General features: G+C 38.4%; 4 protein-coding genes and 1 pseudogene across 6 annotated transcripts; 2 read left to right on the forward strand and 3 right to left on the reverse strand.

Annotated features, from left to right (window-relative positions):
* Nucleotides 1-2,053: 2,053 nt before the first annotated feature.
* Nucleotides 2,054-192,943, reverse strand: CWC27 (CWC27 spliceosome associated cyclophilin). 2 transcript variants are annotated; one of them, XR_004381635.1, is made up of 15 exons: nt 192,593-192,943; nt 183,906-184,002; nt 180,020-180,132; nt 177,426-177,569; nt 175,923-176,021; nt 174,964-175,067; nt 173,209-173,278; nt 164,253-164,332; nt 163,018-163,051; nt 161,711-161,865; nt 96,961-97,064; nt 34,698-34,807; nt 30,120-30,223; nt 29,951-30,018; nt 2,407-2,477 (listed from the first exon to the last, which is right to left on the reverse strand). XR_004381635.1 is itself a non-coding variant. In XM_032849728.1 (14 exons), the coding sequence occupies exons 1-14, from the start codon at nt 192,632-192,634 to the stop codon at nt 2,315-2,317; spliced, it is 1,419 nt and encodes a 472-aa protein (XP_032705619.1). In that variant the 5' UTR covers nt 192,635-192,941; the 3' UTR covers nt 2,054-2,314. The 2 variants fall into 2 exon arrangements, 1 of the variants encoding a protein (XP_032705619.1); XM_032849728.1 differs by lacking the exon at nt 29,951-30,018 and having other exon boundaries at nt 2,054-2,477; nt 192,593-192,941.
* Nucleotides 192,944-193,077: 134 nt separating this feature from the next.
* On the forward strand, nt 193,078-234,198 carry SREK1IP1 (SREK1 interacting protein 1). Of its 2 annotated transcripts, XM_032849743.1 has the most exons (5): nt 193,078-193,262; nt 201,854-201,901; nt 216,218-216,361; nt 231,811-231,883; nt 233,894-234,198. In XM_032849743.1, the coding sequence occupies exons 1-5, from the start codon at nt 193,250-193,252 to the stop codon at nt 234,081-234,083; spliced, it is 468 nt and encodes a 155-aa protein (XP_032705634.1). In that variant the 5' UTR covers nt 193,078-193,249; the 3' UTR covers nt 234,084-234,198. The 2 variants fall into 2 exon arrangements, with proteins under 2 accessions (XP_032705634.1, XP_032705644.1); XM_032849753.1 differs by lacking the exon at nt 231,811-231,883.
* Nucleotides 234,199-239,756: 5,558 nt separating this feature from the next.
* Nucleotides 239,757-258,378, reverse strand: SHISAL2B (shisa like 2B). The gene is made up of 3 exons (XM_032849769.1): nt 258,188-258,378; nt 253,878-254,035; nt 239,757-239,934 (listed from the first exon to the last, which is right to left on the reverse strand). Exons 1-3 carry the CDS (start codon nt 258,376-258,378, stop codon nt 239,798-239,800), a joined length of 486 nt encoding a protein of 161 aa, XP_032705660.1. The 3' UTR covers nt 239,757-239,797.
* Nucleotides 258,379-324,435: 66,057 nt separating this feature from the next.
* Nucleotides 324,436-418,724, reverse strand: RGS7BP (regulator of G protein signaling 7 binding protein). Its single transcript, XM_032849782.1, has 6 exons — nt 417,897-418,724; nt 416,839-417,005; nt 359,434-359,564; nt 342,584-342,731; nt 336,532-336,602; nt 324,436-325,457 (listed from the first exon to the last, which is right to left on the reverse strand). The coding sequence occupies exons 1-6, from the start codon at nt 418,059-418,061 to the stop codon at nt 325,366-325,368; spliced, it is 774 nt and encodes a 257-aa protein (XP_032705673.1). The 5' UTR covers nt 418,062-418,724; the 3' UTR covers nt 324,436-325,365.
* LOC116864011 lies at nt 391,946-392,105 on the forward strand (annotated as a pseudogene).
* Nucleotides 418,725-480,937: the final 62,213 nt, after the last annotated feature.

The following is a 480,937-nucleotide window of genomic DNA, read 5'->3' on the forward strand; positions in this document are numbered from 1 at the left end:
AGCTTTAAAAAACTGTTATTGCTTTGATTCAGTTAATTTCTAAGTGAATTTTATTATCATGGTGAAATTTTCAGATGGTATTCTAATCTCTGTAAAATTTCAGATTTTTCTGCTCCTTATGGTTCAAGCAGGATAAGGAGCATTCAACCAACTTGAGGGCTTAATTTTGTCACTCAGTTATATTTTTACACCTACAAATACTATTCTTCTGGCTTGTGCCCTGGAGGCCTTTGGTCCCATCTGTTCTTAAAGATGGACACATTCAAGTAGAAACAGAAAGAAACCTATAGGATTATACAATATAAACAAATCCAGTGCTAATGTATTTCTGAATGACTAACAGAAACTTTGTGAGTTTGGAAAACATAATTTTGCTTTGTGAATATCTGTAAAACAACTGATATTGTGGTGAGGGGAAGACTGGGCACACTTCTGAACACTGGCTTGTATTTTCGTGGGTTTGTGTCTAATCACCCTGCTTTTGAGTGGGTTGATGTTTTCCTCGAATACCACTATCATATCCCTCTCCTTCTCTTTGAAACTTTCTCCTATTTCTGAAGCAAAAAAGAAAGTGTTCTTTTTACTACTAGGAGTCCTTCTGTCTTCTCACCTCAGGTTCTAGATATGATCATAAAGGAAAAGATATGAAATATCTCAGGCATACTGGAATATAGAGAGAATATAATGAGGTTTGAGTACCTAACATCTCCCTTAAGAAATGAAACATTACAAACACAAATGAAGCCCCTATATGTTACTTCTGCCTCTTCAGAGGTAATCACTATTCTCATTCATGTTTTTATACTTTTGCTAATCGTGTACATCATTAAACAAAATAGAACGCTGTGTTGCATGTTTTAAATTTTTATATAGATGGTTCCCTTTCTTCACATTATTTTTAAGATAAGCTCATACATATAACTCTTGCTTATTGATTTTCACTACATAGTATTCCATAGTATGAATATACAACAACTTAGTTATCCATTCTTTTGTTGATGCTTCAATATATACTTAGTACAGGTCTCCTTGAGCAATGTGTGAGAATTTCTTTAGGAGACAGACCTGGGATTAGAATTTTTGGATAAATGGATATTCATATCTTTAACTTCACTAGATATTGCCATGCTCCAAAGATTGAATCATCTGCAGTGAAGCCAGCAATCTGTGTAAAAAAAATCCTCTCAGTTCGAAGTTTCAGATTCAATAATCTTGAGGTAGAGTGGTGGTGGTGGGGAATATGGCAACAGATTGCATTTCTAACATGTCTCCAAGTGATACTGTTGCCACTGCAGTGTAATACTGGGGACTACAGTTTGAGAACAAGTGCTCTAGAGAAAGTCTGTCGGATTACATTTGGGAAAAGAGAGTCAGTGAGACACTATCTGAAAAAAATGTGGCTGGCGAGGTTTTATTAGGTAACTGAAAGTCAGCCTGAGGTATAATTTGAGGATTCGGATTCTAGAAAAACTGGGTAAAAAAAAAAGATAACATATAGTAAATAACCAGTATGAGTGGTTTTCAACAAGGCTAAATTCTTTATGAGTTAGTTCTCTTGCTAGAATGGGAACTCTGCATGTTCTCCGGCTGTTGCTATGCCGAGAAGGGCAGAGGAGTAGACTGGTAGCCCTGTATCAGCCAGTGTGTGCAGTAAAGTTTGGCTGATACAACTCAGTGTATTAATGTCTTGATTACACTTATAAAACCCAGGTGCTGGCTTAGATGAAGGTGAGAATATTCCCTTGGGGAATCCTCAAGCATTATGGCATGGGGCTACTGAGTCTTACTGATGTGGCTATTTTTAGATACTTAGATCCAAAACAACAACAACAAAAAAAATCAATCTTTATATTATGTTTTTTTATTTATTTTTTTTACTTTTATTACATTCCAAGTTCAGTAATGTGGTAACAGAATGCCAGGGACGTTTCCCTTAAATACTCTCTCTTGCAAGAACTCTTATAAAAAAAATATTGAAAACAAAGCCTTTATATATTTAGGATAAAGAGATACACACAGGCTGGCACAGTCTACAAATAGTTAACATGTAAACTGGCAGGAAAGTTATTTTATTTCAGATTTAGCAATATAAAAGTTCAAATGGGGGAAAAGCATGTATTGGTAAACAAAAACATTTGCTTAAATCATTCCACAATTTACATAACAAGATAACTGTTCTTCAAAACCAGACAACAGGTTTGAAAATACTTCTTTTCACACCCTTATAAGTGATGCTGTTGGGAACAATGGCTGTTATGAGGCCATTTATTACAGGAACATTTCTAGCTAGTTCTAGTTAAACATTACTGTTGTTTTATCTTCTTTCTTTTTTTTCTCTCATCAGCTTTTTGCTTTCTTCTCGTCTTCTCTTATTCACTGGATTCCGAGGATCATAGATTTCGAATGTATCTGAATCTTGCATGCTTGCATCTTTCACTTTTCTGGTTTTATCTTCAAACTGAAGTACATGCGACATCCTGAAGAGGGAGAGAGATGGTTCAGTGATTTTGGCAGGAGAACAGAAAGTAGAAATTTTATACTATCCTGTCCTTGGCATAATGAACCATAAGGGTAGAGAACACCAACATGGGTTTATTGTTTATTGGTGCTTATACCACATGGAAACCAACTTCTCAGAAAACACTTAAATTTGAAAAACATGTCTGGAGTTTGTTCTGTTGCTTTGTATTTTTAGTAATGAGTCTCTTTGCCTCAGTCTTCACTTGACGGTCCTTTCCTGATGGGAGGTTAAGGAATTCTACCCAGAAGTGTTCCTTCAACTAAACTCAGAGATCATTTTGCCAACTTCCTTTAAAGAGCAGTCACTTAGCCAGAGTGGGCAGGGTTGCAGGGCAGAACTCCAGACAACAAACCAGCCCTATTGATCTTTTTGTTTTCAGCAGTTAAAGGGGTCAAGAGTCAGGAATGTGTTAAGAAAATTCTTGTTCAAATGGTATTAAGACTGCCTTTTCTGGGGAGTCGCAGGGTAAAAAAAAAAAAATGATTTTTTTTTTTGTGCAAAAGTAAACTAAGCTTTGGCATAACTCCATGGACTAATTTCCTCCTCTTACTGTTGATTACAACAAATTTAACCATCCTGCTTTCCCACTTTATCAAATGCTTACTGGTCTTAAGGTATCAACATGTGCTTGAATCATAAGTGGTCATAAGCTGGCTATCCTTAGCAGCAGGGAAATATGTAAGTGATTAGCGCTGCCCCCCTTAGGAGGTGTCAGAAATAAATGGAGAAGTCAAAGACCAGATTTCAGGGCAGCTGAATGAATCTGGAAAGAGAAAAGTTCAGTTTTGATAATATAAACAAAACTACTAAGGCTTTTTCCACTTGTTAGTTAAGCAATTTTAAAGTGGGCATACCCAACACTTTATCACAGCTGATAGAGCTAAATTGCCTATAGGATTAACACTCCCCATACACCCACTGTAACTTTCGCATGAAACCCAAATATTACATTAATTTCTTTCCCCTGAACAAGCAGAGATTTGGGCAGTAGGTACCAACACAAATCATCCCACCCATTTTCCCTGCAGTAGCACAAATGCTGAGTGAATTTACTTATGTGATAAACCCTCATGGATATACTTGGGTTTTGAAGAAAAGATTTTGTAGAGAAATAAAATTTTACAATATTAGTGGTACTTAGCATTCAGTAGCTACTGTTCTTGAGGGCTGACAAGTTGAGTCTTAACTACCATTCCCACCCCTTCCATCCCAGAAAAGCTTACTGGAATGCAATTAGTACAAGTGATATTATTATACAGATGACCTGGAATTTACTTTAAGTTACTAAATGAGGTAAGTCACATGCACATTTTAATATTTTATTATTAATAACTTGTTATTTGCATCAGATTTCATAACTAATTTCAATACATGAAAATACCCTATCACCAGTCAGAACTGCTGACTTCTTACATTTCTCTTGCTTTAGTAAACACCCTTTTTTACAAAAGGCATCATATGAGATCTTGCCATTTACAACACAGGTGGACCTAGAGGGTATTATGTTTACTGAAATAAGTCAACGACAAATACCATATCATTCACTTAAATGTACAATCTAAAAAACCAAACAAATCAATTAACAAACAGAATCAGACCTATAAATGTAGAGAACAAACTTTGGGAACAAACAGAGAGGAGAGGGGTGGGAAGACGGGCCAAATGGGTAAAGAGGTGTGGGATGTACAGGATTCCCATTATGGAGTGAATAAGTCATGGAACTAAAAAGCACAGCATAAGGAATATAGTCAACGACATTGTAATAGTGTTGCATGGTGACAGATGGTAGCTACACTTATGGTGAGCATGGTATAAGGTGTAGATAATTGAATCACTATGTTGTACACCTAAATCTAATATAAAACACTGTATGGCAACTATATAAAAAAGGAAAAGAAACAACAACAAAAAAGAAAATCAGAAAATATAGTGACTTCTTTACCATAGCAAGTACAGTGGAAAAACCATGCTGATAGATAATTTCAGAAATGGTGATACTGAGGCCCATGCTTCCTTAGTTTCCATTTTAAATTGTTTCTATCTTCTTTTAAGATGAACAGATAGATTCAATGGAAGAAATAGAAAAAAGAGCTCTGAATTAAGTTTACAGTAACAGAATAAATAGCATCAATTTTATCATGGATAATCACACAATTTAGTAGGATAAATCTGTAGATTCCCTGTGGGTGGAAGAAGATAGGGTATTCATGGGTTTGGATTACAACTTTTCAATTGGAGATACTAATAAAATCCTGGAAGCTACAAGTATGAAAGAAAAAGGAAATGCATCATAGGATTATTGGTTATTTAAATGGATTCCTCAAGTTTGATTTTCTTATGCTTTCAATTACCTACAGTGTTTACGTATTAGCTTCTGAGAATAAAAAAACTCCAACTCCTAGAAAAAGGCTGATTGTTCTACATTCATGGTTAAAAAGAACAATTAGAACCACTTTGAAACATAATCAAACTGGATTTAATCAATTAATGATGATCTGCCTAGACCTAAAATTCAGTGACAACTCAGTTCAGTAAATACACCTTTGAAAACCAACTAGTCAGGGAGAACCTTACGCTTTTGACAGTTGGCTAATCAGTCAGTGGTGGACTCTACTAATCATGTTTCTGAAACCCACCAATCACCCACAGTCTCTTGTCGGTATTGGGCTTCTGAGGCTGTCAATCCCTAAATAATCTCTGACCCCAAAACTCTATATGAAAGATTCGCAACCCACTTTGCCGGGACTGGGCCTAAAAGCATAGCTCTTCCTTACTTAAGTAATAAATTAAACTTTTTGTTTCAGGTAATAGGAGGTGGTCTTTTTCTTTGACATGTCTTATGATCTGTTCTGCATTCCCCACAGAGTATACTTTTTAGGAACTGTAAGTGTATTTGCACTTCTGAAGAACAAGTTTAGAAGGGTGGCAGGATGTCCTTTTGAAGGTTCCTTACCACACATCCTGGGGAGTACAGACCCTACATTGCATTTCACTAAGTGTTTAGCAAATGATTCTTGTGCAGATACCTAAGCCAAAACCAGGAAGTAGCTCAAAACATACCCTTTAAAACAATTTTATTCAGTATTCCTGTTTCATAGTGAAAAACCAAACCACTGTCCTTAACTTATTAATATCTTTCTTTATAAACATTTTCTATTTCAAAAATTATTGCTCTCTCTGTCCAAAAATACAGATGGATTTTTTTGGTAATACCCATTTCTATTAGGACTGCCCACATTTCAAAAATGACTTTACCTGAACTTGTCAATTAAAACCTTATAGGCACCTTCCTCCTTTCTATCCTATGAGAGTATCTAGCAACTATTGGATTTAGTTGACTCTGGTATAAGAATTGAACTCTAAACATGTGAATAACAGCATAAAGTCCATGAAGAGAAACAGATTTTCCTACAAATCTGAAAAAAACAGAAAGCCGTAAATTAAAGTAGCTGTCTTTTTCAACTGTTTGTTTCATACACCACTGCATTAAACAAGTCCAACATTTTGATTAATAACAAACCTAAACCCAGAGGAAAGAAGGGGCTATCAGCTTACAAACTACTTCAGCTTTAATATCATAATACTTAGCATGGCTGGTTACTCAGCAATAATATTTAATCTTTAATAGAAATAAAAGCATAATCAAATGGTTCACTCATTTATCTTTCAACATGCTTTGGTCACTTCATTTTAAAAAGCAGAACAAAACAGTTATTATGATTTTCAGCATAATAAACTCCTGACCTATGTGCCTCCATAAATCACAGACTGCATGAATTGAAAGCATGCCCACATTTTACAGTCTCCTGTGAGAATACACATGCAGACTTATACTACAGACTTAACTCAAGTACATAAGGTCTGGTCATTTACAATACTGTATGTCCCGATAACTCAATACTATTCACTCTGTGTCTGGTCATGGAACTGGCCCAACAAGAGCAGTTAATTTTTTGGAATTAATTGCACACTGATCATTTACATATGAACATTTTAGAAGGTTCACTTGAAGGCATAGACAAAAAATTCAGTTCTCTTTAATAAAAAATTTACATATGCTCAGATTCTCAAATAAGAACACTGACCTCAGTGTGTTACAGAAATACGGAGGTTTACATTTTCATAGAGGTTATTTGGTAGAACAGTCCCCCCCCCCCAGTGGGGTTGTATGAAATTATAAACAAAGTAAATAACTGATTGTTCAACAAGGACCTGGACCTTGACTAAACTCACTAATCTGACATTCAGTTTTTAAAGTTCTCCCAAATCGTGAAATAGATTAAGAAATGACAGCAATTAATATTAATGGCGAACACAAGAAAGGTATTTATTCTCAAATATACAGTAAGTGGTACAATATAGAATTCCAGAATAATTTGTTTCTGACTAAAATGCATTAAGATTATTTATGCTTCTATTGTAAAAAGCCATCTTTTTCTCAGGAAATCTACAAACTGCTCCTTCCCAAGTCTCACCAATTTAGGAACTTACCACCCCATCCTCAGACTTCGGTAGGTGTTCTAACTGTTTTACATCTGTACTATTTCTCCTTCCAATCCTGCAAAGGTTCTAAAATAATCCTAAGTTTTTTTTAAATTAAGTGGTTCCATACTCAACACAGGGCTGAACTCACAACCTCAAGATCGAGAGTACATGCTCTATTGTCTGAGTCAGCCAGGCGCCCCTAAAATAATCTTTCTAATATATTTCTTTGACCAAGAATCACTGACTATTGTATTAGACTGAACTACCTCAGCCAGACCCTTAAAACTCTCTAACAACTACATCTTCCTATCTTACCAACCTTCTTTTGTTTCTTTCATCATTTACCCTTTTGTAACTGGCTATCCACTTAATTGTGAACAGACCATCAGTTACTCGAGACGGTTTGAGTCTTGTTCATAATTGTATTCCCAGTGATGAGAATGGTGATTTGTGTTGTAAAGCAAAAACCCCCAGATCCTTTGTACTGGCCAGGCGTGTTGGTTGGTACTAGCTGGTCTGCTAAACTAACACTTGACCTCCTTTTTTGGGCAGGGAATGTCTTTTATTTCTGTGATAAACCTATAAAATGTCTAATAGGTCTGCACAAAGTCTCATGCTCAACACAAGCCCACCTTTTCATGACCTCTCATAGCTCAGCACATACTGATTGCTGCTTTTCCACGGTCCTTTCACTTAATGGCTAGTTGTACTCATAGACTTCAGTGGAAGCATGCCTTACCTTCTTTTCTACTGACTATGGTTCTTACTGTAAAACTAGATAGGTTTTTTTATTTTTAATTTTTTTATTAAGTAAACTCTGTGTGCAACATGGGGCTTGCACTCACGACCCCGAGATCAAGAGTCACATGCCCCACCAACTGAGAAAGGCAGGTGCTCCTTGACAGATACTTTTTAAAGCAGTTTTACATAGACTAATCCTAGAGCCCTGCATCAAACACAGGCTGTATGTTAGAATCATTCGGGTAGCTTTAAAACTATGCCAGGCTTCTACCTCCAGAGGTATTAATTTAACTGTGCTGGGATGGGGCCCCAGCATTGGTAGTTAAGCTGGTAATTAAAATTTTTTCCTGGTGATTTTAAAATACAGTCAAACTTAAGACTACAGCACTGAAGTTTAAGAATCTTTACATTTTCACATTGATTTATTTCATCAGCCATTTATTCTGGCCCCTTCAGAGATGAACATCCAGTTCTTAATGATGAACTACTCATATACTTGAAGAAGCATAAGTGGCCTCTGAGCTCATTAACTGAATAATCTCAAGTGTATTATCCTTTTCTTATATATTATTTGAAGATAAGGCAAGAAACTGGACTTAATTCTTCACTCAACAAACATCTGAGGACACATTATGTGTGAGAACCTGTGTCAGACACCGGGGACACAAGCCAAATATGACCCAGGCCCTGCCAATCTAAAGTGAACAGTCTGTTAGGGAGATGAACACACAGACACCAGAACAAATGCACATTTTGGGATTGCCTGCAAAGCGTGAGGTGACAATAAGAGCATCTACGGACACAGCTCTCCACAAAAAGCTTTCACATGTTGTTTGCTATAATCTTCACAGTGGTAGTAGTATGGGGGAGGCAGGAAAGACGTTGTCATCACCCCCACTGCACAGGCAATTTGTGAGATTCATGGTCAAGAAACTTGTAGCTGGTAAGTAGTTGGTGAGGTACTCTACTAAATGTCTTCAGAGGTAAGAAATTTTCATGATTGAAGATGGATTTAACTTTAGGAATAATCCAAAAGTTAATTCAGTGCTAAATTGAGTGAGTAGGTTAAAAAAAAAAAATCAGATTGGGTAATGCTTATTTTGGACTAAATTTTTTTTTTTTTTAAATCCAACTATAAAGAGACAAGAATGATTTTTTGTTTAGCTCCCAGACTGGCCTTTAAAGCAATTCCAAAAGAGAAGTTCCACAAATGTCTTGAGCAATACAGGAGGCTCTTTGGGAAAAGATACCTCTCTTTTAGATGAAAACTTGCTAAAAAAAAAATAATAATAATTTTCACTGAAAATTTTTATCCCATTATTGTCTTTAGTAGCACTCTCTAGAATCTCAGTCTCAGTTTCACCTTATACTTCCTAAAATGAGGATGCTAGGTTGGGACACCCCCTTCAGCTGGAGTACCAAAGCAAGAGAGCCAAGAGCCCACAGCCTGCCCCTCGGAGGCTGGTTGTTTGGCAGTCTCCTATCAGTCATCTAATTAATAAGGAGTACACTGTGGTTGATGATGATATCCAGGTCTTTTCTGTAATATATATATTTTTCAAAGATGCAAATCTAGCCATGAAAACTCTTCTGTTTTAAAACCTTTGGTGCTCCTCATTGTCTACACAATGAAACCCAAATTTCTTGTTTGGACTCTGTAATTTGGTTTTTGATTCCAAGTTCCTGTATCACCTTCTCTGATCCCATTTATACCCCAGAAATCCTGAATTACTTGTAGTTTCCTGAACAAAACCTGCTCTTTCCTGCCTGCTTCCTGCCTCTCTATGGTGATACATTTCTCTCCCTTGCGTTGGCTGAGATGTTATCCCTTGTGGGGATTCCTCTCCTGGCCTGTCCTCTTTTTCCAGTGGGGTTAGGCCCTCTTCTGTACATTTCTCTAGTTTAGGCTCCCTCACTAGACTGCAGTTGACTCAGTTTTACTTGCCTTTGCACCAGCACCAGTCACCAATGCTTGGCAAGAAGAACACTCTCAATAAATTTTTGATGAATTAATAAATGTTTCTGGGTAACCAGTCACTTCTGGTTACTTCTAAAACCTTTGGCTAGAATTTAAAATTTTTTTTTACCATTCTCCTTAATAATATTAATATATATAATTCCAAATTATTTAGCTATTACATTTATAAACCCTTGCGTTTTCTAGGTCAGTAACTCTCAAACTCCACAATACCAGAGAAAAGGTTAATATTTCAAAAAGCTAAAACAAAGTATTCCCACCACTACTAATTTTATGTTATGAAAATCCAACACTTATCTTCCTCAAATGGCCACTTAAATTGCCTATGGATTGACATTTGTCTTTTGTACTCTTTGTCTTTGAGATCTGAGGTGGGGGCAAAACACATATATTGTCCTCAGACAGCCTCCCTTGAGTTGGGTTGAAAGACCTTGCCATTTTTTGTGAAACTATCATACTCATAATTTGTCTTTAGTATACTGTGTTGACAGCTTCTCATTTCTCTGTTAAATTAGAATTCCTAGGAAACCCAACTAAATAACTCCTAGTTATTATTTAAGTTTATTATTCTACAGGACTACAGATAAGAAACTTAAATGATCTGGTTGAAGGTTTCTTTTGAGGGGGAGGACTGGAAAGGAGATTTGCATTTGAAAGCAAAAATAGCCCTTTTTGTTTTTAAAGAAAAATTTCAGCAAGACAAAACATTTTTCAAGTTTTGCCCACATTTGATTCTTTGAAAGGACCACACCCAGCTCTGTATCATAGATGGCCTGCAGCATACTCTTTCCACGTCACTTCTCTGGAATGTCCTACCACCCCCTTCCCACTGGTCTGTGTCCCCTATCCTTTCAAAGCCCAAGTGTAATTCCCATTCCCTTATAAAAATCTTCTGACTGTCCTGGCTTTCAGTATCTATTCTTACTTTTGAGTTCTCTGACACTTCCTATGGAAATTTTTGTGCACTGCAGTTGGAAGACCTAGAGTTTGAGTTATAGTTCAGTCACTAAATGTTACTGTAGGAAAGTCACATTGCTTTTCAGGCCTGTTTCTTCATCTGTGAAGAGGAGATTGTGATATGTGACCTAATTATGTCACATAATTAGAATAAGATTCAAACATCATGCCTCCACCAAGTCCAACACTTATTATTTCAATTTATTTTGTATTTTGTATATATGTGCTACACATAAACTGTACTTGTATAAAGTTATATTTCATAATATTCTATTACAGTGCATAGACTTTTTCAAATGTTTTTGTGTACACCATCATACACACATAACTTATTTGATCTTACTTTGGAGGCTTGTATGTATATTTTAAAATATATCCAGTCTTGGGTGCCTCGGTGGCTCAGTTGGTTAAGCAACTGCCTTCAGCTCAGGTCATGACCCCAGGGTCCTGGGACTGAGCCCCACATCAGGCTCCCTGCTTAGTGGGAGGCCTGCTTCTCCCTCTCCCACTAAATAAATAAAATCTTAAAAAAAAAAAAAGTAAAAATAAAAAATAAACAAAAATCATCCGTAATTCCATAGCTCCTCAATAATTATTATAAACTTATACAGGTACATCACTTCCTGTACTTTTCCTGTGCATCTCTATGAACATATGTATATATATATGCATGTATGTATTATATATTATATATATGTATATATATATGGATATTTGTGTGTGTGTGTATGAAGGGATCATAATGCATATATTTTATAAATTTTATAATTTGCATTTCATACCCAACTATACCACGATCATCTTTACATGGATAACTCTACTTTTTTATTTTTTAATTTTAATTAATTTAAAATAATAATAATTTATTTATTTATTTGAGAGAGGGAGAGAGTGTGTGTGCATGAGTGGTGGGGAGGGGTAGAGAGAGACGGAGAAGCAGACTCCCTGCCGAAGAAGGAGCCAGACATGACTCTGGGATCACGACCCAAGCCAAAGGCAGACACTTAACCTACTGAGCCACCCAAGGACCCCGGATAACTCTACTTCTGTATCATTTAATTAGCTTTCCAGTATTTGGGGGTGCTTGAGTGGCTCAACTGGTTAATTGGTCTGCCTTCAGCCCAAGCCATAATCTCAGGGTCCTGGGATCTAGCCCTAGGTTGGGCTCCCTGCTCAGTGCAGAGTATGCTTCTCCCTCTCCCTCTGCTCCTCCTCACTGCTTGTACTGTCTTTCTCTCAAATAAATAAACAAAATCTAAAAAAAAAAAAAATTGTCTAATAGTTTATCCTATAGCTAATTTACAATCAATCCTGTGTTGTAGGATTCTTAGGCTTGTTCAGATTTTCACCTTTATAAACAAAATGCTACTAATAATATCTATGTGAATAAGAGAATTTTGGATTTTCTTTTTTGTAGAAATTTTGTGGAGGAAAGGCTAGTACAGTATTCTTTCTTTTGGTAGCATAATTCTTTTTCTTTCAGAAATGATCCTCTCCACTTTCAGTCCAGGTTGTTGGAGTGGGATGACATCTGCTGTCCTTGTCCCATTAAGGGGACTCATGTAATAGGCCTGCCCAGAATAACCAGTGATTACATCAGGGCATGGGCATTTGAATTTGAAAAGGCCAAACAGAATTGGTTCCAGAACTTTTCCTGGAACCATTAAGGTTGATCATAATATAATCCTAGAGCTTCTGACGGCCTTCTTTGGCACCCCCTAGGGGAAGCCTGGCCTACGGATGAGGCCAACTGAGAGGAAAATGGAGCCAGGAGACGGAAAAAAGAGAATACTGGTTGAATTCTCTAGTCTACTCATGCCCTAGCTTTACTTCTTAAGCTTTCCTTGCTGATAGAGTCCCCATTTTTGTTTAAGATATTTCCATCATTTGTAATAGAGAATCTTTACTAATGTTTAGGATACATTCCCAGAAGTAGAATTCTTAGGACAACGATTTGTACATTTTTAAGGTATTTCATATGAATGGTCTAACTTCACTCCAGAGAGGATTTATCAATTTACACCCTCATTGGCAAAGTGCCTTATTTTCCTTAATAGCTTTTGTTTTCCCTTTTCTCCCATGTTTTTGGCTATCTGTATTTCTTCTTTTGTGATATGCGTGTCTATCCTTCGCGCATTGGAAAAAAATGTGATATTCAGCTTTTCTGTTTGGATTTGTGAGAAATTTTACTATATTAAGAATATAAATCTATATTTATCACATATATTGAAAATGCCTTTTCTAGCTTATCATTTGTCCTTTAATTTTTTTTTTCTGTTGAGTTTTACTTACCTATTTCCTTTCTTCCTCCCTCCACCCCTCTTTCCTTCTTTCCACCCTCTGATATAGAACTTTACAGTTTTTTATATAGTCATTGTGAGCAGCCTCTTCTTTTGTGGTCTCTGTCCTTAAAGTCATACTTAAGTCTTTCTTCACATTAATACCATGTAAATTATCCACATAAATTTTCAACACCACTTTTACAGTTCTCTTTTCATAATTTTGGCATCTGATTGGAAAAGATCATTACTTTCTTACTCTTAAACAACATTTCTCAAAATTTATTTTTTAAAATAGATTTTTAAAAATTATTTATTTATTTATTTATTTATTTGACAGAGATCATAAGTAGGCAGAGAGGCAGGCAGAGAGAGAGAGGAGGGAAGCAGGCTCCCTGCTGAGCAGAGAGCCCAATGCGGGCTCAGGACCCTGAGATCATGACCTGAGCCGAAGGCAGAGGCTTTAACCCACTGAGCCACCCAGGCGCCCCAAAATAGATTCTGTTTTTTTAAGAGGTTTAGATTTACAGAAAAATTGAGCCGTTAGTACAGAGAGTTCCCTTATACCCTCAAACCAATTTTCTCTATTATTACCATCTCATGTTAGTATGGTACATTTGTTACACTTAATGAACCAATATTGATATCTTGTTATTAAATCCATAGCTTATTTATATTTCCTTAGTGTTATGGACTAAACTGTGTTCCCCCAGATTTGTAAATTGAAGACCAAACTCCCAATATGACTGTCTTTGGAGATACGGCCTTTATAGGGGTAATTAAGATTAATTATAGAGGTAATTAAGATAAAATGTCATTCTGCAATATGAATGTCGAATAATTATGTCACACATCTGAAACTGTTATATGTTAATTATACCTCAATTAAAAAAAGATTACATGAGGTCATAAAAGTGTGCCTTAATCCAGAGAGAACTAATGTTCCTAAAAGAAGAGGAAGAACCACAAAGAGCACATGCACACAGAGAAAAGGCCATGTGATAACAGAACAAGAAGGCGGCTGACTATCTGCAAGCCAAGGAAAGAGGTCTCATTAGAAATCAACCCTGCTGACACTTTCATCTAGACTTCTAGCCTCCAAAACTGTGAGAAAATAAATTTCTATTGTTTAAGCCACCTAGTCTGTGGAATTTTGTTATGGTAGCCCTAGGAGATTAATACACTTAGCTTTTACCTAATGTCCCTTTATCTATTCCAGTATCCCAATCAGGATATCACATTCGTTGTCATGTCTCCTTAGGCTATTCTTGGCTATGGTGATTTCTCAGAATTTCCTTGTTTTGATCCCTTTGACAGCTTACAGGAGTACTTGTTGGGTATTTTGTGGGATGCCTACACTGATGGAAATTATCTGATGTTTTTCTCATGATCACAGTGGGCTTATGGGCTACTGGAAGGAAGACCACAATATAAAGTGCAATTTTCATTACATTATATCAAAAGCAAATACTACCAACATGATTTATGATACTGATGTTGACCTTGATTACCTGAGTGCTTGTCAGTTTTCTCCACTCTAAAGTTACTCTCTGCCCTCCCCACCCCCAGCCCCAGCTTTCCATCTTGTACTCTTTGGAGGGAACTTATTATGCATAGCCCATACCTAAGGAGTGAGAAGTTATGCTTTCCTACTCTTTCTTAAAAAATTTCTTGGCTATTTTTGCTTATATATTTTTTCTCCATCCTTCAACTGGTATTTTTATTTGGATTATATTAGGTTTATGAAATAATTTTGAGATAATTTGTTTTTTGTTAAAAATTAAGCATTCTAGAAACACAGTATATCTATCTATTTAGCCATAAAACAGGTTGCGTTTTCTTAATTAAAAAAATATATATTTTCTGGGCACCTGGGTGGCTCAGTTGGTTTAGCATTTTCCTTTGACTCAGGTCATGATCTCAGGGTCCTGGGATCCAGCCCCATATTGGGCTCCCTGTTTAGTGGTGAGTCTGCTTCTCTCTTTCCCTCTGCCCCTATTTGTGCTTTCTTTCTCAAATAATAAAATCTTTAAAAAAATGTTTTCTAAGTGATTATTTTAGAGCACTAATTAATTGATTAACTGATACTGATCTGTGTGTATTAATTTTGTATCTGGCCACAATAATGAAGTCTTAGAACTTCTGGTAGATAACTTTGGATTTTCTAGATCTGCAAATAACTTGGTTTCTTCCATTCCATTTATAAGTAACTAAAGAGAAGATACTGAACTTATTTATCAAACGGGAACCTGCTTCCCAGTTCACAGTCTAGAAACTTTGGAAGTCTAAAGATGACAGATACTATTACAGGTACTTTTGCTGCTAATGAAAAATAAAGATCAAAAAATTTCTGCAGAATCTGGGTAACTAAGTTAAACATTTGGTACTTATTATAATTTTAAGAAAGTATATCTAATAATAAGCTTTTAGTTTTCCTTCAATGATTAATTAAAACTCATCATATAGAGAATAATGACATTATCAACCCCAAATATTACAACTCTTTTTTTTTCTGTGATTCTGTGTTCACTTTTGATACGGTTTAAAATGTAATGGCAATTTTGTTTAAACTTTTGACATTTTCATATGATTTCTAGAATATATTTTAAAATATCAATTGGATGATTCTTTCATTTTGATAGTATCTTAACTATCAAAATGTAATATTTAGGTGAAAACCATATAAATTTTTAATTTTAGAACTTTTCTCCATCACTGATTACAAGTAACTTAGGGTTCTCTTTTCACAAATGTTAAAGCTTCTTTAGGAATTAAGAAGTTAAAGGGTTAAAATATCACTACATATGAAAGTACTGTGAGTCTTTTTCAACATGAATTAGATAGTAGAAATGACAGTAAAGAGACAGACAAAACATGAGTGAGGCCAGAGATCAAAATGTGTTAAAAAAAAAAAAAACATCCAGGAAAGTGAAGTCACTGGGATTCTTCATGTCCAGCAGAGTAGGGCAACACAGGACAGAGGTGACTGAGAAGCAGAAGAGCCTAAACAAGAGAAGAAAATCAAGGAGGAAAAGGATGAAAGAACACTCAAAATGGGAGACAAACAGTGACTTAAAGGAAGCAGAGAAAAATGCACAGAGAAGTGGCCAAAACTTAGAAGAGTGATTTAAAAATTGACAGTGGGAGGACAACAGTAACAAAAATAAAAAAATATATTTTTAAATATTTGAAATACAAATGAAGATAAGTATAGGAAAATAGAACATTAGGTAAACCAAAAAAGACGCTGGCCTATGGAAAAAGAAAACAAAGATAAACACTAGTGGAATTTTTTTTACTCTTCACCATTAAGATGGGAAAACTTCCTTTCTTCTGAATTTTGAATGAATGTTAATATTTAGTATTTCTTCCTTGGCTTGGGGTTTTGAAAAGCCAACTCTTAAAAAAACCTTTTGTTTCCGTCATTTAAAAAGAAAAAAAAATAATCCTCATAGAGTGTCTTTAATAAATATTGAGTATTGTTGGAGCGAAAGTGAAAGATGTAATTTTTAAAATATTTTCATCAGCATGGGAATAACTTCTCAGCTTTCCTGCCTATCTAACATGCTTCACACTCAGTAGGATACAGGTGGAAAGATTTAAGAAGCTTTCCAGAATAAATCTGTAATACACATTCTAACACCTGCCCTGGGGTTTAACCAACTGGTCAGCCAATAACATTTAATCTGCGGCTAGTGAACTAACAAAACAATTTGGGAAGATGGAGTTCTCAGTCAAAAAGTCCTGGTAAGCAGCTGGGGTACATGGCTGTCTGCCCATCTCTCTCAGAATAAATCCATGAACAAAGCAAACTTAACTAATGTGATAGAAATTTATTTCAGTTCAAACCGTATAAAAGCAGAGTCAATACAGAGTCAATTTTCTGTCTTTAGACAGAAAAAAAAGGCAGAAAAAGGTGACTTCGGGGATTGGTCGGAGGGCTTAGAAAGAAAATAACCACCTTTCCATGGTCAGCGACTCTGACAAGTTCCTATTTATGAAGAATCTCATTTGGTCTTCTGCAGCATTATTTACAGTCCTTAATAAAATGAACACTAATTAGGGAACAAGGTTTATAATCCTATTCCTTGTTTCATTTTATCACTACTTTAGAACTTGGCTAAGAGGAATAAAAGAAAAACATTTACATTATACTGAGCTTGTAATTCTCTGCTCTCTAAAGTGATGACGTTCTTTTGCATTATATTTAAATTTTATTTTCAACTGATATCCCCTCCACCCCACCCTTTTCTTAGTACCAGCTAAAGGAGAAAAAACAGTATTTCATTAATGAGGCATTATTGTTTACCATAAAATTATCAAATCTCAAGTTTATTTTATCTCAAGAAGAATTATGATAAAAACTAAAGTTATCTACTGCAACTTATTATGGGTTAATTAAGAAAAGGTCATAAAATTTGTCAAACATTATAGAAATAGTATAAATCCAATTATTTTGATAGATCTACTAACAAATACAGAGGAATTACTTTTCAAAAATAACAATATCAAAAATGAGAATAACAAAACATTTATTGAGCACTGATACCCTGCTAAATCCTCTTAAAAAAGTATTTCATTTAATCCATAAACTAACCTATCAGAATTACAGTTTAACCTATTCGATTACAGTTTAAGGAACAGGATTAGAAAGATTACACAATTTGCCTAAAATCACACAGCTAGTAAATTTCCAAATGGGGATTCAAAGCAGGTCTGACTCCAAATCCCACACTCATAACCAATCTATTCTTTATATTCCCATGGAAAATTATGACTAAATGTGGCTAAATGAGGAGCTTCTTTTTAAGTTAAACTTTTAAATAACTTTCTGAATTTTAATTCTTCAGATAATATAGGGTTTATAATATTAGGGACATGGACTTAATATCTACCATGATTTTAAGGGAGATAGACAATTTTTGACCAAAAATTTATAATAAAGTCCTGAAGTCACTTGTTTGGCCTTGTTACCACAGTTTACAAAACAACACTGCTTAAACAAGCAAATGTGAAAAATATGTACGCTAACTCAGTTAGAGAAATTGTTACAATATAAAATCACACACACACACAACTGAACCAAGCATGATTAGCTGTTTTTGAGATTTACCACTTAATAGCTATGAGATCTTGACCAAAATTACTTAACCTTTCTGTGCTTCAGATTCTTCCCACATAATCTGGGCATAAGAATAAGATCTAGCTTATAGGTTTAAACAATATTGGTGCTTTGTACGTGTTCAGTAAAAGTTAGCTCCTTCTTATAACTTTTATTTCTACTAAAAAACAGGCCAAGTCCAATATTTTAAATATCATGGCCAACTGAATTAGCTGCACACAAGGTTGTTATTACATTTATTACAAATTATTACATTTAACTTGGTTATCTTCAATAATACCAGAGAGGATAAGGGGTGTTAATAATTCAAAATGGTAGGTAGTAGGAAGAATATTAATGAATGTCTTTGGAAGATGACTTTGTGGCTTGCATATATATATGGCCACCCTAGATGTGGGATTGACATCATGTAAAATAAAAGTGAGATGTTATCCACTATATGACTTTGTTAATCCTTTGTACTTTTTTGTTCAGTACCAGGGAGATGGAAAAAATTCTGATGAAACTTCTCATAAAACATTTATAAACTTATACTATAAAATGGCAATCAAATACCCTAGATTTTGTTCTTTTTTTATTCTTCATGCTACTTATTTTCCACATGCAATCTTTTCCATTACTTTGAAGGTAGGGAGTTTGTCTAAAGACTGATTATTTCCTTTTTGGCACTGGGGCTGCAATTCAGGTAGTGGCCACCTGTTAAATAATGGGACCTTTTATTGATTCCATGGTCAATTGTCTAAGATTTTTCCAGGTGTGGTTACCTCAGAGAAAATACGAATGGAACAACATTATCCAGATGCTTAAGCTTTTAAAGTAAAAATATGTGTTGAACAATAAAGGTCCAACTTGCTTACCAGATATTAAATAGTATTATATGGCTACAATAATTTAGTAGTGAAGTACTGACACAGGAGTAGACAGAAAAATCAATGTAAAATAATGAACCTGACCCAAAAATATTCCTAAGTCCTTACTCTATGTAAAGGATATGTTTAATAGCAGTGGGGGAAAACACAGGACTATTCAATTGTGGAAGTTAGCAATATAGAAAAAAAGTGCTGCAAGAGTAATTTAACATAATCACGAAATAATCAATTCCAGGTAAAGATGTCAATTAAAAATAAAAATAAAATTATAAAACACTAGAGAAAGATACAAGTAGGTATTTATATAATCCTGGCATTATGAAAACCCAAAGAGTGACACTGGGCCACAAACAGGAAGAAAAAATTGGCAGATTTAGCAATGCACATTTAAAACTCCAAGTTAAAAACAAAACAAAACAACCCCCCCCATAATAATGGCAAACTAGTAAAAATATTTAAAACCAAAAATATCTTTCATATTTAAGAAATTTTGTAAATCAGCAAGAAATATATAATCATACAATAAGCAGCCACCACCACAAGGTGATGAAATATAAATGGACAGTTAACATCTTAAAAAAGTTCAACTTCTTTTTTTTTTTTTAAGATTTTATTTACTTACTTGAGAGAGAGAGAAAAGGAGAACACAAGCAGGGGGAGTGGCAGGAAGAGGGAGCAGGAAGCCAGCTCCCTACTGAGCAAGGAGCTCAATGTGGAGCTCAGCCCCAGGACCCTGGGATCATGATCTGAGCGGAAGGCAGACATTTAACTGACTGAGCCATTGACTGAGCCACCCAGATGCCCCTAAAAAGTTCGACTTCACCAGCAAACAAAGAAATACAAAATAATACAAAGTAGAAACTGGCAAAGATTAATGTACCTTTATCTGTTATCTGTGATATATTACAACATACACATACATAATACTTAGGAGAAATCAGCAACTTCATACATTGCTGGTACAGGTATAAATGATTTAACTTTCTGGAATGCAATCTAGCAAAGATGTTATCAAGACACACCTGAACTGACAAAAATCAGAATGATTTGGGGAAAAGAACTGGCTGAAAGGGGAATGAGGGAACTTTAAGGGGTGATGTGTATGTTCAAGCACTTGTGTTGGTGGTGTTTAAATGGGTGTATGCAATTTTTAAAATTGAACAAACTTTTTTGAGCATAAGAGGAGCAACTTCTTATATGTAAATTATTCCTTGTTAAAGTGAAAAAAAAATACATATTTAATTCAGCAGTTTCACTTCCTTTAACCTAAGGAAATGACAGTGAACTTACAAAATCCACTCATGAACTTTTCATGAGTGGATTATTCACTCATGAAAAACCATGAAAAATTGGATAAATTTTGGATAATAATTTCCATTCAATTCAAATTCTCCATTCTAAAAGTGTACATATATATATATGGATAGAACAGAAGCATTAATTATGACTCTCTGTGGGGTATGAAATTACTATTGATTTTTTCTTTCCTGTTCTTTTTCAATATTTCTTATATTGACTATTATAAACACAAATTAGGTTAATTTGGAGACTCGATATGACAATCTGTATAAATTTCATCTAAAAATTCTATGAAAGAAGATGGCACAATTAAAATTGTTTTTACAGAAATACAAACAACTATATACAAATTCTGCATCTTCTTTCACTAAATTTCATCTGTAATCTTACTATTGGGTTTTTCTATCCCACTTTATGCATCATTTAACTTTCAATATGGTTAAAGTAATGGAACTTTTGTTCATATTTTCTTGATTGCCCGTGTACAATGGGAACTTTCATTTTATATTGGCTTGGTTGCTATCTGTAACTCCCATTGTGAAATAAATTTTTACTGCTTTGTGCTTAATCCCAAGGACCTTGGCTCCTTAAATTTTCTTTCCAATAAAAATGAACTACTTATGCCTACAGGGCCTTTCTCTGTTTCAAAAAAAAAAAAAAAAAAAAGAGATTCTAGAGAGAGTCCAAGTCCATAATCTATGATTGTGTATTCCCAAGATAGAAAAGGTAGTCTTGTCCACTCTCCTTTTCTTTCTCTGGATGCTAAATTTACATTAGCTATACTCCGGAAGATTTAGGATTTCATAATCTGGATTCAGCTAAAGAAACTGCTTTATAATACTTCCTTTTCTCGAGATGTTTTAAAATAGAGCCATCAGGGGTGCCTGGGTGGCTCAGTGGGTTAAGCCTCCCCTTCCGCTCGGGTCATGATCTCAGGGTCCTGGGATCAAGCCCCACATGGGGCTCTCTGTTCAGCGGGGAGCCTGCTTCCTCCTCTCTCTCTCTCTGCCTGTCTCTCTGCCTACTTGTGATCTCTCTCTCTCTGTCAAATAAAAAAAAAATAAAAAAATAGAGCCATCAAGCACAACTAGTATATTTACTGAATTTACATTCCTTTTTGGTCACAGACAACATAACTGAGGTAACATAACATTTGTCTTTTCTTTATATATTATTTTTCTTTGATAATATTACATGAAGACAACTATGTAACAATTTGTCAGTTTAATTTAGAATGTTTACTTTGTGCTGCTTTAGTAATTTGTCAGGCCTTACCAATATTACCCCAGTATTATGCATGCCTCCTCCCTCTCTCATACCTAATATTTCCTGAGTATTTCCTTAGCATCGAGCACTTTATAACTTTATAACTGCTTTACATGAATTACCTCACTTAATTCTAATAATAATCCTGAGGTAGATACTGTTATCTCCACTTTACAGGTGAAGAAACTGAGGCTTGCAATAGAGGTTGCTTGCTCAGGCAGTTTGATTTAACAGCTTGCAATATAATCAAAGGGTAATTCAACATGTAGGATTACAGAGACCCTCCATGGTGGTGCATTGTTTTTCCGTTCTTCTTCTTTTTAAAGATTTATTTATTTGCAAGAGAGAGCGAGAGAGAGAGCACAGGCGGGGTGAAGGACAGAGGGAGAAGCAGATTCCCCACTGATCAGGGAGCCTAATGCAGGACTCAGTTTCAATCCTGGGATTCCAGGATCATGATCCAAACTGAAGGCAGATACTTAACTGACTAAGCCACCCAGGTGCCCATGGTGGTGTATATCTTTAAAAGAATATAGAAAGTATTCCAAACATGAGGATGGATGCTTGTAACCACCTCTAAAAGACAGATACTATGATTTAGAATCAAAGGTCTATGAAAGTCAAGTTGATTCCCTCCCCTTCACTCTATTAATTATTACTTCGTGTTGAAATCACTGTTCTGGAAGCAGCATGGGGTCTTAAGTGTGACCAAGAGCCTCACCATTTATGACTGTGTGATCTTGGGCAAATAACCTACTTTTCTGGGCCAAAGCTTCCTCATTTATAGAATGGGACTAACCCTAATTATGTGATGGAGTTGTAAGAAACAAATCCACCATAGCTGGTCTCTAACCTATGAGCCTTCTGAGGGTTAAATGAGGGAAGATAGCATTAAGGTCCTAGCAGGATACCTGAAATATAGCACATGCAAATATCTGCTTCAAGAATGAATTGGTAGGATTCAGAGCCACCTTTAACTCCTACTACCAGTAGAAGAATAGGATTGAAAAGCATAAAAAATATGTATGTTTAAAGTCAAGTATAAGTGACTTCTACTCCATCAGTTATTTTGTATTAATCTGAATAACTGATAATTGGGTAAAAATATACTTAACAGGCTATTGTTAAAAGGAAATGATGAGACTGCACATTAAAGTAACTCTGCAGACTTGCTAAAACCAAAAAGTCTGTGAAAACGTAAACACTCCATAAGCAAAGAAAAAAAATTAATCTAGGCACCGACCTTACAGACTTGACAAAAAAATTATTCAAAATGGATTACAGGGACGCCTGGGTGGCTCAGTGGGTTAAAGCCTCTGCCTTCGGCTTAGGTCATGATCCCGGAGTCCTGGGATTGAGCCCCACATAGGGCTCTCTGCTCCATGGGGAGCCTGCTTCCCCCACCTCTCTCTGCCTGCCTCTCTGCCTACTTGTGGTCTCTGTCTGCCAAATAAATAAATAAATAAAAATCTTAAAAAAAAAAAAAAGGATTATAGACCAAAGTAAATAAGTCACAGATATGAAAAGCATGGCATAGGGAATACAGTCAATAATACTGTAATAACATTGTATGGTGGCAGAAGGTGATGACACTTATTGTGGTTGAGGAATGTGAGAACTGTTGAATCAATGTCATATACCTGAAACTAATATAACACTGTATGTTAATTATACTTCAATTAAAAAATGGATCAAAGACTTAGATGCAACATGTAAATGTGTAAAACTCCTGGAAGATAACATAGGAGAAAATCTAGATGACTTTGGCTATTAGATGCAACACCAAAGGCATGATCCATGAAACAAACAATGGGTAAGACACACTTCACTGAAATTAAAAACTTCTGCTCTGTGAAAAACAATGTCCAGAGAATGAGAAGACAAGCCACAGACTGGGAGAACATATTTACAGAAGACACATCTGAATATGCAAAGAACTTTTAAAACTCAATAATAAGAAAGTGAAAACCTGATTAAAAAGCAAGCAAAAAACCTTAGCAGGCACCTCACCAAAGTAGATATAAAGATGGCAAACAGCATGTGAAAAGATGATCAACATCATAGGTCACCGAGGAATTGAAAATTAAAATACCAAAGAAATACCACTCCACACCTATCAGAATGGTCAAATCCAAAACACTGAGAACACCAAATGCTAGTAAGGAAGTCAAGCAACAGGAACTCTCATTGCAGCAGGAGTGCAAAATGGTCAAGCCACTTTGGATGACAGCTTGGCAGTTTCCTACAAAATTAAACATGCTCTTACCATATGCTATAGAAGTCATGCTCCTTGGTATTTACCCCAAAACTTATGTCCACACAAAAACTTACACATGGATATTTACAGCAGCTTTATACATAATTGCCAAAACTTGGAAGCAACTGATTTTCCCTTTAGTAGGGATGCATAAGTAAACTATACTACATACAGACAATGCACTATTTATTATTCAGCACATAAAAAAATAGCTATGAAGCCATGAGAGGATGTGGAGGAATCTTAAATGCATATTACTAAGTGAAAGTAGCCAACCTGAAAAAACTACATACTCTATGATTCTGGAAAAGGCAAAACTATGCACACAGCAAAATCATCTCTGGTTGTCAGCATTAGCTGGAAAGTGAGAGATGAAGAAGCAGAACATAGAGACTTTTTAGGGCAGTGCAACTACTCCGCATGGTATTATAATGGTGGATACATGCCGTTATACATTTGTCCAAACCCATAGAATATATATCACCGAGAGTAAGCCCTAATGTAAACTGTGGCCTTTGAGAGATAATGATGTGTGAATGTAGGTTCATCATATTTAACAAATGTACCTCTCTGGTGTGAGATATTGATAGCTGAGATGGCTGTGTGTTAGGGGAAAGGAGAGGCAGGGGAATATGGGAACTCTTTACACTTTCTGCTTACTTTTGCCGTGAATCTAAAACTGGTCTAAAAAAATAAGGTCTATTACAAAACATTTCTGAAAAAGAAAAAAAAAACAGTTAAGCATCAGTTTGGAATTGTTATGGGCATGGTAAAAATTATGTTGGAAGCAGGTCTAGACCAATAGGTTGGGCACATTTAATTCAGAAAGCATTACTTTGGTACTGCTTGAAAACAAGGATCACAAACTGGGAATTTGAATAAAGGTTCCCAGGACCTATAGATTGGGTTATTATATCTAACAAAAAAGAATCATCATGAAGCAATGACACAATGACTAAAGATGCTTTAGTCCACCAGTTCTCAAAGTGTGACTTGGGGTTCTTTGTGTCTCCAAAGTCAGTTATTTTAATATGAATACTAAAACATTATTTGCCTTTTTTATTCTTATCTTATGAATGTACAGTGGAATTCTTCAGCAAATACCTGATGTGTAATATCAAAATGGAGTGCAGAAGCAGATGTAAGAATCCAGCTGATCCTGTTATATCAGATATTAGAGATGTATAAAAAAGGTAAATCAATGCCACTCTTCTTACTAGACTTTCTTCTATGAAAATACAATGGTTCTTTGTAAAATATTTACGTTAACATGAAATGATTTTAGTGATTTTTTTTTAGTTTTAATTTTTAGAAGGTAAATATCAATAGATATATTTCATACAAATAAAAGCTCTTTGAAGTCCTCACTAATTTTTAAGAGTATAAAGGGGTCCAGAGATAAAATTTTTGAGATCTGCTGCCCTAACTAATGCTAAGGGGTAAAGAAGATCTTTCACTTGGCTAAGGTGGGCTTTCACTATTCTCACAGTGTTTGTCCTCATACCTATATCTGGGTTTGTCTACATTTACTTACTACCCATGCCTGGTAAAGTCCTGACTCCACTGAAGTGGAGACTATAATTAAAATATTCATCTGTAGTTACTGCATCCTTCACTCAATACATGACTAAGCCATATACAAATTACAGTATGTATTATACACAAAAGGTGTTTAAAGCTTTGCCAGTGAGAAGAAGCAATGTCTTTCAATGGTACCTTATAAGGATCTCTGAATGGGCCTGTCAATAATTACTTTTACGTCTGCATTATTAAATTTTCACAATTTTGGATACTCAGACAACCGGTCCTTGTTACTTCTATGCTATGCTAACTCCAGAGGAACGCTTGAAAACTACTTCATGCTAAACCTTGGTTCTTGAACTCCAATCTCTAACACAAACAAACTGTGACTGATGGACAAACTGATTTTTAATGCAAGTCAAGGTGCAATAATAAAACTGAAAAACAAAAACAAATAAAAGAAGAATCTAGATTCAAAAGTTCTAACCTATAAGATTATCTTGGAAGGAGAATTTTTCAGAACCAAGAACAAAACCACTTAGACCTGAGGATGCTGAGGAATCATGATGAAATCTGTACCAGTTTTACTAAAAACAGAAGCAAACCAGACTATGTGTTTTTTAAAACTTTAAAAGGGCAAAGCATTTTTTGTAAAATGTTATTCTCTTTCACTAAGTACTGCAGAGTACCTTAATTAATTCTTGAGATTCTCACAGCCCTAAAAGCAAGTCATAAAAATGATACATGGGAGTAAAAACTGGAATGACATTTTGGGAGGGCCACTTGAAAATATTTAGCAGAAACCCAATATGCATACCCACTGAGTAAGAAATTCCAGTTTTGCAATTAATCCAGAGAAAACTGGCAATGATGAAGACACATGGATGTTCACTACAGTGTTGTATATAATGAGAAAAACTGGAAAGAGCCTAAATATCCAGCAACATAGGGCTGATCAAGTAAATTATGGTTTACCATATAATGGCATACTATGTGGCCATAATACAAAAATGTAAAAATTAATTATAAAATTATATATGGCAAGGAAAAGTACTTAATCAATATATATACTTAATCAGTATACTTACTATATATTGCTGAGGGGAAAAAAGCAAGTTATAAGATTATAGCATTATATGATCTCATTTCTGCAAAAAAGATATATATATATATATATATATATATATGTACATAAAAATATCAGGAAGGGTATAAATTAATAGTATTTACTGCTGGATTACAGGTGATTTTTATTTATTTTCTTTGAGGGTCTGAATTCTGATTTGCTATAGTGAACATCTTTTCTTTATATAATAAAAATAATTATTAAAATACTTGAGGCAACCATTGCAATTGTTAGTATTTCTCTAATTCTTATGATACTGAATACTGTCTATACTATGGAAAGTGGTAGAGGAGAGTGAGGCGAGAAGACAAGGAGGGAGCAAAGCAGACAGATTTTATACTGTTTATTATTTTATCATGAATATTTGTGATAAAGTATTAGGTTAACCTTGGATTTAACAATCTGGAAAAAATTCAAAGGAACTTAGTAGCAAATAGTTAAATGTTCACAAAATCACACTTTAATCTCATAGATTTAATTTTTCTCCTCTCCTTGGAATGCTGATTTTGTTCCTTAGGAGCAGGTGGCTTTCTTTTTTATGTCTCTTTATTATCTTGTCAGACACAGCTCTCTCAAAACTTTTCTGGGAGCTAACCAAGCTTTATCTAACCAAACCCAAAATGGCATGTGGACTTCATCCACATGGTCATATGAATCTGTTGGCTGATGACTCCTGCCATATATCTAATCGGTTTTATAAAATCCATGCTTGAAGAAAGATTCTATAGCTATAAGAGTGTGATGCTGTGGGATGAAGGAATGTAGTGGCAAAGAGGCTACTTTAGCTGCTACATGGGAATCTGGGAGCCATCACTGCCACCAAATATTGGCAGCACATATCCCAACAAAGGAAGAATCCTAATAATTTTGAGTGAAAAATTTCTATCATGCATTTCAGCTTAGATCTACTAATAACACTTCTTTAAATGCTTTGTTAGTGAAATCTGGGAATAATTATCAAACACCATATACAGTGTTTACAATAGAATCTTATTTCTTTTCTTTCTCTCCCCCTCCCACTTTTTTTTTTTTTTTTGCATAAAAAGTAGAATGCTGCTGAATGGTACCCAAATGTCTGTTGTATACCATGCCAATACAGCAGCTCAGCCAAAAATGCGAATAGAAGAGTTTGCCAAGTAAAAGAAAACATAACAAATTGGTAATGGTTTCTATCTTGACAGAAAATGAAAATGATCCCTCAATGTGTGGTCACTCATGTGGACACATAAAAATGTCCGAGAAGCAATCATTTTACCTCAGATAACAGACCCTGACAGTGTAATACAGCACTGGCTGACTTTCACTTCTTAGAAAAGCAGTAACCGTGACCTACAAAATAGTCTGGTAACCATGTAATTTATGCATAACACACATGCACATGCCATGCACTCATAATATTTGCCATAAATCATTCTGAATATAAGACTTCTTTTCTGAGTGGAATATACTTTATGAGAGATGATCTAAATCACTAGAGACCTGATAAAGTGGAACGGGTGTATTTAGGAACAGAAAGGATGTTGCTGCTTATCGGGTTACAAAATTTCAATTGTCTATAGTGCAATAAAAAGGGTCCCATGTATTCTGTATGATTCTCTTTAGTACCCTGAACACAAAAGGTATTTTACTAGATGTTAAATAAAACAAATACGAAAAATGTGTAGGTACAGAGTTTACAGTTCTGACTTTCTGTTAAGGAGACTGCAACTGAAGGTAGAAATGAACCCCCTGAAGACCTGGTAATCATGTCTTTAACTTACTTACCTTTCCTTGACCACTTATTTTTGTTCCCCAGAAGGAGAAGTGGTCAACATCATTGACCAGTGATTTTACCATCTGGTAAAGTTTTTCCATTTGTTTACTTTCTAATGAGGATGTTAGGACATAGATTGTACTGTGAAATCACAACAAAAGCAAGAATGACAATTTTAAAAACACTAATTGATATCTGAAGCTAATGAGGAATTCACAATGAGAGAATACTGAACCAAGTGGCTAGGAAGAACCCTGGGAAGTTAAATGGTCTTGCCAAGTTAAAAGTAAATTTAAATCCTGTGGGTTATGAGTTTCAAATGAAACTTCTGGGTTTAAATTTGTTGGTGACCTTCCTGTTCAATAAAAAAGGACTTAAATGGCTTATAAAAAGGTTAAAAAAACTTATTGGGCATCAAACTGCTCTTACAAAACACCATCTTGATGAGTTAAGTGTAAATGAATCAGAAACACATGGATCATGTTTCCTTAAAAAATGCATATGGATTCAAAAATAAGGGGAAGAGGACTTGGCAAAACATTTTTTTATGTGGTGACTGAACCCAAAACATTTGAAAGATATTTTGAGACATTCAAGGAATCCAAAATAAAACTAAACCTGTCCAGTCATATAAAAACCAGAAAGTTCTTCTTTGTAATGTGCATTTATCTTGATGGGTCAATCAACAGTCACTGAGCCTTCCCCTTTGGCACAGGACAGAGGGAGAAGCCAGCTTCTGCCTTTAAACAACTTTGAATTTAAGTGTAAACAAATACACATAAGTAATAGAAACCCATTTAAAAAGTTTCAGGGTTAAAAAAAAAAACAAAACCTAGATCACACAGAAACTATATCTTGAGAAATACATAGGTACTTAAGGGTCCTAGGGGAGGTAGGATTCATTCCATTCAAAAAATCATCCCCTCAGCCCTTTTGATTAAAGTTATATATAGTCATAGAATCTTGCTTAAATGTTTTCTTAATAAGTGTTTTTATGTCTTTTTTAATGTGTGTCCCAGCCCTCTTTCCTCCACCCTCTAGATTTGTGAGTGCTCAACAAATCTTGCTGACTGGTTTCCTGGAGGATGGGAGTGTTGAGCAGTTTTGAAATAGGAGAGAGATGCTGTCTGGCAGAGAGGAGTGAGGCTATGATTCTGGGTTGGGGTAATGGCACATGTGACAGTTCAGAGGTTCCAGAGGGTGAGTCATATGTGGGGGGTGACCCATTGGCTTGCTTGCAGCAATGTGCTGGAGCCAGGGTGAGTGGGAGGTGAGGGCAGTTAGGTGTGGGGAGTCCTAATATACTACATGTGAAGTCAACTGGAGGACAGAGGAGTGTGATAAGGGAAAGCGCAATTCTTATTCCCTTTTTTTCCCCCTTTTTTGCCATTATAGGATAAAGTGCTAAGGATAGGACATATACGAGTCATTAATTCCTTTATTTCTTATCAGTATCTTAAAAAGCTGAAAAATAGCCAAAGAAAAAAATAAGTTGACTGCATATGAATTGCTAGGATCCTGTAGGTCATAAATTTTAAGAGGAACTTAGTAGGATTATGAAATGTATTACTGAGTCCTAAAATGTTTGTGGGACAGTGTAAAAAATTAATGATTTAGAATCTTTTGAGGCTGCTTTCTAGCTATTTAATGTGAATCTTATCTTTTCCACAATATTAGAAAGTTATTTAGGACAGGGAGAAAGTCACATATTTCTTGTATATTTTCCGCTGGCTAGGATAATACTGGGAACACACCGAGCACTCAATAAATGCTTACTCAAGTGAAATGAAGTCAAAAGGTGCTGAGGCCCTATATAATGACAAGGGGATGATGAAAGGTGAAGTCTGAAAGAGAAAAAAATGGGCGATATAGTGGGAATGCCCTAATAGTGTCTCTGCCCTGAGCCTTTTGTTCAGGGTTAATACAGAGGAATCAAAGCCCTTACCATCCTTCATCATCTTCTACTTCTGCTTCAGAAACGTCATTCTCAGGAGTTTCAGCAATTGCTTGAGTGAGTTTAGATTTAAACTGGTTCAGCAGCGCCAGGGTCTGGAATAACAATTACACTGCTAAGTTCTCTGATAAGGATAAATATAATTTTACAAACTGCAACAAACCTTGACAATGCTTTGTTTGCATCTGCGCTGACATTTTCCCTCAGACACAGGTGACTGCTTTCTGATTTAGGCAACATAAATTTGCTTATATAAAAGATGCTTAAACAATAAAATGCATGTTTGTTAATGGCTAATTTTTAATGTCCATAAGAAAAGGATGTACTTTACTAAAATATGTGAAATTAAAACTAAAATACCAAAAATAAATACTATTTGTCACTGAACAAATTTCCATGAACTTAAAAAGTTCATTGTTAAGGAAGGTAAAATGAACACATTAACTGTTAAAAGATGGGTAAATGGGAGTGACATTTTTAGAAAGCCATTTAAATTTATCAGAAGCCTTAAGATGATCATTCCTTTTGATTCAATCACTTTGTTTTATTTTATTTTTTTTTAAGATTTTTATTTATTTATTTGACAGACAGAGATCACAAGTAGGCAGAGAGGCAGAGTGAGGGGGGCGGGAAGCAGGTGGGACTCGATCCCAGGACCCTGGGATCATGACCTGAGCCGAAGGCAGAGGCTTTAACCCACTGAGCCACCTAGGCGCCCCTCCAGGAATCCATGAAGAGAAATTGTGTGAAACATGGAAAATGGCTTATGCAAAAGGTGTACACTGCAGCAGTAATCATACAAGTTCTCATGGAAACATGTTAAAATGTCTGTCAATAAGGAACTAGATAAATTTCCTAAAAAACAGTGACTATGCCATTACACTATTATAAAAATTATATTCATGAAGTATTACATTCTATTGTTAAGTAAAAGAAGTAGGGCATAATTACCATGATTCAGTAGGTTTTTTAAAAAGGGACCATTTCTCTAATTTTTGTTTGTCTCCTGTGTCCTTTGTGGGTAACAATCAATCACATTGTCCCCTGGCTATAACTTAACAGTTGACTCCAGATTTTGAGCAGAGAACAAAAGTTGGAAAAAAATTTTTTCCCTACAATTTAAAAAACTACATAATTGTGAAATGGGGTGAAGTACTACCTGTCTAAAAAATCAAATGTCTAATTAAGATACTGTCATATTGAATTCAGTACTAAAATATTCATATTTCATAAGAAAAAAGATGTATAATAATTCAGTATGTGAGTAACAAGTATAATAAGGAGTCACAATAAATTGCTAGTCTCTGTAATTTATCTAGGAAATACCATTAAGACCATGGTTCATGAAAAATGATGGTCTAGAACTTAAGCTCAGTAAAGACAGGTGGTGCAAGAATCAAAGACAGTTATTGCTAAAAATGATAATGAAAGTGTCTTATGTACATTACAAGGTCTGTAAAATTTGATGCCCACATGAACAACAGGTGAAAATGTACACATTGCCATAGCTATTGAATGAGATGAGTTTTGGGAAAACACTATAAATTCCTACAGAATATCCTCATAGGCATTCTAAGGGCTGCCTAGTGCATTAGGGTTTAGATATTTTATTCTGTTTCCAGAGTAGTAATTAAAAGACTAAGCTCTTCAAGCAGTGTTAACAGATAAAGAAGGTATCCTTTATTTTTAAACCTCATTCATTAAAAAAAAAATTGTGCTTGCAAACTTTTATATTTGCTTTATAATAAGAAAAAGTTTAATTTAGAGATACTAGAAAACAAGGAGAAGCAAAACAAAAATATCTGTTATCCCACAACTAGGAACAACAATTGTTGACATTTTGGCAAATAGCCTTAAAGGCTTTTTAGGTGTTTTTGTGTATATGTGTATGAGCTTATATATCCATATGTATATTATATAAAATATATCTGCATATGCATATTTCTGTATCTATAAACACTGATTTTTTAAAGATTTTATTTATTTATTTGAGAGAGGGAGAGAGAGAGAGCTTGTGCAACAGCCTGAGCAGGGGTAGGGGAAGAGGGAGAAACAGACTTCCTGCCGAGCAGGAAGCCTGACGCAGGGCTCTATCCCAGGACCCTAGGATCATGACTTGAGCCAAAGGCAGATGCCTAACAGACTGAGCCACCCAGATGCCCCAAGCCCATCAATTTTTAATGGTGGATATTTGTACACTTGGAAATGTCTTTCTAAAGGCATAAAGAAAAATTAAAACAAAGGAGACTTCTTAGTGGAATCAAATTTAAAAGCTTCCTGGAAAATTATGCTAGACCTGGATCTTTTTCCTTGAGTTGAAAGTGGCAAGGCTGTCTATTTTTAGAGCCAATTAACCTGCTATGGGCATTTGCTCAGAGGAGGGGGACTGTAATAAGTAGAAAACATCATCTTGGCCTTTTTAAGCTTCTCCTGTATTCAGGATTAGACTTTTCTCTAGCTGCATTCTAAAGGCAAGGGAAGACACAAGGAAGAAAAACAAACATCACAAAAATAATGGGGCACAACATAGACTAAAGATAGGATTTGGGCCACCTGGGTAGCTCAGTCGGTTAAGCGCCTTCAGTTCAGTTCATGATCCCAGGTTTCTGGGATAGAACCCCACGTTAGGCTCCCTGCTCAGCAGGGAGTCTGCTTCTCCCTCTCCCTCTACCCTTACCCCCTGCTCATACTCTCTCTCTCTCTTTCTCTCTGGCTTGTTCTCTCTCTCTCTCTCTCTCTCAAGTAAATAAATAAAATTTAAAAAAAAAAAAAAAGAAGATAGGATTTGCATAGGGAGATTTCTGTTAGGGGAGTTAGTCTTCTGGTTTTTGCTGAAGGAATGAATGGCCAACTACTTATAGCGTGGCTCTTCAGCATAGTGAGAATTTTCCTAGCAGGAGGAAACTGTTTTGAAGAGGCCTTGCCTTCGCAGACTTTGCTGCATGTGTATCTACACATAAGAGTCTCTTCAGTGGGCCTCTGCACCTCTAGTCCTGTCCTGGTTCAGTATATACTCTCTATACTGCAGCCAGGTTGGAGGGATCTTCCTAAACGGCAAATGAGATCATGTCACTTCCTTCTTTCAATGGCTCCCCACTGCCCTTAGGGTAAATTTAAATTTCTTAATATGACTCAAAAATGCCTTGCATGAGTTGACTTCTGCTTACCTCTCTAGCATCATCTTTCTCTTAGTTTATGTTACAGTCATACTTAACATATAGTTCTTTGCAAAGAGATCAGATATTTTTCATATACTCTTCCTTTTGTCTGGCTACCTATCTATTCAACCATCACAGTTCAACTGCCGAATCATTTTCTCAGTGAGGCCTTCCCAGATTCTCAGACCATCTTAGGTCCTATTAGATGTTTCTATAGTTCCCTGTACTTAACCTGTCATAATGCTCACCTTTTTTTAATGGTATTACTTAACTGGCTCTTGACATATGTGTGTCTACCTTGTTTACCACCAAATATACTGATTAGTACATGATTCTTAATAATTATTTGCTAGGAGGCAAAAAAGAGGAGTGCATGAATAAGAGTGATCCTTGGGTATCTTTGGTAGTATTATTGACTGCAGTTACTATTCACTGTGACTCCATGAAAACAAGGTAATAATGTACTTTTTCTTAATTTCATTTGATATGCCATTTCTTTTGAAAATTGCTCAAATTCATCCTCTATAATTACAGTTTCCTGTATCTGACTTCTTGTAGAACTTTTCTTATGATTATTTTCATGCTAAGTACTGATGCATGATTCTGCTTTACCAGGAATTAGGTGTCATTTATAATGTAGTCCCTAATTATATTAATTTATCCAAATAGACTTGGGCTTTTTAATTTACTTTTATTTTGCCTATTTTATCTATACACCTAAAATGGCATTTTCTCAAATAGATATACATGGCAGCATCATAAATAAATGATTTTGGTCTTCCCCCTAGCTTTTCAACATGAATGACTGCTGAAGATATTTATCTTATTAAATGTCAAGTGTTGCATGGTATATAAAATTGACTTTCAGATTGTGGAGCTATCTTTTTTATTCTTATTTCTAACAGTCATCTTTTATGAGTTCTTAAAAATTCATAAATTATTTGAAACAAGAAGAGTCCTGTGATATTATTTACAATATAAATCAACTAGTGGACTGAATGCCTTATTTACAGGCAGTTTACAATTTTGAGCAGAACTGGCTCGTCAGTATGTGAGACGCTGTGCGAGAAGAGATCTCTTCACCATTTATAATCGCCACTACTCCATTTTATAATATTTACTTAGACAAAGGTTCTACCTGGCTACTGAGAATATGTGACTTTATATGGTTCCTATGCTTGATATGGGAGTACAAGGTTGAAACCTGAAAGTTTTGGGCTTTTTGCCTACAATATCTGGAAAGAACATGAGTGTCCAAGGTTCTTGTCACCCCACACTCTACGAATATATCTTTCTTCATTTTTAAGAGGTAGTGTTTTTCTGATGTGTAATCAAATCAGGTTTCATTAGCAACACCTCAAGACCATTAAAAGGCAATGTGTTACATATAGATTTAGGCTTATGAAGTTACCTGGTCTTCCCGGGAAGTCCCCTTCTTTGCCTGTTGCTTTCTCAGAGCTTCATACTTTTGCTTTTCTCTTCTGTATTCTGCAACAGCATCATCAGGAGCAGTTTCATCCTCTGAAGAATAATACAATATTTTTAGAATAAATAGTAGAAAGGCTATGTGGTTTCATATTAACATCTATGCTTATTACAGAAGAGGAGGTCAGAACCTGGGATTGGTTTTCACCCATGTGAAAATCAAACCAGGGACATCTGGGTGGTTTAGTCATTAAGCATCTGCCTTTGGCTCAAGTCATGATCCCAGGACCCTGGGACTGAGCCCCATATTGGGCTCCCCGCTCAGCGGGAAGCCTGCTTCTCCTTCTCCCTCTGCTCATCCCCCTGCTCCTGTTCCCTCTCTTGCTGTCTCTGTCAAATATATAAATAAAATATTTTTAAAAATTAAAATAAAAACAAAACCAATAAGTGGATCCAGCTCCACAACTATTTCCTGTGCTAGATAGTGATCAATGTTGACTTATCAACCAATTCTATAAACATCTTTATTATATAATGTATTATTGTAGTTCTCACTTGTTTGAGTATAAAATCACCTATCTCAGTTTTAAAATAATTAAGAGGGGCGCCTGGGTGGCTCAGTGGGTTAAAGCCTCTGCCTTCAGCTCAGGTCATGATCCCAGGGTCCTGGGATCGAGCCCCGCATCGGGCTTTCTGCTTAGTGGGGAGCCTGCTTCCTCCTCTCTCTCTCTCTCTCTGCCTGCCTCTCTGCCTACTTGTGATCTCTGTCTGTCAAATTAAAAAAAAAAAAAAGTTAAGATTCTCCTAAAATTCAGCACTGCTGTTTTACATTCATCTCCTGTTTATAAGATACAATTGTTTGATATTGGTTGATTTTCCAGCTACCTGCCACTTCTGTTGCTCAGTTAAAGCAACAACAGCAACAACTAATAAACAAGTTCAATTTGATGTTATCATAAAAAACAAGTATATCCAACGAATAAGTCAGGACAGGTATCAGAAGCAGATCAAAGTAAGTTTTGCTAAGTTAGAAATTAGAAAACCAATTTATAGATTTGATCCTGCAATACTTCCCTGTAAAGATTCGTTAACATCTGGGTTTATGGAGCACAGTTTTGTCTCAAGAAGAGTACTAACATTTTGTATTAACTTACATGCATATGTATTAGTGAAAATTTATGATTGAAAAATAAAAAAAACCAAAACCCAACAACCTATCTCTTCTTATCTTTGGCTGGCAAATGAAAATGAGCCAGATGTAATGAAGAACACCAGTAATCTTTCTGTTCAAGCCTTGGTTTGTTGCTTACATCTTTGTTACGTGGTTTGAAGAATGTTACTAATGTGCAGTGTATTAACAATCAGCCATTTTGTTTGAGATTTTCTAATGCTGTAACATTTGCTGCATAAACCCAACTGTGTGAAAAATCTGGCCAACTATTCTATTTCATAACCGAGTATATCACATTAGTATAAGTACTTCCCTTTACAATATGATCAACTATGAATAATCATAGCACGTTAATTTTTTATTTTTATTTCTCAGGAGTATATTCTGAATAATTTCCTTAGTTTTATAATTCAGTTTATTAATCCTTTGTTTAGTTATAATTACTCAGTTTTTAAGATGTAAGCTGAGCCACTGATTTTAATTATATTTTTATTTCTAGGTATTCTTTTTGGTTATTCTTCTTTTGGTTATTCATCTGTTCTTTTAATAGTCTTAGTCTTTTTTTAAATTATATTTAGTCCTTTAAAAACCTCTTTTAATTATTTAAAACACCTTTATGTTGTATCTTTCAGATTCTCCTTGGGGATCTTTCTCTTGGGGAGAGTCTTCTGACTCTCTTCCTAGGCTCGTCGTTTCTCTACGTGTTTTCTAATTTTTGACTGTGAGTTTATATTTAGCTAGAGCTGCATCTCCATCATGCTCTGTAGGAATTCTAGGCACCCAGGATTGTTTAAGAGTTTCTACAAAAAAACTTTCGCCTTCGTTTCTACCAGGCAATTTAGGGGGTCCAGCAGTCTAGACATTTTGTTTTTTCAAGTTAATTTCTTGGCTTAGGATTCCTACACCATATAGGGAATGTATATTCAGACTTTGTAGCCATGCCTGGTCGAGGTTTAGAGTTTTGATTTCTTGAGAAACTTTTTTTTTTTAAATCTCCCCCACACAGAGGCCTGAAACATGACAAGCTTCATTGTGGCCTTCCTGACTAGGCGGATGGTTTTTCTAGTTCCATTTCCCTTGAGCCACGGCCACCTCTCTCTCCAAGTCTGAGATGAAAACTTGCAGCTTCTAGCTAGTAGAGCCTACATCTGGTTCCATTACCCCCCTGGGCAACGATAGTATCACCGTGCGCACTTAATGCTCTGGTTTTTTTCCCCTTTGTTTCTGGTACCTAGGACCTTTCGTTTTTTTTTACCTTCTCTCTCTTCTCTCTCTCTCTCCCTCTCTTAAGCTTAGCTAAGTATTTAAATTGGGCGGGATCATATTTTATCCAGCATTTCTATATATGTGTAGAAGAAGGAAGGTCTGTGCTAACTCAGTCCATGTTGCCAGAACAGGAAGTAGCACATTCATTTCTCATGTGCTTGAATCCCCCTGAATAAACAAAAATTGAATAAGTGACTGGATGATTTTAGTGACATAAAACTGGCTAATAAAATACACAAGGAGTTTGAAAAGTTTAGTTTTTCTAAGTACAGACTGTTCTGCTTTTACTTTTCTTATAAATCTCAATATACAGTGGATGATAATTCATAAATAATGATGATGTAATATGATGCCTATTTGTCATTAACTGAAATTTCTACAAAATATGCTAATTAAATAGGAAGGAAGAGTGGTAGGGGAAAAAAAGAACATTTACCAAAGAGTATATGTTAGGCACCATGTTAAAGTGCTTTGATGATCTATAAAGGATCCATATACCAAATGAGGAAACAGGAATTACAATATGGTAGAGCTGGGATTTGAGCACACTGTGCTCAGTGACTTCAACTAAAACTTCAATCCAGAAAATAGAATTTTACCTAGTGTCTCTCATATGTGGGCATTCTGAGAAATGCTATGAAAGACATCTAAAACATAAATGATACAAACTTTTCATTCTATAATGTAGTTTAAAGGGTGAAACAAACCTAAGATATGTGAAAATAGTTAAGAAATCAAGCCACTGGCTTTAAGTTTCAAATTGCTGATTCCTTAGAGGGCTTAAAGCTTACATATGTTATAGTATTAGAATAAAGTATCTCAGCTATCCCTGAGATAATATAGGTAGGTAATATATGTGAAAGGGTCTGGTGAAGAGAATGTCCAACATCACTATAATCATCAGTTTATCCCTGGACTAGCAGCTCACTAGAGCACCAGAGTTAGAAGTTACCTTGAGGATCTACCAATCTACCTTCTCAGTCAATAGGTGAGGGAACGAGTGTTTAGGTGAGTCAAGTTTCTCAGCCAGTCTCCCAGAGGGATCACCAGCAGAGCCTGGGCTAAAACCTGTGTTCTGACGCTTAGTTTAGGTGACAAAGTTAAGTACTGCACTTCTGTCCTTGCATGCTATAAAGAATGCCTTTAACCCCTCCTCTAAGAGCTAGTCAGAAACTTAATCCTTGCTCCACTTGAATCTCTTCACTGTGAAAACTTTTTGTTCTGAACATAAAGGGACAATGACTCAACTGTGGTTACTTAACTAATGAATCAATGGTATCCATCTACAAATCTCGTTTTATAGATAAAGGGCTTATTCCCTCCACTGTCTCAGGATCAGTGCTCAAGGAGCTTAACAGCTCCAAGTAGTTGTTACATTCATTCATTTTTTTAAAAAAGGCTTATTGAATAATCAGTATGTATCAGAAACTGTTAGTAAGGCTGCTTATAAATTATTTTTATTTATTTATTTATTTATTTATTTAAAGATTTTATTTATTTATTTGACAGAGAGAGAGATCACAAGTAGACAGAGAGGCAGGCAGAGAGAGAGGAGGAAGCAGGTTCCCTGCTGAGCAGAGAGCCTGATGCGGGGCTCGATCCCAGCACCCTGAGATCATGACCCGAGCCGAAGGCAGAGGCTTAACCCACTGAGCCACCCAGGCGCCCTGCTTATAAATTATTTTAAATATACTGGCATCCAGTACTTCAAGGAAATTTTTGAAAAATTTCCATAATAAATGAAAACTTTTATATGAATAAAAGTAATATGTTACTGCTAATAGTAAATAGCATTTGAAAACAAAACGGATAGACTTTAATGGACACAGAAAATATCAATGCTGGTGATACCTAGTTGTACTTATCATACTTTCTGGAAGCTAAAAAGTATGTTTTTTTTTAATATAAAATTTTATGGGGTGCCTGGGTGGCTAGTGGGTTATGCCTCTGCCTTCAGCTCAGGTCATGATCTCGGGTCGTGGGATCGAGCCCCGCATCGGGCACTCTGCTTGCTGGAGAGCCTGCTTCCCCCTTTCTCTCTGTCTGCCTCTCTGCCTACTTGTGATCTCTGTCAAATAAATAAAATCTTTAAAAAATAAATAAAATAAATAAAAAATAAAATAAAATTTTATATACACCAGTTCTTAATTCTAGGAAAAGTACCAGCTTGAAAAGCGATATCCATGATAGCTAACATTTTAAGTACTCATTATGTGCCAGATACCAGTATCTGAATTACTTGCTTAATCCTGATAACCAACCCTATGAGGACGGCATAGTATTAGCCCTATTTTGCTGATAAGGAAATTAAGGTAGTAAAAGGTTAAATAACTTATTAAGGGACTATAAACATGAGAATATAAACCCATGTAGTCTGGTTCTAAATGACAAGTTTTTAACCACCTTGGTTATTTCTTTTTCATGTCTGACACACAAGAAAACAGCAAGTACTCCAATTCAACATAAAAAGGCATCAGGTTACCAGTTGGATGTATCTGATGAAATAAAATAATACCAAAAAAGGTTCTATATTCCTCCCAGACCATGATAAATGGGAAATACAGTTTGCCAAAACGTGGGTTTATGTAAATAATTTCTACCTAGGAAGAATTCTTAATGATTTTTTCTTGATAATCCTTAATTAGTCATATTCCCCCCCTCATTTGAACCTTTAAACAGTTTAAATACTGTATCATAACTGCTTCTTTGTCTGTACTGCCCCCTCGTCTACAAACTCAGATGGCAGGAATTATGCCGTTTGTGGCCTAGCATATGCCTTGCATATAGTATGTACTCAATAAACAGTAGCTGAATAGACAAATGAACAATCTGATCACTCTTAGATCTTAAATTACAGCAGTGTCCATAGTAGTCTTATTGCTTTTGCGGGATGAAAGACTCTTTGAGGGACTTGTAGGGGCTCAGGGCCCTTAGCATACAAATACTTTTTCAGCAGATAGTTGTTTAACTAAATTGAGTTAGAGATAAATAATTTATGACATGTATTAAATAGGTAAGAGGAGTAGAAGTCAACTTTAAGGCAGTTACTTCTGATTACTTGAACACTAAGCTTTCTAGGTAGAATCTGTTAGAGTTGTAGCCATTGATTGAAGCTTCACCATCTCCTTGAAGAGCTACTGGGGATAAACTATATATTCTCCCCCCAGTCAGAATGCCCATTTTTTGGTTTGTTTTATTAGGAAAATATATTATGGAAACTGTAATAATGGGGATATTCTTTGCCATTAAGATGAGAGCCTACATATACTTTTTATTATCATTTTCATAATTATAATCCATAGTATTTATTGAATGACAAGAGGTTAAATTTCTACTAATTTGGGGGGTTATTTTATTAAGGATTTTATTTATTTATTTGAGAGGGAGTGAGAATGAGAGTGGGGAGAAGCAGAGGGAGTGAGAGAGAGAGAGAGAGAGAGAAGCCGATTCCCTACTGAGCAGAAAGCCTGATGCAGGAATCAATCCCAGGACCCTGAAATCGTGACCTGAGCTGAAGGCAGACACTTAACTGACCGAGCCACCCAGGTGCCCTGTACTAATTTTGTTTTAAAGATAATTAAAAGTTGCTTAGATGATGTCCTTAGAAAGTGAATCAGAAGAAAACTGGTCTCTTTATCCTATGAAATTGCCAAGATGAAAATTATTCACAATAATGAAATTATTTAATAGAGGTGTCTTATGCCCATTACAAAGACTAGGCAGAAATTTAGAGGAAGAATAGGCTGAAAGTTTAATTTATTTCTGTACTGTGAACTAAAATAAGAAATCCATGATTTAATTCATTTTATTTAACCACTTCTTATTTTCAGCATATTTTTTTGTTACGAATTGAATACTGGCTCCATCTGGTGGTCAAAATAAGCCTGTAGTTCCATGAAAATAAGTCAAAACTAGTTAAATAATTCAGGAACTGCCTGAAGTATGTTTGAACACTGAACACTGACATATGCTTTATCACTGAACAGTAATTAAATGGAATTCAGTCTACATTTACACGGAATTTTTCTTTTTCTTTTGCTGTTGTTCATCCTAGCTTCATTGCTTCATGTTATTTTAGGCTTAAAATAACCCTCAAAGTAAAGTAATACACAATATTTTCCTGTGTTTTTCTATTAACTGAGTAGAGAAATGTGAAGGTAACAAGTTATAATACAGTTAAATTAATCCAGACTTTCAGACTGTATTCCATTTTAAATATAAATGCAAAAATACTTATTTTCACTATCTGTATTTTGTGAATTTGACTATGGTATGCCTTTGTGGTAGTCAGCTTTTGTTGAATTTAATAGGAGCTCTTGATGCTTCTTGGATTTTGATGTCTGTGCCCTTCCCCACATTCGGGAAGTTTTCAGCTGTAATTTACTCGAATAAACCTTCTGCCCATTTTTCTCTCTCCTCAACTTCTGGGACTCCTATGAAATGAATGTTACTACATTTTAAGAAGTCATTGAGTTTCCTAAGTCTCCCTTTGTGATTCATTACTTTTCTTTCTCTCTCTATTTCAGCTTCATTGTTTTCCATAGTTTCAATCTTATATATTGCTGGTTCACTCCTCTGATTTGTCCATCTTTATTTTTATGGCCTCCATTTGGGTTTGCATCTTGATTGGAGCAGGTTTTTTTGTTTGTTTGTTTTGTTTTGTTTTCCAGATTTTATTTATTTATTTGAGAGAGAGAGTGAGAGAGCACAAGTGGGGCAAGGAGCAGAGGGAGAAGCAGATCCCTGGCTGAGCAGGGAGCCCGATGTGGGGCTCGATCCTGGGACTACAGGATCGTGAGCTGAAGGCAGACACTTAACCGACTGAGCTACCAAGGTGCCCCTCGGTTAGAGCATTTTTAATTTGGCCTGACTAGGTTTTAGTTTTTTGGTTTTCTTTTTAATCTCTGCACAAGAATACTGACTTTCAGCTGTATTTTCCATTAAACATTTCTAGCAGGGGTAGCCTATGAATAAATCAGAGTTCATATGTAGGGGTTCTGTATAATTATAATCTACTGGCTACTTAATCTTAATTATTTAATTCACTATAAAAGGAGTATGTCCATAATCACAACACAAAATATTAGTACTATAAAGTTCTTAGGCAGCAATAACTGCTCCCTTGCAGATGAAAAAACTGAGGTTTAGAGAGGTCAAATGATTGTGCTAAGCTTGGAATATCAGAATCCAGATCTTCTGACAACTCAATGTTGTTTCCTTTCTGCATACACTACTGTGTGTGCTTTCTCTTTGGAATGTGTAATCACCACAGAATTATTTCATTATAGTCTAATAATCACTTTGAAATTATATCCATTTATACTACAATGTGACCATTTATAAAATGGCATGACTCTCCAATATAGATTTAATTCTCTAATTGGGAGTTTTCTTAATTTTAATTTTTGTTATTTTCCCTTAATTTATTAGAAAATTTTTAAAACTTATTTTAATGTCCTGGTCCTATCCAAATACAAAATTTTAACTTTTATTTCCCCCAGTATATTGCTTTGTGGAGTTTATAATTCAAATAGCAGTCGTGTTGGTAATAACTTATATAACAACACATACATTAGTTACACAAAGTATTATACTAAAAATCAATTCAAATAAATTAAATGAACTTACCTAATAAATTAAGAGATGAAGAGAACATATATCAGTAAAGACAGGTTCTGAACCCTAAACATGAAATTGCCTTAAATTCCTAATACATTTTTTTATTATAGACTCTATCTGATAAGTTTTTTTAAATCAGATGTTTCTCCACTTTTCTGAATAATGATCATAAGAAACAATTACAATATAAAAATGAGTACTGAGAATTATTGAGGGGCATTAATAGCTTTACTTCTGGGGCTCTAACTTTCCACCTATCTGCTCTAGTCTATTGTTTCTGCTTAAATTTACTTCATTCTTCCTCACTTGGACCCTAGGATTAGCACAAAGATTGATTGATGTTGCCCCCACATTTCTCAACAGAGCACACTTTGTGTACTTCTCCAGATGGTATGACCTACATACAGTTCTTGCAGTTTGATGGCCATTTTGATAACACCCCTATGTTGACCTGTCATTCTGGATATGGAAACTACAAATTTTATACTCTGTGTTGTAGCAATAAGAAAAAAAAATACAAAATTCTTTAAGATAAAAAGATTTCATGAAGCGAATCAGGGCAGATACTAAAGAAAGAATTGCTACCTAAAATTGCCTAAGGCTATAATTATCCTAGTAAATTAAACACTGCAGAATATCTGCATTTCTAATAGTACTTAAAGGAGAGTTCTACTGTTCTACAGTAAATTTATGAGGTACTTTTCTCCAAGTAGTTATAAGAGTTTACAGACCAGTTCAAAATAGTCCTTAAATACTTGCATGTGTGATGCACATGGGCTTCTTTTTATCCCCTGTGTGACTGAGGCATTGAAGCAATAAAGTGGCTTCTAAAATATAAGTTAAGACCACTACTACTAGTACTATCATCACTTTTTAGGACCTAGCATGTCTGAGATATAATACTAAGAACTCTGTGCCTGCTTTCTCACTTAATTCTTTTTCTTGTAACAACACAATGGGTATTATCGTCTCTTTTATGAAAGAGGAAACAGGTTTAGAGAGGTTAAGTATCTTGCTCAAGGTTATATGGCTAATAAATGATAGAGCAAGGATTTGAAATCAGGGCTGTCAGACTTCAAAGCCCATGCTGTTTCTATTCTATTACACTGCAAGCAGTTATGGGAACAAAGGGGGGCACTACTATATATGACAGTGAGTGAAACATAGATGGTTCCCAATGTGAGGATCTTTTAAGCTGGAAAAGGGATAAGACAGCTATACTCTTTAACTGTGCAGTGTTGCAAATGACATAAGAGAGGTCCTGATAAAGTACTTAGGAAATTCATTCAGAGGAGACAGAAGAAAGGTGGGAGGAAGAAGTGGCAGGATCACTGGGCCTTGTAGGAGAAAGGAGATTAAGCCATAGCAGATAGAAGAGACACCATAACCAAGCAGGAAGACAACAGAGGACAGTATGCACATGAGAAAGAGAAAAAAATGTTCTGTGAAAGTGAAGAATGGGTGAATAAGATAGGGAATAAGGAAAATAAGAAAAATCTGATCATGTAAGTACCTAAGTTGTAGATTAATGAATTGGAACTTTATTTTGGTCAGTAACAAGTAGCCACGAGACCTATCTTCTAGGTCTATATTGCAAGGAAATTATTTACAAGTATCTACAAGCCTTTTGTTAAACTAAATGAAGTATGTTGAACCACCTTACATTGGTATGTTGTTTGAACTCATTTCTAAAATAAAATAAAATAAAAAAAAGAAAAAATTTAAAGTGTATTTTCTTATTATGATACTAGTTTGAGTTAGTTGGTAAAATGGAGGCTAAAGTTGCAAGTTTTCTGATACCCACACTTCTCTTAATGAAAACAATGCCTCCTTCAGTGGTTCAGTGAACAAGAAGACAAAAACAAATAAATGAGAGAGAGAAAGAAGAGACTGACTCCTAAAATCTTGTTAGAATTTTCCCTAATTAGTTTAGGAAGGAACTTTGAAAAGTATCCTGGTAAAATTATTTTTTCATATCTATCAGAATAATCTAACTTAAATGTGAAAATATGTGCAATTACTTCAAAGTACCATGCCCTTGGGGCGCCTGGGTGGCTCAGTGGGTTAAAGCCTCTGCTCAGGTCATAGTCCCAGTGTCCTGGGATCGAGCCCCACATCGGGCTCTCTGCTCAGCAGGGAACCTGCCTCCTCCTCTCTCTCTCTCTGCCTGCCTCTCTGCCTACTTGTGATCTCTATCTGTCAAATAAATAAATAAAATCTTAAAAAAAAAAAGTTTAAAAACAAACAAACAAACAAACAAACAAAGTACCATGCCCAATTGTTTCTGGCTGTGTTCACTATCTCAGAATTTTTTAACCTGCCTAGACCATATTCTCTACTATAGGTATACTTACTCTGATTCAGATTTCACCCCTCCCCCTCAATTCCCATCTTAAATGATATCTCTAACAAACTAAATTTTGAGAGGAGGTGAGGGTAGGACAAAGGTTATCAAGTTATGCTTCATTTGAAGTTGACCTGTGTTCAGATATGCTTTCTGGAACCTGGGGTTGGAGTCTGAGTTGGATGGGGGTCACCTTGCTTAGTCTTACTGGTACTGCTATCAGCTGTAAGCCAGCCCTCAATCTGCCGATTCTGGCTTCCAGCTAACAGGTCATTTTGCTTGTAGCTTATTTTATTTTATGTTTTATTTATTTGTTTTTCAATTTTCTTTTTCTCTTTATTTCTTCTTCCTTTTAAGATTTTAGTTATTTATTTGACAGAGAGACACAGTGAGAGAGGGAACACAAGCAGGGAGAGTGGGAGAGGGAGAAGCAAGCTTCCTGCTGAGCAGAGAGCCCAATGAGGGGCTGGATCCCAGGACTCTGAGATCATGACCTGAGCCGAAGGCAGATGCTTAACAACTGAGCCACCCAGGTGTCCCTGTTTTTTATTTTTTTTTAAGGAAACACTGCTTTACAGCTTTATAGTGGAAAGAATATTGGACGAAGTTCTGACTCCTCAAATCTGTTTGAGTTAGGCTGAATACTAAATGTCTTCAATGCTTTGGTTCCTTCATTTGCAAAATGGTAACTATAGAACTTGTTTACTTCTTGTGACTGTTACAGAGCTAAATGTAAAGAGGCAAATGACAAGACTTTGTAAACTGTTCATATTATATAAATATGAGGTATCATTTGGCACTGAATACAGGGCACCATATTTTAAGTCTATAAGCTACTTTATAGTTATGGCTTCCTTCAAAAAATTAAATCTCATTTGAAGAAGCAAGGAGTAGATATAATATTTTTCATTTTATTAACATATTTGTTTGAATAAAAAATATTTCTGTATATTAAGTCATATTTTCAAAGCACTAATAGAATTCATAATTGGAAGAAAAGTAGACGATCCTTTTGTGAAGTGAATTATCAAAACTTAATTTATATTTCCATAAATTTGGATGTTCAAATGTAACATTCTTATCATGATGCTTACCTATCAATCTGAATTTGCTTAAGAATAATCTGGGGTGCCTGGCTGGCTCAGTTGGTGGAGCAAGTGACTCTTGATCTCAGGGTGGTAGTGAGTTTGAGCCCCACATTGGGTATAGGGATTGGTTAAAAAAAAAAAAAAAAAATCTTGAGGGCACCTGGGTGGCTCAGTCTTTAAGCATCTGCCTTCGGGTCATGATCCCAGGGTCTTGGGATGGAGCCCCAAGTTGCGCTCCTGCTCAGCAGGAAGCTTACTTCTCCCTCTCCCACTCCCCTTGCTTGTGTTCCCTCTCTTGCTGTGTCTTTCTCTGTCAAGTAAATAAAAATCTTTAAAAAAAAATAAAATCTTAAAAAAAAAAAAAAAGAATAAGCACTATCTGCTAGCATATGCTCTGCTCTACTTATCCTCTACCTGTAGGAATAGTGCTTTCTGCATGCCAGTCAGTATTCTAAGTGTTTTATGCAAGATAACATATTTAATATATTTATATATATTTAATATATTTAATATAACAGGGAAGTAGTTGCCACTAGATGTATCCTTTTGAAAAAAGCTGAAATTTGGAAAAGCATGTGATAAGTAAATGCCAGTAAGCTATGATTGAGATGGGTACCAAAGCTGGACCTAAGAAAGTGAGTTCCTAGAGGGCAGGAACTTTTCTATTTTATTCACCATTTTATGTCTAGAGATTGAACATCTGCTTATAAGGTTTCAGATACTTGGCATATTATTTTAATGAATTAATTAAGATTTCTTTTTAAAAGGAAGGTGATTTTTAGAGGAAAATGGATTCCTAGGGAAAGTGATTGAAAGAGGGAGTGGGGAGACGGAAGGGACAAAGCAGAGGTATCTGAATAACTGGCCTTCCTTGTCCCAAACCTTGAAAAGCTGCAGTCATCAGGTGCCACCTTAAGCTTAATGTCTCTGAACATTTCTTTTGTGGTACCTGCAGCCAAAAAATGATCAGGAAACAATGGAAATATAATACTCATTAGGATGATAGATCAACTAAAGTTAAAGTGTCTGAACTCCATATTATAAAAACATATGTGCTGGGGAAAGAAAAAAAGTTATTTTTTAAAGTGCCTGAGCTTTGAAATGGCATTAATTAATCAGTTAATAAAGAAGGGTTATTTGGGTTTGTCTGATTAATTTCATAAGCTGAAATTATTAACTCAAGCAATCTTATATTTTTTTCTTGGTGAAGTGAAAAATTTCTCACCCTCTTATTTTGGATTATAACATAATTACAGACACATTCTCACTGATTAATTAAAAAAAAAAACCACCTTTGGCTTAGTTACAAAACAAAGCCAACACACTGAATGGACTGGGTTCAATATTTTGAGTTAGCAACTTCACATTCTTTTCTCAGCTTTGTCACTCACTAGAGTGAAAGCTTGAGTTGCTTCACAAATGCTTTGTCTCTATTGTCTTAGATGGTCAATTCATTATTAATTACTATTTTCTTTAAGGCATTTAATATGGTAAATTAATTAGTATGCTACACTATTAAAATATGCAAGGCAGTTAAAGTATGGATAGTAGAAAAATAAGCAAGCCGACCTTGAGAAATATTTCTGAGAAACTGAGTTGACTGGATTATATCCTAGTAGTCTAACATCTTAACAAGATACCACAGACCAGCAAGTCTTTGGCTGTAGTAAATATTGCAACCATTTTCTCTTTAACTACAATCAAATTGGTAAGAATAAACATAATTATTCTTTTATATATGCCTCATATGGCAACTCATCACAGTGTGGAATGAAGTGTAAGGGACTTCTCTATGGGTTTGTGGAAGACAAAGTACAAAGGACTTATTTTTGTTGTTGTTTTTCTATCACAGACTTAGTTTCCTTATGTCACAAATAATACTGCAAATAAGATGTTCAGAAATAAACCAGACAAAAGTGGTAAAAAGGAAACTGATGCTGCTCATTCTCGGTTGGGGTTATTTGAAAGGAGACCAAACTGGAAGGTTGCTTCCAGAGAGAAAGTATAATAATACAGTGTATCATATAACTGCGAAGTAGTAACAATAAAAATAGGGACTTATATAGTGTAAGAAAACTTTTATTTATTATTCTTTCTTAAGTGTTTGAAGAATAAATATATGTTCTCTCATTAAGCTTAAATTATTATCGTAAGGGAGAGGGTAAAAATGACTGCTGTGAAAAATTCCATATCCTTTCCACTCTGTGTTTCACACACACACCCTGCAAGATAAGAAAGGTGACATGCTTTCTTTTATCTCAGTGCATTTGCATATACTCTATCCTCTGTCAGGAACACTTTCATTCAACTAACTTCCTCACCTGAACCAGTAGCTTCAAAAATTTATAAAAGTTGAGAGGTTTCTTAGTGTACAAAATGACCCACTTGAGAGGTGAAAAGAAGATATTGGAATGCTTTATTTATTTATTGGTAATACATTTATTTATTTGTTTATTTATAAGATTTTATTTATTTATTTGACAGAGATCACAAGTAGGCAGAGAGGCAGGCAGAGAGAGAGGGGGAAGCAGGCTTCCCGCTGAGCAGAGAGCCCGATGTGGGGCTCTATCCCCAGGACCCTGGGATCATGACCTGAGCGGAAGGCAGAGGCTTTAACCCACTGAGGCACCCAGCGCCCCTATCTATCTATTTATATATTTATTTTTCAAGTAAGCTCTTCGTCCAGCATGGGGCTTGAACTCATGACCCTGAGATTGAGTCACATGCTTTACCAACTGAGCCAGCCAGGTACCCCAAGAATGTTATTTATATTTAAACTATTATTTTTTTGTTGTTGTATGTTATATATTATATATAGTACACAATATATGTGTTTGGTAATACCTACAGATGAGTAATAAATACATTTAAAATACATATTTTGGTAATGTTCACAATTTATTTTACAACCCAAATATCCATCAGTTGACAAATAGATAAACAAAATGTGGTATAGCCATAAAAGGGAATGTAATTTAACTATAATGGGGAATGAAGTATTTAATACTACCTAAAACATAGATGAGCCTTGAAAATATGCTAAGTGAAAGAAGCCAATCACATATGAAACATCTAGAATAGAGAACTCTATACAGACATAAAGTAGATCAGTGATTACCAAGGGCCAGGAGAGGGGAGGCTGAGTCTGTAGCAGGAGATTGTAAAGGGCACAAGGTTTCCTTTAGAGATAATGAAAATGTTCTAAATTGACTGTAGTGATACTTGAAGATACCTATGAATATACTAAAAATCACTGAATTGCACACTTTAAATGGGTGAATTGTGTAGTATGTGAACTATATATCTCAATAAAACTGTTAAGAATAAAATAAAAAACTTTATTCTGCAGGTGTAATAAAACATTTTTGGAGACCAGTGGTCTCAATAACTGATGATTCTACTTGGGCTCGTGCATCTAGAAAGATATGTTGCCATCTAGATTTAATTGCCTTTCTTTTGCTCCCTCAAACCTTCATGAGCATATATACCATGTTGTATTAATAACTGGTAGTTTGTCTCTTTCACGTGCTAAATTACAAACCATATATCCTTACCCCATGTCATGAACTAAAATAATTTTCAGGTGGCTTAAGCAACTAAAGCAAAAGTTAAAAAAAAAAAAAAAAGAAAGAAAAGAAAAAAGAAAGAACTCCAGGAAGATACAGATGAATATTTAAATCATCTTGACCAGATATCTGGGGGAACTTCAAAAAGTACTGACACCCTGGGTTTCACTTCCCGAGCTTTGGGATTTCCAGGTAATTCTAATGCACAGGAAAGCTTGGGAACCATTGATGTAGTGATGAAGGAGAAATCAGAACAGGCATCTTAGAGAAATGGCCTTAAACAGCAACTTGAATATTGAGGCAATATTCACTGCATACAGAAGGCATTCTAGGAAAAGGAAGTTGTGACAGTGAAGGCTTGGGTGGGAAATAGGTTGCCATGTAGAAAAATTTAGCCTGTATGGAGCACAGGATGCATAATGAGAGATGAGACTGGTGTGGCAGGGAAAATTTAGCCATGTAGGGCCTTGTATGGCCTGCAAAGGATTTCATCCTGTAGGAAATGAGATGCCATTAAAGAATTTTATGAAGGGGATTGACACATGATCAACTTTGTGTTTAAGAAAAGCCACACACAGAATGCATTGGCAGGATCTAAGATTAGCAACAGATATCTGTTAGCAGCCTGTTAGCAGGTTGTTAAAATAGTCCAATAGAAAAATTGTGGCTAAAAGGGTCACGGTAGGACATAAGGCACTAGAAACCTACAGGAAAGGGGTGGAGTTTGTTAAGAAAAATGTACAGGGAACAGACTTGTTTTGAGGCTATTGTAGTCTTTTCAGATCTAAATCTAATTCTATTCACCCAAGAAAATATGCAAACACTAACCCCTCGACATGTGATGAATGATGTTTTTCTCTAAAAATACATCTAGGTATGTAGACAATAAAACAGTATCCAAAATAATTCTCCCTGAGGTCTTGGATTTCACATTCATTTTAGGAAATTTTTTTTTTTAAGATTTATTTATTTTTTTGAGAGAGAGGGAGAGGGAAGGAGCAGAGGGAAGGACAGAGGCAGAAGGAGAGAGAGATTGCCCAAACAGTCTCCCCACTCAGTGTGGTAATACAGAGCTAGATCTCACAACCCTGAGATCATGACCTGAGCTGAAACCAAGAGTCAGATGCTCAACTGAATGACCCACTCAGGTACCCCCAGTTTAGGAAATCTTAAGAAATTCTTTATTTTCTAAGTAAGATAACACATTCCCTGAGGTTGTACTTTCTATGTTTCCCAAGGTTCTTAAAAGAAAAATTGTATCTAAAATAAAAACTAAAAAACACCAACTAAATAAAATTAAAGCTCTTTTGTAGGGTACAAGAGGCTCCAACAATTGGATAAGTCTTCTCAATCAGAAAGTCCTTCACCACATTAAAGCTAGTCATTGTCAAGGTCAAACTGTTACCCAATCCTGATCAAAAGTGGGTACTACTCTTTCTTTCTGATTTAGAGATTATCTTCTATGGAACTAAGGTTCAATAAACTATTGAACTCTTGGTATAGAAATGAAGATGTTACAAGGAGTGTACCCTTTCCTCTAGGCAGGCTGATTTTTTTCATTTCATCTCCCTCAGTGAAGATTTCCTCGACTATAGCATTTCTCACGGCTATGAATATCTCTAAATGTTATAGCTTACCTGCACACCAAAATTCAAGTAAGCACTTGAAATACTATTAATTATGAATACTGTTCAATTATATAGTTATTACTACAGTTTCAGTATTAACTATAAACTGTTTCCCATGAATTAGTCTTGATCTATGTAGCAGAGACCAGCTAATTTAGAACTAGAGAAAAACATTCTGTGGGTTTGGGGAGGATTATTTAGCACAGTGCTATTAGACATTTATTCAAACTCAGTGGTTTTTTTAACTCTTTGTACTGTGACATTACAGAATTTTTTTTTGTATTAACTCTACACACATATATGTTTGGTATATAGCTAACATATAAAACTGTAAAGTTAAACCATATGAAATTACTGACATTATGTTTTGTTTACCTGCAAAAATGGCAATTTTATATTGTTCAACAAAATGTAAAGAATAAATTTTTCAAAATTTCATAAAAGAATATTTACCCTAGCTACATGTGATACATTCTTATGTTTTCTAGTCTATGCCATTTAATTAAATTTAAAAATGTTGATTAAGATACGCTACCAATTTCTATGATCCACCAGTGAATTACTGGCTACAATTTGAAAAACCCTGCTTTAACTTCTAACCTGTAGCCTACACTAACAGATAAAGGGATTCTGAGACACCCAGAGAAGAGCAGCAAGGTAAAGATGAAGCAAGTAATAAAGATGGTGCAATGGCTTGGAAACTCTGTGCCCTTAGCAGAACTGGCAAGGATCATACTAACGGAGAGAATTCAGAGACTGAAGATGTTGACTAAATCTTTTCTGATTTGACACAACTAAACTGATCATATCACACAAAATGTGACTCAACCCCCTTAATGTTGGGTGGAGGAGTGATTCTCAAGGTGTGCCCTTGAACCTAAAGAAAGCATCAGCATCACCTGGGAGCTTATTAGAAATGCAAATTATTGGACCCCATCCCATACCTACTGAATCTGAAACTCTGGGGGTGAGGTTCAGCAATCCCAGTGATACGTTTTACAATGCTCTATCCAAAAAAGCTTTACATGTAGTGCCAGTTTTCTTCCACAGAGAAAGGAAGCCCATAGGGAATATTTCTGTCTGACACCTGTTTTCTTGCTTTCTAGAAGATCATCAGCATGCTAGATGAACTGAAACTTTCCATGCTGCTAACATTTTCTAAAAGTGAAGCTTATCTAGTTCTGTTAATAAATAGTGAAACAATACAGATTATAATAGATTGTGGGCTTACTGCTTATATTCTGATTAGGCTTTTAGCTTATTAAGAATGATTTTCCATAAAGATCTTGTACATATGCTTAATTACTAGCCATTTTGTCAATGAAAACCACAAAACATGAGTTCTTATCCAAATGAGTAAATTATTATCAGACAGATGCTGATACATACCTGAACAGTTGTCACTATCAGCACCGACTTCAAGCAAGGCATAGGCATGCAGGCTAACATGGAAGCAGTAAGAATGCTGTTAGCTTGCTCATTGGTGCTTGAATCATGTGCATGCACACTACCCCCTCTCATCCTTTCTGTTACCCACAGCTTTATCTGATGGAACAGTGTTGACAGAACTTGAACTGGTGCCAGCCCTACTGATGAGGAACAAGGTGGAACAGTTGCTGGCTGGAGGGAATGTTTCCTTTTTAGGAAGTAGCAGTAAGATGATATACAGAAACCTGGTTGGAAGGGAACTATCACAAGTTGCCAATAAAAGAAATGTTTTTAGTTTTTAGAAAACAAAGGCTCAAAGAAAGTAAAATAAGTGGCTGATGTAGAAAAGAAGATACTCAAACAATGTGATGAAAAATATAAACCTAAAGCAAATAATAAATGGCCACATAAATGTGCATACTAGCAACTAAGCTGAGTTCTGCTTGATGCAAGCTTATGCTTGGTCTTTTTACATTAACAGATTAGGCATGAGAGGAATAGTAGAGACAAGAATGTTAAGTCCTAGTCAGCTAAGAGGCCTGACTTCTCGCTATGCTAACCAAAAACCACAGACAACCTATGATGTCCATACAAAAATCAGATAGAAAAGAAATTGCTTGTCTGATTGCAGGAAAGAAGTAAAACTTGAGACAGGTAACTTTTATAACTGTAAAAGCTAATAAGGGCAAATGTAAATACCAGTTTCATTAATAAACATCTTTCTTAAACTTCGCATAGATGTATTCATCATCAAGTCCCAGACCAATATAGCCCAAGTGCTTGCTTCTGCTCCATCCTGTAACCTCATGTTAGTACAAAAGGGCACTCACTGTGTCTTCTTCACTGAACAGGGAACTTGAATGTCCTTCACTCCACTCTCCACAAGTTTGGGGAACCTGAATGTCTGTCTATCCACAATGCAATGATAAATAATAACCCTAACACTCAACAAAAGGAGCCCCCAAATCCAGAACTGTATTTTGAAATGTCAAAGAGGGAATAAATCACATTCAGGATAGTTTCAGTGGTAGATATTTCATTATATGCATTTATTATATGCATTATATAATGTGTACACATTTATAGTCTAAGTCTATATATATAGACATAGCTAGTATATTAGTATCTCGGCATATTTAAAAACCTTAAATAATCCTTTTAGGTAAAAGAGTTTACAAGTATCTTTTTCTCTATCACCTAATAAAATAGAAGACAATCATGCCTGCTCACGTTACTTGACCAATTAAAAATAATGATTTTATTTAGCATTTGGAATATTCTGACTTTGGTTCTGGCTTGAATGTTTGCCAGGAGAGATAATGTTCAGTAAAGAGGAGAAGGGAATGATGTGGACAAAATATGGAGGAATCTGATAGCAAAGCAACATATTCTGATAATCCATTTTGTTAAAAAGTATATAATGGTAGCAAATAATATATCAGCAGCTGGTTTATTTATTACAGAAGTAATCCAAGATACAGGAAAGAATAAAAAGAATAAAATCTTGTATTAAATATGCAGTGTATTGGGTTTTTTTTTTTTTTATTTTGAGATGACAGGCAAAAAAAAAAAAAAGGCAGATTCATAATCACTTTTATTGAGGTAAAGGCTCCCTTGGCTGACATGAAAGATTATACAGTATTCCACAAAATGTGGTACTAGGTATTGACTGTTACCACTCTGGGAAGAGGATTACGGTTACTATCAGGCAATTTATGTCCTAACTGCTGTGTTGATGCTCTTAGGGAAAAATTAATTATGTGAGCCACAATTTTTTTGTGTATAAAATACTACCTGTCCTACTTTCCTCATGGGTTCTTGTAAGAGACAAATAAGGGAGGAAGAGAAAAATAAAAAGGTATAAAGTTACTCACAAGCATGGACTTATGTTAAAGACACAGTTGACTGCCCAAGCAATAATTCTTCTACCTTCTTTTTTTTTTTTTTTTGCTAACAAAATCCAGATCTGGTTTAAGCAACAGAATGCTCAGTATCAGGGTACCAAATCATGACTGAAGCCATTTAGTTCTACTTTCATCTTTGATTTCACTCATTCATTCTCCAATATTTTTTTGAATGCCACTACATGTCAAATATTGCTCTAGGTATTTTCTTAAAGAAAACAGACAAAAATTCTAGTGAGACAGAAAACAGTAAATAAGTAAAATACACAATATATGAGAAGGTAATAAGAGAGACAACAATGAAATAAGAAAGGACAGTTCAGGGAGTGCCCAACAGAAGTGGTCAGAGAAGGCTTCACTGAGAAAAAAACATGAGAGGTAAGGGAATGTGTCATGTGGATTATTTGGAGGAACTGCAGTCCAGACAGGGTAACAGCATGTGCAATGATCCCGAGGCATGCTCCCTGCCTCATACTAAGAGCAAAGAGGCTGCTCTGCCTAGAACAGAGTGAAGGAGAGAAAAGTAAAAGGAGCTGAAACCAGAGGTAAAAAGGAAGTGGAGCATAGATTATGGAAATCCTTACAGACGAACATAGAGGCTTTAGCTTTTAAGAAACCCATTGGTGAGTTAAAGAAAGAAATGCGACATGATCTGACTGATTTTTAAAGGACCATCCTGGCTATTATATTAAGAATAGACTTTCAGAGGCCCCTGGTAGAAACAGAAACCAGTTATTAGACAAATGCACTAATCTATGTGAGAAATGGTTGTGGCTCCCATGAGAGTAGTAACAGTAGAAGTGGCTAGGTTATACATCCTAGATGTGTTGACCAGTTGGATGAGTGCTATAAAAGAAAGAGAGAAGTCAAGGGTGACTCAGAGATGAACTGAGATTGGGAAGATTTCAGGAGGAGCAGGTTTGGAAGATAAGATCAGTAGTTCAATTTGGGACATGTTAAGTTTAAGATGTCTATTAAACACTTTGGAATTTATAAGCATATAGATGATATTTAAATCCATAAGATTAAAAGACACTAGTAAAGAAGTAAGTGTAGTATAAGAAGAAATGAGAGGTCAAGTAAAAGGGTGATTCAAAGAGGAGGGAGTAGCAACAGAGCACAATGCTGGTAATAAATCATTTAAGAAGAAGCCTAAGTAGTTGACTTGTGAGAATGGAAGTATATCAAGTAAATTTAAGAGGAAATGAGAGGAGAGGAATTAGAGATGTCAGGCATGTCTATTCTTTCAAGGATTTTTTTTTTTTTTTTTTCTGGATAGGGATCAGAGCTAAAGGGCAGTGGCTGGAAGGGGATATGGGGACAAGAAACTTTTTTAGTGAAGAAAATACAGCATGTTTTCATGCTGATGATAAACAATCCAGTAAAGAGGGAGCTTTTTTTTTTTTTTAAAGATTTTATTTTATTTATTTGACAGAGATAGAGAGAGATCACAAGTAGGCAGAGAGGCAGGCAGAGAGAGAGGGGAAGCAGGCTTCCTGCTGAGCAGAAAGCCCCATGTGGGGCTTGATCCCAAGACCCTGCAATCATAACCTGAGCCGAAGGAGAGGCTTAACCCACTGAGCCACCCAGGTGCCCTAAGAAGGAACTTTAATGATGCAGGAAAGAGAGAACAGTTGGCGTGTTGTCTGCAAGTAGGTGAAAGACAGCAAGATCTACTGCACAAGTGAGGGATTTGGCCTCAGATAATGAATAGCTCATCCATAGTTACAGGAGGGCAGGCAAACAAATGGCCCACAATGCAGATGAGCCGGTAGTTGTGTGAAAGAAATTTTCCTTTGCTTGCTTATAGTTGAGAAATCCCTCTCCACTTTGCCATTGATTGGTCCAGGTCACATGTTTACTCGGTAGATCCACTTTTGGCCAGTGATATGCAAAGGGAGGTCTGGTGGGGATTCTGGGAAATATTTTCTTTCCCATAAAAAGAAAGGCCCGGAAAGAGAATGGTTCTTTCATCTACCTTTCATTCTGCTTTGGATGCTATTCTATGAAGACATTATGGTTCAAGTTGCTACAGATATCTTCTTATGACACTGAGGGGAAATCTATAATGTATATGACAATAACTATGCAAATATGGGTAGAATATAAGGTCCATTAGGCAGAGGGCTTTTTTTTTTTTCAACTTGAGGTATAATTAACAAATAAAATTTTAAGACCTCTGAAGTTTACATGGACATGATTTGATATGCATATACATTGCAAAGGATGCCAGAGGTCTTTACTTTGTTAACTGGCGATTCCAAAGTATCAAAAAAGTACCTGGCACATAGTATACATTCAATAAGTATTTGTTAAATAAATGAACTATGATCAAGATGGACTTTTTTCAGAAATTCATGGTATTTTGATGTATACCAGCAAATAAAGAGATAATTATACTCCTATGCCCTAAGTGGTAAGATGGGGTGAATATAGGGTGCTAAAAAGTAGAAGCAGGTTTAGCTGACTTTGACTCTGAAATGCAGTGAACTTCCCAGACTGTGAAAATCAGCATGCTGCTGTTTGAATGCTCATTATAAAATGTTTTGCCCTGTATCAGCATTTTCTGATAATTTGAATTCCCTTATAAAAATAAATATATATCATATAATCCTTATATCTCTCCTTAGTGAGACACAAACAGGGCCATGATCTAGGGTAACATTTGTTTTATTCATTAACTTCATTTTTCCCCTTTGTCTCCATCTTTTTTTGACCTAGGAGTACAATCATACTGATGAAATATTTTACCACAGCTATCACCAGTTTTTATTGAAAAGCATACAGGATGCCCTGTTTTAAACATTTAAGAGTTTCAGTGTCTGCTTTTTTCTTTAGAAGAGTTATATTTCTATTTTCCATGCCAGCATTCTCTTTCCCTCTTTCATTTTAGCAGATACCATTATCTTTTTCTTCTGGAATCATTTCTGTATACCTGAGTACAATGAGCTCCTTCACCATATGACAGAAAATAAAGTACTTACAATTTTATTATAGGAGCACACAAGTGGCATTATATGCAAAGGAATAAAATTAAAACTAAAGTGTCCACAAGCTGGACTAAAACCATATTTATGCTTCTGAAGGCAAGAAAAATTATTTAGTCTACAGTAACAAGTAAGTAGCAGCAAAACAAATATTTAGTTGACTGGAAAGCCAATGTTTTCATTACTTGTTATAAGCATGAAAGCTAAAAACAGCCTGACCAAGCACATTCTGACAGCAAATAACACATGTATTCATCAATCTTGTGGCATATATAAAACTTTGACTCTTAAACAACTTAAGAGTCTTAACTTTGCCTTAAATATATTATATATATTCATATCTAATTTACATACAATACATCATATGCTTTATGGATATATACATAATATATAATTGTATCATTTATTTATTTTAAAAAAAGATTTGCTATAAATTTTTTCTTTATTAGTATAATATATAACACCTCCTGCCCTTAAAAATGCTTTAATCTAGGGTGCCTGGGTGGCTCAGTGGTTTAAAGCCTCAGCCTTCAGCTCAGGTCATGATCCCAGGGTCCTGGGATTGAGACCCGCCATCTCTGCTTAGCAGGGAGCCTGCTTCCTCCTCTCTCTTTCTCTCTCTGCCTGCCTCTCTGCCTACTTGTGATCTCTATCAAATAAATAAATAAAATCTTAAAAAAAATGCTTTAATCTAACAGAACTAGAACAAATAATTATAGAATTTGTATGGAACCCCAAAAGACCCTAAATAGCTAAAGCCATCTTGAAAAAGAAAAAAAACTGGAGGGATCACAATCCCAGATTTCAAGATATATTACAAAGCTATAGTATCTAAACAGTTTGGTATTAGCACAGAAACAGACACACAGATCAATGGAATAGAATAGAAAGCCCTAGAATAAGCCCATGATTATATGGCCAATTAATCTTTGACATGGTAGTAAAAAGACTTTTCACCAAACGGTGTTGGGAAAATTGGACAGCTACAGCAAAAGAATGAAACTGGACCACTTTCTTACACACACAAGAAAAGAAATGCCAAAGAGATTAAAGACCTAAATGTGAGACCTGAAAACATAAAAATCCTAGAAGAGAGCACAGGCAGTAATTTCTTTGACACTGATCGTTGCAACATTTTTCTAGAAGTGTCTCCTGACGCGAGGGAAACAAAAGCAAAATGAAACTACTGGGACTACACCAAAATGAAAAGCTTCTACAAAGCAAAGGAAACAGACAATAAAACTAAAAGTCAATCCACTGAATGGGAGAAGATATTTGCAAATGACATATCTGATAAAGGGTTAGAATCCAAAATATATAAAGAACTTGTGTAAGTCAACACCAAAAAAACAAATAATCCAATTTAAAAAAGGGCAGGAGATGTGAAAAGACATTTCTTCAAAGAAGGCATCCAGAAGGTCAACAGACATGAAAAGATACTCAACATAGCTTATCAGGGAAATGCATACCAAAACCACAATGAGGTATCACCTCACACCTGTCAGAATGGCTAAAATCAGAAACACAAGAAACAAGCGTTGGTGAGGATGTGGAGAAAAAGGAACCCTACTGCACTGTGTGTGGGAATGCAAACTGGTACAACCACTTGGAAAATAGTATGGAGTTTCCTCAAAAAATTAACAACAGAACTACCCTGTGATCCGGTATTTCCACTACTGGCTCTTTATGCAAATACTATGAAAATACTATTTTTAAAAGATTTTATTTATTTATTAGAGAGAGAGAAAGAGGAGAGAGAGGGAGAGTGAGAGGGAGAAGTAGACTCCCTCCTGAACAGGGAGCCCAAGGTGGGACTCAATCCCAGGACCTGACATTGACCTGAGCTGAAGCAGATGCTTAACCAACTAAGCCAACCAGGAACTCCCAAAAATACTATTTCGAAAAGATACATGCATCCCTATGTTTACGGCAGCATTATTTACAATAGCTAGATTGTGGAAGCAACCCAAGGATCCGTAGATAGATGTAAGGATGAAAAGAACATGCAGTTTACTTACACAATGGAATATTACTCAGCCACAGAAAAGAATGAAATCTTGCCATCTGCAAAAACATGGATGGATCTAGAGAGTATATAATTCTAAGGGAAATAAGTCAGAGAAAGACTGATTTCATTTATATGTGGAATTTAAGAAACAAAACAAATGAATAAAGATAAAAAGAGACAAACCAAAAAGTACTTTTAACTTTAGAGAACAAACTTGTTGTTACCAGACAGGAGGTTGGTGGGGCAGGTTGGGTAAAATAGGTGAAGAGGAATAAGAGTACACTTATACTGAATGAGCACTGAGTAATGTATAGAATTACTGAATCACTATGCTGTACACCTGAAATACAACACAGTATGTTAACTGTACTGGAATTAAAACAGTGAGAACAATAACAACGAGTGCTCTAATCTAGTATAATATACTCACCATGCTATCAATAAACTGTCTACCCATGTAAAGATTGCTTTGATAATATGCAAAACAGTTGTAATTTGCTGCATGCTTGTTATGCTAAGAAGTCTGTGGTGACACACATTATTTAATATCTTATAACAAATTAATTAATTAATTTTAAAATTATTCCCATCTTATAGATAAGAAAACTGAGCTCAGAAATGACTTGCCTAAGATCACCTATCCCCCAAATCAGTGTGAATAATGATGAAGCCCTCATCTGTCTGAGGTAGGATTCTGTTAAAATCATACTCCTGATAGTGCAGCAGAGGGGCTAAAATGGCTAAAATGTCTTAAAAATATAAGATTTTTGCATTTAGCAATTTAACTGATAAAAATTTTCTGCAATAAATGTGTTAAATTCTTTTTTTTGTTGTTGTTAGGGAGAGAGAGAGTATATGCAGAGGTGGGGGAAGGAGCAGAGGGAGGAGGGTAGAGAAAGAGAATCTTAAGCCTCAACTCAGGGCTTGTGACCTGAGCTGAAATTAAGAGTCAGATGCTTAACTGACTGAGCCATCCTGGTGTTTCTATATATATGTTAATTTAAAATAATGTATTTGCCTGAATAAAAAAATAGCAAAGGAACAAGGATTCTTGGTATTGGTTACAATTATGGAAGGATGGAAAAATTAGAATGTACCGTGATGTGGGGACTATAATTATTCTATCAGTATTTTTCCCTGCTCCGTTGGCTGAGAATGCCTTGAGGCAATAGGAATGAGCACACCTAGCACCCACATATTGGTTTTTAAATACTATTCTCCGCTAAAAGAAAACAGCTCCTTAGAAAAAGGGTGATTTCCGGGCAGGGGCAAGGAAAGCATAAGTAAGGAACATCAAAACATCTAGTTAAATCAGAAAATAAGGAAGCACTCAAATAATAATGGAAAAATATCAAAAGAATACAGGAACCAGCCTGAAAGGGTTCCCACTGGCCAAATAAAATAAAAATATTTATTTTGAGCACCAAAATAAATAATGACAAAACGGACTATGACCCATGAAATAAGATTCCATGAATTCAGTCTGATATACTTAAGTAAATAGAGAAGGGAATATCTTTTTTATAATGGAATGCTATAAATATAAAAGGAATGATGGAATTAGAAAATCATCAGTGAACACTAAAACTAACAGGTGAAAGTTTGATGAGATATGCCATATTTATACAATCTCAAAATATTTGCTTAATACTAAATGTGATACATTATTTTAGATTGGTTTCTGGACTAGGGGAAAAAAAACCTAAATAGGTCTAAAGGACACTTAAAAAAAAACAAAATATGAATTTTGACTGTGAACTAGATAGTAGTATTATATCAATGTTAAATTTCTTGATATTTATAATTATATTGGTTATGTAAGAGAAAGTCCTTTTTTTAAATTAACACATAATGTATTATTTGCTTCAGGGGTATAGGTCTGTGAATCATCAGTCTTACACAATTCACAGCACTCACCAGAGCACATACCCTCCCCAATGTCCATCATCCAGCCACCCTGTCCTTCCCCCCACCCCCCAAGCAACCCTCAGTTTGTTTCCTGAGATTAAGAGTCTCTTATGGTTTGTCTCCCTCCCTGGTCCCATCTTGTTTCATTTTTTCTCTCCCTTCCCCCCACAAACCCCTGCCCTGCCTCTCAAATTCCTCATATCAGAGATATCATATGATAATTGTGATATTCTTTTTAAGAAATATATGCTTAGGTATTTAGAGGAAAGACCTATCACTAAGGTGCAAATTGTTTAAGAAAAAAATTATGTATATATACAAATATATATACATACATAGAGCACATGCAAATGTAACAAAATATAAACCAGTGGTGAATTGAATTAAGAACATATAAGGGTTCATTGTATTCTTCTTATAACTCTTCTCTAACTTTGAAACTTTTTTAAAAAAAGTAATCATCTCTTCTGATTTTAATGCTTAGTCTCTAAGGAGACTAAGGGAAAATCAATTTTTCTAGGCTTTAAAAAAGATTTAATACTATTCAATATACAGGTGACCCTTGAACAATTTGGGCATTAGAGGGCAGAGCCCCAGGGTAGTCAGAAATTTGCATGTAATTTTTGACTACCCTAAAACGTAACTACTAATAGCATACTGTTGACCAAAAGCCTTGACAGATAATATAAATAGTTGATTAACACATAATTTATATGTTATATGTATTATATACTGTGTTCTTACAATAAAGGAAGCTAAAGAAAATAAAATGTTAGGAAGATCATAAGGAAGAACTACATTTCCAATACTGTGCTGTAAAAAAATCCATGTATAAGTAGACCTGGTCAGTTCAAACCCTGTTGTTCAAGGGTCAACATATATCCAATGAACAGCTCATTATAAGACCTGATACCAGGTCCTACAGATTTGCTAGAGCAGTAGTTCTGAGTGTGGTACCCAGACTGGACCTGCACCATCAGCTTTACTTGAAAACTTGAGAGAAATGCCAATTATTCAGCTCCACTCCAGACCTATTTATGTTCTACTGATAGAGAGTTGTAATAGGGGATAAAATGATAAACCATTTGAAAGCAAGATTATGGAGAAAAGATTATTTTTTAAAACTTAATTTAGTATGCAATAAGACACTACTACAAGTTTGTGAGCAAAGGAATAATAATATTAAGATCACCCTGGTACCAGTGTATAGAATGGGTCACTTCTCGGGAGATTCTAAAGGAAAAGACCAGTTTAAGTTTCTTATAATAGTGCCAAGAAAGATGTATTAAGAACCTGAATTAGCCTATAGGACTAGAAGACAATAGATGAGAGATTCCATAATGGGTGAGTGCCTAAGAGTTATCACTTGGCTGAATCTGACACAGGCTCAGGGTAAGGAAAAGGGAAGGAGTAAGGAAAAGGGAAGGGGCAAGGAAAAGATGAGAGCAATTAAAGGTTAATGAGGTTTCAAGCCTGGATGGCTGATAGAACAGGTTGGATCTGGATGAATTCAAGGAAACTTCCTATAGTTGGGCCTTTTAAAGGCCAAGCATCCCAAGCCTAATAATCCTATGAAAGCATGTTCCTGTAAACAGTGTCAAGTAAGGAAGCCGTGATTCCAGCCTTATGATTCTATAAAGCATGTTCCTGTAAACAGTGTCATGTAAGGAAATGGTTGTCAGACTTGCAGATTTTAAAGATCTGTAAACATTCCAAGCAAACTTTAATGCTTTTTAATTTTACAAATTAAGAACTTAAAAAAAAAAAACTTCTATTAGCTGTTAAGAGTATAACTTGGTAAAACCACTCTGGAAGAAACGGCAATATCTAGAGGAGCCAGAGGTGTGTGTACTCCACAGAATATGGTTTGTGTACAGTGTATTTGCTGAAAACATACATCAGTTCAGTCAGGGCTCTGAGACTTCCTACCTACAGGATTCTGGACAATTTATTTAACCACTATAATTTAGTTTCTTTATCTGTAAAATGTGGGATACTGTCTATCTATTGTTTTGAGAATTAAATAAATACCCATGAGATACTTAGAACAGTTCTTGGCACACAGCATTGGTAAACATCTGCTATTAGAATTATGATAATGACAACCCAGACCCAGCGATTCCATTTCAAGATATACCCTAGAAAAACTCTTGTTTTTATGCACAGGAGAAATGTGTAAGGGTGCTTTCCGCAAAATGTTTAAAGTGGAAAATACATGGGAAAAACCTCAAAGTTCATGAACAGGAGAAAAATAAACTGGCATAAGCATTCAGAGAATACATTATCTAAAATGAAAAAACATGTACTACATTTATTTATTTATTTAAAAGATTTTATATACTTATTTGACAGAGAGAGATCACAAGTAGGCAGAGAGTCAGGCAGAGAGAGAAGGGGAAGCAGGCTCCCTGCTAAGCAGAAAGCTCCATGTGGGCTCGATCCCAGGACCCTGAGGTCATGACCTGAGCCAAAGGCAGAGGCTTAACCCACTGAGCCAGCCAGGTGCCCCAAACATGTACTACATTTAAAAACCATGGATAAGTGTGGAAAGAATAATGTTTAAAAAAAAAAAAAACAAACAAACAAGGTGTGGTAAGACACATACCATTTGATACCAGTTATATAAAGTGGCATAGTCAACAATATTATTACCTTTAACAGCGACATATAAACCCATGTGGTGAAAGGTTAAAAACATGCACAGGAAGGAAACACATTCAGTTCTGGGTAGTGGGTACTTTTGTGGGGAGAGAAATGAAACTGAAGAGTATACAGTGGACTTAAACAAAACAGTATCTGTAAAGTTTATATTGAAAAAATCTAAAACAAATTTAAAAATATATGATTATTTGGGTTGAAAAACTAGGTTAATCCCTGTACTTTTCTGTGTGTTTAAAATACTTCATAAGGTAAAGGCAAAGGCCAGAGAAAAAATGACAGTCCACCAATTTGATATATTTTTAAAAACCACATTTTAATGTCTTTATTTTCTATTATGAAATAATTTTAAACTTACATAAAAGTTAAATGTAATATGGAGTAATATGAAAACTCATATGTTTTTTCTTCAAGATCACCAATTTTTAACATTTTACCGCAGGTTTTATTATTTTTTCTCCCTTTGCATATATATTTTTCTCAACTTGAAAATAGTTTGCCATACATCCATGGCCCTTTATTCCTTAATTCTTCATTTGTAATTTCTAAGAACAAAGATAATCTCTTAATGTAACTATAGCTTGGTTATCAAGTCCAAAAATATAATACTGATGCAATACTTTAATATTCTACCCATATTCCAATTTGGTCAAGTGCCCAGTAATGTCCTTTTTAGCATTATTTTTCCCTTTGTTCCAGGATCCAGTACAGGATTATGTACTATGTTTAGTTTTGATGTCTCTTTTAGTCTCCTCAGCCTTTCCTTGAATTTTGTAACATGGACATTTTTCAAGAACACGGGGCAGTTGTTTTTCTAAAAAACACTTTGGGTTTGTCCTCTGCTCCCTTATAATTAGATTCAGGTTATGCATTCCTAGCCAGAAGACCTTAGAACTGCCTGATTTTGTATTCTTCTCAGGGTACCATTAGAAAATACCTGTTGCCTCTTGTTGCTAATGTTATTACTTTTTTAAAAGATTTTATTTATTGATTTTGAGAGAGAGACAGAGCACATGCAGCTAGAGGGGCAGAGGGGGAGGGAGAATCAGACTCCCTGCTGAGCAGGGAGCCCGATGAGGGACTTGATCCCAGGACTCAGGATCATGACCTGAGCCAAAGGCAGAAGTTTAATGGAATGAGCCACCCAAGTGTCCCAATGATAAAATTCTGATCAGTCAACTTGTTACCTTTTCTCTTATGTGTTTTACGTTGCACCTAAGAAGCAATCAGGGAGATTTAAGATCATGCAAATATACCTGTCTTCAAACATTCCCTCTAGATTTAGTATCCATTGATATTTATTGCCAAACCAGTCTTTACTATGAAAACAGTAATTTCCAACTCTACCACACCCTTCTCATTTACTGGTTGGCATCTTACTTAAGGAGGAGACATCCCTTCTCTTCTAAGTATTCTTTCATTCATTTATAGTATTATGAAGTCATGGATTCCTATTTTTCCCCAATGGCTTAAATTTCATTTGTCCTCAGACATTATTTTTTGGATCTTTTTTATTGAGATAAAATTCATATAAGATAATTCAACATTTTAAGTTGTATTTTTAGTGGTTTTTAGTATAATCACAGTGTTGTACAACCATCTGCATGATATCATTCAGAATATTTCCATTGCTCCAAAAGGAAACCCTCTATCTTATTAGCCGAAACACTCTTAGCAGTCAGAATTCTCACCACCCTGCAGCCCCTGCCAACCACTAATCTCTTTTCTGTTTCTACAGATTTTCCTATTTGGGACATTCCATATAAATGGATCATACAACATGTGGCTTTTTGTGACTGGCTTCTTTCACTTAGCATAATATTTTTAAGGTTCATCCATCTTGCAGCATGAATCATACCTTATCCCTTTTCATGGCTGAATTATATTTCATTACAGGGATATACCACATTTTGTTAGGTTGTTATCTTGTTTCTACTTTTTGGCCATTATGAATAATGCTGCTGTGAACATTTGTGTACAAGTTTTTGTTTGAGCACTTGTTTTTAATTCTTTTAGGTATATACCTAGGAATGGAATTTCTGCGTCATATGGTAATTCATTGTGTAACTTTTTGAGAGCTGTTAAACTTTTTCCAAAGTAGCTATACCCTTTTATAATCCCACCAGCTAAGTATGAGCATTCCAGTTTCTCCACATCCTTGCCAACATTTGTTTGTTTCTTTTGTATTTTAGCTATTTATTCTTATTTTGTGCATGGTACTAATAAACTGATTATCCAGTTCTAAGTTCAGAACAGATGAAAGAATAATAAAAGTGAGGGAGAATACCCTTTATAAGGGGAAATGTTATGGAATATGAAATATAAATATGAAATATATGAAGATTAGAATATAAATAAATAAATAAAAAGCCAGGATAGGGGCTGGCCTATGCCAGGCCCTATTAGGTTGATTTTTTTTTAAACAATTAATGCAATATGTTGAGCATTTTTCATGTGCTTATTGGCTGTTTGTATATTTTTCTTTGCCTGTCTATTCAAATGCTTTGCCTGTTTTTAATTTAATTTGGGTTGTTTATATTTTTTATTTTTGAGTTATATGGCCTCAGTTACTTGAAGAGCAGATTATCCCATATTTGGCCTGGGAGTCAGGGGGAAGACCTTTCAAGATGCCTACTATGTCCTCTCGACATGCTACCATCATTTTCCCAAGCATTTTCTACTTTCTTATATAGTAGGTACTCCAGTCTTGGGAATAGCCATTTGTCCAAAAAGCCCTGGTTCCTTTCAATGGGAAACGGTATGAGAAACCAATATTCCAGGTATGCTCTTTGTTACTGGTTATTATTTATCTAGGTCTTTTTAGCAGCCAGAGGTAGGAAATAAATAAATAAATACACACACACACACACACACACACACACACACAAGATATTCTGAGTCCTTACAAATCATATCCATCCTCTGAAATTTTTTTCTTGTCTTCCCTCATTCCATATTTTTATGTCCTTTCTTCTATAAGAATAACAATATATGTACTGCTCCTACAACATCAGCATATGTATTCATTTATTAAATCTTATCATATATATCAAACAGTATTATAATGAGTATGCTTATAGCCATACAAAAACAAAACCTACTAGAAAGAGTTCAAGTTTTATTTACTATTCTTCTCCCCTACTCAAGACCAAAGATAATATAGTCAAAACATTATGTTCAAAGTTTGAATTAATTTTCTTTCTTGATAATGTGTAATTATGTGTATTCATCAATGTAATGTTACTGATTAGAAACAGTTATTTGTTTCTGTTCACACTGTTTTAGTTTCTTTTTCCTTTCCATGCTATTGACTTAATTTAATTTTTAAAATACATAGAACACGAATACATTTCCTAAAGCCAAAAGTACACCAAAAGATAAACTCAGAGGTGTTCCTGCCTCCCCATCTATTCTACCCATTTTCATTCTTCCATTTCTTACAAATAAAACAATCTCATTGTGGTTTTTTTGGCTTATCCTTCCTATGTTTTCTTTTTGTAAAAGTAAGAAAGTGTGTGTGTGGGGGGGCGCCTGGGTGGCTCAGTGGGTTAAAGCCTCTGCCAGGGTCCTGGGATTGAGCCCCACATTGGGTTCTCTGCTCAGCGGGGAGCCTGCTTCCTCCTCTCTCTCTCTGCCTGCGTCTCTGCCTACTTGTGATCTCTGTGTGTCAAATAAATAAATAAAATCTTGAAAAAAAAGATTTAAAAAAAGCGTGTGTGTGTGTGTCGTATTTTTCCTCACACAGAAGGCTATGTTATATGTATGACAATATATGCTATATATGTATAGCATATATTGCTATACATTTGTATAGCAATATATTGCTTTGCACTTAGTCTTTCCCCTTACTTTCAAAGAACAACAAGAACAAAAAATAGCATTTTTCAGTATACCCCTAGGAAGGAAGTAGGAAATTATGATTTTTTCTGCCTTTATTGGAAATAATTAGCTAATAATCTCCTTTCCAATGCTAACTTTACTGGAGACTGCTATAAGGAAACAAAAACAAAGCATTCTAACAATGAAAAAAAGCAATATAATCATTACCTAATATCATATTGAATATCTGCTCTTTTAAATATTTTTGCTGTACAAGAGTAAAAACTGTATATCAGAAACATATCTGAGACCCCTGTGTTGTCAGCCTGAAGAGGCAGTGGTGATGGGTGGCTGCTGACTTCTGAAAGAACAATTTTGGTACACTTGTGAAGCTGGGAAGCTAGAGCCCAAGATAAATTAATAGTTGTGAACGAGGAGAGGCGGGGGTTTCAGACTACTCTCCTCAGAAACTGGTTAACAGTGGAAGCAGAGTTTGGAAGGGAGACACAGAAGAAACAAGGTTAAAACCATATCTTTAAGGTTGGGCACGAAATGAATACATTGAGACAGAAGGAGGGAAAAGTAAGTGGATATGGAGAGACTTCTGCAAAAGGGCAAAGAGAAGGAAAAGTTTTTGAGGACTGTGGGAAGGGGTGGGAGGCTGGTTAATTTTGAAAAGAACTAGGGCCACTTTGCCCTGAGAGAAAAGACAGGCTGGAGAAATGTGTGGGAAAACAGAAATTCTGTGGTGGAGAGAAGCTCACATAGATGGTCTTTTCAAAAGAGTAAAGATGAGGTAATCTGTACAAGGTTGGGGCAGAGAGGCAGGATTGGCACTGGAGATGTGAAGACTGTGGAAAATGCTTGGCACAGAGAGGCCATGTGGAGAACACAGTGCAGAATGAACAATATAAACACAACAATCTCTGTATTGGAATTTCTTCAGCTTTGTGAAATGATGTAACTGTTCTGAAACTCTTGCCATCCTTCTATTATTGAACTAAAAATTTTAAGCTATCCCATAAAATTACAAACAATATATCAGTTCAAGAGTTGAATTTTTAAAAATATGGCACTTGCCAAATCTGAATTAGAAATATGCATATTTGTGATTATATACACACATTTTACACATTATTTTAAACTAGTAATATCAAGTATCCAAATAATTCTGTTCGCCATTATAAATACTTAACCAAATAAACAAACATTACTATTTCATAGTAAAACTCACCATTTTTTTTCAGAATAGTATTTAAGAATTCCTCTTGATTTTTAGACCAAATCAAAGTTAGCTGACTTTGATACTCATAATATAAAATGGCAGCTAATCCTAATCCGTTGAGAGAGAGATTAAAAAGTAACAAAGTACAAGAAACTGAAAAGGCATTCTCTGGTATAGCTCTGGGCAGGAAGTAGTATAATATATTCTTTCCCTTCCTTTATTTGAAGTCCACCCTATAGTAATTTCCTTTCCAACACTAATCTCAAAACACAAAGATATTAAAACAAACAATCTTTCAGTCAACTTAAAACTGGCAGAACTGGCATCACTTAACATAATATTTGTATTTATTTTCTTTACTGCCAGTCCCTACCCACCCCATTCCCAACTCCCAATTGGAATGTAAGGCCCATGAGAGAACATCAATTTGTTCTCTTTTATCCTCAGTGTCTTGAATAAGGCCTAGAATATAGTGGCACTCAACAAATATGGATTAATGAACAGAAAATCAAATCCGAAGAATCCTAATGCATATAAGGAAAAAGCAAGGCTGGGAAAAATAGGTTATTTATGACATAAGTGATATCAGCATTGTGGATTACTAAGAACTGACTATACATTTGGTTTACTAGATTACTGCTATATATCTAAGGTATATTAGAATCAAGAGTATAAAATTCCTTGTTAAGGTTAGAAGCTTGTCTTAAGTAAAACAAAAGGTTTAAAGTTTTATAAAGTATGTGTATTAGTTAAAATTGTATTTAATTTTGTGAGAGAAATACTTATTGTGAACCTTCAGAATTTATGATGTAGAATCACAGATAGGATTAATATAAAGAAGAATGTAATAAGTAGCATAAGAAATTCACTGAGATATCCAGGTAAATGTGTTTTGAAATGTATCTGAGGCTTGGAGCTAGAAATGTAGATTGGGGAGTCATCTATCAAAGGAAATCAATAACCTATCTTTTGTGGGATTTTGAACAGAGTGTAAGGGAGTTTGGAAAAGGTTTATAGGATGTGGAGTGTTTGAGATAGGACATGAAGGACAAAAATTCAATAGACTAAAATGGTGGAAGGTGTTCAAGTCAATGGGATTGCATAAGCAAAATGACACACCAGAAAGAGTAGGGTGTAGTCAATGATGCATGAAGGCATTTTGGGGAGAATAGGAATATATCTAAGGAAGTAATGGAAGAAAGGACTTCAAATCTATAGTATTGCAGATCTTGAGGATTCTGCATATTGTTTGCTACAGAACAGGATGAGCATAGATGAAGGGTTTTGCTTATTACTTCATCTAACTTAATCCTCTGGACAGTCATGTTAGTCATCTTGGTGGACATAATTCTCCCTGAACTCCCGAGCCCATGGGACTCTAGTGGTTCCGACTCTATCTCTGGCTTGAGAAATGGCATGTGACTCAGGACTGGTCAGTTAGAGCCTTTAATTCCATAGCTACAGTAATTGTCTCAGGAATGGGCACATGATGGTATCAGTGACAATGAGATGGTAGGAGATTTTTACTGAGACTTCTGGGACAAATGAGGCATCCTTGTCCACTGGATTAGAATCTGGGAAGATGTGAGGAGTTGCTGTTATGACTACTCAAGCCCATAGGGAAAGCCTGAGAGGCACAAATAAGGGTATATACGTTGGGGATAGAGTGAAAGCAGAAACAAGAGATGGATATATAAAGAGAAAATCTAGGCCCACTTGACATTATTTTAGCCTCTGCTAAAGCTGTGCCTGGAATCAGTTCTACATTATAGTCCCAAAAGAAATTTTTTTAATAAATATTTTATTTATTTATTAGAGAGAGAGAGGGAAAGAGAAAGAGAGAGCAAGCACCAGAGGAGGGAGAGGCAGAGGGAGAAGCAGGCTCCCCACTGATCAGGGAGCCTGACAAAGATCCTGGCATCATGACCTGAGCCAAAGAGAGATGCTTAATGGACTGAGCCATGCAGGCACCCCAGAAATTTTTCAATATAAGCATTTTTAACTATTTAAAACCAAAAGATTCCTAACTAAAAATGTCATTCCCATTTTACAAATGAAGAAACTGCAGGATAGAGAAAGTATTTGTCCAAGATCACATAGGTTTTGAATAACAGACTTACACCTCTAACTCATATATGATGGTTCCAGGCCCATGTTGCTAACTATAAATTTTTTATTTTTTATGTTTTCATACATATGTGTTTGTGTGTGTCTAAGAAAGAGGGGGAGACAGAGAGAAATACTGACTTTGGTTAGTTTATTTTGGCTTATAAAAATAATAACTGCCACTCATTGAACATTATGCTAAGAACTTTACATAAAATTTCTATAGATGCCAATCATTACCAGCTTGTCCATAACCACTTTTAGTGGAATCTTTCTTGTTCACAACTGCTCTTCCTTCTGTGAGCCTCAGAAGCTGGGGTTGGGGATGGCATATGAGCCAGATATGCTCACAAATGACTATGACTTGTGTAGCTAATCAAAATGTGAGATGGGCCAATCAGATTCCCTTCTTGCAAATATAGTGAGAATGAGCCAGCTGGTGATACACAGAAGGAAGCACACATTGAGAGTTGGAATGGTCATTTGAGACCATGTGCAACACAGAATTCTAAAGGATAATAAAAACAGATTGTGCAGAGAAAGAAGAGTACAGAGGAGACAGAGAGAAAGAAAAGCAGAGGTACAAAGGGAGAAGCAGATTACATAGCTTTGAAAGGAGAACAGCCTCAGTTTCTGAGCACAATCTACCTGTCTACTCTGGCTGTTGTCTTTGAGTATTCATGGGACTCCACTGTGTTTACAAGAACCCCCCCTAAAGGAGACTGAATAATTCTTGGACAATGAAACCAATAAAGTACAGACTAGAATAAGACATCATCATAGTGAACTATCACAGTGAATTAACCCAGTAGGTAATTATTTTCAAGATAAAGAAGCTGAGATTCAGAGAATTTAAGTAAATTTCCTGAGGGAAACAACTAGTATGAGATGAAGGTAAGATTAAAACCCAGGTCAAGGGGTATCTGGTTGGCTCAATCATTGGGCATCTGCCTTCTGCTCAGGTCATGATCCCAATGTCCTGGGGTCAAACCCCACATCAGGCTCCCTGCTCAGTGGGGAGTCTTGCCTCTCTCTCTCCCCTCTGCTTGTGTTCCCTCTCTTACTGTCTCTCTCTCTCTGTCAAAAAATAAATAAAATCTTAAAAAAACAAAAAAACCTAGGTCAATATTTCTTAACTTTATAAGTGTTAAAACTAACTGGAATAAGGAAACACCAGGGACAAGGAAAACAAAGAACTAACTTCAAAACTTTAGGAAGAGGTAGTGAGAGACACACCTAGATAGAGCAATGGATGAAGTAATGACAATGAAAAGATAGGTACAAATGTACAGGGAATGTCTATAGGGTAGGGCTAAGGGGTGAGTGAAGAAGTAGTAGAAGCCAAAGGTGATATGAATTTTTTTTTACCTTGGCTGATTGAAAGAACAGAGGTGCCATTAACAGTACTAGTAGGGAAGTTAGGTCTGGGACTTGTTTTTGTGGGGAAGAAAATACACTTAATTTGGGTTACTGTTAGTTTTAAGTCAACGTGTTTAAAAAGGGAATTGAAAATGTGGGCCTAAAGCTCAGAAAAAGGGACTCAGGAATTATTTTAAATAAGTGACTTCAATGAAATCTTTATAAAACTCAGTAAATCATTACATGTTTAAGGAAAAAAATCAGTATTGTACAAGTACAAAACTTTAAATTCAGAGATAAAAACTGTATTTAATCCTAGAAAGAGAATGTTTTAGGTTCCTAATTTTACTCTGGCAGTATTTATGGTGAGAAGTTTATTGGACCCAAATGACAGAACAAAGCGATAGATTCTGGTTCTTTAGTTCTATATAGTCAGCAGTGTGCATGTACACACATACTGAAACACATAGACATGCCCATGCATACACACAGAGACATACCCTAGCTTTTATATTTTTAAAGGATGTAATAATGTTTTAAATTGTAGAGCAAAAATATATAGATGTAACATTAAAAAAAGTCTTGTTTTATGCCTTACGTTTCTCCATGGAACTTAAAATCCTTTAACAGACATTATCTCATTGTTTTAAGAACTGTTATGAAGCAATCTGACATTTATATAACACCATTCATACTCAATAATCCCAAAGGGCTTTACAAACCCTGGAAGAATGACTTTGCTCATGTTCAGTATGCAACCACTCAGGGATGGAGTTGGGATGGTGTGGGTCGGTAGAGAAGTGTACAGGACTGTGGTAGATATTCTGTGGAACATAGCAGTAACACTATACAACCATTTAAAAAGGAAGTGAAAGACATTATTAAACAGAAATCCATAAAGCGACAAGCAGAAAAGATCCAAGGTAAGATTATATTGCAGGTGTTAAATTTGAGAAAAATATTAATACCAAGTGGTCTTTTTTTCATTTTTGTATCTTATTGGAATATATAAAAATATCCTCAAGATAAAAATAATTGAGTATCATCTGCCAAGAACTCCATTTCCCTTTTTTTCTTAAGAGATTTTATTTATTTATTTTTAAGTAATCTCTACACCTAACGTGGGGCTTGAATTTATAACCCTGAGATTAAAAGTCGCATGCTCTCTGATTAAGCCAGGCAGGCGCCCCAAGAACTCCACTTTTTTTTAGCGATTTTCTGTGCAGGTAGTGGTCTGTTTTCTTTTTTTTTCTTTTTTTTCTTTTTAAATTTTTTTTAAAATTTTTTTTTAATTTTATTTTTTATAAACATATATTTTTTTCCCCCAGGGGTACAGGTCTGTGAATCTCCAGGTTTACACACTTCACAGCACTCACCATAGCACATACCCTACCCAATGTCCGTAACCCCACCCCCCACCCCCCTCCCCCCAGCAACCCTCAGTTTGTTTTGTGAGATTAAGAGTCACTTATGGTTTATCTCCCTCCCAATCCCATCTTGCTTCATTTAGTGGTCTGTTTTCTAACTGTCAACCACATTAAGGATACTAAGTTGTTACTGATATTTTGAGGGGTCTGTATTTTTTTTTTTAAGGCTACTTTGAATGATTTTGCATTTTCCCTCTAGCTTAGTTGTAACTCTTTTGATGAAAACCCTAATCATGTTATGAAACATAACTTTTTTTTTTTTTAAAGATTTTATTTATTTGACAGACAGAGATCATAAGTAGGCAGAGAGGCAGGCGGGGGGAAGGGGGTGGAAGCAGGCTCCCTGCTGAGCAGAGAGCCTGGATGTGGGGTTCAATCCCAGGACCCTGAGAACATGACCCTAGCCGAAGGCAGAGGCTTAACCCACTGAGCCACTCAGGGTGCCCCCAGGGGGCTGTATTTTTTAAAAGAAGTCTTCTTTTCCTTTTTGAACTGAGACTAGGATGCTGAAAAACAAACACTCAAATGGAAAAGTAAAAAAGGGTTTTTTGCTTTGTTTTGTTTTGAATTTATCAGATGTATTAGGATTCTCCAGAGGGAAAGAACTAATAGGATGCATATATATGTAGAAAGAAATTGGTTGTAAGGAATTGGCTCATAAAATATCAAGTCTGAGAAGTTCCTAATTGGCAGTTGGTAAGCTAGACACCCAGTTTGAGTCTGAAGGTCTGAGAATCAGCAGACCTGAGGGTTTAAATTCCAGTCTGAAAGCCACAGGTTTGAAACCCAAAAAGAGCTGACATTTCAGCTTGATTCCAAAGGCATTGAAAAGACTGGTGTCCTTGCTCAAGGCAAACAGGCAGGAGGAGTTCCCTATTACCTCAAGAAGGTCAGCCTTTTTATGCTAGTCAAGCCTTGAACTGTTTGGATGAGGGCCATCTAAGCTAGGGAGGGCAATCTACTCAGTCCACTGATTCAACTGTTAATACCATTCAAAAATACCTTCACAGACACAACCAAAATAATGTTTGACCAAGTATCTGGCTACCCTGTAGCCCAGTAAAGTTGATACATAAAATTAACCATCATTTCAGATAAAGAGCCTCTGTCCTTCCATGATGAAACTAACAGAATTCAGTTTTCTGAAGCCTTTAACGTCAAAGTAATAATATTATTTAAAGAAGATACTGCCAGATACCCTACTTGGACAAGGAAATATGCCAGTTAATGCCAAAAGGCTACTGTTGTACCCCAGTGTTGTCTCCGTTAGCTACATTATACATGAAGGAGACTACAGAAGATGAGTAGCAAGCACTTTAATTGGGCGTGTGGGTGGAAGTAGATGGAACTCAGGAGGAGAGCTGGATATCACAAAATACTGCAAAACCAATCTCTCAGCACCAAGTCATGTGGCTATGTGGGGAAAAAGCCAGTTAAACGTAAGCCTCAGAGCTCCACTGGGGCTTTGACTATCTCTTCATCCAGATCATGGTAATAAGGGGAGAAAATCCTTATTAACTCTCCACAAATACCACTTGAGGCTCTGGATCTGAAGATCACCTTTCAACACAGTGTTTTGCTTCAGTACAAATTTGCTACTATCATCACTGCCACTACCACTGTTGCTACCAAAATTACCATATGTTTTAGACACTGTACACTTTAAAGCTTACACTAAAGTAAACAAATGAATATACCCACTTCACAGATGAGGAAACTGAGGCTAGAAGAGGCCAAATGCTATTGCTGTGTTTTTGTTTGCCTAGTGTGTTTTTTACCACTTCTTCTAACAGATTCTGTCCCTGATGGCAGAGTGACACATGATCAATCAGTCATTGTCTGTCTCCTAGGAGTTGGTGCTTTAGAAAGAAGCTAGGGTGAGTTGTCTGATGATAGATCCTAGAAAGAGTCCAAGAGCTCTTGCATCCAAGGTCTCTGGCCTTCCTTTGCAACCTGAGGTTTGGCCATTCAGCTGTGTTCCACTTTGTGTGCTATCTCAATATCTCATCCTTTGGCTTAAATTTTAATCGCTTGTGATCAAGAACCTTAAGAAATACCCATCTATGTTACATAATTTATCTAAGAGCAGACAGATATCAGTGGAAGAGCTAAGACCTCAAACCTAGATTTTTCTGACTTCAAAGGCTATACTTTTAACCATGATACCTCACTGGTTTTTGAAAATTGGAATGCTCTAAAGGTATCTGCCACCAAAAGGAACTGTAGCATTCTCCTGATTTTATATCTTGGCTTCTTTAGTAATTTTTCTGAAAAGAGTTAAGCTAACATGGAAAATCTTATAAAATTACTCTATAAAATATAATTTCATTGTTGAAAGGGAAAATCTTTAGTGGGCATATCTGAGTTGGGTTATTTGGATACTGTGTAAAAGGGACAGGCAGAGGTATAAGAAAATGGTACTTGAGCTGTGCTCTTTATCAATCATTGAGAAGAAATGAGAATAAAACTTTCAAGAATCTCTAGATAAGCAGGCAAAAAAGAGGGTGCACAGACTTTCTTTTGCAGCTTCATAAAATGGAAAGACCCAAATGTTCAGTCTTAAGGCTCCATAATTGTGTGAAATGGGCAAAATTAATCTCTCTGAGCCTCAGTTACCTTATCTGTAAAATGGGGATAGTAATGTCTATCTATATAGGGTCACTGTGTGAAGTTAAATTCTCTCTCTCTAGTAAAGTTTATGCCCAGTGAGGGGCCTTAACTCATGACCCTGAGGTCAAGAGTTGCATGCTCCACCGACTGAGCCAGCCAGGTGCCCCTGAAGTTAAATAATACAAGTAAATCTTCTAATATAGAGCCTGATACATGGTAAGTATTTATGAAATGGTAGTTGCTATTATTGTTATAGTTGTCATTAAACTGAGTCAGGTGATAATGGTTAGGGGGCTGACAGGAGAAGGCTGTTGAGAAGTGTGGAAATAACACATAGTTGCAAACCAAAATGATAAAAGTATTTCAAGGAAAGGAGTTTTTAATTCATTGTTAGGATCTCTTGCCTTTGTATGTATTTGTGTTTCATACTGCATTTATTGTGAAAGTAATGCCAATACTGAAAAGTGCATAGATTTAAAATGTAGAGCTCAGTGATGTATCACAAAGTAAACAGCCAAGTTGGGAAATCGCACCTGCTGGTCCTGTAGAAGTACCCCTGCTGCCCATTCCAGCTACTGTCTAACCTTTCCTCTGGGACAAAAGCAACCATTATACTATGCTTTGGGACAATCACATTCTTTCTTTTCTTTATAGTTTTACTTTATAGTAACACTTCAGTATGTGTTATTAAATTTATTTAATTTTGACTATTTTTAAAATTTTATATAAGTGAATTCATCTATTTCTTTTGTGTGTAGCTATAGGTCATTAATTTTCCTTGGTATATAGTATTCTATTCTAGGAATGTATTATATTTTTAAACCATTCGACTATTGATGGATATTTGTGCTGCATTTTGTTTGTTTTGGCTGTTAGACATAAAACGATCCATGATCATTCTCATACATTGCACACATTTCTGATGGCAATTTACCAAAGAAAGAGTAGAATCAGCGGGTCATAGAGTTCATGTGTTTTTAATTTTGGCAAAAAAATGTCTATTGTTTTCTTAAGTGCTTTATCAGTTTATACTGTTAACACCAGAGGATAAGAGTTCCAATGTTCCTCATTCTCAGTAACAGTGGATATTGTCATTCTTCTACAGAGTGTAGTATTGGCTACAATGTGCATTTTCCTGAACACACGAGACTGAGCAAATTTTCTTGGGATTATTGGGCATTGGATATTTTGTTAAGTGGCTACTGAAGTCTTTTGTCCATTTTTCTTTGAGTTAATTATCTTTCTCATTGACAATAGTTCTTGAGATCTTTTGGCTATCTTGTAAATATCTTTACCCATTCCCTGGCTTGCCTTTTCACTAACTTCAGGGTGTCTTTAATGAACAATGGTTTTAATTTTAACATAATACAGAGCAAACATTTTCTTTAAGATTAGTTCTTTTTGTGTCCTAATCCTTATATCTCTATACCAATGTCATAATGCCATCCTCCTAAATTATTTTCTAGAAGTTTTACTTCTGTGTTTTTCACATTTAGATCTACAGGTCTATCTGGAATTGATTTTTATGTATGTGTGGTATAAGATGTCAAGTATTTTTCTGTCCTCAAATTAATAATCCAATAGTTCCAACATCATCACTAAAAAGACTCTCTTTTCCTCATTATGTTGCAGGGCCAACTTGCCAAGCTTCCTGTTCTATTTCCCATACCTGTCAGTTATTGTACTAATTGCACACTGTCTTAACTACTTAACTTTATAAGGTATTAGATGACATACTGTTGTCACTGTCTTCATCTCCTTTATAACTCTTAGCTTCTTGGATTTCCCTATACATTTTAGAATCAGCTTATCAGGTTCTATAGAACCTGGTGAATTTTTATTGAAACTGTAGAAGTTTGGGGGAAAATCAGAATCTTTACTGTTTCTTCTTTTCCAAAACTTTTCACTTTTAATTCTTACCTTATTATACTAGCTAGGTTCTCCCATGAATCTTTATGAATGTAATTATGCTGAATAAAATAGATTATAATGTGCACCCTTATCTCATGCCAGATATCATCATACCATTCCGCATATTTGCTATCAGTTTTTTTAGATACCCTTTCTAATAGTACAGTCCTATTTCTAATGTCCTAGAACTTTTAGCTAAAATCATGAACACCTGTTGAATTTTATTAAATGTTCTTTCTCTTTCTCTCAAGATGATAAAATGATTTTTCCCTTGATTCTATTAATGTGGTTAAGTTATATTGGTTGATTTTGAATCTTAAGTCAAAACTGCATTCCTGGAACATATCCAAATTTGTAAAAATGCACTGTGCATTGAAAATAATGCTTCATTTGATATACTAGTATTTTGCTTAGAGTTTATGAAGGTTGGCCTATAACCATCTTCTTTTGAAATGTTTCTACCAGGTTTTCTTATCAATGTTGTACAGGCTTCATAAATTGAACAGTAATGTGTTCTCTCCTTTTTTATTTTCTGGTCAAGTTTCTGTGAGATTGGTGTAATGTATGAGTCTTAAATTACGGATCTGATTTCTCTAAGTTAGAAGTAACATTTAGAATCCTACTTCTTAGGTTAGTCTTAGTAAGGTACAATATTTCTTAGTAGCATACAGTTGTTTAGATCGTCTTGAAAGCTTTTTAGTGTTTGTGGGATCTGTAATTATGTTTTTAAAAAAATTGTTATTGGTTATGTACACCTTTTTTTTAAAATCCAAGTTAATTAAGAGCTTAGCAATGTGATTAGTTTTTTAAAAGAATGTGTTTGTCTTTGTCATCCCTATACTGTATGCATATTTTCTACTGCACTGATTTCTGCTCTTATTTTTTATTACTTCTTCTTTCTTTGGGTTTAATTTGCTTTTCTCTTTTTCTAACTTAAGAGGGGTACTCACTCAGGTTTGTCTTTCAACTTATTGAATAAAGTAAGTATATTTATTTTAAAGACTGCTTCTGATAATTTTAGTTTCTGGAGTCTCTTCACAGTTGCTTCTACTGATTGTTTCTGCTGGTTTTGGTCAACTGATTTTGTCTCTCTGTATGCTTGCCTATTTTTTATTGTAGGTCAGATATTGCATTTGCTGACTTGTTTGTAGAAAAATACAGTGCCTAGGAATGATGTTATTTTCCTTCAGGGATGATTTACATTGGGTTCTGCTAGTATATGAGGGCACTAGCAATCCAAGATCACCTTAATCCAATTGAAATGATTTGAAGCTGTATACCTATGGAGGCCTGTCCACTTCCAGTTAACATTTACTGGTAGAGAAAAGACTCAGAGCCAAAACATTCACGAACATAGCCTTTCCAGGTGCTAGAGTCCATTCCCGGTCTCATCTTCTTAAGAGGCTATCAAAATCAACGCATTACCTTTTAGTCTCAACACTCTGTCCTCTGGATTTAGCAAATTTTCCTAAGGGAAGAGTTGCCCTTAAACCTGGACCTCTATTCTTTACTGGCTCCTGGCCCTGAAATTCTTTACTCTCCTGTTAGTTCCCCAATGTTTTAAAGAATTTTTTTTTAAAAAAAGACTTTAAATATTTGTCCAGCTTTTCTAGTTGTTCTAGTTCAAATTACCTGGCCAAAGCAGAAGACTCCTAACACTGCTTCCCTGTCTCCAGCCACTCATGATTAAACCATACTTGGACCCATACTTTACACTATATACAAAAAGTAGCTCAAAGTGGATCATATACATCAATGTAAAATCTTAAGCTATAAAATCTTTAGAAGAACACATAGGGGAAGGTCTTTGTGACCCAGGGCTAGGCAAAGATTTTTTAAATCCAACATCAAAAATTCAATCCAAAAATGAAAAAAAAAGAACTAATTAGACCTCATCAAATTGGAAAAGTTTTGGGGCACCTGGATGGCTCAGTAGTTAAGTGTCTGCCTTCGGCTCAGGTCATGATCCCAGGGTCCTGGGATCGTGCCCCACATCAGGCTCCCTGCTCAGTGGGAAGCCACCTTCTTCCTCTCCCACTCCCTCTGCTTGTGTTCCCTTTCTTGCTGTCTCTCTCTCTCTGTCAAATAAATAAATAAAACCTTAAAAAAAAAAAGGAAAACTTTATTTTTCAAAAGACACTAGTATGAGGATGAAAAAGAAGCCACTATTTGGGAGAAAATATTTGTAAAATCATATATCTGATAAAGGACTTGTATCCGGTGTATATAAAGAACTCACAATCCAAAAGCAGATAACAACATATAAATGGGCAAAAGATTTGAGAAGATACTTTGCCAAAAAATATATACAGATGGCAAATAAGCACATGAAAAGATGCTCAACATCACTATTAGTTAGAGAAATGCAAATTAAAGCACAGAATAACACTATAAACTATTAGAATGGCTAAACTGAAAGAGTGACTAGGAGGGCCTGGGTGGCTCAGTCCGCTAAACATCTGCCTTCAGCTCAGGTCATGATCCCAGAATGTTGGGGTTGAGCCCCAAATCAGGATCCTTGCTCAGCAAGGAGTCTGCTTCTCCCTCTCCCTGTGAGCCTCCCCACTAACTCATGCTTTCTCCTTCCCTCTCTCTCTCTCAAATGAATAATAAAATCTTAAAAAAAAAACCATAAAAAGTGATTATACCAGGGTTAATGGGGATGGAGCACTAGGATATCTTACACACTACTCGTGAGAATGTAAAATGGGATGACCTGTTTGGAAAACAGTTTGGCAGTTTTTAAAAAGTTAAACATACACCTATTACATGACCTAGTCATCCCAGTTCTATGTCTTTACCCAAGAGAGAAGTATGTGGCCACATAAAAACTTGTGGAGTATCTATATCATGGAACACTATTTAGTAATAAAAGGAAAGTTACTGATATATACAGCCATATAGATAAATCTCGGAATACTTATGATGAGTGAAAGAAGCCACATAAAAAAAGGGTTCATAGAGTATATGATTCTATTTAAATAAAATTCTAGAAAACACAAACTTTTAGAGTGAAAGAAAGAACTTCAGCAGTTGCCTGGGGATTAAAAAGGGGATTACTCAGGGGCATGAGAACATGCTGGGCCTTCAAGAATATGTTCACTGTGTTGATTGTGGTGAAGGTTTCACAGGCATATGCGTATGTCAAAACAAATTAAATTGTTCACTTTATTCTTCAGTAAAGCTGTTAAAAGTATTTTTTCTATTTTTGGGGTCTCTGGGTGGCTCAATGGGTTAAGCCTCTGCCTTCGGCTCAGGTCATGATCTCAGGGTCCTGGGATCGAGCCCCACATCAGGCTCTCTGTTTGGCAGGGAGCCTACTTCCCCCACTCTCTCTCTCTGCCTGCCTCTCTGCCTATTTGGTCTCTCTCTCTGTGTCAAATAAATAAATAAAATCTTTAAAAAAATACTTTAAAAATATTTTTTCTATTTTCAAATTACTATTTGTGGAGTCTCTTGACTGAGTCCTTTCTGATACCTACCCAATTTAAAGTAGTCCTCCAATCCCTATATCACATTGTCCTGTTAGAGATTATTTTCATAGCCCTTATTATCTAAAATTACTTTGTTCATTATTTGTTCATATGTGGTCTTCATTTTCTCATGGATTTATGCTCAAAAAAGTAGATAATCTTGAGTTGTCTTCATTCCTATTTTTTTCCTTAGCTTATAAATTATATAATTATCCATTTAAACAAAAGATAATTTCATTCATTCCTTCAGCAATTATTTGTTGAATGCCTATATTTTGCCAATCATCATGTCAAGTAGCAGGCATATGGAAATGAATCAGTTATGACCTCTGCCCTGCAGGGCACTCTTCCAACTATTGCTGTACTTACTGCCCTTCATTTTGCAGTGAAATCTTACTCATCATCTCTTAATACCTGGCTCAGATACTTGGTCAAGTTTTCCTGACCAAATGGAATACTGCTTTTTTTGGTTCTTCCTAGGCCTTTGTTTATATTATGTAACAGCATCTGCTAATTTTCTCCCTGAATTCATTCTCCCCTTTAACATTTTAGTGCTAGAACCAAACTCCACCCTTCCGACACCCAACACTAAGTTTTAGCTAGGCACTTGCCAACCCAAATGTAGTTTAGCCTTTCTTAGAGCTAGGTATGGGCATATGATTCAAGATGCTATGATATGACTGAAACTGCTGTGTGCAATTTTTGGGTCATCTTCATCTTCAAGATGCAGCCACTTGTCTGGTACTTATTCTTTCCCTTTCCTTCCTGCTGGAACACAGATATGAAGGTTCAGCAAAGGCCAGCCAGGTTCAATCATGTGGAATATGACAACATCCTAGGAGATGGCAGAAAAACAAAATCAAAGAAACTTGGTGGGGCACCCAGGTGGCTCAGTCAGTTTAGTGTCTGCCTTTGGCTCAGGCCCTCATCTCAGGATTCTAGGATCGAGCCCCGAGTCAGGCCCCTGCTCAGCAGGGGAAGCTGCTTGTCCCTCTCCCTCTGCCCCTGCCCATGTTCTCTCTCACTTGCTAACTCTCTCTCTCTCTCTCAAATAAATAAAATCTTTAAAAAGAAAAGAAAAAAACTTAGGTCTTTGAATGAGCTGCTAGCTGTGAAGGGTTTATAACTTGGCTACTTTACAGAAAAGAGATAATCCCTGATATTATTTAAACACTGTATTTTTTGAGTGTTTGTCTGCTTCTCTCTATGCTCTCTTTTTAATAGCAACTTCTTTTGTGACTTCTAAAACTAGCTGTATTAATAGAAACTTCCATACGTGGCACTTTTCTACATAATAAGTAGTTACCTTCTCTGGATTGGAAGGACATCTGGGAAAGAACAAGTGACAAATGTCTAACACAACAAAATCAAATCAATTTTCTGGGTATCTATTATGTGTAAGGGACCAAAAAGTTATATTACTGCTTATTATAATTATTGTAACCCCAATCTAACAGGAGTTTTCTGTTTTACTGATTTTTGTTCTTTCGTATTTCCTTCCTTCTACTTTGTGAGTTAATTTTGCCTGCATTTTTTAAAGCTTCTTTACATGGAAAATGTTTCCAGTAATTTCCTGAAAAAAAGTCTTAAAGCTATAATTTTCCTTCTAAGTGTTGCTATAGCCATGTCAACATATTTGGAAATCAGTAACTTTAAAATCATTTGTTAATTGTTAACTGCATTTTGTCAGAGCAGGTAGTTGGTTTGAAAACAATCCTCTGAAATTTTCTAACTTTCTTTATGGCCCACTATGTGGCCAATTTTCAAAAAAGTTTCAAGAGTGCTAGAAAAGAGGGTGTATTCTGAAGCTGTTGAGGGCCACACATTGTTTATGTGCACAATATCAAGGCATGTTAAATTTTGTTATTAATTTTTTATAAGCTTATTTACTCAGTTACTAAGAAAAGTGTATTAAAATCTAGTAAAAAGGACTTGTTTGCTTCTCCTTATAAGTCTATCAATTTTGCTTCATACATTTTGAGTTTGTGTTACTAGGTCCATTCATGTTTTGGATGATTAAATCTTCCTGGCAAAATGAAGATGTTGTTATTACGTAGAGGCCCTCTTATCCACAATAACACATTTTGTCTTAAAGATGCAATTGTCTGATATATTTAAGATGTTTTTCCTGTAGGTAGCATATGACTGAATTTGTTTTTCAGCCCAGTTTGATAGTTTTGGTCTTCTAAGTGAAGAGTTTGACTTTTTGAATTATTTCAGTATAGCTTCTGATAGATCTGTATTTTATTATTCCTATCTTATTTTGCACTGTTGTTTTTAATATTCTGTTCAGTCTACATGTCTTTTTCTTTTCTTTCTTCTCAACTTTCAGATAGAATTTTCCCTCCAATTCCATCTTTTTCTCTACTACATTCAGAGTTATGACCTTTTCCTGTTCCTCTTAAAAATATTAACATAGATATTTAATATGTTGCAGCCTCAAGTTCATTTGTATTTCTAGCTTCTTCCAGAAGAAGGATTCATACAAGAACACTTTTCCAAACTCCTTTTACCTGCTTTTCAAACTTACAAGCTATTTTAGTTTTTTTTTTTATTTTAAGCACAAGACATTATTATTTTACTCATTTAGTATTTCTTTAGTTATATATTGACTATTTTCTATGTTCCTGTCTCTTTGCGGTACAGACCTTCCATCTGAGCTCACCTATCTTTTGCCTGAAGTATGTCCTTATAGAATTTCCTTTAGTGAAGGTATGCAGGTAGCAGAGTCTGATTTTCTTTGCCTGAAGAAAACCTTCCTTCACTACACTCAAGATAATATTATGTCCTATGTCCATGCTTGTTGCTGTTGAGAAATCAGCACTTGGTTTTTTATTTTGTTTATTTTTTCTTCTTTACGTTTTTTAGCACCCCCTCCACAAATGGGGGAGGGGTAGAAGGAGAGAGAGGATCTCAAGCAGACTCCCCACTGGGCAGGGCCCAGTCTCACAACCCTGAGATCATGACCTGAGCTGAAATCAAGAGTCAGATGCCTGCCACCCAATTGCCCCAGCTTTTGCTTTTTTAAGGTAATCTCTTTTCTCTCTGGCTACTTGTAAGGGCTCTTTGTGTTGAACACTCTGAATATTATCGTGGTGTGTGTACATCTGGATTTATTCTTATTTATCCTCTTTTAGGTTTTTTCATTCTTCTTTACTCTGTGAATTAATGTCTTTCATTAGTTAGAGAAAGTTTTCAGCTATTAGCTCTTCAGGTATTACCTTTGTCCTTTGATTTCCTCCTAGAATTTGAGGGACAAGATTTATTAGATTCTTTTTTTCTATTCTTCCAGGTCTCCTATCTCTTTTTGGGCTGAAATCCATATAGTTTTTTCAATTCTATCTTTCTGTTTACCAATGCTCTTTTTAGCTATGTCTGATATGTTATAAAACCTATTGAATTTTTAATGTCAACTACTATATACTTTTCATTTCTAAGAGATTTCCTGTTAGTTTTAAAATCTTCTTGTTCCATGGGATGCCTCAGTGGCTCAATGGGTTAAGCCCTGCCTCCGGCTCAGGTCATGATCCCAGAGCCCTGGGATGGAGTCTCACATCGAGCTCCTTGCTCAGCAGGGAGCTTGCCTCTGCCTGCTTGTGCTCATTCTCTCTGACAAATAAGTAAATAAATAAAATATTTAAATAAAAATAAAAATAAAATCTTCTTGTTCCATATACTTTTAAACATTTCTTTTCTTGAAATGTATTACATATACTTAATTTAACATTTAGTGTCTAAATAAAAACTTAATAATTTGTGAGTCTGATTCTGTTGTCTATTCTTTCTATTAGCTTTTTGTCAGGTACCTGTATTATTCCCTGTGTGTGTGTGTGTGGGGGGGGGTTATTCAGAGCTATTCATTTTCTTCTGAACTGTCTCTGAGCACAGTGAATGAAAGCAGCTTTCTCCTGAAAGGATTTGTGTTTACTTATATCAGACTACTTGGGGGCACTAAGGATCCAGGACTGTTTCAAACTAAATTTTTGGCTGGGAGATTTTGAGGCCACCCAGGCAGGATGAATTGGGGCTCTGAAGTGATGAGAAGACTTTCTTATGGCTCGAGTCCCTATGAAATGCTCTTGGCCCCAAAAGAGTTAGTACCCAGTACCATGATTCAAGGCAGGTAGTTTTCCTTGTAGAACTTTGATGGGGGTGAGGTGATTCTGCTTATTTTTAATTCTCCCTGCCACTAAGAATAAGGATGTTTGGGCTCCCAGCTATATGAGATAGTCTTCTATTAGACACTATCTACCTTGAGAAAACCTTGGGTTTTATGTTATGTCTTTGTAAGACTTCAAAAAACAATTCTCTAGGTCATTCGGTTTAGCAAATGTCATTAGAGTTAAAGTTAAAGCCAGACCTAGTGTTCCACTTATTCTCTTAATTCATATCGTTACTTATTCCCTGGTTTGGGTATTTCTTATTTTGTTTGTTTGGATAGTTTTTTATTTGTTTGTTTTGCAAGTTCTCAGGATAATGTGAGAAAATGTTTTTATATTACATCCAACATATTTAATTGTTTTCAGTGGGAAGATCAGTTTGGACTTTTAGTCTGCCATATTGCCAGAAATTAACATTTTCTATAACACTTAAATTTTTTGCCAGTCATCGCAAAATCACATGTTTAGTCTTTGAAGACACAACAAGTATGACATTAATGTGCTCTTTAAAAAACTCTAGGTTTGTACAAAAGGTTTTAGAAACAATTATTCTCACCAAAACCAAAGTAGATTTTAACAAATACCAATTAAGACTTTATAGACCATATCTCCTCAAGGTTGGATCAAGTTGAAGAACAGAGCTATGGAAGCCAGAAGGCTTGAGTTTGCTGTGTGATTTTGGGTAAGCCCCTTAATTGGTTGGCCTCTGGCTTTTTATGTATATGATGAAAGGGTAGGACTGGATGTTCCCTTCAGGATCAAAACTGTATGATGACTGCACAGAAGTATTTAGTGTAAATAGAGCACAGTCAAGATCAGAGTTTCTCATGCTCAAGACATCCCTTAAGGCTAGTCTACTTTCACATTTTAAACATACAGCAACATAATGCTTTAAATAAGCATATTGGTGTGGCCGTTAAATCAATATAAACTACTTTTATACTTCAAAATAGAATCTTCAAGATTCTTAATATTTTGATATCTTTTGATATTCTGAGTATATCTTTATTCTCTTCGTCCTTTCTGGCATTTCAAATTATTGTAACTATTAATATAATTTAGGGATTATGCATTTTTTGCATGAAAAATTATAAATACTCAAAAGCTACATCTATACTGTCTGCTGTGAGTTTATATGCAGAATTTTGAAAACATACACTAAAAACTGCCAGCATATTGAATTAATTGTTAAAAAAAAATCAACCTAATACCACACAGATTAAACTGTCCAAAGTAAGTTTTAATGCAACATATTCACAGGTTTACACTCTGAAGTTGTGAAAAGATTATCTTTTTCAAATTTGATTAAGTGCTGCAAGATGTAGAAGAAACTCAGCACTCGAATGAATTATATGTTTGATGTCATTTTTGGCAAAACCTCATAAAATGTCACATAAAAGAAAAACATCTCACTTAAAATAAGGTCTTGACAGCAGTCTGGAATAGTTAACTCCAATCCCAAGTAAGAATGCTGGTTATAATCAAAATTTTAATGATGATATTAGTTCTCCCCTTGAGACAATCTAAATATCAAAACAAAACATAATAAAAAACAACATGTGCATACACCCACACACCCCTTGTCTGTTACTTTCTAAAAAGGACAAATTTGTAATTATTTCAGTTCATGCTCTGAGTACTGATTAGAATGTTTCCCTGAAGATTTATCACTGGCCACTTGAGAAATGAAGAAGTGGCAGGTTACCCCAGCCAATGTCAATCAATACTTTTTTGCTGTTTAGTATTAATTCATGAGAGGTATGAATAATGCCCATCAGCAATGGAAATGGAGTCCTTGGGTGTCAGTGGCCTCAAATAATAGAGCTGAAAACGTTGGGAATTTTTAATCTTCCAACTACATTTATACACTCTTTATATCCATCCTCCTATATATCCCGCTGATATGAGAAAATTAAGAGAAAGAATACCCCTAAAATCAGGTTGTTCTCTTAAGAGTTATCTCAATTTCACTTGCAAAGTTTTTTAAAAAGCATATTACAAACAAGATTATGATAAAATAACATTATGGAAAACAATACACATGTTTCTGACATGAAGATAAAAAAGTTGAGAAGAACAAGTATCACATAGTTAACCATGGTTGTTTTTGGCAGAAGTATTATGGAGTGATTTTTCTTTTTATCTTTTATGCTTTTCTACAGTTCTCATATTTTTGCAAAGGATATACATTACTCTCATAACTGGGAGAAATAATAAAGCCCTTTTTTTTTTTTATTTTAAAGAGACAGTTAAGGCCATCAATTAACCAACCTATTTTTACTGGGTTAGGAATGGCATCAATAGGAAGACAAAGTACAGTTACTAAAAATATAGCTAAAGGCTCTTGTCAAATTTCCTATATTGGAATTACATCCAATACCAGGCAGAAATAATGCTTCTTTTAAAACTATTTTAAGACAGTGAAGGGCTGCAAAGAGATACCCCTAACACACTGGCTCATTAAAAACAAAACAAAACAAACCCTCAACAACAACAACAGATGAGGAGGACTGGTTAAAGTTCATTTTTCACTGCACATAAAATTAAATATGCCCATAACATATGATTCTCAAAGTAAAGCTCAACAGGATTTGCTCATGATAGCTAGTGAGAAAGTCTGAGATGGACTGTCCAAAAAACAACAAAGTACTTCATGGACTCTCAAATTAGAGAGGATCATCTCTTAGTCACTTTACCAAAAGATGAAATTCTTGGTCTAAATGTGAGGGTATGCTCATCTTTACATTTGCTATCTGCCTTTAAAAATCTTTACTAGTTTTAAAATTATATTATTGAAAGGCATTGTTAAAAATATAACATGCTTTCTGGCATATGAAGGTAGTGACATGTATTAAAAAAAATTTTACTTTTGAGACTGGTTATCCTGGCTACAGAGGAAGTCTTTATTTTTCTAGGATTTCTAAGAAATGAAGTATTCCATATAACTGAATATTTTAGAAAAGAGAATCTTTGTCTTCAATTGAGCAAAATGATAAAAAAAAATTTTTTTTAACCAGTTAGGTTAGAATCATTGACCAATCTCTGGGCAATAATAAGTTCCATCTAAACAAATAATAAACTAAACAATAATAAATTCCATCTAAACTTTTCTTAATCGAATGAGCATCAATAACTTTAATACTAACATGCTTTCCAAGTATAATGAAGTACAACAAATCCATAATATTCCAGTCCTATTAGTTATTGTGTTTTATTACTTACTGTCAAGTGGTCAGCTATCGTGTCTTGCTGCTGCCAGAATGAAGTCCCTAGCTGTGCCTTTCTCTCTCACTCTTTTTATTTTTAATTTTGTTTAATTCCAATAAAATAGTGAGCTAGCAAGAGTTTATATGCAGAATTTTGAAAACATAATCACTAAAAACTGCCAGCATATTGCATTAATTGTTAAAAAATCAACCTTATATTCTAATTCTTCAGGTATATTTCATATTCCATAACATCTCCCCTTATAAAGGGTATTCTCCCTCACTTTTACTATTCTTTTATCTGTTCTGAACTTAGAACTGGATAATCAGTTTATTAGTACTATGCACAAAATAAGAATAAAGAGAGTATTATTGATGGCTGGCCTGAGAGGCTTTCTATGATTCAATTGCACATATACTTTTACTTTTCTATGTAAATAACATTAAAAGTTAGCATAAAGATTAAGAGTAGAGTATGGGAAAAACAAGCTTGATACTTAGAGCCTTCAAGAAAAAAAAGACTTGAGTACCTAAAGGAAGTTAAGTGTTTTGGAAAAAAGTACCAGTTTGCTTAGTGAGAGGAATGAATTCTACATGGTATTAGGCACAACACAGACCTAGTGTTCCAAAAGAGCTTCTGTTTCTTATAAAAACCAAGATTAAGCTAGTTTAACATCATATGTTAGATGAAAAGTAGTCAAAAACTATATACTTTTACAACGTATCAAGCCTGAGGGGCCCTAGTCTGACTTAATCCAGTGTTAAAAAGAGAGTCTGATGAAACTTGAAATGGCCTGGTACAATTTGAGAGGTACACAACACCCCAGGGATGTGTTCACGAAGAGGCTTTAGAATTCTTTCTTGATGTACAAGCTCAGATTGCCTTTCCTCCTCTAATTTCTGGCACTAGTCAGAAAATAGGTATTATGTGCTTTGAACTTTGAAAAGAGGATCTGATACCTTATCTCTCTAAAATTGATTAGAGAATATGTCCAAACCTGTATCTCTATGTCACTATGTTCAGTTTGGTACTAGTTTTGATGTGATAAAACTCAAAGAAACCTGGAAAGGACTTAGAAACATAATTTAATGAAAAGGATTATGTAGTTTATTAGAGAATCTGACAGAGCCAATATAGGAAACCAACTCTATCTCAGATTAACTATCAGTCTTATTCAAAATTGGTAAGAAAACCCCATGGACAGGCCTGGATGATTTGCACTGAAAGTACAGAGACTCCCTGGCTATAAATAGGATTGTTTGGTATCATATCTCTTCTGACATTGCTGGTATCTAAAGTATAACACTACATTCCTTGTTTACCTAAACTGGGGTGTTAGAACCTACTGCAGACTCTATATTCAACTGACAATACAACCTAACTGCTTTGAATTTTAGAGTCAAATTTACGCTATCATAAAAAATTCCAATTGTTGACTAAAATAATAATATTCCTTGATGCTGTTTCTTTCATTTAGTGAAGCCTTTTAAAATAAAAGCCTTTAAACATATTTAGATGACAAACCAATAGCAAAAATTATAAGGTTATATTTATGGAATGCTTTTCTTATATAGAGGTATAATCATATTTGTTATCCAACAATACCCTTGTGATATAAGGAATAGCAGACTTTGAGTCTTCCTGGGAAGACTGAAAAGAAAATGGATAGTCCTATATATTTTTTTACTACATAGAGAAGCTCTGTTTTACATTGGTTTTCAAAAGATTAATAGGTTGGCTCAATTTTAACTATATGTTTTTTTACTAGGAGATGTCAGAGGTTTTGGGTTATGAACTAATATTCTTGGGGGTGCAGCTTTGTTGAGCCATAGCTGGTATATAAAAGAGTTGCACTTGTTTGGACAGGTAGAGTTTGATGGGTTTGGACGTGTCCCTATACCCACGGCCCTATCACCACAATAGGTAATACCAAATACCAGTATAATTAGGATTGTTCAATTGTATGGGGCTCAAAGTATTATTGATGTAAAAGCATCAAAAGTATTTTATTTTCTGTCATAATAGAATTGAAGGAGTTAACAAAAAAGTAAATACTTAATAGTAAAACACTAGAAATATAGGAATAGCACATTTTATTTATCTTATATTTATATAGAGAGAAATAGATGGGTCCTGATTTTAAAGTAATTTGCCTGAGGTGATAGAAGAGACTTAGAAGTATAGCTATAGCTAGAATATAAATTCCTGTTTGCCTATATAAATCTGGCTAAGGATCTAGCTCAAGAAACTGGGTAAAGAGTATAAAACCAAAGGATTATTACTCTCTGACCAAAGGAGATTTCCTTAGACAACAGAAGCCCAGATAAAGTATCACATCTATTAGAACACTTGGCTAAACGCTAAGTGGGAGGCCGCCAACTCACACAAGGCCAAAAATGGGCCGATTAAAGCACCGGCATTAGAATACAAAGCTTTTTTGTTCTGATGGGTATCTTCCCAAGTACTTTTAATCTGAGGATATTACATTAAATTCTAAAGTGAAGTGGCAATAGTCAGCAAGTGTTAGCCAGATAACTTCATAAAATCAGGAAATAATACTACTGGATACTTTACTTAAGCATGTAGACAAGCTCACATATAAACCCTTTAACAAAGAAAATGATTATTGAAATGTAATTGTGAAAGCACATGAAAGAAATATTTATTTTGAAATTTTGATTTATGTTTTATTTATATACAGCTGTATTGATTACAGGTTTTAACTGCAACTAACACAGTATTAAAATTCAAAATTTCCATTTGTGGGATTTAGATAGGACAAACTGGAAAGCGAAATAGCTTTATTTTTCTCCTTACAAAGTTAAAATTGTTTTTATATAGCACTGTAAATTTATTAAAGGTCTTCTCATTATCTAATTTACTTCTTAGAAGAAACTTGAGGGGTACACAAAGCATTTTTCTATCTGGATTTATGGTAAGAAAATGGAATCACACAGGCTTAAATAACTTCACTGCTAGTAAATGGACTTTAAAATCTTAATACATTCCCGTTTATTTTTTGAGAAGATTTAATACTCTAAAGTATTCTTATAACCTTTAGTGTTAAATATAATAAGCACTTAGTATTACTATCAAAATTACTATTAAAAATATCAAAATAAGTATATTTTTTGTCTCTCTATATTAGTAGATGTGGTACCTGCATCCAGATGGAAATTAACATGGAAGACCTGTTTACATTACACAACAGTTTACACACCAAAGTATCTAAAAGCCTCTTTTTAATACCAATTATCTCCTTCTAAGTTAATTGGCAAATTAAATTTCTAGATATAGCATATAATATTCAAAAGACCAAATCATCCAAAGTTATGATAATACTCAAATAATTAAGTCTTGGATTAAAATAAAATGTTTTATAAAAGCCAGATATGCAGCCATATAGCCCAATTAAAAAATCTTTCCTGAATAGGTTTAGCTGATATATGAAGGTATAGAGCCAAAGTCAAATAATACCTTCAGCTTCTTTCCCTGTGATGATCTTACTATGAAAATGCTTATGAGAACATTTGGATCTGTTCCCAGAGTTTATATAGTTCTAACCATGGAATATCTTTCAGCTGGGAAGATAAGCTAAGTTCTGACATTCAGGGATGCTTAAAATTCTGCTTTGTTTCCAAAATGCTGTGCAGTGATATGTCTCATGGTGTCATTTTTAATCATGGGGCAAGAAGGAAAACTAGACTTAAAAACTCCATAGGGACATGTGAATTTCAAATATAATGTAGTGTTTGCTGAAATTCACAAATCTTACATAATATACAATTTCCTAGCATCGGCCATACTAGTCAATTTAAAAAGGTAAAATAAGTTTAGAAGAAATACAATTCCAGGGGCTGCCTGGGTGGCTCAGTGGGTTAAGCCTCTGCCTTCAGCTCAGGTCCTGATCTCAGGATTCTGGGGTCAAGTCCCACATCAGGCTCTCTGCTAGGCAGGGAGCCTGCCTCCTCCTCCTCCTCTCTCTCTCTTTCTCTACTTGTGATCTCTCTCTCTCTCTGTCAAATAAATAAAATATTTAAAAAAAAAAAATACAATTCCAAGAAAAAGGTAATTCATAATGCATCCTAGATAGGGGCTAAAAGCAAATTTTGTTCAGCATTCTAATAAGATGGTGATAAAACGATATTGTTTCTAATAGCACTGTAAAATTATGAGAATCAAAATAAAGACTGATTTAGTGCCTAGGTCTTGGTTTCTTAGTGCCAAATACAATGGAAAACCAGAATTTTTTGGAGAAGTGGTTGATTTCAGGCCTGGAGAGGGGAAAACACAAGATCAACCTGGAGCCTTCTGTGCTTAAAAGTAAAAATGTGCTCAAAGTTGGGAGCAAGTTGCAAAGACATAGGAGCCAACCTGAAGGAACTACTAATGACCAATTCTGGTACTGTATGAACAACAAAATAAATAATGATAGTTTGGGATTATAACACATAGAACAAAATAAATATTCGCAAGCCCAAATTGATATAAATAAGTAAATCTATAAATAGAAAGTGATCTTATAGAAGAATTACAAGTATTAAAAATAGTGGGAATCAGGGAAATAAAAAGTAACCATTAGAACATCACAGTAAATAACTGTTGTCTATAGGCAAGATCCACCAATGGATACTAAAATTAGTGGGGGGAAGCTTGAAAAGTAACAGGATGGATGGCCTCGAAGTATTTTTTCCCCCAAATACTTAAAATCTCAAAGGGAAATGTAACAGCTCAACAGACACTACTTTAAGCTAATGATCAAGGTAGTATCATGACTAGAAAGACAATAGGTAATCTTATAATGCACTGGGAAGAACATATCATTTCTCTGGCAATCTTGCCCCAAAAATGTATAACCTTAATCTAATCATGAGAAAACATCAAACTCAAGTAAGACAGTCCACAGAATATCTAACCAGGACTCTTCAAAGTGTCAAGAACGTGAAAGACAAGAAAAGACTGAGGAATTGTCACAGATTAGAGGAGACTAAAGATACACAAGGACTAAATGCAATATGGAATTCTGGATGGACAAATTGAACAGAAAAAGGTCGTCAGTGGGAGAACTGGTGAAATTCTAATAAGGTCTGTAGTCAATAGTAATGTGTCAACTTTAATTGCTTGGTTTTAATCATTGTATTATATTGATATATGACCTTAACATTAAAGGTATATGGGAACTCTGTAACTTCTGTAGTTCTAAAATTATTTCAAAATAAAACAATCAAAAATAAATTAGTAAAATGCCCCACTTTTTGTGGAAGCTAATTTTTAGCTGACATTCAAATTTAAGGAAAATCCAGGTATTTCTCAAAGATATAAGCAACATTAAATTCAGAAAAGTACTTACTAACTAATATAATTCTCTAACTATGGCATAAAAAAGGTTTTAACATAGCTAATTTTCTCATAAATAGACTGACATAAGCTATAGAAGAATCTTCTGTTTTGTGTTAAGAAATCATTCTAAGACTCAAATCTTTCTTTAATTGTATTTAATATTTCAAAGGCAGATCAAGTTAAAATAGCACTGCTTGTATCTAATACAAGACTTAACTGTAGAGCACTATTACAATAATTATCTATTTCCAATTTTCTCACTTCTACTAGATCATAAACTACAAAGGCAAGAACCATCCATCTCTTGCCAACTTCATCCCTCTGGCCCTGCATGGTTCTTGAGACATGGGCATACTAATAATTATTAGCTCAAAAATGAATTAAAAAATTTTAAATTTTTAATTAAAATATTTTAAAAAATGAATTTAAAAAATTAGAAAAAGATTTTTCTATTTGAAAGGAATTACTTTGATATATTTAAAATGCTTTTAATTATTAGGAACAATACTCTGAGAAAATTACATATAAACTTAAAAATAAAATAACCCTCACTGTACTTCTTTCAAATCTCGGTATTGCCAATATAGCTTGTTTCTCTTCTGGGTTATACTTTACCTACCTGGGTTATACTATACTTATGTATGACCTAGTCATACATAAGTTTACCCTTTCTTTTAAATTCAGCTTATAATTTGTGTTATTACAAGTGAGTTAATTTTTTAGTAGTTTCATTCAAATATATTTCAGTGACTTTGACTTAGTCATTAAGTACCTTCCTTTATTTACTCTAATAGTCAGTGGGAGATATGCTGCAAATAATCTAAGAACTATGTCCTTCAGATAGTTATGTGGTATTACTTTTGCTACTTAAAGTCAGTACTAATGCCTACGATGTTCTTTATTAGAATATGAAATCTTTAAAGCTAGATGTGGCATCTTATTCTTTGATTTATCTCCAATAACTGTGATAGAATATGGTACATAAAAGTACTTTTTGGTATCCAAAAAGCATGAGAATATAGAAGACATATGCATAAAGCAGATTTGTTAAGCCAAATTTAGTACATATTATTAAAGCTAAGAATAAAATTTCTAATCATGTTCACTGAATCTATAATGTAATTTATTATCGTGAAAAGAAAACAGAGGGTTCCAATCTGTTAATTTGGAAATTGGCCATTACATGTTTTATAGCTGAAACAGTTTTAAACTAAGAATCATCAGTGAAACAACTTTTAAAAAGCCCTTTTAGGGGCGCCTGGGTGGCTCAGTGGGTTAAAGCCTCTGCCTTTGGCTCAGGTCATGATCCCAGGGTCCGGATGGAGCCCCACATTGGGCTCTCTGCTCAGCAGGGAGGAGCCTGCTTCCTCCTTTCTCTCCGCCTGCCTCTCTGCCTACTTGGATCTCTTGTCTGTCAAATAAATAAATAAATAAAATCTTTAAAAAAAAAAGCCCTTTTAGCATCATAAAAATCACAGTAAAACGAAGAACACATTTAACCCGTATAAACAGCAGGGTATTATTTTGGTTGCTTTTTGATCAGCTTTATTAGTATTTTAGATTTTCAGTGTCTTAACATAAACAAACAAATAAAAAACAAGACTTTATACTTCATACTATTTCAAACCAATGCAAAAATGTTTATAGAAGTCCCAAACATAGGGCCTAAATGCTTTTCTTAATGTTTTAAAGGGTGTACAATATAAAAAATGAACATTCCATTCTTGTGCCCTCCTAGATATGTGTTATGGTATTTAAGTTTTGTCTGATGTCAAGTCTGTTAGTTTTCATTAAGCTTTTTAGAATAATAGTTATGATCATGTTTGCCTGAATTTACTTCTTAGACAAAAATCCTAACAAGAAATTTATTTTATTGGCTAACTACCCAAAGCAAGTATTTAAAAAAAAAAAGGAAAACTCAGGAAGTAAGGGGGAAGGAAGGAAGCGAAAGGGAAGGAAGAGGAGAAAAGGAAGAGCAGATGGAGGGAAGAAGGAAATGTATCAAGTGAAAATAAAAATCCTGATAAATATCCTTACCTTCACTTTTCTTTTCTGCTTGTTTTGCTGCATTTTCTACTTTTTTTTGTTTTGCTGCTAAGAGTTCTCGCTTTAACTGTCTTGCTTCTTTTCTGAGCTCGTCACTATAAAGCAAAAACAGTTATGTAAGTATATAATACACTGAGAGAGAAAACTACTTAGCAAAAACAGGATTATTGGTTTTCAGGTACACTAAATCTCTAAGAAAAACAAAATAAATAATGTAATACATTTTGTTCCTTACATGTCTTTTGTGGTATGGAAACATAGCCAAAGGATGTTTCAAAAGCTGCAATTTTTCATAATAGCAACATAATATGAATTACCTATAAAATATACTTCCTTTCAGATATTTCCAACAGAATAGATAAGTGATAAATGACCCACTGTTCTCCTTCTAATTCAGCTGTGAATTTCATATTCTAGTTCCAGTTTAATAAATCATGGAGATCCTGAATCAAAGCAAAATTTTAAGAGAAATTCTATTCTTTAAACCTGGATATACATAAAAAGATGTGTCTTTAAAACTTGATGAATTCCTGAACTAGCATCAGTAGCTACCATTTATTAAGTAATTACATGCTAGGAGCAGTGCTAAAATGCTTTAAACTGAAGTTGTAAAACTCAATTAATTTTGAGCTCATATAATACCACAGTTTGGCAAATAATTTCTTCTTCTGTGAAACCTAGCAGGCTGCAGTATTCTGATGATTAATACAATCTTATATTAAAGGTAAACTGAGATGTAAATACCAACTTCACTACAAGTCGTTACGTGACTAGTTTCTACAAGCCAGTTTTGGGCAGATTCACATACATGTGCTTTGTACCCATGACATGAACCCTTAGAGTCACTTGTGGCCAGTCAAAACTGCATTTCATATTTGTGAATGTCAGGTATCCACTATTAAAGTAAAAGCTAGAATGGATAACAGATAACTCAAAGAACATCGTAAACCCGAGTAGGTAATATTTTTATATTAAATGTTCTAAAAGTCTGGAAAAGGTCTAAAAGAAACCCAAGCCAAGCTTTTGTGGAATCTTAAGTCTAAATAGTTCCATACTGATTCAACCTTTGTGCTTCTTCTTGATCCCCAAATCTTATACTTTTTTTTCCCCTTTTAAAACACTGTCCTGGATCAGTTACAAAACTGATAGATCTTACAGTGTGCACCACTCAGTTCTTTTTCCCTCTTTTCCTCATCAAACACATATAGCTATATTTTCTATCTGCTTGGCCTCCAGGATCCTGAATTCTGAAACTTCCCTTTCTGATCAAAATCTACTACCTTTTTAACTTTCCCAGTTTTTCATTCCTATTGAACCTGTGCTCACTTACTTTATAATGAAAGCCAACATCTTCATAGTTCATCATCCAACGCCCCTATTCTTACCCACCTGGCTCTCTAACCATTTTGAATGATAAGGTTAGTTATTTCACTGATATCCTCACCAGCACCTTTAATTATCTTGACTTGTTTGTCCTTATGAATATATCATAATCATGTAGAAGAATTTGTTCACAACAAGCTCCAGGAGACAAACCTCCAGAGAATATTATTTTGTTAGATGTAAGATGTTGCCTGAGAATTTGCCCATGTAACGAGTTCCCCAGGTGATTCCAACATGCATTCAGGTTTGGGATCCAGTACATTAGGACCACCCTATAGCAATTATCTTCTCTTCCTTACAACTCCAAGCACTCCTACTTCACTGAGCCTTTCATTCAGCCAACAAACATACTCAAATTTCCCTGGACTCTGCTCCAATCAAGTGATGATTATCTTCACCAGTGGACTCCTTCCCTGAAAGAACAGTTTATGTATAGAGTCTATTTTCTCAACCTTGAACTTCTTAATCTCTTGCAATCTACCCTTCTTATACTCTACTGAAACTGCTTCTGTATCAACCAAATTCAAAGGTCTTTTCTCAGGCTTCCTTTTCCTCTTTGGCTTCTCTACCATTCAGTGATATTGTCTTAATTACTTGCTCTGTTCTCAGCCTGTAATTCTTGGCATTTTTCTTATTTCCATACCCTGTACACTGGCATTTTTATCTAATCTCATAACATCAAATATCACTTTTATATATGTTATTTCCAAATCTAGATGTTTCATCCTGATTTTTTGGTCCTGCATTTCTAACTATGCATTACAAATCTCTATGTACATTAATGCTGTCCAACAGAAATATAAGGTAAGACATATATGCAATTTTAAGTTTCCTAGGAGCCACATTAAAAAAATGATAAAAAGGAAACAGGTTAATTTTAACAACTTACTTTAACTCAGTTAATTTAATATGTCCAAAATATCATTATTTCAACATACAACCAATATAAAAATATTAATACAATATTTTACACTCTTTTTTATATTAAATGTTCTAAATCTGGGACAGGCCATCTCAGTTTAAACTAGCCACATTTCAAGGGCCAGGATCTAGATGGATAGCAGAGGCTAGACACTGCCTAATTACAAACTGTGTGCAAACTTGAAGTCATCTCCTCCCTGCCCAAATCTGTTCCTTTTCCGGAAGTCTCTATTTGATTGTGGAACCATTTTCCTCCGAATGACCAGACTTTAAAATTCCTCTGGGACTGTTCCCCCACCCTTTCACTGAATCACTGTCAAAGTATGTCATTTTCCAATCTCTCTCATGTATAACTATTCCTCTTGATTCTCAACATCAGTGCTTAGTTTAGGCTTTCTTATGTATTCCGATAAATGTAATTACTTTCTATTTCTTGAAGTTATATGAGCACAGGGAATAGCAACCACATCTTTGCTCTATCCACTAAACACCACTATCTTTTTTATTATACTATTTAAAAAAAATTTTAATTTGGTAAGTAATTCAGAAATTTAGATGTTTTCTTTGAGGCAAAGCTTATTTTGAAAGTTTAATATGAAATACTGAATGATGGCTGAACAAACTAGTTATGAGAGTAATCTGAAGTATGTAAAATATGAGAGATGATGACAGAATATACTGTCATAGAGGCAGTAAAGCACAATAATCAAAAGGATTCTTTGAGTTCAGAAAGTCCTGATTTAAAGGCTAATTCTATCACTTATTATCTGAGTGACCTAAGAACAATTACTTAACTTCTCTGGGACTCAGTTTCTTCAACTATAAAATGGTTTAAGATATTTAAAATATTAGGCACTGAATGCATGTTCAACAGATGGTAGCTATTACTATTTAGATCATGTTTAAAATAGCATTACAGTTAAGGATTCTTTGTGAATTAGGAATATTTCTTTGTTATGTTATTTACTATAAATAAATGTTACCTTTACTACATATGGAGGTTAACTCTGTTCATAATTTTTATAAATGGCAAGAAATACATAATGCCAGCTTCTAAAGATCTATCCTTAAATAGTCAGAGATTTGGATGCACTATTGAAGTAGCCATAATAACTTACAAACTGAATAAGGATGAATAAAAACTCAAAAAAGACGAAGTGAGACGGAGAAGGGAAGGTCTGTAAGATTATTCAAAATTGCTTCATTATACTGAATTTTTCAAATGATTCAGAATTTACAACATTGTCAAAATCTTCCATACTGAAACAACACTATTTGTTGGTACTTGTGGAATCCGTAACTCCTGGAATGAACTGCAAGTTTTAAAACTAGTCCTTAGGTCACAGTCTAATTTTAGGGTTCCCAATCTTATATTCTCTGGAATAGTCTTATCTACTGGCACTAGAATATATTTAAATCTGTTAAAATAAGAGTAAGAATTATAGGCCTGGAGTACATGTCACCTTATACTGCCAAATTAGGGGCTTGCTTTGGAGTCAGGCAGCATCTTTTTGCCCTCAGAGCCTAGTTTCTTTTGTATGATAAAAAGAAATGGCTTCTGGGGTGCTTGGGTGGCTCAGCTGATTAAGTGTCTCTTAATTTTGTCTCAGGTCAAGATCTCAGGGTCCTGGGATTGAGCCCCATGTCAGGCTCTGTACTCAGTTGGGAGTCTGCTTGAGGATTCTTTCTCTCTCCCTCTCCCTCTGCTTCTCACCACTCCTGTTCTCTCCCACTCTCAAAAAAAAAAAAAAAAAAAAAAAGAGAAAAGGAAAGAAAAGCCTTCTGTAAACTGATATCAACTCTGAGCTAATTAACTTTTTTCCCTAGTAAGTATGTTTCTAATTTAAATTCCTTTGATTTTTAATATGGTTTGTATGATATCACCATTATCCACCAGATTCTACCTTGTAATATTTTTTAATCTGGTCCAATGGAAAAAAGAATTTCTTTAAAAAAATCAGCCCAATAAAATATCAGCAGCCTAGAAATTATAGTAACCTTTATATATTTAGTAACAGCAAGGAAATTACCAATTTATTCAATAATTTCTGGAGCATCTAATATTTGTACAGTACCATTCTGAGTGATGGCACAGAAATCAAGGTGAATAAGGAGGGAAAGTAACCTAACCTAGCTAGATTCTTTAAATCAGTCACCTCCTTTACCACTTAGTCTTCTCAATAACCTGTAGTACAGGCATTTTACAGATAAGAAGTCCAAGGTTTGTGGAGATTAAGTACTTACCCTGAAGTCACTTAATCGATCAGTAGCTGATAGAGGTCCAAATTTAAAATGGGACTGTCTATATTCTTTACATTGCGGTACACTAATACTTTGAGAAAATCTCCAAGGAGCCTAAATTCCACGGAGGGACAAAATCTTGTACACAAATAAATAATAACAGTACATAATAAAAAGTGGTGAATTGCCATGATAAAGAAGTGACTGAAGCATTTTGCAATTCAGAGAAGGAAAGATTACAGTAGGCTAAATAAGGGATGGCTTCACAGAGGAAGCATCTGACCTGCGCCCTGAAAGATGAATAGGAATTACCCACCCCTGTGGAGATACGGTGAAGACGCACCTAGGCACTGTGTTTAAATCAAGACAGGGAGGCAACAAAACACAGGGTGAGTATTAAAACATTATACTATAGCATAAATATTTGTAGGGTTAGGGCTAGTAACAAAAGATAGAGCTAGGAAGAGAATCTGGGACAGAGTCTAAATGCCAAGCATTTATGGGTGACCAGGTGGGAATATTTTCCTCCAATTTCTCTACAGCTTTGAGCTTTCAATTTTTTTTTATATTCTATTTCTGACCTGTTCTTACTGCTTCATTTTACCTACTATCCATCTACTTTAATACTTTGCTAGTAACCTATACATTCTTTAAACTGCTGTCTTAGAAGAAGTAACTTAAGACCTCCTAATAACAACTTTCAATAGCTTCCCTTTCAATGGTTAACTTGGACTTTCATTAGAATCTTTCTTGACCCCCTTACCTATGACCTTTTGCAATCTCAGACATAGCATCATACCAGATCTTCTACATTTCTAGTATTCTGTCTCTGTTTCCACTGGGTTTTACTCTTAGACCCCTGCTCCTCAAATTTAGGGAATTCTCAGAAGCCTAGTCAACCCTCTCTCTTTCTATTTAGATTTCATCCACATTTGGGACTTAGTTCCATCTATCCTAATGCATTCAATGTACAAAATCAAGATTATTAGCCTGATGCTTTTTATGTATTTCAGCTTCAGTACACACACCCCTTTGTTCGTGCTATTTCCATTTTAACTAAAATGGGTCTTTCCTCCCTATTTCTGTTTACCAAAATTTCCCTCAGCTTTCAGTACATCATGGAGAACGTGGCACCTGAGTGCAGTGTTGGGGCAAGTTTGCCAAGCTCACTGAGCCTTAGTTTTCTCATCTATAAATTGTAGCTGTATTCAGCATATGTATTATAATGAGGCTGATGCAAAGATTAAGTCAGACTAACAGCACTATCAGTTGCTTAGAAGGCAGGATTTTTTAATGACAAATGTACTACAATAGATTCATGACTGTTAAATTACATAAACAATTTAAATAATTAAAACTTTATTTTTTTGCGTCCACATTTTTTTTTAATTTTTATTTATTTTTTTAAATTTCTTTTCAGTGTTCCAGAATCCATTGTTTATGCACCATACCCCGTGCTCCATGCAATAATTAAAACTAAATGAAAATTAATTATTTTAGTAAAAATTGATGGTAGAATGATACTAAGTACTATACTATTAAATGCATCTACTCTAATGCCATTGATGGTTTTTTTCTTCTTTTTAAATCTAATGTCCATTTCAAAGATTAAACAAAACATTTTGGTAAAAACAGAGACATGTTTATCAGAAGGCCTAGACCCAATATCATGATATGACCACCAGCAATTAATCCTACTTCTTTGCCTCAGTTTCATCATCATCCAAGTACATTCTGAGAAAGGTATAAAAGTGATTAGACTCTGCAGATCACTATGTTTCAACTTCTTTGTATTAAGGATCTTAAAACCCAGTACTGCAGGAAATGGTGAGATGCCGAATATGGTCATTTCATCTTAGATACAAGAAGGTGAAATGTGATGACAGTAAGAGATTTTTATCAATATTGCCCAAGTCAGTAATGGAATTGTAAACATGATAGAGGCTCCCAATTCTTTATATGGCTTCTTATTTAGTTTGCTAACTACTCACTGAGTGAACAGTACATGTTGACTTAATACCTTATTTTTAAGCTGAACATTTTTTAAAGAACAGAAGACACTATGAATAAGTAACTACACAGGAAAGTGTTTATAATTATGGTGTGCATACATTTTTATCAGACTATTATTTTATAGTAGTAGTTAAAAATCTTGCAATGTTTTGAATTGTGCAGCTTTTCAACTTGAAACTGAGGATTTAAAATGGCAACCGTTATCTTGCATAATTTTCAGTCAGTTTTTTTTTTTCCCAGATGCTTAAAAAAAAAATTATTTATTTGAAAGAGAGAGCATGAGCAGGGGAAGGGGGAAAGAGAGAGGAAGAGAGAATCTCAGGCAGACTCCCTGCTGAGTGTGGAGCCTGACGTGCTGGTGGGTCTCACAATCCTGAGATCATGACCTGAGCCAAAACCAAAAGTCAGACGCTCAGTCAACTGAGCCACCCAGGCACCCTCCCAGATGCTTTTCTCATATTCTTGTTTCCAGGAATGTGCCTTAGGAAAATTTTGAGTTATATATGTTCTTTTTTCTTATGGCATGAGAAATATCATCTTAATGTTAGGGTAATGAACTCAAACACTGACCTTTTCTAACATTCACCTTAAAAAAAAACAAAAACCTGACTGGTTGACATTCTTTCTTTTTTTTATTGTTAAAGATTTTATTTCCTTATTTGAGAGAAAGAGAGAACACAGAGGGAGAAGCAGGCTCCCTGCTGAGCAGAGAGCCCTATGTGGGGCTCGATCCCAGGACCCTGAGATCATGACCTGTGCCGAAGGCAGAGGCTTAACCCACTGAGCCACTCAGAAGCCCTGCGTTTGACTTTTGAAAATAATTTTATTCTATGAAAATGAAGTGGACAATAAATGAATTTGTTTAGAGACCTTATTAAACAAGCTGACAGCTAAGCATATGTCCATTACAGATCATTGTTTCTGGGATCAAAGATGTGGAACTTGCCGTTAGCTTAAGCCTGCTATTTCCCAACATCTGATAAGAATTCATAACACATGGGGCGCCTGGGTGGCTCAGCGGGTTAAAGCCTCTGCCTTCGGCTCAGGTCATGATCCCAGGGTCCTGGGATCGAGCCCCACATCAGGCTCTCCGCTTGGCGGGGAGCCTACTTCCCCCTCTCTCTCTCTGCCTGTCTCTCTGCCTACTTGTGATCCCTGTCTGTCAAATAAATAAATAAATAAAATCTTAAAAAAAAAAAAAAGAATTCATAACACATGGAAATGATTGCAAAGCAAACAGTACACCCTTCATGGTTTTCAGTCTGCTGCTTTAATCACAAAGATACTGACTCTGTTTATAATGAAACAACAGCTTGGCTATTGATGAAATCATAAAATAGCCATAATAATGGCCTATCAGAAGCATTAAAACTATAGATACATGGCACAATTTTTAGGCTTATGGTATCATCAGCTGAAGCAGGGAATGGAGGTTTAGCATGGATCAGAAGGTATCATATTATGTTGTAGTTTATATATGAATTGTGAAAATATATACATATATCCAGGAAATACCTAACCAAATTAAGTCAAGGAAACCCACTGTATGTACATTTAAAGCTCTCCTTTACCTATTACCAACAGTCTGGCCTTAGACAACTAGATTAAATCTAAGTCTAGGTTTCTGCATTTTGAGATGTGAAAAATACTAAGGTTGTAAGAAATGAATACAATTCCATGGATACTGCTTAGCATACTTAACATGATGCTCAGAATATGTTTGCAACATCAGTTTGCTTCTTTTACCATTAGTTTTCTCACCCCTACCACAAACACTTTCTGTTCTTACTATTTACAGAATCAATTACTAACCACCTGAGACCTCAGGCTAACTCAAAAGATTACAATGGCAAATTCTTTCATTTTTCTCATGAATGTATAGATTTCAAAAGCTTACTGATAAATTTTTGTATTTGATGCACTGCTTGGATTAAACACCACATGTTATGAAAATGAAAAATGCAAGTTTAAAAAAACTAAAAATTACAAAATTCCCATATTTTAATTCTGGGTCTCTAAACACTTGGAACTGAACTGGTTATTTTCTTTCATTATAATCTAGCCAATAAGGTAAAGAATAAACAAGTCAACAAAGAAAAGTACATATACTTACAAATTATATGAGCAAGGCTAAAGGAAAACCTACATTATTTTTAGTCTACGTGATCTTAGAAAGCATTTATCAAAAGATAAGGTTTAATCTGACAGATAATGCTCTACATGTCCTTCATAATCATTACACCAATATACAGGAATATTAAGACTGTAATTTGGAACGAAGGAGGAGCCTAAATGCACCTGCATATACCCTCAGACTTAAAATTTTACTCATTTCATATGAAACATCACATTTCTTTCTTTCTTTCTTTCTTTCTTTCTTTCTTTTTTAAAGAATTTATTTATTTGACAGAGAGTGAGAGAAGGAGAGAGAGCACAAGCAGGGGGAGCAGCAGAAGGAGAGGGGGGAGAAGGCTCCCCTCTCAGCAGGGAGCCCAATGTGGGACTCGATCCCAGGACCCTGAGATCATGACCTGAGCCAATGGCAGAGGCTTAACCCACTGAGCCACCCAGGTGCCTCATCACATTTATTTCTAAATAAAAAGTTTAGACATCCAATGTAGATTGCCATTAGTCTTGTAAGATCTCTTCCAAATCTTAGAAAGTTTTATTCTTTTCCAAAACAGACTAAATAATGAATCCTGCACAAAATCATAAAATGTCCATAACAGTAGGTAATATTGCTATTCTGTCTAAATACCAAGTAAGAAGTGCAGAATCAAACATGTTATTTTACGGCAAGATATGGGCTTAGCTAATATTTCACACAAGTGGGATAAATTTGTTGTGACAGAAATTCGGTCTTTAGCCATAGGTCTATTCCACAATCCAACTTTACAAATGATATTAACTCAATATGAAAAACATGAGATTTCCATTTCCAGTATGGTAACATAGGAGGAGACCTGAAAATTCTCTTGCAATCAAATACCTAGGAGAGCTGAATAAAGTACATTCTAAAAAAATATAATAAATGTCTAACTTAGCTCTTTAAATCCATAGCTCAGCTTGCTAAAAAGCAAGGGAGTGAAGAGGACTAAGAACCAGAGCAAGAAGCATTGCAGCTGTTACTGGGACACTCTGAGTTAAGTGGTCTCACTAACCTAGGATTGTGGGTTTTAACATGGGGTTTTAGTCATAAGGATAGAAGTAGTATTTCTACACATAAATCTAAAGATTCTCTACTCATAGGGAAGTTGAGAATAAACACTCTACTAAAAAAAGACTAAGAAGAAGATTGTCTCAGGTCCATGCAGGCTCTCAAGCTAATGAATATTCTTAGGATATCTAAGGAGTATTTTTAATAAAAACAACCAGTGATCTACTATACTCTATTGTGCCTGTTGAAACAAAAGGCAAATTCTCTCTGAAGGAAGAAATCTACAGTCTGATTTCAAAGGACTTTGAAGAGTTCTTTAAAAAAAAAGGGGGGGGGTTCCCTATTAAAGATTTCATCATATACAAAGAAACAAAGCATTGCGAGAATCAGAGGAATAACAAGTAATAATAGAACTCGACCTCAAAACTTTAGACTGCAAGAATAAAACAAGTATATTTATCATATGGAGATACCAAAAAATAGAATACAAAATCTATGTCAATAATTGAAGAATCAAAACAACTTTCAAAAGGGATAAATTGGACAGCTAAACTCAATGAACTACTGGATAGCTGAAAAAAGAGATTGAGTGAATTAGATATATCTGAAAACACACATAACACAGGATGCAAAACAGAGGGAAAAAAATCAACAACTGTAGGAAGTTAAAAGAAATGGAAGACAAAGTGAAAAAGTCCATTACAAGTAGAACTGCAGAAAGAGGAAACAGAAACGGGGTCTGGAAATTTTCCAAAATTGCTGAAAAGTATGTCTTTAGATTCAGGAAACTCAATGAATTCAAGCAAGATAAATAAAAAGAAAATCTAAATGCAGACATATCATAGTCAAAATGTAGAACACCATAAACTGATCTTAAAACAACCAGCATAGGGACACCTGGGTGGCTCAGTCAGTTAAGCATTCCACTCTTGGTTTTAGCTCAGGTCATGATCTCACGGGCCACTGGAAACTAGTCCTGCACTTGGCAGGAAGTCTGCTGGGAGATTCTCTCCCTCTGCCTCCCCTCGCCCCACTGCCCTGCACGCTCTCTCTACCCCTCAAATAAAGTACATGGATAAATCTCAAAAAAAAAAAAAAAAGATAAATTACTTAAAATTAAATTCACCTTTTTTCTTTGACAGAGCAAGTAGCCGGACATATTGTGAAAATAAAGTAGTCACGGACTTACACAACATAAAATGATGTCTTTCACTATTGTCACTAAAGTAAAGAACAAATAATGGCTGGATGTGTAAACAAAAATGATTATGGATTAGTCCTAACTAGCTTAACTATTTCAAGAATGCAAAATAGCAGGTCAAAGTTAAGCTTGGGATATATTTCTACTAACATACTATAGAGTAGGTTCTTACCCATTTCTGGCCTGTAATGCTGCCTTGAGTATAACCAAAAACCAACTACAGGTATAGGATGAATGGGTGGGTCCAGGTAGTGGAAAGAGTACTAATGGCAGCAAGAATATAAAAGACTGAAGGGGATTTAGCTGACAGCACAATCTGAGTCAACACCATGATGTGACTACCCAAAAGAGTGTTTATGATCACAGGTCTCATTAAAAGAAGTACAGGTTTCCCAATATGCATGTTACATCTTTTTGCAGTTGTCCCACAGTCCCTGGATATTCTATTCTATTTCGTTTAGTCTTTGTTCCCCTAGCTTTTGGGTTTTCAAAGATTCTATTGATACATATCCGCTAGCTCAGAGATTCTTTCCTCTGTGTCCAGTCTACTCATAAGCCCATTCAAAGGCAGTCTTCACTTCTCTTAAGTGTTTTTGATCTGAAGGGTTTCTTTTCAGTTCCTTCTCATCTTTCTTCATCATTTTGGTCTTCATCTCTCTGCTTACATTGCCTGTCTGTTCTTTCATGTGGTCTATTTCATCCAGTAGAGTTCTCAGCATATTAATGATGCTTGTTTCAAATTCCCAGTCTGATAACTCCAATATCCTTGCCATATCTGGCGCTGGTGCTTACTCTGTCTCTTCAAATTGTGTCTTTTGCCTCTTGGTATGCCTTGCAATTTTTTTCCTGGTAGCCATTCATGATGTGCTAGGTCAAAGGAACTGCTTTAAATAGGCCTTTAGTAATGTGGTGGTGAGGAGTGGGAAGAAATGCCCTATAGTCCTATGATTAGGTATTAGTCTTTTAGTGATACTATGCCTCTGGTCTATGACTTCACAAGTGTTTCTCTGGTTTGTTTTTTTGTCCCCCCATTAGGTGGGGCAGGATGGCTACATGGACTGGAGTTTATATTTTCCTTCTCCCACATGAAAGGCTAGAGGGAACTGGAGTTGGGTGTTTCACTTCTCCCATAAGGAGGGCTAGAGCTAGAGGAAGTTGGCTATTTCCCTTCCCCCAGGTAAATTAGGCTCTGATAATTCCCCAGCAGGTCAGGCTCTGGTTAACTAGTTTTCCCTGAAAGCTAATAAGAAGAAAACTATGTTCCGTTATATTTCAAAATGGTTCCTTTACCCTTCCTCTGGAGGACGCCCTAGGGGATTTTTCTGTTATATTTACTCTAAGAATCTAGTTGAACACTCAGAGGTAAATCTCACAATGTTATGTGAGGCCTCCCTCACATAACACTAGGAGGTAAATCTCACAATGTTATGTTAGGCCTCCCTATGACTGTGTCACCCTGGATTTTTTAACTCTCAGATTTGTCCACAGAGCCTCCAGCGATTCATCAACCATAGTTCAGGTTTCTCATCCCAGCACTGTTCTCACGGCAGTTTCTCTTTGTGCTCAGGTGAGATGCAACTCCCTGTGGTCACCTGTCTGTCTTTCCAATACTGGAGGCAGAAGTTTGCCCTCTTTCCTCACATCTGGTGGTGATCCAAGAAGAGGAAAGAAGCAAAGTTAAATAATTTCATTCAAAAAGAATATATTTTTATTCTACTTGAATTTAACATGAAAATATTAAATGGAAGACTAAAATATTTTCTAAATTTTATATAAATGTTTCTTTGTGTCAAGATATTTCCTAAGAAATTATTCCATTTTATGACAAAATGTTATAAAAACATTAAGAGATTAGGTTTTTTTTTTTTTTTTAAATGACATTTTAGGCTATACTGATTCACTTCCTGGCCTAAAGGTTGAGGAAATTAGTGTACTTAATATTTTTTCCATTTTCCAGTTTGGGTTAATTATATTATTGTTTTTACATTGTCAATGTTCATAGCATTTATATGTAGAATTTTCAGTTATATCATCTTACTTTTTGAAGATTTTATTTATTTATTTATTTATTTGGCAGAGAGAGAGAGAAAGAGAGATCACAAGTAGGCAGAGAGGCAGACAGAGAGAGGGAGAAGCAGGCTCCCTGCTGAGCAGACGGCCCAATGCGGGGCTTGATCCCAGGACCCTGAGATCATGACCCAAGCTGAAGGCAGAGGCCATAACCCACTGAGCCATCCAGATACCCCATATATGGTCTTACTTTTATATTTAAATGGATTTATTACTCACCACCATTTCTTTTTCCCTCAGTCCTGAGTTTAAGAGATGTCTAGAATAATACTTACTTTCTGTTAATAATAGTTATTTCTGGATATAGGTGTGTTGTTGTTTTGGGTTTCCTATTTTCTTCTTGCTCTGATATACTCCCTTAATTTTTTATGAGTAAGCAACAGTTTTACAAAATCTAAAGTAATTTAGAAAAAAAAATTAATGGGCTACATTTATCACAGTATCTAACACTGTGATTCAATATGTAGTCCAGGCTAAACAAATACAGGCATAAACTGAGGGAGAAATGGTATCATAATACTAACCCTGGGAACCGTCAGAGAGACGTGTGGAGGCTAGGCAAGAGAACTTTTATGGGAAGATATTTCAAACATAACACAGAAAGTAAAAACCACTAAGAAAACTGCAACAGATAATATAAAGTATACCAAAAAATGGTGATGTAATTTTTGTGAAGGTCATACTTATTGACAAATAAGCGTTATGTAAATTATTAAAGATTTCCCATTTCCCACAGTACTCTTGCTTTATTAAATTTACATCAAAACAACTTAAATATTATGTAAAAGTATGAAAATGTGAACAAATGATTTTAAATAGAGTACATGGTATGGATTAAATAAGGAAAGAGAGGCAGAAACTTTTCTGGTATTCAGCTAGACTTTGATCAGCATGAATTAGAATTATACAAATTGGCTTCTAGAGGATCATGAAGTTTTATACAGTGTTTCTTTCACAAATGGAGTTGCATGTGGCTGGTCCTCTTAGTCACTGAAACTTTTCCTATTTTAAGCTTAAGGACTGTTGGCCCTGCCTTCTTTATCTAATGCATGTAGAGACACTGAGGTTCCTCTTTCACCTGCATGCCCCTTTTATGTGGCTCCTGGACCAGTTGTGATGAGGACAAAAAGTATATCATAAGCTTCTATTCTGCTCAAGAAGGAATCACACTATTGTAGGTCTATAAAATCAAGTCTAATCCAAGTGTAGACTTTCTGATAGTAACTAAAAGATGGTGGTGGTTAATGATGACGATGATATGATATCTTATTTTCCTAATTTTAATTTCAGATTCTCTTCTCACTAGGTGGGTGGGAGTTCCCAAGTTACCCAAGAAGTACTTTGCTTGCTCTTTCAAGACAGAGGAGCCATTAGATAAATGGTGCTCTTACTTACCTGACTTGAAGATTACCCTTCCTAACTGCCTAGTCTAATGAGCAAGCTTAGATTCTTTGGGTACAGATGCCTTCCCAAATCAAGTTCACTGCATCTTTTTGACCATGGGACTCTGATTTGGCTTGCCTTCAAGTCAGTCTCTAACTAGAGTCAGGGTAACTTTTTCAAGCTCAAATTTGATCTCACAGCTTCTTTGCTATGGCACCCCTTGATGCTTAAAATCCATACTTATTAACTTTACTACAAGGTTCTTCACGGTCTCAGCTATGCTTTATTCTCTAGCTCTGTCTCTGGTGTCTCATCCTTTGCATGCATTCCACACATTCTAAAACCCCATTAGTTCTTAGAATGTATCATAATTGTTGACACCTACTCCTCGTGGCCTACCACACTCCTCTCCTCTACTTCCCTTTTATATAGAATTCACATTTACCTTTCAGATCTCAGCTTCTATTCCACTTTCTCTGCAGAGACTTCTGAACTCTGATATTGGTACACAAGTTCCCTAATGTTTATCCTTACTGTTACACTTGGAATACGATATTTTAACTGCCTGTTACTTCTTTGTAATATCCACTAGCCCAATAAAACCAAGTCATTTTACTTTTATAACCCAAATAACTAGCACAGAATTTGACACCCAAGCAGTATTCAGCACTCAGTAAATATGTCAAATACTACACTAACACTAAAGAAATAATTCATTTCTCTTAAGCACTGGCAAAATGTATCAATGGTAAGTGTGTGAACACTTTAACTCAGCAATTCTAGGCATGCACTGTAAGGTGCCAAAGGTGTTCAAGCACCTGGACAGGTGCGAAATGTGCTGACTATTCATTATAACACTCTTTATAATGCAAAATGTCTACTTAAAATAATCAGACTATATAATACAAATTATATAATAAAAACAAAGTATTATTTAATTTATATAGAATTGTGTGTTTATGAATGTGTGCATGCCTTACACACAAAAACAAAAATAGGGGCACCTGGCTGACTCAGTCGGAAGAGTCATGTGACTCTTGATCTCTGGATTTTGAGTTTGAGTCCCACACTGGGTGTAGCGTTAACTTAAATAAATAAATAAACTTAAAAAAAAAAAGAAAAAGATTTGAAAGGAGGCTTACCAAAATGAAAACAATGATTAGCTCTGTAGAGTACAACGCTATGGGACAATGATTTTATAAACTCTAAATTCTGATTATAAAGATTAACCTATTTCTGTTTAGAAAAAGAAAAGTCTCTCTTTTCAGGGGGAATATTTCATCTTTAAAAAAAAAATTAAAACTAAGAAGTTAAGCTTAATTAAAAATACTCTGACAGCCAAAACACTTAACGTATTTTACTGATTTTTGATTTCCACAATGGTTTCACTGCATAATCTTAGATATTTTAGAGTATTTTAGTAGCGTATATAAAGTCGAACACAGGAAATATCTGAATGCTTACATGTTTAGATTTATCTTTTTGCAAGACAAATGAAATTTAACATACAGAATACTCCAATTTGTACTCGTAAGTCTATTACTACAATGACAGTATTGAATCTTTAAGCAAATGTTCCTTAAAATCTCCACTGTGATTTAATTATCCAAGGATAAATAAACTCGCTTTATGAATGTGATGAAACGACAAGCCCAGGTCATTACAAAAACATTTTGCTCAAATTTGATCACACCTCTTACAACTAAACATTTGGAGCCCACCGGATATATGCTTCTGTTCTATGGCTCTAAGCCACTAAGAATGTTTTGGAGAAGGAATATAAACTTTTTGTATTTTTTTTTTTTTTAATTTTCTTTTCTTTTCTATCCTAAGGGTCATAGGGGCAAGAGATTGGGGAAGAAGTTAGGAAACAAGACAGGGTAGAAGAGGAAAGGTTTTACAGTTTTTCAGCAGTAAACAAAATTGCTTCAAATTGAGAGAGAGGAAAAAATAACTAATTTTCTTTCCTTTCTAACTCCATAAACCACACAGTGCAATATAAGTATTGTGGATACAAAAGGCACTAAGCCACAGCAGGGGCCATCGGCTTGTGCTTCCTTACTTTTTTAAAAACTTTCACCGGCATTGTGGCTAAAGATGTATTCTAAATTAAGCTACACATTTTCTACTTCTAGAACTCCATCTGGCATTTAGCTGAAAACAAGTTGCATCCTCAGAGGCATTAGTGATGGGATGCAAAAACAGACCCATCCCTAGGGTACTGCTGCAGAAAAGGCCAGTTTTTCTTTTTTCTAAGTTTGTGTAGGACTTAACTTTTCTGTGGGTTTCCTACTCTGTTACCACCTGGCAGATGAACAGGACCAAAAATTTTGCCTGAACTGTGCTAGACCAGCCCTTTAAGAAAAGAAGGACAAGATATGGGCCAGGAAAAGCACTTTGGAAACTACTTGCACCTAATAAAAACATATTTTTAACTTAGCTAATGTGAAATTCAAACTAGTTCAATCCAAATGGAAAAGATGCTTTATTTATATTTATGTGAGTTCTTAATTTAGGCTTGAGGCATGCTTCATGAATAAAAGCTACCATTTTATAGAATAAGATGCACATATGACTGTGGATCCCTTTGCTTTTCATTAAACTAATATGAGATATGGGGAAAGATTCATTATTTGTCCTTTTTTTTGTCAATAAGCTAAAATTTTCCTTTATTTTTTATTAAAAAGTTATAATCAACAAAGTAATATGATTAGAATTTCCCATGGTTACTTTTATCTTTTTTCTCTAATCCCCAAATTTTCCAAGTACTGTGCCTATTTAATAAAATAAGCACATCCATGCCTACTATCTCATTTAATTCCTAGCCAATTGAGCAACTCCAACTAAGGCCCCAGATATAGTAGAGCAAAATGAACCACCCTCTTTGTACCCTGTCTGAATTCCTGATCTATACAATTATGTTTCTTGTTTTAGTGACTAAGTTTTTTTTAATTTAAATTCAATTAATCAACATACAATACATCATTAGTTTTTGATGTACTGTTCAGTGACTCATCGGTTGTGTATAACACCCAGTACTCATCACATCACATACCCACCTTAATGCCCATCACCCGGCCACCCCATCCCCCCATCCACCTCCCTTTCCACAACCCTCAGTTTGTTTCCATGAGTCAAGAGTCTCTCATAGGATGGATAAAGAAGACGTGGTATGTATTCACAATGGAATACTATGCAGCCATCAAGAAACCCCCAAATCTTGCCATTTGCAATGACTTGGATAGAATTAGAGGGTATTATGCTAAGCGAAATAAGTCAATCAGAGAAAGACAATTATTATATGATCTCTCTGATATCAGGAATTTGAGAGGTAGGGCAGGGGTTCGTCGGGGGAAGGGAACGAATAATGAAACAAGATGGGACCAGGGAGGGAGACAAACCCCAAGACTCTTAACCTCAGGAAACAAACTGGCTGGGGCAGGGGGTAGGGAGGAATAGGGTGGCTGGGTCATGGACATTGGAGAGGGTTGTGCTATGGTGAGTGCTGTAAATTGTGTAAGACTGATGACTCACAGACCTGTACCCCTGAAACAAATAATACATTATATGTTAATTTAAAAAAAAGTCTTTGGGGACGCCTGGGTGGCTCAGTTGGTTAAGCCGCTGCCTTCGGCTCGGGTCATGATCCCAGCGTCCTGGGATCGAGTCCCACATCGGGCTCCTCGCTCGGCAGGGAGCCTGCTTCTCCCTCTGCCTCTGCCTGCCATTCTGTCTGCCTGTGCTCGCTCTCTCTACCTCTCTCTCTCTGATAAATAAATAAAAAAATCTTTAAAAAACAACAACAACAACAACAAAAAAGAAGTCTCTGGTTTGTCTCCCTCTGATTTCTTCCCATTCAGTTTTCTCTCCTTTTCCCTATGATCCTCTGCACTATTCCTTATATTCCACATATGAGTGAAACCATATAATTGTCTTTCTCTGACTCACTTATTTCACTTAGCATTAATACCCTCCAGTTCTGTCTATGTCAATGTAAATTTATCCTTTCTGATGGCTGAGTAATATTCCATTGGTCGCTCAGTTTTGGAATGGTTTTATACAGCAACAGATAATTGAAACAGGACTACACTATGATATGTATATACCCAGCATGCCAAAAGCTGCTAACAGGTCCTCTGTGGGTGTGATTCTTAAATTACCCAACAGTGGGACCCTGTCAGCGGTTCCACTTTTTTGGCTTTGTATTGCTAGATTTCTTAAACCTGATAGCTATCAGGTGAATTCCTGACTGAGAATATCCTGCCCACACATAGGCATTTGTCTTTGTCTGTCTTTTTCTGAACAGTGGGAGAGCACTAGTCAGTGAGTAAATGTGGTGAAAAAGGAAGTCTAGTCTTAATTAGGCCATGATGAATGAACTGAATACTAGAATTTAAACTGGTAATAAATGGTGTTGCCTAGACTTTATTCTTTAGAACAGTATATTGCCCAGATGTTAACCTGCTCAAACATTAAATCAAGCAAGAACTTAAAACGTCTCTAATCTGGTACCTTCTCAGAGAGAATGGAATGAAAAATGCATTGTCAATGGACACTTGTCTCTCGGCTACAAAAATACTGCTATTTTTTACAGGCTTTTACACATTCATAGATTTTTGTCAACATACTTCTATTTTCAACCTAGGCTAGTTACATTAGCTAGCAACATATCAGCTCCGTCACAAAGTGTTATTGCATAGAGACCATTACAGAAATATAATTTAATTCAGATCTGATTTTCAGAATTATAAGCAAATAGTATTATTTGCTTTTATATTATCATTGCTATTATACAGAAAGGCTGTAAAAAGACAACTAAGAATAAATTAGTTTCTACTGCTTCCGAAGATTCTTTCAAATGCTTATCTTTAACTGAAACAGTTTCTATTCCTTAAGACTACCAATGACTTACAATGATCTTCTTTCCTTCTGATGAACATGATATCCTGAATGATCCAAGTCCCTAAGTCTTTGAGGAATTACTATTGCAACTAAAGCAATAAGAGAACCTCACAAATTTCTTACCCCAAATGTCATCACGAAAAATAAAGATAAAACCTTGCTGAAAAACTTAACTATTAGAAGTTTGGACTGAAATATAGTATCCTTTCACATATAGAGTAAATTTCTGTAAGACAAATATGAAAGTAGCATAACAACTCTCAAAATATAAATACAGGAAATGTTTTGAGAAAATTTTAAAAGCTAACTCAGTTTTAAAGTATATGCTTATAGGGGTGCCTGGGTGGCTCAGTGGGTTGAGCCTCTGCCTACGGCTCCGGTCATAATCTCAGGGTCCTGGGATTGGGCCTCATGTCAGGCTCTCTGCACAGCAGGGAGCCTGCATCCCCGCTCTCTCTCTGCTTGCCTCTCTGCCTACTTGTGATCTCTGTCTGTCGAACAAAGAAAGAAAAATCTAAAAAAAAAAAAAAGTATATGCTTTATAGTATTTTTTCTAATAAGGAAAACTATTTGCATATACTTTTCAAAAGATACTCTACAGAAGTTTTAATTAGAACATAAATATATTGGGGCACCTGGGTGGCTCAGTCAGTTATGTGTCTGCCTTTGGCTTAGGTCATGATCCCAGGATCCTAGGATTGAGCCTCGCATAGGGTTCCTTATTCAGTGGAGAGCCTGCTTCTCCCTCTCCCTCTGCCTGCAGCTCCCCCTGCTTGTGCTCTTTCTCTCACTCTCTCTCTCTCTGTGTCAAAATAAGTAAAATCTTTTAAAAAAATAAAGATAAATATATTAACATTTTAAAAACTTAAACAATTAGAACAAATTATTTGTGTTCCCATAAATACAGACATTAAGTGGCGAGCGCTGGTGATGTAACTGGCCCATCAAAGGACCTTATTTTGCTTTTATAAGAGATAGTGAAGTATCTGCTTAAAAAAAAAAATCCTTAACGTTGGAGATTGAAATCATCTAAAAAATCACAAAATAGGGGCGCCTGGGTGGCTCAGTGGGTTGGGCCTCTGCCTTCGGCTCAGGTCATGATCCCAGGGATCCGGGATCGAGCCCCACATCGGGCTCTCTGCTCAGCAGGGAGCCTGCTTCCTCCTCTCTCCCTCTCTGCCTGTCTCTCTGCCCACTTGTAAGTCTTAAAAAAAAAAAAAATCACAAAATATGGGATGCCTGCGTGGCTCAGTTGTTAAGCATCTGCCTTTGGCTCAGGTCATGATCCCAGGGTCCTGGGATCGAGCCCTGCATCAGGCTCCCTGCTTCTCCCTCTCCCACTCTCCCTGCTTGTATTCCCTCTCTCACGGTCTCTGTCAAATAAATAAATAAAATATTTTTTTAAAACCCCACAAAATATGCATCCAAAAGAATAATCTATAAACTCTTCGACTAAAAACGATGTCAGTCTTATAATTCCCCCTAATCCAAGCTTCCTCCTGCTAGTTGAATCTACATTTAACCTGTTCATCTTATGGCTTTCTTACAAACATCCACTTTTTTTCTTTGCTTATCCATTGGAAGCCTAAAACAGGAGTGCATTAAATGGGGAAAGAATTTTCTCCAATAAAAGTGAGGGTAAGAAGAATATGTCTGAATAAAAAAGGTTACTCCCATTTCTTCAGTGTGAGAGTTATTCAAACTTCCATACCCTTATCTTTCTTGTCCTATTAAGTAAATAGGAGAACCTGAGAAAGCTTTCTGAAGAATCCTTTTGTATTCAACCAAATATTATTAATGAAATGGCCATAATAGAGGGATTACTTAAGTAGGTACAGTGTTACCACCGTATCCCTAACTGCTCACAGAAGCTTGCTTTGGTCATTATTCAATAAAAATTTATCTCTGTAAGGTCAAAATAAGATGTTCTACTCATTTAAGCTTAGCAGCACTTGGTTTTGAGTCATAAATACAGCAAAACTATACCTTACACATTTATTATAACACTTCCAAAGAAACAGTGAATTATTTTAAACATAGAACTAATGGAGCCCTGCTCTATATCAACACTTTAAAGGTGAAACACTTACAAACCACCTATTATGCCAACATGTTCAGAGAAAGATATATATCTTCTAGTTGCAAACACAAAAGTCTCTGAGAATGTTGCTTTCACTCAGTGCTATCAAAAATACTACTTAACGCATTCTTCTGCAATAACTAGTAAGGAGTTAAAACATTCTGTTCTCTTACTTACTCTCAAATAATTTTTTTCAAGTATGACAACAACAATAAATCTCTTTTTCAAAAAGCCAAGAATTGCTAATTATTATACCATTAATATTGAAGTCACAAAGCATTTATTCAAGATAGCAAAAGTTTAAACATGACCACACTAACTATAAACTTGGCTCAGAGCACCAGTGATCTCATATCATCCTGTAGGCACTGCAGGGGAGAAAAGAAGAGAAAAACTAAACACCACAATTCTAAATGTAGTAAACTGGATTTTTTTTTTTTTCCTTGACAAGCCTCTTAAAAAAAAAACAAAAACCTCTAAAACCTCAATTCCTATGTACACTGAATGGTTTTCTTATAGAGGAATAGGCATTGTTTGTCTTTCACAGGTATTATAAAAAAAATCACTGGACTGAAAGTAAGAAGCAGACTACTAAAGCCATGGATAGTTTATGACTCTAAGCTAGAACAGTGATGGGTGTTTATAAGAATAACACATAAAAGTCAACATCAGTGCTGAAAAGTGGAATATTAATAGTGCAACAGCCATAGAAGAGATATTTCTAAGATGTGTCTTCTTTATTTAACCCTAAAGCACAGAACATTGAGTCTATTAATAATCTCTATCCAAGATTAACATTATAAGGCAAACACAAACATTATAAGGCAATATTATAAGGCAAAATATTATGTTTTATGAAAACATTAAAGTTTTAAGATTTCAACCATGGACTTTTATAAAACAGAAGTTATGTGTAGGGTATTGCACAAGGCACCGAAGTCAAAATTATGTCAGTACTCCTCACACCCATTCAGACAGTTACTGTTAAAACAAACAAACAAAAAAACAGAAAATAACAAGTGTTGACAAGGATGTAGAGAAATCAGAACCCTTGGGTACTGTTGGTGGGAATGTAAAATGGTGCAGCAAGATGGAAAACAGTATGGTGATTCCTCAAAAAATTAAAAGTAGAATCACCTTATGAACCAGCAATCCCCTCTGTGGGTAAATGTCCAAAAGAACTGAAAGTATGATCTGAGATATTTGCACACTCATGTTCATAACAGCATTATTCACACTAACTAAAATGTGGAAGCAATTCAAGTGTCCATTAGTAGATGAATGGATGAACAAAATGTGGTATATAAATACGGTAGAATATTATTTAGTCTTAAAAAAGGAACCTGATACATCCTATAACATGGATGAACTTTGAGGTAATTGATGCTAAGTGAAATAAGCCCATCACAAAAAGAAAAATACTGTATGACCTTACTTATATGGGGTACCTAAACTAGTCAAATTCATAGAAACAGAAAGTAGAACTGTGGTTGTCTGCAACTTGGATGGAAGGGAAAATGGGGAGCTATTTAATGGGTAAAGAATTTGCAAGATGAAAAGTTCTGGAGATTGGCTGTACAATATGAATATACTTAACGCTACTGAACACACTTAAAATGGTTAGGATGGTAAATTTTTTATTTATATTTTACTACAATTAAAAAAAATTTTTTTTAAGGTTTTATTTATTTGAGAGAGAGAGTGCACACATGAGCAGGGGCAAAGGGAGAGGGACAGGGAGAAGGAGACTCCCAGCTCAGTAGGGATCCTGAAGTGGGGCTCAATCCCAGGACCCTGGGATTATGACCTGAGTGAAGGCAGACACTTAACTGAGCCACCCAAGTGCCCCCTAAAAAAGGATTTTTTAAAGTGATTTCCTGGGTGGAAGAAAATAGAAATTATGTCACTACTTTGTATATGATAATGCTTAGTATGTATTAAGTAAATTAAAATTTTTATAAAAATTGAATTGTAATTGACACACACTGTTAATTTCAGGTGTACAACATAATAATGCAACAAGTCTGTATGTTATGCTATGCTTGCCACAAGTGTAGCTCCCATCTGTCACCATATAATGGTAATATAATACCACTATCTGTATTCCCTGTGCTACTACACCTTTCATCCCTATGACTTATTCCATAACTAGAAGCTTGTCTGTCCCACTCACCTTCACCTATTTGCCCATTTCCTGCCACCCAGCCCTCCCTCCCCAAACCATCAATTTGTTCTCTGTATTTATGGGTCTATTTCTGCTTTGTGTTTATTCATTTGTTTTTTTAGATTCCACATGTAAGTGAAATCATATATTATTTGTCTTTCTCTGTCTGAATTATTTCACTTAGCATTTATACCCTCTAGGTCCATCCATATTGTTGTAAATGGCAAGATCCCATTCTTTTTTTATGTCTGAGTAATATTCCTTAACACACACACACACACACACACATACACCCCACTTACTTATCCATTCACCCACTGATGGACACTTGGGCTGCTTCCTTATCTCGGCTATTGTAAATAATGCTGCAGTAAACATAGGGATGTGTATGTCTTTTTGAATTAGTGTTTTTGTTTTCTTTAGGTAAATACCCAGTAGTGGGTATTTACTGGATTTGCTGGATCATATGGTAATTCTATTTTTAGTTTTTTTGAGAAACCTCCACACTGTGTTCCACCGCGGCTGCTCCAATTTATATTCCTGCCAGCAGTGCAGGGAGGATTCCTTTTCCCCCATATCCTCACCAACACTTGTTAGTTTTTATCTTTTTGATTCTAGTCATTCTGACAGATGTGAGGTGGTATCTCATCATACTTTTGATTTGCATTTTCCTGACAATTAGGGATGTTGAGTATCTTTCATCTGTCTGTTGGCCATATGCATGTCTTCTTTGGAGAAATGTCTCTGTCAGGCCCATTTTCTTAATGGCACTGTTTGTTTGTTTGTTTGTTTTGGTGTTGAGTTGTAGGAGTTCTTTATATATTTTGGATATTAACCCCTTAGTGGATAAGTATCTTCTCCCATTCACAGAAGGATGCCTTTTTGTTTTACTGATGGTTATCTTCACTGTGTAAAAGCTTTTTATTTTGGTGTGGTCCAAATAGTTTATCTTTGCTTTTATTTCCCGTGTCTCAGGAGATGATATCCTTGATGATATGCTGGAATAAGTCTCAGAAGTTTTGCACTGCTTCCTCAGAGAAAAGCAGGTGTTCACTGTTTGAGTCAGAAGGAGACTTAAGTTCATTTGTTATATGCACAAATAAAAGTTATATCCACACCTTCTCCCATAGTACCTCTGGAAAAGGGCAACTAACTCCCATTTGAACATCTGTACTTCTCTGTGATGGCAGCTCCATTCCATTTTGGGCCTGGTCTATCTGTTAGACAGTTTTTCCTTATTACTGAATCCAAATCTGTCTCCTAGTAACTTTCATTCATTTATCCTGGTTCTGTCCTTAGAAGCCCTAGAGAGGACAGAAAAAAATCTAGTTCTTCTTTCATATGAACACATTTCAATATAAAGGGGTTATGGGAAATGCCCTAGTATCATAGTCACTATTTTCTTTGCAGTAAGTCCATCAGCCCATTGCCCTGAAGGATGGGCAACAGAATCCAAATAATTCTACACCATTTTCTCTTGAAATAGAGTTCAAAAAGATCTGCTTACAAGTTTTCAAAGAAATGTGAATTCATTTGAAATCATTTGTAATTTTAAGTTTTCTAAAATGCCAGCCTTTAATTTCATAACTAAAGGGATTTAATTTCATAACTAAAAGGGATTTATTCTTGAATCTCCTGCAGCCAAACAAACCCTGGAACTCCATTTGGCTCTTCTGTCCTCCCAAGTAGCTCTCAGATATCTAATAAATACTGCTAGCGAAGTGCTTTGGGCTAAAGGTTATGACAGAAGCATAATATCTTATTAGTTGCCATTTAATTTTCATTTGTGTTGGAGATTTTAGCTGTTCAGCACTTAAACAATCCAAGGTGATTAATCCACTTTTATTCACTGTGTTCATTGGGCTCACTTATGTACACATAAACATGAAGTAATACTAGGCATTAGTTAGCAGCAGCTACAAATTAATGAAGCACTCTAACCAATTATTTATGTTTTAATCTCTACAGAAATCTCTTATGTTTTGGTTCTAGTGAAAATTTATTTCAGGAAATAATAAAAGTAATTAAGGTAAAATAGCATTTTTTAAAAATTATACTTATAAGCTATGCTAAGTTATAGTGAGAGGCTATGTCATGCACTTGAAATAAGTGTTGGTAAACTTTTTTGAAAAGTTTGGCTTCAAGTACTTAAGTGAAATTTTTTATTAGTTTTAAAGGGCTGGAATACACCTGAAAAGGGAAAAGAAAATAAGTAAGATAAATGTGACTAAATTTTCAAAAACTATAGAATAAATGAGCATGCAGGCCCTGAAGTGTTCAATAAATCTTGAGTTGAAATGAGCAGGCTTTTTATTCAGTATCTTTTTTTTAGTGTTTAAATGAAATCATATAAGTAAGTTTGATATTTCTCAAAAATTTTCCAACATATTTTTATTTAAAAAAAAAGAAAAATCTAGGGGCGCCGAGGTGGCTCAGTGGGTAAGCCTCTGCCTTCGGCTCAGGTCATGGTCTCAGGGTCCTGGGATAGAGCCTCGCATTGGGCTCTCTGCTCACGGGGGAGCCTGCTTTCGCCTCTCTCTGTCAAATAAATAAATAAATAAATAAATAAATAAATAAATAAAATCTTTGGGGGGAAAAAAAGAAAACTCTATATAGTTATCTGACTGGGTACAACTACATTTCCATTTTGACTTTCCAATACTATAAAAAATTCTGTTAATGTCCAGAAAGAGAGAGGCAAGTAATTTCTTTTTTGAAGCACCTGTGATGTCCCTCGAATCATAACATCTCAGTTCCTTTCATTTTCAATGTAGAAAAAAAGGTTATTTTCTTCTCTCAGAATTCTTTCTACTATATGCAGATTTACCTAAACAATTATATAGATTTAAGTTTTATTGGGATGGAGCGTGAAAAGAGGACTCATTTCTGCATATTGCCAGTCTCTCCTGAGTATTCTGTCATTAATAGTCTATGTGAAACTAAAATTGCAAATGAAATGCCTTAACACTTAAAACGCACACACCTATACACACCCACACACACACCCCCACACAACCCAAACCCTCTGCGTTAATTAGAAATGAGATGCTAAAATGAATACTTTGTCATATATGTAGCAAAACTTGGATTCTATTCTTTCTTGAATAGAGAGCTATCTTTAATTTTTCCATGGTGAATTTGGAATTCCTTATCTCTGAGCTTCCTGATACATAGTAGTGGTCTACTCAGAATCTCAAAATAAATGAAAACAGCAAAGGTGTTAAAAATCTTAGCAAGCTTCAGCAATTATCCTTACTTTCTTCCTTTTTACTGACATACACAACTGACAATCAATTGACGAGGGTTTTCCAAGAACTATCATCTCATAAAAATACAGATTCTTCATAGAATCCCTGTTTAAGACCTTAAAAGATTAAACATTCTAACATTAACATTAATGTTAGAACAATTAATTGTTCTCATGTAAATAATCTCTCTTTTTTTTTTTAAAAGATTTTATTTATTTATTTGACAGAGAAAGATCACAAGTAGGTAGAAAGGCAGAGAGAGGAGGAAGCAGGCTCCCCGCCGAGCAGAGAGCCCGATGCGGGACTCAATCCCAGGACCCTGAGATCATGACCTGAGCCGAAGGCAGAGGCCTAACCCACTGAGCCACCTAGGCGCCCCATGTTCTCATGTAAATAATCTCTTTAAAGTAAACCATTACAAGGGACTTAAAGATTGACACTTGGGCTTTACTGGCAAAAGTATTTTGAGGAAAAATTGGAATTTGAAAACTATATTAGAACTCATTACCTGCTATGCTAAAGAGCTGTAGATTTATTCTCCTGGCTGTTGGGAGCCATTAAAAAAATGTGAGCAAAATGGAGGGGGGACTCCTCCAGCAACTCCATCAACACATAAAAGGCCAGATGGTAGACTGAAAGAAGGGAAACCAGTTATATTTCAGTATTATAAGCCAGGGGTCAGCAATATTTCTATAAAGGACAAGACAGTAAATGTTTTAGGTTTTGTAGACCACACAGTCATGATCACAACTACTTACTTAACTCTGCTTCTGTGGTATAAAAGCAGCAATAGAAAAAATGTAAACAAGTGAGTGTATCTATGTTCTACTAAGTCTTTCGAAAACGAGAGATTCAAAAAACAGGTGGCAGGATGGATTTGGTTTGTAGGCTATAATCTGCCAACCCCAATTCTAAGTCAAAAATAAAAAGTAGAACTTGGCAAATATGGTGGCAATGAAGATGTAAAGAGATAGATTTTAAAGATTTAAGCGAAGATCTGGTAGGTTTTGGTGACTGACTAGATAGAGAGGTAGACATTACAGAAATAAGAGTCTAGGATGACTTCCAAATTTCTAGCTTGGGCAAGTAGAAGTATGTGGGTGAGAATAGCCATTGAGAGAAGGAGTCTAAGATGGGGAGTAATTTTGGTAAAAATGGTGATAATTTCTGTTTTGGACATGTTCAATTTGAAGTTCCTGTGGGACATCTAATTCAGACAGTTTAAAAGTGAGGGGATGTAATAGAGACAGTAAGTATAGTGTGCTTTTCTACCTCCACAGTGTATCAATCACCACATCCTCTCAATTCGTCCTTATGAAACTTCCAAATTCCCTTTTTATTCCCCATTCCCAATGCCTTGGTTAGCCCTTTATGACCTGGGCTATTGGAATAGTTTCAGAATTGGTTTCCAGGCATCAAGCCTTGGGTCCTCTAATATATTGTCTACACTATGCCAAAGGAACCATTCTAAGATATAAATCTGAAATAGCCCTGCCCATGCTGAAAACTACAACAGCTTCCCAACAGTATAAGCCCTTTAGTGATCTGACTTCTACTTGTTGTTTAGATAGTGACAAGCAATCACAGTAGCTCTCTTTTGCTTTTGTTTGGTGCATACTGTTACCTTCGGCTGAAAAAATAACGTGTTTCAGAAAGACTTGTAGAAATTATGCTCAAATATTAACAGCTCTATATAGATTGTGTAAATGATTTTTTTTCTATTTTACCTGCTCTTTTCTTAAAATGTATGGAATGACTACATATTACTTTTTTTTTTTTTAATGAAAAGGGAAAGTTCAAAACACACACAAGAACAACAACAAACTCCCTTTCCTATCAACTCCTTCCCATCAGTCTTTGGGAAGGCTTTGTCTTCACATTTATTATCCCCTGAGGTCACTATTCATGCACGTGCAGCAGTCATCCCTCTCTTGCCTGGCTTCCATGGCTGCAGAGCTCAGTTCTCAGCTTTGCACACTTGTTTCCACCACACTGACTCTCAAACAGACCAGCAGGTGATTCAGCTCTGGAGAGGGCAAGCTGGAAGAGCTGTGTCACTGGCAGGAAGCTCATCTGGCCTTAGAGATTAGGTTTAAGAGACGTTATAATTTGCAGTTCTGGCCACAGGTGACCTTGCAGAGACAGTTACAATGCCCCTTATAAGAAGTGTCGGGAATTTTCTTTGATTCCGTCTTCTCTGGGCACTCAATCAGGTTCTATGACTGGTTGTCTTTCTAATTTTACAACCAACTTTCCCCTCCCACCCCCATCTTCTCTTTTCTATGTTTTTATCAAGTGATTTAATCTCTCTTGTATAACTGTCCAGATTCCTCACTGATCTTTTTGCCTCTAGTCTTCCACCACTGTAATCCATCTTATTAATGTAGTACTCATAAACTTGAATAGATCTCTGAAGAAAGCTGAAACAGTACACCTCATGATCTCCACACTTCTTTTCCCAGTATTTACCTGTAGAGATAGTTGGGCCTCTCCCAGATTCCTCACTAGACCCCATTCTTTCCCACTTGTAGGTACTTTCTCAAATCCCCTCCAAAAAGGAAGATCATCCTTCTACCGTCTTTATCCTACTAAATTTTAAGGCTTAAATACTACCTACCCTATTAAGCTTTCCTTGTTCACGAAAGTCAACTTGAATTCCTTTAATACTGCCTGTATCATACATACTTACTCTCCAACTTCTGTCCCTACCCTGTTCCAAACGTCCTTTTACTATAGCTTTTTTACCCTCATCTTCTTCATTTTGGAATCTTCACAGAGGCTACCATAATTCCCTGTACAAGGGATGAATACCAAATGAATATTTCTTCTCAAAAGTATTTTAGGGACTGATTGTACTCACATGTCTAACTGCTGTGCACCTAATATATTTAAGACACTACATCAAAAACTAATGATGTACTGTTAAGTGGCTAACTGAACATAATAAAAATAAACAAATTTCTTAGTAAAGACAGAGGATGAAAATACAGTGATTGAAATCTTCAAGCTTTAAACATTACCAAATACTATATAAGAGAATACTTTAAAATGTAGTAGTACCCCCTAACTTATCCACAGGGGATACGTTCTAAGACCACCAGTGGATGCCTGAAACTAAGGACAGTACCAAACTGTGTATAACTGTGTTTTTCCTATACATACATACTTATGATAAAGTTTGATTTATAAAGTAGGCATAGTATGACATTAACAACAATAACGAGTAAAATAGAATGATTATAATAAAAAAAATAGCCTAATGAAAGTACTTCTTGGATACAAGTATTTCTTGAGCACTTAGTACATGTAGGCACAAAGATTAGGAATTCACAAAGAGGACTGAATTAAACTAACAAAAACCAGTCTGTGACGTAAGAAAAAAATATATATATTCAGTTTCTGTCCCTGGTTCCTGACAGAGAAGCCTTAAAGCCCTTGTAATTTCCTGAGTGATGGGAGTGATAGAAGTGTTTTACTCAGAGCTCCTAAATTCCTTGGAATTTCCTGGATGATAGGAGCATCTTTTGTTCTGATAAGGCAACTCTTGGTGGGCTAACTGGAAAGCTCTTGATGGGCACTGGTCATTAGAAAGACCAAGCCCTGATTAGAAGCTTGGAACTTTTAGCTCTACTCTTGGATCCTCTACAGAGCAGAGAGGGGCTGGAGAATGAGTTAATAACTAATCATCCCTATGTAAGGGAGCCTCGGTGAAGATCCCTCAACTAAGGAGTGTGGAGAATTGAGCTGTCCAAAGTATCCATATGCTGGAAGGGCAGTATACCCTAAACTTCATGGGGAAAGAAGCTCCTGTGCTTGTGACCCTTCAGATATTAGGTTATGTATCTCTTCATCTGGCTGTTCATCTACATCCTTTATAAAATCCTTTACAATAAACCAGCAAACAAAAGTGTTTTCCTGAGTTCTATAAGCTGTTATGGCAATTATTGAAACTGAGAAGGGGCTGTGGGAATCCCAGAATTGTAGCCAAGTTAGACAGAGGTTCTTAGAAGTAACCTGGGAACCTAGCATTTTTGATTGGCATCTAAAGTGGAGGGTAGTCTTGTGGGACTTGAGGGTCAAAAGCCTACAGTATAAGAAAGTATGGAATGGGATAGGGACAGAAGTTAGGAAGTAGGTGTGTATGAAACCCATGGGGTGTGTGCTAATTCTGGGTACTAAGTATCAGAATCAAGTTAAATTGTAGAACACCTAGTTGGTATCCACAGAGAATGACTTGCAGAAAATGCTCACATTGGTATGAGGAGCTTTGTGAATGGAGAAATAGTTTTTCCCTTTAGGTCCAACCTTGCATTGTTTGGAAACATTGTTTTCCTATCAAAGAAGAGATAGACCAGATGGCTTCTCAGTTCATCTTGAATCAGGTTTTCATAGTATTTTTCATTATTTTTCATAAATAGCCTAAGCATATAGGGCCACAATCAAACCTTAGTATAAAAATCATTCTAAACACAAGTGATTTTACAAATTTGGTCAATTTAGATTACCATACTTTTGCTCCTTTTCTTTGATGCAAAAAACCTAGAGCTTACTAAGTTATTCTAAGATTCAAAGTTGTAAATTTCAGCTTTAATACTTATGGGGAAATGGGCTTTCCAGAACACTTGTAACTTAAAAGGCAGAGGACACCTGGGTATTAACTCTGCTTTCTCCCTCTGGATGAGAAAGTTCCTTGCTGACGCTTAGTTTGGTTCAAGAACCAGGAAAGTCTGGTAATTATAAACATTCCCTTAAAAGGAAGCCCAGAGATTGTTATTTCAAGTTCTTCTGGAATAGTGATGAAAATGGAATAGCCCACAGATTGCTAGTTCTCTTAGAATAGTAAATATAAAAGGGTAGTGACACAACAAGAAATGAACTTTCCTGATTCAGGGACCCTGTCAGACTTGCATGTATATTTTTATTAACAACAGCTAATCCCTAATAGGGGTCATGATGGTGAAGAGAAGCTTTGCTAAGATGTGCTATATCTGCTTCTGCTCTGACTTGACCTCTGATAACAATACTGGATCTGTGGTTAATTAAGTTGGGAACTAAAGTTAAAAAGCACATATGTGTATAATGAATGTATGTATGTTTTCTTCCTGTCAATCTATAACCCACCTAAAACACTGTACTTAAAGAAAAACTAACATAGCAAAGGCAATCTAATCACTTTTAAGTAATGCTAATTAGGAATAAATCAGTTATGTGATCAATACTGACTGTGAGAATGCCCATTTGATTAATTGAAGAGAATCTCAAGTAAGGAGAACTCTTCATCAGGACACAAAATGTAAATAATTCGAGAATCTCTAGGGAAAATGTACTGAAAAGGTTTTTTAAGACTTTATTATTATTATTATTTATTTGAGAAAGCGAGAGAGCGCACGAGCGGCGGAGGGGGGTGTTGGGGGCGGTGGGAGAGGGAGAAGCAGCCTCCCCACTGACCAGGGAGCCTAACATGGGGCTTGATCCTGGGGACTCTGAGATCATGACCTGAGCCCAAGGCAGATGCTTAACTGACTGAGCCGCCGAGGCCTCCCTAGGAAGGTGCTTTTTAAGAGATACTTTAATGTCTTAGAAATGATACCTCAAAAGAGAGAAAAGGTTGAAAATGCCTTCTAAAGGAAATACTATTCAAAGTTTTCAACTTCAAAAATACTTCAAGAGGAAATGGGTTTCTAGAACCAGGAATAAATACTTCAGATTTCCTATTTTGGAATGTGTTGAGCAAAATTACACACTAAATTAATTACTAAGATGCAAATTTGTAAAATTCTAAATAAGGAAGATTCTTATAAGCAGTTTTTGTTTTGTTTGTTCTTAATGTCCAAAATGGGGGGGGGGAGATTAGTAAAATGGATTTTATTAAGCCTGGATTTCTTTCTTGTTGGCTTAAGGACAAGCCATTTTGCCATATAGTAATATATAAAACTAATGGTAGATATTAAACACAACTTCGCTGAAACCTTTTCTCGTTTCCTAATGAAAAGGTAACTAATTAGAATATTTTTATGAATTCTAAAACCAAATTTGGCACTTCAGTAGTGAACATAAGCAATGGAGTCACATTAAAAACTTATCAGGGTGCAAAAGTTCTTTTTAAGAGTTAACTAACATGAAGTAAGCTATTGAAGATTTTAACATCTTTAAATCCCAGTCTCCAAAACCAAAAAATGTAGTTACATATCCTAAAGATTACAATAGTATCATTTTGTACCAAATGTGTTAGAATTCCTTTCTGGAAATAAAGTAAGCCTCTGGTATATCTACCTTCATGCAAAAAAATAAATTTTATAAACCTTAAAAACTATAAACCTCATTCCAGAAATGGAGGAGAGATGATTTTCTGAGGGTTTCTCATTTGTACCTAGAAGAGTCTTGAGCTCGAATGGCTTGCGACCTGCAATTACACATACCCCACAAATACCCTGCTGCAGACATGACTATTTGTTTGTAACATTTGGTGGGTATGAAGTGGCAAGCACAAAAGCCATCTTTCTGAAACTTCTCCTGGTGTATGGAAAATCTTAGTTTTTCTCGTTTATGTAAACCAGTCCTGTAACTCAGATAAATACAACTTTTTTAGAATAGAAACATTACAGCAGCCTTGCTTTTCCTCAGCTAAACTTAGAGCACTCAATGATGGGCACATTTTCTGGGCTCCACCTTCTGCAAACAAATTTAAAAGTACTGAAAAGCAACCAAGGCTTTACATCACAGGATAACAGATTTAGGAACGAACACTGGAGAAATGTTACAAACAGTACTGTTGCCCTGTTGGGTGATTTAAACAGTAAAATTTATTGTCTCCTTCTAGCCTAAATTTTAAATGTGGATTTTGTCAAAGGTTAGTTCTAACTTAGATCAAATTAAGCTTGATGTGAATGGGCCAGCTCACTCTTAACCGCATACTAAAAGTAGGAAAACGATTTGCCTTTTTTTTTTTTTTTAAAGGTCACACGCCTGGGACCTCAGCAAACAGTAGTATTATTAAAGGGAAAACTCCATGTGGTTCCAAGAATGGCAAAAACATCCTCACATAGGAAACTCTTGATTAGCAACTGAACGAAAGTAAAAATGTGACAGTTAAAGTGAAATCTAAAAACAGAATATATCCTATCATGCTCTGCAAAACCACAGCAAACAGTCAGTGGTATTTGTGGCTGGCTGCCAGAGATTCACCTCTTTCCTCTTTCCTGTCCGCTGTGTTCGAGAGCCACCGGTGAAAGTCAGGTCACCTCAAAGGTGTAGGACTTGTAAACACTGAGAAGAAGGTGGGCCTCAGCAATATCCAAACTTAAGTGTAAGCTGTTTGCTGAGGGTTCACTAGATACCATTATTTTTTTATAAAAGTGATTAAAATAATAGAATCTCAGCCAAGTGCCTTGCATGTGATTAATGCTTACGTGAATACAGTATTATATAGTATTCAAATATCTGTTAAACTGGATGCAGGTTATAATTTATAAACTAGTTTACTTCTTCATTAATACTTTTTTCTTGAATTAAGACATCCGATATCTATTTTACCATTAAATTAAACTAGCAAATTTTAAATCTTTGTTTGGGTTTGACTACCCACATTTCAGGAGTCCCAAGACTCAAGTCTTTTTTCCTTAGGCAAGAATATAGTGGTTTCTCTCATTAAAAAAAAAAAAAAAAAAAAAAACAAATAAAAAACTTTAAAAAAAAAGGAAGAAAAAAGAAAAAAAACCCCACATAAAATATAAAAATAGCATATAAAAAAGTCACCTGAGACAAGTCTGATTAATTTTGTTAGAGGCCATAATTCTGTAGAAGTTTAGGGAGAAAAGTAAATTATTGAAAGAGACTGGATCTTCCATACAATGTAAGAATATTAATATGATAGTTAAGTTATACCAAAAACTTGACCATCAGTTCATGGAAAAGGATTCCTTCTAATAGAAATGAATCCACATTACCTATATTTAGCAAAATAAATCATAGAGAAATATACAGCTATTGCCACTGCTAATTTACATAATGGAAAGTGGAAAAGTTTGCTGTTTCCACATCCCAAGCCAACTATATAATTATCTTTGCCAAACATCCAGCAATCTACAGAGTTTGAATGTATAAGATATCCATAGCCAGGATTACATCTGTTTTATGGACAAGCCTGTAATGGGAAGGAGGAACATAGATTAAGCCTATAATCCTCTGAAAATGTGATTTAGACTTTTCCTTTGCATTGAAAATAAGCATTCATTTATTTAGTAATTTTTTGAAAAGTAAAATTTCCAGTTATAAGGTTGGAAGATGTTTAATACTTAAAGACATTATGTTAATACATACTGAAGAGCTTGAGTGGAAATATACTATTGTTAGAAAAGTTTCTCCAGTCTACTATTATCTGCCTGAAAGGGTAGCTTTGTTTATCGAAACAAACAGAATTATACTTATAAATCTAAAAACCGTAAATGTATTTGTATAAGGCTCTTCCATTTCTGTTTGGTTAATTCAGATTTCAAAAGATATGTCTCTGTACTGTTGAGAAGGAGATCTTTGCAGGCTCCAGAAACCTCCAGTTGTTTGGGTGGTGGGAGCCAGGAGAACTCCCAGAATTGCAAACTCTTTTTCAGTTCTACAAGTAAATCCAAGGACAATCTTTAGAAACAATTCTTGTTTCACCAAATATAAAGCTCACTTTTGGAGATGGCTCAGGGGTAAGGATTAAGAGCTTAGGTGTACACAAGTCTGAAGAAACAGCATAGTATAAGCATATGAATGGGAAATTTGGACCTTCGGTATAGAATACATATGTGTCCTTGGAGTTTACAAAGAAACACTTTAGTTTCAATCAAAACAAATGATGGAAAATACAAGAAAGGACATACATCAGTAAAAATAAAGTTGAGATAAATGCTTGGAAATCTCTCTACTTTTCCTTTTTTGAATGTGTAACTGCACTGAGCATTACCTTTTGGCTAAGTTGAGAAGAGTGATTATCATCTAGTCTAACTTAGAGTGAAAGGCATTTCACAGAACTCCAAAAACCAAAATTATAAACATGAGGTTAAAACAAAATATGAAATTATTCCAGATCTTTTGTAGGATCCTAACAAATTACATCAAAGTTCTCTTGGTTAAAAAAAAAGAAAATTTCCTTTTGTGTTTATGACATGTAGAAGAATACTGAGATAGTACGAGGAAACGTAATGTCAGAGCTTTATAGAAGGGTTCATTTAAAGTTCAAATCAGAAAAGAACAGAGTTATGTTGCTGATTACAAAGATAACCAAAGAAATAGTACTTATTACCCTTTTATGCAAACAGATGTAATTCAATAAATGTTGAAATTTTTCAAAGAATTAATTTAGTTTTACCTTTTTGTTTAGAAGGTACAATTTGAATATTAATGATACAACATGATTTCTTTTAAAAGGGGGGACAAAGTTTGAGATTGCTTCCAAAAATATTCACAGTTGATTCTCCTCCCACTTCCTTTTTAGTGATACTATACAAATCACATTTTGTAATGTTATTACTGTTCTAACAGAATAATTACATTCAGTGTGATCGGTTAATAGCATAAAGGCTCCTGTTGGACCCAAAAGTGTGGTTAAAGCTACTTTTATATTCAATCAGAAGTTCTAGCAAATAAGTTCGAAAAAGATAGAAGTATTCAACACCTTGTGTGTTCTGGATAAATGATAGATTTAACTTTAGCACAGACTAATTTTGACTATATTCAGAGACTCAACATTTTCTTCCTACACTGTGGGCAAAGATGGTAACTAACTTCTTAGCACAAAGCTCTGGGTGAAGACCATGAGAAAAAAAGAATCAAAATTATGATTCTGTCACTGAGTTATCATCCTTCAAATAGATCCAAATTCCAAAGAATACATGAACTGAAGGCAAAAGCTTACAGAAAGTAGTACAAATGGCTGCTTAACTTTAAGACTAGTCAAGTTGTGCTATCATTTAATTCTGAAGACCAAAACAATCTGACAACCCCTTTATATCACACTGAAAATACCTCTTAAGGCCATTTTAAACTATAGAAGGAATCATCTCAAAAGCACAGAGTGATCCTTAAAAGAATCCAGTTATAAAATATATAAATGGAAGCTTTCCTCCATCACTGCTATCAAAGCAATTCAAAGTATACTTTGCAAACCGAAGTAGTATAAGCAAGATATCCAAAGAACTGTCTCTTAGGGTCTTCAAGCTACAGTATGTGTCATCTGTTTGGTCTGGTTTAAGTATGAGCTGATTTAAAAGCAGTGAAATGATCTTGAATGGAATTTTCAAATATGGAATTGATGGAATACACACATAAATCTGTATAATACAAAATAATAACTTAAAAACACATAGGTTTATTCTATATGAGGTACTCTTCTGAGAACTTTATATATATTAACTCACATCCTCACACAAATACTGTTATCTAGTACTATTATAAGCTTACTTTATAAATAATGCTGGGGTAATTAGTTACTCTAGCTCTCTAGAGCTCACAGCTAGGCAGAGTCAGATTCATTTTGTTCTAGAATCTCTACTCTATGCTCTTAAATCACTACACAGGCATTCTCAAAGTGTGGTTTGTGGACCCTGGAAAACCCTGAAACCACTTCAAAAGAGTCCACGAGGTCAAACTATTTTATTAATAATATTAAGATGTGATTTGCCCTTTTCACTGTTTTGACTTTTGCTCTGATGGAACAAAAACAACAGTGGGTAAAACTGGTGGACCTGTAGCATTGAATCAAGGCAGTGGCTGAACACTGAGCTAGAAGTCACTGTATTCATCACTGCCAGGTACTGACAGAAAAGAACAAACAAATTTCAGCCACTTTCACCAAAGAATAGCCTTGATGAAGCAATAAAAATTGTTAATTTTATGAAATCTCAACCTTAAGCACAATATTTCGTGTTGAAACTAAAGTATGCATAAAGCACTTTTATTGCCTATACAAGTATGACAGTTATTTTGAGGAAAACATGCAATTATTTGAATGGTGAGCTAAAACAGTCAGGTGTTTTTTTTGTCTTTTTTAATAGTCCACCACTTTTATTTGAAAGAACAATTGACAAGCTTTGGTTATTGTGAACTGGGAACAAAGTGATCCTCTCACAAGCAAAAGAAACTGAAAATATGTGTTGACAATGATACAATTTGAGCTTTCACAGAAAAAAAAAAGATTTTGGAAAATTCAAAACCACTACCATGAGACTGACCAAAACCTGAAAGCCTCTGAAGATTAGTGATGATATTAATGAATGAGATTTTTTTTTATATTGTATGGCAAAGTGTATCACTATTTGGAAGATCTGCATAATTGGATGGACCAATACTTTTCAAATGACCAATGCATAACGTTATAATAATCATGCATGGGTAAAAGACCCATTCAAAGTATAAAACAAGCCAGTGGATTTTAATATACAACAGATTATTATGAAGGGGTTTTTTTTTATTTCACACTGCATTTAACCAATAAGACATTAGCATTTGTTGAGTTTTGGTACAGTATCAAAAGAAGAATAACCATAATTGTCTGAAAAGTCTATTAAATACTCCTGTCTCCTCAATGTACATATTTGTGTGAGGTCACATTTTCCTCCTGTAATTTAACAACATAGTTCATACAGCAGAATGAATGAAGGAGTGGATATGGGAATCCAGCTGCTTTCTATTAGGCCAGTCATTAAAGAGATTTGTAAAAAGGTGAAACAATATTCTTGTCTTCGCCACTAAATGTTTTTTATTGGGGGAAGAATAATTAATTTCTCTAAAGCATGTGTTATGTTAAAATATAATAGAGTCTATTATTGTTATTTTAAAGTATATTATTATTTTAGGGCACCTGGGTGGCTCAGTGGGTTAAGCCTCTGCTTTCAGCTCAGGTCATGATCTCAGGGTCCTGGGATCAAGGCCCACATCAGGCTCTCTGCTCAGCAGGGAGCCTGCTTCCCCCTCTCTCTCTGCCTGCCTCTCTGCTTACTTATGACCTCTCTCTCGGTGACAAATAAATAAATAAAATCTTTTAAAAAAATAAAGTATATTAATATTTTAAAATTTTTCTCAGTATTAATTCCCCACAAAACCAAACACTCTTTGGGGTCCTCAGTAATTTTTTAAAAAATTTTATTTATTTGGGGTGCCTGGGTGGCTCAGAGGGTTAAAATTTCTGACTTCAGCTCAGGTCATGATCCCAGGGTCCTGGGATCGAGCCCCACATTGGGCTCTCTCCTTGGTGGGAGCTTGCTTCCTCCTCTCTCTCTCTGCCTGCCTCTCTGCCTACTTGTGACCTCTCTCTGTCAAATAAATAAATTTATTTATTTGAGAGAGAGAGTGAGCACAAGAGAGGAAGTGGCAGGCAGAAGGAGAGGGAAATGCAGGTTTCCCACTGAGAACCTGCTGTGGGGCTCAATCCCAGGACCCTGGGATGATGAGCCAAAGGCACACAGTTAACTGACTGAGCCACCCAGGTGCCCTGGGTCCTCAGTAATTTTTAAGAGTGTAAAGGGTCCTAAGATCAAAAAGTTTGAGAACTGCTTTATGACGCTATGCTGTCTCTCTTCTACATGTGTGTGAGTGTGTGTGTGTGTGTGTGTGTGTGTGTACATATGGTGAGGTAGTGGGGTGCAGGGGTCACTACAGCCCTTGACTGCTTCTGTATTCATTCATCTTCTAGAGCTTTGTTTTGCTTCTGAAATAGGATTCTCTACTTCCCTACTGGGAAGAGAATGTACTGACCACAAACATAAGAATTACCTTGGAATTATAATTCTATATGACAAGAAAGCGTTATTCAGCACTAAAAAAAAAAAAAAAAAAAAAAAAAGTAGTACTTTGTTTGACTAAGAACAAAATACTTGTAATAAATCAGAAAGTTCTGAAGGTTAAATAACCAGCAAACCTATTTGAATTTTTGAAGAACGTCAAATTAAATGTGTGATTCACAAACAGACCATATGTGTTATGTAAGGCAAATACTGATATAAGCACACATAATGTAATACATCACCTATTCAAATCCCATCCATCCTTGAAAATCTAGCTGAAATAAAGCTTCTTAAAATATGTGCTAATAAAACAGATGTTCAATAAATGTTATCTGTTAACTGAAAAAATAAGTGAGTAAACTGAATAAAGGGATTCTTCTTCCTCAGGCCGTCATTGAAATTATTGTTAGGATACCTATAGCAATCACATATATGTGGCTTTACGTGTAGTTCTAATGGGATTTCATAGATTTTACACACACATAATTTTTTATATGCATACAAACATAGGTTACATATTTATATTTTGGTAACTTTTTTGCCCCCCTAGTAGTATTCCAATAGATCCCAAATATAATTTCCCAAATTGGGGAAAACCAATTATCAATTACAGCCTGTTTTAATAGGAAAATTTTCTTAAATTCTAAGTAACACACAAATAAACTTGCAAACAGGATCCATTTATGAGTAAGTAAGTACCCTGACATTTAGCCAGTAATTCTAAAAATGGAAAATGATTGAATTTCCTGAACCCAACAAATAATCTAACAACAAAAAAGAATAAAACATGAGTCATAAAAGGTATCGATGAGGACTCTTTGTAGAAAATGCAAATCAAGAAAATTATTTTATAAGAAATGACATTAAAAGCTTAATTATACTTTTGTTATCAAATCTGTCTTCATATAAAAATAATTTAAAAAACCACACTTGCATTTTGCATGATCACTGCTATTATCATTTGCACGATCATAGATCTGACATTCACTTACTTCTTTAACAATGGTTGAATATTTGCCATATACTAGATGACCACTGGCACAACTGTGACCAATTCTTTAGATGGTTTCCTGGCCTTTTTCTTGCCTTGTCCCCTTTTTATTAACTGTTTTGTGAGTGGAGGAAAAATAATGTGAATTTAATAGCTGTTTCCACTATTAAAATATTGTTGTAGATTATTCAGTGGTTTAGAAGCTTTCACAAGGAAGTAAAGGAAAAAGTATGCTAGATTCACATTCAGACTCACTGAGACTACCTAGCTTGGCAAAAACAAAATGATCTGTCATATATTCTCTACTAGTCTTATCTGTAAAATGAGGAAATTGAAAGACAGTTGATATGGTTCTTCCAACTTTAAAATGTCATAATTCTATTTAGGTACTGTGAACAGTTGGCATATGAGGATTAGGGGGGCCAGGAGATTAAATGTTACTTAATGGGGAAAAAAAGTAGCGACTCATCCTAGCTCTTTTCAGAATGTATTATATATACATTAATCGTTTTTACTTAAGTAAACTCAAATAGTAAAATGAACAGTATTCAGAAAGAAACACTTTGAAGATTCTGAAAATATTATTAGAGAATATTATTATAAGTATGTAGTATCTTGAAAACAAAATATTATAACTGATGTATTTTAATAACTATAATTTATTGAATGTCTACCAACTCATCTCATCATGCAACAATCTGGTAAAATAGGTATTTTTTATTCCCATTTTTAAAAAGATTTTATTTATTTATTTTAACAGAGAGACAGCAAGAGAGGCAACACAAGCAGGGGGAGTGGGTGAGGGAGAAGCAGCTCCCCCCCCACCCCCCGCACCTAAACAGGGATCCCGACACGGGACTTGATCCCAGGACCCCAGGACCACAACCCGAGCTGAAGGCAGATACTTAACTGACCGAGCCACCCAGGTGCCCCTTTTTATTCCCATTTTACAGGAAGACACTGAGTGTCAGATAAATAATTCATTCACCCAAGGATACTTAGTTAAAAAATGGCACAACCTGGGCTTTTGACTCCAAACCAATACTCTTCCCACTACATAATGCATTTTGGCAGGCGAGAATTCTACCACTGAACCACCCATGCACATAATGCATTTTGATTCCTACAAATGAATCTCTTTTTTATAGTCAAATCTCAGGTACTAATGGTAACAAGAATAGAAACAGCAAGGAAAAAGAATCCCAAATAAACATAGTATAACAGCTTATGATGTGGATGAATTCCAGTAAAATAAGTTTTGTGCTGAGTTCTCAGCACCTTCAATGTCTCAAGTTTAAGTAATATTCTCAACTCACTGAAGCTTAAATGTTATCTAATCCATTTTTCCACTCATTACAGAAACTTAAAATTTCTATTACATTAATTAAAGATTGATCACAAATAGGAGGTATATAATTTAAAGGAATAATCTGGGAATCTTCTAAGGAAAGAATCCAAAGACTTGCTTTTTTCTTTTCAACTATCTATTTTCTCTCACTGAGTTTGCTTAAAAGAAAAATGCACTGAAATTTCAAAAGGCCATTTTAACCCTGGCTACTAATGCTTTCTTAAAAATGAGAAAAACTTGCTCCAGAAAGAAATACACTGATTTGTTTTTTCATTTCTATGTACTTTTTTTGTTCTTAGATTGAGACAACAAAACTGCCACACGCACATACACACATGCACAAAATGATCTGAAGAAAATTAAGTAGGGCAAGTCCAAGAAAATTTACCAACTAAAAATTTATTCTTGGATAATCAAGAGGAAATTTAGAAAGATTTCTAAGTATTATACAATATAAAACTGAAAGCAAAAGACATGAAACTTACAGTTGTAATATGGCCTACTGCAAATAATCAAGTAGTAAGAAACAAAGTTAAAAATACCTATTAACTTATTAATTGAAATAATTAGTGAAGTATGAAGTCAGAAATTACTACTTGGTCTTTTAGTTATTCAGAAATAATATCATTTCTAAAAATCTCATCAATCAAGGAAATTTGTAACTTAACAGGTATAATTTAAACATTAAAATTCAAGTCTAAACTGCCATAACAAATACTGGGGTCATTTATAGAACATTCCAAGCAACCACAATAGAATACACATTCTTTTCATGTGCACGTGTAACATGCACCAAGATAAGCCATACTGAGCCAAGAAACAAGTCTCAATAAATGTAAAATAACTGAAATTGTACAGAATATGTCCTCTGACCACAATAAAATTAATTTAGACATCAGTAACAGACAAATATCTAGAAAATTCCCAAATATTTGGAAAATAAACAGTACAGTTCTAAATGACCCATAGGTCAAAGAAGAAGCCACAAGGAAAATAGGAAAAATTTTGAACCGAATGAAATTCAAAGCAAATTTGTATCAGTATAGGTTCAACAGAGAAACAGAAGCAGTAGAATATACTGTGTATGTGTGTATAAATATATATATACATATATAAATATTAAATACACACACACATATCCAGTAAAGGATTGGCTCATGCAGTTGTGGGGTCTGCCTAGTCTGAAATCCAAAAATGTGGATCACGCATTTGTGCAAATAGGCCATCAAGAAGGGCAAGTTGGAACTCTCCACAGTACAAGCTAAAGCAGCTCTCCACAGATGGAATTTCTTCTTCTGAGAAGCCTCAGCTCTCTTCCTCAGTCTTTCAAATGAATCAGGCCCCCAGATCATAAACTGCTTTACCTAAAAGTCACTGATTATGGACTTTAATCACATCTACAGAATACCTTCAGAGCAACACCTATATTAGTATTTGATTAAACAACTAGGGTCTGTACCCTAACCAAGTTGATACATAAAATTGATTATCATGACAACAAAATTGGTGAGATGCAGAGAGAGCTGGGCTTAGAGCTTTAAATGCTTCATTAGAAAAGAAGAAAGTCCAAAATCAATTATGTAAGGTTCCAGCATAAGAAGCTAAAAACAAAACAAAACAAAACAATGACAGCCACCACCACCACAACAAAAAAATAGATAGGAAGAAGAAATAGGAAAAGGGGAGAAGAAGCAAATTAAACAAAGTAAGTAGAAAGAAGAAAGTGGGAGAAATACTTTATTTCAAGACGTACTATTATTATTATAGATCCTGCAAATACATATCTCCAAGACTTTTAATGACATTTCAGATGTGCCAATTTGAAAAATTTCCAGATCAAACCTCTCCTTGCTTATCACGCTCCTGATACAACATTCCTGGAAGTCAAGAACTGGATGCACCCTTAAAGGTAGAAGGGTGGTTTTCAAGGTTTTTTTTAAGATAAGAACACCCAGGGTCAAACACCTGTGCTCAAGGACTAGAACCCTGGTTTCCAAAACCCCTTCCGAAAGCAATTCCCATTGCAATGTACCCTCTCCAAGTTTTCTTTCATGTCACTAAAAATTGGCCACCCACCTGTGTACTAATACCCATTGAGAAAAGCTACAGCCTATCTGCTCATTTTCTCTTACTTCTTAAGTTTATCTACAGGCTAGCCTGAAGCACCATCATGTTAATTACAAAAGGGCACACCCTCTAGGGGAACCTCCTAGGAAACAAATACCTTTTCCTGGCTGAAAGATTAGAAAAAGGCACCCATTCCTGGGGCTAATGTGGCCCTCCCCAGTGCACAGGGCTTGGAGGAAAACTCCACCTAGATTCCAGCTCACATTCACATTCCATGGCTAAGTCCTCTGCACAACTCTCCTCGGTAGCCCTGCTTATCAGTCATTCACCATCTTGTTGAAGGCCGAAAATCAAGTAATATCATTCTATAAAAATGCTCCATTCATAAACGAGTCAAATATTTTTAAAAAATCGTATCTTAAATTTTTTAAGCTGTATCTTAACTCTTGACAGACCAAGGTTCTCACATTGGAAATATTCAAGCAGAACTACAGTGTTAAGAGTAGACAGTAAACTTCATTACCAGTACTTCATTTTAGAAAGTGACATTCTATGTTTGTTTTATTTAATAAGATTTGAAGTGTTTCTGTAAGTGCTATATTAAAAATCATATAGAAGGAAAAATATAGCAACATGTTTTCCTAAGCAATAAATGTCATCACCGAATTTTCAGCAAGGACATTTATCTTTCTAAAATAAAACCATTGCATACGCTAGCTAAAGTTAGAATTTTATCTTTTAAATTTGTTTCCTTAAACGAACATGTCCATAATCACATTTGTAGACATGCTATTTTTGTTTTATGTAGTTGTCATTAAGTTTTTATTATAAACAGGATGTTCTCAAAAATAATACTTCCATTTTTAAAATAGACATTCAAAATGAAACAAATGAAGTAAAAATAGTCATTAGCAACTTAAGTAAAGTGCAACAAATTAGCAAACTCATTATCTTATAAGAGAGTATTTCTTTTACCAGCAAAATTACTTGTATCATCAGCTTACTCCAGTGTATGGTCTGGCAATTGGCAGTATAAACCTGCCTGAAAACAAACCTTCAAGAAAACTAATAAACCTCATCTGACTCTACACCATTTCTACTTGGGATTTCCTATGCATTCAGAGTACTCAGTCTGTCTCTGCCATTTTGTGCTTTTTAATGTATTATTTTCTTAAGTAACAAATCACATCTGATGCAGAGTAATTCTCTGTAGTCTAGGAGAGATGTGGGAGGCAGGTGGGAGAGCCAGGATGCTTATGAAGAACACCAGTGTCTCATTTTCCTTCTAGGTATGCTTGGCTTGTCTCCCCAAACTGTCCCTGCGGACTGGGTTCATCTCTTCTACTTCATTGATATCGTGCCCCTTAATTACATACATCACCTTAAATACTAATCTGGTTGTTATATATGCTTAATAACCAATGACAACGACCTGGCATTAAGTTTTCATTATATTTTGAAATATGGCATGGTTGGAAGGGGCTACCAGAAAGTGAGCAATTCTAAGGCTGTTAAGGTTGGATTGTGTGTCACTAAAGGCACTTTAAACTCTATAACCACCAGCCATCACCGGCATCATGTTCTGAAAGTAGTTTCACATGTATTATTTCACAAAATTTGTTTTCATCTTGTAAGTAGGTAGATTCATTTCTCCCCCTAAACTACCACCTCATTTACTATAGGGATTTAGTGTTCACTTTCAAATTATAAAAACTAAAGTAAACATGATTCTCTACTACAGCGATCTCACCAAACCCTACTCACGTATCTCCTGTCCCAAAATGCAGAAATCCAGTATTCACCCAACCTTGAGTCTTTCAAGTTGGCATACTTTAAATGAAAAAAAAAGAGGTTGATCTATGTTTTCCTGTACACATAAATAAGGCAAAATGAGTTATATTTGCACTTTACTATCCTGGCAGATACCTCATGATCTGGTCCCAACCTATCTTTCTATCTTTATTTCCAACAATATCCTCTCTAGTCACAACAGGTTGTTCCTCAAATACACTCTGTACTTTTCTCCGTTTCCTCTACTGGAAATTCCCTTTCCCACCCATTTCCTCTTATTCAAACTTTACCCCTTCTTCAAGGCCTAGTATTAAAGCTGTCTACTTTGCATACATGCAGACTTCCTGATCCCTAAAGTCAAAATTAATCTCTCCCTCCTCCATGGAGCTACTGTACTTTCTCTGAACCTCTGCTTTATATAGAGTTCATTGTGTACAAAACAGTTATAAAGCCTGGCTCAGCTGAGAGTTTTTTTGTAGGCAAGGGGAGTATCTTTATCTTTCTATCTACCACACATATTTTAGATGTTTGGGAAAATGTTTGCTGAATGCAAATTTCCTTGCAAACAGAATACTGTCTTGGTTGGGGTTTTCATTATATTTTACCTGGACTTGGACAATTAAAGCAGTATTCTGGTTGGTCAGTCTCCTCAACCTCTAGTCTTGGCTCCTTCTAGCTTATTTTCCATGCTACTACCACAATGATCCCTCTAAGACAAAATGCTAACCATGTCACTTTCCAATTTTAAACCTTTTATATTGTTTTCCACCATCTAAAGAACAAAGTCCAGTTTCTAAGTATGCCATACAAGGCCCATCTTGATTGGCTCCAGTTTACTCCTCTAATACTTCCTACCATAATTCCTGCAGATACGTGTCCCTGTATATATAAGTTCCCACATATTTCAGGATATCAAATTCTCACCAATCCCTTTGCATGGATAGTCTGCATCCTGCACCCCCCCCCCCCAAATTCTAATATCCCATTTTAATGCCTCATCTCAGGGGAGGTATAATATGGCAGTTAAGTCAAATATATGTGTTTAAATCCTGGACTGTCCATTGCTTGGAGAGTAATCCTGGGTAAGTTAAACTTTGCAGACACAACTGAAGAAAGATTAGAAAGCTGTCTAGCTTCACCATTCTTCCCCTACTCTTTGCAAAACCACTCTGTTTCCTATACTTTGGTGGGCAACTTTGACATTTGTGTAAAATATAAATCTAAGAGCCAATATTAGAATCTAAGCTCTAGGTTCCTTGCAGGTAGATGTGATTAGTCAAGTTCCAGATTGAAAAACAGACAAGCCTTAACCTTTGTTTTCTTCTAGCTCCTTAGTCACTATATACTAAAATGTGAAGTAATAATACATAAAAATTTTAAATCCTTGCTTACAGTAGTGGTCTATCTCAGCAAGGATGTACATATAACATTTTCATATACTGCTTGCCTCATATATCTTTGGTTAAATATCTGTTCAGATCTTTTGTCCATTCTTTAAATTGGTTTGTTTTCTTAGTGTTGAGTTTTCAGAATTCTTTCTACATTCTGGATACAAATCTCTTATTAGATGTGTAATTTGCAAATATTGCTTCCTACTCTGTGGCTTGTCTTTTCATTCCTTAAAAGCAACCTCTGCAGAGCCAAAGTTTTTTTTAATTTTGATGATGTCCATTTATCAGTGGACTTCATATTTTTTTGTGCCTAAAAGCTCATTAGCATAACCAAGTTCATAAAGATTTTCTCCTATGTTTTCTTTTAGAAGCTTAATAGTCTTACTTTTAGGTTTATGAACCATTAGAATTTAATTTTTGTAGAAAGAGGTAGGTGTTAATGTTCAATTTTTTGCACACAGACTCTCAGTTACTCTAACATTATTTGTTAAAAGATAATCATTTCTCAAACTATCTTTGTACTTTTGTCAAAAATCAGTTGATTGTATCTGTGTAGGTGTGGGTCTATTTCTGGGCACTTTATTCTCTTCTATTGATCTCTCTCTCTCTATCCAGTAACCATCTATTTCTTCCCTCTCTATGATTTAATAGGTATATAATGCTGTAGATTTTTGTAAATGGCATATACATAAGTATACTCAGTTCAAGGTATCATAGCTTCAAATAAGGATTGCTTTCTGTTCTAAGACTTAGAAACAGAAATGCAGCAACAGTAAAGAGTAAACTTAAACAAAACCTGACTAACGTGAAGCAGAAAAAGAATGCAATAATATTCTAAGGCGAGGCAACTACTCTGCCTTGAAACTGAGTTTTCAACCTTAAAGAGCCCAGATGAGGTGAATCCCTTTTGCATAATCTATTTCCAAGTCAAATTTATAGCTCTGTGGAGGGGGGAGGTGGGGGGGTAATTGTTTGCATTTTATTTTAACCTGGTTTAGGTGCCAGGTCTTCATCTAAAATTCAGCAACTACAGTGTTTTAAAAAAGAACAATTCAAAGATATATACAGTATGAACTTATAAACATTCTTCAAATGCTACTTTAAAAACTTTTAGCAAGAACAAACTGAAAGTAATCTTCTCATACATTCTTTTATGCTTTTTGGGGGGGATAAGCAGTATTTCATCAGTGTTTTATGAAAATTATTTTGAGTTAATAGAAGCATTTGTAACTGTAAAAGGCTCTCTATTATCTTAAGAGTCCAAGAATTAAGGTAATGCAGATATCCTTCCATCTTACCGCCACAGCACCAAAGACCTAAAAGGGTAATGCTGTAGTCTCACCATGTTTAGGGTGTAACCCTCCTCTGGAGGCTAGGCTCTTAAGTGTTTAATTTTTGCTACAGGCTGTGTTTACTGTAACAGGTGTTAAGTCCCTTTATTGTTCCTTAAAACTGTTGCTACTCACTGGCACAGCTTAGAAGCAAAAGTAGTTTAGTTAGAATAAAGGACTCTCTCACTTTGTCTTTCTAGAATAGAGTAACCTTGTCTTCGGCAAACATCTGAACTTAGCCTTGGGAAAGACAAATAATCTAGATCCAGACTTGATTTTTAAACTATGTACCTTTATTTACCTATGTTCCCAACATACAGGAAAAGGTTAAGCAATAGTCATATTTTCCTCACTAATTCATTCAATACAAAAATGATGAGCAAAACCTTTAAATATCTACTTAAATGTAAACACATTTTGTTCCAAAATTCTTTCTATACTATACAACATATGCTAAAACAAGAAAATGAAGAAAATATAATTTTTAAAACTTCACTGGACTACTGATAAATCCTACCTGAGAATATAATAATGATCATAAAACCAAACAATTAAGGCTGGAGAATAACTTCGCAATATTATCTTGGCTTTCAATTTCTGGGCCACTCTCCAGCAGCATCAGGACTAGACATTGTTACCTTCTATCACACTAAATGTCCTTCCACAGGTCGGCTATATATCTAGGCGACTGAGCAAGTATATACACTACAACTAAAACTGAGTCTTACCATACAGCAGCAGGACATAAAATACAAGGGCTGTAACACTCTAGTCTTTGTATGAGGCCTACACTGTATCTTTCTAAACTCTTTGAAGCCAAGCCAGGGGGTTTTCTTCTTAATTCCCTTTAACAAAGACTGTCTTTAAGATTATTTCAAGTTATCATCAATATTGTGAACAAATAAGCATATCCAGAAATTTTCTATTGATTTATAATGATTAATAAGTCTAAAAAAGTAAATGCTTATCTAAAAGGAAGAAAAATTGGTAGGAAGTCATTATACAATTTTCATAGTTAAGAAAACATTCTTTTTCATAGAATCCAGAAAATCAAATATACAGCAAAGGACAAATCTAACTTCCTGTCTGTTGACTGTGTGTTTGTGTGCATGTGCATGTGTGTAAAATGAAAATACAAATTAGAGAGAAAAGATTTTGTTCATAAGCTTCTATGCCAATTAATATCTGCCTATGACCATAAGAAAAGTACTTTTCAGTAAGAACAGAAATCTACCCATTATCATATAACAAATTTGAGACTGTTTAAACAAAATAATTCTTTAAAGAAGCACCTAAATCAACACTATAAATTTTAAAACAGAAAAGCAAACTACTTGACATGACAAAATCAGCAATTAGCAATACCAGGAAAATGTATTAAGAATCTTTAAAATAAAAGAAAAACTTGAGTAGAATAATAATAAATCAAATACAAAATTAGATTAAAAATCTAGTAAGCCACTGACATACCTAAAAATAATAATGGAAGTCCTATTTAAGGTTTAACACTCATATAGGTACATTTAAATAGTAAACACATCAAAATCAACATGAATGCACAAATATACTGAATGAACTAATACACATGGTGTAGCAGTATCTTAACAATAAAAACTAAGGAGAGAAGAGAGATCAAATATTACTAATGTATCAAAGTTGGCAAAAAGGTAGGAAAGGATTGTAATGAATTCTGTGAGATTCCTCTTCAAAGTAGGTCATTACTAAATAGTTTATATTGTGTCTACTTTTAAAAAGACAAGCTTAAATAAAGGCAAAGATTTGATAAAGTGAATAAAATAGAACAAAATCCACTCAGATTAATATTGATGAAATATTATGGCAAAGGTTCTTTAAAGAGTTATAGAACTTGTAGAAAACTGATTTTGGCTAGGAGAAGAGACCCTCTCACGTTGTCTCCCTAGAAGAGTGACCTTGTCTTCTGCAAACATCTGAGCCTAGCTTTGGAGACAGATATCTGGATCCTAACTTAATTTTTAACTTATCTTTATTCACCTAATGCTCCCAACATATAGGAAAAGGCTAAGTAACGTGTATTTTCATCACTCATTATCTGGCTACACAAACTATGAGCCAATCACATCCTAGCACTACTGATGAATTTTTTGTTTGTTTGTTTGGTGTATTTATTTTTTGAAGGATGTGGATCCTAGCAGATGCATTTTGTAAAAGCCAAACAAATTTTAAAAGTTTGCCTTGGTTATTTGTATATATACCCCTGATAGGCATGGAGGGAATTATTTTAAATAATGTGGTCTGAAAAGACAACGTTTGAGGAAGAAACTGCATTAAGAGAAGGAATGGTTACTAAGATTATTTTAGAGAAGACACTTTGAAGTTGAGGTAACCCAAAGTTACCTGAAGGTAACTGAAAAAGGCCAGAAAAAGAATGGGGTTGGCATGTCCATGAAACAGCAAGAAGGACAGACAATATGCAGCATTTGAAGTGAACCACAAGAATAAGGTGGATAATAGCTTGGCCAAAGTGTGTGAAAAAGTGGATGGTGTGCGGACCACAGCATAGAGTAAAGGGGTTGCCTTTGCCAGAAGCGTATGAATTCAGATGCAGATGGGTACGCTGTTGGTGGGAAAATGAGGAATTTCTCTCACCACTTCTGTTTTCATAATAAAATAAGGAACAAGGTGATCAGCCAAAAGTAGAAGAGCAGTGAAGATGTTGGGTGTTATTAATTAATACGATTCTCTTCCAGGAATAACATGAAAACCAACTAAGAAAGCTATTAAAAATAATGGAACAGCTATTCATTTCCTCTCTGTCCACAGGCCCACCATAGAGAACTTACCCTACTCATAACCCTGGAAGAAACAGCCTTACTGTATCAGTTAGGTTTAGGTTCTGTTGCACTTAATAGAAACTCCAACTAATGTGGCTTAAATAACTTGAATGTTATTTTATCCCACATTGAACAACTCCAGATAGGCAATCTGAGCTAGAATTGTGGCTCCATGAGGTCTTCAAGGACCCAGGCTCTTTCAACCTCTCTATTCCACCAAGGCTAGCCCCTTCCTTTTTTGCTTTAGAAAAGACTTCCTGAAAGTCTGATATGATTCTGTTTCTTCTCATTGCCAGAATTTGGTCACAAGGCCTTGCCTTGCTACAAAGGAGTATGGTGAATATCTTTTAATGAGGCAGTCATGAGTCCAGCTAGATATCTGGGTTCTCATTACTAAATAAGAAGGGAAGTGGATGGTGAAGGGACAAGCCACCTCTGTCACACCTACACATCTCATGGCTTTCCCAGAGCCCCTCCACCATCACTGTCCTCCCCAATGACATATATGGATAGCTAACACAAGCCAAGCCAGTTAAGATTCTCTCTCTGGAGAGTCAGGCTGTGGGACACAGAAATTAAGTTAATTTACTTCTGTAGGACTGAACTGCAAGAGATACTAGACTAGAACCCTACAGAGAAAATACAAGACTGTAGAAAGTAACAGAACAAATAAACAAAGAAAAGGAGAGTTGAGGCTGCAGAAGGAGAGAAAATATAAGTTCATGTGAGGGCTTCCGTTCATATCAGGGTTGATGCAATTCTTTTATCTGGATTCTGTGCAACTCCTCTATTCCTTTATGCAGAAATCCCTTCAATTAATATGTAAAATCCCTTTATAGAAAAACGTGAGTTTTTTGGAGTAGGTTTCTATTCACTACAACTGAAGGATCCTTAAGATACCTAATAAGAAAGTTATGATTTGATTGATGTTCTGTGCATATAAAGTGTTTCTGCATTTTCTGTGAAACTCGTGGAAGATCATTGTGTTCTTCTCTACCCCTTATGGAAAGATAGATAAGATAGAATTTCCTTGAGAATTTTATGCTTTTAAAAAGTATGTGATAATTACAAAGTGATATTCTTCTTTTTAAAATTCAGATAATGGCAATTAAGTAATGTTCATTATGTCTTTTTTTTGTCCTGTCTACCAGGAAGATGCTGACTAAATTCATTACAAAGTCACGGGTATTTACAGCAATTCCTGGTTAAATCACAAAGCCTGGAGATTACATTATTGTTTCTGAGCAATCACTGCTCCTCCTTGGGAAAGGTTTACACTTCACCATACCAGGCTTGGCCACATCACTTGCTCTCACCAGTGAAATGCCGAAGTGATGGATGCCATGTCTAAGCAGAAGCTTTAAGACCTAGCATATGATTCCATTGTCACTCTTTTCCTTTTGCTGTGCCTCTCAGCAAGAGGCTTCTCCTTCATTCTGGGCCCATGAATGTAAGTGATGGGGAGTTTATCCACAGATCTTACCAGGATGTAGCCAGAACTAGAGAACAAACATTAGTTTTAACCTACTAAGATATGGGGATTGTTTGTTACCATAGCATAACCTAACTTAAGCTGACTAATAAAGGAAGCAATTCAGTATGTTTATATGCAGGGCACTGAAGAGTATCAGGAAGGACTAAAAGGATGAACATGTCTGAAGGGAGCACTAGAAACACCCAGAACTCCTATCCCAATGCTTATCACCACTATTCAGCCAAGTTATCTAAGCCAGAAACCTAGGTGTCATCTGGAGTATATCTTTTTTCTTCTGGTCTCCTATATCCAAATCTGTTATCTCTATTATCTCTAAATCCATTCCCATAGATACTGCTTTAGGGAATTAGACCCTTATTATCTCTCCCTTCGATGAATGTAATAATCTACTAATGTGTCTTTCTGTTTTGGTCTCTTTCCTCCAATCCATTCCCTACACTCATATAGAATAATATTTCTAACATGATGTCATACCTTTGCTAGAAACATCCCATGTGAGAGTTACACGTTAGCTAGATACTGTGAGCTGGCCCTGACCAACCAATGGCTGTAGAGAGGGGTCAGACCACTGCAGGTTCAAGTACCAGACTTGCCACTTTCTACGCACATAAGTCTAGTTTTCTTCACTTTAAAAATGAGAATCATAATATAGACTATATCTTGTAGCTTTGTTATGGAGGTTAAATTAGAGAAATAAATTGAGTGGGCAAAGTGGTCACACTGTAGAACAACGAATAACAACAGCTGTCTGGCTACAGCACCTAGGAATACCTCACAGTCCTTATCTGTTCATACAACTGTCTCCCTTTACTAGACACTAAGCAACTTGTAAAGAAACTCAGACATAGTAATCTGAGCATCCTATAACCTAGCACAGTGCCTGGTACAAAGGAATAACTTATTGTGCATAAGCGAAACCATACCTGAAAGGTGGTAAAATCCCTGAACAATTAGGGGGGAAAGGATCCAGAGAGAAAACTAGAGAAAGAAAAAATAGAATCACTAATTATAAATATCTCTCAGGCCCATGTGTAACTTCAAGTGCTTTTAACTTTGTGTTAAACAACTATCTTTGCATCTTGAGAGGCCTCTTTGTTCTGTATTTTATCCAAATTATACCTGCCAATTTATTTTTTTAAAGATTTTATTTATTTATTTGAGAGAGAGAGAGAGAGAGCGAGCGCATGCAAGTGGGGGGAGGGGTAGAGGGGTAAGGAGAGGAAGAGGAAAAGAATCTTGGAAGAGGAAGAGGAAAAGAATCTTGGAATACCATGGAGCCAAACGCAGGGCTCAACCTCAGGACCTGAGATCGTGACCTCAGCCCAAGTCAAGAGTCAGACGCTTAACCGAATGAGCCACCCAGGCACCCCATACTTGCCAATTTAATTTATAGGCGAGCTATAAATTAATACACATACCTTCCTCATACACAAGGAAAGCAGGAAAGCAATGAATTTCAAAACTCAATACAACTAGATTTCCAGGGTAGAGAATACTTCCTCAGATGCTTGAATAATTTAAAGAATGTTTTTTGCACATAATCTCAATACTGCATTTCAAATGTACATTGCATTCTCCAAAAACAACTTATACTACCAGATCAATGGAACATAACTCTCAAGAGTAATTGAAGTCAATACATTCTAAAGAAATGCAAATACCTCTTCCCCATTTTGACAAGAGAATTTTCCTCACGTGTGCATTTCACTGCTTCCTGTCTGCCATTTGAAATCTAATTGTAAAAACAGTAGGGTGGTTGTATTTCTGAAGTATATAACTGAAGTTCAAGGATTTTTTTTTCTTTTACTTTGAGTCCCTGGATGTGGATTAAGGTTCTCAATGAACCAACTGGGCATTTTATTTATTTATTTATTTTTAAGATTTATTTATTTATTTGACAGAGAGAGAGAGAGAGCATAAGCAGGCAGAAGAGCAGGGGGAGGGAAAGGCAGAAGCAGACTCCCTGCCAAGCAGGGAGCCTGACACAGGACTTGATCCCAGGACCCTGGTATCATGAATTGAGCTGAAGGCAGATGCTTAACAACTGAGTCACCCAGGGGCACCACAACTGGGAATTTTAAAAGTATTTTTTTAATTTCGAATAGCCCAAGAAACAGTTTTGTTCAGAATATCCAAAAATCCTTGCTATAAAGACCCAAACATAAGAAAAATGGAAGCTTGCCAGAAATGCCAAATGATGGTATGATTTATATTATAATTGTTACTATTCCAAAATTTTAAATGAAATAGGTAAAGGTAGTAAAATAAACCATCTAGTCTACACTGGGGGATTATACAACACTAAAGGACTAGACTTCATGCTAAAATGTTATTTCTTTCCAATAGTGCCTCCAAATGGTTTATCTTATTAGCTTTAGGGTATAACTTATGAAATTGCTAACTGTTCTTGATCTACAAAAATGGCAATTTTACATTCAACTCTTTTTGACTTGGTATTTTTATCTTTTCCAGAAATACATATTGCCTACTTAACATCCTTAATAATTTGCATGCATGCATGTCTCTTAGAGTATTTGACATGATGAATTGTAATTAATTGTTTATAACCTCATTTTTATATTATATTATGAATGTTTGCAGAAAGAAATAATGTCTCCTTTATTTTTGTGTTCCTGGAGTTTAGTACTGTCTGGCACTTAGCAGTTCTTGCAGTGTCTGGCAGTGTATGTTGAGAATAGGATGACTGCTTAGGAAAGAACATACAAAAAAATAAAATCAAGCTCTAGTATAAGTTATCATGTGAAACTTCATTAAAATTAGGATGGCTCCAAAGCTTAGTACCTGCTGATAAATCCAAATATTTCCTGAAAATACAATATTTGTACCACTACTACTCCATACCAAAGAAATAATAACTGCAAATTTTCTTTATTCGGAGTCCAGTTACCCACTATATAGGCCTCACATTTCTTTCTCTTCCTCTTTCCTACCATCTGCTTCCGTACGTCTTGGAGGAAAGGAAGGTAAAAGGAAGACAAAATGCTCTCAATGGTTAATGTACTCCTTGCTTGAAAATGTTCTAATGAGAGGAAGAGGGGAACTTTTGCAGATGATGATTCTAATGGTTCATACAGCATTGTTAAAATATCTGTGGATTTCAATCTTTTTTACTATATTATCTTTTAAAATTTGTACTACAATTTAAAAATGCACACTATCTTTTAAATTTTTTAGAAGATTTTTTATTAATTTTTGTGTCAGAGATAGAGCACACAAGCAGGGGGAGCAGCAGGCAGAGGGAGAAACAGGCTTCTCTCTGAGTAAGGACTGAATCCCAGGACCCTGAGCCAAAGGCAGACCCTTAACCACATGAACCACCAAGGTGTCCCACTATCTTCTAAATTTTTGAAATGTAAATATTGTATTATCTTTTTGAATCTGTACTTCCTATGTCTGATCATATTAAGACTAACAGATTCCCCAAGGCTGAGAGAAAGGTTACAAATGTTTTCAAGGACAGAAATCCTGGGAAGTAAGAAATTCTAGTAACATGCCAAACCTGACAAAGAGATCCTTGAGAGACAACAATTGGTAACATCTAATTTGGGTGTTCACCCAGGCCTCCGGGAGTATACTCAGGAGGTATTTATGACTACATTTTCCCTTGCTTCATAATCTAAAATTCAATCCAATTCATCAGATTTTTTAAAAAGATTTTATTTATTTATTTGACACAGCAAGAGAGAGAGAGACAGGGAGAAAGGGAACACAAGCAGGGGGAGTGGGAGAGGAAGAAGTGGGCTTCCTGCTGAACAGAGAGCCCAATGTGGGACTCCATCCCAGGACCCCAGGATCATGACCTGAGCTGAAGGCAGCCACTTAACGACTGAACCACCCATGCGCCCCAATTCATCAGATCTTTAATCTCAATTTCAACTTCAATATCCATATCTAAATTCCTGGTGCTATCATAATAATGATATTTCATATTCAGTCAGCTAACACAGATCGTAACTAAAACACAAATTCTACTTAGTTTTACCAAATAAGAGAGTCATTTTATGAAGAAGGTCAGCAAATATGATGGATAAACAGAACATAGCTGATCAAACTAGAACCTGTTCAAACACCAAAACTAATACCATTCCAGTTAACCTTGAAACATTTTTTATCAAATGTTTGATGATTATAATTTGAGGGTATGTTAGTAATTTTTTAATTTATATTTCAATTTGATGAAAATAATTTAGAAGAGTAATCACACCACAATTATATTTGATAGAAATCACACAAAAACCGAATTTCCATAACGATTACAATCATCACAACAAACCATTGATTTCTAACTATTTGGTCTGCTTGTTACATCTGATTTTACTCTTTGGTCGTTTATTATAAATCAATACACAGATGTTAAAAAACAGGGCAGACAACTCAATTTGGTTTACAGAACGAACTTGCAGCAGTTGAGCTCCACCTACAGGCAAAAATAATTCTTTATAATCAATTTTAAAATAGGATTTTCCAAAAGACAAGCTCCAAATAATCCCAAACTTACAATTAACTTTGAGTGCACATTAGAATAACCTGGGGTGCTTTCTTAAACTTATGATCCCATTCCACAAATTCTGACTGACTTAGTCTGGGGTGGAGCATGTTCTCTGGTGATATAAATGTACAGAAAAGTCGAAAGACATTGATCTGAGTCTTTAGCAGCACATATCTTTTAAAAACATCAGAAATACTCAAGTGTCATAGTTTAGTTCTTATAAAATTATTTTAGTCCCACTATGCTGACCATTTTATGTTTTTCAAAGATTAAAACTAAATTTAGTTGATGTAAGTGTCCTATATCACTGTTAGACTGCAAAAATTATCTGAAGTGACAGCATGATTTTTAAAATCTACCTTTACATTATTCTGTGCCTCAGAAGTAATCAAGGGAGTATGTGTGTGATGGGGAGTAGAGTCCTTTTTTTTTTTAATTTAATTTTTTCAGTGTTCCAAGATTCATTGTTTATGCACCATACCCAGTGCTCCATGCAATATGTGCCCTCCTTTAATACCTACCACCAGGCTCACCCAAACCCCCACCACCACCCTCCAAAACCCTCAGTCTGTTTCTCAGAGACCATAGTCTCTCATGGTTTGTCTCCCCCCACCCCATTCACTTTTCCTTTCCTTCTCCTAATGTCTTCCATGTTATTCCTTATGCTCCACAAGTAAGTGAAACTATATGATAATTGACTCTCTTTGCTTAACTTATTTCACTCAGCATAATGTCTCCAGTCGCGCCCATGTTGATACAAAAGTTGGGTATTCATCCTTTCTGATAGAGGCGTAATATTCCATTGTATATATGAACCATATCTTCCTTATCCATTCGTCTGTCCAAGGGCATTTTGACTCTTTCCAGAGTTTGGCGATTATGGCCACTGCTGCTATGAACACTGGGGTACATATGGCCCTTCTTTTCACTACATTTGTATCTTTGGGGTAAATACCTACTAGTGCAATTGCAGGGTCATAGGGTAGCTCTATTTTTAATTTCTTAAGGAATCTCCACACTGTTTTCCAAAGTGGCTGTACCCAACTTGCATTCCTACCAACAGTGTAAGAGGGTTCCCCTTTCTCCATATCCTCTCCAACGCATGCTGTTTACTGTCTTGTTAATTTTGGCCAATCTAACTGGTGTAAGGTGGTATCTCAATGTAGTTTTGATTTAAATCTCCCTGATGGCTAATGATGAACATTTTTTCATGTGTCTGTTAGTATGTTCTTCTTTGGAGAAATGTCTGTTCATGTCTTCTGCCCATTTTTGATGATTATCTGTTTTTTTTTTTTTTTTTTTTTTTGGTGCTGAGTATGAGGAGTTCTTTATAGATCTTTGGATATCAGCCCTTTGTCTGTAGTGTCATTTGTGAATATCTGCTCCCATTCCATGGGTTGCCTCTTTTTTTTGTTGACTGTTTCAAGCTTCTGATCTTGAGCAAGTCCCAAAAGTTCATTTTCTCTTTTGTTTCCTTTGCCTTTGGAGACATATCTTGAAAGAAGTTGCTGTGGCTGATGTCGAAGAGGTTACTGCCTATGTTCTCCTCTAGGATTATGATAGATTCCTGCCTCACGTTGAGGTCTTTTATCTATTTCAAGTTTATCTTTGTGTATGGTGTAAGAGAATGATCAAGTTTCATTCTTCTATACATAGCTGTCCAGTTTTCCCAGCACCATTTATTGAACAGACTGTCTTTCATTCCACTGGATATTTTTTCCTGCTTTGTCAAAGATTATTTGACCACAGAGTTGACTCTCTACTCTGTTTCACTGGTCTATGTTTCTGTTTTTGTGCCAGTACCATGCTGTCTTGGTGATCACAGCTTTGTAGTATAGCTTGAAATCAGGCAACATGATGCCCCCAGTTTTGTTTTTCTTTTTCAGCATTTCCTTAGCAATTCGGGGTCTTTTCTGGTTCCATATAAATTTTAGGATTGTTTGTTCCAGCACTTTGAAAAAGGCCAGTGGAATTTTGATTAGGATGGCATTGAAAGTATAGTTTGCTCTAGTATAGACATTTTAACAATGTTTACTCTTCCAATTCATGAGCATGGAATGCTTTTCCATCTTTTTGTGTCTTTTTCAATTTCTTTCATGAGTGTTCTGTAGTTCCTTGAGTACAAATCCTTTACCTCTTTGGTTAGGTTTATTCTCAGGTATCTTATGGTTCTTGGTGCTATAGTAAATGGAATCGATTCTCTAATTTCCCTTTCTGTGTTTTCATTGTTAGTGTATAAGAAAGCAACTGATTTCTGTGCATTGATTTTGTATCCTGCCACATTACTGAACTGCTATATGAGTTCTAGTAGTTTGGGAGTAGAGTCTTTTGGGTTTTCCATATAAAGTATCATGTCATCTGCAAAGAGAGAGAGTTTGACTTCTTCTTTGCCAGTTAGAATACCTTCTATTTCTTTTTGTTTCCTGATTGCTGTTGCTAGGACTTCTAGTACTATGTTGAACAACAGTGGTGAGAGTGTGCATTCTTGTGGTGTTCCTGATCTCAAAGGGAAGGCTGTCAGCTTTTCCCCATTGAGAATGATATTCCCTGTGGGTTTTTCATAGATTTTATGAAGTTGAGGAATGTTTCCTCTATCCCTATAATCTGAAGAGTTTAATCAGGAACGGATGCTGTATTTTGTCAAATGCTTTTTCTGCATCAATCGAGAGGACCATGTGGTTCTTCTGTCTTTGCTTATTGATTTGTTCTATCACATTGATTAATTTGTGAATGTTGAACCACCCTTGCATCCCAGGGATGCATCCCATGGTGGATAATCTTTTTAATGTACTGTTGGGTCCTATCAACTAGGATCTTGCTGAGAATCTTGGCATCCATATTCATCAGGGATATTGGTCTGAAATTCTTTTTGATGGGGTCTTTGCCTGGTTTGGGGATCAGGGTAATGCTGACTTCATAGAGTCTGAAGTTTTCCTTCTGTTTCTATTTTTGAAACAGCTTCAGGAGAATAGGTATTATTTCTGCTTTGAATGTTTGGTAGAATTCCCCAGGAAATCCATCAGGTCCTGGGCTCTTGATTTTTGGGAGGTTTTTGATCACTGCTTCAATCTCGTTGCTAGATACTGGTCTATTCAGGTTATCGATTTCTTCCTGTTTCAGTCTTGGAAGTTTATAGGTTTCCAGGAATGCATCCATTTCTTCTAGTTTGCTTAACTTATTGGCATATAACTGTTGATAGTAATTTCTGATATTGTTTCTATTTCCTTGGTGTTAGTCATGATCTCTCCCCTTTCATTCATAATTTTATTAATTTCGGTCCTCTCTCTTTTCTTTTCAATTAGTTTGGCCAGTGTTTTATCAATCTTATTGATTCTTTCAAAGAACCAGCTTCTAGTTTTGTTAATGTGTTAACTGTATCTCTAGTTTCTAACTCATTGATCTCTGTTCTAATTTTGGTTAGAGGGTAGTAGAGTTCTTAACCCTGGAGGCACATTAGTATATCTGGGGAGATTTTACAAAGTATTGTTGCCCTAAACTAGTATCTGTTCTTACAAGTTAGAAAAGCAGTTACTCTTAGAGGGTGAGGGGAGGGAGATGGGGCAAGAGGGAGATTTCTGAGTGATAGAATTTTCTGTTTCTTGATCTGGATGATGGGTATGAGTATATATGGTTTGTAAAAATTTAGCAAGCTGTATAATTATGATATGTGCACTGTGAAATAGAGCTAAGACAAATATATTCTGTATGTATAACATACTTTAATTAAAAGCTAAAAAGTTAAAGAGGAGGATGTGTCCAGGTTTTCCTTCAGACCAAATGATTCAGAATCTCTGGAGATGGGGCCTAGCTATCAGTATTTCTTTGAATGTTCCCCCAGGGAACCTAACAGAAAGTTGGGAATGAAAAACCATTCCTCTAATATCCTCCATCACAGATATATTTATTCATTTATTAATCTACTCATACAAACTTTAAGGACCATCTACTTACTATACTATACTCAGAGGATGTAAAGATAAAAAGGACACAGGGCACCTGGGTGGCTTAGTCAGTTAAGCCTCTGCCTTCGGCTCAGGCCATGATCCCAAGGTTCTGGGATTGAGCCCCACGTCAGGCTCGCTGCTCGGTGGGGAGTCTGCTTCTCCCTGTGGCTCTCACCCTCACCTGCTCGTTCTCTCTCTCAAATAAATAAAAACTTTTTTAAAAGAAAAAATAAAAAAGGATATAATCTCTGAAGAAATTTAATCTAGGCAAGGGATAGATAGGTAAACCAGTAAATCCCATATGATAAATACAAGCAAGTTACTTACAAGATCTAGAGGTGAAAGTGATTTGTTAAAGAAAAATTCAATCATTTTGATGTTGTTCATTCTTTTATACAAATATTTGGGTACCTATGATGTTTGGCCATGGAAAAACACAAACCAATGGTACAATTTCTGCCTTCAAGAAAGTTAACTTCAAGAAAAGTATGGAATAAGGGTACATAAGGAAGGAAATAAAGGTATAAGCTAACATCATACTATCAAAGACATGTAAGAAAGGTGTAATATGGGGGCGCCTGGGCGACTCAGGTGTTAAATGTCTGCCTTTGGCTCAGGTCATGATCCCAGAGTCCTGTAATCAAGTCCCGCATCAGGCTCCCTGCTCCTCAGGAAGACTGCTTCTCCGTCTCCCTCTCCCCCTGCTTGTATTCCCTCTCTCACTGTGTCTATCTCTCTGTGTCAAATAAATAAATAAAATCTTAAAAATAAAATAAAATAAAACCTCCTTTAAAAAAAAAAAGGTGTAATATGTATACTCTAAGGAGTCAGAGATGGTACTACCAAGTTGCTGACCTTGGAGGTAAGATGATATATATAAACTTGAACTAGTCCAGTAACAGGGGAATTAAAAATTAGTATTCTAGAAGAGTGTTTCTCAAAAGTTAGTATGCATACAGATCAGCTGGGATTCTTGTAAAATGCAGATTGATTCCTCAAGTGTGGGACAGAGCCTGAAACTCAGTATTTCTAAATATTTCCCAAATGATACTAATGTTACTAGTCTACAGATCCCAATTTAAGTAGCAAAGTTCTGCAACAAAATGGGTTTCAAGAGACAAGAGATAAAAAATGCCCAATATTCCACAGCAGAGACACCAAGAAAAACAAAAATTGCAAAGCAGCCATTAGATTTGCCAATTAGAAGGCCTTAGTGAGAGTAGTTTCAGTGGAATGATGAGGGAGAATCTAACTGATGGGTATTTAGAAATAAATAGGAAGTAATAAGGTGGGAACAGGAAATAAAATGGAATCGTTTTGTTTGTTTTCACTCTTGAATGCTGGGAGAGGTTTAAGTCTATTCATAAGCTGAAGGAAAGGAACCAGTAAAGAGAGAAAACTAAAGATGGGAAAGAGGGTAGAATCACTTTGGGTAGAGAGATTCCTTTCCCTTTGCAGCAGAGGAGAAGGAACTAAGGATTGGTCTCAAAGGGGCAGGGAGGGGAAAAGAAAGAATAAGTGGAAGGAGTTACTCTTATTTCACAGTGCAGGAAGCCAGGTGTAGTATTGGAAATTTTTATTAAAGCCAGTAAGACAGTAGAATTGAGAATTAAGCACGTAAACATAACAACTATTTGTTTCATCTATTAAAAACTAAAAATGGGGGCATCTGGGTTACTCAGTTGATTGAGCATCTGACTCTTGGTTTCGGCTCAGGTCATGATCTCAGGGTTTTGAGATCGAGCCCTGCGTCAGGCTCCGTGCTCAGCTTGGAGTCTGTTTGAGATTCATACTCTCCCTCTCCCTCTGCAAAACCTCCCCATACATGTGCTCTTTCTCTCTCTCTCTAAATATAAATAAATCTTTAAAAAAAACCTGAAAATATATTTTTGTCACATTATAAACCTAATCTTTAAAAAATTCATAGCTCTTAACAATCAGAAAATGCATATCTTGAATGAGAGAGAGAAAAAAAATATATTGATTGTATATGTAATCTGACTTAAAGTTACTGAGCTGATGTGATGTATAAGTGCTAAAATATTGTCAATAGTGGCCCAAAGGTAATCTACTATATTTAATTACTATTTCTGAATATAGAAGTTTATACTATCAGTGGGAATTTCTGGGAATTACTTTTCTGGTTACATAAAGAAAAAATTAAGGGAGTGAAGCAATGAAAACATGGAAATGTTTTTTTATTTTTAAGTTTTTCTTTTTTTTTAAGTTTTTCTATATGAAACAGAAATAGAGAAAAAGAATATTGTTTATATTAGTTACATCTATTTTATCAACAGATGTGTATAATCCAAAAAAAAAATTTTTTTTAAGATTTTACTTATTTATTTGAGAGAGAAAGAACTAGTTGTGTGGGAAGGACAGAAGGAGAGGGATAAGGAGAAGCAGACACCCTGCTGAACGGGGAGCCCGACAAAGCGCTCGATCCCAGGACCCTGAGGTCATGCCTCTGAGATACTTAACTGACAGAGCCACCCAGGTGCCCCGAAAACATTTTATAAAGCAATATTATTTAGGGGCACCTAGGTGGCCCATTCAGTCAGTTAAGCATCTGCCTTTGGCTTAGGTCGTGATCCCAGAGTCCTGGGATCGAGCCCCACATCAGGCTCCTTGTTGAGCAGAGAGTCTGTTTCTCGCTCTCACTTTCTCTCTGTGGGCATGCTCTCTCTCTCTCTCTCAAATAAATAATAAAAATAAGATAGTTAAAGCAGTATTATCTAAATGTATACCATACAGCTATAATAACAGAATCACAAAGGAGAGCTTTTCAATTAAAGTGAACTTTAGGAGTCACAAAACTCAACAACTCTTTATCATCACACATTTGCTGACATTTCTTTCATGATACCACTGAGATTAGGAGAGGTTTATAGTATGAATCAGACTTGAAAAGATATTTAAGAATGCTTTCAGGCCCACATACTTTCATAAGCAATTTTGACAAATTTTACTCACCTAAATCTGAGGACTTCTCTTTTCATTCTATAGAACACTCTGTTCATTTCATAGCCTTCCACATATAACTAATATGTTGTTTACCCCACATATGAGAATTTACAGTGGCTTTTAAAGAAGAGATTAGAAAGAAATGAAGTAGAATTTGACTCAGGGGACCACTGCTATAAGTACTTTAAAACTGGTCTATTTTGGGGCGCCTGGGTGGCTCAGTGGGTTAAAGCCTCTGCCTTCGGCCCAGGTCATGATCCCAGGGTCCTGGGATGGAGCCCCGCATCGGGCTCTCTGCTCAGCGGGGAGCCTGCTTCCCCCTCTCTCTCTGCCTGCCTCTCTGCCTACTTGTGATCTCTGTCTGTCAAATAAATAAATAAAATCTTAAAAAAAAACAAAAAAAAAAAACTGGTCTATTTCAGGCCTCCAAATAGGCTAACACACAAATGGTTATCAAACGTTATGAAAATAGTGCTTAAAAAAATAAGTTGAATAGAGGACTTCATACTAATTTAAAGTGAAGTCTAAAAAAGACAAACTGACACCTGTCAGACGCACAGTAATTGACTCACCTGCGGCTAACTGATTTCTTCATGTCTCCCTCTCCAGATGGCTTAACATTTCCACCTGCGTCCTTTTTTAACTTTTTTGCAATTCGTTCTCTCATCAGATTCTTCTCATCACCATCAATATATTCATCATGCTCTGCACCTTCATATTCTCCATCCTATAGAAATTGAAGTGGAATATTTGCCAGGCATCCCATTTCCCCTTAAACTTCCAGAGATCCATCCCAGACTCTCGTCATTGCATTCTATCTAGGCCAGTTTTGTTTTTTGTTTTCTTTTGTCTTGAATTAGTAGGGGCTTGAAGAATCTGTTCCAGGTGGGAATACTCCTGGGGTCTGCTCTAGGCCAACTATGTAAGTATGGGATACCCAAATAAGGGGTGTTTGCTCACTGAACCCATAGCCCTTCTGTGCAACACGGGCTGTACTCCTTCTGTATCACCCAGGATATTGTGTCTATCTATATTCCTGTTCTTTCCCAGTGGGAAATGTGGCTTCTGCAGGCAGTTGGCCAGTATACTGACCTCAATTAGAGATTAATTCCAGTAGAATCAGGAGGTGGAGAAGCTGAGATTTCTTCCTATAATCTTAATTATACCGCCTACTCCTCTTCTCGGAATCCTCCAGTGGATCCCCAAATCACTTACAACCCTATACATTCTATACCTCCTGGACATAATTTCCCACAACTCCAGGCCAGCAACACCATTTTTCTAGGGAAAAATGTAGGATATAATCATAAGAATCACCAGTTAGAGCTGGTGTTCTTTCTATCTTGAAACACTCATATTCCATGTATCTGCATTGCCTGCCCTCTCACCACCTTCAAGTCTTTTTTTATCGCTTTAATACCTAATACAACTAATAAAGAAAGATCAACATAGTCTTGAAAGAGGATCTTCAGAATTGTGTATATAAAGGAATACTATAAATAACTGATCGAAGCATTTTCCCATACATCATGTAGGATACCCATGCATCAACATTTAAACTTTTAACATAATAAAATCAATGACATCTGAATTTTGAGTATTCAGGTAGTGAGAGGGAGAAAAAACAGGTTAGAAATTCATAAACATGTAAGATTTCAATTTTGTAGGGAAATACACACACATCTACACATATGCTTGGAAGGAAATATTCCAATCAAAATAAATGGTTTACTTCTCAGATTTTTAATTTTTCTTCAAAAATTTAAATATATAATTATAAATGTAATATATACTACCTTTTAAGAAAAATACTAAATTTTTATAAACATCTTGAATTTTCTATTAATTGTTCAAACTATATACTAAAGTTAATACTTACATTGGTTGAATCTCCTACTGCATCATCTTTTTCACTACAAAAGGAATGAAAACAGGAAAATTTTAGCCTCAAAGTGAAACTACTAAAATTATTCAAATTCTAGGATTATTCAAAATTTTAAATACTTTGTTAGGATTAATAGTTCAAAGACCTATCTCAACATAGGAATTTCAGAATGGAATTGTAGAACAAATAGAAACATTCTACAAGAGAGTCATTTTTACAAATAGAATAAGAACAATGCTCCATGAGCACACATATAAATTAACGAGAATTAATGGGAAAAAAGCAAACGACAACCAACGGTGCTGCTTTTATGAACAAAGGGCTGCAGTGAACAATTTTTTCCATCAGCTTGATGTACTCTGGCAGAAAAAAACAAATCCTTCAAATACAAGGATATTAAGAAAAGATTTTTTTTACATAGAATTTTTGAAAACAAGCTAAACTCAATGAAATAGCATTTTAATCCCCTTTGAGACACTGACCCAATATATCATGTGCAATTGTATTTAACAGAAGACATCTTCCCTTCTCCAAGAGAAGCAACAGAGATAGACATTTCCTGATAACTATCAAAATGTATAAGAAAGAACTACTCAATGGACTGGTCTAAAATGTGGTGACTTCTTCACAAAACCTTTCAACTCTGCCCTGTTTACCTATGGTACCAACAGGCACAAAAATGCTTTAAAGAAAAAGCTAACAAAGTAATTTTGAATTAAATATTAAACTTTTAAAGCAAACTGTTTCCTACTCAAACTATACCAAGATGTAAGTTAAGCAATTAATTTTAAATTTAATTAGCCCAGAAGAAATAGATAGCAAGATGAAATGAAAGGGGCCAGAATGCTTCCCTCCATTATGCTAGAAGCTCTATTACCTCCATCACCAAAATGCTTTCGTTATTTGTCTGAGTTTAAAAAAATTGCACTTAAGAGAACTGACCAGGGCGGTGGGTGGCTTCATCAGTTAAGTGTCTGACTCTTGATTTTTGCTCAGGCTGTGATCTCAGGGTTGTGAGACTGAGCCCTGGGCTCTGCCCTCAGTGGGGAGTATGCTTGAGATTCTTCGCCCTCTCCCTCTACCACTCCCAACACCCATGGCGCACACTCTCGCTCAAATAAATAAATTTTTAAAAAAAAGAGAGAGCAAACTGACTTTTTTCTTACAAAGGCAGCAAGAAAATATCTGAGCCAGAGAATCATTTAGAATCACACTTGTAGCATACTAACCTTCCAACAGCTGGAACAGAACTGAGATGGGGATCATCCTTAAGCAAGTCATGACTACTTTTGCTTTTTCCCTTCATGCTCTAGGAAAAAATGTAGGATATAATCATAAGAAGAAATAAGTTTTCTGAAAGAACAAGTTAACACATTTATATAAAATCTAGTACTGTTATAATATGGCTAGCAAAAGATACATGTTCCTGAAATTTTCAATATAAATTAAAGCTTTATAAATAAGAAGCTAACTCTCACACTGATTGAAAATACTTTTTTGGGGTGCCTGGGTGGCTCAGTAGGTTAAAGCCTCTGCCTTCGGCTCAGGTCATGATCTCAGGGTCCTGGGATTGAGCCCGCATCGGGCTCTCTGCTTGGCAGGGAGCCTGCTTCCTCCTCTCTCTCTCTCTCTGCCTGCCTCTCTGCCTACTTGTGATCTCTCTCTGTCAAATAAAATAAATAAAATCTTTAAAAAATATATTTTTTCTTCCTAAAAGTGATAAATCTTTCAAAATAAGTTTGATTACTATTTCCGAACACTATGATTGGTATGCTTTAGCTGTATGTATGATTTACATACAGCTAAACTAATTCTTTGACCCAGATAGTAAAACTTAGAAGACCGTTCACAAGAGTAATTTGAAATAAATGCACACAATTGTTTTTCAAATACATAGGCTATGCTTAACAGAATTACATGTATACATGTATTCTGCTTCTCTGAAGAATCCTATTACATTCTTTGACCTGAAGCACAGACAGAAAAACTTAGAAACAGATCTTATAGGCCACTTAATCTAGTCTCCCACCCAATGCAGGAATCTCCTTGACATCACCGCTAACTACTCAGCCACTGTTTACAACACCTGAAAGGAGCTTTTTCTAAGACATACACACAAATCACTCCTTTTCAAATGTTTTCTAAAGTTGGACAGTTCTCTCTGTAATTGGAGACAAAAAAAAAAAAAAAAATCTATGTGTAATTTCCAACCATCCAACCAATCTTAGCTCTACCTTTTAGAACTACAGAGAACTTAGTTTAAATACAAAGAGACTGGTAGGTATAATAATGGCCCCCTAAAGATGTCCACGTCCTAGTTCTCAAAACCTGTAACTATGTTACCTTACATTGGCAAAAGGGACTTTGCAGATAAATTAAGGATTCTGAGATGAGGAGACTATCCTGGATTGTCAGAGTATATCCAGTGTTATCACAAAAGTCCTTACAAGTAAAAGAGGAGAGTCTGTTTCATAAAGATAAAGCATGAGAAAGATGCTACGGTCTATTGTTAGCTTTGAAGATGGAAGAAGGGGCCATAAGCCAAGGAATGCAAATGGGCTCTAGAAGTTGGAAAAGTTAAGGGAAGAGAGTCTCCCCAGAGCCTCCAGAAGGAAGGCAGCCCTGCCAATACCCCAATATGGAGCCAAGTGAAACCTGCTTTGGACTTCTGACCTCCAGAACTGTAACATATTAAATTTGTTTTGCTTCAGGCCACTAAATTATGGTAATTAGTTACAGCAGAAATATGAGACAAACATAAATATATTAACATCTTTTTAAAATTACTTAAACAATTAGAAAGATTAAGTTTAATACAATTTAATGAGGCAGAAACAGTTTATAAATTAGACTGTTCAACACTTCTTTCAACCTCTGTGCAAAAGGCCTAGTGGCACTCTTCATGCCATGTCTACTACTTCCTCTCCCACCAATCCTAACCTCCTGGGAAAGCTTAATTTCTTGGACTAAACAAGAATATGACAACATATTCTTACTTTATTTTCAAAAGCAGTGTATTTGTCTATCAATATAACTTTTTTGGAGTGAGAAAAAAGCCTTCTTATAACTTGGGATTTGAGGTAAAAATGTTGGCATATCTTGCAGTGAGAGAAATACTATGTGTATCACTGTAAATGTGGCACAACTTAATCAGTATTTTTAAATCTAGCTCTTGCAATACTTATATAATGGACCTACCATTTAACCTGCCTCATGAAAACTACTTGTCTGATTGTAAGCTCTCACTTGAAAAATATTTTCTGACATCTGTTTTTAAGTTATATACAAAGATTCAGGAGTAACCTTTAAACCAGTGGAGACATTTGAATAAAACTATCATTTAAGAAGCAAAATGAAAGGAGGGATCTTCCATAAAAACTTTTCGAATGTCTGAAGCCTAGGATCATATTTTTACTTAGCTTTTATTTCTCCAAAGTATATCCAGTTCCTCAAGCATTCTCCATGTGGAGTGATTCTTGGCTTTATCACCATCCTCCTCATGATCCTCCCTTCCTCTGAATGCATCTAGTTTGTCAGTTTCTTTCTTTCTTGCCCTTTCTCTCTCTCCCTCTTTCTCTTTCCTTTTCTTTGTCAGTATCCTTCTTAAATGTGTTCTGAACTGAACAAAATGCTATAAACATGACCACCCAAAATGCAAAGAATGTTAAATTTCTTATTCCAAAGACCTTACTCAATAATTCAACTAGCGCTTACAGGCTATTAAGTCTTATACCTATTCAGCTGATTGCGTTAAACTCAAGTATAGAATTTACATGTACTCCTATTACACTTTAACTGACTAGTTCAAATAATCATGCACAGGTTGACAACAAAGCACTCTTTGGGCAGAAGTATTCAATCAGATATAAATCCATCTGACTATACTATCTCCCAGATCACATTTCCTCATGTTGTCCACAAGACTATGATGAGAGACTCTGAAAATGTACTCTCTGGAACTCAAAATATGTTATTATGGCATCATTCTATCATGCAATCCTATCAAAAAGGAAATTAAATCAGTCTGGCAAGTCACTTAACTAGAGTCTCAGTTTCCTCATCTATAAAGCAAGGAAGTTGGACTAGATCCCTTTGCACTATAAAATTCTATTATTCTAAAAGAGATTTTTATCAGGCAGTAGAAAGATACTGAAATAAGGAAGGAAAGCTAACCCATGTGGGAGAGGTACCTTGTCATGAATAAACGAGTGGGGTGAAGTAGTGTCTGTAATCCCACACTGATAATCCATAAACCAGAGGGCACTCTATCTTATTTCTCCTTTCACATAAAGCAAAGCCCCTATTCAGACTTTACCAATTATTAACTTGTGATGTTAGACAGGTTCTGGAATAAAACTTAACATACTGTGGAGTCACTGAAAAAAGAAACTTGATAAGCAAATGAATAATGAAACAAATTATTTTTAAGACCTCTACAAATATTTAATTTCATGCAAGCCCTGAAACTGAAAATTGTTCTTAGTCTTTGTAAAAGATACTTACTTGACTTTGGTTCTAATTATTATATATGTTTAAAACAATAAGGCTAACTTTTAAGAAATGTATCTATTGGTCATACTTTTCCAATATTCAGGCTAGTGTTCCTTTTTCTTACCAAGGTTTCATTTTACTCGAAAGGTAAAATGTATTAGAAGGGTTCTTAAAGTCTGAATAACAGTACAAAAGGAAAATAAATAAACTGTACTTCCATTGTGATTCACTCTAAAATTCATCTCATGCCCTCTAGAGAAATTTCCTTTCCTCTAAGCCAATAAACTTCAATGACTTTTTTTTAATCGTTGATCTATTTTCTCAAGCTAAACGTATTCATTCCATTATATAAACAGACAAAACAGGTGAATTCTGTAAGCCAAAGACTCTATACAAAGTGCCAAAATGCATTCACATGTAGAGAAGAATGGGTTGTTGGGGGATCATGATATACAGGTGTACCCCAGTGCTCTTAAATGCTGCTCAAGCTACTATCCAGGACCCAGTGGGAGTGCTCATTCCGGAAGAACACTCAGGCAATTGTGCTGAGTTAAGGCTTCCAACCCCAGAAAGCTAAACTGTTGGTAAAGTTTTTTGCCAACCCTCTAGACTGCTTTAGCACCTTCAGCCTAATAATCATAATCATACCAGAGATTGATATTCTTCAGCTTTCTGAGAATCAAATATAAATTATAACATAGAGTATACTGCTTAAGACGTTTAACTTTCAAAAATATTTTCTGAGATTGCATATTGAATCAAAGTAATGACTATCCACATCCTTATTTCACAACTCTAAATGGTTCCTGGTATTTTCATGCTACAAAGAAGAAAGTTGAGGCTCAGAGAGCTTAAGTTTTACAAAGTCACAGAGTATCAGTGGAAAGTGAAGAGCCAGTATCAGTGTGTATGATCCCAAATCCATGTCTTTCTGCTCCAACACACTGCCCCTCAAAGATGGCACAGTTTACCAACAGAGAGCTCACAGCCTAGGACTCTACACACTTAATAGGGCAGAAAGAAAAGGGTATAATGTTTTAGTATACATTGAGAACACAGTCATGTTTCTTGTGTAATAAAACAAAATGGATATTTTTAAAAGGAAAATGTAAGCATTACAAGCCAGGCAACCATTAGATAAGAAAAAGGAATGATTAAGAAACGACATTTGGAAAAGATGATATTTTATGTGTTGAAAATAAATATGACTTTGACATCCAGAATGGGACAGGACACTTCATGCAGGGAAAAGAACATGAACAAAGACATACAGAAAGGAAAACACAAAACATATATACAGAACAGCAAATAGTTCAGATCTGCGAACACAGTGTTTCCTACCTTTCCCTGATAAGAATTCCAAGGAATTCATTGAAAGTATAGCTTCCAAAAAAAAAAAAAAAAAAAAAAAAAAAAGTATAGCTTCCCAGGCTCCTCCCTTGGAGATTCTAATTCCATAGGTCTGAGGAGGGTGTAGGGATTTAATTTTTAATTTTTAAAACAGTGTTGGACCTGACATTTCTGTGGTTTCTAAGTGGTATTAAGAAGTATTTAACTAAAGGGCAGAGTTGGTAATGGGGAGTCACGGCCTTATTTCTATAGTCAACAGAAAGCAACTGTGGTATCTTTTTTTTTTTAAGATTTTATTTATTTTATTATTTGACAGAGAGAGATCACAAGTAGGCAGAGAGGCAGGCAGAGAAAGGGGGGAAAGCAGGCTCCCCGCCAAGCAGGGCTCGATCCCAGGACCCCGAGATCATGACCCCAGCCGAAGGCAGAGGCTTAACCCACTGAGCCACCCAGGCTCCCCACAACTGTGATACCTTAATGAGGTTTTAGGAAGACTGTTCTGATGATAATGAGTGGAAGGGAAAGAAAAGCAAGGAGATGGGAGACAAGTCTGTAGACTAGAGCAGCAACCGAGGCTAGAAATAAAGGCCTGAATGAGGGTAGTAGCAAAATAAATTAAAAGGAAAAAATAGATTTGAGATATGTCATGGATAAAAAATTGGTAGGACAGTGCAACAAATTGGTTTTGCAGAGAAAGAATAAGAAAAAAGTCAGGATCTAAAATTCTTCTCTAGAGAATACTGATACCAGGGAGTGGAAAACGAAGTCACAAAACAGAAAAGTCTGGGAAACAAAGATAATGAATTAAGCCTTGGCCAGGACTTGGGTTACTAGTGAGATATTTAAACATAGAGAGATGGCCAATAGGCAGCTGGAGAAAAGAAAAGTAAGCCAGCCTAGGGATAGAGATTTGAGAGTCAGAAGCAAACACTGTTTTTTAAAAGATTTTATTTATTTATGTGAGGTACAGCAAGAGTGGGGAGCAGGGGGAGCAGCAGGCAGAGAGAGAAGCAGACTCTCCACTGAATAGGGAGCCCGACATGGGGCTCGATAGCAAGACTCCAGGATCATGACCCGAGCCGAAGGTAGCCACTTAACCGACTGAGCCACTCAGGCGCCCCAGAAGCAAACATTTGATAACTTTATCACACAGCACAGTCAGAGAGAAATACGATGATACAGTACTAGGCTTATACTATTCCCATGATAATTGACTGTAGGTTGCAATTTTCTTGGCAAAAAGGAATGAATTTACTTAGTCTTTCCACTGTTCGAAGTGTTTTTCAGGTTTGAGGCAACATAAAGGGCAAGCCAATACCATCTGCAGTGGTATCCTTGCACATTTCAACCTTGCAGCAAACACCTATTGATTTGGGGTTATCAAGTTCACTACAGTCAGTGTAAGTTAAACATTTTGTTTTACTTTGTATAATAGTAAGCAGCATAGTAACATATGCTTGAAACATTTAACACATACTGTTGTTACAATAGAAAAAATTCAAACTAACTTCCTAGCAAAGTTGATCTCAAAGTAAGGGTAAGCAAAACATACTTTCAACCAGAAATTTAATTCACAAAAAGACTAATAGAAAAACTCCTTTCTCCTACCCTTGTGCTTTCCTCAAGCTGCTCAGCCTAATATTCAGGCCTCTGTGTGAGTTAGGAAAGGGTAAGGAGCCAACCGCACTGAGCTGCCTTCCACCACAGAATGCTGCGCTACCAGCTTATTTTCCCGCCAGTCTTCTAGACGGCTTGGGCTTAAAGGAAGCAACTTCTGCAGCATTCAAGATCATATTAGAGACATAAGTAGCTATAGAAAGCTAATTTTGCAATTCTGATTGCACCACCTCCTAATTACATGGTCTTGCACAAGTGATTTAACCTTTCTCAGTATTGATTTCTTCCCTTACATAGGAGTACTAACATCTCTAGAATGTGGTTGTTATAGAGGTGACATAACATAAATATTTAACACAGGTAGCAGAGGAAAATAGTTACAGTACAACATATGCTTTGATGGCCACAGATCACCATGGGAAGAAGTTAAACTTAGCCTGGGTAGGAGATGGGTAGAGAAGGTGGAGGTAGTCCAGAGTTGATAGTGGAGCTAAATCATAAAGGAAAAACAAAAATTAACCAAATAAAGGAGAACCTAACCCAAGCAAAAGGAAAAACAGGAGTGGGAGGATTGTGGGGAAGGCACTTGAACTTGACATCTTTAGAAAACATCAGTGAAAGGGACTCCTGGCAATTTCCAGATTTAACATTTGTCATTTTGTCCATTTACAAATATACCCAGACGATCATGACATATAGTATATCTTTCATTTTAATAAGGCAGAAATTTGAATCATGAATAAGGCAAGACTAGTGCACTAACATCTAAAGAAGATAACTTCTGAGATATTGGGGTACCGGAATGATTGATAATGCTGAAGAGGTCTAGGGAAAGGAGGTTTTCATATAAAGATTAATTTAATTTTGACATCTAAAGTAGAGATGTTTCCTAAAGGAAATCAAGAATGTCAGATAAGAGGCCAGAAATAATATTTGTTCAGGTGTCCCAGAGTTCAGAATATTAGTATACAGGTGGAAGCTGAGAATCCATGGTATCAAATATATCACTCTGGAATACTGAAGACAGCAGGAAAAAATCATGACCAGAACGTTTCTTACACATGTCCATTTCAATTCAGTCTTAATGCAATGGGTAGAAGTAGTGTGCTTACTAAATGCTCAACATTAGCCTATCAAAACCATCCTCTATGATGAGGGAAGAACATGGATAAAGAATTAAACACAAGGGTAAATATAATGTGCTTTTAAGCTAGTGCTATTGTTAGTTTTGATTAGAAATAGGTAACTATATTAAGCAAATAAGACAGGGCTAAGTTACAGAGTTTTAATTACTACAACAGAACTTTTAACCCTTCGGGTTTCTGTATTCACTAATTTTCTTTCTTTCTTTTTTTTAAACACTGCAGAAAGGTAATCTATTTATAGAAGAGTGATTTAAAGGCATTATGATTTTCTTTACAAACAGATGTAAGAACAGGAATGTCCATTTTTTTTTTTTAAGGATTTCATTCATTCACTTGGCAGAGAGACAGATTACAAGTAAGCAGACAGAGAAAGAGGGAGAAGCAGGCTTCCCACTGAGCAAGGAGCCCGATGTGGGGCTCAATCCCAGGACCCTGAGACCATGACCCGAGTCGAAGGCAGAAGCCTAACCCACTGAGCTACCCAGGCACCCCAGGAACTATCCACTTAAAAAAAAAACTCTACATTCCAACCCTCCACTATTATTTATAATTAATTAATTTTTTTTGAGAGAGGGAGGAGGGGTAGGGCAGAGAGAGAGGCAGAGAGAGAATCTTCCAATGTAGGACTCAATCTCACGATGCTGAGATCAAGACTTAAACCGAAATCAAGAATCAGACCCTTAACCAACTGAGCCACTCAGGTGTCCCTCAACCCTCCACTATTATTATAATTCACTGAACTTCCTGTATCAAAGGCTACTCCCCCACACCAGCCCCTTCCCTAGATTTGACTCTCCAAATTTCCATCTCTTCATCATCTGAGGGAACACATACCAGAATCTTTGGGAGTAAAAATCCTTGAAGGTGATTTTCTTGGAGTGTATTTAACAGATTCACTATTCTAAATATTGTCAAGGCATAGGTGTTTCAGCAATGAGTATTGTGTCAAAAGTGATATTCAGGAAAACCACACTTAAAGGCCTAGTGGAAGCATTGGTGGGGTAAAAGACCAGGAGGGGATTTATAATCCAAATACATGTATCTTACATGGTTCAAATCCCAGCTCTAGCTATTTACTGGCTGTGTGACTGAGCAAATTACAACCTATTTATACCTTAATGTATTTTTGGGTAAAATGGGATAATGATAATACCTATCTTAAAGGACTATGATGAAAATTAATGACATTAATGAATATATAGATAATATTAAAATGAATATAAAAGCTTTGGTCCATCACTATTATAATAACGATCATAATCATTATCATCTAGCAAAACACTTAAATAGCAATTAAAATCTGAATCACAAGGTTGAATCATTTTTTAACTCTAGTTCTGAATTTTAAAAAAATAGCTTGTTAAAAAAACCCACAAAACTCTAATTTCAAGAGGGCATATCAACTTAGGAATTGCAAATATTACTGACAACAAATCATTTTACAAATCAGTTCAATGAACACTTTCTGACCGTGTACAGTGGAAAACATGCTGTGCCATATATATAGCAGGAGATAAAAAAAATGAGTGAGATAGAGACCCTAATATCTTTCATAACTCAGAACAAAGGGTTAGAGTTTTACCTGACTAACTCGATTAACTTCCTCCTCTTCTTCTTCAGCTTCCTCTCCAAATGAAAGTAAACTAAAATTTCTTATCAAAAAAAGAAAAAAAATGAAAGAAGAATGAAAGAAAATTGAAAAAATTAAACAAAACTTATACTGTATTTTCAAGGCAATAAAATAGAATTTACAAGAACACATTTTAACTGTTCAGGAATATACAATATAACTTAGTATTCAGCAGAAATATACTGAGGATCTGTATTTTCAGCATAATGTTAAGGCATTGGCCTCAGACCAGAGAAATTCATATATTAGATGAAACTAATGACCAAAAATCCATCCTCAGCACTACCATTAAATATATTAAGTCAAGCATGACAGAAATAATTAAGCCTTTTATATTTATAAAAACTGGTTAGCAAAATGGGAGTTTTCTGAAAACCTAATAAATATATAGCCCTGAGTGCACTACAAATGGGAAGCAATTAATCTAGTGTCTTCCAAAATGTCATAATACTTTGAAATTGATAAGTTACACAATACTGTCAAATAAAAAAAAATAAGCAGTAAACGTAACAAAAAAATAGCCCATGGGGAAGAATAAACTGTTTGTTTTCTTTGAGCCTTCAAACTAAAGACAGCCCAAAGAAGATAAATAGCAAGTTATTAAAACTCTCTCTCAAATACTGAAAAAATAAAAGATTTGGCAACAAGAAGAATTTTTTATTTCAAAACCTAGATGCAATCAAAGACTACCATATCATCCCTAATATATTTGCTATGAATTAAAAACAAAAACAAAACACCCAGCTTTTGGGCTAATGTCAAGATAAATAATAGTGATGAAATATTGTACCTGAATGTGGTGATGGTGACCTTTCACCCAGAGGTAAATTAGTCAAAAGAAATGAATCAAAAAATAGAAGAATATCAAATACACCGCCATATAAGAATTTATTTTGCCACAAGACATCAACTGCTTATTGAAGTGGCTCACATTTGACAGTTTATAAAAGCAGCTTAACTTCCTTATACTTAGGGTATCATGGAAAAGAAACAAATGTGATTGAATACCTATGCCACTGGGTGTTTTCAAATTCCCCTGCTCATTTTCTCTTCCTAACACCCAGATGTTGTAATTATAATTTCCATTTTACAGGATGGGGAAACTGAAGCTCAGAAATATGAACACACTTTGCTCTTATAAATGGTGTCAGGCAGGATTGTACCTGGAACTGTCTGAATCTAACAACTATGAATATACTAAAATCACTAATGTGGATGCTACACTTCACTAAAAGAGGAAGTTGAAATCTAACTCTCTGATACCTATTTTAATAAAATAGACAAAACTAGTAATATGAAAAATATTGTCCACAAAATACTGTAACTTACTCCAAAACAGGAGTGAAAAGTTAAATTATGTAACCATGCAGTCATTATATCCTTCATACTTGACTTTCCAAATTCTTTACACGGAGCATATATTAGTTGAAAAACAAGTTAAAAAAAAAATTCTTAACTCATTTATATAAATAACTGCTATAGTGATCATAAATATTAATACAGATCTCATGCAGACATGTGACACAATACTTCTTTAGCTTGTTACATACAGTATTTTAATAAAAGAAATGCATATTTAGAAAAAAAAAAACACCTCATAATTCAGATATCTTCCCAGTCCACACTGGCCTCTCCCTCACTAGTAAACAGTTGTTACAAAAGGAAATAAAATGAATGAATTTCTATTATTCTATTATTTCTGATTACTTTGTGCCTTTGGGCTTCAGTTTCTTTACTTCTTCCTCTGGTTTCTCTTTTTTTGGCTTTTTTATTTCTCTTGGAATGATGTCATCAAAAGGATTAAACAAAACCTATGGAAAAAAATAGTTTGAAAACATTTTCCCATTTTTAAAAATTTCACAAAAAATTAAAACCAGTATTCAATTGTGTTAATATTAAACTTCTGTATTTTTTGCTCACATAACTATTTTAAGTCTAGTGATATATTTACTACATAAAGTACTTCCACTTACATGGCCTTGCTGGATTTTCCTGATAATCCTATGTGTAATTAGGTAAAAGGTATTTTATCTTAATTTCACAAAAGGGAAAAACATTCAATAAAACATAATAACTAGTAAGCAAGACAAGCTCAGAGAGTATGACCCCAAATCAAATGCTTCTAAGGACCTTCTTCCTCAATGAAGGATCACTCTAAAATTGCCCAGGAAGGTACTTCATTGAGCTAAATAAGCCTAATTCTTCTAATTTTCCCTTATAAGTCAAGGTTTTCATATACTGGATTATCAGCTAAAGTTTCATCTTTGAAACCAAAACCTTCAATTTAAAAAAGAAATTCTTAAATCAGAAATTGTGCCTAAATTACAGAGACAAAATCCGAATTTTGATGTTGATTTAGTATAAAGCCTTTACCCAACAGTATAAAAATACTAACAGGGCGCCTGGTTGGCTCAGATGGTTAAGCATCTGCCTTTAGCTCAGGTCATGATCCCGGGATCCTGGGATCGAATCCTGCATCAGGCGCCCCTGCTCAGTGGGGAGACTGCTTCTCCCTCTGCCTCTCTTTCTTTCTGTCTGTCATGAATAAATAAATAAAACCTAAGAAAAAAATAATAAAATTAAAAAATAAAATAAATAAAAATACTAACAGCCCGCTTCTCTTACGTGATAATTTAAGTGCTGTATCTTGGACATCATGCTCCTACCTCACAGCTTCTTATTCTGTGTGGATTACGTGGTCTTTCTTCCTCATCTACGTCAACTTCTGTCAACCGCAGCATGTTATACACTGTATCCCCTGTGACCTATCAAACAAGACAGAAAACCTAACTGTAAACTATTATATTCATTCTTTGAAATAAGAGAGGGCTTCTGGAAATACTTTTTCAATAATTAAGAGGAAATCTCGTATTTTTATATAGGAGCCTACGCGTTAAATAATGCAAATAAAGCAACTTCTTCTCAAGGGGAAAAAGCATAAAGGGAGTTCAATCCCTCAATAACATTTTTAGAAAACTTCCAATATATATTTAACATCAGGTTTTATTAAAAGTGAAGATACGATGCCAAGTAACCTCATACTGAATGACAGCTTTTCATTTAAACAAAATAAACAAATTCAGATTTTAGAAGTGGGTGGAACGAGCAGATAACAATACCACCTGTAAGTGCTTAGCACACATTATCTTGTTATGTCTCCACAAATATCCTAACAGCAGGTACTGCCATTATCCTCCTCCTCTAGATAAGAAAACTGAGATTCAAAGAAGTTACAGAGCCGACAGTGATGGCCTTTCTGAATACTTATTACTATGCTACACTTTGTCTCTAATGTGAACGTTATATATTAGCAATTGTAAAAAGTGGTGCAGAATGACAGTCTAAATCTCACTTTATTATATGTTTTTATTTTTTAAAAACAGTAGGAAGGAAAATCTACGAACATCGACAACCTGTGTTATAGTGATTCAAATGTGCATATTTTAACCTATGTTGTTAAGTTTTAAACAACCAGATTGTATTGCATGTTTTCAGCATGAGTCCTTTCATTCAACATTTCTCAGGCATTTTAAAATAATACCAATTTTCCAGTTGTGCTAGTTTGTTTTTTCCCTTTCATCCTCACACAATCCAGTTTTGCCTAGGCTGTGGGGAAACCATTCCTACTAAACCAGTAGAGGGAGCTGATACACTAGTGATGTCTAACATGCCTACAACTTAAAACGTGGAAATATGTTTTTTAGAAGGGAGAGTGAAAAAACAAAACCGTCAGAATCCCCTTTTAAAGAAAGATGTTAAATGTGAACAGGATTAAATAGGTACTACTCGAAGTAATATTTCAGGTAAAATGTTTTAATGTTAACACAACTTCACTTTAGACTTAAGAAATTCATCCTTGACAAAAATAAACTTTAAACTACTAAATGTTGTTACCTAGATTTCTAAAAACATAAAAACATTATCAGATGAGCAATATAGTAGCTAATATCATCAGTATGATTTTAGAAAAGAACATTTACACTCATAATTAATGACTTATTTGAAACATACAAACAAAAATAAAGGTGGTCCCTGATAGTTCATTGTAAAAGGAATATATTCCATCATTTTTAGAAATAATAAATATCCCAGGGAATATTTTTATGAGGGCAGCTCCTAGATAAGTTGGTCATATTTATCAAAGAAGCTGAAGATAACTGGACACAAACCTTTCCAAAAATGGTATGTTTATTGTTGAGTTCATCTGCTCGACCCAGTGTAAAGAAAAACTGGCTGCCATTATCATGAGGACCAGCATTTGCCATGGCAACCAGTCCTCTCCGATTAAAACGTAACCGGGAATGGAATTCATCCTGAAGCATAAAAAAAAAAAAAAAAAAAAAGTTTAGTGAATGACCTCAGTTATAAGGTTCTTCCTACTCTGTTAACCAGGTTCTGTATAACTTCCAATCAAAAATGCTAAAGTTTTATTTGACTGATTTTCAAGTATAATCAAATCCAATACTTCCTATTCCTTCACTAATGTTAAACTTGACTTCACTAGCCTATAAGCATCTTCTAAATATCCTCAACCACAAATGTATCCTATTTTATGGGAAAGCTGCCTATTTACACAGAAGAAGGGCACTCAAAGGGGAAGAGATTTCTAAGTCATTCCTCTATTCCCAACCCTTAAAGTTATCTAACTTTTTAGAACCTTCTGTTTTTCTTTTCCAAAAACACTACCTTGGAGTCATTGTAGGGTCTTCAACTATTGCCCCTCCCCACTCCATTCTAAAGGTCTTGAAAAAATGGCTTTCTTCTTGTTTTTTAATTCAAGGAATCTACTTAATTGTGTTATGTGCTTTACTCTTTTTTAAAGGTCTTTGTTGAGTCTTTTCTGAACTGGCACTGCTCCCATTTGCCAGTTTTCCAAAGAACCAGAGCAAGCCTCTCTAAAGTGGATTTCTTGCTATGGTAGGGCTACATAACATACATTAGTCTCTCAGTTAACAGAATTTCTATCCAGACCTGATACTAGACTCATTTATAATATAGGCATATGATGTAATCAGTGCTTTTCAGAAAGAAAGTTATTTTTCCTTAATAAGTAATTGTCAAAGATTTGAGCACAAAGAGTCATAACTTGGGATGCCTGGGTGGTTCAGCCAGTTAAGCATCTACCTTCGGCTCAGGTCATTATCCCAGTCCTGGGATTGAGTCCTGCATCAGGCAACTAGCTCAGCAGTGAGCCTGATTCTCCCTCTACCTCTACTTGCCACTCTCCCTGCTCGTGCTCTCTCTCTGTGACAAATAAATAAATAACATCTTAAAAAACAAAACAAAAAAAAGTCATAACTCTTTCTACTGTATCAAAGTGGCCTAATTGAAAAACTTAACAAGATAATGGTATTACATAATAAGCAAAAATCTCAGTTTAGAAAGGAATTATGAGAAAGTGCTATACTGTCACACTGAACAATAGAATAAAGGAATGCTTTCTACTAGATGGAAGCTCTAAAATCATGAGACAAGTCAATTTGGTAAAATGCAAAGTAGTTTTTTAGTTACATTTGAGACTTTTTTATTATAGCCATTCCTCATTTTCTAAGGCCATTATCATCTGGAAATTAAAGCAAACAGTTCAAGTATTTTTCTCAAGAATCACATAGTGACCCAGTAAAAAATTAAAAGAAACTCCAGACCCTCTATCTCATTCGTATAAACATGATGTCTTTAAAAATTCTCATATTTTAAGAGCTACCAATGTTTACTCATACAAAGAACATGACATTGGTACCATCAGATTAATAAATAACCTAAATTGTAGTTTTTATTTGAACCCACTGTTATTAACTACAATGCTCTTTTTTTTTCTTTTTAGATCTGTATAGGCAGTTAATAAATCACTGACCTATTCTTGATTAATACACTTTTTTCCTAATATTTTTTATGTTAATTCTTTCTTCTGTCCCCTTGTGATTTCCTGTTATGACATGTGTTTTAGGCTACAAACATCTGTTGTGCATAATTAAGAATGAGTTCTGCTTTGGACCTAATTGCGTCTCCCCAATTCATACAGTGAGGCTTTAACCCTCCGTGTGACTGTATGGGAGACAGGGCCTGCAAGGAGATAATGCTAAGTTAAGTGATGTTATAAGTGTGAAGCCCTAATCCAGGACTGTTAGTGTCCTTATAAAAAGAGGAAGAGACTCCAAAGTTCACTCTCTCTACCATGTGAAAACATAGCGAGGAGGTGGCCATCTGCAAGCCAGGAAGAGACCCTTCGCCAGAAACTGAATGCTAATAAGTTGACCCATACTTCCTAGCCTCCAGAACTGTAAGAAATAAATTGCTGTTGTTTAAGCAAACAACATGGGTTGTTTCAGCCAACCCATCAGTGGTATTTTATTATAATGGTCCAAACAGATTAATATAAGTTCCATATAGTGTTAAATATTTTAAAATAGGATGGCATATGAAATGTTCTAAAAATCTTTTACATTTACAGAGTTTCAGAGATCAGATATTGTCAGATATCAAGAATTACATAATAAAGGTTTTTTTCCTGCCTCACATTTTCCTCATGACCACAAGCAGGTATACCTGAATTCAACCTAGTGTAAAAGCTAGCAATAAGACAACTCAGAATGCTCGATAGGGGAAGTGCTGCTCTTATACCTGTATAATCCTAAACACATGACAGGTACCAGATTTTGTGCACTAATGTGAAATGCATTTTTTTTCATGTGGGGCACAGTCATTTTCAATTAAGCAATCCAAACTGATTTGCAAATAAATAACAATAAAAATTCAGTTTCACCTTGAATGGGGCTCCATAGATAGACTCTCCACCAGTCCCTGTGCCAGTAGGATCTCCCCCTTGGACTATAAAACCAGGTACAACTCTATGAAAAATGGTGTTGTCATAATATGCTGAAAGAAATTTAAAATAATTTAGCAAAGTCTAAAACGAAGTGTATAGCTTTGAGAGTTAATATCAGAGTCACAGATTTTTTTCTCACACTATTAAATAGGCTCATAAATCAAACCCCTTCTTCCCTACTTAACCATAAAATGTCTACTCAAAATAGTACAATTTCTACAAAAAAGCATGGTGGTTGTTGTATTGTAATTATTTCCAAGATTCTCTCCAACTCCAGATTACAGTTTATGTATAAATATATTTGGAAGCTATAAAAATACAGGAGGGATCATATATGATCTCTTAATAGTACTTATTATTTGGAACCAGAAGTCATTAAGGAGACTTCACCAAGAAAAAGAAGTGGTATGTGGCAGAAGCATGACATCTCTGTGAGGTAAATCCTGAGCCAAGAAGTTGGTGAGGGCAGAAGGGCAATATTTAGGGTTTGACAGAATCAGAGTTTAAAGTGGAAAACATATGAAGAATATATATGTAGCCCTGAAGGAAGTACTGAATAAACAAAACCTATTATTATTGTTGTAAAAGCAAACAAAAAACAAGTAGCAGCATAATAGATGGGAGATGGAGTTAATTCCCGAGTCTAGTTCTAGTTCAGTCACGTGTTTAGGATTGGAAAGCAGAAAGAGGGAGAATAGTTCCCTGAAAGCTTCACTGAGCTGCAGAACTGCCTGACACCAGATTTCTTGTCATTCATACAGGATTATAAATGTCTTTATTATGTAAATAATATTGAGTTGAGTCTTCTCTTACTTGCACCTAAACACAAGGTAACTCATTCAATGACAAATACAATCAAGTATCTACTTTATGAGTCAAAACAAGACTATGGTTTATCATAATTCATAAAGTACTATATAATACAGTGGCTTGTAGGCACCCTCATCATTATTTACATTTGCAAGATCTATCTGGACGTAAAATCCATACTTTAAAGCAATATCGGCAAGAGAGACTCAGTGCAAAGAAGTGCTCCTTGGTTACAAATAGAAACTGTAAAAACTGAATCTACAAGTATCTCTCCTGTATTAAGTAACCATTTACTCAGAGTGGGTTAAAACTAGGCAGCATTCAGGAGTTCTGACTCTTGCATCTTGTTGGCTGGGTAGCGTTAAACATAATTTTTTCCCACCATTTTTAAAAAATGGAGATATAATTGACATTTAACATTATAGTAGTTTCAGGTATACAACATAATGATTCAGTATTTATATATATTGTGCAGTGTTCACCACCGTAAGCCTAGTTAACAGCCAGCACCTCACAAAGTTACAAATTCCTTTTTCTTACGATGAGCACTTTTAAGATCTACTTTCTTACCAACTTCCATATATGCAATACAATATTATTAACTATCATCTACCATGATATACATATAATTTTCTCATTATTAACCAACTGAGCCACCCAGATACGCCCAAAATTTTTAATTATAAAATAAATAATTACTGGGGATCCAGTGTATAGCATGGAGGTTATAGTTAACAGTACTGTGTTGTATACTTGAAATTTGCAAAGAGAGTAGATCTCAAGTGTTCTCACCACACACACACACTCATAAGGTAACTATGTGAAGTGATGGATATATTACTTAACTTGATAGTAATAATCATTTCACAATGTGTATGTGTCTTAAATCATCACACTGTACACTTTAAAAAGATCATGTTGTACATCCTAAATATATACAATTTTTATTTGTCTATAATACCTCAGTAAAGCTAAAAAAAAAAAAACGACTAAAAACTTGCTTTTAACTGCCGTATCTATATCATGTTCCACCCTCCTGGTTTTTACTCATTTACTTTTTAATTCTGGAAATCATCCCTTGTTGAAGTAAATACTGATATGAATGTTCTAAGTCCTAGAAATTTCATGACTTGTTTAAATCATAGAATTAGTTAATTAAAATGGGGTTCTCGATTTTAAAACCTTGACTTTATTTGGGAGTATTTTCATTTAAATTAATCTTCTCAGGTTTCTTCTTAGCCTCTGCAGTAATAATTCTATCTTTCACCTGTTCAACTTAAGAGAATTGCTCTGAGTTATTTTTCTTATGATTTTCCTATTCTTTTCTCTTTCTCCTTGTATTCTTTTAAATAGGGGAATAATTTTTTTGTTGTTCCAATTAAGTTCCACCATGACCTAACTTAACTTTATTTTTTCTTCACTATCGTATTATATCCAGATGTTTTCTGTTTCTCCCATTCACCTGGTCATGGATTATTAATTACCATTCATTCTTTCTAATGTTTTTGTACTTTCACTCTTCCCCTATAAAATTTGAGCTTTTGAGTCTTCAAAACTTCTTTCCAGAAGCAAGTCTGACTTCTCTATGTCTACTGTGTTTCTTGGTTCTGTTGATAGTTATTTGAGGCTTCTCTGACTGTACTACCTGTCTGACTCAATTTCCTTCCTGCCTGCCATAGCAATTATTAATAATGGTCTTTGCAGATGTCTTTCCCTCTATTTTGGGGGGGCAGGTTTTTGGGGAAGTCTATTTATTTTTATATCTTAAATCCTCCCCTGGTAATTATTTATTTGTATAATTATTATCTATTTGGAGAGCTCTTTCTGTATCCTCCTACTGGTTATACTAAGTTCCCTTTCACACCTTGCTTTTGACTCAAAATGTTGTTTTCTGATACCTGATTAACCCTGTCTGTCTTTACCAATCAGATATAACTTAGAAAGATAATGATTTGGCACCACTGTAGATATCTGAAACCATATGCAATGTATTCCAAAAGTCAGTAAGTTACAAAAATGTTTAGAATGTTTAGTTCTACAGGAGAATATTCTGAAGGAGAAAGCACTCAAGTGGATGTATAATTCTGTAAAGTTTATTGAAAGAAAAATAGTCACTTTGTGACTCGGTCTAAAATCATACTGGAAACATTGATAATGACATCACTGAATGTTGAATGGAAGGCTTCATTGAGAAGATGGAACTGTGGGCAGATATTAAAAAGTGGGTAGACTTAAACAGTAAAGAAGGAAAGAAAAAGTATTCTGAAAGGAGACTGAGGATATGAAGCAAGGTATGAGGGTATGTGTGAAAGTGGAAATGGGAAGGAAGTGCTCAGGAAATAAAAGTAATAGTCAGCTGAAGCCATATGGTTATTTAGTGCAATGAAAAAAAAGGCTGGAAGGCTAGGAAACCAAGCCGTCTGAGGATTTGGCTGCTAGATGAATAAAAAAAGAGGGTAAACAGATTAAAGATTACAGAGAGAAAGACCCAGGTAAAAGCCAATCACAATCAGCAGGTGAAAGTCAAGGCAATCTGGTTTAGTTATAGCTGACAGAGGAAGTGTAAAGTCCACTACTAAATTGGGAGTAAAGTCCACTTCGATATGTAAATTAGAGTAAAGAAGAGAGAAAATGGCTGGAATTCTAAATTTGACAGTTATTTGGATAGAAGTAACAACTGAAGAGTAAAGAACCCAAGGCAATCTCAGGGAGTACCTTTATTTGGAGGATGAAAGAAAGAAGTGGGGAATAGACAAAGATAAAAAATGATCAAAGTTTTATTGGAGAGATAAATTTCTCTACTGAAGATACACAGATTTATTTGAAAGACAGTCTTTATCTCCTCCCTCTATTTCCTGACACAGTAGCTCAACACCGTATCACTCATATCAACTCCTATCATTCATCACCACCATTTAATAGCAGGCCTCAATGTTGTGGAAAGATACACTTCAGTTTATTTTTAAATTAATAAAAAATTTCCTACAGAATAAAACTTAAGAGTTATGATTACCTTCCAAACAAAGCTGAATGAAATTTCTGCAAGCTTTAGGAGCTTCTTTTGACCACAACTCTATGTCAATATCTCCAGCTGTAGTTTTCAATAAAACCTGTAGAAAGAATATGACATCATTACATTAAATTATCATTTTGGCTTGATAATTAGTTGAAATGCTGCTCAATTTAAGGCATTCATTAATGAGTTTTCAATTTTAAAGTTAAAAACTTTGCTGGGCTTTTCTTGCTATACTAAAAAAAAAAAATACACTCAAAAAGTACAACAGGGAAAAGACAGTGTCTTCAACAAATGGTATTGGAAAAACTGGACAGCTTTATGCAAAAAAATGAAACTGGACCACTTTTCTTATACCATACATAAAAATACACTTAAGATGGAATAGAAACTTAAATCTGAGACCTGAAACCATAAAACTCCCAGAAAAAAAAACAGATAGCAATGTGACACTTGCCTTAGCAATGTTTTTGTAGACATGTCTCTTCAGTTAATAACCAAAATACATAAAGAACTTATACAACCCAACACCCCCCCAAAAAAAAAAATTTTTTTTTTCAATTAAAAATGGGTAGAGGAAAGAAAAAAAAAAAATGGGTAGAAGACCTGAATAGACATTGTTCCAAAGAAGACATACAGATGGCCAACAGACATAGGAAATCATGCTCAAATCAGCTGAGCAATGCAAATACTCAAGGGAATGCAAATCAAAACCACAATGAGATGTTACCTTAGCCCTGTGAGAATGGCCAGAATCAAAAAGACAAGAAGAAATAAGTGTTGGCAAGGATGTAGAGAAAAAGGAACACTCATGCACCGTTGGTAGCAATATAAACTGGTGTGGCCACTGTGGAAAGCAGTGCAGAGATTACTTAAAAAATTGAAAACAGGGGCGCCTGGGTGGCTCAGTGGGTTAAAGCCTCTGCCTTCGGCTCAGGTCATGATCCCAGGGTCCTGGGATGGAGCCCCGCATCGGGCTCTCTGCTCTGCAGAGAGCCTGCTTCCCTTCCTCTCTCTCTGCCTGCCTCTCTGCCTACTTGTGATCTCTGTCAAGTAAATAAATAAAATCTTTTAAAAATAAATAAATAAATAAACAAAAAAAAAATTGAAAACAGAATTACCATATGATCCAGTGATTCCACTACTGGGTATTTACCCTAAGAAAATAAAAACACTAATTTGAAAATGTATTTGTACCCCTATGTTTACAGCAGCAGTATTTATAATAGCCAAGATATGGAAGCAACCCAAGTGTGCATCCATAGATGAATGGATAAAGAAGTGGCATGGATGTCTGTGTGTGTGTGTGTGTGTGTGTGTGTGTATACATAAATATATATATTATATATATAAATCTGGTAGAAGAATAATAGTCATAAAAAAGAATGCAATACGGCTATTTGCAGCAGTATGGATAAAGACGGTATAATACTGCTAAGAGAAGTAAGTCTGACACAATAATACAAATACCATATGTTCTCACACATATGTGGAATTTAAGAAACAAAACAAACAAAAATGTCAAAAAAAGCCCTCAAACCCTTAAACACTGAGAACAAAATGGTGGTTGTCAGAGGGGAAGTAGGGGATGGTGAGACAGATAAAGGAGATTAGAGAGTACGTTTATTTTGATGAGCAGTGAATAGTGTATAGAATTGTTGAATAATTCTACTGTTAAATCATTCCACCTCAAAATAATATAACACTATGTTAATTATACTTGAATAAAAAAATTCAATACAAGTCATTATAAATTTATATCATTCAAATACCATTTTCAGAAATAATGTAGGACTTAAGAAAAAAATAGCATATACCTTTTTAATCAGAAAAACTTACTCATTTAAAAATCAATCATTTAAACTTGCTTTAATTAAGAAAGTTTGCAGCCTTTCTTCCAATAATATTGGCATAGCAAATTAAGAAATTAAAGAACAGGAGTGCCTGGGTGGGTCAGTGGGTTAAAGCCTCTGCCTTCAGCGCAGGTCATGATCCCAGAGTCCTGAGATGGAGCCCCACATTCAGGATGCCTGCTCAGCAGGGAGCCTGCTTCCTCCTCTCTCTCCTGCCTCTCTGCCTACTTGTGATCTCTGTCTGTCAAATAAATAAACAAAATCTCCAAAAAAAAAAAAAAAAGAAAAAAAAAAAAAAAAAAGAAAGAAATTAAAGAACAATGAACCCATGAAACCGTGACACCATAAGACAATTTTACAATTACGTTTTTACATATAAACATTCTACTTTCTCATTCAAAATCACACCATTCCTGGAGTACCTGGATGGTTCAGTCTGTTAAGCATCTGACTCTTGATTTTTGGCTCAGGTCAAGACATCAAGGTCATCAGATTGAGCCTCATGCCAGGCTCCGTGGGGAGTCTACTTGAGATTCTCCCTCCCTCTACCCACCCCCCTTCTCTCTCTCTCTCTCTCTCTCTCAAAAAAAAAAAAAAAAAATTCCTAATTTACAATGAAACATTCTTTTTTAAATTTTTTTTAAAAAGATTTATTTATTTGACAGAGAGAGAACTCACAAGTAGGCAGAGAGGCAGGCAGAGAGAGAGGGGGAAGCAGGCTCCCTGCTGAGCAGAGAGCCTGATGTGGGGCTTGATCCCAGGATCCTGTGATCATGACATGGGCTGAAGGCAGAGGCTTAACCCACTGAGCACCCATGCACACCTACAATGAAACATTCTCAATCTAATTCTAGGTTGTATATTACTAAAATGGTGTATCTCAAAATCACCATCTATAGTCAATGGAATCCTTTAATAGCCTCTTTTCTACCTGCTCATGAAGATAAGGACTTATAACTTGGCTTGGCATGAAACAACACCCAAAAGATTTATTCTGGAGGGGACCTGGGTGGCTCAGTAGGTTAGGTTTCTGCCTTCAGCTTAGGGCATGATCTTAGGGTTCTGGGATTGAGCCCTGGGTCAAGCTCCCTACTCAATAGGGAGTGTGCTTCTCCCTCTATCTCCCCTGGCTGGTGCACATGTGCATGCTCTCTTACTTTCTCTCAAATAAATAAATAAAATCTTAAAGAAAGAAGAAAAGAAGGAAGAAATGAAGAAAGGAAGGAAGGAAGGAAGAAAAGAAAAATACTCTATCATGACAAATCAACCCAACTAGATTCTCATATTCTTGGGCGGTATATTTTTGGGATGCAAAGTGAGTGACTGAGTAACTCCCTAGACTGTATCTAGAACACTGGGTAACACCTTCTGATTTTGAATGAAAACTGGTATATACCCCAATCCCCAAAATACAGTATATCTAAAAAGACAATGTCCTGTCCTACCTATTATCCCCTTGTATACTTAAAATAAAATGTTACTGCTAAAGGGAACCTACACATGTCTTCTCTCCTTTCGAATTCTAATACAATGATTCCAACTTTTTCAAAGTATGCATCCGTATTAGCAAAGATGAGAAGGGAAGTGGGAAGGAGTTAAGGAATTGGGTGCACACAGTCCTCAAATATGTACTTTTTTTCCTATAGTATTTTAAGAGTCACAGAATATAAACATTTCAAAGGATTACATAAAAACAGTATTTTTAGATAACTCTTAATCTTCTTTACTAGTGATATAATGAAACTTTTTTAAAAATAACAGCATTACTGAGATATAATTCACATACCAAACAAGTCACCCTTTTAAAGTGGTTTTTAGTACCATGACCACTACTTAATTCCAGAACATTTCATCACCCTCAAAAGAAACCCCGTCCCCGTTAGCAGTCACTCCCTATTTCCTCTTACTCCTATCCCTTGGCAACCACTAATCTACTTTCTGTATCTATGGCTTTGCCTACTGAACATTTCATATAAATGGAATCATACAATATGTGGCTTTTTTTTTTTAAGATTTTATTTATTTATTTGACAGACAGAGATCACAAGTAGGCTGTGAGGCAGGCAGAGAGAGAGGAAGGGAGTCAGGCTCCTTGCTGAACAAAAAGTCCGATGCAGGGCTCGATCCCAGGACCCTGGGATCATGACCTGAGCTGAAGGCAGAGGCTTTAACCTACTGAGAGAGAGCCTGCCTCTCTCCTTACTTGTGATCTCTGCTTGTCAAATAAATAAATTAAAAAAAAAAATCTTAAAAAAAAAAAAAAAGAAAGAAACCACTGCTCTCAAGAACGAGCTAATATACATCATCCCTGCCTTTATAGTGTGTGGAGTCAGGGTGCTCAAAGGACAATAGTGACCCTTCCACTTACAAAGGGTAAAGGAGCTTTGTTACTTTAGACATGATATCTAACATATCTGTGATCCAACTTCCTTATGTAAAAATAGGTATAATACTCTTATAGGTTTGTTGAGGACAAAATGATTTATTCTACATAGACTGCTTTGAACAGTACTTGACAAATAGTAAATGCTCAAAAAATAGTAGCTATTACTATTGTAATTATTATTCTTATATAATTTTCTCTGGCACAGTCAACTTACACCTAGTAAAAAGAATGCTTACACCTGGTAAAAAGCATCTGGCTTTGACTCGGGTCATGATCTCAGGGTCCTGGGATTGAGCCCTACATCGGGCTCCCTGTTCAGCAGGGAATCTGCTTCTCCTTCTCCCCCTTGCACAAAAATAAACTCAAAATGGATGAAGGACAGGAATCCATCAAAATCCTAGAGGACAACACTGGTAACAACCTTTTCAACCTCGGCTGCAGCAACTTTTTGCTAGGCATTTCTGCAGAGGCTAGGGAGACAAAGGCAAAAATGAACTACTGGGACTTCATCAAGATAAAAAGCTTTTGCACAGCAAGGGAACAGTCAATAAAACTAAAAGGCAACCTATGGAATGGGAGAGGGTATTTGTAAATGTCTTATCAGATAAAGGGCTAGCATCCAAAATCTATAAAGAACTTATCAAACTAAACACCCAAAAAACAAAAAAATCCAATCATGAAATGGGCAGAAGACATGAACAGACACTTACCCAAAGAAGACCTACAAATGGCCAACAGACATAGAAAAAAGGTTCAACATCACTTGGCATTAGGGAAATACAAATCAAAACCACAATGAGATACTACCTCACACTGGTCAGAATGGCAAAAATTAACAACACAGGAAACAGCTGATGTTAGTGAGGATGTGGAGAAAAGGGAACTCTCACACCGTTGATGGGAATGCAAACTGATATAGCTACTCTGGAAAACAGTATGGAGGTTCCTCAAAAGTTAAAAATTGAGCTATCCTAATGACCCAGCAACTGCAGTACTAGGTATTAATCCAAAGGATACATACATAAGTGATTCAAAATGGCACATGCACCCCAAGGTTAGCAGCGAAGTCCACAACAGCCCAAGTATGGAAAGAGCCCAGATGCCCACTGACAGATGAACAGATTAAAAAGATATGGCATATTTGTACAACGGAATATTACTCAGCCATCAAAAAGAATGAAGTCTTGCAACTTGCATGACATGGCTGGAACTAGAGGGTATTATGCTAAGTGAAATAAGTCAGTTGGAGAAAGACAAACACCATTTGATTTCATTCATATGTGGAATTTAAGAAACAAAACACATGAACATAGGGGAAGGGAAGAAAAATAAAATAAGATGAAAACAGAGAGGGAGGCAAACCATAGAAGATGCTGAACTCTAGGAAATAAACTGAGGTTGCTGGAGGGGAGGTGAATCAGGGGAAGGGATAAGTGGGTGATGAGCATTAAGGAGGGCCCTTGACATAAGGAGCACTGCGTGTTATATGCAACTGATGAATCACTAAATTCTACTCCTAAAACTAATAATACAGTGTATGTTAACTAAATTGAATTTGAATAAAGAATTAAAAAAAAAAAAAAAGGCACATGTCTCCTTTCTGCATACATTTGGTTGGCCAGCTCTACTTTGTGAAGTTTCAGTGGCTCCTTTTCCTGCAGCTCCTAAGACAATACTTTATGTTTCTTAATAAATATATATTAATATGCAATTTAAATTATGTGTTCATAGTATGTGGCAATTTCATCTTGAGTGTAAAAGGACATTTCTCAATGGTACTTTCTGTGCCTCATATTCAGAGGCCTGAGTAACAGCAAAACACAGCACATTTGTAGACAATTGCTAGGCGTTCTACTACTGATATAACCGTGTCAATTACTTCTCAGTTGATACTATGCTCTTTGAAGGGGAGGAACTTTGTCCCATTTATTCTGAGTATCTCTTTATTCTTTTAGTACCTAATGTATCATTAGACAGCATAGGCACTAAACATCCACTGAGCAAACTTGTTTTTCTATCTCTTTAAATTCTTTCCAGGCCAGAGGCACCTGAGTGGCTCAGTGGGTTGGGCCTCCACCTTCAGCTCAGGTTGTGGTCTCAAGGTCCTGGGATTAAGTCCCAAGTGACCTGCATCGGGCTCTCTGCTTGGCGGGGAGCCTGCTTTCCATCTCTGCCCCCCCCCCCCCCGCTCTGCCTGCCTGTGATCTCTGTCAATTAAATAAATAAAATCTTTAAATTCTTTCCAGGCCAAAATTTTTGCCACGTGCTCTCTATGATCCAGAACTTTGAGGTTCAATGTCTTCAATTGGACTTACACTGGGAAAAATTCCCCAGTTGTTTCTGAAAGAAACTTTGGCTAGGCTTGATATTCTCCATAAGCCCAATTCTGTTCCATAAGTACAGTGTTTAATCACAGTTGGCATGTACTTATTTGCATGACTATTTGGTGAATGTATATTTTACTTCACTGACTCCATGATAATAGGGACAATGCTGGTTTCTCTTTCCCTGTATCCCTAAGACCTAGCATAGAGGTATCATGTGCTAGCTGCTCAATAAACATGCGCTGAATAAAAGATCTCCTGTTCAGTAATGTATCTCTGTTAAAGCTTTTCCTCTTTATGATCATATCAAATCTTCCTCCAGAGTAAAGCAATTAAATCTTCCCTTGACCAGCTGCAGTATAACCTCAAACTCATTGATGCTTAATACTTTAAGAGAAATATGGTATTAATTCATCCATTTATTCGTTCAATCAGTACATATCTGCACTCTTCCTACCATTTGTCAAGTATCATTCTAGAAGCTGATACCTACCATCAGAGTGCTTGCATTCTATGGGGAGAAGGGAAGGAAGAAGACACAATAAACAGTAACTAGTAAATAGTTAGAAAAAACTTCAGAGGTAAAGGGAGAGAGGCAGGGAATGTTGAGAGGCAGGCAAGACATGAATGGGATTTCCTTCTGCTAAGGAGACATTTGAGCTGGCCAAAGAGTATACCAGAGAAAGGAACATTAAGTGTGAAGGTCCAGTCTAGAAGGATGGGCAATATATCAATTCTCTACCAGTGTTTACTAACTGTGGGTGATATCACCCTTAAAAAACATTTGGAAATCTGAAAAGGGGTATTTTGAGTTTTCACAATGATGTGAGGTAGGGGTAAGGAGTAAGGAGAAGTTCAAACAACAAAGAATTAAAATAATTGCTCAGCTCAAAATACCCAGTGAAATTTTTGCTGGGGATATCAATTAGAGCATTATTGTTTTTGTTTTCAAATTGCCTCCATTATATTACAAAATGTCAACCAACAAAAAATTGCATGAACTATGATACAATCATGCAATAGAATTCCATCTAATGTAAATGTAGTTTATCCTAATACAACTATGTACTCTCAGCCACAGTATTTTCTCCATTATGCTGGTTCATTGTCTTTCATACGTGATATAGACTAGTTCTCAGTGTAAGAATTCAGTTGATACTTACTCCATTACTGACTCCTCTGCCTCATACTGCAGAGATAAATCTTCAAATGGAATTGACATACCTTGACCATTTAAATCAATCAGAAAATCATTATCCCATTCTAATGTGGGAACATTTCCCATTCCCTACTTTTTCCGACAGTCATCTCATGTCTTAAGACCAGCTCAAGGGGTGACTGGGTGGCTCAGTGGGTTAAGCCTCTGCCTTCAGCTCAGGTCAGGATCTCAGGGTCCTTGGTCAAGCCCTGCATCAGGCTCTCTACTTCGGGAGCCTACCCACCCCACCCCACCCCCGCCTGCCTCTCTGCCTACTTGTGATCTCTTTCTGTCAAATAAATAAATAAAATCTTAAAAAAAAACAACGTTAAGACCAGCTCAAAAGATACCTCATCCACAAAGCTTTTCTCTTCCTTCCCAGTTGCTCACTTTTTAGTACTACCATAGCACTAGACTCCTCTCTCCTTAAGCATGCCTAGACATATCACAAGATTTTTCTTTACCTGCCTGCCTCCCAGAGAAAATCATAAGCTCTTCCAGGGCAACAACATTACCCAACCATCTTCGTAGCCCCAGCACCTAGTACAGTGCCTGGTGCGATCAGGCGTTCCGTAAGTAACTGTAAGATGAATGGAGAAAGTAATTTCCAAGTTAAGCAAAAAGAGAGGGGGAAAAAAAGTCGAAATTTACAATGTACCTAAGACCCTAGAAACGCCTGCCTGAGTTAGGCTGAAGCAAGAAATAGGACCAGAAGGCTGGTAGATGGAGAAATCATTTGCCTTTGAGGACTTTTTCAAAGTGTTTGCAGAGAGGTGTTAATAGATGGTTTTCTATGCAGTCCTGTTCAGAGGCAGGAGTACGGGACATGACTTCTTGTGATCTTTTCCAATCCTAAAACCCCAGAGCTCCCTTAGTCGGTGCGTTATCACTTCGAGGAGCCCAGGTTCCCTAGATGAGGCGCTCACCTTCCCGTTCGTGGGAGGTTCCTGGATGTAGATGTTGCTCATGCTGGTCAGTGCTCAGGACTCGGCTTCTAATTGGGAATAAGAACGGAGGGCCGATCTCTAAAGCTGTCCACCTATCAGTGAACGCTTCCTTCAGTCGGATGGTCGCGGAAAGCTCCAGTTTGTCAATGTCGCCAAGACAGCGAAACCAAGCACTACCTTTACCTCAAACTAGTTCCTCACGGACGCCGCCATGTCGCCCCCGGACCAGAGCACCGCTAATCCTGAAAAGGGGGGTTCCGATGGGCTCCAGGGAAGCAGAAAAAAATAATTAAGAACCCACAGATTAATTTAATTTGTGTTACAATTTTTAAATGCAATCTATAAATCTTGGTGTTGTTTGCTCCATTACGCGTATGGGCAGGTCTCACTCACGGCCCCCCCCGAAGCTGGCAGCAATGGTTCGGACCATGTGTGTTCTGTAATATACCTCCCCCGGAAACTGAATCAACGAGACTTGGTTCCGCTATCGCCGGAGGCCTTCCTGGACAGTCACCGAGGTCCCGCGGCGCCGGTGGGAGGAAGAGGCCGCCCTCGCCATTTGTTGTCCTCGCTGCAGGCGTGAGGCGGGTGTCCTCTCGAAAGCCTGCGGCTCCTGCGACCCCTCTTACCAGCGCCATGGCAGTCCCAGGTGAAGACCGACGCCAGGGCCCGTAGGTCTAGGCGAGGAAGGGAGCGGGTAGGGTAGGTTGGGTGCGCTGGGCTGGGGAGTAGCGCCCATGGGGATGGAGGCGGGGGCGTTAAAATGAACAGGCCTCCATGAAAAAGTTTACACTCCACAAATGATCTCTGGAGGGAAGAAGGAACGACAGAAACTATCTCCCCCACCGCAGCCGAGCTCCCGCGGCGCCGCCTGGATTACAGGGAAAGTGTGTCGTGGGGGGAGGAGGCCGGGAACTGTAGGCCTAGGGGGCGAGGAGCCGAGAAACACGCACTTGACTTCGGTTTGGCTTGAAAATAAGATTCAGGGGGCAACACTTGACGGACCCGAGCAGCCAGAGGCATTGTTTGTCGTGGAAGTCGCAGGGACGAAACTGACGTCTGGGTTCCTTCTCTCTCTTCCTATTGTACGGAGTTCCTGTGCGGCAGTGGACCGGTCGCTGTCCCCCGCTGGGCCTCTCTTTGTGCGTCTGTGGTTTCTTCCCGCTCTCAGGTTCTGTGTCCAGTGGGTACCGACCTACAAACAGTGAACCCTACGAAATAAGTGCTTCAGAGATTGCTGAGCCACAACTACCAGCTTACTCGGACGTTCTGGTCGGGGAGGGCATCTGCTTAAACCAGGTTTGCTGCCATGTCTCTTGAAGAACCCTGGTTGCAGAAGTTATTTTGAGGATTGTATCCCTCCCCACCCCCCATTCCTCCAGCCCCCAAACACACAGCTTGGAGATGCACAATGCTCCTTAGTATAGGAGAGACTCAGAAGTGTTACGGTTCAGAAGCCCGAACTCCGTTTTAACCTACCCTTCCTAGTCTTATTTAAGCATGTTTGTACCGTGGTAGCCTTTTCTGAACCATATTTTACGGATCACTGTTTCAGGAATCGTGCTCTTTTCTAACCACTGCAGTTTTGGGAGGAGGGGGATTATGAAAGAGGAAGGATACACTCATTCATACACAGAACTATCTATATTGCCACGTGCTAGGTAATGTCCTAGGCAATGGAAATACAGTGGTGAACAAGACAGTTGCACTTCACACAGAACTTAGAATGTAGCAATGGGGAGGAAGGACCAAAAAGTCAGACATATGTATGGTAGGGAAAATTTGAAGTCTTCAAGAGCGCATAGTAAGGGCACCTCACAGAAGACTAGAGGAGCTAGGAAAATGGACTTCCTAGAGGACGTGGCATTTAGGATGAATCTTGAAGAATTCCAGGAGGTTTGGAGTGGTGAGAGAGGAAGTTGCAGCCAGTGGGACTGGATATATAAAGGAGGAGGAAATGTGTGAGAAGAGGAAATAAAAGAAGTAAAAGATACTCCCTATAAATGGAACTCAGAATACAAATGGGAGAGAAGTGAGAAATTAACTAAAGAGCTAATAACAGCTAATAGTTACTAATGTATCAGATGTGTAAATCGTGTTTACTATGTGTCAGATGTGTCACACAGTGTGTAAAGCATTGTATTTTATCTCATTTAACATCCGTACTGTAAGATAAGTATGAATACTTCAATTTTATATGAGCATACTGAGGGATAAACAAAGTTAGTTGCTAATTAAGGGATAGCTAGTAAGTGACAGGTCATGCATTCTAGTCCCCATGCACTTATTCATCTTGCTGTGTTATTGTATAATTTACAAAGTAGTTCCCACCTTTTAAAGGACCTTGTAAGCTATGACAAATATTTTGGATATTTTCCCAAGGACTAAAGGAAGCCATTTAAGAGTTTTAAGAGATTCATATTTTGGAAAGATCATTCTGGCTGGACAATAGATTGGAAGGGAGCTAGTTTGGAGACAAGGTCACTGATTAGGAGTAATTTCTGGTAAGTTATGATGATGCTTCAGGTGTGGTATCAGGAAAGGAGAGAAACACATGGATTGGAAATACATTTTTGATGGTAGACTCACTAGGAATCAGTGACTGACTCGGTGTAGGTGGGTAAGACAGGAAGTGGGGTATACATGGGTTTCATTGTTACACTGTTGGGTGGGGCCATTTTCTACTATAGGTAAAACCTGAGAAGGAGCAGGTTTTAGGGGGATGATGAGAATTTCAGTTTAGGGTTTGTGTTGAGGTATAGTCAGACGTATGAATGAAACTATCTAATAGGTAGTAAGAGAGAAAATTTGTAGCTTAGGAAAGAAGCCAGAGTCAAAGACCACAGTTTGAGTCATCCACAGGTGTAATAGGAGTTGAGACCATTGTAGTGGCTGCCTGTGCTCAGGTGGAGTGTGTAGAGACTGAAGAAAGGGTCTGTGGCTGCAGCCTGGAGCTTATCAACATGTAAGGAGCTAGCAGAGGAAGGCTGGTCTGCGTGGTAGGTTGCCTAGGCGTCGTGAGCCTTCACATCAGCCCTCATGATTCTTGTATTGCACCACTACAACTAGAGTTGAGTTGCTGTCATTCCTAAATGGTTGGTTTTATTACTTGAGCAAGCGTTTTTGAGCACCTACACGGTCTAGACCCTCTAGGGCACACAATATCAGAGCTTGTGTTCTCATGAAACAGGTCTAGCAATGAAAGTGGGGTGCTTAAGAAAGAAGAAAAAAAGTGATTTTTTTTTTAAAACATCCTTATTGGAATTTCCTTAAACTTAGACCAGTGTTATAGATATGTTAACCTTCTTCCAATTCAAAATAATGGTCCAAAGTGTAATAATCTTAAATTGTGCCATTAAGCTAGATGGCAAGACATGGATAGACTGTTTAAACCCAGCAAAAATGGAGATAATAATTATGACAGCTCTGTAAGAGTACAATGCAAGTACCGTTAGGAAATAGAGTTACAGAAAATGTTGAGATAATTTCCTGCATGATCGATCCAGGTAGTAGACTAAAGAAAAATAGGGCTCCACGAGAAACCTTTTGAAATAATTATTGAGAAGGCCAAGTATTATGTTATGCTCTTTTATTTTTAGGTATAATGCTCATATGGATTCAGCATGGCTTTTCTTGGGTTGTCTTGCTAGTGATATATTATGATAAGACTATAAAGTGACAAGGATGCTTTCTACAAGTGAAAATCAGCCTCTTTTGTTTTATGCTCACCTACTTCAGCTGTTTTTCCACAGCATTATGTGTAAACATACACCATTATGTAGGCAACACAATGAAATGTGTACTTTCTTAGGGAAATCGTAGACTTTTACTTGTTATTTTAAAAATGACATTTAAGGGCACCTGGGTGGCTCAGTGGGTTGAAGCCTCTGCCTTCAGCTCAGGTCATGGTCCCAGGGTCCTGGGATGGAGCCCCACATAGGGCTCCTTGCTCAGCGGGAAGTCTGCTTCCCTGTTCGTGCTCACTCACTCCCTCCCTCTCTCTCAAAATAAAGATATAAAAATCTTTTAAAAAATAATAAAAATGAGCTTTAAATACAGATTTCAGTGAAGTTGACTTTCTTTTAGAAACCACTTTGCCCATTCAAGTTGTTAAAATTAGTTCTGAGATTCATGTTAATGATTCACCGTTCCCCATGAAGAGTCTACCTAACACCAGTGTCAGTGAATGTTACCCATGTGGCTGGCACAAAAACTCTTTCTCTCATTCAGTAAAATCTGTATAGCCAAGATAGGGAATTTTCTGTAGCCAAAATAACATTACATCTGGCATATGAAAGTGAGTCAAATTTTTAAAACACATCACTGTAACTTCTTAGTAATAGAAGTACTCTAAATTACAATGTATCCAATTGCTTTTCATTCCTAAACTGTACATAATTTCTCTAGTCTGTGCTGCACATGGCTGCTGAAGTAATTTTCTTAACTATATATCTGATCCTGTCATTCCTGGGGTGGGGTGGGCGGCGGGTAGTAAGAAGTTAGTTCTTGGCTCCCATCTGTGAATTTCATATTTCTCTATCCCCCAGATCAAGATTTTAAATATTTCCATCACCATAGGAAGGCGTTGTTTGTCATTTCCCCCTTCCCTTGCCTAAATAACCGTTAGTTTTATTTCAATTGTCCTTTTTAATTATTTTATTTTATTATTATTATTGTTATTATTTTAGATTTTATTTATTTACTTAGAGAGAGAGCATGAAGGGGAGAGTGTCAGAGGGAGAAGCAGACTCCCTGCTGAGCAGGGAGCCTGATTCGGGACTCGATCCTGGGACTCCAGGATCATGACCTGAGCCGAAGGCAGTCACTTAACCAACTGAGCCACCCAGGCACCCCCTTTTCTTTTTTAATTGTCCTTCTTTTGTAACTGTTCTTCCAGTGCCTATCTTCCTCAGATGGGCCAGTGACACTGCAGACACAAGTTTCACAGCTAGCAACTGGAAGCTGCATACATTACTGATTCCCAAGTGCTAAGTATTAAGTTTCTAACCTCAAATGAACAAGCAGTTGTTGAGGACGTCTAGCAAGGCTACACCATGCTAAGCAGAGAGCTGTATATAGAATCGAATGGCATGTTCTGGAAGCTAGAAAAACAAGCTCTCTCTACTCCTTTAAGTTTCTCGGAGGTAAAAGACAGCCATTTACCTGAGCCCTTCCACTCAAGTTGTTTAACATTAAGAGTTCTAAATCCAGAGTAAGCCCTTGCTGATATTTAATAAGTAAAGAGATAAAGACCTCTGCAGTTTATTCCTAAAACCATCAGTTAATAAAATTTTGTTATAAATCTATAATGTGCCTTCTCTGAAGAATTTACAAGTGCAGTTAGTTGTTAGAGAATCTTGCGCAACAGCAACTCTTATGTTGGGGTTTTTGAGGGAGGTTTTTAGTTTGGTTTTTGAGAAGATAATTCATCCACATGCTGCAGATTTTAAAGGTAGCAAAAGGTGTATAGTGACATATCTCTCACCCTTTCTACCCCTGGAGGCACTTCTTTTTTCCAGGTAACTAATTTATATTCTTAGAGATCTTTTTTGTATATCTCCATCTGTATATAAATAAAATCTACGTATAATCTGTATTTTACCTATATCTAATCTTCTTTCATACAAATGGCAACATACCATAAGCACTGTTCTATACCTTGCTTTTTTCCTTTATATCTTAGAGATCATTAGATATCATTAAGACTAACCATAATTTATTTATGTCTAAATTATTTCCACTCTTCAACTATTATAAATGATGCTCTAGTGAATAACTTTGTATGTAAGTCAATATAAGTATGAATTTGTACAAGCAAATTGTGAAGATTCATTCCCAAATGGAGAAGTGCTAGGTCAAAGTAGTATGTACATTATAGTTCTGATAGATTTTGTCAGCTTGCTTTCCATGGGAGTGGTATTGATTTATGCTACTATTCAGCACTGTATGGGAGTGTTTCTGCCCCATACTCTCTTCAACCCTTTCTTTGCTATTATGATAGGGAAAAATGTAATCTCGGTATAGATTTTAATGTACATTTAATTTATTATGAGTAAGGATGAGCATCTCCATGTTTCAAACTTGTTTCTGTGAGCTTTCTGTTTAGCTCTTTTGCTGATATTTTTTCTTTGTGTTGGTTGTTGGTTTTTTTCATGATGATTTTCTGAGTTTTATACAGTAGTCATAATTGCCCTTTATTGGTGCTGTGAGTTGCAAATATTTGTTCCTACATTTTCATGTGTCTTTTGAGTTTGTTTTAGCTGGTCTCTGCCATTTTTTTTATGTAGGCAATTTTATAAGTTTTTATAGAACGGTTTTTGGATTATAGGTCATGATTACAAAGGAACATTTGGAGGGAGACAGGCTCTGTTTACTCTGAACAGTGTTAGCAAACTTTAAAAGGAATGGAACGAAGAACAGCATGAGAACCTCTTGTGGAGAAATGGCTAACTTCTAATTGAAGTAATAAGGGCCTCTCAATATGGCCTTCCTATTCAGTTTGACATGGATGTTGAGTACAGTTGTGTCAGCAGAGTTCTTGTTCCAAACAACAGAAACTGACTAGTTAATTGAAGAAGAAAATGAAATATCTCAGGTAGCCCACAGAATGTAAGCAAAGGCTAGATAGCAAGGCTTGGAAAACAGTTGAAACCAAGGGCACCCATAGCCAAGATGGTGGACAGCCCCAGACCTGGTTAGGAGTGCTCTCTGTGGCATCACTGCCACTAGAAACTACACCTTGACAGGAGAATGAGTGAAATGTCCCCACTTCATAGAGTCACTTTTCTCTGATTTATTGTATCAGAGGTGTCAGATTGAACGTCCCAGGTAGAAGCATTCATTTGTCCCAGCAGTCGTGAAAATTAGGACGAATGAAGCTTGAAATTTTAACTTAACCAAAAGCTGGGGAGGACATAGTTAATATGGAGTTATTTATTTAGAGTTCTTGTTGTGTTGCCCTTTTATGTAAAAGTTACAACTTTGTTAAAGAAGATGACCTACTCTGAAAAAGTTTGATAGTTCGTTCATTCTAAAAGTACGAGATAGAGTTCATCATAAATAAGTTAATTTCTCATAAGTGCTGAGATGAGATAATTTCAGATCTGTCCATTACAACATTTTTAGTTTATCATAGGAATGGTAATGGTGCTTTTAGAACAGTTTTGTTTTGTCTCATTCAGCGTCTATGGTTTCTATGGAAACAGACTTAACATTGACCTGGATTCTCTGAGCTTTTTTTCCAATAGGCAATTATTTCATAATGAAAGAGCCTCAGATTTTATTATTAATCCAGTGTTATGCCACAATTCTGCTACAGTGCGGCATATGCATTCCCACCCTATGCAATACAAACCACAAGGTTTATGAGAAAAAATGAGATTGGGGCACAATAGCCAAAAACTTCATCAGTGATACATAAAAAAATGATAGAAACCTAATAACAGTAGCACAGTTTTGCACATGTTAGTTGGCTAAAAGGCACGTAAATAATACAATAAATAGGGTACCTTACCTTGTAAAAGACCTGAAATTTGCTGTGGAAGCAGACTTCGTAAGAATTGCAATTGGTGAATTGTTCTGAAATAATGGTAGGAAGAGGATGATGTGAAATCAGATCAGCGTTATAACAGCTTCTGTGGGTGGGCACTGCTCATAGCACACATGCTGATCTGAGGTCACTAGAAATATTCTGGGGTGAGTCTTTACATGTGTTTTGTATATTCCTAGGAGCCTCAGAGCAACTGGGTACCACTTTCTGCATTCATCTAGGTTTTTCATGGACAAAAGTCACATTATGTTCAAGTCGTTTTCTTTTACATCAATTGCATTGAAACAAATTTTATGTTTTTAAAACAAGCATTATAGCACACCTGACTGTATTTTTAGTAGGATTATTCAATAATGTGTATTTTAAAGTAAATTTGGGATTAGAGAAAAATGACTAATATTTTGACTTCATAGCAGTGAAGAGATAGTTTAAAAGTGATCTTTGTTTTAAAATTAACATTGTTTTATATTTGCATCCCATGTACTTTAATTTATTAGTGAATTTGGGCTATATTTCCATGTGAAGGATTTAAGAGTTTGATGCCTTGCATTAAGGTAATGGAATAATTCTTTCCTGACCTTCTGGTTGCCAGAAGCCCTTAATGGAGGTGAAAATTAGTTTCAACTCTATGTATTATACAACCATAAAAAGGAATGATCTTCTGATATGTGCTACAGTTTGGATGATCTTGAAAACATTATGCTAAGTAAAAAAGTCAGACACAAAAGGATAAATATTGTATGATTCCACTTATATGAGATTCTTAGAATAGGTAAATTTATAGAGGCAGAAAGTAGGATAGATATTACCATGGGCTCAGGGTAAGGGGGAATGGGCAGTTATTGTTTAATAGGTTTAGTTATTGTTTGGGATAATGAAAGATTTTGGAAATAGTGGGGATGGCTGTACAACTTTGTAAATGTTCTCAGTGCTACTGAATTTCACACTTGAAAGTGGTTAAGGGGATAAATTTTATGTATATTTTATTACAAAATCAATTTCAATTTATTTCATCTGTTACTATCTTCCAGTATTGCTTGTGTGTAACACTAATGATACAGAGACACTGTAAATATTTCTGAACATCGCTTAGACTGGATATGTGACTAGCAGTTTGTTTTCTTTTGTCAGAATCTGATTGCTGAATTCAGATGTTTCTTAGAATAGCTAGCAATTAAAGTATTTTTCTGGATTTTCACCAATTCCTTTTAAAAAATCGGTTTGTTTTTCTTCTAAAGGAGAGCAGAAAAACATTTGTTATCTCAAATGTTCATATACATATGTATAATAACTAGTATATATAGTGAATATATGTATACATATACATATATAACTAATTATTTACATTTGAGGGACAAGCTGAAACACTCTGGAATTTCTTCCTTAGTGTTCTAGAATTCCTGGAATGTTTAAGCTCTTGACTCTAACACTGCACTTCTGTTAAAGAAAAATATATTCTGGAATTATTCTTGAAATACTGTCAAATAAAATAACTTGAGTGAATTGGCTTTTCCAGTGATTTCTAACATCCATAACAATTGAATGAATAGGGTTACTAATTTGGGTCAGGAATGATTTTTTTTAAAGAAAGAAATTCTACAAAAAGAGGTTTCTTAGCTTTTTCATGTGAAAAAATTCTTGCATTTCTTCTTTTTATATGTCTCCTAAAATGTCATCCAATTTTATTTCAGGTTGCAACAAGGACAGTGTCCGAGCTGGCTGTAAAAAATGTGGATATCGTAAGTACATTAAAAAAAATAATATTTCAAAGAGTGAATCATTGCCTCTTTGGGCTGTGTGATTTGGCATCCTGATTTCAGTGTCCTGATTTCAGCATAATTCTGTAGCCCTATTATTCAGCCCGGGTTTGCAGATGATTCAGAAATTGCTCTGTCAGCCCTAAACAGTTCCTTTCTTCCCTGCTGTAGACTCAGTGACAGGTGGCTGTATATTTAGTGACTAGCAAAGATGTCAAATTCAAGTGGGGTAGATTTAGGAGACTGGAGAGAGGTATATCCAGAAAAAAAAAAGTACACATATACTTAATCTTTTACTCCTTGTCTTTCTAGATACTGGGTGAAAAGGGGAAAGCAGTGAAAATTATTTTTAAAAGTTTTTCCTATTGATTAAATTTAGTCTTTTTAAGGATGAAATTGGTCCTAGAATTTCTGCTCACAGGCAAAAGTTGATGTAAACAGTCCTTCATCTCTATTATGATCAATGAAATGGAATAGAAAAGTGAACTTTAACATGTACAATTACATAACTTAAATTTGTAATTATGTAACACAAATATCATTTCTTTAGTTAAATGTAACAATTCCTAAAGCTTTGATAACAGGGAGAACAGTAGCTTTTGTTGTTTTATAAATTGGAGACCATGCACATGAGCCTGGATTATGGTTAATACTCCATATAAAATTAATTTATTAATTAATTTACATAGAAGTAGAGTTACAGGGGCGCCTGGGTGGCTCAGTGGGTTAAAGCCTCTGCCTTCGGCTCAGGTCATGATCCCAGTGTCCTGGGATCGAGCCCCACATTGGGCTCTCTGCTCCGCGGGGAGCCTGCTTCCTCCTCTCTCTCTCTGCCTGCCTCTCTCTGCCTACTTGTGATCTCTGTCTGTCAAATGAATAAATAAAATCTTTAAAAAAATAAAATAAAATAAAATAAAATAAAGAAGTAGAGTTACATTTGATGCACAATGTTACATGAGCTTCAAATGTACAACATAATGTTAAGTTTATACTTCAGGCTGTGCTTGCCACAAGGGTAGTTACCATTGGTCACCATATAGTGCTATTATAATACCATCGACTATATATATTCCCTATGCTGTACAGAAAAGTTATTTTTAAAAAGATAAACGTGATGTAAAAAATAAAAGATGTCCATGCAAGAACATGTGCTAGGAGAGCACTCAGTACATAAATCTTCATTAAAAGGGCTCATAATGAAAGCATGCTGAGAGTACCAGGGCACATTCTTTCAAGCAAAGGCTGAAATGTGGCACAAGGGAATTTTGCTCAGTTAACAAAAGTGGGAGCATAAGCATACATATCCTTCATTTAAATAAAAACTCGTAAAGACTATACTTTCATGTGAGAAATGACTGCAGTGAAATCTTTTCTGTGTTTTAAACTTATATGTATTTATTTCTGCTTTGTTTCCTTTCTTTAAATCTTTGCTAATTTCCATGTTCCATTTCTTGATTTAGGACTTAAGAACCTGCTCACTCATGCTCTCTCTCTTCCTTATATGCTGTTTTATTTACTTCAAAATCTAGAATGGACTTTCCAGTCTATCTAAAATACCAGTTTATCTACTTGGACTTCTTTTTAAGGGGTATCTGGGTGGCTCAGTCTGTTAAGCATCTGCCTTCAGCTCAGGCCATGTTCCCCGGGTCCCTGGGATCAAGCCCCACATCAGGCTTCTTGCTCAACAGAAAGTCTGGTTTTCCCTCTTGGTCTGCCTGGCACTCCCCCTACTTGTTCTCTCTCCCTGTTTATCTCTGTCAAATAAGTAAATAAAACCTTAAAAAAAGAAAAAAGACTTGTAGGAAAATAATAAAAATAATTTTTTGGAAATAGAGTATTTGTTGATCTAGTCTCCTTACTGTTATTTTATTTTACACAATGATGCAAGTATCTGTAGTAATTGGATTTTTTTTTTTTTTTGAGAAGGCAGGTAAGCAGATAGGCAGTCTAAGTTTATTTCCTTCTGCTTTATTATTTTAATCTATTATTTTAGTGATTAAGTTATTAAATAACTTCTCATTTGTCTCCTATGGAAAATTCAGTAATAGTTCCCTTCTGGGTTAAACTTGGGTTAAAGGGTGCCTGGGTGGCTCAGTGGGTTAAAGCCTCTGCCTTCGGCTTAGGTCATGATCCCAGGGTCCTGGGATCGAGTTCTGCATCTGGCTCTCTGCTCAGCAGGGAGCCTGCTTCACCTCTCTCTCTCTCTCTCTCTCTCTCTGCCTACTTGTGATCTCTGCCTGTCAAATAAATAAATAAAATCTTAAAAAAAAAAAAAACTTGGGTCATAAACATCTTTTAAAGATGACGATCTTTTCCATTTACATGTCTTTGTAATAGAAACTACATTTTAAAAATTACCTTTTATTTGCAGTCCAAAATCTTTGTGTTGATGGCAGATGTAATAGAAAAGTGCATGAAACTCTTTGAAATGTTTTTAATGCCTAAAAATGTGCATATTCATCAGTCAGTCACAAAAGAGTATTGTGTCTCTAGTGTTGTGAAACTAATGGTTTAGGAGGTACTATTTAAAAAATTTTAATACTTGACTGAAAAGATTTTATTGTCAATATGTTTCAATAGTAGTTATATTGTTTTTAAGTTTCAAGTTAAGAGTGAGTGTGTTACTGAATAACATGATGTCACTTTTTCATGGAAGTTTTCTCAACAAAATAAGAATTTTTATTTCTGTGATAAGTTGTTGAGGTTTTTTGGAGTGGCAACTTCTGAATATTTAAAAGCTACAAGGTCACTAAGCCTTTTTCCATAGAATAAATGTCTCAAATAATTTTGATAGTTCTCAGAAAATATACCTTTAAAAAGTTCAGTTCAGTTTAGTATACTCAGTAGTTGAGCATTTGATCATAGCAGCAGGAAATAAAAACATACAGAAATACCTTTAAAGTTTATTTAACTTGAAATGCTTATTTATTAATAGACATTCATGATCTTTTCTTTGCCTGTGGGTCTGCTCATTATTGTTTCTCATAGACTTTTAAGTGCAAATATCTGAAATGCATTTGCTACTTTTTTATAGTTTGTTTCTTCAGAGATAAGCAGTAAAAAATAGTAAATTTGAGTGCAAAATCATTTTATCTTTAGTTCTCATTAGCAGTAATACTGCCTCCCCCTACAGCCCCCCCTGGAAATCTGTGGCCTTTTTTTTTTTTTTTTTTTTTTTAAGTTGTCCATATGGGGTTGAGGGCAACAGTAGGACATTTAGTGTGTAGGGTATAGGGATTATAAACATCCTATAATGTGTAGGGCAATATTGGACAGTGAAGAATTGTCTGCCTCAAAATGACAATGGCCACCCCCTTTGAGAACTTTTTCTCATTGTTTTAGGTTTTATTCCCCTCTATCTTGTACAGTCTTTTCTAGTACCTAATTTGAAAACTGCTTTTAAAAATAACTCATTTTTTTAAATTAAAAAATTTTAAAAATTAAAAAAAATGAAAATAACTCATTTAAATCTGGTGTTTCCAAAAGTACAACCTTGTTTTATAGAAACAGCCACTCTTTTTTGCCCCACATTTATATTTTTGGCCTTACATGATTTTATATAGGCAAACATATCTAATAATAACAAATATGTCATGAAGCAAACTGTGCAGATTCAGGCCTATATGGGGAGGGATAAAAAAGTAGAGAACCTATATAGTCTCCTATTTCAAAAATTTGTGTGGGTAAAGTAAGGAACTGTCTTAGTCCTTATGGACTACTATAACAAAATACCACAAGCCCAGTAGCATATAAACAGAAATTATTGCTCATTGGAGAGGCTGTCAGTCCCAAGTTCAGGGTGCCAGCAAGTTTTCCAGGTCCTAGACTTTTCATTTTATATTCACATGGTGGAAAGGACTAGGGATTTCTCTGAAATCTTTTTTATAAGGCAGTAATCCCATTCATTGAGGGTACCACCCTCAGAACCTAATAACCTCCCAAAGGTCCCATCAACTAATACCATTCTCTTTGGGGGTTAGAATTTCAACATACGAATTTTGGTGAGACACAAAGATTCAGGTCATAACAGGAACATACTGAATACAATTGACCCTTGAACAACATAGGTTTGAACTGCACAGGTTTAATTTTAAGTCTTTTTTTTTTTTTTAATAAATATAGTATGGCAGTAGAACAGGAACCACCACGTCTCCCCCTCCCCACCTGCACTTAGCCAGAATAGATCCTAGAGGCATACCCATTTCTTGCTCTTTTCCTGAGAATGTGGAAAATGTCCTTCCATGTAGAGTCCAGGGAAGGGGGATAACCAGGGGAAGCCAAAATACCTTTACCCTTCTCTCTAGGTTACTTGTTCCACCTGATCCACTTTATGTGGTTCTAATGCAGTTTCTACTCATGGAAAATGCTGTCAAGGGGTAAGCTGCCAGTTTCCCTACAATATTAGCTACCCTCTTCAGAAAATATTCAGCACCTTGGACAGTGCCCCACCCTAGGGGCCAGGCTTCTGTCTGGTGCTATCTTGCCCTTGGTGTCCTCCTGTACCCCCTTGGTCAGGGGGTTGTGGGGTGGCATGTTATTATGTGGCCCTTAGTTACTTCACCAAGAATCCTTCCCCAGAGCCTGTTTCTTGCACCTCCTGGTTCAAGACCTCAATGAACTAGTTCCAGCCTTCTCTGCAAGTTTTCTCTACCATTGCTTTGTTTTTCATCATGTGTTTACTTGTAGCTTACTTTTCTATCACATAAAATACAGTAGTTCAGTTTTGGGGGGAACCAGAAGTTATATGTGGATTTTTGACTACCTGGAGATCATTGCCCCAACCCCTGTGTTCAAGGGTCAACTGTAATTCCTGAAAGGGAATTCAGGATAAATGTAGGGTCTTATATTTAAGATATAATGTGTTTATATAGACTGAGGGGATACAGGAGATGTTTCAGATACAGGTGATAGGAAAAGATTAGGCAATTTCATCTAAGAGTTATAACAAGGATATCTCTTAACTTGGGAGGAAGCTAGGTGAGAATAAGTACAGATATTTCAGGTATAGAAATAGAAAGTAAAAGGAGATGCTGTCTGGTAAACTTAGGAGGCAGAGCTGGCTGTTTGGGAAGTGGGCCCTGAGTGAGATGGGCAAGTGGTTGAACAATAGTTTAAGTCAGGCATAAGTTTGGAAAGGTCATTGAGGAAAATAGGACAGATCAAAAAAAAATGAAATGCTTTGTGTTTGTGCTAACGTTCATCAATGTGTGATAGTGCTCAAACATTGCTTGACTGCTCAGGGATAGGCACAATCCAAAGGTTGGCTTTGAGCCAGAGTATTTGTTTTACAGTGAGGTATCATAGAAGAACAAGAATATGAATGAGTCAGAGAGGCTTATAAAAGAGTATTCAGAGAGTCAAGAATGAGAAATTTGATAGACTAGGAGAAAATAAAGGGATTGAGTGAGTTAAGGTCTTAAGATTCCAAAACAGATCGATGCATGGGTATGAGTGAGAAAGCTAGAAGGATAAAAGATTTGAGTCAAAGTACGATGTTAGAGTTTAAAATTTCTGAAATGAACCACAGTGCGATACCACCTCACACCAGTCAGAATGGCTAAAATTAACAAGTCAGGAAATGACAGATGCTGGCAAGGATGCGGAGAAAGGGGAACCATCCTACACTGTTGGGGGGAATGCAAGCTGGTGCAACCACTCTGGAAAACAGCATGGAGATTCCTCAAAAAGTTGAAAATAGAGCTACCCTATGACCCAGCAATTGCACTACTGGGTATTTACCCTAAAGATACAAATGTAGTGGGGCACCTGGGTGGCTCAGTCATTAAGCGTCTGCCTTCAGCTCGGGTCATGATCCCAGGGTCCTGGGATCGAGCCCCGCATCGGGCTCCCTGCTCTGTGGGAAGCCTGCTTCTCTCTTTCCCACTCCCCCACCTTGTATTCCCTCTCTCACTGTCTCTCTCTCTCTTTGTCAAATAAATAAATAAATCTTAAAAAAAAAAAAAAAAGATACAAATGTAGTGATCCGAAGGGGCACGTGCACCTTTTTGTAGCAGCAGTGTCCACAATAGCCAAACTATGGAAAGAACCTAGATGTCCATCAACAGATGAATGGGTAAAGAAGATGTGGTATATACAATGGAATACTATGCATTAATCAAAAGAAATGAAATCTTGCCATTTGCAGCGATGTGGATGGAACTAGAGGGTATTACGCTGAGTGAAATAAGTCAATCAGAGAAAGACAGTTATCATATAATCTCCCTGTTACGAGGAAGTTGAGAGGCAGCATGGGGGTTTGTGGGTAGGAAAGGAAGAAATGACATAAGATGGGATCGGGAAGGAGACAAACCATAAGAGACTCTTAATCTCACAAAACAAACAGGGTTGCCAGGGGGAGAGGGGTAGGGAGAGGGTGGTTGGGTTATGGACATTGGGGAAGGTATGTGCTATGGTGAGTGCTGTGAAGTGTATAAACCTGGCGATTCACAGACCTGTACCCCTGGGGCTAATAATACGTTTTATGTTATTAAAAAAATAAAAAAATTTAAAAAATTCCGAGATGGAATACTTCAGGTTCTAACAAAGAGCATGGTGTGGCCATGGCATCTAGAATATCAAGGAACTGAGAAAAGCCATGCAACACTCTTAGACTGCCCATTGAGCCTTGTGGAAGGGCTTAGGGTGAAGAACTCAAATATGAGCCTGATTCCAAAGACTTCAGTATAGGCTTTGTATAGGGATGCCTTTGGCTCAGGTCATGATCCCAGAGTCCTGGGATTGAGCCCCACATTAGGCTTCCTGCTCAGCGGAGAGCCTGCTTCTCCCACTGCCCCTTGCCCAGCTTGTCCTTGCGTGCTCACTCCTTCTCAAGCAAATAAATAAAATCTTAAAAAAAAAAAAAAAAGAAAGAAAGGAAGCCCAGAGGATACTAATAATACAGAGGTAAGCTGTAGAAAAGTGTTCCCAGTGAAGAGCCAAATATCCTTTAAAGCAAGCGGTAGAGGGAGCAAACTGCAAACAGGTAGCACAGTCTGTCCATTAAGGATTGCATGTTTCAGAAGATGTCATAAAAAGATTGGCAGAGGGATGCCTGGGTGGCTCAGTTGGTTAAGCAGCTCCCTTCGGCTCATGTCATGATCCCAGCGTCCTGGGATCGAATCCCACAGAGGACTCCTTGCTCCGCAGAGAGCCTGCTTCTCCCTCTGCCTCTGCCTGCCATTCTGTCTGCCTGTGCTCGCTCGCTCTCCCTCTCGCTCTCTGATAAATAAATAAAATCTTTAAAAAAAAAAAAAAAAAAAGATTGTCATAGGGGCGCCTGGCTGGCTCAGTGGCTTAAGCCTCTGCCTTTGGCTCAGGTCATGATCTCAGAGTCCTGGGATTGAGCCCCACATCGGGCTCTCCGCTCAGCAGGAAGCCTGCTTTACCCCCCCCCCCCGCTGCTCTACCTACTTGTGATATCTCTGTCAAATAAATAAATAAAATCTTAAAAAAAAAAAAAAAGATTGGGAGAGAAAGGAGTGATTTTATCTGTTAGGTCAGGGGACCAGAAACAATATGAAGATAAGACTTCAAGGAAGATAAATGGATACAGAAGCCTACATTTTTGGGTAGGAATCACAATGATAGTGATGTGAAGCTTGGTGGAATTAATTGTGTTTAATAATTGAAAAAGTTTGTAATGTAGCCTTTATGCTCTCAGAACTAAGAACCTTAGGTAAAGCCAAAAGCTGATTTACTTAGCCCTTGTTCACATGGTCTGTATACCCCATATGCCAGGAAATAAGTACATGAGCACCCTAATTATAAAACAGGAGTTCTTTTCATTCATTGACAGATCTTTATCAGGACAGTCTAAATCCAACTATAGGTTTTATTATTACTTGGCACTTGACATTACCCATCTAGCCACTCCTTGAATGCGGACAAGGGAGACTATACCTTTCCCTTTATTGGTACAACAAATGGTCATAACCTGACACCATGTATAAAGTACCTACTTGGGGCTAGAGTCTGGACTAAGTGCTTTAAAGATACAATTAATTGTGTCTCATTCTTAAAACAACCCTATGAAGTAGGTTTCATGGTCTCCATTTTTATGAACATTCAAAAGAAAAGACTGATATCGAGATCAGTCGCCTCAGTGCAAACCCCCTTGGACACTTACTAGCTTTGTGACATCAGGGAATTTGCTCTACCACCTGTGTCAGTTTCCTGTCTATAAAATGAAACAATTATAGCCCCTAGCTCCACAGAGTTGTTGTGAAGATTAAATTCGCTAATGCAAGGGTTGAGCTCAATGGTTTGTCATAGGAATTCCTCAATAATTATTATTGACTCTTACTACTGTTATAAATCAGAAAACAGGCTCAGGAGGATTTTTTTATTATTAAGTGGGAAAACTGGAATTGTAATTTGTGAAACTTGACACTGTGTCATGGTCTTTTCCCCACCATTTGTAAAAATTGTGGTAAAATATATAACATATATATATAACATAAATATAATGTAAAATTTGCTGTTATAAGCATTTTTAAGTATACAGTTGAGGGGCATTAATTACATTCACAGTGTTGTACAACTGTCTTCACTGTCTATTCTGACACTTGTCATCACCCTAAACAGAAATGCTATAACCTCTATTTCTCCAGCCGCTCCTTGTCCCAGGCCCCAGACTCTGATACACTTCCTGTTCTATAAATTTGGCCATTCTGGATATATCATGGAAGTGTAATCATACAGTATTTGTACTTTGTGGCTGGCCTATTTCCCTTAGTGTAACATTTCAGAGTCCATCCATGTTGTAGCCTGTGTATATGTGTGTGTCTGATATACCACGTTGTGTAATTCATTCATCTGTTGGTAGGCACTTAGATTGTTTCCATTTTTTGGTTATTGTGACTAATGGAATAGTGAAAATGGATGCACAAGTATCGGCTTGAATCCCTCTTTTCAGTTCTTTTAGGTATATGCTTGGGAGTGGAATGCTAGGTCATTTGTGTCAGCTTTTTGAGGAGCTGTCTAACTGTTTTCCACTAGAAATTTTCTATTCCCACTAGAAATATACAAGAATTCCAATTTCTCTTGCTGACATTTATTTTTCTTCTCCCCTTTTTTTTATAAGTATAGCCATCCTCCTAATAGGAAGTGATATCTCAGTGTGGTTTTGATTTCATTTTCCCTAATGACTGATGATGTTCAGCATCTTTTTATAGTCTTATTGGACATTTGTATGTCTTCTTTGGATTAATGTCTATTCAAGTCTTCCATCCATTTTTTTTTAAAGATTTTATTTATTTATTTGTCAGAGACAGAGGGAGAGAGAGCGAGCAAGCATAGGCAGACAGAGGCAGAGGGAGAAGCAGGCTCCCTGCCGAGCAAGGAGCCCGATGTGGGACTCAATCCCAGGACGCTGGGATCATGACCTGAGCCGAAGGCAGCCGCTTAACCAACTGAGCCACCCAGGCGTCCCATTCCATCCATTTTTTAAGTGAGGTTTTTTTTTTGTTCTTGAGTTACAGCACTTGTATAGATACTGGATGTTAAACCCTATCAGATATATTATTTGCAAATATTTTCTCTCATTCTGTAGGTTATCTTTTCACTTTCTTAATAATTTCTTTGCAAAAAGGTTTTAAATCTTGATGAAGTCCAGTTCATCATTTTTTTTCTTTTGCTGGTGCTGTTGGTAATTTTTTAGATTTATTTATTTATTATTTGAGAGAGAGAAGGAGAGAGAGTGAGTGGGAAGGGCAGAGGAGAGGAAGAGAGACTCTCAAGCAGACTCTTTGCTAGGTGTAGAGCCCAACACGGGGCTTAATCCCACAGCCCTGAGATCACCCACAAGCCAAAACCAACAATCAGAGGCTTAACCGACGGCACACCACCCAGGCGCCCCAGGTGCTATTGGTGTTTTACATCTAAGAATCCTTTGCCAAATTCAAGGTCATGAAGACTGACCCTTACTGTCTCCTAAGAGTTTTATGGTCTTAAATCTTATATTGTTAAGTCTTTGATCCGTTTTGAGTCCGTGCTTGCATATGATATGAATAAGATGTTCAACCTTATTATTTTGCATATGAAAATCAAGATGTTTTGGCACCATCCCCAGTGAGCAGTCTTGACACTCTTGTCAAAAATTGATTGGCCAGGGGCGCCTGGGTGGCTCAGTGGGTTAAAGCCTCTGCCTTTGGCTCAGGTCATGATCCCAGGGTCCTGGGATCGAGCCCCACTTCAGGCTCTGTGCTCAGCAGGGAGCCTGTTTCCCTTCCCCTCTCTATCTCTGCCTGCCTCTCTGCCTACTTGTGATCTCTCTCTGTCAAATAAATAAATAAATAAATCTTTAAAAAAATTGATTAGCCATATGTATATGGTTTATTTCTGGGTTCTTAATTCTGTTCTATTGGCCTATATGTTTATTCTTGTGCCAGTACCATCCTGTTTTGATTACTATAATTTTGTGGAAATTTTTGAAATCAGGAAGTGTGAGTCTTCAACTTTTATTCTTTCTCAAGATTGTTTGGTTAGTCAGGGCACCTTGAATAGGGGAATAATCAGCCACCAAAAGGTTGTAACTTGAAATGTCTCTGTGTATCTGTGGCCAGAATTTGTTTCTGGTCACCTAAGAACTTTCTGCTCATTGTCTGCTTAGAGTCCATTTAGATAAGAAGTCACAAGAACTGTAATTTGGAATACGATTTTTTCCTAATTTTGTTCACTTATTCCCCCAAAAGAAAAAAAAAAAGGAAACTCTATGTAGCTTCATGAGTCACTTAAGATTAGTTTAGGGTCAGTTTCATTGAAGTAAAACTAAAATGCATGTGAGATGGAGCTTGCTGCCAGTGTGGTTGTGACTTCAGTATTGTATTTACTTTAAATATTCATTGTAGTATGAAGTGTTTGGGTGCAGAGCTAGCTTAAGTAAAGGGAAAAGTGTATCATCAGGAGTTCTGATCAAAATGGCAAGCTGAACCAAGACTGAAGGTCCTCCTTGTGCTTTGAACACAGAAATGCTGAGAAAACCAGAATAACAATAACAGAAATAACCCAGCTCAAATGAATGAAAGGGAACTTCCCACTGCTGGAAATGAAAAGGAACTCAAAGCCAGAACAGGGAATAATAGCTGAAAACGATGAGGTCCACAGGCCTACTGGGTAGACTTCTATTGATAGGGAATGACGCCTCAGACCACTGTGGGATGGCAGCATGGCTAGGGTGGGGACTCTTGCACAAAGCCCAACTTTTCTAAAGGCTGGGAAGTGGGGATTAGAAAAATCACATTCACTATCTAGGGAAAGTGGCAAAAAACTTTACTGTGTGAATTCCTACAAGATAATAAAAAAGAAAAGGAATAATCAAGAATTGGCAACCCAGGCTTATACCATGTGTAAGTATGAAGAGTGAATTCACACTGCCTCCAGTGAGGCAGGAACTGTTTTTCCAGGTTAAGAAATTAATATTGAAAATTGATCCAGTAGTGGGGCACCTGGCCTGCTCCATTGGTAAAGTGTGCAACTCTTGATCTAGGGGATATGAATTCAAGCCCCATGTTGAGTGTAAGAGATTACTTTTAAAAAGGGTGGGTGGCGCCTGGGTGGCTCAGTGTGTTAAGCCTCTGCCTTCGGCTCAGGTCATGATCTCAGGGTCCTGGGATCGAGCCCCGAATCAGGCTCTCTGCTCAGCAGGGAGCCTTCCTCCTTCTCCCTCTCTCCCTGCCTCCCTGCCTACCTGTGTTCTCTCTGTCAAATAAGTAAATAAAATCTTGAAAAAAAAAAAAAAAAGGATTGGTCTGCATATGATTTAACTCATATGTGAAATTTAAGAAGCAAAACGAATGAACACAAGGGAGAAAATAAAGAGAGACAAACCAAGAGACACTTGATGTTAGAGAATAAACTGAAGGTTGATGAAGGAGGTGGGTAGGAGATGGGTTTCATAGGTGATTGGCATTAAGGAGGACACTTGGAATGAGCACCTGGTGCTGAATGTAATTGATGAATCACTACTTCTAAACCTGAAACTAATATTACAGTGTATGTTAACTAACTGGAATTTAAATAAAAATGTGGGAAAATTGGACTAATATCAAATTAGATAAAGAAACTTAATTGCAGCTATATGTCATTATTAATAAAACAACAAAATTAATGACTGTAAAAAATTTTTAAAATAAAGGGACTGGGGAACGAAGAGGAGATAGATTAAATATCATTGATATTTAGTGGTTTTTCTCACAAAAATGATAACTTCATATGATTAAACTAATAACAACCAAAAGAGCATGGTAGAGAAATTTCAACATCAGTCTTTGGAAGCAAGAGCAGTCTTGGGAATAGATATTCAAGAACAGTGAAAAAGATAAAATGATAATGATCTTGATTATGCTTACTAATATAGTCTCCAGATATTTATAGTAAATATAGAGAAATATTTCGCAGGAGAAATTGGCAAATCTTTGATGATAGAGGTGTTTAGAAATTACACTATCAGAAGTTGTTAGACTTCCGATAATACAATGGAGAAGATTTAAACAACAAAATAGACATAGCACTCTATCCTACAGTGTGATATGTATTCTTTTAAAATACATCCAAATCAGTTTATTAATTTACTAGGTGATAGTCCACAAAATCTCAGCAAATAGCAAATAACTGATCTCTTACAGACCCTACTTTCTGGTAGCAGTGTGATAAATTTATAAAACAACAAAAGCACAATTTGAAAACTCCATATGTTTGTAAACTAAAAAGAATACTTTTGAATGATTCATTTGGAAAGAAATCACAACAGAGGAAACTTGTTTCCAGCAGTATGGCAGACTGGGTACTTTTGCAAACAATTAAGAAACTTGTATAAAATGTACAGTACATATATTAGTTACAGTAGTGTTCTAGGAAGAAAATAAAGAACTAGAAGATAACAATCAAAGGAAAACAGAAATTCAAAGAGGTAAGACTTGGGGGTATTTCCTGAACCCGGTGTTCATGAACTTGTGTTTTCATGGGTTGGCAGAGTATAACAGATAAAAGCAAGGCCTGGGGTCCTGCTTAAGATTGGGACTCTAATAAGAGGTGTTCTTGTATAAATGTAGAACTTACAAAGGATTTCACACTTAAAGTAAGAGGACTAGAAATAAACCCTAGCATAGAGTTAGAGTGAGTCATTAATGGATCGTGGAATCAATTATGTGGTTACCATCAGCACTGTGTGTTGTTTCTTATCTTTGTTTTTGAATATCAAATGTAGTAATGCTTGAGGTAACTTTTTGTTTCATTGTTAATGTGTTAGTGTGTATTTGTATTTGAATGTGTATATAAGTGCAAAACATAATTTTGAGTGGCAAAAACTAGTTGCAGACTGATAGGTAAGTATAATTGAGTTTAAGTTATAAAATAATGCAGTATGCTGTTTTGGAAAGAAATACCAACTGTAATATACCAGCTTCCGAAGACAGAATAATGGGATTAGGACTCTTCCAAGGAATGGTGCAAGATCCCCACTTTTGTGTGTGTGTATGTGTGTGTGCACAGGTGTGTGTGTACAGTACTTCTGCAAACATTTACTTAAAAAAAAGAAAGCTAAGTGAATATGACAAAATGTTAACATGTGGGTGATAGGCACTTGGGTATATATTGGCTATATAATTTCCTGTACTTTTGTGTTATTTGTACTATATGATTTTTGAAAAAGCTGTATCATGCACTAAGTGGGTAACTATTACAGTTTTATAATGGGGAGAGTCTTTAGAGGGTGAATGATGTCAGAATGAAATTTTTTTTTTTTTTTTTTTTTTTCAGAATGAAATTTTTATTTAAGTATTCTGTAGAAGAGCACCCTGGATGGCGCAGCTGGTCGAGCTTCTAACTTGATTTCAGCTTAGTTCATGATCTCAGGATCGTGAGATGGGGCCCTATATTGGGCTCAGCGAGGAGTCTGCTGGAGTTTCTCTCTCCCTCTCCTTCTGCCCCTCCCTATACACAAACTCTCTCCTCTAAAGTGAATAAATCTTTAAAAAAAAAACCAGTTATATTATTATGACACTTTTAATTAGATGAAAGCTATATAGTTGCTATGTAATTAAGTACATAAAAAGGGAAAATACAGGAAGTGTGATGTAGCCAAAAATGCCCGTTAACTTAGAAGCCCTGATGAAGAAAGGAAGTTCTCTCTCTTGAGTGGTTCATTCAGGGAAAGCAAACTATCACCCACTGAATAATAGAAGTTTAGACATTATATTATTAAAATTGTAACTTGTTTCTTAACCATGAGGCAACAAACCACAAATACATGATGTATATATTATTTTGTCTTTCACATGTTTGTGTGTTTGTTTTACTTAGCTGGTCACCTGACATTTGAATGCCGCAATTTTCTCCGAGTGGACCCCAAAAGGGACATAGTTTTGGACGTGAGCAGCACCAGCAGCGAAGAGAGCGAGGAAGAGCATGCAGAACTGAATAAATCGCAGGCGCTACAAGAAAAAAGTGAGTGGTGCTTTTTCTTTCCCTCCGTCCTTTAGAAATGTTTCCAAACTTCCTGCCTGTGATTATGTCATGTTCATTGCCCTCTTGTATTGATCAGTTAGACAGGTCATGTATTTTATGTGATAGGTATGGCACAGGTAAGGAAACAGGCTTTGGCTACTCTAAGTACTTTGCCCGAAATCAAACAAGCGATCAGTGTTAGAACCAGGAGGCGAGTCTGTTTCTGATTCCACAAGGCAGGTTTTGTTGTTGTTTTTCCATCACACTAAGATGTGTCGCATGGTACAAAGCTTCTGATTTAAGACTTGGTTTCTAGACCCGTTTGGCCATTTTGTAGCATGTGCCTTTCAGCAAGTCATTTAACCACTTGGAGCCTTACTTTCCTTGTGGGGTATCACAAGGAATTGGTGTGTCAAGTCACACTCATTCCAATCAGAGATGTTCACTGGTAGCCAGATTTACTAGTAATTTCAAGTATATACATGATCCTGAGGCATAGGGAAAGCTGCAAGGGTTCTAGGACCAACAATACAGCTCCCCACGTGTTTTCTTTCTACTTCAGAACCCACTCTGGCCAAGATTAACATGAGTTTTCTTCATTACTTACCCAAAAGAAAGTCCTTTAATCAAATGAAAGATCTCAATTTTATATCCATATAGTCCAGGGAGCCATGCCTGATAAATCCATAAATCCCAGAATTAGGTACCATAAATAATCTTAGGCAAACCAGCTACATCCTACTTTAAGCAGTCTATAAATAAGGAGTCTCTTGCCAGCAACTTGATTATGGACCTCTAGCTTTCAGAACTGTGAGGAAATCAGTTTCTGTTAATTAAGCACAACACCCTCCTCCCCCTGGCCAACTATTCTCTAGTTAGGAAATACCATTCATTTGTTTCCAGGAGGTCTGTCATTAGCCTGTTTAGGAAGAGATTTGACTAAGTTACCTTTTTTCTCTCTTGGGGGCATCCTCCTCTTTCCTCAAAGAAAGAGAAGATTGCATACCTACTGTTTAACCATTTCTTTCCCATCTTGTGTATAAAATGGCCCATCCTTGCAGTGCGGTTTTTAGGGATAAAATATAATGCTGTAGGTGAAAATACTTTGTGAACTTCAAAATGCCATGTGGTAGACGTCACACAGAATAAAAATGCAACTTATTTGAATATAGACTTAGGCATGGAATGAGAGAGATACAGAAAGTTAAAATCTTATTTTAGCTCATCAGAGAATAAACCATGTACCTTTTAAAACTTTTTAAGTTTTCCACATTACACCTAGAGAATGTAAATGAAGTAAAATGCCACCGTAGTAGGACGGCCTGAGAAGGCAAGAGGAGGAGAGTCCTAGAAAGGGCAAGCAAGACTTACGTTACATATGAGTACATATAGCTTCAGGTAAAGATAGCTTCTTTGCTGTACACACTTGCTCTTATTACCTACTGAAACACCACTGAAGTGAGAGTGCAAGAATTTTTTTAAAAAAACATAAACCCACAAAGGCAAAGAAAATGAAATAGGAAGCAGTAGTAACAAAATTTTAGAAAAGCAGGTGGTTTTAGGGATAATGGACTGCACACTTGAGAAAGCTCAATTCTTGAATAGTAGGAAGTCTGAGGAGTCACCTGATAGTATATACTTTAAAACTCCCCAAAGACTTGGTAATGAGTCGTTAGGTACCTCTGTGAAGACACCTGTAAGTCTAAAAACAGAAGGATTGGTTAAAAATCTGAAGTAATCCCCTTCAGTTCCCTTTGCCTACTCAGTGAAGCCAGATGTCTTCCCTCCATCACTTCAGCAGGCTACCAGTGTTAGAAATAGACCCACACAAAGGTGCCTTGTTACAAAACTTTGTATCATAGGAAATAAGGAGAATATAATTCACACTTCAAGAGTCCAGGATAAAACAGGTCATAGGTGAAAGATCAAGAATCAGAATAACTTTGTTCTTCTGTAAAGAAATACTGGAAGCTAGTAGATGTGGATAATGCTTTCAGATTTTTGAAGGAAAATTATATCCAAATGAGAATGATATACCCACCCAAATTATCAACTGAGTGTAAAATAGAATAAAGGCCTTGTGGCAGGCATTCAAAGTAAAGAGAGAGAGAGAAAGGAAGGAAGGAAGGAAGGAAGGAAGGAAGGAAGAATTATCTCTCACATACTCTTTCTTAGAGCACTGATTCCAGAGGTTTCTAACAAAGTAACAGAGTAGACCCTAAAAAGGAAGACTTTATAGGAATAGAAGAGATAAGAAGGGAGTCTCTAGGGCACTTGTAGAAGCAATCTCAGGAAGGCGGCCACTCTAGTCATAGAGACCAGGCTGAAAGAGCAAAATGAAGATTCTAGGGGAGAAAGGCTAAGATTTTCAATTCCACAGAGACAGTTCCTACCCCATCTATCTCCACTGTCCTATCAAAAAATAAAAAACAAGAAAACTCAAAACCAAACCAAAACAAAAACTCTAGAATTAGTAAGGCTGCTAGAGAACACATAATTTAAACCTAGTTTTACAGGAAAGGAGCTGAGGACAGGTAACTCCCAGGTCACTAACTTGTCACCATGAAGCCAGCATTATGATCCATGTTTCTTACCTACTTGTCCTATAGTGTTTACAGTGTGGTGCTTTCCTACCTTAGAGATTACCCAGTCTATTGGTTCTTGACCTTTTTTCCCTCACCACATCAATCTTGAAGGAGAAAGTACACCCTCATCATGAATAGTGGCTTAGTCTAGAGGTGACTTTTGAATCAGAAAACTTGGGGCAAATCTTACCCTGGCAGGAAAAGGGAGGGAGTTAACATACCATATACCAGAATAGTGAGTAGTTGGTCAGACTTCCTTGTTAGAATCAGCTTTCCCTTAACCTCACATTGAGAATGACTAACTCAATACAGACTTTTTTTTTCCCCCTTAAAAAGATACACTTGCTACCGTCACTTAAATGCTCAGAACTTGTTTCCAAGTCTCATGGCTCCCACACAAGACAGTGCTTATTTCAGGATCTCTTGCAGATTTCAAAAAGTATTATAAAAGGGATCCATATTTATTTCATGGTCATCTAGTGGAAGCCCAGTGACCCCCTACTCAAATAAACAATAAACTGGTTCCTAAATACAGGGAGAAAAGGTAGACAGAGGGAGTGGTCCTTAGTTGCATTGATAACTTTCTGATGCTGCTCAGGACCTCTGATGGCATGAGGGTAAAACACAGACCTGCCGAGTGTGAGTTCTCATGCCATAAGCTTTAGTGGTACCGAGGGCTCCTAAATCCTTCCCTGGTTCTTGGAGGTGGGGAGCTCTTGTATCAAATCTTTTGGATAAGTTATGGGGGGTACTTTTTTGGTTGACAATAAAAATGGGGAGCCAGGAGAAAGCAAAGAATTTTTAGTATACTTATGTTAATTAGTTTGTTCTGCTTTTATGAAATAGAGACATAAGGGGAAGAGAGCTAAATGTCACCAAACAAAACTCAAAACTTATTTTTAAGTTATATATTTTTTGCTTTTGTTTACATTTGTTTCTATTATATAGCGTATTTTTCAATGTATTTAATGTATTTAAAGAATTAAAAGAACATAATTTGATCTTTATTTAAAACAAAAGTCCAAATGACAAATACATCAATTTCTGACACAAATTAGATAATGTGAGAGCAGGACTTGACATGGATGAGAATAAGTTGTTGTCTTACAGTACAACAACCTGGAACCCATGCAGCCTTATAAAATTGTATTACAAGTGCTGTGAACAGGGAAAGATTCAGTAATCCGTACCTAATGAGAATTAAAAGATCTTATTGATTCACTGTGTATGTTTCTGTGTGAGCATGCTTTCTGTTCAGTGGCATTACAATGGTTTACTAAGCTTTTTAAGGTTTTATAGTATATTTTGAACTTGCTAAAGAAATTTGCCTTCGGAATTATACGTGATAGTAGCAAATATCTGAAGACCTATTTATGTTATAGTATGCAGAAAACCAAAGTAAAAGGATTTTACTATTTCCAAAGGACCCAAGAAATGAAGAGTATGGATTTTTTTCTCATTCTATTTTACCTAGCATCATTTAATATTAATCAGCTATTTACCTGTAATCAGGAGGTAGTCCTCTCCTGATATCTCATCCCTTAATATTTTATGATATTCTTTTAGTGCAGTCCACAAAAGAAATGTATTTTGACAAATTTGGGGGTTTGGGCTTCATTTGATGTTTTGGTATAGTTTTGTTTGTTTAAGAAAGTTTTATGTTAAGTTCATACTTGATATTATTTAAGGATGGTTGATACTGAATGCTGCCCAGGAGAAAATACCACAGTCAGGTATTTGCATGTTACCATAATTGTGTCTCTTGTTCCCTTTAGTACCTGCTGGAATCATATTCAAGCAAATGACTTACAATGGTGGTTTCAGTCTTCATAAAGATAGGGCTTAAGTGAATCCATAGCATGATTAGAATAAAACTAGTATTTGGCTCAAAAGGTACTTTTCAAGGAGGGCCCGTATTGTATAGAGCACTGGGTGTGGTACATAAACAATGAATCGTGGAACACTGAAAAAATTATTTTAAAAGTGTACTTTTCATAAGAAAGCTACAAAAGATACTTGCTAAGTAGTTGATTAGAAGTCACAAAAGTGAATGGAAATTTAGACTAATGGATCTAGATTTGGAACCACTTGGGTATTTAAATGCAATGGGAGTAGACTACAAACCTGGTGACATATGCAAAGATGTAGTGGCTGATGCTGCTGGTGCTACTAGGGTGGTCCTTTCTTGTTATCCCAAAGTTGTCTCCCAAGCACTGGATCATATCCTGTGATGCCTGTGTATTACACAAGAGACTACCACTCTTGCTGAACATTAGAAACATTAAGTGGTAAAGTACATAGGGGCTTTTTGCCTTCAATTTTGTACTCCAAAGGTTAATTGTATCATTTTCCAAGAAAATACTGTTTTGAAAAAGCTCAGATTCTTTTCCCTATGCCTATTACATTTCAATATCCTGTCTCAGAAGGAACTTCAATAAATAGAGGTGGAATCATTTTAAGAGTGGTGGTATCGAAACACTGAACTGTCTAAATCAAACTTTTGTCTTCAGTGCTTGAATTCTCATATACCGTTACTGTCAATACTGCTACTTCCTAAGTGTCATAGCCAGGAAAAAAGATTTCTTGAGTTCTAGAATTATTTCTTTTTTATTAGAACTAATTTCTCTATGTAACCGAGACACTGGATTCCTTATCCGTCATTCCTAAATGGAAGTAGTTATTTTTCCCCTAGCTACTTATTTGCTTGGTTTCTTATAACTTTGCAGGAAGGGCATGTTTATAGTAGTCATTTTGAACTTACAGATACCAAAAAAATCTGCTCAAGAGAAAGCTAAAGTGACTATTTTAATGTCCAATCAAGTCAATTTCAAAACAAAGACTATCACTAGGGATAAAGAGGATTTCTTTGTAATGATAAAAGTGTTAGTGCACAGAACATCTGAATACTAAGTGTTTATGAATACTAAGTGATTATGCCCCTAATTACAACTTCAAACTGTATGAGACAAACTGCTAGAACCACCAGGGAAAATCCTTGTAGGTAAATAAATCCACAATTATAGTTGGAGATCTCCGCATTCCTCTCTCAGTAATTGATGGAACAGGTAGACAGTAAATCAGAAAGGATATGTAAGACTTGAGTAACACTGTCAACCAACTTGACCTATTCTGTGCTTTGTAGAACACATCACCCAACAACAGCAGAATACACATTTGTTTTCAAGAGCGGGTAAAACATTTACCTAGATAGACCTTATTGTATGCTATAAAACAAGTCTTAATACTTTTTGAAGGATTCACATTATACAAATTATGTTCTCTATCCGCAAGGGAATTAAGTTAGGAATTTAATAATACCTTCCAACAAAATTTCCCAATATATGTAATCTAACATATTTCTTAAATAATCCATTAGGTCAAAGAAAAAAGGCAAAAGGATATTAGATAGTATTTTGAACATAACACAGTGTAACATTTATGGGATGCTCTTGTGGGGTAAGCCTCTGCCTTCGGCTCAGGTCATGATCTCAGGGTCCTGGGCTTGAGCCCCGCATCGGGCTCTCTGCTCAGCAGGGAGCCTGCTTCCTCCCCCCCTCTGCCTGCCTCTCTGCTTACTTGTGATCTCTCTCTCTCTCTCTCTCTGTCAAATAAATAAATAAAATATATTTTTTTTAAAAAAGGCAAATTTATAGCACTAAATTCCTGTATTAGAAAAGAAGAAATGTCTCAAATTTATAACATAACCTCTGCCTTAAACACTAGAAAAAGAAGAGTAATGAAACCCAAAGTGAGCAGAAGAAAGAAAATAAAAAAGGTCAGAGATGAAATCACTGAAATGGAAAATAGGAAAACAATAGAGGAAATTAGTAGAACCAAAAGCGGCCCTTTGAGAAGATCTATAAAATTGAAAAATTGCTCTCCAAACTGATAGGTAATAATCAAAACAAACAAAAACCCCAATATCCGAAATTAAAGAAGTGACAACACTACAAATTATAAAGGTGCTAAAATAATGGAATACTGTGAAAAACCTTATTGCAATAAATTGGACAACTTAGATAAAATGGACAGTTACTTAAAACATAGAAACTACCAAAACTCTTTGAAGAAGAAATAAACTGAATGGCTTGAATGTACTAAAGAAGTCAAATATTTAGTTTAAAAACTTTCAACAAAGAAAACTCCATAGCCGAATGACTTCTCTCTTAATTCTACCAGATGTTGAAGGAGAAATAATACCATTTCTACATAAAATCTTAAAAATTGTAGAGGAGGGAGTACTTTCCAACCTAATTTATAAGACCAGCATTCTTCTGATAACACTACAAATAGAGACTCCTACAAACACAGGCACAAACAATTTTAAGCAATTAAAAGAATTTTAGCAAATCAGATCCAACAATATGTGAAAAGGATGTTATGACCATGTGGTGTTTATCCCAGTAGTATAAGATATGTTTCAATTCAAACCCAAACAATGTAATTCACCATTTCAATATCCTTTTAAAAAGAACACCTATATGATAATTACAGCATTTTAAGAAATTATATGAAGAAGTCCACTGTCCGTTTTTTATAAAAATGCTCAGCAAACTAGGAAAAGAAAAGAACTTTATCAACTTGATAAAGGACATATGTAAAAAAAAAAAAAAAAAGATTACATAATACCTAATGGCGAAAGACTGAATGTTTCTATATTGTAAGAATCAAAACATAGATGTCCACTCCTCCCACTTCTGTTCAACATTGTAGTGGAGAGTCCAGCCACGCAATAAGACAAGAAAAATTGAAGGCATCCAGATTGGAAAGGAAAGAGTAAAAGCTATTTACTGATGACTTGGTCCTCTATATAGAAATCCTGTAGAATCTACCAAAAAAAACAAAAATCAAAAGACAAAAAAAAAAAAAAAACTTACAGACACTAGTAACCTGAAAATTAAGTTCAACAAAGTTGTAGAATACGAGATTGACCAATGGGCACAAATCAATTGTATTTCTGTATTTTGAGAACAATCAAAAACTGAAAATTTAAAAATACCTTTTATAACAGCATTAAAAATGTGAAATACTTAGGAATAAACTGACAAAAGATGTGCAAGTCTGGAACATACAAAACATTGTGAGGGAAATTAAAGAAATGAACGAATCAAAAGATAGACCATATTCGTGGAATAGAATAAATCTTTTTAGGATGTCTTTTCTCTCATTGAACACTACATCAAAAACTGATGATGTACTATGTATTGGCTAACTGAATTTAAAAAAAAAAAAGAGAGAGATGTCAGTTCGCCCCAACCTGATTTATAGATTCAAACTAATCACAATCAAAACTGTAACAGACTGTTGTAGAAATTGACAAGCCACTTTAAAGGTCTTGTGGAAATGTAAAAAACTAGAATAGCTAAAATACTTTGAAAAAGAGTAATAAAGTTGGAGGACTAGCACAACCTATTTCAGGGTTTGGTGTAAAGCTCCAAGTAATTAAGGCAATGTGGTATTGATATAAGGATAGATCCATGGAACAGAACAGATCTGTACATTTATGGCCAATTGATTTCTTTGAACTTTTTATTTTCAGAGAATTGTAGATTCACATGCAGCTATAAGTGATAATACAGAGAGCACTTTGTACACTTTATCCAAGTTTCCTTCAATGGTAACATCTTCCAAAATTGTAGTATAATATCACAACCAGGATTCTGACATTGATAAGAATCAAGATAATATTTCTATTAAAGTCACACCCACTTCCCCCTTGTCCTTACTACCTTCTTTAAAGTCACACCCACTTCCCTCTTGTCCTTACAACCTTCTTAATTTCTGGCAACCAAAAATTTGCCATTTCTGTAATATAATTTTGAAACTGTTCCATAAATTGATTCATATAGTATATAATCTTTTTAGATTGGCTTTTTCTACTAGCTGTAATTCTCTGGAGATGCATTCAGGTTGCTGCACATTTCAGTAGTTTGTTTCTTTTCATCGTTGAATAGTGTTTAAGTCCATGATCCTTTTTGAGTTGATTTTTATTTAAGATGAGAGACTCAAGCCAGGTTTTGGTCTTTGCTTAAAAATAACCAACAGTTCTAGCACTCTGTTGGAAAGCTATCTTTCCTCCATTGAATTTCTCTTGCATTTTTGCCAAATATCAGTTGGTCATATTTGTGTGGGTTTGTTTCTTTTTTCTATTCCATTGATCTTTGTGTCTTTTCTTCCACCACTGCCACACAGTCTTGATTAACATAGCTATATAATAAGTCTTAAAATTGAATATGCTGATTCTTCTCACTTTATTCTTATCCAGAGTTGTTTCAACTATTCTCTATTCTTTCCATATAAATTTTAGAATAATGTCTATATCTACAAAGAAATCTTGTTAAGATTTTGTTAAGAATTGCATTAGGGGCGCCTGGGTGGCTCAGTGGGTTAAAGCCTCTGCCTTCGGCTCAGGTCATGATCCCAGGGTCCTGGGATCGAGTCCCACATCGGGCTCTCTGCTCAGCAGGGAGCCTGCTTCCTCCTCTCTCTCTCTCTCTCTCTCTCTCTGTCTGCCTGCCTCTCTGTCTACTTGTGATCTCTATCTGTCAAATAAATAAATAAAATCTTTAAAAAAAGAATTGCATTAAAAATGTATATCAATTTAGGGAGAATTGACATCTCTACTATGTTGTCTACCCATCCATGAACATGATCTGTCTCTCCATTTATTTAGATCTTTAATTTCTTTACTCAGCATTGTGTCATTTTCAGCATGAAATCCTGTATGTGTTTTATTAGTTTTATACTTATAAATATTTCTTTTTAAAAATACTTATAAATGGTGTATTCTGAATTTTATTGTCTCTGTTTATTACTAGGCTATTTTGAGTTTTGTTGTCTCTGTGTTTTTAACTAGTATATAGAAATGCAATTCTTTTGTCTATGTTTATACTAAGAGTTTTTTGTAGATTCCTTGGGATTTTCTATGTAAACCAACATATCTGCAAATAGGAGTGGTTTTATTTATTTCCTTTTGATTTGTAAGTCTCTTTATTCTTGGTTTTTTGTTTTTTGTTTTTTGTTTTGTTTTGTTTTATTTTTTGCTCTGTTACCATACCTTGAGCTTACAGCACTGTGTTGAGAAAGAGTGGTGAGAGAAGACATTCTTACCTGGGTTCTAATCCTAGAGGACAAAAGCATTTATACTTTCACCATTATGTATAATGTTAGCATTAACTTTTATGTAGTCACTCTTTATCAAGTTGAGAAAGATACTCTCTATTCCTATTTTTTCTCAGAGTATTTATTGTGGAATAGTTATCAGATTTTTGCCAAAAGCATTTTTCTGCATTGATCAGTATGACATTATGATTTCTCCTTAGCTTGTAAATATGGTAGATTATATTATTGATTTTTGAAAACTGAACCAGTTGTGCACCCCTGAGTTCTATTTGCTAATATTTGTTAAGGATTTTTCCATCTATATTCATGAAACATGTTGGCCTATAGTTTTCTTGTTTTGTACTATATTAGTCTGACTTTGGTATCAGAGTAATAGTGACATAGAATATTGCGATTTCATTCTCTTTTTTTTTTTTTTTTGAAAGATTGAATAAGATTTGTATAAGAGTGGTGTTAATTTTTCTTTAAATGTTTGGTGAACTTCTTCAGTGAAGTTCTCTGGGCCTGAAGATTTCTTTTTAGAAGTTTTTAAATTACAAATTCAATTTCCTCAGTACTTAAAGGGTTATTGAAATATTCTGTTTCATGTGAAATAAGTTGTGGCAGTTTGTTTTTTGAAAAAGGGGTCCATGTTGTCTAAATTGTCAGATTTATTTCAGTTATCCTTCTGATGTATACAGGTCCACGCTGATATCCCTTTTATCATTCCTGACACTGTTAATTTGTGTCTTTTTTTTTTTTCTTTCTTTCACATTTTGCTAGAGACTTGTCAGGTTTATTGACCCAGCTCCTTTTCTTATTCTTTTTCTCTATTTTTTTTCTGTCTTCAATTTCATTAATTCTTGTGCTTATTATTTTCTTCCTTCTACTTGCTTTATGTTTATTTAGCTTTCTCCCCCTACGTTCTTGAGATGCAAGCTTACGTATTATTAATTTGATACTTTTCTTCATTTCTCTTGTAAGCATTTCGTGCTGTAAATTTTCCTGTCAGCACAGCTTTACTGTGTTACACAAATTTTGATATATTTCACTTTCATTCACTTCAGTGTGTTTTGTTTTCCTTGAGACTTCTTCTTTGCCCAATGGATTACTTGAAGGTGTTGTTTTTTCCCAAGTGTTTGGAAATTTTCCTATTATCTTTCTTTTACTGATTTCTTATTTGAATCCATTATGGACAGAGACTTAACTTTGTATATGTTCTGTTCTTTTAAGTTTGTTAAGATTTGCTTTATGACCGAGGGTATAGTCTGTCTTGGTCTATGTGCTGTAGGCACTTGGGGAAAAAAGGTATAGTCTACCTTTGTTGGGTAGAGTGTTTTTAAAATATCATTTAGATTCTGTTGATCGATGGTATTGTGGAGTTTTTCTCTATTCTTGCTTACTTTGTGTATGGTATCAATTAATTGTTGAGAGAGACAGAGTTGTTGAAATATCTACCACCATAGATTTGCCTGTTGTCCCCTTTCAGGTCTATCAGTTTTTGCTTCATGTATTTTTAGCTCTGTTATTTGGTGCATACACATTTAGGATATGTCTTATTAGTGAGTCGAAACTTTTATCTTTATATTATGCCTCTTTGTTCTGAAGTCTGTTTTATCTGCTATTAATATAGTTACTCTAGCTTTTCTTTGATAATGTTTGACATATTTCTATCCTTTTACTTTGTCTATATCATTTTATTTGAGGTGGGAGTCTTGTAAACAGTGTGGATGGATGGATCATATTTTTCAATCCACTTTGCCAATTTCTTTTAATTGGTATCTTTTTTTTTACATTAATTATTTATATGTTAGGGCTAATCCTGCCATTTCATTATTTGTTTTCTTTTGACTCTCTCTGTTTTTCATTCTTATTTTTTTTTCATTCTTGTTTTTTTTTTTTTCCCCCTGCCTTCTATGGGTTACTTGAATATCTTTTAGAATTATCTCTGGTGCTTTGATTTAGCTACAGTGTCACTTGAACACTTGTAGAATTGCATTTTGATTTATCTTTAGTATCTTTGGCTTTGTCCATAGTGGTTTTTTTTTTTTTTTAATGGGAAATGCAAGTCCATAGTGTTTTTAAATTTTTCTGTGGTGTTTTATGTAACAATTTTTGGTGGTTCCTCTAAGTATTATGTATACAAAATTAATCACAGTCTACTGGTATTGTCATCTTACCAATTCAAGTGAAGAGTAGAAACCATGCCTCCTTTTATGTCCCTTTACCCTCTCCCCTTTTTAATACTGTTGTCCTAATTATGTTTTCTACATACATTTAGAACCATATGAGGCAATAGTTCTAGTTTTTGTTTCCACCATCAAACATAATTTAGGAACTCAAGAGAAGGAAAGTACTCAGGTTTTTGATGACTGTGTTCTTTCTTCTCAATGTTCCAGCATTTCTTCTTTTTTCAATTCCTTCCCATTTAGAGAACTTCCTTTAGTCCTTTTTTTTTTAATATTTTATTTATTTATTTAACAGAGAGAGAGAGAGAGAGAGAGATCACAAGTAGGCAGAGAGGCAGGCAGAGAGAGAGGGGGAAGCAGGCTCCCCGCTGAGCAGAGAGCCGGATGTGGGGCTTGATCCCAGAACCCTGAGACCATGGCCTGAGCTGAAGGCAGAGGCTTTAACCCACTGAGCCACCCAGGTGCCCCTTTAGTCATTCTTTTAGGGTCTGTCTGCTGGTAACACATTCTTTTATTTTTCCTTATCTGAGTGTGTCCTGATTTCTCTTTCATTCTTGAAGAATATTTTTACCAGATAGAGGATTCCAGGTTGACATTTCCTTCAGCACTTAAAAAATGCTGTGCCACTTAACTTCTGGCTTCCGTGCTTTCTAATAAGAAATCTGCTTCTATTCTAATTGTTTCACTCACATAAGTAATGTATTATTTTTCTCTTTCAAGATTTTTTTTTTTTTCGTTTGTTTTCAAAGGTTAAATTGTCATAAAGCTTGATATGGACTTCTTTGGTTTTACCCTGTTTCGGGTTTACTCAGCATCTTGAGTCTGTAAGTTTATGTCCCTTGCCAAACTTGGGAAGTTCTCAGCTATTACTTTTTATGCCCTTCCTTCTTTATACTCTCCTTCCAGGACTCCAAGTGACATAAATATTGTGTCTTCTGTTACTGTCCCCCAGATTCCTCAGTCCCTTTTCTTTAAGCCTGTTTCCTTTCCATTGCTCAGATTGGGTGATTTCTGTTGTTTTGTTCTTCCGTTCACTGATATTTTTCTTCAATGCTTTGCATTCTGTTATTGAGCCCATCCACTGAGTATTTTAATTCCACTTATTATATTTTTAGTTCTAAAATTTCTGTTTTGTTCTTCTTTGGATTTATAGTTTCTTTGGGGCTTTCATATTTTTTCATTTGTTTCCAGCATCTCATTATAGTTCATAGAAACATTTTTATAACAGCTGCTTTAAAATCTTTTTGGATTATTTTAATACTGCTCTCATTATGGTGTTGCATATTCATTATTTCATTTTTTATTCAATTTGAGATCTTCCTGCTTCTTGACTTGTTGGGTTCTTTTCAGCTCAAACTTGGGCATTGTTATGTTGTATTATGCATCTCTGACTTTTCTTAAACCTTCTCTTTTATCTGATTTTCTCTGGTATGACCACAGAAGGAAAAGTGGGGATACCACCTTGTGACTGCCAGGAGGAGACAGAAGTTCTGTTTCCCCACTCAGGTTCCACAAATACTCAAAGTCGCATGACTTCTTGTTACTGCTGGGTGGAGGTAGGAGTTCCAACTCCCTGTTGAGGTATCCCATTGTGGGAGTGGTCTTGTTACCACTGAGTGATGATGAAGGCCCTGATTTTCATGAGATCTCCTCTGCCAATACTTCACTGTAGATGGAAGGGATCCCACATTACTACTGGGTGGCAGCAGAAGTCAGAGCTTCCTAAGTGGTCTCCATTGACACTATTAGTGGAGCTCTCTTTACTGGCCTGTGGAGATGAAAGTTCTGGCCACCCACTTAGACTTCTCAGGCTGGGGAATTGAGGTGCCTTATCACAGCTTTACAAGGGTAGAATGTCTAGGTTTCCCATCTAGCATCTGCTGACATGGGTGGGGGTGGTGCCTATTTTTTCTGTGATGTTTGACTTCAGAAAGGGCAGTTATTATCTACTAGCTACCTGTTCCTAGGCTGTCCCTGTTTTGGTCCTTTGGGTAAGGAAATCGGGCTTTCGTTAGGGCATTTTTTGGTGTACCTGTTGACATTGCCAGGTTGCCTGCTTCTTGCACTGCCAGTCTGGGCTATAGGAAGCAAGAATTCCAGGGAACTCACTACTCTGTCCTTCTCTGGGTTTCAGGATCCTTTCTTATTTCTACTTTTCAGTTTTTTATGTTTGTTTTTATAATGTCTGGTACTTTTTAGTTGAACTTACTGGGAGAAATAGAAAAAAATACACTTACTTCATCTTCCCAGAAGCAGAAGTCTAAATGATTTTTTTTTTTTGTGGCTCAGCTGATTTTTTGACAAAGGTGAAATATATTGCAAAATATTACATATGCCACTGTATTTATATACCATATAAAATACCATATATCCATCTTTCAAAAGAGAGAAAAACTTGGGACTTATATGTAACTATTTTACATAAGTGACTGTATATGCATATTTGGTTATTAGAGAGCAAGCTTAGAAGAAAACACACCAGACTAGATCTGTTGTTGTTGTCCTGGGATCCTAACATCATGATCCTAGAATCCCATGATGCTAAGTTTGTTTGAAAAAGAAAATTTTAAAAAAGCTGTATTCAAGGGGCACCTGGCTGGCTCAGTCAGTAGAGCATGCGAGATCAGCCATCTTGATGTCAGGGTTGTGAGTTCACCCCCCATGTTGAGCATGGCGTCTACTAGGAAGGTAGGTAGGAAGAAAGGAAGAAGAAAAAGAGAGAGACAGAAAGGAAGGAAGAAAGGAAAGGAAGAAAGGAAGGAGGAAGGAAGAAGGAAGAGAAAATCTGTATCTGATTGTATTGTTTTGCTTTTTAAGACCTGAAGTGCTGCCCACCAAATTGTTGACATTGATTTGCTATGGAAATTAATGGTGGAGTGCATGAATTTTTTTACTTAATGTACCTAGCAGTGATAGAAATTTTTCTTAAAAAGCATATAATAGTTTTTATAAGCTTCTTAATAAATAAAAATAATTAAGGACCTTGAGTGTATTAAACTAAGTAAAATAGGTCAGAGAAAGATAAACATTGTATGATTTCACCTATATGTGAAGTCTAAAAAATAAACAAAAAAGCCAAGCTAGAAGATACAGAGAAGAGATTTGTGGTTGTTAGAGGCAGTTGATAACGGTAATCAAAATGTGTAAACTTCCAGTTACAAAATAAATCAGGGGGATGTGATGTACTGCATGTTGACTATAGTTAATAGTACCGTACTGTATATTTCAAAGTTGCTAGGAGAAGAGATCTTATAAGTCCTCATCACAAGAAAAAAAAAGTGGGGGTAACTATGTAACATGGTGATAGATGTTAACTATACTTACAGTGATTATTTTGCAGTATATACAAATATCAAATTATTATGTTATACACCTGAAAGGAATAAAATGATATATGTCAATTATACCTCAATTTTTAAAAAAATTACCAGGAAAGGAAAAGTTGTTACAAGAAAAGTGCAATATCCTAACCAATGAAATTCATCAGCCAACAACCAAAATAAAAAAAATGTATACATACCAAATATTAGTACGTAGATTCATGGTATCCTGATTCTTTCCCCTCAACACACAGGAGTAAATGAAGAAGAGGAGAAGAAAAAAGCAAAAAGCAAAGAGAAAATCAAGTTGAAAAAAAAAAGGAAAAGGTATTTTTTAACATCCTTGTTTTTTAAAAGCAGGACTATGAATCCAGGATGGATTATAAAATTTTATTTTTTGTGTGTTGTCCATTTAATTTGACACTAATTTTTTTAATGAGAATTAGATATTCAGTTGTTTCAGTACAATAACAAAGGAATCAAAAAATGTTGATACCTAGCCACCTTAAATTTTTTTTTTTTTTGGAGCAAATTAAGGTATAAATAAATAATAGCCACCCTCCCTTCTTTTATGTGTTCTAGAATTTTCATTTTAAAACATCAGCCAGGCTTTTAATTGGATGATATCTAAGTTCTTTACATATATATTTTGTCCTCATATATATGAAGTTGGAGCTTAAATATTTGTATTCTCAAAATATCATTGTCATGGCTACAACATTAAGTTACTAATAGGATTTATATACTCACTAATGATGCTGAAAATTCCTTCAGGTCTTTCAACAACCCTCATCAGCCACCTGTGAATTTTTAGTATCAACTCAGACAGGGCCTGAAATTAAATGAACTTTTCTAGACATACTTAGCAGAGATTTTGCCACCTAAGGGAATTGTTGTGTACAAGTATAACACCTTATCTTAGAAATGAGAATCCAGGACCAAAAAGCCAAAGAAAAATGTACAGGCAAAGAAGCTCTAGTCAGAATCCATAGGTCAAGCAGAATCTTTAAAATAGGAAAACAGGGGCGCCTGGGTGGCTCAGTGGGTTAAAGCCTCTGCTTTCGGCTCAGGTCATGATCCCAGGGTCCTGGGATCGAGCCCCGCATCGGGCTCTCTGCTCAGCAGGGAGCCTGCTTTCCTTCCTCTCTCTCTGCCTGCCTCTCTGCCTACTTGTGATTTCTCTCTCTCCATTAAATAAATAAAATCTTAAAAAAAAAATAGGAAAACAGACAAGAGTTGACAGTAATGGAGTTGAAGAGGGTACAAGAGAATCCATGAGAAAATTGGCTAAGGAAACAGCCAGAAGTTCAAGTAAGACAGACAAGATGGAGAAGAGAGTACAGCATCACAGAAACAAGGGAAAACTCAGATTTCCTACACAGGATTCATGAATCACTCTACAGACCCAACCTTAGAGTCTCAGACACTAATTTTTTTCCCTTCTGTATGTCTCTGTTGGGTTTTCTTAGCTTGGGCTTTAACTTTTAATCATTAGATCACTCAACTATTTCTTGAGATGTCTTTTTTAATTTTAAATTGACTCGGTTTCTGTCTTTTCACACAGAGTTTGGGGCAGATTATTGTATACCTGTTTATATAAGATCTTAAGAGGTGGCTTCTCTGTTTTTTGTTACTTTTCTTTTTTTCTCATAGTAGAGGAAGGAATTTTATAGTTTCCCCCCCTATTTTTTTTATTAGAGTAATATTAGAAAAAAAGAATAATGCTTAGTCATCCTCATTCAAACACATCTTTTTTATAACCAGTGAAAATTACTTTGGATTGCAAGTCCTCAGCTGTGTCATTCTGCATCTAGAAGATTCAAGTATTCTAACTTGAGAAGTCAAAAGAATTAACAAAAGTGCTTTTATTTTGCTAATTTTCAGCTTTCACCCATTAATACCGAGGTACAGTTATAGCCCTTTTTATATAACTGCCTCTTTCTGTAGCTCTTTTAAGAGACCCTGCTAACAAGTTATTGTGTACATGCATGAATTGTATGTATAATAAAGGCTTGGTAAATGACGCTTTGCTTACCTTGTAAGATTTTGAAGGGTATGACAGGATGAAAAACTGAAAATCATAGAAAAAGCATTATATCCTTACTGAGTTTAAAACTTATTACTAGAGTTGAGCAGAATTACTCATCAGTTTCTGTGGCCAAGGAGCAAAAATTCCAAAGTCAGTACTTGAAGAGAATACAAATATATAAAGCACATTTTGAGTTTCTTTGTTTATACCTCACCTTGCTCCAAGAATGATTTAAGGCAGTTAAAATCCCGTTTAAATTTTACCTATCTGCCATAAATGCAATTATCAGTATGTATTGTTGCCTATAGGTCTTATTCATCCAGTTCCACTGAAGAGGACACTTCAAAACAAAAGAAACAAAAATATCAGAAGAAAGAAAAGAAAAAAGAAAAAAAGAATAAGTCAAAAAGGGGGAAACACCACAAAAAGGAAAAAAAGAAGAGAAAAAAGGAAAAGCATTCTTCTACCCCTAATCCTTCTGAGATCTCCAAAAAGTAACTGGATCTTCGGCCTAAGCCATTAAATTTTAAAATTGGTTTTGAAAATTATCTGACCTTCCTTGGAATTTGCTATATAATTATGCCTTGCAATAAATCACAGCCTTTTCCATATAGACACTTTTTTCATATATGGGACCATTGTCATCTGGCAATACATTTTTAATGTGCTGACTCTAAAGTATTGAATCAGTCTTACTACTTGGTAGACATGCCCCAAGTATGGATATTTGTACATACAAAACACATCATTTTTGGTATTCATGACTCTTCATCCGACTAGTGTTACTGCTTCCTAAGTTGGTTGTAAATGGCTTTACTACAGTCAACACAGATAATCTACCTAGCACTTAATGAATATTTGTTGCATCAGGTATCCACCTTCCAGTGATAAAGTGAGGTAGGGGATAATGCTTTGCTGCTCTGGACTCTGAAAGATTTAATAGCTTTATATCCTATGATAATATATAAAGATGGTGAAATTTTTCACTGTTGTTTTTGGATCTCATCTTTTTTTGATGTCATAGGAGATGAAGCTGCTTACTTGGTTTTAATTAGAACATTTGAAATGAACGGGTTGGCAGAAAGATGAAATGAAAATATTTATAAGGAAAATTTACTGTTATACAAAACAGAGTGTCTAGTATCTGCCTTCTCTGAACTATAACAATTACAATTTCCTTCCTTGTTTAAAAAGACAAGTGTAGTTCTGCCTCATAGAGATGTTGCTGTGTTGGATAGAATTTTTAGGACAGACTCCTGGGTTGTTTTACAACTGTGCCATATTGGCATCTCTTCAAGTGATACCTCAAACACAGAACTTTTTAATTAGGAGGATGACAGCTAAATCATCATTAGAACTGATTTTTATTGTATTCTGTATATAAATTTTATGAAGCTTGTTTCTATGAGTAATGTGGAAAATTTTTATAAATGTGAACATATATATTTATTTGTCTAAAATAATTTGTAGTTTTGAAGCTGGTTTCACATTGAATTTATGGTTTCAATAATGACCAGTTTGGGGGTGTTTCTCTCTTTTACTTCAGTCATAGACCTTAAGTGCAGTGACAAAAATTTAGGATTAAGAATTTTATTCTGTACTTTTTAAACTTAAGAGCCAGGGAGTTGCATCATGAAAGCCTTTATATAACAATTTTATATGGGTAAGCATTTTCAAACATATATTAGTAGATAGAAGTGTTTCTTACATTTTTAATTTCACAGTGATCAGTGTCACTTACTTTGCTTAGTATTTAGATAGCCCTGACATCCAGTAAGTCAAACACTTACTGGTGTAGCAACGTCAGATGTCACCCAGTTATCATGGCTCCGCACCAAAGACTGCAGGTACCTCACTGTGGTGCAGTTAGAAATTTTCAAGTTGCTCACCTACAGACATGGTGAAATCATTTTGGTGAAATCAGGTAAGTACACGTATCCTCCTAAGCTGGAAAGGTGTACTGATTCTTCATGCAGCTCCCCTCAGTCGTGACCTCAGTCAGACTAGGGGAGCTCTCTGACTCCTCAGACCTGTGCTCACCATATTCCCATTCTAGGGAAGCCACATCACCATCCCTATTCGAGCGGTACAGCTGAGGAAGCTTTCACACTTCTAGCTTTTCCATAATCTGATTTAGTCAGATGGCTTCCTCAAAAAGAAGTTCTCCCCCCACCTTTTTCTTTTTTTGGTAGTTCTGTCAGTTGTTGAAGAGAAATAGAGTTACTGTTTTTTAAGGGTTTGTTTGGCCTTTGCTATATTTTACGTATTTTTTAAACTGCATTTTACGAAAATACGGTTCTTTGATTATAATGATGAAAAAAATATAGAAAAAAACTTTTAAAAATGATTGAAAAATGCTGCATGCACAAGGATGACCTCATCCTATTGAATGTGTAACAGGGTTAAAAATGCTAATAATTGTAGTGAAACAAAGTTAATTCAGGTATTTGAGTTTTATTTCTGTTTATTGTAGAGATTAATAATTGGCTCGTTAGATTTGTTTCCTGAATGGGGACACAATTAATAATTGTCCAGAAGAGTTATATACAATTCAGCACTTGTTAACTAATACAATGTGCAAATTAAAAACCTTTAATGCTCAGTAATTTTTTCTACTAGATAATATTCTTGAAATTATTCTTAAGTAAATTTCCCATAGTATGAGAACAGTTTATGAAACTCTCATCTGAATAAAATTCATTTCTTTTCACTAATTTTCATCTAAAATGATCTTGTTACTGGGATTGGATATAGATCTCATTCATAAATTTTGGAAGATTAGTGAAATTTTCCCTGAGACGCTATGTAGCAGAAGGAAAACTGAATTTAACAGTAAAAATCCAAAAAGTCGTGGCCTTTCTAACCACCTGTGTGACTTTTAACTAAATCATTTAGCTTCTCTGGGCCTTGGAGTCTTTCATCTATAACATATTGTACCCAGTTATCTCTGAGACCTCTTCCCCTCCTTAATGTATATGCTTACCAATATTTTAGGATAATTCAAGAAATATTATTCATTTTAGAAATTATAGGTAATAAGGTAGCATTCTGTAATGGTAAAGTTTGACTTAATACAACTGTTAAACACATTCAACTTCTTTAAGCAGGTAATTGATATTTACATTCTTACCAATAAATGTGTGTCATTTTCACTAGATGCATATAGAATTTATGTTTAGCTTTGTATCTGTAACCTGATTACCTGAATACCTAAGGCTATTGCTTTTAGCTGATGGATCTACTCCCTATACAATTCTCTCTCTCTTTTCTCCATTATTATCTTTTGGCTAAAATATCTCTGAGGTATCCTTAGTTGTTCACCCTTCATACATATCCGTTTATATCTTTGGTTCTCTGAGGCCAAAACATCAATAAATAAGGAGTAAAACAATTTATGTGTCTGTATTTACAATTGACTCTGTCTAAAATTATATAACCCCAGGTCACCTTCAGTTAAACTAGGTTGCAGAGTTATGAATAATGTTGATAGAAATGCCATCAGTTCCCTTATTCAGCAAACACCGATTGAGCGCCTGGCATGGCAAACACTCCGCCAAGTACTGGGGATACAGAGATTCTTAAGACCCATTTGCTTCCCTGAAGAGGTTCCTAGTTTAGTTGATAGGAGAAGCAGCAGAACGTAACACTGTGATAAGTGCAGTAATTGACCTGAGTGTGCATTTATAGAAACACAGAAGGTTACTTAGCTTGCCTGGAGCAGTTAGAAGAGGCAACCTAAAGAAAGTATTGTTTGTCTTGGATTTTGATGGAGGATGAAAGTGGAAGTGCTGGCAGTTACTGTTGAGTGGGTACTGTGAACAGAGACCACAACAGAAAAATCTGAGTTATGCGTGTGTCAAGAATTGCAAGCAATATGTGAGGCAAGAAGTGCGAAGAATTAAGACTGCTTTTGTATGTTCTCAGGAACACGAGAAAGTGGTCTTAAGTTCCATGTTTGGAAGCTTGGACTTGAATCTCATGAGACACCATGAGAGAGTTTTAAGGAAAGAAATGACTTTTATTGAGGTTTGGTTTCACCCATTTCAAAATCCAATTAAACAATTTTTAAAAGATGAAATTGCTCTCATGAGAAGGCCACATAAAAAATAACTTGAATCTTTTGCATCCTATTATTTGTATATTCCTATCATGTCCTCTTCTTCTAGACCCACTTTTCTTTTTAAGATTTGATGATTACCAAAGATTCCAGTGACTTGTCTTCTAAAAACACATAAAGCTACTATATTCCTTATCAGACCCATCCCCAGAATGACGCGCATATGTACATAATTGAAAATGGTTTTTGTCTTAAATTCTTAGATTATTTTAAGGAAGATTTTTTTTTAGATTATTTTTGACTGACTCAAATTCTGTCCCTAGGTTAGTATTTGTTACACCCCAAAAAATTATTTAAAATAGTTTTCATTCTATAGACTTGGTTGTAATTTGATGAGGCTTCTCACTTTCTTAATACTTTGTCTCAGTGTGTGAAGCACAACTATTTCAGAGTTACAGAGACACATACCAGTTGGCCCTCTGGTTGAGCCTGGTGGCTCTCCCTCAGGTAAGCTGGCTTGGCAGGGACTATACCTAGTACTAGTGCTGGGATTCCATCTTCCTGGGCAGTAGGCATTCAAGGAGAGTATGTGTCTTAAAAGCCAGCATGATAGTAATCTGACTTTTGGAGCCCAGGGGCCCCAACCAGCCACACATTTCGGCCATGCCCAGCCTCAGTACCTTTCACAGGTTAAGAGGAATTTGGGGGACCATGAGCATTTTGCTGGCCTTGACCCATCTGCCTGCTTCCTGTACCATCTATGGCACCTGCACTTGCCTTTGAAGAGCAAAGGTAGAACTATACCAGCGCCTTAACTTTCTCATCCCAGGTTTTTGCCTGAGGCAACATCTGGTTAATAGTGTAATTTTGAATATCTGTGTTTCAGGACAGCCAGTGTGAAATCCAGCACAGGCAGTGGATGTTGCAGTAATGATCTGGAGCTATACTCTCAATATAGCCACCCATGGCTATTTGAATTTAGATGAATTAAATAAATATAAATGTCTTCTTCAGTTGCATGAGCCACATTTGAAGTGCCCAGTTGCTACATGTGGCTAGTGGCTACCATGGACAGTGCAGATACAGAAAGAACATTTCCATCACCACAGAAACTTCTGCACAATGCTAGTACAGAAGATACCCCCAGTTCTTGGTCAAAATTTTGACAGCCTAATGGTAGAAAGTTTTGAATCCCGAGCTTTGCCTGCCAAGAGCAATAGGGCATTCCTTTTTCTCCCCACCCAGACCAGAGAAGCCATATTTGACACATTTTGAAAGGCTACTCTTTCAATTACAGTAATTTTACACAACACAGTGGATGTGTTGGGCAGAGCCAGCTTTTAAAAGTAATCCTTTTTTCCTAGTGAATTCCATTAGAAAACAAGGTCTGTGTTCTTGTAATAGGAATCATACTTAGGAATAAAAATCTAAGACAATTATAATGTGCAGAAACCATAGTTTTGTTTCTAGATGTCTTACAGTATTAATGCGATAGCCTTAGTTGGGAGTAGAGAATTTATTTTTAAACTTTCATTTTAGGAGTTCCGTAGGAATTTTATCAGTGAAGGATTTTTGTTATGGTTATCCTTGGTATGCAGAAAATATTTATGCAGATTATTCTTTGTAATGTATTTTGTTATTGAACATTAGGTTTTATAAACATAGTACATTCATTTTGTACCCAGCAAGCCCTGAAAAAAGGTAGCAGTTTATCTCTAAGAGGCTTAACAGGCCACCTTTGTTTTAGAAGACCACCCCCCTCCCCGAGATTTACCTGTTCAGAATCTTCTCATAAAAAGAACTGCCTCTGAGTAGCAAAAGAATTGTGAAATGTTTGTAATGTGACAAATCTTTCATCATTCCACACTGGCATAGTTTCACTCGTCTGTGTTATTGATACGTTCTTTAATTTCTCCTGAAGTATTAGCATAATTTCATGTAATACAGAAACATCTTAATTAGCAAATAAAAGTAAACTGCACATGATCAGAAACCTTAGTGGGTTTTTAATAAATTAATTGAATAATCAAAAAATGCAGCTGGGTCTTGCTTTGTAAGTGGTGAATCTTTGAATAGCACACTTACACTGTATTTGAAATGCATTCTTTCTTTGTATTGCTCCATCTCTCCAGTGAGCTTTTGCAACACAGGCTTTTTAATAATACACAGTTTTGATTTGTGTTGTATCCATTTTTGGATCTTGAATTACATCATCAGCTTCATAGGACGTTTCCATTGTTGAATTTGATGCTGCATTTGAATTGGGGGCTTTGGTTTTCCTACTTGGGTTCCCTGCAACATACAAAACAAAATGAAATAATTATCTGGAACTATGACATAAAATTTGGCTTTTTGTGTGCTTAAACAATACATTTGGAACAATATTGAAAATATGTCTTGAAAATGCTATGTGGATGAGTGAGAGTTGAATCATTTTGAGGTTGTTTTGAACATTTTCTTCTGAAAGTCAAATTAGAGAAACACTTAGTAACAGAAGTAAGAATTTCATTTCCATGCTTACCCTTTTGTCTTCCATGCTTTCACGGAGGAAATTACACATTTGGGAAGAAGGCAACAATTTCTGGGTTACTTAGTAAAAGTATGACTATCCCTATGCATAAAAGTGAACAAAATTATACTAAAGCTTATCTTAATAATTTGCAGCCCTCTTAAGGCTTTGCGATCATAATCTGTTTAGATGTAATATTTAACACCACATTTGTGCCACAATTTCATTCACTCATTCCACGTAAATATGAGTCCAAGATGTACAAGGGTAGAGGAATATGGACCTTTGCTCATCACAAAAACTAAAGTTTATAGCAAAGAAATGGATCATTCTTCAAGAATGAGTGTTACAAAAGTTAAGGGGGTGCCTGGGTGGGTCAGTCACTTAAGCGTCCCACTCTTGATTTAGGCTCAGGTCATGATGGTGACATCGAGCCCCTCACATCGGGCTCAACACTCAGCGTGGAGTCTGCATGAGAGGCTCTAAATCAGCCGATCAATCTTTAAAAAAAGAAAAGTAATTGTATCGTTTAGTTTGCCAATATATACAAATATATACAAATTTAAATAATGTATAAATATGTAGAAGCAATAGATAAATCTCACTGTCGCTAAGGCTCTCCTGGTTCTGAATCCCTAGCCCACTTCATAGTCTGCATGCTGTCTGCATTTTCTTTCCTTGGCCTCCAGGATACCACCCTTTCTTGACTCACCTCCTGTCTCCTTCTCGGTCTCCTCTGTCCTTTTTTCTCCCAGCCTCTTAGATTTAGGAGTCCCTCAGGGCTCAGCCCTTTGGTTCCTACCACCATCTTCCTCCCTAATTAGTCTCCTTTAGAAAAATCCGCTCTGAACTTGCCTCAGAGGAAGCAGGACCCACTGGCCAAGAGGGTTATTAGAAACAGTAACAGGTCCTTCCTCTACCCTTTGCTATTTGCATAAGTCGATTCTCGTCTTTCAGTGTGTTCATGCTGCCTGGCTTTGCCCATTTATAAGTAATGTACAGACTGCTTCCCAGGCCCCATCAGAATACCCCCACTGTGGGTTGACATCAGAATTCAGCACTCACAGGGCAATATTATTTATAAGGTATAAAGAATGATGTCTCACTCTAGCTCCCAGATCATGCCCACAGAACTGAAATGTGGGTGGTATTGTTCTCTGAGCTCATCTTAAAATACTGTAAGTTTAAAGTATAGGGCCTAGATGGCTTTATTTTATAACTCTTGAACCTCTGTGGTGGTGAAAGAAAGGAGAGAAAGAAAGAAAGAGAAAGAGAAAGAAAAAGAAAAGAAAGAAAAGGTTCTCCTTCTCAACATTCAGTCACAGTGTTTCAACCATATAATTTGATTTTTAAAAGTTAATTTGTTATAGGCACAACATTTTCTAGCCTGTCAAGTAGCTCAATGACCAGTCAGCAATAATTCTGCTAAATGGAGTAACTGGAAAGGCTGGCATGAAAATCTAATAAACTGATACATTTGACTTGACTTACTTGCAAAATGGAGTTTTAAAAAACAGTAGAGGAAAATTTAGCTACAAAGCACTTAAGTAATGGAACTTATTCTCTGTGGGGACCACTGAAACTGTCTTCCTCATGTAACATGAGAAAAACAACATTTTTATAGGTTAATTTTTGACTGGTGTAGCATTGTTTGTCCTCTTCAGTATTCTAGCAGGTAAAGATCAAGGATATAAGATGTAAATTAGTTGCAGATTATCTGGGTGACTTTTGCATCTTGCATAAGCATTTCTTTAAACATCTAAAATTTAAATTTTTATTGGAGTTCCTGGAATTCTGAACTGAATGTTGGTTAATTCCAGTCCTTCCTGTTTCCTAAGGTTTTCGTATACTTAGAATCGTAAGATACTTCAGTAAGACTTTCAAACACGTTTCATGGTATTTTTATCTACCTTGTCACATACAGTTTTTGTTTTCGTCTTTTTTTTTAAATGAGAAATAAATTCAGGAGGTTATTTCCTAACTTAGGGGTTCTCTCTAAGTCATCTCCATTCTAACCGCTCTAGTTTCCATTATGTATTTTCTGGCAGCAACTGAAAAAGTTTCTCTAACCCATCTACTGCCCTCTGAGATTTAAAGGCTTGAAAACATATTCCAGTATTGGGGCACCTGGGTGGCTCAGTGGGTTAAATCCTCTGCCTTCGGCTCGGGTCATGATCCTAGGGTCCTGGGATCAAGCCCCGCATTGTGCTCTCTGCTCCGCGGGGAGCCTGCTTCCTCTTCTCTCTCTGCCTGCCTCTGCCTACTTGTGATCTCTGTCTGTGAAATAACTAAATAAAATCTTAAAAAAAAAAAAAACAACCCATATTCCAGTATTACAGGTTTTTCTTCATTTAGGACTTAAAAAGACACCCATTCTCCAGCCCTAGCTTCTTATTCCCTTGGCTACTGGATCCTTCTAATTGGTGTAGATACAAATTTGTTTCTTAGATTGGCTTTTTTTTTTAATTTTTTATTAACATATAATCCATTATTAGCCCCAGGGGAACAGATCTGTGAATTGCCAGGTTTACGCACTTCACAGCACTCACCTAGCACATACCTTCCCTAGTGTCCATAACCCAACCACCCTCTCCCTACCCCTCTACCCCCGGCAACCCTCTGTTTGTTTTGTGAGATTAAGAGTTTCTTATGTTTGTCTCCCTCCCGATCCCATCTTGTTTCATTTATTCCTTTCCTACCCCCCAAACCCCCCACGTTGCCTCTCAACTTCCTCATATCAGGGAGATCATATGATAATTGTCTTTCTCTGATTGACTTATTTCGCTAAGCATAATACCCTCTAGTTCCATCCACATAGTTGCAAATGGCAAGATTTCATTTCTTTTGATGGCTGCATAGTATTCCATTGTGTATATATACCACATCTTCTTTATCTATTCATCTGTTGATGGATATCTAGGTTCTTAGATTGGCTTTTTAAGGTAAGGCAGTCCCCCTAATAGAATCCGTTTGCTTTGCCAACAAGAAAAGATTTGTTATAAACACCATACCAATGTCATTTGAAGCAGGAATTTTGATTAGCAAGTTAACACCCCTAGTGTTGACTCCCTTCTCAAAACTTAACAAAAAAAAAACCCAAAGGTGCTTTCAGTGTACATCTTTCTGGTAAATTGGAATAATTGGACGTAGAGAAAAACAACTGCAGTGAGTAGCTACAGTGATAATATATTGAGTCCAGCTAATTGTATCCCTTTGGAATAACTTTAAAAGAGACAGAAGGAAAAGTCTGAGCAACTTCACTTTTTCCTAGTTTTGCTTTGATAAATAGAAGTTAATTTCTTAACCAACAAGGATAAAATCAGCAGCCTCTTTTTCTGTCCCAGGACTACAACATGGGTTAGATTTTAAATAAGAAATCTATAATTCCATTGAGCTCCCAAGGGATTTGTTACACATAAAAGGGTTTCCTTATTTAATTCCTCCTTTTCCTTACTGAATGCAGACTGCGAAGCTCCAACATTATTGGTCTTTTCTGGGTTTGATATCAGTTGTTCTTTTTGCTGCTCATTCTTTTTTTTTTTTTTGGTGTCTGGTCATCAAAGGGAAATCTCAACCTTCCTTTAATCCTATACCCCTATACCTCTCAGACTGGCATTTACATTAAAGCTTTGGCCTTTGCCAGAATTCAAATCCAATTCATCAAACAATCTTTGCACGTATCCTCATCGTGAAATGCACCAATAGATTTTTTCTGATAATGGTTAAATTTTGCATTCACTTTTAGAACCAGTCCTCAGAAATCCATTTATCTTAAAACACTTCTATGAACTCTGCCCTTGCCTGCCATTTCAAAATATCAAAAGAATGCTGGCGACCCCTGTAGGTTTTTGTCTCTTTGAGTATCAGGCCAGAACTGTAATTAGGCATTACTCCCATTATCTGCCTCCATCCCCCTAGCTTCTGTGTAAAATTCTCAGTCCTACCACAGCTTCTAATTCCTAATTAGCTGGCTCACTTTACTTCTGGGTGGAAAATCTACACAATCCGCTCATCCCATAGTTCCGACTAGTGAAAACAAGCCACCTTAAAAATCTGTACCCGAGGGGCGCCTGGGTGGCTCAGTGGGTTAAAGCCTCTGCCTTCGGCTCAGGTCATGATCCCAGGGTCCTGGGATTGAGCCCCACATGCATCGGGCTCTCTGCTCAGCGGGGAGCCTGCTTCCTCCCTCTCTCTCTCTCTGCCTGCCTCTCTGCCTACTTGTGACCTCTGTCAAAAGAAAAGAAAATCTTTAAAAAAAAAAAAATCTGTACCCTAAGTGGTTTTGATCTGCAAGAGGATATTTCTCCCTTCAAATTTAATATGAAGCATGGGGCTGGATCCCAAGTTAATGGTGAAGTGGGCAAAACTTTCCCAGTGACCTGCTGATGTATTGTGCTTTACCCTGTGCAGGACCCTGTCTTCTTAAGAATATATAAGTATCTGAGGGCACCTGGGTGGCTCAGTTGGTTAAGTGACTGCCTTCGGCTCAGGTCATGATCCCCAGGGTCCTGGGATTGAGTCCTGCATCAGGCTCCCTGCTCAGTGGGGATCCTGCTTCTCCCTCTCCCTCTGCCACTCCCCCTGTTTGTGCTTTCTCTCTCCCTCTGTCAAATAAATAAAATCTTAAAAAAAATATATATATATATATATATATGTATGTATGTATGTATCTCAAATAAATGTAGTTAAAAATTCATCGTAAAAGCTACAATCTTAGACTTGCCCTTTGGCTTTATTCATCCATCAATGAGCAAAGGCAGTTCTATCCAGAAATATTTTTCCTATCCTATTTTTTTCCACCACAGGCCTTTTTTTCCTTTTTCTTTTCTGCATTATTAAATTTTTCCAACCACCGGCGACTAACATAACTCACAAATAACTTAGCTCATATTTAAAATCCTCTAAATGAATTTCACAACAAGAGACTAGCTTCTATTTGGGTCTTTGGTTCCAACATCAGCCAAGATTGCCTAACCCTTAGCTTTGACGAAGACCCACAAATACTGATGTGGTAATAGCTCTGCTGAGCAGTTTGATTTTCTACATCTAGGAACAAGCAGTCATAGGAAATTACGGACTCGTTACTGTAAGTAGAAAGTTGCCTTTAGGAGGCACAGAACCTTTTCTATTGTTGAGTTCAAATTACCCCATCTTCTACTAAGATCTCAGTGAGTTCTTAAAAGCTTTGTGGGGGCGCCTTGGTGGTTCAGATAGTTAGCGACTGCCTTCAGCTCCATTGCCCAGTGGTGGGCTCCCCACTCAGCGGGGAGTCTCCCTCTCCCTCTGTCCCTCCCACTGCTTGTGCTCTCTCTTTCAAAATGAATAAATATTAAAAAATAACAATTTTTTTTTTTAGAAAGGATGCCTGAGTGGCTCAATCGGTTAAGTGCCTGCCTTTGGCTCAGGTTGTGATCCTTAGGGTCTTGGGGCCGAATCCCGTATCCAGCTCTCTGCTCAGTGGGAAGTCAGCTTCTCCCTCTCCCTCTGCTCCTCCCCCTGTTCCTGCTCTCTTGCTCACTCACTGTCGAAAATAAATAAATCTTTTTTTTAAAAGTCTTTCTGAAACAAATAATGGTATTACAAAATAATTTGGCAGACTAATCAATAAGAATTTTGAGCAGAGTTTTGTTGGATGGGTGTTAAGGCTACAAAGTTGTCTATACATTTAGTGCAAAACCCATCAAAATACCACTTGATTTTTAAAAATTTGACAAGGTGACTCAAAAATTCATTTGGAAACCTGAACATTATAAGAGTCGCCAAGAAACTTTGATAAAGAAGCATAATGGGAGGGAGGAGAAAGTCTTGCCTATAATTTTAATATTAAAATAGATAAAGATATTTTTATCTTTTAATTTAATTTAATTTTTATCTTTTAATTTTATCTTTTAATTTAATATTAATATTTTAATATTAAAATTATACCACTAGAATAATTTTTAAAATATATTTTCACTTAAGAATGGATTGATAAATTCACAGAGCAGAAGGTCTAAAAACAGATCACAGTATATATAATAATTCAGTTTACGACATATTAAATTGGCAAGAGAAAGATGGATTATCCAATAGATATTTGGACAGTGGGCTCATCTGCAAAATAAAAAAACAAATCCCTACCTCATACTTTAAACCAAAACTAAAATTTCCACATTATAAAAATTTAAACATAAAAATGAATAAATATATTAGAAGAAAATATGGGTGAATATCTTTGTATCTTATAGTGAGGTGAGAACTTTCCTTTTTTTTTCAGACTTTTAAAAATTGTATTATTTTTTTTCAAATAATCTCTCCACCCAATATGGGGCTTGAAACCATAACTCCAAGGTTAAGAAATCACATGCTCTACCAACTGAGCCAGCCAGGCGCCCCCAAAGGTGAGAATTGTCTAAGTATGAAACTAAAGGGAGAAAATACAAAAGGAGAAACTTCTATAAATGAAAAATTGGCACAAACTAAATTACAAGGGAAACAAGTGTGAAAACTTTTGTAATATATGCAGAAAAGAGTTGCTGTATGTAAATTCTTTTAAAGCAGCGAAAAATGTACATCCCCACAGAAAAACATGTAGAAGATATGAACAACAGTATGCCACAAAAGAAATGACGGGGCACCTGGCTGACTCCACTGGAAAAACATGCAACTCTTAATCTCGGCATCAAGAGTTCAAACCCCACGTTGGGTGGAGAGATTACTCAGAAATAGTTTTAAAAAGAAGAAATAATGATTTAACCATTGAAATGTCCACTCCCACCTGGCGATTCACAGACCTGTTCCCCTGGGGCTAATAATACATTATATGTTAATAAAAAATAAAAAATAAATTAAAAAGTCTACTCCCACTCTTAATTTGAGATAAAACACTATAATTTTTTTTTTCAAGGAAATTAGTAAAACATAAATCTTTTGAAATAATAGTACATATGAAATAGTACTTTTCTGGAGGGCAGTCAGCAACTTGTATCCACAGCCTTTAATATGTGCCTGTCCTTTGGTCAACAAGTCTATTCTCAGGGATTTATGCTAAGAAAATACTTAGTTTGTGCAATGTATGGTGTAATGAAAAAAATCTATATATATGAGCTAGTTCAAAGTCAATAGTAAAAGATGGTATACTTGGATTTTGGTTTCTAAATACTGTTCCCAACTAAAATGAACCTGGCTTTTTAGATAAACGTCAGATTCCAGGGCTGGAACAGGGGACATATAGGCTGCCTGGAACATTTTGTGACACAGCATTTTGTTACAGAAAGCCAAAAAGTTCTCAAAAAATTATGGACACATTTCAGAAGGACAAAGGACCCAATTTAAAGGGGGCTCCCACAGGCCAAATCTGAGACAATGTAAGGATCAGAATAAATAATGACAGTCATAGAATATTTTAAAACAAAGCATCTGAGTCTGTACTGATCTGAAAAAAATAAATGAATAGGTCAATAAAGAGGGAGAAGGGAAAGCTCTTCCTTATAGTAGAATAACAAACAACCAACGTCAAAGGAATATGGGGCTTGGAAAGTCGCCATTTTAGAACTATTGTAATAATAGTTTTAAAATTGTTTTGAAATTTTGAATGAAAAACCTCAATCAAGAGCCATCAATGAGTGGATGAAAGTTTGAGGAGGAACAGCATATTTTCAGTCTCAAAGTACCTCTCTACAGATTACTTAGGAATTAATAGGAGAAAATAGTGACTTTACAATGTGTTAATCCAGCAAATACAACCTTAACCAACGAATCAAAGTTCACATTACCCCTAATGGGACAAACCAGTATTATGTGCTTCCTGATGGGATGCCCTGAGACTATGACTTCCTGTGGTATTCTTGTTGAAACGTATTATCTCTCTCCAATCATGAGAAAATATCAGACAAATTGAAAGACACTTTACAGGATAACTGGCTTCTGCTTTTCAAAAATGTCAAGATCATGAAAGACAAAGAAAGCCTGAGGATTAAAGGAGGCTAAAGAAATATGACAACGAATTCCAAGACTAGATCCTAGATGAGAAAAACATTGCTATTAAGGATACTGGCAAAATTTTAATATGAACTGCAGATCAGATAATATTACTGTTTCAGTGTTACATGTCATGTCCTGACTTTGATAAACATACTGTAAGTATGTAAGGAAAAAAAATCCTGTTCTTAGGAAACACTGACTGAAATATTTATGGTTAAAAGGCATGATATCTGCAAATTATTTTCAAATGATTTAGAAAATATGCCTTGAGAGAAAGTCAATGGTAAAGAAGATGAGGCAAAATATTAACAATGAAGTAAATCTGGGGCGCCTGGGTGGCTCAGTGGGTTAAAGCCTTTGCCTTCAGCTCAGGTCATGATTCTGGAGTCCTGGGATCAAGCCCCGCATCGGGCTCTCTGCTAGCGGGGAGCCTGCTTCCTCCTCTCTCTCTGTCTGCCGCTCTGCCTACTTGTGATCTCTGTCTGTCAAATAAATAAATAAAATCTTTAAAAAAACAAAAACCAAAAAACAATGAAGTAAATCTGAGGAGACGTATACAACCTTCTATACTATTCTTGCAATTTTTCTGGAAGTGTAAAATTATATTGAAATAGAAGAATAAAAAAAACACAGCACTCCATCAGGATATTAAAGTGGAACTAGTCTATGGCAAAGGCATTTATTTATTGGCAAATAAAGATGCTGATACTGTTCAGTGAAAAAAAAAGCGTTAGACTCACCCCCTCCCCCACTTTGTTATACCCATATATGTAGAGCTGCATACCACAAATCCATGGAAGAATTCAACGTGTTTTTAACAACCCTCATCTCTGTTTGGTGGGGCCACGGAATACACTGTTTGTTTGTTTCTCTATATTTTCTAATTTTCCATCAATAAAAGTGAGTTGAAAGAGAGGTTATTCTTTCCAGGTGACTCTTCCAAGAAGAAAAAAATACAGCAGGCCATTTGGAGCCAGTCCGAGTCATGTTTTGTTCCTGGGCAGAAGAAACAATTGTATGATCTTCAGATGTGGTTTCTCAGGACGCCATGTGTAATTTATGTTTTTCTCCCAGACAGCTGCACCTTTGTGAGCATTTGCTTACCTGTTTTCATTTGTATCGCCTGCCTTTACAAAAGAGCCCACCAGATACAGGGGCTTGGAGTTGTCTGTTATTTCTGTGCAACTGTATTCTTTTATTTGGTGCCAAGCAGCTCTACTGATGTCTGCTCTTTTAATTTCCATCTAGAACCCTGCTTCCAGCAGCCCCTCTCCACAGGCCTCCACACCGCTCCGCGCCCCCAGAGTGTCAGTGGGTACTCGGAACCACAGGCTGGATGTGCGTGATTTTCCCGGAGCACCAATTTTCTTCAGATATGAGAAGGAGAAGACGTTATTAGACTCAAACAAGCCATTACATTCAGCCAAATTGAAAAAATGATGTAAATTTTAAAAATAAGATGGGAAAAAAGTAAAATAAAATAAAATAGGAACTTGAAATAACTTAAAGCTCAGAGGTCTCAGGCAAGCCTTTTCAGTGTAGCCCCTGGAATTCTGGAGGTAAAAGTTCCTTTCTCATCCACCTTTTAGGATTTTCCTGAGGAAAATCTTGAGAAGCAGGGATCTAGTACATTCACCCCCTCAGACTACTTCTTTGTTAGCCATTCATTCTTACACATCTTACGAAATAAGTCCTCCCCCTCAAGAGTGTCTACTCCAGAAGAGGCCCTGCCCACAGCCATCTTCTTGGAACCATACAACTGACAAGCAAGGGGATTCTTTTAAACACTGGCATTGGAAACATGCGTAACAAAACACAAAAAAAGGGAAGAAAATAACAATGGGACACAGTTTAAAGGCAATCGGTTTTTTAGTGACAGTTCCTGTGCACAAAGTGAGCCCTGGAGGTAGCCCAGTGAAACTCTGCGGTCCCTCCCACTGGCCTGCTCTTTTCAGGATCAATTCAAAACCTATAAAGGCTTAAATTGTATACATTAAAAAGAAGCAGGCTCCTGGGTGGCTCAGTCAGTTAAAGCATCTGCCTTCGGCGTAGTAGGTCGAGATCTCAGGGTCCTGGGATGGAGCCCTGCCTTGTACTCCATCCCCAGTGGGGAGTCTGCTTGTCCCTCAGGCCTCTCCCTCTACTCCTCCCCCTACTCATGCTCTCACTCTCTCTCATAAATAAATGTTTTTTAAAAAATGACCAAGAGAATAAAGATACACAAAAGAAAAACCTTGGCAAAACCACCTAAGATTAGACTATTTTAGACTTAGATGGTTGTCATTTATAGAAACAGAAAAGGTTAGTGCCCTGCGTCAGTTTTAGAATGTGCACAGAAACATTTTTCCCTTCGGGCCATCCAAATTGCCTGTAATGAAAACAGTCTCAATTGTAAAAATTAATGTAAAATAATGGGAGGTTGACTCTTAAGAATGAATCATTTTGAAAGAAGATGAAATCAGTTTCCTCTGATGTTATGTTTACCTACTTGGTTCTTCTGCAGATATTTTATTATCCTTGACCTTGAAGGCATTCCTTAGGTGGAAGAAAGACGTCTTGCTTTTAATACTTAGAGCACTGGAACCTATTCCCAGGTGGGAGAATCACTGGAGCAGAGCGTCTCACAGTTCACAATAGCACCACAGCATTTTCACTTTAACGGGTCACTTTCTTTTTTTTTTTTTTAAAGATTTTATTTATTTATTTGACAGACAGAGATCACAAGTAGGCAGAGAGGCAGGCAGAGAGAGAGGAGGAAGCAGGCTCCCTGATGAGCAGAGAGCCCGATGCGGGACTCAATCCCAGGACCCTGAGATCATGACCTGAGCCGAAGGCAGCGGCTTAACCCACTGAGCCACCCAGGCGCCCCAACGGGTCACTTTCAAATAGAAACCATCCTCTCTCCCTATTTCAGTGACATTTTGATTACCTGTTTTGTTTTGGGCTCTCTACCGCATCTGCTTTGGTTAAAATCAACCCAATGGATCAGAATCACCTCACTGGAAAGCAGCAGGAAGGCAGTGATTGTCTGAAATCCTACCTTGTCAATAGCAAGCACTCAGGAAAGGTGTCTTGAGTTTTTGCTGGCCTCCTAAACACAATGTTTTTGAGAGGAGACATTTCGTGCAAGAAAGGAGCTTCTTCTAATGACGTCAGAAGTGCATTAATGGATCTCCTTAGCTAAGCAGCAGTAAGGCTACAATACTTGAATCCACAAGCCAACTAATTTTGTTGCTAGGTCTCAGAGCCAACATGAAATAACATTTAGGGGCAGTCCCTGAGATCAACCAGGAAAAACAGCCAACTTCTGTTTAGCACAATGCATGGCATAGGGGAGACATTTAATGACTGTATGATGCCTCTAGAGGGGACAGGAAAGATGCTCCTGTGATCATGTACCATAAAGGTGTAGTACCACCCATTCAGTTCATTCAGCAAACCTTGTCACATGTTCTAGGCCATAGGGATACAGTAGCGAGGAACCAAGTGAAAATGAGTACTTTCTAGGAACTTACTCTCCAGTTGGAGTGGAGAAAACTTACACAATAGATAACTAAAATATATAGTATATTAGTCCCAAATGCTTAGGAGAAAAATAAAACAGGAAGGGTGTATGAAACGTTGGAGGGGAGTTAAAAGCCAGATATGGTGACCAGGGACGAACTCCCTAGGAAGGTGACTTTTAGTAAAGATATAAAGAAAGCGAAAGGCATATGGGTATCTGAGGGAAAAGCCTTCTGGACAATGGTGACAGCACATGCAAAGGCCCTGAGGCAGAGGAGTTTCAAGGAAGATCAAAGAGACTACTGTGTCTGTGCATAGGAGACGAGAGAAATGTAGGTGGAAAGAGCAGACCCCAGAAGCCCTGGTAGGTCCCAGTAAGACTTCTGTATCTAACAAGAGAGATGGGAAGGGATTAGGGTTTTTAAGCAGAAGAATGACAATACCTGACTTAGCTTGTAATAGGCGCACTTTGGCTGCTTTGTGGAGAGTAGACAGCAGGGGAGCAAGGGCTTACTTAGCTGGGAAGAGAAGCTATTTGTTCTAAAATGCAGTCTGGAGTTTGCAGTTTTAACGAACTTCCTAGGTGATTCTTATGTATAGGAAAATTTAAAAACAAAAATTGATTTTGTGCATTGGGGAGGGTATATGCTATGGTAAGTGCTGTGAACTCCGTAAGACTGATAAATCACAGACCTGTACCCCTGAAACAAATAATATATTATACGCTAATAAAAAATTAAAATTAAATAAGAATTTAAAAATTTAAAAGAATTTTTAAAAATTTTAAAAATTGATTTTATGATCTAATGATTTGGTAGTCTCTAAGCCACTGCTTCATTTTGCCTGTGGAGAAATAGGATCTTAGCCTTTGGTCTAAATTCAACTAATATCCTGCCGATTCAGCCACACAGTTCCTAACGGTGCTTCAGAAAAGAACTGCCAAGGGACCTTGGCCTCTTGCTCTGTGACACAAGATGCCCTCTGAGAGACACCTGCTCTACAGAAAAAGAAAGCAGAGCTAATGTGATCATTCAGTGACAGTGTATTTGATAAGGTCACAGAGCATGTACTCCAGAAATATAAGTTTCAGGGTTCAGCAAAAGACAGCATCCAAGCAAGTGATTTTCCAAAAATTTTTAAAGTAAACTTCTTCATTTTCTTTTATTTTTTTAATATATTCTTTTTTTGTTAAGATTGTATTTATTTATTTGACAGACAGAGATCACAAGTAGGCAGAGAGGCAGGCAGAGAGAGAGGGAAGCAGACTCCCCGCAGAGCAGAGAGCCCGATGCGGGGCTCGATCCCAGGACCCTGAGATCATGACCTGAGCCGAAGGCAGAGGCTTTAACCCACTGAGCCACCCAGGCGCCCCTTCATTTTCTTTTTGAACAGAAGTTAGTGAGCACGTGTCTCTTATTCTAAATATATACGTGTACATAGGCACCTGTATGTAGTCTGTTTATAGATTCTAAATTTTTATTAAAAATGCAGTCTATATCTCGAAATTTATGACTACTGCTTTTTACATACACTAACAGAAATTGATAATCACAAAAATTATGACCATTCTTTCTGACTGAATTTCATAATGCTAACCATTAGCATTTGTGTGGCACCTTGTAACTGAGATGATGAGACACAGTCCCACAAACTATACAAAAACATTTCTTTCTACTTTATAGTCACTATGCGTGCCCCCGCGCATGCTCACAGCCTACCTAGTTCGTAATCTGTTCAAGAACAAAGACGGTCTTCTGTTTACCTTTCCTGTTTTTCTATTCCTTCTGTATACCTCTGAAATATTTTAGGCGCCTCTTCTGAATTCTGCAGCCCTCAGGCATGCAGGCGAACACCCAGCTGACCACTGACTGACCCATCTAGAGCAAGGCAACCCTGAGAATTAATTATCAGATATTCCACTCCTCTATTTATTCGACTTCTTTGGCTCTACCACAAACAACTCCAAGAGGCTAAAACCTTTATAACTAAGAGCCTTAAATATAGTAGAGTGGATTTATTGGATCCATGGGCGGTTTTTCATGAGAACATTTACATCCTGCCCCTCTTCTATCCTTTGGCCCAATTTCTCAAAAGTCTTTCACCCTGAACGGCTAATTTCCTGTGAATTTCTATAAAGGCATATAATGAGTTGAATTTTTAAAAAACATTCATTGTTCACAGGATGGTGGGTTACCCAGGGACGGGTGTTTCTCTTGAATAGAGTGCAGGAAGTTGGCTGCAGATAATAGACACAGATTACCTTCTTGAGTGGAAGACGCCTCGAGGTGCTGAAGTTTAAGGCCAGTGTCTAACCTTTGAGGCTTTGTCGACAGGAATAAGTAGCAAAGGACACAGACGCTGACGACAAAGGCAAGTAGAACCAGGGCAGCAGTTCCCAGTCCAACCAGGGCACCGATGCTGAAGAAACAGGAAGAACATTCTCACTGTCACACAAAATGGTTTACACATACACTAAAGAGAAGGTCTGAAGATTGTTCGTCCTCGCTTCAGTCATTCCTCACCAAACTCTATTTTAGTATAAACAGTATCTGATGGAAATCTACAGGTCAACGTTTGCTTTCCTCAAATTCTTCTATTTTCTCTACACATTTATATATTAACATTAGTATGGAAAACCATGTGAACTCATATGGCAGGTGAAAAGTCACATCATTCTCTCAGGCAAGTCTAAAATTATTTCGGTCAAAGAAACCTCTGTTAGTATATTTTAGAAGGAAAAATTGTGTTCACCTACAAAAGATGAAAAAAAAAAATAATGACCAGTGCAAAAGTAGTGAAGCAAATTTTTACCAGAAATGGAGAACTTTTCTTTTGGAGACACGTATGGAAGATAGCACTTACTAATATACAAAACCACAACTCTTACAACAAAGAAGAAAGGAAAGCAATGTTTATAGAATTTATATAACACTCAGGTGTAGCCTGAGTTTTTCCTTTCTAAAAGAGCATAACACCAATGGCTTCTGGCACTAAAGAAGAAACCCTTGTGTTTTTCTCAAAAAAAAAAAAAAGTGTATATCTGATATTATTTTCTCTGCATTCACTTTGTAATAATTCTTTCTGATATAGTTATCTATAAGACTAATAATTTGAGAAATAACACAGTTTTCATAAGCCTGTGAACTTCATATTTTTAAATGGGAAAAGGAGCTTGGAAAAAAATTATCTTGAAAGACTAAGAAGCAAACATATGTACTTTACTTTCTCGAATCCAAAGTATGTGTGGGTAGGTAAATACACATAAAGAGATTTTAAGCTGCTCAAGAGCACATACTTCTGTTGACTTTCCCATAGTGCTGGGCATACATATTAAAAGCTCTGAATACGGCACTTAGCTTATAGTAAATAGAAGTAAATGATAGTAAATAGAGGGGTGCCTGGATGACTGAGTCGGTTAAGCGGCCAACTCTTTTGATTTCTGCTCAGATCACAAGCTCAGGGTGGTGAGATGGAGCCCGTAGACAGGCTCAGGCTGGGTGAGAAGCCTGCTTGAGGTTCTCTCTTTCCCTCCCCGCCAACTCTTAAAAAAAAAAAAAAAAAAAAGTAAATTATAGTATAATCATCACTGAAAAGTAATCAACATTGAAATGGTCATAAAAAGTAATGACCTTTTTCTTCATCATTGTCCTGGCTTGCCTGCAGGCTTCTGCTATTTCCTAGAGATTAGGGCCCTGACAAGTCTGACAAGTACCAAAGGGAAGGAGGGGAGAATTTGACTAGGGAGGCTAGAGCTCTGGAAAAAAGGGAGAACAGAATTAAAAGTGAGGTGCTCAAGCTCATCCCTTTTATCCTTGATTTAGAAGATAAGGGCCCCTGCCATTTAGAGATTGCTTCCTTGGCCACAGACTTGGAGTCAGACCTCCAAAGATACTTGTGCTTGGTCTCTTAATGTCAGCCCAGTCCCCCGAGCCCTGCACACAGTGAGGACTGGATAATTCTGTGGCTAGAGTCAGTATATGTTTTGCATTTAAACTGGAGTTTGCCCTCTCTTCTGGGCTCTCTTCCAAGGGCGAGAATCCCCAGCTTTGGCAAGTTGTCTTTCATGTTTGTTGACATCAAAGCTAACTTTTATAGGTTCCATGCGTCAGGGAGGGTTAGGACTAGGTGCAGACACAGGGGAACATAATCCACTTCATTAACATTATCTGCTGTACAAGACAGCTAGGCTGCCACACATCTAGAAAGATTCTTGAAATGAGAACCTGTTATTTAAAAAATGCTCAAAGTAAAAAAAGTAATTTAATCAATTTAAAAGTAAGATTGTCAACCTAATTAAATTCCACATGTGTATTGTGAGCTTTTAATGTACACAATTTTAAAACCCATCATGTGATTTGTAGGAGAAACAGAACATGCTCTTTCTGCTTTCTGTTATAATGAAAGAAGGTTCTTCATAATCTTGAAAGACAGTTTGTGTTACAGTTCCATTTTATAGAAGCTTTGCTTCCTGCATACAAAACTCTGCTTAAAGACAAAACTCTAGGAATCTCCTAAAACAGTCATTTTCACAACTACTTACTGAACTTATGTGTTGCCCTGTGCAACAGGCATTATTTTCCTAGGCCCTAAAGCAGGTTATGAAAGAAAGCCCTCAGAGGTTAGGGATTTGGAAGAGGGAAAAAGACTGTGGTGGGCCCGCCACAAGAAAGAGAGCCTTATCCTTTCCTCACAGCACCATGATGGTGGTCTTCTTTCCAGTCCCTGGGGATGGGGGGTCTGAGGCTGCAACTTTGTTCATGTCACAGTTCTCCTACCTAGCACCTTGGCTTACTCCCTAGGGGTACCTGTGCTCTGCTTTTCTCCAGCAGCTGCAGAATCTCAGAACGAATGCTAGTGACTTTGAGAATATTTTGCTCAATTGAACTATTTTAAATTTGGGCGGAGAGTAAAGAATATGAGGGAAATGAAGCACTGAATTTTTGCCTCCCCTTTGTGTTCTCAATGCTCAGTAACTGATAACATCCCCAGGTTTAACATTACCAATGGTGCTCTCAGTTGAAATGATTTTTGTAGGTCCTAGGAACCGAGCCATACTGTCCGTTGTGTCCGTGCTGAATGAAGACCCCAGTGAGCTCTTCATTCTTTGTGCCCTCATAAGCCTTTGCTCTGCTGCCTATCACTTTGGAACTATTCAAGGAACCGAGAATTCCAGGCACTTTGCAAATCGAGTTTGACTTAAGAGTTGCCAGCCTCTGTCCAAGGTGCTGCCGTCATTATTAACACCTTGAAAGACTCAGAGCTGGGTTACTATGCTATTTTCCAACAGGCCAGATAATATACCAGTGCAATACTGATTATTTCTCCGAATGAGAGGGATAAGCTGCCATTATTTTCCAAGATTATGCCCCACTCTGGCACAACACAATGTTAGCCAAACTTACTGGTTATGTGGCACTCCTTTTGAAATTTCTTTTTTTGACGCTAGCAATACATCTTGAAAAAATAATTTATTGCCTCAAGAAATAGCATTTAAAGTCACTTGCTGTGGACTGGACATGTGTGACAAATTCTGGATCATGCTAGAGGATTAGAGAAATAACACCCTTCTGCTTACCAGCAGTCTCTCTCTTGTCACGCATAAGCTAATAGGTTTGTGAGAAACAATTGAAGATGGATTTGGAATTCTTCCGCATTCATTCTCCAGGCAAAATCAAAGAATCAAGTTCAAAGGTTGCAATCTTGGGGGGGGGGTGGAGAAAGCATTTCACAATGAAAATATCTGCGTAAATACTAGGTGGAATGAGTAAATTCCCATCATAATAAAAAGAGGCAAGAAAGACTCCACCTTAGAAAGTCTCTTGTCTTTCCCGTAATGGCCGAGTGGCTGAGGTGCTAAGAAAGGGCTATGCCGAAAAAGGTTCTACAGAGTATGTGTTATAGAGAGTAAAATCTTTCCTGCCTGTGGGTCTCCAGTTCGGTTCTGGGTCAGTGTCAGATCATCTGAAAAGCGCAAATTGTAAAGTCCTGTCGCACACACAGACACACACACAGGCGCGCGCTGGCGCGAGCGCGCACACACACACACACACACACACACACACACACACCCCTTTTTGATTCCTTCTCACCCTCAGAGAGACTTTAAACACTCTGGTCCTCGGTTAACACATTAAAATGAGTCCCAAAGTCGCTCCCTTTCTATTCAAGGCACCAAAAGCCCAAACAAATAAAAAAGAGAATGAAAAACTCCTCAAGTTATCTGCGCGTCTTCTCTCTGCGGGCTGAGCCTCCTGCCTGGAACTGGTCCCCGGCGGGCGCACAGCCCGCGCTCCTCCGGCGCCAGCCTCGCCCGGGGGCCAGGGCCCACTCACACTTCTGGCGGCCACAGCCTGACGCTCGCGGGACCCGGGCAGCACCGAACGCGTCCCGGGTGGGGGGGAGTGGGGGAGCTCTGAGCCTGGCGCGCTTTCTCTGCGGGTCCCTCACCCGCCCGCGGAGCCTCCATGTCCTTCCGGAGGGCCCCGACCCGAGCAGGTGACCCTGCCACTCCCGGGGTGGCCCCGCTCGTCGCCACCCCAGAGCCCGCCGTCAGCCCGCCGCCCTGCCCACCTGAGGCTCCACATATAGCTGTGCTTGTAGGGGAAGTAGCTGCCCGGCTCGCTGCAGCAGTACTTGAGGTCGGCGAAGCCGCAGCAGTAGAGCAGGGCGGCCCCCTCGCCGCTCCGCGGGCACTCGAAGGGTTCCACGAAGCTGTGGTTGAGGCTGTAGTAGCCCGAACACACCCGAGTCGCCTCGCTCATCGCTGGCGGCTGCGGACAGGGGCACGAGATCCCCGGGACTTGCGCTCGGACCGCACGCGTCCCGCACCGCCCGCGCCCGCGCACCCCTGCCAGCCGGGGTCGGTCGGACAGCCTGCGCGTTCAGCCTTCGCGCGCCTCCTCTGCGCGCTCTCCTGCCCCTGTCCACACGGGGTCTGCTTTACTCGCGCTTCTCCCTCTCCTTACTGAGTGTCCTTTTTTCCTGCCGGTCTTCGATCCTGTATCTCTTCTTCCCCTCCCTCCGTGGGCTTTCTTCACGCTCCCTCGATTCCCCTCCACCTCCCCTCACTTCATCGGCACCCTGGGGAGCTCAGCTGGTCCCACTGCACGCCAGAAAGCGATTTCACGCGAAGAGTGAAGGTGTCGTATGTGTTTGCCGAAGTTGCCGTTCTGCCTGCCGGGGACGGGGCAGGTGGGGTCCAGGCAAAGACAGTGTGGGGCCCGGGGAGCCTTCACCCGCAGGGGGCCACCGACCCCCTCCAACCCCTGTGCTGGGGCTGCGTACTGGGCAGAGCCAAAGACAGAACTACCAGGGAGGGGGTGGGTGGTGAGGAGTACTCCGTCTTTGAGAAGTACACGTGAAACATTAAAATCTGCCAGTTAAAAGAAAGAAAGAAAGAAAATCAAAGACAGTAACAAGGTTTCTCACCAAAAAGCTAGCCACGCATTCCGTATAATATGAAATGGCCTGCAAAGGGAAGGACAGGCCAGGGGTTCAAGAAAAGAAAGCGAGGGCTTTCTGCAGAGACAGGTAGGAAGAGAAGGAGCAAAGGAAATAGGGAGAGAAAGACCTGCATCCATTCTGAAGAGCAGCAGAAATTTCTCTTGTATGGTACTCTCATTTAAGGATGCATTTGTTCGCAAAGTCTTTTAAAATAACAATAGTAATGGATGCCGTTGAAGTAAACCAAAGAACATCTGGGAGTGTAAAGAAGAAAATAATAATAGCCATAAGGTGGGAGAGGAGATGACTGACATTCATAGACTGGTAATATAGACAAAACGGTGTTCCTTCCTCTTATTATTATTATTATTTTTTTCTGTATCTTTCCTTTTAGCCAGAGAGTTGGTTGGATGTTGAGATTCTGAATTTTACCTTGTTGGGTGCTGGGTATTTCTGTATTCCCAGAAGTATTCATGAGCGTCATTCTGGAATGTGGTTAAGTCACTTGGACACGGTTGGAGTCTTTTGAGTTTGCTTTTAACCTTTGTTGGCAGAACCAGAATGGTCTTGAGGACTAAAGATTCCCAGTCACTGACATGATGCTCTTCTGAGCCCTCTACTCGACACCTGTGGATTCCTAGTCTTACCATTCTGACTGATGGAAACAAACTATTCGAAGGCCTCCCAACAGCTCACAGGAGTGTTCCCTCTGCTCCTTTTAGGTCGCTCTTTCCCTGCTTCCAGTAGTTTCTTGATCAGTACTCAGCTAAAGACTCAAGGAGATCCTCCAGGAATCCAGTTCTGTTTCTCCAGCTCTCTACTCCCCGGTATCCTCTGGCCACCATGGCTTCTTGTCTTCTCAACTCAGTCTTCTCACCCGAGGGAAACCACTGGCCTCTCACTGGGTCCTCTCCTGGTGCTGCTGCCATGTGGAAACTCCCCAGGCAGCAAGCCAGGGCAATCATAAGCCCTCCCGTCTGTCCCTCTCTTAGGGATCATTGTCCTGGGCTCCCTGATATCCACAATCTGTTTCCTGTTTTTAGTTTTTTCAAGTAAGAGGGTTAATCTTGTCTCAAGCCATTTTAGCTGAAGTTGGCCAGGTGATTGGACCTGATCCAAACTAGGCCAGCAGGGTTCTCTGTCCTGGGATTAGGATTCTGCCCTGGGGACAGGAATTCCCAGGGAGCTAGTGTATAGGAAACACAGAACAAAGCAGGCAGGAGCAGCAAAGAAGGGTGGAGGGGAGTGCCCGTGGTTTTGCAATTCTGAACAAGTCCTTTCCTGAGACCCATTGTATTTCCAACACTCTGATTTTTGGGACATCCCTGACCCCTTAAAGTAAAATCCCTTTTCTGTCTGAAGTGCATTCAACTTGGATTCTACTAGTTGCACCCAAAGCATTCTAACTCCTACAGCATGGCTTCCTGCGATGCTCTTCCTGCGACAGAGCAGGCACTTGAAAGTCAGAAACCTGGGCTCTTTGACCAATGAAGCTTGTTCTGTTGCAAGGTGATGGTGTGGGGTTGGGGGGCACTTTAGGCAGCACGAGTGGACTTTTCTTCCTGTTGTGTAAGAGGAAAAGAAATTCAGGGATGAAAAGAATGAAAGTTCTTTTGGACGTATTATCGACTATCTTAATAAAACATACCGAAGTCTTTCTGGAGCCTGAGACACCAGGGTGGGACGTGAGTGGTCGGGAGAATGATGGAAACTGAGAGCAAATACTAGGAAACGTGCTCGGGTGGCAGGCAGAGGGAGGACTGACACCTCGCTGAGGGCCCCGGGGGCGGTTAGAAGCCCAAGCTTTCTGGTGGAACCATTCTGCTGGGTCCTGTGATTTTCTCCAGCAGTGAATGTTCCATGATGGAGAAACAGGAGCAGGGAAGTGAGCAGTAGGACTTGCCAGGGTGATTCTCTGGGGCTGTGCTCTGCCCCCTGCCCCCATGCCTCTAGAGTCACCACAGTGCCTTGGCACTTCTCTAGCCCTAGATACATGCCATACACGCATGAAAACACACACACACAGAGAAAGGCAGGCCTGCAGCTGCTAGCCTCCACCAAACTTGGACTACCTCGAAGCCTCTGAGGTTCAAGTAAACAAAAGATCCTTTTAACACATGGGACTTAAGGGCAGTGTCAAGACTGAGGCTTGAGAAGAAGCCTGCTGCATGGTCCCATATGAGCCAGTCCCCAGGTCATGGCCTCCAGACAGGAGGTGTTCTGGCAGCCCGTGGAGGTGGGGCTGGCCCAACACCCGGAGACTGCCATAAATTACACCTTTCATTTTCATGTATCTCACTGGTTCTCAACAAAAGTGGTACCCCTCCTCCTTTGGGAATATTTAGGGAGTATTTTGGAAATAAAGGGACGGTTTTGATTGTCATGATGACCGAATGCCCTCCTGGCAATGAGGGATGTAGGCCAGGATTGCTAGACGTCCTGACATCCTGCGACATCTACAGAAAAATGAAGAATTGTCTGTGTTTTTCAATTGTTCCCCAGGACATTGACACAGATGCAAACTGTGTTTATCTAGAACCTGTTTCTGGGCTACGAATAAAATATAGCGTATTTGTTGAATTTTCCAGGAACGTAACTACCATGTAATTTGAGGGAAGACTGTTCTTTGTTTCGTGTGGAACTTTACCAAGAGTTTTCCACCCCTGGAGAAAATCTGCTTCCAATGGTAATGTTGCCCGCAATGTCGTGTGTGGGTTGGCACCTGGGCAACTGCCTGTACTAGCCTACATTTGGGCTCGGCAGTGCCTCAGAGCCGTTGCGTGCACACTGTTGGTGTCAATGTTATATCTCTGGGTATCGTTGTGCTTGAGCACATCCTCATGGAAATACATACTCCGTTACAGATTTGTTCCATTCACTGCTTGATACCACGATGCAGGCATTGCACAGATCGCATTCGTCTGCTAGAGCCACAGACTGGGTGGCTTTAACCACAGACCTTTATTTTCTCACGGCCAGAAGTCTGAGACCAAGGTGTTGGCAGGGTTGTTCCTTCTCAGGGCTGTGAGGGAAGGATCTGTCCCCAGCCTCTGTCCTTGGCTTGTCACTGGCCGTCTTCTCCCTGGGTCTTTGCATTGTCTTCTCTCTGTATGTGTCTGTGTCCAAATTTCCTCTTCTTACAATGACCTCATTTTAACTCAGTTACCTCTTTAAAGCCCTTACCTCCAAACAGGGTCACATTCTGAATGAGGTACTGGGGGTTAGGACTTGGCCATACGAGTTGGGGTGTGCTAAGATTCATCTCATACCATTGGGCATGTAGATCAGTCATGCTATGTACACACTTCATTTCAAAATAGCAAAGGGAAAGTTACTGAGACACTTCTTAAAATAACAGGGGACACTTGAGTTGGATAGGGTTGAGAATGACTGGTAAGCTCTATCAGTAGGGCAACGGCCTATGGTATGTCTCAGAGGTGAGTGTTGCTCCTTACCTCTGATCTCCAGCCCAACATGATTCACCCAGAACAGGCATGATGGAACAAATGGAGAGAGAGATTGAGAACAGCAGGTATCTGGCTATTGGGTGAAAGCAAAGCAAGGGTTCACAATGAAGCTGACTTGGCTGTAGGAAAAACGAAGAGGCCAGATGAGTGCTTTGCTCAAAAGCTTTCAACAGATCCTTATTTCTAAACCTGCTGTAAACCAGGGCCACTCCCTTCTCCTCACTTCACTGCTCTCTGGACCATCTTGAATGTGCTCTCCTGCTCTGGCAAAACAGACTCCTTCCTGCGTCAGAATCATCTTCATGTATTTTTCCATCCAAGAGATACCTTGACTTTTTTCTTTCTCTTGCAATCTTCATCCAAAGTCCAGCTCACCACCCAGTTACCTGAAACTGCTAGAAATCAGGCAATTCCTAGATAGAACGGCATTTGAGAAGACACACGTGATGAGGCCACCAGGAAGCAGGGGTCCTGACAAAGCTGGCTTATGGCTTATAAGCTCCCAGGCAGCAGAACACATGCATACGCAGGTGGAAAACCAAAAGGAGTAAAGTTACTTGTTAGCGATAGAAGGAGGTTAGAAGTGGAAAGGGAGTTCCTGAGTGAGTGTGATGCCCACGACAGGCTGGTGGCAATGCCTCTTGCTGCCGTAGGGGTCATAGCGAGCCCTGTCCCTAGAGCTCTGTGTGTCCCTCCATCCCTCCGGTACCAGCCTCCATGGGAGCAATGTCTGGTTTCCTGCGAGTGCCCCCTGGTTGGGATGGAAATCCCCTTTACCAGATTTAACATTACAGCTGTTATTGACTTTGGGGGAACACAGCAAAGGTTAGAGAACCTTAAGATGCACATCCCTCTATAGCTTTCAAATCACGTCTTGATTCTAATGAGTAATTGTTCCTCCCTTCCTCCTTCCGAAGGTTGTCTATGCATTAGTGTCTGGGCACAGCCCTGACTTGGACGGTGGCAGGTCCTCCCCCGGCACCACAGCCAGCCCCTTGACTGTTTAGCTGCAGTCACCACTTCAAGGGTTAAGCATCAGACCTCAGCAGGCTGAGTCAGAATGTGTTTCAAGCTCTTGCTGCAACGCTGGGACAGAAGCTGTCTGTCCCTTCTGGATGGGGAGGAAAGCCCAGGCTCTGAGGTCACTGGCAGTCAGTTATGCTACAACAACAATGGGAGTTTGCCTTGGGATAAGGAGGACGTTGCAGGTAGCCGTGCGGAGGGGCAGAAGGAAATTGGGTCCTTTTTCCACATGGAGTCCCTGGCCTGAGGTTTCCTTTAGCAGCCAATTAATTGCTTTACTGTCCAAACCTCTCTGAGCTGGGTTTTCTGACACTTACATCTGGAAGTACCCCAACAAATACTATGTTTCAGGAGGATGAGGCCCATTCTAACATTTGGGGCAATTGGTGCGAGCCCCGCTCTCTGGCCAGAGGGTGGCTGGGAGGTCTGGGGAAGTGCTGCGTTGCGGCTGCCGAGCTGCGGGCTGTGAGGCCTGGTTTGGGAGCTTTACCTGGGAGTCCCACAACATGAGTTTCAGTGACACCTCAAAGACACTGCTAACAGCAGTGTCTTCAATAAACCACACATTACATCGGAAGCTCAGTGCTCAGTGGCCATGGGGAATGCCTGTGAACCTCAGATGTGCTGGGGGCGGTGAGGAAGGTAGACCTAACACCTCCTGTCCTTACTCCCATGTGTGGCCTCACAGTCCCCCCTCACCGCCTCCCACTGGAGGATCCCAACCACAGACAGACGGAAGGATGCTAACCGTTACCCTAGCTTTGTCTGGGACCTCAGAGGACTGTCTTACCTCAGATACTTCTCTGACCCAGTCAGGGGGTAAGTGAAGAATAGAGGGGATGCGCGTGGTGAAAAGAAGGTTCTCGTGGCGGTGCTGGCTCCAGGACACGACAGTGCGTCCTCGCACACCAGTGATGGGTGTGGAGGGAAGACAGTTCTGCACATGTCACCAAGTGGCGACAGTTCTGCATGTGCAGGGACTGTCATGAACCCTTTATGTGTATTGTATCCCTTAAGCTTCCTGGTTTGCTCCTCTTCAGAGATGAGGACGCTGAGCCACAGGGAAGTAAAGGTCCAATGGCCAGCAAGAGGCAGAGTAGGAATTTAATCCCTGCTACGTGGCTCCGTTTTCTTAACCCTTATACTCTGAAAGCCTTAATTTCTGAGCCGTACCTCCCTTTCTGCTCCTGGATGCCTCCAGGGATTTTTGAAGGGACATTCCTCTTTATACTTTGAAGTATGTTTTTTATATGTGTCCATATACTGCCCTCCTGTATTGTCTATGTATAAAATTACATGTTATTTACTTTGTATATTATTGTTCATAAAGTTAAAAAAAAATGTCTCCAGAGTACACCCTCATCTAAGAAACTCTCTTGCTGGGATCCACGCTGGGACTCTCAACGTCAGCTACTGCTGAAGAAAGGGTACCTGGCCCAAGAATAGGCCCCTCTCCTGGAGAAGCTGTAGGGGTAGAAGCAGGAGCCAAATTTAGAATCGCAATCTGATGTAGAAAGGACTGTCAGATTTCATCTAAGTCCTGAACTTGCCGGGAGAACATTCTGGCCCTTGAATGAGCTAAACAAGGTAATGGCTCATGGCCCAGTGGACGTGGCTGATTTATATTCTTCTCCTTTGGGATGAGCATCACCATGCAAAGATATTCAAAGGTTTTGTGCCTCCAGGTGAAGAACACGACCGAACCAGCGCAGAGTTAGGGAACCTAGCACGGAGCTCTGGCACTTCGCCAGGAAGCGGTGGCTGTCACCAACAGATGACACAAATCCTCCACTGAAAGCAGGTCACCTCATGTAACACTCACGGCTTGAGCTGAGACAAGTCTCCTTCCCAGCTCCTGAGGGGTCTGGGTCTTCCACTAGTCCCCGGCATGGGGCAGAAATGAGGCAAGTTTACTGTGTCAGAAGAGCTCAACAACTCATTTCTGAGCCTCTCCTTTCCCTAAAACTCTCCAGATGTATGGCGAGGAAAAAGGCCCTTCCTCATGGGAGGAGGCAGTTTGATTAGAGTTTCATTTGTCAGTATGGTATTTTGTGATTTTAAGGGGTTTTCTCTTACAGTACCCTATGTTTAACAATTATTAACCTACTTTTAATAGTTACTTTTAAGCTGCCCTCCCCCTACCAAGAAAAAGGAAAAGAGTCTCACTCATTTCACGTTTACTCTGCTTGTAGAGATCCAGATACATATTCTTATATCTCAGGCTGATTTCGTGGGTGTTCAAAATGGTTTGGTGGATATCTAGCTCAATTCAGAGGACTGGTTGAAATGGGGTCCGCTACTTGTCTGCCATCTTGTTTCTTCCTCCCATTTTGCATTGACCATGAGTCAGATGTTGTCCTAAAGAGGAACTCGTCCTACCCCCTTCTCCCAGATCAGAGTGGAATTGGCCATTTGTGCTCTTGGCATCTGACGGCAGAGGCACTGTTCAGATAGAGGCTCTTAAGTATGGAGTGAATGAGTGGTCCAGAGCAGGTGGGTGCTAGTGAGTGGCAGAAGTGAGGTAGCCTAATCCATTAAAATCTTCAGATTTAGTACATGGATGGTTCCCAAAGACAAAATTGATGGCCAATCTACCACGGTTCCGTGTGATATGTATGGTTGGAGAAACTAGTCTAAATCAGTATTTACTCAAAGACTCTGCCCCTTTGTCTGCTGGATTTTGCAGTTCTGGGAGTCAAGGACTGGGGATGGGCTCTGCTGGCCAGAAAGTTTTGGTGCCTCAGGGAGGGATGCTCCTGCCAGGAGAAATAACTGTGTTGTCTATACAGTGGGCCCTGAGACTGCCTCTTGGCCTTGTCCAATTCTCCGTGCTTCCTGGGGAAACTTCTTGTCCTCCTCTTGGAATAAAGTGTCCGTGTTCTTAACTTCTGGTTGTAATTTCAAGTATTGCTACCAATATTCAAACATCTGTGGGTGTCTCCTAGGTCAGCTGAGCCACTGCCCCAGGGCCGTGGCCACAGCTGTGACAGCAGCAGCTCTGTGGATGTGACGTGGGGTGGCAGTGAAAGCAGAGGCCTATTGTGGCAACATAGGTGGCCTTAGGTGGCCTCAAAGCTTTTGGGGGCAGGAGAGATCTCTGAATTGACGAAGGCTAAGAGGGCTTTATTTGTTTGCAGAAATTAGCTGTCCCTCTGTATTCACCCAGAGATAAATGCAGGTAACTGGGGAGATGGGAAGTGACTATAAGTGCTGAAATAGTGAGGGAAGCTGAAGCAAAGAAATGCTTTTAATTACTATTTATGCAGCATCGTGTAATGGTGTGACCTGGGCAAACACAGGCTGTGTATTTTCAAGCCTGAAACACTTTTGGTGACTGCCAAGTTGGTGAGGGAGCAAGAGAACCTTTTTTTTTTTTTTTTTTTTTTTTTTTAAACCTTACCTATACAAGGCTTTCTGGTAGGAGAATTATTTAGAAAAAAAAATTTAAAAAACGTTTTACTAAGTTCTAGGATAGATTTATTTTATAAATTTTTTGAAAATTTGACTGCCTCCTTCCATATTTTACCAGAAGAAAAATATAGAAATGCTTGGATGTTTTTTATTTAGAAAAAACAAAGGCTTAAGCGTGTAATATATCACTTACGTTGGTTATATTGTAGCAGTATTGTTTTATGATATGGTATTATGACAACTGATACAAATTTACAACACTCAGGTGAAAAATCATTTCTTAAAACTGGATGAAATCTGACGCAAATACCAGTCTAGGGGTGGGAAACTTAATCTCAGTTATATTTGGGGATGCCTTTTCCTCTTGCCCCATATTGCAAATGTCCTGGCAACAAGAGGTGATTGATTGCAGACAATTTGTGAGTTCAACAAGTGGGCTGGTGGGAACAGTCTGCCCCAGCTGCTAGCAATCAGGGGTGCTTTTTTGGTAGATAATTAAGTATAATAATAATGCTGATTAAAAAGTTGCTCTGCTTTTTATTATCACCACGCACTGGCAATTTTAAACAGTCAGTGATAGAACTCCTTCATGAAACAAATCTCTGTGGGTTATAAAGTCTGAACAATTGCTTTAAGTACTCTTGAGTGGGGTGCCTGGGTGGCTCAGTTGGTTAAGCATCTGCCTTCGGCTCAGGTCATGATCCCTGGGTTCCAGGATCAAGCCCAGGGATGACGATGACATTTATCATCATTGTCATTGTCCGGCTCCCTGCTCAGCAGGGAGTCTGCTTCTCCCTGTCCTTCTACCCTCTCTCCCTTCTACCCTCTCCCTGTCCTTCTACCCTCACTCATGCATGCACACGCTCCCTCTCTCTCTTTTTCTCAGGTAAATAAAATCTTTTAAAAAATTTAAAAAAAAATAAATACTGATGAGTATTTATTTATTTATTTTTATTTTTTTTTAAAGATTTTTATTTATTTATCTGACAGAGATCGCAAGTAGGCAGAGAGGCAGGCAGAAAGAGAGAGAGAGAGAGGAGGAAGCAGGCTCTCTCCTGAGCAAAGAGCCCCATTCGAGGCTTGATCCCAGGACCCTGGGATCATGACCTGAGCCGAAGGCAGAGGCTTAACCACTGAGCCACCCAGGCACCCCCGATGAGTATTTATTAAAAGCACTTTTTATTACTTATCTTTTCATAAATCTTTCGTTCTACATGAACTTGAGTTAGAAGAATCTTCAGGTATTCAGCCCATCCCTGCTCCCAACCCCCACGCCTGCCATGGGACATTAGTCGTACACGCTTGTTTAGCTCTACTCTCTAAAGACTCGGAACCATTTGAGTGAATCCCCGTGAGGCTACATGTTCCTGTGCCCGAACTGTGGCTTCAACTCAGAAGAAGCGAAGACAACACACCGATTAGACAGATGAAGAAGCAGACCTTCAGCCACTCCGGTTCTCCCATTCTGTATAACAACCTGGAATTTCTATTTGTGTTTACAATTTAAAACAGGGAATGAGCATGCGAGCTGCAATGCATAATATTTCCTTTTCGTTGGAGCCTCTTTATCTACGGAATTTGCATAATAACTTTCAAATTGAAATTTTGTATTTTAAATTAACAGTTTGCTTTGAAGCTAAGGAATGAATCATCAAGAAAATAGTTATTATTATGTGATTAATTCTTGAAACAATTGGCTTATGGAGGTAAGGATGTCAAAAGAAAAAAAGAAAAAAAAGATGAGCTCCTGGTGTCCAGTGTGTTCGTTATGCCGGTGCTCTGTGTTCATTCCATTAGAGATGCGATGCCACTGTTCTTGGCTCCAGGGTCTGTCTGAAGGTGACAGGCCTGCCTAACATGGTCCCTAGGACTGTCTCTGTGACTCCCGGGCACCCGTCTTCTCCCCTGCAGTACAATAGCCACTGTCCGCCTTGCAGGAGGGACAGTGGGGATCATGGGTAACTGCCATCCCTTCCTTATTGCGTGCCGGCTCAGCTCGCTGCCCTTCTCAGCTCTCGGTACCACAGCCTTCCCCGATGAGCGCTGTGTGTGCATCATTAGAGGGTGATAGGTCAGAATGGGAACAGGGAATTTGGAGTCATGCATCTCACTGTTTTGTCTTGAGAGTGTGGAAACATGAAACACAGTTAATTTTTCTGTTCGTTTATCTTGCCACATTCGTCAAGAGTACCACGGAATCATATTTAAGCCGGGATTCTTATGAGTGCTATCAATTTAAAGAAGTAAAAACGATTGCATTTCTGGTACTCAACTCACAGAAGCTTAGAAGTATTATATTCCACTTGAGTCCCTGAGTGTGTTAATTACAACTTGGCTTCATTTTTCTGGGATACGGCAGTATTCATCACTGATGATGTTATTGTTCTGTAGGCTTGTCAGGATAAAGTGTTATTTTCTATTATGTGGGTGATGGTGTCTCTTTCAAGGTGACAAAAAAGATCAGTTTTGTAAAACAATATTCATCAATAAAACCATGAAGTACCCAATTGTGCCGACTCTTACGCAAGGTGCTTAACTCACTCTACACATTGTTGGTGATTCTGCCTAAGGGTGCTTGCTTCTCCTCAACACGGCCTGTTTTCCTTTAGAACATCATGGCTATTTGAGCCAGGTGGTTAATTTTTCCTACATGCATAGAAAAAACAAGTTACTAATCCCAAGAAGTTACCCGTGGAGATTCTCTTAGGTTTGCTGCACTCAGCAAGAGAAGAAAAAAATCCCTTTAATGGTAGGACTGGGAGATCTGGGTGGATACCTCAAACAGCCAAGGTATGGCCTGGGTCTTGACTCCAGGTGTGTCTGATTTGTCATCACAAGAAAACAATCCCTACTGACTACACCACCCATTCCTGAAAGTTGTCCAGTTTTCTCTACAGCCTGTCTGTTATCTGTTCAGTACATACGAAGCTCTCCTGAAGCACTGGTTGCCTTCCTCTGCCTTTCTCTTTCCCTCTTGCTGAATGAATGAATGAATGAACAAAGGAATTATTTCTTCTCTGTTGCAATCAGTTTTCTCTTCTGGCCACATGACAGAAGATGACAACACATAGTCCCCGAATTTTTATATGTCATATCCGTCTGTACTGAGAGTACCTCAGTTGTGCCAATATTAACATCAAATTTCTGGGAAGGTGAAAAGTTAGTTGTCTGATCTATTTGGTTCAGGGAGAGTCACTGAATTACCCTGGTGACCCCAGGCTACAATGACATGACTATGGGTACTGGTGGGGTGCAAGGAGCAGTGTTTGCAAAGCAGATTCTGGGCAGAAAGTCCCACAGGTTTTTACCATTCCTTAAACCTCTCTTCTTCATAATCTTGGTCCTGTTCCAAGTTTGTCCTGTCCCAGATTTGAGACAGCAAGTCCCTGTTTGATCATCCTGTGTCATGTTAGTTTGCTGTCTCTCTACCAATGGTGTTGACTGCTCAGGTATGAGGGTTTGCAACAGACAACGTCTTCTCTACCTCCCCTTCTCTGCTGGATGGGATCCCCACACCTCAGCTTATGTAGCAATAGCTGAGTTCAATTTGCTTTTCATCTTTCCACTCCCACTCCAGTACTCTTTGTATTCCTGCAATGCCTTTCAGATTCCACCTGCCCTTGTGGGAAACGAGTGAGGTTCCCTACTCAACTGCGGGGGCTCACAGGCTTGATTCTGGAACTGCTAGTTAGAGCCCAGATTCGGTTTATTCACAGGAACAGTTTTTTCCAGAGTTGAAATAATGCTCGAGTATGGTACCTCTGGTGCATTTTCTATCAAATAGCTCTTTGCAGGCTAACACAAGAACCCAGCTACAATTTATGGCATTGACTCTGAAGTGTTTGTTCCTCTGGACTCAGTTATTGTCTTAGGATAGACTCTTCTGGGGGAACAAAACCCATTTGTAAATTAGAAACCCTCTGGTACTTCATACTTAGTCTGGATCACGTGTCTAGCCCATGCCCAAAGCACCTGTGTGGGCCTCCAAGTTCAACAAAGGTTCAAAATAAGAGCATCAAAACAAGGCAAAAATAGATAGTAACATCATGCCTATGATTTATCAAAGAGGCATGGACATTGGAACTTGGGGTGCGTGGGGGGAAAGGATTGTATTTGGGAGGATGAATGAGGGCGGGGGCCTAGTATTAGACCTTCCAGTCAGGCAGGGCAGAAACTGGGGTGTGGGGGGTGGGTGGCTAGGAAGGAGCTGGGAAATTCTCACTGTCAGTCTCAGGCCAGGGATGTAGGAAGCCCCCAACAGGTGGGGGACTCAGTGGTGGTGCCACTTGGGCAAGCGGTATGGCTGGAAGGTACTGTTGTCATTATTGAGGTTCTGTCACATTATTGAGGTTGAGACAGGGGACTCTAAGCAAGATCTTGAGAATGATAGAGGATCTTCAACTAGGAATATGAGAAGCCTGGTTCTCAGAAATAAAATGTATCAAGAGGGGAAAGGAGAACCTACCTGGGGGAAGAGATGCTTACTGAGGACAAGGGTTCCATTAGCAGAATGAGGCATCGGGGAAGGGAATGGCGACGTGCTGCCAACTATGGCCCCTGAGAGGAGTCCAGACGCCAGCGCTGAATCTCCACATTCTGGGCCGCCTACCCTACACCTGCACCTTAAAGTGGTCTCCTGAGGACAAGCAACAATTGGCATGTCTCCCTATGTACACAGCCAAGACCCAAGCACTAGGCATCCTGCTTGCCTCCTGTTGCCTAGCAACAGCCTCCTCCTTGATTACCAGAGTTGTCACAGTTCTTCTGTAGCTATCTGCTCTGAACTGGGTACATGAAGCCCACAAGGAGGAAGGCAAAGTCCTGGTTGTTCAATGACCTCAAGCTCACTTGCAAGTCTGAGCCAGTGCCCTGTCAACGACAAGGTGAGGATAAGGGCAGAAGCAAGACTGATTTCATGCTGACCCCAAATACGGAGCAGGAGAAAGGGGGGCAAGGGAAGAAGGAAATTCTAACGACTCTGTAGATCCCAGAATTATCAGAAATGAAGAGAGGGGTAGAGAGAGAAAAACAAAAGAAAATGTCAACTGGAGATATCTTAAATGTAAGAAGATATGTTTTCAATGTCTATTAATATAACATTTCTCCATCAGTCATTCTCTTTCTAGTATGGAAATTATTTAATTCTGTCAAACGCGAAGAAAAGCATGTAGCTTGCCACTCAAAAAGCCCAGATTAAATGGTCATAGATAGTTCTCAAGAATTGCTGTAATGAAATACTCACACTTAGAGTTGTTGAGAAGTCAATTTCATCGGCAAGGGGGAACAAAGACCAAGTCATCAATCAGATGACAGAAGGCCACAGACCGTTTCGGAAAGCCAAGGGTAGAGATCTGAAGGCTCTGTTCCCTTCAGAAGGATGACAGGAGGGCAGACATCCTATCTGCAGAGATCAAGTTAGAATCTGGACACACAGCTCTTAGGAGGAGAGCAGTGAATTCGGAGTCCATGTGTCTGTGTCTCCACTGACCCCTTAAACTGTATATGCATCAGCCGTAGCCTGCTGGAAAATACGCCTGTGCATTTTTCTTCTTTTAAATCAGTAATGATGAATCTTCATATGTTGTTAGGTATGGCTGACACTCCCACCCAACTCAACATTCTCAACCAAGTAAAAAAAGCATATATGCAGTTCTTTTGGTCATTGTGAGTTTTTTAAAAAACGTTTCTGAGAAAAAAAAAAATCATTTCTGGGGCACCTGGTTGGCTCATTCCGTTAAGCTTCTACCTTCAGCTCAGGTCATGATCCCAGGGTCCTGGGATGGAGCTTCTTCCTTGCCCTCTGCCCCTCCTCCTCCCCCTCACTTGTGTGTGTGTGTGTGCGTGTGTGTGCGCGTGCACGCTCTCTCTCAAATGAATAAATACAATCTTTTAAAAAATTAAAAATCATTTTTACTTGAACAAAGAAATTTTTACCTCTTCACCTGTCATTATTTATTCAGTGAGGTATACCTGAAAAGAAAAATCTTTCATGTTATGGCCAGTGTTGGTAGAAGCTGCAGCAGGGGAGAAGGGGACAGGAGAGGAGAAAGGGAGGAGAGGGAAGGAAGGCCAAAAAGTGGGAGAGGGTGAGGGACTAGGAGGGACAGGGTCAGCTCTCACATCCTCTAGGCAGTCGAAGCCAAAGCCATATATCTGAGAAAAATATTATTACCACCTCTTGAAATTTTTATTTCTTCTTTGCAGTAGAAATGATTGCCTGCTTTCTTTTTTTAATTTCAAGGTTTATTTTCTCAAGAAATTACTAAAATTTTCCCCACTGAGGAATCATGTAAGGATGTATACCCAGTTGACTTAAAAATACTAGAAGGCTTGGTCTGTTAACACAGCAAGCCACAGTACAAAATTCCCTGCTTCTCTCCCTTTCCAAACTGTAATTCAGAACACAAACCAAGAATTGCCCACGAAGTTACTATATTTGGATTTATCCTTTTAATTAATTTGTGTTCTTTATTAAAGTAATATGTATGGATAGTTAAAGATAAACATTTAAATAGTTCTCCAAAAGCCTTATAATGAAAGCAGTAGTTTTTAAACCAGTTCCTTCTCATTTGCCCGCAGCCCAGGGCTAATCCAATCCACTTCCCTGAGGCAGTCCCTTACACTGGGCTTAGCTGTCACGTTTGATACTTGTGGATGCTTTTCTCCACCTTTTAAAATAATTTACTTGCAAGTTACTGATTTATCCATTTTAGACATCATCTATAATTTACTTCACAGTGTAGATGATTTAGTTTTTTATTTTACATTTTTTTTACTTTTTTTTAAAAAAAGATTTTATTTAGTTATTTGACAGAGAAAGAGAGATCACAAGTAGGCAGAGAGGCAGGCGGGCGGCGGGGGTGGGGGGGTGGGGGGAAGCAGGCTCTTTGCCAAACAGAGAGCCCGATGCAGGGCTCGATCCCAGGACCCTGAGATTGTGACCTGAGCTGAAGGCAGAGGCTTAACCCACTGAGCCACCCAGGCACCCACATTATTTTTTTACTTTTTTAAAAAAGATTTTATTTATTTATTTGAGAGAGAGAGCGTGAGAGGGGAGGGTCAGAGGGAGAAACAGGGTCCCTGCTGAACGGGGAGCCCTTTTCAGGGCTCAATCCCAGGATCCCGAGATCACGACCCAGACACACTTAACCCGCTGAGCCATTCAGGTGCCCCAGATTTAGCTTTTAAAAACTCTATTCTTCTGTTCCTCCTGTCCCTCCCAATATAGTTATATCACCTTATTTAATCTGTCTTTACATTGTTATGATAATATTATATATAATTATATTACAATTAAAAATAATTGTTATAATTATTCACTACCGAGGCAGTTCATCTAGTATGATTGTGGTTGCTTTCTTTTTTTTTTTTTTTTTTTTTTTTTTTTTAAAGATTTTATTTATTTATTTAACAGACAGAGATCACAAATAGGCAGAGAGGCAGGCAGAGAGAGAGGAGGAAGCAGGCTACCCGCTGAGCAGAGAGCCCGATGCGGGGCTCGATCCCAGGACCCCGGGACCATGACCCGAGCTGAAGGCAGAGGCCCCAACCCACTGAGCCACCCAGGCGCCCCTGTGGTTGCTTTCTTGTATGTGTTTTGTTCTCCTTTAAATTCCTTTGTCCCTCCTTGTCGGTGTGTCTCCATTTTCTCCCAGTGCCAGGAGTGTGTGTGTGTATGTGTGTGATGGGCTCTCTCTTTTATAGAAAACATTCCTTAAATGTCTGGTGATCTGGGACGCCTGGGTGGCTCAGTTGGTTAAGCGGCTGCCTTCGGCTCAGGTCATGATCCCAGCGTCCTGGGATCGAGTCCCACATCGGGCTCCTTGCTCGGCGGGAAGCCTGCTTCTCCCTCTGCCTCTGCTGCCTCTCTGCCTGCCTGTGCTCGCTCTCTCTCTCTGGCAAATAAATAAATAAAATCTTAAAAAAAAAAAAACTTAAAAAAAAAATGTCTGGTGATCTTTGACTCTGTTCATATTGAAATGTTAGGTACTAAAAATCTGAGTCCAAGTGTGGGCTTGCCACATTTGCATTTGGAGATCACTAAATGTAATTTGTGAAAGTCTTCTTTTCCCCCTGGGGCATTCATTTTTTTCCCTGAAAAAAATCTGCTAATTTTCCTTCATGTGTGCGTGTGTGTGTGCGCGCGCGTGTGTGTATGTGTGTGTGTGTGTTAATGTTATCCTGGCTGCTAGCATTTGGGGGAGTGGATTGGGCGAGGGAAGCGACATATCCCACCATTCATCGCACAAATTGTCGCTGGGTGATCTTGTTTTAGACCTTACCTCTCTTTGATGCCTGGAGGGGCAGCGTCCTGCGTCAGCCTGTGCCATTCTCCCAGGTCACTGTGCCGCAGTGAGTATTGTGCGACCTGAAGGAGAGCTTCCCCCTCTCTTCTAGCTGATCGTCCCTCTGCAGACCCTAGGTAGCAACTTCTTCAGCTTCTTCTCCATCCCTCCATGCTCTTTGCATGGAAATTACTGTGTGTCATGGGGATTCCTATATGAGGAGTTAATCACGAATGAAAAAAACACCATCAAAAGCCATTGACATATACACTTTTAAGTGGGTGAATTGTATGGTATATGGAATATAGCTCAATAAAGCTCCAAAAAAAAAAAAAAAAGATCCTTACAAAAAAAAAAAAAAAAGCTGTGGAAGAAAAGAGAACACTGCTTTTCTAATGAAATAAATTGGGAAGGTCTATATATGTGTCTAAAATAATTTTAATATCCTCTTTATATTGGAGATGAAAAGTAAAACAGTAAAGAGCTACAGAGAACAGAGAACTTGGTAGCAATAAATAATGCAGATAATAGAAACTATCTAATTTGAACTTCATAATTAATATGCAAAATGTATAAAAATCTGAGAAATAAGATGAACATACACAGCAGTGAGAATCACTCTTTATAAATGTTCCATTTTTTATAGAAGTTGCTCTCATAGAAATAATCTCCAAAGAAATTAAGGATCAAAGCAAAAAAAACCCGACAAACAAAGACACGAAAAGTAACTTGTATAATGAATGCTATTGGTTGCACACATACACTGCCAATAAAAGGGTCTGCCGCTTTTAAATTCTTGATTTAATAAACTGTGGCTTTAAATAACTACAGAAAATGCATCGTAAGAAGAAGCCATGCATATAAAATGTAATAAGAAACGAAATCTTGAATACAAGCTGCAAAACATGCCTTGAAAAAAACCTACTTCTTATAAATAAATTATTAAATCAAGTTTAGAAAGGCCTTCTATCTCCTCCTACAAATAAAACCAGAAAATCAACAACAAGGATTTTTTTTTTAATTCATGGAAACATTAATTAGGAGAGCAGGAGGACCACAATGAATGACAAAAGGGTACTAAAAGAAAAGGAACTCTTATACATTTTTAAAGGACAAAACCATAGGATTTCATGTGAAATGATAACCTCAATGCATACATTCTACATAAAGGACTTGCTTACTATTAAAGACTAATTATAGGTGCTGAGGATAGAAATGATTACTCTCACACTTTTAAGAATAGGCAGATGGAAACCTCTCATTTTCTTTGCTCTTTAAGAGATAATGGCTCTTTCTCCTTCTATAGTGCTTTAAGCATATCATCTGGATGCATGGCAGATCAGGGTCCCCAACCAAAGTACTCACTGCTTTCTTAGTTTGGGGGAAATAATGGAGAGCTATATCAGTTTCTTATAGCTGCTGTAATAAATTACCATGAAGTGGGCATCTTAACTCACAGAAATGTATTCTCTTGAGAGTAGATTAGAAGTCCAAGTTCAGGGGCGCCTGGGTGGCTCAGTGGGTTAGGGCCTCTGCCTTTGGCTCAGGTCATGATCCCAGGGTCCTGGGATCAAGCCCCGCATTGTGCTCTCTGTTCGGTGGGGAGCCTGCTTCCCCCTCTCTCTGCCTGCCTCTCTGCCAAGTACACAAGTAGTGATCTGTCAAATAAATAAATAAAATCTTTAAAAAATAAAAAAAAAGTCCAAGTTCAAGGTGCCTGCAGACCAAATATTAGAACAAAATATTAGAACAAAAGATGCACCTAGTGTTCTTTTTTTTTTTTTACATCTTAATTTTATTTGTTTCAGTGTTCCAAGATTCATTGTTTATGCACCACACCCAGTGCTCCATGCAATACTTGCCCTCCTTAATACCCACCACCAGGCTCACCCATCCCTCTACCCCCGCCAAAACTCTCAGTTTGTTTCTCAGAGTCCAGTCTCTCATGGTTTTTCTTCCCCTCCAATTTCCCCCAATTCACTTTTCCTTTCCTTCTCCTAATGTCCTCCATGTTACTCCTTATGCTCCACAAGTAAGTGAAACCATATGGTAATTGACTTTCTCTGCTTGACCCATTTCACTCAGCATAATCTCCTCCAGTCCAATCCATGTTGATGCAAAAGTTGGGTATTCACCCTTTCTGATGGCTGTGTAATATTCCATTGTATATTTGGACCATATTTTCTTTATCCATTCATCTGTTGAAGGGCATCTTGGGCTCTTTCCACAGTTTGGCGATTGTGGCCATTGCTGCTGTGAACACTGGGGTACATATGGCCCTTCTTTTCACTACATGTAGTGTTACTATCCCTTAGGAAATTACAAGGATTTGAGGAGCTCTGTGCCAGGAATTGCAGGCAGAAACTGAAATATATATATTTTCTATTATTTCATGTATGAATACCAAAATAAATTTCAGATCTAAAGACATCTTGTTGAAGAACACTGCCTTCTTCTGGGGAGATCAGGGTTTTTGTTGTTGTTGTTTTGTTTTGTTTTTAAATTAAGGCCTTCAACTGATTGGATGAGGCCCACCCACATTACAGAGGATAATTTGTTTTATTCAGAGTCTGCTGATTTGAATGTTAATTTCAACCAAAAAAAAAAAAAACAAAACTTCACAGAATATTTAGAATAATGTTTGGCCAAATATCTGGGTGCTGTGCTCTACTAAATTGACACTTAAAATTAACCATCACACTGATCTTTGCTTCAGAACTCTTACTAGGTTGCTTGAGACTGTTGGATCTATCCCCCCTGTGGTCTGAGAGCATTTCTAATGATCCTGTTTCCTTCTCCTTTGCTTTTTACAGGTGTCAGATCAGAACTATGGTCCAAAACCTTTTCCTGCCCATTCATGCTTCCTTCTCCTTCATCTATCCAGGGTGCTGCCCTGTTCTTCCATCACCCCCTTGCCTGCTACACTCCCCACTCTGTCCCAATGTGCTTCCTGAATGATGACACTGACATACCATCAGGGGGGATTTGGGAATAAACACTGGCAACCCTTTTTTTTTTAAATTTATTTATTTATTTTATATCTTTTCAGTGTAACAGTATTCATTGTTTTTGCACCACACCCAGTGCTCCATGCAATATGTGTCCTCCTTAATACCCACCACCTGGCTCCTTCAACCTCCCACCCCCGCCCCTTCAAAACCCTCAGGTTGTTTTTCAGAGTCCATAGTCTCTAATGGTTCACCTCCCCTTCCAATTTCCCTCAACTCCCTTCTCCTCTCCATCTCCCCATGTCCTCCATGTTATTTGTTATCTCCACAAATAAGTGAAACCGTATGATAATTGACTCTCTCTGCTTGACTTATTTCACTCAGCATAATCTCTTCCAGTCCCGTCCATGTTGATATAAAGGTTGGGTATTCATCTTTTCTGATGGAGGCATAATACTCCGTAGTGTATATGGACCACATCTTCCTTACCCATTCGTCTGTTGAAGGGCATCTTGGTTCTTTCCACAGTTTGGCGACCGTGGCCATTGCTGCTATAAACATTGGGGTACAGATGGCCCTTCTTTTCACTACATCTGTATCTTTGGGGTAAATACCCAGTAGTGCAATTGCAGGGTCATAGGGAAGCTCTATTTTTAATTTCTTGAGGAATCTCCACAATGTTCTTCAAAGTGGCTGCACCAACTTGCATTCCCACCAACAGTGGAAGAGGGTTCCCCTTTCTCCACATCCTCTCCAACACACGTTGTTTCCTGTCTTGCTAATTTTGGCCATTCTAACTGGTGTAAGGTGGTATCTCAATATGGTTTTAATTTGAATCTCCCTGATGGATAGTGATGATGAACATTTTTTCATGTGTCTGATAGCCATTTGTATGTCTTCATTGGAGAAGTGTCTGTTCGAATCTTCTGCCCATTTTTTGATATGATTATCTGTTTTGTGTGTTGGCAACCCTTTTTTTTAACCTCTTATTCCCCTTATTGACTCTTGCCTGTGGGAGGAAGTTCATAACCTGATTAATCAATTTTGACATTTACTGGGGACATTTTTTATTGGTGGGTCAGGTCACCTTACATCAAAGATTGGTGCATAGAGGTGACACAAAGTCTTCGTGTTCTGTTTTCTGAGTCCATGCTCCTGGTATTTAAGTGAGTCAAGGCCTTTGTCCCCTGTGAGAAGTGGGGTTGGAGCCTGGCTGTTCTATCTGCGTTCTCTCCTCCCACGTCATCCTTACTCTAGCTGAGGCCCCACTCACGGTCTAGGGAGCTGGGGATAGGGGCACACGTTGGGGAGTGCCTTGAAATGACTTTCCTTCTCACTGTTGTGGTGAAATCCCAACTCTGGCTTTGTGAGGAGAGAGGATAAAACAGCAAAGATGATGGAACTGGGGGACATGGGCCTCCCTTAGGCCTCCTTTACCAAGTCACATACTTTGCTTTCACCTTCTACCAGAATGATGTGGTAAGTTAAAAGGGGCTTCCCAGCCATTAAACATTAAAAATAATCTTTTTATTATTGAAGTCTGGTTGACATACAGTGCTACATTAGTTTCAGGTGCACAACATTGTGATTTGACAATTCCATACCTTACATTGTGCTCGTTACTATAAGTACAGTTGCCATCTGTCACCATATAGCCAGTAAATATTTTAAAAATACTTTGATGATGACATTTCCCCCCTTATTTGGCTACTGATATAAAAATGATCCTCCCGCAATGAGGATACTTGGTGGAAGATTTTTGAACCAATAACAATATTGAGACTGTTTCTGGATCATTCATTAACATCCTTATGTTAACACCCAACCTAGAGTTGAATAAGACAGAGCTTTCATCCCTGATCTCGTGAGGGGAAAGCCATGTCAACAAATACCTTTAGTGCTCCGACAGACAGGTGTACACCGTGCAGGGTGGGCATTGAGTTTCCTAGCTCTCCCTCGGGGGTGGGAGGTGGCTGGAAGAGGCTGAGTCCATAGGTTGGACTCAGAAAAAAGAGCAGGAGTCTGCAAGGCGAATGTGTAAGAGAAAGGGAACTCTTTCCCTGGCATGGAATCTCACTGGTATTGGTATGTGCAGGAAATAGAAAGTAACTTTGTAAAAGGAAGCAAGTCATCAAGGACCTCAAGAATCACCTGACATGACAGCCCCCCCCTCCTACTGCCCTTTTTGGCTCTTACAGAAGCTGGTGGACGATAACAGTGCTATATAGGATTTAAGACTCTATTTTTGCATATCTAACTTTTAAACCTGGTATAGGAGTTACAGCCTTCATTGCTTTTACTGGTTTTCTGGTCGCCGAGAACATTATTATTATTATTATGATTTATTAATTAATTAATTTTTTTGTTAAAGAAAACTGAGTGTCTCACAGGAATGACTTTTCCAAGAAATTGCCAACAGGTAAAAGAAAGAGTATCATGAACCGGGGAGGGAATGATCGGAGGAGGTCACTTAAATGAACTTGATAGTGTACACATGACCTTCAGAATAGAAAGTGAACACCTCAGGCACAGGTGTTGCATGTTATTTAGAAACAAGTCTCATATTCATAGTTCAATTGTTCTAGACTACGTGATTCAGGGAACCTGAGGACTATGTTTCTAATGAGTAGAATGATACTATGTAGGATGCAGCATTAATTTATGCGGTCAGCATCTGAACTTCAGTTCCTCCCTTCCTTCTTTTCATTGATTCGTTCAACAAGCATTTGTCCAACATAAACAATGTATCAGCACAGCTTGCAGCCCAAGATAGGAAGGGAAATAAGAGAATAAAAAAGAAAAGTGAAAAAAGGATAAGCCTTCTAGTTATGCATGTGACTGGACTTGAAGGAATATAGAGATCTATAGAAAATCTGGTCTTTGGCCATATTGGGCTGTTCTCTTCTTTACATTGAGACTTATCTTTCTAATTTTAATTTTTATTTATTTTAAAATACTTAATTTATTAATTTGAGAGAAATAGAGAGAGCATGTGAGCATGGGGGAGGAGCAGAGAGAGAGGAACAAGTAGACTCTGGGCTGAGTGCAGAGCCCAATGCTGGGCTCAATCCCAGGACCCTGAGATCACAACCTGAGCCAAAATCAAGAGTCAGACACTTAACCAACTGAGCCACACAGATGCCTCTGATATTTTTTTAGAGCCAATGTTTGAACTGTGTGGTTAAAGCTATAGAAGTTTCTAGTATGAGATCATCCTGACTGGAGCTATATCCACAGGATCTCTCATGCAGCCTGTTCCCATATATTTGGAACTGTTTACCCTTGAAAAAACACTTTTATCTGAAGCTGTGTATGGTCTCACTCTCTCTTGCTTTCTCCTTTTCCTCTCTCACACACCAAAAAAAAAAAAAAAAAAAAAAACCTTTAAAAAAGTAATCATCTTTCTCTTATCCTTACAAAATGGCTACTCATTACCTCATTATGTTATTACAAAACAAAACTTATTACAGGTATGTCCAGCTGGGTGGTAGAATATTGTCATTTTTTGTAATTTAATTTAGGTGTAATGACTTAGATACTTACTGTTCTTTTTTCTTATATTCAAGTATCACTTTTTAATAATAGCATTTATCTCAGTAAGCATTAGCAGGAAGTCCAGACAATTTAATTATTCCGATTTTCATATGGTGTATTAGGTATCTATTACTGCATAACAAATTATCTCCAGGCTTGGCACCTTAGGGCAACAAATGTTTATTATCTCAGCTTCTGCAGTCAGAATCTGGGTGCGGCTTAGCCGGGCGCCTCAGCGTTAGGACTCATGAACCTTCACCCTCAAGGTCCTGGCCAGGACTATAGTCATCCCCAGGCTCTCCTGGGCTTCCAAGCTCACCCATGTGGCTGTTGGCAGGCTTCACTGGCTGTTAGATGAACATACTAGTTTTTTGTCCCATCAGCTTCTTACAACATGGCAACGGGCTTTCCCAGAATGAGAACTCTGAGAGAGACAGACAGAGAGAAAAGTAACAGTCTTTTTATAACCTAATCTCAGAAGTGACAACCCATCACTTTTGCCTTTTTTCATTTATTAGAAGGGAGTGTGTGAAATAATAGAAAATATGTGTATTAGGTGTCTGCCTTCAGTTCCCGGCACGGAGATCCTGAATCCCATTGAATTTCCTGAGTGACGGGAGTATCTTTTGTTCTAAAGAGGTGAGGCTTGGTGGACTAATGGAAAGTCAGGTTGGGGGCTGGTTCCCAGAAAGACCAAACCATGATTAGAAGATTGGAACTTTCTGCCCCATCCTCCATCCCCCAGAAAGAGGAGAGAAACTGGCCCAGAGTTCATGATCAAGTATGTCTAGATGATGAAGCCGCCATTAAAATCCCTCAAAGAGCTTCCAGGTGGGTGAACCCTTGCAGGTGCTGGGGGGTTGGGTCTGAGCTCCGATCGTCTTCCCACACACCTCGCCTGTGTCTCTCTTCATCTGGCTCTTCACCTACGTCTTTCATTATGTCCTTTATAATAAACCGGTCTGAGGAATTGTTTTCCTGAGTTCTGTATTTCATTGTAGTATATTATTAAACACAAGGAGGGGTTATAGGAACCCCACTTTAGAGCCGATTGGTCAGAAGTATAGGCGACATCTGGGACTCGGGGGTGGTGTCTGAAGCGGGGCAGCTAAGGGATTGAGCTCCAAACTTGTGAAATTGGATGATGCTAACTCCAAGTAGATAGAATCAGAGTTTATTAAGCTGTAGGACACCCAGCTGGTATTTCAGAGAATTGCTTGACTTGTGGAAACCGCACATATCCACACAGGCTGTCAGCAGTACTGTGCATGTGTGAGTAAAGGAAAATGCAGGAGTGGTTCTCCTGGATTCAGCCGTGTGTTCCAGGCCACACTCAAGAAGATGGAATCACACGGGAAAGTGCCTGCAGGCAGGGGTCGCCGGGGGCCATTCTGCGGGCTGCCTCCCACACGTGGCAAAGTAGGCTGGCTTTACTCTCTGTGTTTTCAAATTGTGAGTGAGACATTGCCATTATCTTGCTTGTGATAACAATTTTTTAAATTGGGTTTTATGTTCCGACCACATTGATAAACATTTCTGCCAGAGCCCTAACTCTGGGGCGACAGGACGTTGATTTGTAGAGCAACTGAAGGGTGGATCATACCGTTTTCCATAATTTGCGCTCCCTTCCCTGCCTTGTCATGCTTCACTGTGGGAGGAAGACCTGTCATCAGCTCCCTGGCTTTGGGCTCTGACCAATGGGACTTGGGGTGAAGAAACACTGAGCCATTCTGAGCAGAAGCTTTCAGAAGCTGTGTGTTCCCACTTGCCTTCTGACTTCTTCTCTGGCAGAAGGAAACCCAGAGAATGAGAGACACATGACACAGACCGCAACCAGAGCCAGGCCTAACCAGCAGAGCCCCAGTCGGTCAGAACGAGACCTGAGAGGGAGAAAGAGATGTCTGTTGTTGTACCTCAAGAGTTTTGGGGAGTATTCTTGGTACAGCACAAGTTGACTGATGCACGTGGGGACAGCGGGGATAGAGCAAACATCCCAAAGAGTGTCTGCTTCTGTCAGTATTCTGTTACCAAATCCCAATGAGACCGACTGCAGCCCAGTCCCCATAGGTGTTTGCATTGGGGGATGCTCGGTTTCAAGCACATTCAGTCCCCAGGGCCTGCTGTCTAACTGTGGAAAAGTTCTCGGGGCCCTCAGTAAAGTTTTGAGCACAAAAGGATCTGAATATATGTTTTTTAAACCAGTGACTTCAAGCCATTGTGTTTAAAACTTGGCAAATGTTCTGTTTTCTAAAATTTTGGATATTGTATTTCTCTGTCAAAAACTTTCCAGTCTGCTGTACTTTGTAATTGAGATAGGTGTTACTGAATCGAAATAATAAACGAGGAAACTTCCAGAATGAAAAAGCAAGTGTCCTATTATTAACTCAATAGGATAGCTGGTTAGATAGTTAGGTGATTGTGCTATATCCCTGAATGCAGAAGGAAAAAAACAGGAAAGGGATCTGGTACAGAACACATTGCTTCTAAGTATCTCTGGGAACAGTGATGAAAGTCAAACAATCGTATTCCTTGTCTGAAACAGAAATGTTGAACTGTGTAGGAGACACTCATTATAGAGGTGTTTTGGTTTTTTATATTTTGTCTCATTTACTTGTTTTTTAACCCCTTGCCTGCATAGTCAAAGAAAAGCCAAGGATGGCAAAATCTTTTAATACTACCAAGATCGGAAATCATTTTGAATACAACATTTGGATTATTCAGGTATATCATGCGTGTGCGTGTGCATGTGTGTGTATGTGGCCATAGTCTGAACCTACATGTCTGGAGTGATTGTCTAGCATTTCCAAAATGTACTAATTTATAGCTCAGCCTTCTGCTTTGTGACCTAACAGTCCAACTACTATATAATATGTAATTTAGAGACAGAGAAAAGGTAAAATATTCAAAGGTACATTAGAAAAAAATATAAAGGGTAAACTTGTGTTAGTTTGTCAATGAAGCAATGTAACAGAGAACAATTTCCACACAATTTTCTGTGTTGTGATGCTTTGTGAATCACCCCTCCCCCACTGACTTTAATTATTCCTCTGTAACTGTTAAAAATTTGGGGTACATAGAGGACTATTTGAATCAAATATAATTGATTTAATTTCCCATTCCTTTCTTTGCCCACCACCCCCAACTCTGTCCTTTCCATTCCGTGTTTGTCCCATTGTCAGTATCTTCATAAAACCTAGAGACTGGACCACTGCTTGGATCTCTGGCCAGCCTTACTGTTCTGGGCTGATTTCCCTTCAGTTCCTCTAATGCCCTGGTGAGGTACCCCCTCACTCCAAAACATGAGGATGAGGAAAACTTTGTCCATTAGGAAAAGTCTTGTGAACAATGTATGAGTAAAAGAACAGAGACAGACATGAGTTCAAAGCAGGATGCTCCCGGGTCCACAGGAAACCTCTCCTCTGGAACGTCTTAGAATGAATATGTGGAGGGGCGCCTGGGTGGCTTGGTTGGTTAAGCATCTGCCTTCTGCTCAGGTCATGATCCCAGAGTCCTGGGATCATGTCCCACGTTGGGCTCCCTGCTCAGTGAGGAGCCTGCTTCTCCCTCTCCCTCTCCTTCTGCCCCTCCCCCTACCTACTCATGCTCTCTCTCACTTGCTTTATCTCTCTCAAATAAATAAAACCTTTAAAGTAATAAAAATAATAACAAAAGAATGAGTTTATGGAACCAGACTGAGTCAAACTGACTATAGCTAATTATCTCTGGAAGTATCACAAGGAAGGTTCCCAAGGCCAACAGGAAGGTGCAATGAAGAAGGCCTTCCAGAGCCTGTGGCTGGACGGATCCAAAATGAGAATTCTGGGGAGCTATTAGAAGCTACCTCTGTCATGGGGCACCTGGGTGGCTCAGTGGGTTAAAGCCTCTGCCTTTGGCTCGGGTCATGATCCCAGAGTCTTGGGATCGAGGCCCACATCGGGCTGTCTGCTCAGCAGGGAGCCTGCTTCCTCCTCTCTCTCTGCCTGCCTCTCTGCCTACTTGTGATCTCTGTCTGTCAAATAAATAAATAAAATCTTAAAAAAAAAAAAAAAGAAGAAGAAGAAGAAGTTACCTCTGTCATACCAATGCCTGGCTTCACCCACAGGAATTCTGATTCAGTTCACTTGGGGTGGTGCCTGGCCTTGGTATTTTTCAAAGCTTTAATGAGATGTCTTGGACATATAAAAATTGTGTATATTTAAGATGTACAACTTGATGTTTTGAGATATCTGTATCTCTATATATCTATATATCCCTGTATCTATATCTATATCTGTATCTATATATATTACCACGATCGAGCCAATTAATAAATTCACCAGCTCTTCATGGTTACCTTTGTGTGTGTATGCACACCCCCGCACACATTCCTCTGTGTGTGTGTGGGTGTGTGTGTGTGTGTTTGTGGTAACCATGGTATCTTTTAAATTCTCTTCAGGAGATTCCGATCCAGGGTGGAGAATCTCTGGTAAGCTCTGAGTTCCAATTGTGAGACGGTCTCAGCAGATTGCTGTAGATTCATGTCCACCATTCACCCCAGGCCAGCTAACCGTTCATCATGATTCCATGGTGGCCTAGGGTTTGATGATGAAAGAGCTCACCACTTATCAGGCAAACTAGACTTTGAGTCCTTGTGACTCTTTCTCTTGCACATTCTAAAAGAACTTCTTGTCAGCATTTTCCATTCCATTCATGGAAAGAATGCCTCAAGTTCATTAACACAAGAATTTCCAGTCATTGCAACAGATTTCTCACAGCAAATGGAGATCCCCATTTTTATCCTAGTTCCCTGTGAGTTTTCATTATCCTAACTTTGTCTTTCGGTCCTTAGTGCAAATGAGGTCCTTTAAGTAGAGATAAGTTCTGCAGACCCTTCACACCCTGCTGCTTTCACCTTCTCCTAGTGTCTCCATCCTGCAGCTAAATTCAATCTCCCTAAAGTGCAGTTTTGGTCATGCTATAATTCTGCTATAAAGTCTTTCAGGGGCTCTTCACTGCCTTCTGGTCCCACTCTGTCTTTTCTCAGTGCTTTCCTAAAAAGCCCAACCCTAGGATCAAGTCCTGCATGGGGGGTAGGGGGGGAGTCATTGCTCATCAGGGAGTCTGCTTCTCCCTCTCCCTCTGCCACTCCCTCCTGCTCATGCTACCTCTCTCTCAAGTAAATAAATAAAATCTTAAAAATAAATAAACAAATAAAAAATAACCCAACACTATGTTCCAGGCAAACTGAATCATACAAATGCTCCATTTTCCTGCCTCTTCATTTTAAGCTTCAACTGGTCCCTCCATCTGGTACATGCTTACTTCTGTTCCCTCCATCCTTACCATCGTGCCTGGTTAGTTCAATTTACTTTTAAACGGAATCTCCATCCTGCTGCCTTTCCCCACCACCCGGGCACAAGCGAGCTGTTCCTTCTGGACATGCCTTTATCAATACCATCACAACTTGTTTTCTCACTGCTCCTCAGCATTCCCACTAGCTAACTAGTCCCCACTCATATTTTATTCAGGTTTGAACTTGAGTCTTTTCCTTTGGGAGGCTTTTTCTGCTTCCTAAGCCTCAGTAAGATTTCCAGTATGTGTTCCTGTAATGCTCTCTGATTCTCCGTCGCATTAATCATCACGTTGCAATTACTTGCTCAGAGGCTATGATCTCTGCTGCTCTGTGAGTCCCACGAACACCAGGATGAATCCACCATATTCGCGCCGAGTATCAAGGCTCTAGACAGTGTGTGGCACATAGTCAATACTATACATTTGCCGAATGGATGTTGAATAAATTTAGTTTCAAGTCAACAAATCTTATTAGCAAATGCAAGATGCTAGACAGTTTGAGGTGACTGAGGTATATCAGTGACTAAAGAAGATGAAGATCCCTTCTCTCGTGAGCTTGGATTCTAGCAGGGAGAGAGTGATAATAAACATAATGAATATGTTAATTCTATAGTATGTTAGAAAGTGTTAAGTGCTACGGAAAACATTAAAAGTAAAAAAATTACATAATAATGAAAAAGTATGAAAAAAATAGGAGTGCACAATTTATGGTATTAAATCAGGTGGTCAGGTTAGGTCCCATTGCAATGGTGGCATGGAGCGTTAGTCATACAGACATCTAGGGGAAGGAATGTTCCAGGCGGAGACATGGCCTGTGTAAAGGCCCTGAGAATTCCTGGTGTGTTAGGGAAAGAGCAGGAGGCAGTGTGTCTAGACCAGAGTGAGCAAGGACTAGTGAAGGAGCTAACTGGCATGAATGGGGGTCCTTTTGGCCATCTGTAAGGATGTTGGCTTTCATGCTGGAGTGAAAAGGAAAGTCATTGCAGGGTTTCAAACATGAGCTGACATAAAATTTTTTTTAAATCTATAGCCAACAGGATTTTGGATATGACAGAACAAGGGGAGCCATAGATGACTCCAAGGTTTTAACTTGAACAAACAGGAGGCTAGAGTTGACATTACCTAAGAAGGGGAAAGTTGTGGGTTAAGTCCGTTTTGGGGGTCATGGGAGATCAAGAGTCTGGGTTTGGACAAGTTGAATATAAGGTGCTTATTAGACATCCAAGTGGGAGGGTCAATGACTCATTTGGTGTATGAATGTCAAGCTTAGAAAAGGTGTCTAGGTTGGAGATCTATACTAAGGAGTTGTAGACAAGAAAGCGGTATGCAGAATCAGAAGCCCAGTTGAGATCCTTGAGTCGGTGAATGTAGACTGTAGGAAGAGATTGACAGCCAAATCTGGGAGACTCCAACATAAAGAAATCTAAGGGAAGAAGATGAACCAAGAAAGGATATCAACAGAGACCAGAAAAAGGGTGTTGTCCTGGGAGCCAAGGGGTGACAATATTTCAGGGAGAATGATGAGTTCTCACAAATGCTGCTGCTAAGTCCAATAAAGCTGAGAACTGGCTATTAGATTTGGCATTTGGTCACCAGGGACCTTTATGAAAGTAGTTTTGAATGCGCGGTGAGAACCCTTTTAATGTAGATTTAAGAGAAATTGGGAGCAGAGGAATTCAAGAATGAATGAACCCATGACATTTATCAACTTCTACCTTCTATTGTCACCATTAGATCTTCCTGTTGTCTCTTCTTCTAGATTATAAACTGAAAGACAGGAAGAAGCTGGGTCTTTGACACTGACATAGTTGCGTGGAACCTGGCATAGTTGCGTGGAACCTGGCAGAGTGCCTGCATACATCAGGCACTCAATAAATGTTGGTTGACTTCCTGATTGGTTGATTGAACATTAAGGGTGCAACTAAGTTTGTCTTTATCCTTTTGGGCTTCCCCTGTTTCCTTTTTAATTCTTCCTTCCCTCCCCACAAAACCTAGCCAGATGCCCTGTGTTCTGCTCCCTTCTGGCTGTCCCTTATCTTCCCAGCCTCCCTTCACCCATCACCTGCTTGACAATTGCCCACACGGAACCTATTCCCTCAGGGTGGCCTGGGGGTAGGAACAGGGCAGCTAATCTAATAAGAGAACTCCAATTTGAGAACCTAGCCCCCTAATAATATGGGGCTTCTAATGGGTAAAACCCATCCAAGAGAAGTATTCTAACACTGAGTAATAAAGGCCAGTAGGAACCAGATCTCATAATATGATAGAAAGAACTTGAAATAGCAAGTGTGGGTTTTTTTTTTTCATTTAATCTGAATTACACGCATCTAATAGGAATATTAATCAGCTGTTCCTAATAGAATAAGAAAACAGGCTAAAACAAAGCACTGCAGAGCTGTTCTCAATTACTTTCTCATGGGATTAGTTTTTAAAGTCGCAAAATAGTATTACATTTTTTCTAGTGAGGCATGGCCCTGTCTAACGATTTAATGTACTTTCTTCAAATTAGTCCCTGTAAATGGTTGATTTTAGGCTGCCATAGAGTCGTTAGTTAATTTTGGAGTATAGAATTTGAATTGCTGGATTTCACTAATTCTTTTATTTAAGGGATACTTATATATGTTAGACACTGTGGCACTAACAACACAAAAACTAATAGCAATAAAACTCCCTGTAAAGCAAGCCGGATAATACCATTTTAAGAATTAGAGCTGCTGTTGCCATTATGGTGTATAGGTTAAAATAACTAAATTTTCTTTTTCTGTTGTTCCTTTTCTAACCTCTCTTTGCAATTATGAAATCCCATTCAACTATGATCCTCAAACATTCATACAATATACTTTGAATAACTGAATCCTCAAACAGATAGGAGCTACATGCCACTGCAAATGAAAACATTAAGGCACAAGAAGGAAACTGATTTAGTTCAAGTAATTTGATGATCATTGGACTCAAGCAGCACAATTATCCAGGCATGAATTCTGCAAGCAGCTTGATAAACACCTTCCACCAGGTTGAAGGTAAGAACTGCATAAATTCAATAAAACAAATTATTTCCTCAGGGAGAAAGCACACAGGAACGGTACTGAGAACATTTCTGTCATGCGTTTCTTATTTTTCTGGATGATTAGTAAAAGTGACTGAGGAACTTTTCCTTGGTTTCCTTCAAAGACTGACTGGAAACCAAAGGTCAGCTTGCGGGGATGACTGACAGGTCTTGGTAAGGTGCAAGGAATGTACATATTTCACATTCATTAATATTGGAATCAAAGGTAAGCAGAAAAAAAAAAAGATGGGAACCTTAGAGGTACTGAGTTTATTCAGGAAATAAAAGAATATCAGCTTAGCAAAGTGTCGTCATGGTTCAGCTTTTCCCTGAAACTCTGCAGTTGAAGCTTTGTGCTTGTGTTTGGGGGGCAATTTTGCCCAAGATAAAGAGTTAAAATCAGCCAGCTCTTTCCATTTCCTTTTGCAGCCCCTCCCCCAACAATCAAGCTATCAGAACAGCAAAATAAAACCACAACAGTCTCTCAATAAGAACATTTTTATGAGTTTCCTCTCTGTCATTATTCTCTTTTGGCTGAGCAATCTTTATCTGACAACAGAGTATTTATCTTCTTTGCAATGCCTGGATTCATGGTCTTATGCCATCTACTGTAGTAATAATTTAGCTGGATAAAAGGAAGAGGAGAGTACATTTAGAAAGTCAATTTCTAATTTTTGCATTTTAAACTATTTTTCCTCATGCCCCAAATCCATTTCAGATGGGTTAAAGGATTGACTGATAAAATACTAAAGCTTAGAAATCAGAACAAAATATGATTTGATAGCTATGAAGATTGTGAAGAGTTCTTCTTATAATTATAGGCTTAGAAACAATAGATAAAATAATCAAGGAAAATATTGACAGATTTGAGTGCCTACAAATAATAACTTTGGACATAGAAAACCAAAAATGTTATGATCTTTATTTCATAGACAGCGCTTAGAGAATGCCATTTCTGTAGTATTAGCAGATCTGTTATCACTCTTATCACACTGTCAAGTCTTTTCATAATATACTTTAAAAAACCCTGACTGTCAAAATAAGTCAGTGAATAAAATAAATCATAAATCAAAATAAGTCATAGGAGATTCACTAAATAAGAAAATCACTAAGCCTTAAAAAGGTAGAATAGCAAAAGCTATAGTCAAATTCTCATAAGAAGAAATCCAGGGACTCAAGAAACCTTTTGGAAAAATTTTCAGCTTTATTCATGAACAAAGAAATGCACTTCAACCAGTGAGATGTACTTTTTTTCTATTGAATTAGGAAAATATATAATGATATGTAAACACTTTGCTGGTGAGGATGCTAAATAGTGGACATTGTGGTACATTCTAGTGGCTGTAACAAACTGCTTCAGAATTTTCCGACCCTATGCTGGGGTCCAAAATGCTGAATCCACTCTAGATCAAGAGCTATAAAATGTCATCTGCCAAGATGGCAGACTAGCATCTGTTGCAGGCTGCTATGCTCAAAAGCAATTCTGCAGTAATTGTAGAAGAGGAAGGTACAGATTCCAGGAACAGCAGCTCCCACAAAGACAGTGAAAAATCCCTGGGAAGACTATGGCCTATCCTAAAAGAGTAGGAGGAGTTGGGTGTCTCAGTCTGGCATGAAAGGCTGCTGGGTGTGACAAAGGGAGGATGGGTTTGAATAAAGCTTCTAAGTTCTACTCTTTCTTCTCTTTTGGGTTACCTTAGAACAATCAACTCTGACGCTGGTGTGCTAGGAACAAAATCAGGGCAAAGGTTTAAGTCCTTCTGGGGTACAGTGTTAAGGAAAGCAGGACAGTGTCTCTCTTTGGGCACGGATCTTCCAAACCCTTAGGGCTATGACTTCAACCTAGCCTATTCCAGGTTTCATGGTAAAGGCTTGGTGTTAGATCATCAGTGGTTCTGTTGTGCCTGCAATTCTCCATCCTTAACTCATCTTTTCTTCCGTTCCCTCAGTACCCCGGGACTGACACAGACAAGGGCCCGACTCTGGGAGTTCACCGGCGCACATTATTAGAGACATAAGCTGACACCCCAGGAAAACATGAGCTCAAAAGCCAAAATAACTAGTGGATGAAAAATTCAACTTCCTAAAAGAATGACCAAAAATTGGACAATATTTACCATCTGAGTTAGAAATATTGGAATAGAAACCCTGAGACTTAAAAATAAGTGTCAGATAGATGCAGAGATACTCAGCTAGGGAATGAGATAGTGAGGTGGAAAATCAGAACTCTCCCAGACTAACAAAAATGATAAATAAATAAAGGAGAAAAGGAAACACTAAGAAATTTAGAAGGGCAGGACCAGTATTTAGGACACGGGAGACTGCAAAGGAAAGAAAAATAAAAGTAAAGAGGAGGAAAATTTTTTTAAAAATGATATAATGTTTCAGATGAAAAAAGAGAACTAAGGAAGTATCTAGACATGATAAGGACATTTAAAGAATATCAAAGACAAAAAGAAAGTCCATAAAAGCTTTCCAAGAGAAAGAACAGATCATCAAAAAGGAATGAAAGTCATACTCACATCAAATTTCTCATCAATGACCTGAGATGCAAAAAGGCAATGAAGTAATATATTTGAAGAACTAAAAGAAGAAAAATTCAAAACTAGAAATTTATACCCAGCCAAATTTTCAATCAAATTTGAAAGTTTAATAAAAATATTCTCTTGCATACATACCTCAGACAGCATACCACACAGACTCTGACTGAAAGCACTTGTGGAGAAAGGAAAATCTAGGCTGTACAGCAAGAGATAAGAGAAATATGGGTGGTAGAATGACTTATTAAAGTCTATGTTTTTTTATCTTTAAAAGCCAGGACTAAAGGAAATGAAAACTCTTATACTCATAATAAACAAAAATTAAAATTCTAGATTTTATCAACATGATAAGTGGGGAGATTAGATAGGGTGTCCTACAGGGACATGAGAGTGTGTTAAATAACTTTTCTTATTAGGATTAAGTTATAGATATTAATAAATTTTAAAAGTCTGCAGTATAAATAAACTCGAGTGTAGGCATTAAAGGACAACCACCAAAAGAAAAGAAATATGATAATATATAACTATCAGAAGAAGAAAAAAATCACTCGAACTCCCTAATAGGAGCAACAAAGGAGAAAAAAGAAATAAAAAGAAAGGAGAGTGTTGGTAGAATAAAGAAGGCAGAAACAAGCCCTAATATATCAAATTAAAATAATGCAAACTGTTAAGCAGATCAATTTAAGATCAGATTTGGATTGGACTTTCAAAAAAATTCAACAATATCTTCTCTGTAAGAGCCATACAAAAAGTCAACAAAATATTAAAGATAAAAAGAGACATATACCAGGAAAATATTAAACAACAGGAAACTTAAGTAGCAACGGTAATAACATAGCAGAATTTGGGGCAACAATTATAAATGACAAAAAAGTATTATATCCTGGTAAACTAAAAATATGGGATCATAAAACATGACCATTAAAAAATATGCATGTAACAACAGCCTTGAAATACAGCAACAATGACCAGAACTGTAGGGGAAAAACCAGGTAATTAAACAACTGAATGCAGATTTTAACACGCACTTAGAAACTGAAAGATAGCAAAGAGGACTGATACCAAAAAGTGCCACAAGAACTATCAGATGTGTAGAAAACTTTGCACTATGGAGAATACACATCCTTTTTAAGAACTCACAGAATATTTACAAAAACACATTGTATATTAAGCGAAGAGATATGAATAGAATATTAGGTCATGTATTCTATAAGTTAAGATAAGGAGTTCATTTGCATGAGCACCCCGTGATGGATGGAATTATTGAATCACTATCTTGTATACTTGAAACTAATATTCTACTGTATGTCAACTAACTAGAATTTAAATAAAAACTTTTTAAAAAGTAACTCATGAAGATATTCTTGAAGTTTAACTTATTGAACAATCACCAGTAGTCCTCTAAAGACTTAAGTGACATTCCCACTTTTGCCACTGGGCAAATACTTTGTCTCTTGCAAATGTTTATTTAACTCAATTTACTGTGCCTCCCATTCTTTTTAAATCAAATCTTCCTTTACTTGTGGATACAATGTCTTTTCTTCCTGGGAGGTCTCAAAGCAATTCCTGGAAGGTGTACATGGGAGACTTTTGCATTTTACCCCTGTGGAGAGGAAACCCTTCAAAATTCCTACAGTGAGTACTGATGGGTAATGGTCTCTGGCTCATGGTTGATGGTCACTCTCATTTTTTTTCTGTGGGCAGCTCTTCCGTAAGTGACAAGAGCCCTATTTCCAAAGTTTGAGTCTCTGGTCTTTTTGTTTACGACACAGGCTGTGTCGGCAAATTCAATGCATTCCTAGACGTTAATGTTCTACATACTAATTAAAACAAAAGAATAGTTGCAAAGGTAAGTTAAGAAACTGTAGCATTTTGAAAAAACACTCTTTGTATTGAAAAAATTAAACAGTTTAGAACTAAATATGAATGAAAATCCTGTACATCTATATTCGTAGGATATGGCTAAAGAAATAGTTAAGAAGGAATTTACAGCTTTTAATACTTTTATTTGAAAACAAAGGAGGTTATTAAAAAAGTGGAAATACACATGATCCAAGAGGCAACAAAAGCAACTGACTAGAGAGCACCGAATAGAGTTACTGGAATGACTGTGTGTGGTTCTGCAAACTCAGTGTATCGTAAATATCAGTGTATCTATCAAGCCCAGTTAAATTTTCTAATTTAAACTTTCTTGCTTCAGCCATGCTGAGTAGACAGTTGGTGACAGGGCTTCTCTGATCCTGTAGAGAGTTTAGCGGGTGTAGAGAGAGTGACCTCAGCTGGCTGGATTCCCGATCTCAAAGATTTGAACCAAGAGACCTAGAGGGACGTTTCAAGTTATTAGTGATCTAATGTGAGCTGAGCCAATGGCCCTGTATAAGGTGAGGAGGTAACAGAAGATGACTGAGAGACTCTGCAAGTGGACCAGACTGCAGAGACAGATAGTGATGAAGGAGACCACACCGTCGCCAAGAAATAAAGAGCTTCTGAGATTGCTGCCCTCCGTGTCACTGCCTGTCCTTAGAGTCTGTGAATTTCTGAGTCCTTCAAATTAACTTCTTTCTTTGGCAGAATTAGTTTGATTGTTCTTGGTAACTGACAGATCTTGGCTCTAATGCTACACCATAAAATCATGCACATCTTCTTTTTCCGTTCCTTTTTTTAAAAAATAGGAATTGTGTTTTGGGTTCCTTTATCTGCGGTTATCAAATGAACGGGACTTTGTCAATATTTGCTTAGAAAACCTGCTATATAATATATTAAATGAATATGGCATCTACTTCTTTGGCAAGAGCAATAAAATTTTCGTGACTCTGTGCGTTCTCTAGCTAAGATTTAGATCAATCTACAAGGAATCCAACCAATGAGAACCCAGGAATGCCTCGATCCTGTGTAAGTCTCCTGCATGCTTCTAGTTATGTTATCTGTCAGAATTTGATAGCTCAACTGTTTGTGCAACCAGGCAACACACCTAAGTTAAGGATGTTTTCGTGTTTGATGAGTCATAAGAAAGTTAAGATAGGAAATATGCTGAGGACATGGAGGGGGTAGACATTCTGAATTGAGTTAGGGAGGAAAAAGTGCAAAAGAAAGTGATGGGCAGAATGCAGTTTCGTGTGTTTGATCTTCTGCAAGGTCTCACCCTCTCCTGTGGCTGCTTCAGTCAGCTCCAGACCTGGGCACTAGGACGGAAAGTTCTGCGATGAGGTGTGAGATTGCAGTGGATGCTATTACTATGTAATCTACGTAGCAGAAGTTTCCCCTCCCCTCCCCCAGTCCGGCTGCTGCACCCATCCCCCAGCTGCTCTATGTTTTATCTGGTAACAGCTCATAGGTTAACACCTTTCTGAGACCTGCCTTCTGCCAAGAAGGGCCACCTCATCGGGAGATTCTTGGGAGGTTATTCCTTCCCCCAAGGATGGTGCACAGTTAATGTCTGACTGACATGTGGGTGCGAGAGCCTGGACCTCTCGTCTCAAATTAGGATAAGTCTGTGGTGCTATTCTTGCTCCAGAGTTCTCTGAAGGATCAGGCTGGGGCTAGATTTGGACTGAACCCTTAGTGCCTTGGCTTTTCCCCTGGTCCCATCCTGCTGTCCTCATTCTCCTACAGGGTACCCTGAGGGCATCCCCTCCATATAACGCTTGCAAGGTAATCTCCATCTTACTTCTATTTCTAGGCAGTCCCCCTTTAGACACTCATCTAACTTTGAACCTGACTAAGTGAAGGCCGTCCTTCCTTTTTTTTTTTTTTTTTTAAGATTTTATTTATTTAACAGATAGAGATCACAAGTAGGCACAGAGGCAGGCAGAGAGAAAGAGAGGAGGAAGCAGGCTTCCTGCTGAGCAGAGAGCCTGATGCGGGGCTCGACCCAGGACCCTGGGATCATGACCTGAGCCGAAGGCAGAGGCTTTAACCCACTGAGCCACCCAGGTACCCTCCGTCCTTCCTTTTTGCTACTGTCTGTCGATTTGCTAGCGCAGCAGTCGAGGAATAACAATCCTGGCTGGTCCAGTACTATTTTCCTCCGTGAGAATTCCTCTCCATCACTGAGGTCTATCTACAAGCTCAGGTTTACCACTTAGCATCTGAAGCCAGTCCTCTTAATGCCTTTGTTTAGGAAAACAATAGACCCTGAGGCGTGCATTCCAAGAGTGTGATGAAACAAAAAGATAAATTGATCTGCCTGAGAATATACAAAGGTTTTTTACTGGGGTGCATCTGGAAGGGGAGAGATCCAGGGAGGAGGAGAGAGAGATTTGGCAGTAAGAAGGGGAAGGAAGGAAATTCCCAATAGTAGAGGAGCCAAGACATCCAAGACCCAGAACATCTCATATTCATTGAGAAGGTGTGTTGTTGGGAAGTAAACTTCCTAGAACTCTCAGTCTTCGGTATACAATTAATTTGCCAAATTTGGAGGCTGGTGGTGAGGGAAATAGAGAGTTAGCACAGTGAAAATCCAGTGGCCTTTGCTGATGGCCTATGGTGGGGAGCAGCATCTTTTCAAGGGGACAATAGGTCAGGTGTCTTGAGGGCAATTAGGAGAAAAGCGAATGCTGGCCTGTGGGGACACTTGCAGGCAGAGAGAAGCAGCTGTGCCATGGCCCTGAGTCAGAACAGGTATGACATTGACCCTCCCTGCCCACAAATAAACTAGAAGAAATTGATTTAGAAGCAGGGAGAGAAAGGCTATCATCAGGATCACACACACACACACACACACACACAGCCACACACACACCCACACACACACCCCAGTTAGTACCTAACTATTGTGAACTCAGTCTTTAATGAAATTCTGGCAAAGTGGAACAAAAATCATGGTTACATAACCTTTATTTGGCTGTCTTTCTTTCTCTCTCTCTCTGCCCCTCTTTATTTTATTTTTTTTTCCAGAATAGACAATATCGGAGCCTGTTAGTGCTGTACTTAGGAAAATTAAGTGCTTTTAAAAAGAGTACCCTGGAATTAACAAAGGACAAGCACAATCTGGTAACTAAAAATGGTTCCCCAAAAGGAAAGCCATGTACCTTTCTTTTCCCATACTCTCAGTCCTACTGATTATTTTCATGTTCCATCTCAAATACCCACCGTCATAAAGTGTCTCCTGACCTGTTCCCAATCAACAATGATTTCTTCTTCCTTTTGAACCTTCTGTATCTTAGAGTTTGAAGAGTTCTTAAGTTAATGTTAAATTTTGCTCTCTTTTATACTGTTATATCCAATCAAGACTCATAATTAAGAAAGAGACATTTAACTGGCAAAATTTCAAGAGTTTTACTCGGCATATGGAATTCTTCACATCAAGAAAATCAGTCCATGTGTGAGGCCATGTCTAATGCAGACAAGGGATTTCATGACGACTTTATAAACTCCAAAAAATACAAAACAACAGATAATACTTACAGAGAACGCGATATATGCAAGCTCTTTGCTCATGTTAGCTCATTTCATCTTCATTATGATCCTATGAAATAGGTACTATTCCTGTCCTCATTCTCCAGATAAGTTGACTGAGGCACAGAGATGCTGAATAGCTTGGCTAAGGGAGTAACAGCACCAAGATGGAACCCAATAGTCTGCCTTTATTTTATTTAAAGATTTATTTTTTATTTATTTGAACGAGAGAGAGAGTGCACACATGAGTTAGAGGAAGGGCAGAGAGAGAGAATCTCAAGCAGACTTCCTGCTGAGCATGGCACCCAGCCTGGGGCTTGATCTCATGACCCATGAGATCATGACCCATGAGATCATGACCGGGCCCAAAAACCAAGGGTTGGACACTTGACCAAGTGAGGCACCCAGACGCCCCAGATGCCCTTAACTAGTAAACTATACTGCCTGCCATAAACTTTAGAAATCCGGGTCTACAAATTCAATTCTTCTCCCAACAAAACAACCTTATGGCTCATAGGACAAAGCTGAGGAGGGTAGACGAAAGGGAACAGGATCAAGAAATTGTATTTTCTTTCCCTCTGTCGTGGGAAGTCTCTGACTTCATAAATTCTTGGATATTCTCTGCTTTTTAGCAAAAAAAAAAAAAAAATTATGCATTCATAAAGAGTAAAAGAGTTGGGTCTTTGTTATACATCTTGTTGCCCCACATCAACCCTCCAGGGTCTTAAGTACATATCAGATAGGTGCTGGAAGGAGTCCCAGGTCCAGAAACATGTTTAAGGTAATTATTCTAACTTAGTTATGACAAGGGATAAGACAGATTATATATACCCACCCAGTATATAGATATATACCCACTCTCCCTTGAAGAGCTCCTTTAGCAACAATGTGGGCAAAGAGCAAACTTGAAAGTTGTCGGCCCTCTCTGAGTTTGCCAATGTTTCTGTTCTAATATTTTACATGCACAAAAAATCAAACTGATCCATATGTTGAAATTATGATTTTATGTACATCTTCTTGTATGCCCCCTCCTCCAGGGTAAGACTGAACCTTTGTATCTCCCTCATTACCTTGTACAACGCCTTGTACTCTAAAGATTCATCGAACCCGGATTGACTAAGTACTTCGCATACACGTTGCATCTGTCAAGGTTGAGCTGGAAATAGGGGAGGAATCAAGCAGAAGAATCAAAAGAGAAATGGAAGAAGCTGAGAGAAAGGACTGTTTACAAAGGTGCGGGGTTAAGGGCAGGTGGTGAAGACCCAGGGACTAAAAGAGCTGGAAGCTGTCCCCTCCCTTGAGTGTGAAGGGACAAGGAGAGGGAGTGGCTGCTAGAATCTGGTAAGAGCTGAGACTGTGGAGAAAGGGTGCCCAGCCAGAGCGGTGGACCTGGGGTGGGGGTGGGGGGAAACATGGCCACTGCCAGACTGGGACCTCATAGGGAAAAAAAGGAGGGAAAGAGGTGATGGAGCGAATGCCTGGCCCTCTTTCTCTTCCCACACCAGACCTCTTTCCAGGCCGCCCATTGTCTGAGCTAACCAGAAGTCAGCAGAGTAGATCAAGGTGGAAAGACACATGGAGAAAATGCAGCAGACGCCTATAGCAAAGGGCGTTCTTTCACTCAACACCTATTGATTACCTTGGTATGTGAAAAGCACTGCACTCAGTAAAGTGATTGAAACAAATGGGAAAATAGCATAATTCCCCATGGGAAATGGTCATTTACATTTTGAAAATGATTCATAATGGATTACAGCAAAAAAGCTTTTACTCTTTTTTGATGTCCCCAGTGGTATATGCATATGATGTGAAAATGGGCTTTTAAGGGAAAGTGACAATTTACTCTGTCTTCCTCACCGTCTGTCGTTCCTCTTAGAGGAATTCTGGTGATAATCTCTGTATCTTTAAAAATAGGCTTATTTTTATATACTTATTATATAATATACTGAAATTTTGATAGATTCACTGTAGGCACTATGATATTACTTCAGGAAAATAGACCCAGAGGCTCTACTTAACAAGAACGGCAGACCTCCTGCTGCCCTCGCCACTTTGTCCCCCACCCCCCCACCCCTAGGGCCCAGAGTGAAGGCCCCCCCACTGAGAAGTTCTACCCAGGTCTGCAGCACCTCCAGTCAGCATCTCAGCATCTCAGCCTTGAGATACAATTTCATTTTAATTTTTTCAAAGTGACAACATAAAACATAAATTGATTTTAAAAATCAATTGGTTTTACAAAGCTTATAGCAAAAGAAATAGTCCTTGTCCCACCCTGTTCGTTTCTGTCATCCTGTGGGCGGGGGTACGATTTCCACTTTCTTTGGCTCTTTCTTCTGGTATTTATCTCTATATATCTGAATGTAAATGGTGACATTGTGACTTATATATGCACCAGAAATATTCGAGTACTTCTACAGCTCAAAGCATGCTTACAAAATCTTTAACCTTTCTTTGTTTTTTTTAAGCCTTTATTTCTTTTGCTTTCTTTCTTTCTTTCTTTTTTAAGATTTTATTTGTTTATTTGAGAGAGAATGAGTGAGAGAGAGCATGAGAGAGGAGAAGGTCAGAGAGAGAAGCGGACTCCCCAAGGAGCTGGGAGCCCGATGCAGGACTCGATTCTGGAACTCTGGGATCATGACCTGAGCTGAAGGCAGTTGCTTAACCAACTGAGCCACCCAGGTGCTCCTTCTTTTGCTTTCTAACTGCAGTTTCTCTACATTTCTGGACGATGTTCCCAAATGAAAATCCAATACCTCCAAGATCTACCAATTTCAGTAGGATGTAAAGAATGTACCTTAATGCCCAGCAGCAAATCTGCATACAGTTGACACACAATGTCACATTAGTTTCAGGTATACAACTTAGTGATTTGGCAAGTTTGTTCATTATGCTGTGTTCACCGCAATGGTAGCACCATCTGTCCCATTAGATCACTATTACAGTAGCACTGACTATATTCTTTATGATTTGCCTTTTACTCTCATGACTTATTCATTCCATAACTGGAAGCCTGTGTCTCCCTCTCTCCCCATCCCCTCACCACCCTCACCTCTGGCAACCATCATTTTGTCTTCTGTATTTATGGTAACAGATATATCCTTGAGATAGGCATAAACTACAATAACAAATTAATTTTAAGTTTCTTTAGGGAGATTTTAGTAGACTTAATACTTAGTAGATTTAATTCTTAATACTTAAATATGTACACAGTAGACCTGTGTATGAGCCCTTTGTCAAAAATTATTTTGTTTTCTGACCCTAGTTTATTAGTACATATGCTTCATTCTACCCCAGCATTATATTCACTCTAAAAATATCTCATATTCTCATTATGACCTATTGAGATATGAAAATACTTTATTTCCTTGTCTTGCATTTTGTAGGATTTTCCCTATTAATAATAGTGAATTACTCAGTGTCTGTCTCTACATTTATTTGTCCCCCCAGAAATATCTATATATACTAGATCTGTATGCTTTGTTCAACAAATTTGTAAGAAGAATATTATGTTCCAAGGTTGTTTTTCAAAGAACGAATTCAGTTCCATTTCTGAATGCCATCTTTCCCCATCATTACAAAAATCTTTCTGAAAGCATTCTTTCTACTGAATGACTTGGTATGGTGTCTATTTTGAGCGTATGAGCAAGCGAAATTATTTCTAAATCAGAGCAAAGTGTTTAAGTTGCAGTTGAAAGTTCCATTCACTTCCATAAGCCCTTATTAGAGTGGATGTGGATGTCCTCATCTCAGTGATGTTCTGACAATATGAGACACAACACCTACGTTCGAGAGGCTTACAGTCTTTGGAATGACAGGTGCACGAAGTAAGGAAGATACGAGATGTATGGAATCTGAGAGCCAAAAGGAGTGATACAGGCAAGCAGTAGGTCTCCAAAAAAATGGGTGTGGGCTGAGGTAGCTGATGGAAGGGGTCATGCAGTTGTTGCAATCAGAGAGCCTTGAAAAAGGAGCCATTGAACAGGAAATGGGCAGTGTGGGAGGGTGAATGAAGAATAGGACACAGTGCTGAAGGGGTATGTGGTGTCTGGGAGACCCAAAGCATGTCAAGTTCACCAATGCCTGGGTCGAGTTGAGCAGAGAGAGCTAGAATCGAGCCCATCAGGCAGGCAGAGCTCTCCTTCCACACTGTGGAGTATGACACCGGGAAGCTTTTGATTGTAAGGCTGCCTTACTACAGATGCTCCCAGGGACACTTGTCTCAACTTATACAAAGTGGACCTTAGAAAAATTGTTGCCTACCACGTACTAACAACATTTAGCCACGGGAAAGAATTCTGTGTGCTGTGGAGCTACAAAGTGGTTTGAGATGGGGAAGATGATCTCAAAGTGAGGGCAAGGCACGCGAGCTCTGGCTGAGGACGCGTTGTTCACGCACCCGTACGGCTCCCCTCGGGGTTATCTGGATCATGCCCCCTTCCCTTCCTTCTCACCCACCCCGTTTCCCTCCTTCCCACTTTTGCATCCTGCTTATGCCTGGAACGATTCTGGAAAGGCTCGAACTGTATTTGGAGAGCCTCTCACATCAGATTTGTGACCCGTCATGCGTGGTCCATTAGATTTCATGTTTATGCCAAAATGGTGAGGGTGCAGGGCTGGTGTGGAAGCAATCTTAGTGTCTTAACATGTTTCCAACTAGTGCAAAATTGGAGCTGCTAAGACAATACAAAATCGAAATAAACATAACAAGAGTGGGGATTCTCTTTATTTCCTTACCAGTAGGCTGAAACAGATCAATTCACTGAACAGCAATTTGTCAAAAGATAATGTTGCTAAAAAAAAAAAAAAAACCAAAACCAAAAAACAAAACTCACAGCTTGCTGTGTACCTGTTTGCTACATTGTGATTTCTGGACTAGCAATTAGCTGATTGACTAATCCATCAAAAGAGCTGCTTGCTGAATTATCAATACATAAAAATTTTGCTGTATTAACTACTACAACAGAATGGCATATTTTCTTATCTGATTCAGGAAAGTGCAGAGAAAATGCCATTGATCAACAATTAATCCAGTCTTCCTTCTGAGTGCTTTCCCTCCTTACTCCTACCCTCCTGGGTAGTGTGGACCAGGGGAACTTAAATTGAGCATTTATCATTTCAACTGTTTCCTTTTCAGCATGTGTCTGTTCTTTCACAGTTTCTCACCCTCCCTCCTTTCCCTGACAAAGATGGCTCCTGGGGTCATGGCCTTACTGTGTTCTTGTGGTAATGGCAGGGGAAGCTGAGGGGGCTCTGATCTGGGAGTGGACTGCTGTGCTTCTGTGGAAGGAATGTTCCCTGTCCTTCTTGTCCCTCATCTCCCTGCTGGCTCCTATTCTGAAGTCTGCTGAAGTTACTGGAGAACTTGTCTAATTTCTCTCGGAATAGTCTAGCGTGTTGACTCAGACCTACCTCAGCTGCTGGTGATCCTGCATATTCTCCCTACCATCTGATCGTGAATCCTATTTGGTTCTTTGACTGGGCCGTGGTCCTAGAGATATGGCTGTCAGTGTAGAATCACCCCAGAGAGTTTATCAACCAGCAACACCAACTCCTATGTACTCCACTACAGGCCAATGGGAGCTACTAGCCAATTTCTATACCACCAGGAGCTGAGGAAGACTGGGTAGCCCCCCAAGACCATGTAATCCCATAACCCTTCCAATTTTACTGTAAAGCAGTTGCCTTGAGCTGCTGAAGGGCTGCTCATGTAATTGTGGCCTCGGGCATTGTACGGCACAGGGCTCCTGAGGTATCCTGGGAAGTGTGCAGCTTTCTTCTTAGCCTGCCCTCTCTCTAACATCAGCCCAGAAATCCGAAATCAGACAACAGACATCTCAAGTCTTGCTTTCTCTACTGCTTTCCTCCTCTCCATAATCTCCTGGATGCTGACAGGGGCCAGATGGCCACTCCTTCATATCCTTCTTCCTGAGGAGGCTTTCTCACTCCCCTCCTCCCTTCTTTGGGGGCGATAATGACAAAACGACTTCCTGCCTGAGAACTTCATTTACTGGGGAGAAGAAAGAACACTTCAAGTCCCGAGAGACTGACTTTGTTTTTATGTTCTCAGTGACATGTTCATCTTCACATACCCATAGCTTCAAGAGTAATGACGGACTGGCCATTTCTGTATCATGCATTCAACATTGAGGAAGTGCTTTAGTACCTGAAACGTAAAAGGTGGTGGTTTTGCTTCACATTGTATTAGTGTGGAGTCCGACACAGGTAAGTCCCTCTCTCCCACTCACGCCAACCAGCACTCCTGTGCTTTACTGCCCTCCCCCAAAAGCTGCCTCAGGACCGAATATTAAAATTTCAAGGAAGTCTGGACAAAGTTGAGATTAGATGGGACCAGAGTCGAAAATGATGCTCAAATGCGCCGAGCTGAAGAGTCTGGAGTCAACAAGAGTAACTTCAAAGATTATGTCCTATCTAGGAAAAAAGCAGGAACTATTTTTTTTCCCCAAACAAAACACAACACTGAAATAAAATTTCATAAATATGCATTGACTAGTGTTAAGTACAGGGCAGTGTGCTGGGTCCCACTTGGCAGAGCTTCCAGAGAACTGTCGGACACCTGTCAGTTAACCGGTGCGCAAAGTGAGGCAGGTGCTTGTCACCAACTATCCTGCTTTGCTTGGGGACTGAGGTGTTCCCAAGACACGGGACTTTCAGTGCTGACGCTGGTAAAGCCCCAAGCAAACCAGGATGATCAAGCAATCTCATCTCCAAATTCTGCGACTTTAACCCTATGTGTCTGCTGGGTCGTAATAACCCTCGATATTTAAAGGAAATTATAGACCTGTCAATATTTGCTTTTTGCTAAGCGGAGGTGTACAGGAAAAGAGTTCTGGTCTTTGGAAAACTGGTTCTGTTGCTTTTACTAGCTGGGTGACCTTGAATTAGGCATAATTAATCTTTGATCCTCATGATATAAAATTAAAATAATAATCATGCAGGTTTGTTGTGAGGATCAAGTGAAATCAGGTATGTGATGGTGTTTTGCGTATTTCAAAGAACTTTGCAGTGTGATGTCATTTATTTGAAGATATGTTCCTGTAGCAGTAGGAGAATCATAGAAAACAAAAATTCCATGTTTTTCTGGTCTCTCATGATGTTTTCCCCTCAGCGTGTTTTCTAAGTTTTCAGAATTAAAAATATTTGAAGATACAGTGGATCACAAAGTATAATTGTAGTGCCATCTTTGGGACATATCTTGAACTACACCTGAGTAGTTGAGGTCAATATTTTTCAAAAGAAATGTAGTCATGTTTTAAATGTATCAACAACAGTGATTATGACCATGGCATAGAGCGTGAAGGCTTTTTAGCTATTTGATCAATCATAAGGAATTGAGTCAACAATGACAAACACCTGTCACGTGGCTCGGCCTACAGATGAGGCTGATCCCCTGCAATGATTAGCTGTTAAAGCTGGAAGGGACATTAGAAGCCAGTCCTTGTAGATGGCTTCCTGTCTGCCGCCCTGAGATCAACTTGGGATTCAGCAACAGGAAGCGTAGTACGTTTCAGCTCTGGAAGGTGCCCAGGAAGAGGAGATAGGAAACCTCTGGCATAAAGGAGAGAAAACAGAGATCCAGGTGCCACATGAGTACGTATCACCTGTTTATCTCTATGCGAATGGACGAAGGAAGGAAGGAAGGGTGGGTTGGTTCAGGCCTTCTTCCTTTGTGACCGTGGGCTTGGTCTGGGTTGAGGCTGGAAATTAGAGAATCAGCCTTGGAGTCTCTCATCTGGGAATATGAGTGTTGGCGGGAGGGGAGTCTTGTGAGGTGACGGGAATATTGTTATGTCCTGATCTAGTGGTGATCACATATTGGTGTATAAAATATGCACATTTTTCAAGAAGGACGCATAAGGTTTACACCTTTGTACTTCATGTAAGTTATGCCTCAGTAAGTTACTGATAAATTCTCCTTTCCTCTCTCTCCACCTTTCCACCTCCCAGAATTCCATTTGGGTTTACTATCTCCTCTTTTATAACACTGGGGAGGGGGCTTGAGGGTAGGGGTTAGGTCAGCCTGGGGTACCTTAATTTTGAGAAGAGGGATGGAGGTAGGACATTTCCAAAGACAACTCGCTTCCACATTGTAACTTTAATCAGGAGTCAAGTGATGTCAGCTGCTTCTGATTTCGGGAAAGAATATGTCCACCTACTCTCTGCCTCTACCCGGATGGCTGTGGCTAGAGAAGAAACACAGCTGTGCTAACTCAGGCTCACATTATATTTATTACCTCAAATCTCAAGTGGGCTCTCTGCAAATCCTTGCAATCCTATAATATATATGTGTGTGTGTGTGTGTGTGTGTGTGTGTGTGTGTGTGTGTGTATATATATATATTTTTTTAGTAGATCTGCTTTCTTATGTCCTAAAATTATTTCATACCTTAACCCTCTCTTCAGCCTAACTATACCCTCTCTGCTCAGACCCTGTTTTATATTTATTTGAGAAAACAGAAGCTATCAGAACATTGCCTCATCTTTCACTCACCAGGTTGACTTAGCCACCTGCCTTTGTACTCAGTCTCTGCTGTTTCAGTGCTTCAATGGTTATCGACAGGAGCTATACATAGAATTTTTTTTTTAAGATTTTATTTGTTTATTTATTTGAGAGAGATGGTGCACATGTGAGCAGAGAGAGGGGCAGAGGGAGAGGAAGAGGGAAAGAATCCCCAGCAAACTCCATGCTGAGTGAGAAGCCCCACATGGGGCTCTATCTCATGACCCCAAGGTCATGACCTTGAGCTAAAACTAAGAGTCAGATGCTCAACTGACTAAGCCACTGAGGCACCCCTCTACATAGAATTTTTAAATCCTGATGCCCGAATCCCACTCTCAGAGATCCTGAATTATTCAATCTGATATAGAACACTTTTTCTTCATTCTCAAGGGATTCTAATATGCGTTGGAATTCAGAGCCAAGATTTTGGAATGTCTGAGGTCCTGTTAAGTGGACATCTCCTCTGCTCACAGAGTGAAACTTTCATCTCCTCAAAGCCTTATTCCTTCATTCACCTCCCCTCTTTCCTCCACGATCAGGTTTTCTCTCTGTGCTGGGTAAGTTCCACCAGCATGCAAGCATAGGCTAGTATCTTCTGTCTTAATAACAGCCCCTCTTTGACTCTGTCTTCCCCTCTCACAGCTCCCCCTCAGCAAAATTCCTTCAAGTAGTTATTGGTCCTGGCTGTCCATTTGTGCTGGTCTCTATTCCATAACCTTTAAATTTCTCATTAACGTACTTTTGTTTCTGTCATTCACTGTTGAAATCATCAACATCCTCCATGTTGGCAAACTCAGTGATTTTAATTTTTGACTTTGTCTTATTCCTCTTTTCAGCAGTATCTAGTGCAATGGATTTTTTCTTGGACAGGCTTTTACTAGGTGATGTGGCTCTCAGACTTACATGAGTCCTTGAACACCCATCACCTGTCCTCATCTTCCTTCTTTTTTACTGTTCTCTTTTCTTCTTTGGTAGCTCTTCCTCTTTCCCCCAAGGTTTACACCCCAGCAGATGCTCTGGGCTCAGTCTCTGTCCCTGATCTTCTCCTGTCACCCTATTCTCCAGGGAAATCCTATCCAATCCCCTGTGTGGATGGCTCGCACATAGGAGTCTTGGCCTCTCATCACTTTCCTAACAGCCGGGCTCACACTCAGCCACCTCCTTAACATCTCAGTCTGGGCCTTGAGTAGACACACAGGGTTTTAGTTCTCCACGGCCATTCTAACCTGCAGAAGGCTTCAAAAGCCTATTCTTCCCCAACTCAGCGAACGGTGCCCGAGTTACTGACACCACAGTTTTTCACCACATCCTCTGTTGCTGTTTCCCTCACCTTGTATCCAGTGCACAATCAATCTGAAATACTTTCTGAGTATTACTGCTCCCCAGCTCTCATGTCACCAGCCTGATCCAGGCCAATGTTGTCCCTTGCCTCAGCTATTATTATACTCTGGTAATTTGTCTATGGGCCACCTTGGCTGTACAGTCTGCTCTTGTATAGCAACCGATGAATCTATATGGATTTATATTCACGAATTTATATCCACGAATTTATATCCACATGGAGTTCTGTCCATTCCTTAGAAGGTCAGTCTTGTTTCTGCCCAGGAATCATGATTCCTGTTTGTCCCTCTGCCTGGACATTTCTTCCTAGAGATCCTTGCACATCCGGTTTTTTATGTTGTCCTGAATTCTGCCTCAGTGTCATCTCTTCAAGGAAGCCTTCCCCCATTGTCCATCTGAGGATACAGGGAGGGGATTTACTCATGTTGTTCACTGCTGTAGTCCCCGAGGCCTGGCAAAGTTGTCTCTCAGTGAATATTTGTTGGAAGGAGGGAATGTTTCATGCTGCCTTGAGTATGAGTGCCTCAGCATGTCTGTGTCAACTGTGGGATATAAGACGCCAGGTGACTCTGTAGCTGTGGGAAACACATGGTTGGTTTGGGGAGAGTTTAATAAAAGGACTCATGAAGTGTAGACAGAGTACAGGAAAACCTCAAGAGTTAGTGTGGGACCCCAGGGCTAGTAACAGTGGGGATATGATTGCCAACCCTAGGGAGCAGAACCTGGAGAGAGAGAGAGAGCTGTAGGGGAAGGGCCCCCTCCATCAGGAGCTGAGACATTCAGCCAGTCCACTGGGACTCTGAAGGGACAGAATCAGGGCAATACATAACTCTGACTTCATTTTTTTCCTTCCCTCCCCACTCTGGCCAGGGCTTCCCTTTGACAAAACACATTTAGAAGCCAGAGGCCAAGGGAGCTCCCTGAGGGCATTCACATGGGCTATCCCCTTGGGGCACAGGGCAAGTTGGAGAAGAAAGGAGCTAGATCTGGAGGCGGGTAGAAGGAGACTATCCAACATGGCTGCTTAGAGCTGCAAAGAGCTCCTTCCCCCAGTAGGCTGGCTGACTCTCATTATAGAAGTGCTCGCTTACTGCGAACACCACGTTACTCTTCTCAAGGCTTGTCTGCCTCTTGGGTGGTGAGCTGCTTAAAAGCAGGCAGGGCTCGGGGGAGACGCACAGCGGATGTGGTGAAGTTATCAAAATATCCTGTAGAATGGTCGTGCTTTCTCCAGTCGCTTGAAGAAATTCTCTTATCCGTGGACTGCTAAATTAGTATGGAATTTTACAACTTACAGACCTTTTGTAATAGTTCTGGAGACCAGGAGGACAGATATCACTATCTCTGTAGGGCCGATGGGTGATCCCTCGAGGCCGGGGACATGCCAGACAGCGCCACAGGTGGAGCTGAGGTTGAAACTCTTGACTTACAGTCCAGGACTCTCTACTTTAACACGCTGCACCCCTTAGGGGTCATTTTTTGTGGCTTATGACAATTCATCGTCCATATTCTATTTTAAAAAATAATTTAGTGAATGATTGCATACTACCCCATTGCCACTTTACAAATGATACAAGGAAGTGAAAAGGAAAAGTCCCCTAAGGACTTGGAAGTAAACTTGCGCTCTAAGAATTAAACTATGGTATTAGCTTGTGAATAAATTACAGCACAGAAATGCAGTGTCACCTCAAAGAGTACCATTGTTCCCAGGTTGGCCAGACTCAATTATGACTCACTTGAAGGTATGACCATTTATGAGGGAGGATGTATCAGTCGGAAGTGAGCTGAATCATCCTTCTAAGCTTAGGAAGACTAGAGTTGCAGAAGCCAAGTGTTAGCAGAGCCCAGCCAGGTCTGGGGAAGAGGGTGCCTCCATCCCCACCCAACCCCTGCAAGAAAGAAACCCCATACCCATTAGCAGGCACTGCCCATTTCTCTTCCAACCCCCTTACCCCAGGCAGCCAGAAATCTATTCTCTGTCTCTCAGAGATTTGCCTGTTCAGGACGTTGGACATCAATGAAGCCGTACAAAATATGGTCTTTTGTGACTGGGTTCTTTCACTTAGCATGTTTTCGAAGTTCATCTATGTTGTGGTGTGTGTCCGTCATTCCTTTTCATTGTGACCTCGTATTTCATTGTCTGGCTATACTAAATTTTATTTATCCATTTATCAGATAATTGATGCTGGGGTTTTTTTCCCTATTTGTTGGCTATTGTGAATAATGTTGCTATGATCGTTTGTGTATCGATTTTTGTGTGGGTGCATGTTTTCATTTCTGTAGGGTATAGACCTGGGAATGAAATTGTTGGGTCATATGGTAACGTTGTTTAACGTTCTGAAGAACTGCCAGATGGTTTTCTAAAGCAGCTCCCACCATTTTACATTCCCACCAGCAATGTCTTAGTGTTTTAGTTTCTTCACATTGCTAGCTGACATCTGTTATCTTCTGTTTTGTATTGTAACTTCAGTACAATAGGAGTAGGAATGTTAAGAGTAGATGTCTCTCTTTTTCAGGGGAAAGCATTTAGTTTTTCACCATTAAGTATAATGTTAGCTGTGGCTTTTTGTAGCTGAGAGTTTTTCTTTTTCTTTCTTTTTTTTTTTTTTTAAATCATGAGTCAATGTTGAATTTTATTACATGATTCTCCCTGCCCCACGTTTTTGGAGATTTTCATGTGGTTTTCCTTCTGTGGTTTCTTGATATGGGAAATAACATTGATTGAGTCTTTTTTAAAAAAGATTTTATTTATTTATTTTTGAGAGCGAGAACATGACCAGGGGGCAGAGGGAGATGAAGACGCAGAATCACCACCAAGCAGGGAGCCCAATGCGGGTCTCAATCCCAGCTCTAAGATCATGACCTGAGCTGAAGGCAGACGCTTAACCACCTGAGTCACCCAGGCACCCAACATTGATTGATTCTTAAACAATGAACCAGCCATGTATTCCTGGGACAGTCCCCATTTGGTCTAGCTGGAATTATCTCTTTTATATATTGAGTTTTGCTAGTGTTTTGTTCAATAATTCCTTTGAATTTTTATTGCAGCAGTTGATTAGAATTTTTATTAGCTCTTATTTCATTGTTCCTTTTTCTGAACATCCTGTGCTTGTTTGATGGGCCTGGAATATCTTTTCAAATTTATTTGAATATAACTAGCACTATCTCTGTTTCCTCCAGTGTCAATGGTTTTTTAAAAATATTTATTTATTTATTTAAGAGAGAGAGAGAGAGAGAGAGCCTGCACACATGTAGGAGGAGGGGAGGGGAAGATGGGGAGAGAGATGCCAGCTCCATGTCCAGCATGAGCCCAATGCAGGGTTTGATCTCACAACCCTGAGATTATGACCTGAGCTGAAATCAAGAGTCAGATGCTCAACGGACTGAGCCCCTCAGGTACCTGCCAATGTCAATGTTTTTTTATTTGTTTCGTGATCGTCTTTCTCTTTCAAATTATAGACTATTCCCTCCCTATGTTCAGTGAACCTTGTTTGTTTGTGGTTAAGAATGAGTAGTAAAACTGACTATGAGTGTTATCTGTTGACTAATGGCTTCAATTTAAGGTAAATGTATAAGCAGCACACCACAGGCTTTAGTATTAGGAACTTTTTGGTGGAATAGGATTTGAACAATTTACCAGGTTTCCCATAATCATCAATATGCCACTTTTTGGTAGAACTATTCACTTCCATAACCAGATCGTGTTATATATCCATGAAGCAAAGCTAATTATAGATTCAGTAAGCATACAGTCTTTCTTTGACTCCAGTTTGATGTCTTTTAGGCCTCTTACCTCTTATTTGAAGGTGGTTCCCTGCTCTATACTAAGTCCTATAATCTCAGCTCATTGATAGACTCACCATAGCAATAGGTAGCAAAGGGAAAATATCTACTTGATTACAGTTTGAAGTATGCAATTGCACCAGTGTTCTAGAAACTCATGGGTATGTAGAAATCCCTTTCAAATCTGTGAGAAAGTCAAACACAGGAGAAGTGATTTCTGATGTGATGGAGGGGAAGCAGGAAAGCTTTAAGGACAGGGCTGCTGGAGGAGGCGGGAGGAGCAAGCCTGGATCAGGTACCACAGTTGGGGTTCTGAACTTTTGGGGTAACATGAATGCTGGAGCCACCCTACCCTAATGTGGGGATTATCCATATGGATGATGACTTCTGATGTGAATAAGGGACAAAATGAAATGTCAGAGACATACAGTGTACTGTTTTAGTGCATAAATTTATAGTAGGAGAGTCAAGGAGGTTTTAAAAAAATGGAATTAGATTGGAACAAATTCAACCTGACAAAGCTTTCCTGTGCAATTTTTTTCCCCTCTCTTTTCTCTGAGATACCTAGTGGAGTAGATGGTTCTGATGGCTTTTCCTTAGGCATGTTATTCCACTTTTTGGATGAAGTAACTGATGCAAAGTAACCCAGGGTCACATAGAATGAGGAGAAAGTAGGCTTCTGCGGTCATGCAAGAACTAGAATAGAAACCTATAGAAAACTCAGAGCAGTCTTCTGGCTACAGTTTCCTATATGGAGTAATATAATGGAGACTTTAACCTTGTGAAGTTTTGTGGAAGAGTGTGGAAATTTTGTGGACGAGTGAGAGTTTCTCATACAGAAGTTTCTCTTACAGAGTCAAAAGTAACAGCTGAGACCCAAGCACTGTAAAATCGTAACTCCATAATGGCATCTTTTGACAACTATATTAATTTATTGCTTTTGGATGAGGACAGAGCTTAAAGAACTTAGATGAATACATAGGGAAATCTGTTAGGCAGTCTCAGCCTCCCTGTTGATGAGAAGACGGGAGTTACCAATTAGCATGTCAGATACCCTGAGGAAAGAGAAATGGTAGAGAAATGATGGTTTTTGTTGACTGAAAAGATATCCATGTATGTGACATATTTGGTGATATATTTCATGCTGCAGATCCTTCCTCTCCTGCTCCTGACAGCTTAGATTTTTACCCGAGATGGCTTTGCTCAGCCCTTACCTCTTTCCTGTCCTGCCTCCTTCTCTCCCTCACAGGTGTTTCCCAAAGAGCGTTCCAAAATAAGATAAGATAAGATGAAATACATAAATCCTTATTTTAGGATCTGCTTCTATGAAACTTACCTAAGACGGTGGGTACTCAAGCAGTCTTAGGAAGCTGTCTCTAAGGATGGTCCTCCTCACCAGTCAGAGGGCAGCGAGGTCTCCAGCCATGATGGCACGTGGAGCACTGAGCTCTGGCATGGTGTAGCAGTGCAGTTGCTAAGACCTTCACCTCTGGTGAACTTGGAGGGGACAGAGGTAGGAGGGAATGCACTGGCTCATGTGTGATGTCTCTACATGGGAGAGCTAGCAGTTAGGGGGACTATGGAATTGGGTGGACATCACTGGGAGAAAATGACAGGCTCAGGGTAATCAGTCAACAATTTCAAGCTGAGTATGAGAGTCAGTGGGCCTTTGGGTAAGAATTTAAAGAGGCTGTCATGTCCTGTAGGTGGAGGGCAGACATCCCTGAAAACCAGACACTAGACTTCATGGTAAGAATAGCAGGCTTTCAGAGCAGGCTGAATTCTCAGTATCAGAGTTAAGGTCCTGATAGAGATGGAGATCTGGAAAGGGAACTTCTGAATATTTTCATGTGAGCCTCTTAAATCCCTAGACTGTCCTGAGCCCTCTGGGCCTGAAGACATGGCCTCCTCTACCTTGTGGAAGATAGGGTCCTTGTTCCCTCTTTGATAAGACAATGCAGACCCTTCAAATGAGACAGGGGCCTTACAAGACAATGCTAGCTTTTCCCAAGATCTGCCTTCATTTCCTTTTCTGGTTGAAAAATCGATAATGAGGGTTAGCTGTACAATAGGCAAGTCCTGGGCTTAGGAAGGGGGGTGATGGACAATACATCAAAGGTGCTGACTCACACGTACCAGCAGAACCCAGGAAAGCATGCCCAGGAGTGGGTACAAAGTGGTCTGGATCAAGGGTGATGGAATACAAAAGACGAATATGAGGACGCTCTTTCATAAGGTAGGATTTAACACTTTGGTAAGGGCTCTGGACGGTGGTTTAAATGTGCTAATGTTACGGTACTTGGAAGCTTGAAAAAAATGATGAGCTACATTAAATAAGGTTGAGATACCAAAACTCTCATGGCTCAATAGAGAGGAAAGAATTTGTTGAAGTAAATCCCCTCTGAGACTGGAAAATCCCCCAGCTGACTCTGTTCTTTGGGAGGACCCATGAACCATTTACTTTCCAAGGCAATAAGGAATGTGCTAATGAGGGGAACAGCAGCATCGGTAAGGGGTTCAGTAGTGTCCTTCCTTTATAGGCCAGACTGGTAGTTAGTGGCTGTTCTTGAACAGGGCTGCTCATTGCAATGGAGAGGATCCTGGATTGGAAAAGGCTAGATGAGAACACATAACCTTCATAAGCAAGGTGAGCATAATTGCTGTCATGGGCAACAAGATCAGAATAGCACAGGAGAGGCTGACCTGCAGGCATCTTTGGAGATGGTCAATAATGGTGATCATGTATTCCTAGGGGTTAGACAGGCTATTACTATATATATATATATATTTCATATTACTATATAAATAAGTTACTATATAAATAAATAGATAAATTTTATTACTATATGTGTGCATATAAATGCATATATATATATAGTTTGAAGAGATCAAGAATAGACAAGCAGAAGACTGACATAGCCTCCCCCAAAGGAAAGTGATAATCTCTTACTCAGTTTACAGACCTGAGACAGCTGAACCCAAATCCATCTATGGAAGGAGCTGCATAGATTTTAAGACAAACCCTGCAAAACTGCCAAGTTTATACAGTAGTGATGCTTCTAGTCATTCCACAAAGGGTTCTGTATCCATTCACCTAGATAACCAAACAATTGCAACAGGAAATACCTAGATCTTTGAAGGGTCTGAGTTGACACCGCTACCCAGGGATCCAGCACTTGTCAGGGGGAAAATGGAGGGAGGTAAGGTTCATAAGTGGAGTCGTGGCCCATATCTGCCTTACCATGAGTCAGCTGTACCCATGGAATCCTCCAGCAATCTTTTCTCTAGTTTCTAAATGTAAAATTTTATGGACATACTCAGAGATCACATTGATTTCTTGACATACAGAGGAAAAGCTGTTATAAGTATTTAATCAAAAACATTATCACAAAGATGATGGAAGAGATTCAGAAGTGGCAGTTCTTGGCATATCCCCCATTTTAATCACCAGTTTGGCCTCTTCAAACACTGGATGGATCATGGCAGATGAAGAGCATGGCCACAGTCCTATCCAAGAAGCTCCCATAGAGCCGTGGTTCCCATTGTGGTTATCTTTACTAGAACAGATTAATACAGCCTCAAGAATATGTCATGAGGCTTTAACACAGTTCCAAAGATCTCCAGTGACTGTGCTTTATGGACAGAAAAAAGTTGTAAGACATTAAAAGAGGATCAAGTTAAGAATTTTGAAGAGCATTAAGATTCTAGAGACGCTGTGGGTCCCTCATAGGAGTAGCTACTTTTATTTTCCCTGCAACATATTAACTAGCCTTAAGTGTTCCCAGCAGAGGTTTTATGGAAGCAGGTGGAGATGAGGTCCCTAAAAACCCCGGCTGGGTTTTATCAACCAGCAAATGCATACACACTATTAGAAATTATGCCAAATTGTTATGGGCTTTTATCTAACAATGAGAACACAGAAAATGGAACTCTGTATACCATTCTATAATACTATCACTTAGCAGCTGTGTACAAGGGTATAGCCCCATTCCATGCTCTTGGATGACCTTTTGGAACCAAACTTCTCTACCACTAGTAGATCTCACATGTCTATAGCACTCTATGTCCTCATTGTATGATATTTGTTTTCATCATTTAGCATTTTGGTACAGAGGGGTCACTAGACTCTGCTTTCTCAGATGACCTTTGGAAGCAGGCTTATGTACCTTAGATGAACTCGCCAAGGCTCACAACAGCATAGTCCAATCCTATTGATCTGAGAGTTTTTTTCTAGAACTCTCATCACATTTGCCCATCAAGTTACCTGGACATGGTTCTTTGGTAAGAACCACAAACTTGAGAGGACGGGAGATACAACTTACCAAGATGAGGGGGCACACTACGTCAGTGCAGTTTTTAGTTGAGTGATCTGGGAAATGCTGCAACATGTTCTCCAAAGCAAAAACAAGTTTTTGTCCCTTGTATCTCCTACCACTAAGATAGAAACCTGAAGTTTGGGCAGTGTCTTTACGTTTGGGATGCAGTATATTTCAAAGGGGCGTGGAGCTCTGACTTACCTTTGGGCTTAGTCAACTTAGTTTGACTTACTAGTTCTAGGCTGGTCCCAGAGGAAGAAGGACCTCTGCAGCAGGTTTAGTCTTTAGTATAAGTAATCCCGTGGGCCATATCATTTGGCTGAGGCCGTCGTACTGGAGGTATCTGGGCGTAAAAGGATGATATGGACATTCTGGCAAACTCCAATAAAGGAGCCCTAACAAAGCACAGACCCTTGGAATTCTAGAGCAAGACACGTTATTAGTAGCAGAGAAAGATAGACCATTCAACAAGCAGCTCCTGGCAGAGATGGAAGTTGTAAATGGGTCCAACAGCACTGGCAGAGTAAGGGGGCCCAAATCCCTGAAACCTGTAAATATGTCTCTTGGCAAGAAGGAGTTTGCAGATATGATTGTGTTAAGACTCTTCAAATGGGAAAATCAGCTGGGATTATCTGGGTGAGCCCAACAAAACAAGTTCCCTCTAAGAGGAAGGCAGGAGAGTCAGAGTAGGAAGGATACACAAAATTAGAAGGAGGAGTCACAGAGAGGGAATTAAGGCTATGCTACTTCATTGTTGATTTGAATATGGAAAAAGGGGCCATGAGTCCAGGAGTACCAGAAATCTCTAGAAGCTGGAAAAGAAAAGGAAATAGATTCTCCCCTGTAGCCTCCAGAAGAAGACTTGCTGACCTCTTGACTTGAAACCAGTGAAAACTGGTTTTGGGGCTCCAGAAATGGAAGTGATAGATTTGTGTTATTTTAAGCCGCTAAGTTGATGGTAATTTGGTATAGCAGCAGCAATAAGATACTAATACAAGCCTTTTCCAGCAAAGTTTATTTAAAGCTGTTCTTGAATATCCCTCATCTTGGCAATAGAGACTGACTCTGCACTCCATATAATACTATTCCTTCAGGAGAACAAACTGCCAGATGGTGACAAGTGGAGACCACATCCATCCTGACTGGAATTTACCTACTTTCTGGATAGGAGTTTGCCATTGTTGTCAGCGGTGCTTCAGGCAGCCCCAGTATTCATTGATTCGCTAAGTGTCTGGTCTACCAGCATGGGATGCTCTATAACATTGCCTAAGACCAAGGGCACCATTTTTTAGTCAAGCATCAGTGAAGACATGACTGTGGGATCCGTTGTTCCTACACATACCCGCCAAGCAGAAACTGCTATCCTGGTGGAGTGGTGACACAACCTCTTAAAGGTGAGGATACCTTATAGCCTTGGGACAGGGCACCCTATGGGATGCAGTCCACTCCTTCCATCAGTCAGTGGTCATTGTATGGTTCTAAAGTCATGGGTTCAAAAATCAAGGGGTAAGAGTAGGAGTGGCTCTAGGATCCACTGGAGAATTTGAGCTGTCTATCTGGGGGTCCAGAATCTGTGTATCTAGAGGTCCTGAGTTGTAGAGGGAGAAAAGAAGAGTCACACTAGGTTTTAAGCTACCACTGCTACATGGTGACTTCAGGTTCCTAAGGCCAGAAAATTCGTAGGCAAATAAAAGAATGACCATACGGACAGGTTATAGGCTCTGATCATCAATAGCAGGGAGAGTATTGCAACATGATGAGAGCACAGAGGAGTATGTTTGGCATTCATATGACCCACCGGGCCACGTCTTGGTATGCCCGGGTTTAACTGTAAATGGGCAACGATAACAACTACATTGTACTAAGGGCGGGATAACTAGGGTCTCAGGCCACTTGGGGGTCAGGGTTTGGATAATTTTATCAGGCAGCTCAGAAATGCTAGGATGAAGGGAATCTAGCTTGGATGAAGAGGAAGCTATGGTTCATCCCACTGTCCCTCTTTTTGTATAGTGAACTGCGATAACAGAATCCAGAAGAAGCTATACCTGGGTGGAGTAAATCAATGTGATAAGTGAGTGGGTCTGAGCAGTGCCAGGGGTGAACTGTAGGAGGCGCTGTGGTACATGCCCAGGTGTGTTTAACTGAGCCACAACATCCCTCTCTCATTTGCTGTAAATGTTGGTTGCTAATGGCAATATGTGCTTTTTTTTCCCTTTTTTTTTACACCTAGTTTTTATTCATTCAACAGTATAATGGTTTTGTTCTTTCATCTGGTTATATATAGCTGTAATGGAGTTCATTTCTTTTCCGCTGCTCTAACACAATTTACTCTTCTCCTATAGATGGAGCTTTGAATTGTTAGTGGGTTTGGGTTATTACAAATAATGTCCCCATGGGTATTCTTTTACCTGTCTTTGAATGTACACATATATATCTGCTGCATTTCTACCTAGGAAAGTATGGGGTCACAAGATGCACATCAGATCTGCAGGAGTAGGTAATGTCTGAGTGTTTTCTGAAGTGGTTTGTGTCCTGTGAAGGATTATCCCACCACTCTGTGGGCATGAGATATTCTTCTATATGATCTTCTGGAAGCTTTATTGCTTTCCTTTTATCTGTAGATCAGTAGTCAACGTGGAATGAGGTAAAGGTGAAGTTTAAATGTTTTCCATATGGAAATCAGTTGACCATTTGATTGAAAAAGACTGTTTATTTGAAAGAGTCCTCTTCGTGCCCTGCCCTGCAACTCTCAGTATCATGCAGTGTTTCCTTTGTTGGATTTTCTTTCTCATGAAAGAACTTTGGATCTAGGCAAGCAAGTGAACAGTGAATAGTTACTTGGTTGACCCTTTTGTGATATAACATTATCATCTCACTTTACTAAGGAAACTGAGGCTTATAGAAGTTAATTAATTTAGTGGGCAGGTTCTCCTGAACTAAGATTCTCATTATGAGTGCCTTAAATAAAATAGAAGTTATTAATTAACTAATTAACCAGATAACAGTATGGAGATGGGTGGTGATTCAGGTCTGCTCAGGCACTTTGCAGTCTTCATGTGGTGTCCATGAGTGGGTCCAAGCCTCTTGTTCCAGCTCCCACTCACGTGTTCTCATTGCAGCTTAGTAGGAGGGGTGGGTGAGCATGGAAATGCATGCCTCTTATTTTAGGGATGTTACTTGGAAATTACCCAATTCTACTTGTATCCTATTGGCCAAAATTCACTTACGTAATTCACTTACACAGCCACATCAAACCAAGAGAGCCTGGCCCAATGGAGTCTTTAATTTAGGTGGCCAGCATCTTGCCAAAATGTGGGGTTTCTGTTTCTATAGGGAGGAAGGAGAGAAGGGATATGGGAATTGCTAGCCATCGTTGAATACTTGGTTGTGGCACATCTGAGATTCAGACAAAAGCCTGTGTACCTCCAGGCTCCAGGCTCTACTGTACAGCCCTCAACAACCAACCGTACTGCCGCAGTTTGTCTCCTTGAAAAACTTTAGGATACCTTTCTGTCAGAACAGAATTCCTGGATGTTTCTCCAGACATGTATAGAATTCCTTTGATTAGAAAACCAATTTATTTAACTCAGTGTTTTTTGTTTTTGTTTTTATTTTTATTTATTTTTTAATCAGAAAAACTGATTAAATTTCTATACTCACTGCTATTGTCAGAGAAAATGTTTCCAAAGTCTGCTTTAATCCTTCCACTACTGACTTTACCTTTACTTAATTCGTTCTTTCTCTCTTCCTTTCTTTCCCCCCGTCACCATTCCCCTCTTTTTTGGCTCACTATTCTGTCTTCCCAAGGTTATGGTGCCCTGGTGTTTCCTCTCCATGCCTCCACTGCCCACACAGTGACAATGAGGAGTCAGTCCAGGGGTTGGTGGGGAGGATGAGAGCAAGTGGGGTCACAATGTCTCACTTTTTCATTTTTTTAAACTTTTATTATTAGTTTTTATTACACAAGGGTTACATATTCATTGTAGAAAAATTAGAAAACACAGAAAAGCAAAAAAGAAAAAATAATCACCCATAATCCCACTACCCATAAATAACTACTATTAACATTTTAGTGTATGTCCTTCTAGCTTCTTATGCATATATATACATACATAGATAATATTTATATATAATTTTCTTTTTTACAAATATTGTGTCATACTATACATACTGTTTTATAACGTGTTTTTTTTTTTTCATTTAAGATATATCGTGAACATTGTTGTTTATTCCCTGAAAAAATTATACAGATACTACATGCTCATTGTGGAAAAACCAGAAATTACAGATATGCAAAAAGAAAATATAGTTGCTCCAAATCTCACCTCCCAGAGATAGATGCTATTAACATTTTAGCAAATATCCTTTCAGATGCTGTAATGCACACATGTATATGTATACTTTTAAAATGGAAACATACTATATTCTTTGTAACTTCCTTTTCCATTTAACAATATAGCTGTTTATTTCAATAAATGTACATCTAGTGCTTACTCTTAATTGGTGGGCAGTATTCCATTGAAAGGATATACCCTATTTAATCAACCCTATATTGTAGGCTTATTTATATTTTTTCCATTCTTCCAAATAATGCTCTTATAAACATCCTTTTTTAATATATTTTTTTGAATAATGCATGAATGTACCTTAGTTCATTTCTCTTGGCTTTTTTTGAGGAGAATTTCACTAAAGTGGAAGTATTTGGCATACACAAAAAATGTATTGCCAAAATATTTTCCAGAAAGATCAGATCACTTTACACCCTTGTTGACTCTGTGAGAAAATGTTCATTTCCATACTTCATTGTTGTCCCTGGGAACTATAGTTCTTTATACCCTTTGCCTGTCTGATACATAAAAAAGAATATATTGTAAGAATTTGCACTTTTGATTACTAGTTAAATATTTTCATATTTATTATTAGTTCATTACTTTAACTTATGGTACATTGACGGTTTGTGTCCTTGGCTCAATTTTCTACTCAAAAGCTTGATTCTTTTTGATCATAAAATGTTACTTATTCATGCATTCGTTATCCACTCACACAATAAATATGTTTTCAGTATTTGCTTTGTGTCTAGCACTGTGTTAAGTATTGAGGATATAACAGTAAGCGACATAGACATAGTTGCTGCTTTCTTGAACTTCCAGCTTAGTGAAGAGAAACAGACAAACAAGCAATAATTTTAAAAGTGCAATGAGGAAACAATGAAATGGTAACACTTGGTTGGGCAGATTGTAGATCATAGAAACTTTCCAAGGGCAATGGGGTCTTGATATCATTTAGAGATCTATGCTCTTCGTTGCGTATATTTCAAATTTTGTTTTCTCTCAATTTGGTTTGTTATTTTTTACTGTATAAGGGTTCTGTATTTTTAATTGGTCAAATCTATCCATCTTTTTCCTTTTGGTTTCTTTCTTTGTTGTCCTGCTTAGAAAGCCTTTTTTTTTTCATAGTAAAATTATGTAAATATTTGTCAATATTGCCTGCTGGTCCTTTTATGTGCTTATGTGTTTTAACGTCTAAATCTTAACTTCACCTAGAATTTATTCTGATGGAAGTTATGAGGTATAGATCTAGTATTTCCTCCAATAATTAGCCAACCAATCATCTCTAGTTGTTAAGTAATCCAAACTTTTCCCACAGATTTGAAACACCATCTTTATAATGCACTCAATGCTTCTGTGTTCTTGGGTTTATTTCTGATCTTTATATTTAATTATAATGATTTATTACGGGCCAATAACATCACTGGTTTTCCTCATCCTATCTATAGTCATCTGAAAGCTGAGCATTTTGCATTTGGTGACGTTCTAGAACACAAAGAAATGATAGACAGTGCTTAGGTATATGCGTGTGGCAAGGGAAGTGAGTCTGGATGATATTCTTAATCCTTTCAATTTTGAGACTTCCAGAATCTGAATGCTATACGGGATATTGTTAATCTGGCCCATTGTTTGCTGTCTAAAATAAATGAGCTGCCTTTACACTCTGTGCATTTATTTTCCCTTCTTATTCTAAAGCTCAGCATCCGGTAGGTGGCAGTATTGCCCTACAGTAAGTAGCCAACCGTTAGAGGAGCACCGAAGAACAAAATCATCTGGCAGGTTTTAGAATTTCCCTAAGAGCTTTCTTGAGAGGAGGCATCGGGGATGTGCTACTTCTAAAGTCTTCTTTGTACCCTTGAACAATGGCTCAACCAGAATTTTGCAGTTGATCTGTTCCTAGAGGCGTGCAAGACATCCGGGGACAGGTATTTTAAAGTGATACCTCGGCCCTGTGGGCATTCGCTCACATACCTTATCCACAAGTGCCTCTGGGCCCCGCCACTGACTGACTTAAAGCCTGGAGTTGTGGTTTTAAACAATAGGATTGTGGTGGGATTCAGGTGATTTTTATTTTCTTTATACTTGGTGGTATGTTCCTGATTTCCCACAAAGAACATATATCGCTTCTGTAATCTGGAAAAAAGAAAACAATGAATCAACATGGGATATTAAAATTGGGGGGGGGGTAAAATGGGTGACGGTGTGCCAGAAAAAGTTGACATCCTTTTCCAGTTTCAGCATGTGAGGACATGCAATGGAATGGGTTCAGTGTTTTCTCCTTACCCCTGGAGATCAGATCAGTGTTATTGCTAATCTGGAAGCGAATTACCAGCAGGAGGCCGAGATAGTAGACTTGTCTCTCATGGACTACACCTGAGAAAGTCCTTTGGTAGGTGAGAGGAGAGTGGGGTCAGCCCCTAAAGAGAGGCATTGGCCTATCCAGTAGGAGGTGGTGAGCTATCTATTGCCATTATGAGCCAGTGCAGGTCATCACGACTTGGAGCACTGAAATTCGTTTTAGAACCTGCTAGTGAAAGAAGATCTATAAATCTTGGAGTGTGTCCACATGAACTATAAAAGCAATCAAAGTCTGGGAAACAGGCACTAAGAATAAAGGATAAGGTGGCTGAATTTATTTACCTCAGATATGGAAAGCCTAGCTGGGGAATTAGACAAATTCCCATCTCCATGAACAGCTACCATAGCCCTCCCAGACCTGGAGGTGAGACCTGAATTTATTAACAGTCTTCAGTTGTACAAAGGACAATGGCACAGGAGGTAAGTGTTCCTTTCATACCGAGACTAAGGCGAGAGTGAGCCCAAATTAACCAAGCAGAAGTGATTTAGGTCAAGCATTTAGAGGAACGTGCTGAACACCAAGGTTGGATTTATCGGTTAATACCTTTGCATGAATTAATAGGAATGAGATTGAAGCTAAGGGTTCAATATAGTGTAAAGGTGTGTGAGGGCAGAGACGGCAGCTGAGAGCGTGCCCAACTGGGCTGCTTTATTATTTCTAAAACAATGGACCTTAAGTGAATTGACCACATGGGATGAAAATGAACCATATTCAAAAAAGATATGAAACTTCAGTCAGACCTGATTTATGAAATCAGGGTTTGCAGACCAGATAAATCTGGGAGTGGTTACCTGCTTTGCAAGGGGGTATTCATTCTAAGAGTCTCTAAAGAGCATATTCTAACAACTGTTTTACAAATATTTGATTTAGAAAGTTGTGATTTTCTCATATAACTTTCAAAAAGATACGTCTTTATATGAAGTCAGGCATACCTATATGCCTCAATGCATCAATTACGAGTTCATTGGAACAGAACTCTGGACTCCAAGAATAAGGCCAAAAATCAGCTGGTATGATCTAAGAGACCACATAGCCTTTTGAGATCTTTTCCAACCCTCTAATCCTTTTGCTTTCGATCACAAAAGCTAGAAGAGAATTCCAAGTATAATCTCCACAACATCAGATATTAGGTTGAACCATATGAAATTGCCATTTTTGTAGGTCAAACAGTCAAATACCAGCAATTTCATATAGGTCAATCTAATACAATAATTATTCCAGTAGTTCATAAACACCTATTTTCATCTTCACTAAAGCTAACAGCTTTAATGTATTTAGTTGTTGGGTCAAAAATATTGGGACATCTAAATGCCTGTGCACATAAGTACTGAGAAAGCATAGGGTTGGGATTAAAGATGCATCTTGGATAAACCACCGATAGGCATCTAGCTCATCCTTTTATTGGATTAGACACTTGTGTCTCTTGTCTGTCTTGAGGAGTCCTTAGATTTTTGAAAAGCAAGAAGAGAAGTCCAAAGGCCTGATCTTTCAATACATAGGAAATCCTGTTTAGGTAACAGGCCAAGGAAGAACAGGGGAAAATACAACACAATTTGTACCATGTTACAAGTTTAGTGAGGAAGATCGTAAGAGAGCTGTGAGCAGAAAAACAAAGCATGTGGCTTCCTTTCTAAAATACAGTATTGCTTAATGTGTCCTGCTTTCAAGAGTCTAAGCATAAGACAAGACACCAAGTACATATCGGAAAAGTCATATCTGCATAGTCATCTAAAATGAGACAAGCTTAGCTTAACTAAAAAGATTTTATTAACGCAAAATGTTAAATATTTTTACGATCTGAGCTAATTCCAGCATGCCCTATAAGATTTAACACTATGCTGATGCGCAGACATCATGCTTCAGATTTCAATTAGAACAAAATGTGATAATATTCAATTTTACATTTGAGGGTAATTGTATATGTTACTACACCATTTTCTAACTGGATTACTTCATTCTCCAAGAAGCTGAAAAGACACCATTGGATCGAAAGGAAATTAGTTGCCCATATGCATTGTACGAAGATATTAGGATTATTGTGTATTTACAAAATTTAAATATGTTTCATATATGGTTTCTGTTGCATTATAAATTAAGATATCTTTATGTAGAAGCTCTTGGATTCTGACAGAATGGAAGACTGAATGTAAATGAGTGCAGACAAAGCAATAGGTGAGGTGGTATATGTTTGGTTATAATATTATTCCTAATAATATTGATAGATTGGATTTTTGAACACAGTTTTGCAGTTTTAGATAGATTTCTATGTTTAAAGACTCTCATATATGATAAATTGTTCACATGAGAACAGCAAGAGCTAAAGATATACTATTATACATGAAATAATTTTTCTCTGTATAATACATTTAAAAAAACCTTGAAATAATTTAAAAACCATAATTCTTGCATCTGTCATGGTATGGTTTGGAGCAGGCATGCGCAATGTCAGCTTTAAAAATCCTTTTAAAAACAGCCTGCTTTTTGAATCTTTTTTTCCCTTGACAGCAGCTGCTTTCAAATGTAAAATCATTTAAAACGGTAGGGGGAGGTGAGTAAAAGTAATAAGGAAGCATAGAAAACATAGTCAAAAACCAATAATTGTGGTTCAGCTGTCTGGAGGTCCTCAGGTTCTGTGATATTTTCGGGTCTTCGCAATGGTGGGTTTCCAGGAGGAGTTGTCTAGCTTGACACCAGACAACACAGCCCAAAGAACCTTCTCTTCCGTCTTCTAACCAGGGGGTAGGGAGTTAGATTTAGAAGGCTGCTGTCATCTGTGATGGGACAGAATGTACATATGAGTGAATTACAGACAAAATAACCTGGGTTTGATGAATTGGCTTTTAAAATCCACCAGCTTTTGAATCAAGGTCTCTTGACTTCAGCACTATTGGCTATTTTGGACCAGATAATTATTTGGTTGGGGCTCTCCTGAGCACTGGAACATGTAGTAGCATCCCTGGCCCTACTTACTCAGGTGTGACAACCAAAAATGTCCCCCAGATAGCAAGGAAATGTTCTTTTTTGGTGGTGGTGGTTGGGGGGTGCGGGTTTAAGGGGGTGGGGCATGGGACCAGCACTGTAGCCTGCAGTTGGGAATCACGGCTTAGAATTAAAAATAAGCTGTTTGGAGGCGCTGTTTTAGAAAGAGCCCCTGCTTTGGAGTTAAGTTTGGCCTCTTTTCTAAACCCACCTCGGCTAATTCCTAGCTCTGTGACTTTGAACATGTAACTGCAAGCTTGCTAAGTCTCCGTTCTCCCGCGTGTGAGACAGGCTTTCATACCACTTACCTTAGATGAAGATTGTATGAAATAATCTATGAAAACATGAAGCTTGGCTAGTATCCTATGTGCCTAGCATAGAGGAAGCACTCAGTAAGTACAGCTTTTATTAACTCTTTTCCTTTACAGAGGGCCATTGTCTTGCTTTCACTCCCCTACTTTATGCCTCAGGAAGAAGTTTCTCAACTATTCCTTGTTGAGTTTTTGCCTACTGATTTCTATAGATTTTTTTTTTTTAAAGATTTTATTTATTCACTTGAGAGAGAGAGAGTTAGAGTATGAGAGGGGAGAGGGTCAGAGGGAGAAGCAGACTCCCTGCCAAGCAGGGAGCCCAATGTGGGACTCGATCCCGGGACTCCAGGATCATGACCTGAGCTGAAAGGAGTCACTTAACCCACTGAGCCACCCAGGTGTCCCTGATTTCTATAGATTTTCTATACACAAGGGCATTCTGAGAAGATTTCCAGCTGTTGAATTTGTAAGTTTTGGTTGAAATTTTTAACATGATGACAAGGAGAGGAGGAAATAAACCAGTAAGCCAAGTTCAGTTGAAGGAGCTGGGTTTTAAAGAAATAGTACAGCCCAAAAGAGAAGTTGGATCGAAATAGCCTGTTGCAACAGAACTGTCAGTCTGGTTGGTCCCAGAGGCTGGAGAGGGACCACACAGACATGACCTAGAAATTGCCAGTGCAGGGAGCACTAGGATGTGATCAGAATGGAGCGAGGCGCCACAAAATGATTGGTGGACTCTGGTAACTCTTATGCACCTAAGCTTTTGCCAGCCCAGAGCAGAGTCAAGGGCCTCCCTCCTTTCCCCACCCTAATTTGGAAGATATAGGACCTTGGGAAAGAGCCCAGAATCAGGAATTGGATGAAGGGGGCAGAAAGGGAAAGATGTGCCCCACTTCAAGAAAACTAGTTTCTAGCTGAGGGTGGGTTTTTTTGATTACTGAGCCTAGACGTTCAGTAAACTGTCAAGAACAAAAACAAGTTCCGGCTTCCCAGTCCTCTTATGTGGATTGTGTCATCCAAGTGTCTGGGCTTTTCCTTCCATTCCCCAAAGGCTGCCATGTGTCATACTTATTTGTACATGAGCCTCACTCACCAAGTTGACAGTGTTGCTTGGAATGGTGCCCTATGCTATACTTTTAGATAGAACCAGAGTAGCAAGTCAGAGTCAGGGAAGAAAGCAGGCGCCCCAGCTGAGCACATCAAATTAATCAAACACAGTGCACTCTCCTGGTCTCCACAGATTAATATTCTCTCTTAAGATTCATATTCTGCAAATGTGGAGAAAAAAGGACGCTCTTTGTCCTTTCTGTGGTGAAAAACATTTCACTATACTCTGGATGTCACCATTTTGAGACTAAAAATAGGACATCTTTCTTTTTTATACTTACACTTGCCCCAAACCGTTAAGACTCAGAAAGCAAAGTCAAACACTATATGTGAGCCTCATTTCTCAGGAGAATCTCTGAGAGATGAATCATGGTCTATTTAGAACAGAAAGAGATGATAACTCACTTTCTCATCAGTTTTAGGACCCTTACTTTTTAAACCACCAGACTGTCAACAGACTTAACCTAGGTGGAAATGGCAAATTTACAGCAGACTCTGAAAACTAAAGAATTGCATCTTTTGGTATCTCTTGGGATGCTGACTATACTTCCTGAAACACAAGTTCCCCAGGAATTCAATGATTCCTTGAACAGAATCACCAAAACTATGGAGATATTTATAGGGAAGAAAAATCTCTTTATTTCCATTTAAGACTTGGAAGATCTATTTCCTGAATGCCTATATATCCTTCCCTTTCTCCAAATACTTAAGAGATTTGGGGAGTGATGGAATGGGTATTTATGTGTTGTAAAAAGGCAATGCTGGTATGTATTGTTCCCACTATGTGAGGAAATGTCTACTACAGGTTGAATTTATGAAGAAACTGTGTATGTGTATGCTCTGGTATGTGTATGCTGTGGTGGGATGTTTGCTCCCATGTTCTCTTTTTTATGTATGAAAAGAACAGGTATTATACACAGATATTATGAGATTCACATCAAAACTGACCTTTGTACCTGTGCACTCATTACGGTGCATCAAAAAACCTTTTGTGCTATTGAATTCTCCTTCCTCAGTCTTCTTTTCCTATCTACCTATCTATATATAGCTAGATAGATACACACATATATGTTCACTTGTGAGTGCTATACACACACACACAACCACACAGCATTCGCATGAATAAGAAGTGTAAGAATTGATGAGAAGGTGCTCAGATGTTAAGCAAAGGACTGGCTGCCTATTAAGGACAGCTGCTGGTTTGGGGCATCTCTGTTGAGCATTGTGACACCTTCGCCTAGCCCAGAGCTTGTCTGATCATCACCTAGGGTTGAGGTGACACAAAAGCTCTAAAATTCTTGGCAGGAATTCAGAGCAGCTTTCTACACCCTAGGAAGCTGACACCGGCAGTAAATGCTGAAATTCACCAGCAGTAAGTACGCCTGGAATGGTTTGGAGTGAATTCAAATCCAAGGAAAGATGTCTTTCCACATTGATTGAAATCCTGTCTCTGAAGTTATGGGCTGCCAAAAGACTGTGGACAAAATGGAATGTTTTCCCGACTCATTCTCAGCTTTCTGGGCTAATCCACCTGACCTTGCTGGGAAACCTTTGATTTTTATTGTGAATGTTTGAGAATTTTATAGCATCTTTTCTCCAAAGTGCATGCTCTGAGACAGTTTTAGATGTGAAAATGAAAAGTGGAGAAAGGGAAAGGGAGGGAGGAGAGCAGAGGAGAAAGTGAAAGAAAAGGAGAATAGGCAATTCAGCCATCAGCAAGTTCAAATCTTGGTCATTTGAAGCTTAATTCCTAGATACTGCTAAAGCCAGGGACACCAGAATCCCCCAAGGCACAATGATACAATTTCTCTGTTGTTCACATTTGTTTTGCTGATATGAGATTTCTTACATGGATGATATGTTAAGAAACAGAAGGACATAAAAATAAATTTTCAAATAATCCACTGAGCATTTGACTTGAAAGCTCTGTTTTCAGATAGAATCTAGAGAAGTGCTCATAATGTAACTGTAGTTGCAAATTTCTATTCCAGTAAAAAAAAAAAAGGAGACTTTCAGCTAACCCAGTGCTTCTCAAACGTTAAGCTGCACTAAGCATCATCTGAAGGCATGTTAAACTACAGATCCCTGGCCCTCCCTCCAGAGTTTCCGAATCAATAGGTCTGGGGTGGGGCTGGAGAATTTAGATTTCTTACCATTTCCCAGAAATGCTGATGTTGCTGGTCCTGAGGCCACACTCTGAGAAGCCCGCTAAGTGCAGGCTCCATGTTGGGTGCTGGGGATTATATCAGATGGGTCCTAATACAAAGAAGGTTCTTGATCTCAAGAATGTTTGCTTGAGTAACTACGAAGCTTCATTAAAATGCCATAAGAGAGATACGGATACAATGCTATGAGAGTTCCAAAGGGGGGGGATTACTCCCAAGTGGAGAAGGAAGAAGATAATTGTGGAAAATCATGGAGGTCTTGGTATTCATGCTGGGCGTGAGAACTTGTACGTTTGATGAAGGTGGAGACGGGCTTTCTGGTTGGAGAGGACAGTGTGAGAACAGTCATGGAGACCAGAGGCTACTTGAATTTGGGTCCAAGTAAACAGTTCAGTCTGTTCAGGGTGGACAGTTCAGGGTGAACTGAAAGGTATATGAAGGAGGGAATAGTACAAAATAGAAACACAAAGAATTCCCTAAATATGACTGTGTCCTATCTTGCCCCTCCAGCTTTATACATACCATTCCTTTTTCCAGAAAAGTCCTCCCTTCTTAGACAAATGCCAATCCCTCCAAGATTAGCTTGCAATTTTCTTTGATTTCTTTCATAATTTCTGATTTTCTTCTCAGTGCCCTTTGTAAACTGCAGTTCTTTCTCCTTGAAACTTAAACTGTGTTATCCCAGGGCTCTTCTCTAGGCACACACTCCTGGGGCGGAGTCAGCCATTCTTAAGGCTTCAATTACCATTATGCCGATGACGTTTAAATGTGTATTTCTAGCCTCGGAGCTCACACGTCTCACCTTGGCATAAGACTTGTACATCTGCTGTTCACCACTGAACATCACTCTTGGAGGTCCTCCATCTCCAAAACTTTAATCGTCCTCTGTCTCTACTGCTCCTGCTCTGTTCTCTCTGACTTAGTGAATAGAACCAGCATTCACCCTGCTTTCCAGGTCGGAACCTGGCTTTCATCCTTGATTCTGCCTTTTCTCGTATGCAGCCCATCCAATTGTTCATATCCTCTTCTCCGACCCCCTGGCTTTCGGCCAGATCTTAAGCATTTCTCATTGGATTATTGCACCTGCTTCCTTATTTAATCTCTCCAGTGGCTTCAGGATAAAGTTTGAACCTCTCAACATGAATTATAGGGGTCTTAATGATATAGACCCACCTACTTTTCTAGTCTTTCATGCCTCTTTTCTAACCACTTTCCCAACTAATGAAGTGCTTGTCGTTCATCAAAAAGCCCTATTCTTTCATCTCCTCATGTACCTTCAATATCCAGAACCTTCTGCATAGACTCTCTTTCTTCCCCCCTACCTCTTTTTTCTTTTTCTTTTTTCCATCTCTTTCTTTGGCTAACTCTGATTCATCCTCAGAAATCTCAGCTCACTTTCCAAAAAGAAATTCCCAATACCAGCAACCCTCTCCTCTATCCCACACCCCAACCTCTTACAGCTCACATCAGGTTAGGTGAGATTCCCATATACCCTTGTAGTGACCTGAGTCTAGCTATTATGGCACTGTTATATTCTAAGCAGTAGTTTCTTTGTCTGTCCAATTGTGTGTGTGTGTGTGTGTGAGAGAGAGAGAGAGAGAAAGTTGTTTCCAGAATTCACATGCCCTACCCCCAAAACATCCCAATCTCTAAGAGGGGAAACCTGTCATTTGGCCTGTCATTCCAGGTGATTCTCCAGTCTATTCCGTTAAGATAGAGAACCTCTAGAAGGAGAGATATTCCCAGTCCCTGACACAGAACTTGGCACATTCTAGGTTACCATCACATGACAGATGATGGCAGAGACGCCAGATGCTAGGAGAAAACGTCTGTTCTTCCTCTAGTAGACGATGAGTAGGAAGGTAACATTTGTGAGTAGGGGCTGAACACAGAGTAATGCATCAGGAGAGTGATGTGTGATCAGTGATGTGTGAATTAATTGGAGGAGAGAGAGGAAATACATATGGCATACTGAATCCTGGATGGAAAGTTGCAGAGATTACAAAGGACATGGAGCTGCTGGAGTAAAAACTACCCAGAGTAACATTCAGAGTCACACCAGACTGAAGTATACAAAGTCTTTCTAGGAGGCCCTGGCGAGAGGACCTAAAGGATCATCTGGAGGCTACCAGGTGCTATAACTGCCTCATGTTCTCTAGGCAGATGTCAGACACTGCTGTGTGACATGGCTAGAATGGATATGGGGGCTCCAGACTGGAGTGGACTGAGAGTATGACTCTGGGGGAAATGTTCCTAGATCCAACTGAGTCTGGAGTTGCACTGTCCCCAGGAAGGGACCCATTCTGGAGTAGATTCAATTCCCAATGGATCCACCTCAGACTGATTCCAATGCCTGGTCTCAACGACCAAATTCTAGGCAAAGGTGAACATACAAACACACCCCACAGCATTCATTATGTCAGAATTCTGGAAAAGGTGAAATTGTCTTTCGGGCTTAATTTATTTCTGCCAACTTGTTTTGTTTGATTGTAACATACATTTAGAAGATGCTTGCCCTTCACTTTCCAGTCTCCTTTTAGCCTTTGTCAGTAACCTTGCAGGCTCTCCACAGGTGGTTCCATTTGTAATCCATTTGACACAGCAAGACTATCATAATTAATGAAGCTCCCTACAGCACTGCCAGTGACCCAGAATGTAGGACAGGAGAGGCGCTGAAGCAATGGAAAGAACAGTGGGCTGAGAGCCAGGAGACCTGGACGTGGTCAGGAGCCTGCTGTGGGGCTCTGTAGAAAGAGGGCAGCTCGCCTTTCTTTTGTGCCTCTCATTGTCTCCAGTCTCACACTGGAAGGATGGGAAAGAAAAGGCGCTGTCTGAAAGGAGGCAGCAATCACGAACCATTAAAATTCCTGCTCTTGGCTACCTTCCTTTATTTGTCACTGAAAATCACTTCACAACAAACTGTTGTCAAGTCAAGTTTTGATTGTGGTAGGAAGGTGGGGGAAGATAGGACCGACTGACTCTTTCAATGCTAAGGTCAACAAGGTGAACAAGGAAGGTTCTGAAGTGAGGACTAGGGTGGAACCGGGAGAAAGAAGTTCTGAGCCCTTCCTTCCAGGGATGTTCCCCCAAGGGCCTGCCCACCAGGATCGTCACATGGTCAGGGTTTGAGGTAAGAACAAAGGGAACCAGGCATGGTATCTTTCCCCCCTTTTTTTCCTCTGCTTCAAACACACATGTAAATGGAATAAAAAGAGAAAAGAAATAAGAAGCCAGAAAATAACCAGATGGCTTTCTATAATGGTTTTCATCCAGTTACAAAGATGTTTTGACAATCAGGTCCTAGAGAAAAGAACTGGAATGTATTTTTCCACATTTCACTCCATACTATTCACCTACCCATAGACTAAACAGATCAGCGGCAAAAGATTTCCAGGAAGGTCATGGGAAGGCTCCTATGGTCTAGCTTGGTATACAGAGTCAGAGGCATCTGGCTGATTTGTTCATTAAAATGCTGCCATATACATCTGCTAAAAAAAAAAAAATGTTCCCAGAGGGGCCCAAGGAACCTGCTCTCCTTCCCTCAGGCTTTCTCAAACCCTCTGGTTCAGATTCATACCCCCCTGTCTCCACTGGTCAGCTCGTAGTGACATCATGCTATGAGTCCCCACAAAACCTGTAAAAAACAGAGATGTGGCATCTCATGCCAAGGGTCCTATTTTTCCCCTAAGTGAAGAAACCTGAATTTCCCTGAATGGAAGCCTTCACATCATTTTTTTTTCCTTATTATTCAAAATCCTACTGCATCATTCCCTCCTGAATAGCTCCTTGAATCTCCTAGCTTTTTCCTTTTCATTCTCTGTACAGATTTAGGGTTTCAGTCCTGAGTATCAATTGTTTGGATTATTCCCTTTTCACTCGTGTCTTTAATCACAGTATCGCTCATTTATTACTATTATTATATTTTGAAACTGTATTTAAAATTCTTCTTTCTGTTTATAAAGGGAATAAAAAGTCACACAAAATATTTCTACTCTTCATGATTATAAAAATGTCCCAAGTAAATAAACTGAAATTTCTGTTTTTCCATTAATGCGTGTTTTGGGAACCATTGGATGCATTTTCATGAAATGTGCAGGGGATGTTTGGGATAGTTTGATTTATACTAGAAATTACACGGCCCACATGCTATTTACTCTGCGTGCCCTGGCAGATGTCCTCTTGGGCAGCTGATAGTGAGGTACAGGGAGGGGGGGCCCATGCTGCCCATGGGGGGATTTGCCAAACATATAAAGAAACTAAGAACAGCTTCAGACATGAACTCCAACTCCAAAGTCCCAGGGACCAATGTTCTGCACTGCGGGCTCCAGATTAACGAGCGGAAGCCCAGGCTGTTCTGTTGGATGATGATGGGGCATTCTCCTGAGCTAGACCGGCTGGCCGGTCGGTAAAGAATACCAGTACTAGCAACAGTCTTCATAATAAAGCATCTGTCCAGTGTCTGCTCTCTGCAAGGTCGGGGGCAGACACAAGACCTGCCGTGCTTCATTTAAACCCCAATAGCCCGCCGAAGTAAGTAATGCTCTTATCTCCTTTTCAGGGATGAGGCAATTGAAATCATTGGATCTTAAACAGACTTCCAGGGCACAAAGTTGGTTAAGTGGCAGAGCCAGCATTCGAACCCAAGGGTCGTCTCCATCCCAAGTCCCATGTCCCCACCACCCTGCGTATTTCCAGCAACAAGCGTCCAAGCTGCGGCCGGAGGGCTCCCTCCTCACTCCACTCTATCTGCTTCCTGAAACCACTGCGAGGTCTCCAAGCCCTTTGCGCAGGGCTCAAGCCCATCAGTCTGATCCCAGGCCCTGCAGGCCGTGCTTCGCGGCAGGTGACTGACGCCCCACACGCAGCGTCTTCCTTTCTGACGCCCTGCCTCCAGCCCACACCGCTCAGGCCACGCTACTTCTCGGCCTCTTCATCTGGCGTTCTCACTTCCACCTCTCCACCTTCTGCCACGCCGCTCCCCGAGCCAACAGGCTCTCCAGCTCTGCTGCCAAGTCCTCTCAGAGCCAGGCGGCACCCTGTCCTCCCTCTGCTTTGCTCAGTGGAAGCCAGAGGAGTCTCTTTCTGACTCCAAACACCCTTTCCTCCCCCTCGACGGAGCGCTCTCGGAAGCCGACGCCCCTTCGCAGACGTCTCCGGCCGCGCATGCTCAGTGTAAGACCTGCGGGTCGTCCTTCATACGCATCATCAGACCCCCTCCCACGGGCCGCCAAGTCCCGCGCATGCTCAGTGTAAGTGCTGCAGGTAGTCCTTGGTACATATCATCAGATCCCCCCGGGGCAGCCAAGGCCCGCGCAGATTTCACAAACATTTACTGCCAAACATTTACTGCGTTGTTCTACTGTGTTCTAGGCGTTGCTCTAGATACGGAAGATAAAGTAATAGTTAACAAAAGCGTGTAGAGGCCCTTCCCTCATGGAAGTTAACATTCTAGTGAAAATACCTCTCCATTCCTATGTTAAGCTGTATATTCCCATAAAATAGCTCTGGGGACAGACAGACTGGGATCACTTCCCAGTCTTTCTACTTACAGTCTGTGTGACCTTGGTTGAGTTAGTTAACCTCTCTTTGCCTCAGTTTCCTGCCAGTTGGGAAACATTAATAGCTTTTCCCTCGAAGTTGTTATTAGAATTAAATAAGTTAATACAGTTAACACATGTGAAGTATTTAGGATAGTGGTTGTGACGTTTTGGTTATAATAAGGCATGCCTTTGGTCTTGCATCTCCTTCCTGGCTCAAAGCTCCTAAAACCCTTGGAATTTCCTCAGGGATGATAGGAATAGAGGCGTCTTTTGTTATGTTAATGAGATTACTTTAACAAAAACCGCCGGAAGGATGGGGGCTGGTTGCTAGGAGAACCAAAGGTGTGATTAGAGGGTTGGAACTTTCAGACCCACCCCCCAATCTCCCCGGACGAGAGAGGAACTGAAGATTGAGTTCCATTTCCTTTGGCCAGTGATTTAGTCAATCGCACCTATGTAATGAAGCCTCCATGAAAAACCAACAAAGGACAGGTTCGGAGAGCCTCTGTGTAGGTGAACAGGTGATGTACGAAGCAGCGCATGCTGGGGAAGGGATGGAATCTGCTTGTCCTTCCCCAAACACGATGCTTGAGTATTACATTTGGCTGTTCCTGAGTTATATCCTTTTGTAATAACTGCTGATCTAGTAAGTAAAATGCTTCTCTGAGTTCTATGAGCTGCTCTGGCAAATTAAATAGACTCATGCAGGGGGTCCTTGGAGCTTCCAACCTGTACATCTCAAGTGGTGGAGGAGGGGGGTCTTGTAGCCCTTAACTTAGGGGATCTGGTGCTGTCCACCAGGTCATCTCAGAATTCAGATGAATTGCAGGACACCATGCTGGTGACCATGAATTGCTTGGTGGTGTGGGAAAACTCTCCCACACATTGGAATTAGGTGCAGAATCCAGTGGCGCACTGTAAGGTCTCAATTTGTTAATTATTATTACTTCTTTTAGATAACTAAACATCTAGATGGCAGAGGAGTTTCTTTGGAAATTTCTTTTTTCATTTATTTATTAAAAGATTTTATTTATTTGAGAGAGAAAAAGAGGACACTGGAGGGAGGATGAGGGGCAGAGGGAGAGAAAATTTCAAGCTGACTCCATCCTGAGTGCAGAGCCTGAGGCAGGGCTCCAACTGATGACGCTGAAATCGTGACCTGAGCCAAAAACCAAGAGTGGGATGCTTAATGGACTGAGCCACCCAGGTGCCTTCCCTTTGGAAATTTCTTTAAGTGTTCTCCTCTAGGCTGTAAACTTCTTCTTCTTCTTCTTCTTCTTTTTTTTTTGTAATTTAAATTCAGTTAATTAGGTGTTATTGGTTTCAGAGGTGGGGGGGTCAGTGATTCCTCAGTCTTATAAATAATACCCAGTGCTCATTACCACGTGTGCCCTCCTTAATGTCCAGCTTCTTAAAGGCAAGGACCAAGTCTTCAGTTGTTTTGTATTTGCCATACCTGGGAGAGTGCTTTCCAGGGCTTGTCAATGAATATATGCTCTTGACTGACAGGGCCAGTGGAGGAGGCCTCTGAAGGTCAGAGTGTATCTTGGCTCTCCTTGGAGCATGACTCTGTTCTCCTGAGAGGCTCCATTTTCATTATTGTATCTTTTTAAAGAGCGAGGAATGTATACTCAGTGCCTTCTATTGTTTGTGTAAAACAAATTTGTAATTTCTCAAGAAACAAGTCCCAAGGTTATCATGTTACAAACATCCTTTGCCTCAGAGAGAAATGACAAGACTTACCTTGATTTTTCAATGGTAAAGGCATAGTTTCCCTGAGTTTGCTTAAAAGGTTTTTCATTTCTCGCATGTCTCTGTAAAAGTGACAAAAAGAAAAAAAAAAATCAGCTGTAAGTTTTTGAAATGCAATCCCAAACAGTCTGGTCTGTGAGACAATTGAGAGAGGAGAGTCTGCGCTTAATTGTACTAGCTCTAGTTTCCAGTAGGCAAATATTGAATTTATTTTGCTTTTATAAGAAAAAAATCAGAGACTGCTGTCTCTGGAAGGAATGGGAACTACTCTGGCAAACATTGCCACAGGGCATTCTGCCGAAGGAGCCCTCATCTCTGCCTTGGGTTGGACCTGGCTAAGGTCAGAGAGGAGTCTCAGATAATGAGGCCGGTGTGCTCTGGGCAAAGCAGAGGCTGAGTGATGTTGCTCTCAGGCTTCAAGGTCTGATGGCTGTCGTGGTTTTATATTGGTTCACTCGCTATTGCCTCATTACTGTGATTGAAAGTCAGTATAACACAGGTGTTAGGGATTCACAAGGCTCAGCACTGATTAAAGTGACTTGGAATAAGGGGAAACTGATGATTCTAAACCTTCAGAGAAGAGCTCTTCATGATGGCAGGCGTGGGGAGTGGGTGCGTGGAGAGGGAGAAGAAGGGAGAGAGAGCACCTGGACAGATGGACAGACGGACCTTCTTCTAGCCCCTCCCATGTCGGTAAGCCGCTGCATCCCTCCAACATCTCCGCTCTCTCATCTTAGAATATATGCGATCATAAAACCACCCAACTGTGGAGCAGGAAGCCATGCCGAGGGCTTCTAGTTTGGGACAGGGATCAGTTGGACTTTTCAAATCCTTGGGGCAGTAGTTCTCCACATGTTCTGGTGGTCATCCCCTGGAGTTAGTGCTCTTGAAATCACAGGACGGAGTGGCAGATTTCATTTACAAGAGCAAAAATCAGATACATCTTTTAGTTAACTCTAGGCAAATAATAGCAGCGGGTATTAAGAATTTAAGAAAGTTTTGCGGGGAGGATAGTCCAAAAGTTGAGGAAATTCTATCTACTATCTTATTTTCCTTTTGCTGTATGAAGAAAAAAGAAATGCCATTTACCTTTAGGTTTGAAATCCCTCAGTTTCTTTCTTTAAGTAGGCTCCACACCCAGTGTGGGGCTTGAACTCACAACCCTGAGATGAAGAGTCGAATACTCTACCAACTGAGCAAGCCAGCGCCCCTGCCTCAGTGTATGTCTCCATACACAACTGTTCTTTTGAGTCTAGTTTAAGGACCAGTTGTCCTAGGGGAGGCCAGAGACCCCATAGGGTCTTTCCTTGAGTACTGACTAACATGTAAAAAGGAACTCTGTCAGCAATAGCTGGTTAGAAAGGGAGAAAAAAAGCAGCCTTGTGGCTCAGTTGTAGAAATAAACGTACAAAAAAAAAAAAAATCTGAATTCTTTTCCTTAAGTATATGTCGTTGGGGCGTTGATGCTGATAAGTCGCAAAGGGTATTTTTAGAGAGAGAAGGTGCAAGCAGGGGAGGGAGGAAAAGGAAGTCAGGGCCCATACATCCAGAAGTGCAAGGGGCACATTCTGATTTCCTATAAAATGTTCAAGGGTGGATGGGATGGGAGGTGGGTGGGCACATAGTGCAAATGGGTAAGGAGCGCTGTATGTGAGACAGAGGCAAGGTCTCCCCAGAAAGCACCAATTCTCAGGCGGCTACACAGAATCATTATATGCCAAGATCCCACCCCATGAGAACCTGATACAGCTGGTTTCTGGGCATGGGGCTCAGGAATCAATGTTTTTAAAAAGCCCTCCTAGTGGGGCGCCTGGGTGGCTCAGTGGGTTAAAGCCTCGGCCTTCGGCCCAGGTCATGATCCGAGTCCTGGGATCGAGCCCCACATCGGGCTGTCTGCTCCGCAGGGAGCCTGCTTCCTCTTCTCTCTCTCTCTGCCTACTTGTGATCTCTGTCTGTCAAATAAATAAATAAAATCTTAAAAAAAAAAAAAAAAGCACTCCTAGTGATTTTAATGTACAAGCCCAGGTTGAGACGCACTGATCTCTTAGGGTAGAGAGAGGGAGAATTTAGGAAGGTGCCTTCCCAGACCAGGTCTCTTGTGCCTATTTTTCTTAGTCCTTCCCACTTCCTTTGACCTGAATCTGGACTTTAAGGCTGAACTTCGAAACTCAGCTATACTCTTCTTCTTTTTCTTCTTCTTTTTTAATTGAGGTAAAATTGGTATATAACATTATTTAACTTTCAGGTGTACAACATTTTAAGTTGCCATCTGTGTGTCTTACAAAGTGATCACCACTACAAGTCTAGTTATGATCCATCACCCTGTAACTGACCCCCTTCAACCATTTCAACCACTTCCATCCCCCACCCTTCTGCTCTGTAATTATCTACCTGTTCTCTTGTGTCTATGTTTGTTTTTGTTTTTGTTTTCCTTTGTAGGTTCCACAGATGAGTGGAATCCTACGGTATTTGTTTTTCTCTGTGTGTCTTATTTCACTTAGCATAATACCTTCACGGTCTATCCACATCGTTGCCAATAGCAAGCTGAGTAGTATTCCATTATAGTACACACACACACACACACACACACACACACACACACACCCCCACATCTTCTTTTTCCATTCATTCATCCACTGATGAACATTTAAGTTGTTTCAATTTCTTGGTTATTGTAAATAATGCAGCAATGAACAGGGGGGTGATATATCTTTTTGAGTCGGCATTTTTGTTTTCTTTGGATAAATACCTAGAAGTGGGATAGCTGGATCATAGGGTAATCCTATTCTCTCTCTCTCTGTCTCTCTTTTTTTTTTTTTTTTAAATAAATATCCGTACTATTTTCCATAGTGGCTGCACCAATTTACATTCACATCAATTGGGTATGAGAGATCCCTTTTTTCCACATCCTCGCCAACATTTGTTATTTCTTGTCTTTCTGGTACTAGCTGTTCTCACTGGTGGGAGGTGATACCTCATTGTGGTTTTGATTTGCATTTTCCTGATGATTAGTGATGTTGAACATCTTCCTATGTGTCTGTTGGCCATCTGGATGTCTTCTTTGAAGAAATGTCTATTCAGATTGACCATTTTTAAATTGGATTGTTTCTTTTTCTTTGTTGTATGAGTTATTTATGAATTTTGGATCCTAATCCTTTTATTGGATATATGATTTACAAAAATCTCCCATTCAGTAGATCATCTTTTTGTTTTGATGACCATTTCTGTCACTGTGCAAAAGATTTTCAGTTTGATGTAATTCCATGTGTTTATTTTTGCTTCTGTTTCCCTTAATTTTGGAATCGGATCCACAAAAATTACCATTGAGTCTCATGTTGAGGGGCTTACTGCCTATGTTTTCTTCTAGGAATTTTATGGTTTCAGATCTTAAGTTCAGGTTTTTAATCCATTTTGAGTTAATTTTTGTGCATTGTGTAAGATAGTGGTCAGACTTTATTCTGTTGCACGCAGCTGTCTAGTTTTTCCAGTTCCATTAAAAAATATAGTTTTTCCAGCTCCATATAAAAAAACATTTATTTATTTATTTATTTATTTATTTATTTATGAGAGCGAGCGAGTGAGAAAGTGAGCATGAGGAGGAGCAGAGAGAGAAGCAGACTCCCTGCTGAGCAGCGATGCCCTATGTGGGGCTTAATCCCAGGTCCCCCAGATCATGACCAGCGTTGAAAGCAGACACTTAAAGGACTGAACCACGAGGGGCCCCTTTTTAGCTTCATTTGTTGAAGAGAATGCCTTTTCTCCATTGTATGTTCTTGGCTCTTTTATCATAAAGTAATTGCTCATATATGTGTGGGCTTAATTCTGGGCTCTCCATTTATCATCACTGATACGATATTTAGGCTAATATGATACTGTTTTGATTACTGTGTTTTATAGCATAGTTTGAAACCAGGGACTGTGATACCTTCACCTTTGTTCTTCTTTCTCAGCAGTGATTTGGCTACTGAAGGTCTTTTGTGGTACCATGCAAATTTTAGAATTATTTGTTCTGGTTATGTAAAAAGAAACAATTCACTGGAATTTTGATAAGGATCGAACTGAATCTGTAGATTGCTTTGGATAGTATGGACATTTTAACTCTGTTCTTGCAATCCATGATCATGGAATATTTTTTCCATTTATTTGTATCTTCATTTTCTTTCATTAGTGTCTTACAGTTTTCAGTGTGTGGGTCTTTCACCTTGGTTAAATTTATTCCTAGGTTTTCGATGCAATTTAAATGGAATTATTTTCTTAATTTCTCTTTTTGATAATTTGTGATTAGTATATACAAATGCCACAGATTCCTGTGTGTTGATTTTGTATCCTGCAACTTAACTGAATTCATTTATTAGTTCTAACAGTTTTTTTGGAGTCTTTTGAATTTTCTCTATGGTATGGTATCATGTCATCTGCCGATAGTGACAGTTTTGCTTCTTCCTTTATCATGCAGAGTCTAAGGGTTAGAAGCCTGATGTGGAGCACCGACCCCTCACTTCTTAGGAAAAAATTCTGTATTTTGAGACCCTGCCTCATTGTGGAACACAACACTTATCGTGGAGTCTTTTTTGGCAAGGTAGGGTCTTTGCCTCTCCTACCCATCTCAGTGCTGTCCTTTTTGTCCTTTGTTGTGGAGGCTCTGTTCATCCAATTTGTTGGTCTTTTTTGTGAGGAAATTATTATTGTATATTTGTTGGATCCATGGGAAGAAGTGAGTTCCATCTTCTTATGCCACCATCTTGAACCAACTGCACCCTCTCTTATTTTTATTTTTTTTTACCTTCTTACAAGGTCAAAAAGCTTAGATACAGTTGCTATGCAAGGTATCTGAAAGGGCAAATGTCTTTGCTGATGGATTATGCCCTGAATCATGGCACTCTGGCAGATAGTTCTTCCTGGGAATAGAGCAAAGCATTTTCTATTTCATAAATTAAGATAAATCATTCCCTCACCATTTGTCTATAGCTGTATCAGACCATGCCAAACGGCTTTATTGTTTGAATTGTTAGATTTCCAAGCTTATACAAAATCCAAGTTTTATTAATAGCACATAATTACCACATGTTTCAATTTTCTATAAACACAGAAATTCAGTAATTAGCTTTAGAATTATATTACAATATGAAAGTAGAACCACAATGGCTATAAATGCCATTGTGTGTTACATTTCTAAAAATAAAAAAATAAAATGTTCATTATCTTGTCAGTGATTCAGCTCCACACAAAGCACTCAGTGGAATTGCCCAGTATTCATTCAACTGCTTTGTGTCAGCTCTAGGGACATTAGTAGCAAAGGACATGATATCACTGTGAAGGCCAGTAAACAAGGGCCTCATCCTCTTGCCTTCCAGAATGGCATTTTTTGCATCTAGATGAGCCGTGGCACGTATTGTTATATTATTATTCCTTCCTTTTCCGAAGTGAAATTGAATCACTGTAGAATCTCTTCTTCTCTAGAAGGAAACTCCCTATCAGTGAGCTATTGCTTGTTAAGACAAATGCATTAACTGGCTTTGACCACTAAGGAGGCATTCAGCTATATTCTGGGAAAGCAAGAAAAGGGAGCTCTGTGAAAAGCTGTCAACTGGACAGAATGCTTAGCCCCTGACTGACAGCTCAGCCGGCCATTCCATACACCTGAAATGCAAGAGTCTACTGGTGACATCTTTGCATGATTTTGGATTCTTCTCCTTTAAACAAATGGAAATTTTGGTCCCTACCCAGTGGGTGAGATGTGATGGTATATAGATTCAACTTTCTCCCTTCCCAAGGAAGCACACTGTTTTCATTTCCATGGAGACACAGTGTGGTACAGTGGTATAAAAAGAGGCCTGGTAGCCTGTGACTACTGGAAATCCTGCTAGCATTCTGCTGCAGGGTTTGGACTCCTTACCTTCTTTTACCTCAATATTCTGAGATTTCTGGAATCTGAATCTGAAAGACAAAAGCTGAATCTAAAAGAGAAAAATCTCAACTTTTATAGCCCCTAAGAGTATTTGCTGGAAGAATACTGGCAGTCTATTTAGGGTAACTTCCCACTTACCTTTCAGTGTTCTCGATGTCTGTGGAAACCTGCCAGGAATGTTGCTGAATATCTACAGGGGATGATGAGGAGTCCTCTAGAGCAGGTGTTTCTGTGCTCTCCTCAATTTTGCAGTCCAAACTCTTGGTTCCCCCACCAGGCTCCTTTCCTATGTCGGGGGCAGTTGGCGGGGGGGGGGGATGTTGGTAAAGAGAAAAGGAAAAGAAATCATAAATTCAGGTTCTGTAGCCAAGATACCATTGCAAGGATCATCTGCTTTGAGTTATAGGTTCCATTAACCCTAATAACTTTCTGAATACTAAATACAATACTAATTCAGTTTCTGAATAACATGAATATGGATATCTCTATCTCTGGCTATATAAATATGTGTACTTGCGTGTGTGTGTGTGTGTGTGTGTGTGTGTGTAGCAGCATGTTTCACAATATTCTACAAAAGATAGTTTGAGGTCAGTACAACAAGATCAAGGCAAAATCAGGGTTCAGTCTTTGATGAAATATGGGGGCTCTATAATCCATTCTTAGGTAGATCAGGTCAGCTTGGGAGGGGGGTTTCAGTCTGTGAAATCAAATTGATTTTTGGTTCTTGGATTCAAGGGCAACTAAGATGGCCAGGAACAGATGATAGCCCTCAGGAAGAATGGGAGCTTTGGCCCTTTTCTCTGATTCTGACCTTGGCTGTCTTGGATTCATATTTCTTAATCAAATATACATTTTGGGACCCAGTATGTGGAAAGTAGTACTATCTTAGTATGTGGGAAACAGGAAATATTATGGACTTGACTTCCATTTCCTTGCCTTTCCAACCTCTTTTAGTTTATGCTTCTGTGAGGGTATTCCCTCACAGCCTCAAGTTCAGCCTCAAGATCCAGACTTTTGCTCTGCTGAGACCATAAAGTGCCATCAACTAAAGTGCCATGGAGTTCCTGGGTAGCCGTCCATGGCAATGCACGGCCAATCCACTAGGACTGTATTTAGCATGCCTAATCTCAAGTGAAAAAATCAGTACTTTCTAGAGACAAATCTCCAAATTGGTTCAGTAATAAATTCATATGACGTTAAATGGGAGTTATAGTCTATGGCCCAGAAAGCCTCTGTTAACATCTTTGATTCGGCCGTGAACTTTGTCTTCTGCAGGGGTGTGTCCTGAAATCATGGGAATGACCGATCATGAAGTCAGAGAACTGAATTTTGTCAGTTGTTCATTCACTCTTTCATTCGTTTATTCACTTACATATATTTCCCGAGTGTTAGCCAAGTACCAGCTACTGGGATTGATGCTGGATTATTTCTTTTACCCTCTTATGCAGTGTTATTTGTAGTGTATAGCTGCAGCTGGAGACAAGTTGTTAAGAATTTGTTATAGCCCATATCATTGAATATCCATGAGATAGCAGCTACACCAGGTTACCTCTCAGCTGTTTCCCTATTCCTGATGTGTGTTTTGCATGGTTAAAAAAACAACAACATAGGGGTGCCTGGGTGGCTCAGCTGGTCAAGCTGTCTGCTTGTGGCTCAGGTCAGGACTTCAGAATCCTGGGATAGAGCCCTGCGTCGAGCTTCCTGCCAGTGGAGAAGGGGCTGCTCCCTCTCCCTCTGCTTCTCCCAGCCACTTAGGCTCTCTCTCTTCCCTCAAATAAAATCTTTAAAAAAAACCCAATATGAACAAAACAATAAAACAAATACACTTGTGAACAGGATGGTAAAATCTAATAGGAAGATTTTCCCTTGGATTCCTGGCTGAAGGAGACTTGCAGAAAATCTCATCCCGGGGCGCCTGGGTGGCTCAGTGGGTTAAGCCTCTGCCTTCGGCTCAGGTCATGATCCCAGGGTCCTGGGATCAAGCGCCTCATTGGGCTCCCTGCTCAGCAGGGAGCCTGCTTCCCCCTCTCTCTCTGCCTGCCTCTCTGCCTGCTTGTGATCTCTCTCTGTCAAATAAATAAATAAAATCTTAAAAAAAAAAATCTCATTCCTGACAATTCTAACCTATATGGCAGCAACACCAGGAAACAGAGACAAGCCATTAAGTGGTAATTAACTGTTCACCATTCATCAACCTATAGTTGAAATGGACCTCGGAATATTCAGCCAAAGCTCAAACACAAGTTTGCTGATGAGAACTTTTGATCCTTTTGTGTGTACTTTGTGCTCATTGATCCTGAGTGATGGAACTGCTTTTCCAATTTTATGGTATGCTGTTGGGGTGAAATTTAATTAAGCACGTAATTTAGCATATTATCATTTCACAGTTGGAGGCCACTGACCTCTTAAAAGCAATTGCATTGCGCTTCCTGGGAGAGTGCAACAAATTCAGTCCATCTGCCACCCCCCACCGGGCAGGGTTGGCCTTAGGAAGCAGTTCTGCAGGGGTGGCTGAGATCTGAGAGAGAAGCAAAAGTGGGGGAGGGGGTGTCCCTAAAATTCTGAAGGATTGGGCCATCTGAAAGCACACATGGCTGCTGTGGTCCTCCTGTGGAGCAGAAATGCCTTGGGGAACACAGCATGGTTTGGGCAGCAAAGGAACAGGAAGAAGATACACACACAGACCCGGTCCTCCGCGTATCGGCTTTGCTTGGCTTGGGGCCACCATAGCCCCTGTCCTGTGGTCAGAGCTTTCATTCAAATGAGGACAGGGGAGGACACAAGGTAGTGTAATGCCCTTTCTCGGAGCCCTCTCTTTATCTCATTCATATATATATATATATATGCACACACAGAGATGATATACTTTTTACGTAAAAAGGCACAAATAGAATCCTTTCCACAAGTAGTGTGTTTACACTTACTGCCCATAATGCTTCTACTGCTTCTATAAGACAAAGATCATTCTGTAACCTTTTCAAAGTAAAATAACGGTTCATATATTCCTGAAGCACACCTGTGACACACCTGTGAGCTTGTAATGCCAAGTCATCTCCTCCTTCTCTTCCTTTTTCAGGAACTAGTTCTAACTCTGCTAATGTAGATGAACAAAAATAAAAACCTTGGATGTTGGACTTGCAGTTTAGTGCTTTCTAGCAGCTCACACAATCTCTGCAGAATTTTGATCATATTGTTTCTTCTCTGGCTGAAACATCTTGAAAAGACAGAAGGGATCAGTATGAATTTAAGGGGTTTTCAATTCCATAGTATTTGTGGGGTCAAGTTCACTCAGCTTGTAGATAATAACTTTCTGGAGGGCATCCCTTCCCAGTATGGAGTCTGTTTATTGCCTTCATGGTACTTATCTGTTTTAGAAATTATCTTGCTTATGTATTGGTTAACAAATTAAACACATTTTTATTATATTTATTTATTTTTTAATAGTTTATTTATTTAAGAGAGAGAGCTAGTGCCTACACAAGCAGGGGGAGTGGCAGAGGGAGAAGTGCTCCCCACCGAGCAGGAAGCCCGATGTGGGGCTCTATCCCAGGCCCCGGGGAGGGTGACCTGAGCCAAAGGCAGATGCTCAACCCACTGAGCCACCCAGGTACCCCAATACCTTTTTAATAGTACATAAATTTGAATATGCTTTTTTCTTGTAACTCTTTCTTATCTCTAATACTGTGTATTCATGGCTCCTGATTTCTTTGTATACCATCTCCTGGGTTCCACATCTTTAGCTTTCTTGGATTCAGTTTTCATTTTGTTGCAGCATATCGTTGACTGATTATTTCAGAGCCTCTCTGGAATGTAAAATTTTTACTCTTTAAGTAACTGAAAATACTTTTTTCTTCTGTCTCTCTCTTCCCCTCTCTCTCTTTGTGCTCACACTTAAAGTTTAATTGGCTGGATATAGAAATCTATCTTAAAAGTAAATTTCTCTCAGAACTTATCTTACCTTATCTTATCATACCTTATCTCTTGTCCATTTCCACAGTGATTTGTGTGGAGCCTGTTTACAGCTCTGAAAAATTTGTAGGGTATTATCTTTAAATTTTTGGTTTATGAGATGGTTCCTAAATTTGTGTAAGTGTAGCTTCTCTTTCTGTTCATCTTTGTTGGCATTTGATTGGCATTTGCAACCTATCTCCCCTTTTATATTCTGGAAATTTGCAAACCACCTGCAAACTTGCAATAACACAATGGACACCTAGATATTCTGGTCTCACCAACTGTTAACATTTAGCTGTATTTTATTTCTTTTGAATTTAATTTAATTTAATTTCTCTATATGTGTGGTATGTATATACGTCTCATATATATAGACTATATGGATTATATGTAATTTCTATATTTAAAACTACAAATAAATATCGTTTTTATGACCCATTTAAGAGTAAGTTGCAGACATTAATAACACTTTATTCTAAATACTTCAGCATGCATCTCCTAAAGAACAAGTATGTTTTCCTCCATAAGCTCAAAACAATGATTGCACCAAAAAAATATTTAACTTGGATTAAATATCCAATACAATTTGATACAATACTATTAATTAATTTGTGGACTGTATTCGCATTTCCCTAGTTGTTTCAATAATGTTTTTTCTAGCTTTTTCTTAATCAAAGGCTCCAGTTAAGGACTGTGCCCTCTATTTGGTCGTTGTTTTTCTTTCTTCTCCTGTTGTGTAGAAGAGCATCCTAGTCTTTTTGTCTCTCATGTCATTAATATTTTTGAATGAAGAGTTCAGGCTGGTTGTTTTATAGAGAGTCTTTCAGTTTGGATTTGTATTCTTGTTTCTGCATGTCTGGGTTCAGAGTAAACATTTTTTGGCAAGTGTATTATAGAAGTGATACTGTATCCTTCTTAGAGCAGTGCATCTGAAAGCTCATGAGTCACTTTGTCCCATTGTTGTTAAGTATTATTGATTGCTTGGTTTCTGCCCAAAGCTTTCATTCCAATGGGAAAAAGGGACCCACCATTATAGATGTACCCTATTCCCTTAGTGATTTCTAAGTACCCTATGGAGTGATTCATTGAGAAGTTACGGCATTTTCAGCTTAAGTAGTTTTTCTGTTTTTCTTGATTATCTCCTTCTCTATTCTCTCCATTCTTTCCAAATTTCTCTTTCTTACTGGAGTCTCTGGAACCTTCCTATATGTTTCTTTTCTTTCTTTCTTTCTTTCTTTTTTTTTTTTTTAAGATTTTATTATTTATTTATTTGCTAGAGAGAGAGAGAAAGAGATGGAGAGCAAAAGCAGGGGGAGTGGCAGGCAGAGGAAGAAGCAGGCTCCCTGCTGAGCAAGGAGCCCAATGTGGGACTCATCCCAGGACCCTAGGATCATGACCCTAGCCGACAGCAGACACCCAGTGACTGAGCCACCCAGGTATCCCCCATCTGATATGTTTCTTAACTATCACCCACACTCCACATTTATTTTGGGGGCTGAATTCTGGGAGAATACCTTGACTTGATCGTATAGTTCACTATTTTAGGGTCTCAGTATATTCATTATAATAATTGTTAAGATCTGCGAAGGGTCTGAGATTTTACTCTGCCTGTGAGTTAGCCTGCCACAGTTTCATGGATCCTGGAAGAAGACTTGAGACTTCTAAGTCGGATACAAGTTTGTTACTTACAGAACAGCAGTGGCCAGACTATAAGCATTTGTGTTGGTTTCTTGAGTCCTAATTCCCACAGGGAGAAACAGAAAGGGCCAGATCACTACTGGTGGAACACAGGGCTATGTGACAGGAGAGGAACCCCGAGCTTAGGGATCCTGCCTTTAAAAGCATGTCTGCTCTTTGCCCCAGAGGGAAACATTCTCAATTACACTTGAATAGTTGGTATGCCCTGCCATGGGGAGAGACACTATCTCTATTTTCCAAGGCATTTACTGAGTAAATATCCTTGAAAAGATAGTATAAAACAAAGGGCAGTCAGTGCCTCACTGTATAAGATGTACAGAAATGCAAGAGACTGGAGAGTTGTCTCCCAACACCAATTAACTCGTCTATTTCGTTTTTATTTGATTGATAATATTATTACCCCAACAAATCTGTCTGCTTCCTTTTCGTTATAGACTATTATTGTTCTATGGATATGGTAGACTCATAAATCTCTGAGAATATCTACTACATATATGTTAAGTTCTTCATCTGTTCCCACTTTATGATTTTTAAATTTGTCATCCCTGGATGTCTATCCAGGTTTATCTGTGAGGATCTCAGTTTGCCCATCACTCTGACTATAGTGTCCTCCTTCTGGCTATTATGGAGAAGGAACAGGATGTATGGCTGCAAAACGTGTGTTTCAGGCTTGTCTTCTGTGTGTTTCTCATCTCCAGTGTAAGTTACCTGGGCACCTGCCTATTTTTCAGGCCCCCTGTCTATTCAGAGTTTTCTGTTTAAAACTTAGTACTGCGAGATATACTGAGCAGTTTAGCCTGGGGAAAACGTGAGTAATGTGCTCACTTTCTTCTTCTTCCACGGCTGTCTTTATGGAGGCACAGAGTTATTTCACACTCGGCTCTGCTTTGCTCCCCGTCTGGACAATCACACCAGATGTCCTCCTGGGGCGAGCAGGGATGGTCTCTGTTGGTCACTGTGGGGCAGCCCAGCTTTTTTTTTTTTTTTTTTAAGCCAGCTTGTTCTGAATGCAATTTCAAACCTTAATTTCCCTGACAGCAGTTCCAGAAATCCTTCCTGTGATTTGCATTTGTTGATTCCAGCTTCAAAGTATTTCTGGAATTGATTTTATTTTTGCAGTCATTTTCTCCTGCCTGAACTTCTTTTGTTTCTCTTTGAGTGTCTTACCAGCTATGGTTTCTCCTGTTCGTTTATATCCACCAATCCGTTCCCATTAGCTTGGTAGCTTTGCGAAATTCTCCAAAATTTCTGGTTTGAGAGAGCATCCTTCCTTGTTTTTCAGGGGCATAGAAGACTATGCTGTTTTTGCTGATCTCTGTTTTCTTTTCCTCCTTCAATTAGGAGGGGCCACGGGACAGAACTATGGCCAATGGATTGTCAGTAGGAGTGATGTAGGCCTCTTCCAAACTGGATCCTGAAAATCCTCCCATGTGACTCCCCTTGCTTTCTTTTCTCCCCCTGAACTTTGAGTGGATGTGTATAATGGGAAGAGCAACACTGCTCACCCATCCCAGCTCTGGCATTGGACTATGATGTGGATAAATAATGAACTTGTATTGTTCTCTTTGGCCAAGATTTGGTGTTGTTTCATGCAGTAGTTACTCTACCCTGACAAATCTAAGAACTAATATGGATTTTTTTTTTTTCATTATATCTTCTTCTGTTATTTCAATCATTTTTTGGTACTATGAGGGGAAATACAGGTATGAGTTTGGTTTCACATTTCTGGACAAGCTTTTCCACCAATTACATTCCTCTTTTGATGACAGATGCAGAATGAAAGCAGTTCATTCTTTCATTCAGTAGTTATTAACTGAAACTTTAGCCTGCTCTAGGCATTATGCTAAATTCTAATGATATAGAGGTGAACACACTCAAGGAGATCAAATCTAGAGAGGCCAACAGACAAGAAACCAAACAACTACCCCTCAGTGTAAAAGGTGCTAAAGGTTGTGCCATGGAAATGCTTGGGGGCCATTTTGGGGCTGTATCAGCCCAGGATTGCAGGGCCAACGAAAGCTTCCTGTAGGAAGTCCATCTCTGTTCTGACCCAGAAACTAGGCCAGATGAAAGGGATGAATATGAAATGGGTAGTATGTCCCAGGTTAAAGGAGCAACTGAAAAGAAGGTGCAAGTTCAGGTACCTACAAGTAGTTCATGATCCCTGGAGAGTGCCATGGCAAGGGATGGGGGCATGTGAGGTGGGGGTTGCTAGTGAAAGAGGAGGCTGGAAAAATTAAGGTCAATACGTGCATGTTCTTCTGAACAGCATTAACGAGGCAGCAGAAGAGTGCTCCTCAACCTTGGACAGTGGCCAGTTGGAGTTCTTTACCCCTCACTTCCCGGCTTTGACCAGGTGTCCTCAGAGTGGATTATCAGTTCTCCAACATCAGGTGGGCTCTCTGCCCTGCTCTCAGGAAAGGGACCAACCAGCTTACAAATGGTAACTTCAAGTCAATGTTTTACTTTTCCCAAGAGAGTAAATATGCATTTAAAATCATTTCTGATTATGCAGTGAAAAAAACTCTGGCCCCTGAAAAATCAATTTCAGGCCTCACTGAACAAATTTTTGCTCAAGGAGGGGACAGGGGTAGGGGAGAGAGTCTGTAGAGTACCTTGAAATCATACTAAGCTGGCTTTATCACTGTTAAGAACTAGGACATCAAAAAGTTGGCCACTTTCCTCAGGGCCTTTCAGGGCTTTTTGCCTTTAGCTCCTTTGGGATTTCCATGTATTTTTAGCTTGTTTATGGATAATATAATAGGCATGTTTGAGGAAAAGTTGAGGGAAACCACCCATGAAGCACATACCAGTTTGGAAAGCTGGTTATTCTTATATTCGTGAGAAATGGTCAGTTGTTTGGGAGAAATGAAGAACACATCTGATTGTGGGGCAGCCTCAAGAGTTCCATTGAGCTCCCTCCATGTCAGAAGTCTTCGGCACTGGCCCTGGCAGATGGGGCTGGGGTCCTTTATTTACAGATGTAGGGGGTTCTTTATCATACTTGACTTTGACTTTCATTCTCTTGATTTCTTATTTCTTCCACCCTTTTTCTTCTCCGTCTGTATTTTCCTCGATTCCTTTTCCCTTTCTCCCTTCCATTCCTTCTTGCTCTCTTGCCCATCTTCAGTCCACCAGTGACACTGGGAAGCACTGCTCTAGACAGTGTCTCTTTGGAGGCCCTGAGTTTGACCTCTGGTGTCTAGCAATGTCAATATTATCCAATTGCGTACATTTCCCCAGGAATCAAAACAAAACAAACCAATCTTCTCTGAGCTAATATTATACCACTGCACTATCATTTCCTTGATGATAGGGGCAAATTTCCCATGTTCTTTGTACTCCTAACATGTTATCTGCTATGCTTAGGGAAAGCTTTCACAACAGTTTCATCCTGACTGTGAGCAAGATGAACATGGTCTACATGAGAAGCATGTATGGAACCTTATCTAGATAGTTCTTCTCACTTTCAAGGATTTCTATAACTGGGAGGTGCAACTGTGAAAAAAAATGGAGGAAATGGAGGCTATTTGTGAGGTAATCCACCTTTACTCCTGTGTTTCTAAAAGCGTGTAATTTGCATAGAAATAAGTTATACTAATTCAGTTAGTTGTTCACCTGTACTAAAAAGTAGTTTCAAAGGCTTTTCTACACCGTGCTAGGAAGATACTCACAGTGCCATAAGACGCATAGAAAATATGGAAAATAAAAATGTTATCATCAACAGAGCCCCATTCTTACCCATACACTGGAAAGTAAACATTTTTCAATTCAGAAGAGATACAGGACTCTTCTCCTTCCCCCACTTCTCTGTGCTCCTGACCATCCCTTCTAGGCTAGCTCCCCAGTCACTTTGTATGATATCACACATTCTGTTTTAATTGCAACATTACTGACATTGCACTTTTTAGTATTGGGGATTTTTAGAACATTTGAATTTTTTTCTTTTCTCTTTCTTTCTTTTTCTTCCTTCCTTCCTTCCTTTCTTTTCTTCCTTCCTTTTTTTTTTTTTTAACTGTTTCTCTGCACTAGATTATATACTCCACAATAATAGAGATCTCTTCAGCCTTGGTTATTAAAGTCCCTTAGCACCTCTAACAGAGCCTTAGATATGATAGGTTCTCATTAAATTTTTGTTCAAAGAATGAATGTATGTTTTCACTCAGAATTTGAATCATAGTCTGTTTTAAGATTCATTCTGCTTTATTTCTTCTAACCTGCTGCACTATTTAGTATCAATTGCCTCATTACTTTGGAAAATAAAGTCTTCATTTGTGGCAGTATTCTGTTTGGGGCAGTATTCTGTTTCTGTTTTTATGTTGCTTGTTTCTGTTACTGGTGTGGGTCATTTCCTTTACATTTCTTTTTTTTTTTTTAAGACTTTATTTATTTATTTGTTTATTCTAGAGAGAGAGAGAGAGAGAGAGATCACAAGTAGGCAGAGAGGCAGGCAGAGAGAGGGGGAAGCAGTTCCCCGCTGAGCAGAGAGCCCGATGTGGGACTTGATCCCAGGACCCTGAGACCATGAACCCAGCCGCAGGCAGAGGCTCTCAACCCACTGAGCCACCCAGGTGCCCTTACCTTTACATTTCTTAATAGGAAGCTTGAATACTTCGGAGTCTTTACTGCTCATATTCTCTTCTTTGTTTTGAGCGCATCCTGTGTTTTGCTGGATTTGCAGTTCATTAATTTCTTATTATAGCATCTTGAGCTCTCAGCTTCCACTAGCTTTTGAATTAAGATTTTTCAACTTTTAACATTCCTCTGTCCTTTCCCTTGGTGATTACATTATAGCCTCCAAGGACTTGGAGGCAATTTTGCTGTAAGCTGGGGCTGAGAGGTGGAGTGGAGTCACAGAGGGCCACTGACAGAGCAAGGTGAGACAAAAACACAGATGGAAAGCTCAAGTTCATGCGTGAAGGGGAGGGGCACAGGAGTGTTCTATTGTGTGTACTCCTTTGAGAATGGCCATGTTGCCAAAATGGATCGAATAGGGGAAGAATGTGTGAGAGAGGAAAGCCATGGTCAGAATAGCAGGATCACTGAGTTCCTTTAGAAATGTGGCTCTACATTCTGCCAACAGAGTGAATGAGACCTGCAATCTCATTTCCTCGGGAGGCAGGCAGCAGGCGCTGATGGTCAATGCGATACATGGGCTCACTTATGGGAAAAGATTGCCTACCTAACTAAGTGTGAAGAAGGGAGAGCAACTGTTTTGCACTATAAACATAGAAATTACACTCTGTCAAGCAGTGGTCCAATCTACAACTTTAAATGTTAGAATATGAAACTACAAAATGACTAAAATTATTCCCATCTGTCATCTTCTTGAAACAAACAATTCTTCAGAACCACACGCTACGTGGTACAACCCAGTGCCTTTATTAAATCTGGTTTTTTACCTCCCATTACTGTAATTGCCTTTAATTTTGTTGGCCATGAAAAAAAGAAAAGCATTTTATTGCTGTTTTTCTTCTCTTTCTCCTGCTCCACCTCTACCTCCTCCTCCTTCTCCTTCTTTTTGGCAGTAGCGCGATCTTGTAAATTACAAAAAAGATTTCCAAGTAGACTGTACCAATGAGACTTAATGAGACAGCGAAAATGCGAAAGCATGGTGCATGGAAAGAGCATGAAGTTCCACTGAAGATACTGTTAAGGACTCAGGATACTTCTAATTGGCTTAATTGGGAGAGGAAAACAATCATCGGTACAAAATTCAAGCTCACTTGAGGAGCTTCAAAATGATTTGAGCCTTATTTTTCCCAGAAAGAAACCGTACTCTTTGCCCTTGCAGTAACTGTGTGTGCCCTTTTTCTCCAAAGGGTAAGCTCATGCCTACCCAGTGGTGAAACTAAATGTGATACACGGTATGTGCGGGACTTTGGTGCTAGCCATGAGGGGAGTAGAATGAAAATAAATTAAAAGTCCACATAACTGTGAAATACTTTGGCTTCAGTATCGAATCTCAACAACAATAAAGATTGGCCAGACTGGATGATTGGATTACAAGACCTTCCCTCTCCCTGATGGAAAAACAATAGTGAAGTAGAAGGGAATGGCCTTCTACTACTAGTTAGAAATTAGCTAACCTAAGAGTTAGCCAAATGCTTTTTTTTTTTCTTTTTAATCATTCATTAGGGAAAGCATAACAGAAAGAAATTCTAAGCAGAAAGATATTTCGAGTGTCACAGACTACAATGGGAGTCACTGTTGCTGAGACTCGGAGGACTACTGACTTCCTGAATGAAGGGACTTAGTGAGATCTTCTAGACAGGCCACTCCCCTAACTCGAGGCCACACCAGAGATACCACTATGTTTGGAAAAAGACTACATTATCTGGCATCTTAAGTCTTGGTAGACAGACGTGTGTATATCTGGTGGAAGGGGACTGGTTTCTTGATCCGTGCTTCCCCCTGCCATCTCTACCACCTTTCCTGAGGTTTGGAATCACCCACACTTCAGGTTCTACTCCATTGCTCATTTAAAGGCTTTGTGGAGTGCCTGGGTGGCTCAGTCAGTGAAGTGTCTGCCTTCGATTCAGGTCATGGTCTTGGGGTCCTGGGATGGAGCCCTGCATCAGGCTCCCTGCTCAGCAGTGAGTCTGCTTCTCCCTCTCCCTTTGCCCCACCTCCCAACTTGTGCTCTCTGTCTCTGAAAGGAATAAATAAAATCTTAAATAAAAAAAATTAAGGCTTTATATATTTTGCCATAATCACACAACCTAAGTCCATTTCTTAGTAAGTTACTCTGGTAGAGCCTTCTTCCCCATCCCTTCCCCATTTCTTGTTCTCATGCAGTCAGAATGCTTAGGCTTTGCTCATTCCCCAGTGTCTACTGTTATGTGTGGTGACTATGTTTATAGGACAAGATGCATGTTACATCTCTTAATTTGCCTGACTCTTAAAGTTTCATATTCTTGTGCTGTGGTCTATGGATATATTTACTCCTTTTTCTTTTTTTCTATTTGACAGACAGAGATCACAAGTAGGCAGAGAGGCAGGCAGAGAGAAGGGGAAGCAGGCTCCCTGCTGAGCAGAGAGCTTAATGCAGGGCTTAATTCCAGGACCCTGAGACCACGACCTGAGCCGAAGGCAGAGGCTTAGCCCTCTGAGCTACCCAGGTGCCCCTCCTTTTTCTTTTTTTTTTAAAGACTTTATTTTTAAGTAATCTCTACATCCAGAGTGGGGCTCGGACTTACAATCCTGAGATCTAGACTCACATGCTTTACTGACTGAGCCAGCCAGGCTCCCCTGGACATATTTCTTCCAGTTATTTCTGGCAGTCCATGGTCACTGGAGTCAAGTGTTTCTATTCTTTTCAGCCAGGGCCTTCCAGATTGGTAGCAGCAGATATCATAAACTTATTGTGTATTAGCTGAAGGCTTCTGGACACAGGTTACTCTCCACTTTCCAATGACACCAAAGAAAGAAAAAGCAAAAACTAGTGACATCAGCTGACATTTTCTATGCCATCCTGATGGTGGGAATATAAACTAGTGAACAGTATAAACAAGCCAGGATTTGAAAACAATTAGAGGGTTAATCTCTGAGGTGTAATAAGGAAATTAATGGGGAAAGTAAAGAAATAGAGAAGTGTAATAAAAAAATGGGGCCAGGAAAATTAAAAATGATTTCTTTAATGGAACCATCCTTCCCAAGAGCTAGTATTTTATTTGGCATTCCAGAAATTTTCAGGGTATTTGTCCAGTGTGTATTTTCATGCATGTTTTCTAGTGCCTTATTTTTTTCTGGTTTAATGACATTTTTTTGGGGGGGGGTCTACTTTTAGTGACTTATTTCCATTTTTGGTGTTGTTTTTAGATTCTAAATAAGACTATTGTCTTTATGTCTAGTCTGAAGATGTCTCACTGATAAGGAAATGTCCTTCTCCTCATTGCTGCCTTACCTCTATGGGTACTCAGAGAGGCAACAATCCATAAGACAGCTCTTGGAGGGGTTTTCTGGAAACACAGGAGGCTGACCAGGGGTAGATGGTATATACATACTTGAAAAGAGCAAAGAAATATGGTTTGCTGATTATAGATGGTGAGTAGAGAAGGTTACAAATGTATTCAGTTAAAGAAACGTCTCCATGAATTGTTTTTTAATTTTTGTCAAGGAGCAAAAAAGTAAATTGAGTGGTCTCCGATTCAGTAGGCCTAGGGTGGGGCCCAAGTATTTGCATTTCTAACAGGGGAAGCTGGTGCTGCCAGTGGAGAGGCTGAACTTTGGGAACCACAGCTTGATGTCAAGGTCATGTCAAGGGCTGGCGGAGAAAGCACCAGTTCTCACCCATAGCTCTGTGTATCAGAGATACCTACTACTTTGGTGTTTGCTTTTTGTCACCTTGGGTGATAAAGAGGAAAGCAGAGAACAAAGTTGAAAGCATATACTTAGGTGACTAGGGAATGGCAAGTCAAGGAATTGGAAGTTTTCATTTTTATTCATATGGTGGGGTGATTTCCTTTCCTTTCACAGGTAGAGCAACAGCTCTCATTCCTCACTGTCTTTCACAATCACCCGGAATGCCCCTGGAGATTCTGATTCAGTAGGTCCTGGGCAGGGTCCATGAGCCTGCATGTTTATTCAGCATCCTGGGTAATTTTGAAGCAGATTTGCTAAGGATTTGCACTTTAAGTAATGCTGATTTTAGAAGAATAAAATAGATGTCCAAGCACAGCCTTAATCCTACATGTGGGAGCAATCAACGACGTTATCAGGCAGATTCTTTTTAGAGTCGGACATAGAAGGCCGGGTGCAAGAGCAGAGAGCAGGGGGACTTTTTTTTTTTTTTTTCTTTTTCCAGGGGGACTTATTTTTAAAAGAAGATGCAGGGAAAGAAGCAGATCAGAGACTGACAGTGAAGGCAGCAGGAAGTGAAGACCAAATGAGCTGATCAGTTAAGAGGGGATGTGTTTTTTACTTGTGTGCTCAAGACCAAATACAGTAAGGAAGAAACTGGGATGAGGGACTCCTTTTTAGTTTCTTAGGTTTTTTTTTTTTTTTTTTTATTTTTTTATTTTAGAGAGAGAGTGCATGACCAAGGGTAAGGGGGAGGAGGAACAGAGGGGGGCAGAGAGGGGACAAGCAGCCTCTGCACTTGAGTGAGGCGCCTTAAGGGGCTCAACCACACCACGCTGAGATCATGACCTGAGCTGAAATCAACTCAGAAGTTCAATGGAATGAACCACCCAGGTGCCTCTACCTTTTCCTTCTGACCAGAGAGCTAGCAGAGAAGTATTCGTCTTTCAAAAGCCAATCATGAGAAGACAGAGTAAGAGTGGATGGCAGGAGACCAAGTGGCACTCTGAGGAGTTAGAGCGAGAGTGGAGCTGGAGGATACTGGGTGTTGCGGACATGTCATCAACAAGGACGATTCCTGTGGCCTCATGGCCGTGAAATAAAATATGTAAGAGTAGCCAGTGCAGACCTCGGGAAAAAACTGTTTTGTTCTGTTCAACCATAATTTAAAAAGAGTGAAAATGTACTCTGTATATTCTCTGTATATGTGAGTTTATGTGAGAATGTGTGTGTGTGTGTGTGTGAGAGAGAGAGACAGAGACAGAGACAGAGATTGAGAGCAGACAGGAAAAGAGAAAACACTGGGCCAGGGACAACTTATTTGAATGGCCGTCAGCATATATGAGTATTCAGTTTTCTGATCAGGCATCAGGAGTGTCTAGGACCTCATCTCTCCTAACATGTTCACTTGCAGTAATAACAGAAGTTTAAAAAAATAAAAAAGCTGTTGAAAGTTCTGCCTTTAGAAGGAAAAAGGAGGGCACCTGGGTGGCTCAGTCTGCTAAGCATCTGCCTTCAGCTCAGATCATGATCTCAGGGTCCTGGGATCGAGTCCCCCATTGGGCTCCCTGCTTGGCGGGGAGTCTGCTTGTCCCTCTACTGCTCTCCCCAGCTTGTGTACTCTCTCTCAAATAAATAATTAAAATCTTTTTTTTTTTTTAAAGAAGGAAAAAGGAAAAAAAAATAATACTCATGTTTCAAGAAAATGTTCTCTCTTGGGAGCAGTGTAGCATAATCTTATTTTTAGTTCTGCCTTGTGCATATATCCATGAATACACAAGATTTGATTTTTACAAGTTCTTTGTCATGCCGTTTACTTCCCCCCAAATTCCATGCTCATTTGATTTCCAATCTCTACTTTAACTGCTTCTTCCCTTGCAAGGTCCTTCTTTTTCCTTCCCTGCTTGAACTTTATCTTTATAACCTAGCTCAAGCCTCACCCTTTCTATAAGATTTTTCCCTGAATATTATAGGGGTTTCTTCTCTCTTTGGATTTAAATTACAGGTAAGGATTACCTTCTATACATCATCCTATCCTTTTGAGCTCAAGCAAGAAGTGTTTGCATTCAGGAGCTTTCCAATAAATAATTGCACAATGAATGAGGAAAGAAATAGAGCTTGAATCCTCCACAGACAGAAACTTCTGGTTTCCTCCCCAGCATCTGTTCTAATCTACCTGCTCCCATCACATAATGGCCAATGGCTGGCTAGTGTGGACTCCTGTCTTAGATCCAGGAATGGGCTTTGATTGCCCAAATCAATCGGTATAATTCTGGCTAAAGCGATTGGTTCAGGCATAGACCCATGATCCCACCTGGTCCAATCAGAATGAAGCTCAGGACACATCTGAGTCTGTGGTGGGGAGAAATTCTCTGTATGGATCTTTTAGTAGGCAGATGTGATGACTGGAACTGTGGGGATCCCTCTGCTCATGTCGGGGAAAGCAGTGTGAGGGTAAGGCCACCACCCAGGAGAAGGCAGGGTATCATTCGGCGTGTGGGTCAAAAGCTTGATGAGACCACGCTAAAGTCACTGCCATCTCTGGACGTTTCAGCCATTTTAGCCAGTATGTTCCTTTATAGTTTAAGTCAAGAAAGGAGATTTTTCTGTTACTCATATGCCTCCCTATTGTTGGTTGAGTTCCCCCTATTTTTAAATCTTTGAGACATAATATGTAATTTGTCGTCTTGCAGCCAAATTCGTTTAGGGAAAGAGCAGCCAGCCGTCTTGGATGGCATTTACCCCTAGGAAGATCGTTACGTATTTTTGCTCTCTGTGCCGATTGTAACCGAAGTCATGTTCGCAAGTGGTAAAAGACTACATCTGAGAACAGTTTCTACCACAGTTTCTGTTCAAGATGACCTGTGTTCTTAGGCACACAGTACTGGTATAGACTTCTTTGATTAATTTGTATCAGATGCTTCCTGGACATTGACATCCATCCCAACTGTGTGTACATCAGGATGCTTACAGGCCTTTGGAAAAGATAAGCTTTTGTGTAACATCAGTGTTTATGATAGTATGCTAAAGGCAGATACCTTTTCGGTGAAACTGAAGAGACCCCAGCAGACATATGGATTTGAGCATCTCTGTTGTGTACATTTCTAAGCAGCACTGCAGCTGGATATAAAGCCGACAGATTTCTGGATGGATCTCACCATCTTCCGGGCTGCAACAGAATGAAGGAGAAAAGCCGTGAGCATTTCTTAAGATTTCACTCCTCAGCCATTTGTCTCAGCTCTGAGAGGGGAAAATGCTCCATAAAGATTCCTTTAAGCCTTGACTCTAAAATATAGGACGACTTCCTGCTTTCATAGCAATGACCAATGTCACAGTTCTTACATAAGCGTCTTTCTAACAGCTCTTAATTTTTTTTTTCCCCCTTAGCAGCAGATTTCTGCTGGGAGCTTAAAATCATAAATGTTTTAAGTAATTGAAAGTATCATTTTCCATTTAAGGGTTGAAACAAATTTCCAAAATATTTTTAAGTCATAAGACTCTCCTAGCCACAAAAAGAGATTAAAAACTTTTATTTTTAGAGAAACTAACAAAGAGCTATTCAATTATCAACCATGAGAGCTTTTTAATATTAAGATCCTAGAATAATATGATTAGAGAGCCAAGATATCAATTATTTTGAGCAAGGTCTTTTGTCTCAGTCTGAAGAATATTCCTTTATTGTTTGCTATAGTTAATTTATAAAAGGCCAACTAATTTTAATAAAAACATAAAAATTTCATGAAAAAGAAAAGTTATACAATTATAATAATTATGCTTAACAATCTAAAGCTAATTAATTACTGAACTTATGCTCTAAAATTTATTCTCAAGTCCATGAGCCTTTCTCTGTTGATTCTGGTAAAATGTACAAATGGGGGGCACCTGGGTGGTTCAGTCAGTTAAGCATCTACCTTTGGCTCAGGTCACGATCTGGGGGTCCTGGGATTGAGCCTCATGTTGGGCTCCCTGCTCAGTGGGGAGTCTGCTTCTCCCTTTCCCTCTGCCTCCGCCTCCTGCCCCCCCACCACTCATGCTCTTTCTCTTTCTCTCAAATAAATAAAATCTTTTACAAAAATGGATAAATGGGAATATGATAAAACATGGAGTGATCACTTTTATTTTTATTAAGGGAATAATTAGTTGTCATTGAAATCTTTTTATGCCATTAAAATAGCATGTACTGAATAAAGCAAACTAAATAAAAGGGATAAAATTTAGAGATACATTAGAAATGGAAGTAGCCTAGAAGTGAGCTCTGTCACATGTCCTAATGTGTTACCTTTATTTCTATCCCTGTTCATTTAGAATGCAATGAAATCTGATTAAATAATGCAGCATTTGGATTTGATTCCTTTATAAAGTGGTTGCTGGCACAATGTGAGGGACAATTATCAGAAAAGAATGATGACTTGATTTTTATTTAAGCTCTGGACTCACAGTAAAAAGAATTTGCATTTATGTAGCACTTTACAATGATAATCAATTTTCATTTTCCATACTTATTTAGTAGATGAACTAGAGTTTATCTAACTATCTGGCTTATGTAACAGAAAAATGCACCATTTTTTGGTCTCGGTACTATCGATGCCTGCAAAGTTATTCTGTCTTTCCTGTGTCACAACAAAGTGCCTCAAAAGAGCTTACATGCAAAATTTGGCTTTCTCTGGAAAATAAACGATGTTAGTTTCTTATTTGTGTCTGATGGGTCCAGCCCTAGGCTAACGTTGAAAACAAGTGTCTCTTTTGCAAAAGTTCCAGATTTTCTTTAAGAGCTTCCTCCCACAGGTGCCTTTCACCCTCCAGCTGTCTTCCTGCTCCCTGGGGTTCTTCCTCCCCCCTCACCACCACCGCACACAGTGTCTCGCTCCTTCCTGTCACCTTCAGCCTTCAAATGTCTCTGACTGTGTTCCATCCCTTCGGGTTCTGCCAGACTCTGGAGGAAAAGTGGGCATTAATGGTTTGTTTAATAAAAAGTGATATTCATGTATTACCTGCTAATACATTGGTTGATAGGAAATTTGATAGGAAAATCTGAAGATAAGTGTCTCATCCCTAAGGCAGGCTAGCAGAAAAATATATTAAGGCAGTCAGGTTTTTCATGAGTGTCATCCCAGAATCTTTTCACCTGTGTATAACATTGGCCCTGCAGGCACATAGGCACGTTAAAAATAAAAAAAAGAAGAAGAAACCTATGATAAATCTGTGGTATATATTGCACATTTGATGTGTGGGACAATTAGTCACTGTAATATCATTTCAAGCCATGGAGTATTTTTATTTTCAGAAGTACAAAATATGTGCCTAGTGGTTAGTTCCCCAAATAGGCAAACTCATGTATAGGTGACATTTTATGTAATTTAAACAAATGATTACCATATTAACATATCATAAGAACCAGTATGTTTTATTATCTTACAGCTACACAGTGAGCGATAAAGCTGTGCATTTAGTGCTCCTGAAAAAGGCAAGTCAGGACAGAGATTAAAATACCTAGTTCATCACATTCCCTCAGGTGCCATCTCCCTACTGCCTCTGTAACCAGGGGAATCCTCAAAACTGTGGAAGCATCTTGCTCTTCTAGATGTTACAGAAAGGAACCTAATAGGTGCCACCAGAAATATAATCAACAAAAATTAATCGATACTAAGGTTGCATTATAAATTTTCCAGTTCAAAAATTCTTACGTATCCTTGCACAGTAGCCTTTAATATCTTGGAGAATTGAAGTACGAAGAAAAGTTAGTTAAAGAGCAGTGGAAAAGTTAACCTATCATTCGTATTGGTGTTCCATGAGATGCCTTGACCGGGTTCCGTCGGCTTCAAGATGTGTACAGTTTATTTCTCCCACTTCTGAGCTCTTGGCTGCATTACTGCTACTGCTCACTAAAAGCTCACTAAAAGACAGAATGCCAGATGACTTACATCTAATATTATGAGCAGTGGACTGAAATGCGTTTTTGATGAGCATTAAGATCATGTAGGTTATTTTCATGACAAATAAGCAATAAAGTTAGAGGAGGCAGAATGCAGCAAAAGCCAAGAAAACAGTGGTGTAAAAAGCTTGAAAACTTTCTAAGCATCAATTAGAAGGCCGGAGGAAGAATTTGCATTAAGAAACAATTAGGCCTATGACTTCCTCCAGCAACTGGAAGCAATTTAACTGGGAGAAAACTTTACCACCTATTACTTAAGCTTCATCTAAATGGACTCATTCTTATTAATAACATGTTTAGGTCTAAGAGAGTGACCGCTGTGGTGGTGCCCATGTAATTCAGTCAAAGCCATTTTATAGGTTAGTGACTAGGTTGTGCTTATTTCCTTATTTTTCTAATGGGTGTAAGTCAAGACCTAACCTGACCATTTTGATGAATTTGAAATTCTTAGTGTTAATGAAAAACATCCTAAAGATTAATGATATTCAGTGAACTGGAGCTCAGGTTGAAGCCAAAATTGTTTAAATAACTATCAAATAATGAACCTTTCAGTCCTAAAGGAGGAGAATCAAGATTTAATTTTTTTTTTTTTTTAAATTTGAGAGAGAGTGAGAAAGAGCATGAGAGAGGAAAGTGTCAGAGGGAGAAGCAGACTCCCTGCTGAGCAGGGAGCATGATGTGGGACTTGATTCCAGTACTCCCCGGGATCACGACCTGAGCCGAAGGCAGATGCTTAACCGACTGAGCCACCCAAGCGCCCGAGATTTAATGTCTTAATCACATGGCTTAAGAAGCCTGAACTGGTATATAGTACTAGTGGGCTATAAATATAAATATTGCCCAAGATGCCCCTTGATAATGCAAGTGTAGGTATACTTGGTGGATATTCTTGTTGGGTAATTCAAAAAGTATTATGATAAACACCCACTAGAATGGCTAAAATTAAAAAGACTGAAAACACCAAATGTTGCTGATGATGTGAGCAACAGAGACTCTCATACACTGGTGATGCGAGTTAAAACAGTACAACTGCCTTGAAAAGGGTTTGGGAGTTTCCTATGACGCTAAACATACCTCCTTTTGACCTGGAAATTCCATTTCTAGGTATTTAACAAGAGCAATGAAAACATAGTCACAGAAAGATCTCTATAAGACTGTTCTTAGTAGTCTTTGTTAGAATACCTAAAAACTGCAAAGAGCCCATCTAGAGGAGAGTGGATATAAAGAACCTAGTATATTCTTACAGTAGAGTAATGCTCAACACTTAAAAGGAGTAAAGTGATACACAAAACAACATGAATGACCCTCAAACACAGGATCTTGAGAGAGAAAATCTTTAACACCAAAGAGTAAATACTGTATGACCCCATTTATATGTAGTTCTGGAAGAGATAAAACTGATTGTCAGTGATAAAGATTAGGATAGTAGTGCAGAGGGAATTTGGGAAGGGGCATGAGGAGAAAGAACTTTTCTGGGGTGGGGATTACAATTCCCTGTCTAGATAGAGGTTTGAGTTACATGGGTATATACATTTGGCAAAACATACTGGATGGCACGCTTAAGATTTGTATATTTGATTATATGCGAATTTTACTTAAAAAAATAAGAACCATCAGCGAATACTGAATTCTAATGAATGATATTCAAGCCAAACTACTTAGGGGTAAACGTCACTGATATCTGCAACTTCAGGAAAATAATATGGGTTGTGGGGTGGCTAGAGGAATGGACAGACAGGGCAATAACCCGTTAGAGGAAGTGTAAGAGAATGTTAATTGTAGAATCCAGGTGGTGGGTATTTACTTGCCGTCCAAGGATTTATAGTTCCCCAAATAATTACATGGCATTAATTAAACAAATCAATAAAAAAAAAAAAGAAACTTTATGACTAGTAAGGTCAAGTTCCGGCGTGGACACACTAGGGATTTTGGTTAGGAAATGCTTTCGCCCCACATCTGTCTGTTCTTTGGTCAAGGTTGCCAGATTTTGGTGTTCTATGTTGCTGCTACCGGCTTTTTAAAAAACAGCAAAATTTTTGTTGTTTTGAAAGTCTGTGCCCAAAGTCATGATTTGTATATTCATTCGAAGGCAGCAAGACATAAAAACAGGGGAGTGGGTCTGGAGTCCGAAAACTCAGCTCTAGGGGCGCCTGGGTGGCTCAGTGGGTTAAGCCTCTGCCTTTGGCTCACATCATGATCTCAGGGTCAGAGAGCCCCGCATGGGGCTCTCTGCACCGTGGGGAGCCTGCTTCCCCCCCTCTCTCTGCCTGTTTGCGATCTCTCTCTCTCTGTCGAATAAATAAATAAAATCTTAAAAAAAACCCTCGGCTCTAAATATAGACTTTGCTGCTTAGAACTGTGATCCTAGGAAAACCATGGTAACTTCTCTGAGACTCAGTTTCCTCAGCTGCGAAATAGGGGTAATGGCAATTTGCGATTGAAGTACCTCAAGGGGCTTGCAAGGATCAAGTGAGATCCTGTGTGGGAAAACAAGGAAGAACTGTGATGGATTGTTCGAAGCTGGCTGCCATCCATCTTAACACATCAAAGTTGTGTTTACTTAGCATTATGCTGGAGTGCAGTTTTTGGTTTTAAAAATTATCTGTTATTCTGTAACATTCTTTATTTGCTTACAGTTCCCAAATATGGACTTTGGTTAAATAAACATGCCATTAGACTGAGAAAAAAAGATGTGACCCCACTGACAACCCCTCAGCATTTCACAGACTTGGGTGATGACAGATGAACACTTGGGGTTTGTCAGCTCCCGGAGATGGAAACCAGAATCCGAGCTTGCATCAGAGAGATCCCAGTTTCTCTTTACAGAATCACTTCTGTCGCTGGCTATGAGGCAAAATGGCAAGGAAAGACTAAGGGAGCCAAACAGCATGAGGGAAGGGGGTGATATCCTTTGCTTTATTTTTCAGAGCAAATAGCTAGGGAGGATGGTGATTAACTGACTTACCCCAGGATAGCAAGCTCCAGGTTGTCTCTGAGTACCCCCAGTGGTTTCCTCTCAGATGGATTCCACTTAACAACAGTATACCCTGGGTCTGGGTCGCATGCAGTGTCCGATGCAGAGGCCTGCTTTCCTATATTTTCCATGCGGGAGACTTCTCAAGGTGGCTTCATAGCACATCAATGGATAGTTAGAGGACAGAGAGGACACAAATGCATGTGTGTGTGTGTCCCCCAGGTATTATTTTAGGTTTCAAATTCTTAAGCGTAATTACAAATTCTAGCCAAGTTCCTAAACAGAATAAGGTCTGAGTACCTACTAAATGACTGTACTGTTTTACACCAAACTGAGCACTGTAATAAAAAGAGGAGTCCATTTAGGGGCCACTGGGTGTCTCCAGTCAGTTCCGCCTCTGACTTTGGCTCAGGTCATGATCTCAGGGTCCTGGGATTGAGCCCCGGGTCAGGCTCTGCATTCTGCGGGGCGTCTACTTGTCTCTCTCCTTCTCCTTCTGTCCCCCATGCCCCCTACCTCCCCACCCACCGCTCATGCTCTCTCTCTCAGATAAAGAAACAAAATCTATTTCTAAAAAAAAAAGGAGCCTAGTTAATCAGAAGAACAGAAGCATTTTTCAAGGTATCTGTGTATATAACAGTTGACTTTCCCACTTGTTTCCATTTTTCTCATAAACTTTCTTCAGAGAGTTCTCATGAAGCTTGTGTTTTCGGTGGCAATCTCTTCCAGGATCTTCAGAGAAGGTCCTAGCAAGTCTGGATCCCCCCAGGAGCCTTAGAAGAAGTCATTGCAATAACTCCTCTCACTTGTCAGCATGCCATTCCATGGGAACGCAGGGCTCCGGGATTTCCTCACCACTGAACAAGAGTTGGGATGAAACTCCGCCTGGGAGCTGTTTGGGGTTCAGTCAGAAATGAGACATGACTTTGAACAGCAAAGTGAAATGTGCAGCGCACCTTAATTATCTGTGGGTGGTTTCTTCAGGTGCCTTTATGCAAAGCCTCCGGAGCCCGAGAGACTTTTCTGATTGAGGGCTCTGTTCTGGTCTTCATCTGCCTGTGGCTTTTGGTTTGCCCTCCAGCAGGACCATTGGCATTTCCCCATGAGCCAGAAGGGAGAGTGGATAAATATTGGGTAGTATTACTGAGCATCTTACTCATTTTTTTTTTCCCATTTGAAGAGTAAAAACTGTATTTAAACACTTAAAAAAATCAATAGCCATCAGTTTCCTGACATTACGATACTTAATAATGAAGACTAAAAGTATGACTCCTGAATTATAAATCATCTTTTATTTATTTTAAATGTCACCATTTAAGGCATTCTTGGGCAGGGGTGGAAAGAGGGGATGACTTTTGTGGTGATTGTGAAGGGACTTTCTGGGCATTTCTCGGGGCATTAGAGGTTGAAGAAGTTAATGGGCTGCACATTATGACTTCCCTTGCTTGATACTCGAGACTCATGTTTATCGATCAGGGAAAGCTAACATTTACAAAGCAATATTTCTTCACTCTCCAAAATGAAATACCTTTCTTATCCTGTCTTGGCCTGCCTCCCTGCCCTTTATCCTTTCTGGCTTGAGAATCTCCTGGAACTTCCATTTTTCCTCTCTGAAGCCCTCAGTGTTTTTCTCTTGATGGTCTCTGGTTGGGTGTCATCCGGGTTCTGCAAATAGCTCTTTAGCTCTGGTCTCCCAGGTCTCGTGATTCGTACAGCTCGCGAAGAGAAGCATGTGGCTGATAGTCTGAGTCCTGTGTTCTTGCCTGTCTGCTGGGGTGACAGTCAGCAGGGGGTTCTGTGCTTCCAACAAAGCCGTAGTCTCCTGACTTGAGCCAGGATCAGTTTAATTTTAAATATGTACAGATGTATATATTTATATTTAAATTAAGCATATGTAGGTTTTCACATTATAATTGGAAAATATTTTTTTGAGTCGAAAATCAAGATTTTCATCCTCTGATGCATCCTGTTTTCACCTGATACCAATGATCTTCAAAGGTCAATTATCATTCAATTATCATGTGTTACACTGGAAAGAATTCAGCCCATTACGTTTCATTATATTCAAAGTCCGGGTCATTAATTGCAGCTTGCAGTTAATTCCTGCTTTTATCCCCCAGAATTTTAGGGCTCAATATATTAAACTGTTGGTTTATTTAAATGGCATTCAGTCCTTCATTCTTAATCATGTCATTAATTTAGGGGATGTCATATTTCCCTTTAGCTAAAACTAGGGGTTCAATGATCTAGCCAAAATGATAACACGGTTTTAAGACAACCTCAGATAACCCGGCTGAGCAAATTTAACTTGTTCCATTTATCCACAGAGAGTTTTTGATAACTCATCTCATTTAACTGTAACAGCACCAAATGATCAATACTTGACCAATACTTGAATACGTAGTGATGACGTATGAGTTGTATAATTAGAGAAAAACAGTCACATCCCTTGTTGTCAGTGCCAAAGGCCTCCTCCTACATGTGAGAGGCTATTTAGGGTGATGGGCTGAAGGGTGACAAGAGACAAGGGGACTCCAAAGTGTGGCTCACATGGCCTGAAATTATTCCTTTTTGGCGTCATGAAAGGATTCAACCAGGAAGGCTCTGTGGGGAGGATTCAGGAATAGAGTAGAAAGTTGGCATTTCTGGCATCTGTGTGTCATATTATAACAACGGATACAACAGAGCTTCTGCTATGGGCTAGGACTTCAGCCCTCTGGTTCATTTTTTTTTTTTTTTTAAAGATTTTATTTATTTATTTGATGAATAGAGACACAGCAAAAAAGGGAGCACAAGCAGAGGGAGTGGGGGAGGGAGAAGCAGACTTCCCATCGAGCAGGGAACCCCGCCGGATCCCAGGACCCCAGGATCATGACCTGAGCCTAAGGAGGAAGCTTAACCCACCCAGGTACCCCCCAGCCCCCGGTTCATTCTTCTGTTCATGTGAAGGACTTTGAGAAGCCTTAAGACTTACGTAGCATTTTGCAGTTGACTTTCTCAGCTTTAGACTCCCACCCGATTGCAGAGGTTCTTTGGATATTAGATCTAATAGGATTCTGTGGGGTTATTCTGTCTTTCTGTTGGCATGCAATGATAATTTGTGTTTTTTGCATGGCTCTCAAAAGATGACACCTTTCATGCCAGTATGGCTGTGTGCATTTCTAGATGGATATAATAGATGCTTGCTGCCAAAAAAGGCAAAAGCTTCATGCACACAGGTAAGAGCAATATCTGTACACTTGGAAAATATCATAATCCACCATTTTTCTACTGGAAAGTTGATCGTATTTATCTCTGTGACTTCCAGATTATGTATCAGATAGCCTGCATCATAGCAGGTTCTCAATTAAAGAGTTCCCCAAAGTGGCTTTACACAGTAGTGCCTCTAGGGTGTAAGGAGTCAGAAGGCTGGGGTTACACTGCTGGCTCTGCCTTTGTCATCTTCTTTTCACTGTTAGAGATCAGTTCCTTAATACTTTCTTCTCTTGCAGCAACCCCCCCTTTTCTTTTTTTTTTTTTTTATTTATTTATTTGACAGAGATCACAAGTAGGCAGAGAGGCAGGCAGAGAGAGAGGAAGAAGCAGGCTCCCCGCTGAGCAGAGAGCCCGATGCGGGGCTCGATCCCAGGACCCTGAGATCATGACCTGAGCTGAAGGCAGAGGCTTTAACCCACTGAGCCACCCAGGCGCCCCGCCCCCCCTTTTCTTTAAGCTAGTCTATAAAAGTAACACACATTACTAGACATTTTATGCAGGTAAGAGAAAAGAGGAGAAAAGATGACTTAAACCAATGCCAGAGGTGTCCATTATTATCATTTTGGTCTATATCCTTCCAGACCGATAGCCTTAGGAGCAGGAAGTTTTATCCATTATTTCTGGTTCCCAAACCCCTAGCATAGTGCCTGGTTCACTGAAGGTTCTAAATCCCTGTTTTTTGAAATGAATCAAACTGAACATTCACGGCTGACCCTTATCTGAGTCTGTGCAACAGATCCAGCAGTCTCAGAGGGGCAAGGCTGGTCACTTCAGAGTGTTCTAGTCAGTGAAGGAAAAGCAGTGGTTAAGTGATCGGGGGAGCAAGGGTCCACTTTATGGCAGTAATTTGCATTTTCTCGAAGAAGGAAAAGAGATGAACATAAAGGCCCCTTTCCATCCTCCACGTGAAGCCGTAAGTGGTTTGGGATTTATATCTCCATTTCATGACTTTAACTATGACCTTGGGCAAATTTCTCAAATTCTTGCTGCCTGAAATACTGAATTAAGATGGTAATACCTATTTCACACAGTACTGAAAATATTTAAATCAAGCCAGACGGGAATTATGTGATTATAAGAAGCACAAATGAGCAGAATTGTTTCAGGGAAGCAATTTTGGTACTTTTTTTGCCTTGGCATCTTTACACCTTTGTCACAGGCCTTCTTCTTCCTTATTAAATCAAATCCTATTTATTGATTTCCCATTATTCACAAAAGGTGAATCAGGGGGAAAAAGAGGAAAGAGTTACTTTTCCTCGAGTCCTTTTTTTCAGAGTCATGGAAACTTCCGTTATTATCCTGTGATTTTTTTTTTTTGATGGTAACATGCTATCTGAGACAAATTAATTTTTCTAAACAGTGATAGAAAACTTGCAGTCTTTTATCCCTTCCTTCATGTGGTATCATTTTACTGCCATCAAGTTTTCAACTGAATGGCTCCTGCGTGGAGATCTATACAGAATTTCCCCCTTCTCTCTTAATGATGAAGGACAGTGTACCGTGCGGTGAAATGGAATGAAAGGACTGTGCCTCGGCCAGGAGTTACAGTAGCTCAGAGTGAAAACAGCTCTTCCAGGCATATAGACGTGCGGGCTGGAGAGGATAGCGATTGACAAATGTTTAGGTCAGTCTCTCTAGTAAAGTCATTACATTTTTTTTTAAGATTTTTTATTTATTTATTTGACAGAGTGCAAGAGATCACAAGTAGGCAGAGAGGCAGGCAGAGAGAGAGGGGGAAGCAGGCTCCCTGCTGAGCAGAGAGGCCGATGTGGGGCTCGATCCCAGGACCCCGAGATCATGACCTGAGCCGAAGGCAGCGGCTTAACACACTGAGCCACCCAGGCGCCCTAAGGCATCACTTGTGATTTCAAAATAGCATAGATTATGTAAGATCATTGGCCTGAGCTAGGGGAAAAAAAGGGGGTTGTGAGCTTCCCTGACAGACGACCGAAGGGGAGGAATACAATTTACTCCTTTTCAGCATTTGATTGAGCGCTAGCAACATCCAACATAGCTCACCTTTCCTGGGGATTGATTTTGTGCCAGATACCAAGCTAAGCTCTTATATCTCGTTTAATCCTCACAACGAGTCTATGGACTGCTTGGTATCCTTATCCCTAATTTACAGAGCAAAGGAAATGAGGCTTAAGAGAGGTAATGGGACTTTCTCAAGGTCACAGAAATATTAAGTGCCGTGAGAAGACTCAAACCTGGATTTATGCTTTTAGCGGCTATGTATTAGAATGCAGCGCTCAGGAACCGAACCATATTTATGTGTTTGTTCATTCATGCCATGCATAGCTTTGGAGAGCATACTTTATGTGCATATTATGCTAAGAAGGAAATGACCATTTTTTTTTTTTTTTTAGTTGAGCTCCTAAATTATTGTGGCTTAAAAGTCAGCCCTACTCCCAGTTCCTCCACTTTCCCATTTATAATAAGTGCACAGCGGTATTTTCTGGGTAGCTGAGGAATACGAAGACAAAGGGAGCATGAGTGTGTAACACAGGAGGCCCACAGCGCTAGTGCAAGCTGGTATTTGTTGGGGAGTGAGGAACGAGAACAGAGTGCCTCCCCAGACCCCAGGGATTCCTTCATCTAAGCCAGGCAATGGGAGTGGGAAAAGGACATGGCAAGGACTGCACACAGAATCCTCTTTCTCGCTCTTTGTACCCTTTCCTGCGTGTAGATTTGATGAATGCGCCGAGGGGGATGTGGGGAGGTGCCACTGACGCTGTTCATGGGTCATCGCTGGTCTCTCCTTTGTTCAAGGACAGGCAGAAAGAGTCTAGGACACAACACAGAGGCCCCCTTTTCTCACTTTACTGGGAATGTGAGTATTCTCCACACAACAGGAGAATAAGCACTATAAATTACGTGCAAAGCATTTTAGAACTAAGGAGAAAAATATATTAACACAAATGTGTGACTTTATTGGTGGCTAATAGCTCAATTGGAGTTAAAGCATAAGTGTTTTTAAATGTTATACAAGTAGTCTTCGGACTTTGTATATCATGCATCTCTGTCAGTAACAAAATTAAACATGAACTTCTAGTAGACAGTGCGAATTTATTGATGAATCATACATACATGTAATATCTATACGATTACACATACATGTACGTATTATAATAGTATACATGTTACATATATAAAAATGCAGAAAACTAGAAATTAGAAACAGAGACTATGAAGTTCAAAATTATACCTTCTTTCATGTCCTCTTACCCATGTCAGTTTGAAGCTCACAGGCTTCAGTAGGAGGCTCCCAAACTTTAATGAGCATTAGAATCACCTGGAAGACTTGTTAAGCCACAAAATGCTGGGCACCGTCCCTAGAGTTTCCAGTTCTGTGGATCTGGTCTGGGGCCTGGTTATTTGATTTCTAATAAGTTCCCCACTGATTCAGGAACCACACTTTGTGAAACAATGGGGTAGCTTATTACAGCCATACCCTTTAGGGAAGGCATCCAGCATCCAAAGGAAAGAAGTCATATGGTTAGCATGCCAGTGGTAAGGCTGGTATTTAAAGCAGATGACCCTATAGAGTGTCCCCCAAATCATGACACACAGCTGCAAATCCAAGTCTGTTACACAGAAGAGTAGCTTCAGGCAACATCCCCACATGTTTCAGGCCCACGGAGAGAAAAATGTTCCCAGATAGGGTTCAGGGAACACATTAGGGAAGCGTTAGTAAGTAGATCCAAACCCACACCTTAGCTCGAACTTAAGCAGATGGAAGACCCTGGGAGGTTCTAGGAAAGCAGTGATAAGGCCCTCCTGCATACAAGCTCCCCTGGGAAGTCAAGCCAGCTTGGCACATTCTTCTGAGAGGCCTCCTGAAGGGTGTGCATTCAAGTTGCAAATCCTATTTCATTCACGCTCCAGGTTCTACCAGGCCAGGATTTATCCTCATTTTAAAAACATATTGTTTTATAAATTTTACTTCAGTGTGGCCTTCTTTCATTTCCTGTCCCATAACTCATGTTGTAACACCTTAGAATGAACTGACATCTGACTGCAAAGCAGAGGGAAATGTGGCAACACCCACTCTACAAATTACTATATGAGTTCACAAAGAGCCCGGCGTGGAGAGGCCACTGGCGAGGGCAAGGGCAGGAACAATAAACGCAGAGGCTCTCTGCCTCCTGGTCTGAGCAAGTCACTTACAAGAGTGCTCATATGGAAGCAAGTGGGAAACGCAGAGAATGTACAAAGGCACCGTCCAGCTCACACTCCTAAAATGCCAGAGAGATCCCTGACAGATAAACAGACGAAAATTGCTTGGAGGATGTGAGGTTGCAGCATCACCTAAGGGCCTGTGGTCTCCAGGAGCATGTAGAAAGACAGTTCCTGTCTGTCTTTGTTAGGGGTAAAAAAAAATCCTGCTTGTTCTCTCTCTACCTGCTGCAAAGAGCACTTGTACCAGGGGTGGGAAACGTTCAACAAAGCATTAACAGGGGTATTGGGAAAGTTTGATCTAGACAGGAAATGAAAGAATGATAGAAAGGGGCCCAGCTGACAACAAAACAGAGGGAAAGGACCAATAGGGGACAAATCTGCGTGGGTACGTATGGGGATTTAGCCGCATTTCACTAGCATGGAAGGTTGCACGTGCTGGATATTGTTGCTCCTGTGGAACATGCTAGGGACCATGGCCCCTTTTCCCAAGGACTCAGGCTGGGCAGGAATTAATTTCTGTTCAGTTTTTACACTCCCATTTCTCTTCATCTTGTTTTTGTTTTTAAACAGTGCTGTTCCACTTCTTTAAAGAATGTCATTTCTTTTCCGAGTTGACTACTTAGACTGGTGTGTGCTTAAGTTAATTTCCACATCATGAATATGTGACTTCTCCAAGCAATATACGCGAATTCATTTCCTTCTACTTGAATTATGAAAGGCAGTTTCCTTTGCAATTTAAACATGTAGTCTAATTAAAGATACAAATCTTGAAATGTTGTTTTTCTCTCACTGCTCGATCTTCGCTTTTAAACACACACGCACACACACACACACACACACACACACACGCACGCACAGACACAGATTTTTTTAGGTCAAGCACACAGTGTTCTACCAGAAAGGAATAATGTGAAATAAAAATAATAGCAGGAATAAAGAAAAATAATCCCTCCGTCTACATGGAGCCAAGAGGAAGACTTAGAAGAGAAAGACTAAGAACTTGTCCTTTCTTTTTTTAAGCTTGTCACTATATCATAAACATTTTCCCATTTTAAATCATTGCAACAGGGTCATGTGCAGGAAAAAAACCCAAACGGGAAGCTCCCTGAAGAGGAAATATGAAAGGGTAATAAATACATGAAAAAAATACTTGACCTAATTAGTAATCAGGAAAATGCAAATTTAAATCAGTGAGAAATATCATCTCATACCTATTAGATTAGAAAAATAAGTCTGAAAATACCAAGTGTTTAAGAGGAGACTGAGTAACGTATCAGTGGAAGGGTCGATTGATACAGTTGGAGAGCCTTGAAGAACTGGAGAACAACTTGGAATCACCAAGTACAAGGGAAGCTGTTTGTCTTCAAAAACCCATCACTTCTACTGTGTCTGTCCCCAGCCCCCGGAGTTCAGTAGAACTCCTTGTGACGATGGAGATGGTCTGTGCCAAACACTATGAGAGGCACTAGTTTCATGTGGTTTTGGGCACTCAAAATGGGCTAGTGTGACTACAGAACTGAATTTTTTCCCTTTAATTATGTGTAAATTTCTATGCCTCTAGCAATATCTAAGTATACCAGGTTTACCACAGAATTATCAGAGCTGGCTATAATCATTTGTTGACATTTTGCTAATTTACAGTATGTACAACTCTATATTTTAATGTGTTTTTTTCCAACTATTAATAGAGTTGAATATTTTCTCTCATGTTTGCTTATTCCAACTATCTGTCCATACCCTTTGGCTATTTTCTTGCAAAGAAGTCCCAGGTAGTATTTTTTTTTTTTTCCTGGCACTGGTTCTTACCACTTTTATACACTCCTTAATTTCTTTTTAGTTTGTATCCTCTGAAACGTCAATGCAGTTTTTCCCATTGCATTTTTCAATAAGCATTAAAATATTTCTGCATTTTTACTTCCAGTTTCTTGTTTGAAGGTTAAAACAGCTTTAGTTAAGAATGGGTTTAACTAGATAAAAACTAAACTACTAGTGGGGTGTCTGGGTGGTTTGGTCAGTTAAGCGTCTTCCTTTGGCTCAGGTCATGATCTCAGGGTCCTGGGATGGAGCCCAGCGTGGGGCTCCCAGCTCAGCAGGGAGCCTGCTTCTCCCCCTCCTGCTGTTGCTCTCTCTGCTTGTGTTCTCTTCCTCCTTCCCTCTCTCTCTCTCAAGTAAGGAAGTAAAGTCTTTTTTAAAAGCCCTAAACTCCTATTAAAAGAAATATGCCAATGCTGGATTGCATTGAGGAGCAAAAATATGTTTGTGTAACATATGAAGAGCTCAATCCAGTTCAAAAGGAAGCAGTCAGCTGAGAGGTGTAGCAAGGGGTCTTGTGCATTTACCGTGTGCTGCTTAATCTGCTACACATTTTTATTCATTGGCCGCCTGGCTTCAGTTCCTATTGCGGAGAAAACTTCCACTTTAACTGCATGTCTTCCATAGGTAATGTCTTTTCTTTCTGGTTGCTTTTAAGATCTTCAACCTCCTTCCCTCCCAGTGTCCTGTGGTGTCCTTTCTCTATTTTCTCTTCCAGAAACTCTCATTAGAAATATGTTAGACCTTTGCATTCCAGTCTTTGTGTCTTAATCCCCTTTTTTTGTTTCCTGCATCTATACCTTTCGCTGTTGAGTTCTTGGCATTTTCCTCACATCTACCTTCCAGTCAACTCTATTTCCTCTGTATAATCTAGCCATTTGGTTTTACTTTTAATGATTATATGTTTTTACTTCCTGGGATTTTTTGAGTTCTTCTCCAGGTGTGCTTGGTCTTCTTACATACTCTCTTTGGTCTCATGTTTTCAAGTGTTCTTCTGTGTCTTTAATAATTCTAAGTCTTTATCGGGTAATGCTGTTAACTAGCCCTCTTGGATAGTTAAATCCTACTGTCTGTTTTGCAGGTCTCACCGTTGCAAGATTTTTTTCCCTGGTTGTTTTACCATTTAAGGCTGTGATATCCTATTTAGCTGGACTTTCTCTGTAGATACCTGAGATGGGTTGCTTTTGGACTCCAGGGCAGTGTAAAGCATGGTTTTAATTTCTTGTTGCTCCTTTACATTTTCCCTGGACTCCCCTTTCCTTGAACACATAGCCCTTTGAGAGTCTTGATTTGTCTCAGAATCTCAACCAGAAAAGGTTTGAGGAGCATTTCTTTGTATATGGATAGATTATGAAGGTATGGGGGGCAACTGGGAGTCACAGCAGCCTGAAGCTGACCATGTGGTGCTGTCACCACTCATAGGCACTGAGGAATGAGAGGGAAAAGAGGTTCCTGGAACCCCTGGGGAGAGAGTTGTATAAGGCAGGCCTCCATGGGGTGTGGGGTTATGGGACAAGGCCAATTCAAAGGGACAGTGTAGGGCGGGAAACAGGAGAATAAATATCCTGACCTCACTCTTCTTCTTTCCCAACTTATTCCTCATTGGCTAAGGCCAGCTGGAAGCCAGAGGAGAAGGGAGCCTCATGATACAGGGTGGAGATGGGTGAATAGTGGATCTGGAGGGGCAGAGAATATCCATCCAGTATGTGATTTTATGTGGGTATTTCATTTGTAGTTCCTGTTCCCACATGACCTTCCCACTGCAAGCTCTTCAGTAATGGAGCCAGCAAACTCCCTCAGGGAAGCCATTGGATCAGTCCATGCTGTCTACCACCCTACTTTTGATTCCCTCTTTATTTTTGACCTTAGGGATTTCTCTTTCCTACAAGCTCAGTTATACATTTAAAAGGGTGTTTGCTTGTCAGATTTTATACAAGGTAGTTGTGTTGTATGCCCTAGAGTCACCTTACTAACTGCATTGCCAGAAAAAAATGAGACAAATTACCCTGCCCAATCTTACACTGACTCTCTGATGTAGATATCCTTAGAAATGTTAATGATGGATTACTTTCTCCTGGGTCACAGAATTAGTAAGCTGGGACTCCAAAGTCCAGGCTCTTTATGCTACATTATACCCTTGTGGAGGCATGCTGTGTGCCTGCCATTTTGGGGGAAAAAAAAAAAAAGATGGAACAAAGAAGGGAGGGAGGGAGGAAACCTAACAAATTCAAGCAATATGAGGTCAGCTGTGAAATTAACTATGAAGCTCCAAAAAGAAGAGACAAATAGGTTGAAACACAAGAACAGCGAGATTCTTTAATAAAAGGACTAACATTAAAGTATTACAGCTTGCAAGTGTGAATTTGACCTTGCTTCTTCCATAGACATCATCATTAACATAAGAAAAAAGGTAAATCTTGGACATTTATTTTCCTATGGATCATAGAAGACCATGACATAGAAAATCCTGATTTCAGATTATCTGAGCATTTACAGCCATATCATGACCATGTTGTTTCAAAATGGAATCAAAGGATTCCAAATAGATGAAATGGTCAACATGCTTGATGGAAAGAAGAAAGGAACATTTAAAAGTTCAGAAAATCCTGACTTAAATTCAGAACCAGGTGTTAGAAGAAGTTCTATTTCCAGATTATGTCAAATCAGGTCAAATAATTGCTTCATATGTAGAAGAAAATAAAAATGAATAGATGTTAGGTGCATTGGGTCATTTTTATTCCAGAACTTTTGTTTTACAAAAACAAAGAAAAAATTCTGCTTTGTTGAGAAATCAGTGCAAAGGGAAGGGGGAAAAAGATATGCAGTAACACATATCCTATTGGAAAGGCTAAATAATCAAGAAAATGTGAGATGTAGCAAATATAGTCTAAAAACTGGATAATTTTGGAAAAGTATGTAAAAAATACTACTAACTTTGGAAGAAATAATCAGAATTAATAGAGGAAAGATGTTTAAAAAGAAAAAATGAGAATTTTTCTTAATGTGTACATTTAAAAATATCATTTTGGAAACTTGTTATTTAGTGAGTAAACTTCTCTAGACTTTAATTAGACCACATTATCAACATTTTGTGATCACCAAGAGGCATATTTTACTGAACGTTGGGTAGTTTGTTTTAGAATATACCTTGAAAATAAGAAAACTGAATTCTGTAGGTAAGAGATAAAGAGATGCTTTAATTTTTCAAAAATATTTGGAAAAGGTGCATACCCAGATTCCAGTTTCTAAGGAAGGTCAAGTTTTAAGGTGTCAAACATGGAGTTGGGTACTGTTTTGGGTCCACTAGTAAACATAATGTAAGGATGTTAGGTTAACAAATAAATTTTAAAAAGAAACTACATTTGGGGTGCCTGGATGGCTCAGGTGGTTAAGCCTTTGACTTGACTTTGGCTCAGGTCATGATTTCAGGGTGAGATCAGGCCCTGAGTGGGGCTCCCCACTGAATGCGGAGCCTGCTTAAGAGTCTCTCTCTCCCTCTGCTCCTCCTCCCGGCCTTCCACACCACAGCCCCACTTGTGAGCTCTCTCTCTCTCTCTCTAAAAACAAAGCAAAACAAAACAAAAAAAATAAAAAACTGCATTTGAACCAGGTGATACCTAACTGGAACAACTGAAAAACTGTCTTAAAATTTGAAAAGTAAAAGATTTTAGATTAACAGTAAAGAACAGTGAACAGTATACTAGTATGGAATTCAATTCATTCACTGTGAATAACTGCTTAACACATACTGAAAGGAAATAAAGATGCAATGTTTCAACAAAGTACAGAAAAGACATACTGTATTATAATGACTTTAAAAAGAAGATCAGGGCACGTGGATGGCTTGGTTGGTTAAGCAATGGACTCTTGGTTTCGGTGCAGGTCTAATTTCAGGGTTGTGAGATTGAGCCCATGATGGTTCCATGCTCAGTGTGGAGTTTGCTTGGGTTTCTCTCTTCCTCTCCCTCTGTCCTTCCCACCCCCCCCCACCAGCCCTGCATGTGTGCGCGTGCTCTCTCTCTCTTAAATAAATTAAAAGAAGATCAGGAATTTCATGAAAAAAAAAAATCCTTTTTTTCTTAATAGCCAAGTGCTGATCTGAAATAATATTTCTGAATACTTGATGTCTAAAAATGAATTGAAGTACATTCTATGGTTCTGATATAGGCTGACTTCCATAAAAATACTTGAGACACAGTGTGTTTCTGTAGAGAGTAATCTTTTTCTATTTTAATACTGTGTTGGCAGAAGGGGGCACATTCTTGAATGAGGGTGACACAGAAATAGAAAGTCCAATACAGAGACTAGCTGGTAATGACTGGGATTTCAACACAATAAAATATCAGCTCTGTGAGCACTCAGTTTGGGAAATTGCTATGATTTTAATCTGGTTTAATAGCTTTAGAAAATACTGCTTTATAGGTTTAGGCCATTTCATTTCTAATCTATCTAAAAATGCATTTATTTTACAAAATGAAGGATGTTCCATATTATGGAATGAATGTATCCCCCTCAAAGTTGCTATGTTGAAGCCTTAAGCCTCAGTGTGATGGTGTTTGAAGATGCGGCCTTTGGGTAATGAGTCAAATTGGATTAGGCCATGAGGGCAATGCCTGTCTGATATTACTGCCCTTAAGTGAAAAGCCAGCAGGGAGCGTGTTCTCTCTTTCTCTCTCCAAGCAAGGACACAGTGAGAAGGGAGCCAAAGGCTAGCGAGGGAGAGGGCCCCCACCGGACCCCGACCTTTCTGGTGCTTTGGTCTTGGACTTCCAGCATCCAGAACTGTGGGAAGATCAATTCTTTGTTTTCACACCCTGTCTATGATATCTTGTTACTGCAGCCAGAGCAAAATAGGAGTTCTATGAAAAAAGGAGGGCTCTTTGCTTCAAAAAATATGATAAAAGATTAAAAAAAATAAGTCTTTAGAAATACCTCAGACTAATAGAAGCTAAAGAGTCATAACACCTAAATGCAATACCTGACCTAAAGTAAAGCCTTTAAATTGGAGGAAAAAGTGCTATGTAAAAGTTATTAAGGTCAACTGACAAATATGGAATAGGGACTGTAGATTACATCATTATTATTTCAATGTACATTTATGATGTTGCTAACTGTGCTAGGGTTATAGAAGACAATATCCCTATTCTTGGGAAATACCCACTGAAATATTTAGGTGTCGCCATGATAATATTCAGCTTACCCTTCAATGATTCAGAAAATAGTCATATATTTAATGATATATATATATAGCAAGTGATAAAGCAGATGGGGTGAACTATTCACATTAAGTGACTAAAATACTTACAGTAGGTATGCAGGTACCAACACAGTCTTTATTTCTGCAAATTTCTTGTAAGTCTGAAATTATTTCTAAAGAAAAAAATTAATGAAAAAATATTTTGTTTTGAAATTCACTTAAAAAGCAATATTTAGGTTTGATTCGAGGTGGTTTGCAGTAAATGGTGTCAGTCCCCGAGAACAACAAATGAGATACAGTTGGCTTTGTTAGCATGATGTACTTCTGGGACAGGTGTTTCAAAAGTGACTCCTGAGGGTCTGTGGAAAAAGTCAGGAGCCCTGGCTCCCCACTCATTACCTCTCCCCACTGACTGAGGGGAAAGATCCAGCTCATCACTGTGACCTTCTCTTTGCTTAATTATAAAAACAAGAGATCAGACTTAGTTCAAATGCCATCTTGGGGTTTTGTGTGGGTAAAATGTGGGAAAGTACTTCATATTTCCAGATACAGATTTAAATCAGACAAAAATAAAGCGGGTGCTCCAATCAAGTTGGTTCTGAACACTTTTCTTTGCAGCAAAAGGAAGTGGAAAAATAATCTCAAAAGACCCACAAAGCTCCAAATGGATTGCTTTCTTTTAAAGGTAACATTTTTTCCCCCTTAATAAGGAATGAATATATACTCGTCATAGAATCTTTGGCAAGTCACTTTAGGATAAAGAAGGCAAAAAAGTTACCCATAAGTCCTAGTAATAATTGACTTTCATTGTATTTTTCAGATGTTTTCTTAAGTAAATGTGTAATATATAAACCCCACAAGTTTAGAATGAGTGGGATCGTGTCATAAATAGTATTTTGTAACCTGTTTTTAGAGTAATGTTACATTGTGAGTTTTTCCATGTTAGTACACGAGCAGAACTCTGTTTTATGGAAAACTTATTCATGCATACTTGCAAAATGCAGGATTATTTCCTTAGGGTAAATTACTACAGTTGGGATTTCTCATTCAAGGTTGGAATATTTTTAATAAGCTTTATGGAGGTATAATTGACAAAAATGATATGTAAGGTGTCCAGTGTGAATGTTTTGATAAATGTATATATTTGTGAAATGATTACCACAGTCAAGCTAATTAATATATCCATTGCCTCATATAGTTACCATTTGTGTGTGTGTGTGTGTGTGTCTGTGTGTGTGATGGGAAGATCTACTCTCTTGGCAAATTTCAAGTATATAATACAGTATTATTAACTGTACATTAGCTCTTCTGAACTTATTCATCCTGCATGCAACTTCGTGCCCTTTGACCAACATCTCCTCACTTCCTCTGACCTCAACCCGGGCAACCACCATTCCATTCTCTCCTTCTATAAATTTGATGTTTTTAGGTTCCACATGTAAATGAGATCATGTGCATATTTGTCTTTCTGTGTGAGGTTTATTTTACTTAGCATAATGCCCTCTGGGTTCATCCATGTTGTTGTAAACAACATGATTTTCTTCTTTTTTAAGCTGAACAATATTGCATTTTATATGTATACCATCTTTTCTTTATCCATTCACCTATCCAAGGACACTTCGCTTGCTTCCTTATCTCAGCTCTTATGAGTAATGCTGCAGTGAAGGGAGTGCAGATATCTCTTTGAGATCCTGATTTCATTTCTTTTGGATATGTACCCAGAAGTGGGGCTGCTGGATCATATGGTCGCTCTATTTTTAGGTTTTTGCGGAACCTCCATGCTGTTTTCCGTAACGAAGCACCTATTTACATTCCTATCAACAGTGCAGAGGGTTTCCTTCTCCATATCCTCATCAACACTTGTTACTTTTTGTCTTTTTGTTATTAGGCATCCTAACAGGTATGAGGTAATACCTTTTTGTGATTTGGATTTGCATTCCCTGATGACTGATGACGTTGAAACACTTCTCAAAAGAAAGATGTGCAAGTGGCTAACAGGTCCACGAAAGGGAGGAATCAATTTCAGGCTTTTGAGGAATGTTGCTGAGGAGTTGTCCATCAGGTGTACACTAATTTATGTCCTGTACCAGTCATTTCTGAGACTATGTAGATTTCCTATTTTTTTTTTCAATCCTTGGCAATCAAATTTGCATTTCTTTGCTTACCACCAAACTAGGTAAAATTTCCATAAGCTTTCCACTCCTCATATTTCTTTTTTCATGATTTGGGATTTCATGTCCTTGGCTTATTTTACTCATGAAGTGTTTGTCTTCTACTAACATAAAAGTTTTAAAGGTAAGTTATTAACTTCTTTCTGAAACAATTGTTGAAATATTTTTCATAGTATGGTTTCCCTTCAATTGCTAAATAAATAGCTGCAGAAATTGATACATACATTAGATATGTCATCGGTTAATACACAAAACACGTTGAATACTATCTGGTTTCAAATTTTCTCAATAGCTGCTAAATACCTTTTTTAATTTTCCAAACCTAAAATTTATGAAGGCTTACACAGGGTGTGAAGTCTCTTTTCATCTCTTCTCAATCTGTGACTGTCCCTTACATTTTTTTTTCCCCATGATTTTGTCTTGTTTCCTTTTTTTTTTTTTTAAGATTTTTATTTATTTATTTGACAGAGAGAGAGATCACAAGTAGGCAGAGAGGCAGAGAGAGAGGGGGAAGCAGGCTCCCTGCTGTGCAGGGAGCCTGATTTGGGGCTCGATCCCAGTAGCCTGAGATCATGACCTGAGCCGAAGGCAGAGGCTTAACCCACTGAGCAACCCAGGCGCCCCAAATTGGCTTATTTTTGAAGAGCCTGGGTCAGTTACCCAGCAAGATGGTACACATGCTGAATTTCTCTGTTTCTATGTGGTGTTCTTTTATTTGCATACACACGCTTAAAATATTTATATGCTTAAGTGTATCCAACATTTTATTTATGGTCACAGGCTTGGGTTCATTTTTAGAAAGCCCTTTCCAAAACTTAATTATATAAATGTGTGTATCTCTATTATTTAACAGTACTTCTATCACTTCAGGTTTTAAACCTAAATCTGTAACCCATCCCATTCTGGTGAATGTGCGACGGCTTTTGCAACAGATTTACCATGATGCATGTAAAAATTAAATAAACTATTAGCTAGTGGTGTTGACAACCAATTTTGTGTGTGTTAGTAACATGAATAAATATTTATTTAATGCAACAGTCAATTGTAGAGATAACATTATTTGAGTGTTCTATATTTGCTTTCTTTGCCAAATTTTGGATATTGCATCCCACAGAAAGAAGTGCATCACAGAGAGGGAAACTGTGAGTCAAATACAAGTTAATCAGTATTTAATTGTAAGTGAGTAGTTTATTCTATTTTGTTATTTTCCCCCCAAAAGACTCGCTAGCATTTTTCAAAATATTTGTTTGTAATTCTGATTGTAGCGAATGATGATTTCAAATATAGTTCATTAAAAAGAAAATGAGAAGAGGAAACAGAACCATTATCTCCAGATTCCCTGCTAATACGGAATGCAAATTGGAATAGATGTATCAATGAAGAATTTCCATCACCATATAAGTTACTCGATTCTTAGTCCTACATTGGATGGGAATACTTCCTACATCTTCATATTTCACGGTGAGACTCTGTCTGGCAGGATTTTCCTGATCATTCTGTTAAATTAGCTAACTTTAAAGGAAAATGATATTATCTCTCTATGATGAAACCTCTTGAATTATGTTTACATGTTTTTAATATTAGATTTAGTTTACTGAAGGGCAGTTGCCGATGATGGGAAGTGCTTAAGGTAGAAAGCTTTGAAATTTGTATTTGTGCCAACCGGGAGGCTGTGGTTTATTATCTCAGAGAACCTGACTTTCAAAATGTCCGCTTACCGGAATGCTAAAATGAAAAAGAAAAATAATACCAAGCTTTGGTGAGAAGAATTTCTGTGAATTGATTTGGGGAGGGTAATAGTTACTGCCCCTTTAAAAGAACTGTGGCTGTATTTACTCAAGCTAAATACATACCTAGCCCATGATCCAGCATTTTACTACTCATCATTTACGCAAGAGAACTAAAAACCTATATTCACCTTTATATCTGTTAATATTTGTCTTACGTACTTGGATGTGCCAATGTTGCGTGCTTAGGTATTTACAGTTGTTACATCCGTTCGTTGGATTCATCTCTTTATCATTATACAATGTCCTTTGTCTCCTGCTATAATCTTTGTTTTAAAGTCTATTTTGCCTCATAATTATTTCTATGCTGTTTTGTTTTTGTTTTTTAATTTCCATTTACAGGGAATATCTTTTTCCATCCCTTCCCCTTCAGTCTGTGTGTGTCTTTAGGTCTGACATGGGTTTCTTTTAGGGAACATATAGTAGAGATCAATAAAACCAAGATAGACAAAATTGAGAAACCTTTAGCTAGATTGATCAAGAAAAAAATAAAGAGGACTTAAATAAATAAAATCGGAACCCCCCAAAAGAGAAGTAATTGATACCACAGAAATACAAGGAATTATGAGACTACTACAAAAATTGTATGCCAACAAATTGGGCCAACTAGAAGAAATGGATAAGTTCCTAGAAAAATACAGTCTGCTAAATCTGAATCATGAATTAATAGAAAATATGAACAGACCAATTACTAGTAACAAAATTCACTTGGTAATCAAAAAACTCCCAACAAAGCAAAATCCAGAACCAGATAGATTCACAGGTGAATTCTGCCAAACATTAAAAGAAGAGTTAATACTTACCTTCTTCAATCTATTGAAAATAACAAAAGAGATGGAGAGCCTCTACGAGGCCAGCATTACCCTGGTGCCAAAATCAGGCAGAGACACCACAAAAAAAAAAAAAAAAAAAAAAAAAGAAAACTATAGGCCAATATCCCTGAAGAACATAGAGGCAGAAATTCTTAACAAAGTATTAGCAAACTGCATTCAGCAATATATTAAAAAGATCACTTTTATTCTGGAGATCCAAGAATGTTTCAGTATCTGCAAATCAGTCAGTGTGATATGTGGTATATCACATGAACAAAAAGAAGGATAAAAATCGTATGATCATCTCAGTAGATGCAGACAAGGCATTTGACAAAATTCCACATCATTTCATGACAAAATCTCTCACCAGAGTGGGTTTAGAGAGAACATATCTCACCACAATAAAGTCCATATGTAACAAACCTGTAGCTAACATCATACTTAGTGGTGACAAAGTGAGAGGTCTTTTCCACTAAGATCAGGAACAACAAGACAAGGATGTCTTCTCTCCCCACTTTTATTCAACATAGTAGTGGAAGTCCTAGCCACAGCAGTCAGACAAGAAAAAGAAATGAAAGGAATCCAAGTCAGTAAGAAGTTATACTGTCACTATACGCAGATGGCATGATACTGTAGATAGAAAGTTGTAAGACTCCACCAAAAAACTATTGGAAGTAATAGATGAATTCAGTGAAGTTGTAGGATACAAAGTTAATATAAAAAATTGATTGCATTTCTAGACACTAATAACAGTAGCAGAAAGAGAAATTATGAATGCAATTCCATTTATAATTGCACCAAAATGAATAAATACCCAGGAATAAACTTAATGAAGCAGGTGAAAGATCTGTATTCTAAAAAGTACTCTAAAAGCTCTCCATCTAGAAAACATTGATGAAAGAAATTTAAGATGATACAAAGAAATGGAAAGACATATCATGCTTGTGGATTAGAAGAATTAATATTGTTAAAATGTCCATACTACCCAAAGCCTTTACAGATTCAGTACAATCCCTATCAAAATACCAATAGGATTATTCACAGAATTAGAACAAATAATGCTAAAATTTGTGTAGAACCACAAAAGATGCCAAATCACCAGAGCAGTCTTGAGAAAGACGTATACAGGAATCAAAACAAGATGGTACTGGTACAGAAATGAACATACAGATCAACAGAACAGAGTAGAGAGCCCAGAAATAAACCCATGCTTATATGGTCAATAAATCTATGACAAAGGTGGCTAGAATATACAATGAGGAAAAGACAGTCTTTTCAATAAATGGTATTAGGAAAACTGTACAGCTACGTGCAAAAGAGTGGAACTGGACCACTTTCACATACCATACACAAAAATAAGTTCGAAATGGATTTAAGACCTAAATATGAGACCTGATGTCATACAACTTCTAGAAGAACACATAGGCAGGGTCGCCTGGGTGGCTCAGTGGGTTAAGCCTCTGCCTTCAGCTCAGGTCATGATCCCAGGGTCCTGGGATCGAGCCCCCTGTTGGGCTCTCTGCTCAGAGGGGAGCCTGCTTCCCCCCTCTCTCTCTGTCTGCCTCTCTGCCTACTTGTGATCTCTCTCTCTGTCAAATAAATAAAATCTTAAAAAAAAAAGAACACATAGGCAGTAATCTCTGTCATTGGCCTTGGCAACAATTTTCTAGCTAGGTCTCCTGGGGCAAGGGAAACAAAAGCAAAAATAAACTATTGGGATACAGCAAAATAAAAAAGCTTTCACATAGACAAGGAAACCATCAACAAGATGACAAGGGGGGGGTGCCTGGATGGCTCAGTGGGTTGAGCCTCTGCCTTCAGCTCGGGTCATGATCTCAGGGTCCTGGGATCGAGCCCCGCATCGGGCTCTCTGATCAGCGGGGAGCCTGCGTCCCCCCCTTTCTCTGCCTGCCTCTCTGCCTCCTTGTGATCTCTCTCTCTCTCTCTGTATCAAATAAATAAATAAAATCTTTAAAAAAAAAAGATGACAAGGAAACCTACTGAATGGGAGAAGATATTTGCAAATGATATATCTGATATGGGGTTAATATCCAAAATATATAAAGGACTTACATGACTCAACATATAAAAAAAAGTCCAATTAAAAATGTGCAGAAAAACAATATATATTTTTCCAGAGAAGACATTGAGACAGCCAACAGACACATGAAAGGATGCACACCACCACGAATCATCAGGGAAATGCAAACCAGAACCACAATGGCATATCACTTACACTGGCCAGAATGACTAGTATAAAAAAGATAAGAAATAATATGTTTTGGCAAAGGATGTGGAAAAAAAGGAACCCTTGTGCACTGTTCGGTGAGAATATAAATTGGTGCAGCCACTGTGGAAAACAGCATGGAAGTTCCTCCTCAAAAACTTAAAAATAGACATACAATCTAGTAATTCCACTATTGGGTATTTACCCCCCCCCAAAACCCCCCCCCAAAAACACCAATTTGAAAAGATATATGCACCCCCACATTTGTTGCAGCATTAGTTATAGTATTAAGATACGGAAGCAACCTGTGTGTCCATCAGTAAATGAATGGTTAAAGAAGATGTGGTGTGTATACATAATAGAATATTACTCAGCCATAAAAATGAACGAGATCTTGCCATTTGTGACCATACGGATGGAGCTAGAGGGTATTATGCTAGTAAAATAAGTTAGATAAAGACAAATACCATGTGATTTCACGTACGTGGAATTTAAAGACAAGGCAAATGAGCAGACCAAGCAGAAACAGACTCATAAACACAGAAAACAAACTAGTGGTTGCCAGAGGGCAGGCGGTGGGGGGAGATGGGCAGAGTGGGTGAGGTTCAGTGAGAGATCCAGGCTTGGATTTATGGAAACAAGTCATTGGGATGAAAGGTACAGCCTAGGGAATATAGGCAGTGGTATGATAATAGTGTTGTATGGTGACAGATGGGAGCTATATTTCCGGGGAGCCTAGCATAACATATAGATTTGTCAAATCATTATGTTGTACACCTGAAACTAATGTAATACCGTGTGCTAACTATACTTCAATTTAAAAAAAGCAGAGAAAAAGAATTATACATACAGTTTAGGTTAAGTAGGTAAAATAATACATAGTTATTAGGCTTATTAACTTTTAAAATTCATGAATCCAGAAGAAAACATGGTAAAGCAGAAGGAAAAAGGAGCTTTGTAATTAATTGGTTGAGTCAGTTATGTATAAGACTATGGTTTCCTTCCTATTTCTTTCTTCTTTCCCACCCTTCCCACATGATGCCTTTGGGTGTTTAACAGGGTGAAGTTTATCATGTGGTGTTTCTGGTATGTACCAGGCTTTGAGTGGTGTATTAGAAAGCTTAAATATCAGTCTGACAAACCAGGCAGAGATATTCTTCCCGTGATCATTTCTTTTATAGGCCCTCTATAAAAGTCAAGAGTCTAACACTAAAATCATATTTCTCTGAAGGAATTTCCATCGTTGTCTAGAGCACCACGGTTTGCAATATAACTTTTGGGGATCTGACCTGATCCAGGGATAGAGCTTAGAGAAACTCATGGCTAACATATTTCTAGGATATATCTCTTGAGTATAAATGATTTTAGCCAAGCTTCTAGTGAGAAGGAAAGCTCAGAGGCTCAAAGTGTACCTCCCTACAGCTATAGTAGAAACTCACCCAGCATCACTTAGACTGGTAATTTGGTGGTTAATAGGTTGGCTGTAATTCTTATCTTAAACTGTTATTTTAAGCGGAGATGCAATTACATACTCCTCCACCAGTCTTCTGGTGAAAAGCTAAGGACTTCTCTTTGAGTGTGGAGCTCTCCATCTGGCAAAAACCACACTCAAAACACGTCATCTCCAATTTCCCGTTACAGTTTTTTTTTTTTTTTTAAGTGTACCAGAATTTAAAGATACTCGTGATGCACACTGAGTGTAGACTCTTCCTAGAATTTTATGATTATTGTTCATAGCCTTTTATTGTTATCTGGTCCACACCTAATTTGATACTACATTTTTTCTTATCAGCTCCACTTTCTGAAGTTATTCAACTACTTAGTTTTTAATACTAGCAGCTCTCTCTCTCTCTCTTTTTTAAGATTTATTTATTTCTTTGAGAGAGAGAGAGCATAGGTGGGGGGGCAGAGGGAAAGGGAAAGAGAGAGAGACTCTCAAGCAGATTCCATGCTGTGGGTGGAGCCTGATGCAAGGCTCATGACCCTGGGATCACCACCAGGTGCCCCTACGAGCAGCTCTCTTTTTGCCCCTCCTATCTCATATGATCAGTCAGAATTACAGCATAAATATAAAGAGGTTTGGAAACCAATAAAACTTGACTCTTGATAACCTACAACTTGGCTGGTGGGGCAGAAGTCCAAGGCAGGTATAGAAGATGCTTGCTAACATGAGCATTAATCATTTGGTTTTACAGAGGCAACGGGGAGCTTCCCTTAATCTAGTGAGTCAAGTAAGTGAAAGGTAAAATAATACCTATCGTACTTGAAATGTAGATATTCTGTGTCATTGACTGACAGACTACATGCTTGCTTTATGTACATTTTGTTTTGAAAAGTGAAATGTGTGGTATGTCTTTCTTGCCTTGATTAGAAATCAACCCCCCTCTGCAAAAAGATGAGTTGCAGGAATGAGTGGAAATAGGGTCAAGATTTTCATCCTACAACTACTTCTACTACTGTGACTACTACTTCTGAACACATTTGGATTTCTTTAATGTGAATGTATATGGCAATCACACCAGAAGGAACACAGTCACCCTGGTTATAACACATTTCCTTTTTCTCCACACTTTCCTTGATGCCCGCTGAATTCCTCACATGGTTTCGCTCAGAATTTTCTCTATTTCTCTAATCTCTTCACCACGATCACCACCTCTTACTCCCAGTTGAGGTTTGCCCATAAAAATCAGAACGATCTTCCTTTTGCTACTATGGCTACAGGCTTTTCTGTCTTCGAACTTGGCCCTGCTCCAAGATGATGGGCCACTTTTTTAGCTGTTCCTTGATGTCTACCGAAGACATTACTTATCCAAAGAGACTTGGGGACTCCAGCTCAGAAAGCCCTGTTATGCAGAGCAAGACTGTGTTGACTTGGAAAGTTACAAACTATCCTTCTCTGCAAAATAGAGACTTAAATTGGCACCTCTAATAGTAATTTATGTCAGTCATGACCGTACCCCAAAGGCTCATATGCATGGACACCCAGACAGCTAAGTCTCTTTGAATCTTTTCTGTGATACCCATTTTGATTTCCAGGTCTCTCCCAAAAGCTAGATTTTTGCCTTTTTTTTTTTTTTTTAAAGAAAACCTGATATTAAGCTGTTTCACTGACAGTTACTGTCCAAACACATGCAACCACTTCTTGAGGCCACGACCTATAAAAAGTGCTGGCAGAACCATTTAATCTCTGTAAAGGAGGATTACAGCTTCCCGTTTGCTGTGGAAGGAAGGTGAAAATCTAGTTCACCTAAAAGCCATAGGAATTTATTCAAGTTTTAAGTGAAAATGAATAGAAATGTGAGGAAGTATTATTTTATGCGATTTAGGGTTGAAGGTATATTAGCTTTTTCTCTCATTTGATAATTAACTTCCATTTATAGGTTTTTAGCTGACTGTATATTTTGCTCTTTGATCATGGTGGTTAGCTGGGGAGGTGGGCCCTGTAGGGAGCATCTTTCCAGAAGGAAAATGCACAGGGTAAGGGTAGAATCAATCCTACCCCAAACATTCATTCGTGTTTCTTGTGGCCATTGTTCCAGCCAGGGGATACACTGAATATATGGTGTATAAACTGGGCAGGCATCTAATGCATCCTCTTGGGTCCTGGTAAGAGAAGTGTGCACGTTTGTCACGTGTCTTTTTGCTCAGAGTGTAAGTCAGGATGTGGAGAAGCACATGCTTCCAGGCATAGCAAAATTTGATGGTACGTGTGTCAGCAGTCACCACCTTGGCCTTCCTCACCTACCACTGTTTCTTCATCCTTCCTGTCTGGACTTCTTTGTCCCTGTTGCCTCATTGGCTGCTCCTGTCAAAGTCACCAAGAACATCTCACAGAATCCACGGTCCTTCTGTCCTCTTATTAGACATTTCTGACATTTCAACAGCCTTTGGCTCCAAGATCATACCTTCTATCTTGAGACACTTTTTCTTTGGACGTCCAAGGCCCTGTAATTCGAAATCCCTGGCCCCTTTTCAGTCTCCTTAACTGGATCTCTCTTTTCTTCCTAAAGGTTAAGAGTAACTTAGTGCTCAGTCCTTTGCTCTCTTCTGTTTTCTGTCTCATTTTCTAAGTGAACTCTTCCAGTTCCAAAGTTTTAAATACCACTTCCATGTCAATGACCTTCAAATTTAAATGTACAGCTCGGACCTTTCCTCTGAGCTCCAGACTTGTCCTAATGGACACTGGCTTCTAATGGATATTAATGGATGCCTAAAGGAATCTCTAAGTTATTATGTCCAGAGAAAGCCACTGATTTTTGCTCTCTCATCTCTCAAAATGCTCCTCGCCGAGACCTCCCTCTTTCATGACCCAGCAGGACCATGCAGCCAGTTGCTCAGGCCAAAAACAGAGGGCTCATTTTTGAGTCTTCCCTTTCCCTCCTCCCTCCCCACCCCACCCCCTCCAACCCTCATTCCATCTGGAAGTCCTTCTGGCCTTATCTCTAGAACAATACAATGAACCACTATCACCAGAGAAACTGATTTCTCTCTTACCCTCAGTCACCATTCCCCACACATATAAAAAAAAGTGGATCTCCTCCAGTGGCTTCTTAGTTTTTGAATCCTATCCCCTCTTCGCTGTGACTTAACCAAGTTGCGTAGCTTCAAACTCCTTCCTTGACCTTGTCTTGTCCTTCTCTCCCACCCTGTCTCCACATTCCAGTCTGTCAGAATCTGAAACTCGCCAAGTTTGTTCCCGCCTCAAGGTCTTGGCACTCACCCCTACTTCTGCCTGGAATGCTGTGCCCCCAATCTTCAGCTGGCTAGTTCTTTACCATTCAGGTCTCATCTCACATGTCACTCCCTCAGAGAGTGGCACCTAAACCAACTGCCCATTTCCTGTCCCTGGAAGGGACACGCTTGCTACCACTTTATCCTTTTCTATTAGATTCTTTGTTTAAATTATTTTCTATTAGATTTTTTGTCTAAATTATTACACATTTGTAATAATCTTCTTTGTTTCCTTATTTATCGTATGTGTCCTGTAGCGGATATAAATTCCATCAGGGTGTACCATGTCTGCTTTATTTCCTGGGTCACCCTCAGTGCCTCAATCAATCTTTGCTGAAAGAGTAATGTAGCTCAGAAACAGACGTGAGGAAAAAAAAAGTTGAAGTATCCTCTAACCTTTACTTGTAATGCATTTTTACTTCGATGTGTGTAATTACAAAGAGAAATAAAGCTTTAGAAGGGTGTGAAAAAGCTTTGCACAGTGGCAGTATTGTAGCCAATGAGGTTTATCCGAGGCGCGATTATTGCTGATAGAAGGGTGTGAAACTGGTCTTAAAATCCAGGTGTCTTGCAGGTACTCAAGTTAGTCCATGGAAGAAAAAATGATATTTATGTGATGATATTTATGTTGAATTCCTCCTCCTAACACTTTTGAGGAAAGTGGTTCTCCACTTTGGTTGACCTTTGGAATCACCTGAGTAGCGTGGGTCTTACCACCAGCGATGCTGATGTAATTGGTGTGGGTTGTGGCCTGGGCATGAGGGGTTGTAAAAGCTTTTTGGGTGATTCTTTTTTTTTTTTTTTAAGCTTTTATTTATTTATTTGACAGACTGAGATCACAAGTAGGCAGAGAGGCAGGCAGAGAGAGAGAGAGGAAGGGAAGCAGGCTCCCTGCTGAGGAGAGAGCCCGGCACGGGGCTCGATCCCAGGACGCCGAGATCATGACCTGAGCCAAAGGCAGAGGCTTTAACCCACTGAGCCACCCAGGCGCCCCTTTCTGGGTGATTCTATATGCATCCAAAGTTGAGAACACTTGTCCTAGAGGATATTTTTGGATCTCATGAAATAAACTTCCCAAAGCCCCCAAAATCTGGAAAGTAGAGCCCTTTGTCTTAGAACCTAGTATTAGAGGTTTTTTTAAACCAGTTTTTTATTAATTAATATGACCAGGGTTGGCCTGAAAAGGACTTCTGTATCCTGGCTGGGTTTGAGTATCACCAACCACATGGGTCCCTCTAAAGCTGGGAAGGTAACACAAAGGCTAAGACTTTCCAGAAGCCATGATAAGAGAATTGAATGCAGGTGGGGAATGAATGATGTTTCGCTGAAGAGGAAAGAAATGAAGGGGCTACCACCTGTGTGGTTCAGTGAAGAAACTGGTCATGGTTCTCACCTGGATCATAGCAAGACATGGAAGAATGCTCAGGGGTGGCGTCCAGGGGACGCTTGTGCAGGGGGAGAGGTCAATTGGAAACAGCAGCTTCTTGTTAGCATTGCCTTGGGAGATGATGACACAAGAGTGGTGAACAAGATTCCCATCAGTATGTTTATCGGATGAAGCTGTGAGGAAAGAGCCAGAGGCCCAAGAGGCACAAGCAACACCAAGGGGATAGTCTACTAATATGGGCGATTCAGTCCGCAGTGGGAGCTGACTCCTCGGCGAATATAGGACGGACGCCCTGCTACCCAAATGCCCGGGAGCAGAACAGCCTTGCCCAGAGTGTGGGGAGTATTGGGCTCCCTGAAGGATGCGGGAGGGCCACTAAAGGTAAGAGTGGTTGGAAGTAGAGAAACTTTGTTTTACTTATTTATAAAGGTGCTCCAGCAGCTGACACTTTTACTTTCTCTGTGAAGCTGGAGACGAGGTCATCATCATGTTTTACTTCATGTTTTTAAAAGGAAATGGCCTTCTAAATACCTAGGAAAGCAAACATAGATGCTTCACCATCCAACTTCAGGAAATAAAAGGTTATTATTTTGACACTTGAAAACGTATTTACACAGTTTCTCCTAAGAGTAAATGCTCTTTTTAGAAAGCCCATTCTGCCTCTCTGTGTTTTGCAGATTAAGCCTCATTGTTCTAGGGAGCTTTTTCTGTTTCTGTTTATGAAAACAGACCCTGAGCTGGTACAGCCCAGATACCGCTTCAGGAAAGAAAGGATATTACCACAAATTGTGGTGGTGCTTGTCCTGTTTCAAGAAAGATTTAAACTCTGATACACGAAGTCCTGGTTCAGCTCTTCCCATATATGGCTCCAGCTCCGTTTTTATCACTTAAATTAGCCTGACTGTAAGTATAAACCTGTCTTTGGTGAGCTCCCTCCTTTTTATTTTTCTGAAAGACAGCACGCTGAACAGATTTATGGAACAAAATCTTTGAAGACCTAAGATTCTCTCTAAAAATAGCACTTAGCAATAAGGAATTTTTATTTTTTGGTTGAGTATGTATGCACATAGCCAAAAAGGGGGAAAATCTGGCAGGTAGGAGACTTGAGGATCCACCAGGAGGTGAATTTCCAAGATGATAAATTTTGATAAGGTCTAAACATTTTAGCAGGTTACCTAAATCCCCTGTGTGGTTTGAAAATTAGATTATCTGTAATTCTTGCGTTGCAACATACACAAACTCAGATTCATACCTGCGAAGGCAGGCCTGGCACATACATGCACAGACAAGATGTTTTCCCAGGATATCTGAATTTTTATCTTTGTATTCCTAGTATCAGGTACTGAATACCTGAATTCCTAGCACATGGAAGAGGGCATAATAAATGTAGGCTGAACGAATGAAGAACAAGCACACTGGCTTACAGCGGATGTGACCCTGTTGCATGGGGCATTTTTTTTGTGGGAGCGAAATTGGGTTGTTAAAAAGCTCATGAGAGGGTAACCCCACAGACCTCCTAGCACACTCCCCAGGGACAGACTTTTGTTTTCTCAGTGTGCAAGCTGACTTAATGTTGCCAGTGACTTTGAGTTATTAACCAGGGATTTTTTTCATAATGAAAAGAATAAATACAGATACTTTTTATAGTAGCTTATAATTTTCCTTAGAAACTTTCCTTAAAGGTCTTCTAATACTGGGGCGCGTGAGTGGCTTACTCGGCATCTGATTTTGGCTCAGGTCATGATCCTGGGGTCCTAGGATGGAGCCCCGCGTGGGGCTCCCTGCTCAATGGGGAGCCTGCTTCTCTCTCTTCCTTTGCCCCTACCCCTTGCTCATGCGCTCTCTCTCTCTCAAATAAATCTGTAGAAAAAGTTCTTCTAATACTGTAGGAAAATACAAAAATATAGATACATCCTTTTAAATCAGTGTTGTTCTGCAGGAGATAACTGTCATTTCTTTGGGTGTCCCAATATCCAACCTTTCATTCTGTTGGGAGATTCCCTTTTATCCCTGGTGTTGAGGGGTCCCAGTGTCCTCCTTCCCACAGTGGAAGCTGAAAGCAAGAGAGCCTCTCTTCTAGCACCTACAGCCAGGACGCCGCGCCTGACTAACGAGGCATCCCAACTAGGGCTTTGCATCTGTAGTCTGTGACTCAAGAGAAAGGGATGGTTTCGGCTTATCTGGGGCAGCAGCATCGAGCAGTGGCATTGGCTGGGACAACATTTTAGCCAGCCTGTTACACACTCTGTGCAGTCTCCTTGGTTCGTGCCCGTTTTCCAAGCCTTCCCTCATGTTGCCTTCGATTGCGTGTTCCCCGCAAAACTACATAACCTCCCAATAAATCTTCCTCCTTAAGATATTCAGAGAAACCTGCTCTCCTTGCAAGAAGAAAAAAATCTTAATATAGCTCCTCAATTACAGTAACAGAGCTAAGCCTATTCCTGGCATTTATAAAGAAAATGAAGGGAAAAGCAACAAGTTAGAAATTCTGTCTCATAAATCTGAGTTGTAGTCAGCCATACTTGCATTCTTGTAGCAGAGTGGAACATCTAGTGGCCTTGGGATGAAAAGGTCATGAGTTTGAGTACTAACCCTGTTTATTGACCATGTGACCTTGGGCAAGATACTTTATCTTTGTCAGCCTCCATTTCCTCAACTGGAGCATAAGAATAAAAATATCACAGGTATATTCTCAGGACAAGATGAGATTATTTTTATCATGAAAGCACTTTTAAAACGTCAAGCTATTTTAATCATTCCAGGCCAACGAAATTTCTTCTTTATAATTTCATTTTGTACATAATCCACATCTGTTACATACTTCCTAGTTTCTTTTTTGGATATCGCCTGGGAGGTAAAATACTTGGGCCTTCAGATTTTAGTTCTAAAAGTACCTTGTATCATTACTTCACACGAAGGCAGTAAAACTTAAACTCTGTTTAAAAGGTGTCTAGATGCCTGCCTTCTTTCTCAACTCAAAAGCGAAGTTTATGTCTGACCCAACTTAGCTCAGCCCCGGAGAGACAGACTCACGCACATAGGGCAGAGCTCAAACCACAGGGTGTTTGCCTGTGGCCCACCAGATACTTTAAAGCTACCATCTGAATTTTGACTTCCACCTAAAAATGAGTGGTTGAAACATGTTTTCTCATTTTACTGATATCATTGAGTAAAGAGTTAAAGTCCGGCCCATGGAGGCTCTTTGGTGGCTAGAAATGGAAGTGTTCTGGTTTTGTGACACAGCTAACGGAAGGGTCCGAGCTGAGGCGGAGATGGAGAGAAAGGGAGGTGGCGTGATGCTGGCCCAGCGTGAATTGCAGTCTGAAATCTGATCGGTGGACTTGGATGATACAACCCAAATTGTTTCTGGGCCGTTGATGTAACTCTTGTAGCACAGGGCAGGGCAAAAAGCGGAAAGCAAAGATGGTCCCCAGCACGGGCTGCTCTCTCTGCCATGCCCTGGGGACGTCCCCTCGAGGAAAGGGAAGGGAGACCCCTGGGTGCCGTTTGCTCAGACAGATCCTTTGTGGCAGCGTTCTCAAACTTGTTCATGCATCAGAATCACCCGGGGACACTTAATAAATCCTGGAACCCAGGTCATGCCCCACACCATGTAAATCAGAATCGCTGAGCTGAAGACCCTGGCTCTAGGGTTTTCTGAAGCTCCCCAGGTGATTTCCAGGACATCACGAGTTTGGGAACATTTGGTCTACATTGTTCTCACACCAACAATGTCTGCTTTCTTTTTCCCCATTCCTCTACCAATTCCTGGTTCTCTTGAAACCTTGAGCCCAACAACAAAAGTCATTATGCATTCATTGTCTTACATGCATGCACTTAGTTGTTTGGAAAACATTTCTAAAGGCCTAATCACTTATAACACAAAAATACTTGCCTTAAACCCAAAGTCATTTTGTGCTGTAATAACCTTTATTGGTGGCTTATCATTTCTCTTAGGCATTCTTTCTGAAATGAAATATTCTATTCTTGGTGTTAAACCACAGAGGGATTATTCTTGAGCAGTTGAAATAATAATCTTTTTTTTAGCCTGAAATGGTGAAAAAAAGTACATTTTTCTAATCAAAATATAATCTTCCAAACTATTTTTATCATTCTCATCCCAAACCGTTAGAGCTATGCACTTGTATAAATTCTTTCTCTGGATTACAATGAAAATCTTATCAATACTGCAAGGTGTTTTCGGTTAAGGAATACGGGACTAAGTTGTAATATTAATAATAACTGGTATGTATTGAGTGCTTATTATATGTTCAATTTTTGCTTAGTGCTTTGCATACATCACCTCATTTGAGTCTCAGAGCAACCTGGGATGGTGGATGCTATTATTTTCCTTGCTTTTGTAGGGACAGAAACAGACATGAAGGAGATGGGAATGCTCTGAGGTCACACCTTGGGTAAGTAGCTAAATTATTCCCTTCATGGAAACATTCATGAATGAATGGGAGTTTGTTGAGCATTTGGGCATCTAAAGGTGTGCTCAGTTCTTTCACTGATGTTCTCATTTTATCTTCATAACCACCAGCACACCAGGCAAAAAATGTGACAGAATGTTCTTGAAGAGAAACAGATCAAAAGCCTTCTCCCCTGGTTCTCTGGCCTCCTGACTCTCTCACTCCAGCTTCCTGCCCAATTATTCTCTCCGAGCAAATGGGGGCAGACCCACAAGTTCCCAGAACAAATACTGTAGGAGAATTCCTTTGTTTCATTCCCCCACCCTGCCCGCCTTCCCCTGATCTTTAGTTCCTAATAAGGAAGATGAACAAGTTCAAGGCTAGTACCTTTCTTGTAAGTAACTTAGAGAAGTGAAGCATCAGATTTTTGCATCTACCTGCCTTATAAATACAAGAACTAGAACTTTACCTATATAGATAAATATTTTTCATATTTCCTCTGCTAGTATTTAAGACTGATATTCAAGGCTTGACATGTGTGAGTAGATTTTGCCTCTTAACATTTAATACAGAATATTTAGAAAATATAGATGTGTAAAAAGAAGATGGAAATCACAAATCTAGAAAGGAAACGCTGTAAAATTTGGGGTGTATATCCTTACAGTTGTATCTAGTTATATAACTTTCATTTCGTTTCAGAAATGGGGTCGTTATGTAAAACTTATAATGTGCTTTTTTTCACTTAATGTCCTTGTAAATGTTTGCACAGTGTCTAGCACCTGGCTATATTAACTAGTCCTCTGCTGGATATTTAGATCGTTTCCCACGTTCTTTTCCATTACGAGTCCTGCTGTAATGTACACACACATTCATGCAGATTCAAGGAAATGGAAGAGTGATATCTACAGCCCGGAGTAGTCAAGGGGATTGAACGAAATAACCCAGTTCAAAGTAGGGCCTCAACTCGAAATAGGGTCTTTTGGTTATCAGTCCCACCCTCTTTCCTTTCAACTTCTTAGTGGTTCTCAAACCCTGCTGTAGGTTTGCAAAACACCTGTAGAGGGTTTGTTTGTGTGTGTGTGTTGTTTTGTTTTGTTTTTGTTCTTATTTTATTTTTTTAAGATTTTATTTATTTATTTGACAGAGAGGGATCACAAGTAGGCAGAGAGGCAGGCAGAGAGAGAGAGAGAGGAAAGCAGGCTCCCCACTGAGCAGATAGCCCAACACGGGGCTCAGGGCTTGATCCCAGGACCCTGAGACCACGACCTGAGCCGAAGGCAGAGGCCTAACCCACTGAGCCATCTAGGCGCCCCTTGTTTTTGTTTTTAAATAAATATTGTGTCCGGGTCTCACCTGGGTATTCTGATTTAGTGGATCTATGGGTGGAGCTCTGATAAGAGTGTCTTTAAAAACAAAAACAAAAACAAAACCAAAAAAACCCTCCGGGAACTAGAATATGCAAGAGGGCTGGGAACACTGCTTATGCCTCGTGGCTTCTGGAACCAGGAAGCTCACAGAGAAGTGATCTGGGATCCTCCTGGCACTCACTTGTGCCAATTAACGGTGGAACTATAAACCTCTTAAAATTCTTTCTGGAGCTACCAGCCCCTGAGTAAATTACTTGGGTGACATCATAGTTAATGTTCATGGGGTCTTTGGTCCTGAACGTGGAAAGAGGAATGCGTATTCTTGTAATAAGTTTCTTGAGAGCTCTGAATGTTTGCTCTAGAGCTGATCCAGCAGGAGGACAGCAGAGCAACAAGGAACTAAAGCTTTTGGGTGGCCACCACCTGCCCCCACAGCTACAAGGCCCCTTCAAGTTAGCCTTCAGCTCGCTACAGCTTTGGGCCCCTGCCTGCTTGGTGGCAGCCAGCCTCCCCCAGGCATCTCCAGGAACCCTGGGGTTCTTTCTGTAAAATATCGGTGTCTAAGCCCTGCCTTTCATTGCTCACTGCCATAGTCCGCTGGCCTGATCCTCTGCAGCTTCAGGCCACAGCTGTCCCAGAGGTGCCAGTTGGACTAGAACTGTCCATCACTGCCATTGCCCCTTCCTGGCTACAGTGGAGCTGGGAATTGTACCCCAAGACTGAGCAAAGTGGAGCTTACCCACCGCTCCTTGAGGGCAGAAAGAAAGACCAGTTGAAAGCAAGTTAGAAAGACTGCCCCATCTTCAGTTTATCTGAAGAAGCATCTGCAGAACTCTGGCCTTTAGCGATTCAGCTTTCAGTTCAAAGCTGCAGACTCCGTCCAAGGGCCTGGGCTAGGGAGAGTTGAGGGGCACGATTTGCTCAGGGTGTGAAGGGGCGTCGGGGGCAGAGGCTGCGGCAGGACAGAGGGAGCAGGGCTGAAAGAGCCCGGTGCCTGTGATGACAGACAGATTTGTGGGCTCCTATGTGCTATCTCTGTAGGGATTAGTATAATAATAATAAAAATTTCTTGCACTTTGAAAGCTCATAAACTAGAGACCTTACTGACCTCAAAATCCCAAAGGTATAATGGTATCAACAATATAGCATCGATGTTTCAAATGTTGATGCTGAATCTTAGCTCTAGACCCCGAATCTGTAAGTAGAACAGACCCTTAAGAAAAAGTTAAATTGCCAGAGAATCCCAGCATCTTAGCGTTTTCTTGAACTTACAGGTCAGCCGTTTGATCCAGCTTCTCTGCAAATGCCTAAGTTTTTCTCCAAACCTCTGTCCCTCTGCGGGGGCCACCTCCCCTGTCCCTTCACCTTCCTTCACCTCTGCGCAGGTGGTCCTTGTCTCAGGATGGTCTGACTTAGGATTTTTCAACTTGACGATGGTGAAAAAGCAAGACACCTTCAGTAGAAACTGTTTTCAGTTCTAAATTTTGACCTTTTCCCAGACTAGCAAGGTACGGTGTGATGTACTCTTGTGACGCTGGGCACTGACAGGGAACCTCAGCTCACAGTCCGTCACGCACACATGCGGGAGCACACACGCCACACACTGGCAGCCACTCCTTTTCTCACTTTCAGTGGTCAGTACCTGACGTGAGCTGTTGACCACTCAGTTATAAAACAGGCTTGGTGTTCGATGATCTTACCCACCTATCGCCCGGTGTAAGTGTTTCAGGTACCTTGATGGGAGGCCAGGCTAAGCTATGATGTTCAGTAGGTTAGGTGTATTAAATGGATTTTCTTTCTAGAATATTTTTTTTCCTAGAATATTTTCGATTTATAGTGGCTTTATCAGGATGTAACCCTACTGGAGGCTGAGGCAGATCTGTGGGTTATCGAGGGAGTAGGGGTGTGGTAAGCAGGGGGCAGGGCAAGAGACGAATGGATAACCCAATGGGCTACACTAAGTCTTGAATCTTACATAGGGACATATTGAGTATTGAAAGGAAAGGTTTGATGTAGGTTTCACACTTGTAAGCAGAACAAACAGGTCATGGAATGAATATCTTTTGCTGGGAATTCAGAAATCGCTATTTAGAAATGGTCATGACTCTTGGGTTAATGGGCATTCGTTAGTACTTTGTACAGAGATACTCTGTACAAAGGTACACAGGATTTTGGTGAAATCCTATCCGCTGCTAAATGATAAAAATAACAAGAAATTGGGTTGACTCTTGCTCCCCCACCCCCGGCCCCGTCATTTAGGTAAAAAAGTTGCTCCCTAGTCAGCATTCATGTGGACCTCAGACTCTGTTACATATCTGGCAGGCTGTTTGTCTTGATCTTGATCATAATAAGATCAATAGCTCCTGTTTGATATGAGAAAGTAATGTGTCAGCTGTATGATAATTTAAATAATTGTCCTGTTATCAAAGGAGAAAGGGTCTTTCAAGGAATTTGACTTCAGGGCAAATGTACAAATACTCTATTTTCTCTCTTTAGGTTCAATTCCAGAAATGTTTAACATGTTCTTAAATCTAATTAAGTATTTGGCCTTACTAACAATTCAAGGCTAAAATATGTATGTATTTCTGTATTTGGTTATCTTTTTTTAACAAGGTGACAGACACAAGTTTTAAATCCCCAAGTTGCCATTCTGAAAGCAACAAAGAAATTGAGAACGTAATACAGGTCAGAGTTACTAATGCCAACTAAAAGGAGAAGACCTCCTGGTGTTTCTTACTGTTCATAACCAACAGTCTGTGGATATTCCGAGCAAGAAGCAGGTGATGATTAACAGAGGAAGACACTAATGGCTGGGGGCCACTTGTAGCCTGTAGAATTTTTCTCTGGGCCAACATTTTAAAATCGGGTTATTTGACACATAAGCATGAATTCATAGATTCTCTTAAGAAACGGAAAAGCCACAAATAAGGCACGTTTGGCCCACCTCTCCACGTGGGAACCAGCAATCCGTGAAGCCTGGGTAGCAGGGGCGCCCTCTCTCCCCGAACCACCACTTCACTTCTTCACGTTGTCTTCTGTGCCGGTGGTGGACTTGGGTTTGGGAAGCTTGAACTTCTCTGACCACTAACCCCATGACTGCCTCTTTCCCTTTATTTTCTCTTCACTTCATTCCTGTATCTCTTGGCCATTCCAGCTCCTTAATCAGCCCATTTTCCAAAGAATAAATTCATTCTTCCTTCCTCATTTTCTTTCCTTCCTTCCTTGGAGAATGCTTCTATAATGCTGAAGTGTGAGGAAAAGACTGTCCCCAAATGACTGTGATGACCTTTCCTTTGCAAAGATGACACCCAGATAGATATCTGAAATCATTTCTCATCTTCACGTCAGGTCTACAGAGTTTCCCGTACCATAACCTAATACTGAAATTCAGAGTGTAATTTAAAGGCACTCTGAGTCTGAACAGACTTGGTAACTAAAAACATATTTCATCCTCAGAAAACAAAAGATTGAATCTATGAATATAAAAATGGTTGATAAGGCTTGTTTTATGGAGAGACCATTTGCCGAGCGATTTTGCATTATGGTGCATGCTGTGGCCTAAAATAATGTGAGCAGTTTCCTCATTATTCAGTGATGGTACAGTACTGAAACAGATGCAGCCATTTGAGCTCAAAACTCAGACAGTAAGAAAACATGACTTCTGGCGAAAGATGTTCATGGGAGTCCCCCCCCCCCCCCCCCCCCCCCCCCCCGGGGGGGCCCCCCCCCCCCCCCCCCCGCCCCCAGTTGGGAAGATCCAGCGATCTCCCTCAGAACCTACTGTTTGCTCTGTAGTTAGTCCCTGGCGAGAGGTGAACGTTGTCCTCATTCCTGACCATATGCTGACAGGTAGGGGTTTCGTCCAGTTTCTCCTCTCACTGCACACGTAGAGAAGGCCTTACCAGTGTCCACAGGGGATCTCCCTACAGCCCTGCTAGGAGAATTATGGGTTATGGGGCTTTTAGCCATCTGCTGTTGTCAAGGGAATGGACCCAGTGTGATGGTTCATTTCATGTGTCAGTGTGATGGAGCCACAGGTTGCCCAGATACTTGGTTAAATACTATTTCTGTCTCTGTCTGTGAGGGTATTTCTGGAAGAGATTAGTGTTTGAATTGGTAGACTGAGGAAAGCAGATGGCTCTCCCTAATGTGTATGGGCCTTGTCTAATCCACTGAGGGCCCGAATGCAGGGAATCCTGTATCCTGAGATACAGAATTCAAGAAGCATGAAGTGCTTACTATATACCAGCAACAATTTTTGGAAGTCTACTTCTACCTAATAAATGGACATATCAGAAATATGTCCATGTGGGTGGGGGGAGTGGTTTATCTTCTAAGCTAAATAGGAATTTCCACAATGATGAAATGGTAGGATGAAAAATGAAAAATTAGAAATGATCTGGTGATGATAGGTGAGAAAGGAAAAAAAATCCACTTCACCTAATTCCTCAGCTCCGTAAGTAGATGGCAAGAAGGGAAATAGGAATTCCAAGTCAAATTGAAATACTTCCAAATTAGACCCACTAAGGGAATAAAAGAGTCCAAGATTCAGAGCCTGAAGCTCTAACAAGCTGTCATTCTGGCTAAAAACTGGAACTCTGTTGAGGGGGGCAATGTAGATAATAACTACGATGATTTTAAACTCCATTTGCTTGGCAAATGGGCTCTTGTGGGTTCACTGGCCAAGGATTGGGATATTTTAAGAAGGGGTGTTTTGAGATGGGTCTGATGATATCTTTCCATTCTTGTTCCTTTGAGTTCTTCCTATATTTTTCTTTGGCTTGAATGTTCCTTTCTTGGGTGTACCCATCACCTCCTCATTGGGAAGTTTTCTGTCCTTTGAGTCCCTTCACACTCGATAGCATTCCTCACTTCCATTTCTCTCTTGACCCCTGTGCTCAATGATGCCTTAGGCTGTCAGTGTCACTGTGGTCATGGGCTGTCCCACTCCTACTCACATGTCGTTTGCTGGGAGGAACCATGTTGGTTCCTGAAACCCAGAATTCAGCCTACACAGGCCTGGGTGAAAGTCTGATGGCACGTACTCATTTTTAGGACTTGCACGGGCAAGCAGGAAAGAAGGTGCCTAAGAATGGAAGGATCTGAGTAGACCTAACATGGAGAAAGAAAGTCTGAAGGAGTCGGGGCTCAGAGAGAAGTGCTGAGGCTTCCAGAATGCAGAGCTGAAGTCCATTTACACTCTGCTGGCAGCTTCAGAAAGATGTAACTGTGTTGTTATTTTTTTTCCTTCCTGCTTGTTTTCCTCTTCTTACTAGCTGAGTAAACCTTAAAAGCCTTCAAACTCAGCTGTGTGCCAGGTGAAGAGGTCCTTGTCTTGAAGTGTGTCCAAGGGAGGGCAGAGACTTTGAGTGGAAATAGTATTTAGTGGCAGAGAAAGGGAAGGAGGGCAGGTAGGCCAATTTGAGAGCCATTCCAAGAAAGAAAACCATCTGGTGAATAGCCTGGCATAGTGTCAAGAATAAAGACCAGTGTTGAAACCCCAACCCCAGCAATTAACCAAACATCTCAACTTTCTCAACATAAATGCACTACAAAATGAGAATTAGGAAAATAGCTAGTATCCTGGGTGTGCTGGAAAGCCTCCAGGTGTGCCTCCTTTGGATTCAAGAGAGAGCCCTGAAGCCTCACTGGCTCTGGGTGGACCACTCTAGTGGAGGCAGGAGGGAACAGTGCCAAGAATCCCAAAGACCAGGGCTGCCTGGGTGGCACAGTCAGTTAAGCATCCGACTCTTGGTTTCAGTTCAGGATTGTGGGATCGAGCCCCCACATCAGGCTCTGCATTCCGCTTGGAGTCTACTTGAGACTCTCTCCCCCTCTGCCCCTCCCCTCTGTGTGTGCCTGCATGTGCCCCCCCCCACCTCAAATATGTTAAGAAATTCTGAAAAATGAAAACAAAAGAAGCCCAAAGACCATAGTCCTTATATGATTCAACTACTGAGATAACCCCAGTGCCCAGCTACCTGCATAGTTGGGTCTATGATTAGACCCCTGTAGTCTAATCCCTGATACTTTGAGGTAGGTGCATTTCTTAGCCAAAATATCAGACTTGAAAACCTCTCCCTGGACTAAGTAGATACTATTTCAGATGAATGCATGTCCTCGTGAAAGGGTACCGCACATCGATGGTTCTCACACGGACATTGCTATTTCTCCTTTCCCTTCGTTCAAAGCAGAAACGTTGATTCTGTGGCAGGGAGCCAGCAGCCACACAAATTAAAGAGAAAGGAATTGCCGCTTGTTCTTCAAAGTTTGGTCCAAGCGCCACCATCCCCTTCTTGAAGTCTTGTTTCCTGGCTACAGTCACTGGAGCAGAGCTGATCATTGCCTCCCTTGTATCTGTCCTGTATCACCTGCACATCTCTATCGCATCACCCATGCCGTGTTCTATGATGACCTGTTGACATGTGTGTCTCTACACAGATGCTAGCCCCTAAGTTCCACAAAAGCAGAGCTGGGAACCTAACACTGTGCCTGGTCCAGAGTAGGTGTTCAGGATTTCATGGATAAATGAATGAACAAACAAAGCCAGAAGAAAATGGCAGAAGGGAGCTGGTAGACAGTGAGAGGTTGCCTCCCCCTTATTTCTCCCCACTGTAGCAGCCCTTTCCCCATGTGTCATGTCCAAGCTCCCTACTCATCCCCAGTCTTGCTAAAGATCCCATCCTAGGCCTCAGGAAGCATCACTTTGGCTTACAGGCTGGGACATTTTGTCCCCACTGGACCGTTAGTAGGGTGAGGGATGTATGTGAGTCAGATCATGAAACTTGTGATTGGGAGATCCACGTGACCTGGTCCTGGCCAGTGACCTGCTCATGGAAGTTCTGTGTGAGGCTTCCGAGAAAGTTCGTCAGAAAGGGATGCATTTAATTATTTACATCTTTGCCTTTTACTCCCTGCTGGGAATGAAGACACAATTTCTAGAGCTGGAGCAGCAGTCTTGGGACCTCTCACATCTCATACCTGATCTCTCTGCATCACAAACCAATGCTTACTGTTCCCTACCCTTGACTTTTTAATGATGTGAGAAAATAAACACTTCTGTGTTTAAGTCAATGAAATTCTATCTGTGTTATTTGCAGCTGAAGATAATTCCAAACTGATAGTATAGTTTTGTTCTTTTTTTTTTTTTTCCTTAGACATGACTAGGTCAGTTAATGTCTGGACTTTTACATTTGCTCTTCCCTCTGGCCAAAGTACTTCTCTCACAGATCATCACCTAACTGGCACTTTCTCAAGGTCAGATACTAGGTTAGAATGTCATCCTGTGCAGGGCTGGCGGGGGGGAGCTCTCTGAAAACCCCATCTGAGAATAACCACCCATAGTCCTCCATCTTTCTTTAATCATATCATTTTCTTTTCTTCACTGCATTTATCACTCTCTGAATTGCAGTCCCCTTTGCCTGTTAGTTTTCACTCAGTGCATTCAGGCTGCTATAACAAACCGTGGACTGGCTGGGTGGTTTACAACAACAGAAATTTATTGCTTATTGGGTCTGGAAGCTGGGCGGTCCAAGACCAATGAGCCACATGGTCACGTCTGGTGAGGGCTCCCTTCGCAGCTCATAGCTGGTGCTTTCTTGCTGTGTCCTCACATGGTGGAAGGAGGGAGGGATCTTTCTGGAACCCCTTTTAGAAGGGCCCTAATCCCATTTATGAAGGTTTCCCCCTCATGGCTTGAGCTTCACCCAAAGGCCCTACCTATCAATACTGTAACTTCGGGTATTAGGTTTTCAACGTAGCAGCTGTGCAGGAACATAAACATTCAGACCCATAGCACTTCTTGACCACCCTAACCAAGAAGGCAGGAACGTTCTTTATTCTGTTCAGAACTGCTGTATCTCCGGCACCTAGAAAAGCACGTGGCATATGGTGGGTGCTCTATAAATAGTTTCCCAGACAGGGAGGAAAATTTCCGAGTTGCAAAAAGAATATATTTTCCCCGTAGAATACACTGTTCTATGTTGCACAGGTTTATAATTTAGGAAACAATGGGTTAAATGCATTTTAGGACCTAAATGCTGCCTCACATAGTTTAGATGAGTTTCTAGTTCAGTTTCTCTTAATGGCCTCACTGCAATCTTGATCATAGGTTGTCCCGCAGCTTATCCTTGTATCCAGAAGGCACTGCCTCTCTACCTTTTATTCTTGATAGCTCGTCAAATTTTAGCTCCTTGATGAAATTCTTTCTTTAGTTTATTAAAGGAAGTTATAAAATCGTTCCAAAAGGAGACTTGCTCCATCTCAGGTAGTTATTTTCAAATTGATTTCTTGAGTGCCGCTGCTTATACTCCCTGCAGGCCCCATCCCGTTTCACATCCTGTCTGGAGACTATACTCAACCTCTTTCAACCGTACCCTTGCCGAACTTCCTGCCCTCCCCAGTGGTTCCTGCACCTCCTTTTCCACAGGTCCATTTAAAGTGGGAGAGGTTTGTCAATCCCGTTGGGACTCTCCCTTCTGTTTGGCATTTTGGTGTGAGGAGTATGGTGGGCTATCAGGAGACTACACACAAGACCTTGACATTCAGGAGAGTAAATGATCTCTTTTAATGGCTGAAGGGTTGGGGCACCTGGGTGGCTCCGTTGGTTACATGTCTGCCTTCAGCTCGGGTCATGATCCCAGGGTCCTGGGATCTAGCCTGTGTCAGGCTCCCTGCTCAGCGGGAAGCCTGCTTATCTCTCTCCCACTCCCCTGCTTACGCTTGCTGTCTGTCTCTCTCTGTGTCAAATAAGGAAATAAAATCTTTAAAAAAAATAATGTCTGAAGGGTAGATTGTATAGGGGGAATCCACAGATGCAGACTGATAGGATGGGACCATCCTTTATATACTTTTAGGGAATAAGAAGTTGATCTGTTTGAGGAGGTAAAGAATTTACGTCAGATGGTAGGTGAAGAACCCAGGAATACAGTTTGGGTGCTGTGGCCCAGAGAGTTAGTGGTTGGCCGGTATCCATTCTCTCCCTTTCCTTTCTAGTCAAGGTGCCAGTCAGAGAAGAATACACTTCCAGTCTCCCCTGTACTTAGGTGGGAGCACGGGATGCAGTTCTGGGAGAAGTGTTTGGGTTTATTTAAAAAGAGCTGACCCAGCTGGGAAGTGTGACCTTCCCCTCTTTATCCTTTCCTTTGGACTGCTCGCTGGAGCTTCTATCGTAATCTTGTATCATAAGGTCAGTTGAGGGTGGAAGGCCTATGCTAAGAGTGAGCAGCAGAGCCATGATTTCATGGAGCCCCGTGCCGGTTCTGAATTCCCATTCTGGGGCTGCTTTTCTGTGACAGAAGAAATCCTGGTGTCTTTAAGCAACTGCTTCTTCGGATTTTTTGTTCAATGCAGCCAAATGTAAGCCATTTTGATACAGATGCCCACTTGGGGAGCTTTAAAAAAATATTTCAACGTCCAGTCTGCATCCCAGATTGTTTAAATCAAAAACTCTAGGGATGGACCTCATGCATCAGCAATTTTTTAAAGCTTTCCAGGCGGTTCCAGTGTGTAGCCCAAGTTGAGAATCACGGCTTTAGGCTGCCAGGCCTCATGTTTAGCATGTTTAAGAATCCCCTGGGGGAATGGGGTGGTACTTGTTAAAAATTGGAATTTCCACCTCTTACTCTCTAGAGATGTTGTTTCTTTAGCTGTGAGGGCACAGGTGATTCTGAGACTGCCAGTCCGGGAGGATCAACTTTGAAGAAAGCTGCTTTAGGTAATGGGCAATGGCTTCAAGTTTAAAGGCAAAGAAGTGGCAAGATCAGAAGAAAATGTCAGGAGCATTCATTTAGAACTAGTGAATAAGTTGAAAAGAAGAGGTGAGAGACGGGTGGTATGGAGACCAACTGGGAGACAGTACGGTGCTTGATGGCCTCGGGGGGACCATCTGTGAGCTAAGAGGGGGACCTCAGAAATGGGGAGGAGAGGAGAGAGACAGTGGACACTGCGGAAGAGAAAAGATCACAGAGTTTACTAATTGACAGGAGAGGAGGATTTATTATTTACTGACTCACTTATTCTTAGTGCCTAAAGAATACACTAGGGGTTTGACTTCTGGATTCATCCATATATCCCCACCTTCGCTCAAACTCAGTTAAATGGGTGTAGATGATTAGTTTCCTTACAGCCACAAATGTTAAGTTGATTTTTGTTAACCTGGTGGGGGAACCTTTATTTGCTTAAATCAGCTCTTCCATTTAAGGGCTCAGACACTTTACACTAACAAGAGTCTTTCTGACAAATTTTAGTATTTGTTTATATATAAATACATGCATATATACATATAGACAAGGACTATACATATGGGCATATATGGATATAGACAAGCAATTAAATGTTTTTTTCATGTGGTTTTTGCTTTTTTTAAAGTCTTGTCTCGTAGAGCAGAGGAAATAAATGAACACAGTTACCGCTCTTGAGCTGTGCTTTATGTACATATCCTTTTAGAAGATGGCTTTTAAGGGCGATCCTAATGGAAAAATCATTATTCAACCATTCAATATCCACTGAGCAGATAGATGTTAGGGTGATATTTTATCAAATAACTTTAAACATGACTTGAGTAACCTTAAAATAACACCCTGTCTGCTAATTCCATTGTAATAGTGAATACCTATGCCTTGGAAAGTGCTTGTAGGTGTGTCTTTTTTTTTTTTTTTTTAAGATTTTATTTATTTGAGAGAAAGAGGGAGCATGAAGGGGGGAGGGGCAGGGGGGAAGCAGACTCCCCATTGAGCAGGGAGCCTGATGCGGGACTTAAGGACCCTGAGATCAGGGCCTGAGCCCAAGGCAGACCCTTAACCCAGGCATCCCTTAAGTGTGCTTTTTAAGTCTTCTGTTGTTTAAAAGCAACATACTGGTTTTACAGCTACAAATCATAATGAAATAATAGATACATCATAAAATGTAAGTTAATCTAACTGATCAGTTCTTACTGAAGTCTTTGTTGGAATAGGTTTTACAATACCAACTAAAATTAATGAATGAACAGAAGGGACACATCCTCACTGACTTGGCACACAGGGAGCAAGCATGAATGAAACATGGCTTTGCTCTCTTGTACTTCACCATCTAAATAATAAAGTGACAGTAAATTTTCCGAAAGCTCATTTTAGTTTAATTTTCTCTCTGAACTGGCGCATTTGTTAAGAAGGCTCTAGCAGGGTGAAGGTCATTAGATCTGTTCATAAAAAGGCTAACTTCAACAGGCCCCTGTCTAGATTCCATATCACCTGTCATTTTGTGGCTAATAATAACACTGTTCTTTAATTTGGTCTGAGTCAGTACTGTGTCAGTTGCTTATGGTTCTTAAGCAACAATATTAGTACCATGGAGAGACCACCAGCACCTGCCGACTTCTAGCCAAGAAGACGAGAGAATGTGAACACCGTGTATGTGGACTGTCACGAGGCTTTCCTATTCCCCTCCCTCCAGATATTCTCTCCTGCAGCTGGATTTTGGTTCCACGTTTATACACTAGTAGCTAAATTAATTAGAGCCAAGGGCTGACCATATTGGGGATTCAGTACCTTTGTGATCACATTCATTGCATACAGAAAGGGATCTAGTCCTTGGTCCCAAACTCCACCCCTAATGTGAGCTAAGTGAAGTCTTGCAAATGATAAAGCACTGGGCACTGGGGAATCTTTGTGTGGAGGTGTTGGGCAGAGCTCTACCTCCATTCCCATTGGGCCCACCAACCCAAAGTGTTCATTCTCCTACAGATGGGCCAAAGGAATTTGCTCTGGGTTGAATTATGTCTCCTCAGCCCTAAATTCATATACTGAAGTCCTAACTCTTAGTACCGAAGAATGAGATCTTCTTTGGAAATACATTGTTGCAGACGTAATTGGTTCCGTTAGTGTGAGGTCAGACCAGAATAGATCAGGTGCCCCCAATCTGATATGACTGATATGATATGACCGGTTGCCTTACAGAGAGACAAAATTTGGATCCACACACATACACGGCGGCGGGCGGGGGGAGGGATGTATGAGTATGAAGACAGAGGCACTTTAACAAGTCAAGGAGCAAGCAGGATTATCAGCAAACCCCCAGAAGCTAGAAGAGAGGAACAGATTCTTCCTCCCCCCCACCTCAGAAGAAACCACCCCTCCCTACACCTTGATCTTGGATGTGCAGCCTCCTTCTGTGCGACAAGACCTTTGTGATGTTTCTGCCACCCACTGGGGCCTACTTTGTCGCTGCAGCCCTAGCACACTAATAGAGAATTGTTCTCCAGTCCTTCCCTTTGATAGATAGCATATGGAACTCCCCTTTCATTATCTGACCAGTGAGAGTTAACATTTTTAAACCAAAAACACCTGTAATAGAAAGGGAACACACAGGACAGAGTGGGTGGCTTGGCAGGCTTGCCAGCCAGGCCTCTGGTACTAATAAGTCCTCCTCCATCCCATGGATTAAGAAAGCTGAGGGGGCTGCCTCCAGGCTCACCAAGCACTTCCATACTCTCCCACCCCATGTACCGGCTGCCGTCTCAGCCTCGCCATGGAAAGGAAGCATTACTGAGTGAGCTGCCAATCTTGAATTCTCCCTCTCCCTGCCCTCCTGACTTCTTACCAAAGAGAACAAGGAACAACTAAGAACCAGCTAAAAGTGGGACTGGAAAAAATGGGGCAGAAAAGTCCACTAGGAGTCAAACAAAACTAAAACACACCAGAAGGGGAAAAAAAAAAAAAAAAAACCAGGAGGAGAGGTGGAAGCAGAAAAGAAGAGTAAACTAGGTGTGGTTGGTCAGGAAACTAATTGCTGGAGGAAAAAAATCTGAAATCTCTGGGTATGAATCTCTATGATATTCATTATATTATTCCCAGAATCCATTAGAAAATTAAGATTCTTCTTGTGATTCCGTGTGTTCACATCTCAACAAATTGTCTCTGGAATTCAATCCTCAAACTTCCTGCATGATGCTTGGTTTTTATCGCTTAGTTCTGTCTGTAACCAAAGTCTGTGATTCACCCTGAATTAACACAGAACACTGGAATGAGGAAGGCAGAAGACCCTGGTCCCTCAGTTCAGCCCTTTCGTTGAGGTGTGCAGAGAATGTAACAGACTCGTCCAATGTCCCACAGCCTGTACCAGAGCTAGGCCAAAAGATTTTTATAAATAGGTAATTTATGAGGAATACAGTTTGATTTATACAAGGAAAATCTTTCTAAACTATTTTGAACTCTCACATATCCATATTGTTTTTAAGGTATTAAAGAAGCCTTGGGTCTCCTGGGTGGCCCAGTTGGTTGGGCATCTAACTCTTGGTTTTGGCCCAAGGCATGATCTCAGGGCTGTGAGATCAAGGCCCACGTCAGGCTCTATGCTGAGTGTGGAAGCCTGCTTGAGATAGTCTTTACCTCTGTCTCCCCCCTCTAATCGTGCTCTCAAAAAAAAAAAAAAAAAAATTCTTTTGATAGCCATCTGGGAAGCTTCAACCTAGAAGATTCCTCCAAACATAATGTAAGGAACTAAGATAAGCAAAAATTTATTTCAACCAAAGTATTTGAAAAATATTTGATGGATACATTTATTTTTCATATAAGTGTATCATGTGCTGAATTTTGCATGTCTTATGAATAATTACCTGAACTCAGTCTGAATTTCATCATAGTGTATCCACGTGCTGCTCAGTCTTCTGAGTGCTTGATGTATGTTCACTTTCAGTCCTTAACAATACTGTATGATTCAGTCTTATTAGCTATTAACCCCATTTTCTGATGAGAAAATGAGGCAGGGAAGGACAGTATCTACCCTTATCCGAGGTTACACTATTTGTAAAAAGACAGGGCTGAGATTTGAACACAGGCAAAGTCTGTGTACTTAGGCCAGTGTGCCTGTCTGCCCCACGCCCAGCCCACCGGCCACAGCATCATCTCCCAGCATCTGCTGGAGGATTCTGGCTCCTCTGGGGCCGTTCCTAGCCTGTGCTCATGCACTGTGCTCTTTTCTCTTGGTTCTCAGGACATGTTTGATGGAACTGGTGCCAGACCACGGAGCGATGGGCATGGGCTCCGGTCTTAGAGCAGCCTTGGATTGGCAGAGTAACCTCTGAAGGCTGGGAGTCACCTACCTGGCCCCACAGACCCTCTCAACTACTCCGTGGGGAGCATGATCGCGAGTTGACAAAGAGAAGGGAATCGAGATTCAGTGAAATAGTTCCATCAAGGACACAGAAGATGGTTCTCTGCCGAGGTCTGCCTAAATGCTAAGTCTTCACATACACTTGCCCAAGTTGTCCCTAAAGCCACTTGAAAGCCTCTAAATCTCCTCAAATACGAAACAAGGAAATGGTGCTGTATGAGTACACTCTGTGCCCTGAAGGCCTAGGGATTCTTCAGAGGTATTTCGGAAGGAAGTCCAAAGTCACTGGCTCTGATAGCCACCTACCCCTGATGTGTGTGTGTATGTATACACACACACACACACACGCAGCAGGGCACAGCAATGCCACTTGAAATCTGCCTTCTAAGTCTGACTTTGCACATGTGGATGGAAGGAAGATTCTGCAGCTAAAACAAGTTTGGGGACCATTCTAGCAAGGGATCCCTGAGGCCCCTCTTAGCTTTAGTACCAATGAGAGGATCAGCATCGTAAAGGGACAGTAGCTGTGGTCACTCAAACCAGGCAGAAGAGACTGGGGGTTCACCTGGCTGGCTCTGTCCAGAAAACATCAGTTGTCTTTGAAAGAAAAGGATATACTGCAACTTTGGCTGATCTAGACACAGTTTGAAAAGCTGTTGTAAAGATGTCTGTGATGATGGCCTTCTTTCCCAGGGCCGGCTAGTGAGAGAGACGTCTGTTTTCTTGTGGTCACCATTCCCTGAGGGTATCATTTAAGGATGGAGGGGTCTAAGCATCTCTGGCTTAATCAAAACTCATGGGCTTTTCTCCTCTTCTTTATCTTGCCTCGTCCTCTTTTTACTCTGTCCTACCTTCAACCCAGTCTCCCTCCTCTGGCTTCAGTGCCAAGTGATAAACAGGAAAGGAGGGATCTGTGCTGGTTAAGAAATAAGTCATTTCATTTACTCCTCCAAGTCTTACTTTTGTCCCACCTATGTTCCTACTCAAAAGCAAAGCACTGGAGTTTAGGTGACAGGTGTCAGGCTGGCATCTTGCTGCATGCCCGGAGAGCCAAGTTTTCTGTTTCCCAATCCCTATAGTTCCCACCCCTTTCACTAAAAGGTGTGTATGTAGAAAAGAATAAGGCCAAGTGGGGGCGCCTGGGTGGCTCAGTGGGTTAAAGCCTCTGCCTGCGGCTCAGGTCGTGATCCCAGGGTCCTGGGATCGGGCCCCGCATTGGGTTCTCTGCTCCGCGGGGAGCCTGCTTCCTCCTGTCTCTCTCTCTGCCTACCTGTGATCTCTGTCTGTTAAATAAATAAATAAAATCTTAAAAAAAAAAAAAAAGAATAAGGCCAAGTGTTATTATTCATGGTGATGGTGATCATACCTTTTCACAGGACACTTACTGAGTTATATTTTACATATCATAAACTTCACTCATTTTGAATGTGCAATTCAATGATTTTTAGTAACTATTTAGTTGTACAATCATCACCAGTTCAATCTTGGAACACTTCCATCACCCCAGAAAGTTACCTCAAGCTCATTTGCAGTGACTCTCTGTTCCCACCCCCAGATCTAGGCAACCACTAATCTCCTTTTTGAGGTGTATAGATATGGTTTTTCTGAGCATTTCATGTAAAAGGAATCATATAATAATGTGGCATTTTGTAACTGCTGTCTTTGATTTAGCAAACTCTTCTGATTCACCCATATGTTAGTATGTTTTTGTATTTCATTTCTTTTTACATAATACTTTTTCAAGTGGCAGCATTATGTAGAGGAAAGATCATGGATTTCAGAAGCATGCAACGTGGGGCCAAATCACAGTCCTACCACTTCTGAGTTGTGTAACTTTGGGCAAGTTCCTTAACCTCTTTGAGACCCATTTGTAAAAATAAGGATAATCATCATCTCTCCCTCAGAGGTTTATTCTATGAATTATCTGGATTGTGCTGGCAAGTGATGGGAGCTCAAGAAATCTAGGCTTTGTTTCTACATTCCCCAGGAGCCTTTGCTTTTCTTAACCCTGCATCAGAGTTTAAGGTGAATGCTACAGTCTCCCTACCAGCTTTTACATTAAACTTGACATGAGAGCCAACATAACTAGCAATGTTAGGAACAGAATTGCACCGAGAAGAATCATCACATCCTTCATTAATGAAACCCAGGTGGTAAGAAGCTAAAGGGATTTCCTTCGGTCAGAATGCTGTCTTTTTTTTTTTTTTTTAAGGAAGAAGGTTAAATTGTATTTATTATTTTAAGGAGAAAATGTTTCAGATTCTCTCCTAGAACACTGTACAGAGTAGGCCTTATCTTTGCAAGGCTCTAAGAACGACATATTTTCCCCACTAAGTCTTAGCAAACTGCTCCCAATGATATCAACTCTCCGGTAACATAAAAGTAAGTAGCAAGAGGCTACCAACCCCTGAGTATATCAAATCCATCTCAAATCCTCAAAACTCAACTTTGAGCCAGTAGTTTCAGACTCCTCCTTTCCTCAAACTTTGGAAGGACTGAAATTCTTGTGTTTGGTAATGCAGACTAAATCGAACTCTGTTTCTTTCTCCAGTCTATCTTCTGTGATTAGAACTTGTCACCGTTTGAGTTTCTCCTTAGACCAGTCCTGAATATAACCTCATCGTACAGTCTTGGACACAAAGTTGACAAAGGTGCTACTCTTTAGCTCTGGGCATAACATTTCCTGTTGTTCATCTGTTTTCCCTTTTGAATCATTTTCTCTACAAAGGGAATCACTGTTCCCCTTTGTGTTTCTGATTGTTTTACTTCCCTTCTTGTCTGGGATTTATCACAGCTGCATTTCTTCCCCGAATTCCTTAAACACTGAATCCCTTTCCACCTTCTAGATGGAATCCCAGATTCACTTCCTGTTAGGCACAGTGTAACAGTTAAAACAGAAAAGGATGAGGGTTCTAACTATTTCTACCAAATGAAATAGGTTTGTAATACACTTTTTGTCTCATCTCAAGGACATTAGATACTGTGTCTTTTCTCTTGATATAAAATGCCACTTGTTAAATGCAGTTACTGAGAAAGGCAACATAGGGCTTTCTAATCTGTATATACCAATAGTCACGATACATATTATCAGCCATATATTATTGGCATTAAAAATGACAGAGTAATTTCTTCAAATGGATAATTAGATTCAATTCCTACACATGATCAATCTGCAACATTATCAGTCTAATAGACTTGAACTTTGATTATGATACAGACATACACAGATAAACAGATAAAGGTTATAGCCAGATGGACTCAAACACTTAATGCATTTCTATAAGGATTCCTGTGTTTCCTCACTCTGTGTTCTTACTTGTGTAGTAACTGTTGACAAAATCCATGACTAACATCTTTACTGATATTGAGAGATCAGGAAGAAGTAGATGGGGTCTCAGAGGAGAAGTTTCTACTCACTGTATTAGCACCTAAAGTAGGACTCGGGACCCATAAGGGGGACAAAAAGAGATAAAAATAATGGGGAGGGGCACAAGAACAGCCTAGGTTTAGATGGATTTGTGAATTTTCCCCAGTCTTCATACAAATTTTCTTCTGTTAAAACTTTTCCTCTCAACACTACAGTGAGGAGAGTAATTTATATCCAAGACTTTATTTTAGAGATTTTATTTTAAATGGTATCACAGGAATTTATCTCATGGTATAAATAGTTTAGTCAATCTAGGATTTAGCAAAGATTTTCTCTCTACTGAACTGGCCTTTTGTGCCGTAGATGTTCAGCAGATGACAAATAATCTCGAGGCGTGATGACTTAACTTCATTTTGACAGCCAAACATTCTGCAAAAAAATTCCGAATCCCTGCGTCCGGATATGTGGACAGCATACTGCCAGTTAATTTTAAAAAAGAAAAGTCACGTAATGACCCAGATATTGAATATATGTATATTTAAGAATCACACAACCTTCAGATTGTAATTTGGCACCTAGTTAGTCTGTCTACAGCTCTCGAAAGAGTCCTGGCTCAGGGTGATTGGTTAAAACCCCAGATTTGCAGAGATCACTTCTGAGGTCTTGACCACCAGAAATCACTATCAGCATCCATGCATCAGTATATGAATGACCAAAAATAATGCCAAGAGTCTCCTACCCTGAGATGGCAGCAAGTTTTTGGTGTGCCTGACGAGCCATTTCACAGCCTTTGGTTCTGGTCTTGTGCATTTCCGCCCGGAGTGAGGGGCAGCTGACAGAGACGTCCCCGATAGAAATGACCAACTCTCGGTACAGGGCCACTTGCGTGTTGAACTCCTGGACAAGCTGGAAAAGAATTGACTTTCTTTCAGGAACGTTTCCTATTTGGGTGTATACAAACATGGGTTTTCAGTGACCCCTCAGCCAACTCCACAAGTCTCCAGCTACAGACTGCTTAAAGATCAAGGTACAAAGATGGTAAGTTTCTCTTTGTCCAAGGCGAGTGTTTATTTTCATCAGTAAGTCCCGGCGCAGAAGCTCTATTTCCAGACGTCCTCTCGGCGCCCCCCCCCGCCCCCACCCCCAATTCAGTTTCTGAAGAGCAAGAGCATATGCCACTCCCAGGTCACTAGAGCTTGATGCTGGGAACTCTCACATATAATGCTCCCCTTTACTACAGCTAAGATAAGGATTTTAAGTTGCGTGGGGAAGAAGGCCAAAGATAGGTTGCAATAGGGAAACGGTTCACCTCCTCCCAGGCCACTGAACCAGAGACTGGCTTAGGATCCTGACCGGAAGACCGGCCACAGCCTTTGCGCTGGAACCTTCGTCCCCTCTGCAGCGCCCCAGTGTGCTCTGTTTGGGTTTATTTGCTGCTGTCTCCCCACAAAGCAGCACCCCCACCTTCCCATCCTCTCCCTCCCTGGTGAGCAAGCCACTTCACCGTGTCTTTCCTATCCACCATTCTCTGAGGGGGTAGAGGCATGACTTACAGCCGCTGACCCTAAGACCCTTGCCGTGGCACTTCTTTGCGGGGACATTACGACCCGGGTGTCACCCCGAATCTGGGGACTGCAGATTTAAAAATAGTGCATGTGCACGTGATCGGCATGGAGGAGCTGAGGGTGGGGGAGTGGCTGGCAGTCAAGCAAACGATTAACATACAAGATGCCAGCACCTCCTCTCCAAAAAAAAGAAAAAAAGAAAAAGAAACAAAAAGGCGCAGTTTTCACCTACCATCTTGCAGTCGTCCAGGGCTCGTTGGGTTTTGTGGGCGCTTTCGGAGTTGCTGCCCCTGCGCTCCCAATCCCCGCTCTGCAGCGGGGGCTTGCTGATCTGGAAGATCGAGGAGCGGGTGGACCGGCTGGGGCGCTTTTTGCGCCCATTCGGTGCAGAACTCATGCATACACATCCACCAAGCCGAAGCCGCTGGTGCAGTGCGCCCCGGCGCGGGCGGCCCGGTCGTTGCCCTGCGCGCCGCCAAGCAGCCGGAGCCGGGAATCGAGGCGCGGCGCTCACAGGGTTGGGGCTGGCTGCGCGGGTGGGTAACCTTCAGCTTGAAGGAGAGCCGGGAAAGCGCTGGCTGTGCCGTGCAGCATCGCTTCCACTAAGCAGCGAGGAAGGGGCTCGGTCAAGTTCTGCTCAGCAGCATTGCCGGCCCTGTCCCGGGAGCTGGGCGCTGGCGCGGGCTCGCACTACCTTCCCCTCCGCATGGGTCGCAACGCTGGGCCAGGAGGAACGCGCCGCCAGGCGGTTCTGAGTTTCCATTCAGATGGGGGAGCAGCTTTCAAAGCCTGCGCTGTGAGGTGGGGGTGGGGGGGCTGCGAGTGTCGCTCCGGCTTCACTGTCTTCCCGCAGCGGCGCTCCGTCGTCTTTCCCCTCCCTCCCCCCGGTCGCCGGGCCTGGAAGGGCTGGCAGTCCCCGAAGCAGGCAATCGGCTCTAATAGGCTGCCTTGATCCCCCGTCTCTACGGGCTCATCTGTTTGAGGATCCCAAATGAATCCGTGGCGGGACTGGCAGACGCCGGGAATCGGTCCGTCTGACGTTGTGCGCTGCCCCGCACATTGATAGGACGGGAATACTAATGTGATCCGGCCAGAGAACCCACCCCCCCTTCTCCCTCCACAGTTTATGCACTTACCCAATCAAATCCCCGGGAACGTCAGTTGCAATATTACTTCATCTGCGCTATTCTTAGAAGCGCAAAGTGTCATCAGAGTGGAGCACATTGCCACATGCTGGGACCTAAACATGGTTTTCAAACCAACCTGTGTGCGTTGAAGGCCCTCACCATCTCAGGCCATCCGGGGGCCACAGATAATCAAAGCCCAAACGGAGGAGCAAGCGTGGTTTTTCATTCAAAAGGAAAATGTCTTGATTGACCTAAAAGGAAAGCCTTGTTTCCCTGAGTGTGTTGCTGGTGTAGTTGTGTTTTTGTTTTTGTTTTGTCTTTGTTGGGCGTACAGGGAGGGGACTAGCAGCCGGTAGGGCAGAACGCACAGTTTCAGTCAAATTGGTCCTCCTCCCGGTTTCACGAGTAACGTTCCTGGTCTTGTGTTCCAGAGTTTCCAGACCATTCTGTTTCCCGTTGGAGACATAACCAGAGCGAGCCACCAGGTCTCCCTTATGAGACATCAGTGAACCAGAGGCTGGCGAGGTGGTCCAGGAAAGTGGAAGGGGTGCCTGTGTAAAGGGGGGGGGGTGGGAGTGAGTTGCTGGGCCATTTAAGTCCACTTTTACCACTGACATGTGAAGATTCTTGTGGGAAGAAGAGAGGGGGAGTTGGCATTCTGCTCTAATGTTTGTTCTCATGAATGATTTGTTTGGAGGGGACAGATAAAGAGGTCTACTACAGGGGAACTAATTATGTGTCCCAAAGCCTCATGAAGAACAAATCAGACGTTCCTGGTCACTCTCTTAAGAGGATATGGAGAGTACACACAGAGGGAGTGCCAGAAATAGGAAAACTGACACCTTAAGGAGGGTATCTCTAGGATTGTGTCCCCCCCACCTTTTTTTAAAAAGATAGGTAAACATAAAGGAGTGGGATAAGAAAGATATTTGGTCTTTGTCCCCAGTTCCTTTCACAGAGCTCCTAAAAGCCTTGGAATTTCCTGAGTTGATAAGGGCGGTAGGAGTGTTCTGTCATCAGGAAGATTAAGAATTGGTTAGACGTTTGGACTCTCAGTCCCACCTCCAACTTCCTCGAAGAGGAGAAGGGCTAAAGATTGATGTAATCATGAATAGCCAGTAACCTTATAAATCATATTCACATCATGAAACCTCCATAAAAACCACTACATAGTGGGATTGGGGGATCTTCCAGGTTGGAGGTGTGGAAGGTTTGGGAAAATGGCAAGCTCTACATCCCCTGCCCCCATACCTTGCCCTGGGCATCTCTTCCTTCATTGCATTCTTTATAGTAAACTGGTAACTAAAGCCCTTTCCTAAGTTCTTTGAGTCAGGCTGACAAATTATGCAATCTGAGGGCGGGGGGGGGGGGGTTTGTGGGAGCCTCTGAATGGGTCTTAGGTGCGACCAGAGTGTGGGCAATCTGTGGACCTGGTACTCATGTCGGTCCCTGGAGTGTAGGCAGTTGTGTGAGACAGAGCCCTTAAACCATGGAGTCTGATGCTAACTCCAGGCAGTTAGGGGCAGGGTGGAGAGGAATTCCAGAACACCCAGCTGCTGCTGGAGAGTTGAACTAGTGGTGAAGGGGACACCGGCTGTTGGGGAAGGAAAAAACCCTAACAGGTGGACATCTGGATGGCTATTCAGTTGTAGTTGCCTAGTATTTTACAAAGATTGAGAATCTTGGTGTGCTCCCTTCCCTCCAGGTGTTGGATGACTTGGAGACCAGGGTGGGGAGCTCTTCTGTTGGCAGTCTCTCCAAATATTGGGAGATAAAAGAAGATAAAAGATAAAAGATAACTCTTAGCCAACTCTGACTATTCCTCTTTCCTCAGTTTCCATTTTCTCTGTGCTTCTGTGTGTAGGGAGAAGTTGAGAAACACTTCAGATGATTTGGTGAGATTTGCTAGCACGTGGTGAAGGATGGGGATGCTGAGTAAGTAGTTACAGGCAGGCTAAGGAGCCTTAAGGAAGAATGGATAATACTCATTTGTAAACTGTTTTAAGTCCTGGTGATAATATAAACCCCTTTCATAACAAGTAACAAACCCTTTCCACCCCTCCACCCCCAGGAGTTAAAGTCGGCTTTAACCCAAGGTTGGTAGCCCTTTGGGGAATTAAAGGAAAGGAGACTCCGTTTTACATGTGTGTGGTCAGAGGATAAAGAAAACAGGATGCTGATGGTCACTCTTCGGAAAATCTTTTGCCACCTTTCTCTTGTTTCCTCCTTTTCCCTGCGGGGTGATAGTGGCTGTCACCAGATTTGAGTGTCTCAAAGCTCCTTAGTAGTAGGCTTCTACTCCAACTACAACCATCTGGTTTTGACTCCCCCCTTCTTCTGCCTAGAGACAATTTCAACAAATTAAAAGAAAAAAGGCGACATAATTGTGCTGCCCGGTTTCTAGCCATATTTCTTGGAGGAGGTGGGGGGAGGGAAAAAATGGATTCAAACTCAATGCCACATCTGAAGGACTACAGATTTGGAAACCTGCTGGGGGATTAAGCAGAAATTACCTTTGTTGATGCCCCTTGGCCTTCCCTGATACATAGCCCAAGCCATTTTCCGGAGAGGGGAGAAAAGTAGCGTCCGTGCCAAAGCTGTCTCTCCCAGGGACAAATGCTGTAATCAGAATAGCAGCAGGCAGGCTTAGTTCCCTCACCTTCCCCCACACTCGGAACAGCATGAATTTACATTCCTGGGGCTGTCTGACTGCCAAATCGAAGGGTAAAGTGCAGTTGGAAATCCCAATAAGAAGGGCACATTTTCTGGTCGTCCAGACCCAGTTTCGGCACAGCCCTAATAATGGGTCCTCTGTAGGTTTATTTGCTTTGACGCCATCTCCTATCCTAGATTCACTCCAGTATAAGATCCGCCTTACATTTCACATTCTCTGTTTGGTAATTTCAGAGAATTCATTTTGATTTGCAATTTTTAAAAATAAATGTTAGTTTGGAGTGACTAGGAGTGTCTGTGAAGTTTCTTCAGATTGGGGCTAAAAGGAACCACACTGGCGCGCCTGGGTGGCTCAGTGGGTTAAAGCCTGTGCCTTCAGCTCAGGTCATGATCCCCGGGGCAGGTCGTGGATTGAGCCCTGCATCGGGCTCTCTGCTTGGTAGGGAGCCTGCTTCCCTTTCTCTCTCTGCCTGCCTCTCTGCCTACTTGTGATCTCTGTCAAGTAAATAAATAAAATCTTAAAAAAAAAATCTATTATAAGGAACCACACTGAGACCCAGAGATGCCCAGATGGGAGGCAGGTTTCATCTGGGAGTGAAGCTCAAGGTGAGAGCAAAAGTGAGAAAGGACCTTATTTGTGTTGGTCTGTGACCCAGGCAAATATTCATGAAGATGCCGAGCTCTGAGAAGTTGGGGAGATTTGAAGGGAATGATCGGGTTATTTCCTGTTAGTGTCAAAAGAGATTGAGTTGTTGAGAAGAATTTAGTGAGCAAACTACCTACTAAATGCTTTATTTCCACTTAACACAGAAGGAAGTACAATACACTGGGAATACATACTAGTTTCAAAAATAGGTTTGAGTATTTTTACTAGTTGCACTTCCACAGTCTGTGGGCCCCAAAGTTTATATAATTTGGAGGCCCCCTTTTAAAGAAAAAGAACCCTGCCACATTGTTTTGTATCGGAAATAAAGCACAAGAAAGCGTATTTTGCACTGGTTACTGTACCCTCTGTGTTTGGATCTGTGTTTGGGTCAGAGTGCAAATAAAACTCATAAGAAAAAAAATGGAAAAATGTAAATATAAAACTAGATAAATGGTTTTGAAAAAGCCTGTGCAGGTGAGGTTTGCTGAAGTGAGTCTTCAATACCTTCATGGTAAATTGACACATTTTGTGTCTGTTTTATGCACAGTGGGCATCTGATGTTTTTCCTCCTCCATTTTTATTCCTTCCTTTTCTGATAATAGCTCCTTAAGTTTTCTTTGAGGAATCGGTCTGACCTCAATTCTTCTGACATGACTCATGAATGGACATATGTCTCAGATGTGGTCAAAAAGAGTGGTCTATTCTAGTGGCCACAGTGATTGGATTACAGTGGGCATGACATTGAAGCTGAGCCAAGGAAATTTAGACCTTGGGGACTCTGGAACTCTTGGGTCAAAACATATGAAATAGCCATCAGTCAACCATTTTTGACCTATGTCAGAGGTAATTTCACCCTAATATTTTTTCTTTGTGTTGGGTTTCTTTTTTTTTTTTTTTTTAAAGATTTTATTTATTTATTTGACAGACAGAGATCACAAGTAGGCAGAGAGGCAGGCAGAGAGAGAGGAAGGGAAGCAGGCTCCCTGTTGAGCAGAGAGCCCGATGCGGGACTCGATCCCAGGACCCTGAGATCATGACCTGAGCCGAAGGCAGCGGCTTAACCCACTGAGCCACCCAGGCGCCCTGTGTTGGGTTTCTTAGGGTGGTAGGATAACAGCCTGTAGTTCCTGGTGGCAGCCTTTTCCACTCAGGGTCAAGCGACTGCCTGAGAGGCAACTCAGAAGAAAACAAAATGGAGAGATGGAGAAGGATTCTCTTTCCTCCCTCCCTTTCTCCCTCTCTCCCTCCCTCCCTCCCTCCTTCCCTTCCTTCCTTCCTTCATATAGTTGACATATAATGTATCAGGTTTAGGTATATAGCTAAGTGATTCCATATTGGTTCGAACACGAGTTCGAACTTCATGGGTCCACCTACGCATGGATTTTTTTGGATAAATGCAATATGGTACTGTAAATGTATTTTCTCTCGTGATTTTATTTAATATTTTCTTTTCTCTAGCTTTGTAAGAATATAGTAAATATCCAGCTTACACATATGTATTGAATGACTACCATGTTCTCAGTAAGGTTGCTGGTCAACAGTAGGCTATTAGTAGTTGTTTTGGGGTGGTCAGAGTTATACATGGATGTTTGACTGCATGGGGGTAGGCATTCCTAATCCCCGAGTTGTTCAAGGATCAACTGTATTGCAAAATGGTCACCACAGTGAGTAGGGTTGATATCATCAGCATATATAGTTGCAGAATTATTTTTCTTATGATGAGAACTTCTAAGGTTTCCTTCAACAATTTTCACACATGCAGTGTGGTTTTAACTATATTTGCCATGCTGGACACGATGTCACCATAATTTACTTATTTTATAACTGGGATTTTGCATCACCATTTTTGCCCCTCCCACCCCATGCCTCTGGCAACCACTGGTCTTTTCTCTGTATCTTTGAGCTTGGTTTTTTCTTTATCTCTTTTTGGATTCCACATGTAAGTGAGATCATACATTTGTCTTTCTGTCTCACTTCATTTAGCATGATGCCCTTTTGGTCCATCCATGTTGTGGCAAATGGCAAATTGGTGGCTGAATAATATTCCACTCTGTGTGTGTGTGTGTGTGTGTACACACACCACGTTTTCTTTATTCATTCATCTACCAATGAATACTTAGATTGTTTGTATATCTTGATATTATAAAGAATGTTGTAGTGAATACGTGGGTGCATATATCTTTTTAATTTATTTTTTAAAATTTTATTAAAAAATTTTTTTTAAGTAGGCTCTACACCCAGTGTGGAATTTGAACTTAAAACCCTGAGGTCAAGAGTCACATGCTCTACTGACTGAGCCAGCCAGGTGCCCCAGTGCATGTATCTTTTTGAGTTAGTATTATCATTTTCTTCAGAAAATGAAATTCCTTGGAAGGGACTTGCTGGATTATATAGGAGTTCTATTCTTAATTTTTTGAGGAGTCCTCCCACTGTTTTCCACAGTAACTTGCACCAATTTACATTCCTACCAATAGTGCCTGAGGGTTCCCTTTTCTCCACATCCTCACCAACCCTTGTTATTTCTTGTTTGTTTTTTTTTTTTTAAGATTTTATTTATCTATTATTTGAGACAGAGAAAGAGAATGAGAGAGAGAGAGAACATGAGAGAGGTCAGCGGGAGAAGCAGACTCCCTGTCAAGCAGGGAGCCTGATGTGGGATTTGATCCCAGGACTCCAGGATCATGACCTGAGCTAAAGGCAGTTGCCTAACCAACTGAGCCATCCAGGCACCCTATTTCTTGGCCTTTGAAAAATGCCCATTCCAACAGGTGTGAGGGGATATCTACTAGTGATTTTGATTTGCATTTACTCTGATGATGAGTGATGTTGACCACCTTCTCATGTACCCTTTGGCCATCTATCTCTCTTCTTTGGAAAAATGTCTATTTAGATCCCCTACCCATTTTTTTTTTAATTTTTTTAAAATTTATTTGACAGAGATCACAAGTAGGCAGAGAGGCAGGCAGAGAGAGAGGAAGGAAAGCAGGCTCCCTGCTGAGCAGAGAGCCCGATGCGGGGCTCGATCCCAGGACCCTGGGATCATGACCTGAGCCGAAAGCAGAGGCTTTAACCCACTGAGCCACCCAGGCGCCCCCCTACCCATTTTTTAATATGATTTTTTTTCTGCTACTGAATTATAGGAGTTCTTTATATATACATATAGAGGATAATAACCTCTTATCACATAGATGATTAGCAAATATTTTCTCCCATTCACTAGGTTACCTTTTCATTTTGTTTATGGTTTCTTTTGCTATGCAAAAACTTTTTTTTTTAAGATTATTTATTTATTTATTTGACTGAGAGAGAGAGATCACAAGTAGGCAGAGAGGCAGGCAGAAAGAGAGGAGGGAAGGAGGCTCCCCGCCGAGCAGAGAGCGCGATGTGGGGCTCGATCCCAGGACCCTGAGATCACGACCTAAGCAGAAGGCAGCGGCTTAACCCACTGAGCCACCCAGGCACCCCTATGCAAAAACTTTTTAGTTTGATGTAATCCTGCTTGTTTGCTTTCATTTTTGTTGCCTTTACTTTTGGTGTCAAATCCAAAATATCATTGCTAAGGCAATGTCAAGGAAACTGTCACATATATTTTCTATGGTTTTAGGTCTTACGTTAAAGGAGTTTTATGGCTTTAGGTCTTACATTAAAATTTTTAATCCATTTTGAATTAATTTTTTTTAATTTATTTATTTGACACACAGAGAGAGAGATCACAAGTAGGCAGAAAGGCAGGCAGAGAGAGGGTGGGGGGAAGCAGGCTCCCTGCTGAACAGAGAGCCCAATGCGGGGCTCGATCCCAGGACTCTGAGATCATGACCTGAGTTGAAGGTAGAGGCTTTAACCCACTGAGCCACCCAGGCGCCCCTTGAATTAATTTTTAAGTGTGGTGTAAGTTAGGGGTGTGGTTTCATTCTTTTGCATGAGGCTGTCCATTTTTCCTCACACCGTTTATTGAAGAGACTGTCCTTTCCCCTTTGTATATTCTTGGCTCCTTTGTCGCAAATAAATTGTTCATATATGTGTATGCTAATTTCTGAGTTCTCTACTGTGTTCCGTTGATTGATGAGCCTCTTTTTATGCCAATGCCATACTGTTTTGATTATGATATCTGTGTAATATAGTTTGAAATCAGGGTGTGTGATGCTTCCAGCTTTGTTCTTTTCCTAGATTGCTTGGGTTATTGGGAGTCTCTTTGTTCTGTTTCTGTGGAAAATGCCATTAGAATTTTGATAGAGATTGCATTGAATCTGTAGATTGCTTTGGAGACTGTGGACATTATAACAGTATTCTTTTAATCTATGAGCACAATATTTTTCCATTTGTTTGTGTCTTCAATTTCTTTAATCAATTTCTTAAAGTTCTCCGTGTACACGTCTTTCACCTCATTGGTTAAATTTATTCCTAGGTGTTTTACTCTTTTTGATGTCATTGTAGAAATACTGATTTTTAATATTACATGAGTAGGTGGATCTAACTTGGCCTCAAATTAATTTATACCTGTAATTTCAGTTAGGTGAACCAAATTCCTTTTAAACTCAGTTAGTTTGATCAGAGTTACCACAATATGCAGTCACAAGAGTTCTGATTAAAATAATACATAAAGGCTAACTGTGCTCAAGTATATGATGCATCAAATTATGGTATCATAGTAGTTATTCACCATGAACAAAGCACCATGTTGACTATGGAGAATACAAAAAAATCAAAGTTATGGTTCTTCGTTCTCAGGTACTTTAACTGAGGAGATGAATACATGCATACATGAAATAATGAAGAATGGTAAAATCTGTATTAGTGTTATTTTCTGATGTGTATGAATACTGCAGGAATTTAGAGATGGGATCAACCTCTGTAGGCTACTAGGACATTACTAGTACAATTACTAGGACAGGCTATGTGGTAGAGATAGAGGCAGCCTAATGGAGGTATGTGTAGGATCTGGATAGATGAAGGAGGGGGGAGAGCTGTCTAGGAGTTGGCTAATAGGAGCAAAGGCACAAGAGTGGAGTGCATGAAGAGCGTGATTTGAATTGAACAGAAGGAAGACAGGCTAGTGTGGGAGTGATAGGGTTCCAGTCATGGAGGCAGGGTAAATGGCTCAGGTAATTCATTCAGGAAAAGGAGGATAGTATTTAGAAGCAGAGGAAATAATTTTCTTTGAAAGAAAATCATTAAGCCACATTGAGAAGAAACACTAGGGCACTACTCAGGTGTCCCACTGACTCTGTAGACTTTTGAAGGAGTAGACTTGGGGACTCTCTTCCAGTGATCTAAGGAAACAGTGATTCAGGTTATGGGCAGAGAGGGAGTTCATGGTAGCCAACTTGTAGAGCAAAACAGAGGAGTTTGATCCTGACACTGTGTTGGGATAGACTGTGGGCAAAAGAGAATGACTGCTGTTTCTTGGTGAAGTGAATTGATAAGAGGCAAGAGTTACTTCAAGAAAATGAATTTTGTAGTGGTAGGTAGGATGCCTTGTAATGAAGGTGGAGTGAAGCTATTTGTTAGGCTATTAAAATAATCCAAGTGGATCAGGAATCTGACTGGTCACTAAGAACTGGGGAGAAATTTAAGAAGTTTTATAGTGAGAGCATTACCTCATAATAGAAATGACTAGAAAACATTGTGAACTATCTGAGGTAAAAAGCAACAGGCATTTCAGTCTCCACAGAAAAAAACATCTAACCTTCAGTGTGTAGAGCTCTTTGAGCCTTCTGTATACACAGGACATGTACCCCTTTGCCAGAGTTCTGCCTGCCTTGTTAATGGATTCTTCTGGAACCTCCTGCCGATTGACAAGACCTCTTTTTAGCCAACCATGGCTCTGGTCTAAACCTGATCTGCACCAAGTCTGTCCAACTCTGTCTTCAGTGGCCACTCTTTCCAACACAACTTGGTTCCTTTGAGGACGGTTCTGGGTCTGCCAAGTGTGCTGAAGCACATGTCCAAGGAACACTGCAGTGGACAGGCTGTGTCTGCAGAGCCAGTTGCTTAACTGTCCTTTGATCTGTCTGTGCCCTGGCTCATTTCTGGCTATTCTGTTTCCTGTCTTTGCTTCAGTCCCTGGTTCCTGTTTGCTGCCTCTCATCCTCTCTCTCTCTCGCTCTTCCTCCCTCTCCCTCTTCGTTTCCCATTGTCCTTGTCTCTCCAATAATTACATAATTAATATGAACTAAAACAAATGATAGTGCAGATAAGGGCAAAGTCCCCTTTGAGTACCATCCCAGCCTCGGTCCTATCCTGTTTCCCTAGAAATAATCTTTCCTAGTGGTTTGCTGTATAGATTTTCTGTTACATGGCTGTATACTTTACATGTCCCTGAAAAGAAGGTAGTCTTTTAGCATTGTTTATGTATGTGTATATTTTCATAGAAATGATTCATTGTATGTGTTACTCTGGGACCTATCTTCTGCTCAATGGCGATGTCTTTGGAGAAGGTTCTCTGTCAGTACCTATCTACATATCCCTGCCACATCGTATTCCAGAGTAAGATACATCACCATTCACCAAACCATCCCTAGTTGGGACATTTAGATATTAACATTTTAATATCTATGGGACATTTTAATATTAACAGTGTTGCAAGGAAATTCTTAAGCATGCTCTTTTCTTCATATGAAAGGATATATTTCATAAGAATTTATAAAGAAGTGAAATTGCTGGGTCATAGAGTATGTGCATTTACATTTGTAAGAGGCATTTTGAAACTTGTATCCCAAGTAGCTGTATCAAATTTCATGCCTGCTGGCTTCTTACAAAAGTACTGGTTTCCTCACATACCAGTTTGATATCATTAAACTTTTAAATTGTGCCAATTTGACTTTCTATATTGATCATATATTCTTACCTCTCAGCCTTCTAGTTTCTCCTCTTAGGGTTCTACTTACTTATGTCCTCTTAGCAAAGACTCTTTGTAGACTTTTCTGGATTGGTAATGATCCCCTATGCATGCATGCACATACACACGCACACATGCACGCACACACACACTACTTTTCCACTCTTCATGTTTCTAGAACTCCTGCTCATGTGAGTAGCCATGAGTGGGTGCAGCCCATCTCCAAAAGAGTGGGCTTCCAGATGGCTCACTATTAAGGAAAATAGGGCAGGGATGAGAGAAAAGAGTAAAAGATGAATTCATATTTCCTAGTCTTAGAAATTAGAAAATGGAGCTTTTCCTGATAGAATCAGGCAAGTGAAAATACTAGACCTGGTAATAGCTTAGGGCTGGAGATATAAATTTAGAAGTCAGAAGAAAAACTGGTTCAAGGAAGCCTGGAGAATGGCTGTGTTTCCACGAAGGAATATGTGTAGGAAGGAAAGTGGGCAGAGGGACGTCCTGAGGCATGTTAGCAGGTTAAGAGATGAGACGAAACATGGAGCCAGCACAGGGATGGAGAAGGGACTGCCAGAAAAATAGAAGAATCACTCAGTGCGGTGTCACAAAGCACAAGGCAGAGTCCCAGTTAGGGAGTGAGCTGTAAGTTGTCCTAGAGATACTGAGGAGGAAAGGGACATAGAAAAATTCCTTTTGGCAAGGAGAGGTCATTGGGGAAAGTTGTGTATATCTAATAAATGGAAGAAACAGAGCCCAAATGGTAAGTGAGCAATTAGGATAAGGAGGACAGGGTAAGGTGGAAGGGCCAGTGAGTATGAGAAGGATAGAGATAGGACAGTTGATACAGAATTGTGGTTCCGGTGTTTGCCTTTCAAAGCCCATTTTTAAAGGAGAAGGGAAGAACCAGTGGATAAGCAAAAGTAACATGTTGTTTTAATAAAAACACATAATTACAGAAAAAAGGCATCAGAGAAGAGAGGGAAGAATGTGGTCCAATATGCAAATGAATGGAAATCTACTGATATTTTTGGAAACGAGAAGAGTGTGGACAATATTTCCGAGAGTTCTTAATCGGAATTCAGTGTTGTTGATCTCCGTTCAATACTGAAAATAAAATCTAGATTTAAAGTATCTAGATCTTAGATAATGCTAATAAAATAATCAGTTGAATCAAACAAGGGCCACAAAATAACACCATTGGCTGGCTTCAGGGATTCAGGCATTCAAACTCTTCATTTTCTAATCTGATGACTGAAATTTGGAAGCATCCGAGGGTGGTGAGTGACATTCCTCTCACGAGAGAGGCCAGCTGAGAACCGGGCTTATGTTTCCACTTCAAGGTTGGTTCTGGGAGAAGATTCTAAAGTATCTCTCAATAACTTGTTCTAGACCCAGGAAACTTTGCAGTCAGGACATCATTCTTTATGTATGTTTTAAATTTTCCCCCGAAGCAATTTAATTCCATTTTCTTAGGGAATGTAGGAACTAAAGAGCATTTGTGGCCAGGTTGGAAGTGAGATGGATGAGTTAATATCAAAACTGGCTTTGAAATTGATGGTGTAGTGAAGTCTTCTAAGGTCTGACAGAAATAGGACAGAATTGAGGCTGGGAGAGTGTCTCTTAATTCCTAGGCATGGAGGATTGGGCGGGGGGGTTTCCTCCACCAAGGAATCCGGGAGTAAGAGGGCCCTTTCGAGGCAGTACAAGATGGAGGTTTCAGCCTCAGCCAAAGATGGGTTCCAGCCCCTCCCATCTGGCTCATTCTGTCCTCTCTCTCCATTTCTGTGGCAGTTGGAAGGACTTATCTGATGTCTCTGTTCTGGCAGACTGGCAGAAGGACAGTGTGTCTGACTTCCAGTTTGGCAGTAAATACAGCTGCAGTACCTCTGGCTTTTTCAAAACTGCCAGGGCCCAGTCCGTCCCCAGTTCTCTGAGTTGTTGCACAACGATGGGTAAAACGAGGCCACCGTTCCCTTTACAGTAACTCTTACATCCTTAAAGAAGGATGGCAAGTCACCTTTCAGGTTTTTTTCCTTTCAGACTAAAATAATTCCATTGCTTCACCTTTCCCTCCAGGAGGCATGCATTCATTTTTGTTATTTCCAAAGAATTGGAACTAACTCTATAATAAGGTCTCTAATAATCTGATTAAAGTAAAAGCAACTTTCTTAGACCTTTGTGGTATAGCCCACAAATAAACAGAGTCTCTACTACTTTTTAAAACTAAATGACTGCTTTAGTAATCTGTTGACTCCATGATCCAAATGACAGATATGATTCTCACCTTACATGACAATGTTAGTTAAGAGCAAATGTATATCGATAGGCTTTTACATCAGGCCTAAAAAGAGAGAAAATAAATAAGATAAATAAAGGTTGATTTATTTAGAACTTTCAAAAGGAGGGGACCTTATTAATTATCAATGTTTTTGTGTGCATTAAATTGAGCTACCAGCTCCTTCTTTTTACAAATAAAATTGTTCTTGTTACTCTAGTCATAATTAAATGCAAATTATTAAAATTCTCAGGTGAGGAGACTGGGAAATACTGTACAACAGGAGGAAGTATCTAAATCTGACACAGTCCAGGGTTATATTGAGGAATAAGAAACCAGTATTGAGTCATTGATAGATAATTCTTCATTATAACATTAAAGACCACAGACCATTTCAGTTTTATATAATAAACTCAGATCATCATCAACAAAACGTTATCGAGTGTCTGGTGTTTTCAGGGCACTGGGCTATGCAATCAGGAGTCTAAGAAATTAGATGATGACACCATGTTCACCCTCAGAGCCATCTGAACAGATAGGAGTCTGAGATGGCAAGTGCTAAATGCTGTCACTCATGTCTGACTGAGGCATTCTGGGAAGTTAGTAGTATGGACATACAAGGAAGGGGAAGAAGAGAATCTGGACAGGACGGAAACAAGGAGAACTGATCCTTGGTGGGGAACTAATTGGCCATTATGTTGTGTGCAAAGGAGAAGGACAAAATTGGCCTGATTCATATGAACGTAAGAGTTCCTGGAGATCTCATTTAGTGGGGATTTTTTGTTGTTGTTGTTCAGAAGCATGACTCATGTACCTACTGTGTGCTAGTTGCTGGGGATCCAAAGACAAGGTAAATTCCCGCTGAAGAGGAACTTAGAGCAACAGAAGTAGAAATGGCGATCAATCCCTCTGGTGGCAGTATCATCTGGGAGAGTAGTGTGTTGGGAGTGCATCTCCCAGAAGACAGGGTAATAGGAAAGCAGGCTGACAAGAGGGTTACAGAGAATGAGCTGCCATACAGAACTGAATCCTGTTTTCCAGAAGGAATTGGAGAGGTGAAGAAAAACTTAGAAATGTAAAATAGGAGTTTGCTGCTACTAGACCATGCCAACACTCTTGGGGACAGAGAAAGTTTGCAGCTCAGCCATCACATGAGTATAGAAACTCACCCACACCAGGCATCTGGTCTTTGCCAACAAAACTGACTTTAGATCTGAAGATTGTGATGCACGACCTGTCTTCGGAGTATCGGGCGGGTGGGGGTGGGGGCGCTGGGTGAAAGGCAGAGTGGGCTTGGGACACACACAGTGACTTACCTGATTTCAGAAAGGTGGCCTCACATATTGTTACTGAATGAGTAATGGGCCAGATTGCCCATAGAGGAGGGAGCCAGCACATTGCTTAAGTTGGAAGGAAAGATTTCAGGAAGAAATGAAATTGGAGGTGCGTCTTAAAAGAGGACTGAGATGAGGAGAAAACAATGATGAAACCTTTCAAAGCAGGGGACTCAGTAGAAGCAAGAGCATAAGAAGGTTCTGATGTCTGTAGTATGTGTGGGGAATGATAAGTACATCTGTTTGGCTGGATCGGAGGGTCTATATAAGCAAATGATAATCAAGTAGATTGGGAAAGTGGATTGGAGCCAGATTATAGCAGATATTGAAATATCAGGCCAAGTGTTTTGGACTGTATCCTATAAACACTAGAGAAAATTGATTTTATTTATTTATTTATTTATTTATTTTTTACTTAGGGAGTTGAAGTCCAGCAATGTTTTGTGACTATTAATCTGCTATCAATATACAAAATGGAGAAGGTAGAGTTAGCATGAGAAAGACTGATGCCATAAGATGATGGGAGCTGGAATTCAAAAGCCGCGGTGGGGGAGGAAAGGGCATTTGTGAGGGATGTTACCTAGGAATACTTGGGAAAATCTGCAGAGATGGGGAAGGGTGGTGTGGAGAATGTTTCCAGCGTTTTAAATTTAGGAGGCCGAATCATGATACAGCCGTTGCCTGAAATAAGAAAATGCAGAGGAGAAGCTAGTTTGGTGGGGAAGTAATTAGGCTGCATCTTAATGTGTTAAGTTGTGGTGATGGTAAGACTTCTTTGGGAAGAAGACTTACAGATCATTATAAATGCCATGCCTGAAATTCAGTAAAGAGATGAGGGCTCTGGATGGATGTCTGAGAATTCCCCTGGTAGAAGTGAAAGTTTAGGGCCTGAGAATAAATCTCTGAGAGAATGCGTAGAACGACTGTCCCCAGGCCATCTATCAAAGTCACTGGTACAATGGCAGTGGTCATTTCTGTCAACACCCCTCTTCTGCTAACAGAAGACCTCTTTGCATTTTAGAAGCTGCCTCTTTCTCTCTTTGTATTATTTGGTGACAGGGGGATGCAGTTATTGGGTCATACTTCTCCACCCTAAGGGAGGATCACAACTGAATCTGGACAGTCAAAACATCCATCTCCCAGATGTGACTAGTCCAAAGGTAGAGACAAGACGCTCTATCCTTTTAGGATTTGGCCTAGAGATTAAGGTAAAGAGGGTCAACTCTTTTCTGTGTAATCACTCACTATGTAGATAATGGAAGCCAGAAACTTCCTATAGTCCTCTTTACTACCACATAAATAGAACCTACCTGATAACTCAGCCACCCCAGAGGGAGGCAGAGACAGAGCCGTAATGTCATCATTTGAATCCTTAGAACCAGATATTGGTGAATATAGTTTTACCTCCTGTCTGCAATACACCACTTCATTTAGAGGCCACCGTACCACACAGAGAGAGGAGGGACCCAAACAAAGGCTACCTAACATTAGTGGGCTAAGTCATCTTGTTTATTTGGCTGTTTAGGTCTTTGTGATGACAGAACAGTTCTGTATCTTGATCACAATGGTAGTTTTGCACAACTGGGTAAAATGACCTAGATCACTACACACATGTTGTACCAATGTTGGCTTCCTGGTTTTGATATTGTCCTATGGTTTTGTAAGATGTAATCATTGGGAGAAACGGAGTGAAGCTAATATCTTTTAAACTGCCTACAAATCTGTAATTCTTCCTATAATATCTTTTCAACTTCCTGTATATCTATAATTCTAAAATAAAAATCATTAAAAAGGGTGCCTGGGTGGCTCAGTGGGTTAAGCCGCTGCCTTCGGCTCAGGTCATGATCTCAGGGTCCTGGGATCGAGTCCCGTATCGGGCTCTCTGTTCAGCAGGGAGCCTGCTTCCCTCTCTCTCTCTCTGCCTGCCTCTCTGCCTACTTGTGATCTCTGTCAACTAAATAAATAAAATCTTTTAAAAAAAATCATTAAAAATTGCTATTGACAAGAGCCACATTTAAATAAAGATGCAGAAAGATAGAAAGTTAAAGAGAAAAATACATTCCATGTAAGTAATAACCAAATTCAAGTTAATAGATGTATTAATATCAGAAAAAATGTACTTTAAAATAAGAGGCACTGGGGAGCCTGGGTGGCTCAGTCAGTTAAGTGTCTGACTCTTGATTTGGGCTTAGGTCATGATCTTAGGGTCCTGAGATCAAGCCCTGGGATTCTGCTTGAGATTCTCTCTCTCCCACTCTCTCTGCCCCTCCCCCCAATCAGTAAATCTTAAAAAAATAAAATAAGAGGCATTAATATGAGATAATCACTCCATGGTGGTAAAAACTTTACTAGGAAGCTAACTGGTAACATAACCTCAAAACATATAAAGCAAAGATTTTAATGACTTAATTAAAAGGAGAAATAGACAAGCCCACAATCATAATGGGAGATTGTAACATACCTTTCTTAATAGGTAATAGATCAACCCATATTTTAAAAAAATTAGTCATAATATAGATGTATAGCACAATAAATTGATATGTGCCCAAGATTGTTATTTCCTTTCAGAGGCATTGGGAAACATTAGAATAACATATATAGACATCCAAAAAAAAAAAAAAAAAAAAAAGAAAGAAAGAAAAAAACAAAAACAATGGAAGAAAGAAAAGGAAGTAGTTTTAGAATAAGGAAAAGCCAAAAGTGGTTCAGGAGTCTGAAATAAAAATCTAGATGATGATGGGTTTATTCATTCATTTATTATTTAAAGGGTATCAGAAAGTGCTCACCACATGTCTAGCTTTGTGCATATCGTAGGCACTCTAAAGAACAGTGATTATATGAAAATGAAAACTCCCTAGATGCTGCCATCTAACCTTTACAAGACCATGGCAGTAAAAGAGAGCCAGCAAAGGATTAAGTAGTAGCCAGCTGTGAATTCTTCACAGCCTTGGGAAGAAGAGAGTTTAAAAAAGGCAGAGAGAGGGGCACCTGGCTGGCTCGGTGGGTTGAAGCCTCTGCCTTCCGCTTGGGTCGTGATCTCGGCGTCCTAGGATCGAGCCCCTGTTGGGCTCTCCGCTCGGTGGAGAGCCTGCTTCCTCCTCTCTCTCTGCCTGCCTGTCTGCCTACTTGTGATCTCTGTCTGTCAATTAAATAAATACAATATTTAAAAAAAGAAAAAAGGCAGAGAGAGAGAAAAGGTGACAGCTGGCTGAGCCAGTGCAACCCTTTTAAGTATTCCTTCACAAGGTATTATGAAAGATGGTACAAGTGTCCACATCTCTTTTTTATCTTTTTAACTGGGTCTATGGTGTTCACTCACAAGTGGAAGTGGCCAAGGAAATATCCCTTTGTCTGGCCAATGGTAACAACCTTTTTTTGAGGGTGGCATGAAGTGTGTGTATGTGTGTGTGTGTGTGTCTTTGGGAGAGAGAAATGGTGAAAGAAATGGCCTCCAAGAGGCCAACATTCCTATGCTTTAAAAATTTTTTTAAAAAAATTGTTATCTTAACTAATAAGCTTGAAATTTGACCATTGGTTTATCAAAGATTTGGTTTATTTCTTTTGAGAGAGAGAGAGAGATCAAAGGAATATAAGAGAACTCTTTTCCATAACTTCGTATGGTTCCTTTCTCAGTTTTTGCCACTGTTCCTTTCTATTAGCGTTGTCCTCTGAAATTTCTAAAATGTTGAAAACTAATAAGTAATTTGAGTCTTCCTTAAATATTAGGCCAAGAATTCACATCTAGTTCTATTTCCTATCTGAACTTATGGTCGGTAACATTGTCTAACTGAACTTACAGAACAAGGATATTGACGTAGGAAACAAAAGCAAAAGAAAAAATTAAATTTCCTTACAACTTACAGTCCACTGACAAATCCTCAAGACAGGCAGAGTGATCTTCCTCTAGGAACTCAATTGCCTCGATGCTGATACTTTGCTAAGGGCCAAAGGCAAACTTAACATTATTCTGACTTCCAGGATCCTGTAAGTCTCCTTTACTATATAAAAATTCCTTCAGAGATTTCCTTTATTTCTATCCCCTACGATGCATTTTGGCAACCATCCTCCAGCATATGGCCTACTGCTATATATCTGAAGGGTCTCATGACTAAGGTTTTATTAGATAGTGATAAATGACCTTTTCCTAACAACAGCTAGCCCCCCAAGGTCCTGGAAACCTTGCTTCCAAAATCTCTTAGAGATTTACCCTATCCCTGCCCACTCCCAACTTGAAAGTGTATAATCAGCCATTCCTCATGACCTCAGTGCCGCTTTTTTTCTGCCCATGAATCCTGTCCTGGTGCTTTAATAAAATCAACTTTTTGCGCCAAAGACATCAGAAGAATTCTTTCTTGACTGTTCTCTCTGAACCCCAACAAACCCATATCAGATGTCACCAGGTAATAGTGTAGTACAAATAATAAAAAGTTAGTAGTATAAATATCCTGAAGTTTAAAATTTAAAAATATGAATTCTTTTCCTATTATTAGATTCCCTTGGGTAAACTTAAATTCCTCTTCTAAGTAAATTCCCTCATCTAGTTTTTATCCTGCCACTGAAATTTGAGTAGTGTTCTTTAGTGCTCCATAAGCTAATCTTAAATCTTAAATCTCTACTCTAAGGGTCCAGATTGAAAAAAACACATTGCATTTCAGTGTAAATAAGAGATCTACCCCAAAACATATGCTCATAAAATATTTTTTAAAAAGATTTTATTTATTTATTTGACAGAGATCACAAGTAGGCAGAGAGGCAGGCAGAGAGAGGAGGAAGCAGGCTCCCCACTGAGCAGAGAGCCCGATTCGGGGCTCTATCCCAGGACACTGGGATCATGATCTGAGCTGAAGGCAGAGGTTTTAACCCACTGAGCCACCCAGGTGCCCTTGTAAAATATTTCTAATATTAGACTAAAAAATCATATAAGCACAGAGGTTAAAAAAATACCTTAATTTCAGAGTAACAAAAATCAGGCTGACCTCAGAATTCTTTTGCAATATTATGTACCAGAGGACAATGAATAAGGTCTGTAGTAATAATGAGGAAAGATTGTATTTTCCAAATTTTATACCCAAGTTTTTACATCTGAGAGTTAAATGAAAATAGTTTGTCTGTAATGACCTATTTTTCTTGGTAAAATTATTGATAGATAAAGCAGAAGAACTCAAGAGTGGCAAAGTATAAAAAACAAAGCTAAGTATGATGAGTTGGCATTGATCTAGGCATATAACTAATCTCCAAAGAGGCAATGTGTGGTGTTAATATAACACGATAGCAATAATCCAGACCTCAGGCCACACACACTGTTAACCAAAGCCAAGAAATACACATGCAGGGGCGCCTGGGTGGCTCAGTGGGTTAAAGCCTCTGCCTTCGGCTCAGGTCATGATCCCAGGGTCTTGGGATCGAGCCCCACGTCGGGCTCTCTGCTCAGCAGGGAGCCTGCTTCCTCCTCTCTCTTTGCCTGCCTCTCTGCCTACTTGTGATCTCTGTCTGTCAAATAAATAAATAAAACCTTTAAAAAAAAAAAAAAAGAAATACACATGCAAAAAAAAAAAAGCAGAAGAAGAACTTCTGTGGTATAACTATAGTAACACAGTAATAATCTAGACCTCAAATCTCAGACCTTGTTAAGAAAAACTGGGAATTAGAGGGGAGAAGGATGGGGGTTAAAATGTGCTTATCACAACAATGGCACACTTCAAAAGAGAGGGGAATTGTATTTAATGAGTTACATTGTTTAGCCTTACTAGTCATGGCAATAGTAAAAAAGCAGACCAACTTTAACTTGGTTTTATTCTTGTTTTCAAATTCTCTAAACCATTTACATTTCCTGAGTCCATTTCAGCCTGTTCCAACCGACCACTCTCTCCTATGCTATGGTCTCAACCAGGAAGAAGTGAATACATTGTGTAGCATTGCCTTTAACAGAAATCAGTGTAAGTTTAACAATGCCTTTAAAGATGAGCGCTGATAGGGGGCGCCTGGGTGGCTCAGTGGGTTAAGCCTCTGCCTTTGGCTCAGGTCATGATCTCAGGGTCCTGGGCACATCGGGCTCTCTGCTCAGCAGGGAGCCTGCTTCCTCCTTTCTCTCTCTCTGCCTGCCTCTCTGCCTACTTGTGATCTCTGTCTGTTAAATAAATAAATACATAAAATCTTAAAAAAAAAAAAAAAAGATGAGCGCTGATAGTATTTAAAAGAACTTACCAAAAAATTGAGAAATTTAAAGTAAAAGAGAGGAGGGGAACCTTCTAGTAAATGTGTGTGGAGTCATGTAATAATGTGAACCACACTAGAGGTAATGATGACAATAATAGCTGGATAAAATATTTTAAAATGCAATGGGTTGAAGGTACTGTGAGCATCTGAAGTAGAAGCCAGAGAAAAGTTTTCTCTTAAAAAATACTGAAGAGTTAAGAATTTCAAGGTTGTGATTTGGCTTGAGAATTGTTTGGCCTTATTCCTAACCCCCACAGCTACAGAGTTAGAAACCCACAGGTATAAACCACTGCCTTACCAGCTCAAGGTGCCAGATCACACTTCATCATTGAAAAACTAGATGAAAGTATAAGGAGAAACTGTGGGACAGTAATAAAGAGTAAGATCAAAATCTGAGTATCAACTCTGCCTAAATTCCTGGCCAACAGCCAAACTGACTGACTCTAGGGGAGACAACACAAAGGAGGCTTGAAAGACAGAACTTAAAAAGGCACCCATGAATTTACTGCCACTTTTTTTTTTTTTTTAAAGCAAGTACATTTTCCAATTATGTGCATTTTGGGCAAGATAAAGTTGAAAATTTAAGAATAAAACCAACTGGAGGACAGAACCTGAGGATGGCAGGTTGCTTTGAAGTTGGTTGGAGGGTGGGTTGCCTAGAAGCAAGGAAACTTGAGGGTGATCTCTCAGATATAAGTGTAATGTCTGTCCATATCCTTGGATGACTATGAAATAACTTTCAAAACCTCCAGTAACTTCAAGAATTTCCAAAAACATTGAGGCACAGTGTGTACCACAGGCTAATATAGCAATTACTACACACTGTAAGATTAGAATAGATATATCAGCAGTAGCATAACCTAGGAAAGACAAAGTTTCCAGTTTCAGTCCAGGCAAGTGAACTACCCAGTAGAACAAAAAAGCAACAATCTGCAGATGAACACAACACAATTCAAAATCACTACAACATCATTATATAATGTCTAGTTTCCAACCAAATATTACTAGACATGCAAAGAAACAGGAAGGTGTGACTCATACTCAGAAAAATGGGATTCAGTAGAAAATGACTTCAAATGGGTCCAGATGTTGACTTAGCAGACCAAGACTTCAAAGCAACTATTATAAATATATTCATAGAATTAAAGGCAAATGTGCTCAAAGAACTAAAAATAAATGTTCTTGTTTGTCAATTTTTTTTGGCAGTTTAGATCCTTTCCTGTTCCGTATAAATTTCAGAATCATCTTGTCAGTTTCTGCAAAAGAGCCTGCAGGGATTTTGATATGGTTTATACTGATCTATAGATCAGTTTGGAGAGAAATGACATTTTAATAATATTGAGTCTTCAAATCTATAAACCTGAAATACTCCTCTCCACTCAGATCTTCTCCAGTTTTCCTCAGTGTTTTGTAAATTTTGATGTACAAGTCTTCCATTTTTTTTAACTTTATTTCTAAGTATTTTATCCTTTTCAAAATTTCCAATTCTTTAAAAAAAATTGTATGCTTTTTTTTTTACTTATTTTTAAAATTTTTAAATTTTTAAATTACTTCTTTTTAAGTAAGCTCCATGGCCAATGTGGGGCTTGAACCCAAAACCCTGAGACAAGAGTCACATGCTCTGTGGACCAGTCTAGACAGGTGCCCCAAAATGCATGTTTATTTAGAGGATTTAATTAATTTTAAGTAATTTCTGCACCCAACAAGGAGCTCAAACTCACAACCCCAAGATCAAGAGTCAGAAGCTCTGTTGTCTGAACCAGCCAGGCACCCAATTTTTTGTATGTCTAGTAGAAATATAGTTGACATACATTGATTTCAGGTGTACAACATAGTGATTCAACAATTACATACATTATGAAATCTCACCACATTAAAGCTAGTTACTTTGCATCACTATGCAAATAGTGTACAAAGTTGTTACAATATTAGTATATTTCCTGTGTTGACATTTTCTTCCTGTGATTTAACTGCTTTGAACTACAAGTTTACCTTATAATCTCCTTAAACTATTTCACCTGTCTCCCCACCTCCTTCTCTCTGCACCTACAAATTTGTTCTCTGTGTATGAGTCTGGCTTTGTTGTTGTTGATGTTTATTTATTTATTTATTTGAGATTCCACATATAAGGAAAATGATGTGGTCTTTCTCTGTGTGACTTATTTCACTAGCCTAATAATCTCTGGGTCTACTAAGATTGTTACAAACAGTAAGATTTCATTCTTTTTTTATGGCTGAGTAGCATTCCCTTGAATATACAATGCCACATCTTCTTTATTCATCATCTGTTGATGGACATTTAGGTTGCTTCCATATCTTGGCTCTTCTAAATAGTGCTGAAATAAACATAGAGGTGCATCTGTCTTTTTGAACTAGTGTTTTCATTTACCTAGGGCAAATATCCCAAAGAGGACTTTTCGGTTGTATATTTTTATTTTTAATTTTTTGAGGAAACTTTACACTGTTTCCACACTGGATGCACCAATTTACATTCCCATCAATAGTGTATGTGGGTTCCTTTTTCTCTACATTCTTGTCAACACTTCCTCTTTCTTCTCTTGTTGATTCTAGCCATTCTAATGGTGTGAAGCCCTATCTCATTGTGATTTTGATTTGCATTTCCTTGATGATTAGTGGTGTTGAGCACTTAATCATGTGTTTTTGGGCATCTGTATGTTGTCTTTGGAAAAATGTCTATTTAGGTCATCTTCCCATTTTTAATTGGATTTGGGGTTTTTTTTTGGTTTGTTTTCTGGTTTTGAGATGTTCGAGTTCTTGAAATATTCTGGGTATTAACCCCTTATGAGATAGATGATTTGCAGGTATTTTTTCCTATTCAGTAGACTCCTTTTTCATTTGTTTAATGTAGTCCCAATTGTTTATTTTTGCTTTCGTTTCCCTTTCCTGAGGAGAAATATTCTGAAAAATATTGCTGTGGCTAATGTCCAGGAGATTACTGATTATGTTTTCCTTTAGAAGTTTTATGGTTTTAGGTCTTACATTCGGGTCTTTAGTCCATTTTGAGTTTATTTTTGTATAAGGAAGTGGTCCAATTTCATTGTTTTCCATGTAGCTATTGAGTTTTCTAAGCACCATTTATGAAGAGACTATCTTTACCCCTATAGTATATTCTTGTCTCCTTTGTCATAAATTAATTGATCATTTAAGTGTGGATTGATTTCTGGGATCTCTATTCTGTTCAGTTGATCTATGTATATATTTCATACTTTTCAGTTACTATAGCTTTGCAATATAATTTGATATATGAGAGTTGATACCTCCTGCTTTGTTGTTTTTTCTCAAAATGCTTTGGCTCTCCAGGGTCTTTTGTGGTTCCATACAAATTTTAGGATTACTTGTTCTAGTTTTATGAAAAATACTATTGGTATTCTGATAGGGATTGCATTGAATCTGTAGATTGCTTTGGATAGTATGGAAATTTTAATTCTTCTAATTCTTTTATTAGAATTCTTCTAATTCTTTTAATTCTTCTAATCAATGAGCATGGTGTATCTTTCCAATTTCTTTCATCAGTGTCTTAAAGTTTTCTGAGTATGGATCTTTCACCACCTTGGTTAAATTTATTTCTAGGTATTATATTCTTTTTGATACTATTGTAAATGGGATTATTTTCTTACTTTCTCTTTCTCCTAGTTAATTATTAGTGTACAAAAATCTGAAGGATTTCTGTATATTGTTACTGTATCCAGCATCTTTACTGAATTCATTTATTAGTTTTAGTAGTTTTGGTGGAGTCTTTAGAGTTTTATATATGTAGTGTCATGTCATCTGCAAATAGTGACAATTTTACTTCTTTCTTACAAATTTGGAAGATTTTTTTTCTTTTCTGATTGCTGTGGCTAGGAACTATAGTAATATGTCAAATAAAACTGGTGAGGGGGACATCCTTATCTTGTTTCTAAGCTTAGAAGAAAAGCTGCCAGCTTTTTACACTGAGTAGGGTTTTAGCTGTGAATTTTTCATATATGACACTTATTATATTGAGGTATGTTCCCTGTATATGGACTTTGTTGAGAGCTTTTATCATGAGCAAGGGTTAAATTTTTTCAATTATTTTTGTATCTGTTGAGATGATCCTATGATTTTTATCCGTTTTGTTAATGTGGTATATCATGTTGATTGATTTGCAGATCTTGAACTATCCTTGCATCCCCAAATGAATACTACTTGATCTTGTTGAATGATCCTATTAATGTGTTATTGCATGTGGTTTGCTAATACTTTGTTGAGGACTTTTGCATCTGTGTTCTTCAGGTATATTGGTATGTAATTTCTTTGGTAGTATCTTTGTGTGGGTTTAGTATCAGGGTAAAACTGGCCTTAAAGAATGAATCTGGAAGCATTCCTTCCTCTTCTATTTCTTGGAATAATTTGAGAGGATAGGTATTAGCTTTTCCTTAAATGTCTGATAAAATTCACCTGTGAAGTTTTTTAGTTCTAGACTTTTATTTGTTGGAAAATTTTTATTACTCATTGGATTTTAATCAGTCTGTTCAGATTTTCTATTTCTTCCTGATTTGGGTTTGGAAAATTGTATTTTTCTAGGAATTTATCCATTTCTTCTAGGTTGCCCAATATGTTGGCATATAATTTTTCATACTAGTCTTTCATAATTCTTTGTTTTTCCATGGTATCATTTGTAATTTCTCTTTGATTTGTGATTTTACTTGAGTCTTCTCTCTTGTTTGATGAATGTGGCTGAAGATTTGTCAGTTTTGTTTATCTTTTCAAAGAACCACCTCTTAATTTCACTGATTTTTTCTATTGTTTTTTAGTCTTTTTGCCATTTATTCTTACTTTGATCTTTGTTGTTTACTACCTTTTACTAACTTTGGGCTTTATTTGTTCTTTTTTTATTTCCTTAGGTGTAAAGTTAGATTGTTTATTTGGGATTTTTGTTGTTGCTTGATGTTAGCCTGAATAGTAAACAGTTCCTTCTTAAAACCATTTTCCTATGTCCCAAGCTTTTTGAACTCTGGTGTTCCCATTTTTGTTTGTCATCAAGAATTTTAAAATTTTCTCTTTGATTTCTTCTTTGACCCACTGGTTGTTTGGTAGCATGTTGTTTAGGCTTTTCATGTTTGTTTTTTTTCCCAGATTTTTTTCTTGTAATTGATTTCTAGTTTCATAACATTATAGTCAGAGAAGATGCTTGGTATGCTTTAAATCTCAAATTTATTCAGAATTGGGGCACCTGGGTGGCTCAGTGGGTTTAAGCCTCTGCCTTCGGCTCAGGTCATGATCTCAGGGTCCTGGGATCAAGCCCCGCATTGGGCTCTCTGCTCAGTGCGGAGCCTGCTTCCTCCTCTCTCTCTGCCTGCCTCTCTGCCTACTGGTGATCTCTGTCTGTCAAATAAATAAATAAAATCTTAAAAAAAAATTTATTCAGACTTGTTTTGTGGCTTCACCTGTGATCTATCCTGCAGAATATTCCATGTACACTTGAAAAGAATGTTGTTTCCTTTATCTTTTAAGGTTCTATTCATTTAAGTAATCTCTACACCTAGTATGGGGCCTTGATCTTATAGCCCCGAGATCAAGAGTAGATGCTTCTGAGCCAGCCAGATATCCCTGTTTTCTGCTATTTTTGAATGGAACTTTCTGTATGTATCTGGGAGGACCCTATGGTTTACTATGCCCTCCAAAGCTACTGTTTCCTTGTTGATTTTCTGTATGGATTATCTATCCATTGATGTAAGTGAGGTGTTAAAGTCCCCACTGTTATCGTATTATTGTCATTTTCTCTATGTCTATTAATATTTGCCTTTTGTAAGTGTTCCTATGTCAGACGCATAGATATTTACAATTGTTATAGTTTCTTATTGTATTGACTTTTCTTATTTGTTTGTTTGTTTGTTTACTATTATGCCACACCCTTTTGTTTGGGTCATTTTAAAAAATCTGTTTTGTCTGATAGAAGTACTGCTGGCTCAACTTTTTTTTTTTTTGGCATTAATTTTTATAGACTGTCTTTTCCCATTTTTTCACTTTGAGTCTGTTTGTGTCTTTAGGTCTGAAATAAGTCTCAGTAAGCAACATATAGGTGAGTTTTGTTTTTCTATGCATTCAGTCACCCTCTGTGTTTTGATTGGTGCATTTAATCCATTTACACTTGAAGTGATTATTGATAGGTATGTAATTATTGATAGGTATGTACTTACTGCCATTTTGGTAATTGTATTCTGGTTGTTTTGTGGTTCTCTGTTCTTCTCTTGTTCACTTCCCTTGTGATTTCACAAGGGATTTAATTTTTTTAATTTTAATTTTAATTTTTTGTGTATCTGTCATAGGTTTTTGGTTTGTGGTTACCATGAAATTGATATATAACATTCTGTGTACATAGCAATCTAGAAATACATTCTAAAAGCACTACATTTTGACTCCCTCTTACATGTTTTATATATATGATGTCATATTCTACATCTTTTTATTTGGAATATCCCTTGAGTAGTTTTTTGTAGATAAAATTTATTTTATCACTTTTGTCTTTTAACCCTCATACTAGCTTTATAAGTGATTGATCTACTACTGCCTTCAGTGGATGTTTGATTTTACCAGTGAAGTTTTTTTCTTTTATAATTGTCTGAGTTATATTTAGGATCTTTTCCACTTAAGGAAATCCCTTTAACATTTCCTGTAAGGCCTGTGTTGTGATGGGGAACACCTTCGATTTTTGTTTTCCCGGGAAATTATTTATGTTTTCTTCAATTCTGAATGATAATCCTGCTGAGTTAAGTATTTCTGGTTTTAAGTTTTCCCCTGAGAACTTTGAATATATTGTGCCACTTTCTTCTGATCTGTCAAGTTTCTGCTGAAAAATCAGCTAAGACACTTAGGGGGTTTCCATTGTATGTAACTAGTTGCTATTTTCCAGGTTCTTTCTACACCTTTACTCTTTGGCCTTTTTATTATGTGTATTGTGGACTACTTTGGGTTTATCTTGTTTGGGGTTTTCTGTGCTTCCTCACCATAGATGTCGTTTTCCTACTCCAGGTTAGGGAAATTCTCAGCTAGTATTCTTCAAATAAGTTTTTTGCCCTCTTTCTCTCTCTTTTCCTTGCAGGACCCTTATAAAGTGAATGTTAGTAACGTTAGTACACTTGATGGCGCTGCCAAGGTTCCTTTATCCTCATTTTTTTTTTTTTTTTATTTATTTATCTGACAGAGAGAGATCACAAGTAGACAGAGAGGCAGGCAGAGAGAGAGAGAGAGAGAGAGGGAAGCAGGCTCCCTGCTGAGCAGAGAGCCCGATGCGGGACCCGATCCCAGGACCCTGAGATCATGACCTGAGCCGAAGGCAGCGGCTTAACCCACTGAGCCACCCAGGCGCCCCTATCCTCATTTTTTTAAATTCTTTTTTTCTCTTTCCAGCTTGGTTGCTTTTCACTACCATGTCATCCAGCTCAGACGTTTTCTTTTTCATCATTCTCTAATCTGTGGTTGATTCCCTTTAGTGTATTTTCACATAAGTTACAGTATCCTTCAGTTCTGACTGGTTCTTTTAGACATTTTCTATCTCTTTGTAGAAGTTTTCACTGAGTTAATCCATTCTTTCAAGTCTGGTGACTATCTTTATGACCATTACTTTGAGCTCTCTATTAGGTTGATTGCTTATGTGTGTTTTGCTTATCTTTTTCTGTGGTTTTGTCTTGTTCTTTTAGTTGAATTATATTCCTCTCTGTCATTGTTTTGTTTGACCGTTTGTGTTTGTTAGTATCAATTAGGTAGATCAGCTATGTCTCTTGGTCTTGAAAGTAGTGAGTGGCCTTATGACCTCTGGTGCCCAGTACTGTTGTCCTCCTGGTTGCCAGAACCCCTCTGTAAGGTAATGCACCCTCCTATTGTGGGTCAGCCACAACTGTTAAGGATGCCTGCCCACTTGGCAAGGCTAGCTCTCAGCTTGGCTGTCTGTATAGACCAGTGTAACTGCTGTGTGCTCCCTGGTGGGTAGAGTTAGCTCCTGTCCCAGCTGAATGAGAGGCCTCGCTGTAGCTACTGTGGAGGCACTGGTAGTTGGGACTGGTTTTCCCAAACCTCAGGCAGGAATTGCTCTTAAAGGTGCTTGCTCTGGCTGGGTCTGCCAGCTGAATATGGTGGGGTTGGAGCTTCTTTGGAGGGGTGCCTGATAGAAAGGCCATTTGGGTAGGGTGGGTCCAAAGGGGATTGCATGGTGGGGCAAGCAATGCCAGCATGGTAGATGGAGAGTGTCAGAGCTGGTTTCATGAGCATCCAGCTGGTTAGGCTGAAGGAGAACATGAAAATGGCACCCAGTAGCACTTCTCTTCCCAGGGAATGCTCCTGTAGAAGCCAGCCCTTCCAGCAGATGTCCTAAAATTGGCTAATGCATTTCCTCATGTGTACCCTATGTGGTTTTCAAACTGCTGCTTCTGTGCTGGGCCTCTGGCTAAGTGATACAGCATGCTGGCCCTTTAAGAGCAGAGACTCCATTTCCTATAGCCCCCTGGTCCTCCTAGAATTAAGCCACACTGATTTTCAAAGGCATATGTCATGGGAGCTCGTCTTCCCATTGCAGGTGCTCAGAGCCAACCCCACTTGGGCTTGATCCCTTTGCTTCTCATGTTGTGCCTCCACACCTGTGATATACTTCCTGATTGTGGGTTGCCACTCTGCTGGAGGTTTGTTTCCCTACCTTGCCTCTTTCCTTCCTGCTTTCTCAATGGAGCTTTCTCTTTATGCCTGTAGCTGTGAAAGGTCTGCTGCGTCAGTCTCAGGCTGTTTTCGTAGTGAATTGCCTTACAGGTAGCTGTTGCCTCTGTGCATCCCTGGGAGGAGGTGAGCTCAGGATCTTTCTGCTCCACCAACTGCCATATTACTGTCAGAATTTTGTTATTTTTGATGTTATTGTGAATGGAATTCCTTTCTGAATAGTTTGATTATTTGTGGTATATAGAAATGAGATCAGTTTTTGTAAACTGATCTTGTGTTCTTTGCTTTTGCCAACCTTTATGAGTTCATATAGCCATTTTGTATGTGGCTTTATTAGGAATTTTTTAACAATTTCACATTGTATGTAATTAAAGAATTTTACTTCTTTCTTTACAATCTGGCTGTCTTTTAGTTCAGTTTCTTGACTGGTTATATTTTCTAGAACATCCATGAATGCTGAATCAAAGTGTTCAAAATGGATATCCATGCATTGTTCTTAATCTCAGGGGGTGAAAATTTAGACTTTTAACATTAAGTACAATACTAACTATAGGTTTTACAGAGAGGCTCTTTATCAAGTTGGGGAAGTTCATTTCTGTTTCTCATTTTTGAGAAATGGACACTGGATTTGGTCCAGTGATTTTTTTGTGTCTGTTGAGGGGATCATGTAGGTTGTGTCACTCATTCTCATATCTGCTATATTGAGTTAATTATTTTTTCCCTTGCACTCTTTTTCTTTTGCTGTCTCTGTCCTTTTTTTTTTTTTTTAATATATATAATGTCTTACAGGACCTTCAATAATCTGTCAATCAAGGTTGATCATGGGGTCACCTTTGTCTTATTTATGATCTTATCAGGAACATATTTAGAGTAAGTTTACTATGTAATGTTTTGTTGGTTCACCAGGCTGAAAAATGTGCCTTTATTTCTTAGATACTTATGAATTTTTCATGGTAGATACCACTTACTTTAATAGAATTCCCCCCCTCATTGTTTGCCATAATGATTTCAGTTCTGTATTTCAGCATATTACTATGGTGAATAACATTGATAGATTTTTTTCTGGTGCTAAATCATACCTACATTCTTAGGAATGTACGAACTCTAAAAAATGTAATTTTGAAAAGTACTATTGTATTTAGTTACTTTTGAAATAATTTTAAAACCACATTCATAAATAAAATGAGCATACATATTTTTCTTCATTTACTGTTATTATCTGATTTTGGCACCATAATTACACTGGCCTCATGCAATAAGCTGAACAGTTTTGTACGACTCATCTGTTAAACATTCTTGGCTTTTTGGAAGGGGGAATATTTGGCCATCACTTCAATTTCTTTAATGTTTACTTATTTATTCAAGCTTTATTTTGCTTATTTTTTAAAATTTGGCACTTTGTATTCTTCTAGATGTATCCATTTAACCCAGATTCAATTGAACAAATGACCAACTGGCAATATTCCAAGGCCTTGCAGTACTCCGGGAATACTTACTGATTAACTGGGATTCCATCTGTAAAATAGAATTCGATACAAGCATTAGTTTTCCCTTTAGCCTGTTCTCACAGAGAATGTCAGAGCCCACACCACAAGAGAAGACAGGATTTCTGAGTTGTAGTATTAGATGTGATTGAAAACCACTCCTGAAGGATCACGTGGTTAATCAGAAAACAAATTGTGGAGTGTCTAGATTTTAAGTAAAAGTGGCAAAAATAAAGTCTCTTTAGAATTATAGTAGAGGCAGAAAGGGGCCACCAGGATTGTGGCGAAGCCTGGAAAAAATGGGATGGGGGGAGGTGAAGGCATCCAGTGTAATCTTCTTTAGAACAGAAGCTGTATGGATATGTGTATGATTTTATTTTATTTTTTTAAGATTTTATTTATTTGATAGCTAAAGAGCACAAGTAGGCAGAGCGGCAGGCAGGGAGAGAGAGAAGCAGGCTCTCTGCTGAGCAGGGAGCCCGACTCAGGGCTCCATCCCAGGACCCCAGGATCATGACCTGAGCTGAAGGCAGACAGTCAACCAACTGAGCCACCCAGGCACCCAGAAACTATATTTATGATGCTAGTTTTATCCTCAGTCCCACACCTGCATGAAATAATGGTATTTAATTATGGCGAATTAACTATCAAATTGAAGGAGACTTTAGATGAAGCATAATCTGGGAAATGGATGCCAAGAGTGTTTTACTGAAAGAGTTCTAGACTAACAGGCTGTTTTCCTGTAAAGAGGGCAAAATCCTTACAGAGGAGAGGTGTGAGGCTCCTAGACAAAAATATTTGCCCAGTAGTATTTTAATGCAATGAGCTTTGACAGCACTCTGTGAACCCAGAGCTTGCTAGTTTGCAAACTGTTTCACACATCCCAGGAAGAGAAGACTTAGGGGGATCTGTGTTACTGTTAAGCCATCAAGGTCCCCACAGCCCCTTGGCCAGGCCTCTCTAAACTGGCATTGGTCCAATGGTATCTGGCAACTGGGGCCTGCTCAGTGAGCTGGGCTGCCAATGCTGAGAATGCCCGGGAGGTCACCACTAGGTCCTTTACTGAGAAATGGAGGCCCCTAGGGAGATTCCACAGGTCACTGCCTTTGCCTTAAGAGCTGCAGGCTGAGCCCTCTCCGATGATCTAGGGGGGCAGTGCGGGAGACATTGGTCTCACAACTCCATCTTTCTTTTCAATGACCTTCACAATGTGGACTGAAACCTGCAGGAGCCTGTGGGAGGCACCACTATTGTTGGCTACCATCCACTCTGCCCAGTCCTGGAGGGGAAATAGAGGTGGTGAGTCTGGGAACCTGGTGAAGAAGCCTTGGAAGCTGTGAGGGCTTCTCCCACACAGACCAGGGATGCCCTGTTAGCTCCCATAGTCCTGGTAGTAATGGTCCTGGCGAATATGTCACCATGGTTTTCCAGGCTGGTCATTAGAGGCAAGCCTAAGAAAGGGGAAAAGCAGGTAGTGGTGTCTGCACATGTTAATAAGGGAATAAAAACCTTTTATTGACATGTGAGCAAAGGGAAATGCCAGTAATATATTTAATCCAAACCTGGGTTCAAATTCAGCTTTTCCAACAATGGTTTGTGTGATCTTAGACAAGGGCTTATGCTTCTTAGATCTTTTCCATCATTTGTGAAAAGAATTATTTTTTTCCTCTGCAAGATTAAGTGAGGAAATTTATGCGAAGAATTGATCCCTGTGTCTAGCTTGTGTGAGCATCTGTCAGTTAATTTTTTTTTTTTGTATTCTAAAATTGCCAGGAGTGAGTGAGACATCTAAAACTACTAATAGTGAGCTACTAAATTTTGTCAGCATATCTTTTCTTTCTCCTTTGCTAAGATTGTTAAAAACTAGTACACCTGAAATTATCAAGGAAGATATTTGACTAGAACTTAAAGGTAGGACATGGAAGTGGAGCTGGGAAACATTTCAGGATTAGCATTTATGGGACCTACGTTTGGATTTCTGTTTGTTTTCGCCTCCTATGTTGGGGCAGGGCAAGGTGTTTGAAATTCTGAGTTTATTTGCCTTCTTGTAAAGTTAGGAGGTTGGATACCATCTGACATTGCTCTAGATGGAAAATATTAGGAAATGGAGAGATATAGTGGGTATCATGTAGTGGAGTAGTGGGGTATAAACTTGCAGTGGTAGAAAACGTTGGATGCTGGGCTGGCAGTTGGGAAACTTGTCCAGGTTTTTGAGAATGATCAGAAAATTGTGACATGACCTCCCAGGTGTTTTAGCAATATGAAGGGTAGTTTTTTTGTGGAAAATTTTGGATTGGGGAAAACATGTTAAGAGAAGAAAATACTAGCCAACAGGATCCAACAGAACATTAAAAGGATTATTTACCATGACCAAGTGGGATTTATTCCTGGACTGCAAGGTTGGTTCAACATCTGCAAATCGATCAGTGTGATACACTACATAAATAAAAGAAGGAACAAGCACCATATGATTCAACAGATGCAGAAAAAGCATTTGACAAAGTACAGCATGTTTTCTTGATTAAAACTTTTCACAGTATAGGGATAGAGGGAACATAGCTCAATATCACAAAAGTCATCTATGAAAAGCCCACAAAAAATATTCTCAATGGGAAAAAAACTGAGAGCTTTCCCCCCAAGATTAGGAACACGACACTATCACCACTGCTGTTCAACAGAGTACTAAAAGTCCTAGCCTTGGCAATCAGACAACAAAAAGAAATAAAAGGCATCTGAATAGGCAAAGAAGAAGTCAAACTCTCACTCTTTAAAGATGATGTGATACTTTATGTAGACAACCCAAAGACTCCACTCCAAAATTGCTAGAACTCAAAAAGGAAGTGAAGTGGAAGGATATAAAATCAATGCATAGAAATCATTTGCATTTCTATACACCAACAGCAAGACAGAAGAAAAAGATTAAGGTGTCAATCCCATTTACAACTGCACCCAATGCCAAAATATACCTAGCCAAAGAGGCAAAGGATCTGTATACTCAGAAAACCATAGATTATTCATAAAAGAAATTGAGGAAGATGCAAAGAAATGGAAAAACATTCTGTGCTTCTGGATTAGATGAACAAATATTGTTAAAATGTCTGTGCTACCTAGTGCGATCTATATATTCGATGCAATCCCTATTAAAATACCATTGGCATTTTTCAAAAAGAGCTGGAAGAAACAATCCTAAAATTTGTACGGAATTAGAAAAGACTGTGAATAGCCAAAGAAATGTTGAAAAAGAAAACCAAAGCTGGTGACATCACAATTCCAGACTTCAAGCTCTACTACAAAGCTGTAATCATCAAGAAAGTATGGTACTGGCACAGAGAAAGACACACAGATCAACAGAACAGAATAAAGAACCCCAAAATGGACCCTCAACTCTGTGGTCAACTAATCTTCGACAAAGCAGGAAAGAATGTCCAATGGAGAGAAAGTCTCTTCAACAAATGGTGTTGGGAAAAATTGAACAGCCACGTGCAGAAGAATGAAATTGGACCACTTTCTTACACCATATACACAAAAATAGACTCAAAATGGATGAAAGACCTCAATGTGAGATAGGAGTCCATCAAAATCCTTGAGGAGAACACAGGCAACCATCTCTTTGACTTTGACCACAGCAATTTCTTGCCAGACACATCTCCAAAGCCAAGGGAAATAAAGGCAAAAATGAACTATTGGGACTTCATCCAGATAGAATCTTTTGCACAGCAAAGGAAACAGTTGACAAAACCAAAAGAGAACTGAAAGAATGGGAGAAGATACTTGGAAATGACATATGAGATAAAGGGCTAGTATCCAAAATCTATAAAGAACTTAACAAACTCAACACCCAGGGACACCTCGGTGGCTCAGTTGGTTAAGTGACTGGCTTCGGCTCAGATCATGATCCTGGAGTCCTGGGAACAAGTCCTGCATTGGGCTTCTGCTTGGCAGGGAGTCTGCTTCTTCCTCTGACCCTCACTCTTCTCATGCTCTCTCTTTCTCTCAAATTCTCTCTCTCAAATAAATAAATAAAATCTTAAAAAACAAAACAAAACAAACAAACTCAACACCCAAAGCACAAATAATCCAATCGAGAAATGGGCAGAAGACATGAACAGACACTTCTCCAAAGAAGACATAATATTGCTAACAGACATAGGAAAAAAGGCTCAACCTCACTCAGCATCAGGTAAATACAGATCAAAACTAGAGTGAGATACTACTTCATACCAGTCAGAATGGCTAAAATGAACAAGTCAGGATATGACAGATGTTGGCAAGGATGTGGAGAAAGAGGAACTTCCCTCCTACACTGTTGGTGGGAATGCAAGTTGGTGTAGCCACTCTTGAAAAAAGTATGGAGATTCCTCAAAAAATTGAAAATAAAGCTACCCTGTGACCCAGCAATCACACTACTGTGAATTTACCCTAAAGATACAAATATAGTGATCTGAAGGGGCATGTACACCTGAATGTTTATAGCAGCAATGTCCACAGTAGCCAAACTATGGGAGGAGCCTAGATGGATAAAGAAGAGGTGGTGTGTGTTTGTGTATATATATGCACATGCAATGGAATACTATGCAGCCATCAAAAATGGAATCTTGCCATTTACATTGACATGGATGGAACTAGAGGATATTATGCTAAGCACAATAAGTCAGTGAGAGAACGACAGTTATCATATGATCTCACTGATATGTGGGATTTAAGAAATGAGGAAGAAGATCATAGGGGAAGAGAAGGATGAAATAAGATGAAACTAGAAAGGAAGACAAACCATTAAGAGACTCTTAATCATAGGAAACAAACTGAGGGTTGTCCAAGGGAAGGGAGTGAGAGGGATGGGATAACTGGGTGATGGACATTGGGGAGGGTGTATGTTGTAATGAGCACTGGGTATTATGTAGGACTTATGAATCACAGACCTGTACCTCGAAACAAATAATACATTATATGTTAATTAGTTGAATTTAAATAAAAAGGGAAAAAAAGAGAAATTGATGGGGGCTTTTGTGGGGCAGTAAGAACTGAAAGGAATGGGTAGATTTGAGAGAGTGCAGGTGCAGTGAATAAGACATAGTTGCTCATTCAGTGATGTGTTTACCAGTGTATGAAACGGAAAAGGGAGGGGGGTCTCCAGTTACTCTTTTGTCTTACTGGGTAGCAAGAACATTGAACTATTTCTGGCAGAGTAGCTGGTGTGATGGGAATTGGTGTTGGAAAGGTAAGTTGAATTTAAGGTGTGCATTTACTTTGTGGATAGAAGTAAATAGCAAATAATTAGGCAAAATGCATATCTCAACCATCCTTTTTCTTTTTAGTATTTTAATTCTTTTTTTTTTTTCCCTATAAGCTCTTTTGTACATGTATAGCTCTTCTGTAAATTGAGGGGGAAAATCCTTAAATTCTGTGGCTTCTATAAGGAAAAGACCATTTGTTCTGGTACTGGCCTTATTGGGAACTACCAAGTACCCCATATTAGGAGTGGGCTAATTTGCCTAAATGTTTTCACTGAAGACTGTCTAGTTGTGGGTCTTCTGGGTTGTGTACTTGGAATTGTATGTTGGGGATCATATAGGAACCTGCATACATCTTTGACTGTGTATAAGAACTGCAGTGTTCACATCAGAATGTGAACTATTCCAAGCAAGAATTTGATTTTAGCTATTATTTAATTCTTAGCACCCAAAATAGTGTCTGCTATGGTACATAATGTGTACTGAATACATACTTTTTTGAATGGTAAAATATGGGAAGTGTGGTACATTAGAACTAGACAGAATGGCTCTGAATGTTGACTTCATAATTTAATCTGCATTGGTAGTAGTGGTGAGCTAAATTCTAGTGATTCTTGGCCATTGCTGTCTTTTTAATAAACTTTATCTTAAACTTTTTTTTTCTCTAGGCTTTCTTTGTTTTTTTTTCTTTTTTTTTTTTTAATTATTTATTTATTTGACAGAGATTGAGATCACAAGTAGGAGGAGAAGCAGGCAGAGAGAGAGAGAGAGAGGAGGAAGCAGTCTCCCCACTGAGCAGAGAGCCTGATGTGGGGCTCGATCCCAGGACCCTGAGATCATGACCCGAGCCAAAGGCAGAGGCTTAAGCCACTGAGCCACCCAGGCGCCCCTAGGCTTTCTTTGTTTTTGATGATCTTGACACTTTATTGGAGTACTAGTCAGGTATTTTGTAGAATGTCCTTGCAATCTTTTGGATCATTTTCTTATGATAAGACTAGGATTATGAGTTTTTGGAAGGAAGACCATAGGGGTAAAGTGCCATTTTCATCACATTTTATCATTGTTGCATTTTTATCCACAGGACTTATCACTGTCGATATTGACCTTGGTTGGGTTTCTGTACTGTAAAGCTAATCTCCACAACACTGCTCTTTCATACTATACTCTTTGGAAGGAAGTCACTGTGTGCAGCCTCTACTTCCATGAGAGTGGGGAGTTCTGCTCTACTTCCTTGAGGGTGAAGTAGCTACATAAATTATTTGGAGTACTTTGGCATGAGAGATTATTGTCTTCTTTCCTATTTTATATTTTTGTGACAAAAGTACCACCAACTTGGTTGCTGAACACAGTAGAAATTTATTCTTTTACAGTTTTGGAGGCTAGAAGTCTGAAATCAAGATGTTGGCAGGGCTGGCTCCTTCCAAGGGCTCTGAGGATGAATCTGTTCCATGCCTCTCTCCTAGCTTCTGGTGATGGCTGCCAATCCCTGGGATTCTTTGGTTTGTACATGTATTATTACAATCTCTGTCTCTTGCTTCACATGGCATTGTCCCTCTGTGTGTTTCTGTGTCAAAATTTTTTCCATCTTTTACGGATACCAGTCATTGAATTAGGGCTTACCTTAATGACCTTTCCTTAATTTAATTACATCTTCAAAGACCCAATTTCCAAATAAGGTAACCTTTACAGATCTGAGTGAAATGAGGTAGTATGAGACATGTGGTAAGCTATGAGGAAAGTGTTTCAGGCTGAGGAAGTTACAAAATCAAAGATTTTGAAGTAGGGCTGTGCTTAGAGGGTTCCATGAACATCAGGAGGTGACAGGGGCTGGACAAGAGGAAGCAGAGGGAAGTTTGATAGAAGATGAACTCGGAGAGGTAGCATGGATCAGAATATACAGAGCTGTGTACACCACCTTGACAATTTTGGGTTTTGCCAAATATTCTCAAAGAATGGTTTGGGGATCCTTGGAAGTCTCCATGAGATCCTCTGAAGGTCCTCAAAGCCAAACTATTTTAATAACAGTCTTAATAGGTGTTATCTGCCTTGTTCACTCTAATTTTCTCCTGTCTGTGGAGTTTGAAAAGTTTGCTCATTTGATTTCAGATATCACATTGCAAGTAATTGTTAAGAAACTGTCTCTGGTTGAGTTTTGAGGTATATTAAAGAAAAATATCCACCATTATCTGTGAAATTTATTGAAATACTTTTCCAGTTACCTGTCTGTGGGAGACCAGATTTGCTTCACATACTTTAGCCAAAGCATTCTCTGCCAGTAGATTAAATGCAACAGCAAATATGAGACTCCATCTATTCCTCTTAAGCTAGACATCAAAGAGATTTGCAGAAATCCACATTATTCATGGACTTTTTTTTTTTCTTTCAGAAAGAAATTCATCCTAAAAATACATGTGGGGGGGGTTATTATTTAAATGAATTAATAGGTACATATTTTAATTTCTCAATTTTGATTTTAATATAGTAAATATTGCTAGATGTAACCCATATAAGAAGCTTTTTGGGGTCCTTAGTAACTTTAAGAGTGAAAAGAGTCTTGATATTTAAAATAAAGAGCCTCTGATGTAGATTATATATTGTTGGCAATAAGGGTAGAGTCTTTCGGTTCATCTTTGTATCCCTAGGAACTAGCAATGTGTAACAATTTATAAATTTGGAATTAGTTGCTTTGTACATTCTAGTCCTATATCAAACACCTAGCCCTGACCTGTTTTTTTAAAGCTCTAATTTAAATTCCTTGTAGTTAAAATAGTTTAATATTAGTTTCTGGTGTACAGTATTGTAGTTCAGTACTTCTATTACAACACTTACCACAAGTACACTTTTAGTACTCATCACCTGTTTCACCCATTCCCCCCACCCACCTCCCCTCTGTAATCATCAGTTTGTTCTCCATTGTGAAGAGTCTGTTTCTTCATTTACCTCTCTCTTCTCTTTTTTTTTCCTTGCTCATTTGTTTCTTAAATTGCACCTATGAGTGAAATCCTATAGTTTTTGAGTTTTTAACAAATTGGTAGCTGGTGTTGATGTTGCTGGTCTGAGGACATAATTTAGAAACCGCTCATCTGTACTATTTTACTGGAAATACTCATCAATTACATATGACTTATGTTTACTCACTGTATAATTTACTCATACACTCACTCTCCGTGCTTATCTCGTTCCTGTCTATGCAAGAGCCAGTCCAGATCTTATGGCTTTACTTTCCATTTTAGATTTAACCGTCCCAAGAGTCCTCTGATCTCTTGTATCACTCGCTTTTTGTATTTTTTTTTACTACTTTGCATAGTGTGTCTGTGTTATTTTCAATTTGTTTTTTGTTCATTTTCTTAAAAAAATGTATTTATTTATTTGAAAGAGAGAGAGAGCGAGGATGAGCAGAGGAGCCCAATGCAGAGCTCCATCTCAGGACCCTGGGATCTTGACCTGAGCTGAAAGCAGACTCTTTTTTTTTTTTTTTTAATTAACATATAATGTATTATTTGCCCCAGGGGTACAGGTCTGTGAATCATCAGGCTTACACATTTCACAGCACTCACCCTCCCCAATGACCATCACCCAGACACCCTATCCCTCCCACCCTTCTCCCCTCCAGCAACCCTCAATTTGTCTCCTGAGATTAAGAGTCTCTTATGGTTTGTCTCCCTCCTGAAGGCAGACTCTTAACCAACTGAGCCACCCAGGTATCTCGGTTTTTTGTTTGTTTTTAAAAGTGATGTATTACTCTGAATTACCCAGATCCTAGTGGGAAGCTCCATGATTTTTTCCTAATGTAATTATCATCCAAACAAAAATATGAAGTGTTTCTAACACCCTCCATGTCTTCCTCATGCCCCTCCCAAGTACATACCACTATTCTTTCATTTATCATGAGAGTCTACAAACTGTACTATGTCGTGTATGGCTTCTTTTGCTCAACATTGTTTATTTGGATTCACTTTATTGTTGCATTTGTCAGTAATTTATTTTTATTGCTGAATTATATTCTAATGTGTGAATATATCATAATTGATTTATCTGTTCTACTGTTGAAGGACATTTGGATTATTTCCAGTATCTGAGGTTATGAAATTATTACTCTCAACATTCTTGCATAATTTTTTTAGTGGACAGAAGGACTCATTTCTGTTGGGTGTATGACCAGGAGTGGAACTTGTGTGTCACATACAGGTATATGTATAGCTTCAAAGATGCTGCCAAGCATTTTCCCAAAATAGTTTTACCAGCAATATATTCATGAATAATGCTTGAGAGTTTTAATTGCTCCACATTCTTGCCATTTGGTATTGTCTACTTAGTTTTACCATTGTGGGTTTAATGTGTATTTCCCATTGAAAAATTGTATTGAGTATTTTTTTTTTATTTGTAAGTTTCATTTGTTCTTTAAATTTTTTTTTTAAACCTATTAAAATAGGGTTGTCTTCTTAATCTCTAGAAACAAACTGAAGGTTGCTAGAGGGGAGGGGGGTGGGAGGGATTGGATGGCTGGGTTATGGCCATTGGGGTGATTATGTGCTGTGGTGAGTGCTGTGAATTGTGGAAGACTTATGATTCACAGACCTGTACCCCTGAAGCAAATAATACATTATATGTTAATAAAAAAAATAGGGTTGTCTTTTTTTTTCTTATTGATAAGTAACAATCCTTACTGTATCCTGAATATTTTTCCATCTTTGTGTATAAGCTTTGCAGATATATTACCTAGTCAGTGGCTTGCCTTTTTACTCTTTTGGTGGATTACTTTGATCAGCATAAGTTCTTAATTTAAATGAAGTCCAATTTATCAATATTTTCTTTCATGATTAGCACTGATTCTGGTTGACTTAAAAGGTCTTTCCTCCAAGGTTATGAAGAGATTGTTCTATGAGCTCTCCTCTAGAAGATTTATTGCTTTGATGTATATATTAGATCTGTGATGTACCCTGAATTAACTTTTTTAAGTAGATGAGGTGGGGGGTGGTCAACTTTTTCTCCTCCTATCATTCCTATATGTTTGTAATATTCATATTTATTTTTATTTAGTTGCTCCAGCACCTTTATGAAAAGGACTATCCTTTTCCACACTGAATTGATTTGGTGTCTTTAATCAAGCTACTGGGGTGTGTGTGTGTGTGTGTGTGTATGTATGCCAGTTACAAGGCTGTATTCTTTTCTATTGATTTAAGACTATATTGTCTTAATTACCATCACTTTTTAATGGGTCTTCATACCCAGGAAATTCCAGGACTAGAGTTTTCATTGTTGTTGAAAAGTTTTAAATAATGGTTTCAATTTCTTTACTAGGTAGAGGAAATTTCTGGTTTTTATATCCCTTCATGTCAATTTTGTTGTATTTTTCAAAGAATTGGTCTTTGTTTCTAAATTTTTATATTTATTGATAGAAATGTATTTATGTCTTCCTTTATGTTTTGAAAAACTGTAGACTCAATAGAATGTTCTTTCTCTTTTTTAAAAAAAATTTTATTTATTTATTTGAGAGAGAGAGCATAAGTGCAGGGAAGTGGGGAGAGTAGTGGCAGAGGGAGAGGGAGAAACAGGCTTCCCACTGAGCAGGGAGCCTGATGTGGAGCTAGATCCCAGGACCCTGTGATCACCACCTGAGCTGAAGCATTAACTTGCTGAGCCACCCACACACCCCTAGAATGTTCTCTTTTTTATTTCTGTTACTGATAATTTGTGGTTTTTCTATTTTTTTCTTATTCTTACTAGGGTTTATAATTTTTTCAATAAGTGAGCTTATAATTTCATTGCTTTTCTCTTTGTTGAATATATGCTTTTTATTTTGTTTATTTTGCTCTTATTATTAATAGTTTTTCTTTCAACTTATTTTGCCTTTTCTAGTACTTCTTGAGGTGGAAGCTTGATATATATCTTTCAATATTTCTACTTTCCATTCACTTTGACCTATAAATTATCATCTAAATATTGCTTTAGCTACATTCCACAAGTTCTTTTTTTAATTTAAATTCAAGTTGGTTAGCATAGAGTGATCACAAGTTTGGCTGCTTTGTTGTAAATTAATTGACAGTATATGTGTAGCTTTATTTTGGGCTCAGTATTCTATTTCATTGATCTCTGTGACTTTTTTTTAAGATTTTACTTATTTATTTGACAGATCACAAGTAGGCAGAGAGGCAGGCAGAGAGAGAGAGAGAGAGAGAGAGAGAGGAGGAAGCAGGCTCCCCACTAAGCAGAGAGCCTGATGCGGGGCTTGATCCCAGGACTCTGGGATCATGACCCAAGCTGAAGGCAGAGGCCTCAACCCACTGATCCACCCAGGCGCCTCTCTCTGACTGTTTTTATGTCAACATCACCCTGTTTTGATTACTATAGCTTCCTATATTAAAAGGCTTTGGCATTTTTTGCATCTTTTATAGTTCCATACCAGTTTTAGGATTGTTTGTTCTATTTCTGTGAAAAATGCCATTGATAGAGATTGCATCAAATCAATAGATTGGGTAGTGCGGATATTGTAAAAGTATTAATTCTTCCAATCCATGAGCACAGAATATAATTTTATTTATTTATTTAAATTCAATTTAATTAATATATACCATATTATTCATTTCAGTGGTAGAATTCAGTGATTCATAACCTAAATATAACACCCAGTGCTCATTACATCCAGTGCCCTCTATAATGCCCATCACTCGGTCACTCCATCCCCCTAGCCACCACCTCTCCAGCAACCCTCAGTTTATTCCCTATAGCTTAAGAGTCTCTTATGGTTTGTCTCTCTCTCTGTTTCCTCTTACTTTATTTTTCCTTCCCTTCCCCTATGTTCATCTGTTTTGTTTCTTAAATTCCACATATGAGTGAAATCATAAGGTAATTGTCTTTCTCTTATTAACTTATTTTGCTTAGCATAATACCCTCTAGTTCTATCCATGTCGTTGCAAATTGCAGAATTTCATTCTTTTTGATGGCTTAGTATTCCATTGTATATATATGCCACATATTCTTTATTCATCAGCCAATTTGTTCCATTTATTTTTGTATTCAATTTATTTCATCAGCTTCTTATAGTTTTCAGTGTATACATCATTCATCCCTAGAGAGTCTTTCTAATTCGACAACCATGGTGAGGTTGAGTAATCCTGTTTACAAGTTTTACTCACTGAGACAGAGCATTTAGGAACTGATCAACAGGATTGTTTAAAGAATCTGAAAATTTGTAATTAAACTTAGGTTTGATTTTATTATTAGATTGTGAGGCTAGATTTTTATTTGTGCCTATACAAAAGTCAGAAGTATTTTCTGAGTAGTTAGGCTCACAGGCTTTGGAGTTAGCTGACTTGTATCTGAAATGTGGTTCCACCAGCCTTTAGTTAAATGATCTTGAAAAAAGTGACTGATCTCTCAAAACCTCAGTTTTATCAGATGCAACGTAAGGAAAATAATGGTACCTCCTTCACTGGGGATTTGTAAGAATTAAACAAGATAGATAGAATGGTAAAATAGTAAGCACACAGTTACATTTTAGCTGTTTTTATTCAGACAAATAATGACTAAGGGAAAAAGGATGCTTGAACTATTAGTGAAATTGTTTTTTTTTTTTTTAAGATTTATTTATTTGTTTTAGAGAGAGAGAGGGAGAAAAATTGAGAGAGTGCATGAGCAGGGGTCAGGGAAGAAGGAGGAGCAGAAGGAGAGAGGAAGCAGACTCCCTGCTGAGCGTGGACGCTGATGGCAGGGCTTGATCTCAGGACCCTGGGATCATGACCTGAGCTGAAACCAAGAGTTGGCGCTTAACTGACTGAGCCACCCAGGGGCCTTGAAATGTGTGGATTTGATGAGAAATGAGAAGATAATTGTCTGGGCATTATTTGCCTGTGGTGAAGAGATTATTAGGGAATATAGATAGAGGACGACATTAGTAGGGACCAATATCAATTGATCTATCCCATCTGAGGGATACAGTGATTAGCAGTTGTTATAGCTGGATGATAAAGGAGGTTTTAAATACTTTCTGTGAGCTTTTCTAAATTTTATACCGTAGACCAATGAGATCATCGATTCCCTTTGTTTAATGATTGGTTGCCATACTCTATTGGTTCATCCTCCCTTAATATTTTAACTAAAAAGACCCCAACCATACAGGGGTGCCTGGATGGCCCTGTCAGTTAAGCATCTGCCTTTGGCTCAGGTCATGATCCTAGGGTCCTGGGCTCAAGACCTGCATCATCTCCCTGCTCAGTGGGTGTCTGCTTTCCCCTCTGCCTCCCGCTCCCCCTGCTTGTGCTCTCTCTCCTCAAAACACACACACATACACACACCCACTGCACAATACATTGTCAGCATTTCCCGTGTTATCAAATCGTCTTTTTTTATTATAGTAAAATATATATAATATAGATTTTTAACATTTTAACTATTTTTACATGTACAATTGAGTAACATTAAGTACATTCACATTGTAGTGCATGAAATAATCTTTTATAACATTAATTTAATTTAATGTATTTATTTATTTTTTTAAAGATTTTATTTATTTATTTGACAGAGACCACAAGTAGGCAGAGAGGCAGGCAGAGAGAGAGGAGGAATCAGGCTCCCTGCTGAGCAGAGAGCCCAATGCGGGACTCGATCCCAGGACCCTGGGATCATGACCTGAGCCGAAGGCAGGGGCTTAATCCACTGAGCCACCCAGGCGCCCCTATAACATTAATTTTAATAGTTGCACAGTATTCCATTTAATGGATGTTTTGTTATTTAATCTTTTAATAGATATTTAAATCGTTTCTGATTATTTTTGTTATTACAATAAAACTGGGTATTAAAAGACATCAGAGGCAGCAGATGTGGGGAACAAAAGGATGTTGAGGTATTTTACACAGTTCTTAGGGAATGTCTACTGTAAGGCTGCTAGGGTGGCAAAGTCAAATAGTTAAAGAAGGAAGCGATTACATAAATCATTTGTTCCATTTTTCCAACTCTGAATGGGCTTTGTTTCTTGGGGCGACAGAGAGGATAATGACTGAAGAAGACACAGAAATCAGTACTGGTATTGATTTTTCATGTACTTTCTGTGTTCTTTGTTTTGTCTTGACACACACTAAGGAATATTTTTGAACTCACTACCATGTAGATTTTGAAGTGAAAATCTAGAAATGCTCCATATTTTAATCCAGTTTATATTTGATTACTAATTTTAGTCTCAGCATTACACTGGGCCATATGTGCTGACTTTGTTCTCTGTACCTATATTGTGAAAGAAGGGAACTCTGTTGAAAACTCAGTGTACTGACAGCCTTTTCTGAACTCAGGAGTGTTTGGCTCTCCTTTCTGAGAAATGTATAGATTTGCTTAAAAAGATGTTTATTTCCAGTTTGTTTGACATTCTGTTTATGCCATAAATCTATATATGATTGACTTAAGTTTTCTTTTGATAGGCCTTTTAGGGGTGGGTTCTGCTACTCGAAGAAGGTAAGCACAAATAGTCACTCTCTGTGAGTTGTATTCATCTTATCAGTTTTGCTAAGTATAATACTGAATTTTTGTTTTGACGTTTAAAATTCTCTTTTATGGGGGCGCCTGGGTGGCTCAGTGGGTTAAAGCCTCTGCCTTCAGCTCAGGTCATGATCCCAGGGTCCTGGGGTGGAGCCCCGCATCGGGCTCTTTCCTCGGCGGGGAGCCTGCTTCCCCCTCTCTCTCTGCCTGCCTCTCTGCCTACTTGTAATCTCTGTCTGTCAAATAAATAAATAAAATCTTTTAAAAAAATAAATAAAATTCTCTTTTATGAATTTCATACAATTTGAAGAGTATAGTAAAGCATCAAGAAAAAGAAAATGCTGGCAGTTTCATTATTTTAGGTAAACATTTTGGGCTACTTCCTTGCAGTTTCTTTTATGTGCATTTTTCATGTAGTTGAGATTGAACTGTAATTGTGTAATCCCTGGCACTACTTTTTCTTAACCATTATATCAAGCTTTTCCCTATGTATATTATTTTCATTCTGACAGAATATAGATGATACACACATGTGGGTAATCTGAGGAGAGTTGTTTTTTAATTTCAATTCTGTTTGGTCGCCATACACTGTATTATTAATTTCAGACGTAGAGTGACTGATCAGTTACATAGAACACCCAGTGCTCATTACATCACGTGCCCTCCTTAATGCCTATTGTCCAGTTACCCACCCCTCCCACCCTCCCTCCAGCAACCCTCAGTTTGTTCCCTAGAGTTAACAGTCTCCTATGTCTTGGCTCTCTCTCTGTTTTTATCATAGTTTTATTGACGAGAGTTTAATAAAAGGACTATTTACAAAGTTGTGGAAGAGAAAGGGGAAACATAAGTAAAGGATAATATGGTATTGAGGACTTAAAATGTGGCTAGTCTGAATTCAGGGGTGCTATAAGTTTAATATATACACTGGATTTCTAAGAGTTAGTATGAAAATAGAAGAATGTGAAATACCTCATTAATCATTTTTTCATATTGGTTCCATATTGCAACAATAATATTTTGGATGCCTTGTGATAAATAAATGAAATACATTGACAATAATTATATCTCTTTCTGTAAAAAATGTGGCTAGTAGAAAAATTAAAATTATATGCGTTACTTGGATTATATTTCTCTGAGATAATACTAGTATGGAGTACACTTCAAAGATAAGCTGATAAAAACCATGATCCTCAGTAGAGGGTTGTAACCAATGCATACATGGACCCAGAAAGGAAAAGAGTCTGGGCGATAAATACTTTGCCTCTGTTCTTTTTTCCAGGCCCTTTCTCAAATTCTGGGCTGTATCTACCATGGGTTAAACCCAATAGGGAGTCAGTTCATATAGTCCATGGGTTTGGCCTACCTAAGCCCAAAGCAGGGCAGAGACAGAGAGTGAATCTGGAAAAGCCTTCTGAAGATGTGAAGTATAATAACTCATTAAAAGGCTTTGCAAATGTAAGTTTCAAGGACTACACATTCCACTTAATGTATGACATTGTACTGTGGAAGTATTGGGTAAAGTTATGATGTAATTGGATTATGGGAATTATTTTGGATATATAGTTTGATTTTATAGAAATGATAAACTGAGTTTTTGAATTAGAATAGCAATCATGCAATTTATGGATAAGAGATTTTTAAAGTGTACTCAAGAATTTGAAAATTTTGTACCTAGGTGGCTCAGTCAGTTAAGTGCCTGCCTTTGGCTCAGGTCAAAATCCCAGGGTCCTGGGACTGAGTCCCATATCAGGCTCCCTGATCAATGGTAAGTCTGCTTCTCCTTCTACCCCTCCCCCCAGCTCATGATCTTGCTCTCAAATAAATAAATAAAATCTTTTTAAAAATTTTTAAAAGTATTTGCAAACTGAGAATTTTTATATTGCCTACTTTATTTCCATTATTAAAAGTTACATTTTATGTAGGATTAGTCTTTGTCTATCGTTGATAGTAGGGCACACATCTTGGATTAAGTCCATTGAATTTCTTTCATTTGTTTACATTTATTGCTTTAATTCTGAGAGATTAATTAATAACAGTTCATCTTAATGGAAATTGATATTGCCAAAATGGTGAAATTAAGTAGTAAATTTCATTTTGAAATGGGAGAGCATTTAAAAACGTAATTCTACTCATTAAAAGTGCACCTAGTTGGGACGCCTGGGTGGCTCAGTCAGTTGAGCAGCTGCCTTTGGCACGGGTCATGATCCTGGGGTCCTGGGATCGAGTCCCGCATCGGGCTCCTTTCTCAGAGCGAGCCTGCTTCTCTCTCTGCCTCTGCCTGCCGCTCTGCCTGCTTGTGATCTCTCTCTCTCTCTCTCTCTCTCTCTGGCAAATAAATAAATAAATAAATAAATCTTAAAAAAAAAAAAGAAGTGCACCTAGTATGAGGCATTTGTTGATAAACTTTTGATAGATGGGAAACTTACAAGGTTACGTAGGACGTTTTCTTTCACTAATTTATACAAGAAATGAATGTCTGTTAAAAATGATGTACGCGTATTATGATATCTGACTTCAAGGCATACGTACTAGCATGATCAAAATCCTTAATTTTGTTCTCAGTTTGAGCTATGCTTCTTACAATATATGGTTTGCTTTGTACTTTTATCACAGAGCTAAATCATAAACATCTCTTCGGTTCTTAAATCCAGTACACATTCCAAATTAGAATCCAAATTAGAATCAATTATTTTTATAGTAATGTATATCAGAATTAAATATAGCATATGAAGGTTTCAGTGGATGATTATTCTCATTACTGATCTCTGTAGAAAGACAAAATTCAACTGTAGTTCCTTTTAGGTTTAGTAGTGACTACCTATAGTGTATAGTTTAATAATAGGACTATTTACAAAGTTATGGGGAGAGAAAGATAAATGATAAGGAAAGGATAATTTATTATTGAGGACTTAAAACATACTTTTTGGGTAAATACCAGTAGTGAAATTATAGAATTATTTGGTAGTTCTATTTTTAATTTTTTGAGGAGTCTCCATACTGTTTTCCAGAGTGGCTGTACCAGCTGGCATTCCCACCAACAGTGTAAGAGGGTTCCATTCCGCTTTCTCCACATCCTCACAAACACTTGTTACTTCTTTTTGATTCTAGCCATTCTGGCAGGTGTAAGGTAATAACTCAACTTTAAAACCAACATAGCACATGTCCTCTTCCATCACAATAAATAAATGATGGTGTTTACTTCATTGGACCTTAATTTTCATGATCAGTTTATCAATTCATTTTGGTTTTATAAGCAACACAGATTTATACCTAATTTAATATTTGAACTCATTTTAACTACCATTATGACAATATTTTTCAACACTCCAAATTATGGAAGAATTTATATCTTTCATAAAGGGATTGCCACTCAAATTTAAGCAGCACTAAATTAATGAAAGAGCAGGTGAATTTAAATCAGTTTGTAATGAAAAGTATCTCCCTCCTCTTTTGTTCCCTATAGAAGTGCCTCAAACTGTGAGTGGTTTATAATCAGTCTGCATTAACTTTTAAATGTCCTTGAGGCCTTGAGTCTTGTCTTTTGTTCCAGATCTTGTCTTCTGCAAAATTGTGCCCTAGGGGTGTGTTTGTGTGTTACATTTGCAAGAGCTTGAGGGAAAGTATGGTCTGGGTTCTGTTTACATCTGTACATGCATTATCTCATATAATCCTCTGGTAGCTAGATTCCTTCAATAGGAAAGGAGCTATCTGTTCTGATTTTGGTCTAGTGTTAATGGAGGACTTTATGTTCAGATCCGCGTGCTATCAGGGATGTTAAATATTTTTGTTAACAGTTTCCTGGCTCTAGAATTTATTGAAACAGGCTCCTAAAATTTATGATAACTTAGCCCCTTAAATGAATCTGAGAAGTTAATGATTGTTGAAATACACAGTAATTTGATGTCTCTTTAATACTTTGATATTTAGAGGGAGGCGTGGGTGGCTCAGTGGGTTAAGCCTCTGCCTTCGGATGGGGTCATGATCCCAGGGTCCTGGGATCATGACCCCAGCCGAAGGCAGAGGCTTAACCCACTGAGCCACCCACGTGCCCCAAGTTGGTGTACATTTTTGTTGCTTCCTCAAAAAAGTTAAAAATAGAAATCCCATATAATCCAGTAATTCCACTACTATTTACCCCCTCAAAAAAGAAAAATAACTAATTTGAAAAGATATATGTATCCTGTTTACTATTTTTAGTATTATTTATAAGAGCCATTATTATTTATAATTTATTATTTATAATTATTTATCATTATTTATAATATCAATTATTTATAATTTATTTATAATAGCCAAGATACGGAAGCAGTCTTTTATCTACTTTAAATTCAGTGTTCATTCAGGCCTTGATTATATGAGAAACAGTGCAATGAAATCTTCCACTCAAGTTCTCGCTCTTTTGTCAATTTTCCCTTCTTACTTGGGCAGTAAAGGGATGTGGTAAAAGACTTCTTGTAGGGTGAGTGGCGAAAAAACTGCCCTCTAACCTAACCATTTTTGTCATGAGTCATAAGATATTAAGAGTGTTTATAGGCAAAAGAAGATTAACCCTTTTTTGAAACCCACCTTGATTCATATGCCGTAATCTGGAGCTTCAGACACTGTCCCATTAATTATTTCAGAAGTTTAGAATGTAATGTCATCTAACATCCCAACCTCTTCTAATGACATTTTTGCTGGTAATGCAAGTGATCTTAATCTTCCACATGAATAATATACGTGAGTTTGTGGAGATATTTCCCAAGGATAAGATTTAGTAAACCCTCAAGTCCTTTCCATAGCACCTCTTTGGGGCGGCTCCTGTGGAGATCTTTAGAAATGGAAGATCCTTGCTTTGAGATGCCTGAGGCATGATCATGTCGGAAAGCATGGGAAAGCCGTCTGTAATTAAAAAGAGAATATTGGCTAACATGAAAGTAATCTTCCAAAAATGAATATTCTAGATATTGCTATAGCTTAAGATAAAAGTGTGAGGACAGGAATTGAAATATGGGGTAAGGAACGGGAAAACATGCAGAACATTTTTGTCAGTGTGATGCCGAATTTTGATGTTTTGAACACAAGATTGAGTTATATAGGTGACCCTTAATGGAAAAAATAAATCAACATATGTATTTTTCCCTCTGAGATAACTCTAGACACTCTCCGATAATACAAATACATCGAGCAGGGAGCTTCACTTTGTATGATCTTGTGGCTCTCCTTCCCACTGTGGACCCTGTTTCAGTTGTGAGAATAACGGGTGCACAGCTGCCTGAGGCAGCCGAAAGTGGGGTTTACAAGTACCCAGTTGGACAGGGCGTCTGGGATGGGCAGTTGGTTGAGGTCCGACTCTTGGTTTCAGCTCAGGTTGTGACGTCAGGTCAAGCGATCCAGCCCCATGTCGGGCTCTGTGCCCAGCACAGACTCTGCTTGAGATTCTCTCTCCCTCTCCCTTTGCCCCTCCTACTTGTGTCCTCTCTCTCTGTCTCTCAAATAAATCTTTAAAAAAAGAAAAAGAAAAAGAAACAACACCCTCTCCTCTCCCCAAATACCCAGGTATAGATGGGAGTTTTGTGTGTAAGTTTCTTTTTTTTTTTAATTTTTAAAAATTTTTAAAAAAGATTTTATGTACTCGAGAGAGCACACAAGCAGGGGTGAGAGGCAGAGGGAGAAGCAGACTCCCCACTGAACAGAGAGCCCCATATGGGACTCCATCCCAGGACTCCAGGATCATGACCTGAGCCAAAGGCAGATGCATAAATGACCAAGCTACCCAGGTACCCTGTGTATAAGTTTCTACTAATTAAAGTATTCTGTATTTTTTTTTCCATAATGGACACTGAATGAAAACTCTGAATTTAAATAGCTTTTAACATTTTAAAAAATTAGTTTTATAAATTTTTAAATGTGCATAAGGATGTTTAGAAGTATCTCAAATTATTTTTTTTAAGAAATAGCACAAGTTTGTCAAAATATTGGTCAGTAAAAATTATACTTTCTATTAAAAACTCAGACTATTTTTAGTTGTATATGGGTATACATGCGTGGGCCCTTAATTTCAGTATCTAACTACCTAAAATTCTTTTTTTCTTTATTTGAGAAATACTACTTTTTTTAAAACCGGCTTTATACCGAGTCCCAGTATAGAATTCTGAAATAAATGAGGATGGTACAGTAGGCTTACGGTTTGGAATCTTTTTTTCCCTCCCTCTTCCCCTTCAACCAAAATATATGACATGGCAGAAGCTCAATATTGTGATCTATACTGTTTTTTACTGTACATATTGTAGGGTACCGAGCAGCAGGCATTAATAAGAGCCTAAAAAATAGAGTGAGACCAGCTATTTGTAGAGAAAGCTTAGAGAAAATTTTTTTTGCTTTTACAAAATGTTGTTATCAATTAGGTTTTGTTTAAAAATCTTAAAGATATCACTCACATACCATATAGCTCATCCATTTAAAGTGTACAATTTTCAGTGTTTTTTAGTATGTTCACAGAGTTGTACAATGATCACCATGGTCAATGTTAGAATATTTCCATTACCCTCAAAAGGAACCCTATAGCCCTTGGCAGTCATTCTCAGCATTTCTTTCCCACCCCTGACCCAGCTCTAGGTAACCACTAAACTGGTTTGGTGGTTTTTTGTTTGTTTGTTTGTTTGTTTTTGTTTTTTACTTTTTACTGTTTTTTTTACCTTTTTACTGTCTTCTTGCCCTTAGCATGTTTTCACGTTTCATCCATCCAACTGGTTTTTGGTATGTTGAGTAAATTACATTTTAACATCAAACTGATCTGATGCTAACATGGAGAATAAACTCAAGAAACTTAAGGTAATTTAACTGGCTATCTGTGTGTACAGTTGAAGGTGAAGTGCATAGGAAGTGCTGTAAGTACCTTTTTCCCCAGAGTTAGAAATGCTTATTTCCCACAGTAAGTGCTGTTAAGACTGAGCTATAGCCAGTAGTGTTTTTTTTTTCCTTGTAAGTAGTTCACATCTTGATTTTAAGTGTTGTTAGGTACATCCACAAAGGGATTTCACACATGATTTTAATTGGGCCTAGATTTTGCCCTTACTTTATTTAGATTATTGGTTTTTCTTCAACCTATAGTTGTATAACTTGACCTAGTAGGCTCTTATCCAGTGTTCTCCTTTTGGGTTGGTCATTTGCTTCAGAAAAATCCTACAGATGGGTGGAAATAGATTCTATGAGATTCCCATGTATATTCTGATCTATGTGGCAACTTTCCTTTCTTTCAGAGTTCTCCTAGTATAAAGTCACTCTGTGTCATTTCCCTTTTTGAGTATACCCAAAACAGTATCTTGCACCCAGTAAGGCATTTTAGACATTCTTCATTAATTTTATAGGCTAGTATGAAATGAAGAGTAGACAGGAATTAATCATATTTTGACTTATTTCCCTAGAATAAGGGCCTGGTGGTGGGGTAGGGGAGGGGCACATCGCAGGAGCAGAATGAATGTTTGAAGTCAGAACTAAAAATGTAAAAATTATTTTAGGGTATTTTAGACTTTACCATGGTTAACTGGGTTTTAGCTGACTACTGACATGTTGAATAGGTAGGGTGAAGATGATAGGAGGAAGGATGAAGCTGTGAAAAAGAGATAATTACGAATACATAGAGATGCTTTCCATTTCCTTCTTAGGGATCTGGTTAGTGGGTGTTGTAGCAGGGAAACGACCCTGAAAGAGTTGAGCAGCATTGTTGTTTTCCTGGAGGTCAGCTCATTTAAAAAGGCTTTCTTGCTGGGTGCCTGGGTGGCTCAGTTGGTTAAGCGTCTGCCTTTGGGCGCAGGTCATCTTCCCAGGGTCCTGGGATTGAGCTCCGCATCGGGCTTCCTGCTTGTCGGGAAGCCTGCTTCTCCTTCTGGCTCTGCCTGCCTCTCTGCCTATTGCTCTCTAGCTGTCTGTCACATAAATAAATAAAATCTTAAAAATAAAAAAAAGCTTTCTGGCTGTCAGCATTAGTTGGGCTGGCAAATAAGAAGACTGAGTCAAATGCCAAAATCAACCCAGCTTCAGGCTAAGGGCGGTGCTGTATCAGTTTTTCTTCAATGAATAGCTATTGGACAAACATTCCCATGTGCCCTGTCTTGAGCAATCAAGAAATTTCTATGTTCACAAGTTCTTGTATTCTTCTGCGTCAAATATTATTAGTTTTTAGGGAAATCCTCAATTATCACATCCCAGGTCTGCTAGGAGGAAAAGATGGTTTTTTCCAGCTGAGAGTTAATATCAGAACAGAAATTTCATCATTTTGGATGAAAACTTAGTAAAATGTTCCATAAAGTACTGTGTGCTTTTCTGCCTTCAAATTTATTGCTAAAGTTGACCCTGTTGAATGACTCAAGGTCATCCTCATTAACCTTGAGGAATGTGCAGGAGATATTAGGTGTAAAGGCAGATACCACAGAAAGAATTGACTTAGGTTGGAAAAGGGTACCCATTTAGACTGAGTCTTCTTGATAAAGTTCCATACATCACTTAAAAAAATTTAATAGCTTTATTGAATTAGAATTCCCATAGCAAGCAATTCACCCACGTAAAGTACACGACTGATTTTTAGTGCTGTGTGATCATCACCGTAGTCAATTTTAGAACCTCTTCATCCTCCGAAGAAGAAACCCTGTGCCCATTAGCAGTCATTCCTGGTTTTCCCTCAAAACCCCCAGTCCGAGGCGACCACCCATCTGCTTCTTTATAGATTTGTCTAGTACAGATCTTTTGTATAAATGGAATCATGGAATATGTGTCATTTATGAACACAGCAAATATTTTCAGGACACATCACATTCGCGTGCACCCTTACTTCGTTCCTTTTTATGGTGGACTTAGGTTTTAATTTCTCTTGGGTGTGTGTTTCTTGGGTATATATTTCCCTTGGGAGGGAATAAATGTTTCATTGTTGCTGTTTGTGTTTTTTCTCACCAAGGGGGAGTGAGGCACACACGGTCATAAGACATGTTGGGAGTTGGAATAAAGCAGTTCTTTGTACATGGAAGAACAGTACACCTTGCGTGTGAGATCGCGGTATGAGTTTTGAAAGGCAAGGTGGGGCCAGCCTTGGGAAGGAGTGTCCTAAATATTTGAGACCTTTCACTGCGGGTTAAGGGGAGCTGTCATTCAACACCCATTAAAATTTGATTTGATGGGGCACCTGGCTGGCTCAGCGGGTTAAGCTGCTGCCTTTGGCTCAGGTCATGATCTCAGGGTCCTGGGATCGAGCCCCGCATCGGGCTCTCTGCTCAGCGGGGAGCCTGCTTCTCCCTCTCTCTCTGCCTGCCTCTCTGCCTCCTTGTGATCTCTGTCAAATAAATAAATAAAATCTTTAAAAAAAAATTGATTTGATTTGAATGTAGTGATGTCAGAAATCTGAGTCGATTTGGATGCAGAGATAGTGTCAGATACCTTTAAATTGCTTTGAGGCAAGAAAGACGGTATTTGGGGGCCAATTAAATCAGTCTTTAGTTCTGGATTCCATTATTCTGCAGGATGTGTTACTAGTTTTAAACTTACTTTACACGTCTATGGACTGACATTCATGGCATTTCCTGGATTAGATACTGTGCCCTTTCCTTCGCAGTCGACCACTTTTCTTGAAAAATAATTTCCCCGTTTCTGTTTAAAATTAGACTAAAAATTACTATCTGATGAATGAATTTGCACAAGTGCAGACAGGACAAGTCTGCCACTCCGACGGCAAAGAGAGGATAGAGTTGAAGACAAGCGCCTTTGTCGCGGTAAATTCTATGGCCTGTAACGGAGACAAGAGACACTGAAAGAGGAACAGGGTGAACAAAAAACATAATCAATGGTGGACGGTTGTGTAGAACTGTTGGCTGTGCTAACATGTTCTACCTGGAAGGCTTTCACTTCTCAGGACTGCATAGCGCGAGCCTGAGGAAGAAGAGTCACCCTGTTTCGAACTTGGAGGGACTTGACTTAGTGGCGCTTGCCAGACTAGAAGTTGTAAACTTTTGAGCAAATAGATCTATATCCTCAGGGTCATAAAGCTGTCGAAGGTGTGATCTGTGGTGAGTCTTCTTGCCATGGAAGTTAGATCAGATCATTTCTCTGCCTCAAGGTCTCCGGTATTTCCCCACCGCATTCAGAGTAAATGCCAGAATCCTCTCATGCCTTGTTCTCTCTCCACTTGCTGATGCCATCTTTTACTACACTCTTCCTGACTATTTATTTTGGTCCAGCGACACAGGTTTTTTTGTCAGTGTGATTCCTTGAATAAGAAATTCCTTTTACCTCAGGGCATTTGCACTTCCTGGATTCCTGTTTCCAATACTCTTCTCCAGATATTTAGAAGGCTTATTCTCTCACTTTTTCCAAGTGTTTACTCCAAAGTTACCTTTTCATTGAGTCCTTGATTGGTCTCCCCTGTACAAAATACAACTGTAGCATTTCATACCCCATTCCTCCTCCCTAGCATCTATCACTGTCCGACATGTGGTATGTTTAATGTATTTATTTTATTATATATCTCCTCCACTGTTGTGGAAACTCTATGTGGTCAAAGATTTTTATTTCTTTTCTATTTCCAGCTCCTGTAATAACACTGGGTATACACATTAGGTGTTCTTATAAGGGCCGATTTAGCCAGAGTGATTCCATCTTGGATTAAACAGTGATTTTGTTGTTTATGCAGTAAAACTTAAACTGACCCTACCCCTCCCTTTTAGACTTTTGGAAGTAGATATAATGAAATAGAGATTAAAAATAAAGAGGTTAGGAAGTAAAGAAGAAAGGATTTCCTTTTCCTTTTATTCTGTCCCATGCAAGTGTGAGATGTACTGGTACTGGAGATAATGTATACTGGTGACAATTAGAGCACACTGATGCTTTGTACTACACAGAATTGAAACACCAATATAAATCACCTACGTGGGACTCGGGCTTTGTAAGTTGGGAAGAGGGAAAATCACATATGCTCATTGAAACACGGGTAGATAGGAGCAGAAGGTAAGCCCAGTGATAAATTCCCAAATAAAGTATCTGTCATCTGACTGTATATTTGTGTAGCATATGCTTTATTCTCACATACGGTTTATGGTTAGTGGTGATAAATGCTTATATATTTTCTGAAGAAATCTGTGCACTTCAGATAAGCAGTGGAAGGGTGAGCCAGGAGTGGAGGAGTAGCTCCCCAGCCCTGCCCTCAGCACCTGCTCTCCTGGCTGTGCTGCTCTGTGCTCTGAGGCCCAGTCCTCCTTTCCAGAGCCGCAGGGGGTGGGCAAGTCCAAGGCCCTAAAGAGGAGGTTCTAAAATATTTTTTGTTTTCCTTCTTTCCCCACACAGAGTTTATCTGGTGATATGAAGGGAAGCATTCTTACTTTTCCAGTGTAGCAAAATAAAATGTGTTCATTTAAATTTTCATACCTGATCTTACCTCTCACTAGTCTATATTTTGTAGAATTATCCAAGCATAGATTTTTCCATCGAGTGGATAGAATGGAATTTGGGTTGGATCCAGATGCAGTGTTAGGACACCAAATCGTAATGAGATACTGTCAAAGTTCAAGGACCGTTCTTAGGGAGAAAAAAATGCGTATCTTCTTGCTGTTAAGGAGTACGTTGCAAAAGTGAGATTGATTTCCTTTGAAAATGTTTTAAATAAATTCCTTGTTTTGTGTTAACAGGTGCATTCATGCACATGCCCACATCCACATCTAAGTTTTCTTTTGAGTGTTTCAGATCCTTGGTGGTTTATATAAATGTTTTCCATTGTATTTTTTTTATTCATGAATTTGACTATTATGTGCAGTTCTGATTTCATTGTTGCTCTTTGTCATGGTATTAGATTTTAAGGTATAGAACATCAAGAATTTATGCTTATTAATATGGTTCTATAAATGCTTGGCAAACACAGCCAGAGGTGGCTGAAGAGCTGTAAAATACAATAGTGGACTTCTAAGCTTTACATTTAGGGGAAAGCTACAAGAACACATTTAATGTTCCTATTTTTAATATATCTTCATTGTTAATGCCATTTTTAATTATGTACAATAAAACGTGGGTCACTAAAATCTGTGAGGACTATTAGGTTTAGCCCCATGCGTTCTGGAATATGCAAGCCAAGAGCTGTGTTAGGGTAGTGGCAGGAGGCTGGTTAAAAGTGGGAGGTGTAATCTCAGGAAACAAACTGAGGGTTGCTGGAGGGGAGGGGGTGGGAAGGATGGGTGGCTGGGTGATGGACATGGGGGAGGTTATGTGCTATGGTGAGTGCTGTGAATTGTGTAAGACTGGTGACTCACAGAGCTGTACCCCTGAAACGAATAATATATGTTAATTTAAAAATATATAACATATAATTATATATAATATATATAATATATATAATATATATTATATATAATATAAAATATGTTAATTGAAAATATATATGTTATATATAATATATATAATTATATAAAAATATATAATAAAATATGTTAATTTAAAAAAGATGAGCACAAGAAAATAGGGGCAAAAAAAACGTACAGGGTGTGGAGTCCCAAGGCTGAGAGCCGTGTAGTAGAATTCAGATGATGTTCAGTCTAAACAGATCTCCCAACCATTTTCCTTGTGTAGCCATATCTAAGGATTCTGGTAGCCTCTTCCTAAAGCTGGTAGGCAGTAGGGACAAGAACAACAGGGTCAAGGTTACCATGTTTAAATCGAGATAGGAGGACAGGAATTGAAAAGGTTGATTCACCCATATGGAAACGTATGTCTTCTTTGTATGAAATTGCATGTCAGTGCCTACTCATATATGAATATGTATATATGTATATATACATATACGTGTACACATATATATATACATATATATATATAGAGAGAGAGAGAGAGAAATATCGAACACGAGTTGGGGGAGTGGCAGGCAAAGGGAGAAGCAGGTTTCCTGCTGAGCAGGGAGCCTGATACAGGGCTCGATTCCAGGACCCTAGGATCATGACCTGAGCCGAAGGCAGATGCTTAACTGTGAGCTGTCCAGACATCCCCTTCATCCCTTTGAAGAAGATTCGGATAGACCATTGGCAATAATTGCAGTACCTGGCATAGAAGGACAAACTTGCCATATTTCTCAGGAAATAACACTTGCACCAATAGAACTACCAGAAAACAAGGCTTAAGAATTTTTCTCATTATAGGGATGCCTGGGTGTCTCATTTGTTGTGCGTCTGCCTTTGGCTTAGGTCATGATCCTAGGGTCCTAGGATTGAGTCCCGCATATCGGCTCCTTACTCACTGGGGACCCTGCTTCTCCCTCTGCCTGCCTCTCTCTCTCTCTCTGACAAGTAAATAAAAAAAAAGAGAATTTTTCTCATTATTAATAATGTGTGTAAAATTTCCAATTCTGTGGGGCGCCTGGGTGGCTCAGTGGGTTAAAGCCTCTGCCTTTGGCTCAGGTCATGATCTCAGGGTCCTGGGATCGAGCCCCGCACTGGGCTCTCTGCTCAGCGGGAAGCCTGCTTCCTCCTCTCTCTGTCTGCATCTCTGCCTACTTGTGATCTCTGTCAAATAAATAAAATCCTAGGGGCGCCTGGGTGGCTCAGTGGATTAAGCCGCTGCCTTCAGCTCAGGTCATGATCTCAGTGTCCTGGGATCGAGCCCCGCATCAGGCTCTTTGTTCAGTGGGGAGCCTGCTTCTCTCTCTCTCTCTCTGCCTGACTTTCTGTCTACTTGTGATCTCTCTCTCTCTGTCAAATAAATAAATAAAATCTTTTAAAAAAAAAAATAAATAAATAAATAAAATCCTAAAAAAAAAAAAGTTCCAATTCTGTACTTTTAAATACTGTACAATTAAATACTCTGTAGGTCATGTGGTTTGTTGTCAAGGCCCAAATAGATCTGACAACATTTTGGTATTGTTAAGCATATTAGACGATTTTGATTATTTTGTATTATTCTAGAATTAATTTTAATTCTAGGTATATTGCTCTTAAAACTTTCTTTGCATTTGATTCTTATCAAGTCATGTAACTTTTGACTCTTCAGTGTGCTATGCAGAAAGCAATACATGTACATTTGTAAACATGTTGTGACTTAAATATATGCCTTGCACCTTGTTTCCAGATTAAATGAGTTCTGTGCTCACCTTTTCGCAGTACTTACTGATATCTGATCTTTTTCCTTTTAGTCTTTGCTTATTTTTCCTGTCTGAATGTAATACACATGTCCTTTTCCTTCCGTTGTTGCTTTAAAGACCACTCTAACTTCACTCCCCTTTATGAATCTGACTTGATAAGTGTATATAACTGTGACCATTAATATTTATTTTTCTAGAAAATTTGATGATAAAGTTGTAAGATATAGGAATGAGATTGGATATAAAGTACTATATTTTTAGAAGACCTGATTTTTTTTCCTTTTTTAAAAGATTAATTTTTGAGACAGAGAGAGAGAGAGACGGAGACAGAGACAGAGAAGGGGGGGGGGTAGAGGGCGAGGAAGAGAGAGGGAAGCAGACTTTTTGCTGTGCACGGAGCCCAACACAGGGCTCTATCCCAGGACCTGAGATCATGTCCTGAGCAGAAATCAAGAGACGGCTGCTTAACTGAAGCCACCCAACCACTCCATGAGTTTTTCATCTTAATACACAGTTTATGTATTTTTAAAATGCAGTCTGTTACTTATTGCTTTTGGTCCAGTTAAGACATTTTTTGTTCCTCCTTCCAGGAAGAAAGGAGGGATTATTGCAGAATTCATCAATGAACTATGTCCAAAAATTCACCTTGCAATAGTTAAAAATGAGATTGGGCCAAATTTATAAAGGGCTTATAATAGACTGGTTGATAAAATCATTTTCCTAAACATATGTGTAAGTTTTAAGTTTATAATTTACGAAAGTAAAACGTAACTCCTGCTTTTTCTTAGCTATAAGCTGTACATAATGTATGTGATTCCAGGAAAGAGACATTTTTTCCCCAGGGAGGTCATGTGTGTGTCTTTGTAGTTTGTAGAAGGAAAAAGACACAATTACTACCTGGATTAGGAATAGTGACTGGCAATGACCACCAGCTCTGCACGGTAGCGTCCTTTAACCTGGGTGGGGCTTTATCTGGTAGAGGTGGTACAACTTTCACTTAATTTCCTGCTGCTTTTAGCCCACAAAAGCCAAAATGCATGTGCTGATATACATAGATACTGATGGTGTTGTATCAATCCATGAAAACAAAAAGCAGAGAGGACTGGAAAACTTGGTAGCAATGGTTTTAGCCTTTAAGTGAATAATCAGATACCAGATAGATTTCCGAACTCTATTTTTAAAGTAGATGGAATAGATAGACTCCTAGGTAATAAGAATTGGTTCTGAAATTCTCAAGCTATGTGATGAGCATTTAAGTGGAGTTCAAATCATGGACAAACCTGAACACCATTTATAGAACAAGTGGGCATTTATTCATTAAGTAGTGATTGAGCATATTTGGTTTTTGTTGAGTCAACAAGTGAATAACCAGATCTTATATCTAGGTGTTATCATTGAGTTTTGCTGTGTGAATATGTACTACTTTATATGAAAGCTTTAAGAGTAGAGGGAAATGCAATCCAGGAGGTTAAAACCAAAGGGAACTAATTCACAGAGACAAAGTAGAACAAGAGCATCAGAAAGGATAAAGACGAAAGGTAGCAGGTAATAAAAAAATGGATTATTAGCTGGCTACCCTCTAGCTTAGTATTTTTCTTCGATAATTTATTGATATGAACTCTGAACATCTACCTTATATGTTACAGATCACTTAATTTTACTCGGTAAACATGGCAAATATACAATGACTTTTCAGATTGTGTTCAAGTTTTTACAGTTAAAATGACATGCTTAGAAAGGCAGCATGTTGGCTGCTTTAAAAAGTATTAATTTAAATGCATATTAATTTAGACAGGGCTGATTAAGAATGTAGAAGTTTCTTTGGAAACCCTTTATAATGAAAATATATAGTGTAAAAATACAAGAGTTTAAAATACGAGAACATTTTAAGCCAGCTTCTTAAGCCATTTATATATTGACATGCTGATTATAAATCTTCAGTCTTTAAAACAGAACTGAACTAGCTGAGGCCTCTTAGGGTTTCCTCCAATTAACTTGAATTGATGAGGTTTATGGTAATTTATCATTTTTATAGCCTTGGAATTTGCCACTATACTTACCTCAAGGTTTTTGTGTTTTCCTTTTTTCCCCCAAGCAACCTACTTATTTTCTCCCGGCCCTCCTTTCAGCATCTAATTTGGTTTTATTTCACTGACAAATAACGTCCATAGGGGGCAGGCTTCCTACTTGGGAGCAAGGGTGTGCTGATGAAAACATTTATTTTTGGTTGTTGTCCTTTAATTAGATAGTCAGGCTTTGCACTGAAGTGAAAAAGATCTTTATTAAGTAAGTCATTCAGATGTATTGAAAAAGATTTAATGACCAAAATGTACAAGGGGTACAAATAGAAAATGATCAAGATGATTAGTTCTCACATTTTACCATCTATTAGATTCAACCTAGGGAACTTTTGAGAATCCCTATTGCTATACCAGTTAAATCAGAACATTTAGGAAGGTATAGGACCTAGGTAAGAGGATTTTTTTTTTGTAAAGATTTTGAGAGAGAGAGAGAGAGAGAGAGAGAGAATAAGCCAGGGGAGGGGCAGAGAAGCAGGCTCCTCCCTGAGCAGAGAGCCCAGTGTGGGGACTTGATCCCAGGACTCTGGGATCATGACCTGAGCTGAAGGCAGACACTTAACCTACTAAGCTACCCAGGCGCCCTAGGTACGAGTATTTTTAAACACCCTCCCAAGTGAGTCTACTCTGTGGCCAAATTTGAAAACCAGTGACCTGTACCAGGTTGAAAAGGGCTCTTGGGTTTGTTTTGTTTTTTAATATGTGATAGCTATTACATGTGGCCCCAAAGCCTAAAATATTTACTGTACAGCCGTTGACAGAAAAAGTCATTTGACCCACAATATAGATTATCATGTTTTCTCAGACAAAGGCTTCGGATCACATGAGAACTTGTTAGAAATGCAGGATGTGAGGGGCGCCTGGGTGGCTCAGTGGGTTAAAGCCTCTACCTTCAGCTCAGGTCATGATCCCAGGGTTCTGGGATCGAGCCCCCCATCAGGCTCTCTGCTCAGCGGGGAGCCTGCTTCCTCCTCTCTCTCTGCCTGCCTCTCTGCCTACTTGTGATCTCTGTCAAATAAATAAATAAAATCTTTAATTAAAAAAAAAAAAAAGAAATGCAGGGATCTGAGGCCCTGCCTCAGACGGATCCCTAGGGGATTCATGGGGATAGTAAAGTGGGAGAAGCACTGACACA

The sequence above is a fragment of the Lontra canadensis genome, unplaced genomic scaffold (assembly GCF_010015895.1).
Source record: "Lontra canadensis isolate GAN:19392208 unplaced genomic scaffold, GSC_riverotter_1.0 scaffold4, whole genome shotgun sequence".
NCBI lineage: Eukaryota > Metazoa > Chordata > Mammalia > Carnivora > Mustelidae > Lontra > Lontra canadensis.

What these genes read in the sequence shown, in the direction of transcription:
- SHISAL2B (XM_032849769.1), bottom strand. Translation starts at nt 258,378, where the DNA reads ATGAGCGAGGCGACTCGGGTGTGTTCGGGCTACTACAGCCTCAACCAC. An exon ending in AGCTATATGTGGAGCCTCAG is followed by an intron (nt 254,036 to 258,187) that starts GTGGGCAGGGCG and finishes CTGTTTCTTCAG; the next exon opens with CATCGGTGCCCTGGTTGGAC. An exon ending in GGCGTCTTCCACTCAAGAAG is followed by an intron (nt 239,935 to 253,877) that starts GTAATCTGTGTC and finishes TGTATGTTGCAG; the next exon opens with GGAACCCAAGTAGGAAAACC.
- SREK1IP1 (XM_032849743.1), top strand. An exon ending in CTGTAAAAAATGTGGATATC is followed by an intron (nt 201,902 to 216,217) that starts GTAAGTACATTA and finishes TGTTTTACTTAG; the next exon opens with CTGGTCACCTGACATTTGAA. An exon ending in GCAGGCGCTACAAGAAAAAA is followed by an intron (nt 216,362 to 231,810) that starts GTGAGTGGTGCT and finishes CTCAACACACAG; the next exon opens with GAGTAAATGAAGAAGAGGAG.
- RGS7BP (XM_032849782.1), bottom strand. Translation starts at nt 418,061, where the DNA reads ATGAGTTCTGCACCGAATGGGCGCAAAAAGCGCCCCAGCCGGTCCACC. An exon ending in GACATCGAGAACACTGAAAG is followed by an intron (nt 336,603 to 342,583) that starts GTAAGTGGGAAG and finishes TCACTTTTACAG; the next exon opens with AGACATGCGAGAAATGAAAA. An exon ending in TTTACCATTGAAAAATCAAG is followed by an intron (nt 325,458 to 336,531) that starts GTAAGTCTTGTC and finishes GTCCCATCACAG; the next exon opens with ATGACAGCAGCCTTCTAAAT.
- CWC27 (XM_032849728.1), bottom strand. Translation starts at nt 192,634, where the DNA reads ATGAGCAACATCTACATCCAGGAACCTCCCACGAACGGGAAG. An exon ending in CATTCAGCTTTGTTTGGAAG is followed by an intron (nt 180,133 to 183,905) that starts GTAATCATAACT and finishes AATTTCTTTCAG; the next exon opens with CATATTATGACAACACCATT. An exon ending in GGACTTCCCGGGAAGACCAG is followed by an intron (nt 30,224 to 34,697) that starts GTAACTTCATAA and finishes TTGTTATTCCAG; the next exon opens with ACCCTGGCGCTGCTGAACCA.